The sequence below is a fragment of the Epinephelus fuscoguttatus genome, linkage group LG8 (assembly GCF_011397635.1).
Source record: "Epinephelus fuscoguttatus linkage group LG8, E.fuscoguttatus.final_Chr_v1".
NCBI classification, from domain to species: domain Eukaryota; kingdom Metazoa; phylum Chordata; class Actinopteri; order Perciformes; family Serranidae; genus Epinephelus; species Epinephelus fuscoguttatus.
The window spans coordinates 24,913,430-25,490,145 of NC_064759.1; the positions used below are offsets into that span (position 1 = coordinate 24,913,430).

Genomic DNA, 576,716 nt, shown 5'->3' on the forward strand with positions numbered 1-576,716 from the left:
AAATGTGTACCTTTTCATTGCCCCCCCCTTGGCCTTGGGACAGGGTAATCTGTACCCTTTGACCTCCTCTGACAGGGCGCCTGTGCAATAACAGTGCAACTTTTTATGTCAGGGCTCCAGGACACTTGGATCACTACGTATGAGCATGTTGGAGATATTTTGTGGCTTCAGTTTTATGTTCTTGGACGTTAGTCTCGGGCGCCGTCAGCCGATCTCTGCAAGGGATGTGAGGACTCTAAAACTTCACCAGGGCCTCCGTCAGGCATATGGGTGAGTAGATAATGGCTGAATTGTCATTTTTGGGTGCACTATCCCTTTAAGCACGTATCCGTGATGACTAACCGCAGTGGTGTCTTTCGAAATTTCAGAGGAAATAAGGTCAAATGTGAACAGGATGAACCAATACTTGTGCAACTGTTCTGACTGTTCATCATATATAATACTGATTCTAATAATATGACCAAAAAAGATAAAATCTCACTCTAGAGACATCATCGTTCACCTGTCTTCAAGTGGATTGTGTTATGACAGAGGCTGATGTGACTTTCATGCAGGGGGAGGAGAGGGGACATTAGAATATGTAACCTACATGTTGTTGTTGTTGATTCACACAGTCAATGCATACCAACAACACTGGCAAACTGTTGTTGTACAGCAGGCGCTGCTCCAAAGATTGTCATGTAGTACTGTAGCCTACTGTACGTATGCATTAATATTCTAAATGTCGGTGTACCAAATAAAATTCAAGAGAAAAAATAAAATAAAATTCTGTGCATGCTGCCTGTAGCTCCGCCTCAATGTGGGCGGTGACATCATAACTGCCAGCACATACCCTATATTAATCTGTCAATTTCATGACTGCTGCTGCTACAGATTCATCCTTAACTGACTGGAGAGATTTGTGAATGGTATTTGATATTTGTTATTAGTTCTTTTTTTTTTTTTCAAGATTAATCCAAGGCAGTTGTTTAAAACAATGACGATGATACAATTATCTGATTTTGGGAACAGAGACATTTTCCCCTGGATTTAAATAATTAAGCAATTAATTAAAATTGATTAAATTACATAAACCAGGTTGTTTTAGAGAGCTTGCTGCCTTTCTGATGAAAAAATGATTTTTAAAAAGAAAACCCTGTTAGGCTTCCGTTAACTGAAACATTTGATAAAGCTTTTGGTCCTTAAATTGTATTCCTTTTTTACACTTGAGTCTAATTTGATGGGCATTTCATTATATGGCAATGCCCTGTCAATAGTTTGATAAAATGATATAGAAACAAAATAAGTTCAGAAGTTAAAAAATAAGACTGAGAACTGACAGTAAACTATGGGGTGCCGTTTGTAAAGTGTCTCACGCTGAAAATAACATCAACATTTTGCCACATTTAGCTTCAAACAATGTTTAAAAAAGTATTGTGATTTTTTTAACGTCACCTTTTACCACATTTACAGCAATATTTGTTAACTTAGAAATATATTAAATAGTTAAATCTAAATATTAAATGTGGCACCTAAATGTTAAATGTTAAATCTAAATATTAAATCTAAATCTAAATGCTAAATCTAAATCTAAATGTTAAATCTAAATATTAAATCTAAATCTAAATGCTAAATCTAAATCTAAATGTTAAATCTAAATGCTAAATATAAATATAAATATAAATGTTAAATCTAAATATTAAATCTAAATCTAAATCTAAATCTAAATGTTAAATCTAAATGTTTTGGGTGAAACTAAATATTTAGCTAATATGCAAATTCACACTGCCGGTACCGGAAGTACCAAAATAAAAGCTCGAGATGGTCAGACTGTTTATAGAATCAAATAACGAATTAAAACCAACTTATCGGGGGAAATGGACACTTGAACATACATTAGCGTGATAATAACTACCTAAAATAACAAGAAACGTGTTTGGAGAAATTTTATTTGATGTGTACTTTGAGCTGTTAGTGTCCCTTCTGAGGGAATCACCTTGTTGTTTACAAATACTTCCGGGTAGAAAACCAGCGGAGTTTAGCATATATGCACATCTCACGTTTTTCACGTCACTGTATCACCGTTTAGACTAATCTGGTGTTTGTAAAGCCTATAAACACTATGACTGAACAAACATTACTATCACGGTCTGAAATTAATAACATGGTTATCGTAGATTAGCGGGGCTAACTGTTAGCTGTTAGCCCCGTTAGCAGTGTCTGTAATGACTCACTAACTCTAAACGGTCCGTGAAGAAAATATTTTTTCCAGCGGATGTCATAGTTACAACATGATTGAGCTAACTGGAGTAGTTTAATGTCGTATCCGACAATGGGAGACATTTAACAGATGACGTCCTGATAGCTTTGCTGCTGCTGCGGCCACTGGTGCTTTCTAGACATCGTGATTTCCCAAAACTGAATAAATACCACACATCGCAACACAAAACTGCTTTGCTAGCTCAATCATGTTGTAACTAAGACATCCGCTGGAAAAAAATATTTTTTTCACGGACCGTTTAAGAGTTAATGAGTCTTTACAGACACTGCTAACGGGGCTAAGAACTGACGGTTGTTAGCTTAGCTTTGGTTGTTAATCCCTCAGAAGGGACACTAACAACTCAAAGTACACATCAAATAAAATTTCTCCAAACACGTTTCTTGTTATTTTAGGTAGTTATTATCACGCTAATGTATGTTCAAGTGTCCATTTCCCCCGATAAGTTGGTTTTAATTCGTTATTTGATTCTATAAACAGTCTGACCATCTCGAGCTTTTATTTTGGTACTTCCGGTGACCGGCAGTGTGAATTTGCATATTAGCTAAATATTTAGTTTCACCCAGAACATTTAGATTTAACATTTAGATTTAGATTTAGATTTAATATTTAAATTTAACATTTATATTTATATTTATATTTAGCATTTAGATTTAACATTTAGATTTAGATTTAGATTTAATATTTAGATTTAGATTTAGCATTTAGATTTAGATTTAACATTTAGATTTAGATTTAGATTTAACATTTAGATTTAACATTTAGATTTAGATTTAGATTTAATATTTAGATTTAACATTTAGATTTATATTTATATTTAGCATTTAGATTTAACATTTAGATTTAGATTTAGATTTAATATTTAGATTTAACATTTATATTTATATTTAGCATTTAGATTTAACATTTAGATTTAGATTTAGATTTAATATTTAGATTTAACATTTATATTTATATTTCGCATTTAGATTTAACATTTAGATTTAGATTTAGATTTCATATTTAGATTAAACATTTAACATTTAGGTGCCACATTTAATATTTAGATTTAACTATTTAATATATTTCTAAGTTAACAAATATTGCTGTAAATGTGGTAAAAGGTGATGTTAAAAAAATCACAATACTTTTTTAAACATTGTTTGAAGCTAAATGTGGCAAAATGTTGATGTTATTTTCAGCGTGAGACACTTTACAAACGGCACCCCATAGTAAACAAGGTTCAGAGTCATTTCATTTAAATGCCAGTTCAGACAGTTAAGTCCGGCATAAAATAAGTCTAACCAAGCACTGTTTATAAGGGTAACGGCACCAGCAGACACATATTTGCAGAATGGTCACATCATAATTGTTTCTGTGGATTTTGTTGTTTTTTTAGCAGGCACTGAACCAAGAAGTAATCATGTCTGAGCTGACAACAGTGCTCTGTCACCACTGAGAAACTCCACTGCTAAAACCCACTGATACGGTCAGTAAGAACTGTGATTTAGTGTCAGTTATTCGGTTTGAATAGACTGTGTTTAATATTCGTTCATATGTACTACAAATTTAAGTATTTATTTAAGGTTAATGAGTGCAACTTGTAGTGCATTAAGTGAGCGACAGAGTCAGCAACAAATTACTGGTGTACAAACATTAATTATACTCTCAGACAGGAGAGATTATGTAGAGATGTTGCTGAAAATGTAAAACTTTCCAATTTGAATTATGTCTTTGTGAGCAGCATCTTCCTCAGTCTATTCTAGTCTATTGCATCATCATATCATTAGGTAATGTTCAGAGGAAAAAAAGGGAAAATCCTTCATTGTCATCATTATTTCCTTGTGGTGTCATTGCAGATCTAAAGACAATGATGGAGTTGACTGCTATTCCTTCGTGTCACTATAACCCAACAGATGTATCTGGAAACAATGGCTCCATCTATTACAGTGACGATGAGTATGACTTTAAGGACGAGCATGCTGAGCTGAAACAGTCTCTCCTCACCATGATTGCCATTGTTCACAGTCTGGTCTTTGTTCTTGGTGTGCTCGGGAATGGAGTGGTTATCTGGGTGACCGGGTTCAAGATGAAGAAAACAGTTAACACAGTTTGGCTCCTCAACCTCGCTGTGGCCGACTTCCTCTTCACAGCATTCCTGCCTCTGAGTGTGGTGACCATAGCTTTGGACCTCCACTGGCCTTTTGGCAAGTTCATGTGCAAACTGAACGGCACCTTATACTATCTAAATATGTTTGCCAGCGTCTACATTCTGATGGTGATCAGTGTGGACAGATGTGTGTTAATTGTGTGGCCCGTCTGGGCCCGGAACCACAGAAGTGTACGTAAGGCATACTGTGTGATTCTGGGTATTTGGATACTGGCTCTGATTTTCAGCACTCCATACTTCATCTTCAACGACACTCTAACATTAAACAATATAGGCGTCACTATCTGCTTTCATAGCTATGCCCTCTCTGATGACTATGAAACACCATCTGTGAATCAGCTGCGACAGTTTCGTCATCAGGCCATGATCACCAGCCAGTTCCTCCTGGGATTTGTTGTCCCCTTCACTGTCATTGTCTCCTGCTATGCTGTGATAATCCATCGAATCAGAAGAAACCACACCCTGGCCAGCCAGTCAAGTCGCCCCTTTAAGATCATCACTGCAGTTATCACCACCTTTTTCTTGTGCTGGGCTCCTTATTACACCATGCTTTTAATTGTGATGGAACAATCCATATCTTCTCATCAAAGTGAAACATCCAGTGTTATCACAATCTGGGCCCCTGTATTTACCTGCCTGGCTGTTCTCAACAGTTGCTTGAACCCTGTGCTGTATGTGTGCATGGGCCAAAATTTCAAAGATAATGTCCGTAAATCCATCCCAAAAGCATTGGAGACAGCCTTTCAGGAAGAGGTTTCTGGCCCTCGCACTGACACAAAGTCAGTACACACCAGTCAGAGCAAAGAGATGACAACTTGTGATACTGCAGTATAAGGCTGTCCGTGACATGACGAAACAAATACTGAAACTGTACATAGCAAATAATTTTGACACACATGTACATGTATACATCAAATTACTTCTTTTGCTTTTGTTTTGTTCGTAGAAGGACCTTCAATCTGAGATGTTTACAGCTCAGATTGAATAGCATAGCAGGTATTTCAACCTGACTTTAGTCTGATGTAGTTTTACTGTATGGTTGGCTAACTGGTAGCAAAGAGTACAGCCTTTACACTGTATACCCAGAGCTCGCAGTCTGATGGAAGAAACTGGTGGTACATTAAGTTGTGATGCCTTTTGTGAGCTAAACCTTTGTTTGATAAGGTGATAGTGAAATGTTTTAAATCATACAGAACAAATGGCCACAAGTGATCTCTGCAGTTCATTTGCTGCCTGCCATTTTTGTAATGATTGTTATTCAACACAAAGACAGGCTACTATAAGCCTAATAAATTATTATTATTACTATTTATTATTGTGTTTAAACAGCATTGTATACTTTGCTTGTTTTGATATTTTAAACATTGTTAGTTTTCTTTTGTGTGTGTGTGTGTGTGTGTGTGTGTGTGTGTGTGTGTGTGTGTGTGTGGATATGTCTGATATGTCAGTGAACACATATTGTGCCATAATCAGAGAATTGTAATGTATAATATTCCTTGTTTTTCTACAGATGTTCACTGTCTATTAATCTGCCCTTTTTGTTTTGCTTATTAAAAACTTCCTTATTGCATCACTTTGAGTCAAGTCAGTTTTGTTTATATTGCCCAATATTACAAATTTGTCTCATGGGACTTTACAATCTGTAAAGTTTACGACATCCTACTTATGACCTTCTCTTTAAATAGGTAACAAACTTTGAATGAACCTGTTTCTTAGAGCATATATGTATAATAATACCAATATAAAAGATCCCAAGATGGTGCCTATTCAGTCCTATGGAATTGCTCGCCTGGCACATACCCCAGAAAAGTTTCTAGCTGTATGTGGTATGTGGCCCACTGAATACATAGTGTCTCTCCCACTGGCCTCATATGTGAGTTCCAGCTCGGCTCATAGACTTTACATTGTGATGACAACATGGATTTTTAACTTGCTTTTCCTGGCTTAAGTAAAGTTTTGTGAATATAAAACCTCCATAGATCAAAAATTAATATCATAAAGAATCCTAACAGACCTTGTTTGCAGTTTAAGGTTTCCTGTCAACAATTTTACAAACGTCTCTTTTGTAATGATGGTCTATGGTGAAAATGCCTTTTGCAATACAGTGAGTGGCCACTGGGAAAAAGTTTATTGGGGCCTGTTTTAGAGTTGGGCTGAATTTTAGCTGCGCCATGCATTGTTTTGCCTGGAAGTGTACAGGGGGGAGCAAGGCCTGATCATAGCCCGATCAGCTGCTCTTGAGTGATAGCGGTGGAAATGAACTCCATGACTGTGCTTTATTTAGCCAAGAGGTGAGATGTACTGAGCGATGAGTAGAAGGTAGAAGACATGTTATTATCATTGGAGAATTTTAGTGGCCTGTACATGTGACAGCATGGTGATACAGCTATGATTTCCTTTTGATAATTCTCAAACTGGCAACTTTGACATTGGCTGTGGGGTCCCACAATGCTCAGTTTTAGGTACTTGTTATTAAACCTATATATGCTGCCACATGGCTCCATCATACAGGCATACAATGTGGTTAACCATTATTATATGCTGATGATACCCAGTTATATATTTCACTTTGACATGATAATCTCAGCCCTATGAATGACCTTGTTAACTGTATCAATGATATTTAATCAGATTTATTAGCTCATTACCAAAGTTAATTTCAACATTTCCTTTTAAAGAAAGTAGATTGTCATTTATCATGCATAATGCAGTAAAGTTAGTTTGAGAAGTTGATGTTATTTTGTTTCCCCATTGTAATTGCGCTTAATATATATATATATATATATATATATATATATATATATATATATATATATATATATAACATAAAATTGAGTTTAGATTTTGTATGGATTTTTTGGGGGCTTTTTTTTCACACAATGCCACATTAACTGTCTGATGTAATTGCCAAGTAAACTTTCTCCTGTCATTGCTTACACTTTATTTTGCATCCTCAACAAGCTTCCAACTTTTCTAACTATTTCTTCAGCTGCTCCTTCATACAAAGTTAAGCCAGCATTATTTGATGTTTTTGAGTAATACTAAAATGGTGTCAGGACTGTTTGTTGAAACTCTTTGCGCTTGCTCAAACATATTTCTCCATTTATGAGCAATAGCCATGTGCAATGGCATGATGGTAAAAAAAAAAAACAGGATGCTGACAGACTGTAGACTATTTGTATGTTGTTAGTGAATTAAGAAGCTCATATCAACAAAGAAACATTTTTGTTTTGAAAAATGAGAAACATTTTTTACTCAAATACATGAATAGTCTAAATGTAAGTGTACACACAAGATGCAAAAGGAAAAGAAAGGAAAGAAAAATGAGTTTTATGTGTGCCCCCTGTGGCTCCACCTCAACGTGGGTGGTGACGTGACATAACTGCTCACAGATTAGCCTGCTTTTATCTCTCAGTTTCATTACTTTTCCCACATATTTATCCTTAGCCAGTTGGAGAGCTTTGAGAAAGGTATGTAACCTTTGTTATTCTTAGAGTTTGATATTTCTTATGTGAGATTAATCCATCAAGGTTTTGGGTCCATAATGATTTTTTAAAAAGAAAACACAATTTGTCAAATTTAAAAGCTTTTGTTCATAAAATTGCATTCTACTATTATGCATGTGTCAAAGACAACTTGGTGAACTGAAGGCAGCAACTTATCAATATCTGACACTGTGACAGTTCAGAACTATCTGAACAAACATCTTTCTGCAGCCCAGAGGAAGCCGCTTGCTGCTGCAAGCCAAGCTTGAGTTGTAGTTTATCAACAAGGTCTCCTACATACTAATTAAATATATTTCTCATCAAGCACTTGATTAGATATTTGTATTTATATTGACCTGGCCAATCTCATGTATTATTGTTATTGTTGTCATTAGATCTGGAGAAGTGCATGAATTTTGTTTTATATTCCAGAGGTGCAAATTACTTTCATCACGTTGCTCATTCAAATAATTTTTTTAGTTCATTTCAAACAGTTATCCTCACTTATGGATTCAAAATGTGCTGAAAATTAAGTATTAATTTAAGATTAATGAGTACAACTTTCAGTGCATTAAATTAGAGACAGTAACACTCTGGATGAAGAAAAAATAATAATAATAAAGCTTGCTTCAACTATGTTTGATTTTGTTAAACTTTAAATCAGGACTTGCAGAACTTAGAAACATTTTTTCAAAAACTTGACAAGATAAATCTGTGATGTGAAAAATTATTCAGCAGAGCGGCATATATAGGATAGAATAGTAAAAAAGTAATACTGTATATTGCTTCTTCATGTTGCCTTCGCAGGCCTGAGGACAATGATGGAAAAGAACACTCCCCCTTCCTATCACATCAATACAACAGATGTGTCTGGAAAAAATGGCTCTAATTCTATCAACAAGTATGCTGAGCTGGGAAGCTCTCTCCACACTATGTCTCTCATTGTTTACTGCCTGGCCTTTGTTCTTGGTGTGCTCGGGAATGGAGTGGTTATCTGGGTGACCGGGTTCAAGATGAAGAAAACAGTTAACACAGTTTGGTTCCTCAACCTTGCTGTGGCCGACTTCCTCTTCACAGCGTTCCTGCCCCTGAATGTGGCGTACCTGGCTTTGGATTTTCACTGGCCTTTCGGCGAGTTCATATGCAAACTGAACAGCACATTAATCTCCCTGAACATGTTTGCCAGTGTCTACATTCTGGTGGTGATCAGTGTGGACAGATGTGTGTCTGTGGTGTGGCCCATCTGGACCCAGATCCATCGAAATGTACGCAAGGCATCGTTTGTCAGTCTGGGTGTTTGGATACTGGCTCTGATTCTCAGCACTCCATACTTCATCTTCAGGGACACTGAACCTTCACAAAAGAATAAAGACATTATCCACTGCTTATACAGCCTTTTCCTCTGTAAAGACAATGAAACACCATCTGTGAATCAGTTGCGACAGTTTCGTCATCAGGCCCTGATCATCACCCGCTTCCTAATGGGATTTGTTGTCCCCTTCACTGCCATTGTCTTCTGTTATGCTGTGGTAATCCATCGAATCAGAGAACACCCCATCCTGGCCAGCCAGTCAAGTCGCCCCTTTAAGATCATCGCTGCAGTTATCACCACCTTTTTCCTGTGTTGGGCTCCCTTTCACATCATGGCTTTAATTGAGTTAGTAAACTTCATACCTGCTTATCAAAGTGAAACATTATTCAATGTCACCACTATTGGGATCCCACTAACCACCAGCATGGCCTATATCAACAGCTGCTTGAACCCAGTGCTGTATGTGTTCATGGCCCAAGATTTTAAGGATAAAGTCCGCAAATCCATCATGAAAATATTAGAGACTGCATTTCAGGAAAAGGTTTCTGGCTCTCAAACTGACGCAAAGTCAGCAGACACCAGTCAGAGCAAAGAGACATCAGCTCATAATACTGCAGTATAAGACAGTCCATGATGTGAAAAAACAAATATTTAAACCATAAAACTACAGCCTGAGTGTTTACAATCTGATGGAATTAGTCGATGGTTATATTAGACAATAAACTGTAATGCCTTTTGTGAGCTAAACCTTTGTTGGATGCGGTGGTAGTGGGATGTTTTTAATCATACAGAACAAATGGCTGGGGCGGCACGGTGGTGTGGTGGTTAGCACTCTCGCCTCACAGCAAGAGGGTTGCCGGTTCGATCCCGGGCGTGGGAGCCCTTCTGTGCGGAGTTTGCATGTTCTCCCCGTGGGCTCTCTCCAGGCACTCCGGCTTCCTCCCACAGTCCAAAGACATGCAGATTGGGGACTAGGTTAATTGGTAACTCTAAATTGTCCGTAGGTGTGAATGTGAGCGTGAATGGTTGTTTGTCTCTATGTGTCAGCCCTGCGATAGTCTGGCGACCTGTCCAGGGTGTACCCTGCCTCTCGCCCGATGTAGCTAGCTAGGCTCCAGCCCCCCCGCGATCCTCAAGAGGATGAAGCGGTTAGAATGAACAAATGGCCACAAGAGATCTGCACAGTGCTGTTGTTATTTGCTCCTTGAATTACAACAGTGCCTTCAGTCTGTACCATAACAGAACTAAAGATGATTGTAAAATGTCATTTCCTTTTGTTTAGGAAATTACATTTTACAGAGCTAAAGATGATTGTAAAATGTAATTTCCTAAACAAAAGGACTCAGCAGTTATTTCAAAATAGGTATTACATGAGTTGAAGCTCAAATTTGTGTAACACAAGCTACAAAAATAGGGTTTTGTTGACAAAGGGAGCTTTGTGTTTTTTTCCATCTGTCCCTTGCACAACAGATTTCAGTCACCATTTCCTTGCTTGTATGTGACAGCAAAGAAAACACGCAAACAATACAAGCCCCATGTTATTTATATCCGTTCCAACTGTGGATGTAGATCTTGTATTTTAATATTGGCACTATTTTTCATTTGGAGCTGAATTGTTAGTGTACGGAGCACCTGGAGGCCGTCAATCTACATTTTGTGTACCAATACCATGAGAAGTTAAGATGGACTGCTGGTTGATGAACATAATTGTTTTAATGTTTTGTAAGAGGAGGCTAATATATTCTAATCAGTCAATATGGAAGTCACTATGCACTTACAGTATATGTTTATAATGTCGCATTCTTATAGTTTCCTTGTCTTAGGTAGGTAGAAAATTGTGAGATGTAGCAACATGTCTATAAAAGCTTTACTTAATATATTTGATTTTGTTTTTATTTGAATCATAGTTGAATATAATGATGCAATTTTTTCTTGTTCTAATTATTTTCCATTAAAAAAAATGTACTTTGACTTCACTGTTTTCTGTCTGTGATGTTTATAATAACATCATAATGTCACAAAAGACTATTTGTGTGTCTCAAATCACATACTTCTGTTAGTACACTTCTATGTAGTATACAATGTGCACTATGTAGTCATTGGCGTAGTGCTCGAAATTTCGACAGGGTAGTGTTGTCTCAAACCAAACACGGCCATTGTGCACTCACCGGAAATGATGACCGCAAATTAGCTAGTTAGCAAACTAGCATTCGCATTATCGTTTGTTTTACCAAATCATTACAGACTGCTAAATTAACCCAATAAATATACTGCTGGCTTATACCTGTCAACAGTATAGTGGTGATTAGTGCAACAAACACATATGTACAATGTTCACGGTCGCACAGTCCTCAGACGCTATTTCTAGTTTGAAAAGTGGTCCCTCCCCTTTCGCTGCGTAGCCAAGATGGCGACCATTGAGGGCGAGAAGTGTCCATAGTTTCACACTCAACTTCTTGACCGTTTTGAGTGCACCATCCAGGTACTCATAGTGCACTGCATTTTCTGTACTTCTCAAGGTGAACGGACTTATGCACTCAAAATATTAAGTGTAAGTACAGAAGTAGGCGACAAAGCATTTGCCTGAAATCTCTTTCTTCAGTATTACGATGCATACTTTAGATACATGCAGTGTTGGGGAAACTACTTTGAAAGCAATGCTTTGCAAGCTGCTGATTAGTTTATCTTGAAAGAAGCTGATCTACTATGGGGTGCCGTTTGTAAAGTGTCTCACGCTGAAAATAACATCAACATTTTGCCACATTTAGCTTCAAACAATGTTTAAAAAAGTATTGTGATTTTTTTAACGTCACCTTTTACCACATTTACAGCAATATTTGTTAACTTAGAAATATATTAAATAGTTAAATCTAAATATTAAATGTGGCACCTAAATGTTAAATGTTAAATCTAAATATTAAATCTAAATCTAAATGCTAAATCTAAATCTAAATGTTAAATCTAAATCTAAATGCTAAATCTAAATCTAAATGCTAAATCTAAATCTAAATGTTAAATCTAAATCTAAATCTAAATGTTAAATCTAAATCTAAATGCTAAATCTAAATCTAAATGTTAAATCTAAATCTAAATCTAAATGTTAAATCTAAATGCTAAATATAAATATAAATGTTAAATCTAAATATTAAATCTAAATCTAAATCTAAATGTTAAATCTAAATGTTTTGGGTGAAACTAAATATTTAGCTAATATGCAAATTCACACTGCCGGTCACCGAAGTACCAAAATAAAAGCTCGAGATGGTCAGACTGTTTATAGAATCAAATAACTAATTAAAACCAACTTATCGGAAATGGACACTTGAACATACATTAGCGTGATAATAACTACCTAAAATAACAAGAAACGTGTTTGGAGAAATTTTATTTGATGTGTACTTTGAGCTGTTAGTGTCCCTTCTGAGGGAATCACCTTGTTGTTTACAAATACTTCCGGGTAGAAAACCAGCGGAGTTTAGCAACATATATATATCTGCACATCTCACGTTTTTCACGTCACTGTATCACCGTTTAGACTAATCTGGTGTTTGTAAAGTCTATAAACACTATGACTGAACAAACATTACTATCACGGTCTGAAATTAATAACATGGTTATCGTAGATTAGCGGGGCTAACTGTTAGCTGTTAGCCCCGTTAGCGGTGTCTGTAATGACTCACTAACTCTAAACGGTCCGTGAAGAAAATATTTTTTCCAGCGGATGTCTTAGTTACAACATGATTGAGCTAACTGGAGTAGTTTAATGTCGTATCCGACAACGGGAGACATTTAACAGATGACGTCCTGATAGCTTTGCTGCTGCTGCGGCAACTGGTTATTTCTAGACATAGTGATTTCACAAAACTGAATAAATACCAAACATCTCAACACAAAACTGCTTTGCTAGCTCAATCATGTTGTAACTAAGACATCCGCTGGTAAAAAATATTTTTTCACGGACCGTTTAAGAGTTAATGAGTCTTTACAGACACTGCTAACGGGGCTAAGAGCTGACGGTTGTTAGCTTAGCTTAGGTTGTTAATCCCTCCGAAGGGACACTAACAACTCAAAGTACACGTCAAATAAAATTTCTCCAAACACGTTTCTTGTTATTTTAGGTAGTTATTATCACGCTAATGTATGTTCAAGTGTCCATTTCCCCGGATAAGTTGGTTTTGATTCGTTATTTGATTCTATAAACACAGTCTGACCATCTCGAGCTTTTATTTTGGTACTTCCGGTGACCGGCAGTGTGAATTTTCATATTAGCTAAATATTTAGTTTCACCCAAAACATTTAGATTTAACATTTAGATTTAGATTTAGATTTAATATTTAGATTTAACATTTATATTTATATTTATATTTAGCATTTAGATTTAACATTTAGATTTAGATTTAGATTTAATATTTAGATTTAGATTTAGCATTTAGATTTAGATTTAATATTTAGATTTAACATTTAGATTTAGATTTAGCATTTAGATTTAGATTTAATATTTAGATTTAACATTTAACATTTAGGTGCCACATTTAATATTTAGATTTAACTATTTAATATATTTCTAATTAACAAATATTGCTGTAAATGTGGTAAAAGGTGACGTTAAAAAAATCACAATACTTTTTTAAACATTGTTTGAAGCTAAATGTGGCAAAATGTTGATGTTATTTTCAGCGTGAGACACTTTACAAACGGCACCCCATAATCTACAGCAAATCTAGTTTGGTTACAAAACAAATTGACAATGTATTTGTGATACAGTTTTCTAGCAAATTATTATGCAAAAAGCCACACACCAGCATAAAATGCCACTCTACTGAGTTAGTTTCAAAAAGCACCCACTTGTTCACAGGTAATAAAACAAAAAAGTAAAATACATCAGGAAGCTGTTTGACCGACTGTGTGACACACATTTGACATTTAACCTGGCGAATTGTGAGTTCACCGAGGCTACTTTCACCTCCCTTGGTATGGTGGTGGGGCAGGAGCAGGTAAGGCTGGTACAGGCAAAGTTGGCCGCCATTCAGCAGTATCCAGTGCCCATAACCAAGATGGCGCTCATGTGGTTTTTAGAGCTGGTGGGGTATTATCTCAGTTTCTGTCTGAATTTTTCAACTGTGGTAGCTCCCCTGACAGATCTGTTGGAAGCTAGAGCACATTAGTGCATTAATGTACATTTAGTCAGAGTCGCAAGCAAGCTTTTGAAATGTTATATCTGTGTTGTGCTTTCCTCCTCCTGTCCTTATAGCGCCTTGGCATGGATCTCCTATTCGAGCTACAGGTGGATGCCAGCAATGCAGGTGCAGGGGCTATGTTGCCTCAGTCTGATGAAAACTGTTGAACATTCTGTGAATTTTCTCTCTAGGAAATTTAATTCGTAGCAGTTATATTTTTCTGTCATACAGAAGGAGACTCTTGCTCTTGTGGGGGCAACAATTTGGAGTTTAAGTTGACTCTGGCGTTCCTCTTGTTGTCTGCACAGCCCATAACCCACTGACATTCTTTCACTCCTTGTGTTGCGCAAACCACAGATTAATGCGTTGGTTCCTGTTTTTGCAATCATACTAAGCTCGTAAACTGGTTGTAAAACAAGGAAATTATGATTAAAAGGAAATTGTACATAACCTACAGCTGATTAGCACCCTGTTACATTGTTACACTTCCATGCACTACATGGCTGTGTTGCTGGTGCTTCATCTTTTGTGTTGCAAGAGCTGAGAGGAGGGCGTCAACTGATTGGGCCACAAGTGAACCTGGTGTGTGTGTGCTGGGATAAATACCCCCTCCTTTGTCAGTATTGCTCTCTCACAAGCTGAGGACTGTGCCTATTTTTTGTCTCTGTTATTCACATACACTGACACACATTCACACATGCTTTCATTACTGACTTACTGACGGTATACACTGTATTATTAAATTCATGTTTTTGTTAATAAGGTATTATTCTTGGCAGCCAGCTTGTTTTGTCGCCTGTTTTTATCACAGCTTTTGAGCCAGGCTGTGACACAATTCTTGGAAAGTGCAAGGAATGTCACCTTTGGTTTTGTATACAATGTCCATCAGTCAGACACCTGCTTTCCAGAAACTAAAGACCAAGTGGGGGTACTGCACAGGTGATGCCTGCAGAGGTGGTTTACCAGCCGTCTCTTGGATGCCAAGAAGCACGAGCAACACTAGGTTCCCATTCCGCCCTCAGCACAAGACGACCTGACAAACTGAGGGTTCCCACAACACCTGTTGCAAGGAACACTACTGGGACAAGTGATCTCCCGCATTGCGGTGCTCACAGAAGCATCCCTGAAAGGGTGGGGAGGGACCTGCCCGGGTAGAGCAGTAGGGGGCACGTGGCCTATAATGGAGGTCCAACACATCAACCTCACCTCCTCAGTGACAGCTTACCGTCTCCGAACCATCGTTGAAAACGTGTTGGCTTATTAATATAAATTTTAGCTTGGGTCATTATTAGGTGGTAACCAGCTTCTAGCAGTGCGGACCACTCTGCAGAAGGAAGAATGGCAATGCGTTCAGGTGTTGTTCACCAACAGTGGCTTTATTGCAGTCTTCACCACAAAACAATAAACACAGCCTTCTCATGAGGTTAAAACCTAGCCCTGAGCTCATCTACACACTTTATTCTGCTGACTATTATCACTCTTTGCCACCTGCCATCTTCACCATGACACCCCAAGAGAGCCACTTCCCTTCATACACACAAAGCACACGTCACACCCTGTGCATTCACACCGGGCGCGAGTGAAGCGAATTACTCGCGTGTAACGCGCGTAACGAGCGCGACTTTGGACGCTGGACCATTTTGTTAATTCGCGTTATCGCGTCATTCGCACGAGTAGCGGGGAAGCCGGCTGTGCTAACTGGAGCTAAGCTAGTGCTAACGTTCAGAGTACAACCATTCTGCAAACTAATTAAAGACACATATTTACAGAACTTACCAAGTAGACCAGTCTCCTCGGCGACTTTCACCCAAGCCTGCTCCTTTTTGTTGCGGTCTCTGTAGAGTAGACACGTCATATCATATAGCTCCGGGTAGCCACACACAGCAGTGATAAGTTTCTCCTCCATCTCAGCATCAACAACTGGACGTCAGGTCGTCAAGACGTCACTGACGACTATGGCTGAGATAACCACCAACGCTGCTTTGTACCTGCTCTGGAAGTCCCAGATGTGTCGGATGGCCAAACGTCATCGTTTTAAGTGTTGTGTGTAACGCATTACAAAGTAACGCGTTACAGTAACGTAACTAGTTTTATTGGGTAAAAAGTAGCGTAACGCATTACTACTGAAAATATGGTAACGGAACGTAGTTACTTTCTCAGTTGGGCACAACGTTACTTTTCCCGGGGAAAGATTTGACGGTGACACTGCCTGTCTGCCTCAGCTGCGCGCTAGGCAGGAATTGTGACAGTTGCCATGTCAACAGTACAGACAGGAACGCCAAAATCAAGAATCGTATGAGGAATATGGAAGATACACACGCCTCCTCGGATTATTTTAACGGTTTGTCAACCGAAGACAGGTTAGCTTATTGTAATAAGCTAACAATTAGCAATGCAGTGAGGTTTCCTGACCGGTACTTAATGTCGGGTCAGTGGGTCACCGACCCAACGAAATGGCCTAAGCTACAGTGGCCGGACATTTTTTTATATCTTGTGGAGAAACCCAGCGTTTATGAAAAACTCAAGGCATAAATCCCTTGATGTGTATAATTTTGTACTTTGCAGTCATGTCCAAGATATTGAATACCAGGATTTATCTGATGGTTTTTGTGCTCTATGGACCGAAGTACTGCAGAGCCAGCGACAAGGACACAAAACAGTAACGTTAACTAATGTACAAGACCTGGGCGATTCTGAGTAAGTGTTGTTTAATGTAACGTTAACCTCGCTAGTCAGACCTCAGACATGGGCAACATACGACCCCGGAACCTCAAAGTAAATCAAAACAACCCCCAAAACATCAATAAAATGCAGCATTGTGTTAACAGAAAACAGAACAATCATAACCTGCCTACCTTCCTGGCACTGTGTGACGTTGAAATTTCCCCCCGAGGGGTTAATAAAGTACCTACCATACCATACCAGAAGAGAAAATGAATTAATTTATTCGTGCAGGTCTGTAGCTTACTGCAAAGTATGAGTCTGTTATACAAACACAGTCTCACAGTTACACACGTAATAACAGAACAGAAAATGATTTATTCATGAATATGACGCTATTTGTTCAAAGATAGTGTCTGTGAATATTAATATTTTCCCCATTCAGTGATGCAGCAGGTCTGGCTAATAGGCTATTAGTAGTAGTAATCTGTCATGTAACAAATTCATGTAGCCTAGTTAACACAAATTAACTCTCACTCTTTAATCTTTATTTTATCACCAAAGTGGTAAATACCAGTGGGAAACTCGGATTTTTTCACATTTAGGAAATGAGATGGGGTTCTACCCAAAGTCAAGCAGTAACGTAAAAGTAACGAGTAACGTAAAAAGTTACTTTTCACAGAGGGTAACTAAGTAAAGTAAGGGATTACTTTTTTTAAGAAGTAACGAATAACGAGCAAACACTACTTTTTAAAAGTAACTTCCCCAACACTGGTCGTTTTTGGGTTCACCTCCTCCTCCAGGAACTCAGTCTGGATGATAGCCGCTTTTAGCGGTACTTCAGGCTGACTGGGGCCCAGTTTGAGGACCTGTTGGTGAGGGTTGGCGCCAGGATCTCCTGGCAGGACACCAACTACTAGCGCTCCATTTCATCTGCCTGTCCATCTGTCTCCGGTGAGTAGCAGTTTATTGTTGTGTCAACAACTGGACGTCAGGGCGTCAAGACGTCACTGGTGTCGGGAGAATCTCAATGCTGATTGGCTTTTGCGGCACAGCGTCGCGCGAATTCGCCTCAAAAGTTCAATATCTTCAACTTGAGCGATGAGGCGATGGACGCGAATTTCGAGGCTATTGCGCCGCGCCTACGTGTCTATCGCATCCATCGCGTCGCACTAGACACGTCTTTGCATTGACTTTGTATGTCATCTCGACCCTCGGTGTGAACGCAGAGTTACAGGTTACCCACAAGGCCAGCACCTGTAAAGGGTAAAAAGGGTGAGCCGGTAACACTTGGTTGCTTTGTGGCTGATAAAATAATTTGCGAACCAGCCCCGGGGGTATAGATGAATTAGCCGACGCTATCTACTAGAGACAGTATTTTTTGCTAGCCAGCAATGCGTCCGTGTTACAAAGCAAGCCAACCTCAGCTAACATTAGCCAGCTGAAACCACAATATCACAATATATTTCACATGCTAGTGTTTCCTCTAGCATTTAATTTGTGATATGAGGCACTGAATTTGATGTATTTACTGTTTATTAAACCCCAAATGAGACAAAATTTAGGTCAACGACGGCAGCTCCAGACCTTCAGTCAGGGTCTGTAACAGCTCAAAATAAGCCAGTGCAAACCTCAACAGTAAGTGAAGGTCCTTCCCCGGGCTGCAGCTGCGGCTGCAAAAATTTTATAACAGAAACACAGCATGTGTGGGCTCTGTGATGTGGTGGGTGTTGGTCGTTTGTTGACATTGGCAGACTCCATCTCTTAGCTTATGTTACTGTTGCACACTGTGGCTGAGATGAAAAGTGATGCAGCACATTGTTGGGAGAAGTTTGCCTTGAGGGCTTTCTGGGTTACTGAAGGTTATGTTTCATCCCATTGTTTGGGTTTTCCACAGGAAATTAGGCCCAGGTCCTTAACATTGAAGCTAATCCACAGGCTGCAGGCGACGGGGTAGAGAGTCGGGGTAGGTCTCAGTTCTTCCATTCACCTATTAGCAATAAAAAAGGATAAAGACATGAAAAAATAACAGTACCTTTAACATATATCTCAGAGCCCTGTCTCACATTTATTACTGATTAAAATGTGTTTTTTTTTTTTTTTTTTCAGATTTAATGTGATAAAATTACCAGTTTAATTAACCTACGTTGAGTTCACTACTCACCAGAACTGGATACACAATATACTTTTTGTTGTTGATGATCTTTATTATCATTATTGTAGACTGTCTTGATAAAATTAACAGAGGGACATGTTTTACATTTAAGTGTAGGCCAGGTCAAACAGAGATTCTCAATGCAATGTCCTGTAATGTGCAGAATTTGCAGAATCAGGTGCTTCTCAGACCGAGGACAGCAAACTTTTTGTACTTTTAAAGGCTGGAAATTAATTTGAAATTAAAATAATAAAGTGTGCGGCAGTGCATTCTAGTTAGCAAAGTGGGTACCTCATTAGTCAGTTATGATTTTATTTGAATATTTCGAGAACAACTCAGTTACTGCCAATAGCTTTTCACACCCTGAATAGATAGTGTTCTGATAATCTCAGTTGGGTAACCTTTACGATAGATGTGTTGGTCTTATTAGTGGAACTGTTTGGACAGTTTGGGGGGAAACTAATGAAAATATTTAGATCCTCCTGTACAATTTAACAATGTAATCTTTAATGTGAAAAGTATTATTTAAATCCTCTGTCACCGTTAAATAAAAAAAAAAGAGCCATTCAAAACTGTGAGTGAATTGTGCGAACATTTTAGCCAAGGCCATACTGTTGTGTAATTTGATTTGTTTGACTGATATAAACTATCAGTCTTGTTTGGAGGGAAACTTTTGTGCTTGACTAAACTAATGAGTAGTTTCTAAAGATATCAGTTGCACATGTGTGTTTCTAAATTTCAAAGGAAATTAGATAAACAGAGATGCTGACAGGAAGACTGTTGATGACCTAGACTTGTGAAATTCCCCTAATGCTTCTATTGATTCTAATAATTTCTCAGATATGTATATATTCTTACCTCAGATCTCTTTTGCTTGCAGGGATGGATTAACATTGGAAACGGTTATGTGAAGGGTAGCAAAAAGAGAGTGTCAAACTGCTTGGCAGCCCTCAATTAATGGGAAGTGCTGCAAATTCAAACAATTTCAAACAGTAACACAGTGCAGTTACACTCCACATCAAGCAAGTATAATCCACATCAATCCACAGCCATCTACCAACTCATAATTTTAAGCATTGAAATTGTTTGGTTGCTTGTTGATTTCTCTTTTAGGGATTCCCAAAGGACGGAGGCTCTACTGTGTGCTGTTTGAAAAAGGCAGACAACTCAGAGCAAGAAATGTACTGTAATATATCTTGAAGCAAAGCAGCACTTACATTAGTTAGACATGGCGCAGGACTGAAGCTGACATTGGGGACACTGATGCCCTCAGTATTATCTCTGGAAATCTGAGGGCTGTAGCATTGTGGGGCAACACATTCTCACTCCAACCTCATCACATATTGATGTTTGGTCATGGACTTTCCACATCCAGATCTGATTTGCAAGGTACCACAAGTGTGTTGGTTGCTGACATAGTGGGATGTCGTGTCAACTTTGGCTTGTTACTTGCATTGTCTGTTCAAAATAAACAGTTTTCACAGGAAATGTAGAGATTGCATACAGTCTCTTTCAAAATTAATGCGCTATGTTGGTACAACTTCCTGAATTGACACTTTTCTCCTTCAACAACAAACACACACGTTTAGCCAACATTAGGCATGTGGTTGGGTTTAGGAAAAATGAACAAGGTCTGGCTGTACAGTTACAGGAAGAAAACACCGGCCTCCTGGGTGAAAGCCAGTGGCTGTTGGACCCATCCACCACCCCTCCCACCTGCCCACTTTGGACTCTGGCTGCCTTATTTTTGTTCTCGTCTCGTTCTTGTGTGTGCAAGTCACTGCCCAAGTGTTGGATTTCAGCAACTTCGGAGTGAGATGGGGTTGTGTGAAAAAGTTTACATTCTGCAATTAGAAACACACGTGTGGCATTTTATTGATATATTTCAATTAAATTACTTTAGGCAAAATAAAATAAGATAAAACTTTATTTAGGCCTAGAAGGAAAATTTGGCAAATTGTAATAAAAATGGCTGAACAGTATTTATATCAGCCATGGTGGAGAAGATGTTGACACAGCAACACAGTATCTAGAAAATGAAGATAACTGATCAGCTGATCTTGTTTTGCATCTGTCCAATGTAGTTGTTGCCCCACCATTTCCCACCTACCGATTACAGATCCTTACGTGTCTAATTCACAAAATATAAATAGGCCAATTCAAGAAAGACATAAATGACAACACACAAAGGAATTAACATTACAGAAATACATTGTATAGATAACCAGCAAATATTCATAATAATAATCACTGAAGAAGTGGATTTGCCAAACAACTGGAATTTTTCATGAGAACGTTTGAGAATACATAATTTTTGTTTTTTATGAATCACTACGTGTTACATGTGGACCAGCCTAAATGTGACGACAACATCACTGAGTATTCTTATCAGGAGCATGCTTTCATTATCCTGTCAGAGTTTTACCAGGGTTACGGCTGCTGCAGACATATCTTCATCCAACCGGCATACTCTGAGAAAGGTAATGTTATCAATGTAAACCAGACATTAAAATGAAGATGAAGCTATACCATGACAAACCCCTTGCCTTTGAATTATATTTTAAAAAAATGCTTTTTATTTCAGAGAACTTAGTGCTTTTCCTGTTTATTTTGTTTGTTTGTTTTGGTTTTTGTTGATGGAGATGGATTCTTATAGACCTAAAGGATGTTGAGTTACTGTTAAACTGATAATTAGGTCCATATACTTCATATACTGTACAGTAGTTTATATTAGCCTTTGTTTTGTTTAAGAAGGGGAAAGTGGTTTAATGTGAATAGATTCTGATGACCCATCTTTTTCAAAACTTGTATTCATTTCATGCGTGCGTGCGTGTGTGTGTGTGTGTGTGTGTGTGTGTGAAAACAAACAAGTAATTTTTTCATGCTGTCATTGCAGCTCTAAAGACAAAAATGGAGAAAATTACTGCTACCCCTTTCTATTACATCGATGCCACTGATGTATCCGATGCAAATGACTCTCTGTATGAAGATGACGAGTATGCTGAGCTCAGAAAGTCTCTCCACTCCATGTCTCTCGTTGTTTACTGCCTGGCCTTTGTTCTTGGTGTTCCCGGGAATGGAGTAGTTATCTGTGTGACCGGATTCAAGATGAAGAAAACAGTTAACACAGTTTGGTTCCTCAACCTCGCTGTGGCCGACTTCCTCTTCACAGCATTCCTGCCCCTGAGTGTGGCGTACCTGGCTTTGGATTTTCACTGGCCTTTCGGCAAGTTCATGTGCAAACTTCATGGCACTGTAAGCTCCCTGAACATGTTTGCCAGTGTCTACATTCTGGTGGTGATCAGTGTGGACAGATGTGTGTCTGTGGTGTGGCCCGTCTGGGCCCAGAACCACCGAAATGTGCAGAAGGCGTCATTTGTGAGTCTGGGTGTTTGGATACTGGCTCTGATTCTCAGCGCTCCATACTTCATCTTCAGGGACACTGGTTCCTCAATGTACGATGACGACACCATCAACTGCTTATACAACTTTGCATTTTCTGATGACTATGAAACACCATCTGTGAATCAGCTGCGACAGTTTCGTCATCAGGCCATGATCATCAGTCACTTCCTCCTGGGATTTGTTGTCCCCTTCACTGTCATTGTCTCCTGCTATGCTGTGATAATCCATCGAATCAGAAGAAACCACACCCTGGCCAGCCAGTCAAGTCGCCCTTTTAAGGTCATCGCTGCAGTTATCACCACTTTTTTCCTGTGCTGGACTCCCTATCACATCATGGCTTTAATTGAGGCAGTGAAATACATGCCTAACCACACGAGTGAAACATTAGACCATGTTATCGTTATTGGTACTCCTTTTGTAAAGAGTCTGGCCTTTCTCAACAGCTGCCTGAACCCACTGCTGTATGTCTTCATGGGCCGAGATTTCAAAGACAGAGTTCATAAATCCATCCTGAATGTTTTGGAGACTGCCTTCCAGGAGGACATGTCTCGCGCTAACACCTACAAAAAGTCTGCAGTCACCAGTCGAAGCAAGTCAGTGCATGATGGTGTGGTATAAGATTATCAATAAATACAGGGCTGCCCCTGACCAAATTGGGGCCCTAAGCGAAATTTTATTTAGAGGCCCCCATCCCAAATGTATCATAGGTACAAAATGACCGTACAACAACTTGCCATTTAACTTGACAACCTTTATTGGCAATAACAAATTTACTGTAGATACAGTAGTTTAGCTGTATGAGTCAAATGCAATAAAAAATTCAACCTGAAATAAATAAATAAATAAATAAATATTAACTAAAAATAACTTCAAACTGAAATAAATAAATAAACAAATCGGAGTCACAAATAGCCATCAATTACTCATCAAAAGAAAGTAAATTCCACCACCTCAATCCCCCACCCTTGATTAAACACTGAAAATAAAACAAAAGATGGAGACAGGTTTTTCCTATTTAATCTTATTTTGTTATATTTCTCCCTCTCCCCTCTCTGGGAGTATCCGACCTCCCGGCCCGCACATACCCCCGAGGCTCGGGTCTCCCCCTCCGTGGAGCCCGCCCGCCCTCCCGTCCCCGCACATACTCCTGAGGCTCTTTTGGACGACATGTCGACAACTCTTCACCTGCTGCAGCTCTGCAAGTGCCTGCCGGCGCACTTCATTTAACATAATGTATCACTGATACATAGGCCACTGTGGACACAGAGCGAGGGATGTTTGTATGTATCACACACACAACTCATCTATAACACCTCAGGAGTATTTACAGACTTGCCAGTCACAATATGTACATTTTGTTAGTGTTAGATTTTCTTTTTTATCATTAAAGCCTTTTTCCAGTATATTCACTGATCAGCAGAGGGACATGTTTTACATCCTAAAGTTCAAGTCAGAGAGGTTCTGCATTCACACTCAAGCAATGTATGGCTGAAATATCAGTTGTGTGTGCTCCAGTTTTCTCTCCTTGTTTTTAAAAATGTAATTTCCAGCGGTGCCGGTGAACACATTTTTCTGAGCATGTGAGGGGAGTGATTTTGCTAAGTGCCAGGCTCATAAAATACATGGTTTGCTTATACTGACATGTTTGTTACAAAATGTTATGTGTATTTGTAAACATACAAGTAAATTTTGTCTGTAGCACGTACAGCTCTTGATTGTAATGAACGCAGTTGGGTGGATGGGGCGATGGTGCAGCCGAAGGAAACATGACGCTCACCTTTTAGGACTATGAGTGGACATTTAACAGCGGTACGGTTGGAATCTGACAAATTACATGTCATGTTAATACTGTTATTTTTGATTTACCCTAGTTTATTGTTGATATTACTATGGTTTATTTGCTTTTATTTTATCTATTAGTATAAGTCAGCCCTTACCTTTTTTATTATTATTCTGTATGGTTTTGTTCAGGGAGCTTCTACTTCTTTTCTTTTTACATCTGATGTTGTCTGGTGTTGTTGGAACATTTGTTATCCACTAAACTTTAAGTCATGAAAAAATGTCTATTTCCAGAATAGATATACATTTTACACTCTTTATTCATGGAGGAAAGAAGAACATGAAAACATTTCGATCTTCACAGTGTAGAGTATGAGATGTATTTTTGGACTAATGGCCCTTCTTAAACACACTAAAGATAGCAGCTGCGCTTTAGGTGCTTTTCTGTATTTTCAGAGGAGATCTGAGTAAAGTGTGAAACAGGATGCTGACAGAAAGGAACATGCAGGTAACCTAGATGTGTGCAAAACTACAAAATAAATTCTAATAAAATGCTAGGAAAAGATACAGTCTTACTTAACATCTATTTTGTTTGCAGGCATTGATCTTGATATGCAGTATAGTTTATACCTCGAGTAAGCGTGAGCTCGACCAACAAAGAGAAGAATATATTATGGTAGACATGAGGAGATGTTGCTGCTTTCACAGTTTTATTGAACAATGAATTTCCAGACAACAAGGCATGACATCACAGATCCTGTATGTCTTTGTAACAAAGGAAAACATTTAAGAATTAATGTACAGAAGAAGTTCAATTAATAACTAATCATATTTTAGGCTAAATAACAGCCTAATTATAATTGCAAAAAGTAAAAAGTGCAAGTTTCTGACACTTGCAACACAAGAGGAATTTGTTAGAGGAAGTATTAAAGAAAAAAAACTTATAAATGTGGAAGGCATGTTACACGTGATCCAGCCTCGTGACGTGACATATCTCTACAGTCTTATAAACCTGTCAGATCGTAACCACAGCTAAAAGTGCTGCACGTCCTCATTCGACTCAAGAACTTTACGAAAGGTAAGGAAAGCTGCTGTTGTTATGTGTTATGCTCTGAATTTGAATCTGTGCAAGATTAATTAAAATAATAAAATAAAACAGACAAATAAAGGCATCTAATGTTTGCTATAGTTACCTTCATAAACACAAAACTGAAATTTAATATCATTGGCACTCACTCTAATGATTAATAAAGTCAGCCGACAGGAAATCAGTTGCTTTTCTACATGAACAAAGAATGTTGAAGATCAGTTTGTCAGGGAAGCTGCTGTCAAACTGATAAATAAAGGCTGTATCTACAAATCACAGGCCTACAATACCATCACATTTTCTTCCTTTATGTACATTGAATTTCCTTTTTCATTTCCAGAAGCATGTGCTATGAATGAACGAAAGATTTTTTTTTTCAAACGTGCAAAAAAACAACAAAACAAACAAACAAAACCAACAAAATTAAATTAAAAACATGCAAAAATGACCTTAAAGCACCATAAGCAATGAACCTAAACAATGTGTTACATGTCCGAAAAGGAGTCGGAAGAAGTTTACACTATAGGCAATTAAGCTTTATGCAGAGAGTTGTTAAATGTGAAATGAAATGAACCAAAAATACACACATACATATGCATATAACTAATGCATATGATTCATGATGATTTCATGCAGGTGCTAATAAAGGATGCATGCATCACGGTCAGTGGTGTATCAGCCAAAAGCCATTGGAATATGTGAGGGAGATAATATCCACTTCCTCCTCCTTAACCTATCTACCTGAAAATGAAATGTTAACATGAAGTTACCGCCTAGGACTGAAATTGCTGTAAGATTAGTTTAAGTCATGTATAGATCTTATCTATCTGTTACCATTGCAGGTCTCAGGACAACGATGGAGATGAACGCTACTGCTTCCAATCACTCCTATCACATCAATGCAACACATGTGTCTGGAAAAAATGTTCCTATGTCTTCAGACAACTATGCTGAGCTGAGAAAGTCTCTCAACATCATGTCTGTCATTGTTTACTCCCTGGCCTGTGTTCTTGGTGTGCTTGGGAATGGAGTAGTTATCTGGGTGACCGGATTCAAGATGAAGAAAACAGTTAACACAGTTTGGTTTCTCAACCTTGCTGTGGCTGACTTCCTCTTCACAGCATTTCTGCCTCTGAGCGTTACGTATACAGCTTTGAAATTTCACTGGCCTTTTGGCAAGTTCATGTGCAAACTGGGCGGCGGACTGAACTTACTGAACATCTTTGCCAGTGTCTACATTCTGATGGTGATCAGTGTGGACAGATGTGTGTCTGTGGTGTGGCCCGTCTGGGCCCAGAACCATCGCAATGTACGCAAGGCGTCATTCGTGAGTCTAGGTGTTTGGATACTGGCTCTGATTCTCAGCGCTCCATACTTCATCTTTAGGGACACTCTATCATTCAAAAATGGCGTCACTATCTGCATCTACAACTTTGCCCTCTCTGATGACTATGAAACACCATCTGTGCATCAGCTGCGACAGTTTCGTCATCAGGCTGTGAGCATTACACGCTTCGTCCTGGGATTTGTTGTCCCCTTCACTGTCATTGTCTCCTGCTATGCTGTGATAATCCATCGAATCAGAAGAAACCGCACCCTGGCCAGCCAGTCAAGTCGCCCCTTTAAGATCATCGCTGCAGTGATCATCACTTTTTTCCTGTGCTGGACTCCCTATCACATCATGGCTTTAATTGAGATGGTCTATCCCAATCCTGCTTCTCGCACTGAAACAATGGTCTATGTCTTTACTGTCGGTACTCCCCTAGTAACCAACCTGGCTTTTATCAACAGTTGCCTGAACCCACTGCTGTATGTGTTCATGGGCCAAGATTATAAGGATAAGGTCCGCAAATCCATCCTGAGTGTATTTGAAAGGGCCTTCCAGGAAGACGTTTCTTGCTCTCACACTGACTCAAAGTCAATGGACACCAGGCAGAGCGCTGAGATGTCAGCTCTTAATACCGAAGTATAAGGCTGTCAGTGACAGACTTGAAGAAACAAATACTGAAAATGAGCAAATGATCTTCACAAATGTGACAGAATATAAAAAAACTTATTTTGTTATAGAATATATCAGACTGTAAATTACCTTACAGAACAGACTTTACTGAATATAGATTTTACACAATCACGCTGATAGCAAGTTCATTTGTACAGCATTGTCCCCACCTCAAGCTACCCAACTTCCTTTACCACCAGGATGTGAGCAACATGGCAGCCCCCACAGAAACCATCTCTTGGCTGATCTGCACTTTTTGGGGGGGTTGAGGTTTTGTATTGTCATTTCCTCTTTTAGTCTGTATGGTAATTTTCCCACTGTATATCTCCCTTTTTATCTCATGGTGCACCCTGGGTGCTTTTATAAACATTTTATTGCATATTTTTTTTATTTTTACTCAAGGACAATCAAATGCAAGTCTAATAAATTCTCACTCTAACTGCTTTGAGCTTAATATATTCATAAAGCAGCAATCGCTTGTTGGCTTAGTCTGGTCTTTTGGTTTTTGTTTGGCCCTAAGTGGGTCAAAACTGAAAAGTCGGTCATTGATGCTGTGGTATGAAGTTATCCATGACATGAATAAACAAATGCTGTAAGTGTACATAGCAAATAATTTTCACACACGTGCCTGTAAATACCAGATATGTGTTAGTGTAGTAATACCTCTATTGTTACTGTGACCTATCCCATGGTAGTAGCTGTAAGGTTTTCATGACATTGCTACATGAGTTTACCATCATTCCTGACCCCTTAGACAGCATACAGTAACAACACAGGAAAGGAATTGCCCACCTATTCTTTGAATGACTGTGGATATGAGTATTGGGATGTGTAACATGAAATTATCTGTAAAAGCTTATTCTCATGTATTTTATTGTATTTCTATTTGAATTATGAATGATGATAATGATTGTCATTGTAGTTTTTCTTGCTCTCATTATTTTCCATCATTAAAATATGATTTAAACATGTCTGTTTCCCATCCATGACACCTGATCTGATAACACCTCAAGAAAATTTATTCTAACTACCAAGTTGCCGATCACAGAATGTACATGTTGTTATTGATCATCTGTCTTTCTTTATAATAATAACTGACCAGCAGAGAGACCTGTTTTACATCTCAAAGTGTATTTCAACTCAAAGGAAGTTCTCCATGCACCTTTAAGAAATGTGTGACTGACTTAGCTGCGTTATTCTTTCTGATGGTAAATGCTGCTGTGACTTTCTTGTAACATGATGCAGAGCAGTGGCATTAAGGTAGTTACAACGGGCCCCAGTGCACCCTATTATGAAGGGCCCTAGTGCACACTAATTACAAGTTATGCACCTAAACTAGCTACCATATTTTCTTATCGTCTGGTCAAATGATCAAATAGAGACTTGACAACTGATAAAGTCAACATACTGCACATATGACCCTGTAATCATGATCCCATATATGCAAATGACAGAAATATAGAAGAAAATAAGGAAGTATTCATTGAATTGAATAGTTTTATAGTTTATCTAATGTGAGTGAGCATTTATTTTATAACATATTTTGTTATATTCCTACTGACTATTTTACAAGACAAAAAACATAGAAAACATGATGGAGATAGATTTGCATCTCAGAGGCGTATCATCTTTAATTTAATGTGAGCTTTGCTTTGAGCACAGGCATATTTTTAAGGTGGCATTCTTAATTACTCAATTGCCCCACTGCAACTGCCTTGCTTGCACTGTCTATATTTATGCTCCTGATGCAGGGTGGAGAGAGGGGACATTAAATGATGTAGCCTAGATGTTCAGGTGTTAATTTAAACAGGAAACCAAATAATCACACTAACCTCAAGCAAACATGAACTCAACCCACAAAGGAAAAACCCATTATGCAGCACTGGCAGACATGAGACGTCACCACTTTCCACTGCTCAGTTATTTATCTCAACAACTGACAGATTTCTCTTTTCCAAAATGCAGATGCCCTTTAATGTGGCATTTGGAGATGTGGTCTACTCAGATGAGCTTGTTTTAAATACTGGGGCACCACAGGGCTGTGTGCTGGCACCACTGCTGTTTTCCATTCATACAAATAAAATGACTGCCCACAGCAATAATGACAAGCTGTTTAAATATGCAGATGATACGGCTCTGGTTGTCCCTCTCCTGGAAGATAATGCCATGTATGAAGAGACTTGCTTCAGCCAGGTCACTGCTCCTCAGGACTGGTGTCATGTAAGTAAACTGGAGATGAATGTGGCCGAAACAAAAGAACTTATGATTCAAATAGAACCAGATGAAACAAGTCATATCCTCCCTGTCATACTCAAAAATCAGCCTGTAGAGAAAGTGGAACAATTTAAGTGCTTGGGCACAATTACTGATTAGACATTAAATTTTAATGGAAACTCAACTGGTGCCTGTTTTTAATCAGGAAGCTGGGGAGCTTCAGTGTTAGCCAGCACATACTCAACACCTTTATTCCCTGCCATGCAGGCAATGAACACAGAATGACTGTACTCTATCTATCTATCTATCTATCTATCTATCTATCCATCTTAGCACGCTTCTACATTTAAAGACTCGGTTGCCATTTTATTGGTAGCCTGTATTCAAATTTTGGGGCAATGAATAGATAAGATGAATCTTTATTGGTCATCAGGAGGGACGTTTAGAAAATTGAATAACAATATAAAGTATTAAATATTGCAGCCACTGTGGAGAAGGCTTTATACACAGCAAAACAGCATTTAGTCCTTCATGTTGCAAAATAAAATGTACAGAACAGTTAACCAAATGAAATAAAATAAATCAAATATGAAATAAAAGTGTTAAGATTTTAGATTAATAGTCCTGTGTGTGCTTCTGATTAAAGCTGAGATGTATTCTATAGGCTATATAGATAGTTTATAAACCCACAGTCTAAACGAGGTCCTCCTTATTTTTATTTTAAATGCTTTAGCAACAAATTCCCAAGTAACATGGCATGACTTTAAAGATAAAAGACAGTTTAAATATTAAATTGATTAGGTTTATAGTAATATTGTAGATAAAGTGATTTACAAGGTAAATTGAACTTCAGTTGAAGTTTATGATCAAACTCGTTGATTTGATTGTTTCAGCTGTTTTGTAGATTTTTATTTCAACGTTCCTGAAACTTGCAGCACAGTTTGTACTTGTTATAAAAGACATTAAAAGAGAAACATTAAACGTGTCGGAGGTTTTCTGTGAGCTGCTGCGTGCGGCATGTTCTTATGCCTCGATGGGACAGTGACGTCACCTACAGTACATCAGGAGTCTCACAGGTGCACGCGGCTCTCAGTCACCTGTCAGAGCCTGAGGGTTACTGTGCTCACATCTTTATCCGGCTGACCAGCTCTGAGAAAGGTACTGCTGCTCTATGTTATCCTTTCAATTTGCACCAGATGAATCCGATGAGACTGTATAAGAAGAGAATAACACAATAAACTGATAATGATTATAATAACTATCATTACATATATTACAATTTTGTATTTTATATTTTATTTTAAACTTTGTTTTTAGCTGATGAGTGAGAGGCTATCACTGTGCAATGGCTCTGGTTCCCTGGTTCTGATGTGTGTGCGGTGCAAACACAGACTGTGTGTGTTACTGGGTTAGCTGCTGAGGGGCTGATGCTGCAGAGTGACTCATTCTTCAGTTTGGGGTGTTTGTGTGCTTTGTGCTACTGATTTAGCTGCTAACGAGAGTCTGACACTTCACAGCAGCTTGTTCTCTAGCTCAGGGGTCAAATATGTTGCTGTGCTGCAGGCTTAGCTCCTAACAAGAGTCCGTGGCTTAACAGAGATCTTCAGGTCAGCTCCTTCAGCGTATCAGAGCAGAGAATACTGCAAGAAATTTCACGATTTTGAAACCTTATATTATATTCTGGGCGTTTTTTTCCAATCATTAAAAATCAGCTTGGTGGTTAATAACACATTTTTTTGTGGTGTGACTTTAATTTCCTGCATTCTTGTGTGAATTTTTAGGTATCACTTTGTGCACCGATTAAATGTCTTTAACCTTGTCAAAATAAAACCTACACCTATGCATGCACATAACTAACACATATGACACATGAAGGCTTAATGCATGAGCTAAGTTAACTATGTTAACATGAAGTTACCACTTGGGACTGAACTTGCTGTAAGGTTGAACATTGAATTCACATCTCTGCAGCATCTTTTTCTCAAGAGCTAAAATACACAGTTTTAAGTGTGTAGTCGTTGTTGTTGTTGTTGTTGACCTGTTGTTGTTCACCTTCTCTGGCAGGTCTGAAGACAAAGATGGAGAATGTTAATACAACAGATACATATGGTGGAACTACATCTTGGTATTATGATTACGAAACCTTTGACTATGTAATATTTCACACGCATGCTGAGCTGAGACGGTCTCAGAGTATTATGTCTGTCATTGTTTACTGCCTGGCCTTTGTTCTTGGTGTGCTCGGGAATGAAGTGGTTATCTATGTGACCGGGTTCAAGATGAAGAAAACAGTTCACACAGTTTGGTTCCTCAACCTCGCTGTGGCCGACTTCCTCTTCACAGCATTTCTGCCCCTAAGTGTGATTTTTGAGGTTACTGGTTGCTACTGGCCTTCAGAAAGCTTCATGTGCAAACTGAGCAGCACATTAATCTCCCTGAACATCTTTGCCAGTGTCTACATTCTGATGGTGATCAGTGTGGACAGATGTGTGTCTGTGGTGTGGCCCGTCTGGGCCCAGAACTACAGAAGTGTACTCAGCGCATCTTATGTGAGTCTGAGTGTGTGGATACTGGCTCTGATTCTCAGCTCTCGAATTTTCATCTTCAACAGCACTGGGTCATCATATCTCCATGACAACATCATCACCAGCTGCAAAAACCTTGCCCTCTATAATGACTATACAAGACCATCTGTGAATCAGCAGCTGCAGGCCATGACCATCACCTTCCTCCTCCTGGGATTTGTTGTCCCCTTCACCGTCATTTTCTCCTGTTATGCTGTGATAATCCATCGTCGCAGAAGAAACCGCAACCTGGCCAGCCAGTCAAGTCGCCCCTTTAAGATCCTCACTGCAGTGATCATAACTTTCTTCCTGTGCTTGGCTCCTTATCACATCATAGCTCTAACTGAGATGATCAATGACATGCCTGCTCATCACAGTCAAACATTAGTCTACATAATTACATTGGTGCCCCAATAGCAACCAGCCTGGCCATTTTCAGGAGTTGCCTGAACCCATTGCTGTATGTGCTTGTGGGCCAAGATTGTAAGAACAGGGTCTGTAAATCCATCCTGAGTGCAATGGAGACAGCCTTCCAGGAAGATGTTTCTGACTCTGAGCTGCTTCAAAGGTTTTCAGAGGTTTCACGCTCTCACACCTACAAAAACTCCACAGTTACCGGCTGAAGCAAAGAGGAGTCAGTGTGTGATGTTGTGAGGTTATTCATGACATGAAGAAACAAATGCTGTTAATGTACATAGTGAATTATTTGTATAAACATGTTACTGTAAAATACAGATATGTGTCAGTGTAATAATACCTCTGTTGTTACTGTGAGCTAATTGAGATTCTATTGCAGCAGCTGTATTGTTTTCATTACTTAGTTTTCATATTATTCTTTAACCCCTGATTACTGAAGGAATGTGTAACATGAACTTGTCTATGAAAAGTAAATTGTAGTGTATGTGATTGTATTTTTATTTGAAACATAAATGATGATGCTGATTGACATTGTAGTTTTTCTTGCCATCATTATTTACCATTATTAAAATATTATTTGGACATGTCTGTTTCCCGTTCTTAATGTTTCCTGGATAATCGCTGCATATACTTTCTGGTATCATACACTGATATATACTGCAGAGACAAAGCAATAAATGTTTGTGTGCATCATGCAGACAACTCATCTGACAACACGTCATGATAATTTACCTTCTAAGTTGCCAATCACAGGATGTAGCCTCCATTTGTTATTGATAGTATTTCTTTTTATAATTTAAGGCTTATTTTCATGATATTAATTGACCAGCAGGGGGAACTGTTTTAAATCTTAAGTATATTTCAACTCAAAGGAGCTTCTTCACTCATCTTCAACAAATGTGAGGCTGACTCAGTTTATTTTATAGCACCTGTTTGCATTGAAGAGCCTCCTTTTTCCTTGTTTCTTCCTGTTTAACATTCAGAAAACTATTGTCTTATAATAGTCTGTGATCACTGATCCTGCTTGTATATGACCGTAAGTAAAAACAAACTGCTGAAGTGTTTAAAGTCTATAGTCATAAACTAAAAGGCCACTGTGGAAAAGACTTTGAAACAACAAAACAACATTTAGTCCTTCATGTTGCAAAATAAAATGTACAGAATTAACCAAATGAAATAAGATCAATCAAATATGAAATGAAAACAAGTTAAAATTTTAGATTAATATTCCTGTGTGTGCTTCTGATTAAAGCTGAGATGTATTCTATAGGCTATATAGATAGTTTATAAACCCACAGTCTAAACGAGGTCCTCCTTATTTTTATTTTAAATGCTTTAGCAACGAATTCCCAAGTAACATGGCATGACTTTAAAGATAAAAGACAGTTTAAATATTAAATTGATTAGGTTTATAGTAATATTGTAGATAAAGTGATTTACAAGGTAAAAAATTGAACTTCAGTTGAAGTTTATGATCAGACTCGTTGATTTGATTGTTTCAGCTGTTTTGTAGATTTTTATTTCAACGTTCCTGAAACTTGCAGCACAGTTTGTACTTGTTATAAAAGACATTAAAAGAGAAAGATTAAACGTGTCGGAGGTTTTCTGTGAGCTGCTGCGTGCGGCATGTTCTTATGCCTCGATGGGACGGTGACGTCACCTACAGTACATCAGGAGTCTCACAGGTGCACGCGGCTCTCAGTCACCTGTCAGAGCCTGAGGGTTACTGTGCTGCAGACACATCTCTATCCGGCTGACCAGCTCTGAGAAAGGTACTGCTGCTCTATGTTATCCTTTCAGTTTGCACCAGATGAATCCGATGAGACTGTATAAGAAGAGAATAACACAATAAACTGATGATAATGATGTTAACTGTAGCGACCCCAACTAACACCTTACCTAGAATTTAACAGGGGCATTTTCTGTGTCCAGGACTTTTTGGACGGGACGAAAAGCCTGTTCAATTATGCAACGGAAAAACAATTATCATAACTCCTCCATTACTATATAAATACTGTCACTATAAATGTTAACTTTGAGCACATAGCATCAGTCAGTGTGTTTCAGTCAGCCCCTTTGTGTGAGTGGCGAGTTTGCGATGTTGAGCGAGCTCTCTGAGCTCTTTCAGTCCGATGAATACATAAATCAACGTCTCTGTTAAATGTCATAATCTTAATCTACATAATTACCATTGGTGCCCCGATAGCAACCAGCCTGGCCATTTTCAGGAGTTGCCTGAACCCATTGCTGTATGTGCTTGTGGGCCAAGATTATAACAAAAAGGTAATTACATCCATCCTGAGTGCAATAGAGACAGCCTTCCAGGAAGATGTTTCTGACTCTCACACTGAGTCAGTGGACACCAGGCAGAGCACTGAGATGTCAGTTCTTAATACCGATGTATAAGGCTGTCAGTGACGCAAAGAAACAAATAAACGGTTCAAGTGACTTTCACAAATATAACTGAATGTTAAATATTTTCTTTTAGTTTTTATTCTTTTTTTTAAATACATTTTCTCCTTCATATTATCTGAGATTGAAGCATTTCAACCTGAGACAGTTTGACTGATGTGAACTGATGTTTTAATCTAAATGGATGATTTCATGAATGGCTACGTGTCTGTATTTAATCTTGTAAAGCAAATGCTACTCTAGATCTATGCAGTCTGGAGTCTTAGACTAAGAAGATATTTACAATGACATTTTCAAAGAGAACCCAGCAATAATTTTAAAACAGGTGTGACATTACATGGTTTAATATGTGCAACACAAGCAACAGAAAATTAAATGGTTGTCAGAGAGAACTTTTAATCTGTCACGTACACAACAGATTTCGATCTTTTTTTTTTCCTTCCTGTATGTGACTGCTGAGAAAAGAGAATTTACAGTGTAAAATATTATTTCTGAACCACTGCACAAACAGGCTGCTAGTATGTTCGTTTTGTACAGCATCATCTCCACCTCAGCCCAAATCCTCTACCATCAAGATGTGAGAAAGCTTGGGTTCATGACAGTTCCCACAGAAACCATGTCGTGATCGAGCTGCTTGGTTATGTAGCTGTAATTTTAACACAGTAAATCCCCCTGAGGTGTTTATTTCTCATGGTGGACTGAGTACCTGGATGCCACTGATTCACATTGATCTATGCAACATGTGGCAGCACCATAGAAACTAATTCAACTGATTGCTACATACCAATCACATTCTTTTATAAACATTTTATAGTGATTTCTTTTTACTGTAAGGACAGGCTAATGTTAGCCTCACAAAACAGCTACTAATGGTGTTTGCTATGAGCTTATTATGTTCCTGAAGCAGCAGCCACATTTACTTGGCTCAGTTTGGTCTTTAGTTTTCATTTGGCCTGAGCTGCTTCAAAGGTTTTCAGAGGTTTCACGCTCTCACACCTACAAAAACTCCACAGTTACCAGCTGAAGCAAAGAGGAGTCAGTGTGTGATGTTGTGAGGTTATTCATGACATGAAGAAACAAATGCTGTTAATGTACATAGTGAATTATTTGTATAAACATGTTACTGTAAAATACAGATATGTGTCAGTGTAATAATACCTCTGTTGTTACTGTGAGCTAATTGAGATTCTATTGCAGCAGCTGTATTGTTTTCATTACTTAGTTTTCATATTATTCTTTAACCCCTGATTACTGAAGGAATGTGTAACATGAACTTGTCTATGAAAAGTAAATTGTAGTGTATGTGATTGTATTTTTATTTGAAACATAAATGATGATGCTGATTGACATTGTAGTTTTTCTTGCCATCATTATTTACCATTATTAAAATATTATTTGGACATGTCTGTTTCCTGTTCTTAATGTTTCCTGGATAATCGCTGCATATACTTTCTGGTATCATACACTGATATATACTGCAGAGACAAAGCAATAAATGTTTGTGTGCATCATGCAGACAACTCATCTGACAACACGTCATGATAATTTACCTTCTAAGTTGCCAATCACAGGATGTAGCCTCCATTTGTTATTGATAGTATTTCTTTTTATAATTTAAGGCTTATTTTCATGATATTAATTGACCAGCAGGGGGAACTGTTTTAAATCTTAAGTATATTTCAACTCAAAGGAGCTTCTTCATTCATCTTCAACAAATGTGAGGCTGACTCAGTTTATTTTATAGCACCTGTTTGCATTGAAGAGCCTCCTTTTTCCTTGTTTCTTCCTGTTTAATATTCAAAAATATTGTCTTATAATAGTCCTGCATTTAATGTGGCGTTTGAAATAGATGTACATTTTACACTCTTTATTCATGGATAAAAATCTTGTGGTACCATAGTCTTACTATAGTTTGGATATAAATAGTAATGAGCAATGAACAAGCAAGGAGAAGTCAGCTCTTAATACTTCACGTTGTCCATGACATGAAGAAACAAAATGTACAAATGATTTTCACAAATGTAACTGAATGCAAAATATTTATATTTTGTAGCATTTATTCTATGTTTTCTATACAATTTCCCTTCAGCTCAGACTGAAATTTGTATATGTACGTATATGTTTTTTACTGAATCTGACAATATCAGAGCAAATGCAGGCCTCAAATAGACTTTGAGGATATATATAAAATGGCATTTTCGGAGAAGACACAGCAATACTTTTGAAATAGGAATTACAGTATTTATAGTTCAGTGTGTGCAGCCCAAGAAACAAAACAAAAAAATGTGGTCAACAAAGAGAACTTTTCATCCGTCTTGTACACCACAGTTTGTGAGCACTTTCCCTGTCTTTATGTGATCACATTTTTTTTTAAAGTGCAGAGGTGTCTATAGTCTATAGTCATAAATGAAAAGGCTGGCACATAACCTAAATTAAATACTGATAACACCAATCAAGTGACAAAGACTGTTGTGGCTTTCTTGCTATACATTATAGTAGACTGTGAATGACATTATTCAATAGATTTTACTGAATATAGAATCTGCAGGGTGAAGAATTATTTCTGAATGTCTGCACAAACAAGCTTGGTATTAGGTGCATTCATTTATTATCACAGACAATGTTCTTGATAGAACTTGACAACACATATTCATTTATTTATTTATTGAAGTATTCTCTAGATAGGATGTGGGAACGCGCTCAGTCATTTGTGATTATGCATAGTTTTTTTTTTTCATAGAACTGGTAGTAGCTTTTATGTCTTGTGTGTAATTCTGATAATTTAGGCAGCATTCATTTTTTGTTCTTTTGTCTGTATCCTTTTGCAAGATCTTTTAATTTTAATGGTATATGCACTGTACTTTTGTTATTTTTTTTATCAGTGCTATGATGGTGTTTCATATAACCCTATAATAAAGATATATTCATGGAAAACTCGGTTTCAGTCAACAAGAATTGTAAGTTAAATTATGGGACAGTTTCATCCATTATTATTGAACAAAGCAATAACGTCTGTAAATTAATATACAGTAATACACCTTCGTTCAGTTTAACTCTGCATGCAGTGGTTAGTTAAAATATTCATTGTCTAAGGGTCTTAAAATGAAATATAAAGTTACATGTGGTGCATGGGGACATTTTACTGCAGGCCGTCTTTGTTGTGTGTAGGGAAAACGTCACATACGTATGCAGCGTGCGTCATGACGTCATGAACCCTTAGACAGCATACAATAACACCACAGGAAAGGAATGGTCCACCTATTCTTTGAATGACTGTTGTTATGAATACTGGGATATGTAGCATGGAGTTGTCTGTAAAAGCTTTGTTCTAATGTATTTTATTATATTTCTATTTGAATTATGAATGATGATGATCTGTTTACCATCCACGACACCTGATCTGATAACACCTCAGGATAATTTATTCTAACTACCAAGTTGCCAATCACAGAATGTACATGTTGTTATTGATCATCTGTCTTTCTTTATAATAATAACTGACCAGCAGAGAGACCTGTTTTACATCTCAAAGTGTATTTCAACTCAAAGGAAGTTCTCCATGCACCTTTAAGAAATGTGTGACTGACTTAGCTGCGTTATTCTTTCTGATGGTAAATGCTGCTGTGACTTACTTGTAACATGATGCAGAGCAGTGGCATTAAGGTAGTTACAACGGGCCCCAGTGCACCCTATTATGAAGGGCCCTAGTGCGCACTAGTTACAAGTTATGCACCTAAACTAGCTACCATATTTTCTTATCGTCTGGTCACATGATCAAATAGAGACTTGACAACTGATAAAGTCAACATACTGCACATATGACCCTGTAATCATGATCCCATATATGCAAATGACAGAAATATAGAAGAAAATAAGGAAGTATTCATTGAATTGAATAGTTTTATAGTTTATCTAATGTGAGTGAGCATTTATTTTATAACATATTTTGTTATATTCCTACTGACTATTTTACAAGACAAAAAACATAGAAAACATGATGGAGATAGATTTGCATCTCAGAGGCGTATCATCTTTAATTTAATGTGAGCTTTGCTTTGAGCACAGGCTTATTTTTAAGGTGGCAATCTGAATTACTTACATGGCCCTGTTTTTCTGCTCAACATATTGTTGGAGGGCCCACACTCACTGGGCCCCCTCACCCCATGGGCCCCACTGCAACTGCCTTGCTTGCACTGTCTATATTTATGCTCCTGATGCAGGGTGGAGAGAGGGGACATTAAATGATGTAGCCTAGATGTTCAGGTGTTAATTTAAACAGGAAACCAAATAATCACACTAACCTCAAGCAAACATGAACTCAACCCACAAAGGAAAAACCCATTATGCAGCACTGGTAAACACGAGACGTCACCACCATCCACTGCTCAGTTATTTATCTCAACAACTGACAGATTTCTCTTTTCCAAAATGCAGATGCCCTTTAATGTGGCATTTGGAGATGTGGTCTACTCAGATGAGCTTGTTTTAAATACTGGGGCACCACAGGGCTGTGTGCTGGCACCACTGCTGTTTTCCATTCATACAAATAAAATGACTGCCCACAGCAATAATGACAAGCTGTTTAAATATGCAGATGATACGGCTCTGGTTGTTCCTCTCCTGGAAGATAATGCCATGTATGAAGAGACTCGCTTCAGCCAGGTCACTGCTCCTCAGGACTGGTGTCATGTAAGTAAACTGGAGATGAATGTGGCCGAAACAAAAGAACTTATGAATCAAGCAGAACCACATGAAACCAGTCATATCCTCCCTGTCATACTCAAAAATCAGCCTGTAGAGAAAGTGGAACAATTTAAGTGCTTGGGCACAATTATTGATCAGACATTAATGAATGACTGTACTCTATCTAGCTATCTAGCTATTGCAGCCACTGTGGAGAAGGCTTTATACACAGCAAAACAGCATTTAGTCCTTCATGTTGCAAAATAAAATGTACAGATCAGTTAACCAAATGAAATAAAATAAATCAAATATGAAATGAAAACGTGTTAAGATTTTATATTAATATTCCTGTGTGTGCTTCTGATTAAAGCTGAGATGTATTCTATAGGCTATATAGATAGTTTATAAACCCACAGTCTAAACGAGGTCCTCCTTATTTTTATTTTAAATGCTTTAGCAACAAATTTCCAAGTAACATGGCATGGCTTTAAAGATAAAAGACAGTTTAAATATTAAATTGATTAGGTTTATAGTAATACTGTAGATAAATTGATTTTTAAAGATAAAAATTGAACTTCAGTTGAAGTTTATGATCAGACTCGTTGATTTGATTGTTTCAGCTGTTTTGTAGATTTTTATTTCAACGTTCCTGAAACTTGCAGCACAGTTTGTACTTGTTATAAAAGACATTAAAAGAGAAAGATTAAACGTGTCGGAGGTTTTCTGTGAGCTGCTGCGTGCGGCATGTTCTTATGCCTCGATGGGACGGTGACGTCACCTACAGTACATCAGGAGTCTCACAGGTGCACGCGGCTCTCAGTCACCTGTCAGAGCCTGAGGGTTACTGTGCTGCAGACACATCTCTATCCGGCTGACCAGCTCTGAGAAAGGTACTGCTGCTCTATGTTATCCTTTCAGTTTGCACCAGATGAATCCGATGAGACTGTATAAGAAGAGAATAACACAATAAACTGATGATAATGATGTTAACTGTAGCGACCCCAACTAACACCTTACCTAGAATTTAACAGGGGCATTTTCTGTGTCCAGGACTTTTTGGACGGGACGAAAAGCCTGTTCAATTATGCAACGGAAAAACAATTATCATAACTCCTCCATTACTATATAAATACTGTCACTATAAATGTTAACTTTGAGCACATAGCATCAGTCAGTGTGTTTCAGTCAGCCCCTTTGTGTGAGTGGCGAGTTTGCGATGTTGAGCGAGCTCTCTGAGCTCTTTCAGTCCGATGAATACATAAATCAACGTCTCTGTTAAATGTCATAATCATATAAGTATAGTTTATCAATGTAGTCGATCAGCCCAAATCAGCTGGCCTGCTGTTACTGCTTACTGCTGTGAATGTGTGGTTTGTGCTAATGTTAGCTGCTGTGAGCTGATAATTTCTTTTTAATTATCATTATTATTATAATTTTGTATTTTATATTTTATTTTAAACTTTGTTTTTAGCTGATGAGTGAGAGGCTATCACTGTACAACAGTTCTTGTTTCCTGATTATGATGTGTGTGCGGTGCAAACACAGACTGTGTGTGTTACTGGGTTAGCTGCTGAGGGGCTGATGCTGCAGAGTGACTCATTCTTCAGTTTGGGGTGTTTGTGTGCTTTGTGCTACTGATTTAGCTGCTAACGAGAGTCTGACACTTCACAGCAGCTTGTTCTCTAGCTCAGGGGTCAAATATGTTGCTGTGCTGCAGGCTTAGCTCCTAACAAGAGTCCGTGGCTTAGCAGAGATCTTCAGGTCAGCTCCTTCAGCGTATCAGAGCAGAGAATACTGCTAAAAAGTTACAGATTTCAAAACCTAATATTATATTCTAGGCATTTTTCCAGTCATTAAAATTCAGCTTGGTGGTTAATAACACATTTTTTTCTGGTGTGACTTTAATTTCCTGCATTCTTGTGTGAATTTTTAGGCATCAGTTTGGACACCAATTAAATGTCTTTAACCTTGTCAAAATAAAACCTACACCTATGCATGCACATAACTAACACATATGACACATGAAGGCTTAATGCATGAGCTAAGTTAACTATGTTAACATGAAGTTACCACTTGGGACTGAACTTGCTGTAAGGTTGAACATTGAATTCACATCTCTGCAGCATCTTTTTCTCAAGAGCTAAAATACACAGTTTTAAGTGTGTAGTCGTTGTTGTTGTTGTTGTTGTTGCTGTTATTGTTGTTGATCTGTAGGAAATAATTTCACTTTCTCTGGCAGGTCTGAAGACAAGGATGGAGACTATTAGTACAACAGAAACATATGGTGGACATAACTATTCAACATGTGACATGACACCGTCTCTCAGAAGCATGTCTTTCATTGTTTACTGCCTGGCCTTTCCTCTTGGTGTGCTCGGGAATGAAGTGGTTATCTGTGTGACCGGGTTCAAGATGAAGAAAACAGTTCACACAGTTTGGTTCCTCAACCTCGCTGTGGCCGACTTCCTCTTCACAGGATTTCTGCCTCTGAATGCGGTGTACCTGGCTTTGGATTTTCACTGGCCTTTTGGCGAGTTCATGTGCAAACTGAGCAGCACATTAATCTCCCTGAACATGTTTGCCAGTGTCTACATTCTGATGGTGATCAGTGTGGACAGATGTGTGTCTGTGGTGTGGCCCATCTGGGCCCAGAACTACAGAAGTGTGCAGAAGGCATCCTGTGTGAGTCTGAGTGTGTGGATAGTGGCTCTGATTCTCAGCTCTCGAATTTTCATCTTCAAGAGCACTGGGTCATCATATCTCCATGATGACAGCATCACCAGCTGCAAAAACCTTGCCCTCTATAATGACTATACAAGACCATCTGTGAATCAGCAGCTGCAGGCCATGACCATCACCTTCCTCCTCCTGGGATTTGTTGTCCCCTTCACCGTCATTTTCTCCTGTTATGCTGTGATAATCCATCATCGCAGAAGAAACTGCACCCTGGCCAGCCAGTCAAGTCGCCCCTTTAAGATCCTCACTGCAGTGATCATAACTTTCTTCCTGTGCTTGGCTCCTTATCACATCATAGCTCTAACTGAGATGATCAATGACATGCCTGCTCATCACAGTCAAACACTAAGCTGCATCATTACCATTGGTGCCCCGATAGCAACCAGCCTGGCCATTTTCAGGAGTTGCCTGAACCCATTGCTGTATGTGCTTGTGGGCCAAGATTGTAAGAACAGGGTCTGTAAATCCATCCTGAGTGCAATGGAGACAGCCTTCCAGGAAGATGTTTCTGACTCTCACACTGAGTCAGTGGACACCAGGCAGAGCACTGAGATGACAGCTCTTAATACTGACGTATAAGGCTGTCAGTGACGCAAAGAAACAAATAAACGGTCCAAGTGACTTTCACAAATATAACTGAATGTTAAATATTTTCTTTTAGTTTTTATTCTTTTTTTTAAATACATTTTCTCCTTCATATTATCTGAGATTGAAGCATTTCAACCTGAGACAGTTTGACTGATGTGAACTGATGTTTTAATCTAAATGGATGATTTCATGAATGGCTACGTGTCTGTATTTAATCTTGTAAAGCAAATGCTACTCTAGATCTATGCAGTCTGGAGTCTTAGACTAAGAAGATATTTACAATGACATTTTCAAAGAGAACCCAGCAATAATTTTAAAACAGGTGTGACATTACATGGTTTAATATGTGCAACACAAGCAACAGAAAATTAAATGGTTGTCAAAGAGAACTTTTAATCTGTCACGTACACAACAGATTTCAATCTTTTTTTTTCCTTCCTGTATGTGACCGCTGAGAAAAGAGAGAACTTCCTCTGCCATCAAGATGTGAGAAAGCTTGGGTACATGACAGTCCGCACAGAAACCATGTCATGATCAATTATTTGTATAAACATGTTACTGTAAAATACAGATATGTGTCAGTGTAATAATACCTCTGTTGTTACTGTGAGCTAATTGAGATTCTATTGCAGCAGCTGTATTGTTTTCATTACTTAGTTTTCATATTATTCTTTAACCCCTGATTACTGAAGGAATGTGTAACATGAACTTGTCTATGAAAAGTAAATTGTAGTGTATTTGATTGTATTTTTATTTGAAACATAAATGATGATGATAAAATAATTGCTGCATATATTTTCTGGTATCATACACTGATATATACTGCAGAGACAAAGCAATAAATGTTTGTGTGCATCATGCAGACAACTCATCTGACAACACATCATGATAATTTACCTTCTAAGTTGCCAATCACAGGATGTAGCCTCCATTTGTTATTGATAGTATTTCTTTTTATAATTTTTGGCGTATTTTCATGATATTAATTGACCAGCAGGGGGAACTGTTTTAAATCTTAAACTATATTTCAACTCAAAGGAGCTTCTTCATTCATCTTCAAGAAATGTGAGGCTGACTCAGTTTATTTTATAGCACCTGTTTGCATTGAAGAGCCTCCTTTTTTCTTGTTTCTTCCTGTTTACTATTCAGAAAACTATTGTCTTATAATAGTCCTGAATTTAATGTGGCATTTGAAATAGATGTACATTTTACACTCTTTATTCATGGATAAAAATCTTGTGGTACTATAGTCTTACTATAGTTTGGATATAAATAGTAATGAGCAATGAACAAGCAAGGAGAAGTCAGCTCTTAATACTTCACGTTGTCCATGACATGAAGAAACAAAATGCACAAATGATTTTCACAAATGTAACTGAATGCAAAATATTTATATTTTGTGGCATTTATTCTATGTTTTCTATACAATTTCCCTTCAGCTCAGACCGAAATTTGTATATGTATATGTTTTTTACTGAATCTGACAATATCAGAGCAAATGCAGGCCTCAAATAGACTTTGAGGATATATATAAAATGGCATTTTCGGAGAAGACACAGCAATACTTTTGAAATAGGAATTACAGTATTTATAGTTCAGTGTGTGTTTAGGCAGCATTCATATTTTGTTCTTTTGTCTGTATCCTTTTGCAAGATCTTTTCATTTTAATGATATAGGCAATGTACTTTTGTTATTTTTTTATCAGTGCTGTGATGGTGTTTCATATAACCCTATAATAAAGATATATTCATGGAAAACTCGGCTTCAGTCAACAAGAATTGTAAGTTAAATTATGGGACAGTTTCATCCATTACTATTGAATAAAGCAATAAAGTCTGTAAATTAATATACAGTAATACACCTTCGTTCAGTTTAACTCTGCATGCAGTGGTTAGTCAAAATATTCGTCGTCTAAGGGTCTTAAAATGAAATATAAAGTTACACGTGGTGCATGGGGACATTTTACTGCAGGCCGTCTTTGTTGTGTGTAGGGAAAACGTGACATACGTATACAGCGTGCGTCATGACGTCACGGCCGTTACCATCCTGACGAGGGAAAGAACGCTCCGGCCTGCTGCAACAGTAAACAGTCATCGGACACAGAGCAGTATTAACGGGTTGCTTCACGTGAAAATCACTGTATTCTGGGATGTATCGGATGACGTGGTAAGTTATGTCTACACTAAGATAACTGACTGACCCCCAAATATGTGATTATATATAAATCCGTGTGCTTTTCTCCCTTTGCTAAGTAGCGTTAGCTAGCAGCAGCTAACGTTAGCTGTCGTCTGACCACTACATTAATGTTGAGCCCTCAGCTTCACGTTTAGGTAAAACACTCTGTGGGCTGAAATCACATCATGCCTGTCTGTGGTTTTATATCTTTAAAGAAGCCCTTGCAGGTGCGTATTATATTATATTTAACATTAGCTTTTAAAGCAGGCTAACGTTCAGCAGCTGCTTGTGTACAATAGCTGCCTGTTGGGGAAGGATTCAGTCGCCCCCTGGCTGCTCACGAGAATTGTGGAATCCTGCATATAGACATTAGTCTAGACCAAGTCTTTCGACATAATGGTTACTGACAACGTTACATAGCTCCAGACGCTTTGACACAATCTCACCTGTTCGCACCAGTGTTGTCAGTGTTTTGATTTTGGCAATAACCCCATCCTCAAAACGGATGTGCTCGTTTACAAACGATCACTTGCTCGTTTTTCGTTTTGCTGAGGCGTTTGAGATTTGTTTTAGTATTTCAATTGCAGTGTTAATAAATACATGTAATTGAAGTAAATGTCCAAGTTTTATCTTTTACAATGCAAGATGACTTCTCTGTTCTCGGTCTTCTCTGTGCTATTTAACTCCAGATGGGAGATTGTCTGCAGTAAATTGTAAACGACTGAAGCTTCATAAAAAATAAGAAACACAATATTTATATTGTTTGTAAAATAAGTTTATTTTTTGTAACCAAAATAAGTTATTGCCCTTACACACTATTGCACTTCTTGTCTGTAAAATTGTCCTACAACGAAAGAAAGCAAGCAAAAGGACTATGTTAAACATCATTTATTAAAGGTATTGCATTTGACATTCAGAACATTAATATGGCAGCAAACATGTATTTGCTATGTAAATATATAGTAAAATAATGGCTTCCTGAGCAGAGAGTGAAGTACGCTCCCTCTTTGTGTGCTGTAATCCGGTCTTCTCTGTGCTTTGCTGTGGAAGTTGGTCCAGCTGTGTGTGTATGTTAGTGCATGTAAGTTCCTGCGGCAGATTTGTGCTTCCTGGAATAGCAAAGGCATGATCCGCCCTGCTCTCCCTCAGAGTTGTACTTGTTGCCTTTGTCGGATGGGTTGGTAGGGTTTAGGCAAAAAGTGTGTGATTGTTAAGGGTTATGGTAAGAATGTCATGGTAAGCCAGTCAGAGGAAGGGTAGGGCAGGTCGTCGTTCGCTGTCTTATGAAACGCACTTCCGCGTCCCTGTGTGTATCCTGTTGGCCTTTTTTTCCCAAGTGCATTCTGTCTAGTCCAAAACACGCTTGGGAGAAAAATTTGCAACCTCCCTGGCTAGCTATTCAAAGCTGAACGTCAACCTTTGGCTGGATATTTGACAGAAGTTCACTGATCATGAAGGTCTCAGCTGCTTCACTGTGGTGAATTATGCGAGTTAGCCGGTTTGATAGCTAACAATCCCATCCCATGTGTCAACTCATCCAGTTGCCGGTAGGGCTGTTGTCAACCAAAGAAAATCTTGGTCGACTAAAGTTGCACATCATCTTCAACTAATCAATTAGTCGTGGGGGAAAAAAAATCTGCACGTTATTTTTACTTCTGCAGTGGTGTGTCTGTGTCACTCTGCAGTTACATCTCCAAAACACTAGTCAGCGGTGGAGGACTGTGTTAAGTGCTGTAAAGTTTAATTCAAATCAAACTTTATTTATAGTTGATTCAAAACACACATTAAATATGGCTTAATAGAGACAATTTCAAACACAAGTACACCAATCAGCTTCACTATAGAGTGTGCCAGGGCTGACGTCAAAACCCCAAAGTTTAGCATCGCGCTGGTTCCCGGAAGAGAAGTGAATGTGATTTTTGCATTGCGTTTTGGATTATGTCAGAAAATAAGCTCTGTGGCTAACACAAGTTTATAATACTTGCAGGTTTTGTTCAGCAAGATAATCTTCACATGTGAACATCTTTCATATCGCATTTGAAGCTTAAATGCGATCGCCAGAAGTAAAAAGCTAACGTTAAGCTTTAATGGACTACATGACTACTCCACGGTGGCATGACTCTTGACGTCACCGCCACTAAGCTTTCAACTGATTTCGGCCGCTTTGTTTTAAAAACATTGTATAATGGGGAAATCGGACTGTTTAAGCTAAATAAGTAGCTGTAATGGCGGACTGCCAGCACTCTTGTCGTTCGGGGGTGATGACATTTAATGTCCCTGACAGGGTTTGTGGTCGTATTGAGCAACTTGTTAGCAACTGCCTTTTTTACGACACATTAAAGCTTCAGAATTCACAAGTAGGGTATTTACTGACGTGTTTTATGTTGTAGAACAAAACCTGAAACTCACTTAAGCTTTTGTTAACCACAGACCTTATTTGAGGCATTTTACCAAAATCCCATTCAAAAAACGTATTGACTTTTAGACGAGAGAACCGGAAGTGCTAAAAGCGCTAACGGAGTTCCGGGTTTACTGGCACACTCTATAACTCGCAGCATTCACAGACAAACACTTGTCTTTATCTGGACACATTTCCCCACCAATACAACATGCTAACGTTATTAGCACAAGTCTATAGCGTTTTACATTACATAAATTAGCTTAGCGTCTAGCGATCTTTTCCACTTCTCATATGAAGCCAAGGACAACAGTAACATGTAACAAAGGTAACGATACATAATTTGGCACTTTTAGCACTTTTCTCCTTGTGAAAGTAACACAGCGATTATTCGACTAATGAGAATTTGGTCGGATGAGAGCATAGCGACCAAATAATCGACTAGTCGACTACAGCCCTAGTTGCTGGCCACATTGTTTTTATGTTCATACAACTAAGGCACTACACCTAAGTTATGTAACTGCAGGGAAGACTCCAAATAGCCCTGGTGGACCTAATCGCCAATCAGAAAAGCTAAAAACTAGGCTTGTGTCTGCCTCCCACGTACCCGTGGCCAAAGATTGGAAACTCTTGGTAGTACTCAACCAGAGCTCACAAATGGCTTTGCAGCATTTGTGTGTTCTGCTGCAGGGACAGATTATGAGCACTTTATTTAAATATGCAACTCTCGAAGTTTGGTTGAATTATTGTCCTTCAGAGAAGAGATTGTGTCCATGCCTGAATCAAACTTGCAAACTTTTACCCATTAATTGTGCAACCCAAGTGCATACCTTGACCACAAAAAGCCTACATTAAAATTAATGAAGCAATTTGGATGTATGTGAAAATATAACCTACATCAAAGCTATTTCTTGGATGAGAAGCTAAATTAGTTTTGTTTAGTGTCCTATTGTGTTTTATATGATTTGTGGAGAGAAGCATCAGGCTGTATTTGTCGTTGCGGGATTGAGCAGGTGTTAGACAGTTTTTGGGGCAGCCTCAGTCAGTTAGTACTAGTCAGTAATCACTCACATGCAAACTGCAAACATGGCTGAAGGAGGCGAAGCTGAACTTTTCCCACCCGCGAAAAGGACAAAGTCGGTGGTGTGGGACCATTTTGGCTCTTGGAAGAACCCACTTTGTCCCAACTTTAGAGAGCATCAGAAAAATGAGTGGTCGTGGAAAGACTGGAGTAAAAGCCAGAGCCAAGGGAAAGACCTGCTCCTCCCGTGCTGGGCTCCAGTTCCCAGTCGCCTGTGTTCACAGGCTGCTGCGCAAAAGAAACTATGCGGAGCGTGTCGGTGCCAGCGCCCCCGTCTACCTGGCGGCTGTGTTGGAGTATCTGACTGCTGAGATCCTGGAATTGGCTGGAAACGCTGCCCGCAACAACAAGAAGACCCGTATCATCCCCTGTCACCTGCAGCTGGCTGTCGCAACGACGAGGAGCTCAACAAGCTGCTGGACTGAGTCACCATCGTGAAGTTAAGAAACGGCTCTATTAAACTTCTAACGGGTCTATATTAGCCTACACATTTAAACAACTGGTGTGATGATGTGTTGCACTGACAGGAGATGCCTGATACATGCTGTCACTCATGAACGGTCAAACAAATATTTGCCTACCGTTTTAAAGTCTATAGTGCGAAAATAGGACGACGCCTGTTTTATTATGATGATGGTGATAATTATTATTACTGCTGTAATACCGGTTACCGTTCATCTACGCTGATGACATCTGTTTGGCAACCCAGGCTACTGACCTGGCCTCTTTGGAGCAAGTGCTCAATGAGGACCTTGCAAAACTGGACCAGTACTGCAAAGCCTGGCGCCTACAACCAAGCCTAGCAAAAACAGTCTTTAGTGTTTTCCATCTTCGAAACTCAGAAGCTGCTGAACAATTGGACATCAGACTTAGTGGACATCAGCTCAGACATGTCCCTAATCCAACATACCTGGGAATGACTCTGGACAGGACACTGTCATTCAAGGAACACCTTAAAGGAGCGGCAGCAAAGGTGAAATCCAGACGCAACCTCCTCTGCAAACTTGCAGGTGCAAAATGGGGCACAGCAGCCCCCACACTGCGCACCTCAGCTTTGGCCCTGTCATATTCTGTAGCAGAATACTGTGCCCCTGTCTGGTCTAGGTCACTTAACTCCACTATGAATTATAACTGGGACTGTTCGTTCAACACCGCTCCCCTGGCTGCCTGTCCTATCTAACATAACCCCCCCCCACACACCCCTTTCCAACATCAGACGAACTGAACTCACCTATAGGATGCTCCAAAAGGTCAAAGACTTCCCCCATTTACCAACTGCTCGTCTCTGATCTAGATGTCCAATTTGGAAGGACCCCCCACCCACTGACTTTGATGCCCTGTCTGCCTGGGTGACTGAATGGGAATCCAAAGACATCCCAAACAAACATCTAGGCCTCTAGTTTCCTGACGCGGCATAGGATGGCGCAGGGTGGCGAACCCCGCGCAGAGCTAGTTTTGAGCAGCGCAACCCGAGGCGCGCTCAGTTTGGTAGTTTGGCAGACCGAGGTGTGCTGAGATGGGTGTGGTGGCACAGCAGGGGGAGGTGTCGACAGATCCAGCTTGGCGCAGTGACAGTTTCGTGCCAAAAGGCTTCGCCGAAGGTGCGCTAAAAGCTCGCCAGCTGAAACCAGGTCTACTGTCAGTGTAGGCGGGGCGCAGCCGGTGTAAGTGGAAGTTTGGCTGACCAGCGGGCATTGCGCACACGTCACCAAAACCTCACATTAATTAACATTTATTAACAATAAAATAAATACCCACAAAAACCACTATTGAATGCAACTATCTACAATCAGCACATAAATGTATCTCTATATCGACTGTCCCGTCGCATCTGATGTCAGATCAAAGGATTGGCACCGTTTGGCACACGTAATGGAAACCCAACCTGATTTGATTAACACAACTGCAAACTAATGAGTTCACATTCCTCTCTGCCAACCACAAACAGCCACAGCATCAGATAGGGAATATTCAGCATCTGTCATCTTAGAAAAGTCAAAAGAAAAGAAACAGAGTGAGACTGCGAGAGAGAAAGAGAGAGCACGCACGCATGAGAGAAACGCTGTCAACACATTGAAAGTTATGTTCGGTGTCTTAAGGGTTTACGTGCTTCATGTGATTGCCTATACAAATGTTAAAATGTTCTTGCTTAACATGATCTACAAAGATGGAGTACATTCTTGCGAGGAGGAGGACGCTGCTGCTCTCTTCTGCCATGGCGAATTGAGTAAACTCTCATTATGCCTTCGCGCAGCGCATTTAAGGGCGAGGAGAGGGGCTCATTTGGGGCTGTGTAAAACCCACTCCACGCCTTCTCTCCTCCCTCTTTCCGACTTGTGCAGGTAGGAGGAACGGAGGTGAGAAAGAGGAGTAGGGTGCGCTGCGCCTCCGCCTTGCCCGGTCTGCGAAACTGGAGCCCCTCGTGTCAGACCCGACTCAACCAATCTCTGACACCAAACTCCCAAGGAGACAGTGGTCCAGCTTGAACAGATTTAGGACTGGTCAAGGTCCCTGCTTGGCCAGCCTTCACAGATGGGGGAGCAGCTTGAGCCCAATGTGTGCTTGTGGAGAGGAGTAAACCATGGAGCATAGTATTGAAGCCTGTCCTCTCCAAAGACTAAAAGGAGGTCTAGTTTCCCTCCACAATATAGATCAAGAGGCTACTGCTTGGCTTGAGAAATTTGCATTCACTAAATAAATAAATAAATAAATAAATGTTATTGGGAAGTGGAACTAGACATCAACAGCAAATGTGGGGATCATTTTATTCCAACTACCGGCTGTCCAGGAGTACAATGACAGACATCTGACACCCTTGACTAGTTTGCATTGTTGGGGTTGTGTGTAGGTCTGGGCAGTATCTATTTTTTCATACCTTAATACCCTCTTGACATTTCACCAGGGTATACCATATATGACGTAACGACGGTACGGTGTTGCTCTCCATCCCCACACCAATACAGACCCTCCTTTCAAATTTAATAGAAAGATGAGCACCTGTATTTTTGATGATATTGAAAATCACACCGTCAGGACTACTAAATACTGTGGTTTACCATAAAATTGCCCAAGCCTGGTTGTGTGATTTGCTGCAACATCATCTTCAGTTTATCAAAATGTGTTCGGTTGATTTGTCACATAATGCTTGTCACGTGTTACGCTTGTTTTCCTGGCATATCCAATTGTGTCAATAACGTCCAAGGGAAAAGAACGGGACTGTCACACCCTGATTGATTTATCGCCTTTAATTGTGCAACTAGGCACTATCACCGTAACTGTTTGTTGATCTGATGCGCTTATTCCAGCTAGAAAATTTAAACTCCTTTCCTTTCTCCAGTTTATTCTTTAAGGCAGCATTAATCCATACATTTGTAATAACAATGAATCAAATGACAACTTAAAAACAATTCCAGTGTAAAAGGGGTCGCACCTTTAGAGCCTGTTAACACCTGGTATTATGTATTTCGGTGATCTGCACACAAGTAGACATTCAAGACACACTGCTGTTCACACAGGTGTCTATCATGTGTCTCCATCTAGAGTTGTACTGATAGCGATACCAGTATCGGAAATGCCTCCGATACTGCCTAAAATGCGGTATCGGGTATCGGCGAGTACAGCCTATGACCAGTCCGATACCATGTAATGCCTCACATCATTATGCATACGTACGCTACAGGCAAACGAAACAGAAGTGGAGTTTAAAAAGCCTTCTACTATAGCCTTTAAAATGTCTTTTTTACCAAATTGTGTGGCTGCACTTTAACCTATGTCTTGATCTGTGTCAACACTGGATAATAATAATTAAAAAAAGTTTTATGGCATTCATTTTATTTCTTAATATTTTACAGAGAGTTTTAGGAGTTGAGACATACAACAAATCATATCCCATCCATTTTTTTTTACATGTTGGTATAGAATCAGTACTCGGTATTGGCAGATACCTGAGGTTCAGGGATTGGAATCAGTATCAGGAAGGAAAATTACTCCATCTGACCACCTGTGTTATGATTTTGTTACTGCCTAGGTCACTTAGCCAGAAGGTCAAAGAGCCCCATGCACAGCTATGTCCAAACTCTCACTTGCATGCGCACCAGTCACATTAGTGGCTGGGTCAGTGCAGCTGGAGATATCATTGTCAGCAGAATGCAGCAGTCTCCTTTCAAAGGGTAAAACAATGGACAGTAGTGCAACACTCTGTCCAACTTGTAAAATAGTTAAGTCAAAGAGTGTTAGCACACTGTTATCAAAACAACTACCAAGTCCTGCATTTATGATACAGCCCTTGTTGGGGACGCATCAGGATGCATTAGCATTTAGACGACAAAAGACAAAAGAAGTGGTCAAATACATCCCAGACCACTTCTGCAGTGGTTGGAGTGATTGGATCACAATGTGCCTTGTTGGTCATTTACACTTGTATTGAGCACTGTCCACTTGTGATAGGATCACCCAAATGCATGTCCATACCAGCTATAAGCAGGGGACTAGAGAGTCCACTACCCCACCCCACAAGAAGGTGCACATGAGGAATTCACCAAGCCTATCATGATTAATGTTTAGAGCACACAGAGGCAACTCTGAAATACACACTTGATAATTGAATTTGTCATGAAGTCAGAAGCCTGAGAAAAATCATGCAACACTGCCTGATTGATTCACTTGTACAGCAGTGAAATTGGAGCAAGCCAACGATCTTTGCACAAAGACACAAAATGTCACTGTCCAGTTACTTAAAAACCGCACTGTATAACTAATTGATTGCATATGTATTCACTTTAAGGCAATATTAAGTAGTGGCACCATGACAGCCTTGAGTTTGTGGGTGTGTCTGTATCAGTTTTTCATCAGTGTTCTTTTGTCCTTCTCACATTGCAAAGCTGTGATTAGTGAACCTGGTGGACAGCAGTGGGTATGCACAATGTTTTCATCTAAGTCATGGTGTCCAGCATCTCCTTGAGAATTACTAGAGGCCTCTTGATAGCCTCCCCTACTCAAGTTTTTCTCACTTGAACATTCTACCCAGAGAAAAGCCTCTCAGTGCCTTGGAAGTTTTTCTGCATTCTCCCTTGCTAAACCACCGAATTACAAAATACTACATTTCTAACATTGCTCTGTACAAAACAAGTCTGTCAGTTGCATCTTCTGTTTTTCTCTCCATGACATTTTTTGGAGTAGCATAGTAGTTGCTTACATAACGTCAGGATCTAATAGGATACCTCTAATAAAAAGGACAGTTTACCAAAGGCAGACAGGTTCCAATAGGCTTGGGTGGCATCAGTTTGTATTATGTTCAGTGGTGTGCAGAGCTACCAACGCCCACCTGAGGTTATATTCTTAAATTGATTTCCTCTATAAAACAGAGAATACAGCAGTTTTCAGTTTGGTTAAAGTCTCTTTCACCGAACTAAGACTAACTTGTTTGTTAACGTATCATGAGACACACCTGATTCAACTCGACAGAAACAAAATAAAACTCCCAAAACCATCTTAGTTAGTCTTGTTAGTTGTCTAGTTAGTTAGTCCATTGTTCCACAAATCACCAATTCAGGTTTGGTTTAAATCTTTAATTTGGGGCGTCGGTAGCGTAGTGGATAGTGCCGGCGCCCCATGTACAGAGGCGATGCCTCGCTGCAGCGGTCGCAGGTTCGACTCCGGCTTGCAATCCTTTGCTGCGTGTCAACCCCCACTCTCTCTCTCACCCCAATTCAGTCTGTCCTGTCCATTAAAGGGCCAGTGTGTAATATTTGGCATGGTTTATTGTCAATCTGAATCTGAATCTGAATATTCTACCCATTAATATGTTTATACAAGTGTATAATCACTATAAAATAAAATTCGTTTGGTTTTCGTAGCCTTATAATTATGCTTTTACACACACACACACACACACACATATATATATATATATATATATATATATATATATATATACAGTACAGGCCAAAAGTTTGGACACACCTTCTCATTCAGTGCATTTTCTTTATTTTCATGACTATTTACATTGTAGATTCTCACTGAAGGCATCAAAACTATGAATGAACACATGTGGAGTTATGTACTTAACAAAAAAAGGTGAAATAACTGAAAACATGTTTTATATTCTAGTTTCTTCAAAATAGCCACCCTTTGCTCTGATTACTGCTTTGCACACTCTTGGCATTCTCTCCATGAGCTTCAAGAGGTAGTCACCTGAAATGGTTTCCACTTCACAGGTGTGCCTTATCAGGGTTAATTAGTGGAATTTCTTGCTTTATCAATGAGGTTGGGACCATCAGTTGTGTTGTGCAGAAGTCAGGTTAATACACAGCCGACAGCCCTATTGGACAACTGTTAAAATTCATATTATGGCAAGAACCAATCAGCTAACCAAAGAAAAACGAGTGGCCATCATTACTTTAAGAAATGAAGGTCAGTCAGTCCGGAAAATTGCAAAAACTTTAAATGTGTCCCCAAATGGAGTCGCAAAAACCATCAAGCACTACAACGAAACTGGCACACATGAGGACTGACCCAGGAAAGGAAGACCAAGAGTCACCTCTGCTTCTGAGGATAAGTTCATCCGAGTCACCAGCCTCAGAAATGGCAAGTTAACAGCAGCTCAGATCAGAGACCAGATGAATGCCACACAGAGTTCTAGCAGCAGACCCATCTCTAGAACAACTGTTAAGAGGAGACTGCGCGAATCAGGCCTTCATGGTCAAATAGCTGCTAGGAAACCACTGCTAAGGAGAGGCAACAAGCAGAAGAGATTTGTTTGGGCCAAGAAACACAAGGAATGGACATTAGACCAGTGGAAATCTGTGCTTTGGTCTGATGAGTCCAAATTTGAGATCTTTGGTTCCAACCGATGTGTCTTTGTGAGACGCAGAAAAGGTGAACGGATGGATTCCACATGCCTGGTTCCCACTGTGAAGCATGGAGGAGGAGGTGTGATGGTGTGGGGGTGTTTTGCTGGTGACACTGTTGGGGATTTCTTCAAAATTGAAGGCATACTGAACCAGCATGGCTACCACAGCATCCTGCAGCGACATGCCATCCCATCCGGTTTGCGTTTAGTTGGACGATCATTTATTTTTCAACAGGACAATGACCCCAAACACACCTCCAGGCTGTGTAAGGGCTATTTGACCAAGAAGGAGAGTGATGGAGTGCTGCGGCAGATGACCTGGCCTCCACAGTCACGGACCTGAACCCAATCGAGATGGTTTGGGGTGAGCTGGACCGCAGAGTGAAGGCAAAGGGCCAACAAGTGCTAAACACCTCTGGGAACTCCTTCAAGACTGTTGGAAAACCATTTCAGGTGACTACCTCTTGAAGCTCATGGAGAGAATGCCAAGAGTGTGCAAAGCAGTAATCAGAGCAAAGGGTGGCTATTTTGAAGAAACTAGAATATAAAACATGTTTTCAGTTATTTCACCTTTTTTTGTTAAGTACATAACTCCACATGTGTTCATTCATAGTTTTGATGCCTTCAGTGAGAATCTACAATGTAAATAGTCATGAAAATAAAGAAAACACATTGAATGAGAAGGTGTGTCCAAACTTTTGGCCTGCACTGTATATATATATATATATATATATATATATATATATATAGCAAGAGCCTTGCTTTAGAGAGGTCGCCATCTTGCGCCGCCATGTATGTACGGCAGACCGAGCGGACAATCCAGCCAGCCAGAGAACGCATTTCGCGATGAACCAACGAAGACAGCGGAAGGAAGGAAGAAGGAGGAGGAAACAGCAGAGAGTGTTAGTAGTTCGTCGATAGAGAGTAGTGAAAAGTTTTTTTTAGTTATAAAGTTTGCGAATGGACCACACTTACCGCGCAACAGGAGAGAATGAACCCGAACTGTCATCTGCAAGGAAAAGAAGACGCAACTTCACTCCTTGTGATGCACTCTCTGTGGTGCTTTTCCTCCTGATGATATATCTCCCCAACGATGGTAGCAGTAGCACCGAATCCCATTCTGTGCATTCAGCCTCTCTTCTCGCCTGCTCAGCATCAAACACATGGAGTTCCTCATCTGTATGCTCTGGCTCAAACAGGTATGGCTCTGGGTCTGTGTCCGCTACAAGAAACTCTTCAAAATCGCGTTCAAAGTCGTCCATTGCAGCTACTATAGTCCGGAGATATTGCTAGGCTAAATAAACAGCTGAGCTCTGTTTACCGGCTACGCTGTCAGTCAGTGTGCGGGCTGGAGATTGGTGGAGCAGAGAGGGGAGGGGGTCCCCGCTAAGTATGGTAAACGAGTATGTGTGTATGAAGTGTGTCTGTTATGCTAGAAGAGTCAGAGTTTGGGACGGAGTCTTTTACCCCCTGCAGTGTTACCGGAGTTTCTGGAGTGCTCAAATAAACTGGCCTTTTTCCCCGAACGCTCCTCTGGTATCCTGCTTGTGAGGGATTCATTACAATATTGTAACATGGTTTAGATTTCTAAATAAATATTCACCTCGTCGCTAGATAAACCTACTCCTGAAAAACTCGTGCGCAAGGCTTTTTGTCCCTACGAGGCCACCGTCATTTACCCGACGGGAGGGGTGAGCGAGTGAGCCCTGCAATCTAGAATTTGTTACCACTGATGTCACTGTTTTCAACCCATTTTACACACTGGCCCTTTAAAGGCAAAAAGCCCAAAAATAATCTTTAAATAAACCTTTAATTGGCAGAATTAGATGTGAAAATATGCTGTTTGTCCAAGTGGTCTCTCTCTGCTCTGGTGGCTTTTTACAGTCCTGTAACGTTACCCCCACCACTCACAGTTGCTATGTCTGTCAGCTTAGCTGCCTGTTCCACCAGTAGAGACTGGCCTCTGGTGGTGTGTGCTGTGCACTGCATACTATGAGTTAAGTACGAGGAGTGTCTATTTTGGACGGTACTGAAAGTCATGCCATTGAGATTTCTAAATATCCTAGTTTACTGTAGTACTGCCCAAGCCTAGAATCCAATGTTGAATTCAACCCAGCTTTTGGTTATAAAGTCAGGTTGGATAATGTCTGTTGACTCTTTTAGACTGATCAGAAATTTGAGTCACCATATTGGTCCAAAAGGGGCATAAGAGACTTAGGCGTGCTGGAGATTGGTAGTGCAGAAGGCTTCTCTCAGGCACCCCTCACTGCACATAATATCCTTTTGTGGATTGTAGAGCACTCCGTGATGAGTTGAGCTGCTAAAGAGCATCCCAACACTAGGGTTGGGTCGGTATGAGAAAAAAAAAATGGTCCGTTTTTTGTGAAAAACTGCATCAAGTCGGCAATACCAGATTTTCGCGACTTCGGGGCGCAACTGACTCATTTAAAATAAAAAACAACCATAGGACAACAGAGTGACAGTAACACGTTTCTTTTATTCCTTACAAATAAATTTTCCAGCTTACTCAATCAGTGCAAACAAGGGTTGCCACCTTCATCTGGCTCAAAGCCAAAGTGTTGCCATAGTGGCGCAATCTTTGATTGTGTCCGCCATTATCGACTCCCCAGGCTGCAGTAGAGGCCTCGGCGCATACGCACTCACACGCCCTAGCTCAGTCCACACCCCACCCCCACCCCCCTCTCTCTCCTGCTTGTTGTGCGCTTGGCGAAGTCGAAGAGGCAGACACAGGTGCTCACAGACTCCGCGAGGAATGTCCGCAGTCATTCCGGCTTCCATAGTCGAGCACATTTCCGCGTTGTAGTTTCCTGTAAAAATGTCTGTGAAAAATCCCCGCGATGTGAAAAATACATGCTGAGCAGTCCTTTGTGTGACACTGGTGCGCGGAGCGGAGTCCGCGCAGTCATGCTCTGCGCGCACAGGGCTTGCGGATGTCTACTTTTACCTGGCGGACCTTCGCAGAGTCTGCTCCGTGTACGTTCCACCCGAGTATGCGGTCCGGTCGGTCTCAAAAACAAAAACACAGTCCAAGACGGAGTACTGAACCGAATTGGTATTACCAAGAACCGACCCAACCCTACCCAACACCTTGTTTTAGTCTGACCCTTTTTTAGGTTTAGAGGACAGAACTGTGCCTTTCACAGTAGGGTCTTGGGGTAGTATATCTGAGCCATGTGAAATCGCATCCATGCAAGACGCATTGGCACAGCATGAATTGTTTTCCATAGGACAGCAAGGCAAAGTTAAAGAAGCTGGTTACCTATGACATTTTTTTGGTAGTCTCAAACTAAAAGTCCGCTTGTAAGCTCAGGCTGAGATCTGCATCAGCTAGTTGTTTTTGTTTTGTTTTCGAACAGTAATGGCCACTCCCTGCAGTGATTGTTTTGGTGTGCCATTGTGAGACAATGGGTAGGGCCCAAGTACTTCCCAAATTCCTATTTTCCACATTACTCCTTCTGTCTTTTTCTGTTAATATTCACTGCTGCAACACCCAGATCCCCTCTGTGTCTGAGCACTGAAGTGGCTGTTTGCGGTCAGAGAAGACATCGGGGAGTAGGATCAAAACCTGGATTCTGCAGTGCACCATAGTGCTTGGTTAAGCCTCTTCCCTCCTGGCTGTCTCACTGATATGGATCAAACTGATGACTGTAGACTTTTAAGACCATATGCTTTTGGGATAGTCCTGGGCAGGCAATTCCCAAATTAATCATAGTCATCATTTTAGACTGACTAAGCTCTGAGGCAGTTGTCAATCCAGTTTTAGACAGACACGGCATTCACCACCCTGCCCTAATGTCCAAATAGGTCTGGACACCATGACCTGTCTGACAGTGTGTATTGGGATGATGAATACCTCTTGAACATATCTGAATAGTAAATGAATGATTCCCCAATCGTAACGCGTGGGCACAGATTCAATCAGTCATTTCAATCATTAAGCAGTCCTTTTGAAGCAAAGGTTGGAGACATCTCTTGCACAGATTATGATGGAAGTCCAGTATTCCATGTAGCTAATAGAGGATAAGGCAAAGTGGAGAATGTCTTGTAAATCAGGTTCAAAAGGCAATACCCTTTTTCCCAAAAAGCAATGGCAGGTAGAGATGAACCAATCCAACTTTATCTCTCCTGATTACTGTACCTCAACACAGAGTATGGTGATACAGAGTACTGTGCTCTCCTTTTCCCAAATTAAAATGTGTTTACAAAGCTGCATAGAATTAATTTGAATAATTGTGGTAAGGAATGTTGTGGCACTAAAAAATGAGTTGGTGGCTTACCGTGACTGAATGAATGCAGCTGATAGCAGAATTACTGAGTTTAATGACATTGATAAAGAAACGGCATTTACTGTGGATCAATCACGTCATGACCAATACCAAATCAGCATATGAGATCTGTGTCTCCCCAGTGGTAAGGCAAGGCACTATGATCCAGCACCACAAGGACAGGAATAGGGCCAACAGAATTCAAAGACCTGTAAATAAGTAGAAGACTACGTGGGGAAACTCTGATGTGTGCACCCTTTGAAAAGATGGGAATCTGTACGGGACAAATCCTTCTGCTCTAAGCAGTCATCAAGCTGAATATGTGGTTAAAGGGACAGTCACTGGTGCACTGGGATTAAGCAGGGAAAAGGCATGCATGCTCACTAAGGCAATACTTGTACTAATCATAGATTTTATGAAGATAGAGGGCATGGCAGCTCTCTTTAATTGCCCCCTGGTGGCAGCCCTCAGTATAGGTCGTAAACCCTGCCCCCTCCATGCTAGCAGATGGCACATGGGCCAAAGTAAAAAATCAAAGTACATATCAATTTTTTTTTCCTTTTCCTTTTTCATTTTAGGTAGTTCGCGTCACACTGATACGCAAGGGTTCAAGTTTGGTTTTAATTTATTTTTTGATGCTATTAAAAGGGGATGTGACATTATGATTGACAGCTTCGTGTGTCAGAGTGCTTGCAGTCAGTGGTGTTGCTCTGATATTGTCGGACAGGCTTATGGGCGGAATTTAGCAACATCTCATGTTTCTGGCTGTGTTGAAAACAATTTCACAAGGAATGTTTTTTGGGGTCCTATAAATCGGAAGCTTCATCAGCTGATATGCCACAAAGAGTAAACATTGTATACCACAAGCTCGCTTACTACCAAACATTTATTCTTCCATTGCATGTGACCGCATGAACACATCATTTCAACAGACAATAGATTGGGGCAAATGAAGTGCATTGCCCTTTAAAATTCATTGTCAAAGACACACAATGTATTGCTAACTTAAATGTGGTGGCACATGCCTTTGGTAGGTCTTTCTTTGTCAAACAGCATCATCCGATGACCGCTAGTGAACACAATAAAGCTAAAACCCCTTTCCAACTTCAGCGAGGCAGATTAAGCCTATGTTAATCAAATTAAGGCATCAGTGGTTTCATTGTTTCGTTTTTGTTTTTTTCCCCTAGGTGCTGATACAACAACAAAACCTTACCCGAGGGATGAACATTCGGCTTGTGAGGACATCTTTTTAGAATCAGTCTGAGAGAGTGGACATACTGATTTCCACATGGAAACCAATTTTGTGGATGGATAGAGTTTTACTCATACTCAGAGATTGAAAAGTGATGCCATCAGCATATCGCCAGAATAATCCCATCATGGAAAAGCAGAAATCATTGAATACTGTTGCTTCAACACAGTATGGAGGGGAATCAAGTACCTTCATCTGCACTGAGTGTGGTGATGGGTTCAGTCAGTACTCTCATGTGTTGACCCACATGGCCATTCATGGACCTTTGGAGTCATTTTCCTTTGATGGCTCATCCAATGGATTTGAAGTCCCTCGAGAATATGTGCTACAAGAAAATGGTACGCTGACAGTTGTTAATGGCTTGGAGTCACATCCTTCTGTAAAACCAGCATCTCCTGGAGTCCTGCCATCACATTTCCCAACACCTGTCAAACCAGTATCTCCAACTCTGAGGCCACAGCCCTCTCCTTATAGAGATGTATTCAGACCAAAGCCATCAGACTTGAACTTGGACAAGTCTCGCCAGGGCCATTACCGTTGTGAAATATGTAGCAGATCATTTAATACACTGCAGAGTTTACATCGCCACCAGCAGTATCGAAACACAGAGCGAGGTTACAAGTGTACTTTGTGCTGTAAGATCTTTGAAGGTAGACAGGACCTTAAGAAACACCTCCAAGACCATGCTAATGAAAGGTTTCTCTGTTGTAGTCACTGTGGTAAGCGATTCCTTAAAGTGGATGCACTTAATGCTCATCAAAAAGAAAATCACCCCTCCCCCAAGGCTACAGCTTTGGGTAAATCTGTGAATAAGCAGGAAAAAAAGATAGAGAAAACGTATCCCTGTAGGAAGTGCAAGTTGAATTTTTTCTGGATGTCAGATTTTCAGACACATTCGTTGCACCATTGCAAAGGAAAAGAGCGTAATGCTACTTTAGCAAATGAAATTGAACTTGAAGTGAACTCTAAAAACATAGAAGACACCCCACTTGAAAACTGCTACCGTAATGGCACATCTGTTGACGTTAAGAATGGAGATAGTAAAATCTTTAGCGATACTGGCAATGAGATTGATACCGCCTCCTCTTTTACACCATACAGATGTGGTTTATGTGGGGATCGTTTCCAAAAGCTAACCGCTCTGAAAGAGCATCATCTCACACATCAAACTCAGGAGGAAATAGATAAGCTGAACCAAGAATCACAAAAAACATTTAAGCGAAGAATGCCACCTAAAGCTAGACGTAGGAGAGGGGGTAATCCAAATGGCAAGTTGCATCCCTGCAAGCACTGTCATCGTGTCTTTAATCATTCTAGTAGTTTATCTCGCCACATGAGATACCATAAGGGTACGATGCACACGTGTTCATTTTGTGGAAGACATTTTCCACAGCGCTGTGATTTGAGAAGGCATGTAGCCATGTATCACAAATCTGAAATGGAAAAGAAACCAGGTTTAAAACACTTGCACACAAACCCACAAAATGGGTCTGCCCCCAGTTCTCTCAATGGTGAGAAAACTCCAGGCTCTCCTGACGAGAAAAATAAGAGCTCCTCTGACAATGAACAAACAGGATCACCAGAGCAGTCAAGAGGGAAACCCGGAAAAGCAGGCCGAGTTAACTACAAGTGCCAGGAATGTGGAAAGAGATTTGGGCTGTTGTGTGTATACCAACGGCACTTGCGCTATCACAAAAAGGAACCTAGTAAGTGCCCCAAGTGTCCAGCTCAGTTCAGGAACCCCTCATCCCTTGAGCTTCACCTTCAGAATCACCCAAACACAGGGGAAACAAATGATGTTGGACAAACATCTCAAGGCACTGGTTCCAGTGAGGACCCTGTCTTAGAAAAGGGTAATGCAGAGGACATAGAGGATGACTACATGGACCATACTGCAGATGATAAAGAAAAGTCTTCAGAGGATCTTTACGAATGCACTGAGTGCACTGAGACATTCTCATGCTTGGACACGTTTCTTCAGCACCAGACCTCTCATGGCTCAGAAAACAATGGGTAACTATACTTTTAGACCCATTAATTATTGTTATTGCCAACAATCAAGCTCCTCAGGAGTTGAGTGTTTTTGACTCTACTGAATGCAAACATTGGAAAAACTATAGACTGATGTAAAGTTTCTTTTGTAACATTATTTTGAATTACTATTTGAATTGCTGAACTAATTTTATACACTTTTTTTCTTTGGCATGAAAAGAAAAATTCTGTTTATTGGTGATTTTTTAAAAAACCCAATGGGAAACAGTAAGTAAGGCTTGGGTGGTGAGGATACCAAATACTTTTTTGCATAAAATTGAAAATTTAAAAAAAAGCAAATGTCTGACATCTGTAAATTGCAAGTTTAAATCTAGTATTCTCCCACAGGCTACAAGTGTAGTTAACTTAGTAGCCCACCAGTTGTTGTCTAGCTAGGATGATTTTGTTGCTTTTCATTGTATTTTTAGTGGATACCATTGCTGTTATTGTCAATCATATTACTGCATTTTCCATTGTTTTACTTGCAAATATGTGATTTTGAGATTGTCTTTAAAATGTGGTATGTGTATGTCTTCCTTTTTAAAGGGCAGCATTGTCACGGAATGGATTTTTTAAAATTGTGCCATTAAAGTTGTACAGAGAAATTTCTTGATGTGCTGTCAGTTTTGCTTTCACTCCCTTTTGCTGCTATTTCCCAGTAAGAAAACCACACTCTCTATATATTTCTGTTCCTTCTACGTGTAGTTTTGGTGTCTTATTTCACATTTTTACTGAATTGTAGTTCAGAAAATTAATGGCAACTGCACAGAGAGAAGTCCTTGTGTTGGTTGTGGATCAGAACTGTGTAAGCTACCTGATTTCAAAGATACTTGACACAGTGTTTGTGATCTTGTGACACTTGGTGCAGTCCATAACCATTCCTGTGATTGGTCTAATATTGGTTCTTGGGACCAGTGTTGGGAAGTTTATGTAAAAGTCTTCTGTGGCCAAAAAACATTATTCTCACAGGCTTGCCATTATTAAGATGCCTCTTTTCAGAACACAAATTTTAAATTATACTATCTTATGTAACAGTTACTTCTGATCAAGCAATTTGATTGGACAAGAGGCATTATATGACTGCTGATAGAGTATAAAGCACTGGCACTATTAAATGCGTTTTTTAGGGTGTTCTGAATCATTAATTACTTCAACCGTTAATTTGCCTACATTAAGGGTCATCTTAACAAACTTCACTTCAAAGATGAACATGTCTCCACAAATAGCATTTAAGTTAAATAATGAACGGCCGTCAGGAGGGCAAAAGGAAGTAAAGAAGCCTGGATACTTCACTGCAGATTTCCAGGTATGCTCACATGACATCAGAGGATGTTGCAATGTACTGTCTAATCAAGTTGTTCACTCATCGGCACCACACATTTGCCCCTAAAGCGACTGTCAACAGACTCCTATTTCACTGGTTACACAGTAAATGGCAACTCATAGTAATGTGTAGACCTAGCTTACTCAGAGTGGCATATTAGTGTGCAGAAATATTTATGTGTTGCTTGGGTAACAATACAGTCCTAGTCCCTTTGCAGAATGATTTGTGTTAGCAAGTGATATTGATCATCTTCGCCCAAACCACATCCATGCTGCTATTCAGTACAACAGCACTTCCTCTTGTGTGATATTGCTTACACAAACTACAGTGTTATTAACAGAGATGTCGGTTTCTGTTTCCTTCCCAGGGAGTACTGATTTAAATTAGCTAATATCTACCTCTGGTACAGCTAAGAAGCTGTGCATTGTCCCTATTAGATAAACCATAAACAAAAGTTACATATTTTTTAAATTATTATTCTCACCCTTACAGAGGGGCTGCAGTGTAGATTAGACAAGAAAATGCTTGCTTTAACCTGGAGGTAATCTCTGGCGCTGACATTGAAGCCAACACGGAAGTACTAAAAACTGCAGTTCCTCTAATGGCCACCTGAGACTGGCTCCATAAGCAACTCGCCTATTTAAATGTTTTTAAGGTTTAAAGTTATGCAAAATGAAAGCATGGCCACAGGATGGGTAGGTGCTGTCCATTGACAAGTTGCTACCACTGCAACAGTATTGATTCGATAGCGTAACTATGGCATTACCCCAGATTTAGAATGAAATCACTCTTTGATTGGCAGTTGAGCTAAGTGCGAGAAGAGAAACAGATGTGAGCAAAGTAAACAAATGGCCAGACTACTGCTGTCTGCAGCTATGGAGAGTCCTTTCCTCCCAAGAAGGTGCAAAACATATGTGGTAGTTGGCTGTTGGTAGTAGTCTTTGTGATGGGTTTGGTGCAGATTTTTGGCCAAGACATAGGCAACATGAAATGATGCAAAAGTCGGCTTTTGTTGCAGCTACTTTTTTTATGTCAGTTTGGCAGGTCTATCCAGCATTCTATTTGGGCAGAGGGCAATAAAGAAATTTTGAGCCAAAAACGTAGTAGTGGTTAAAGGGGGGGGGGGCAGTTGTTAGTCATTCATTCATTTGTTAGTCATTCATTCATTTTCTGTAATCACCTATCCTGTCGAACGCCGTGGGGGGGCGGAGCCTATCCCAGCCGACATTGGGCGAGAGGCAGGGTACATCCTGGACAGGTTGCCAGACTATCGCAGGGCTGACATAGAGACAAACAACCATTCATGCTCTCATGGGCAATTTAGAGACACCATTAACCTAACCTGCATGTCTTTGGACTGTGGAAGGAAGCTTTAGGTTAAAGAAAGGATCATGGTTTGGGTTGGTATTAGTATGCTCGTTATGTAACGTCATGTACCTTTGGTAAAAGAACAACATCAACTTCTGGTTCCACACGGGGTTCCTGGGTCAAAGTCCTATGTTTGTTTGACCCATCCATCCATTCAACCTCCTCCCTACAAGGACCTCGTTGCTCTTCATATTGTGTTGCCTAACTTCCTCTTTTGCTTCCATTGTTATGACTGCGGCCACTAGACGTTGCCACCAAACAATAGAGATGTAGAACAATAAATGTAAATATGGGTTGTAATCATGGATATAAAAAGAGAACTGGATGCCACTTTGGAGGTAGGCCTTATCATTGCCATTAAAGTTGCTCAGTGGTGCATGAAGCCAAAAGCGTTTAACTGCCATGTATACAATTACCCCATAGGTACTGCATCCGCACTGTGTGGCCCATTGAGCAGGCACACTAGAGACTTCCACCATCTGCCACCAAACCTGTTTGTATAAAATTACCTGGTCGATCGGTACTGCTTCCGCACTGTGTGGCCCACAGAGCAGGTTCAGTAGGGAGCTCCTTCAGTAGGCAGCTCCTTTAGATTTTCAGATGTTATCAGACCATTCATTTGTTCATTCATTTTCCATAGCCGCTTATCCTGTTGGGGGTCGTGGGGGCTGGAGCCTATCCCAGCTGACACTGAGCGAGAGGCAGGGTACACCCTGGACAGGTCGCCAGACAGGGCAGACACAGACAACCATTCATGCTCACATTCATACCTACGACCAATTCAGAGTCACCAGTTAACCTGAACTGCATGTCTTTGGACTGTGAGAGGAAGCCGGAGTACCTGGAGAGAACCCAAGCTGACATGGGGGGAACATGCAAACTCCACACAGAGGGGCTCCCCCACCCCTGAATTTGAACCCTCCGCCCTGGGTTTGAACCAGGAACCCTATTGCTGCAAGGCAACAATGCTTCGCTGTGGTTGTGACGCTCCAAAAAAATGTATCCACTGATTTACAGGTGTCTCTTTCACTACACAAGTATATGGGGAAAAGCATTTTTGGGCCGCATTGCATCATGTGACAGATGTAATACCACTGTTTGACCACTACAAAAATTGACTTCAAAACCCGGGGCACTTCCTGGGGGCCTGGTTGTAATAAGCTGCTAACAAACAACCTATGTGTTCATATTTTGGAGGACAACCCATGGGTATCCTCTTGGTCACCAAACTGGCAAGACATCTGTAGGGAATTCAAATTGCAGTTCTGCTGCAGTGGGTGCGTTCTGTGCACAACCCAAACATCAATTCTATTTATTATTGCTAGATTTTGGTAACCTGCCATGTGGACTCAACATTACAGAAGGTAATACTACAAAAACTAGGACACAAAGAGGAAGCAGTGACGAGTGAATGAAGGTACATCTGAGGGCCACTCATAAGATTCCTGACTTTGTTGAGTACAGGTTTCAGCAATTGGCAATACACTCTTTGGGCTTAATATCAGCTGTGAAGAAAGCACTGGGCTGAATAATCAAGGGGACATTGAACAATAGCACTCAGTCTGAGTCATCATTACATAATGTACTTAAAGCACCATGATAGACAAAAAGGTGACTTTCCATTCATACCAATGGATGTATTAAGGAAATCATACTACTACCAAGTTGGTGCCTCATTCATTTCTTGGAAAGTTGCTCACTGGGCACATACACTAAAAAAGTCTCCAGGGCTTTAGAACATGCACACTAGTTTCCTTCTCAAGCCTGGCCGGGTGATAGCATTCGTGGTTGAAACTTCCTCGGGCTGAGTCAGCCTATGTCCTGTGGGGTCCCTGTACATTAGAGCATTAGAGGTAGGCTTCTTTATAATCCTTTAATGGGAAAAATTGCATTGTTACTCATTACACATGAAGGCTCAACATACACACACTCTTACGCACAGGGCCTATAGACATGCATTAGTGGAGAGATTGCAGAGTTGACAGGCTGCCACATAGTCGATGCTTCAAGCAGTTGGAGATATGTTGGTTTGCTCAAGGGCATCTCCGCAGTACCTCTCAAACTACCAAGATCCATACTACAGTCTGTGCATGATTTCAGCTGGCCACTCTCTGGTTCCTTAGTCAAGCCCCTACAGACTGATATACTATGTGACCCTATCACACTTTTTAAATGTTAATGGGCCCAGTGGATCAAATTCTAAAAATGCAAAGTCATTTTGGCAGGTTTTGACACTCCTTTTCTAATGGTTGTGTATGGGAAAAAGTCTTTTTGGGCCAGTGTGCATCATATGATGCTGCAATACCAAGCAGGGCCACTATGCCAAAACTGCCTCACAATCTACCACTGTTCCCGGGGGCTTTCTTAACCAAACTACCCTAAAACTTTTACTTAGTTTTTGAGGGTTTGGGCTTAAGGCATTGGTATGCTTGTAAGATTGTAAAGGAACACCCCCCAACACACAAATACACACACAAACTTTTCCAGTGTTGGAATTGTGAAAGTGGCGTCCCCCAGTCTTTGGAACTTTCACAGCCACTTCATGCAACAATTGGTCAAGTGGGGTGAGTTGAGAGAGGCAGGATTCGAGCTTCTCTCCCAAGCTCTCTTTTTTCATTTTCACACAGTTACTTCCATCACCTTTTGTGTGTACAAACTAGTATGACACCCTGTGAAGGCCTTTCAGGAGAGTCTGAAAGTGCGTGCTGTTATCTCCATTTAAAAAATTGTAGCATGTTGCCCCTCTCTGTTTTCACCAAACTGTGCATGTATATGTGGTTTTTTTAATGCAGGAACATACGCTAAAAATAGACACTAGAGTCCTTAATGCCATATACACGGCTCTGCAGTAGATAAGTTTGCCTTACTGTTCTTTTATTGTTCTGTCACATTCAACATCAGGAACATGCCAGAAAACAGATAAGTAGACAGTAAGAAGCAGCATGGAGGCCAGTGAACGATGTTTGAGTGCTGCTTGCATAGAAAAAAATGAAATTTGTGGCAGCGCGTCATTGCATCATGCCAGAAAAGGTGCAAAACTTAGCACATCCACCGGGGTATCGTATTTCCAATACTGCTGATCAGAGCCGATAGGTGCTGGAGCCAATAAATACCTGTGACTACTCAGGAGTCATGTGTCCCGGAAATGAATGTCAATTGTAACCTTCCCTGCTAAAGACAAAAGCCAGATGTTAGTGGGTGTTACTGTTTTGTTTATGGTCCAATGGGAACAAGGCTTATGACAGCAGGGTTTTTGTCTTGCCTACAAGTGTGGCTATTGGGAACAACATTTTCTGTTTTTCCGAATGTCCTACAAAGAAGTTTGCTTCAAGCATACCGCGGCCTTTAACATATGACCCTGCAGAGACCTCTTCTTTCAGGTAGGCTACCTTTGGTGACATGTTGGAAGTGCAGCCACAGTTGAGGGGTTATTTAGTCGTTTTGTATTGTTTACTGTTTGAGGTAGTGCAGGGGCACTATTGCATTGCGGGGTCATTAGAACTTCTGAAATGTGTGGTGGGGGGAGGGGGCCTTCTTCAGCCTTATGTCTGTGCTTGGTTTTGACTGTAGTGAGTAACTACACATGAGGTAATAAGTCATTTATTCATACACATTAAAGGGAGATTTTGGGAGTCAGCCCTGATATCAAGAATACAGACTGAGTGTGTCAGATGGTCCGGACTTTTTTTTTTTATTGAAAGCTGCAGTAAGTACACTGACTCCCACAAGACAGACAGCTAACTACTCAGTTCTTTTATATGTGTGGGTCCTTTTTTCTCCTCTAGGTGGCAGGTTGAGAAGTTTACATGGTCTGACTTGGTCAGAAAGGTGTTTCACATTCATTTGTACACTTTTGTTGTGAACACTTATATATATTCAACTACTTTATGATCTGCACATGCTGAGGTAAAACCAAAGTGATGGGTGCATGCACCTGTCGGAAGAAGTAATTGCCTGGTCACAGATTGTAAGACATATTCAGAGGATCCTGTTCACCGATTATGTCAAAGTATAGGTTTTGAGTTTTTCTTCTTTTGCAGAACATTTTTTTTCCTACATGGAAAGTGGTTCTCATGTGCAACCCCCTCCCCACCCCAGCCAAAGGGGTTTTGTCATAGACCAGCACAAGGAGGGGTGGCGCCATTTCGTAGCAAGTCTTGCACACAAAATGGTGGTATGGAACTTGTTAACCCTTTAAAGACCAACCACATCTAGTCCAGCAGACAAGTAGTTTCCCAGTAACCTGGCTCATCGTGCTCATTTAAAATCAGCAGTGAGGTACTGAAGCTCCACAGGGGAGCACTGAAGTCCCACTGAGGACTTCAGTGCTCAGCTCAGTCACTGCCAGCGCAAGAATTACTGCCTGTCTGCCTCAGCACGTAGGGGAGTGCAGGGGCAGCTGCAGCAGCAAGGAGGCAACCGTGGTGCGGTCGCCCGGAAGGAGTCGTGCTGCCGCCTCGTCAGGCTCTGGCTGTGTCAGCCATACAATATGCAGGGGGCGGGCTCTCTCGGAGACCCCGCACCTTGTTATTGGTTGTAATAAGTCCGTTGTGTAACGTACGCACAATTTCGGGCACATTGTCTGAAAATGCGCAAATAGAGATAATGGAGGCGGATTTGGGTCTAGCGCCACTACCAGAGGCACAACAAGCCACATAGCCCGCGCCGTGAAGGAAAACACTTGGCTTAGGATTCAGCTCTCTCCACTGACTCACAGTCCACAAAGAAAAAAGATCTCCTGACGGTATTTCCCAGGGAAGGCGGAAGCCATCGGCAAGGAGGACAGCCGCTTTTTCCGCGTCCTGGCAGAGAAAGCCGACATGTAATGTCTGTGGATGAAGTCTGTTATTACAGTAACGTTACATTACAGTACAGACGATGTAGTCGGTGAACCACAAAGGAATCTGCGGCGAAGCACACAGGAGCAACACGGAGCTGTGTTCTGGTAAGGAATCCTGCTTACAGACAGCTGCAGACGAGTCATTAGCTCTTGGTTATCAGTGCTAGCTAGCATCGTGCTAGTGATTGAGGAAGCTAGCTAGCTTCCCTCAGACCATCAACCAGCGTCAGTGTAACATTAAACTAACACGTGGCTCGACTCACAAACCTGACCGCAGCTGAGGATGGTTTTGTTTAACTGATTGCATCTCACCGTTTCCTTTTTGTCTGCTGTCCTCAGTCCAGGCTGGCTTAAAGTAACGTTACAGCTCATAATACAATCAAGACAAGAGCAGCACACAACTTCTAGATGGTGTTTCCTATTGTTAACCACAACATGAGATTATTAATGATGCTCATCTCTGTTCAGATTATCACCACAAAACATATGTTTACAACAAAGTTTTGAGTAATGTTTCATAAACCTGCTGATAATCACTTACAAGCCTTGAGGCAGCTGTGTTGTTGTGTGGTTTAGCTGCTTCAAAGAGATTATAATATAAGGAATTATAATAAGACCTATGTCAAATCAGATAAACATGATTTGTATTGGGTCATGTATTTCTGATATCAATTCAGTAGTCCCTAGTTCTCAGGGGAAATCCCACTTGACTGTGTTGTTGCATGGAAACACATTTACATCCACCTGTGACAGAGGTCCTCTTGGGGTGCTTTGTAGGTAGAGAGGGACAACATGTCAGAGCAAAGTCCAAAAGTTCCTCACTCTGCTTTTGGGTAGTTTCTGATACAGAAAGCATCACCCACACTCTGAACTTTGTTGCAGCGTCTTTCCATCTGTTTATAAGGAAAAAAAGTTAAGAATATAAGTCAAGTGTTTACTCCTGTGTATATTGAAATTGACAAGTGCCTGCAACTGCACCCCATAAAGTTTTAGCAGAGAACTTCATGATTTTATCCCTGGTCCCTTAGCAAGAGAAGCTCCATCAACCATATACACTCCATGGTCACTTTAATTAGGTACACCTATACAATCTTATGTACAGCTCTGCCACATTTCTACCTGACGAAACTTGTAATGGACAGTTTTTGTTTGGAGAGGTGGTAATTCAGCTATATGTTAATTCCTGAGGTCACAGTGAGTTGGAGTGTTGCACTGGACTGCATTACATTGAAGTGTGTTTTATTTATAGTTATGTTAATATCTCACTGACAGTGTCAATCAACATCAAAACAGGACATTATTATCTTAATAAATGTAGAAATTATGAGCTGTTGTATTGCGTTGCATTCAATTAAGTGGCCACTGCATGTAGTAATTAAATGTTAATAGAATAATGTTCAGAGTTTACTGACAGGTGCAGTAGTAGAGTAACAGCCATTTTGTTTTGTGAATACTTCCCGAATTACTTTCAAAAAATTATCTAATTAAAGGGACCAATAAAAAGTAGGAAACAACAAGCATATCGCTGTCAAATAAGACACCAAACAAGTAAGTCATAATCAAAAGCAATGTACACAACATTATTTTTTATAATATGTGGATTTTGGCACCTGTCTGTCAATTTATTTTTTGCCATAATACTCACCATTTAGTAGGTAATCTGTGTGTGATGTGATTTTCCTGGATTAGGCTGATTTCAGGCTAGGTTGCATTTGCTGTGTTGTCCTCACCTTTGTTCATTTTTCTTAAAAAAAAAATGTGTCAATCTGGGAAGTTGTACTTTGCATTTTTGCTCCTTCCAGAAAAAAGACACCTGCACCACTGTCACATGGCTACACAGCTTGTCAAAGGCTTTGTAATTCACTGCAGTTTGGTAAACGCAACTCAAAGTGGTGTGCATGTCACAGTAGCTGTCTAACCTTCCCCTCACGGTGATGAGATCTACTCTTCCTGCTAGTTGATGGTGATGGTAGCTGGTAAATCCTGACTGTCAATAGTATAATTTCTCATCTGTCTGTTAGCATTATTTTTTACATCACCATGGTCTTAAGGGTGAGTCACTTCTATCGAACAATTGTGCAGCTATTTGAAGTTTATGCTGACGCTCTGTATAAATGGCTTTGAATCAGTTTGATTTACCTTTCCCTGGACTCTGAGGCCTGTCTCCAAGTAGATTTTGCTGAAGCAGTTGCATCCTAACAATGGAGGTGGATTTCATTAGCAGTACATATCAAAAAAGGCCATGACATAGTGGGCGCTAACTGACCTGCTTCAATTGTAGCAGTCAAGACCAGAGCTTGCACAGAGGGAAAGCAGCATGCCACTGTTCAAAAGCAAAGAGCAAGGGCATAGAGGAGGACACACTACTCCTCTGTGTCTACCCAAGAGATAACCTTGGTGAGGGATCATGCTCTCTGCAAGACACTGGCAGCTTGTAATGTATTTCTGTTCTTGTGTGTGGTACACAACGTATGCATAGTAGCTCAACTAAAAAACTCTGTAAATTGTCAAATCAAAGTGAAGCATATTTTGGAGATTAGAAATATTAGATGTGTCCCGACACAATGTTTCCCACACTGAATGTTTCCCACACTGGTGGTAGCTGAGGGTTTGCAATGGCTGGGGTTTGCTCTTGCTGAATTTGAGTTGTTACAACCAAACTGAAGGTCCGTCTCCAGAGCTGCGACCTGCTCTCTCCCTGGCAAAGTCCTCTCCTTTGCAGGGAGAGACTGCAGGATGTGCTTGCTAGCTTGTCTCATTTGTAGTCTAATAAACAGAGGGACAGTGAGGGGAGCAGGCAGGGTCTGAGCAAATGAATGTGCTGCACGCAGCTCTACAATGGAAAGAGAAATAGTGAAAACAACTATAGAATGTCAGTATGTGGCGTTCAATGTTGATATTGAGGCAGACCGCCACAGACAAATCAGTGCAAGGGAACACTGCTCTATTAGCTTACATATTTTTCTGCTTTTGAGCATGTTACACACAGCTACCAGGTGTCATTGGCACTCTTTAAGCAGCTGCCCACGCCACTCAATAAGTGGGATGGAGATGTGTAAATTGCATGATGCTCATGCCACTTGCAACAGGAAGCAGGAACCTCTGCCACCATGGCAACCAGTACTCACCTTACCCAGTGAGCTGTTGTGTTGTGCTGAAGCCCCATCAACTCCTCTGTTTTTAACTGTCCTTTGAACCACACAACATGGGCGAGACATGTTAAGAGGGCATGTTTTTATTATGTTGTGCTTAAACTGATTTGTGCACAAAGTCAGGTGAACCCGGGGGCAATGGAAAACATTTTTAGACTCAACCACATATTTTGTACCTTTCTTTACAGTCCCTGTTGAAAAAGAACAGAGAATGCAACACAGATTTATGTGCATGACACCTGCAACACACACTGTGTAGTGCTAAATTTCCTCCAATGCAGCTCAGCAAGGAAACATTGTGGAAACATGAAGGAATTTAGTACTAAAAAGAGTGTAACCTTGAAAGATACTGTCTTGACTTGCCTTGATTAAAAGAGTGTAGGCCTCATGTAGCCTGTGGTGCCAGAGAATCTCAGGGTTTTCACACATCCTCTGTCTTCTGGGCTCAGTTTTAATGTAATTCACCACAACATCTTGAAGACTTCCATGTTGCACTGGCACCATGTCCTTGTCTACTAAGGACTCTGTGCAAAAAGCAGTGGTTCCATTTTGCATGCCTTTCCTTTTTCCAGAATATTCCTCACCAGCCACAGATTATTGTCATGTCCGTAACACAGGCTGCGCCACCACTTCCATTGCAACACACTTATTCCACATCATTCCTACTGAATCCAAGCATGAATCTGTATTATTGAAAACTCACTGGCTCACTGGAGAGAAACCGCTCTTAAAATGTCACTTTCCTGCTAACCAGTAAAATGGCACAATTCACTACATCCTTGGATGCTGCTGGAGTGTGTATTTGCCATTTGCCTTGATGCAAGCTCTGGGCAGTTGTTGTTTGTCATCAGACATTTTGTGTACCCTTCCCTGAATGATATTATCAGACAGTTATATGATTTTTGATTCAGGAACATGCCAAGAGCTATTTGTACAATAAGACAATAGTGTGAGATGCTTAAGGAGGAGTGGTTTGATAAGCTGCACAGAGTGCCTGCTCTTTTCTTTCTTCTTGACAAAACTCTAATGGTTTTGATGCATTTGTTGGGAGTGGGCTAGGGGAGTGTATCATTTTTAAATGCAACTTAAGTTTGAATTAACTCCTTGTTGAACAGTTCTTGACTGCATAGAACAGTGGTTCCCAACCAGTCCAGCCATGAGGTCCAGATTTCTCCCGAGTCGCTAGTTCAAGGTCCACACCGTTTAATACATTCGGCTGAGTCTTTTGTTTGGCCATGTTGTTAAGCTAGTTTTCTGTATCTGTCAAGAAGCCGTTCATTAGTCACTCATTCCACAGCAAGAAACAGTACTTCAAAATAAAAAGTCTGTGCTGTAAATAAAATGCACTTAAAAATAGTGTGTGTTTTTTCTTAAACTTGGCATGTTTGCAAGTCACTTGTGGTCCATTCAGAATGGACCCATGTCCCACTTCTGCACCACGACCTACCAGTTGGGAACCACTGGCATAGAACATCTTGCTTAATCAGAATCAGAATCTGCTTTATTCGCCAAGTACGTGTGTATACAAAGAATATGACTCTGGTAGACTTGCTCTCAGTGTACCAGAATTGACATAAGTACTCAAGTAATCAAACTGTCTTTGTGTCATACTTGTGCATGGCCATGTTTTTGAGTGAACTAGTTTGCCTTATATTTTGGCTGCTAGCAGGCACCCGTAAGACACTGTGCAGTACACACTCAATGCTCAGGGGTTTAAGGTGCGGAGGATTGCTGCATTCACACCAAATCTGGCGTTGCGGCAAAAACGCCATTCCTCCCATTTATTGAATGTGTGTGTGCGGTGCGTCTAGGCTGTGGATGTATAAAGAAAACTGGAAACAGCATTGGAGGCGGGGCTGCGTTCATTCCTATGAAAATTGCTCGGTGGCGTTTGAAGCTAAAAAAGTTCAACTGTCACATATAAAATTACTTGGATGATCGGCACTGTTTCTGCACTGTGTAGTCCATAGAGCAGGTGCACTAGAGACTTTCGCTGGCTGAGCCAGCTGTGGCTGATGTAGTGCTCCACTAATTTGAATAGGGGTAAAAGGATTCCATCATGTGGCTATAGACTTTATAAATCATATTAGACCAAGTGGATCAAAGCCTGCTAGTGAAACGAGTCATTTCATAGAGGGTTTGTGAGGCTCAAAAAAGTATTCACTGACATACAGATGTCACTTTTGCCAAGGAAGTCAATGGAAAAGTATAATTGTGACAGTGAAACATTACTGATGGTGGGCTGTTGGACATATTGCTGGAAACCAAGATGTGGATCTGTTGGAGTTTTGGTTGTGTTGCTAGTATATTTGCAGGTTACAGGTGCAGTGATGTGAAGATGGACATGGTTTTCCAGTACAGGGGTCAGAAAAAGGAAGAGATGCTTGTGGTAGATGTTACACTTAGTTACACTTGTCACACTTGTGTAGTTACACTTGTCTTTTCGAAGTGACTTTTTTGTGATCGTATGCACCAGATTGGAACTTGGCTATGTCTGCATGTGTCCACATTTGACACTTAAATACGACTTGCTTGATCAGATCGTGATCAGATATGTTTTTGCACATCTGTATCATCTGGTCTTTGTCCACAAAGTCACTAGTAGGCTGTGATGTCAAGCACACAGCTGATATTGTGCTTTGTGATGTGTTTACATGAGCACACAGCAGATGTGTGGTTGTCCATGTTTGCACCTTTGGATATTTGCCGTATTGTCCTGTTTGTCTGCTTTCAGATGTATGAGTTGTGTAATAAAAAAATAATTGAGGACTTTTATTGGGAGGAACTTAAAGGAAATTAAATGTTTATACCCAAATTAGTGGTACTTTGTTAGCGTTTTTCTTTCAATAAAAACAAGTGTGCTAATACCAAAAATCACAAGCAAAAACAGTCTGTGACGCCAGGGAGACGCATGCCGAGGCCCCGCCCCTGCCTGCAGAGGGTCTTGTTCATGAGTGAGGGTAGAATGGAGCATGAGATGGTTCGGCGGTTTGGGGGGCTTCTGCGCCAGACGGTCATGCTGGAAATTGAGCTGAGCCGGAAAGCAAAGCTTTCGATTTACTGGTCAATCTACATCCTAACCCTCACCTATGGGCATGAGCTTTGGGTAATGATAGAAAGAATGAGGTTGCTCATACATACAGCCGAAACAAGTTTACTCAGAAGGGTGGCTGGGCTCAGCCTAAGAGATAGGGTAAGGTGCTCGGACATCTGGAGGGAGCTTGGAGTAGAGCTGCTGGTCCTTTGTGTCAAAAGGGGTCAGTTGAGGTGGTTCGGGCATCTGATCAGGATACCTCCTGGACGCCTCCTGTTAGAGGTGTTCCGGGCACGTTCCACTGGTAGGAGGCCTTGGGGCAGACATAGGACATGTTGGAGGGATGACAAATCTTATCTGGCCCGGGAATGCCTTGGGGTCCCCCAGGAGGAGCAGGAAAGCATTGCTGGGGAGAGGGACATCTTGGGTGCTTTGCTTGGCCTGCTGCCCCTGTTACTAGTTCCCAGATAAGCAGATGAAAATGGATGGATTGATAGATGGACAAGCAAAAACAGCCATGGTGAGATGTCAGATGAAGAGCTGCAGACAACAGGTCCTTAACTGTGCCTCTATAAACTGCTTACCTCCAACCGGGAAACTTATTTTAACTGCCATGCAATTGTGATGGGAAAAATAACGGGGGAAGCCATGGATCAGCCTGCCGCATTTAAACATCATGGACTCAAGACAGGCTGTCATTAGTTAAAGACGCACCTTCAAGTGGGTAGCCCTGCTGTAATGGAGACGCAAATCCCTGCAGTGTTAGGTTACCGCACCAAGTCAAACCACATCAAGCCAAGCCAGAACATGTGTATGGAAAAACCCTGTAAGACAAAAGGTCTGACCTGTGCTCCAGCTTCACTCTTCCTTTTGCACTCACTCTGGAGAGAAACTCCCATGTGGTGGGATGATGATGCCAGGCCTACGTCTGATAAATTTTCCAGAGTGTGACCACATGTTGAACACACCTCACTCATATCTGAACTTAGGCCCAATCCCAATACCCCCCCATGTCCACTACCCCTTAGCCCTTGGCCCTACCCCTAGCCCTTGCCCGCTACACCATGGCCCTCAAAATGAAGCAACGAGGGGTAGGAGTAGGGGTAGAAATCTTTCCTTAGGAATTGGGACACCACTCACTATGTCATCGCGTTGGTTACGTTCACGCATACGTAACTGTTTTAAACAGGAAGCTGCGAGCCATCTATATTTCCAACCCGCATCTACAATGGAGTCTCATTCATCCTACCGATCATGTTTGCCTCAGTCATCATGCTTTGTTTGATAAATGACAGACAACAGGGGACTTCTGCTAGCTAATTAACCAGCTAACATTACGAGGCAGCATAGTTATACTAGCTGGCGTGTTATCGTAATGTGAAAAGTCCAACAATTTTGCAGAACAGGACAGGTGACGGACACCAGATAGTGTAAGCTAGCTAAAAAGCAACCTGACGACGGTAACGTTAGCTATGTATGAACTTTTTTCCCCGTCTCTTGCTTGGTGGTAGCCATGGCGACGTCTACCACTCGCTGACAAGTCAGTATCTGAAATCCTTCGCTACAAAGAGCTAGTTTCATACCCACTACCCCTCGTTATGCCCCCTATCCCTACATGCAAAAAGGAATTGGGACACCACTACCCCTCACGGGAATGCACAGATGTAGGGGTAGGGCCAAGGTGTAGGGCTAAGGGGGGTATTGGGACGGGCCCTGACACACCAAGCCGATGTTCGGCCGCTGACCAAAGTCAGGCCGTCGGTGAGCATCTGTCAGCCTAGTTTTTCTGGTGTGTCCCGCACCGTCGGCGGCTTTTCGGCCAATTGAGCATGTTGAATTGGCGGCGGATCTAGTCGGTGAATGAGATCACTCTGATTGACTGTTTAGGTTTTATTCCCTCGCCCCTGTAGCGAGTGAATCTGCCTGTAGTGAAACCGGGGCTAACCGGTGCTTCCTCCTCAGGCTCCACTTCACTCAGCTGCCCGACAGACCCGCTGCTTTTTCCCACTTTAACCTGAATAACAAACCGCGGCTAGCTTTGTGGCTAGCTGAGCATTAGCTACAGCATGACCAGAGAGAAGCACAGCCAGTTAGCCTCCGCTAGCCTCCCAGCTAGCCTCGGCTCTCTGTTTGGATTCAAATGGAGAGCCAAGGCTAGCTGGGAAGCTAGCAGAGCGTTAGCCGCAGCATAACGGAGGGACGCACAGCCAGTTAGCATCCGCTAGTCTCTGAGCTAGCCCCGGCTCTTCGTTTGGATCCAACCTGAGCACTGAGCCCTGGTTTGTTATTCAGGTTAAAGTGGGAAGAAGCAGCGGGTTTATCGGGCAGCTGAGTGAAGCTGAGTGAAGTAGAGCCTGCGGAGGAAACACCGGGACCTGAATGTAATAGTCCATGGAGGTGCTGCAGTGCTCGGCTGCACATATAGGTAACACCTCAACTGTCAGGATGTACCACTCTGTCACTCCACTCTCTCTCACGCAGGCGCAGAACGTACGTGCCACTTGGCCATTGGATGTAGTCTGTGTAGTGTGTCCAAACCAACTGACACAGGGCGACCTGAGGCGGCGTTGACGACGCAACAGTTGGCTTTCGTCGCCGCTAGTTCTTTGATGTCGGTTTGGTGTGTCCACACCTTTAGTGTGAGCAAGATCCAGTCTCGGAGCGTACTTGACAGTTAATGCATCTTGGCATCATCAGATGACAAAAGTTGCATTGAAAAGTATAACCACGGCCAGAATGCCTGTGAGAAAGGCCTTTTGGACTTCACACCAATGATCAGGGTCAGGGAAGGGTTACCTGACCAGTGTTCAACCCGTCTTTTGTCAGTGCAAATCAAGCAGACCAGCATGTGTTAATCCTTGGTCATGATAGTTTTGATACAACATGGGTCACAATCTGAGAGAAATGCATACCAATAACCTCACATGCTGAAAATGGGCAAAGGGATTTGGACATATATTCTGAACTAGTGTTTTGTACTTGAATTCCAATACTGTATATTAGTACATCACAGTAATAAACCCAGCTAATTTAACAGATTTGGCCTGTAATATTAAGATTACTTCAGGTTTACTGCTTTTTAAGTGCCTTTAATTTATTTGTGACCTGTGTCTGTGTACAATGAAGGCCTCTCTCATTCAGCAGTGTCATTATGTCCGCATACATTAGGTTGTCCCTCACCATCCTGGTCAACTCCAATTTAATTTCTACCTCACCTTGGTCGGCCAAGAGCTCCCACACCTCGAAGTCTTGCCACATCTCCATGTTGTCCAAACCGTAGAAGTAGCTGACACCATTCCTGCTGTCATTGCTCCATTTGTTTATGAGCTGCATTAACCTGCAACAATTGCGTCACCACTGTGCGCCTTCAATTATCACCATTGGTATAAATTGTCCTCCCATGGTTGTTAGCAACTTTGGTGGCGTGCCATTCACAATAAAATCAACTCTTGTGCAAACCACTTCTTGACCAGGGTCACAAAGCCAGGTCAGTGAATGCAGGCTTGCCTTTCAGACAAATAGTCAGTGCTGGTTCAGCCCTGGTTGAGCACTTAATGTTAAAGGGGTACTAGATGACCTTTATCCTTAATCACCTGTAAGGTTAGTTGTAATAGTTGTAGTTGTAGTAGCCCCAGTGCTTCTGTTCTAGCACTTTTGTGTACTGTGACACACCTAGTTAACAATTTACGAGTGTGTATGGAAACTGACAAAAGGGTGCATTTTAACGGTAATATTGTGGTATCAAAAGGTGTGTTGTAAGTTTTGGAAGCACCTAAATTATGTGCTGATCCACCTAAATGAAAAAGTTAAGTGCACCCATGTAAAAAGTCAGTCTGGAGCTCTGCCTTGTAGCTGCTGTAAAGGCCCCAGGTACAGTGGGAATGTTTCATTGATTTGTTGCAAAAGTACGGATGGTCTAATTATTAATTATGGGTGAATCTCTTGCCAAATTAGCAAGCATTGGCTTGTGTGGTGAAGGAGTCTACCAATACTTGAAACTTTGGCAGATGGTTTGGTGTGCAGGTACCTGCTTCCTCCCTTAGGGCTTACAGAGTGTGGCCTCCCTTTTGTTTCTCTGCTGTCGCTAGTAATGGCAGTAATATAAATTAGATGGAAAGATAAATTCCTGTAAGGTAGACTGACTCACCAGATGTGGACAGTGGTTATTAGCCTGCTACTGGCTGGCTGATTTCGGCTGGCATTCTCCCCCCTTCCCACTTCTTACTGTTTCCAAATTCCTTTTGTTGTGGAAGACAACAGCAGGAACCTCTGAGCAAGTAACCTACACACTGTAAATGGCAAGTTCTGACAAAGATTTGGAACATGCAGTAAAGCATGCCTGCTTTGTTTTTTGGTGAATTGTTGTAAAGGGCTAGCCTGGAAATCCAGACCCAAATCTAGAAAGATTTAGGGTCTGGCTATGAGTAATGCAAATGGCCCAACTTGAGGGGCAGCACCAAGTATGCATTTGAAAATATCACTGCACGCAGTTGGATAACTCTACGACCAATCAGAACAATACACAGGGTGACATATCCAGAGCGCTACCAGCGGGGCTAACTGGTAGATTAGACTCTTGCTGTATCCGGTCGGCAAAACAGCAAAAACATCCTTCTTGCAAAGGAAAGATTCGAGTGCCGTCTTCTGTTCCTCTTTTAGAGAAAAAGCCAAGTCTAACTCATTCATTGTAGCGGCCAAAGCCGTTTCAAACTGGTGTTCATCCGTAGCCATCTTGCAGTGTTTACTGACTGATTCCGGACTTCGTCGTCGCAACGCTGTCGTCATCTGTTTAGCTCGCCTCTGGCCCGCCTATATCAGATACACCAATGTGATTGGTGCAGTTCAGCTCCAAGGGCATGGGTAATGAGCATCATTACTGATTGCCAGAGTGATTCGCTGAGCAAATTCAAATTGTGCTCCAGTGAGAACTCTGGATTTCCAGGGTAGTAAAGGGCTACAACAAATAAAACAATATGTGAATGCTCCTCGGAAAGGCTCAGACTCTGTCTTGCAAAAGTTGAATCACACAGTTGACAAATGTCTGTTACTTTTTTTTATGCGTCGTCTTTTGCATGGCCACTTCAATGACAGTGTTTGCCTCCCTATGTGCAAATATTCCACCAAAACAAGTTACCCCCAGACACTATATTCAAGAGGGTTTAGCGCCACCCAAGATGATTATCATTTGTTTAATGCAAGAAAAACAAGCCAGAGCATTTATCCCACTATAGTATAATGATAATATCATGGTCCTCCAGCCCTTTCTCTAGCACTGACACAGAGTTTTGGACATATTTCTGTCAAGACAAAACTATCTGCAAGGGGACTTGGGGATAGAGGTTGGCCCACTCATAGAAACTCCTAATTATCTTCTTGGTGTTGGTATGGTTCTATCATCCAAGATTTTGGATTATTGTCCTGCTCGAGCTGGATTTTCGTGGTCAGTGTTGATCAGATCCCATGCTGCCATGCTACTTTACGGGAGTTGCAGATCCTGAAAGTTGTACAGTGTTAACATTTAACCCTTTGTTCTTTGGCCCAGTGTGAAGAGAAAATCAAAGCACTTCTTTTAGATCAGCTAAATAGGATGATGTAGTGAGGACTCGGAGTAAAGGCAAGGATGGATGGTGAGTATCAGGTCTATTTATCTAACATCTCCAACAACTAGGGCTGTACGGTATACCTGTTTGTAACAAAAACAGGTATTTATTTTAGTGATGATATGAATTTTTCATATACCGCAATACCAGTGAATAGCCCAAACAACATCCGGAACGTGTGCGGTGGGAAAGTGTTTCAGCAGGGACCCATTTCACCGCTGCACACCACAGGGGTGCTAGCTGGAGAAAAGTTTAGAGGTGGGAATGGCTGCTGGAGAGAGTACTGAAAGCGAAGCAACTGTACACGTTGCTGAAGAAGAACACAATGACCCAGAAGAACTCATACCACAAAGAGCAGTGTTTCCCCCATATGCAACTAGCAGCAGCGCACCACCGTTAACAATTGTCCTCTGCTCTCTGGAGTTTCGCCCCGATGCACACGCACATGCGCACACACACACACACACACACACACACACACTAGTGAGCACACTAGAGCACGGCTCGCATTTTCCTAACCGAAGCCGACCCGAGTCTGAGACAATTATAACCGAGCACAACACTAATGGAGAGGAGCTTGTGTTGCGTTCAGGCGTTGTCATGTAAATAACAAATTCCAGCTCTTGAATAGGCCATAGCACAACACAGCAGCATGTCAAGTGTGACGAACTCAAGCAAAATACCATCAAATACTGTCAATCAATCAATCAATTTTATTTATAAAGCCCAATATCACAAATCACAATTTGCCTCACAGGGCTTTACAGCATGCGACATCCCTCTGTCCTTATGACCCTCGCAGCGGATAAGGAAAAACTCCCCAAAAAACCCCTTTAACAGGGAAAAAAAAACGGTAGAAACCTCAGGAAGAGCAACTGAGGAGGGATCCCTCTTCCAGGACGGACAGACGTGCAATAGATGTCGTACAGATCAACATAATAAATTAACAGTAATCCGTATGACACAATATGAGAGAGAGAGAGAGAGAGAGAGAGATGCAGGTAATGACAGTAGCTTACAACAACATTATTGAAAGTAATAATATAGTTATAGTTCTGGCTACTGTGGTACAATATGTTGAAAGTATGTATTAATATCTGGCAGTATACATGTGTGACAATAATCATATGTGTATAATAACAGTAGAAGTATGACTAATGACTAATGATGGCAGCAGCAGCAGCAGGAGGCATCTGGCAGGACCACGGCAGCAGCACAACCACACACATCACGCTGTCCAGGCACTGCTGCGATATGAGTTAATCTGAGAGACAGTGGAGCACAAAGGCTCCGGAGAAGAAGCTGAGTTAGTGACATCCAGAATGGCCAAGTTAGCAAGATGCACTAATAGAATACGAGAGAGAGAGAGAAGGAGAGAAGGTGCCCGGTGTATTATAGGGAGGTCCTCCGGCAGACTAGGCCTAAGTCAGCCTAACTAAGGGCTGGTACAAGGCAAGCCTGAGCCAGCCCTAACTGTAAGCTTTATCAAAGAGGAAAGTCTTAAGTCTAGTTTTAAATGTGGAGACAGTGTCTGCCTCCCGGACCGTAACAGGAAGATGATTCCACAGGAGAGGAGCCTGATAGCTGAAGGCTCTGGCTCCTGATCTACTTTTGGAGACTTTAGGGACCACGAGTAACCCTGCGTTCTCAGAGCGCAGTGTTCTGGTGGGATAATATGGCACTATGAGCTCTCTAAGATATGATGGAGCTTGACCATTTAGAGCTTTATAAGTTAACAATAGGATTTTAAATTCAATTCTGGATTTTACAGGGAGCCAGTGCAGCAAAGCTAAAACAGGAGAAATATGATCTTGTGAAACTGTGAAACCAATATGATTTTTTAAAAAAAAAAACGTGATATGAAAATTTTGTCATACCACCCAGACCTACCAACAATGTCATTTATTAAAAGCATGCACCCAGCAATGTACATGATGCTGGTGAGAAAGCATCCCTCCTCTAAATTAGACTAGCAAAAAGACTAGTGTTAAAAATGTTAGGTAAATAATTGCAAGCTACTCCCATGTACTGTATTCAGAATACAAACTGCTCCCATCAGGTAGATGCTATAGAGTTTGTCAAACTGACGTCATTGTGATGTTAGCCCTATGAGGGTCTATTGAGTAGCCCCTCAAATTTTTCAGGGATTTTTTTTAACCATGACCCATGGGCTGGCTTGTTGCTGTTGTTACTTTGTGTATTGACTAAGGTCAGTGGCCCACTCGGAATATCTGGCTGTCTGTGATGAAGAGGGTAATTTTTGTAGCAGGACAAGAACTTTTCCTGAGCATTAATCCAGGATTGACAATTTCGTATCATTCATCTTCATTCTCAGGTTAGTGTGTGGGTAGATTGTCAAGATATACAATCCAAGCAAGCATGGGTAGATGTGTGGCACACTGAAAGCAGTCTTGCCCATTTCACAGGCACAAGCCTTGATTTCTGCCACAGGCACAGGTCTTGATTTCTGTTACAGACACAAGCTTTTATTTGTCACAGATACAAGCGTTGATTTCTGTCTTCTCTCGAGCAATAGCCATGAAATGATTTTTTTTATCTTGCAAAAACAAAATGCAAAACAAGTGATAATAGTAATTGCCTTTCTTTCCCTTTTACAGGCAGCCAGGATTGATGTCTTTCAAGATTTAGAGGCCAGCAGATATTTAACACCAGGTACAAAAGGTTTTGTAATATTAAGTTTGTGAGTGTGCTCTCAGTTTCTCTTTAGAAAATGCTTGTTTGAAAGGAAATTGCTATCTAAAAGGTTCAGTAGTCCATGAGACAGTTGATCTCAGAAAAAATCATGTTCCCCTGGCTATTCCTGGTGCTCTTGATGGCATTTGCAAGAATCCACCACACTTTAACAAAAATAATTTACCAGAGCCGGGAGGAGTCTCAAAGGCATGTCAGTCAGTCATTCTTGGTGCACACACTTCACCGCCAACAACAGCGTACACAGCTAAATCAAGTAAACAAGAAGACCTGTAAAGGTGAAAGCAAACTTTTCTTCACCTGTCGTCTTCAGTAAAAGTGAAAGCTTGCTTTTTGTTGTTGGCTTTCTTCTGTTTTTCTTTGCCATGTACGCTGTGGCTGGCAAAACAGGGATTGGCAGTTTTTAGTTAATGGTGGTTGTTTCTCAGGAACTGTGTTTGCAGAGCTTCTCCTGAAGATATTGAGCTTGACTGATAGGATGCGCAGGGGAGGAGGATTGTGCAGCCTGTGCACGACACTGCATTTGAGATTCTTCTTGTTGACACAGTGTTGGCGACTTCTCTTGGCTCTTATTGGTTGTTTTTGTTATGACACGGTGCATTCTTGCAAATGCCATTAGGAGCACTAGGAGGAGCCTGAGAAGAGAGAGATTATCTGTCTTGTGTTCTACTGTCAGGATTCAGTTTCAGCAAATGTGTGAAAACCTATTTTTTAAAAGTGCAGGTTCAAAGACATGGATGTGCAACCTGACTGGTTTGTGAAGGCATACAATCATGATGCGGTAATTCTGGTTTACTCTGAGACCTCTGTGGAGGCACCCCCACTGTTCCATCAGTCTCATCCCATGAATGTAGACTGATTCACTGTCTGAAAACAACCTGGGCTAACCCCTGCTGCCTTTCTGAGTTCAGAATCTCTTTGAGGCCTACAAAAGTTCTTGGGTTACAGATGTGACAGCCACTGATGTCCTTCTGGCCACAACTTCAAGAATCCATATCCACATTGTAGGCTCTGAACATAGCCTACTTTTATGAGATGTCCCCAACCTCCCTTGGGATATGGAAAATGTCAGGTGTTCCAGCTTAACCTCTACGACACCTTTGGGTTTGCCTTTGGGATCCCATCCCGACACTCCAAGAACGCCACGTATAAGTGCCTGTTTGGTTCATGGACAAAGACAGTCGAAGCCTGCTTCCCTCTGACATGCAATCACAAAAATCAACCCCTATCATTTCTCAGGGAAAAGTCTTTATACAGCCAAACTCAACCAGAGCTTGTAAGGATCCCTACATCTGTCCAGCTCACCCTGGGCAACCCTGAAAAAAACAGCTGCAACAGTAGAGCTGCAAAAAACAGTTACTTTCGTTATATATTTAAATCTATTGATTTAACATTTGCTGTAAAAAAGAGGAAAAAAGCCATAAAATGTAGTAAAGGGGACCTCTTCAGATTGCTTGTTTTGTCCAAACAGCAGTTCAAACCCCGTGCCATGCAGTAAATCCTTACTTTTGACAAGCTGGAACAAGAAAATATTTGGTATGTTGGATGATAAATTACTCAAGCAACCATTTTTTTCAGCTGCTATCAAGCACTGTATGGAAGTGAGCAAACCAATATCTAGTTGGTATTGCACCACCTTTTGCACAAGCCCAGGATTCTTCCTTTGCTTGACATGCATCAAAAGTGAATTCCCATAGCTATGTGTCACCAATGTGCCTATGAGGCAAGAGTAGCAGTATACTTTTGCCAGCTTAGCCTGACCAGATACCCATGGCTTAGCCTGACCAGATGCCCTGGAGGCAAACTCTTATAGGACTGAATTTTGATAGCATTTGTGGATTATGTTTTTTAGTGGCTTGTGAAATGTTCACAGTAATAATACTCATTTATATCCTCCAGGTTCCCATACAGATGTAATCCACATCATCCTGGATAGTCCTAGTCCTTGTGTGACCAAGAAAAGGTCAGAATTTTTTTTCCAAAAATTGGATCATTTTTCCTATGATAATAGTTGAAGTTTCTTTTAATCCTTGTAAATCTGTAATCTGTAATCTTGTAATCTTATGCTTCTTTGTGTTTTCAGGATTGGACAAAATAAGCCCTAGCTTCCAGTCCTTGCAAAGAATGGCTCATGGGTGGGATTCATACTACCATGATCTTCCACCTCTCTCATCAGATCCAAGCACTTTGAGAAGGACATCAGAGCCAGAGGGAAGTCTTTCCCAGCATATAGAGAACTACATTGGAAATCATGACTTCCCTGGCGCAGTGGCTTCACATGAAGCCTCTGCAACAAACTATTACTCAAATCCCAGTACTGAAAATTCCAGTTCAGACTGTCTTTATCAAAGATACTGCAAGGAAACATCATGGCAAGCTGATGGAGAACAAATGGAAAAAGATTACTTGCAAAGATGTGGAAATAGTGACATTTCAGATTTTGCCACAGATGGATTACCAACATCGGGATCTTTTCCTTCATCTTTTGCAAATGATTTACAAGACCTAAAGCAAGACTGTGGAATGCTAGCTACATCATTTCTTGACGATTACTCAGATGTCAGTAGCTGCTCGGAAGCAGATGTGGGTGAAACAAGGCCCTCTTGTAAATTCATGGCAAATAATTCAGTTCCAAAACCTAAAACTGATTATGTTACAAAACATAGCTCATCAGAATGGCTTTTCACTGATACTGGGAATGTGATGCTTCCAACTGAGAGTCTGTGTCCTAATAAATCAGAGACTACTGTAATTTTGCCAACTACATCAAATGTGTCAGCAGGAGAAAACATAGTTGAATGTGCACAAGACAAGGAGGAAAGTTCAGAAAAAACTGTCACATCCTGTGCAGGACAAGAACAGTCCTTTAGTACTTCTAACATGGTGACAACGACAGTGAGTGAGACTGTTGGGGATGGAAGGGAATATGGTAATTGTCCAGAAAGAAGAGGAAAGGAGCATATGAAGATTAATCTCACTCAAGAAAAAAATCCAAGCATCTCGACAACTGGCCATGAAAACTTGGCTGGTGATGGAATTGAGGAGTACCCAGATGGCGGTGGGGAGGAGCAGGTTGCTGCAGCTGCTCCAAATATGACAATAATGGACAATGAGGATGGTCTCCCAGACGACCTAAGAAAGGAAATGAAAGAATCATTCAACCAAGAAAATAAGGGATTTGATAATCCCAACTCCAGAGATAGTCAAGATGGAAATACTAAAGAGGACATGCAGGACAAAAGTGAAGACCTAAAAAAGGAAAGAAAACAATCAGGTTCATCTGAAAAAGAGACATTTGATGATAAGAAGTCTCCAAATCCCAATTTTGGTATTGGCCAAGATGAAAATCCGGAAACTGACTGCCGGGACGATGAAATTCAGTCAAATACCTGTCAGTCTTCAAATCTCCCTGGTATAAAGGTGTCCAATTCTAAAGCTGTCACTCATGAACTGAGGCAATTCACAAGTACCTCAAAGAGTATCAGTCAGGATCAGAAATCATGCTTGCGGTTATCTGAGCACCAGTCCCATGAAAGTGTAGCTCAGGATATTTGTCAGAGTACTGCTGTAATGAGGGATGGTGATTTCAGCAATGCCAATGACAAGAATGAGCAAAGTGTTGCAAGTCTTTCAGAAACCTGCTTACAGCCAAAGAGTTCCAGCACATACATGAATACCTGTCCAGAAAAAGAATGGACAGGTGCAGCAGAGAAGACAGATAGTGACAAGGATGAGCAAGGCTTTGCTAGTCAAGTAGAGTCCTGCTTACTGCCAAACAGCTCAAGCATAGACCTGAATTCCTGTCTAGAAAAGGAAATGACAAGTCAACTAGAGAGGAAAACCCCAACCTCTCCTACAGAAACTGTTTGTACTGACCCTCCTGTGACTAGTGTTACGGATGATTTAGAGTCCTGTTCACAGTTTAACACATCAAGCACAGACATAAACCCCTGTCTAGAAAAAGAATGGACAAGTTCCACAGAGAATACAAATGCAACCTCTTCTTCAGATCAGCAACAGCCACTACACCAATGTCCAGTGGCCCTACAACCAGGAGGTTTTCATGGAGATGTTGCTGAAGATACAAGAGAGTCGTTAGAAAAGTTGGACACATCGGCAGAGGAGCCGTCAGTGCTTGGCAAGCTGTATGGGGAACCTCTGTCAAGAGAAGATTCTTCATGTGATGCTGATGAAATAAACCTTGATACAAGTCACTATCAAGACACTTCTGTGGCCAGACCTGACAGTAACACCATGAACTATTCAGGGCAAACACCTCAACTCATATCCTCTCTACAAATGAGGAAACGTCTGCAGCCTGTCGTAATAATGAAGACCTTAGAGTTAGTAGATGGAATGAGTAACTCTTACCATTGCGCAGATTGCCAATACACAACCCACAGTGTGGATCATCTAATAGAACACCACCATTGTTTCCATTCCGTGCACAGTTTCCAGTTTTGCAAGACTTGTAACCTCTACCTGATAAGTGATGAACAAGCAGAAAAACATGTGTGTTGTGTAACCAAAGTAAGCCCTCAGCTCTCTTCAGATTCCAGCAAACCGAAGATCAGAAAACGTCGCGGGGGCCACAGGTGCATGAAGTGCAGACTCATATTTTCAAAAATACTTCACTATATCAAGCATATGAGGACTCACACTGGCAAAACACCCTTTAAGTGTAATGGGTGTGGGTTATATTTTGCACAGGCTGGTACCCTGCAAAGACACATGCGTACACCTGGTAGATGCAAGCAGCCAAAACTTCCAGTCACAGATTCTGATGCCATTATCAAAGAAACCGAAACACCACCACAAGAGGACGTGGCACAGGACCAAACATATCTAAATCTGCCCGAATGTTACATAAAGCTAGATGACATCTCCAGAACCCATCTGTGTCGTTTTTGTGGTAAATGCTTCTTAACTGCAGCCAAGGCCAAAAAGCACTACTACAACATACACAAGGGAAAGAGTTTGGCAGTTTCAGTGCAGCAGTGTCAGTCGACCACAAAACTCAGTAGTGAACACCCCAAAAAACTGGACAATGAAACAACAGGGAAATATAAATGTCCCCTTTGTCCACGCCTTTTCAAATATTCCTACAACAGGGCTCGACATTTACGTGACTGTGTCAGAAATTCAGTGTGTGGTGGCAAGGAAAAAGTTTCCGGTAAATATCGATGTCCCTTGTGCCACGTGACCTTCACTTTATCATCTAACCGATATAGACATATTAAGACATTTTGCCTTAGAGAATGTCTGAATCGGCTCGCAAAGGAGAGGGCAAAATCAAAGGAACAGGCTGAACAGAAAAAGGCTAAGGAAACTGAGCCGAAATTGCAGTCGAAGAAGAATGAACAGAAAAAACAGCCCAAGGAAATGGAACAGAAAAAACAAGCACCCCCAGCTTTGACAGCCCCCCGTATTGTACCACGCTACAGATGCAATCTTTGTCCAGCAGTTTTTTGTCATGCATCTGGAAAATACAGACATATGAAGAAGCATGAGCTGTTTAAACTCACTGGCAAAATGTTCAAGTACAGGAATTCAGTCTTCTCTACCTTGTCTAAACCCACAACTTTAAGTAGTACAAAGACTGAAGAGAATAAAGATACCCCAGAATCAACTGAAGCAAATGCCAGTCCTGCCCTGAGCTGCCGTTTTTGTGACAGTCGTTTCGCCACACCACAGTCACTGATGAAACATGTGCGCAGTCACCGAGGTGAAAGACCATACCGCTGTGTGGAATGTGGAAAAGGTTTCAAGAAACGTGCCTATCTAATTGGTCATAAAAGCATTCACCAGAGGCGGATACAGTGTACTGTCTGCAGAAAGATTCTTCCAACTATTGGAGAACTGATTCAGCACAGAAGTTCACATCTGAAAAGGGGAATGCTTCAGTGCCCAGACTGTCATCTTCAGTTCCAGTATCCTGCACATCTCCTGAGGCATCTACCCACCCACAAACCCAAAGAAAACAAGGCAAGTAAGCCTGAAGAGAGACCACCATTAAAACCACAGCAGTCCTTGGAATCCGTGAAAGAGCAGACTGAACCAAATCAGCTACAGTGTTCTTTATGCAAAGAGGTATTTAATGATGCCCACTTGCTAAGAAAACATTGTCTTGCGCATATAACTGGGTCTTCGACAAACCAATGTCCATTTTGCAAACGTGATTTTAATAATCGCCGCTATTTGCTGCGCCACATGCTCATACACACTGGAGACAAACCCTTCTCCTGCACAAACTGTGGAAAACAGTTTTATCGTGACTTGTACCTTAAACTTCACAGTGAGAAGTGTGTGCCTGCTCAAACCATTCAACAACAACTGGTCACAACTGAGTCCAACACTAAGCCAAAGGGGCCACATCGGTGTACCTACTGTCCAAGGAGGTTTTTTAAGAGAATGCGCCTCAAAAATCATCTCAATGGCCACAAGGCAAACACTCTGCTTCTATGCTCAAAATGTGGGCAGTACTTTGGATTTCAGAAATTTAAACAACATCAGAGTAACTGCGGGGAGACTACACAACTCAACACTGGCTTATCGTCTCCAAACGGTGATGACTGTAAAAGCACTTCACAGACAAGCCATGTCTCTGTAATGCCGTTAAAGTCCAATGCATCCAAGATACTACCTTTGAAATGCTCTCACTGTACACAGAGGTTCAGGTACAGATCATTACTCTTGAGACATCTGGTTTCACATACTGGTGTGCAACCCTATGCATGTATGCACTGTGGACACCGTTATGGAAGTCAGACAATGTGTTTGCAGCATGAAGCTTTCTGTGATGGTGTTTACAAAGAGGGGCAGTCAAAGGTCAAAGGTGATACTGCACCTCAGTTGACAAAGACACCTACTCTCAGAGAGGCAGCACAAAAGCCCCAAGCAGAAGGTGCAGCTGAGTATAAATGCAAGTTCTGCACGAAGACTTTCATGAAATCACGAAGCCTGAGACGTCACATTTTGACACATAACGAAGTAAAGCCTTATCGCTGTAAAGCATGTGACAGCTGCTTTTCAAGGTATGATCATCTGAAAGTGCATCAGGCTCGCTGTAAAGGCAAAAAAACACGACTGGAAATCCGTATTCCCAAAATCAGTTTAGAGGATGTTGGCAGGGGTTGGCAAAATAAGTTTGGCATTGAGCCTGCTGAAAAGCAGGAGACGTTTGAGTGTGAAGTCTGTTCAAGGAGCTTTCCATCTCAGTCTAAACTTTCCCGCCACGTCACCTTGTTCCATCTACCAAAATTATTCAAGTGCACAGGCTGTGGCTCGTCATTCTCTCACGAAAAAACTCTAAAAAAACACAGGAAGATGAGAAAGTGCAGAAGGAGCTCCAATAAAACAAAGGCTGTCTTACCACAGGATACTAATCCACCTACAGAAAATGCAGCAAACTCACTTAGAGGGATGAGAAAAAGAATTCTACAGCGTATCCAACCCTACTTCAACAAAAAGCACAAGTATGCATGTAGTTATTGCCCCCGTGCTTTTGGAAACAGCTGGCAATTGAGCGTGCACAACCGCCTACACACAGGAGAGCGGCCATATGCTTGTGATTATTGTGAACAGAGATTTATAAGGAAGGATTATATGCAGCGTCATGCCGCAAAGTGCACCAAAAAAACAAGCATTTTAACAGAAAAGGTGACAAAACCTACTGTTCCTGAAAGCCAGCAGTCAGCCTCTAAAAGCCCACCAAAAGGCTTTTCTTGTGCATACTGTAGCTCCCGTTTCTTGCTATTTTCACAGCTTCAAGAGCATTTTCTAAATGCACACCAGCTGGAAACAAAGGCTCCACCACTGTCCTCTGCTCCCCTACAACAACATCTGTCAAATATACCAAAAATCAAAGAAGAAGTTTTGGATGAGAGTTGTGACAAAAAGCCTAGTGATGTAGGTACTAATTTAACCTGTAAACTCGATACAGCTCTTGATAGCGAGGTCGCCAAAACATTTTCCTGCCCAGAGTGCAATATGACCTTTACAAATAAAGCTGGACTAACTGGTCATCTGCGTGTACATGCAGCAGGGTTTCCTTTTAACTGTAAAACATGCAAGAAGGGCTTCTGGAATAAAAGTCTTCTCCGTAATCACAACAGGAAATGTAGATTTGGCCACATTTCCGGAAGAAGTTCAACCCAAGAGTTGGAAGTCCCTTTAAAAGCAGAGATTGATCTGGTGCTGAATGACTCTGTTCTGGTGTTCAAAGAAGCCTCCAATTCAACTGGCACTGGGGTTTTGCAGACCAGCTTTTCCTGCAAAGATGAGGTAATGGATGAATCCCAACAAAATTCAGAGGAAAATGAGGGGCAAAGCAGCTCAATTAAAGAGAAGAAAACTGTGCAGTACCAATGTTCAGAGTGTGATCAGAGCTTCACCGATGGCCTATTGCTTATTAGTCACCTTGAAGCCCATGGAAGAGAGGAACAAGCAAAAAAGCGCAATGCGTGTATTAAGTGTGGGAATGTGTTTTCCAGTCCAGGAAATCTTGAAAAACACATGAGGATGCATGGAATTAATAAAAAATACTCTTGCCCTGACTGCTCCAAGGTACTGCCCACCATGTCTGAACTTGAAATCCACAGAACATGTCATGACCCAAATAGGCCTTTTATTTGCAAACTGTGTAAACACAGGTTTTGGACAAGACCATCTCTATGTAATCACTACAGCGAAGAGCATCCAGATGATGTTTTTAGGTGTCAGTTCTGTAACAAGGCCTACGCGAGCAAAAAATCTGTGTCAAGACATTATAAAAAATGGCATCAAAAAGAGCAGAGGGACCTTTTGAAGACTGTACAGGATAAGAGCAGCGCTGAACAACGATCCAGCAGTCAAGTCAGTACAGCTGGTGAAAGCGATGGGGATGAAAATAACGGCAGTGAGGACAGCGACTCAGACTCTGCACCATACTTCCCATGCCACGTGTGTGGTAAGACATTCCCAACATCAGAAAGTCTTGAGGATCATCAGAGGTGTCACCTGGGTGAAAAACCACATGAATGTGCAGAATGTGGAAAATGTTTTTTCCAGGCATCCCAGTTGCAGCAGCACCAACGAATGCACAAGTCTGAATTTCAGTGTCAGGCATGCGGAAGGGGTTTTGTCTCACTCTTTGCTCTGCGCAAACACAAGCATACCCATGGAAAGAGCCGTCCATACCGTTGTTCCAAGTGTGACTTCAGTTTTACAGGACCCACACAGTTGGCAGAACACATGTCTACCCACCGCGAAGAGAACTTCCCATGTGATATTTGCAATCTTGTGTTTCTCTCCAAGACCAGTAGAGCTGAGCATCGGAAAAGCCACTCTAAGTCAGGTGACTTCCCTGCACCAATTTTAAAGGAAGAACGTGAGAAGTCTGCTTCACCTTCTGAGAGCTCATCAGTGTCCCCCAGAGAACTGAAATATCGCTGCGGTGTCTGTGGAGAGCGATTTAAAGACCCAGAGGAGCTCTCAGAGCATGGTTGCAATGCAGTCAAAGAGCGAGCATACTCCTGTTCAGACTGCGATAAACATTTTCTGCATGCATCTCACCTGAAAAAGCACAGGACCACCCATCATCTATCGTGGTCTAATAGTGAATATCCATGCTCTCATTGCAACAGTAGCTTTTCCTCCTCTGAGCGCTTCCTCAGCCATCTGAAGAGCCATGTGGATACTGCAGCAGAAACCAAACGTAACACTGAGGGTAAAGATGGAGGTGTGTCACACAGTTTCATGTGTCCAGTTTGCCACCAGTGTTTTGCCAGTGCCACTGAACTGATTGGTCATTTTCCCACACATCCTGGTGGTACCTTTGAATGCAAAATTTGTAAAAAGACATTTCCCTCTGGAAGTAAGCTTGAAGAACATGAGCGCAGTCATGTGACATCAGCTGCTGAATTTGAATGCATAGTGTGTGAGTGTGGCCAGAGCTTTTTAGGAAGAGATGCTTTCCATCGGCACCACTGTTCCCATCAAAAGCAAGCAACAACGGAGGCTGAGTACTCACATCCATCAGCTAAAACATCCCCTCCAACTTATCAAGCAGGAGAGGAGGAGGAGATTGATGTTACCGGAGAGGACTTGTACTATTGCCCTGTTTGCTCAATGCAGTTCAGCTCAAAAAGTGGTCTTCTGGAGCATCAAAATAAAGAGCACCGAAATGAGAAGCCATTTAAATGCAAGCTTTGTGGAAAAGTGTTTGCCAGGAGGCGCTACCTCAGAGAGCATGAGCGAAGGCATCGTCAAAAAAATACGACTCAGCCGGCTGAAAACAAGTTCAAATGTACCCAGTGCAACGCCGAACTGAACACGGCAAATGATTTGTCTTTGCATATGAGATTGCATGCTGAAAATGAAGTCGGAGAGTTCCGCTGTGATATGTGCTACAAGTCATTCAACCAGTGGTCCCGTCTTAAGCAGCACCAAGAAAGTCATGTCGGCCAAATTGTATATGAATGCACAGAATGTGACAAAGCCTTCGCCTTTCCTCACCTACTGGAGGAACATCAACAGACTCATGCTGAGTCGTCTCAGTAATGGTTGTTGCATCCCATCTACCTTATCTCCCTTTTGAATAACTAGCTAATGTAACTTGAAGTTCCTTTCATGCCTTACATCTGACTGTGTACCTCCCGTTATCACAATTTAGATCCTATTTCTATTTTTGGCCCTTGTTACATATTAACAAAGCTCTTGGCTAATGTCAGAATGACAGGGCATCTCCTCCTGTGTTTCTATTACATTGTATATATTTTTAGTTCTAATATTGGAATTTGTATACAGTTAATTAGCCAGATAGTTTCTTGACAGTGTTTGTAAATCTCTGACAAAATTGTGTAAAGCTGTTAACATTAAATGTGATGAAAACAGACAATGCATGATGGGATGAGATGTTTATGAAAAGTCTTGGATAAAGGCTGAAATTTTTTATCAAACATTATGATGTTTAGATGTTTGACATCAATTTTCAAACAGTGGTAAGTCAGTTTTGCTGATATGAAAAATAGACTTCAAACTGGTCATTATAATCTTGGTATTTTCTATGACCTCATGTACAATAGATAATTTTGTAATTTTCAGTTTAGCATTTCTCTGTATTTATCATGGGTTGCATTTTTCAAGGTAATAGTTTGCCATTTTTCTTGTATATACTTTTTGAAATATGTTCTAATTGAATATTCTTTTCACAACCCAAGGATGTTACTTTCTTAAGAAATTTAAGTTGATGCATTCAATTAAGGAGTAAAGTCAACTTGAAAATCCATTTGAGGGTCTGTCTTTCTTTGTATTTCTGTGTTCTTTGTGGGAAGCCAACAGAAAGGAAGATGGCCATGAAAAGCCACACTTTATTCCAGCAACACCAAATTGCTGTATTGACACCACAGAACAAAGAATGGTCAGCACATGTATTTCAAAAGAGGTGCGGAGGAGAGGGACGAGTACAACGTAATTTGCAGACCAACTCCCACACCCTGTTTAACTCTTAAAGAGAATTAATGTATCACAACTTTTGGTAACTAGACCTTCATCAGCCAAGTTACCAATGTTGCAATACACTTTTTTGCAAGGTAGACAGTTGTGCAGTAGTTTGTCAGCATTTGTGACACACAGAGCACCAAATTTATGTACTCAACATGAGGAATGAGGAAACTGTATTGTACAAACAAAACAGTGGTAATAGTAAATTCTTTGTGTAATGCTGTAGCCTACATCAGCAGGATGGAATATGGTGCAACTGCAAACAACATTTAAGGAGGAGCTTTAGTTGCCAATATAGATTTTTTTCCTTTACTTTTGATATAAAATAAACATAAATTAGAGTATACTACTTGGTTGGTGACAAAATAGTCACCATACATCAGCAGTGTGGCTTAGTTAGTGCTGGTTTGAAGCGGATACCTGCAGCCCTTTTGTGTGGAATTTGCGTATTCTTCCTTTGTCTTTGTGGCTTTTGTCTGATTTCCTCCTGCAATTTAAAGACATCTAGATTAGACAAACTTTAAACTGGTTGTATATCCCTCAAATTGGTTTCTGCCTCAATTTTCTTTATTGTATTAAATGTAGTGGCATTTTTTCTTACATTTATCTAATTTACTGTATTTGAAAGAAGAGTCAGTGGTGGAAATGACCACAGCCATGTTCTGAGATTGTATGCATGATTCTATGAAAATGAATAAAATGTATCTTATTGGATGTAAATTTAAAGTACCTCGCAAAGATTAAAACTGAGCTTTATATGAGTAGGATGTCCTAACCATATCTAGCTGTGCTCATTTTAGTTATATATTCTGATTTATGGCCATAGCATAATGAGTTGAAGGACTGCAGGTGCAGAATGCACTGTCTCAGTCTGGATGGATGATCCAGACTGAGGCATCGGCTCAGCCCCACAGAGCTGTGTGCCATAGCAGGTTAGTTCCAGGCCATTAGTTGTCATAGTAACATACAGTAATCCTGGGCCATGGCCATTTCTGTGAGCCCTGTTCCTGGACCAAAAAATCTAATTTGGTACTGAATTTTCATGTAAAGGGTCTGGTTAACTGGCTGAGACTAATTTCTGGAGAACCCCTCACAGGTGTTGCATAACCATAGTAATATGAAATAGTTTGCTGCAGTCACCCTATCATGTACTTTTGCTTATAAACTTGGCATGGAAGGATGTTGAGAGTCAGTATCTCTATCCTGCTACTGAATTTTACAAAGACATTTACTGTTGTTAGTGTACCTTACATTGCCTGAGGCCAGATGTATTTGTTGATTTGAGTAAATTAAGGGAAATCACAAGATCAAAGGCCAACCAGATGTCTTCAGTGCCAATCCATTAGTGCCTGCCACAAAAGCACTGGACTACATCAAGAAACAAAAACCTGAGAGCAGCCCTGTTATCTCCCCAAGCAGGAGGAAAACTGTCAGTCCACTTACTGAAGAGCTACTGATTGACTGTCAGCTTCTTTGCAAGATGTTCCTTTATGAGGAGAGATTTTATTGGTTGAGGATTGCCCTGTGTGACACACCATTATGTGTGTTTAAGTGTCTAACTCTGAAAATATGGTCCTAAACTTTAAATGTCTCAATACCAGCCAAATCAAACAAGCCCTAAAGATGCTACATACAGTGTGGGAGTAGCCTGGGAAAGTAGACAATATGACTGCCATCTCCATATCCAAAATACAATTCATAAACCCATTCAGCCTAGGTGAAGTGCTGTGAGTCTTGGGAATGTGGCTCAGCCTTCACCAGATCAAGCAAAACAAGTTATGTGTCATACTAGATCCATATTTCAGAGACAGAGCAGGCAGAAATTGCAGAAGTATTTCTTCATCTGAGTTGATTAATTCGAGAGGTTGAGGAAGGCAGTGAGGCCATGTGAAGCAGTAGGTGCTCTATCGGCAGAATGGGACACAGTTTGACTTGTAACACTTTTGTAATGTTAGAAATCAACTGTTCCCCATGCTGAGGAGCAACAGTAGCTGGAGACAGTGTGGTTACTGGATGTGACTGGACTGACCATACCTCAGGTTAGAGAAGCAGACCAATGTTATTATAGTACCATGACAATTTGACTTTGGGAATTGCCTGGCCATTCAGTGAATTTGTGCTTTCTGGGAAGAAACTGAACCACATGATTGTTACTGATTACTCCACCAACTCAAAGCCCACATCAAATTCAAATCTCAGGACAGCAGGTCCAGTTAAGTGCTGGGCTGTAGTTACTGTCTCCAGTAAGGCTCTGAGTATGGTGTAGTTCTACTGTAGTTGGCAGCACTGAAGACTGCTGACTGGTCAAACACAAGCCTTGAGACCGCAGCACTATATATAGAAACTGCAGTAGTTCCTCCTTTCCATGGTCGTGGACATACTAAAACATTTCCTCTGTTAATATGTGGACCTACGCTGGGCTTAAGTCTTTAATACAGAATCTTTCTGCATGTATTCTACCTGTCTGTGTCTGACTGCGCCGCCTTTCAAAGCTGATTTGTGAAGGTCATGCTACAGGCTATTAGCAATTATGAAACATGCAGCATATCCCAACTACTTCATTGCTCTCTAATCAGCCAGAAGAGGGCTTTTAGTCTAGGGGTTTCAGGAACAGGTTTAATTCATTCGGTCGCATCTTCTCTCCGTTCCTGGAGAGAGGAGTTACACAGTCTCTGTACATTGTTATGTTGTTTTTTCTAATTCAATGAGCATTATAGTTATGCCTGACATGCTGGCATTATGTAATTAATCATATGTCAACAACTTCACCTGGTTCCTCTACATAAAGATTAACAACACTGGAGTCTAGCTCTGGTCTCACCTCACCACCACAGGGAATTATACAATAACTGCAGAACTGAACCCGCTGCTGAATGACAGTGACTTATCCTCAGTCATGGATTACACTTCAAGATACCCAAACTCCTCCTCTGCTTGGCTGCAGCATATCCATTTTTATCTTAGAAGACCAGCTAAGGAGTGGAGGAGGAGTGACTCCAGGTTTGCCTAGTGACAGATGGTCTGTGGTAATTTAATGCACTGTAAATTTGTATTGTCATGGTGTGCAGCACTAAAGCATATTGTACTCTGAAATTATAGGAGCCTAACCTGAACTGGGGCTCCCATCTTGAGAGTGGCCCTAGTTAAAAGCTAATTTAATCAACTAATTACTAACTAGGGTAAAATCAGGTCATTTGAGACATCAGGTAAAATGAGACAAATGAGGTTTTACATATTGAGCTCTGTAAATATTAGCCAAACATGTTATTGCATTGCTTCTACTCATGTTCTTTACATGAAACAAGCATTTTTATTGGTCTGAGATGAATAGGATGGCAGGGTAGAGATTAAAAAAAATCACTGCTCCCAGAACTTGCAAGGAACGCATGCTGATTTTCTCTTCTTGGCAATAAGAGCACTGTGGCTTAACCAGTAAGGGTTACAGTTGTAGAATGTTGCATTTTATTAAATGTTTGCTTTAAAATCAAGATATTTTCAAACTATACTTTTTATGTGAAAGTGCATTGAGTGTTTATTGAAAGCAACCATGTAAAATGGGATTTCTTTTCTGAAGTGAAATTGGCAGTTCTCTATCATATCAAGATACATAGAAGACTATGGGAATTATCCCCATCTGGGGTCATCGATGTGGAAAATTAATAATCTTTAAGAGACACCACTTTACGTGGCCGACATGCACCCAACTATAAAGTGGGCGAGTGGCTTACCTCCACAGTTGTAGCTGGTGTAGCTGGTTTTCCAGTTTGCACCTGCAAAGGGCTTCCCATTTCCTCATTAAAACACTGAATCTCACCTCTAGTAGAAGTGTCCCGCTGTTCGGTGACACAGTGACGTCACTCCAAAAAAGAAAAAGAAAAGAAACATAGAGAGAGACGATGGCAAGCCGGCATGGCCCTTCTTGTGTGGGTTGCAATGTTAAAAAGAAAAAGAAACATGACTACTATGTCTCATGTTTGGGAATAGAGCATGCAGTGCTGCTCGTGATAATCCAGCTTCATGCATGAACTGCTTCTGCCTGTTGTCATTCATTGGCAGACATCCACCAGCTCCTTCTCAGGGCCTGCAGCCAGCTAAGCGTTCTAGGTTGGCGGGTCTGGTAGTGGGGGACAGGGGCCCATCAGGGTGCTCCATTGCCTCCATTATTACAGTTTTAGTAGGGGGTGAGCGGACTGTGTCACATAGGAATTTCCCTGCTCCTGGGCCCTCTGCTGGGTTGGATAGGAGCCCCTCCTGCCCTGGGTCAGAGGAGGAGATAGACATTCTTGGCCTTGGGCCCTTAGAGAATGATGAGTTGGCCTCAGTGGGGCAGCAGGTGCCTGTAAAGGAGTATGACCAGCAGTCACCTCTCCTTAAGGAATTGTTGGCTGGGCTGCTTCAGCTCTGGGACTTGACCTGCCAGCTGATCAGGGTCCCAGCCCTTCCCATTTCGATGATGAAACGGGGGTGACCCACATGGTTCCTTTTGCTTCTCCTTTCTGATTTCAAGGAGGTGGTCAGGGCTCTGTTGTCGTATGGCTGCAGTTGAAAATCAGGGGAAGGATAGGCTGTGGGCCATTGCCCCCCATGGATCAGGTTTGGGCTGCCTTGGTGGCTCCGCCAAAGTCCCTCCTGGGCAAGGTGAATTGCCCAAGTAGAAACTGCAACCAGCGCCATCTGGTTGGCCAGCTGGACGAGGAGTGCAGTACACGTCTAATAGCCGAACTACAACATGTCTCCTCACTTCTTCCAAAGCTCATGAGAGATCAGGATGAAGCAGCTGGCAGGGCTATGGCAAGTTTTTGGGTGGCCAAGTGCCATCTCTGGCTTTCACAGTTCATGCTGTGGCCAGAGGATAGGGCATGTCTGCTCAAACTGCCTGCTGAGCCATCTGCCTCATGTGGGCCTGATGCATCCATGATGATTCAGCAGGGCCAGGAACCCTGTCACTCTGCAGAGGAGGTGCCAGGTGCCTTGAAGCAAGGTCAGGGCTGGCAGCAGCCTCAAACAGAACAAGAGAAAGAGAAGAGAATAAGAAAAAGAAAAGAGATGAGAGAGAGAAGAGAAGAAAAGAAGGGGCTGCTTGAGGTGGGAAAATCACCATCAACCCTTAGAGGCATGGTGGCAGCTATCAAGGCTGCTCGTACAGGGGCTTATAGGCTTGCAGATGGTGACTGCAGCCTCATCTCTCAGTTCCTGAAGGGTGCACAGAGGCTTGCACCTCGCACCAGGAGGCCGGCCATTCCACCGTGGGACCTGGGTCAGGTGTTGGCTGCCCTGCAGCAGGAACCTTTTGAGCCTCTGGAGTCAGTCAGCATTAAGTGATTCCTGCTTTCCTGCTGGATGACACTGGTGTCATGGTGCGTCCAAACCCTGCATTCCTGCCAAAAATACTCACAGACTTTCAGTCGGTGCACCGAATCAGCCGGTGGAGTTCCGACCCTACAACCCCTCCATGGAGGGTAGTGAGGGTCAAAAAGACTCAATCAAAGACAGACCAACTCTTTGTCTGCTTTTAAGGCACAGTGCCAGGGCCAGCCAGTGTTGAAGGCTATAGGCTGTCTCATTGGGTCTTAGAGACAATTCAGCAGGCTTACAGAGGGACGGGCATGCCAGTACCAGTTGATGTGCTTTGGAGATCCAACTGAAAATCAGTCCAGAGGATAGTACATATTGAAAGAATAAGTGTTCTAATGTTTCTGTCATATTGTTACAGAAGGTGCATTTGTCAGTCATATCAGGAATGTATCTATGAATAATAGAAGTCACTGGATAGCACTGAAAGCTATAATGGACAAGAGCAGACACCCTCTCCACAGCCTCCTGGAGTGACAGGGCAGCTGCAGCAGTCGGCTCATCTCACTGCATTGCAGAATGGAGTGTTGCAGGAGATCATTCGTCCCCACAGCAATAAGACTGTTTAACACCTCCTGAATCCAGTCATAGACACACTCATACACATCACATTAGCCACAACTGGACAGGACTGTCGAATGGGCAATTTTAATTTTATCAGGATTTTTTTTCCCCGTGTTTTTCCCTCCCCTTGTGTTTGTGTTTGGTTGTCTTGTCCTCCCTGTCTGTCATCCCCAGGGCTGGGCGAGGCCACCAGTCTCCTGTTCTCACTCTCCTACGCACCTGCAATGCATCAGCCTAATTACCTCTGATCTCCACTTCATGCAGTATAAAACCCAGCTTCACATTCCACTCTTCGCGCCTCCCTGCCCCCAGCTTTGCCTCGCCCAGCCCAGTCATGATGTCTTCGCTCACCCGGACTCCTTCACCTGCCCTGGATCCCCATCTTCGTCTTTGTTTTAGTCAATGATCTGCATTGTGGGTCCCGTCTTGTTCCTTTAGATATTTAAATCCTGACAGAACGAACTAGCCGTAATCATGGACCTCGCAGATTCAGTTCACTAGGCACTGGCTAATCAGGGAGCACAAATTGGACAATTAAATCAAGTTTTACATGCACTTTTTGAGAGCAACCAAGCTATGTCAGCTTCTATTATTGAAATGTCTAAACACTTGTCTAATTTAGCATTCATATAAGTGACCCAGAACCGTTTGATGGGGATCTGAATAAATGTTGAGGATTTTTACTGCAGTGTAAACTTGTTTCTAAGATTTGTTATGTTTTGCGATTGCTGAGGGGCAGAGCTCTGGCTTGGGCAGAAGCGGTACGTTCACAGACGGACTTTTGTACATAACGTTTTTCTTTCTTTGAAGAAAATTTAAAGACTGTCTTCAATCATCCTAACTATGTAATGCTTCAGAATGGTTACTTCAGCTGAGACGGGAGCAGATCTGTGGGGGATTATGCTGTTGAATTTTGGACTCTTAGGCCTCTAGTTTCCCAGCGCGGCGCAGGGTGGCGAACCCCACACAGAGCTAGTTTCAAGCAGCGCAACCTGAGGCGCGTTCAGTTTGGTAGTTTGGCAGACCGAGGTGCGCTGAGATGGGTGTGGTGGTGCAGCAGGGGGAGGTGTCGATAGATCCAGCTTGGGGCAGTGACAGTTTCGTGCCAAAAGGCTTCGCCGAAGGTGTGCTAAAAGCTCGCCAGCTGAAACCAGGTCTACTGTCAGCGCAGGTGGAACGCAGCCGGTGTAGTGGAAGTTTGGCTGAGCGGCGGACAGTGGACACACATCACCAAAACCTTACAGGCAGGTTTCCAGAATGTCAGGCACATTAACAATGCAATAAATACCCACAAAAACCACTATTCAATGCAACTATCTGCAATCAGCACATAAATGTATCTCTATATCGACTGTCTCGTCACATCTGATGTCAGATCAAAGGGGACTGGCACTGTTTGGCCCTTCTTTTAACATCATTGAAACGTGTTTTTGCACTGGGCAACGGTTCTCAGTGTATCCGGGCCACATTGATTTACAATTGTGGTGACCTCCTCCCAGGCTACCTTTGCATCTTCAGCCTGTGGAGGTCTGCTCGCAGTTCCGTATGTTCGGACACTGCGAGCTTGGACCTCCCGGACCAAAACATCAGTTTCCTCCTGGGAGAAGTTTGGCCGTCTGACGCTGCTGCTCTCTTCTGCCATGGCGAATTGAGTAAACTCTCATTATGCTGATTTGATTGGTGTGATGTGAATCGGCTGTGTAAAACCCACTCCACGCCCTCTCTCCTCCCTCTTTCTGACTTGTGCAGGTAGGAGGGATGGAGGTGGGAAAGAGGAGCAGCTGCGCCAGCACGCACAGTGTGCCAAACTTGCAAAGTCTAAAGACGTCATCCGCAGCAGTTAATTCAGCCCTGGCTACTGGAGCCAGGAGTTGGAATACGGACACGTCGCCTCATGGTTCTGCTGCTGCTCACCCTGATCCTGGGTCGACAAATGAGGAGCCGATGCAACTGGGTCATGCCAAGTTGTCTCCAGAGGAACGTTGTTGCCGGTTAAAGGCGGGTGAGTCTCTTTACTGCCGAACATCTGGTCATCTGGTTGCCACCTGTCCTGTTCGGCCAAAAGAGAGTGCTTGTCAGTAGGTTTGGGGGTAGTGAGGAGCCATTCCCAACCTTCCCAACCTTCCCAACCCCTGACTCCAAACTATGAACCATCTCGTCTTCTGGTTGCTGTCTCAGTGACTTTTAGACAGACTGTGCTTCCCTTGCTGGCTCTCATTGACTCTGGGGCTGAGGATAATCTTCTGAACATTGAAGTAGCGAAAGAGCTGGGGTGCAAGCTAAGCACACTAGCTGAACCCATTCCTGTGGTGGCCTTGGACAGTAACGTGTTCACACAAATAACTCAGTGTTGCAGTGGCCGCATGTCTCCCGGTTCGCCTGTGACCTTGGTCACACATCGCTTTGGATTTTGTAACAGGTTTGCATGCATCACACGGTAATTCAGTCATACTCACCATAGTTGATAGGTTTTCTAAAGCAGCACATTTCACTGTGTGGCAAAACTACGAGGGTTAGATTTACTTTTGTTAGTTAACCAGTGTCCGACATCGCCACCTAGGGGAATTTCACCCCCAGGAGGACCAACACTCTAGATCTGACAATAAGGTCACACAGGTCCCAACAACACAAGAGACTGACGTGATTCCAAGATAAATTTATACACAAGAAAGTTTTATTAACAACACTTTAAAATTCCCAACCTTGGACAAAATCGCTTGGTGGTGAGGCAAACAAAGAATATAATAGTGGCTGAATATTGCACAATCCCTTAGGGCCTCCTAGTGGTTTGGTTAAGTTTGCTAATAAAGTGCAGCAAATTGGCACAGGGCTGAGGGCTCACCAGGCAGAGATGACTAACTGAGGGGAAGGGTCCTGAGGCTACACACCATACGTGAAGAAAAAAAACCCACACCGTTGAATGACACCCAAGTGTACTACTGTACAGGAAGTGAAGGGACCACCACCGCGGGGATCAGTCAGTCACTCGCACACGCCGGCCCAACAGCTCCTGTCCGCAGAGAAAGAAAGCAAACTGTTAGTCAGGGCAAAGGGGCAAGAAAAAATTAAAATAAACTGCCCCGACACCACACTATACTGGGCCCAGAAGGTCACCACCAAGGTTGATTGTGCTTTTAACTACCACTCACACACACACACACACACACACACACACTCACACAGTTAACCCAATAAACAAAACCAAAAAAAATGAAGAAAAACAAATTCTACACAAAAAAACTACATAACTAAACACGAAATCTACAGAAAATAATAAATGAATGAATGATTACAAAATCTGTAAACAATAACAAGGAATATCTAGTTACAATACAAAAAAACAATAGTTAACCAAAGATTGATAGGTTAGCTGATGAGGATCAGTCTTTCCGGTGCAGCTTTAAATCCTACACTGCGTTAAATTCCTCTACAGAGACAATACCACATGCGGTGCAACACTCAATTCTCGTCCAAGGGAAGTTACTCCCGGCATGCAAAGCAGCAAGCATGCACACCCAGGGTTTAAAAACAAAACAAAATAAAACAACAGAAAACCATAACAGTAAAAAAAAAACAAATGCAGATGAGCTTGCCGCGGAACCCATAGACAAGACAGAACAGAACAGCAGTAACGCAGCGGCCCACGTCAGAGAAGGAGCCACCTGCTGTGATATTAAACAGACTAAAATTACTCCACCAAATTACAGTTAGATGGATTAAAACAAGCAAATTCACACATACATACCTGTAAGTTAAGGCTCAGCTTTGCAGGCAACAGGGGAGGTAGCGGCAAAAGGATGCAGCTTAACTGCTAACAGCAATCAGAAACCAGTGTCACATTTCATATGCAGCCCAACAAAAGCGCATTAAGAACGCAAGACAGAGCCAGCCTTCCTCAGGAATCCAACGCAGCGCGTGGATTATTACGCACGGCTCCGAGGCCGCACACTCCCGACTCCCAACCTCTGGCCCAAATACAAGCTAACTCTGCTGGAAAGCAGAAAGTGCATCAGACATGCCACCAATATGACCCAGAAAGGCAGCCACTTCATTGGAACATACCTGCAACAATGAACGGAGGAAGTCCGACAACAAGCGTCTCAAGACAGCCACGTGGATCTAACACAGCCACGAAAAAACACGCTGCCAATGCAAAACTCAGGCTCCAGGAAGAGGTAGGATGACGCACATCCGAGCTGCGTAGCTCTCCCCCAGATAAAGCTTGCCACAGCACCGCCCAGTAATCAAGGTGAAATAGGACAATTGCTCCCAGCTCGGCAGCATCCAATGGGCGGGGAGCAAAGGAGCGAGCATACACTGCTATTCACACTGATCCAACACATACACACAACCAACATGAGTGGAGACGGGCTGTGCCGTCCTACCACAATTGCTCTAGCTAAGCTTCCCTCCGCTTTCACCATAGCAGAACTACTAGTTGAATATGTTTTCAGATTCCATGGCATTCCTCATGACATAGTTTCAGATCAGGGTCCACAATTCATTTCTCAAGTTTGGAAAGCTTTTTGCAAAGCTATTGGAGCTGCTACTACTAGTTTGTCTTCTGGTTATCAACTCCAGTCAAAAGGACAGTCTGAAAGAGCCAATCAAGTGCTGGAATCTTCTCTTCACTACATGGCAGAAAAGGAACCAGAGTCCTGGAGCACCTTCCTCCCGTGGATTGAGTACGCCCACAACAGCCTTCCAAATGCTTCAACCAGGAGAACCCCATTTGAAGTCACCCTGGGTTATCAACCCCCTTTGTTCCCTTCATGTGAAAGGGAGGTTGCAGTCCCCTCTGTTCAGGAATATATGGACCATTGTTGTCAGATTTGGAAGGACACTCAGACCACCCTGGAGCACACCCAGGAGGACCATTAGGATCATCTTTGTCAGGATACGCCCAAGCCTTTGTTTTGTTTGTTTGTTTGTTTGTTTGTTTGTTTGTTTGTTTTCCCTGTGTTTTCTCCTCCCCCTGTGTTTGTGTGTGTTTGGTTGTCTTGTTCTCCCTGTCTGTCATCCCCGGGCTGGGCGAGGCCACCATTCTCCCGTTCTCACTCTTCTACGCACCTGCAATTCATCAGCCTGATTACCTCTCATCTCCACTGCTGTGTAAAACTCGGCTTTACGTTCCACTCTTTGCAGGTTCGTTGTTTCAACCTCAGCGCCCTGCCCCCAGCCTCGCCTCGTTTCGCCTCGCCCAGCCCCGTCCTGTTGTCTTTCCTCACCCGGCCTCCTTGCCCCGTCGTTGTCTTTGTTCTAGTCACTTCCCGGCACATTTTGAGCATGCACCTTTTGTAAATAAAAGCACATTTAACTGATTTGCATTGTGGGTCCCATCCCGTTCCTTCAGGTACTTAAGTCCTGACAATTTTAATTTAATTTTAATTTGATTTTTAATTTCTATTTATATGCTTATTTTAACTTATTTTATTTTATATCTATTTTAATACCGCTGTGTTGTTGTAGATGAGGGGTATTGTGTGGTTGTTGTTTTTGTCTTTTATGAGCTGCTGGACATTTGCATTCTGAAAGTTCTTTCTACTCAATTCAACCCTATTCTAATTTTAAAAAAGCAACTCTGTTTTTGTTAGGCGGTGCATATTTGTAAGGAAGAGTAAATACAGTAGTCTATGTCTCACCCTCAAGAGTCTGGGTCTATTTACAGTAAGCAGGTGGTTGCAGTGGACCTTCATAGAGCCTGGTGCTCTCTGGAAAAAATAAGATGACGATTTTTATGTTGGACTGCTGGCAAAAATTATGATGCAAAATAAAACATGGCTGAACTTGTAGGCCTAATTTAAAAATCCGAATTGTTTACATCCATTTATATTCCATTGGTATATGTTTATCAAGGACAGAGCGCACACACATGACTTGCAGTTCCCACTGTGGCCACAGCGCCATTCCGCGGCGCAGCCAGGTCGCACTGCCGCCTGGAGGGCTTGGGTTAATGCGCATGCGCTGTAAGCCCACCGTGTCTTTCCGCTCCGCGCCTGCCGCAGCTGCAGCTCTCAGCTCGGCGCTCGTCCTCCTGGCACAGCATCACATTTGTTCACCACGGAACCGAGCAGAGCCGCGTTTCCCTTGAGAGTTTTCTGGCCTCAGCTTGAACAGATGTCTGCGGAACCATTTCGTCTCCGCCCGCCCAGTCATTGTGGCTCCGCTTTGAGGAATAACGCAAACGCTCCTGAAGCTGGTGAGTACGTGAAGATGGAAAAACGGTTGGTTATTGTGCAGAAGCTGCTCCATAGGTCATGGTAGCTAGCAAACTAGCGTTAGTTATTCGCTCCTTCGGCCTTCCCCAGGAACGAGTCCGACCACCTCCCCCTGGTTAGCTTTCACTAGCAGCCCCTCTGAGATACGTGAAGACAACACAACGTATAGGGCTATGTATGGAGGGGTCATATACCGAGCTAGCATATTGCTAATCGCTCATATTGCTGATGTGAGCATCTCTTTAGCTTAATATTAGAGCTTGTTAAAGCGGTACTGTGTGGTAGTAGAGTGTTTTATCAGTAAAACAACATTCCTATATTCGTTAGCAGTGAGTGCAGCATTAGCAAAGCTAGCGTAGCTTCAGATCTCCAGTGATTATGGTGGTGGCTTTATTTTCATACCATTCGTTATCTTTTGTGGTTTGTTGGGTAGGCTAGCTTAGTGTCATTTGTTTATTCAGATAATGCAATCTGCAAATAAATCTCTCCATTCATGTAACCTCCAGGTGTTCAGATTTATGAGTTTCAGTTCATGCTGTGGTCTTGTTTGTTATCTATTATTATTATTATTATTACTATTATTTTAATCATACTTAAACATAGTAGTAGCTGCACATCCCTAGAATATATTGTGTGCCCATTCCTGTTTAGGTATTTATTTTCAGCTGCACTGTATCAAGCAATAATATTTAATAGCTACATTATTTTCTCTATTACATATATGTGTCTTTTCTGTGCACCAAAACACCAAAGCAAATTCTGAAAAGAGGGTCCAAGCATGCCCTCAAATGACTGAGATTTTCAAGATGTAAATTTTCCACAAGTGTGACTGTAACTATATTACCTAAAATCTGCTTTAATAGCCAGACATGAATATAATATTATTAATATTCATATGTTACCCACCGTGGTGCGTGAAACATGAGTGCAACAGATTGTTGACATTCCTCCTCAAACTATCTTGAAAGAATGCGATCTGCAAATATATCTCCTCCTTGTTCATGTCACCTCCAGGTGTTCAGATTTACGAGTTTCAGTTCATGCTGTGGTCTTGTTTGTTTTTTAATTATAATCAGACAAGGATTTTATAATTCCATGACTTGCATAGCAGCTCGTCCCCGAGAATATGTTTTGTGCACATTACTCTGTAAATAATTAATTTTAAACAGTTGCATTGTATTAAATAATGTCTTTTAATAGCGATATTAATTTCTCTATTACATTTACATATCTTTTTTATGAACCAAAACACCAAAGCAAATTCTAAAGAGAGGGGTTCAAACATGTCCTCAAATGATTGACATTTTCAAGATGTAAATGCTCTGCAAGTTTGACTGTATAATAACTACATTACCTAAAATCTGTCATAATAAATAGTCACACATGAACATAATATTAACATTCACAATTTACCCACTGTGGTACATGATGCATGAGTGCAGCAGATTGTTGACATTCATCCTCAAACTGGTGGCTATTATAGAGCATCTTGAAGTAATGCAAACACTGGACACAGGTGGAGTGATCTTAACACTCAAATCAAATTGAATCGTTAGTTTTACTGTCTCTTTGTAGTTTGTCCTTCATGTTTTTGATGTTGTGGTTCTAAAAATTAGTCCAATATTCATTTGTATTATTTGGACTTTGTATATTACTTGGATTTTGGGGGGAAGTTTTGGATAGGAAAAACTTTCATGAGACTGTGGGGGCTCTATCTATCTATCTATCTATCTATCTATCTATCTATCTATCTATCTATCTATCTATCTATGAGTGTGTTTTAAACAGCAGTCTGTTCAGTGAGTTGGTGAAGTGATGGATGTCAAAAATGCTCAAATTCTAAAAAATTCTCAAAAGAGCAGAATTTAGAAAAAACATCCATTTTACACCAAATGATACTCTCTGTAAAGACAATACGCTGTCAGGAAACATTGCATCATGCAATGAAATGAACCCCAAATACAAAGACAACTGTAAGAAGATAAGTATTATCACAAAAGCAGTGGAAACTGTTTATATCTCAAGGCAATTGAATCGAACGCAACTGGACTTGGTTTTGTCTTAGAAGACGTTTCACCTCTTATCCAAGAGGCTTCATCAGTTCATGCTTGTCTGACTAGGCTGGAACTAGTCTGACAAACTGGTGTGGAAGCACCCAGGTATTTAACCTCTGGGGAGGTCTTCACAAGGCCAATGATGTCACTGGTTCGTTAGTGCTCCAATGGTGTGTCAACTAAATAAACGCATGGCCCAACACAGAAGGGCTAACTCGTCAGGGCAAGACTCAGCTGTCTGGCTACACCTCAAGGAGAAAGTACACTCCTTCGAAGACAGCAATGTGCACATTTTGGACAGGGAAGACCGATGGTTTGAAAGAGGTGTAAAAGAAGCCATCGATGTGAAATTGGAAAAGCCATCTCTCAATAGAGGAAGAGGTCTGCGACACCATCTATCCCCCATCTATAATGCTGTCCTTTCATCCTTGCCCAGGAGGTTTAACAGCTTAACCTCTAAAAACAATGGTTGTTCACAAATGGCCTCATTTGACTCTAACGACTCCAATTGCAGCGTTGCAGCAGGAGTTTCAACGACTGTCGTTGACACACCATTGGAGCACTAACGAACCAGTGACATCATTGGCCTTGTGAAGACCTCCCCAGAGGTTAAATACCTGGGTGCTTCCACACCAGTTTGTCAGACTAGTTCCAGCCGAGTCAGGCAAGTATGAACTGATGAAGCCTCTTGGATAAGAGGTGAAATGTCTTCTAAGACAAAACCAAGTCCAGTTGCGTTCAATTCAATTGCCTTGAGATAACTATGACCTGGATGAATGAGAATATCCACAGCACCTAGAGTAATCAAGTCGTTAATGAATGCTTACAGGTTTCAATTTGGGTCTTTTCATATATGAGAGAGTGAGGAAAAAATCTTAAAACTAAGGTAATTCTTCTTCTTCTCTTTTACTTTTACTTCCACCATGGTACTTTTCCTCGCAGTAATCCATCTGCTTTCAGCTTGCTACCTGAGGCTGGTGCTCCATGCACATTGAAATCATGATGGGAAAGGAGTAGTTTTCTCTGAATGAAAAGCGTAGTCTCCTTGAAGCATATGGCTGCTAGACATGGCAGCTAGTGATGGAGACAGAAAACAAATGCTCATAGGGAAAGCACCAGTGACTGAATCCACCTCCGTCAAGTGGATTGATAATTCCTGGTCACGTAAAGCCCCCTCGAGTGAGGGGAAAGCCAGAAGAACTGGCAGCAAGCTTGAGAGAGCACAGTTTTTGAAGTTTGATCGACAACACAGCTTGGTTTAGACCGTCATGGTTTTTCCCTACTCAGAATAAAGAGCTCTGTATCACAGGTCTGAATGATTTCTCCCTGCTGTAAGGATCAAGTAGAAATGCATGTGTTCATTGTGAGGCTCAAGCATGCTATACAAAGCCAGTGGAAATAGGGCGTACATCTGCAGCCAGGCAGGTCTGTGTCTCTTCATGTTGCAATCCAGGGCATCTCTCAGGTGCTCTGTGGAGATGGATGCTGCGATGAAATGCAGGCCAAGACAGCCCTGACTAAGCATGGGCTTTTCTTCATGCTGCTTACAGGCCTATGTTTAGGGCTTTTTGAGAGGGTAAGCGTCTGTCCAGCTGGACCATGTTTGCTAAAACCCCACCTAACAGTGTGTCGTGGGAAAAGCAAATTGAAATGCCTCATTACACAAAATATATTGCATGTCATTTAATTTCATAGAAATTGACAATTTTCTGTAAAAAAACACACACCATGTGACATTAATTTTCACTTGTTTGCAGTATTTTTGTTTTCCAATGCTAAACATCACACCATGTTTAAAACAAGTAACCAGATTTCACAGTGAAATGAATAAGAAGGTATTTTGGCGTATACATCAGTGCTGCATAATTAATCAAAATAATATCCAAATCGTAGTATGACCAAGTGCAATACCCAAATTGCAGGAGCTGTGTGTGTCACAAAGTCCCATTTTAGATGAGGCATTGTCGTGTTACAGAGATGCCTCAGCCTACAAATCATATTCCAGATGTAAGAGAACATGCTTGATTAGTACAAACCCCAGCAAATATCAAATCATCATTTTGGAAAAAAAATTTCCAGTGAAAAAGAAATGCAAAAACTACAGTTCCCAAAAAAGTTGCAACTCATATCGCAATCACATATCTGTCAAAATAATTGCAATATTTTTTTCTTCTTTATTTTTTTTTTTTTTTACGTATCGTGCAGCCCTAGTATACATGTATGCCGATAGAATTAGTGGAAATATTTAGGCTGAAAAATTGATTTTTGCAAACAATGTACAAAGTAAGATTGTCCATTATGACATCATTTTTTTGTGTATGTTGTGTGTGTGTGATTTACAGGAGGCTTCCTTGCATGACCACAATACCTGGATTGACGTGCACGTGTGGCTGCCACGATGCTTGGATTACAGGGAACTACTTCATCTCCCAAAGTGTATCGTTGCGTGGCGTGTTCAGCCACCTTCAGCGGATTGGCCTCCTTGCTAGTACATCAGGCCACTCACGCTGGTGGACTTTCCAAGGGCTCTGCTCCTCCACAGCCCAGCACCAGCCCACATGAAACACTGTTTGCAAGTATGGACTCATCCAGCGAGCACCCTGGTCCACACACACTCTTGCCTGAGTGCCCATCACCTGCTTTTTATATTTGTGATTGTGGAGAGGAGTTTCAGGACTTCAGTCTTATGCTGGAGCATAAGCAATCGCATATCCCTGAAATACAGCTACTAGGCAGTAGCAGTGTTCTCTCCAGTGAAGCAGGGTGTGATAAAGGTTTTCCCAACCAGCATGTATCATTCATTCCAACTGTCACCCAGCCTGGTTTGGTCCTTAGTTGCCCCTCTACCTCAAGGTTTTCAGCTGCCGAACTACCCGCATTAACAGACCATAAAGCAGATGTAAGCCTGGAGGACGGCATTGCCATAGTAACCACTCCTCAAGGCAAGTGTACACCCCCTCAGAGTGACAGTGTGAAACAACTTGAGAGCCTTGTTGGGGAGATGTCAGCCACAACAGAGCACATACCAGAGACTGTAGAGGACATGCATTCACAGGACAATACAAATTCTGTTCTCAGTAGCAAAAAGGGTGAGAATTTGGCTGGAAATAACTCACTAATGAAGTTGGTGGCATCAGCATACATGAAGCACTTTCCACATCCCCTGTCTCAGGCTCACAATGAGAACACAGTAACCCCCAAACAAGAAGTCGTCCCTGTTGATATAACACCAGTAGCCAAACCAGAGGTGACCCCAATCAATGACCTCTCTATTGCACAGTTGAGGCGGCTGCTTGCAAAACCTGGTATAAAGACTAAAGCTCCGTCCATCAGCAGAATTCTTGAGTCCAGTAAGAAGAAGGTTGTCTCCCTGACTAAGACTTTATCACCTGTCGTGGTTCTTGAAACCCGTCAAAAGCTGATGGATGCTGGCAGCAATGGCACATATGGGAGATATCAGTGCGGCCGCTGTCGAAGGGTATTTCAAAACTTGGACAAACTGACAGAGCATCATTTCTTGCACAAAAAAGAGAGGATTAAATGTTGTCGTCGCTGCAAACAGCTGATCATTGGGCGGCTGCCTTTACCTGACAATCACGTTTGCCCTCAGTTAGGAAACAAGACCTTACAGCCATCAAGCTCTTACAAGAAAAAGTTACAGTTTGCTCAAAAAATAGTGCCATTCCATAGTCTAAACAATTCAAAAAAAGTTTTCTTTTGTCCATTGTGCAAGCACAGCTACGCACGGAGGTGGAACCTCAAAATGCACAGGTGCCAGGGCCCGAGGTCAGGCCCCCCTCTGCAGGCCGATCCCTCCGTTCAGAAAATGCTAGAATTTAGATCAAACCATGAAATCAAAACAGATGCAGGGTTTAAAGCTGGAGCTCACATTTCCAAGAGTGTTGGCGTGGGCACTGAAGTTACTGGTCGTATCAAGGTAGAGGTGACCTCGCCAAATTCAGAAGTGTCACAGCTGGCCTGGACCCATCCAGCAAAAAAATTTTCACCGTTCTACCCCAAATCGTCCATGATGGAGCCGCACACGGACACCTCTCTGTCTGGGATATCGCCTCAGCAAGGAGAAGACAACAGTAGCTGGGATGAAGCAGCAGTTGATGATGATGATGATGATGATGACGGTAATGAAGGGCAGTGGACAATGCCCTTGGATGATGAAATGGAGGTGCTTAGCTCCATAGAGAAAACTGGTAATGACAGCGAGGTGAAGAAGACTATGTCAGGCGAACATACAGGGACAGCGCTCCCTAGCCTGCGCTATTTTGTTAGAGATGGTGTAAAACGCTACCCTTGCAACAGGTGTCAGAAAACCTACAGCCGGCCATCTACTTTGAGGCGCCATCTACGGCTGTGCGGATTTAGGCCACGTGGACTTGGAACTGTAGCACAGAGTGGTGGTCAGGGTGCTAGTCTACTAACTGCCAACAATATAAAGCCCATGTTTGCTTGTTTTGTCTGTGGGAAGACCTTCAACCGCAAAGATAACATGATGGTCCACAGAAAGAAATGTCAGTTGCAGCGAACAATGACAGATGGTGGACAGGTGGAGAGAGGGACTGTGCAGCAGAGTATGTCAGGCAATGCAACAGACAGTCAGACCAAGGAGGATGACGGGGGCAACTGGGGCATCATGTCTCTGCCCTCGGTACTTCCAAGGAGGGTGACGTGTGAGTGTGGGGTTGGATTTACATCCCCAAGGCTTCTCCTGGAGCATCTGCAGAAGCATGCGCAGGAATCCTACACGTGTCCGACATGTGGAGAGACTGTTAGTTCCTGGGCAGACTACGAAGTTCATCTGCAGATCCACATGCATCCTCATCACCAGCTGCTGAAGGGACTACAGCCACAGCGATCACAGCCATTATTACTTCGATTTCAGCAGCAGCCGCCTCCGCAGCAGCCCCCTCCTCCGGTGCATCAGCCTCCACAGAAGCAACCACACACAGAGCCGGCGCCAAATCCAGCAAAGAAGCAGCAGCGGATAGTGTGCTCACGATGTGGCAACACTTTCTCAACTCGCTGTTCCCTCCGAAGGCACATATCCTGGAATCGATGCAAAGGTGTACGTGCTACAAATCCCGCAAACCCACCCAAAACCTATCACTGTTCCCACTGCAACTCTGACTTCCCAAACACAATCAGTCTTATGTTTCACCAGAGGAGTGGGGCTTGCAAGCCTGCCATTAAACCTGTGCGTTGTCCCGTGTGTCTCCGCTGGTTTGGCACCATGGACGGATTGCAGAAACACCTGCTTACTCATAAACAGTCTGAGTCATATCGCTGTGACGTCTGTCAGGGTACATATCCAAACCTGAAATCACTCAAGAACCACCGCAGGAGGATTCATCGCATCATGGCTGGAGACACTAAGCCAAAAACACCAGAACAGCTGATTTCTTAATGACACTTAAAATTTTCTGGAAAAACAAAAAACAAAACGCTAACATGCGAGTGGCACACAGACCACATTTTGTTAAAGTTTGTTCTTTCCATATGTGCCAATTGTACTTAACTTGTGTTTTCTTTTTCTTACCCCTCCAGACGTTATTTAGACACTGTACAGCCACGTTTTTTATTTTATTTTTAAAGCTACTCTGAGAGAGTGTTATAGTAGTTTGCCACTGTAAAAAAAAAAAAAAAAAAAAAAGCATTGGTATAATGTACATTTTTTGTTCTCAAGTTAATCCTTTTATTGCATATGGGAGCGTAATGTATTTACTTGAGAAATCCTGCTTTGTTTTTTTTAATTAAAGAGATTATGAGTTAACGAGATTATCAGAAATTAGTGAGATAATAATCTCATGAATTGATAAAGTGAATGCATTACGTTTCGGTAATTACATAGCCTCATTAGCCTGTAAATGTAGTATTTGGTAATCCAACTTTTATCACAGAGTTTGTGATGTAGCTTGTTGTTGTTCCTGGTGTTAATAAACATACCAGTATGTGAAACATGTACGCTATATCATTTTTGTGTGGTATGGGCTCTTATATCTGAAATTATCTGGGTAATTAAAAATCTTTCTTAGCAAGATGGGCATTTTTATTTGATACAAGTATCTTATCCATAAGAAGATTGTCTATATAAAATGAAAGACCATGTTAGACACAAGTCCAATCGGAAGTGTACGGAAGTGTAGTGTTGTCAGCAGTGCAGTAGCATTCAAGTATCCACAGTGAAATCCAAAAACTAGGCCCACATCTTTTGATTATTGGGCATTTGTTACATCATTCATACACAAATAACTGTAGGTTTTGTGTCTTCCCTTTAGATGACCCACTGGAGAGACTGTATACATTGTTAAGTCGTTTGCTATGTTCACAATATTTAAGTGTGCAGTTGCTTAGTGAAGGATTTAATTTAGAAGTACATCTTTACAAGTTCATGTGTGCGTTTGCCTCCTCATTGTGTACAGGCAGTATCAGTAAAATATAATTCATGGTCAAGGCTGGATGACCAACTTGGTAAAACAGGCAACAACCCTGTGGCTCCAAAACTCAGGACGCCTAAAAGTTCCAGGATTACTTTGTTTCAACTTTGTGCTCATCTGTGAATATTAAGGAGGATTATACATTTACATCATAAGTGTACTGCTATGTAAGATATTTGTATTAAACTAATTTCATTAGGTTTCAACATATGAAATTAAATGTAATGTCATCCCTCTAGACCGCAGTCCATGCCTCTCTAATGGGATACACACCAAGTATGCTTTATTAAAACTGATTACAAGGATAGTTCCAGCCTAGTTTATGTACAGTGGGGGAAAGTATAGACTGCACTGCCAGAGGTCAGTGACAGGAGGAATGGATTTGTTTGAACTTCGATCCAAATGTGGCTGTGTGATTTATAAAAGCCTTTGTGACTCATTTAGTAGGCCTGTGGAAATACAGTACAATCAGCAAACACCAGCATAACCACTGACTTCCTATTTACATTTATAGACATCTATATGGATATTCTTAACACAATGCAAGCTGTGTTCATTTGCTTTTAGTTTGAGTGTCAAATTGACATTAATTCAAGTTAATAAATGTAATAAAGGTTTCTTACCTGTGAATTTACATTTATAGATATTAAATTTGTCCATTATAATAAGATTAATTGTGTACACAAGAGTGTTTTTCTGTATATTGTTTTCCAGGAGACCAAACAACACATTCCTTCACAGCAAGACAAAAGTCATCAATATTCTCAGTGATAAAAGCACAAACGTTTCTGGACATCCATCATTAAAACGACAGATCACACCATTGTCACTCTTTTAAAAAAAAACATGTATCAATTTTAGCTGGATAGAATTCATGAATGAGTTTAAAATAAATTTCATTATCTTCACTGGTGATTAACTAACAATATCAGGGAGAGGCCAGGCCTTCTGTACCATATCATCCACAAATTAATTCCAATATGAAGTCACATGGAAATGTAGGATCTCTGGTACAGATCTTATAGACCAGTTGTTACCTGGAAAACTGAAAAAACAAATTTTGCCTGTGGGATTGTATGTTGACAGGAACAAGGCCAATTGTTGGCTGAGATTTACATAGCATACAAACTCCAGGATATTGCACCAAAGACTGCGTTATCCCCAGATGTTACATCAATATTATATTCTAATAGAAACTATTCATAATTAGAGAGAAGACCGTCCCTGTTAAACAACTGATCTTCCAAGGTAAAACCAGTATTTCATGAAGATGGATTTGTGTATATATAAAATGTCCTTGTTATTCCATATAAAGAAGGTTTGAAGTGAAAAAAAGTGTTTGTAGATGAGAGACCATGACAAAAAAGCCTGGTACTAAAAAACATTTTTACAGGGATATAATGAATATCATAGTTACAAACAACAAGTTTCAGCCACCCAGCTTAGGTAATGTATGAGAGATATAATGAGATGTAATATTCCAAATAAAGGGAGGGTTGCTGAAAATTTGCTCCTGCCAGTTCATCTTAAATGTATGATTAAATGTATGGAGAAAAAAAAGCCCACCATTTTTGTAAGTGAATCAGGAGCTTCTTTTTCACTTTATTGTGCACAAATTCATTAATTTATTTACAGAAATACAAGTAGATACACAAAATAAAAAGACAAAAAACAAACAAAAGATTAATACATTTGCATTTTATAATGCCAGAGTTTTTGTTATATGCATCATATTATAATCATTTAAAAGACTTAATAGCTTTTTTATTCTTAGCATGGTGTGATATTGAAATTCATTTATAAAGTGCAGGAAAGTCAGTTTGGTTTCTGACCATTTTTTCAATAAATATTGAATCTTCTGAAAATAAAGAGCTGTATGATACATGTGTGGTACAACATTGTATTTCTAATCTTATATTGACTAAAATATAGCATTACATCAAAGATATTTATTTCAACATTTATCCTAAGTTTCTTTTGTTAGACAGCTGGCAACATCATTCTGCTGTATATAGAGTGAAAAAAAACATGAGGAATAACCTACTCTCCTTTTCCAGTCCACAGACATCACACTTATAACCCATATTCAACTCAAATCTTTAAAACGCAAGCTTTCCTGGCTAAATTCTATGTAATAACTCATTAAATTTAAATTGTGTATATAACACAAATTTTCCATTCGTCCTCCCACTGTATATCATTAAATAAGGAAGACCAGAAACATCTAGAGGAAGGGACAGTAACATAACTTTTTGTGCATCTAATATTTTTGTTAGAGCACTTCTATTGTATATATTAGTTCCACCAACATAAATATTTTCCACACAATCTTCAAAATTAGCAGGTAGATACATGTAAAGCACCAGAGTTTTGTCAAAGTATAAGGACACTTTCTGGTATACAATAGTATCAAAAACAATAGCATAGTTATTTAGAATTTATCCAGAATTTCTTTGTAGGTCAGTAAGTAACCATATTTATAAAGTAATTGGTCAAACTGTCAGTATCCCATTTTTGAACCATGTGTAATAGAAGATTGTCTTATTTTTATATTGGATGTCTTTATTGTTCAATACAAAGTAGGCCACCTATGGGGCTGAGAAGTTACGTTTGTAAGCTAATAACCAAGCTGTCAGTGCCGGTCCACGAAAATTAGCTAATTTATAAGGAATTTTATCAACAAAGAAATCACATTTTAGTTCAAACATGATACCACCAACTGGATGAAACTGGTAACTGGGAAAATATTTCAAATACTATCCTTTTTTAAACATTCAGTAATCTGCTTAATCTTAAATGCTGACTCAAGAACATTTTTTAAATTTCAAAATACTTTATTTCTAACAAAGAGTTATGAAACAATTGTCATATAAGAAAAAAAACATGCCAGAGGTATTAAAAGTCCATTCATACTTTTAGTCCTTTACATTAAAAAATATATATCCTTTAAAATATTGAAAGTCTTTGTTGCTTTTTATTCTTCTTCACATCGTCTAGCAAGGTGCCGTACTGCTCGGGTTCAACAATAAACCAGTTAATGCAGGCTTTGAAGTCAGACCATTTCAATTTGTGGATATAGAGTTTATCAAGAATGATCAGAAACATAATGATAGAAGTAATACAGATTTACATTTGGCATAAACAACACAAAAGCATGGATCCATCCTGCCTTGTATCAACGGTTCAGGTTGTTGGTGTTGGTGGTGTAATGACGTGTCTTGCCACACTTTGGGCCCCTTAGTACCAACTGAGCATGGTTTAAACACGACAGCCGACCTGAGTATTGTTGCTGAGTGTGTCCATCCCTGCTCAGTAGCTCAGTCCATAGGGACTTGGGTTGGGAACTGGAGGGTCGCCTGCTCAAGTCCCTGTCCGGACCAAAATATGGAGCGTGGACTGGTGGCTGGAGAGGTGCCAGTTCACCTCCTGGGTGAGGTGCCCTTGAGTAAGGCACCGAACCCCCCAACTGCTTGGGGCGCCTCACCAAGGGCAGCCCCCTCACTCTGACATCTCTCCACTTTGTGCATGTATAGGTCCTGTTTGTGCATGTGTGTGTCATGCACACACAAGAGTGAAAACCTTGAATTTCCCCTCAGGGGGATTCATAAAGTAAATAATAAAGTCAATAAACTTAAACTTATGACCACAGTGTACCCATCTTCTGATGGCTACTTCCAGCAGGATAACGCACCATGTCACAAAGCTCAAATCATCTCAACATGACAATGAGTTCACTGTACTCCAATGGCCTCCACAGTCACCAGATCTCTATCCAATAGAGCACCTTTGGGATGTGGTGGAACTGGAGATCCACATGGACATGCAGCTGACAAATCTGCAGCAACTGTGTGATGCTATCATGTCAATATGGACCAAAATCTCACATCTGTCCAAAATAAAAGGTGACTGTGGAGCTCCAGTCGGTAGGTGTCAGTATAGTGACGCAACACCCGGAAGTTTAGCTGTCGAAGCGCGCCATCCGTAGAAGAAGAGCGGTCTGTGCTCCGCTTTTCGGTGTGGCTAACAAGCTAACTGCCACCCACTCTTGTAAAATACCGGCAAATCAGTCTACTCGTGAATGTCTATCAAAACGTCAATCGACAAGCTGTTTGCAGTTTATTGCAAGGATATAATATTACCTGAATATTTATACGGCGAAACTCTGATATTCATGTGAAGGTAAGCTAACGTTATTGTTCGTTAGCTAGCTGAGGCTAACGTTAGCATGGTAATGTTAGGTTTTTATGGCAAGGCAGAGGCGCGTTCAGCAAAATATCAGCGTTGTAAAATGTTAAACGTGACTCGCTAACGTATTTTTGCAAATGTTAAGCACTATTGAAGAACAGTGTTGTGCCACCACATGAATTAGATGGATGACGCTAACGTTACAGTATGTATGTCAAAGCCTGTACTGTAACGTTACAGTAAAAAATAATATTGGGAAGAGTTTATTTGCTCATGTCAGAAGGTTAGACTTCCTTTTTAAAGACGAGCAAATGTTCAAAGAAAGCTGTGAGTGATTTTTATAAATTACAGTCGTCTCTGCTTTGGTTAGCACACCATTTCATGTAGCGTTTAGCATAACTAGCTCGTGAGTCACTATTAAATGATGAGGTATAACCGGATTTAACATATGGCCATTTTAGCCATATTCTCTATATGACTGCATTAATCCCAACACCTGTCTCCAACAGGAAAGGTGCTGCAGACGACTCTACAGTGAACAACAGTGAACACGTCCATGACCGGCCTGATGATGGAGAGAGGAATGCAAAAACTGCACAATGTCCTGGAGGACGGTCTAGGCAGAGACTTGATGAACGCCGGACGGTTTTGCTTCAGCTGTGAGCAGATATTTGCAAATCGGAAATGCCTGGAGGAACACTTTTGTTCTGCTGCAAGTCACATCTGCTCCTGCGGAACTGAGTTCACTGAATACAAAGACATGCTGGAGCACAGCACTACCCATGAACCAGGGCACCAAGTGCTTGATCATGGAACAATAAGGAAGCGCAGAATTGAGAAGCGCATTGAAGAGGAGGCGCAGCTGAAAAGACTGCAGACTGGTGAAGTCGTCTGGCAGACACCTAAATTGAACAATGCATCATCAGTCTCTTTGCCAATGAAGCCAACGCTGCAAGGATCCATTACATCAGCCTATATGCCACAAGTTCCCATGCAGTCTGCGCAGATTTCACAAGTGCCTCAGTTGTACCACCCCGGGTCACAATCATCTTTGCTCCCAAATCCTGTCCGCAATGAACAAGACATGCAGAATATTTTTGCAGGTGTAGGTGCACCAACAGTAGATCTTTGGACACTTTACCAGCCTGTCGTGTTGTTGCAAACGGTGCGGAAATTTAACAAGTCCAAGCCTTACACTTGCGGCAAATGTGGGCAGGGTTTTATGACAAAGACTGATCTCGTCCACCACCACAGCTCTCATGTCACAGACAAAGTTTCTGGCTGTATAGGATGTGGGCTGCTACTCTCCAGCAAGAAGATGGTGCCTCGCTTCCATGTTTGTAAGGGACCCAACCCTGTTACCAAATTCAGACTCATCACTGCGAAGCCACTGAAGATGAAGACACAAAATGACGCCAGTACATCAAGGAGTCCGCGTATCCTAGGGCCTAGGTTTCGGGGGAAAAAACACAGTCCCAGTGCAGCCAGTAATGGCAGTCGTGCACCTCTTATTATTCCCAACCTGCAACTGAAAAATCAGAAATTCAGTGCATACAGTAAAAACAATCAGGGCTTTCGTGCCTCTCCGAATCTGCAAGCAAAGAGTCCCAGTGCATCCAAGCCTTATATCATCGCCCCCTTTCCATCAATGAGTCAGAGTCCAAATCCCAGTGCATCCAACAGAAGCAGTCGGGGGCTTCTTGTCACTTCCTCCATGCAGTTCAAGATGCTCTCAAACTCTGCATCAGGTATGTCGAGCAGAGCATTGCAGACATCCCCTGTATCAAGTGGGTTCCCATGTCGTGTCTGTCATCTTCCTTTTGAAACTGCTCAGCTGCTACAGAGGCACAAGTGTATCAAAGCACAGGAGTTTATGGCACACCACGTTCGAGGTGGCAAACAGCGTTACAGAATAAAGAGGGTGACACCAGTGGCAAGCTCAGTTCCTGCCCAGATGAATGGTGAGCGAAAACTTGGGATTCCTTCTCCTGGTAACGTAATGAAAAACCAAGTCATGGCTGTCGGTCAAGGAGTGGTTCCTGTAAATGGGAAAACAGAAGTAGATATGGAGGATGATTGCTACATAGTTGAAAGCGGACCAGACAAACCTGCTGAGATGATTTACCAAGTAACCTCGTCTGTCCCTATTAAGACTTGACCAAACAAGAGCTGCACATCCAGTTTGCATGTCACGTTTTATGTTTATAAAGGACCAAGTGCATAAAGTCAGTCCTGTTTGAACAGCATCAACTTGTTAGGTTAACTGCGCAGGAACACGATGCTTTCTGGCTTTCTCCAAACTATTAAAGATAAGAAAGTGTCGGATGAATAGCAACAACAAACACGCTTCCTTATCAAGCTGGATTTTTTTTGTCAGTTCTGTAAACAGTTCCAATAATGGTGCCCCTGCAATCATAATAGAAAATGTAAGTCAGTAAAGTTCATTAATGAAAATGTATGTGCATGGTTTACCCATGTTTGGTGGGATAACCAGGTATGGTCTTATAGTTTGTTTTTCTTTTTTAATTATGTTTTTAGTATGATCAGAATGTGTTGTGAGGCTGTGGGAATTGACCACAATACCTTGTGTGTTCTTACCAGCTTTGTCAGACTTTAAGATTACAGTATATGTTGTATTAAACTATATTTTCAAACTCTGTGTGTGTGTGTGTTCATGGGATCCTGCAGCATGTTGTATCATTCACATGATAAATGGACTGAATGTAAAGTGCTTTTCACCTGACAGCAGTGCAAATACTTCAGTTAATGACAGTGTATAATATGTAATACTTTTAACAGCTGTGTGCAGTTAACAGTGCTTTACAACTACAGTAATGAAGTAAGAATATGGTGATGGTGTGACAGTAAAATAAGTGACAAAGAATCATGAAATGAAGACAATTTTAAAAAAGAAATAACAGATTTGGCAACAGTGCCATTGTGTCTGTTACATATTGGTATTTTGTGGAGTGTTTGATTTGGTGTCAGAAAAATAAAACTATGATGAATCAACGTTTTGTTTTTACAGCTCAACAAACAACTATTATTTAAACCAACAATCCTCCACGTTGCTATGTTTAATTTACTTTGTTTCCATTATCTAATGATTTAGTGTCTAATTTCTTAATTTTTCCTGCATCTTAATTCTCACTTAATGACAGTGAAAGCATCTTTTCCTCAGTGATGCATTCAGGAGCCATTGTCTGTCTCGCGGCTCTAATCTCCAGCAGGGGAGGCCATTTCAAAGCAGGAACAAAGTGCTGTTGTCTGTCCATTTGTGATGAGGTAAATATTCAAAAACGTGGATGCGGCGTTCAAGTGTTGTTTGAGTGCTTGTAATCTCTAAATCGAACGTGATAATTGAAAACCAGGCACCTAACGGTAGAAGAAACAAGATAACTGCACAGAAATACGTTTGGGTGGTTGATGTTTGTAGGTGTTGAACTAAATAAGGAGCAGTGTTAGGCACATTGCTGGGAGTTTGTCTACCTGTCACCTCCAGTTTCCAAGCTTCCTGTCCTTAAATGATATATTTCTCAGCAACAGGCATATCCAGTGGTGGGTGAAGTAGTTAGAGCCAAGTAAAATTAGTAATGCCACAATATACAAATACTACATTACAAGTAAAAGCCCTGCATTCAAAATCTTACTTATGTAGAGAATTATTAGCATCAAATATATTTAAGTATCAAAAGTAGAGGTACCCCTGATGTAATTTAGCCCAACTCAAGAGTATTATACTGAATATAAAATGTATATTATTAGAATAATATTATTAATGCATTTATGTATAAGCAGCATTTTAATGTTAGCATTGTAAAGCTAATTAAAGACCTATCTTATTTTTAATCTGGCTTTTCATTTGGAGTAACATTACAGCCTTAATTCTAAGTTTTAATCATTGTATTTCTTTTACTTTATTTCTGGTGTTTATTTTAATTGTATAGATTTTTCTTTATTTATTTAATTTTTTTTTTTTGGGGGGGGGGGGGGTAATTTTTTATCTTTGCCAACATTCATAGTTGTTTATTTTTATTTTATTTTTATTAATTTATTTATTCACTTATTTATTATTTTGCCTGTGTTGTGTCAGTTTTGTATGTGAAGCACTTTGTGAAGCACTTAATGCTTGTGTGAAAGCTGCTAAATAAATACAGTTGAGTAGGGTAAATCCTGATCTGAAAAGTAACTAGAACCTCAGCTGTCAGACAAGAGTAATGGAGTAAAAATTACTCCATTGTAAAATGCCTCTTAAATGTAGTGGAGTAAAAATGACTATTAACATATGCCACTTAAAAGTAATGGAGTAAAAATGACTCCATTATATATACCACTTAAATGTAGTGCAGTAGAAGTAAAAAGTACCAGATAACTGAAATACTCAAGTAAAGTACAAGTAGCTCAAAACTGTAATTAAGTATAGTACTTGAGAGTAAATATACTTAATATATATATAATTTATTTTCCACCACTGCACATATCACCAAAACACTCACCTATCATCTTATCCACTTTTGTTAACTACTTTGAACAAATCACGATCGACAATTTTCCCACAGCACTTGAAGTACCCACTGTGTACGCTCGCCGTGATTGACACTTTTTCGGTTGGCTTTGTGCGTGGATATCGAGTGGCTCACTGCTGCAAACTGCTCTGAAAGGAGGAGAAAGCCAGGTCCACATTAACAGATCAACTCCCAGACCAATGCACGCGTGTAAAAAGTGCCAAACAGCCACGCAACGACAGCGCATATGTTAGCTTTGAGCTAGCCACTGCTAGCTAGTTGAGCAGCGGTCAGTGAATGGCTACGCAGAGACCAGTCTTGACTCTCTCCCACGCAGGCAAGCAGTTTGTGTTTACTACCACCCATCACATTTGGTTACCGCTGTTGAGAAATGTCCTACACAGGCGTTTGTAGCTATAAAGACAGTCACACGAGCTGACATTGCAGTTAGCGGTTAGCGTTAGGTTGGTGTGGCCTGTAACGTTTAATGAGCAGAGCTAGCAATGTGGCCTACCTAAAGATAACGCCTACATTGTTAGTCATGCTGCTGGTGGCTTTTGATGATAGTTGAACTGGTAGCTGCATGCTCAGGCTGACTCTTCGGTCATATATGTTATAAATACATGTTGTGTGACCTGTTAGGACGCGGTTATGTCTCAGTGGGTTTGTGTGTGACTGAAATCAAAAGCCATTAGCTGCTGTGAGCATCAGAGAGACTCCATCACATGAAGTGTGTCTGCAGGGGAGATGAGAGGCGGGCTGACATTAGCATCAGCCACTGCACATCCACACAAGACACTGTGGATTTCTTTGCATTAGCTGTTACATGCACCTAAAGCAACAACCAGGTGCTTTGCAAACTTATTGACACCATACTTTGAGTCTAGAGTGTGTCCCACAGGTTCAGGAGTGACTAGATGTAAAGTCTGTGCAACGTGTGGTCTGTTATGAACAGAGGAAACATGCACTTGTTTTACTTGAATATAGAAAAAAGGCAGATTTCAATAACTGCTTTCCAGAGCTGCAACGATTAATCGATTAGTTGTTAACTGTTAAATTAATCAGCAACTATTTTGGTAATCAATATATCAGTTTGAATCTAATTCAAGCCTCTTAAATGTGAATATGTTCTGGTTTCTTTACTCTTCAGTGAGTATCTTTGGGGTTTGAACAAATTAGATCTGCAACGATTAATCAATTAGTTGTTAACTACTTAATTAATTGCCAACAAAAATTTGGTCATCCATTAAACGCTTTGAATGATATTTTTAAAGAGGAGAAAAGCCCAAATTCTCTGATTTCAGCTTTTTAAATTGGAATATTTTCTGGTTTCTGTACTGCTCTATGACAGTAAACTGAATAGCTTCTGATTTCTGTATAGATCTAACAACTAATCGATAGATGGAGAAAATAATTGATAGATAAAACGACAATGAAAATGACAGTTAGCCAGTTAGCTGCAGCCTTTAAACAAAACAAGATATTTGAGGATGTCATCTTGGGCGTTGGGAAACACTGATCGTCATTTGTCAATATTTTGTGACATTATATAAACCAAACAACTAATTTAGTTATCAAGAAAATAATCGACAGATTAATTAACAATGAAAATAATTGTGTTATGTTAATTGCATTCTTATCCATTACAAGAAATGCAAAACTATTATCAGCAAAATATTTAAAAAATTAACGTGCACGTTGAACAGAATAGTCCTTTCCTTGAGTGTTATGTTACTTTAATATATTCTGTGTGAGGTATTATCGGATTATTATGTCATGCCTTAATGTGTAAGCAACATTTTAATGCTGTAGCTGGTGGTGATGGAACTCGTTTTCTATCATTAAAAAAAAACAGTCGGGCAGATTATTCTGATATTATGAATCATAATTTATAAGATGGCTGCGCGTTTTTAGGAAAATGTTAATGAGGGATGGGACGATACATTTTATTTTACATTTTATCACGGATCACAATAAAAATGCTCGCAGTTGATCGTGGTGATTTTCTATTATCAGGATGAACATAAAAATCCTCATGTCCTATCTGTGATGCAATTAAGATGTCTGTTTCTTTATTAAAGTTAAAGTGATTCCTGTATGTTTTAACACAGTTTTAAATTTCAGTAATATTTTTTGTAATTATGTGGAAAATATTGTGAATTGCAATCATTTTTACCAGGATAATTGTGACATGAAATTTCCGTATCATCCCATTGCCTACAGCTAAACGTTCTTCATGTGAAAATGTAGAGGAGAATAGTACAGTATCCCTCTTTGAAAACTTGTGAGGCATTTGGTAACCTGAAGTGCAAAGTCCCTCGGAACTCTATTTAAGTAGAGTATTTAAATTAATGTTCTGAATTACTTTCCACCACAGGTTATGAAAGTCTTTCCCAACTCACCAATTTTCCATCACATTAATCCCAAATCGGCTCAGCGTCTATCCTTTTGGACAAGTTTTGATATGGCGATCACAAATTTATCTGGTTTCTGTGTGAAACACAAAGCAATACATGTTAATAGAGCAGAAATCTGCACCAGTGACTTATATGCTGGTCAAGTGATTGCTGTCAGCAGTCCTCTCTCTGGTCCAGATTTTCATCATACTTTGCTATAAACGCCTGTGCTTGAATCCCTCATGTGAGTTGGTGAGCTTTGTTACCTCTGAACAATCGTAATGCAGCCAACCACTTCTAAATTATCACAGCAAATAGGCGGAGCATGCAGTGAGTGTATACACTACTGTAAGATTACATATTGCTGTTGTTATGAGTTACAGCCTCCATGTGACTGTTTTGTCCACAGACTCTTGACATGGGGAGTAAAATGTCCTTCAGCAGAGGAAGCAGTGACCAAAATACAGTCTCTGAGTTAACTTCTGTGGCGTCGCATCCTCGCAGTTCCATTCATGCTCCTTCGGACTGCAAGCAGGTAGTTAGTGAGAGAGAAAAATAGACGAGTCACCCCAAAATGATGCTTTGTGTTACAGTACACCGCACGATTCCTGGAGCAGCCTGCTAGTGGAATAGTGATGCGTTTTTTTGTTGTTGTTGTTTTTTTGTGTAAAAACTTTTAAACTTGAGGGCTTGTATAAGGACTATTGTTTTCCGTTTTTTTTTTCGTTTGATAGTTTGTTATTCAGACTGAATTATATAGTTTGATATGTCTGTCAGTCAAAATATGTAATATTCTAATTCTGCATGCATTTACATTCGCATGTGGTTGTCTGTCGTGCACCTGTTAAAGGATTTTACTACATAGATATACACATTAACAACGTACAACGAATTATAAAGGCAATAAGGTTTTCGTTGAAGTTTGGTTTCGTTCGCAGTTTGGGTTCTTTTGTTTGTTTGCTTTTTTGGTTTTTGCATGCCTTTTATTGTCTTGGTATTTTAGGAGACTTGTGCTACAGTACCACGACTACATTTGTGACACATGCAGTTTCCTTTCTCCCACAGATATCTGAAGAAAAGATATGCAGTGAGGAAGACCTGGACTCGAGGTGGGGAGAAGAAATGAAAGCAACAGAACCGACTCAACCTGCACCTGAATCCCACCCATCGGGGCACGTGGAGTCTGATGGCCTTGTTAACTCTGAAACAGCAGACGGAGCAAATTGCCAACACAGTGAGAATATATCGACTCAGGTAGGGATGGAAGAAAAGTCTGAAATGGCACCTACAAGTTTGTGCAGCTCTACAACAGACAGTCATGGACAGCCTGTGGAGGTCCGCAGGAGACCCGGGCGCCCACGTAAAGTGAAACCACTGCTAACTGAAAACCGAAATGATCCAGGCTGTGCTGGGTTTGATGCAGTTCAGCATAAGGAGATCAGCACGACAATACCACTGCCAACATGCTTGGAGAACCACAACAGCGATGTGCCTAATGATGATAAAGTAGAAAACAATGTCCCCGTGCTGCCCAAGAGAAAAAGAGGAAGACCAACAAAAGTAGAAGTTGAAGCTTACAGGGCTTTGGTTGCTAAGGCTGCTGCTGCCTCTCCTGCGTCTTTTGCTAAAGCTAAACGTGTTAGCACCCCTGCATGGAGCCTGAGGAGTAGAGTTGAAAATCACAGTGTGATACAGGATGGAAAGCCTGAATCTGAAAGCAAGGTAGAACCGAAGCAGACTGAAGGGACTCCCACAGAAAATAGTAATGCGTTAAACTTTCAAGGCGTTAAAAGAAGAAGAACTAGACTGACTGATCAGCAAGTTCCAGCTAAGGTGTCCAGACTGGATGTTTCCCAGGAGGCCTCGTCACTGTTGAGCAACGATACAGGCTGTCAAGAGACAGATAAGCAGGTGGAACTTAACACTGACAAACAAGAGACTGATACAGATGGAAAGAGCTGCCAACTCTCCCAGCAGACAGGACAAATGGAAAGTGCATCACCACAAAGAAAATTGAGTTCCCAGCCAGCCGCTGAGCCTGAAGTTATTCCTTCTGACGGTGTGAGCAGTTTAAACTTGGTAAGCCCCACTCAGAGTGATGACCCTAAAATAAAACAGTCAGCCAACATGAATGGCAGCGAGGAGTCACAATCAAAAAGCAGTCTTGACTCTACGAAGAATGCAGACTTTAGCACGGATGCTGTAACATCCTCCGAACAACCACCTAAATCTGCTGGAGCCCCCCCTGCTGTAAAAGCTGAGAATATCGAGGTAGAGCTGGATCATTTGAATCCTGAGTTAAATAATCCTAAATCTTTACAGTGCAATGCCAACGCCACAGGTAAAGCTGGGGGTCCAAACAGTCAGCGAAGCACTTTCAGGCGCAAGAGGGGCGGCAAGAGAAGGAGGAGAATAAGCAATGTTGTGTTACAGGAAGAGCAGCTTGCAGAGAGCCATGTTGACACTCAACCAAATACAGACTGTGGTGATGGGGATGAGGAGGCCAACGCAAATGTCAGCCACACTAAAAGACGGGGGAAAACTCACTTGAAATGTAGTTACTGTGGTCATATATCTAAATTTCTCTCTCAGTTCATCATCCATCAACGCATTCATACAGGAGAACGACCTTTCAAATGCCCTGAGTGTGGCAGAGGTTTTAGTAAAAACTCCAACTTGAATCTTCATCTCAAGACGCACAAAAAGAGCCACATGTATCAGAAATGTCCGTATTGCAAGATCAAATTCTCTTGCTCGGAGTACGCAGCTCATATGAAGATGCATTTGATGGACCAGGACTCCGAGAACAACAAATCTAAAAAACACAGCAGAGAGAACGACCATGGAAACAATCAGGGACTTCATAGACCTGTCTCTCCGGAGAAGAGAGAAAGAAAAGTGTGCCAGTACTGTGGTAAAACATTCCGGTTTCAGTCTGCCCTTATTAGACATGTGCGTGTCCACACTGGGGAGAAGCCTTATAAATGTGATATATGTGGCAAAGCTTTCGGTCAGGCCTATTTCCTGCGGGTTCACGAGCTGACTCACTGGTCTGTAAAGCGTTACAACTGCACACGCTGTGAAAAATCATTCACTCACTATAGCAATGCAAAAAATCACACTTGTAGACCTTCGGGAAGCGGCGACGATTTGCACCCTAACAATCGTGTAAAGCCTTCACTAACGTACACGTGCCACATCTGCAAGAATGTTTTCGACCATCTGCAGGAGTTCAACAGCCACATGAGAGACCACACCGGTGCAAAGCTTTATCGCTGCTTGTATTGTGACAAGCTTTTTGCTTCGATGTCGGAATTTAGCGCCCATCGCACTCAGTGCGGAGGAGAGCGACACGCCTCCGGTTCTAGGATAGAAGAGGACGAGACAGTGTCATTAATAAAGTACACAGTGCCTGCACTTAGGTGTTCAACTGGAATCAATTCAGCTGCTCCTCTCATAGGCGCCAATTGTGAACCACAGAAAAAAACACCACAGACCAACCGCAAAAAACGCACCGCAAACCTAAAGAAACCATTCCAGTCCACAGTCATACCGGCTCACAACCTCTCGCACTTTGTGTCAAAGTTAAACAAACTAGATAACCGCTCGGACCCCAGGAAATATTTATGTCCGAGCTGCGGGCGACTCTTCAGACACATGGGCAGACTCCGAGCCCACATGCTCACTCACCCCCCGGGTCAGAGTTACACCTGTGCCTGTTGCGGCAAGACTCTAGATGACTGGAAAAAGCTGTGGCATCATCAGAGAGTCCATCGACAGAGACGCGGCCGCTTCAGTTGTCCTCAGTGCGGCAAAGGTTTCCGCTTCGTGGAGCCGTACAAAAAACACATGAGCGAGCACCCAGATTTCCAGTGGATTCAGGTCAGGCCCAAGAAAGTGTTTCTGCCTTATCAGTGTGAGCAGTGCAGGTGCAGCTTCAAGACTCTAGATTTGCTGTTCAGTCACCAGCTCTGCCATTCCTCAACACACAAGGACTCGGATTTCGATTTATCCGTAGATGAACACGCTACACAGTCCAACAAGAAAACGTTAAGCCCTCCCACAAACAAACACCTAGCTACATCTTGTCCGGATCCTGAAGAAAACGACTCTCTTCTAAGCCCCTTATCCAAATATCCAGACCCAGTAACTCAAGGTTTGTCCAACAGTCAGGGTCTTGATTGGGGTAAAACTTCCCAGCGTCCCAGCACCACACATTCAAGATTTTCATTTATCCAAGACAGTGAAACCAGTCATGACAGAGTAGATGAAAATGCATTTGGAAAACCTGTAACTCCTTTGAGAACTGTGAAAAGACACGTAAGCCAAAATGCCAGCATATCAAATGACGGGTCTGCAGGTGGTGTTAAGTGTGCTGTGTGTGGTGATGCATATCCTGCCATTTCAGACCTTTATCACCATTATTTGCAGCATGCCAGAGGCCAGTTGTAATAACCTAGATGGAGACACATTGCCCCGTATTTGTTCATTAACTCTTTTTTTTTCTGTCATATATGTATCGTGTTTCACACAGGGGGGTTCTGTAGTCCTAGATTAGAACATGTAGAAACATTGTCTGTTACACACCTGCTACAGTACAAGGATTTGTTTACAATCATGTATTCAACCTGTCATGCCTGACAGTTTTCAATCTCTGAATATAGACACTGAATGTGCAAAATAATAGGGACACTTTCTGTTTTTCGTGTAGTTTATCACCCTCCGATAGAAGCCACTAGCCTTTCTTTAGTTTGTGTAATTACATTTCTGTCCATCAGGAAGAACAGAGGAGATGCAGATAGAGAGAAACTGTCAGAAAGATGCCCCAAGTATTTTGTGCATTCACTGGATTATTGGTAAGAACCAGCCCTGGCGAAATATAATCAGCAACAAAACAAGCATTTGAAAGCAGAAATTGTGTGTAAATGGCTGATAATGGAAAATAAGTTTGATTAAAAAATATTTATACAAATGAAACAACCACTGAAACATTTTGAGCCCTGTAACTTCCTGCCATCATTATTTTATAACGTGGAAAAGTACCCTGACCTGATGAGAGGGGTGGACGTCACACTGAATTCATTTCCTTCTTATTGCTGTGAAAATTTATTTTGGCAGACATGACAAAGAACTTGTTTCATTTTATTTTTACAACATGTCTGTCGATGAATAGTACGACCACTTAATTGAATAGTCGCTGTATATTTTGACCAATTATATCCTTATGATACGTGCATTTGCTTTATGACCATTGTGAATTTTATATCAAACGTGTGCAATCCAAATCTTGCAGGTCCTTTCTTGACATATTAAAGTGAAACTGTTCAGAATGTTTCAGAGAAAGTGTTGTACTGATTTCACATTTGTTTCGTTCTGGTATCCAACAAGGACATGTATCGGCATTTTGTATTTACCTTTTAAAGTGAATATCAGCTTTACTCATGCACGTTTGTCAAAGACTTTGCTCTATTATGGACTTGTATACTGATGGCTGAAACCAAGTGATGCTAAATTTTTCTTGAAAATACACCAACAAATGCACATCGAACATCCATTGTTACTTTTTACTGCCTTTGAAATATTACATTGTCATGCTTCAGTGTCAGGCTGGATTTTGTTGGAATCATGAAAAAGAAAAAACTTTAAAAATATGTTTGCCAGATGGACACCCTGCTCTGTTGTATATGAGTTTATGCTATAATTTGTCTTAAAACCAATAAAGGTCATTTTTGTATTGATATGTGATTATGTCTGTCATTTTAGGTCAGATTTTATGCACACTTACTCTATACGTAAGATAACCATGAGATCCTTAAAGTAACTTGTGAATAAAGATAGTGAATCCTGACAGATAGAGTAGGTCATGTGTATTCCTAAACAGCTGTGTTTGGGGCTTCTTTACCCCAAAGCCAGTGAAAGAGCTGTTGCAGAGTATTGAATATTTCAGACCAACGTGATGAGTTTGATTACAATCTGCAATGCTCAGCCAAGAAGTCAAATACATGAGGTGTCTTTGATTTTTCCATTTATTAAAGGGTCACACAGTTTTCTGTCCTGTGAGAAGGGACCGTAAAGCAACTTTAGTTGGAGGCCATGGTGTTGCGAATCCAGGAGTTGTAGTTGCAGACCTTGGCGTAGACTCCAGGCTTGTTCCTCTGGGCGCAGCCATAACCCCAGGACACCACACCCTGCAGCTGACCGTTGCACACCACGGGGCCACCAGAGTCACCCTGACAGGACGCAGACAGAGAGGACAACATGTGAGCAGAGGTGTTGTGACATTTGGTGTGTCCACTGTAAGAAACAGTGATAATGACTTTAGCTCGTACCTGGCAGGAGTCCTTGCCTCCCTCCAGGAATCCAGCACAGAACATGTTGGAGGTGATCTGTCCAGGGTAGGAGGACCTGCAGCTGCTGTCGCTCAGGATGGGGGCATCCAGGCACCTCAGACGATCAGGGTAGTAGTCTAGAGAGGAAGACAGACAATACATGTAAATATTCATACCCAGCATGGTAGTAAGAAAATATTTTCCAGATGTGACTGCAATGTGTCACTGACTTCCAGAGCTGCTGGTGTTGCCCCATCCAGAGATCAGGCAGCGGGTGCCAGAGCCGGCACAGCTGGAGGGCAGGGACACGGTGCGGACGTAGCTGTTGAGAGTGGCGGGCTTGCTGAGCTTGATCAGCATGATGTCGTTGTCCAGGTTGCGGCTGTTGTAGCTGGGGTGACGGATGACCCTAGCAGAGTTGATGAACTGCTCGGTGCCCTCATTGACAGCAATGTTGTGCTCACCGAGACGCACCTGGATGCGGCTGCAGAGAGAGACACGAGGGTTAGATTACATGTGACACCTGTAATGAGGCAACTCGTCTGTTTACCAGCAGCTTTATGCTGTAACAGCACAGTCAGTCGAACCTAAACTGAAATAAGACTTACGACTTGTAGCAGTGAGCAGCAGACACCACCCAGGTGCTGGAGATCAGAGAGCCTCCACAGAAGTGGTAGCCAGAGTTCAGAGAGACCTGGTAGGCCACAGAGTTCTTCCTGCACTCATAGCCTCCAACAATCTTGTCATCCTCAATGGGAGCAGCATCTGATGGAGAATTTATGACCAGATTTTATGTTTGCAGGACTGCAGTTTTAAAATAAATCTTAAAGCAACTAATCCTTCTGTCACAAAGTCCTCTAATGACTTAGGAAAGGAAATGAGGAGTAAAGTAAGTAAGACCTGTTTAATTGTTGTACTCACATGCCACTGCGAACAGAGCCAGAAGAATGAAAGCCTTCATGATGGAGTCAGTGTCAGCTCAGCTGCACTGCAGCCCCTTTTAAACCCACTCTGTCCCTCTGCTATCTGATTGGCCAAGGACACGCATTTCAATTTTTTACCTTTATCTGATAGGGTAGCGTGTGTGAAAACACACCTGGAAGGCGAGAGCCAACATGTTAAATACGTGTCTTTTGGTTCCAACATGCCAAGCACATGCATAAACAGATTTTGTGTATTTCTACAGGTCCTTGAAATCCTTAAGGTTTTGTCAGTCTGAGGGAAATAATCAAGGCCTTTAAAAGTTTTTTAAAATAGACACAAATACTCATGTTTCATTAAAAGTGCTGAGAGGCAGTTATTGCAGTTAACCAGATAGGCTGGACTGTTCAAATTATAGACCTGTGAGCCTTTTAAATCAGGACTACAAAATTTTTGCATCTATGTTAGCTAAACGACTGGAACAAATTCTGCCTGAAATCGTACACCTGGATCAAACAGGCTTTATTAAACAGCGACAAACTCAAGAAAACATTAGCCGTACATTACATGTACATTACATGTGATCCATCAGATAAACCAGGAACAAATTGAAGCAATCATATTTGGCTTGGATGCCGAAAAAGCGTTCGTCTCTGCAAGTTGGTCTTTTTTATACAACGCTCTGCATAAATTTCAATTTCATAGAACGTTTATTCGGACAATCCAGAGTCTCTATAACAAGCCAACTGCAAGAATTAAAATAAACGGTTCCCTTTCAGCATCCTTTGAGTTGGAGCGTGGCTGTCGACAAGGATGTCCTATTAGTCCTCTCCTCTTTGCCCTCTTCATAGAGCCTTTAAGTCAAATGATCAGACAAAATGATAATATACATGGTATCTCATTGGCTCGTGGACATAAGATAGTGCTTTTTGTGGACGACGTCCTGGTGTTCTTTGTAGCAATATCAGGCTACAAATTAAACTCACATAAATCTCAGATGCCAACATTCAAATACACGACAAGTCAACAGTTCAGAGATAAGTATGCCATTAATGAAGTGAACAAATTGAATTACCTGGGTGTGAAAATACCAAAGGACCTTACAAGTCTAACCTCTGTAAACTATGACCCTCTGCTCTCCAACATTAGAAACGATTTGGACAGGTGGAACCTGTTACCCTTCCTGGGGCTGATTCAACGAGTAGAAATAATTAAATTGAACGTGCTCCCAAGGCTGCTTTACTTGTTTCAGTCACTTCCAGTGGAGATCCCTGAAAAGAAATTTGCTGAGTGGGATAAGTGGATTTCGAGATTTCTGTGGCAGGGAAAGAAACCTAGAGTTAGATACAAGACACTCCAGGTTCCAAGGTGTAAAGGAGGCCTTGCTCTCCCCTGCCTAAAAACTTATTATCAAGCTGCCCAGATTAAACCCTTGATCCATATTTGTGACCCAAGCTGTTCAGCTATATGGAAAACCATTGAATGCCATTGCTTGGGCAAGATCCCATTACAGGCCATCACTGGGGACAATGAATTAAAACACCATCTTGAGGCAAAGCCTAACCCATGGCTAGAGGTATCACTTAAAACCTGGCTTAAAATGGTGAAGTTATACGGGCAGAAGGAGCCTTTTTCACTGATTAGGTGGGTGGCTTATGACCCAGGCTTCACTCCGAACAGACTGGATGCAACCTTTAAGTTGTGGCAGCAGTGAGGGATCAATATTTATTTGGACCTCTTTGAAAAAACCTCCCTTTAAAGTTTTCAAAACTTGAAGGATCAATATAGAATAATCAACCAGGACCTCTTTAGATATTTGCAGTTAAGACACCATACAGAAAGAATAATTAATAAAGATGATCTGGGAAAATCTACATCTGGAGCAGGGGTGTTAAGAATCTTTATTGCTGCATACAGAGCAGACCTAGGTGCCGGGACGGTTTCCAAATTATATAAAGGCCTTCAGGAATTAGGTGGGACCAATACATCTTACATAAAAGAAAGATGGGAAAACGAAGGAAACTTTGTACTATCACTAGAGGAGTGGGAAAATTTAAATGACATGCAATGGAAATCAACTAACTCTTTGTCATGGAGAGAGTTTAATTGGAAAAACAGGGTCAGATATTTTTTAACACCTGCACTCAAGCACCCTGGGGGGAGGCAGACAACATGCTGGAGAGGCTGTGGGACAGACAGAGCAAATCACTTTCATGTGTTTTGGGAATGCACTGTGATTCATCAATATTGGATTGAAATTAGAGACAGTTTGAAAAATGTACTAAGATGTGACATTGATTTTTGTTTTCAAGTTATGTATTTGGGTAAAAAGCCACACCAACTTTTAGGTTTCTCAAAATTATATATGTTCAACATAATGCTGGTGGCCAGTAAAAAAGCGATCACAAAAAACGGCTAAATCAAAGAGCACCCACACTAGTAGACTGGTTCAATGTGATGCATGAAATTTACGTCATGGAAAAACTAACATTCGCTCTAAGACTCAAGATGGACCAACTTGAAAAATGCTGGAAAGGATGGATTGATTTCATTAGCCCACATAGATCAGACTTCAGGTTATAATGGAACATCATTTGTAATGTTACCCCCATGTTTTTGCTATGCTACACGCCCCCTTTTATTTATTTATTTATTTATTTTACTTTACCTCTATTTTTAATTCTCTTACTTTCTTTTTCTGTTTGTCCAATTTGAACTGTTTCAATTGTTAAAAAAATGTACAAAGTATAACACTCTGTATATGTTGACTTTAAACATAATAAAAAGGTAATTTAAAAAAATTTAAAAGAAGTGCTGAAATGTATATATTTTGTGCAAAAGAGAGATTTTTGCTTCACATTAGTAATATAATTGTTGTCTGGGAGGTTATGTAAGGCCTGCTTGTTCTCACTGTAAGAAAAAACGAGTATTGTAACAGTAGCTTAATCTCTGTCTCAAACTCTGCCATATTGGGTCCTTGAATTTGAAGGAATCAGGCCTGGAAAGTCCTTGAAAGTAATTGAATTCGATATATAAGAAGGTGTAGAAACCCTGACAAATACATTTCACTAACACTGTTTCTCATCTTTTTTATTATTATTCAAAGCAAAATATTTTTTTTCTTTAATGTCTGTTTCTTTCTTAATACATTTTTCTAAATCATAGTCAGGCGCAATAGATGTTTCTTACTCATGGAGCAACAATAGCTCACAAAGAAATCCAACAGTTGTCTGTATTGTAATATTTTGATAAACACCGGGAATCCACGTTCCCATAACTTTGTTTTCATTCATTCATTCATTTTCTGTAACCTTGTACAGGTTCGTGGGTATGTTGGAGCCTGTCCCAGCTGACATTGGGCAAGAGGCAGGGTACACCCTGGTCAGGTCACCAGACTATCACAGGGCTGACACATAGAGACAGACAACCATTCACACTCACAGTCACACCTACGGCCAATTTAGAGGCATCAATTAACCTGCATGTCTTTGGACTGCAGGAGGAAGCCGAGGTACCCGGAGGAAACCCACGCTGACAACATGCAAACTCCACACAGAAGGGCCCCAGCTGGTTGGTGGATTGCAACCCAGAGCCTCTCGCTGTGAGGCAACAGAGCTGTGCTGTCCATATATTAGAATCCACAGGAGCAGCAGATGGCATCAAAATGATAATCAGAATTAACATGAAGGTGATTATACAGTGGGAGACACGTTTTGGAGAGTTACTGTTTTCAAAGCTAAAATTTGAACATCTGATCAAGTTGTTTCTTTGATCAGATGTTCCTTTCACTACAATGAGTGGGACATGGTTTATATTTGGAGTGGCGTCTGTGCCGCACACTTACAAGGGAGCGCCACCCAAATTAAAAATTCCAATATATTATTTCCATGGCCTGGGAAAGTTCAGTCAGTATTTGTGAACATGAGCTACTCTCTCAAAACCAGAAACAACAGCAGTAAGTCTCAAACTTGTGATGTCATAGGCTATAAAGTCAGGAGCTGCTCCACAGACAGTGAATGGGAGACTGATTTTATAGACACACAGCATGTTTGTTTTCTTTTTTATACCCAAATGATCTTTAGTCTATTGTAGTGATCTCAGTTATGAAACAGAAAGCTTACCCATATACTGAGAACACTCCCCTGGGTGCTCTCAGTGTCATCTAGAACATCTTTCCCAATTCACTTTCTATTCAGCAGCTCCACATTTTATACTTGATGACATCACAAATTTGAGTTTTAACACACTAGTTTTTGGATTTGGGAGAGAGTTGTTCATGTTTACTAATATTTTTGGACTGTCTTAGACCACATTTGTAACATGTATGACTTTTGAAAATGAAAGTAACGTTCATGTACCAAAACAATCTCAAAATATTACTCACTGTGTTCTTTAGATAGAATGGAAGAAGCTAACGTGCAACCTCAAGTACAGTTTCATGTGTCTTAAAATAGATTTTTTTTTTTTTTACTTACATTAGTCTTTCATCATAAAAGTGTCAGTAAAAGTGTGATTAAAATTATGATTGAGATTGATTCTGGTTTTGCCATCTGAGATTTAATGTGTCAAACTTTGCAAGACAAATTACCAGTGACAAACGGAAACAAATTACATCAGCATTGTAAATGTTTGTCTTTTAAGATATTTATGTTGAATATCTTTTATGGAAACAAAGATACAGACGGTGTTATATTCTACTTCCACGTTTGTGAATCAGCCATTTCTTTGTGCTGTAATTCATGTCGATGAAAATTAGAAAGTCGAAGAGCAGTTCTCCTAAAGCCGAGAAATCAGCCTTCTCTTCATGTTAATGTTGTGTGTTGTGTTGTATTTCACATTTGCAGTGAGCAACATCCTTAACAATACGTTTTAAATACAGAATATAGCTTCATTTTATTGAGTTGTGTTAGCCCTGCCAAAAATGGCAATAAGTAAATGCATTTATGTTCAAGGATTACCATAAATCTTTATTTTATTCTAAATGCTTTAAGCTTTGTGTGACACACAGAAATAAACAAGTATCTTCCCTAACTTGTCATTGTAAGGTAAACATTGATTGCACACTGTAATGGCTATACGATAATGACACTATCTGTGATTAGATTGGTCCCTGTAAGCCTCGCTTTCACTATGCAATTCTGTCTGCCACTGGGTACGACCTTCCATGAAAATGAAGGCTTGATTTACAGCGCAAAGGAAGTGTGTGAACTATTGTGCATCCACAACAGGAAGAGGATAGTGCCTTTGTTTGCCCCGGTAGCTGTCAGTCGTAACCTCAAGTTACCAAAAAGTATCAGTCTAAGTTCTTTGCAGTTAACTGTCCTCAGGAGCAGGAATGGCGGATGGTAGAACAACCAAAGTGACTGTGTAAAACAAAGTGCAGTATGTCCTGTGTTGTTGGTGGTTGCTAGGCTCTGAGGAAAATGGAAAACAATGCGGTTGTCTACTTTGAGAGGCTAGAGGTTGGGGGGGGGTGCAAAGTTGTCTGTTTCCTGTTTCCCCACTCCTACACTCAGACGTTGGCCTGATACCTGCATTACCATGATAAACTTTCTGTTCATTCTATAGGTCTCAAAAACAGGCATTCATGGAAACGTCAAAAAAATTATGGAAAATATGTTTTATTACACACAACTCAACTTTACAGTGTGAACACAGTGACTTTGGGCACTAATGTTGGTGTTAAAAGCCTATTTGTCATCCATGTGGGACGTGGGACACGCTGCCCATTCGGCGATTTTCCATTTAGTTGGAGGCCATGGTGTTGCGAATCCAGGAGTTGTAGTTGCAGACCTTGGCGTAGACTCCAGGCTTGTTCCTCTGGGCGCAGCCATAACCCCAGGACACCACACCCTGCAGCTGGCCGTTGCACACCACGGGGCCACCAGAGTCACCCTGATAGGATGCAGACAGAGAGGACAACATGTGAGCAGAGGTGTTGTGACGTTTGGTGTGTCCACTGTAAGAAACAGTGATAATGACTTTAGCTCGTACCTGGCAGGAGTCCTTGCCTCCCTCCAGGAATCCAGCACAGAACATGTTGGAGGTGATCTGTCCAGGGTAGGAGGACCTGCAGCTGCTGTCGCTCAGGATGGGGGCATCCAGGCACCTCAGACGATCAGGGTAGTAGTCTAGAGAGGAAGACAGACAATACATGTAAATATTCATACCCAGCATGTAGTAAGAAAATATTTTCCAGATGTGACTGCAGTGTGTCACTGACTTCCAGAGCTGCTGGTGTTGCCCCATCCAGAGATCAGGCAGCGGGTGCCAGAGCCGGCACAGCTGGAGGGCAGGGACACGGTGCGGACGTAGCTGTTGAGAGTGGCGGGCTTGCTGAGCTTGATCAGCATGATGTCATTGTCCAGGTTGCGGCTGTTGTAGCTGGGGTGACGGATGACCCTAGCAGAGTTGATGAACTGCTCGGTGCCCTCATTGACAGCAATGTTGTGCTCACCGAGACGCACCTGAATGCGGCTGCAGAGAGAGACACGAGGGTTAGATTACATGTGACACTACACCTGTAACGATGCAGTCAGTCTTTCTGATTTCACTGCACTTTGAAAGAGAATAATGTTGATTTGAACCAACAAAAGTGGTTTTAGTTTGGCTGTGGACCTGATATATGTATGTCAAATCAAATGTCTGCACTTACGACTTGTAGCAGTGAGCAGCAGACACCACCCAGGTGCTGGAGATCAGAGAGCCTCCACAGAAGTGGTAGCCAGAGTTCAGAGAGACCTGGTAGGCCACAGAGTTCTTCCTGCACTCATAGCCTCCAACAATCTTGTCATCCTCAATGGGAGCAGCATCTGATGGAAATAAAGAATGTACCTAAATATGTGTTTACAGGACAGCAAATTTCAAAGAAAATATAAATAACCTTTCACTCTTACACAGTATGTTCAAAATGACATTAAAAAGTAAAACCTGTATCGTCTTCATACTCACATGCCACTGCGAACAGAGCCAGAAGAATGAAAGCCTTCATGATGGAGTCAGTCTCAGCCTCGGTGTCAGCTCAGCTGCACTGCAGCTCCTTTTAAACCCACTCTGTCACTCTGCTATCTGATTGGCCAAGGACACGCATTTCAATTTTTTACCTTTATCTCACAGAGTATTGTGTGTGAAAACACACCTGGAAGACGAGAGCCAACATGTTGATAATGTGAGCTTTAGTCCGACCAACAGTCACGTACACTGAGTTTGGGAACGTATGCATTATTGATGTGTTTAAAATGACTGGAGAAATCATGCTGCAGTTTATAACATCCTTCAAATGCCTGTTTATTTGTCAGTGGCTAGTCCATTACTTCCACATATTATGTGTAGCCATGTGCAAAACATATCATCATTTGGATAAAAAAAACAAAACAAAACTTTAATATCAACAGTTTCTGTAAGCCGTCTTTATTTCATTTATGATGTTTGTATTTTCACTCAGACTTCCAGTTAAAGATATTTACTTTCCTGGCTCCTGTTAATCCTCCTGTATCATGTCAGATTGACAAAAACTGTCTATTTTAATGCAGTAACATTGCAAAAATACAACTAATTACTTCTGTGTTGATACTATCAAACGTTATTAATCATGCAGTTCATTTCTATATGTTGTTAAGGAGTGAAATATTTGAGCTCAAATATTTTTTGGTTGTTGTTTGCAATGTTTTTTAAATAGCTGGTAATGTTGTGGTGACGCATTAACTGAATCTACATGTACAATTCTGTTTTTTCATATTTATTATTAACCTCTTTTGTCACGCTGGTGTACAGAAGCAAACACATGCAGCAGGGCTGGTACGATATCAGGCTTCAATACACAGTTATTATGACCAAAAGAATTCAGGATAACAATATTATCGTGATACCTACAGAAAAATGTAAAAAAAAACAAAAAAAACAAAACAATAATGCTATCGGATATGTTCATCATTAAGTTTGTTTATTGTGTGTTATATCTCTTTTTTGGCAGAAAAATTACACTCAGAACCCAAGTGCAGGGAGGTGGAGAGAGAGTCTTCAACCATAACTGTACAAAATTGTATTTAAAAAAAAAAAAAGAGAGATTACACTTAATGGATGGAAAAATGCAACCAGGTGGTGCTGAGGTAGGGAGATAAAGGGAAAACGGAAAGAAACAAATGATAAGAAGTGCTGGATTATTTACACCTTATCATCATAGGTGTATTATTAGCATGAGATCAGTATTCCATTTTTAAATATCACTGTTATTGGCAATGCCAGTATATCCCAACATTCCTAACATTTCTGAATAACAGTTTTATTTTGTTGTAAATGTACATCCAGTGCATGATGAAATAAAGGTGTATTTATCATCCAAGGTGGCCAGTAACTTTCGGTTGTTATGTAGAATTCTACTGATGTGAGCAACATCTATAGAGCCTTTATTGTCACTGCATAGGAGCACGATGAAATTAGCTGTGACGCTCAAGTGATGCATCCCAACAAAGAACATAAAACAAAAGACATAGGACATTCAGTGAGGATAAAATTACAATACACAGATAAATATAAAGTGCAGCAAAGTGCTTCATGGATGGCAAAATGTCAGTAGTAAACATTATTTGATATTTGATTTATTTAGTGTGCTGATGGCTGTGGGAAAGTAACTGTATCTGAGTCAGGTGGATCGTGTTTTGGCAGCTCTGCAGCAGCTGCCACGTGGCAGCAGTTTAAAGAGTTGGTGACAAGGTGAGAGGGGTCTGTAATGATGATTTTGCTCTGCTGATGTAGCGTGAAGTGGCACGTTCTTATGAAATAATACATTTTTAATTGTCGTTTCTCTCAAAATCTGATGTTTAATTGTTTTGTACAACCTAGATATAGGGCGGCACGGTGGTGTGGTGGTTAGCACTCTCGCCTCACAGCAAGAGGGTTGCCGGTTCGATCCCGGGCGTGGGAGCCCTTCTGTGTGGAGTTTGCATGTTCTCCCCGGGCACTCCGGCTTCCTCCCACAGTCCAAAGACATGCAGATTGGGGACTAGGTTAATTGGTGACTCTAAATTGTCCATAAGTGTGAATGTGAACATGAATGGTTGTTTGTCTCTATGTGTCAGTCAGGTGTGTCTCTATGTGTCAGCCCTGCGATAGTCTGGCGACCTGTCCAGGGTGTACCCTGCCTCTCGCCCGATGTCAGCTGGGATAGGCTCCAGCCCCCCCGCGACCCTCAAGAGGATGAAGCGGTTAGAAGATGAATGAATGAACCTAAATATAAATGGCAAGTACTGAACTCTGCATTTTAGTTGTGAAAGTACAGAAACATACATAATTTCATTTTTATTTCATTAGCTTTTTTAAAAAAACAAAAAAAAAAACAAAAAACAAATATTTGTGGAAAAGTATTCATTTTGTGGCAGGTTTTTTTGGTGAGTAAATTTATTACTTTTTATATTGATGTAGGATTTCTCCATTTTTATTTAATTTAATTTAATTTAGTTTGATTTAATTTTATTTGGTTTAATTAATTTTATTTTATTTTTTATATATTTATTTTCTATTAATTTTAGATCGAGATTACTGTTTCTTTTCTTTTCCTTCCTGCTGATTTTCTACACATGTAAATCATCCAACACACAAAAAAAGAACAACAGAGAGTGACGTTAATGTTATAGTTTATTTTCCTGAAGCAGTTGTCATAGAAAGAGACGCCTCAGATTAAAGTTCCATCTAGTAAAGCAACTTTAGTTGGAGGCCATGGTGTTGCGAATCCAGGAGTTGTAGTTGCAGACCTTGGCGTAGACTCCAGGCTTGTTCCTCTGGGCGCAGCCATAACCCCAGGACACCACACCCTGCAGCTGACCGTTGCACACCACGGGGCCACCAGAGTCACCCTGATAGGACGCAGACAGAGAGGACAACATGTGAGCAGAGGTGTTGTGACGTTTGGTGTGTCCACTGTAAGAAAGAGTGATAATGACTTTAGCTCATACCTGGCAGGAGTCCTTGCCTCCCTCCAGGAATCCAGCACAGAACATGTTGGAGGTGATCTGTCCAGGGTAGGAGGACCTGCAGCTGCTGTCGCTCAGGATGGGGGCATCCAGGCACCTCAGACGATCAGGGTAGTAGTCTAGAGAGGAAGACAGACAATACATGTAAATATTCATACCCAGCGTGGTAGTAAGAAAATATTTTCCAGATGTGACCTCAGTGTGTCACTGACTTCCAGAGCTGCTGGTGTTGCCCCATCCAGAGATCAGGCAGCGGGTGCCAGAGCCGGCACAGCTGGAGGGCAGGGACACGGTGCGGACGTAGCTGTTGAGAGTGGCGGGCTTGCTGAGCTTGATCAGCATGATGTCGTTGTCCAGGTTGCGGCTGTTGTAGCTGGGGTGACGGATGACCCTAGCAGAGTTGATGAACTGCTCGGTGCCCTCATTGACAGCAATGTTGTGCTCACCGAGACGCACCTGGATGCGGCTGCAGAGAGAGACACGAGGGTTAGATTACATGTGACACCTGTAATGAGGCAACTCGTCTGTTTACCAGCAGCTTTATGCTGTAACAGCACAGTCAGTCGAACCTAAACTGAAATAAGACTTACGACTTGTAGCAGTGAGCAGCAGACACCACCCAGGTGCTGGAGATCAGAGAGCCTCCACAGAAGTGGTAGCCAGAGTTCAGAGAGACCTGGTAGGCCACAGAGTTCTTCCTGCACTCATAGCCTCCAACAATCTTGTCATCCTCAATGGGAGCAGCATCTGTAACACACACAGTGAGCTGTAACTATTTCTAGAGCTTTCAAACCCTCACGTTTCTTAAAACCATGAACACACAAGCAAAAAAATCAGTTTTTATCACCACAAACAAAATATTCAAGAACTTACAGGCTGCAGCGAACAGGGCGAGAAGAATGAAGTACTTCATGATGCACCTAGTGAGTCCACACACAACAGGAGCAAGTGCGGTGGGTTTATATACAGGCAGACCGCTCTTTATCTGACTCTCTCTCAAGGATTTTTCCATGCTCCTTGCACAATGATTAAATATTATCCCACCTGGGAAAGAGCAGCATGGTCAAAAAGAAAAACACATGCCTTTCCATGAGTCAGTCAGTTTTAAGATGACAGATACATAAACCCGCCTCAGCCCTGCTTCCTTATTATTACTACCTATGTTTAAAATAGAAGTAATGATCCATATATATATATATCAAATAGTGATTAAGAAATAGACACAGGTGGAGGGGACACATACAAATCATCTTCATTTGTAATGTTTAAGGTTACACTTAAGTTAATTTTAGGGTGTATTTTTATTACATTAATTATAATTATAACATTGCAGTGACATTAAACATAAACAGATTAGTATCAGAGGTGTCCAAGTCACATGACTCGGACTTGATTCAGACTTGAGTCAAAAATTTGATGACTTTAGACTCAATTTAACAAAATCAAAAAAGACTGCCACTTTGACTTGGACCTTAACACCTATGACTCGTGATTTTACATGGACTGGAGATTTAAAAGTCTGTTTGGTAGTGATGTATCCGAACCTCTCCAGCATGCTGTCTGTTTCAACTTAGACTGTTTGGTTGCTGGTGTTATAAAGTATCTGACCATATTTTTCCAGTTAAACTCTCTCCAAGACAATGAGTTGGCAGATTTCCATAGCCTGTCATTTACGTTTTCCCTCTCCTCTTCTGATATTTCAAAGTCTCCCTCACTTTCCCACTTTTCTTTTACATAAAATGTGTTATCCCACTTACATCTTGTATAATCTAGATATAGTTTTACGACCTGAATCAGCTCTATATGCTGAGATAAAAACTTAGTGTGCCAGATTTAAAACAACACAATTATTTGTACCTTTCCTGACAGAGGCGTTTCATTCTGTATTTTATCATGTGACAATATTATAAAATATGCAGTTGCTGTTTTGATGCAAAGTCTGACACTGGGGCCCATCATAATAGTGTGTACTGGGGCCCATCCTTGCTACCATATGCCACTGACCAAAACTAACAATTGTCTTGTTTTCATAACAATCTGAAGCCAAAATCTTGATTAAAGAAATTAAGTCTGACAGTGACAGAGGTGTTTCATTTAATGAAATGATCCCAGGGTTTAAAGTCTGCTGAGTTTACAAAATAAAAGTTGGATTGAGTTTGTCGTTGATCACCAGTCATTCATTTCAAACCAAACAAGTAGTAATTCATAATCTGAGACTTTATTCTCTATGTGTCCAATTACCTTGAGACAAATGTCATATTTGTGCATGCTCAGCTGATTGAAGACTCTAGTTTTAATTTGAATTAATTAATTTGAGTTGCAGCAATAAGACAGTTATCAATATCCTTTCAGGCTCCTTCCCATGAATCTTCTGTTCAGCCTACATATCAGTTCCGCTGTATTAACCGTGATAAAATGTAGGACCTCTATCATAAAAATATAGCTGCTCAACGTCTCGCAACTCTGATTGGTCCTGAACATAGCCCCTCGGTGACGTCAATACTGCGCGACGCTCTTCGGTTTGTGTATCGGCTGCTGAGCTAACAGCTGCACCAATTGTGTTTTGGTTTTGTTTTGCCTCCCATGTGCAGCTATCATGAGGTAAGAAACACAACAGCTTCTGCTTTCTCGTCGTGTCTGCTCAGTTGTCGCCGGCGGCTCAGGCGGCAGCTTCACCTCAGACTGTGGTAGCCTGTTAGCTAGCAGCTAGCTCCAATGCAAGATCAGCACCTAATGTATGCGGAATGCGCAACCATTGCGGATGTGGTGCAGAAAAAAATGCGCATCGATGCGACAGAATATAGAAGTCAACCTGTGTGATAGAAACAGACACAGCTACGTTATAATGCTTCACGGTTGTAAGCAGTGTTGTGTTTTGTTGTTGTATTTCAGCTCTGGAGGCGATTCTCTGCCTTGATGGTGCATCTCACTGTGTAACAGCTGGACGTGTAGATGTAGCTCTTAGCCTGCTCCAGGTGTGTTTACACCGTGTGTATATGTTCTCAGTAACATATCAGTGTCAATAAAGATGACAGAAATGGATTTAAGTGGCTGTAGCTAGCCATACATGTCTCTAATTGTGAAGCTCTAATCAGACAATATGATTGTATCTCTTAATAAGCTGCAACAATGACTTGATTCATTTTAATCATACTGTTAAAAACAGTATTTAAGGAAACTTTAGCTCTATACTTCCTAAGAAATCAGTGTGGCAGCTGTAGCCAAAGCAGGTTCATAATCATCTGATACAGTATACTGAAGAGTTGCAATGCCTGTAGCAGTAGGTTCAGCTACACCTTGAACTTGTGTTAATGGGGCAACAGCTGCCAGTATCAGAATTGGCCCGCCAGTCAGTTCTGCTGTAAATCAGATCTGACCCATGACTGAGTACTACGAGGAGGGGGGGCTGCTGTACGAGCAATCACCTCCCATGCACATCAAAGTGGAGTCTCCGGAGGGACCCTTTGGAGGGGGAGCCTCAGAAAACGGCTTCCCCAGGGAGGATGAGGACTCGGAGGGTAGCTGTGACCAGAGCAGCGGGCTACCAGGGGGACTCCCCTTCAATGTGGTAGTGGTGCATCCGAACATCATGGCACCCGGCATGTCCTCAGACGACCTCCTGTCCATTGAACAAAGTAAGGCTGAATGAGATTAAGATCATTATGAAATATCGGATTGTGTATTTTCTTGTTCAGTTGTACATTTCTGCTCCGAATGGTAGCAGCACACACAGAATTATTTCATTAATGATTTTATCAGCAGCGTGGAAAAGCAGAGCCAGGATATCCACCAATATGTATCATATTTATGCCAATAGCTACACCATTTTTTTCCCTAAGAGAACACTTAATTTTCCAATATAATCACAAGACTAACCTAAATTAAAATAACTTTTGCTCTTAATGCTCCATGTCTCTCCAAAAGTAGTAATAGTTGAATATGTTGTGGCTTAGCAGAGTGGCAACAAGACATATTTCTCCTCCTCACACATTATATTTAGCTTCACTTGATATTTTTCCTTTCCCTTTTTGTTCTCTCACCTCTCTCTCTACAGACAGAGCTATGTCAGCTGCACTGGCTGCTGGCGGTGCAGGAAAAAGAAAGAGTCGTTTCAGTGGTGCAGAGCTGGAGGTGTTAGTGTCAGAAGTCACTCGGTGTGAAGGAGAACTCTTTGGTCCTGCGGGAAGGCTGCGGCGGCGGGAGAGAGAGCGCATCTGGGCAGGAATCCTAGAGAGAGTCAACGCCGTGTCCAGGGTCCCACGCACCCTCCGAGAGGTGAAGAAGCGCTGGGATGACCTGAAGAGACGCAATGGGGGCAGGCTAGCGGACGCTCGCCACCGCAGCTGTTACCTGCCATCCAGCAGGGGAGCCTCGATGCTTGGCCGTCCATCCCAGACTAGCCCCAGGCTCCAACAAGCCAGGCAGAAGCAAAGCAACAGACCAAAGCCCAGTTTTCCATGTTTTCCTGACTCTGATACAGGTAAAAAAAATATTTGTCCAATTGGCTATTTCTTTATAGATTCTATAGATGTAGCTTATATCTATTTGTGGCTGCTTACATCTTTTTTTGCAGGTGTAGGAGTGGAAGGATCAGAGAGAGATGGTCTGGAAAAAGATGAGGACAATCCTGAGCGTGAGAGAGAGATGGGAGAATCTGAGTGTGAGCCAGTAGAAAACAGCATGGAAGACAAATTGGGTTTAGGACTTGGTCTGGGCATAGGACCACCCCCTCCATCAGAACGATGGCTGCCTCCTTCCCCACTCTACAGTGCGCCTTTCCTCAATGGCAGCCCTCAGCCCAGTAGTCCTCAGCCTTCACTTGGAGCGCAGCAGGGTCCTCTTGAAGCCCCTCCACGCAGCTCCTGGCTTGAAGATGAGCTACGGGGGCTAGGGGAAGCAGCAATTCAACTGGGAAATCGGGTAGAAAAGAGCCTGCGGGAGTTTGGGGAAGGTTTCAGGCAGGACATGAGAACACTTGTCGCTTCACAAGAGGCGTTAGCAGTCAGTCTACAACAAAACAATGTCCTCTTACAAAGGCTGTTAGGAGTGCTTGAAGCCCAGCAACAACCTCAGCCACAGCAACACCGTGTACAACAAGCACACCAATCACAAACATCTCAACAGCACTTACAGCCACAGCCAGCTCAGCAGCAGCAGCAGCAGCAGCAGCAGCTACAAAACACAGAACCAGTGCAGCAGCAGCAACAACAACAGCGGATTGAAGCGCCACTGCAAACACACCTACAACAACAGCAGCAGCAGCAGCAGCAGCAGCCACATGTAGTACAGCCACAGTCACAGCAGCACCAAACACAAATACAGCAGCAGCCACAAGTCACCCAGCATTCGAATAATCAATCAGCTGTGGCGGTGGCTCCTGCACCATCGTCCCCTGACGTACATGGCACTTTTCCCTCTGATCCACCCCCAAACACAAACGGCAGTGTGCAGAGGCCGCGGCGAGGAAGGGCTGTCGATCACAGGCGCAGGAGACGGCGCTGAGGAGAAAGCACTTACAAGCTCAAAGTGCACATCATGCATATTTGGTGTTTCAAAACGTGACATGAAATTATGCTTTTTTTCTATTGGCAGTATTTCTGTAAAAATAATGTTACTTGGAGTTTTACATCGCACTTGAAATCAGAAAATCATCTCGCACTTAAGTTTGTCTTCAGAGAGGACTGAAGCAGATAAGAAAATGAGATAATCAGGTGGCCTTAACATTAGCTTGGTTCCTCAGACATACGCTTAAAGACTTCCTGGAAAAACAGTTGCTCTGTGGAGTGACAGCTCCACTCATGAGACTTTCAATACCTGGACAACAACATACTGTAGGTGCTGATGTTTAATATGCATGTCACTGTACATGCTTTGCAGCCGAGCTGCGAAGCTCATGATGCTCTTACTAGTTCAGTACTGTCTAAATTCTCCTGATACACTAACCACATTGTCATAAAGTACTTGTAATCTGCAGTTGTTACCATATATTGTAGTTATACAGCTATTGTAATTTCCTGCTAATGTATGCTTGTGCTTTTTAACAGTTTCATGGAGAAGTATGACTTTTCCAGCTTTGGTCGGACAATAAAGTTAGACTGTGTTCTGTTCAGTGAGTTTTGAGACAACAGTGTTACAGATTTTGATGAAAAACAAAAATACCTTCTGGCATAAACATCACAGTAGGCTTCAAACTTTAATTCATATGTTTCTGGTGGAATTAAAAAGCATACATAAGTATGTAGGGGCTATTTATTCTAATCTTGCATGCAGTATGATGGATGTGTTTGTAGATAGTTGCAAAGAAACAGCATATGGCCATCATCTACGTAGTTTTGCACAATCTATATTTTGTAGATAGCGAAATGTTCCGATGAAATGTAACTAAACTTTAATAAAAGTCAGACATGGACTGCAAATAAATCCAGCTGATCACTTGTGGATTTGTCACATAGCGTGTAAAAAGTAGCTCTGATGGTTATTATGAAGTTTACTCATGTTGTAAAGAGATTGTTTGGTGTGTAGAACAACAAAGTCTCAGCAGTGGCAGAAAAGGGAATTTATAATTTAAGACTTGGAATTATATTCTCTTAAATGATGAATCACAGCTGGTTGTTGGTGATAGGTGTTTTATTTTGAAAGCACCGACCGGAAATGTCATTCCTTGTTCAGGCTGGCTAGCATGATCCTAGTGTGTTCTGGACAAGGGGGTGCATGGGTGAAACATGGCCGCCGTAGACCCATCGGAGTCTCCAAAACGACAGAAATCCCCTGCGGAGGAGGTGGAAACATCTGGGGAGAAAGGCGAGGCGGTGGAGTCGGGATGCAGCTCAAATCAGAAGGATGAAACGACAGATAATAAAACCGCGGCGAGCCCCGACGATGAGCGGAGAGCAAGTGTTGGTAACGACGGCGGTGGTATTGCCAGCCATTCTGAGGTTAGTGTCGAGTCCGGTGCTGGAGCCGAAAAAACGACATGTAATTCAACGGAGGACCTAACATCGGCTGAAAAAATGGCCGAGGCTCCTGCTGGCGACCAGCGCTCCTTCGACTGGTCCGAAACCGAAGACGACGATGAAGAGGCGAAAACACACAGGGTGGAAAATGATAAGTGTGGTATGCTAACGTTGTTAATGTATTTTACAGTTAGCTTTAGCCCCCAGGCTAACCTGGGCTATTGCTCTCACTACCGGCTAAATGCACACTACAAACTCTGCTAATGTAATCACCATAACAAAATCAGCTAGCATCCTGCACTGTGGGTTGAGATTTGCACTTGAGATGGATGGCTGTGATAGTTGGGGATTGTTTGTTAGGTAAACAACACATAGGTTGTTTACTGGTTGTTTCTGTTTGCTAAGTTATTATTTTGCTGTGCTTTTCTCTTGCAGACCCCAGTAATGTTACAGAGAGTACAGGAGGGGTGCAGCAGGATGCAGATGTTGATGATGACAGTACAGATGATGCAGATGAGATTCAAGAGGAGTTGACCTCGCATCCTGATGAGAGGAGCACAGAGAAGAAGCCGGCTGAGGAGCTGGTGGGAGAGGTGGACGGGATAGAGGAGGTGGTTGAAGGAGATGAAGAGGCAGACCGAGCAGAGGACGCCAAGCCCAAAAAGTGCCGCTTGGTGTGCAAGGAGTGTGGGAAGAGGTTCACCCGCCGCGAGACGTTCAACCTTCACCGCCACTTCCACGCACATGAGGACGAGCTCACGCCCCTCACCTGTAAAGAATGCGGCCTTACCTTCCAGCACCGCAGCAGCCTCATTAAACACAGAAATGAACATAAAGAGAAGGAGGAACAGCTTGCTGCGTCGAAGCAGGAGGGACGTTTTGAGTGTGCAGAATGTGAGAGGATCTTCTCCACAGTGGATAAGCTGAGGGACCACAACTGCTGCAACACAGTAGAAAAGCCTTACCACTGCCCCCTGTGCCGCCAAGAGTTCCAGTTCAAGGTGTCCATCACTAAGCACATGATGATCCACTCCCATGAGAGCAGCATGGTGCAGCGCTACCAGCAGCGGTGTCACAGCGCCCTGAAACCCTACGAATGCCCCGAGTGTGGCTTGGTTTTCAAACACTACTCCGTCATGGAAGACCACCGTCGCAAGCACACAGACAACACACGCTCTCACCTGTGCAACATCTGCGGTAAGACCTTCAAGTACAGCAGCCTCCTCCATCAGCATCAATATCTGCACACAGGCCAGAAGCCCTTCCGCTGCCCTGAGTGTGGCAAAAAATTCGCCTTTGCCCAGAACATGAAGGCACACTGCCGCCAGCATAGACTGCGTGAAACCTCAGCTGAGCAGCCCAGCAGCAAGCAGGCCCCTGCGTCTGCACAGGAGGCTGTTAGAGGGGCGGGGAAAGAGAACACACACCACAGTGAGGAACCTAAGCGCTCATTCAACTGCCCCCTTTGTCCTCAGACCTACGGGGCACCGGCTAACCTGAGAGCCCACATGCTTATTCACGAAGCCGAGTATGAGATGCAGGAGAGAAACCCCAGACCCCCGAAAGAGATTAGCAAGACCTGGGAGAAAGGACACTCCTGTCCCCACTGCCCATGTGTTTATCGTGATGAAAACAGTTTAAATATGCACCTGTCAAGTGTCCACAAATCTGTAGCACAATACTCAGAAACGGTGGCACCACCACCTAAAAATAAATTCACTCCATTAAGCAGTGATAATGTACAGGGGAAATGGAAAAGCGATGGCGTAAGTGTTAAGTCGTACAAGTGTTCAGAGTGTGGGAAAACCTTCCGCCACCGCTCAGTGTTAGAGCTGCATATGCGCATACATTCCAAGGACAAGCCTTACCAGTGCAAAGTGTGCGGCAAAGGCTTTAGATTCGGTAGCTACTTACAGCAGCATCTCATCATCCATACAGGCAAAAAGCCATACAAATGTCCTGACTGTGGGAAGGACTTTGCTTTCCTGCAAAACATGAGAACGCATCAAAAGCTGCATCAGGAAAAACCCTTCCGCTGCACCAACTGTCGCAAAGGTTACAGCGACGAAATCCAACTGCAGCACCATATGCTATCACACAACGGTGACAAACCTCACAAGTGTGACCTGTGCGACAAGAGCTTTGGATTAGCCTATCTGCTGCGTGATCACATGAACACACACACAGGCGAGAGGCCTCATCGCTGTGATGAGTGTAACAAAACTTTTTCTTGGTTCAGCAGCCTGCTGGTGCACCAGAAGATCCACGCTCGCAAGCGCCAGGGTTTCAGCCAGTTTAATTCTTTCCCAATAGGTGCTAGGATGAGAGGCAGGGGTAGCAGGGGGAGGAGAGGGGCGAGACCCGTATGGAGCTTAGCCAGACCATTAGGAACCTCTGGGATGGTTAGCGCTCAGCCGTCTCCATATCCACTTTCTGTACTGAGAGATGCTGAGCACAGAAGGGCGGCCCAGCCACAGCCCTCACTGCTCTCACCTCGCATGGATTTACAGGGTAGACAGCAGAAGGAGCCGTGGCTGTCTGAGCGACACCCTCAGCCGGTGCAGTGGAAGGTGGACGGTGGCGAGGTGATGCCTGTCCCATCGTCGCAGCAGCAACACGCGGCTCCACAGCAGACGCAGTTTGACAGCGTGCCGCAGCTGGGCCTGCAGCAGCACCATCAGAGAAGTCCAGGCTGGGCAGATAGCCCTTTGATAACTCAGTCAGGCCCCGCATCTGCTCAGAGTTCAGAGTCATCACACATGAAAGAGAGCGCAGCTGCCATCGTCAGCTCAGTCACGGCAGCTGTGCCAAAAAAATCCAGCCCATTGTTAGTGAGTGAGATGGAGCAGCACAGGCAGCCCAAGCCTGTTGCTTGGAGTAACACACCCACATCGACTGTGCTAGCTTCCACAAGCTCGTTGCATCATGATTTTTCTACTTCCTCGTCTTACCCAGATGGGGCAGCTCTGTGGAGCGTCAGACCCGCTCTGCTAACAAATTCACAGAGCTCTCCAAATAAGCTCGGTCAAGAGCTTCAGCTGCCAAGATGGGCAAGTGCCCCAGTGTCAATGCAAAAGGAGCGATCCACACCTCCTAAAAAAGAGGACACTAGAGTGTGGGATATGAGTAATCCTCAAGTAATACCGTCGACTGTTAGCCAGCCAGAGAAGTCATGGAACGGCTGCGAGCTGCAAAACCAGTGGGTCTCAGGCTTAGCAGGTGCATCCACCTCAGCTCAAATAGACCAAAGCAGTGCTATGCCAATTTCAACTCCAGTTTCTCACGGGGTAGGTAGCACCTTGTGGGACATACAAACACCACCAGGAATTCCAAAGACTATAAACTCCTCTGAGAATTTAGTAAATACTCAAGATTTTCAGCTGCAGCAAAAGCAGGTGTCATCTGGCTGGGCCAGTGTACAGAGTCAGACAACAACACAGAAGGTTCCCATCTCCATTCAATACGAGCCTCATCGTTTTGGCCAGGGGTTGGGATCGCCAGTGTGGGGCTTCCAAAGTAATCAAACACTGCTCACTGGGCAGCTCAAACCAGGGAGTGGGCAGGAGCTGCAGCAACAGCCAATGGTAACAGGCACTCAAATAATCATAAACCAGCCTTCTCCATTTTTCTCACCTCCACTCGCCCCCCTCCCTCCTCTTGCTCTGCCCGGCCCACACCCTCTTCACTCTGTCGCAGTTGGCCCACTTCCAAGACCTCCACCCCCAAATATTTTTTTCACTCCACAGGCAGTTATGAGCGAGAGGCCACACATGACACAGACCCTGCCCCTACCTCAGCTCGCCCCGCGGACAGAACCTCACAAACTCGGACCCCGTTTGCCTTTTGCCCCAGAACGGCTTCTCCAGTGCATGATATGCGGGTGTTCTCTTCCCCGGGAGCTGGATCTACAAATGCATTACTTGCAACATGCACAAGGAGAGATTTGACATTTCTACACTAGCGACTAGACTTAGTTATGTTTTTTATAATTTTTACCTAGTGGAACCTCATTTATTTGACCCTCACTTGGGCAGTTTGACCAGTTGAGTGGATGGGCATTAGACACAAAAAAAAAAGATGAAAAATAAAACTTGATTTTAGTCTGCACACTTGATGCACATTTAAACTTTGTAAGCTCCTAATTAGACCACGTTCTTTGTAACAGAGGGTGTACTCACGTGCCATTTAAATTAGTTTCATCGTCTTTTTAAATGCATTTAAGTTATCCAAATACTTAACTGGTTGTAACAACGTTTGAGGGGTGCAGATTAATGTGGTTCTACGGCCTACATTTCATTTATTGCCAATGACATATAGATTTAGATAATATTAGTACTTTTTTTAGTACCATTTGAACTGTGTTTCTTCATGTACAGTATACTGTGTGCCTTTTATGAGTACAGTCTGCATGTCTGCTGTCTTGGTATTCTAGGCCTAGTTTGTGCTTAAGGTAGACTCAACAATGTGACCTCACTCCCAAAACACAGAGCAAGTATTTCTGAGATACCGTAAAGAAATGTTAAGATTTTGTTTTTGAGGAGGAGAGGATGGGGTTGTTGTGCTCATAGAAAACATGTGTCAGAATATAAAATGGACAGCTGACTACATACATGATGACCCTGTTGGGATTAGTTATAATCACAGGGCTATTGGCTGCGTCCAAATATCTCACCGGTAAAGTTCTCATCTTGGTAATTTGGTCAGAGTATCTGTAAACAGATTGTGACGGTTACATGTAAAGGTCATTTCACAGTGAGAGTTCTCTGTAAATTTAACTCTTGAGTGATCATTGGGAACAGGGAGAAAGTAGCGTCATAACACAATAATCGACGACACTGTTGTCAAATAGTGAATTTTGTAATAAATTAAACTTGGATTTGTGTGATGTTTTGTCATTAATATTTATAACAATGGCAAGACAAACATGAAACTGACTATATAAAACGTATGTATTCCTCCAAACAGCCCAGTCAGATTTACCAAATTTGCGGCAACGTGTCAATACTGATACACTGTATAATTAGACTTTAAACCTATTCTGGGTGGCAACACTTAGCACCTTCTGTAAGCGAACAATACTACGTAAAGTGTATCTCTTACCAAAATGACTATTTCAGATTGGAATGTACCCATTTTTATAAAATTAGGTCCACTTTTGAGTACAATGCAATGTATCTTTTGTGAATACTGAATGATTTCATTCCATACCGTAGATTTAGCTGAGTACAGAATCCCATCTCCTCTGTTATGATAATGGGCATTTGAGTAGCTTTGGTGGCCCAGTAAGTGACTGAAAACCTTCATTACTACTGTAAAATAAACACACGGTCCATTTGTACAAAAAAAAAGGAAGGAAAAAAAAAAAGAACCGTCCCTGTGCGTCTTAACATTTAGCGTCTTAAGTTTCAAAAACGTGCCCTTCTACCTCTATCCACTGTTTTAGCATGGAAAGAACTAGAATTTTCCCATGATGTCTACATATTGGATTAAATAAAACCTTGCCTTTGATTACAATGTTGTGGTGCGCAGTACTTGTTAGGTAAACCTGCTTCAAGGGTTAATCCTCAACATTTAAACATCTGTAATGCAAAAACAAAAGGTTTAATTTTTGGTTTGGAGAGTTTCTGTTATTTGGAGAGTGTTTTCCCCTCCACATTTTTGTAAGCGAATTGTCGTAAAACAGAATTGACACAGAGGGTATCATCAAGTATTAAAAGGCTTTGGGGTCGTTTTGAATTTGTGAAAAATTAAAAGTGCAGAAAGTATGCACTGAGGTTGCAGAAGTCAAATAGAAATTTTTTCTTTGTAATTTAAAAGAAGAGCACGTGTTCTGTTAAGAGATATATTTGTTAATCTGGTAAAGTGGGACTGTAATGGCCCTTACAAAATCTTATAACACCCAGTATAATATGCTATTATTTCAGTGTATTTCACTCATTAGGGACAAAAGAATGGCCTGAAAATAAGTGGAATAAAGTTCATTGTTAACCTAATCAGAATAATGTTTATTGCCAAGTAGGTTTTCACTTTAAAGGAATTTGCCTTGGTGTTTGGTGCATACAAGAAACATATTAAGAGAGGGAAAAAAAAGTCAAAGCACTGCAGAAGTCAAGACCATAAATATAGAATTGATAAAAATCAACAAAAACATTAAAAAGAAGCAAACAAAAAATAGTATTACAAATATGTATAATGTAATCAATGTTGGAAACGTTACTTTCGAAATGTACTAGGTCATAGATTACTAGTTACCCTGTTAAAAATGTAGCTGTTTTGTAGCTGTAACTATTTAAATAACTTCATTTAAAGTAATATAACTAATTTCATTTGATTACTTTTCTAACAAATGTTTTGAATTGGGCAAGAAAGCTGAAAAAAATGCTGGAAATAGGCTGTGTCAAAAGAAGGCATTCCTGTCAAGTCAAGAAAACTATCATTTTATTTTTTAAAAAATATAATACAAATTGAAGTAATATAATGTCGCATATTAAAGCATCTTACAGGAAAGAATATGGATATAATCACCAACATTTTCATTATTAAATGTAGTTTATTAAGTATTTTTGTCAGTAAGAATTGCGTTTCTTTTGTAATTTAATAACATGTAATAAGTTACTTTCAACACTGAGTATGAAATAATAAGTAATAATAATGACGTGCAGTGTACAAGACTAATAATCTAAGAAGACTCCAGTCGTTTTTTTCCCTCACAGTAAACCCCCACTGACAATTATTAAGTACAATAATATTAAGTCTTAATATAATATAATATTATATATATATATATATATATATATATATATATATATATATATATATATATATATTAAGACTTTAATCAATGGATTCACTGGAGGTCCGTCGCTGACAGACAACAAAACAGAAGAAGAAGAATCCACTTCCGCCTCAGGATGCACCGCCACAGCCACACACAACTAGCTGTGCTGCTCATCACGTTCACATCACCATAGGCTGTATCATCACCTGCTAAAAACATAACAAGATGCAGCCTCTTAATGTGGTGACAGACTAGATTAGCATACACTTTTTTTTACTTTCTCACCTCGGTTCTTTGTTGAGTGACCGCTGATAAGAAAAAACAAATTAAAAAACAACTGTGGCGCTGTAAAGCTAACCAGCATTAGCTAGAGGAAGCTAGCAAACAGACACGCCAAGATGGACGAAGCTGCTGCTGCCGCTGCGATCAATGAGGACGGAGCTGCTAACAACCCCCGCAATGGAGACACAGTGTCTGAAAACAACGTCGGTTCGTCGGCTGAGGACACCGCCCAGGACACCGCTGATGGTAAGTATCCAGAAGTGGTCACTTGGCTAAATGCTCACGTTGTTAGCATTGTCAGTGCACCATCAGTGTGTTCAGGCGTGGTGACCTCCTACACCAACTTCACCACCGCAGAGACATGACAATATAACACTGCAGCTTTGTGGCTTGTCACTGAACGCCTACATTAGCATGGAGGCGCATTAATTTTCACTATTTTATATCCACCCCTGGTCTTTTTGCTATTTCATGTTCATTTGGATGATCAACAAGAGTCCTAAACCAAGCTGCTACTCAACCACAGTATGGTAATGCATTGTAAAGTGTTAGTGTAAGCATGATATAAGACATGCACAACAAGCAGTAACCTGTAGTAATGATAATATGAATATGAATAATAATAAAAATCAGATAACCAGACCTCAGAACACAAATATCAAACAGTGCTGAGCCCATACATGGACAGATGGAGGTGCAAGTGCAAAATAAAAGTCCAGTTTCATTTATAAATAGGTAAAACATGAAAGAGAAATAAGCTCACATAAGCAGGTACAATTTAAGTAAAAGAAATAACCATGTATATCAACAAATAAGATGCAAATATAAGAGATTATCTTATGTAAAGCAGATAGATTGCCAATAAAAGAACAAACAAACAAAAGTGGAGAAAATATGGAGGTGCATGTAAAGTAGTGACATGGTGATATTGAAACAAGCACACTATAAAAATGGAGCAACAATAAAGTAAAAATAAAACCCTATAAAATTGTTTTATTAAGCGTGGGTTTTCTTGTATAACTGAGTTTTAAAGGCACTTGAAAGCTGCAGTGGAGTCTGCTGATCTCACACTGAGGGGAAGGCTATTCGAGAGATGAGAGGCCGTCACAAAAAACGCCTGGTCACCCTTGATTCTCAATCTAGTCAGTGACACAGCTAAAATGTTTTGATCAGCTGATCTGATCTCATGTAGTGATGTAAAAAAGGGTTAGGAGGTTGTCACTGTAGTACTATTGAACAAAATTTATCATGTGGCCAGGCCACAGAAATGAAAAACTAACCTCCCAGTTATTGGTACTTTACGAGCCATAAAACATTGAGCAAATTCAATTTGTGATGTGATTCGTTCAAGCACAGTGTTGTTTTCAATTACAGAGCTAAAATTAATGCACGTACAGAAGCACTGCATTGTTGGGCTTTACTATACATTTACATACAATTAATAATATTTGTACAGGATGTAGTTCAGTGGTAGAGGGCATGGTTTGTATGTGGCTGTGAGTTCGATCTAAGGCATTTCCACTTTTGATTTACATATCTTATGCTTTTCTGTGGTATATGTTTAATCAGTGTTAACCATCTTGAAAAAACGCACAAGCTGTACCTTGAATTTTTAATTGAGACTGGTTGGTTTGGTGATAGGGGTTTTGGGGCTGTTCCTGGTTATGCAAACATGATTTTACTATTTAACAAAAAGGTCTGTCTCTGAAGGGTTGCTTTCTATAAATTGTCAGACACTTAAAAAATAATCTGAGCATGCCTGGGGCAAAAAAAACAAAACAGCACTTTAGTGGATGTATACTGATGTAACTGAATGGTTACCCTGCTTTGCTGCTGGCTGCAGCGGTCTGGCTTAATACTGGACCAGTATCAAAAATTATTGTTCCCATTAGTCATGAAGACACAAAAACATGCGGAAATAGGGTGTAATTACTAAACTTACCCTCTAACTTTATGTGCCAAAAACATGACTGTCAAGTGCCAGTTAAAGGCGCTTGCTCCTGTCATCTCAGGCTAGATTTTAGCTTTTCAGATGTGCAGTTCATCACTAGGTACTTCTGCCAATAAAAACAGCTCCACTGAGAATAAATCTGGTATTTTAAGCCAGATGTTTCACCTATCAGACTTTACAGTTCAGTGCAACTCCAGCTTTGATCAACAGAGGTGCTTTTAATTCTCTGATCTCTGATTCAGTTGTCAGGAGTCAGTTCAGATATAACCATTCATTTATTCAAGATATTCTGTCGTGTTATTAATAGGGCCAGTGTTTGCTGTTAGATTTGATTGTGAAAGTAGCATCAGGCTTGCCATGAAGAAAATCAGTGTTTTCCTTTCACAACCCTCTGTTGCAGCACCACAGTCTATTGCAATGTGGTAACGTTTGCCTGTTTAAAAATGCAACACGTTCTGCAGCAGTCATATCAAATAACTCCGTGATTTAACGTCACAAAGGTCATTTGGTGAAAGCACTGTATGTTTTAACCCCTCTGTAATAAAAATTATTTTTATGGGTAATGTTACATTTCCAGAACCAAATTTTGATAATCTAACTTGGAAAGCCTTGTCTTTGTGATTATACTGTAAATTCCAATCCGCTTTAAAATAAAGATATGTTTGCACCTGTGTTTTTGTGATTTGTGTCCTTTTTTTTTCTTTTTTTTTTTTCATCTTTCTTTCTTTCTCTGGAAACAGGAGTGGCTTTGACCTCCTATTTTCCCCTTTCTATTTCTAGGGGTTTTCTGCTGTCGGGATTGCGGGGAAGCCTTCAGAGAGGAGGCAGCCTACTTGGAGCATCGCCATCAGCACTCTCAAGAAAACGTGTATTTAGACGACCAGTTGGATGATTTACATGATGCAGAAAAGGACAATGAAACAGCTAATTTCTGTACTTTATGTTCACTCTCATTTGTTGAAACAAGTGAATTCCACTTGCATATGGAGAAGAGCCATGGTCGAACCTCTCAAAAGGAGTCTGGTATTCAAATAAATTCTGGGATAACAAAGCACCACACCTATGAATGTCCAGACTGTGGGAAATGTTACGGTGTGATCGGACACTTTCTCAACCATCAGCGGTCACACAGACAAGCCTCGAAATCTGTTTTTCATGACCTTGAACATTTGAAAAAAAAGTCGTTTCAGTGCGAGTCTTGTGGGCGGAATTATTCTCGCGCTTCAGCTCTGGATGCGCACCGTCGCTGTCATGAGGAGAAGTTAGTAAAGTCACGAAACAGGAGTTCGGGAGATGCATGTCCCACTGAGGAGTCAATAGTTGAAGCCAAGCCTGTTGAAAACCAGGCGAATGACACTCCTGAAAAAACTTTTAAGTGTTCATGTGGGAAAGCTTTTACTGCTCTGATGCGCCTTAAAACACATCAAAGATTTAGCCGCAACAGCCAGTGCTCTCCAGAGGAAAAGCAAGAAAAACCAAAGAAAGGCCTCAACGAGTTTTACTGTAGTGAGTGTAAGAAGGCTTTCAGCGGCCATATCGCCCTCTTTAACCATCAGCGATGGCATGAGAATCACTCACATGATTCTGCGAAAAGATACCCATGTGAGGAATGTGGGAAAGTATTTATGACTCTAACGTTCTACTACAGACATCAGCGCATGGCACACAGTGAAGAGACCCCGGCAAAGTCATTTCTTCATCAGGTGTGTCAGCTGCAGAAGAAGGCATTTGAATGTAAAGATTGTGGGCTAAAGTTTTCCAGGGCCTCAGCACTTCACTCCCATCAGCTTCATCACACGGATGTTTTCAGAGAAACGGAGAAGGAGGCTCAGACGGGCACCTCTCTGCTACCTCAACAGAAAACTCTGGAAAGCGAAACAAAAGACACTGAGCAGGAAGAAGTGAAATCGGAGAACGTGCTTCCCACCAGTATAACTGAAGAAGACTCACATGCAAATGAGACTGATGAAGAGTTGGAGAGTTATGAACCTGGGGACTTTAATGTACAGGTGATCAGTGCGAGTGAATCTGAGGACGAGCCCGTCCAAGACCTCAATCCTGATCTCGAGCTGCTGTGTGAATCAGATCAGGAAGTAAGAGATGACGGCAGCGCTGGAGTTTCCTCTGGTATCCCTGTTTCAAAACCAGGGCTGGATTTGAAAATTGTACAAATTGACTTTGGGGAAGCTGACGAGCCGTGTGCGCTGGTAGCGAGGGAAGCCGAGAGTAAAACAACAGGAGAAAGATTTGATTGTCCAGAGTGTTACCGTTGGTTTTCTAGTGCTTCATCACTGCGTGTTCACAGAATGTGGCATGGCGTTCGTAAGAGGAAACAGCAGACTCAAGGTCAGTCAGTGGCAGCTCACACATGTGACACATCTGGACACGAAACCAGTAGCTATGCAGCACACTGCAGTGACATACAACAACACAAGAATCAAAACACTAGCAATGATGATGATGAGGCAGAGGGACTGGAGAAGAAAAATTTGACATGTAATGAGTGTGGTAAATGCTTCTCACGTTTATCTGCTTTAGTCTCCCATCAGCTGCATCATCCCAAAAGAAAACAGTTTCAATGCCCACATTGCATGATGTCTTATTCGTATGCAGCCAGCCTGTTTAATCATATGAAAAACTGCTCCACACAGAAAAAGGAGAATATTTCAGCCACTAAGAAAGAATACAATCCAAAGAAAACCCTCCTAGGCCCAAAGATTTATCATTGCGAACAGTGCGGGAAAGGTTTTTGGTCTCTAGGAGCTTACTCCCACCACAAGCAAAGTCAGACTCAGTGTGTAGATTTGAGGCTAAGAAAAGGGGTCACAGAGTCTTTGCACTCTGTTAATGGACACCCGCGCTTCAAGGTTGCATGTCCAGTGTGTGGTAGAAAGTTTCGTCACAAAGGCATTATGGCACTGCACATGCGAAAACACGAAAACGGGAATCACAAGTGTGAACTCTGCAACAGATCATTCCGTCTCTTCTCCAGCCTCCTCAGACACCAGGTTGTGCATAATGACCAGTTACTCCCACCACCCATTAAGTCTTTTCAGCATCAGGTGGAGCAGCTGAAAAAGAACACCTACAGCTGTCCTGACTGTGGGAAGCTGTTTTCACGGGCAAAAGCACTTCAGTTTCACATGAAAAGCCATGGGTACGAGACTGGGCACTCGCCATCATCGCCAAGATCTGCTGTCACGCTTGAGGATCTGCAGTGCGCAACGTGCCTCGCACATTTCAGCAACAAGGCCTCTTTGAGGGCTCATCAGAAACTTTGCATTAAAAGAGAACCCTCAGAAAATAATGATTCCCTGACAAGGCACAAAGATAGTGTGGATGTCAGCAGACAGAAAAGCTCTGAGCAAATAACAGTACATACTGAAGTAAAGAGTGAAATAGACAGTGGGAAGCTAAAGATGGAAATTCAAACAGACGAAGGCAACTTAGAAAACCCAGGCACAACCAATTTGAAATACAAATGCAAAAAGTGTGACAGAAGCTTTTCAGTAGTCGGAGCTTTAAATTTTCATAAAAGAATTCATGCTGAAGGTTACAAATCTATAGAAAAAGCTAACTTGGGCATGCCCATAATGCTTAAGAAACCTAAGCAGGAAGAGCCGAGTAAAGGACTATTTCACTGTTCAGACTGTGGGAGGAGATTCATGTCCAACTCTGCCCTCGGCTCCCACAAAAGATGGCACAAAGAAAAGAAATTTTCACGATCCTTGCTTAAAGATGATGATTTGAAATCCGTTAGCCACAAGACAGAGGACGGACCTTTTCAGTGCCACAAATGTGGCAAACAGTTTTTTAACCATCTTGTTCTCCAGCGCCACCAGACGTTTAATCCTCAGTGTCAAACCAAAACTGAGCCTGAGCCTGGTTCTGGCAAGAGTGTCGAGAGCAACAGCACACTGGAAAATTCAGAGTTTTCGTGTCCAGAATGTCACAAAACATTTGAGCAAGGCTCAATTCTGGCTGCCCACTATGAAAATGAACACAGTAACACTTTGACAGCTGGAGATCATCAAGGAGACGGGCTCGGCGTGGTTGAACAAGTCCCCGAACACGTTAAAGTCAACTTGAATGGGAGTAAGCCCGTGTCATCAACACTGATGCCAAAAGCTCACCAGTGTCCTTTCTGCTCTTTGGTCTTTGCTAAAGCAAGGGGTCTGCGTGCCCACAAATGGCAGGCCCACTCAAAGAGGACAAAAGGTAAAAAGCCGGATATTTTGAGAATGAAACCGGTGCCCATTGCCCCAAAGAGTGAAGTCAAACAGATGCACGACATCAGTACAGTGGCGGTGAAAAATAGCTCTGTTGCCAGAGGAAAGAAGAAAATCCCATCAGACCCCACACCACACGTGAACTCTGTCCTATGCCTCGACTGTGGGAAGCAGTGCAGTTCTCCCAACACCCTCCTTGACCATAAGAAGGAGTGCCTGGTGATCCAAACTCCTGAAACTACGGCAGAGGTTTCCCCACCCCTGAGCCGCCTGTCTGAGCATACAGCCAAATGCCTCTTCAAGTGTGATAAGTGTGGGAAAGCTTTCCAAACAGAGGAACAACTGGGAAGCCATAAAACCAAGGCAAAAAGCCGACCTTATTGTTGCGCCCTGTGCTGCCACGGCTTTTGGACTGAGAACCAGCTGCAGCAACACCTCGCCTGGCACGATGAAGTCCGCTGTCGTCTCCCCAACGAGGTTCGCTACAGGCTCAGCGCTGCTATGACCTCAAAGCCTTTAAAACCCAACGTCCCCTCTGCTGACGCCACAGGGACGTCCTTTCCATGCCCAGACAGCAAGTCACAAAGTAGCCATAAGTGCCAGCATTGTGGCAAAGCCTTTCTCTCACCAACTGCATTACAAAAACACGAAACTCAGCACTGTAACAACGACTCATATCATTGCTCTATCTGCCCCAGGACCTTCAGTGAGATACAGGACCTTATCGATCATCATCAGGAATGTATCGGTGATTACAAAAGGCAGAGTGATGCCCCCGCTGCTGTCTCCTCAGGAGATACCAATGGCCTTACTTGCCTCGAATGTGGAACTACTTTTTGTCAAGAAACTGATTTGCACCAGCACTACATTGAACATGCCCGCAGAGTGTATTAAGACTATACAACCTGAAAAGGACTGAAGTGAAGACACTGTAGATTGTGGATTTTTGTTTCTTTTGGCGGTTGCCAAACTACTTAAATATGTTAAGCTATAAATTTGCTTAGGCTAATTAGAGACATTCTTTCCCTATTTGTTTCTGTATTTTTAGAGATTCTTCATATTTTGAAAAGCAGTTCCTTATGGGTTTTTTTTCCAATCTCAGGCTTTCCTTTACACTGGATTAGTATGTGTACAAATGTTTAGGAATAACCCCTTTTATAAACTTGTGTTGCAATGTCTCAAATGTGTAGTTTTGAGCCACCATTTGATTTGCCCCTGTTTTGAGTAGACCTGTAATCAGTTGAACGTCATGAGCCAATTACTGGCTGGAGTGTGGTAGTTCATAACTAGATATATTAAAAAAAAAAAAAAAAAAAAAAAGAAGAAGAATTAGAAACATTTATGCATGTAAATGTTTTTCCTCATTCTTTTAAAATCATCTCAAAATTGAAAAGTGGAGCTAAGACACTACCTTTTTCCGAGTCTATGAGAACATTGAAATATTTCTGCTAACATACTAATTTTGCTTGTGTCCTTTTAAATAGGTTACGCAGAGTTAAATGAAGTTCAACAATGTACATTGTGTGAATTGGTTAAAAAAAGTCCTGATGTTGAACACTGCAGCCATTTACTACCATAAATCAAATTTACCAGTCAAAGAATTGTTTGTTACCTACAACATGTTTTGCATTAATCGATGTGAAAGCTCCCATGTTCTTTCCTTTTCAGTGTTATATTTCTATGTTGTGGAGAGACTATTCAGTACTTAAACTAAAATGCGATTATGTTCTTGTAGAATAGTTGTTAGTTTACTGTACCACTTATGTAGTGGAGAAAAAAAGTATTTGTATTGTATAAGAGATGTTACTTTGTTATATTAATTTAAAGACTTTCTTTTCCTTATTTGACCAACATACCCTTTGACTACTTGTTTAACTTGCTGTTTCTGAACAAAGAAGAAAAAGTGCTCTAAAAAGTTAAAAATAAATAGATTTTTTTTTTTTGCGTGAATTACTGGGTTGTGTGATTCATTCAGCCTTAGATAAGTCATGCATTTTTGTGGGATCAGCTGTCTGGTTTGTTATATTTCTTTTTTGTGATTGATACTCATCTTGTGATGAATTAGCACTGGCCATGTATTGGGTTGTTATCAGAAACATTTTTTAAAAATCATGCGAAGACCAAAGTTAGAAGGAAAAGTAATGATTTCAAAAACACCGCATTATGGATACGGAGCCTGGAGTGTGCCATCTGAATAGTTAGACTTTTGTAGTGTTAACAGCAATATTGTAGTCAAGAGCACCTCAGCTGAGATCAAGTCATGACCAAGATGAGTGTAACAAGACCGACACAAGACTCTTGACCAAGGCAAGGCATGTCCCGCACTGCAAGATGGACTTACAATAAAATGTGGAACATGCAAACTACAGGCACTTCTGACAGCTGCTTCTTGTATCTCTCACGTGACAGTACCAGTAAAGGGAGAAGGGAGGGGTGACAGCCCTTAATAGTAACAAGGGTTTAAAATCAGAAATGATTCGTTATTGGTTGCATATGAAACAGGAAGTTTTACATCCAAATACCGTAATGATGCTAATAAATACATCACACAATGCACAGGTAATTCAGTGATATCCTTGCAGTTGTGGCCCTCACCGGTCCTGTAATAAAATCCTGAGTCCTCGACCAATCTCAAGTACTACAACATTGGTTTACTAATGGCATTATAAAAAGGTTTTAAAAAAGAAAAAAATATTGCATTTGCCAGGTAATGATTTTGTTCATTTTTTTCTGTCTGGAAATTATCAATAAATAATTAAAATTTAAAATGGAATATAAAAAATAATTCTAAAAAGACTTACTAATTAATATTTTGACCCTGAATCATCATACATCTGTTTCCTACTTAAATATTTAAAATGTCGATTTTATGATTGCTTTAATTGGTAGACATATTCTCATAAAGATACTTAAGCAATTATCCACTAACAAATAAGTCAGAGCAATTGTGGTGTAAGACTGTAAGACTTTGAGTGGCACATTGCAGGTTCTGTAGATAGGTCACAGATAATCTACTTGCTTTACAGGCATATTTTGTTTTAATGCACAAACTCTGAGATTTTAATGATTTTATGAAGCGTTAAACCTGACTCAACACTTTTAATTGCACCCCTCATCTGTGAACGAAGAGAAGAGCCACAACTCAGTCTTGTAAGTTTTACCTGCTATAATTAAAAAGCTTTGCCATTGAGAGCAGGCTTTTTAGCAGGCGGCTACATTTCAGCTGAGCCATCACAGAAAAATTAGTTTATTAATAAAATCACAAGATCTCTATTGGTTTATTTAATATACTATATAATAAATTGAAGTTCAACTGAAGTATGTAAAATGACTATTTGTACATATAAAATATCTAAATTGGTTCTTCTTCTTTTCTAGTCAAACAGAGCAGCATTACATGTGAGGATTGTGGACTGGAGTTTACACACTGGGACGTCTTCAAGACACACCTGCACCAGCATGCCCTGGAAGAGGAGGAGGAGGAGGAGGACGCCCAGACGGGAGTCAACATGAATTCTGCAGCAGAACTGGATTCTGGGAAAGCAGGCGAAAACAAAGGTGAAAAAACGGGCGGTGATGCAGATGGGTGTGACATGAGCAGTTCATCGCAAACACAACCCTCAGACTTGACACAAGTTGTCAAGTTTACCTGCTCGGTCTGTGGGAAGGTTTACAAATATTGGTCTCCATACTTAAAACACCAAAAGGTGTGTGGAAAGCCCACAAAAAAACCCCCACAGAGTGTCCAGAATCTACGTGATTATCAGTGTCCAGACTGCGGGATGTCCTTTATCAGGCGAGCGCGGCTGCTTGGTCACCTGAGAGTTCACAGGTCGTTTAACTCAAAGCCTCCCAGATGTGATCAGTGTAACAAAGACTTCAGCTCTCTAAAGGCATGGATGGCTCACGTCGATCTCCACAAACAGAGACCATTTTGGTGTTTAAGTTGTGCCAAAGGCTTTAATGACGAGGCATCACTAGATGAACACCTGTGGTTTCACAGTCTGAAGGAACACAAGTGCGATATTTGCAGCAAGAGCTTCAACTTGCCCATACAGCTCAGGAACCACTACAGATCCCACACTAGGGCAAAACCTTACTTGTGCAAAATCTGTGGCAAAAGCTTCATCAGTCCTGGAAAACTAATTTTTCACAGAAGAAAGCATCTTAGAGCTCATGTTGCGTCCAGCGGGATCCCTCTGGGGATCAAGAATTCTGCGATTATTGCAAAGAAGCAAGCGATTAAAAAACAGAGACTTATGCTAGCTACTGTCAGAGAGGTGCCAGAGATGTATGCAAACATGGAAAGGCTGCCAGGAAATAAAGAACGCATGAGAGAAGAATTTGGAAAGCTGTTTGAGGATGCAGACTCTGAGGACTCAGATTCTGAGGACTCAGATTCTGAGGACTCAGATTGTGGAGATCCTGCGCATCACTACAGGCTTTCAAAACCACCCCGCTCGGCTGGATCTGATGCACCTGATGAGCTGCAATCAGAAACTGTGCAGCCCCAAACAGGACAGGAGGTGGACGAGAGTGAGTCCCAGGAAACAGACACGTACACGGAGCATAAGTATTGGGAATGGGAGTGTATTGACTGTGATATGGGCTTTGATAAAGTGGAGGAGCTGCATTTGCACTACATACAACATGCTACTGGAGAGCTGCCGATACCACAGGATGATATGTAGGGTTGAAACACACAGATGCAATAATTTCCTCATACTTGTGTCTTTCTTTACCTTTGCCTTTTTTTTTTAAACTTTTCTTACTGTAGAGATGCATAGTTAGGATTAAGAAACAAAGGGGCTAACGATTAAGGGTTAAGGATTGACAGTTATTGTCGACGACTTTGCTAAAACAGTTCCTTATAGCTAGTCCACCACTGTCACGCTACGGAAAGCATAATAACCTTGGAATGAATGATAATATGTACAACATAGTAAACCTCAACCGTCCATGCCTGATGCTTTGAAATTATACTGCAGGTTTTCAATGTATGTTATAAACTGAGGTGAATGTTAGGTGTTGCAAAGCACTGTCATGAACCAAAGGGAAAAATAAACTCAGAAAATGTGAGTAAAGCTACCTCTCTCTACTTGTAAAATGAAATGAAATAAAATGCATTCAAAATGTTTTTAGTGTTTGTCTTTATGTGCAGTGGAAAACTCTGCAAAATGCAGTGCATGCACAGAGATGACCCTCTTAACAACACTGCCCATAATGGATTGCCAAAGCTTCACAAGGCCTTCTTGATTGTAAGGGGTGTAAATGGACCTGCACTTGTATAGCACCTTTCTCATCCTCTGACCACTCAAAGCACTTTTTACACTACAAGTCACATTCACACACACAGTCACACACCGGTGGCCGAGGCTACCATACAAGGTGCCGCCTGCTACAGCCACCAGGGGCAAGTTGGGGTTCAGTATATTGCTCAAGATCGCTTCGACATGCAGACTGGAGGAGCCAGGGATCGAAACGCTGATCTTCTGATTAGTGGACGACCCGCTCTATCTTCCTTCTGAGGCACGGGAGAGAGATAAGATAAGTTAAGATAAAACTTTATTATCCACCGTAGTGGGAATTTGTCTTCGGCCTCTCCAGACACACAACAGAAAGGAAAAGAAAAGTAAAGTTGTGCAAATAGGCAAAAAACAGCAACAGCAGGTACAATCATGTGATTTTCAGAGTATGTATGGCATATAGAATGAAAGATTTCTTATATATGTTCCAGTTCGCCCTCAGGACTCTGAATTTGCAGCTGGATGGAAGCAGTTCAAAATAAGGGGTGTGAAGTATTCCCAGATATCTGTCTGGCCTTCCTGACAACTGCCCCATTGAACAGCTCACCAAGTCGGAAGTGTGGCTTACCAACCACCTTCCCTGCAATTTTCACAATTGAGGAAAGCTTGTTTTTCTGCCTCACATTCAGATTCCCATACCAAGCAGCTATATTAAACTGCAAGATGCTTTCCACAAGACCTCTGTATGCCATTTCCAATATGTGACTGCTTACACCAAAGCTCTCCAATTTCCTAATTAAAAACAGTCGCTGATTTGTTCTCTTAAAAATGCTATCTGAGTGCTCATTAAAACTCAAGGTGGGATCAATGATTGCACCCAAATACGTAAAATGATCCACAACCTCCACAGGCTGGTTGTTAAGCACGACAGGGGTAACATTAGTAACTCCCTTAGTATGTACTTCAAGTTCTTTTGTTTTGGCCACATTCATTTCCAAATAACTGGCCTGGCACCAGTCCTGCAATACCGAAACATATCTAAATGAGCTTCCTTGGTGTTGGGTTGAGCACCAGGTGTAAGACAACATTTAAAAAAAGAGGATATTTAGTGCCTTTATCTCAGCATTTCATTCATTTCTGTTAGGAAAACTAAAGTTTGGAATATTATTTAAGATATGTACTTTAAAAATCCCTCCTCCGAGAACCGTCACCTTATCGTGGTGGAAGAGTTTGAGTGCCCTAATGACCCTAGGAGCTATGCTGTCGGGGGCATTTTGCCCCTGGTAGGGTTTCCCATGGCAGATTGGTTCTGGGCGAAGGGTCAGACGAAGAACGGTTCAAAAGACCCTTCATGATGGTTATGATCAAGGACAAGTGTACCCGGCCCGGAGGGTTACCGGGGCCCCGCCCTGGAGCCAGGCCTGGGGTTGGGGTCCGTGGGCGAGCGCCTGGTGGTCGGGCCTTCGCCCATGGGGTCCGGCCGGGCCCAGCCCGAACCGGCTACATGGGTTCGTCCCCCTGCAGGCCCACCACCCGTAGAGGGATCCAGAAGGGTTCGGTGCAATGTGGATTGGGCAGCAGACCAAGGCGGGGGCCTTGGCGGTCCGATCCTCGGTTACAGAAGTTGGCTCTTGGGACATGGAATGTCACCTCTCTGGCGGGGAAGGAGCCGGAGCTTGTGGAAGAGGCTGAGCGTTACCGGCTAGATATAGTCGGCCTCACCTCGACACATAGTTCCGGCTCTGGAACCCTAGTCCTTGAGAGGGGTTGGACTCTCTCCTTCGCTGGAGTTGCTCCAGGTGAGAGGCGGAGGGCTTCTGATAGCCCCCAGACTCTCTGCCTGTACGTTGGGGTTTACCCCAGTAGACGAAAGGGTTGCTTCCCTGCGCCTTTGGGTTGGGGAACGGGTCCTGACTGTTGTCTGTGCTTATGCACCGAACAACAGTTCAGAGTACCCACCCTTTTTGGAGTCCCTGGGACGGGTGCTGGACAGTGCCCCAACCGGGGACTCCATTGTTCTGCTGGGGGACTTCAACGCTCATGTGGGCAATGACAGCGGGACCTGGAGGGGCGTGATTGGGAGGAACGGCCTGCCCGATCTGAACTGGAGAGGTGTTCAGTTATTGGACTTCTGTGCGGGTCGCAGTTTGGCCATAACTAACACCATGTTCAAACATAAGGATGTCCATCGGTGCACGTGGCACCAGGACAGCCTAGGTCGCAGGTCAATGATCGACTTTGTAGTCGTATCATTTGACCTGCGGCCATATGTTCTGGACACTCGGGTGAAGAGAGGAGCAGAGCTGTCAACTGATCACCACCTGGTGGTGAGTTGGATCAGATGGTGGGAGAAGACGCCGCGCAGACCTGGCAGGCCCAAACGAACAGTGAGGGTCTGCTGGGAACGCCTGGCGGAAGAACCTGTCCAGATGATCTTCAACTCCCACCTCCGGGAGAGCTTCAACCGCGTCCCGAGGGCGGAGGGGGACATTGAGTCCGAATGGGCCTTGTTCCGCTCTGCCATTGTTGAGGCGGCGGTTGCGAGCTGTGGCCGCAAGGCTGCTGGTGCCAGTCGTGGCGGTAATCAGGCTGAAGAAGGAGGCCTACAGGGCATGGTTGGTCTGTGGGTCTCCGGAAGCAGCTGAAGGGTACCAGCGGGCCAAGCGGAGCGCGGCGGCGGCAGTCGTGGAGGCAAAAACTCGGGCGTGGGAGGAGTTCGGTGAGGCCATGGAGGAAGACTATCGATCGGCTCCAAAGAGGTTCTGGCAAACCGTCCGGCGCCTCAGGGGGGGAAGGCGGCAACTTGCTCACACTGTTTACAGTGGAGGCGGGGAGCTGCTGACGTCAACTGGGGACATTGTCGGGCGGTGGAAGGAATACTTTGAGGAGCTGCTCAATCCCACCAACACGTATTCCAGTGAGGAAACAGAGACGGGGGTCTCAGGGGCGGGTCGTCCAATTTCTGGGGCAGAAGTCGCCGAGGTGGTGAAACAACTCCGAGGCGGCGGAGCCCCGGGGGTGGATGAGATTCGTCCCGGATATCTCAAGGCTCTGGATGTTGTAGGGCTGTCTTGGCTGACACGCCTTTGCAACATTGCGTGGACATCGGGGGCAGTGCCTCTGGAGTGGCAGACCGGGGTGGTGGTCCCCATTTTCAAGAAAGGGGACCAGAGGGTGTGTTCCAACTACAGGGGGATCACACTCCTCAGCCTACCCGGTAAGGTCTACTCCAGGGTGCTGGAGAAGAGGGTCCGGTCGATAGTTGAACCTCGGATCGAGGAGGAGCAATGTGGTTTTCGTCCCGGACGCGGAACCGTGGACCAGCTCTTTACCCTCGCCAGGGTGCTGGAGGGGGCATGGGAGTTCGCCCAACCAGTCCACATGTGTTTTGTGGATTTGGAGAAGGCTTACGACCGTGTCCCCAGGGGCATCCTGTGGGGGGTGCTCCGGAGTATGGGGTGGGTGGCCCCTTGCTAAGGGCCATCCAGTCCCTGTACCGAAGGAGCATGAGTCTGGTTCGCGTGGCTGGCAGTAAGTCGGACCTGTTCCCGGTGAGGTTGGACTCTGCCAGGGCTGCCCTTTGTCACCGGTTCTGTTCATAACTTTTATGGACAGAATTTCTAGGCGCAGCCGAGTGGTGGAGGGTGTCAGGTTCGGTGATGGGAGAATCTCGTCCCTGCTTTTTGCGGATGACGTGGTCCTCCTAGCTCCATCGAACAGTGACCTCCAGCTCTCACTGGGGCGGTTCACAGCCGAGTGTGAAGCGGCTGGGATGAGAATCAGCACCTCCAAGTCCGAGGCCATGGTCCTCAGCCGGAAAAGGGTGGATTGCCCACTCCAGGTCAGGGGGGGAGGTCCTTCCTCAGGTGGAGGAGTTTAAGTATCTCGGGATCTTGTTCACGAGTGAGGGTAGGATGGAGCGGGAGATTGACAGGCGGATTGGGGCAGCGTCAGCAGTGATGCGGGCGCTTAACTGGTCCGTTGTGGTGAAAAGGGAGCTTGGCCAGAAAGCGAAGCTCTCGATTTACCGGTCGATCTTCGTTCCAACCCTCACCTATGGTCACGAGCTCTGGGTAGTGACCGAAAGAATGAGATCGCGAATACAAGCGGCCGAAATGAGTTTCCTCCGCAGGGTGGCTGGGCTCAGCCTTAGGGATAGGGTGAGGAGCTCAGACATTCGGGAGGGACTCGGAGTAGAGCCGCTGCTCCTCCACATCGAGAGGAGCCAGTTGAGGTGGTTCGGGCATCTGGTAAGGATGCCTTCTGGACGCCTCCCTTGGGAGGTGTTTCGGGCATGTCCAACCGGGAGGAGACCTCGGGGCCGCCCCAGGACACGCTGGACAGACTACATCACCCGGCTGGCCTGGGAAGAGCTGATGGAAGTGGCTGGGGAGAGGACTGTCTGGGCTTCCTTGCTGAGGCTGCTGCCCCCGCGACCCGGACCCGGATAAGCGGAGGACGACGACGACGACGACGACGACTTTAAAAATCCCTCAAGATAACGCACTATGAAGACCTGAACACAATATTCACAGAGCCTTTATGAACAGCCTTGTTCTGCATGAGAGTAGCGCGCAGCTAACCAACAACCAAAGAGCTAACAGACCAAGTGCCATGTAGGAGAAAACAGAATTCATCAAAAAAGAAGCCTTGTATGTATGTTTAAAAAAGAAAAGAAAAACAATACAGATTTGTTGAGTTGTATAAAAATTAATAAAATTAAAGGAAAATAATCTCTGAGGTGATATTCACAGGAAATAATCTGCTTAAAATTCCTCATTTTACATAAACTTCCTGCAGTTATTTTGTTCACCATTTGGGTTAATTGTACAATTCATCAGTTGTCCTGTATGTTATTATTATGCATTTAATATAATATCAACTATTCATATCACTCACTCAAGGATTGTCAGTTTACTCAGTAATAGAAAAAGGACACCCTAAGGGAAAAGGTTGGGAACCGCTGGTTTAAACAACTGAAAGATTTGGAATAATTTTGAGTAAACAGTCTGAATTTAGAAGCCCCCAGGCACTATTTTTCCCAGTATGTTTTACCAACATTACTTATGCCAGGGGGCGTTTTAAAATATGTTATGTGTACTGTGGGGTTTTTGTATATAGTACTGTTTTTTTTTTTTGTTTTTGTTTTTGTTTTTTTTAAAGTAATTTATGGCTTTATAGTTATGCCACAGCAACACATTTTTTATGGATGTTACACCTATAATATAACCTTTTCCAAAAGTGTCAAAACTAAATTGAAACAAAGGCAAAATCTTGCGTGTTATAGAAGGTGCAGTGTTGTTAGGAGCTGAAGCAGTGTATTTAAAAATAGCAAGGGCTGAGATATTTGAGCAGAACCAACGGTGCGGGGCATCCGTGTATTTGATCGCTCATAAAAACCATTACTACGAGATTATATATGGTCGATTGATCATCAGTCTGCCACAATCAGCAGTTTGAAGTTTTAATGGTTTGCACCGTAAGTAATGGCTGAGTTATTAATACAGTGAGAGCTAATGGAGCTCAAGAGACTTCGACATAATCTCATTAATTATAAATCCTGTCATTATGAGTTTATGCATGGTTGATCAGCTTGCCATACTGAGCACTTTCTAATTCTAATGCGGTTTCTACAGTGCTGTGCAATGTATGGGGTATGAATAATATGCATTATGGCTGTAGCTACAGAGTTTTAAAATACATCATTAACAACTAGAGGACATAACAGAGAAGGCTACAAATCATATTTTAGCTATAAAGTATTTCATTAAATATGTAAATGTTAAAAATATTGAGATATGAGCAGTCATAGCATTAATGATGCAGCATAGTGCACTGATAGACTTGTTTATTAGTATATGAGGTTTTCAGGGACTGTAATAATTGGGTTTCACAGTGGGTGCATCCCTGTGACGATCCGACATCACATGCTGCTTTGCTGTTTATTCAGTCTTACTTTGCTGTGTCTCAGGGACAATTCCCCCCCCTAGAATTTTTGAGTAAGGATGTTATGTAATTTAACCAAAAAGGCTTACAGTGCCAGTAGTAACTGCAGTGCCATTTTCCTATTACTTGCAGCACTATTTCTCAGTCTAGATTATTTTGGTGTGAGTTGCAGAGTGTTGGAGATCATGGGTAGAGATGTCTGCACCCTCTCCCACTAGATGGCACTCAGCTTGTGGTACTCGAAGCGCCAAAAAATACATTTGAAAAACTCAAAAGCGATGTCTTTTTTCCAGAAATCATGACTCACTTACTCAGATAATCCACAGACCTTGTTGTGAGCAGTTTCATGTAGGAACTGCTTTCTTTCTATCAAACTACACCTGCCAAATGCATCACCATGCAGGAGGAAGTGTGCATCTGCTGCAAGCTCACCTAGCACCACTGACTTTTTTTTAGCACCACAAGCTGAATTTTGCACATTGTAGTTTCTGTAATGGTGTGTTTTTTATGGGGTGACGTTTTTAATGTCAGCCCAACCCCTAGGCCTGGAGAGCCAATGTGCTGACTTTTGTCCTGCTCCTCTCCTCAGACCAATCTGGTAAAGTTGATGAGAGTGGAAGCCTTTCACAATGGATGCCTCAGATAAATATGCCAAACAAAATCTCCAACCTTCACAAACAGAAAGAAGAAATCACACACAGATGTTTGAGATGGCTAGGCCATGTCCTAAGATTAGAGCAGGGCTGGATGACAAGAGTCACCTCAAGATGGACACCACCAGGCAAAAGAAAACCCGGAACGCCCAAAACCACCCGGCACAGAACTGTGACACTGGAGTTGGAAAACATGAACCTATCATGGGGAGAGGCGCAACATAATGCCAAGGATAGAGTGCAATGGAAAGAGCTCACTGAGGCCTTATGTCACATAGGGGGTGATGAGGAGTAAGAGAGAGAGAGAGAGCTCTCTTATATTCAAGAGACCATATCTCCAACACTGCAGCTCATACCAGAACATTGATAAATAGCACTAACACAGGTGAGAGGAAGAAAATGCGTTTTTCATTTGGGTGTTAACTATCTCTATTAAGTTTGACTTAGATGGCTGTTTTTCAGTCCTACATTCATTAGACTCAAGTGAGGGAGAATTTGTGGATGAAAAAAAAAATACAAAAAAGTTTTACCAACACCTCCTATATTTTGTATATGTGTAAAGATATAATGTCCTCAACTGTTTCAAGCTGCTTAAATCAAGTTTTGGTATCCAAACTGCTGTGTTCTAGTGTTTAAGTAGCATGGACAACACTCCTGTATGAATTGGGGGCTGATTGTGGGGAAAAACTATAATTCCCATGACTCCCCTGCGGCTTTTGTCAGACGTGACGTCACGGTGTCTGCAGCTGTCTGTGTTGGCTTTGTGCGGAACGACGCGGAGATGTTTGGGCGGACGAGTTAGCCTCGGTATCCTTAAATCTACATCCTCCAGCATCCATACAGATATACACGGGTGTCTATGTGAAAGAGGGGACGTGAAGTGAGTGAATATTTAGCATCTTTGGCGCCGTAACGGCTCGGAAATGCTAACATTTCATCCCGAATTATACCGTAAATTAGTGTATTTAAGCTAACTGGCTACCGTTTTTTGTGTATAACGTTGGTGGTTAGGATGAAGAGGTTTCTCAAGACAATATCAGCATGTTAAAACACTGTTCATCCACATTCATACAAATTAAAGTGTTGAATTTGGGTTAATACTTAAGCCTCCAGCGGCTGCCCTCCATACCCGTCCGTCTCCCCTTTGTAATACAAATGTTTAAAACCCATTCATTCTCTGGTCTCCCAGCTGTCGCCTTGTAGATAACAAAGATGTTGTTCACTGCTTTTCAAAATCAAATTGTGCCAAGATTGCTTTTTTACAGAGCATGTGAATGATACAAAACATTTTATTTTGTTTCCCTATCTCAGAGATTTTTCCCAATTTTGTTTTGCATCCCAAGTATAGCCTGCTGTTTCACTTAAATACACACAAATGCAAAACACTGCATTGTTTGTTTGGTACCTGCAGCAAGTGTTCATGTATGTGCTGGTGTAGCTGTGTAATTAACAGTCATTCTGTGTTTCTGCCTGGGACCTGTTTCACAGAAACGTATGAACAAGTGCATTTGAGAGGCCAGGAGGCAGGGAGCCATGCAGAGCCCGACCCAGTCCAACAGCGGGCCAAACCCTGTGACCACAGCAACCACAGAGCAACCACTGGACACCAACACTGAAACTCAGCCAGCACAGAGTGAACCAGATGCACAAGAAGAAGAAGAGGAGAATAAATCAGCTGCTCCTGCCGGCACTGAAACAGTTGTCACGCCACAGGAAAATGGGACAGGGGTGCAAGCAGCAGAAACACCTGCAAATGTGGTAGTCACAAAAGCGGTGGAGAATGAGCCCGCTGTTCAGCCACTGACAGAGCCATCAGTTAACACTGCAGGGATGGAGACGGACTCTGCTTCGAAGCCAAGTGCCCCAACAGAACCGGTACCTGACACAAATACAAATCCTGGGTGTGACAAGCAAAAGGCAAAGAAACAGGACAAAGGTGTACGTGATGGGAGGAAATACGTTCCTTCCAAAAAGGCCATGATAGATCCTCTGAAGATGGACATGTCCAAACCACTAGTTATGCCTCTCACATGTGAGTATCTTACCCTGTATGTGTGTTGTTATGTGTTATTCCTTTATGAGCCAGGCATGGATTGAAAGATCTGGTGGTGTTTGATATTAATTTAAGACTAAACATGTGCCACTATGAAAATTAAAATTTAGGAGCACTTAAAGTCACATTTTGTAGTTGGCAGGTTTGTGTTGTCTTAAAAGGTTTTTGAACCACGTCAGGTTATACTGCAGGTGTCCGTGTTTTTTCCCACTGTAATCAGTCCAATATACAGAGGACAATAATGAGGTGTTTCTGATTTGCACTTCCTGTGCATGACAATAAATGAAGGCAGCATTATCTTGCCATTAAGGGGAAGTTGTTAAAAGGTAGGCTCTCCTTCCAGTATGTATATATAATTTTTTTTGCACAGAAAAACATTTATTTGCAGTATGTTTACTACATGAAGGTACATTATATACCCACTAGAGGCACTTTTTTCCTTTGAAAGCCTTTATACTTTCTATAGATACTTGCCTCTATATGGATGTGTGTTATACAGTACAGGCCAAAAGTTTGGACACACCTTCTCATTCAATGCGTTTTCTTTATTTTCATGACTATTTACATTGTAGATTCTCACTGAAGGCATCAAAACTATGAATGAACACATGTGGAGTTATGTACTTAACAAAAAAAGGTGAAATAACTGAAAACATGTTTTATATTCTAGTTTCTTCAAAATAGCCACCCTTTGCTCTGATTACTGCTTTGCACACTCTTGGCATTCTCTCCATGAGCTTCAAGAGGTAGTCACCTGTAATGGTTTCCAACAGTCTTGAAGGAGTTCCCAGAGGTGTTTAGCACTTGTTGGCCCCTTTGCCTTCACTCTGCGGTCCAGCTCACCCCAAACCATCTCGATTGGGTTCAGGTCCGGTGACTGTGGAGGCCAGGTCATCTGCCGCAGCACTCCATCACTCTCCTTGGTCAAATAGCCCTTACACAGCCTGGAGGTGTGTTTGGGGTCATTGTCCTGTTGAAAAATAAATGATGGTCCAACTAAACGCAAAACGGATGGGATGGCATGTCGCTGCAGGATGCTGTGGTAGCCATGCTGGTTCAGTGTGCCTTCAATTTTGAAGAAATCCCCAACAGTGTCACCAGCAAAACACCCCCACACCATCACACCTCCTCCTCCATGCTTCACAGTGGGAACCAGGCATGTGGAATCCATCCGTTCACCTTTTCTGCGTCTCACAAAGACACGGCGGTTGGAACCAAAGATCTCAGATTTGGACTCATCAGACCAAAGCACAGATTTCCATTGGTCTAATGTCCATTCCTTGTGTTTCTTGGCCCAAACAAATCTCTTCTGCTTGTTGCCTCTCCTTAGCAGTGGTTTCCTAGCAGCTATTTGACCATGAAGGCCTGATTCGCGCAGTCTCCTCTTAACAGTTGTTCTAGAGATGGGTCTGCTGCTAGAACTCTGTGTGGCATTCATCTGGTCTCTGATCTGAGCTGCTGTTAACTTGCGATTTCTGAGGCTGGTGACTCGGATGAACTTATCCTCAGAAGTAGAGGTGACTCTTGGTCTTCCTTTCCTGGGTCGGTCCTCATGTGTGCCAGTTTCGTTGTAGCGCTTGATGGTTTTTGCGACTCCACTTGGGGACACATTTAAAGTTTTTGCAATTTTCCGGACTGACTGACCTTCATTTCTTAAAGTAATGATGGCCACTCGTTTTTCTTTAGTTAGCTGATTGGTTCTTGCCATGATATGAATTTTAACAGTTGTCCAATAGGGCTGTCGGCTGTGTATTAACCTGACTTCTGCACAACACAACTGATGGTCCCAACCCCATTGATAAAGCAAGAAATTCCACTAATTAACCCTGATAAGGCACACCTGTGAAGTGGAAAGCATTTCAGGTGACTACCTCTTGAAGCTCATGGAGAGAATGCCAAGAGTGTGCAAAGCAGTAATCAGAGCAAAGGGGGGCTATTTTGAAGAAACTAGAATATAAAACATGTTTTCAGTTATTTCACCTTTTTTTGTTAAGTACATAACTCCACATGTGTTCATTCATAGTTTTGATGCCTTCAGTGAGAATCTACAATGTAAATAGTCATGAAAATAAAGAAAACGCATTGAATGAGAAGGTGTGTCCAAACTTTTGGCCTGTACTGTATGTACTGTAACCTGTCACCCCCTCCTGGCCTGTTTCCCTACAGCATCTCAGCTCTCCCTACAGTGCATGGATTGTCACATTATCTTCAGTGATCACAAGAGCAAAGAGCGTCACCTGAAGCTGAGCCACCCAGCAGAATATGAGCAGTGCATACTGAGGAATGCTCTTTTCGCCTGTTACGTTTGTGACCGCCACTTCACAAACTCCACAGAGCTCATGGTGCATCAGAAAGCCCACACAGAGAGGAAACCCTTCAAGTGTCCAATCTGTGGCCAGGCCTTCAACAAGTCTTCAGAGCTCACCCATCACAAAAAAATTCATTTTGGCCAGGATGGTTATGCGTGCACTGACTGTGGGAAACCTTGCAAAACGATGACACTGCTGAAGTATCACCGTCGCACACACACTGGAGAGAGGCCGTATGTCTGCAAGGAGTGTGGAAAGAGGTTCACCATGTCCAAAGCTCTGCAGAAACACATGGTGTCACACTTACCAGAAGGAGCTAAAGTTGGTGGGGAAGACACCACAGCTAAAGCGCAACTGAAGAAAGATGATGGTAAGAAAAATGTTTGGTATGTATGATGATATCAGTTTGTCTGTCAGTCTGTCCACCATTTTTGTCCAGACTGAAATAACCCAACAACCAGTGGATTGATTTCCATCAAAGTTTGTACAAACATTCATGGTTCCCAAAGGATGTATCCTACCAACTTTGGTGAACCTCTTACTTTCCTCTAATGTCACCATGAGGTTCACATTTGTGATTGTGAAGTAAGTGTCTCCACAACTATTAAATGGAATGCCACACAACTTGGTACAGACTTTCATGTCCTCCTCAGGATGAATTGTGAGCTTGTAGTTAATCCCGTAACTTGTCATGCGGTGCCATCATTAGGTCAAAATTGAATTTATCCAGAATCTGGTAAAACTAATGACATTCCCATCAACCTCAGATAGACGTGTTGTGTTTTGTGCTAATTAGCAGATGCAAGCATCCTAACACACTGAACTAAGAGTGTGATCGTGATAAACATTATACCCACTGACTATAGCATTTAGTTTAAAGCACCACGGTGCCTATGTGCAGTCTCACAGAATGGCTGGCATGATCCAAAATTATAAAATGATTTGGGGATGCATGATATATCAGGGGCCATTATGTTATTGGCCTTTGCAGCTGGTCTCAACAGTGGAGTCAAGGGCTTTAGCTAACAGTAATTTAGTACAAGAATATGTAAAGTTATTTGAATGGTTTTTGTAGCCTTTACATGCCTATAAAAAAGGATATAAGGTCTGGCATGAATTATGTTATTTAGCCAAGTTTACAACAAATGTATGTCTTTAATATAAATATTGGTCTGGTGGTCGAAAAACAAACTTGTCAAAAATATATATAATTATTGTCCTCTTTACGTTTTTGCCTTTGTAAGATTTAAATATTGATAGTGGCCACAACAAACAAACAAAACAAAATTATCAGTTATAGTTATCAGGCCTGAAATCCTTTAGGGGTGCATCTCTAAATAATACATATAACAAGCTGTGTCTATCCGATTGCAGGAAAAATGTTGTGCTTTTCATAGTATTCCACAGTGTATCACAACCTCCTTTCTTTATTATCTTCAGGTGCTCCTACAATAAAGTACCCTTGTTCTGTATGCAAGGCCACTTTCAAGAGTACCAAGACACGACTACATCACATGAAAACTAAGCACAATCTGTTGCCTGCTGCAGCTGGTAAGGCTCTCCCAGCTGGACATCAGGGGAAACAAAGCACACCCATCATAACTCCAATATCTATTTGCCAGCCAGCACTATTACAGGTGGAGCCAAATGGACCTCTGCAAAAAGTCGATGCCAATATTGACACAGAGCAGATTCGCAGACTTATTGAATCCTTGGGGAATGTGCAGAAAGTAAACCAAGTTGTCATATTGGGGCAGGTGCCACCTCACGCCCCACCTCTTGAAGTACAGCAGATACCACCTCCGGCAGAAACTGTGAATTTGAATCCACCACAGATAGATTTTATAGGGCTGAAACAGACAGAGTCTAAGACAGTTGAATTGAACTCTTTAAACAACCCATGTGATTCAATGGAGCAAACAATTATACTGGAACCTATCACACCAGATGGACAGCTGGAAAACCCCTCTTTTTCAGAGCTAGGTTCCCACATGGCAGCAGGTGAAAATATAGAGCTAACACTCGTTCAGACTGAACATACAGAAAGACCTGAGGGACAAGTGATGCATCAGATCCTTCAAGAGCAGGGTATTAGTGCAATTCAGTCTGATCCTATGGATCAGATGGTTTGTCAGAATGGGGTTGAGCAAAACCTTGAGCAAACAGTCATACTAGAACTTATACCAACGGAGGAACTAGAACAATCCCAAACAGTGCCCCAAAATGAATTCCCATCTTCCTCTCTTGTACCAATCACTGACCTGGAGAAGACTACAGATCAGACCGTATTAGATGAGCAGGAGACCAGCCTGTCAGCCCCACCACATGTGACCACAGTTGAGTTGGAGCTGACACCTTTACAAACAGAGCAACAGGGCCTTCCTGCTTGCCCTTTTGTTCCACCAGATACACTTACACAAACTCCAAGTGAATCTGAAAGTAATCTCAACAGAGAGGTTGATTCACAGGTGCAAACAGTGAGTCAAGATCAGGGCAACCTTGTGGATCATGCTGCACCACAAGGGACACAGGAAAAAGCCCAACAAGAACCATCTGAGAAATTGCTGGTACATGGCAAGCAAGGTCGGGAGCAGGAGAACCTGTCTGAAGTAGATGATCCACCTGCTAAAGAAGAGGTTCCATCACACTTGGAGACCAAGCAGGTGCCACAGATATCAGAGTTACCTGTAAATGTAATGTCAGCTCAAGAACTGGTGAAAGTGCGGAAAAGAAAGCCAGCCAGGGCATTTATCTTTCAAGGATATATGCAAGAACTGGTTGGATCCCTAGACAAGGATGATTATCAAATTGATGCCATACCTGCCAAACGGCAAAGAAGGAAAAAGTCCCACCTTGTTGTTAAATTTGGTCCGCAAAGCAAAGATAAGAAAAACAAAAAACAGAAGAAGCCATCACAGCAGTGTCAGCCAATGCAGGAAGAGGTGATAAGAGGTAAAAAAACAACACATCTCTCAGAGAAAAAGGTACCATCACAAAAGAAAGGAAGAAAGGGGAAAAGGGACAAGAAAGAGGAGCATTTGGTATCTACTGCTGAAAGTAAATCGCCTTCATCAAACCAGGATCCACCAGTGCAACAAATCAAAGAGGATACCAGAAAAAATAAAATGAAAAAGCAAAAAGAAGTGGCCAAAAAGGGTGTGATGCACATAAGTGAGCAAGAAACTGTAGCCTCACCTGTATTTAAAAAGAAAAAACAAGCAAAAATAATGCAAAAAAATCAGCCCAAGAATGCAAAGGTTGGGAAGCAGAAGAAAAACTTGGCGAAACAGGAAAAGGTCAGTACAAAAACAAGTGTAGCTTCAGCGGACACACCTGGCCCACATGTCACGCAAGATGCTCTACTTCTACTGAAAGGTCATAAACAGCCTCAACTGAAAGTTTACAAGTTAGACCCTTCAAAAACATCAGGCCAGACAAAGGAGGCTTCGCCGCAGGAGGCCCAAAAAAGGTCCAAACAAGGCAAAGACAACAAACCCAAACATTCTACAAGTGAATCTACAAAAAGTCTCACAGCGAAAGGTGCAAAAAAAGGTGGAAGACCCAAAAAGACCCAGAAAGCTCTTTCACTGTTGTCTTCGCTTCAGGTTTCCCATCAAGCACCTGAGACACTGCAAACCAAGCCAAAGACCACCAGGAAACGTAAAGCCTCCTCAAAAGTGGAAACTGAAGGAGTAATAACTTCTCATTCCAAGCGTGCCTTAGAGTGTAAGGACTGTGGGGAGAGATTTAGCGAAGTCTCATCCCTTCAGAAACACAAGACGACAGTGCATATCGTAGAGAGTCCCGGTCTCACTTACACTAATGGGAATATCTTTGAAGGTGTCTCCAGGTTGGATCTTTACCAGCTCCCAAAACAGCACAATAAGGTTGTTGGGATGATAAATGCTGCTGCAGACTGGGATACAGAGCCTGAGATGGCAGAGATGGCATTAGAGGACAGAGAGCGAAGTGTCTCTTTCCCAGCTTTGATTCCATCCCCATCTTTACCTGTTCCTCCTTCAGATGTTGAAGTGAGTGCCTATGAAAATAAGGCTGGAAGTAAAACACAAACTGATGATCAATATCATACCTCTTCAGAAGTTTACTCAGCATCTAATAAAATGCAAACCAGTGAGACCCCTCCAGACTTTACATCTGAACCTCCTTTAAATACCCCTACTCAGACAAAGAGTTTGGAGACAGGAGAGCCTTTGGCATCAGATGAAGACAAGAAAGAAGAAGGTTCCCTGAGGATTCCCAGCTCAGAATCTGAAGTCCAGGGTACCACAGATGAAGACATTAAGGATGATTTACTTCTCGAGGTAGATTTAGTTACTGTTGGGGAGCAGACTGAGAAAGATGAACCAACCTCTCCCGAAGACACTGTTCCCCAAAATGAATCAAATGAAACCTGCAATTCTGAGAGTGGAAGCAATGACAAACTTCCTGGGCAAGTTAGTGATGGAACAGCAACTGGGAAAAATTTAACTTTGCAGACTGTGTCATGCTCCACTCACCACGTGGAGATCAAAGAAGAGGAGGAAGAAATGTTAGTGCAGAAGAAAAAAGAAGGTGGGAAAGGAGCTGTTTTCAGGAATACTACTAGGGGCAGGAGAAAAGGAATAGGACGTCTAAAACGGGATGCAATATCAAAGAGAGTTTCCGGTGGAGATACGATCAGAGAAACAGAATCAGAGAAAGAACAAGATGAATGTCAGGTAGTTTATGAAAAACGTCCCATTAGCTCTGATTCAGAAATGAATGACGCAGGCAAGGCAGGCGCAAAGACTTCACAACCAGAGACTAGTCCTGAGGCCAACAAAGCTACTGCTCCTGCCACATCTTTGCCTTCCATGCGCTCTACATTAGAGGAATCTCCTGAAGAGCAAGTTTCATTTGAGCTAGAGTCGGTTCCCACTAGCGCTGAGGAGGTAAGAGGACAGCAGGGAGGAGAGGAACACGACAGGGAGTCTGACCGGTCTCCGGGCATCATATTTGAGAAGTTCCTCACCTCTACACAGAGGGAGACTGCTGACATGGAACCATGCCCGATGACAGCGAGTAACAATCAAAGACAGGTGCAAAACATACCAACAATTACCATACATTAACAAAAAATAATTAATTCAACATTGCAAACTTACATTTGTTGTCGTTTCAGGGTTTGGGCAGCTTTGCTGAGAACGTAGCCCTTGGGCGCCAAGAAATCAAGGTTGAAGACAGTAACTTAGATCCAGGACTGGTTGCACCCACATGTCCAAACAGACAGAGCGCATGTGTTCAGCCACAGCACCATCGTGATATAAGGACTGTTCTGGTAAAGGAGGAGAGCAGTCTCGTGCTGAATGAGGCCCAGGCTACAGAGGACAGTGGACACATCCGATGGAATGTGGAGCCAGTCAGCAATGAAAACACCTCCAGCCCATGTAAGTATTAGGCCACACTGAAAGCACATTGTAGTATGAGTTCTGCATTTTGGACAACATGATTATTTTCTTTCTTTAAGACACCAATACCACTCACGTCTAAGCATTAGGTTTTGAGTTCTGGGAGACTATTAGCTTAGCTTCGTTTAGCATTAAGACTGAAAGGTTAGTTAAGTTTATTAAATTTGTAAATTTTGTACAAAAAGGAATCTCATAAAAAATAAAATTATTGTACCAGATTTAGCTATTAGCTATTTTTTCAGCTAAGCTAATCACCTCCCAGCTCTCTAGCTTTGAAAGGTGAAGATTAAATAACCCTATGTGGTGGTAAACCCACTTTGTGCACTGCGTTGCCAGTCTGTATTTGCCTGATAACAGACAGAATTGTCAACTGGTTACACTCTGTTTCCATCTTCAGTCTGACATTGCGTCCACTCTAACTGATGTCTGTGGGGAATGGGATTGATTTTCTCTAACCAATCACTAGAGCCCAATGTATCTTCCTGGATCTAATGTAATTTTAAGTCCACACTGATGTGTAGCCATGCCAACATACTGCTTTTGCGGGTGTTTTAAGAGTGGAGTGCAGTGTAGTCCGGTGCACCACTTGACAACACTGGAAAACACCTTGACAGCACTGTTAGTCCCACCGCAGCACTCACTGGTCATTTTTAATTTAGACTGAGACATCGCTGTTTCATGTCACAATGCCAGATGAATCAGTCAGCTCAGTGGAGTGAGTGGATTCCAGGGTCTGGAATCAGGCAAAGTCTGTAAGCCTCTGCGGGCTTTATCTCTTCAGAGACGGATGTTTTTGGCTTTTTGCTTTCAGTAATGGAGAGTGGAGAGACGGCAAGCGGCTGTCGCATCACCCCTGAATTCAATACCAACCAGTGCATCTTCTACCCAGTGAAGGAGGAGGAGAGGGAAGTTCTGCTGGGAGCTGCTCAGGCCAACAGTGGGAATTTAACAACAGGGGCGTCCAGCGATGCCCAGCAGACAGAACATCAAGCAACAGGTAGTCATTTAAGTGAGTCATTTCCTTTTTCAGTGTGTTTACCAAAGGTTATAGGAGGATTTTAATGCTGAATCTGTTAACAGGGAGCCATTCTGCACCAGACTACCAGGACATGAGAGTAAGGGGACTATTGTCAGAACCAGGGGTCAGTGACTTTGCAGATGGACAAGGTATGTTTTCTATTTCACAATTACCTGTACTTGTATCTACTTGTTAAATGTCCTTTAGCTATTTATTAAAAATGTTGATCATACTTTATGTAACTCATCTGCATGTAATCTGGTCCTACAGCTGAAGCAGACACTGAGTGGCAGCATCCAACAGACCTCCGGGACTTTCTCCTCCAGAGTTCTGATGAAGAGGACGTTGGTGGTTTTGAATTGCCTGACCCTCCGCTTGACTCAGAAGCAGAAGTAATGGCTTATTTCTACAGGAACCAGAAAAACAGCCCTCGGCAGCCAGATGAAATGTCACAAAGGTACGGTACATCTTCATTTTTTGTCCTCAAACCTTCACAGAGCACTGCTTAAAAAAAGAATTCTCCTATTTTTTTAAGATAAAATAACTCTGTCATATTGTGTGGAAATTGTTTCATTGTAACCTAAGACTTTCTGAAATTGGAAAATTAAATTAACTCAGACTTTGGAGATGATTATGTTTAAAATTGCTGTTTTTCTTGCTTAGTTTGCAAACGTCAGGGAGCCAGCTCCAAGCACCAGCAGAGGAAAAAAGGACCAGAGAGCCCATTGACTACTTCTCCAAGTATTTTGGTTGGGATACCTGGGGAGAATTTGCCAATTGCACAAACAAACTGTCCAACATGTCCAAACCTGTCACAGCTAGAGAGGTTGCACAGTTTGTTGGGATACACATTGCCATGGGAACTTTAAAGGTCTGGGCTCCATTGTTTTTTTTGTTAATGTTTACTCCACTCTGTTAGTTAGACCATGAGATGACTAAAATTATACTTGGTCTCTTGCTATTTTTCAGTTTCCCAGTCCAAAGCTGTACTGGGAGGACTTGACTAAGGTGCCCTTGATTGCTGAAGCCATGCCACTTTCACGTTTCCTTGAGCTGTCTCGCATGTTGAAGCTTGCCACTGCGAAGGATCCAGACAATGGTAATATGCAGGAAGGAAGATGTGGTAGTGACTGTCAAAGTGCACAGCAAGGTAAAACTGTCTTAAGCAGACAAAGTGAAATTTGTCAGCGTAGTGACGGGCAGAGGGAAAGGGACACACCAGATGACCCGAACAGTTCAAGGACACAAATTGATCCCCTGTGGAAGGCTCGGCCATTATTGTGCCGCTTCAAAGCAGGGTGCCAGTCACTGAAGCGAGAGGGTGATTATGCAGTTGACCAGTATCCACTCCCTTTGACTGGAAAGATGCACAATAAGAAACTGTCTCTTTACTGTACTACATTAATTGGATTTGGCGGTCTGCTCCTACATGTGGATTTGAAGGTGGGTCTGTCCAGCAAAGAGGATGCCGTAGAAAAAATGGTCCCTAAAGGTAGCATGGTGTTTCTTTGCAGACAGGAGCTCTCCACACCTGCTATGCTAGAGCGTCTCTTAGTAGCTGGGGTTCATGGTGCAGGAAGGGTCGGAGGAGCCCGAGGACAGATCGGAGATGAGTTTGTAAGCTCAGACGGGAAGCTGATGTTACGCAGATCACACTGTGGCTTCATACTTTCTACCGCAGGCAATAGCCAGAGAAACATGATGTCACTCATTGACAACTTTGAGAAGGCCCAGATGTCCGCTCAACTCAACAGAGACTTGCAGAATCTTTACTCTATCCCTCTCACTGCCTCAGCTCCAACCTGCTGGCCTCAAGCGGTGCTCTGGTACCTAACAGATCTGGCTTTGGTCAACTCCTGGCTCCTGTACAGACAGGACCACAGGGCAGCATCTGCACCTTTGACTCTCATGGCCTTCAGATTGGAGGTGTCCAAGGCTTTGATTCTCTCTAGTGGCTCTGACACCCAGGACTCAGTTCCCCCTCAACCCCCCATGGAGAAGGGTCATGCAGCAAATGAAACCCCCAATCCCAGCCTGGTGGAGGAGAGTCCTCTGCCGGATGCAGCCACGCGGTACGATGGTTCAGGCCACTGGCCAGAGCAGCTTGGAGAGGGAGAAGGCGGCAGATGTCGCTTTGGGGACTGTCAGAGAACATCTCGAGTGCTATGCCTTAAGTGCTGTGTCTTTCTTTGTATCTCACGCCACCACAACTGCTTCTTGAATTTTCATAATCAAGGGAGTTTGGGAAAAGAGTAGTGTCCTCTACAGAACTGACCCTTTTATTTTTCACAACTTTGCCCTCTGATTTAGAATGTACTTGTGCTTTTGGTGTACGAAAACCCAGCTAATCAAAAACGGTATTAAATCCTATATCCTCACAACTTTTCCATGATGCCTTTTACTGGCAGTGGCATTCTTTTGAAGGATTTTTTGTGCTGCAGTGTAAAAATCAAATGCTATGTGGTGTGGCTTATTATGTTATTGAGCAAGTGTAAAAATGTATTTGCCTTCAGAAGGAAATGTAAAAAATATTCATAGCCATAAACTTTGTTCTGCAAAAGAAGGGCAAAATATTTTTCCTCATGCAGTTACCATGACTTTTTTTTTACTATTTATTTTAACCTGACTGAGTTTACATTCCATCATGAGCTTGTTTTTGGCTCATTGAATTTAAACATTATTTATTTGAATTTCAGAAAAGAATAAAAGACAGATGAACAAATACATGAATTGTTGCATTTTTTTAAGACACCCGACAAATGTTTGCACAGTACACCTTTTTCACGGCAGACATTTTAGAAAACACACAGGTGTTGCTAGTATCATCAACGGTGGCTCTGTTCTAGTCAACTGTCCCTGTAAGCCATGACAATGTGACATTTCTTACACAATACCAGGACCCTGAAACTGAAGCAGGTAAACTGAATTCAGCCAACAATAATTTTATTATTAACATGTTTTCCCCACTGTGACATATCAAAATGTCTTGACAAAAAGCATTCAAAATAAGACCATACAATTCAATTTGTATCGATACTGTGTAGTAGTAGTGAAAATCACTAAGATCATTTTAATATTGAAATAACTGTAAATTGAGTATACTATACACATACATCTATACCTACTACAGGGCAGCAGTGTCTTAGCAGGGGGAAAAGTGGGACTGATGACCCAGGGCCCCAATAGAAGGTGGCCCCATGATAAGCTTGGAATGAAACGTCTAGTTTTGTTTGCAATGGCTTTATTCTGTAGTAATTAGCGCCATAACTCAATTAAAACTGGCTGACTAAATTGGTTGAAAGACAGAACTTTGTGCTGAGTGAGTGACAGTTAATGCTGCTGGAGCACCAATGTACACGGTCATGCCTGGGAAATTGGAAAGAAAGAAAATAAATTGATGTAGCAATCCTGAGCGACAGCAACATCAGGAACAAGGAACACGAGAAGCTTGAAAAATACCAAGGGGTGAAACAGGAGCTAGAATAGTTGTGGGGAGGAAAGGCAACAGTGGTTCCAGTGGTAATCGGAGCACTTGGAGCTGTGACCCCCAAACTGGGAGAGTGGCTCCAGCAGATTCTAGATGCAACATCTGAGGTCTCTGTCCAGAAGAGTGCAGTCAGCTAAGATACTGCGCAGAACCCTCAAACTCCCAGGCCTCTGGTACTGGACCCCAGCTTGTGGAAGACACACCACCACTCCCATGGGGGGTGGGGTGAGGGGGATTTTTTAATATATATATATTCAAAAGGTGTGTGAGAGAGACATGGATCAAGAGAGGAAGGGCGGGGGGCCCACGGATGGAGACTGCTCATGCACAGGGTCCAGACTTTGGTTCTACACCCATTGCCCCAGAGCTGGTACAACGCAAGTCAACTAAGCAGCTGCTTAGGGCCCCCAAGTGTACTTGAAGTGTCCTTCAAACAGCCGAACAGCCGTACACTCATTACGCAAGTTGCATAGGCTCCGTAATTTACGCAAGGCCCCCTCTTCCCCTTCGTATCAAAGCGGGTGTCAGTGTCTACAACTTTAATGAAAGGATGAAACAGAACTTTATTATTTGTCATGAGAGTGACGTGCAGGAACAGCAGTCAGGTAAACTGTGTTCTCTCCAAGACTGATGTCAACAAGTTACAGATGATGTGAGTTGATGTGAGTTACTACGTTTGATAAACGATGAGCAACGGTGCTATATATATATATATATCTCATTTTAGAGAAAACTGTACAAACAGATGTTGTGGAGCTTATTTAAGCTTAATTTAAGCTTGTAAGCTTATTTACACTCCTTCCATTGTAGAGACATAAACGAAAACAATGAGTGTGTCCCACCTCTATTTATTAAAACGAAGGTAAACAAAACAATGACATTGTGAATGAAAATGAGCTTTTCACGAGTTGTCTTGGGTCACGTGACGAAGATCAACCATAGAATCAGACTGAATAGAAAAGGAGGCAAGTTCAAATTGTTCAAAGCCATGTTCATAAAGATAAACCTGTCCTAGTGTGTGTCTTTTAAAATGATTGTATTATTTAATACAGTATATTAACAGGTGTTGTAACATTTTGAAACAGGATATTTCACTATTGTGTTATTATACTGTAGAATTCATGTGCTTTGTTTCCATGAAAGGTTTGTGTTTCTACCTGCACCCACTACGATGCAAATGCTTCTCTGTTTTCGCCTCTGAAGGACTTGGCTGGTCCATTTTTTATAATTGGATGTTTAGTTTTATATCAACATCAACATCAACATCATAGTACCGAAGAAGACCACACGGCAGCCATCTTAGTTGTGCCAGCGGCTATCACAACCACACACCAGGAAGTGTCCTATCTATCCGTTGTAGTTCTTCTTTAGGGTCAACTCTTTCAGTCAAACTACCTTCAAAAAGCGGTTTGAGGTAACGTAAACGTCAATTTTACATTTGCTATTTAAATAGTTTGCTATGGTTTTATATGGCAGCGTGCACTATATTGATGCATAGCAGACGTATGTAAGCTCCGAACAATGAGTTAAAACTTGACATGTTAAAAGGCACGAAAAGTCTTCGATCCTCTTTGAATGGCAGCCAGTGTTGTTAGCGCTAAACAGTAACGTTAGCTTGCAAGCTAGCTAGCTAGCGTTAGCGCGCTGGGCGGGTTTGTATTTTGTAATTAGCATCGTCAGCGTGTACAGGCGTTAAACTAAAGCAGTAACATTATCTTGAAATTGACTACTGTTCACCAGATAGATACTTTAAGGCATTTTAATCGGCTAACGGGTGGCCGGATGCTCGTTGGCTCTCGTGGAGCTAGTTAGCTTAGCTAGCGGCCTTAACGGCAGTAACGTAACGTTAACCAAGATGAGCCGAAACTTGAGTGTTAGCTATGGGGAACTGGACAAGGAGATAAACAACCCCGAGGCTAAACATGCCGTGGTGTCTGTAAACCAGTGTATTACAATTACCTCAGTCTAATTAACGTTAGCAGGGATATTATGTGTTTGTTTATGTTGAACGTAACGTAATTGACGGTATGCGCACGATAAGTTATAACAGTGGTATGTTCCCGCTGTTAGTCAAGCCGCTGTTATTCACACGTGACATTTAACTTAATGTTGTCTTCCTTGTTCATTTATTATTTACAGGAAAGTTGTTTTGAGTGCCTGTTGAGACCACCCAGTACAGCAGGATGGACTCTGAGATTTTGAACATAGAGGAGATAGTGATGGGACGGGGATTGCCAGATCCACCTCCAGAGGTTCCCCCTGAAAAGCCAGCGGAACCATACAAACCCATCACTTTGAATGGGCCTCCTGCACCGGCTGTTCAGTCCTGTAAGTAGTATCACAGCTTAAACTCAGTTACCTGAGAGGTGCTGAAAGATTAACTTTTTCTTTGCATGGTCTGTTGCCCTTCTAGACCAGCATGAAAACCTGCAGTGTTTCCAGTGCTTCATCACGTTCTGCAGTGCCAAAGCCAAGGAGAGGCATATGAAGAAGAGCCACCGGGAAGAGTATAAGCAACAGCTTCAGCAGGTAAGCTTTACAATATAATAATAAAATTCAGTCACTAGAAATGGTAACAATTTGTGCCACTTGCATTTTTTCTTTCCTTATACACTTTTTATTGGTGTTTCTGACTGGTTTTCGTAACCACAGTCTGTTATCAACCCTACATGTTTACAATGAGTTGTATGATCTTTAAGTTATAATGCCCATTTGTTTTCTCTTCCATCCAATTATCTGTGTTTGAAAGAACTTAAATAGTTAAAAAAGCAGATTTTTTAATGTTTTAGGCACCCATTATTTTCCAGCAATTTTCCCACACTAGCTTTAAGTTACAATTTGTCATCTAAGTCTGACCCCTCTTTTTTTTTATTTCTTCACAGGGAAACACATTGTTCACGTGCTATGTGTGTGACCGCACATTTCTGTCATCTGAGGAACTGACGCAGCACCAGCCCACACACAGCAAGGATGACAAGCCTTTCAAATGTGTCCACTGCAAGGAGAGCTTTAAAACGTTCTCTGAAGTAAGTATGTTGTTTGTGCTTGAAAATAAAGGTCCCTGGCGTTAGTAAAACTAAAGAACACCATGAATGGCAAAACAAATATAAAGCCCATTCTAAATCATGCTAAATGTTTCTGTTTTTCTACTTTTCATCTTCACAGCTCACAACCCATAGAAGACAGGTATGTCCAGAGAAGCAGTTGGTATGTAAAGATTGCAACGAAACCTTCCGAAGTGCTGGACTGTTGCGTACTCATCGCCTGACCCAGCATCCCCGCCCAGACGTAGAGACAGCAGAACAGCCAGAGGACCCTTCAAAAACCCACCGCTGTAAGAAGTGTGGTCAGGGATTTGAAACAGAAACAGAGCTCACAGCCCACCAGGAGAAATACCCTGATGGTCAGCAATGCAACGGCAGTGCTTCAGCCCTCAAGAAACGTGGACGGCCTATCAAAGCTGAAGACGCGGCAGCTGCTGAGAAAAAGGGAAAGCGGAAAAAGAAGGATGAGGCAGAGGCGCCCGAGGAGGCGGTGAAGGCCAGCAGCACATCAGAACCAGCAGCACCTCCGGCAGAGGAAAAGGGAAAAGCAGGTGGAGTGAAGCGAGGCCGTCCTTCTAAAGCAGTAGGGAAATCGGAAACCGAGGACAAGAAGAGTCCCGAGGATGATAGTCAGTCTCCAGCAAAGGAGAAGAAACCGAAAGCAGATGCTGCTGCTCCGGCCCGTCAACACCCCTGTCCTGAATGTGACCTCACATTCCCCGGCCTGATTCAGCTCCGTGCTCACAAGAAGGAGAAACACACCCCACGCAAAGCCCATCCCTGCGAAGAATGTGAAGAGAGCTTTGCTCGTCCTGAGCAGCTGGATGCCCACATGTCACGGGCCCATGCTGTGGGTCGCTTTGCCTGTCCAACCTGCGGAAAGAGCTTTGGCCGTGAGCGCACCTTGAAAGCTCACCAAAAAAGCCACCCGGAGGAAAAGCCTGAAAACATGAGTGCAAAGAGATAATTTAGACAAGCGGACTTTGCAGAAAGTGTATGTTTTTTGAAGATTTTAGTCAAGAATTGTCCCTTTTTTTTTCTTTTAACATTGGAGATCTGATGCTATAGCTGATGGTTTCAGATGAGTTAAATGGTTTTGAGAATGAAGTTTTAGCAGGTTTTGGATTTTAAGTTGAGTTTTGAATATGAGCTGATGTTGATTTTTGACAGACACATCTCCCAAATTGACTAACCAAATGTTAAATCCATCTATTACGACCGTTGCCACAAAACATAGTTTATTTGTTAAAAAAAAAAAATGTTTTGATTAACTTTTTAAATGATTTGTTTAAGTTTTTTTTTAAGTGTGAAATGCGTGTGGTGTGAATTTATTACTTGGTGGTGTCTTGAGTTCAACTCACTCTGTGGTTTTAAAAAAGTTTTTTTTTCCTGGTTTTTTTTTTTTTTTTTTTTTTAATTTTTTAAAACAAATTGGGTAAGTACATATTTTGAAGCAAATTAGACGCCTAGTAGAGATACTATGTTTGAATGTTTAGACAGTTTGTCAAAAGAAATGTGTTATGTACAGCTTCTGGTTCATATTGTGCATTTTTTTTACCTTTAATATTTTTGATTATGTTCCTTTCTAAATTAAGTCTCATCGAGGAAGAATTTTAAAATAACATGATTATGTTTTGCTAAAATTAATTTACTTTGGCTTAGTGCTCCAGATTCAATGCGGAGTGTTTGACGTGTGGGCAGAAATGATCCACTATAATCCTGAATTGTCTGCAGTAAAAAAAGACTCCTTTTAATTTTTCACTTATTAAAATAATGTTTCATGTCTTAGACATTTCTTAAATGGAACTCATGACTCTTTAATGCCTTAGAGTCCCATAAGGAACTGTGTATAATATGTGTTTTTCACTGATTGGATTCTTTCTCTCCCCACTGCAATGTGTCTGGACACTGCAAAAATGTAATAAAATGTGCCATCCTAAGGGAGGCTGCTGAAGAAAGAACTTGCCTTTTTGTCTTTGTTCTCACGTCAAATTCTGGATCACAAGATTTATAATATTAACTGTTTGCTTGGCGAGAAGCTCAGGACAGCTGAAATGTAACGGTTCAATGCTGCACATTTTGTCCAAGCACACTTGTGTCCTTCATAGTTTGGGGCATGCTGTTATTGTGTGTCTCCTCTGTAGTATTCATATTTAGATAGACTACTTACACACTGTATTGTCACATGAAGATATTTTGTAATGTACGTTTGAATGCAAGAGAGTTGAAATAATGTGTGTACGGTTTTCCAAACTGCCTTTTTTATTTTAAAATGGAATAAGTTAATAAGTCATTAAATATATATTGATAATATCAACTACTTTTGTTTTTTGGACAGGGCATATTCATTTTATTTAAACTTGCTCCAAGTGCCTGGTTGTGTTCATGCCATCCGACACTTGCAGTGGTTAAAAACTGACTAATTACATTCACTCAAGTACCATTATCTTAAGTTATTGGTACTTGGGGATTCATGACGTCCGCTACTCTCTGCTTCTACTAGAATCCTGATTAAGATGTTTGGTTTTTTTTGTTTTTTTTTACCAACAAACATTTGATTTTAGAGCTATAGTTAATTAAATCTTTTAAATATTTAATATCATATAAATATTTTAACTATGTATGATAATCTTATAAAATATGGTATATTTGTATAAATAAAACCAGTAGTAGACAGTATTAGGCCATTATAATTGGCTCCATATTGACAATACACAGTACTACTAATATTAATCAGTATTAATAATCAAATAATGTAACACAATAATATTCTGCAGACTTTTATTCGATTATTTCAATATTTTTTTTACTGATCACAGTGTAATAATTACAGTATGAGTATTACCTGCAAAAAATTAATTAAAAGTTTAAAAAAAATGGGCTTCTTTGTTAAAATGGACTGTAATGAGTACCTTGATAAGAGGATAAAGAAAGTACAAATGTACATACAGTATCATAATGTCACACAGCACCAAAGATGGAGTTTTATTTTTATTTTAATCTATTTTATTTTATTTCTTTAGTTTGTAAAGTACCAAAAAAAATTAAATTAAAAATTAAAATAAAATATCAAAAGTTACCCATTATGCATGATGACACCTGTCAGGCTTTATTACTATTATATCTGCTTTATTAATTCATTACTTTATATTAATGTACTAATGTGCACGCAGTATTTTAATGTTGCAGCTTTTAGATATACTATTGTGTTATTTTATGTACATATAACAAAAAAAAACCTTATCAGAAAAAATTACAATATTTCCCATCAAACAAGTAGCATTAAATTAAAGTACCCAGCTGATATAAATAAATGTCCTGTCATGTAATACCACTCCTGGACAGCAGGTGTGCTCGAGCGCCCACACGCGTTTCCGCTCCTTGTGGTGGTTCATTTGTTTTCCTCATTTCCCCCCTCTATGATCGGGTTATGCCAGTTTCCAGCTAGCTTATCAGCTAATTGTTATCGCTCTGTGTTCACATGGTGTTGAGGCGTTTGTTGTGTGCTTTCCGTATACATTTCGCGTCTCATTTCCGCTGAGTTAAAAAGCGAACACTGAGGGCAGAGCTTATTGTCTACATGTAGTGAAGCCACGCTGAGCCACCACCAGGTACCAGGTGAGCGAGGTGCCAACAGTGCATTAAGGTGCGTCATGAATTAATTTCCATGGGGAACTTGTTTGGCAAGCTCTGCAGAAAATAAGAGCGGAAAACGAAGAGCCGGAGGAAAAGCCACAGATGTAGTCGCTCGACAGGTGAGGCGAAATATTTGCAAATGTACCTGTATTCGTAAACATACACGTTGTGTCTTGAACTTTAACTTACAACTCTGTGTTAATGCTCATTTAACACCTGTGTTTCACTACTCTCTCTGACTCATCAGCCAGCAGCCATGTCTATTGAGTACACCATTGACATCCAGCTAACAGAGTTGGGATACACGGACGTTGTGCAGCCGCTGGAGACCTCGGTGAGAGATACACCCAAACGAACCTCAAACAGAAACCAAACCACAGCAGTTTCATCCCCTCTGTCAGAAGCCTGTACACCTCGAAATCCTGCACGGAGTCCACAAGATGAACAAGCTCTGAAAGGCAGAGGGACACTTGAAGTGTCAGAGCTCACAGGGAACGATCCAGAAGCTGCAGACCTCCCTCAGCTGGTAACTGAACAGGGTGACAGTGCAGATAAAGCTGGTGATGATGATGGAGACACAGCACAAGGGGATACAGCAGAGATGCAGGAGGATGTGGATGATGACTCCGATGACAGCGAGGTTTCAGATGTGTATGAGGAGGAAGAGGTTGATGAGGAAGAGGATTATGATGAGGACGAGGAGGGACTAAACAATGGTATGACACGTTCATTTTGACTCTCATAAGCACATGGTAGGTAATGTTTACAGTCTGTCAAGCATAGAAGGTTTGGCTGGAATAACGTAATATCCAGTTTTTTAAAACATATGTTTGTTATTGTCAACAATTCTGGTGAAACAAACAATTGTCTTGTATTGTCTCTGATTCCTGACATAGTGTCTCTTCGTTACAGACCAAAAATTTCCTCCAAAAACTGACTAAAAACACTTAAAGAAACCAAACTGTTTCAGTTGGTGACACGTTCCTTTATTGCAGTGGATCTGGGCATTGTTGTTTACTTTGACTCAATCCCACATACACTGTCCTGCAGCCAGGTAACACGCCTAGAGCTCCAAATGTGTATTCATCCACCGCTGAAAATAGCCCCCAACAAACATTGTGTTTACTGTTGTTTCAGTAACGTTTGTTAAGAATTACACTGCCTAACTGTTTTGGAAATTTTAGCCTCAAAAAACAGAGTATATATTTGTAACCTGTTTTAAGAATGAATGAGTAAAACAGACATTGTAGGAAAACTCACATGCTTAAAGTTCATTTATACTTCTGCGTTGAATCAACGCTGTAGCCCTAGCCTGACGTGCACCTCCCCAGAATTGTAACTACGCGTCAGGTGACGCAGACCTCCTGTCTGTTTCTGTATACTGACACCATTTCCCTCAGTGGAAACAAAGCTTTTATTTACTTTTTTTTCCACAGATAAGAAACAATAAATTGTGAAGACAGTAAAGCCTCCACAAAATAGCATTTTAAATTTTGTGTGTAATTTATCCCTTAGGAATTTATACTTCGGGATTTATCCAGGTTCCATATGAGCAGAGGAAATCTCCGCTCGTTGCTAGGCTAATGTATACCATGTAAAATGCCATAGGCTTGCGCTAATAACGTTAGCATGTTGTATTTCTTTGGATACGTGTTTAGTATGACAGTTGTTTTGTCTGTGAATCTTCTTAGTTATAATGGAGCCAAATTATGTGTCATTACCTTAGTCAAATGTCGCTGTTGTCCCTGGCTTTATATGAGAAGAGGAAAAGATGGCTAGTAGCTATGCTAATTTATACAACATAAAATGCCATAGGTTGGCGCTAATAATGTTAGCATGTTGTATTTGTGGGGGAAATGCGTCCGGGTTAACACAAGTGTTTGAGTTATAGTGAAGCCAATTTGTGTACTTGTGTTTGATATTGTCTCTGTTAAGCCATATTTAATGTGTTTTGAATCAACTAAACTTTACAGCACTTCACAGAAACCTCCACCGCCAACTAGTGTTTTGGAGGTGTAACTGCAGAGTGACACAGACACACCACCGCACAAGTAAAAATGTTCACAATGACGTAGGCGACGTGCGTAGGGTCTATGCAATCATAAATCTTGCTTTAGACATTTGTTCTTGTATTTTCATGGGGTTTGCTTACTATGACAAGAAAATATAACCAGCCTTACTTTTTTAAATTCTATATAAGGTTGTACTAAATGCACACTGATATTTCAGTCTATATCTAATTACTTTAAGATTTCTTCCTGCCTGCTAAATTTACAACTCAACTTTTATCTGTTTTCACTTTTAATTTTCCACAGAGTCAAGTCATTCAGGCAACTACCGCTGCAGTGTCTGTGATCTCCAGCTTCCCTCCAAATTTAAGCTCCAGGACCACATGAACCTGCACACCGGAGCACGCCCGTACTGCTGTGCTGAATGTGGAAAGCGCTTCTGCCAGATTTACAATTACCGTGTCCACCTGCGCACGCACGCCCAGACCAAAGTGACTCGTCTCCAGTGCCGTGTGTGTATGAGGAGCTATGCGTCAGAGGCAGATTTGAATTTCCACCTGTCCAGAACTCACTTTGAGAATGAGTTTTACGAGTGTGACCTGTGCAAACGCGTGTTTACTTCCTTGAAGGCGTGTGAATACCATGTGCAGTCGCAGAAATGTAGGCTGGAAGTGGAATGTGAGGTATGTGGCCGCCATTTCCCCTCTTCAAAATCTCTCATGCGCCATCGGAGGAGGGTATGCCATTGCAATTTTAAATGCACAGACTGCACGAAGACCTTTAGCAAGAAGAACGCTCTCCTGAAACACAGCTTCTCCCATCTTGGTTTGTTGCCTTACACCTGTGTTCGATGTCGCCGCCACTTCCGCTTGGCAAAGCTGTACCGCCAACACAAGTGTGAGCCCGAACGCATTCACTGTGTGGCGTGTCTGAGAGAGTTCCTCAGTCAGGAGGACTTCCAGCAGCACAAAAAGGACACAGGGTGCTGGGGCAATCAGGAGCCTAAAGGGGACGAGATCAGATGTTTGGAGTGCGGACAGAGGTTTGACACTTCTGAAGAGCTAAAGAAACATGCAGGGGCTCACCAGAGGGTGCTGAAATGTGCTGAGTGTGGAAAGGGGTTCCGGTCGGCCTTGCTGTTAATGTCCCACATGGGCGGTCATGCAGGCAAGTCGCCCTGCCTTTGTCAGAGCTGTGGACTGGGCTTTCCTCACCAGCAGAACTATGACAGCCACCTCAAGACCTGTGGACAAACACCTCAGCCCGCAGTGAGTGTGAAGTATTACAGTGATGTACAGTTTAAGTTTAAACTGGCTGCCACTTTCTTAAAAGAGTAACTTAATACCATGTTAAAAAAGCTATCTATCTCTGCCCTCTCTAGTTGAAAGCTTAAAGTCCATTTAACCTGTGACTGCACACGGAAGAAGAGCGCTTTACACCCAGTAGTGTCACCCACTGTGTCCTGGAGTACACCTGTACATTACTGCAACACGCTTACAAGTTTAAATACTAGAAGGCAGCAAAAACAAGATTCTCCAGTGATGTTAAGTTACCTTTCAAAGTTTACACTTTAGACTGATATCCCACCTTCCATGCAGCCGTTGGTTTCAGTTTAGCATGATAAAATAAAATTTGAATGATGCAAATTTCTATGAAAATGAAATCGCAGAGATATAAAAATCCCTTGAGTCAGTTCATCTCGTAGTGAAGGTGAGAGCAGAAACTCCAACATCCAGAATTTAGGAGTAGGTTTCTGGGGAGAAACATTTTGATACAAGAAATGACTAAATTCACACTATCAGCAATCTTGGAAGCCATTGGCTATCATATGACGATGATAAGCCTCTGAGAGCAACAGGCAGTATTTCAGGGGTTCAGGTTTAGATGGCCCAAGACTTCCTCTACCATGTGCCAGTCATTGTTAACAGCAGTGGTTCCCAACTGGTGAGTCATGGTCTAAAAGTGGGTTAGGCTGCAATTCTCAGTGGACCACAAGTGACTCGCAAACATGTTGAGTTTGTAAAAACACTGTATTTTTAAGTACAGTGAATTTCAGCACATGACTTTTACTTTGAAGTGCCTACTGCTGCTGTAGAGCGAGATACTCACATACAGCTACTTGACAGAGACAGCAAACTGGCTCGATGACATGGGCAAACGCAAGTATGAATGTATTAAACCTGTGGACCTTGAACTTATGAGCAAGGAGAAATCTGAACCCCGTGGCTGGACCAGATGGGAACCACTGGTTTACAGTGTGACTGGCAACTTGAGACAGGTCCAGACAACATTTTGACTAAGTAATAAAAATCTGAATCATCAGACAATAGCAGATGGGTTCCAAGATTGCATTTCAGTCAATGCGTTCCACCTCTTCTGCTCAACACGTTTACCTGCATGCAACCAAAGCCAGCTCAAACATGATTGGTCAGTACTTCTTGAACTACACACAGAAACTACAACACTTCTGATACCAAATCTTGTCCCGTTGACTACAGATTCTGCAGGCATTTGCAGATATCTGTTTAATGAGATTACACCATCAGTGTTTGCCTACTGTTTGTCTTCTGGTTTTTATTTTCTGACAAAATGGCTGTCAATGTTAGTCATATGAGTCATATGTTAAGACATAAAAAGATACTCCATTTTGAATAATAATTTGTGTCCAGTGTCCACAGTTTCTCCCAAAAGAGTTCAATCACCCAGTACAGACCAGTTTCAAACTGGACAACATAAACATTCTAAATGGGTCCCTTTGTATTTCCTGTTAGAATGTTTGTTAATGCAGTAACTGACAGGAAGTACACAGGGACCAAAGCTGTTGCCCGAGCAACAGAGCATCAGTGAAACGGTTTATACATTGCTGAAAATTACATCTAGTCCTCCCTCATTGAAAAACCCAGAATGTGATGGTCAACTACTTTACTGAAAAGTCTCAACGTAAGTTGCGTCGAGACAACAAATTGCCTCCTAATTAATTATGATGTCACAAAATCCTGCTCACATGTACGTGCCACGGAAACACAGTGGACATATTGAGCACATAGAAATGCTTCGCTTCAGCAGGCATAAAAGCAGCCTTCTAGTCGAACTCTGCATCATTCTGCAAACATCTAAGTGACATAACAGTGTTGCAAAACATGTTTGATTGGAGGGGGCTTAAAATTTTGGAGCTGCCTCAAACTGCAAATGACAAGAGATTACAAACTAGAAGGGATGAAAGGTTTTGGGTTTCATGATTAATCAAGGTAAAATTCCACACAATTAGTATTAATGTTACAAATTTGAATTATTATCAAAACGATGTTTGAATACCACACTTTGAAATGCTGTCCAGCATTAACCAAAGTTAGCAACAGTCTCCCAGACCTAGGAGCAGCATGCAGCGTGGGTTTGTTTTGCCCTTATTTACAGAGTGGGCGTGTGGCAGGCCAACCCGGCGATGTTACTCCAAGCTGTTGCTCTTGTTAGTAAATGCACTGTGGTGTGATGTTAAAAGTTAAACTGTGATTGTAAGCTGTCTCAAGCTAATTACAGGCCTCTCCAGCTTCATTACACTGACATGTCACACTTGTGTTTTGTATTTGTCATTGAGTAAAATGGGATGATTTTGTTGTGTTTCTCATCTTAGAGTGCTCCCAAGAAACGGCAGGCCTCAAAGAGTTCCTCATCTGAGACAAACCGGGTCAGTGCAAAACCACACTCATCAAATCCTACAAACAAAGCCGCTGTGCCTGCTGCTGTTTCAAACAACCCTGTTGCACCAGTGACGGATTCTCCTAGTCCAGGACTTGTGACAGGGGATGTGTCTTCTGGCTCTGGTCCATCAGATGGATTATGGAAGCTAACCCTCGACAAACAGCCGCCTCCAGGTGTTAAACTTGTCGTGTTTCTTCCTGTCTGTGCAACTCAGGCCAACGGCCTGACACTCCCATCTGCAAACTCTCCCACACTACCAGTTTCAGCTATGCAGGTTCAAGCGGCTCTCCCACATTTTTCAAATGAACATTTAGGACTGAACGCTGCTCTTGGAGCACTACTGAATGCCCCCCTCGATTTGGTAACTGGGATCAAACAGGATCCAGAATGGGACACACCTCTGGATTTGTCAAAGAAGTCTAAATCATCTAAGTCTGCTCTGAGTGACATTTCTCTTCCTCCTGTTAAAAGTGAGCCAGAAGAATTTGAGATCTCTGGAGAGGCTCATGGCACTAAAAGACAAGAATTTAAAAACAGCAATAGCAAAATGATTGTCAAAACAAATTCAGGAGAGACAGCAACACGTACCGAAGTGAAGCAGTGTAACATGGATCCCATGGATCTCTCTGGTGCGAACGTTAACAGAACATCCTCCGGACTAATGATAGACATTAAGAAAGAGCCTCAGTCTCCTGGCACTGATCTTGATTCTGGGTCATCCAGATCTTGCCAGCTGACAGATAAAGAAATAAAGATGGAGATTGATATTTCACACCCTGCTGATGTAGAGAAATAAACATTTTGAGTGCGGGCAAAAAAAAAAAAAAGAAGAGAGAGAATAAATATTAGAGAATAAAATTCCATCAGTGGTCACCGTCCCTGCTGGAGGATGTGTCTAAATCCTGCAAAGGACACACCTGCCCGTAGCCACGTAAACCAAATATGGTGTTATTCTGCAGTCAGAACCATATACTCTTCTGTATTGTATATATTTCTGTCTCATCAGTGTATCTACCATCACACCCTTATATGACAAAATTAGTTTTTCTACTTTATTCATTATTATGAAAAGACTCTTAAGGAAAACTAGCTATTAGACTAGCAGTCGAGTGTGTGAGTTTTGGTTTAGAATAAGAAATATTTTTGTTTCTTCTGTAACTAAGAACATTCCAAGCTCTTTTCTTATCATGGCATATGTTTTATTTCCATTTTGGGTAAAGCTTGTGGCCACCGGAGCAAAAATGGTACTGTTACTGTCATGAAGCCTATGCAATATCATGCAGGATTTTCCACAGCATTAAAACATATTCCTGATTTCTACCTTTATGTACTTTTTGTGTGGGGGAAATTAATTCTTTAGGTTTATTAATGTGCATTAAGTTAAGTAAAACACTGGATTTCTTCATATTCAGTTGAAAACTTGAAATGATTTGTATTTTTGTGTACAGACCCTTGACCTTTAGTACTATGTTGAATATTTAATGAATGCAAATAATGGTACTGATCAGTAACATGACATAATGTCACCTTGTGATTTATATTTGCTGAATCTTTACAGTCTGCAGGTATCTTTTGATGTTTTTACTAAAGGCAAATAAACAGTTGTCCTTAATGCAATATCACTTCATATGTTGTTGACGTCCATCTTTTGTTCTGAATCCAAAAGTTGCCTTGTGTCTCCTTTAACAGGAAGTCAGAAACACAATCATACATCCACAGCCAGGTAAGAATTTTAGTGAAAAATAGACTTCTCTGATTACTTTGATCCAAGATAATAAAATTGACATTTCCTGCACAATAGTAACAACATCCTGCTTTCACTTAGAGTTAAGCAGATCATTCCATTACACAGAAAATCCTAATAGAAAGCTCAGTAGAACATCCTGTTTTTCCTCAGGAGATTTGCTGTGAAGTGCATTTGCATCTAATCAGTGTGTAGTTATAATGATAATGGTCCAACTATAACGATAAAATGTGTGGATTAATTTTAGGTAACTACTTGTTTTAAATTAGAAAAATCAAAACAAACTGTACAGAGATTTAAAGACCACAACTCCAAAAACTGAGATTTCAAACTATGGTATATTCTTACTGTCATTTTGCAGTCTAAATTGAATTATTTTTTAAATGTCATAGGTGCTAGTTTTCTGTAATATAAACCATTATAACTTTACATTTAAACTACTATCAACAAAAGGCTTTAAAATACGAATCTATGTGTGAGACTTGTATTTTTCTAAATGTATAAATACACAGATTTAAAACAATTTTGCTGGTAGTTTCTTTAATCTATCATTCCCTAAAAAAAAGAAAAGAAATCTAACAGGAAAGTTTTCTGAAGGTTGGGTAACGTTTATTAAAATAAATAAATAACAAGCATATAAATAAGCCTACAAACAACGTTTCCTCAAGATTCTCTGAACGTTTTAAAACGTAAAAAGATATTTTTGTTTTGTTTTAAAAATATATATATAATTACAATATCTTTTAATGTTTCGTTTATATATGTTTTTTTAAATTAATATTATATTTTTAAGTTAAAAAAAGGGGCATAAAAAAAGACTACAACTCGCATCATGTGACGTAGGAACCCGGAAATACAATGTTTGCTAGGGGACGAGATGTTTTAACGGGAGCAGGCGACAGTGGAAATGTAATAATGTCATAATGATACTAAATAAATGAAAGAACGTACATTTTTTTTTTGTTAAAGACGTTGTTTTTTAGCCGTAAAGTGACATTTTTGAAACCGTTAGTTTAACGCTGAACCGGAAATCACCAGCGTTTGTTAAATTTCATGGACAAAGACAAGTGTAGCGACATTGTAAGTAGCGACCCCGTTATTTAAATCAGTTGGTTTTTTAGCTAAAGTCGTGACGCATTATAATTTCTTGTCATCGCACAGTAACATAGACTTTTGGTTATCCTCACACTAAATGCATCCAGACTGTGTAACTACGCCTTTTACTTCCCGCAGCGCGCTCCGTGCTCCTGGATGGAGATGCATCAGTTCATTGGTGACCTCATCGCATCTGGAAACACCTTGAAGGATCAGCCAGAGATGCTGAACACAGCATGGGGCGTGGCTACTGGAGGTGGAGGTGGTGGTGGTGGTGGTGATGCTCTGCGGTTCAAAGGTGCGTCGCTTGAACTTCTACAACAACCTCGACCTGTCCCTGATAAGTCAGAGGCGGAGCCACGCCGGTACATCCAGCCCGGGGCATCACAGCGGAAGGGACAGGCCAGAGACAGGAGAGAAGGTGAGAGGTCAACATGAAGATTGTTTGAGTCACTTTCTTGTGTTAATGTCATTGTAATCCATATTTCTTTTATGTCTAGATGTGCATAACGCCTGCACCTGCCCTGGCTGCCCTTACTCCTCATCTCCACCTTCCTTTGAGACTTTGAAACCCAGACAATCCACACCCCAAAACTCGGATGCTGGATGCCAGCCCAAAGACCTGAGCAGCACGGCTCCAATGAGCCTCAGCATGTGCTTACCTGACACGACTGAACCAAGCAGCACCTCGCCTGAGCAAGAAACCAGGGTGGCTGGTGGAATGCAGAGGGAGGATGCAGACAGAGGGACTCAGAGTCCAGATCAGACTCCTCTGTCCTCTAACTCCCTGTCCCACCTCTCCATGTTCCCCTGCTTGTGTTGCCATCGCAGCTTACAAGCCTGCACCCAGATACTGAGCCACCAGGAGGACACAGACTCCCCATTCTCTCACGCTCACGCCCATCATCATTTCCATCACCACCACTGTCCCATCACCTCCTGTCTACCCTGCCCTCAGCTGGCCCGCTCTCATGCTCCGCAGCTCTCTGGACCCTTTCCCTGCTTGTCCTGCCAGCACCCCTTTCCCACCTGTACTCAGGTCTGCCACCACCAGCACAGACAAACAAACACTCAGCAGCAAGAGGAAAGAGGTAGGACGTCGGTGTTGTCGCTGCATCCCTGTATGCACTGCTCGGCCTCTTTCTCTAGACCGTCCCAGCTGCTGCAGCATCAGCGCTCTGAGCATGCCCACAAACCATCCGGCTTCCTCTGCACAGAGTGCGGCAGGGCCTTCAACTCGCACAGCAACCTCCGCATCCACCTCAATGTGCACACCGGCGCCCGGCCGTACTCCTGCTCCGACTGCGGGAAGAGTTTTAGCCAGTCAGGGGCTCTGAAGATCCACAGGCGTATTCACACAGGTGAGAGGCCATATTCCTGTGGATTTTGTGGCAGGGGGTTTCCCCATTTGGCAGGGGTCCGGGCCCATCAGAGGACCCACACAGGAGAGAAGCCCTACTCCTGTAGCCAGTGTGGGAAGTGTTTCACCCAGTCAGGTGCTCTGAAGATCCACATGCGCATCCACACAGGAGAGAGGCCCTTCATCTGCAGCTTCTGTGGGAAAGGCTTTTCCAACCGCTCCGGGATTCGCTTCCACTACCGCACGGTCCACGGACTGGCCCCTGAACATGCTGGAGAGGCTGAAGCCGGGGATGCATATCGGGGACCAGCAGGAAGTGCTAATTCACCTGGGCGTCCCAGGACTTTCCCTCCAACCAGCGTTGGGCTGAATACATCCAACAGCACAGACACCAACTCACACACAGCTCCAAACTCCAGAGAGTCGTCTGTGTCGACGGCTGCACGTCCTGGTGATGTTACCAAAGCTCAGTCAGAGGGAGCAAACGCAGGCAGCAGCAGAGAGGGGCTCCTGTATGCGTGTGAGGACTGTGGCCTGCGCTTTAAGGACGCCCCGTCCAGGAACAGACACCAGACTCTGATGCACTACTCCTCTGAGGGGAGGGAGGAGGTGGAGGGGCAGAGGAAAGAGTTAAGCACAAACAAGAGAGGCTGTGATAACAGTGGAGAGTGAAGATGTTGTTGGTACACAGTGTTGAAACACAAGTGTTAGAATGAAGTGTTATTTTCTGTCTTAAAATTTTCTCTTTTCACTTTTAAAAGTCTTTGATAGCGCACTACTTCTTTTAGAGCCACAGACTTCTATAGATTTTAAGGAAAATATCTTATATTTAGACGCCCAATTGTGCCTGTGAACAGGTTTTTGAATTAATGACTTGATAAAAGTTGTTACTTAAAGGGAAACACCGCCCAAATTAAGAATTCCAACATGTTATTCAGGAAAAAATAGGGAGTGCTGCACTGGGTTAAGGCATTGTGTAGTTAGTTGTAAAAAAAAATCAGGTGCTCTTCAAGGAGAGTCACAGAGAGCCACTTAAAGATAAAAAACAAGTGGCCGGTTCAGTTTATTAATACATGGATAACCAATGCCTTTCGACTAAAGAATCTTTGTCAGGGTGTAAAATGCATTGGAAACAGATGTGCAACTTAAGAGTCATGTGATACAGGACACATGATGTACTGGTATAGTCCCACTAGGCAAAAAAAAAAAACATTGACAGAAATGAAAATGACATAAATGTACACTATAAATAATTAGCACATTTAGTAAGAAGAAAAAAGGTATAATGCCACATAAATACAGGAAATAACAGTACAATTAAATAAGAATTGTTTTATAATGTGACAAAAAGACATCTCTAGAGTTGAGTTTGTTGTCTGTTCACACATCTTGTTTCTTGTCCTTGTCATACATTTCTTATGTATTTCAGTTTCTGCTGCCCTATGTGCAGGTTTATCACAATATGTAACACATTTTATTTCATTGTTGTTTCCTTTTTATTTATGTGGCATTGAACCTTTTCTTTATAACTAAATATGTTCATTATTTACAGTACACATTTATGTCATTTTCATTTGCAACACGACCCTCATATGAGCTCTTAGATTGCACATCTGTTTCCAGTGCATTTTACACCTTTAGTAGAAATGCACTGATTATCTGTGTATTAATAAAGGATTTTTAACTACAATCAAAGTGCCTCAGGTGCATTTTTGGACTGTACTGTGGGTTTCTACACTGAGTGAGCTGGCTAGTCATTTTTTTTATCTCCAACATGCTATTCCCATGACCTAGTGAAGCTCAATCAATATTTGCGAACATAAGCGACACTCTCTCAAAGCCAGAATCCACAGAAGTACGTCTCAGTATTCAGTGTGAAGCTGCTCCATAGAGTATGAATGGGAGACTGATTTTTGGATCCAGTTTTCTTTTTTATCCTTAAATAAGCTTTATTCTATTGTAGTGATCTCATTTGTCAAACAGAAAATGTGCCCATATTCTCAGAGCATTCTCCTGGCTACTCTCAGTGTCAGTGGGTAAATTTCCCATTAAATATTTTAGGACATTTTCTGTCAGTGAGGACTCCAGCCGCCTGTTTGTGCAGATTCATCACTGCTACAAGCTTCAAATCTATTTTAAAACAGCCTCCTCCAGCATTGCTGCTGCAATCACACACCAGGCCAACATCGAAATTATTTTATAAAACAGTTTTTTATTGTGCCTTATTCAGCAGTGGAAAAGGTTAGCGAATTCATCGCCAAATGTGACACCACAAATCTTGTAAAAGCTTTTGTAGAAAATTAAATCACATTTTTGAGGGTTTTAGTAACATTTTCATATATAACGGAGGACTAACACTGTCACCTGACCCTTATTATATAAAATGTAAAAGGAAAAAGTACAATTTTCTATCTTCTTCCTTGCATCTAAGCGTGGACAACAGCAGTGTCACATCAGTTTGTTTAAATTAAGTAATTTAATCTGTTTAAGACCTATATTTTCCAGACAAAATTAAAGAACCCAGTGGACTTTAGATGGCCGAGAAAATTAAAGAGCACAGAGTTAATTGAAATGAAGTTGCTGTTGCCGTGGCAAAGCATGACAAGTTTTAATGTTTGTGTTGACCGGAGCATTCATCCATGTAAAGGAAAGTCCCCCATCTTAATCATGACACCGCTGTGCCTGCTGTGCCTTTCTGTGTTAAACTGCAACCCAAGCATTTATTTCAAACCAGTGTTTCTTTGTTACTATGTTATAAATAGCTGAAACTATCTGAGGAGTGAGAACCAGCAGACAAAGACTTAATCCATTACTGTTTAAAGCTCAAGAGAGCCACCTAGTGGTTACACATAATCATAGCAACAATCGTAATCACTTTGTTACAGTGTACCATTTATAGTGCTTCTTTTTTTAAACAAAACATGTTGAAATTATACATTGTGAGTACAATGTTTTGTGAGGACAAGTAACACATTCACACCACTTCTTTGCATTAACCTGTTAAATACAATGAAGCATACATCTCTATGTGTTTTCTGAAAGTGCAGCTTGTGATTAAACATTTCAATAAACAGTATCTCTGAGACACAACTGAACCTGCATTTTCTTTGTGCATCACAGGACACTTCCGCTGTACAACTACACACTTCCTGGAAGGAAATACTTGGTCCGTATGGCTCTCAGATCATTGTGAGTCGCGTACCCTCGTACATGCGTCGTTGTCCAAAGTGACTTCTCAACGGGTAAGGGTACGTCACTCAGTCAGCGTTAGTACTCTGTGGACAGCACTGTCCAGCTTAGTGTCCACCTGAGATCACCCTAAGCTGTCCTCTGGTCCCAGCTCAGCTCAAGAGAGTCTCATTTTCTGCATGTTTGAGCTTGCTGTGATCACAAAGGCTCCTCATATGTGTGCTTCTGTAGTAAAGAGTCACATGACTTGGGCTCAGCATAGACCACACTGACTGGCCGTGGGCCACTGGCATGTACAGCAGGAGTGCAGTAGCCGTTGGATAACATCCTGTGTGAGGGGCAGTCGTACTTAGTGTGGTTTGATGTTCTGGCACCAGCGTTAGGTGCGGGAGCTCCATGTGTGTTGCTGTGAACGATCCCTGTCAAAGTTGGGTGGCTGGACTCAGAGGGCTGCTCGCTGAATGGGGTGGCATACTCAGGCTCCGGGGGAAGAGGCTCGGCGTACTCTGGAAGGTTGCCAGGAGTGTCATAATGGCTGAGGGCGAAGGGGGTGGTGTAGCCTTCATCTGAGGCAGGTCTGAATGTTGACCCAACCTTCTGTCCAATAGCTGCAACAGCAGGCTCTGCATAGTCTGGAATGATAATAAATCAGATGAGATTATATTTCTGTTGATGTCAGATGCAACAAATATTGGCATGGGTTGTCCACTAACCTGCCTCTAACTACTCAGTTTTAATCCAGTATTAATCTTATATATAAGCACTAATCAGCCACAAGATAAGTGAATAACATTGATTATATTCTTCCAGTGCAATGCTCTGCTGAGAAATCTTGGTTCCTCGCATTTATGTGGGTGCCACTTTAAACGCACCACCCACCAAAACACTGTTGCAGACCAAGTACACCCACTTATGGCAGCCGCTCTACACAGAATAATGCCCCACGCTACACCACAAAAACTGTTTAGCAATGGCCCGAGGAAGGTGACAAAGAGCTCAAGGCTTCAACCTGGCCTCCAAATCCCCCCGACCCCTGTCTGAACGAGCACCTGCAGGAAGTGCTGGCACCCCAATTCACAACTCAACTGACTCAAAGGTTTCGCCACTATCACCCTGGTGCCAGGCACCACAGGACACATACAGAGGTCCTGTGTCCATGCCTCGACAAGTCAGAGGCTCCACCTTGAATCGCACTTTGCTCTGACCTGTCGAGGCATGGACAAAACCTCTGGGTTACTGAACATCCCACGGATGCTCGATTGGACTGGTAGCTGTGGAATTTGGATGCCAGGTCAACACCTTGAGCTCTTTTTCACGTTTCTCAGGCCAATCCTGAGCAGTTTTTGCAGTACCCTGTAAACAAGCCACTCCTGTACAAAACCTTATTCTCAGTGAGTTTCCCCTGTGAGTAAAAGTTTTGTTCGATCCATCAATGCCCATTAAATAACTGTCAATATAACCAGGATTAAAGTACAATCTTTACATGGATAGACAGTTTATTCATCCCCATGGGGAAATTCTTGTATCCAGTAGCTCACATAAAAACCACAACAATAAATAAGGTGCCAATAGAAATAAATAAAGTTAAAGGTCCCTGAGTCCCTTTAAAGCTATCTGATTACCTTACAGTACCTTTAAAATGCTGTGATAAAATTCTAAACTCAAGGCTGACCTATTTAGCTTCTCCCAAGCCTCCGCATAGCTAAGCTGAGTGAACCTTGAGCTTGAAAGTTTTCATAGTATAGACCTACATCAAGAATGAACCTCTAGGCACATTCAAACAGGCTTGTCAGAAAAGCTTAAACCATTTTCGTTCTATATCCTCAACTCTCAAAATGCCTATCAGGATCAGAGAATATAAGTATGTATAAAATATCCGGCATTTTATGAGCTGTAAAACATACTGGTGCATCCCAGCTAACACTCCATCACTGTGATAAAAGCAATGGTATTAAATGGGTATGAAAACATCATTGCAGCATCCTTTGCCAAACAGGAAATACTTTTGTGGGATCAATTTCTAATTTGCATCTTACACTGCAGGTTCTGGTGAATTCTTCTTTTTGACTGAATAGTAGTCTCATACTAGGCCAGTGTTGAGCCTCTGCAGGAGCTGCTTGGCCACCAACAATGTCTCCTCTAACTACAGGGCTGACAGTGAAGCAATCACATCCGACCAAACCCCTACGTTTTGCCCCAGCAGAGGAGGCTGTGGTGTGGGTGGCCTAGACCTTACTCAAGGGCCCACAGGGAGCCTCGGAGCCAGAGCTATTTTAATTAGACAGGCTTTAGTGAGGGCTTTGATTGTCTTAGCTTTGACCCTGTGTCCTGTTTATCACTGGACCTCTCAGTGAAGGGCCCCCTTGCTGGGGGAGGGGATGGGGGAGGCAGAGAGGGGGACTGGTGGCGGTGGTGATGGTGGGGTAGGCTGAGCGCCCTTTATCAAGCTCCAATTAAAGGGTCCCTTTCAGAGAGGCTCCGTGGACCAAAGAAAGGAATGTTTATACTGCGTCTGGGTGATGGGCTGAGCCAGGGGAAAGAATGGACAGCCCGTGGAGAGAGCTGTTTGCCTGTCAGGCCTGGCATGAGCCCCTCAAACTGACCACTGAGGCCAGAGACTGTTAGAGCAGGAAACATGGAAGAGGGAAGGCAGAGCTCACGACTTGAGATCACCAGTAAACTCTGAATAGGCAATGAAAGAAACAGCAAAAAGGCAGCGGCTGATAATGACAGCAGAAATACAGAGGCACAGCAGGGTACTATTAAAATAAAGTTAAAAAGTATTCCTCACCATTAAGAGGAGGGTTTGGTAGAGCATCATGAACATTTCGCTCCAGAGGGTAAGAGATAAGCTCCGACTGAGGGCAGGAAAGACTCTTTGCCTGGAAACTCTGGCAGCCTACTTAACACACAAACACACAGTTAGAGGCTTTTTAACAGAGGATTTAAAATGCTGGAAAGTGACCAAAGAGCACTTGACTTACTTGTGGGTAATGAGTACTTCATTTGTGAATCTTTTTTCCTATATGGAGAAGAAGAGGAACACAGAAAATTATAATATTATACTAGAAACAGTATCTTCAGCGTGCTATGAATACTGGAGCATTACTATTAGAGCTGAAGTGATTAGTCAGTTAACTGGTCGACAGAAAATAATAGGCAACTACCTAGTGTGGAAACATATAACTTTTCAACTTTTACCTTCCTTGTGTTTTCATATGATATTATTGCTGGCACCACTGTCGCAAAGACAACCAGTTGCTTTCCATTTTCCTTACAGCCTAGCCAGCTAACAACAACAACAACAACAACACAGGACACACTGCATTTTGTTTTCCACGGTTACTTCGGTTGTTTCAAGACCCGCCATTTCCGCAACTGGGGATGGTAACTGCATAGGGCTTACACCGATGCTTTTTGGTAACTGGGGTTAGCTACCGATAGCTACCAGGGAAAACAAAAGTACTATCCTCTTCCTGTTTTGGTTGCGCAAAGGTGGACGCACTTCTTTGTGCCATAAATCAAGTCTTCATTTTGCATGGAGATCGGTGGCAGACAGAATTGCATAGTGAAAGCGAGGCTAACAGGAAACCAGTCTAATCGCAGATGATGTCATTATGATGTCATAATGTGTGATCAAATAATAAGTTAAAGCCAAAAAAAAAAAACATGCCTATTTCCACTTTAAATAATTAACCATTTCAGCCATTTTCATGCAAAAATATTTTAGAAATTTAGGAATAATGATTAACCATAGTATATTTGCCCTTCACTGGAAGTACTACAGCATGAATAAAATAATACATTTTAATGTATAGTGACAGTACTCCATTTGTTATAAACTGTTTTCACATGAAAACAAATTGACTCTGAAAAGTTCAACAGAATTAAAATACCGTACCTTCTCTTCCACCAGACCCCCGCCATCAAACAACTGCCGCACATTATCAGGCCCAGCACCACACCCACTGCCACTATTACTGGCTGACTGGAGCCTGCAGGAACACAAGTGTCCAGGTAAGTAAACAGTTGTACAAATGTGAGGAAGGAATGCAGTTTATTGCATTGCACACACTGTTGAGTGTGAGAGAGGTATATGTGACAGTGTTTTTAATGATCTGTCGTGTCTTTTTCCAAAGATAAACTGGCATTATTTCTGATTATAGACAAATGAAATTAGAAAGTGATACTCACTCAGTCTGGTCTCCACTAACACTGGGCCCTCTGTGGGGGTCAAAGTGGGGCCTGGCTCTGGTGTACCGATGTTAACTTTGATGGATGGAAATTCTGCTGGACGAGTAGCACAGGGCATCATAATATCAGGAGCACAGACATGAACTCACACTGCTTGATAGATCACGTAAACAGATTACGCTGATTAGCATTGAGAATACCCACCAGCGGCTGGGCGTGACCTTGGTGTCATCTTGGCTACGGGACAGCCCCGAACTTGCACCTGAGCCGAAGCTCGGCCATGCCAGCTCAGTGGCTGTAGTCGGACAAACCGAGCCACCACAGAAGGGAGAAAGCTGTTCAGAACCCTGAGGTGGCCATCAGTGTAGGCCTGAAACACCTGGGAACCATAACAACTAAGTTACTCATTCACAGAGCACACCAGGAAGCCTGCGGTATGACTCAGTCGCCATATGAGCTCTGTTGGGGCCTCAGTGAGAACCATCAAGTGAACATCAGTGAGTATGGTACAATGCATACCTTTTTTTCTCTGCTGAGAGCATCTTTGTAAAGCTTCCAAGTTTTTCTGTCCTTGCTGAAAAAAACACTGTATGATTCTATGTAGTAATCGTGTGATCCCGTTATTATTATTCCTGAAAAAAACAGAACACATCTAATTTTAATTCAGCATAATAAACTAAGAAACTGTGTACATCAAAAACAATCTGATACATGTTGTTGAAATTATGTAATACAATTTTAGCCAAGTTAAAGGAGCTGTATACAAGATTCTGAACATTAATAGAACAATAAACCACTATTTGCTGTGTAAACATAGAGTGGAGTAATGGTGTCCTGAGCAGAGGATGAAGTCACACAAACTCTGTATGTGTTGTAATCCAAGGTTCTCTGTTCTTTGTTGTGGTAGCCGTAGTGGATGCATGTGCATGTGACTCCCTGTAAGCGTATCCCACTGGCTAGCTAATCATCACCGCTATGCACTGTGCTCATACAGCGGTAACCACTGACATAGGGATAGTGTTGCTGCAGAAGCACAGCACCCACCCTCCGGTTTCCCCCAGGTAACAATGCTATTAGAACTGTTGCCATTGTTAGCACTGTTTATTAAAGGACAACTTCGGTATTTTTCAACCTGGGCTCTATTTCCCCATGTGTATGTGTGCGTATGATTCATGGGTACCACTCGTTCTAAAATTGGTTCTGTATTGAGCCGCCAAACGAGCTAAAACGGTAATGGGGGCAAATGCGTCCCGTATAAAAGTGCTTTTTTTCGCCACTGACCGGTTCAGATCGCCAGTGCTATCTCTGTAAATAGCATATGGTAGCGGCCCTGGGGCAGAGGTGACTGTGAATGAGTGGAGTCAGCTGTCAGTCAGTGTTGGAGCAGAAAGGCGGAAGTTGTCCCCGCACGGTATTGTAAATGAGTATGTGTGTGTGAAGTGTGTGTTTTTTCGCCACTGACCAGTTCAGATCGCCAGTGTTATCTCTGGTAGATAGCATGCGCACTTAGCCTTTCCCTTATCTCTGGGCTGTGTGATGTCACAAACTTTGCTCCACTGTGTCTGTAGCTCTCTCTACTCGTGGGACAGCCGTTTTCTTGAGGAAGAGGTGTTTCGGGATTGGATGTCTTCTCTTCTTCGGCTGGCAGTAGTCATCTTGGGAGAAGTGAGCACTGCAGACCCGATGGTCTGCAAGGCACAGTGTCTGGACAGGAGTGTTAGCATCCATTTGTAGCACAACTAGCCACAACTTCAGCATCTCACCGTCCAACAAAGGCAGCCTGTGAAAGCTGTACGGGGTGTTGCTCAACATCCTGTTCTTGCGTTCAGGAAAAAGGCCCGTTTATTTGAGCACTCCAAAAACTCCGGTAACACTCCAGGGGGTAGCACGTAAAAGACTCCGTCCTCTGACTCTTCTAGCGTAACACACACTTCACACACACATACTCATTTACAATACCGTGCGGGGACAACTTCCGCCTTTCTGCTCCAACACTGACTGACAGCTGACTCCACTCATTCACACTCACCTCTGCCCCAGGGCCGCTACCATATGCTATTTACAGAGATAGCACTGGCGATCTGAACCGGTCAGTGGCGAAAAAAGCACTTTTATACGGGACACATTTGCCCCCATTACCGTTTTAGCTCGTTTCGCGGCTCAATACTGAACCAATTTTAGAACGAGTGGTACCCATGAATCATACGCACACATACACATGGGGAAATAGAGCCCAGGTTGTCCTTTAAGTTAGCACCTTTAGCTGCTAGCCACCAGCTCAGCCACCTCCATGTTGTGAACCACACACAGACTATCCTGTTCTAGGCTGAATGCTAGATATGCTCTGAATGTTGCATACAGCTCCTTTAAACATTCAAAGGAAAAGTCTGATGATAAAGTTAAGTCATTGTCAATAAATCCCATTCAAAGAGTGCATGCTTTGGGCCACCTCTCAATACTGTTTGACTTCCCTACTCTGTCTGTGGCCAAGCTTGTTGGTTCCTACTGAATCTTTAAAAACAGGTAACAAATATAAAGTTCTTTTCTTTTTAAAACGGCTCCATAATTCCCTTAAATTATTCCTAGCTAACGTTGTTCAAACAGCAGTGAATGGTGTATTTGTTGGGAACTATTTTTGGTTGTGGATTAATACAAATTTGTTGTCCTAAGGAGTATTTAAGGCACGATGCAATAGGATGGTGTGTGTGGGGATTGACTGATAATTACCATGACCATGTACATCTGAATTAGAGAATAGGTCAACTAATGCAACAGTGTGACTCACTGATGTGTTTTTAATAGTTCAATAGTACAGTGGAGGTCAATGGCACAGATGACTAACCTACTGTATATCAAACTTTGGATGAATTCATTGTTGGTTTTGGTCTTTTCATGGAATTCATTGACAATAAAACACATTATAAAGTATCATCCGACTTTTCCCTTAAACAGCTTCATTCAAGTATATTAAACATGCTTTTACAAATAAGCATATTTCACACAGCAATCCTAATTTTACCATTTTTACCTGTGACGGTGCTTCTATCGCTCAGCCCCAGCTCCACCCACGGGTTCAGATCGTGACTGTCTGCTGTCCAGGGCAGGAACTCATGGCTAGAATCCATGTTTCTGGAGGACCAGAACACTGCGTGCTCTTGGCTGTTTTTATCCCAGAAAGATGAGGCGTTTAAACCAGACACACTCAGGATGTTGTTGCAATCTGTTCAGGGACCAGAGGAAAGGATGAGAGTGGTTCATTATGTAACCCAGAGTGTCTTTATAGATAGCAGCATTAGCCACTTGACAACAAATCGTGTATACTTTACTGCAGGCCATATTTTGCAGACACTAATCACAAAGTAGTTTTATATACCATAGTGAAATGAGTAGAAGCTTATGGATGCTAGGAAGATGGTAAAATCATAAAACTGGAAAATATTACAGCATGTTATGAGAAGTGGACAGCAGGAATGTTAATAGTGTCTCATTTGTGGTAAATGGTATGCCCTTTGAAACATGTCGTGATAAATGTTATGTCATACCTTGGCTGAAGAGCAGCTTCTTTTCAGATAATGATCCCCTGTCAAACGAGGACAATTATAAAGGTCAGTGCATCAACTTCAAATCAAATATAAAGCTTAACAACGGCCGCTATGATGTAAATATGATGAATGATCTATCATTCTGAGTACAATAACAGCAGACACACGTTTTTGAAAGGATTCCATTTGCGAAGGTGGATTCATAAAGCGTAAGACTTCTCCCGCGGCTCACAGTGACACGACCTCCCAGGCTGTCAGATGCAGCTCCAGCGTGGACTGCAGACTTGCAGAGGACTGAGGTCTGAAGCAGAGGAGGCACATGGAGCACTTTCAGACATGGACCCTATTTTCCCATGTTTTTGTGTCTCACTGACTAATGGGAATAACATTTTTTGAAATTGGTCCAGCACTTGAGTGAGAGGGCTGCAGCTGGCAATGGCGAAACAAGCTGCGATTTAACCTTCTGAGACATATGCACCATCAACGTACACACACTAAAAGTGCTTGTTTTTGCCAGTGACAGGCTCAGATTGCTATTATAAGTGTGTGATAACACAGTGTTTCCCACAGGATTTTGGGAAACTATGGGGGGGAAGAGACATTCCCCGGAGGTCCGCCGCTTTTCCGGCCCCTCTTCTCCACACTTTGGGCTCTAGTTTCGCAGTCCGGGTGAGGCGGGGGCGCAGCACACCTGCGCTTCGCCAACTGGGTGTGGCCAGGCGGATTTTGCAAGTTTGGCACACCGTGTGCGCTGGCGCAGCTACTCGTCTGTCCCACCTCCATTCCTCCTACCTGCGCAAGTCGGAAAGAGGGAGGAGAGAAGGCGTGGAGTGGGTTTTACACACACACCAATCAAATGAGCCCCTCTCCTTGCCCTTAAATGTGCCGCACAAAGGCGTAATGAAAGTTTACTCAATACACCATGGCAGAAGAGAGCAGCAGCGTCTGACGGCCAAACTTCTCCCAGGAGAAACCTGATGTTTTGGTCCAGGAGGTCCAAGCTCGCAGTGTCCGAATATACGGAACTGCGAGCAGACCTCCACGGGCTGATGATGCAAAGGTAGCCTGGGAGGAGGTCACCACAATTGTAAATCAATGTTGCGTTTCTCTCGTGCGCGCGCTCTGTCTTTCTCTCTTGCATTATTAATGCGCCTGATATTCTGGAAACCTGCCTGTGAGGTTTTGGTGATGTATGCGCACTGTCCGCCGGTCAGTCAAACTTCGGCTTACACCGGCTGCACTCTGCCTGCGCTGACAGTAGACCTGGTTTCAGATGGAGAGCTTTTAGCGCACCTTCAATGAAGCCTTTTGGCACGAAACTGTCACTGCGCCAAGCTGGATCTATCGACACCTCCCCCTGCTGCGCCGCCACACCCATCTCAGCGCACCTCGGTCTGCCAAACTACCAAACTGAGCGTGCCTTGGGTTGCGCTGCTCGAAACTAGCTCTGCGTGGGGTTCGCCGCCCTGCGCCACCCTGTGCTGCGCCAGGAAACTAGAGCCCTTTGACTTATTTCCACCCAGCCGACAGTGGCTTGGAAAACCGCCCATAACCGTGTCACACGGGGAAAGCGGCTGGAGTTCCTCCAACATTTGCGGTTAGTTTATCATATTTTTTTATTGACAAAAATATAGGCTGCTTCGGCTGATTTTTTTTTATGCGCACATGTGCCCCTAAATATTTTTTACAGTTCGCACACACGTATTTTTAGTCGAGTGAAACGCTTGCACTGTCGAGCGCTCGATCTGACAGCCTGAGCACATCGGCACAAAACGCTACAGCGTTCGAGATATTATTTATATCATGAGAATATATCAATACTTTCGGCAGCCTAAATCTTTTATTTAGAAACTATGGCGGGTCAAATTAAACCATGGCGGGCTGGCATAGTTTCATTAATTAATGGGAAACACTGTAACATTATCAACAGGATCACCACAGAGATAGAAGCTTTTGTTAAAGAGTAAGTTCCTCTTTGTTTAACCAGAACCAGCCCTAAAATTACTGCTGTGAAACCAACCAGACTCTATTTAAATAAACAGTCATTTAAGCATGTGTTGAACCAACATATTTTTACATCTGCCTGGGTGTATTAAAGGTTTATTTCAACCAAACCAGAGTAAGCGATTGTTGGAAGAATGGAAATACGAACCAAGACAGCTTTTGTGAGTTCTAGTTAGTTTCTGTCAACTTTGAATGAAGCGCTTTTACGATGATAAAACTACTGTTTATTTAAATGGAGTCTGGTGGGTTTGGCGTTGGAAATTTCAATGCTGTTTCTGGATAAACAAAAAGGATTTTACTCTAATAAAAAGGTCCATCTCTGTAGGGATCCCTTTCACAATGTTGTCAGACACCTAAAATAATAATCTGAGCCTGTCAGTGGAAAAAACAAGCACTTTTAGTGGACGTTCATTCAGGGTCCATTTACCCCAAAAGGTTAGATTACAGCCTGTTTTTCCATTTCCAGCTGCAGCCCTCTCATTCAATACTGGACCATATTCAAAAATGATTGTTCCCATTAGTCACCTTTGACACAAAAACATGGGAAAATATGGTTAAAGTTGAACAAAATCAAAGTTACTTTTAAATAACTTGTGCTCATAGGTCAAAAAAGCTTGGCCAAGTGAAATGTGGTTTACTTACATCTCTGTAACCCTGTTCGGAGTTTCCCCAAACATCTCCTGTGACATTCTTACACCCAGCAGGGCAGTACACGCTGCGAGACAGCCGAATAACATGTGAGAAACACTCTGTGTTCTACTGAAGCAGACTCTATTATGGGAAATGCAGAGGTCAACCACTTACCTCAAAAGCTGCGAGCTGGAATGAGATCCTCGTTGTAAACAAGAAATAAGATCTGTAACAACAAAACACACAGACGTATTAAAATGAACACCTCTGAGAACTTCTTTAAACTCCTCTTAAATATGTATTGTGGACTTGAATAGTATTGTGTGTATCTCGGGCTTACATAATACTCAACCGCACACAAACAGACTCTGTGTGAGACGGTCTAGCATGCTGTATGTGAGCTATATTAGGGGATGAGCGGTCATCGCTGTTGATGTGACTGAGCCCTTTGTTACTGCGACTTTGTCACAGTTCACGAGTACAGTGGATGGTCCTCGTGTGATCACAATTAACAGACAGTGGCTTCTATGTCTGAGCATGGGCTTAGCTCCAGACAGTGGCAGATTTCATAAACAACTCTGGAAAAAACAGGAAACTATGATACATACAGTACAGTGCAGATTACTTCACCCAGAGAAAAGGAAATTATCTCTAAGTATAGCCTAGCATTCAGACAAACAAGTCCACATGGTTATTAAAATGGGACACAGGAAGAACCTCAACCATTGTGTCATTGTCTAATTGAATCTGCACTGTCCAGAAACATTGAAGCATCTATGTGGACACATTGGTAGAGAAATATGTGGACTTAATAACTGCTAAATTAACAGCCTCTGGGGGTTGTGACAAACATAGGATGGTAGTGGGCTTGCAGTGGTTAATGGGGTGATGAGGAGGAGGGGGAGGGAAGGAGAAAACCAGCCACTCCAAGCGACAGACTGAAGCCTGAGGCCTCACTCCATTCAGCCTGAGAGAAGGAGGCCGACTCGGGCTTTCTGAGCAAACACGCCACAGCAAAGATAGCGATGGAGGATGAATGCCAATAAGAAGTGACTCACAGCCGCACATCAACACCCAATACACACAAGGACCAATATTCAAACAGACGTTGGTGTTAAAATTACACCAGTGCAAACTTGTAAATGAGCAAATTTGAGAAATTCAATTCAAACTATGAATCAGGCTTTTGTGCAGCTGAGCAATGTGCTGTTTGTGCTCAGCTACAACACAAACAGAGCAGCGCTGTAAGCACAGATGCTGGTAAAAAAACAACATTTACATACTTATTATAACCACGTAAGCACTTCACAAACAGTAATCAACCAGTTACGGATGTCTTACCTGGATACTGGTCTGTGGCATAGGACAGAAGAAACCCCCGTCCAGAGCGGTGTGGGCCTGATCTGAAGGTTATTATCACTTCATTGCTTGTGAGGGTCACATTCTTCTGCGATGCATCAAGCTTTCCACACACTGGACCTGCGAACACGCAGACCCACAAACATCGTCAGCCCATTTGTCAGCAACAGATGTCGATGATTTAAAATAAATCACGAGGAAATTCCATTTTGTGTTAATTTTGGTGGCCCCTGAGAATAAAAAGCTTTAGTATTTCCCAGAATGAAGACTCGTTTCTTTTAGCAACACCTCCTTGTGTCATAAAGCTCTTCATCTGGCTTGTGCGTGCATTTGTTTTTGAAGTAGGGCTGCACAATTAATCGTGTATGTTAATCGTAAATGTCAAAACATACGATTATAAATGAAGCATTCTGGTGCTACAGAGAGACCTCTGTCTACAAATCATATTCCTCACATATAGGGAATATGCTTGTTTGGTACAGACTCCAGCAAAAATCCCATCATCATTTCTTAAATATTTTTCAGTGAAAATTAAATGAAAAAAATGACAGTTTCCACTAAGAAGTCACAATATCTGCTCTCAATGTCCCTTTCAGATTTGTTTGGTCAATTCTTTTCTTTTTTCTTCACTGATCCTGCCCCAGTATCAGCCGTAACCACAAAATTTAACTTCAAACATTGCATTATCTAAAGAAAAATCTCCTTCTGCTTCCTTTTAACTGGCTAACGTATTACCCACTGTGAAACTTTTCCTGAAAAAATGTAAACCTGGGCTCTTGTGGTCTGTGTGCTGTAAACAGTTTGGTCTGATTTAGCAGAAAATCAAACCCAGGAACAGGATTTAGGATTAACTATACAGAAACAGCCCATCTTCTTTCTGATGGCAGTTTGCTTATGTAGGTCACAAAGAGACATCAGTATTAAATTGGGACAGTTTCATAACCTGTTAAAAACCCCTTGTAGCTGCTTTAACTCCACTAGTGTTATCCTGTCACCTTCGTATCCCACACCAATAACTGTTAGGTAAAGAGCAGAGCCACACAAACTGCATGTAAGAACACTTCTCCAGCAGAGACAGCTAAATAAAAATCATGAGCCAGGTTGTGAGGAATCCAATAATAAACACAAAAGGCATGAATCCTGAAACGCTCAGCCCTCATTTTTGGGGCCCTGTCAAAATTTTATGCCCTCAAGACGCGACTTGATACACCTGGTTGGAGAACGTGCATGTGTCTGTTGCGAAATTGGGTTTGCCTCTTCTGTCAATGTGTCAAAGAAATGGCATGCCTTGTGTGTAATCCACAATCATAGCTGGGAGAACATCAACATTAAAAGTCTATCAGCAGGTATTTTGAGAAAAGAACTGATGCAGGAGACAGAGATGCACTTCTAGATACAGTGATAAAACATCAACCCGAGGTGCTTTTTAAAACACACTGTATTCCACCAGCGGTGAACAAGCTTACCCAGAATGCGTTCTCCGCTCTTGCCTGTGATCACAAGAGAGCCATTCCTGCAGTCCGAACTGCTCTCAACGTCAAAATCCCCAAACAGCAGTCGCAACGTTCGCCCCTCTGATACTCGAAGCCTCCACTTGCACCAGGCGTTGCTGGGGTAGGTGCCTGGATAGTTCTGAGAGGCCAATGTGCCCGACTCTGTGCCCAGCAGTGTATGTCCACAGCCATCACCTGGAATAATACAAAAGCAACAGGGAAGCAGTGATAAGAAAAAGCCAACAGTTCACAAGGTGGATCACATGGATTAGGACATTTTGTGGAACAGTTTCATATCAAAGTCTCTGGTTTTTCAAACAAGAGTCTCTTTAAAATAACTGCTGTAATTGACGTAAAGTGTCATGCTCCATGTTTTGTGTCAGTAATTCTTTTACAAAAAAAGTTACGTTTATGAGGATTGAACTGGCCATAGTACTTGTATCATAATTTTTCAACCAGTACCCTGCTCTATTTCCTACAGTGTACAAGGGCTGCACATAACGATGGTTTTCATCATGGATATTCAAAATGTCACAACTTCGCGGGGGGGGGGGGGGGGGTTAACTGTTTAACCTATTTCTCCATATTATGTTTGCCTGTAATAATTTTGTAAGTGAGCTGTATGTTCCTTATGACTAAACCTATTGGATGGTGGTATTTATCATGTAAACAGTTTTGGTGAGGATGGCAGAGAATAAGCAACCCTAGAGGGATACAATCTGAGCGGCACCCCTTGATCTAAAAGCTAGTGTATGGAAACATTCTGGCTTCCATCTTCCATTTATTACTACTATTGTATTAATAAAAGATCATGTAAGTAAATTCATCTGTTTATTTGATTTGACTTTTATAAGTGTGAATCATTCTGTTTAAAAGTAACAAATAGTAACACAGTGAGAAAACAAATGTTGGTTGTTTTACAATTGCATCATAGGCATCTGATTTGGCATTTAATCATGAGTGTAGAGTAGCAAATATATAAAAATGACCCAATGGTCATTCTTTCATTCTTCGGTTCATTCTTACTAGCATGACTTTAAAATAGTTACACAAATATCAAATGTTTTGCCTATTAATCATCTGAAGATTGACTAATTTATTAACAGCCAAACTGTTGAAGTCGTACAGTGCAATATCAGTCCTGTTTACAGGTACTAACATGAATTATGTCTCACAAAGCTGGTAGATATTAACGTATTTTATAACTAATAAGTTTCACTTCTTAAACATCTGTGCCAGGCAAAGAGTTAAGAGATGAGCACCCCAAGCTTAAATAAAGCCAGAAACACATAACCGCAGACAGTTTCACCATTAATTGTCTGACTTAATACACAGAATATTAAGGGCTTTGTTAATGCATCATTTCAGGACAGATGACTAATACGTCTCTTCTGGACATGCACAGCAGACTAGGGCATGTTTATACTCTTCTGATCATAACAGTGAGATGACACACACGTCTATGATGGAAATACTCCAAACACTACGACCTTTAGTTTTATTTTATGCAACACTTTACTCATGAACACTGTTTTTCTCAAATGTTGATTAATTACATCCTCTGACCTGTGGTTGCCGTGACTAACACTTAAACTGGAATGGAAAACATAAATATTTAGATCCTCTTACATCCCCGTGGGTCAGAGAAAATAAATGAGTCAATTCCCACAGTGGTCATACAGAGATAAGTGCTGTGGGGGCGGCAGGCTCAAACCCTACCACCAAAATGTCAAGTCATGACGTGTTCCGAGAATGGTCAAAACTTGAAAAAGGCACCAGGGTCCATCTGAGCCTACGCATCCTCCATGTCCTTGACTTCCTTTTAAGGCTTCTGGAGGTTTGTTGAGGGGAAACAGGAGGATAACCTTCCACTCACCCTGTGTCACACACATCCTGCACCACACCAGCCGTTTCCCTACTTCCCGACAGCTCTTCAGCTCCTCATACCATAAACCTTTGAATGTTATTGCCCCTCTTCAAGTCCCCAGAGGATTCCCTGGAAATGCGACAGCAATGTACTGTAACCATGGGCAACAGAGCATGGATCTGTCACCTTCCTGTGGGAGGCCACAGAGGCTGCAGTCCTGGGGAAGTTCTGGGTGGCCGGTAATCTCCCCCCTGCTCACTGAACCCTTTTGCTCACAGTCTGTCTCCAGTCCTGTCTGTTTCTGGTTTCACACAGAGACTGATATGTGTTTGGCCTGTTCTAACCAGTTTAGAAAATTTAGAAAATGAATTACAGAAGAGTCAAACTGGGTGGCAGGATAGCAGACAGTCAATCAAATGCAGCCTGGCTACACTGTTTTTTCCACTTGGGGCTTAGCTGGCAGGTCTTCACAGGTCCACACAAGCAGACAGGATGTTCACCTGTGCTACCTGTCACTACATTGCCTTATCCTGTCTTGTGTGTCAATCACAACGTTACAACACTGTGGCTGAAAAGTTTCATCCCATAACTAAGCCCCATCGAAGCTCTTTGCATACTTTCCAGAAAGCAAAAAGTGATTCAGAATAAATAATTGACCCTGGACTTAATCATCTTCCGATGTGAGGAAACCAAATCCCCAGAGACAGACAAACATCAACAAAAAAGATTAGTGGTGTGGCTGAGTGTTGCAGTCACAGCCTGAGGGGCAGTAAATTGCTTTTCTATCAGTCTGTGTGTATGCAAGGTCACTGTGATTCATGCTGCACATGGACTTGTCTGCTGTTGTGTTAAAACATGTGGGAAAGGTAAGCTGCAAGCTGGGATCAGTAGGTAAACATGCACAGGGGAAGAGTATGTAAAGAATGCTACCATGACATCACATGGCCGACCTTTGCGCCTACTTCAATTTCAAATACAGCATTATGGCAGTGACCAAAACACAAATATTATTATAGTTAGGCTCATTGAGGTTTCTTGTGGTTCATATCATAAAAGTAGAATTGATAGCAGAACATATTTATACACAGTTAGGACTCATTTCAAGCCCAGGTAATGGTGATATCAGTTAGCATATTAGTTGCTCATGTGTAATTAAGCCAACGACAGCAGGGCGTTTAAGATAACGTTAATGACTTTTTTTTAAGAAGGATGCAAAGGTTGTTTTTAAAGTCTGCTGGTCATTGGTGCTTGTCGCACTTCTGCCAGTGCTTTAAGACTAAGTTATTACATGCTATTAAGTTAAAATAAACTCGCAGTTAATGTGTTTTTAGCTGTTAATGTGCAAAAGTCACGTTAAGCTAGCAGCCGTTGTATATTAGTAACAACAGCTAACAAGATGTTTAGAATAAAGTCTCGCGACACATCCTTTATCTTATCCAAACCGTCAACAAAATAAGTTTTTCCTTACCCTCCTGGCCGTGAACACCGACGGAACACACGCTAAAAGTGATCCAGAAACCGGCTACAAGAGACTTCACAGCATCCCGGATGTTTTTGCACTTTGCCAGCATGATTTCCAGAGCTCCGCGTGAGAAAAGTAAGGTGCAAGCCCGGACGGCTCGAGCTTCAATCTGGCCTCGGTAAAAAAGTTATAGTGCAAAGTACTGGATATTTACTATTGGCCGCGAGACTCAGACTCGACCTCTCATTGGTTCTCAGCGACTGCCAATCAAAGAATCCCAAACATTCCATTCCCATATAGGGGGTGGGCTGATTGGTAGGTGTGTGCTGATCTGAGACCAGCCGTTGGCGGTAATACTAATGATTTACTGCCGTCTGGTTATATGGCAGCACTGAACCAGGAGCGCAGATTGCTTTGTTCTTCTTCAGAGGCTACTTTACTGAGTCAAACGGTTATAATGCTGCGTTCAAACACCTTTTATAGTTAAAACCAACAGAAGTATCTTGTCTGTGACACACCTTCATCACTTTAATTAAACAAGTGCAAACGCCGCCACCTGCTGGTGAAACGCAGGCAACAACAAAAACACAGCACGCAAGTGTTTTGTGTATCATTTATTGTATGACAAACACAATTAGGCCACACAAGTGGCACCCGAAACACCGCGGCGTTGTTGACACACAAACGCACCACTAGAGAGAACGTCTGTTAAAAACACGTCCATGACTTCCTTTAGGATAAAAACACATTAGTGAAGGTTTCAGTCTTGCAGCATATGAGGCACTATGGCTCTGAGGTAACTCTAACCAAGCCGTGCCTCGCACATAAGAGCAGTTTGACCGATTTACACATCGCGTGCGAACTAACCGCTTCTCGTGACAGCGGGACAGATGCTTCTCAGGCAAATGCTGCCTTCACTGCAGGAAGTGTAACGAAGCAGCACGGCGCATGCTCTCGTGCCTCTCTGACAAGCGGAGGATGAACTATCCGCTGCTGTAAAACGGTGAGTAAAACTATTACAGTGATCTTTAAAGTAGCAGGTTGTGTGATTTTAGAGTTTTAGGGGTAGACCCGGTGGGTTTTTCTGCACCCTCTGTGGGACAGGAGCGCGCCGTCGCACCGTTGTTGTCCGGGGTGTGCGTGCTGCCGCACCGACAGACGTCAGTTTGAGTGGGTGAAGGAGGGTGAGAAAGGCACGCAACTGTCCGTGTAGGAGTTAGTTATCCAACAGGGGCGACTTAATACAGTGTGGAATATGTTGATAAGTGTAATGTAGTCTGCTGTTCACTGCATTGAAGGTTGCTTTGTTTCTTTACTATGGAATTAACCTCACAGACAGTTTGTTCATGTCTCCTTTATTCCTCTCTGTGCTGTTGTTATTGTCGCCAAGTGAATGTAACGCCTCAGCTGCTGCTTGTGGAGGACCGAAAGAATATTTTGGACAGCAGAGAATAAACGCAGCAACAATTTATTATTTGATATTCTGTAATCATTTAGGCTAAGGATATCATATTTCTTTTCCTCCATTTTCTAATGCTCATAAACAGTAGTTCAGTGGACACTTTAATGACATTTGACCCATCTAAATTTAGTTTATGACATCTATATTTCCAGTAATTAAGGATCTTATCCTTCATAATGTAAGTGTAACCTTTTTAGAAACTGTACAGGATTAGCTCCATACTTGACATCATGACTGCAGTCACAAAAAATAGCTGACTCTGGAGAGTGATGTCAAGTGGGATTTAACAATTTGCTAATAATTTCAACAGGTCTTTTATTGGTAACATACTTGTGACTAAATAAAAGGCCCAAATGCCACAAGGTTGGACAAACAAACAAAGTGCTGATATGATTTAATTTGAGAATTTTACTCCAATATATATGTTCACTGCTGCACCATTTTTACACTTCTGACCTCACACCCCAGGTTGTAGTCAAACCTATAAGCTTTTGTCCCATCATCAAGGACATTCATGTACATCCTCAACGGCACTATAAGCACCAAGGCCTGCCAGTGCAAGGATTATGTCATTTTAAGCCCAGTATGGATTCATTTCCATGACAGTTGCATGCCAGAAAAGACAGTTGGGGGGGGAGGCTTTCATTGACTTTTGTGTGCATTAAATGGCATCACTGCATGCATGTGTGTGTGTGATCTGGATGCTAACATGCGTGCTTGGCCTTCCCTGCGTGCAGCTCTGTGGGGAGGGGGTGATGGCGGGTGCTGAGGTCACCGTGTCTTCAGGGGATCTCATGACGGTGAAGGAGGAGGAAGGGGAGTCCAGTGGCAACAACCATAAGACTCAAGTTATCCTGCACCTGCAGCCCATCCTGCACGGGTAACGTGGCTTATATCGTGAAAGGGCCAAGTGATGTTTTGCATTTGCTGTGAGACACAATAGAAAGGCTAATGTAAATGTATAAACAGATTTTTATCATATTTTTTCTTTAGTAAATTTTATAGCATAATTCTACATCACTGCTACTGATTCCAGGCTTAAGTCAAAGAATACATTATACTGAGAATGTTAAAAGCACTTAATATTCTTAAAGCACTTAAAGTAAGAGCACTTAAATTTTTTTTTAAAAAAGGGTAAATATATAAAAGCTATGCTGTTAAATTCAGAACCCTCAGCTTGCATGAAATGATTATTCTGTTAAATGTGTGAGTTCTGTCGCCCTCTGCAGGATAAACGACGACATTGCTGACACTGGCACGACAGTCTTGGCCATAGAGACACATCATGGTACGTAACACAGAGACGTTTCCCTTCACTAGAATGGGAATAGATGAGATTTTATTTATATCAATGCCATTATCTGATCTGCTTATTGGTCCGATTCATTATTGATTGCCTTATTGATTCCTGATCAATTTACTGTGTGGGAAAAAAAATAGGCCAACACAGGTTTTCAGCATCAACACAGCTGTTTGAGTCTGACTACAGTGAAGATGAAATGAGAGATTATTTGTACAGCATTCATTTTCATTTAGATTTTTTCAGTCAAAGGAAAAATCTGTTTTAATGTTGTTATTACATAGAATATTTACTCCTGGCTTAGTTTGGAAGCTGTGGCACTCATGTAGAGTGGGATTTCTTAGGAATTTAAAAAATATGTTTCAGTATGTTGCTGGTATTTCCACCCTGACTTGAAACTGTTATTTAACAGATGTTACAAGCAGCACTGTTGTCATCTTTATTTGTGAAATGAAGCCACGCTTTGGATCGTTTCTTCATCTCGCCGTGACTTGTTCTTGTGCAGGTTTACAGCAGTCTAGACACATGAGCTTGACGTCATTGTTTTGCATTGCGTAACTGTTAGAAAAACATGCCAGCATCAATAAAAGGAATTGATATGCTTGGTGGCATATGATTCCAGTGGATCAAACAATTTGAAACCTGTCCTCAATTCCCATCCCGACCCCTCGCCCCTTACATTGAACTACAACAGGAGGGTATTCCTGTGAACATTATGCATTAAGCAATCCTACTTTGCTGTTACAGTATACTAAGTTATACTTTGATTAATGAATGCATTGCTCTGCTGTTGAGTGTATAATACAGTTCCACACATTTGCAAGTGTTTTTCTTTTTTGGCTTGTGATTGATAGAAGATAGTAAAGCAGAAGGAGAGGAGATCGAGTACGGCTACCCCATCACCTGTGGAGACAGCCGAGCAGTTCTACTCTTTAAGAAGTTTGTGTGCCCTGGGATCAACGTCAGATGTGTCAAAGTAAGTTGACTTAGTTAAACCTTCCTCGCACATTTTCCTCACATCTTGTCTGCCATATCTGCCTCATACCGCTCTCCACATACTTATGATAGCTACCATGAGCATACATTTGTGCTGTCTTCCTCTCTTACAGTTTAATGACCAGCTCATCAGTCCCAAGCAGTTTGTCCACCTGGCAGGGAAAGCCACTCTTAAGGACTGGAAACGGGCCATCAGACTGGGAGGGGTAATGCTCAGGTAGACTTGTGGGAAACAAAAAGAAAAAACCACTACGTCTCTTACTGTCCTCTTCCTCATAGCTGCTGACTGATGCTAACTGTTAATCTGCATGACCTTTAATTACTTTGTTGCACTGGGGTTAAAGTGTCAGACAAACACCTCAATCAAATGAAGTCAACAGCATATCTCATGCGTATAATTTGCACTTGCGTGGAGTCTGTCTGCGCTGGGGTTTGCCAGTACATTCCAGAGGTAGTTGGTAAGCAGCATTTTTATGATAGCAGGATCAAATAACACGCAGGCAAGCTGCTGAGTGAAACTTCTCACCCCTTTATCGTGTTTGCACTTGTTCTTGGTGTTACTGTGAGTCAATATACCAACTCAATAGGCAATATCTGCTCTTTTCATCTCTATTCCCCCAGAGGTCAGGCCGATGGGCTTTGTGTCAAACGAACCTCTGGAAAGCCACCGAGACTGTTCAACAAATTCAATCCACACTTTTCTCAGATACTCCGTAGTGTTCTTTTAACTCGCCTCTCCCCCCTCGCAGGAAAATGATGGACTCCGGCCAGATAGATTTCTACCAGCATGACACGGTGTGCAGCAACACCTGCCGCAGCACTAAATTTGATGTGCTGATCAACAGCACGCGGCTTCCTCCGGGGACCTCAGTGCAGCCGAGCCCATCATGTCTGGCTCTTGACCTTGTTGGAGGACAGGTGCCTCCCCTGACAGGTAGATTTTAGTTGGCATTTACAGTTTAATGTTTTTTTTCTCCCACATATGCCTCAGCTGCTGTTTTTTTATAACATGATTGAGATGATGCAGACAGAAACCTTCAGAGCCACCTGGATATGATTTCTCTGCCATGGTGAAACATGAATAGTAATTTCTGACACATGCTTTTGGAGCTCAAGGACAATAAGGAATTAGGGAATGAGCATTAAGAGCAGTTAGATACCGTTTAATCAGCGCACCAGTTTCCTTACTGAGCAACCACTGAACAGAAAAATGTAATAATCTCAGAAAAAAACAATTGGATTTCCTTGGCAGTCTTCCCTCTGCCTACTCATGGTTGCTGGTAATATGATATGTTTATGCACTCTATTTACAGTATATCCCTTTTTGTGGTTATTTCAGGGGAGGCTGTACATGATGCAGCAGAGGTAGAGGAGCCTGTGGAGGAGAAGTTCAGTGCAGCAGCAGATTGGAGCCCTGGTGCGGCCCGCGATGTGAATCCCACCACAGCAAACGGACATGCTGCGAAGAGAAAGAGGGCTGACACACCTCCTGGTAAATATAATAAAAGGATATATGAGTGCTTGTTAAACAAACTGAACAGGGTGAGGAGGAGTGGGTGTGCAGGAGAAGACTCAGAGATGGGTGGGCTGACAGGACAAATATTGATTGTTAAAGCTAAATCCATGAACATATGTTTTGACATTTCACAAAACAAGAAGATAAGAGCGCTGTTTATACTTCAGCCTTATTTAGCATCCACTGGGTCATTAAGTGATACAAATAATTATCATCTAACTGCATTATTTCTGCACAATTATTAGTAGCTGCTTTGAACCGGCAACAGAGGGCTACATGCATTTACTGATGGACCTGCACTTGCACGCTATCCTCCGACACCGCAAGAAACTCACCTGCAGCTTTTATAGGAGCTGCCACATGGCTATAAGTTCAGTTTAAATGGCGTGTAATCCAGTGGTATACTGTTAAAGTTCTGTGTTGGCACAAGGAAGTCATGTGTCTCCCCGCCACACGTCTCTCAAGTGATATGCTATGACCTCCACTTTGAACTCATGGAAGATGCATTTGCTTCTGGTATTAACCACTTTGTCAGCTGGATCAAGGGCAACATCCTGGAGGTAAATTTGGAAAGTTTATAAGATGCCTTTTTATTATTGGAGGAGACACAGGCTCAGCTCACTGACCTTCAGTCCTCCAGAGGCCACGCTTTCGTGAGCCATGTCCTTTACACTGTCCTTTAAATGAGGCGGATGTTAATTTGCACCAGTGTGTCCTGGTGGATGAAAATGTTAACTGATGAGGAAAAGAAATGCAACGTTCAGACACAAATTATACCCGTCTTTGCATGAATAATAAATAACAAAACAGCAGACAAACAATGACAACTGTGCATATTAAAGAAATACTTCACCCACAAAATGACCATTTGTATATTAATTAGTCACACCGTGTTACCTTGAATTCGTTAATAAAACTTTGTTTTTCTGGCATGCCTCCACAGTGAACAAAGAGTCCAAAAATGGCGGACATGCTTCATTATAATAACCGCAAAATTATATCCAAACAGCTGTTTACAAACTTTCACACAACTTGTGCAGTATAAGTCTTATGCTCAGTACTTCCCAAATACATGCATTTTCACCTGAACCTTACTATGTAAAACACTTCTGCATAAACAGTCTCACACGGCTCAGCAACTCAGTGCTTCTGCATTTGCACTGCTCATATGCGAAAGTGTTTTAAATGGTAAGGTTTTAGTGAAAAAGCATGTGTTTGGGAAGTACTGAGAGCACGACTGGATATATGACACTTGGATTATACTGTACAAGTAAAACAGATGTTTTAATACAACATATCGTCATACAATGATTTGACGGATAGCCTACAAATTAGCGCCCCAGGAGTGACGTTTTGCATCTAACGTAGGCTGAGCCCAGCCAGCCTTAGAGGTGGGGTAATGAGCTCGTTAGAGGTATTCCAGGTACGTCCCAGGTAGGAGGCCCCGGGGTAGATCCTTACATCATGGAGGGATTACATATCTCATCTGTTCTGGGAACACCTTGGGGTCTGCCAGGAGGAGTTGAAAAACGTTGCTGGGTACAGGGTCGTCTGGGGTGCTTTGCTTGGCCTGCTGCCCCGAGACCCAGCCCCGCATAAGCAGATGAAAATGGACGGATGTACTTAATGTAGATTAGGTTACATAGGTTAGGTTTAGGATAATAAAATGACTGTGGTTAGGTTTAGGAAAAGGAACATGACGCCAAATCTTAGAATAACTCCAAGTTCACTTAATCACCTGTCTCCTGGAGAAAGTCCTGTGTTTTGTGACACATCCACATCACAGCCTGCCTCCTTATGGGGACCACTTCCTTCTTTACTGCCGTCAGTGCAGCGGCCGCATGATTGCAGCCTTCCTTAATACATGGGTTACACACAAGTTACTGGCCCATGATTATGTAGGATATATACAGATTTTGATGCATTACTTGTTGTAGGAATACATACAAACAGTACTCAAGAACAGCCTTTTTGATGTACTGTAGTTTATGCCGTTGTTAAAGGTGGTCCCCCTTTTCTTCAATTCATTAAGAATGGTCATCGTGGAGGCATGTGAGAAAAGTTTTCTTAACATTAACATAACACAGGCTGAATGATGTACAAATGTTAAAAAGGTGAAATATTCCTTTAACGTCAGTTCTCCTGCAGTCCGTGAGTCCCTTGTGTCTCGCCTGCTGCAGCCACTGCTGCCTGACACCTCTGATACATCGAGCCAATGAACCTCTGAATCTGCACTTGTGGGATGTTCTGCCATTCCTGCAGACTGACCTTAAAAAGTTGCTGACCACTAGCAGGCAGCGAGTCACATCCCTTTATATTACCATCGACGGCATCTGACATTTTTAAGTGCGGCTTTTTCTTGCGGGGGCCTAAGCTGTGATTTAAGGGCTTTTAAAGGTGACCTGATTAGGCATTGTTCCAGCTGGACCACAGTTGGTAAAATAGCCTCAAGTAATCTTTTGTGTGAATGGCAAATTGCAGTGCCTCGCTGCACAAGCGCTATTGCTTGTCACAGGGCTTAAAACAAATTGACAACTCTCAGGGAACGCACTCAACCTATAACTATGCTCCTCTATCTCCCCTGAACTGTTTCTTTTCATTAGTGTACATTCCCGACATGGAGGAATACATGAATGTAGCTTCAGATAGCTGTAAATGGGATTTGGAATATTTTCCATTGGTATATTGCATTTATCTTAACAGACATTTTTAAGCGAACGTGAAAGTGGGCGCATTTCTTGCAAGATAAGATATCAAGCACCTCTGACATTTTGTCACTCTAATGTACTCAACTTCTATTTGGCTCAGTTTTGTACAGATCCCAAGTTATTTTTCAGTCTCCCTCCAATCTGCCCTGTCCTTCCTCTCCTCTTCCTAGCCCATTTTCCTGCTCTTTTCTTCCTACCTCTATCATCCATTTAACATCCCCTCTCCAAGTGCTGCACCTCTCCCATTTCCTCTATCTCGTTATATCTTTTTTCATTGTTTCTCCAACCCTGACACTTCTTCCTATGTTTCCCCGCCGCGATTTATTACTCTCTTTCAAACCTCTAACTCACCTCAAATCTCACTTCCAGACATTTCCCTGCCTCCATACTCCATCTCATTTATCCCACATTCCTTATTTCATTTGCTTCGCCTTTTCTTCCCACTGAGCCCAATCTCTTTTACTGTCCAATTCCACAGCTCTTATAGGAATGCATATATTCTCACAAAACACCTCCATGCCACCACTTTCTCTGTGGTACTTTGTCATTTTAAATGAAAAGACAAACACACTCACAAAGTTCCCCACAAATCATAATAATGTCCAACCTAATTGACCTTCTCTAGATGGAGTATTGAGCCTGTGGAAGGGTGTGGCAGACTCGGGGCTGATGGGCGAGGTCCTGTCCAGTCTCCAGACTGAGTTATTAGCCACTCTGAAAGGAGTGGAGGTTCGCAGTGAGAAGGCCAGCCTGCAGGAGACAGGTGAGTTCCCACGCTGCGACCCGACTTGCCACTTGACTGTGAAAGGAAATGTTGTGAAATGTCAGTCAAGTTAAAAAGAAAATTGTAATCAAATTTTTAGAATGATTTTTAATAAAGGCTCCACCAGCCAAATCTGGGTTGAGAAAGAAATTCATGGTTATTGATTTTTTTAAAAAGTGGTTTAGAAGTGATGTGAGCACAATCGTGTTATTCATTCGGCTGACTTTTGATGATTTTGTTTTGTCAGATGCCGTCATACTTAATTCCCTGTGTAAGATGTTTGGCCTTTTAGACTCAGTGAAGCAAGCTCTGGACCTGAAGCGCAGCCAGGGTGAAGAAAACAAAATCCATAACAATTTTTATGGTAAGAAAGCTGAAGGCAACATGTGGTACATACAGTGATATTTCCACGGTCTGTAATAACAAATATTCTGTTTTTTTCTTAGTGCTGGATGAGAGTTTGGAGGAGCGAAGGAAGCGGGGTTGTGATAAAAGCACCTCTTACAAAATTCAATCCTTGAAACACCTACGACCTCACCGTCACAACAACAGCCAAACCCACAACATGCTGTCCCCTGTCAAAACAAGCCCAGTGATCCAGCCTCTCTCCATCACCAGTTTATCTATCGCACCTTACGCTCAGCTCACCATCAACCCTCAGCTCTTCACCCATTTCTCTACCTCTGCTGGCCAGCGCCACCACGCCGGAGCTGGCAGGATGGACAGGGATGCCCATAATACCACGCTGGAGAGGGAGCGTGAGCTTGGTGAGAATCAAGAGAAACTTCGCAGGCTGGGACAGGCGGGTGTGGAGGGAGAGGACACCTCAGGGATTCACAAAGAGCCTGGACAGAGGACTGTTAAGTTTCAAGGAGACCCTCACCTTAGAAGTGAGGATGTAGACGAGACGGAGAGCTTGCAAGGTATTGAAAAGGTGGTTACAGGAAGAAAGGCGTCAAAGAAACATAAAAGTATGTGAGGGAGAGAGAGACGATCTCAAAGGGAAGCTGGGCTAAAATAGGGATTGTGCCTGAAACCTGAAGACTAAACTTACTTTGTCAAACTGTATTTTTCCTCCCTTTGTATGCTCGTGTATATACTGTGGTTACATCAGTCGGAGTTTCTGCAGCAGTGTTACAAGTACAGATTGGTTCTGGCATTGAGGCTGTCAGTGACACTTTCTGGACTTATTGGTTAAATCATTGGTAGGTAGATTTACTTTTAATAATCAATTAATCATTTGAGTCGTTATCTAAGCAATAATCCCCCAAATTCACTGGTCCCAGCTCCTCAGATTGAAATGATGCTGCTTTTCTTAGTCTTTGGGTTTTGGTCGGACTGAATTCGCAATATTTTACAATATTAATTAATCACTTTGGGCTCTGGGAAATTGCAATGGGCTTTTTTTTTTTTTTTTTTTTTTTACTATTTTCCGATATTTTATAGACTAGAAGTGATAAATCAGCAATAAATAATTTAACTGATTATAAAATAATGGTTAGTTGCAGACCTAAAATCCAGACTGCTCTCTTGTCTATTGAACATAGCACTAAAAAACAGTATTCTGTGTCAGTATTTCTAAATTTAGTAAAGATACAGTTCTTAAGATGCCTCTCAGATGTGTGTAAATATAATGTTTGGTTCTATTTATGATCTTCGGTGATAACATTTTCCCCCATCTAAAAGTAGTTTGAATCTTTTGGCGGTCTTTGTGACAATTTTTCCTTCTACTTTTGTAATTAATTTCTTATAACTATTTGTAATGGAACATTTTGTGATTTGCACTTGTGTGTTGAATTTTATATAATTTCGATTTTGTGAAATATGTCTCACTCAGGCTTGTATTTAGGCCCTTGTTATAATGCCTAAGATCTATGCACCGGACACTAACTGTCCTTCTGACAGTAAGAATTATATATAATATAAGTACTGTGACTGTTGATGTGCTGTCGCTTTATGCAGGATTTTACTAACATGTGCTGCAAATACATCATCTGGTTAATTTACTTTCCCCCCTCTTTTTTATCATAGAAAAAGCACAACAGAAGAAATATGTGATGAGAGTAGGACACTAATGTCTCAATTCCCTTGTAAAAATGATGAGCACATTTAAATAAAAACCTTTGTTTGATATTTTAACAGAGGACGCTTGTGTTTAAGAGCTAACCTTGCCATTTATATGAACTGTAAAATGCTGGTGTTGACTGTCTTTATGACAGTACAGACAGGAAGAGTGCTCACCGCCGGAGGCCAATATATTAGACATACAAACCAATTAGTTTTGTTTATTCTTCCTCTGACTCACATATTGATGTTAATCTAACAGGTTTTATTTGTCCTCTCATCTTTCTCACTGGCAGCCCACCTCTGATATGAATACCTGTTACTTTAGTTTCATTCATAAAAGCAGAAGTTATAATTCAACAATAAAATCACACTGGGGAGGAAACCGCCGCCCTGTGGTTTCACCTTAAAAGCAGCTCAGACTCGTGGTCACACAACAATCTGCGATGTCAAACAATAATTTTCTATTTGACAGATGATTAAAAATGACTTTTGTGATATCGCTGTTTGGTGTGTGGCCAGTAGGACTTCAAAGCTTTACCTCACAGATGGTAGTGCAGCAGCTGCCCTGTGATTCGCTGCTTGTTGTCTTTTGAAGCACCGTGCCGCATGCAAAGGCCGTGTGGTAGACAGTGACGGTTTGATAGCCAGCCTTTGGCAACTTCCCTCTGAACTAATAACATGTTATTATAAATTCATGCACAACACTGCCTGTGCAGATGCAGTTGTTTGTGAGGGGTCATGAGTGGCAGCTGAGGAAATACTCGATGGAAGGACTTTCATCGTAGTGCAGCTGTCAGCATCATGCTGATGCCTGTCCTGTTGTTGGACTTGAACAGTGTTTTACTGTTGGGTTTACTGCAAATTAAACGATCATACAGTTGAACAGATTTAGGCCAAAATACTCTCTAGTTTAAATAAATTGCTACTCTGTGCTTTGAATACTAGCAAGCAAAATGGCTGCCATGCATCAAGCAGGTGTAATTACAGGTGTTAGCTTGACATATGCTGCGCTCCTTTGGTTAAATTAAGCAATTTGCTGAGCAATCCATCGTTCATCTGTCATTTGGAGCTAACAACGTTAGAGACTGAGATGTGCACTCATGTTGGAAGCCTTAGATGCGTCTGTTGGTCCCCTGTAATTAAATCCACAGCTTTTAATGTTCGCACACGACAACAAAATGAGTGATGAATAGCCCCCATAATGGCATCTTGATCCAACTGGGATTCCTGGATCCGCAGCTAAACGTGTCAGCCTGGCCACGCTTTTAACACCAGCTTGGTTCATGCAGCATCAGCACTTGTGCAACCATTTCAAAGGTGGATCCCAGAGCCTGTGTAATGTTGTAATGATATACAAGAGGACACCTTGCAGCATCTGACTAGTGTCCAACAACTCATAATCTAATAGGCAACATGTTATATAGGACTATGACGCGCCAGAGGAATATTTGTACATGTCAAAGTCACAGTGGGTTGCTGTGTGAGTAAGTTTACACAACGCTATGTAAAACCCAGGAGTGATTTCTGTCAGGTGTTCTCCAATAAACATGGCCAGCTGTGGGTGGAGAGGAAAAAAAATGTTAAGCTCATCAAATGCAAATTCAATGCACACAACATGACAGACTATCTAATTTATGGAGAAATATGCTTTGCACCTGTCACAGGGAGGTGTGAAGGCAGTGCTTACCTGTCTGTCCTGTGTGAATATATGGCTAACCTCAGCTGTAAAACAGCAGTTAATATGACAAAAACAGTCTTTATTTCAGTAAAGGTTATGTATAGCTGGATTAATTAGCCCTCAGATAGCTGATATGATTTCAAAACGTGAGAATGACTATATCATTGTTAACACAGACGTGACAAATTACAGGGTTGCTTTTAAAACACAAGGGCATATAGCTGACTTAAATTATGAGTATTTCTGCAACCTGTTGTCAGAGTGATAATCCTGTACCTGTGCTGCTGGGTGCGTGGTGACAGCTTTAAGGAGCTGCTGGTTAGTGTATATTAAGAAATGCCTCATTAAAATTAAGCCACGAAGCATGAAAAGGCAGAGAAAGAAATCAGCATCTTAGAGGGCATACACAGGTATATAGTGTATACCCACCTCTGTTTCTGGCTGTTTACAGTATACTTACCCATCAGCCAAAAACACCATTGAAATATATAGTAAACAGTGGCATGCAAAAGTTTGGGCGTCTCTTGTCAAAATTTCATTTACTGTAAGTACTGAAATAAGTAGATGAACTGATTTCCATAATGCATGATGTTAAAGATGACACAGTTCTTCAATATTTTAAGCAAGATTTCTTTTTAATTTTAATCTTTTAGACTTTCAAAATAACAGCTAAAAGTGTTTCAATTCTTGTTTCAGGGATTTTCACCCATTCTTTGTGCAAAAGGCTTCTTGCTCTGTGAGATACTCGGGTCGCCTTGCATGCGCTGCTCTGTTTGAGGTCTATCCACAGATTTTCAGTGATGAGAGCCGTGGAAAAGCCTTCAGCTTACTCGTCTTGAGGTAGTCCATTGTGGATTTTGAGGTGTGTTTCGGGTCATCGTCCTGTTGTAAAAGCCATCCTCTCTTCATCTTCAGCCTTTCTACAGAGGGTGTGATGTTTGCCTCCAGAATTTGCTGGAATTGGAATAAATCCATTCTTCCAACTACCTGTGAAATGTTCCCCATGCCACTGGCTGCAACACAAGCCCAAAGCATGATTGATCCACCCTCCTGTTCAACAGTTGGACAGGTGTTCTTTTTTCCTAAAACTCTGCACCCTTTTTTCTCTTTGCATCCAAAAAGTTCTATTTTAATTTCATTGGTCCACAGAACTTGTTCCCAAAAAACATCAGGCTTGTTTAGATGTTCCTTTGCAAACTTCTGGCACTGAACTTTGTGGTGAGGACACAGGAGAGATTTCCTTCTGATGACTCTTCCATGAAGGTCATATTTGTACAGGTGTCACTGCACAGTAGAACAGCACACCACCACTCTAGAGACAGCTAAATCTTCCTGCAGGTCTTTTGCAGTCAAACAGGGGTTTTGATTTGCCTTTCCAGCAATGCTACGAGCAGCTCTCTTGGAAAGTTTTCCTGGTAATTCAGACCTCAACTTGACCTCCTCCTGTTAACCACCATTTCTTATTTACATTACCAGCTGAGGAAACAGCTACCTGAAAACCATTTGCTGTCCTCCATAGCTGCCCCCTGCTTTGTCAATTAATTATTTTAGTTATCAGAGTGCTAGGCAGCTGTTTAGAGGAGCCCATGGCTGCTGATTGTTGGGACGAGGTTTCTAGAGTCAGAATATTTATAAAACTTTGAATGTTGCATCACCTGACCTTTCCTAACAATGACTGTGAACAAGCCATAGTCCTAACAAGCTAATTAGGCCTGAGACCCTGGTAAAAGTTGTCTGAGAGCTCAAATGTCATGGGGTGCCCAGACTTTTGCATGGTGCACCTTTCCTTTTTTTCCAATCTAAAAATAAAATGTCGAAAAGCATGTTCCATCTTTAACTCCATGCCTCTTGGAGATCAGTTCATCTTCTACTTAACTATTTACAGTAAAAGAAATTTTGACCAGGGATGCCCAAACTTTTGCATGCCACCGTACCTACTTCCTCCTCAGTAACCCATCTGCCTAGTGGTACACCCACCTCATCAACGATCACTACACCACTGTTGTCCCTGTCTCCAGAGTCACTTAGAGGGAAACTGACTCACATTTATTCCTTGGAGACTTAACCTTAACCCTTAACCTTAACCTCTACATGCCTAACTCTTACCCAAACTCTTACTTTAACCTTAACAAAAAACAAATTGCAGTCCTGAAATGCATAGTGTGGGTAAAGTTTTTGTCCCAAAATTGAGGACACGTCCACAAAAATTAACTGTGTGAAAAGATTTTTTTGTCCCTATGCGTGCTTAATACAAGTGCACACACACACACACACACACACACACACACACACACACACACGCACGCAGGCTACACATTAAGGCTTCTATACTTGCTAAAACTCTATTTCCTGTTCTGGACCTAATGCTGCACTCACATGGAATCAGGGAGAAGGTAGACTGCAAGCTGAATACCACTTTAGTGGATGAGAGCTGGATGGTAAAATTATGTGAGGCTGGCAGAGAGTACCAGCAGTGGTAAAATATTTTAACTTTTTCCCATCGTCTGTGACAGCATTTACAACTGGATGTTACACAGCTCCCTCACACGCAGGCAAACATATGCAATCTGGATAATTACTGGACACTACAAGAAAAGTACACAGAATAATAAACAGGAAATGACTTTATTTAATATGTTTTATTCCATTCCTTTGTAGACAATATGGCACCATCATCACAACATATTGTCATGCGTGTTTTGTTTTACTGTCCTGCCATTCTGTCGCACTGTTTATTTTTCCCATGCCATCCAGAAGGTGTTTTCCATCTGCCGTGTACCGTCTGCCTGATTTCATGTGAACGCAGCATTAGCCATCAAAACCACATGCCTATAACCCCAAGGGCCTAGGTGTTGTTTCAACATTTGAAACAGGAAGTTTGAGCTTCACATACTTAATTTGAATTCTGATGCACCATTTTGTGTCTTTTCCGCATCATCATGTCTTTAATTTTGTCAATTTGTCAATTTTTGTTTTCTTATGCAACTTGTGTTTGATATACAAAGTCTCCCATGGCTTAGCTCTTGTAGCTTATATCAGCAGAGGAACAAACATTAATCGTGTCACTAGGGGAAGAGAGGAGATTGTACTATTCCGCTGAGGAAAAGTGCTGTTAGCCAGTCAGCCTGGCCTGTAATAGGTTCAAGGAAGTGGAATAGAACGAAACACTTATAGATCTTTTAGTAATCAATTAAAACAATGGATGATTAATACATACACATGTAAGCACTAAACTCTTTTCTGCTGTGGCTAATGATATGTCCTGCTGGTGCTGCAGTATTGTTTTATATGGAGATATGTCACTACTGCCTCTGGTGCTTTTAAAAATTGCGTGACCTTTTATATTGCATCAATTTTTCCTCAGGCTTCAGCTCTGAATCATACATTTGATGATCATTACATTCTTGTGATTAAAAAATCATGCTGAAATCATTTCTTGTTGATGTGTTCAGAGAAGTCTTTTTAACTGTATGCACTGTTCTCTTTTTTATGCTTTGTTGTATTTCAGATAGCCTAGTGTAACATCTTGGCCAAGACACTACAAGTCAAAAATAACCCTTTGGCTAATTCAGGTATTTTTATACCATGTGTATTTATTTAATTGCACGCCCCCCTTTTAAATAGGGGGGACACACAAATGAAAAAATCTACACCTATGCCTAACCCAGTGTCGCACCTAGCACATCCAGCGCCCTGGGAAAGCAACCCCCTCGACCCCTGATCCCCCAGAATAAAAACGTATTATCTTATCACTTTTTTCTACCATATTTATTGAATTTATTACAAACAAGAAGAAGAGGTAATGAGAAATCAATGCAAATACACAGTTAGCTATATAAAACAAAAAGACAAGAAATTGGCATGGGCAGATTTCCAAATTTCGTTTTTTATTTTGTGTACTGTGCTCCGAATGGCTTTTGCTGTTTCATTTTTTCCTTTTTCTGTCTTTAATGCTCTCCACATTCCTCAGTGCATTTTCTAGCATTTTCTGATAGTGATGATCACTCACCAATAAACACATTAAGATGAAAAAGTGAAATGCATTGCCAAGAATTGAGGTGGTATGCCTTCTGGAGACTGACTATGAGCATTATTTATTTATTATTTTTTATGCAAACTTGTGTTTGATATACAAAAGCTCTCATGGCTTCACTCCACCATCACTTGTAGCCTCTATCAGCAGAAGAGCAAGTGGCTCCATAAGAGGAGATTTCTAGCATCACCATTAAGTCATTTTTTTTTTGAGGGGGGGAGGTTTGGCACCCTCCCCTATGTCACCTAAAGGAAGATCTGCCACTGTCCTTTCTCAGATCCCAACCCCATACCTAACCTAAACCTGAGCCTAATTCTTCTTCACCTCAAAATACAGTTTAAAATCTCAAACAGCCCTTTGATGAGGTGAGGAGGGGGCAAAATATCCACCCTTTCCAAACATGTCCTCACTCTCCACGTCTGAAACTCCTCACGGTCCCCACACAGATACAAGTGAAGCGGCCCACACACACACACACACACACACACACACACACACACACACACACACACAGTCTGGGGCTTTGCTTGGCCGACGTTTGAATACCACAGTGTCGTTACCGTGTCCGGCCGCTTGGAGGCGCCCGGCTCATACTTTGTATCAACGAAGAAGTGGAGGCTGGGGAGGAAAGTGGGCTTGAGAAAGAAATCTCTCCTCTGAACTGTTTACCCTGACGTCAGTTTGCAGAACTAGCTCTGCCCTGTCTCCTTCAGTGTCTCCGAAACTCCTCTCAGTGAGAATTGGGGGAGTAGATGGGCTCGGCTCTGCTGCTCGCGCGCCCGGACCTCACGGAGTGAATGACATGATTTCTTCCTGCACATTTAAAGTGGACTAAAACAGCTACACGATGAACACCTGCGCCTTTCTGCTCATTTTGACTGTTCAGATCTACGCCGATGGCATCGAGGGGCCAACAGGTAAGGCGCATATTCATCTCGATCCCCTGTACGCAGTTGGGAAGTTTCTACATATGGATCAAACTCCACTGAAAGCGAAAGCGGAGCGAGTCTGGTGAAGGTGCCAACTTTGTGCCCCCTTTCCCTAACACGTTTATCTGCGGCTTACTGCTGCTTCCCATGACTTACTAATGGCACAATGTTAATCCTCCCGGCACAGAATAAAAAATTCTTTCACAACTTTGTGAGCTGAAAGTTTTCACAGTGCCAGACTCCTGCGAGAAATGTTGGTTATGTTGGAGGACTGCGTCTGGTTGCTCAGGGGGGAAAGCTCCCATTTCCCAAAACAGCACAATCTCCTGCTACGCTGCTCCTGCTTTTCTTGCTCCTGCTCCGGCGCCAGGTAGCCTTAAAGGTGTGATCCAAAGTTAGAAATCACTTCATTAAAAGCGAGAAATGCTCCCCTTAGAGTAGACCTAACGACGCTGCCACAACCTTTAGGCAATTTCCTCCGTATTTGTGAACACGAGTCTTCCAAATCCCGACAGCCTGAACCAATCTGTGATGACATCCACAGACCAAAACCTGGAGCTGCTCCACACAGACGCTGGGTTGCACGGTTGTGTACACACACTGACTCCCTGAAAGTTTACATCTTAGTGAGGCTTGTGGCATTGTAATGCATAGTGATTTCTGAAACCATATTTTCATTAGATGATCCCAAAGGTGCAGGCTAACACTGTCTCATTCCCAACAGTCTCATTCTCAAAGCTGCTGGATTTTTCCTCCTGCATGTGTTGAGCTGCTTCTGGTCTTTTGGGTTGTCTAGCTGTAGAAGACATTCATGCTCACATTTGAGCTCTGAAGTCCTCTCTCTTGCTCTGTGTCTGTCTAAGGAGCTAAATTTTTCACATTAAAGGCACAAAATCATGCAGTTAGATCACATTTTGTGCAGGAATATACTCTGACTTCTTCCCATTCCATTTTCATCATCCAGCAGGATAAATAAATCTCTCCAATTGTGACAATCAGGCACATATCAGAGAGATGGAAGGAGACAGAGGCAGAGTGGTAAAAATAAATATCTTTTATAGGAATGACACATGACACAGACCCTTTCATATTCATTCACATTCATGTTTTGAAAAAAAAAATCTGCTTTTATTTCCTGAATCTATTCATCATTTATGCAATGTAATTACAGTGCTGTATTTTTTGAGATTTTTTTTTTTGTCTGAAGGCTAAAAAGGCCTGTTTGAGTCTCTTTGTCTCCTTGACACACCACACACATTATGTATATGTATGCATGATTTTACCCCTGTAGAAGATAAAACTGGGGTAATTAGGCTGCAGTATTGATAACATTTACACTGCAGTCTGCTTCAGCGCTGTATAGCTATGCGGCACAGTGTTTGCCACATGCATGTTGGATAAAAAAAAGCCTGATCGTGTTGAGATTGTTTGACTTGGTTCGTTGGAATTTGGCTAATATTTGTATTTCTCATTGGCAGTGCTTCTGTTTTTAGAGGAATGCTCACTCTCACACTTGCATGCTGAACTCATTGCAACAAGCAGCAACAACAACGAAGGCATGCAAGCAGAATGTGTATTGTCGAGAGCTGAATGGAGCAGATCATTAAGAGGAATGGGCTGAGACATATGAAGGATTAAATCACACACACACACACACACACACACACACACACACACACACACACACAGGTAATTAAAAGAGCTGAATGGAACAGCGACGCTCCACTACGGCTGTCAACAGAAATTTACATGGTGGAGCTTTTTTAGTTTGTTAACTGGGGTGTTGCGAGCCTCACCATCTGCGCGCTTACCCTCCCATTAGCAGCTAATAGTGAACGCTGCTAATTTTTGTGCCTTCTGATCCCCTTGGCCTGACTCCCTTCATGCTTCCGCACCTGCCTACATCCTATAGGAGGAAATTAAGGAGCGTAAACACAGCCTGGACTCCCACAGTCTTCAGAGAGTCTCCTCTGATTACTTATTGCTCCGATTGTGTGAAGATCACACCTTGACCTTGAATGCTTAATAACAGTTAACGCTCGGCACTCCGTTGGGGATTTCTCGCCTTTTTCACTAGATGTGATCCATATTTTCTTTCTTGCTTATGCCGCCGTCTGTCCGGGCTGTCAGTTCAGGGGGAAGTGAAATTATTAGAGGCTATGAAATATAGAGGCTCTCTGCTGCACTGGGCTGACTGTAGTGGGGTTGATAAGAGGAAGAAAATATCACATTCGCATCATATTTTCTCAGACACAAAGATGTTATGAACATGAAAGTCCAGTTTCCGGGTGTAGCTCTATGTGTTGGGTTTATTTTATGCTGTAAAACCCAATGTGACACTTTCACTCCTCTGTTGTCACTTATGGGAATTGAATGAATGTTCACTTACCATCTGTCTCCTCTATTAGCAGCAAATGTTGTCAGCTGAGTGGTGTAATTATCCTGTGTCTCATGACTCATTTCCCGGTTTGATCTAAAGTTAAGGCAGAATATCCTTTTTGCCTATTTCAGTGGCTAAGATAACACTTGGATCCAGATGAAAAGGACTGTGAAGCCTAGACCGTCTAGTTAGAGCATGGTTTGGAATGAGTAATATGTCAGGGCTTCAAGTTGACACTGTGTAACCATCACTGGGAAACGTAACACAGGACCACCTGTACGTATAAGTGTCAAGGAATTACAACTGCAACAGCATTTTGATCATTACATAATTGTGCTTTTCTTTGTCATACATGATAGTGAACTGAATATCATTAGGATTTGGGCTACTACTCAGACAAAACAAGGCATGTAGACATCTCACTTTGGGCATTTTTCACTATTTCAGACATTTTTTTTTAAGACAAAACCCGCGGAGATATACAGGCATTAAACCTTGATGAAGTACCTGAATAAATGGGCCTACCAGGCATAGGCTCCTGGGGCCCAAAGTGTCAGGGGTCCCCTTGGCCTTCACTTGCAAAATGTCACCCAAATTCACACATGGTGACCAGAAAGTGACACAAAGTGACGCGAAACAACCATAAAAGCCACTAAATATTCTTACAGGAACACAAAACTACCTCAAACAGACATAAAACTACCTCCAAGACACAAAAACGACTGTAAAAACGCACAAAACAACTAGGCAGACACAGAACCACGGAAACAGTTCCATAATGACTACAAAGAGATGCAAAGGTAGGAGAGGTGGTGGGGCCCTTTGCATATATGTGCCTACTTCCTCTTTTCTCTGTCATACATGATAGCAAACTGAATATCATTGGGATTTGGACTATTACTCGGACAAAACAAGACGTGCAAAGATCTCACCTTGGGTAGTTTTTGCTATTTTCTGATATTTTTTAGACAAAACCCGCCCAGATATACAGGCATCAACCCTGGATGAATTACTGAACAGGCCTACCAGCCTCATGGGGCCCAGAGTGTCAGGGGTCTCCTTGGCCTTCACTTGCAAAATGTCACTCAAATTAACATGTACTGACCAGAAAGAGACTCAAAATGACGACAAAGTGGCACAAAACAACCAAAGAACACATCAGATGTCCTTACAGCAACACAAAATGACCCCAAGTGGACACAAAATTACGTCCAAGAGATACTAATGACTGTAAAAAGACACAAAACAACCACATGGAGACACAAAATGACTACAAAGAGACCAAAAACGACCACAAAGAGACATTAAACAACCAAAGAAGACATTAAATTTCCTTACAGCAGCACAAAATGACCCCAGTAAGACATAAAACTATCTCCAAGAGACACAAACGACTGTAAAATGACACAAAACAACCACACGGAGAGACAAAATGACCACAAAACGATTAAAAAACACAGAAAAGATGCACAAGGACAACAAAGAGACACAAAATTGCTCCTATGTAGGAGAGGTGGTGGGGCCCTTTGCATATCTGTGCCCAGGGGCCCATTACCTCATTATCTGCCCCTGGCATTAACAGGTGCACTGACTCACTGATACATGCAGGAAACAGACAGAAGAAAAACACTTCAGAGAATAAAAGGCTATAGAGAAGGCTCTACTTAAAAGTGGACAAATCTACTTATTAGACGACCAAAATTGTCAGCGTGAAACACATTTCTTCAAAAGAATCCTCCTGACACCATTTCTGTGTGCTTGCTGCACCAATTCAAATGACATACATTTGCATATTTGCTTTTGAGAATCCAGTATATGGCTTCACTATAATAGGCATCTGAAAAAGCCTGAGATGCATTTGTGAGTTATTGCAGGGAAAAAAAATGTAACCACCATGTAGAAAATGTTGCCTCGTACCACACAGTTGCATCAGATCCACAAAGTGGAAGTGTTCCCTGCAGGAGCCAGGCCACCATCTGTGGATAGAGGGTGAGGGGCGGTAGGGATTGGGCCTAAATCAGACTCCTGAAAAGACTGGTTGATTTCCATCTTTGCGGGATCACGGGCAGTAATTCAGAGAGCAGATGGAAAACTTTGCAACAAGGATGGAGGGGATTGGGGAGGAGGAAAAAAGGGGAGAGAATTTTCAGAGGGAGAAGCTGAGACGGACAGAGGGATTTATTCAGATACATTGTCAGGGTGTTTTGTTTTTCGGCTGAGGCCGCAGCAGGACTTTTGCTGGGCTCATGTGTCCATTCTGCCTTCAGCACTCGAGTGAGTGATTAAACAGGGTGCTGATGAGAGGAGTCCTCTGCTCTGCAGCACGCCGCTTCCAGTTTCTGTCTCTGATCTATTGTAATGTGGGGCTATGTGGAGGAGAGCCAGCCCCCGATTGGCTCACATACTCATCTCACAAGACTGGAAGATGAAACACATCCATCTAGTGTATGTGTTCAAAGAATTCTGCTTAATGCTAAGAGCCGTGATTGGTGCGCCTTAACATGGGAAGTGCGTGCTAGAATTGAGCGATATGTTAAAAATTTCCAACCAGTCACTGTCAGCCCAACAACAGCAATTGCTGATATGAGACTTGAGATGAGCTTAAATAAGTATTTCACTGCTGGAAAGATGGTCCTCTCATAAAACGGGGCTGCCTGTGCAGTATAAAGACGCAGATGCTTTTGAAATTGGTGCTGCATGACCAGAGAATACACAGAAAAAGAGCTGTGGCATTTGCTTTCGCTCAAGAGGTAGAAAACTTACAATTTTCAGAATGCACTGCATCACACTGGACCAATTAACGCTCCAGCTGGTGGCTGCCGTAATGCAACTTGACCATCTTGACACAGGAAACAATATGGCGGCTAGCCAGTGATAAATTGTCTTGAATATGTTTTGAAAACATTTGAGGTGAGAAATAGACAACGCAGAAAAAGAGCCTTGCAGCACTGCTTAGTTTAACTGTTTGATCTCAATATTTTCAGCCTTCGTTTGGCCTATACAGGAAACAGTATGGCGCCCACTTCCTGTTCACACATTCTTGTATTACAGCCAAACAGTGCACTAAAATATTTTTCTGAAGTCATTTTAAGGGAATGTTGGTTCATATTAGTTTTACCGTTTGAGCTCAGTATTTTCAGCCCTCATTTGGCCTGTACAGGAAACAGTATGACGGCCACTTCCTGTTCACAAATTCTTGTATTACAGCCAAACAGTGCACTAAAATACTTGTTTGAAGTCATTTTAACAGAATCTTGGTTTTTATTTGATCAGTGCTGCCTAGTTTCACCATTTCATCTGAGTTTGATCTGAGTTTGGTCTGAGTTTGTGTTTGCTTCTGTACTCTTTTTGTCTGTGGTGGTGGGCATACGAAAATGCAGAAGTACCACTTGTGGTTCAAGTAACAGTCCTAAAGCCATAAGAGCTTAGAGATAAGCAGGGAGATCTGGCCAAGGGTAAGATAAAAAAAGTTTACCGTAGTTCACTTGCACATACTACCCACCACGTTATGATACAAAGCTGGTTGAAAATCAAAAGAGTATCCCTGTTTAATCTAATTAAATTTAGATGTAAAAAAAATGCTGGCTTTACACACTGTTTTTTTTCTCCTGCTGTCTCTTTTTGCCCAGTGCCCTCTAAGCCAGTGTTTCTAAATGGTGTGCGGTGATGCCAATCCAGGTGTTGAAATTTCAAGTGGGCCTATACAAAAAGTTAAGAATGAATTTTTAATTGACTTTATCAGTATGTTGAATTTGCCTCTTCTCAATAAAGAGGCAAATTTAATTTAATTTAAAAAGTGTAATTAAATTTGATTAAAAGAAAAACCCTGTATAGGGAACCTATTTGTGGCTGTTCGCTCAGGAGAATTCCAAGTGTGTGACACATCAAAAGCCCTGATTGGCAGCCAGTGTGAGGGATGATAACATTCAAAAGGAGAAAGCCGTGAGTGGGACAATGGATTGCTTTATTGTACGGAGCAAATTACATCAAAGCATCAGCAAAGACGACCTGCCACTGAAAGAAAAACTTTTTTTTTTTTTTATTGATTTATGTTGTGATAAGAGTGATAACACACGTTATAGAAGCTATGGTGCACAGATATAAATACAGGTGTGCCTTGAGATTTTGCTCGCCCTTTGGTGTGCGTTGCGCACACAAAGTTTGAAAACCACTGCTCTAAGCAGCAGCTTTCACTAGTTTTTTGGAGGCAGAGTGAAAAAAAGAGACAAAAATCGCCCAAAATATACCAGTGATGTACTCAGCCAATCACGTACATATTTTTTCCAATTGCTTAAGCCTAGTGTGTGCCCAATCAGAAGCCACCTCGAGCTGGTCTCATTTTTCTTGCATACATCTCACTTTAGTGTGTGCTGTGCTGAGTGTGCAGTCATCTTTTATGCTAGATTGCAGCTCACACATATCTTGTGATGTTTGTGCTTAATTAATCCTGCTGATCATTCTGTTGTTCTCATTCTAATTATCACATCCTGTTTCTAAATCAGCGCCACATCTCTATGTTGTTTTTTGGATGAGGGCTTTGTGAGTCGTGGCCTACTCAGGCGAAGGATTGTTTGCTCTACGGAAAGGTCAAGTGCAGGTTGGGAGTCATGTTTCTGGAGCAGAGAAAGAGCAGGTTAGGAAGAGGGCAGTGCTCAAAAGCAGGATTCTCTCTGCTGTGTGTCTCCTCTGCCGTCACATCTGGCCAGTTGTGCAGGCTCTGAACGGAACCACTCGAAGCGAATTGTTATTATTATTAATTTGAAACATGCACTGTGTGTCATATGCTATGAATGTTTTAGCATATTGATAGCGATGGAGCTCAAGAATGCATGCGTATGCCTTGCTTTTACATTTTTGTCTGAATGCATGTGCTAATGAGAGTCTTTGTTCATTTGCATCTTTGCCTGTGAGAGCTGGAAATCAGGCACGGAAGGTCCCACAGTACAGAGTGACTCAGCACGTGACACTGTTGCTAGCAGGGGCTGGAGCCGCTGCTGCTCCTCTGAGCTCTTCAGGGTAACTGTGAGACCTTCCAGCACCCTGGAAAAGATGCCAAGACTGAGAGATTTACAGTCAGTAGCCTGCCTTGGCCTGTCTCCTCCTTTCCACTTCACAGCGACAGCCAGAGTGCAGGCTTCCCGGCTCCCTCGGCCAGGTGTTATTAATGTCGTATTGATCTTTCAAGCTCCGGCAAGTCCATTTTACTTAAATTTGATCAAAGTGGCGTCCCGTCTGTTGCCTGTAAGTTTGATGTAGGAGTGTGAATTAGCCAGCCAGCCAGAACCTGCGTGACGTAACACAAGGAGTTGAGTTTGCAGCAGAGAAATGTTCGTGGCATTGTGTCGAGCAAAGGACAGGGAAAAGTAGAAATCCTCTCAAACATGAAAGAGTGGGCCTCATTTCCATAAGAAGGCTGTATATATTACAAATAAGCTACAAAATATCCTCTTGATGTGCTGGTCTAAAATGACAGGACCATTATACTCATTATCACTTAAAAGCATATGTTTTACTTGAATAATGGACAGGGAAATTTATCATTCAACGCAGATGGGCCGGTGTTTATAGCCTGGATATGGAGGGGAGTGAGACTGCGAGCACAAGCACAGATGTGTAATTATCCAACAAAGAAATAAGCAGGGCTGTGAGTTGCAGTCCCTGTGTTTTCTTCCCCGAGGTAGCGAGCTCCAGACTGCAAAAGTGGGTCTGGAAGACTGATGCTGCGAGTGCTGCTCCTTATCCCCTAGCCAGAGGAAAGAAAGCCTCCTGAGCAGTTTATATTTAGCCCACTGGCCGTGTTTCAGTTCTTTACCTTTCTCCTATGTCAACATATTCACAGCCAGATTCTTCCGGCCCTCTGTTGTTTGTGAATGCATCGTGTAGTGAATGCTCAGGTCACCGGAGTCAGGGTTCAGGATCAGTCCAGGATTGCAGAGTCGAGATGTGACCTGTTGTCGAGCTGCCCGTAGGCGTCTGCATACAAAACCCCTCGGTGAAATCTGAACCGCTGACACTCCTCTAAAAGTCAAAACAGTCTCTTTAGGACGTTTTTCTCCCTGGCGGTGTAATGGATGCAGGTTTTAGTTGCCTTTGTGCCACGGTGCCGGCTCTCTAAGGGGAAGTGGTATTTCTGGTTTGACCGGTCCCTTTGGGCAAAGAAATATCCTCTCAGAGACCCAGCCATGAACCCGAACACTCATCACCATGATGTGTCTCACACTTATTAGACTGACACCCTTTCACATAAACTTTATTAGGACATTGGAAATTGAAGAGCATTAAAGTGTAACAGAGCATGGATGATGGCTACTGTGCCGATTTAGGAGAGTGTAATATTTGAGGCCTTCACGGCATGAAATCTAAGTAAAACTGAGCTCTTTCAAAAAACGCCGCATTTTCTCAGTTATGCAGCGTCTACCTTGCATTGCTCGCCCCTGCTTGCTGTTGATTTGAAGCCGTTTGTCTCTCTTTCGGTGCAGCACGGTAGCATGGCACAGCGGTGACACTCAGCTGTGACAGCTGCTGCTGCTGGTGGGTTATGGGTAGGTCATGGCAGCTGTGGTAGCACAGGTGCCAGCTGGCGGTAAATCAGTCAACGGACTGATTCCAAACCTGTTGAGCACATACTATAACATGTATGAAGCACTTGATTTTAAAGTCTAATTTTTATTTATTTTGTATTTAATCCTTTGTTTAAACAGGTAGATTGGAATCTCTTTCTCAATAGAGACCTGTGTACAAAAATGATATTTACAGTTTAAACATAGACAGACTATACTTAAAGCCCTGTTTGCACAGGAGCAATTATACCTGGGGACCTCATATTATTTAGAAATTATTCCACAGCGTCTGCGATCCGTGCGGTGCATTCACACAGGATAAGCAAAGGTAGTGTTTTACCAGAATTTAATGACATTTTACTGGATTTGAGCTGGCTCTTCCTCAGAATGGGTCGTCATGCTGTGTAGCAAGATGAGTTTCCTTCATCCAAAATGCTGTCACAACTTTCATTTATAATTGCCAATGCAGCCTCCATAATTCTCGACCAGGGAAGAGGCAGACATGAGTTGCAGAGAAAGCAATAACCTAAATACGACCTCAAATCACCATTTTGCTGATTGGCGTGTTTGGCGAAATATGGCAGGTAATTTTCAGTTTAATTTTTACTTGACAAATTATAGACATGGCAGATTTGCACCGGGTCAAGATCCCAGACTTCCTCTGCAATTATTACAAATCACGCGACGTCGCCAGGTAGAGGAGCAATTACAAGCATGATTGCAAGTACATAAGTGCAGCCTTTTTATTCAAATGGAATAAGAGAATTCTTCAATTTTTTGGAGCTCATTCCACTTGTATACAGTACAGTATTTGAAGCCATGTATATACCCTGAAATTCCTCCTACTTGTGACAGATGCCTTTTAACAAACGACACATGACTCCACAGTTTTGCTCTGTCCCAAAGTTATGACCTACTGGACCACCATTTCCAAACTAATATCTAAAATACTTCAAATTCAGTTAGACCCAGAAGCACTCATTATTATTCTAGGACTGTCTGATGATGTCAGAAATTAAGCAACACTCAGCAATGTTTCCTTTTCTCTAATCTCATTATTGCAAAGAGACGTCTGCTTATGCATTGGAAAAAGAAAGAAGTCCCCACAGCAAAGACGTGGCTCAATGACCTTAGGAACACACTTCACCTGGAGAGAATAAGATACACTTGTATAGACAAAACCATGTTTTCCAAGTGTGAACAAGAGGCACTGCTAATGTTAAGTTGTCCCGAGACCTGACGTTGTACGTACTGTATTGAAATGCAACCAGAGAGCAGAGGTAACTGGGCAGTTCTGGCAGTAGAGTCTCATAAACACACAACATGCAATGCTGCTCCTGTCTGACTGTCAGGGAGGACCACTCCACCTTTTCATATAAGATGCAACATTGATTTAGAAAGTATCACATGTAATGACAGGCAGTGCCTGTGATATACTGCGTCAGGAGGCTTTAAGGTGGAGGCAGAGATGCACAGTGGTCTTTTATTAACAAGAGTGTGATGTTCGCCAACATGTTTTGGCTGGAGGACGTTAGAAGGGTTTTCAAGGAGTTCAACTTTAGTTGATGTGAAGACATCAAATTCACCCAAACCGGAATTGCATGGTTTTCACCAGGACAACGTGAATGTTGCTCGCAGTTTCATCACGGTTTCATGTGAAGACATTGACACTAGTAGTCTGGAAGTTTTGTAGCCAAAAAGAAAAAAAAAAGCTTTGTAATTTGTGTTTATATTGCAGCATGCATTTAATCCTTATTCTCCTCTGGACCGCAGGGGCATTGCTCTGGCATCTTATTTAAATGTAAATAGAAACAGTGGATATTCAGAATATGGGAATGTGTTATGATATGCCAGCAGCTCGCCGGCGTCTGACCGCCAGTTGGGTTGAAAAGCTTTTGTCAAGTGATGTTAGTAAAAAGAGTTCGGGAACTCGGGCCCAGCTTCGACGCTTTGTTCTGTTCCAGGTGTTGAAGTGAGACAGAGCAAAAGCAGAGCCTATTGATTTCTCAAACACAGCCTGTCACAGTCAGCTTATTGTCTTCTTCCTCTAGAAACTCTCCTTTCGATCCTACATGACCTCCCATCACAATCCTCCTCACTTTGACATGCTGCTATTTCAGCAGTTGCTCAGGGGATTGTGAGTACCTTTTTTCATTAAAAAAACCCATCCCTTTCCCCCGTTGGCTGTTACACTTTATCGTTGTAAGACATTTTAGGGACAAGCAGTTCACAGTTGTCTCCTCTTTACCATTTCCCTCGTGTCATGGTACACAGGATTCGCAACTCCAGTCACTCATTAGCAGCTGATTCATTGAAAACAGTGTCTATTATTCATTTCTTTTGACAAGGTGGTATAATTGCCTGAGGGCAAAGAGATGAATCTCTATTTGCTGCCCAGTGTATTTAGACAGTGTGTGAGTCAGTCCTGCAGGGACGCTAATGAAGAGAGATAGCTCCTGACCAAGAAAATATGTGCCCTTTATCTTCAGATCGCTGTGCTATTATTGTGTTGCTCAGAAACAGGTAGAACACAACTCCTCATAATACCCACATGTGCACTTTGATGTTCAGGTCTGTTTATACAGACCCAGAGACGTGATCTTCTTCTCACCTGAATGCCAGGGGGGGTGGAATTGACAAACCTTCCTTCAGGGCACGCTCCACAGCCCTTCAGAGCCCTCCAGGGTCCTCCTCCTGGTGATTGCTGAGCTGCTTGGCGTTCCTGAGAGACAGCTCGTCAAACAGTTTGAAAGACCTTTGTTTGTTCCTGCGCTGGCCGCCTGACTTGGCCTGCCAGCGCAGGGGAGGCAGGGAATGGGGAGGTGATTGCCCCAAGAGATGAGGGGCTTGTGAGTGGGAACTGAAGTGGGCAACAACGTGACCCAGAGCCTTGTTTGAGGAGCCTTTCATCTTCCCCGCCACAGTCAGGCAAAGACCATGTCCACACTAATGCGGATACGTTTGAAAATGCATCTGTTCTTGGCCCGCTGGCCGTGCTAAGCTGCCACAGACAATCTGACCTTTTTGAAAACGCTTCCCATGGATGAGTCTTAAAACTCTGGTCTCACATTGTGATGTGGAACAGGGGAAAAGGGAGCTTTTCAAAAATGCTGACACCGCCATTGTGATGTGATCTACTGTAAAGCTGCTGGCCTGAGGGGCCTGCGCGTGCCCAGTGGAGGAGATCTCAACGCTCCTCTATTGTTTTTGGCATTTTGATGCGAATGGCAAACTTTTTGAGAGCAGCCTGGACAGACTTAATGTGGATGGAAAGCTTTCATGCCATTTTCAAATAGCGTGGACTCTCTGCAGCCAAAGGCAGAGCACCGTTTGCATGGCTCACATTCGCTCACAGCCAGAAATATGCAAGAATGTCCTGGGAGCCCACGGGGTGTCGTTAACAAAGAGCTTAATTCAAAACCACAAACAGAAGATTAGAATAATTGCTTGGCCCTTGTGTGTGTGTATATGCGTGTGGGTTTTTCGAGTGAGTGTTTGTATGCATGCTGGCGAGTGCTTAGATGTGTGTTTTGTATATATGGAAGGGGGCAGATTGGTGATTGTTCCCACCTGATTATATGTAAATATTTGCTGAACTCCTTTGGCCATTTTGAACTTCCATAAATCACAGCCATGTGGATTATTATGGAGCTTTTGTTTGCTTTATTCCTCCACGGTGTGAAAATGCTAATGAAAAAATTAGCATACTGTGGTTAGGACATATTCTTCTGATGATAAATACTTTGCGCTGCAAAGATCAAGAAGCTGTAGAAACTAGCTTTGGGGCAGTTTTGTGTTTAGAGAGTAGTCGGAGTACACAGTGTGTCATAGACCTTGGAGCAGGTTGGCCCTGGCCTTTGTCTGTCTGGACAGCCAGGGTAATTAAGAATCAGCTTAGAGCTGGGATTATGGCTGCAAGTAGGCTGATCACAGGGGACAGGAGAAAAGGCATTAGGAGAATGGTGGTTAATATGGGTATTACTCTGCTTAGCACTGGTATCATGTGACAATAAGACAACCGACAATGGAACCCTGTTGATGCCGAGATCCCTCGCTCTGCACTAATAGGCTTTACTGCAGATAGCTTTGTTTACCCACAGCATGCAGCACTCCACCTTCCCGCTTTATCTTCCTTCCTCACACATTCAGACTTTTTTATAATTTGTCTTAACCTAATTAGAAAATGGTAATATTTTGCTGTACAGCTCCCTGAGGTATTTTAGCAGTGTTCAGACGTATGCCTTACACCAGCACCTTTGAAAGGAAACACGCATGATTGTTCATCTCTCTTGTGAATGCACACACACTCACACTTGCTTTTTTTTTTAGAGATATTTTTGTGGAATGTAATTAATGTTCTCATTAACTGAGTGAACGAGCTGTAAGGCAGAACTAAAAGCCTGATACTTTAGGAAACATGCTTGCTGAAATGGATAGCCGGTGTTTGGCATGTGAAACAGAGAATGGTTAGATAGCTTCTTTCTTGTCAGTCCAGCCTTTTATTATGATCCGCATGCAGAGGTAACCTGATGCTTGAAGCCTCTGCACCACAAGTGAAGCCATTTGTTGCCCTTTAGAAAGGATATGGAAGCAGGCCAGTGTGAATAATAACAAAGTAGGGAGCAGGTTTATCCAAACACAAAAAGGTTACATCAAATGGCCCACCTAATTCGTTGCATTACTCTTATTTGCACTGAACCCGTGCATTTATTCCTGGTATCAGCTCTGGCTGTGTTAGGAAACATTCCTGCAGGTGGATAGTTGGCAGAATTATCAGCGCACGACGTGACACTGCAATGCTTTGTTTTGACCTTGTTGAGAGGGAGCAGGGAATTGTTTTCCACAGTCTTTAAGAGCTAATCCCATCAGAGGGACTGCACAGCATGGAGGGCTAACTCAGTCACGTCTGACGTAGCGCTGCCAGAACAAGAGGCAGACAGGAATGTGTTTGTCTGGCTAACTTGGCTTCATTTACTCCTGACTGGAAAAGCAAAGGAGGAAAACTCCTCCCAGACAACTTGACTTCTTAATTCCTTTGTCTGAGCCAGCTGGATAGGAAGCGAGTGTCTGATTCTGTGTTAGTGAAAGCAGGAGTCAACTTCTGATTGGGACTCAGTGGTGGGTTATGGAGATGCAATGGTGGCTCAGACTATCATTATAGCAGATGAATTAACAAGGTTTTACCTCTCAGAGCAGAGTTCCTCGCTTCACTGGTCATCTGTTGGCTTGGTTAGGCACATGTGCTCCTGGTGGACAGGCTCATTCGGTGCTTAGGCCATGGAACTGAGGATTTATCCCAGTCTAGTGAGTCCCTGTGGCACCACAAAGTCCTTCTAAAGGATTTAAGATCGGTCTATCTGTCCGTTTGTTATTTTCTCCAGAGATTGGGAAGTAAGATTTTTCTGTAGTTCCAATAAATGCTTGTGTCTGCACCTGTGGTTGATACCATCTGGTTGAAATGAATGATGTGAGAAGTGTGGGCGAAAGGTAAAGATCAGGAGTTGCTGAGTAGAAAATGTGGTTTTCATTAGTGGTGACAGTAGGGATGGAACGTTATGGGGTTTTATTGCAGATTGTGGAAAAGAGACTGCTGGACAACCAACAGTAAAAGAGACCGTAAAAACAGGCTGCGTACACACCAGCCTCAACAAAGTCACAAGATCATTCATAATCATTCACTGGCATATTGTATACGAAAGATATGAGGTCATTTCAAATAGCCTGGCATTTTAAGATTGTTTGAATGTTTTTTGAGTGTCACAAAAAAGACGTGTCCTACCTGTTATGCAACAAAAAATATAGTTTCTTCACAGAATGTAAGGTAAAGTGATTCCAGGATGTTTAAGAGGGGTTTTTTTCTACATTTTGATGATTATTTGGATAATGTCATGATTGTGACGTAAAGTTTTCATATCGTCCCATGTCTAGGTGACTGTATTGTGTATTTGTACTCATTTGCTGTCTAAAATAATAAGAGAAATTTTAGTATCAAGTCCCTTTTTATAAAAAGGGGTTTAAAAATTGCAACTAATTGCTTAAAAATGCTTCATAGACCAGTCATAAACCGTAACACCCACACTATAAGGGGTGCCAAGTTGTGAAAAATCCCCTTGGCTAGTTCTTCAGTTACTACTCTTAAGACATAAAGGGTTTTTTATTTTAATGAGATGTCAATAAGTGGAATTTTGGTTGAGCACCTCTTCTCCAGGAGGTCAGAGGTCAAACGCTCCATTAGAGGGAGGTTTCCTGAGTGAATTTAAAGAGCTAAAAAAAAACCAAATCAAGCATACTGCTAGAGGAGGATAAATGTGGAGGAAGATATGTGAAGCAACAATAAAGTGTGAGGTGAAAAAGAGGCACATACCGGTGTTCTAAAAATAGTAGAAAGCTAGTTATTGTAGTTTGGGACCTGCTGATTGAGGCCACGTAGCAGCATGGTCAACAGGCTGTGACACAGCTCATGGAGGCTAACAGAACTCAGTCAAAGCTGAAAACACAGACAGGTGGATGTAACGGACGATATTATCATCTAAGACAGTGGTTACCAACTGGTCCATCCAAGGGGTCCAGATTTCCATTTCTATTTCTGGTCCATGCAGTTTAACACATTCAGTGTCATACGTGTGTTTGGCCATATGGTCAAGCTAGTTTGCTGTCTCTGTCAAGCTGTCTGGTAGGCACTCACTCTACAGCAGGGAACAGCACTTCAAAGTAAAACCTATATGCTGGAAATTCATTGTACTTCAAAATAAAGTGTGTTTTTCTTCAAAGTTGACATGTTTGCGGGCCACTTGTGGTCCAACTTGGACTGTGACCCATCAGTTGGGAACCACTGATCTAAGATGTCCTTGAAGGTCAATGAATCTGCTTAGAAATATTAGGAAAAATATGCTCCTTATAACTCTAGGACTTGCCTGAGAATCTTCACGCTTTTGTCAGTATCAAAGGATTGCAATAATCGTCTGCACATCTATGGGCACATTACAAACAGGAACTACTATTAGCTAGCTCTGTATACTTTGTTTTTGAGTAAGGCTTATGTTTCCAGCCCCAGAAGGTGAAGGAGGAAGTTTCACATTAGAGTAAGGAAAGGGGGTAAATAATAGTGCTATCATACTGATGGAATGGTTAAATAATCAGCGTGCAATGCATTCATGAAAGAAGTAAACGGTTGGCATTTTAAAGTGAGTACGGAAATTCTGCATATTCTTTATGGTAAGTACACGTTTGAAGTCACAGCAATGCTTAAACGTACGCCAGGGCTAAAAACAAAAATTAAAACTCTGCCAAAGTAGATTTAGCCCAATATTTGAGCTAATTTTAGTGACTGTAGCTCAACACCTGACACAGTTGTTTCACAGTAGTCAGTCGCCATCTGTTTGCTTTTTTGTGAAGGCTTTTATTTTGAAGCAGCTGTAGAAAGTGTTGAGTCTGAATTACCGGAAGACAAACGTGGAAAGCATATGCTTCCTTGCAGCTGTTGTCTGCTGCTCTCGATCTTCTGCTAAGTTTAGTTACTGTGATGAATTGTTCTCCACTTTTTTTTGTCTTGGTCATAAAATGTAGCACTGGGCTGTATATATATATATATATGGTTAAAATAAAGAAAACACTTCGTAAAAACAAAAATATAGCTGTGACCTATTCTCTGTAAATTGAGCTCTCACTGTGTCAAGGTACTCTGCTGTTCTTAATTTCTCTGTCTTCACTGCTCCATCATTCCCCCTGCGTGTTTCACCAGGCTCTGTGTTTTCCTCTCCATCTTTGTCCTTGTCCTCTCAGCCTTAGGGCTTCTCCGGGATCTACAGTATGCTCAGTGTTTCTGGGAAGGGCTCAGTATTCTAGGCAGGGTGAGCACGAGCTCAAAGCAGACCTGTCTTTGAGTATGTGTGTCTGCCTGCCTCCCCAGGCACTCATTAAGCTGGTGTGTGAAGGTGTGTGTTTCCGGAGGCTGTGGGGGGAAACATGCGCGCATGTGGAGGTTAAAAGGCCCCCGACAGAGACATAATTTCCCAGCCTGGGGCGATGGGAGAAGGTAACTTCATTAGCCAGTTCCCGCTGTACAGATTAACTTGATTATACTAACCAAGTCTTGATGGCGACAGTGGTGCGGAGAACAAATGTCACACCTGGAACGAAAATCTGTGCAATTTTTTCATCCAGAGAAATGGTCTGTGCATGTGTCTGCGCGCGTGTGTGTGTTTGCATGTGGGTATGGGTGTGTGTGCAATAAAGGGAGGGAGAGAGGGAGGGTCAACTGGTACACCTGGGACATTTGGCTGCTCTGTAATTTGCAAAGTGACTCATCTTCAGGTAATGAGCAGGTACAGACCATCTAGGAACTCCTTTCTATAATTTGGTTGATTGAAGTCACACTCTTGCTTTAATGCATGCCCATATGCACACACACACACACACACACACACACACACACACACACACACACACACATTATTTGGAAGTATGAGTTAAAAGTCTCTCATTTCAAAATGATAAGATAAAGATGAGATTCTCTATGCGGCTGCATTTTTTTCAGTACTGCAGATAAGCAAATGTACACAGCAAAGGTGTCAACCTGAGTCACATGACTTGGACTCTTCTAGTCAGAAACCGGTCACAAATCTAATTACTTCAGACAAGACAAAATCAGGAAAGACTTGCAACTTGGACTTTGGCATCTGTTACTTCCAACTTCAGTTTGACTCAACCATTTGACTTAATTTCCTTAATTAACTAACATTAACGTAGGGCTGGGCGGTAAAACAGTAACGATAATTATCTCAATATAATTTTCCTTGATAGAGATATAATAAAATTCAATAAATCCTTGGTACACCCACAGAGAGGGTGGTAATGCACCTGAAAGGCCAGTTTCCTCCCGCAATTAACCACGAGAAGCAGAAAGAGCAGCAGCAGCAGTAGTAGTAGAAGAAAAAGCTGAGATGAGCCACTATTGTGTATCTGCAACACTATAATGTTACAACAACATTATTTTTTGTATGGTTGTTTTTGCCCACGGATAACAGCGCACACAATTGAATCCACCACAGAAAGTTCGCCATGGCAGCTGTATGGGTAGTCACCTCATCTAATGCTAACAGTGAGTTAGCAAGTTAACATGAATGACTAAGCGGCTATTTTATTATTATAATGATATGACATAACCTGACTAAAGGTAATGTAAATAAAACTAATGAAAACTAATTAATACGTTTCCTCGTCCCTAAACATGATTTCTGCCTTAGTCACGTCAGATTCATTTTCATCACCAATAAATGACCCCACGTTACTTCACGACTTCATCAAAGAACATCTTTTGTTATTGTTTTATTGAGAAACAGCAGAAATGATTACTGTGGGTGTAAAACGTGTACAAAAAGTACTGACCACAGGTGAGATTTATTTTTTGTCTGTTTATTTTATTTACATAGTCAGCTAAAACACTTATGATAGGAGCCAAATATGTTATTGGGAGGTTTTGCGTTTAACTGTGGAATTCACTGTGTGGTCATTGGGGGGCACTGTACCGTCACCTGGTGAGTTCAGGTATTTTAGGATGTGACCTCACTATGATCACCAGGTGTTTGACCCGGAAGGGCAAAAGGTTTTTGACCGCTGTGGCGCTAACTGCCGGCGTTTTCTTTGTTTGAGTTGTCAATTAATCCGAATTATAATGCACCAGAAGACCAACGTCCGGACTCTTTTACTGAGCATCAAGAACGGTAACGTTAGGGTGAGAAACCAGTAAGTTAGCGAGGCGCGTCAATCAGGTTACTCTGGGTCAAGCATCTCAGTAGCTAGTGTAAGACTTAGCTCCTTTAACACTTATTTTAACCCGTCTGCACAAAGGGTTTGGCATGCTGCCTACCAGAATAAAGATTTCTTTGTCGATTTATTGTTATATTTATTGAAGGTATTTTGATTAAAATTGTTTTGAATCTACCTCAGATTTGTGAAATGTTCTGCTATTTGGAAAGTGTTTGTCATGTTCTCACAGTAAATGCAATTTGAAACCACAAATAACCGTCATGTATCTCCGACTGTCACTTGGGAGCAAAAATCAGCCTTTAAATTTGAAACAAATAATGATTTTAACTATTTTATTATTTATTTATTTTTTTTTAATCATGATGACATTTCTGACATTCATGTTGCTAAGCCCTATGTTAATAGTATTCATTCCCAGCAAGTTGACACCCAGATGCACTTTGTTTGAACCAATCTGACAGCATCCAATCGAGTTGCAGGACAGAACCATGAAGAACTGACATTATGTTACTGAGCGCCAGTTGGAAAAAAATGATACCACAAATAATTTGTTACCGTACAAAAATGACTTGATGGTCACCAAAAAATAAATTGTAGTATGCAAAATGTGGGACTCGAAAATTAATAACAGGAATGCAAAAACTTCCAACTTCATTTGGAATTTGAAGTTGCACAAAGAAGGGCAATTCAAGGTTAACACTCAGACACCCTCTGTCTGTGATCAGCTGTTGATGCACCCAGCCCACTAACATCACAAATATATTCTTATTCTGTGGGAAACACTGAATGTTCGTAATAATAAGCTCTAAATCCCTATAGGATCACAACTATTTTTGCAATTTTGACTTGCCCTTGCAATTTTATTGCAAAAAACACCCATAAACATCACAACATGCATCGCAGTTTTTAGAAAAGCTGCCGAAAAATCAGCCATTTCAGGCTGCAACAGTCCCCAAACAGCCTGTGAAATCCTGGAGGGAGTGAATGCTAACATAGCGAGCTAATAGCTAACTGCATTACTCTGTTGTTAACATGGCATTACATTTGTCAAGAGCACAGTATGACTTGTTTGGGATTCAAAACTCAAAATTTAGGACTTGGACATGCCTGTCTTATGACTTGAGACTAACTTGTGACTTGCAAAACAGTGACTTGGTCCCACCTCTGGTACACAGTATGAAAAACGTCACTTTTCATACCGCAGTACACCATGAAACCGGTACACTGCTGCAGCACTCCCCCTCTTCTTTTTGTTTTGGTTGTTTTACCATTCCTGCCTCTGTACCACAAAGCGTTACTATCAGTGCTTTCCACTTTGACTGCATCTAAACTACCTGTCAACCTATCTCTTAGGGATAATATGCACAAACATTTGCAGTCATGCATAGTCACACACTCGCCTTTTTATTACTCCGAGGGCAAACAACATTAACCTCTTTTAACCTGAACTGATCCACAGCAGCTCTTGACTTAACTCTTCACATTAGCTGATGGGATTGGTGTGGGTATACAGATATGTTAGTGCTCTGCGTGCCCCCTGAGATGCACCTCGGGCAATAGAATTAGCAAGATAAGTTTGTATCATTCCCAGGAAGCAGTTCATTCAAACAATCACTTGCCATATCTTCATGGCCACTTTTGCAGCCCTTTCATTGTCTAAGACTTTATTGACCAGAAAAAAGAAGGAATTTCGTTTCCTTGGGCCTGTTAGATTAGAACTGTCTAAGCCTTCCTGCGTGCGTCAGATTAAATGCTTTAAATCTCTTGAGGGAGTTGTCGTGAAGGCCACTTTCATGAATAGTCTTGCCTCTTATCCTGTAATGCATTGTTATGGCTTTGTGTCTGCACTCACCTGTTGAAACAGAACATTTTTTTTCTCTGTGAATGTGTGTGTATTCTGCGAATTCTGCATTCTCCACACACACTCTGCTATAATATAACATTCATAAGCAAGACTTTACTGCCAGGCCAGACTAAAAAGTATTCCTAAGCCTTCTGTCAGACTCCCAGCGAGGCTATTTTTTCTGACCTACAAATGCTTCAGAAAACACACACACACACACACACACACACACACACACACACACACACACACACGCGCACACACACATATGCCTGGGCTTGTCAGCTCCCCAGTCATGTATCCTGGTCAAGGTGAGGAAGTGTGAGGGGGGCAGGTGAAGCTGGAGAGATGCAAACACATGGAGATGAGAGGAGGGAGCGAGGGAGAGAAAACGCACCATCTCACACGTCCTGCCGACAGCCGCCCTGTTGTTGTCAGTCTCAAGCTGACAGGCCAGATTCAGTGGAATTGTGCCGAGCTGCCGCTTTGATGAAATGTTTTCAGGAAATGAGGAAAACTGAGCCGACTGCAACCTCTGGCTCTAAAGAGACAAAACACGGCGCTCATGAAAATGAAGTTGTCCTGGCGATGATTGCCGGAAGAGTGTTTCGGGGCTAATTTTTCTTTCCTCGGTCACTGCTCAGCGAAGATGCCACTAACAGATTTTGATGCTGCGGGGTAAATGAGCACATGGACACATATTATAATTTCAGGAAAATTACAGCTTTCGAATTCTTCCAGTCATCTCCATTATCATGGCACTGTGTGTGGGACTAGGGTTTACAGCAGAGCCACAAGGCACCAACAAACCCAGACAAAGACAGCCACTCAGGTAGATCATTAGTGGTTATATCAACATGAAAGCTCATAACACACCATGCTATGTTATTATCTCGGCAGACACTGTACTCACATTGTTTTGGCCTCTAGCAATATGCAGGGTGGAGAGCTTCCTGTCGCAGGTCCTGTTTTCCGTGCCACCTTGTCAGGGCCCGGCATCTGCTGCCTGTGTGGAGAAATGCTGCCCTCTCTCCACGGCCTTTGATAAAATAATCTACATCCGGAAAAATGTTTTCTATGAATGTTTTCGTGGTTAGGACAGGTGTTTTCTACTTCCTGCTTATAGCATCATGTTAACAGAGCAGGGATACAGAGAGGGTTTCTACATTAATCCATGAACAGGACTGCTTTATAGCAATATTAGATTTACAGGATTTGTGCATCAGTGTGATGAAGTATCTGGATTAGTCTGATATTTTAGTGGTGTTGAAATAATTAGATTATGAATTGATTAGTCGCTTGACAGAAAATTGAGAGTTTTGATTGAATATTAATATTTAAAGTAATTTACCCTCTTAGAAAGAAAAGGTACTTACTCAAAGCATGTAGAGTTCTTTGGCTTGGTCCCATAGGAGAACCTTTTTTTTTTTGGTTCCTGGTAGAAACTTTTACAACTACCAAAAATAAACTAGTTCAGAATCCGAAAAGTTGGTTTTCTGCTGGATCCAAAAAATAGCACATTTACCTTGACCTGAAGTGAGATCCATGACGCTATCAGTGAGTGTGTCATATTCTACAGGTTAAAAAGAGAGGGTGGAGAAGCCAACAGTGGAGAAGTCAAGTGAGAAACAAATAACAGCGTGCAGTGGTTTTATTAATAGCTGTTTAATGCTTGTTTTCTGGGTTAAAAGAATATATGTGATTACAGAGCAGATGTTCACAGGTAATCAGTGACACCTTTTGCAGGTGACACATTCTTAATTACAATGATTCAGTGCAAAACTGGTGGAAATGCAGGGTGCTTCTCTAGATACCACAAAGCTTCCAATCCTGAATGTAACCGGCTCAAGAACAGAGCTAACTTGGTGGAAATGTTGGTAGGAGAGGTTCTCTAGCGATCCCTGCTGTGGTTTAATGGTTCCACCCGTAGCCCTCTCAGGGTGCTCTGTCCAAAACCTTTCCACCTTCTGAAGTCTATTTATGGGTGGGCACAAAACACTTTTGATGAGTGTTGCACAACACTTTCCTTTCATGTCACGCACCTGGAGACTTTTGTTATGTCACGGACAGCATCATATTTTGTCGCACAATTTGATTGGTAGTGTTAATATTGTTGCCATTGAGAAAGTAGTTTAAAAAAGTAATTGACTACATTACCCTTAGGTCCCTGTCCCACTAATCACGGTCTTAGATTACAGGTTAGCCTGGGGCCAAGGGAACCACATTCAGCATCCTTGGGCTTCACGAGGCTCCTAAAGGGCCAGAGCTGATGTGGTCCAGCAGAACCCACAACACTAATAGTTCACAATGGCATTTTTAGGGGGTGGAGAGTTTGTGACATCACAACTACTGCTAATGCCTTTACTATTTCAATGGATTTCAATTGTGCAGTAGAGTTGGGAACCAAAATGCAGCCCCAAATTATAACAAAAATTAAAACAATTATTTAAAAAACTGCCAAATACAGGGAACCTAAAAAGAAGAGAAGAATTTGGGCAGACCACGTGGTACTGTATGGCTTAAAATGATGGTCAAACAATCAGCTATGGCAGAACAAATGAGGTGGTTGAGGGGATTCCAGATATATTTACATTTTAAAATACCATTTGAAACATGAGTAAACACTTGAATATTTAAGGTTGATGATCTTTTTTTTTCTTTTTTTTTTTTTAAAATATGTTTATTGCTTTTTTTAGATCATAGAAATATAGGGAAAAACAAAGCCAACCGGCATAGTACATCATATGTAACAGTGGCCACAGTCAGAGTGATTAGTGCAAGGTGTTGTTAAAAGAGGTTATTAAAAAAAAGTGTATACAGTAACGGAATAATATACAAAAAGGGTGAAAAAGGGAGTCAATATTGCAAATGACATGGGGGAGAAAGTTCCAGAGGCGGGGGGCAGAACGGCTAAAGGGTCTAGAACCCATGGTAGTCTATTGGGCAGCTGGCGATGTGAGTTGGATTGCAGAAGAGGATCTAAGAGTACTGGAGAGTGCGTAGATAAGGAGTTCAGACAGGTAGGAAGGCCATATCTTGGAATTGATGTGATATTTAACAGGAAGCCAGTGAAGTTGCTGGAGAACAGGGGAGATATGATCTATGGAGGGGGTTCTGGTAGTGATGCTGGCGGCTGAAATCTGGACCAACTGGAGTTTATGGCGACACTTGAGAGGGAGACCAAAGACGACGGAATTGCAATAATCAATATGGGATGTAACCAAAGAAAGGGCAAGGATAGCAGTGCTGTGAGGTGTAAGTGATGGGCGAAGACGATTAACATTTCGTAGACAAAAGTATGCAGACCGAGTCACATTACTGATGTGGACCTCAAAGGACAATGTACTGTCCAGAATGACACCCAGACTCTTAGTCTTTGCCCTGAAAGAAAGGGTGAGGATCTTTTAACTCCCATGCTTTCAACAATCCTTAAAGAACTCTTTCTTCCAAAAGGGTTTTCTTTTAATGAAAAGGGTTTTTAATGGAACCCTTAGTCTTAGTAAGAACTCTTGAACAACCCTTTCTTTAAGAAAAGGTTCTTCAGAAACAAGTGTTTCTGGGTAGAGCCTCAGCCCCTCAGGGACAACCCTTTAGGAACCCTTATTTCTAAGAGTGTTTAATCAAACAACAACAAAAAATCCAAATATTTGCTGGTAATGCCTTCTCAAATGTGAAAATTGCCTTCAGACATAAACAATTTGATGATGACAGTGCCTCTGGTAAATTATGAAAAGTGGTATTCATTACAAATATAGCATCAACCAGTGCCAACCAAATAAAATTACCCTAAAACCCAGTGAAAAGCCCCTGATAACTGTGATTCTGTTTGTTATGAAAAATACATTTTGTAATCTGATTTCCAGAGATGTACCATGATATTCTATATCCATGATGTGATATATAATTACTTGTACGGTGATAGAAAATTTTACCCAGTGGCCCACTGCTAAGCACCATAACCATACGGAGGTGCATAACACACCAGCACACACATAGATAGATGCTGTCTGCCTGTTCTCTTTTTTTTACTCACACAGCTTGAAGTAAGAAAGAAAGCAGTTATCTCAGCGATGGCGCACACATCATTTGTGCTCAAGCGGAGTGGTACGTTCACTTTGCGCCCGAAGGAGCAGGATTAGTATGAAGATATCGTGGAGCGTTCCTTTAGTATCTGCCAGAGGTTTCCCAGCTGTACTGTGTATTCTCCACTCGGCCTCATAGGTTCTTTTAACTCTGCTCTCGCTCCGGCATGCTCAGCAAAAGTCGTTCTTACCTTGAGGAGGAACGAGCACAGGGGGGTTAGAAGAGGTGGTAATGCTATTATCACTCGTCAGGCTTTGGCTCCGATTGTCATGCTTTCTTTTCACGCAGCGCTCCATTCACATCTCGATCGACCTGATCCATTCATTTGACACCATTCCACCTCCCCTCCTCACGCCCTTAGGCTACGCATTCACAAGGGGCCTCTATTTACACGGCCGCCTCCTTTTTCCCACATTATTTTCAGATGTGTTTGGCGTGTTTTTGGCAGTGGTGAGAACTTTGCATGTCTTTAGCGCCCACGGCACACACAGTGCTAGGAGTTGAAAATGTTTCATTTTTCTCTGCAAAACAGCGCCACGCTTCAGACGAGTTTTCAGGTGTCTCGCAGCAATAACCACAACCAGAGCTTTTTCATATGCATGTGTTTAGTGCTGCTGGAGCTGGAAAAAGAGGTGCTCAGTGGGCACAAGCGTATCTTCCAGATCTCTCTCTCGTCTCGCTCTGTCTCTCCAGCAGTTTTTTTCTTTCCCTTCACTCCTCTCCTGCTGTCTTTCCTTCACCATTTTCCCTCTCTGTTTGGCTCTGTCTCATCCTCCTCCTCCTCGTATATTTTCAGCCCCTGCTCTGTGGGGTCTCATGCTGTCCTGTGTGAAGCCTCAAATCAACACCAGCAGCAAGACCGGGCAGAGCTGGCGTCATCCCGCAGCAAGGCCACACAGCAGCGCGAGATTGACGGGCTCTGTAGCCAGATGCGTTCTGCTTCACTGCACTTTGTGTGCGTCTGAGCGCGTGTGTTTGTGATTTTCGGGGATGGAGGGATGGGTGTAGAGAAAGGGAATGAGAGACAAAGAGAGGGAGAGGGAGGAAAAACAAAGGCCAGGGGGAACCAGCTTTGCTTTTGTTGAGTTTACATAATTAATGCTTTGTTAAACAGAACTGTGTCTACACACAGTATCAGCTCTGATCACAAATGCAAATATTGTCAAGAGGATAAGCGTGGAAAACTCTCAAAATGCTTCACAATGGGCTAAACGAAGCTTCCATATACATTCATTACTCTGGTGGTTGTGGGTAATTAAATTCCAGGTAATGAAAAGCTGAAAACACTGATTACTTTTTCTTAGAGCCATTCAGATGCTTTTGAGTCCCTGCTTGAATTTATTACCAACTGTAAGGATGTGTCGTGACTGCACCGAATAATCAAAGTTTTATTGCTTTATCGCTCCTCTCCTTTCTTTCCCTCCGCACCTTGTGATAAACCTGTTTGTTAAGGAGCTTTACAGACAAATTTGATGTGACTTAACTCGATCATTAACATTTGGGAGAGTAGAAATGAAATCACTGATATGAAAGTGCGTGTGTATTTTTCTCCCGAGTGTGGGTTACAGTTGTTTGTCATTCAGAGGCAGAAGGGCTCCAGAGAATCTACTCTGATTAGCCTCCCGCCCCTGGGACCGTATAGCTTTCCAGGACCTGCTCCGTCAGCACCAAACAGGACATTTATCACAAACTTCACCTCAGTCCTGCAACCCCACACAACATGGAGGCAAGCTCATATCTCTGTATATGTCCTGAATGCAAACACAGAAAGACAAAACAGATATACACATAATATATGCGTGTATGCGTGAATTAAAAAAAAAAAAGACAAGTCAGGAGGGCAAATATACACACATTTCCACACAGGAAAAAACAAGAAGTGAACCGAGAGACTCTTACTTGACTGAAACACATGTCTGAACCCATCCGGGAATACTACTCAAGCAATTTAGTTGACTAATGACTCCACAAAACACACACTGTGCACCTGGTGATGCATTTGTGTGCTTAGAGGGGTCAGTCACAGTTCTGTGGAGCTCTCAGGTCTCGAATTACAACACGGTGGTTGGTGACTCTGCTAGATTTACTGGACACTTTTGTGGCAGTGCAACAAGCTGTAAACACAGCTCTGACATGTAAAGTGGATGGTGGGGACTTATTTGCAAATAGTGGCTTACTTTACACATCCAGCAAACACGGAGCAACGTAAGCTTCATTTGGAGTTGAAAAATTGAAGTCTAGTGTTCTGCTTTTAGCTCTGTTTTATTCTCCACCAAGGGGTGAGGGAAATATCTGACTCTGCGGTATTTCTGCCATTTGGGGATATGTAGATGATGTACTGTCGGTTTTTAGAGCTTTTCCATTAAAAAACCCCAACAATAGCCCTTTTTACAAAGGGATGTGCTACAGGACTGCTACAAAGTCCCTTCTGTATGCCTCCTTTTTGCATTTTTTACAGAAAACCAAACAATGGCAGCATCATTCAGCTCCAGTGTGTGATTACACACTGCATAATGGCTTTGCATAATCAAAAGAGGCATGACTGGTGTGACATGTAACACAAGAGCATCGGCCTCTAGTTTGACAGAAAACATATGCGTCGGCAGCGCTTTCTAAACAACAACAATGGCATTGACATGTCAATAACAATCATTTGCCATCTCCGATACGTGGCAGCTGATCTCGTCCTCTGCTTGGAGGGTAAGGTGGTTCGGAGTATCATTGTTTTCCCAATATGAAGACATTTATGACCGCTGTTCTTCTTTGAGTTAGCCACTAACTGCTAACAGCTACTTTTTAAATCTCCCTTGGTGGGTTGCACACATAACATGTTGTCCAATCTCACATCTGTGCTGCCCAAGATTTAGTCTTACAGCCACAATTTTGGTGCTGTTACTACATCCTGTGGTGACTTAAAGGCGAGACCACTTTGTCTCCCATTCTGTGATCATACCTTAAATAGAGAATGGCAAGACGGCATAACTGAGCAATTTCCCACCATGCTGGTGAGAGTGAATAGAGCAGTAAAGTTTTGTGTCGTAAAAGCAAAACTATACGCTAAAAGGTGCTGAAAAGTGGCAGACAGTGTAGCTGGTCAATGATTCATGATGTTCTTAGAGACAGATAATTTTGTGTAGTTGGTTGAGACCAAAAACAGTGCTAAAAGAGGGAGACTACTCAACTTAGACTCGTCAGGTGGACAGAAACATGACTCCAAGTGAAAGCTAATACTGCTCTGTATCTGCTGGAAATGTAAATAAGCAACTCCTTGCAAACAAGGTCACCATATCAACTTTCTGAGGTGATAATATGTAAAGTATTACATAGTAGTATGTTTATAGCTTGTTTCTGCTGCCCCCAAGTGGCCAAAATAATCAGTTATTGCAGTAACAATATAGATGAGAAAAGTTTTAACTGATACTGCAGTCAACCCTTTGTTAGTCAGTGTTGCTGCCAACTTGGCAACTTTGTCTTTGGTGACTCTCAAGAACCTTTTTTAAAGCGCCATATCTAGCGACTTTTTCGACAGACCTCAGCTTTTCTTTTTGAAGGGCGTTTCCAGTATTTATTAGGAAATAGTTGGCAACACTGCAGTTACTTGTGTTTCTATAACAAGGGTTGGGCTTCCAGAACTGGTTCCAAAATTAGAACCGGTTCCAGCATTTCAATTTCAAAAAAATTGTCAAGAAATTTAACCCTTTGATTGTAATTCCATTTTGATAGATTGGTTCCTAAAGAGCTTCACATTGGCACCCTTTCTGGACAAGACGATGCTGCACAAAGTGTTATTTTGTTTTGGTTTACACTAGGCACTTATGGAAGATCAATAAGTGCTTCAAGTATGCCATTGACCCCAAATTTCTTCTGTGCTCCGATAACCAACACCTGTTTGCTGTCAGCAAGTTTCTCCAAGACGCAATGAGTGTTCTTTTGCGTTTCATCTCATCATCTATGAAGTGAACAAGTCTGCCTGTGTCTGTCTTCGCATGGCGGGCTCTACTCATATTCCCTGGATTGTGTGTGACACAGACATGGGCAGAGCAAAGAAAAGTCACGGAGAGAAGAGTAGACGTAGTCATGACTCTCACATAGCAATGTCTGGAAAATTATTTGAATTAATTTTTTCCCAATTTTGGTATTTTGAGCTTTTAAGCAGACAACTGGCTGATTGTATTTACTGGCGTGATGTATGTGGAACCCCTCAGCAAGTTTCAGTGTTACAGTTATAGTACAGTGAATGAAAAATGACCAAATAGATTCCATAAACTGCGTGAGGTAAATTGTGAATATGGATATGAAGCAATATGTATATATAATTGTGTAAACATTTTTGTGAAGTAAACATATGACCTATTTCGACCCATCCCCCTCAAAGAATCAGAATTGAGAGAAAATAATTCCAGACGATACCCAACCCTACTAATAACATTTAAATAAAATAATCAGAAGGCAAGGAGTGTTTACCAGGCAGTACTGTAAATTAATCTCATTATTCAGTCTATGCAGGCGCTGCAGTTATTTATTTGTTTCTGTAAAGAGACTTCAGTACAGTTTTAAGGCAGTGATGTTGAACGAAATGCGGGGAAACATTTGTTGGTGGAAAGAAATTAACAACAAATATGAATGACAAGCTGTGCTATTCCTGCTTAATTAGACTGACACAGCGCTATGTACACACACACACACACACACACACACACACACATACATACACACACACGCAGGTCAAGTACAGCCGGGCCCACAGCAGCCTGACTCACTGGACTCTGTGGCATGTGACTGTAATTCAGCCTCAGAGCTCTATAAGTCATATCCATAATGCACGGCATGCAACTGCATAGAGGTAGTTAATATCACTGAATCACTTTGATGAATAACTGCAGATGAAATGGCTTTAATGTGGTCCTGACTTATTGTTGGTGGGTCGTGATAACCCTCTACAGGGTAGTGCACTTTGCAATTCTATCTGGAGCCAACACATTAATAATCTATCTGGAAGCAATTTTGCCATTTTGTCTTCGTTATCTGTAACTCGTTTAAGTTTATAAAGTACAACAGCACTTATCATTAAATGAGCGTAATCTAAATTCACGACGGACTTGGTTTGGTTACCAAGGATCTGTCTGTCCTTCAGTGTCGAGCTGAAACGATCAGTCAATTAGTCGATGGGGAGAAAATTCATTTTCTGTCATTTTTCAAGCCAACATTTGTTGTTCCGGCTTCTTAAATGTGAGGATTTGCTGCATTTTCTCGTCTCACATCATAGTAAATTGAATATATTTGGGCTTCTGACTGTTCCAGACAAAACAAGACGTCAGAAGATGTGACCTTGGGAACTAGGAAATTGCAATATTGAAAACAGTCATTAGTTGCAGCTCTTTATTTGGTGTATTGGCTGTTCCAAAGTAGCAACATCCTGCATTCAGTAAATGCAAGCAGATAAAAGAGTGACTGTTGTGACAATTGATTTTCAGTTTTGTAAAACACTGTTTCTAATTGTGTTTTCGGTTATTAGGAGCTTCCCTCATACAAATCTCCAAAACATGTCCGTGCAGTATGTCGTTGTAATGATTCCTCCGATGCTCAAGCTGTCACGCTGTTTCGTGTCAATTATGTCGTGCTCTTCATTAGCTGGAGGGTATAAAGAGGATTGTATGATCAATACTTTAACCCTCTGCAGCAGTCTCTTATGTCTCCTCGCTCACACTCTTCCTTCCTCTCAGATACAGAGTGTATTTCTATGACTGGCTGCCTGAGTGAAGTCAATAACACATTTGTTAGAAGCAGGCCCGGCCCCCACAAGAGGGACCTCACTGGGTTCATCATTGGCTTATTAGACATACGTTTGTCTCCTATCGACCTGTTAGGCCTGCCGCATGATCCACAACGCTTCCTCTCCACCCTCTCTCCGTTTTTTATCTCCGCCCCGTCCCGCTGACAGCTCGCTGTTCATAACATAAAAGTGGCACGGCAACTGACAGCAAATTTGTCTCGCTGAGGTTTTGGTTGTAATTGTGCCTGGAGATATGATGACCCAGTTTGAGGCAATGAAGTGATAACTGACTCAATGCAAACTGTGAATCAGTTTTACGGGAAGCAGGGAAATATGCAAATGGGGATACATAAAAGATTCCAGCATTTTGAGGGGAACTGGACCTCTTTTGACATGGTAATGGCTTAATTTAGTGTGCACATAATTGTACAAAACTGTTGCTCATTAATGATATTTGTATATTTCAGTTCTCATTAGCAGTAGGTAGAAGTGTCACTCCCACGTATGAATCATCATGCTGTCTGTCCCCGACTCCAGTCTGAGATTCTCTCTTTAGGCATTTGATGGGCAAAATGACAAACGCTCTGAATATTTAACAGGCTTGCAAATACACAGCATTAAGCTTTAAAGGGGCAGTTCAACCCAAAAATCAAATATACACATATTAATCCTCTTACCTGTAGTGCTATGTATCAGTCTAGATTGTTTGGATCTGAGTTACTGAGTGTTGTAGAGATGTCTGCTTACTCTCCAATATAATGGAACTAGATGACGCTCTGCTTGAGGTGCTCAAAGTGCCCCCCAAAAAATACATTTGAAAAACTAATCAACAATGTCTCCTTTCAGGAATTATGATCCGTTTACTCAAAATGATCCACAGACTTTAATGGGAGTAGTTTCATGGAGGAACTGTTTTCTTTCTTGCATGCATTTACTGCACCATATCCTTGTGCAACACTTTGTATCTTATGGAAATGCACACACAGTGATTCATGTAATATCTAACAAATTACCACACCACGAATGATGTTACTAAGTTAGGTAGGCTACTTACTGTGAAGTTATGTAGGTTAGGTTCAGGAAAAGAAACATGGTGACAGCATATGTTGAATGACTCAAAGTTCATTTGGTTTCACGGTTCTGATCAGCTGTAACGTTAGCGAGCTCAGTGAAACTCTTGAAATCATCTTTCTTTTGGTGTGATGGATTATGGAAGACCAGCATGGTAATATGGTGACACCGGTACCAGCTGTGCTGTCTTACGCTTTCTTGCCATTCTTGGCTACTGACCAAGAAAAAAAAAGGTCATTGTCATGTTACAGCCATGTTAAATCTGTCTTTTCATCTGGAAAACAAAACAAAACAAAAATCACTTTTTGTTTTGTCCTAGATTTCAACTTTCCTCCGTGGTATCTAATAGAGGTTGACCAATTCATTGGTTTAGCCGATTAATCGGTGCGGATAGTACCTTATATAAACTATCGTTAATGCTGGAACGGGGCTCCGATAGTGGCCGATAGCCACTATCGGAGTGTAACCTCCACTCGTTTCGTGGGTACGGCCGTAAGGCTTTGCACGGAGTATTCCACACGCAAAAACAAGGTAATATGTGCTTTAATTTGTATGACCTACACAATACAAGGATGAGAAACTTCCAGCCACGTAATTATCCATTGATTAATATCAGTCACACATTTTGATCCTGTGAAAACCACCTCAGTGCCATACGCCATTCCATGCTTCTGAGCCTGAGCTATAGGTCGATTAATCAGCTCTTGGCTTTTTCCTGCTGGAAACTATCATTTTTATATTGGACATTAAAAATTCACTATCAGTCGACCTTTAGTATTGAAAATTGTATTAATTATCAATAGTTTTCAAGATTTTGTATCGAAGTTAGAAACTCCAGTATTGAGTTGGTTTTGATTTTGGAGTGAACTGTCCCTGTAAGTGTGTTTATTATCCTTAATCTGTGTATATTTTTCAGTGTAACTTCTGTGCTTGGATGTCTGCTTTTAAAAAGATCCAGTTCTGCCAAAAAGGGTTCGCTCTTTATTCATCTTTGCTTTTATGCTTTGAGGACTGGCAAAAATCCTACAATCTATTGTCTATATATATATATATATATTCATAACAACAAACCGGAGTTATTGGAACTGTTTAGAAGTAATTTTTTTTGGCTGTGTTTTCAGAGCTGATGGGTGCATTAATGGCCAAATTGGCAAACTGTCATCTCCTTAAATGATGAGATATTGCTCTCAAGATGCGTAAATGCCTCACTCAAAGTGGAACGGAGCTTAATGTGGGTACAGAGATCACAAATAATGCTGTAAATGTGGCAGTTATTTTTTATATTCAAAAGCATGACTAAATCACTGTTAAGTTCTGCAGTCATTTCTTCAAGGCTATGTAATTTTGGCAGCTTTTCCTAGAATTACAGACAAGAAAAGAGACAGACAAAGCTCTTCAGTGCTAATTGCCTTTGGAGAAAGCCCCCTCTTCAATGTGCAGTCAGCGGAGTTGTTATTACTGTACCTCTGCAGGCCTGTGATGGGCTCAGGTCTCAGGTGAATGGCTGCAGTGTCTCTTTGTTGTCGACAGAAGACAGGGATTACACACTGGTTATCTGTGGCTGGCAGGGTACTAGTCAGGGTTAGTAGCACTTTCATGGCCCTGTTCCACCCAGTAGTCTTCTTCATTGCCTCAACCAGGCCTGGAAATAATGCTAATCATCTCTGATAATGAGAAGGAAGGAGAGGGAGGCAAAATACAAACCAATCAAGAGTGGAAAGTGTCAAATGGGGTGTACATAAATTTACATTTGTGAAGAATTCTGTCTCCCTCTCAAACAGACTGCCAAGTGCCTGTGTTTATAGTGAGCTGAAACTGCCACAGGCAAGATGGTAGCTGTTATTTATGTTCAAATACTTCAGCTGCGATTGAAAAGGCTCCCCGCTCTTTGATTTACCACTGTGTATCAATCAATCAATCACGAGTGTGTATGAGTGAGCTCGCCTCAGACAGCCGCGCTTCGTCGTTTTACAACACTCACATCATTAGAAGTCACATTGAAAGACGTGTCACGATTGCCAAAGGTGGCGCAGCAGCTTTGCCGCTCTGTCTGCAGACACACCTTGATGATGTCTCAGTCGACTCCTTTAGCTAGCAAGAAGCAAAACCTTAATCGTGCGTTTGGAAGCTAATGAGACATGAGTATTGCTTGTGATTGGAAAAATGAGACATCCGAGGTTACCATTGTTTGACATCTCCCTGCTTGTGTAAAATGAATCCTGCTGTTCACTCCCGTGGTGTGATTTTTTTCCTCATAAAAATCTCACTACTCACTCACTGCTTTAAGTGTCTTTTTTTTTTTTTGTTCATGCTCTCTTCTATTTGGAGACAGACGGCAGACACTCGTACCGGGAAGAGCAAAGGTGCAAAAAAAGGAAAGTTAAATAGGTCAAGGGAAAAATAAGTCTTTTACACTTATAAATAGTCGTAATATATTTAAATTCAGACAGCTCCACACTCTGGTTAACAACCTCAGGTGCAGAGTGTTGCAGTTTCAAGACTTTCTAAAATAATTGGATAAAGTATCTTTTTCCAACAAATCACAGACAGTTTTTTTTGGCTTATTGAACACCTCAATTTGCATTTTGTGTCTCTCCTTTAGTTTGTTGGGAGTATTGTAAAAGCAACAGCTCTGGATGATAAATATGTATAAAGGTGAGGTTGTGTTGGATGTTTTTGCTTCATGTTTGAATTGTTTTGTTCTTTTTTTTTAATCAAAGCATCAAGCTTTTCTCCTGCACATGTTGCTCCCACGCTCTTGGACACCATTGCACTTGTCGTTCTGCTGATAGACAAGTCTGTGCTTGCCTGTGTCTGACAAACATCCTCTCTTGTGTCCCCGAAGAGTTCTGGCTGGGTTAAGAATAGTGATACCCAAGGACACCTTTGAATACAGTAATCTTCTTGATCTTGATTATGAAACTTTTTTATTTTTATTTTTTTTAACAAAAGTTCAATGTTAGCGTTAATCTGAAGTGAAGTCTTGGACAGGCTGTTTATTGGGTGTAAAGTAAAGATCGCAGTGTTGCTGAAAGACTGATTCTGTCGATTAACTCTCAGGAGGAACATCAAACGGGAAACAAGAGTGTAACCCTCCACAATAGACGGATTCAAAGCAGTGACCAAACTGATTACCCTTGTGTTCACCTTGTCATGTGATAGCTCTGTGAAGAAGAGAGGAGGAGAGGAGGAAAGAGCCGGTGATGTCTGACGAATGTCTGATACTTTTTATGCAGATCAGATGCAGAGTATTTTTAACCATGCAAACTCTGGTGGATAACAAATTGTTTGTTTTGGGGCTTTGACAGTTTGTTTGAATATGTAAATATTACTGAGGGAATAGGGAGGAAGGGAGTGAGGGAAGGCAGGCAGAGATAACGCCGCTCATTTGCAATCAAGCCTTGAGATTAGATGGTACTTGTTGGTAACTGTGCGACCGAGTTTAGAGTACGTAGCCTTTTAATGACTCCTCAACATCCATTTTTGCCCTTTTATTTCCACTTCAGTAGCTTTGTTTTTGGATAAATCATGACAATATCATGCATGTTCTGCATCAGTGTGACTCTTAACTCCTAAGTGAAGCTATATGATGTTTACATTTAAAGAGATAATCAAGCCCAAGACTTTTTTATGGCTGCACCTTTTCATCAAAAGGAAATATTCTGTATGCCTTGTGCTGAATTATATACCTTTTTTTCATACTCATTTCATACATTTCCCTCAAATTCAGCCATATTTAGCATCTTTTGGACCTTTTGGATCGACATTAACATTTAAAATGAACCTCTTGATGGTCTGAGATCCACGGACATGTCAGTGCAGCATTTGCAGTGATATTGTCGGACTGGAAGAACTGAGCCTGAAGGCAAAGCTGTTATGCCCTTTCTACACTGAGATTTTTGAAAACTGATACTTCCCCCCTCCGTAAAAAAAAAATCTGTACTCACAACAATTGTTTCACAAAAGATCTCCGTTCACACTAGACTGCAAAAACAAGTCCAAACACTTCCCTCAAGTATACAAGCTGACTTTTTCAAGAGCACTGAATGCTACTGAAGATCTCAGTAGCATGGATTTCCCTTTTGATATCAGGCTAAAGGAGCTCACTTAAAGATATGAGTGGCGCAATGGATATGCCAAAGTTTTCCTTCCCCTCTTCAAATTGTCCCACCATCTGATGGTTTGACTGGGTCTGATATTCTGTTTTGGCGGACTTTCAACCATGGATGCTGAGGTGGACCAAATAACACTGAGCGCAGCTGACGCCTCCGTTCATTTGTAAAGCTATGCGGAAATACTACGTTTAGTGAAAAGCCTTGAGTTCAGCATTTTAGCTGTAGCCATTTTGTTTTGTTTTTTTAACCAGGAGTGACAATAGTTGGACAAGAGTGTAGAGTGGTTGGGTCTGACTCAGTGACATGCCCTTAAGTATGTAAAACTTTAAGCCTTAATAAAATGTAAACAGGTGAGTTATATAAAAATTCACCCCCAGTACAGTTGTCATGTATGTTAAATTAGCTATATAGAGCAAAACCATTTCTGTACCAGGCTGTAAACATGTTTTTTTCGGCTATCAAGGTGGGTATTTTAATATGTGGGTCTGTGAGGACTGACTCATTTTTGGAGCTAGCCTCAAGTCACCTTTCAAGGAACTTCAATTTTTGGCAGTCTCACATTGGCTTCAGTTTCAGCCCTGGAGGTTGCCACTTGTACCAAGCAGTGGTAACAAAAACATAATCAAACCGGTAGTCCGCCATTGTTGTTACTTTTACCTGCTTATTAAAGAAAGCAACAATGGGCATGGGAAAATTTGTAATAATAATAACCATTTTTTGGAAAAATGTACATCTTAGAAGACTTGTTCAAAAATCTCTATTTAAATGACCTAAAACTAATGTGGACAAGAGGCCAAAATATCTGTAGACAGAGCCACAATTTAAAACCAGTGGATCTGTTCCACTATCTATCGTCACCTATATGTCCATGTGTGTTCTCCTTCAAGTTTCTGTAACACTTATTTTGGACAAACCTACCTACAGTTTATAGAGTATTTGTAATGTTTTGCTGTATTCTGTGGACAATAAAGAGATTATCTGTAGAATATTTGTGACAATTTACTCCATATTCTCAGAGCTATTTAGTTGAACATTAAGTATTCACTCAACCTATGCTGCACAGGTTGAGTGAATAAGCTGTTGAAATGTAACAAGAACTCTGTAAACTATCTGTGGGCGGACTGTCCAAATTAAGTGTTACTCAGTCTTTTTCTCCTTTTTACTAACAGACATCCAGCAGAGGCATCTCCGCTGCAAACCGTCTGCTCCCTGTGATCACATTTGTCTGTCACAGTGAATAACTGATTCTATAAGCACATGTGTTGCCCACACTTTTGCTACATTATGAGCAAATGCAACAATGCAAACAGAGGGGAATATAAATAAAGCATGACACTGCCTTCTCATGTAGGGTACATCATGTTGCGATGGTGATATCAACAAATGAAATCTGAACTATCAGTCAAAACTTGCGCTGAAGGTTGGCTATTTATGGCACGACTGCTGCTAACCTTTTTCAGCAAGCACAGATACAGCTCTGGATCTTGGTGGCTGAAATTGTGCTGGAGCTTTGGAGGGAGCCCAGAGTAGAATAACTGCTCCTTTCTTTTGAAAGGTTAGACCCAGAACACACTACAGGGATTATTTATCCCACATGGTTCTGGGAGCATCTTGAGATCTCACAGGAAAAGCAGGAAGGCACTGACAATCGTACTCCCTATACCATACTCCTCACCTGGTTAAGTAGCAGAAGAGGGATGGACAGTTTGAACTAGGAAGTTAATTAACATTTAACCATCAGTCAGTTAACAGCAGAGAATATTTTTGACTGCGTATGCATGTCGGCCTAAGGTTAATTTTGCTGCTTCTCAGTTTACTGCATTGCACACCACCTATGTCTGGTGGGCGCGAAGTCAATGAGCAGTGCTGCTCATTTGTCAGAAAGCGTTGCAGTGAAAACATTATGCCCACCCTTCGGTCTCCCCCCAGGTCGCCCCAATGAGTAAGAGGCTGCAATCCCCTTTAGCATAGCTAACTATTGTTAACTTGCAATGTCAGCAAAGCTAGTGGTGCCAACATAGTTAACAATGCTAAAGGGCTTTAGCGGCTCAAAATGAAGCAGCTTGCTCACCAGGACCACCTGGTAGGAGACCAGGTGGTCCTGTTTTTGCAGCAAGGCCACCCCTCCACCGGGACGGCATTACTAGTGGTAATTGCTAAATGAGCGATGTGGCTAGCTAGCTCCCAACGAGCGAATCAGTGTAAAGGAGAGGATGGACAAATTGCACTATGAGATGCAATCGGAAATATGCACCGTGAGCGTTGGAGCGGGCTCTGGCACAAACTGGGCCATCCATTACTGCGTAGACTGTTTGGTTATTCAGAGCATCACACTCTCGGAGCAGCAAAACGTAATCTGGGCACCGTGTCTTGGGAGACGAAGCAGCAGTGTGATGAACATTAAAGTTTCACCCTCTCTAAATTCAAAGTGCTTTAAAATGTGGTGCTAGATTGAGATTTTCATAGAAATTAACCAGCTAGTTACCAGTTAATGGGTGTCAGGTTATTGAAAGCAAAATGAATCAAAACTGACAGACCTAGATTGAACGATGTTTGGCGAGGGGTTAAAACTGGATAAACACAATGCCTGGACTATTCCTGGCCAGCCCCAATTAAATAGATGCAGAGGTTATGCACATCCACCTCCTTACATCCTCCCCTCACACCCACTTCTCCCTTGTGTTTGTGGTCTAAAATCTGCCTAATTTTGGAGGTGACCTGCTGCTCCTGAGATTAAGTTATGTATCATTCTCCTAATCCTCGCTGACAAGTGTGTGTGAGTGGTGAAGCCAACTTCTGCAGCATGTCATCCACTAACAGATGGCATAAATCATTCTCTTAAACGCTGCATTAAGTATTAATCATTCTCAGCGCTGTCACTGTCACACTGCTCGGTGGGCCGCGGGCGTGCAAAGTGTGATTAATGGAGGTGGAGATTTAAGGAGCCACTTTTGAACCCCCACCCCTTTTACCTAGCATCCCCTATTGGCTGCGGCAGGGCTGACGGGGCACCTGCACTTCCACAACAATGACCTCGGTGTAGTAGCCAAATGGATCATGGGCGATAATTTGCTCTTTGGCATGGCAAAACCCAGCTGTCTCATGTGGGAAGGATAAAGCGGTAAAAATGATGTACTATTTTTCAAGATTGACGTGATGTTATTTTTCATCTGGCTTTGTAGAGTTTACTTGTGTTTTTTAGTGTTTTTTGTGTTTTCCTTTTCATCTAAGACAAGGGATCAGAAAAGCCAGAAGAGACCGTTTAGTTCAGTTGGAGGCACACGATTATCCAGGGGGAGAGTCTTGTATCACGGATATTACCTCTGTAATATTCAGCCATTTGGTGAAGACCGAAAGTTTCATGGAATTATCTCACTGTAATAAGTTTCCATCATTTTCTTGACAAAATGCAGTGTGAAAAAAACATGCTAAAACACATTTGTGAGCAGTGAAATATCCAACACTCTAGCAGGTGGTGACTGCAGAGCATTTAGTTGAATTTTGACTGCCTTTTCATTGTTTGCTATCTCAGTATTATTGCTTGTATTCTGAGATTTCTAGTATTGAATTTCCCAAGGCTGTGAACTAAACAGATCTCACAGATTTTTGTAAATGCTGTCACACAGCATTGATCCATGTTCCTCCATTTAAACCTTCCAAGACTCTGATCCTATTGTTGTTTTAATCCGAGACAGTCGAAACGACAGCAACGGTCGTTTCAGAAAATGGCCGATAATTGCATATCTTGCATTCCAACTTTGGACCCTTTTCTGCCAAGAGAAAGGAGCATGATGCCATTATAGAGTCACAAAGATTGCCAAAGGATAAGGTCAGTTTGGCTGGTTGGGTTCACAAAATGTGGGACTTAAACTGCTGTTTGCTTCCTGTTACCTACTGACAGTCAATGTTGGTGTATTTCAAGTAGTTATTATTTTAAACATGACGCTAAAGATCTCCTAACCTTAACAAAGTAGTCATTTTATCACAAACTATGATGTTTCTCTGACACTCAACAGATTATTTTATGTCTTAACCATAGATTGAAAAAAATAATGGGGGTAGCTAAAATATTGTTTTTTTGGAGCCAGAAGTGACCATATTTGGACGAGACGGTGGAGCTTTGAAGGAGCAAGAGGTGGATCTGACGCCATTAGATGTTGTGACGCCTCACAGAGAGTCCATCAGTTAAGCGGCCCTGCCCATAAATTGGTGTAACTTTAATAATAAATCAAATGTAAAAGGGTGAGTTATATAAAAATCCTCCCTTGGAGTTGTCATGAATGTTGAAATTAACCATAGAAACCAAATAGTTTTTTGAACCAAGCTGTGGACATGTTTATCTCTGCTGTAAAGTAACATTGGGGTCTATGGGGATTGACTCGTCTCTTGAGTCACCCTCAAGTGGTCATTCAAGGAACTGCAGTTTTTGCCACCTCTATGTTGGCTTCATATTCTAGCCCTGGAGGTTGCTGCTTGGTCTCAACATTATGAAACCTTACTATAAAAGCTTCAGGTGAGAAAATGCTCTTACTTTTGTAACAGTTTTGGAAGGCACTGGCGAATGATGTCGATCTGCCAAGGTAATAGCCAATGATTTGGTCTTTAACTTCTGGTCAGCAGCTGTCACTTTGGCCAGAGGTGGCAATTACAGGATAATGACACAATCCATTTTCCATTTAACACCATTAAAATGTTTATCTGTGACATGTGTAAACATAGTGTAACTGTAGCACAAGTGCGATTAGCAGTGTCAGAAAAACACTGAGTTTTTCATGTGAAATGGCTTTATTCAGTGTTTGTACCGGTTTAAATCTCCGGGACCATTCCTTTGAAGAGGAAGAGACCTCTGTGGATCATTTGGCTTTTGATCAAAACCTCCTGAACGTCTGGATCACAAATACAGCAAGCACACAGTATGTTATCAGAGAAAATAAGTTCATATTAACAGGTACTGGGCTAGCAACCTGTCTGCAATTACCCAAAGAGTGGTGCAGCTCCGCCGGAAGACATCTCGATGCGCTGCCATGATTAATATCTCCTCGTCCATGGTGTCAGCGGGGTGAAATGACGTCTGAAAACCTCTGACCTGTTGACTTCAGGCCTGCCTCTGACCATTATGTAGTTTTCAAGGTGTAGTGCAGGGAAATATGATCCGCCGTGAACACTGTGTATTTTATTTTGAAAATTAACCGGGTGTTTTATTTTGTTTCTGTGCACGACTTCCTGCCCCGCACAATCTCCTCTGTGCTAAATTGTGCGTTGCGGTGTCCGGCAAAAATAGAAGACCTGCGTATATGTTCCACAGGGCTCCGGAGTGCCGCAGCTGAGACGGAGCCAGAACGCAGCACAGATGCAGCCAGTGGAAACACACACATTGACTAGAATTGAATCCTATCGGCTCCGCTGCCGTGCCAGAGCGGAGACGCAACCAACACGCATTTGGTGGAAATAGGCCATAACAAGGAGGTCACGCTTGGCTGATGAGAGAAGATTCAGCTGGTTGTAACCCGTAATCCTCACTGCTACATGCCATTAAATCCAAAGAACCCTACACACTGCTACTTTAATAACTGAGAATAGTTTTGCAAAGTTGATCCCTACTTCATAGTCACTGTTAAATAGTTTTTGATATGTTTAAAGCACACAGATTTCTGGTCAAGTATTTCTGGATATACAGCTTCTGCTCAAACTCACTCGACTGTTTGTCATTGAAAACATGAATTCTCTTGATTATAGCACTGTTCAGTAGAGGCCCAGTCCTTTCTTGTGGGGGCAGATTTCTCTTCATCATCTTTCATCATGTTTCCAGTCCCTAAAACGGCCTTCCAGTTATGTGCAGTGGCAGCGCTGGCTTCAGGATTAACACTCTCCTCTCTTGCTCCACGCACTCTTTTGCCACCCTTGCCCCTCGGTGCCTTAGCTCCTGCTCTTCTTGCCAGTGCCCTTAATCTGACGTTGATGCAAAGTGAAAGACCACTGGCGCTACTCCGACATCCCTATTCAGGCCCCTCTGCGTCTGGTCTCCAATCTACTGCCTTTGCATTCCATTTGCTTAGCTTCAGGCTCTGAGCTTCACTCCCCACCCCCCTCCCCCTAACACACGCACCCTCATCGTCCCTCCATTCCCTCCCTTAACTCCACTGCTTGCTGCTCCCGGGATGCTGGACTCTGAGCTGCAGCTGATGTGGTTTGGCGAGCCGTGCGAAGTGAGATACAATGCATAATTATGTTGTCAGAGGACATCATGATGGAAACATCTCAGTCCCAAGACATCACGCTGGGTTGCTATAACTCTGCATCCTTCCGTGTGCAGCCTTAATAAAATGGAGGCTCACGCTGTCCATCATGGCAGCTGGAGAGATTCAACTCCTCAGCAAAGCTCGTTAGAGAGATTCTGACAGGAAGTCCTTTTGCTGCTGATGACTACGTGTTACAGTGAAGGTATTTTTACCTTGAAATGCATTTATTCCTTTTATATCTTCAGCTATCGAGCCAGGGTTCATCTGTAGGTTCATCCTCAAGCCTTGAGTGTATGTTAAAGCAAATTAATGTGATGTTAAGACATGCTCTACAAGACAGTTCCTACAGCAATTAACCTTCAGAGATAACCTCTAAGGAAGTTATCTGACTTTACTTCTTTCTGTCAGTGTTGGTTCTGATAATTAAACCATGAAGATATTTATCAGTTTGCGGTCAAACTTTTCTATGTTGTTGCTTTTTCAACTTTTAGCTGAATGAAACTGCAGTGCGATGGTTGAATGATGTGTATCGATGAGCCATTAATGACAACCAATTATGTCCCCATGCACACACACACGGGACAATGGTGTGTGTGCGCACAGGACAACAATTAACACAAACACACCATGAGCGATTCCTGTTTTTATAAAAGATACACATTCAATCAACACCTACTTTCAGAGCAAAATTACAAAGTATAGAATTCGTCACACGTAACAATGGAAGTCCAATTTCAGCGTAATTAGATTTTATAATTAGGAGACAAATGGATCTTTCTGAACATCTTCCTGGGCGTAAGATAGATAGACGCATGCTGGGAAAATGTGAAGTGTGCCAGCAGGGACTCTCCACCTATACAGAAGATAATCAGATATTAGAAAAAGAAGCCTTATAATAAGCCGCTCACCCCCCTTACTCCAGTCCAATGCCAGGTGTCCCCAGGTATTTCTGCCTTTAATCTTCTCAGTGAGAGGTCCACTTGATCCCTGATTAAGACCCTTAACTCATTTTGCTTTGGCTGTATAATGTAGCTATAAAAATCCCAACATGAAGATTGGTAGGAGAATGACTCTTTCAATGATGTCAGTATGTAGCTGTGTTTGAAAAATGCTTTAAAACTTATTTTGATGTTTAAAGGAACAGTATGTAAGATTTATGGAGATTTAGTGGCATCTAGCAGTGAGGACTGCTGATTGCAACCAGCTGAAACTTCTCCTGGTGAGAATTCCTTCTGTGTTCATTGTTCAGGAGGTTTTTACTTGAATTATCCTTCTGTGGACGATAAACGAGGTGCAGACTTCCATCTCTGTTTCCGGTAATGAGGAAATACAGTGAGTGCTGGGCGAAGCAGTGACAACAGCCCAGCCCACATTTAAGGGCGTTGTTTGTTAGAAATGCAAGGATCTAGGTACCATGTTTGAAGGGTTCCTTTTGGTTCCCAAGGTACTATACAGAAAGTGTTTGGTGGAATTGGAGCTTATAAAAACAGACTCGATGGGAGAAAACTTTGACATATGCTTACGAACATTTTTGGCTTTTGTCTGGACTATTTCATCATGAATCCCAAGCATTGTTTTATAAAAACAATTAAAACCGGTCAAAACACTGAATAAAGCAGTTTCAAGTTACAAATCAGTGTTTCTCCTACGCTGTTTGGCACATCGTTTTCTGTGATCACTTAATGTGTGCTCACCCTTTCTCTGAAACAGACGTTTAGGGGGTTTCTCCTGGGAGCCAAATTATCCGCAGAGGTCTTGGAACTGGTGTTGTAAACCAGTAAAAACACTGAATAAAGCAGTTTCAGGTTAAAAAAAAATGAGTTTTTCAGATGCTCTCAATGTGGAGGGACCTTTAAGTACAGTGGCCGATGCAAAAATGGGAATGGCCCTAATCCAGAGCCAGTGTTTGGTTTGTCCATTTTGGGCTACTGTAGAAAACCTATGTAGATAGATCAATAGAAGTGGCTCATTCTAAGGTAACAAAAACACAGTGATTCTTATTCTAAGGTGATCATTCACCAAAAAACCCCATACTATTTATATTCTATTCCATTCCTGCCAGTGTATCCCCCTACATCCTACACCCTGAACCTTTAAATGCTAATTAAAAACGTAGACACCCTATGGAGGATTACACTGTGACAATGTTGCCTCGCTCTCGACAATTCATTTCCCCTTTCAAGACCTTTACAGAGACAAGTTTGCACCTTCATGGGAGATATTATTACACAAAAGTGCAGTACTTATAAAAAGGGTAAAAAATAGTAGACACCTTCATGAAAGGATTGGATTATTTTCTGACCTTTTACTAAATCGCACAGGTCTTTGAAAGCAGCTAAAACCTTTTTACAACGTGCCACCGTGAAAATGTATTTGAGGTGCATTTATGGACTGTGGAAAATGATCTCTCTTTTAAGCCGAGGTGTGGCAAAGGGAGTTCTGATTCATTTTCACTCACAAAAACACTGTTGGCTTCTGAAACATGTTTAAGGAGCAAAATGTCATAGTTCACTCAGCTACTCATGTTGTCTCAAAGCATCGAGTCTCTCACTACATGAAGGAAAATGAAGATGTTCTTTATTGCATCATTTGTAAAATAAAATGCAGTAGATGTAAAACCAGTGATATTTCAAATGATGGGCTTTTGAAGCTAAATAGCATACTAGTCATATTTCTGTGATTTGGATGATTCAACATGCTACATATTTGATTGTGGGCATTTCATTTGGTGTTTGATGTCTATGGTTGTCAGTGCTCAAAAGAGAATACTGAGTACTTGGAGAACTAGGTCATCTTTGATGAATTCAAGCAGTAAAATGAAAAATGGATACATTCAGATAAATTGATAAGTGAAGGCGTCTCATATACATGGATTAAATCGGCCCTTTATTGTAACAGTTGTAAACGATGTCCAGCAGCACCAATAAAGTCTTGCCTGTAGAAGTTAAATTGCTTTACAGCAGTAGCCCTCCCAATCTCTCCTCTCAATTCTCAGTGAGCTTGAGCTTGCAGCCATCTGTGGCTGCGTAACCTCTAGTTCACTCTGTAGGTCCCACAACTGTATATGTGAAGAGGAGATGGAATTAAGTAGCCTGTAGGGTCTTCCATAAGTAAGGCTAACCTAACCAACTGGGGCTGAATCGCAACTGAGGCGCAGCAGGGTGCAGATATATCTGAAGGCTCTGCATGCTCTTATGTTGGCTTTGTTAATGTTCAGGGTTACACCCTGCATTAATGCAGCTGATCAGAGAGTTTGCCACAGGCTGCGAATATCTAAGAAAAGTTTTCTGCTGCATTGATAACACAGATCATGGAACTGATGTGCAGGGTTCTGGTTCATGTTTTACTACGAAGAGAGGCTAAGAAAAGAGAGGCTAAAAAATGTAGTTTGGGGCATAAAAGATGTTTTTATGAAGCGTTATTGCTGGCGCATGCATCGAATTAAAGGTCCAGTGTGTAAAATTTAGTGGTATCTAGCATTGAGGTTGAAGAGCTGAAACTTCTCCTGTATGCCAAGTGTTTTGGAGAACTATCGTAGCTGATATGAAGTCGCGAATGGCTCTGTCTGGAGCCAATATTTGGTTTGTCCACTCTGGGCTACTGTAGAACAACATGGCAAACTTCATGGAAGAGGACCAGCTCCGTTTGTAGATATAAACGGCTTATTACGGCACTAAGCCACCAACACCCCGCAAATACAATACAATTGTTATTATCAGGTGTTTATGAACTAATGAAAACATTGCTCTGAATATTATACTCAATTTCCGCCAATAGTTTCCCCGAAATCCTACAAACTGGACCTTTCAAAAAGAAACACTAAATATCGATCAATAACAAACTGCAAGTAATGTCTTTCCTTTTCACTTAGGAGTCACGCACAGTGTTAGACCACTTAAACTTTAACAGTCAGTTAAAAAGGCAAAATCTTTTGAGGAATTTGTGCAGTCAGAGTCCACATTACTGTGCATGGCCCTTATTCTTCTGGCCAGCAGCCATTTATAACAAATGAACCTCTTGCTCACCATCTTCCAGCGGCGGCCCTGTTCATCTGCCAGCAGAATGTCCTTATACTGCAGATTTCTTAGAATTTTCTCTTGGATCTGCTAAGTTGTCTTCAGCGGCAGAATTACAGGATTTCTCAAAGAAATGGAGTGTAAAGGGACCAATGCCTCACAGGGCCCAAAGGGACCATTCTCTGTATTCTCAGAATGTTTTCATGTTGTGCAGAGAGGTCTGAAAAAATGTGCTGAGCTCCTACCTGTGGAATTTTCTCTCAACAGTTTCGACTGTTTAAAGTTTGGATGTAGCAGTGTTTCAATGCCAACATCAATATTATTCAGCAAAATAAATAAAAGAAGTGGCCAAGTCATCAAATCATTTCATCTCCGGCCTCTGGTGTCTCGTCTCCAAAGCAAGACAGCTGCTGCCGTCATTCAGAGCCGGTGGTTGACGCTCCTACTTTCATAGTCCAATAAAAACACAGATGCCTGCTACAGACAGCACTGCCAGCCGTCAGCGCACTGTTAGCGTGGCCACTGGTTTCTTGCAGAATTTATTGTGTTGTGTTCCATTGTGCTGTCCTTTTTAACGTCTTCCGCGCACACGAGGAACTCATCACGGCTCACACAGGGCACAGTGATTGAAGCGGCGGAGGGATTCCTGGAATTGCTTTTTCTTTGGCAAAAGCTAATTCTGAACTGTAGGAAGAGAGGGGAGGAGAGAGTATGGCGATCAGCCGAGAGAGACAGTGTGGCGTGATCGAAAGGCCGTCTCTGGCCTGTTTGTATGACTCAGTGGAAAATGTGCTTTCGTGAGTGCGGCTGCTCTGAAGCCACAGAGGAGCTTCCTGGGGCGAGCTCGAGCCCATTCTTAAACCTTCACCTCCCTCACAATGGGCCAATAGTTTAATTAGCTTTCTAACAGCGAGTGTTGGCAGCCTTCCCTCTCTCTGTTCCCCACAGGACTTCTCACCTCAAACACCGTCCCCTACTGGCTGGCTGAGGTCCAATAGACAGTGCCACTCCTTCTGATCTTTCTCTCTTTTACTTTCTACCTCTCACTGTAGCAAACACACTTAGTTTTTATGTTTGTTATGTGCAGCAGGGCAATGAAATTTTCATTTGATTATTTAAATTACCATTCCATTATCACCTTAGTGTCAGTGATATTTGGTTTGTATTAACAAGTATGTTGATTTTCTTTATAAAAGGGTTCTCAAATATTTTCCTCGTTTGTGCAGTTTCTGCAGGTGCAAATTGGATCTTCTAGGATTTTTGTTAACGTCTGATGTGTGTGACTCCAAAGCAGGTCAGGATGGATATTTGTTCAAAATGGTATTTTCCACTCAGAGAGCTTTGAGTGTGTCTTCAAAGTGCTGTGACTGAGGCATGGCTAATCACTTTAAACAAGGCTTTTTGTTCCCGTCGTCTTCACTTGGCCTAACATGGCTGGAACACGGTCCTCATCTCGTCTCCCCTCGTTGTTGACTCACTCAGCAGGTTTCCTGATGCTCCCCTTTCTCTCTTCACATGGTGTCGACGGCAGACAGTCGCTGATTAGTTCCCAGGAGACCAGCGGAAACACTTGTGCACACTTCTTTATTATGTTTGAAAACACACAGCGTGACCTAAAATCAGCCCCTGCTTCTATGTAATGCTGGTGTTTTTCTCATCGTATGCCTGGAACTCATCATGACTGAAAAAATTCAAACCGCAGATTGATGTGGAGTATCAGTGGGCTGCTATGTTGGCCAGTTCCGATTTTTACACATTCCACGTCTGCTGCAAGGACCAGCTGAACTAACAAAGTCTAGTCTTTCAATCTGGATCTTTCTGACGCCGTCGTTGCAGTGCAGGAGGACCAGTTCAGGGCAGGTTAGGTGGCTGAACACTAAACCAATAACAGATGAAAGCCATATACGCAAGCGGTGACATTTAACAGGAACCCTTTTAGACTTGAGGTCACTTTAATCACTTCCTTGCTTCACCTCTCAAGAATGGAGGGAAGAATAAGAATTAACAGAGAGTGTCATGACAGTTAGGCCAGCTTTGGGTTTAGTTGGTGTCTCTGTGGCCGTCTGTGCTCAGATTGAGTGTGAAAGCACATCCTCATGTGTGATTGCTGGATGTCTATTCCCATTTCTCTTCACGTCCGTCTTTGTTTGAGTGACGGCCTGTCGGCAGCGTGTCTCTGCTGCATATATCACACACATATAAATGAATGCCTACGGACAGAGGCGCACATGCAGACACTCAGGCATGCATACATGAGCGCACACTGGACTGACCACTTGGCTCCAGCCAAAGCGAGATTGATGCAAAACACCACGCGACTGGGCAGGTGGCAGCTGCACCAGGAAGTAGGTCCACAGCAGGCCAAAGGACCATGTGCTCATAAGAGCTGCCCGGATACTCGACGATCAGGTGGATGTTGACGGCTGGCTGGGTGGCAGCCCAGAAGGGGCGGCAGAGCAGGTGGAAGCTGGACGAGAGGAGGAGAAAAGGTGAATAAGCGTGTCTCTTTAGTTGAGTTTGACTTTTTGCCCTCCGAAGCATTTGATCCATTTTTCTTTCACTCATTTTCCTGTTGACATTGTTGTCAGTCAGATTAGCATTGCTGTTCAGAAGTCGCCCCATAGGACAGTTACTGAGTGCACAGAGCCATCTGGAGCACCAGGTTGTCTGGGTTTTTTTTTTTATAGGAATAGAAGCTGCTCCCTCAGAGTAAGTTCACACGTAAACAGATAGGTGTGTTTACTCTGCTTTTCCTTTCTTTTTGTTTCTAGGAGTTTAGAGCTGCTTCTGAACCCACACACCTGCGCACGACGGTCATTTTTGCATCTACAAAATGTGACACATTGCATTGTGGGATTGGGAGCAGAACATTGCTTTTTTCCTTTTGTTGTGGGAATGATTGAGGGAACTTCAGAGTGCATAAATTTCATACTCAGAATTAAGATACTCACATGAAATGGCAGCGAGTAAGAACATTGCACTGGAAGGAACACAGCCAAGGTCTTAACCACTAAGGTCCAAACCAGTGACTGTATGCAAAGATGGACGATGCACTGACGTCATTTGGAGCCAGAAACTGTGCAGTAGTGATTAGGGGTGGAGCTGCCCATACACCGATTGGACCCTATTCCAAGCAGTACCATAGATAGAGAGCACACTGATTGACAAACAGCTGTCAATCATAACTTCAAACCCACTTTTTACAGCAACAAATAACTGATATGAATCAAATCATCCATCCTTAAATGACAGACACCATATTTGGGAAAAAAATATATAATGTGTACATGTGATTTTTTAGTTTGGACCATGCCCCATCTGCTAATATGGAGGGGGCAGGTTTATTACTGTATCTACAGCCAGTCACCGTGGGACGATCGTGATGGTTAGCTTCACTTCTGGGGACATGTTGTATCATCCAGAGTCTATGTTGCAAACCATCGTGACCTCATCTTTACTCCTAGGACTGGTTGCGCAAAACATTATAAGTTTTCTCCTTAAGTAGGACACCTAAAGCTTAATGTCTCCTTAGCTGAGGGACTTACACAGTTGCACAGAATCCCTTGTAAGGTTTCCTTAGTTAAGGAAAAACATTAATTTGTTTGTTTGCTTGGACTCATGCTTGTGATGCTTGTTATCATCTCACAAAGTTGGCTTATAGTTTGTGAAAAAATGGCAGAGGAAAAGAAGACAAGAAAACCATATTGGTCAGAGGAGGAAATGATTATACTTCTGGAGGAATACAATCATAGAAAGCACAAACTACAAAGTGCATTTCATCCCCAAAAACCAGAAAACAGAAAACAATTACAGGAAGATATTGCAACTAAATTTAAGTCAGTCAGACCTGTAGTGTAAAATCAAATGTGTATCAATCGGGCTCTCCTGGTCACATAACTCTTCTTGGGGTGTGTTAGTTTTTTTATTTATCACCATAACCTCGGTCATGTTACAGTTAAGATAGTGTCACACTTACCTTAAGGGCTTTTTTGTGTGTTTTTTTTTTTTATCTTGCTTTGGTTGCTAAGGTCTTTTGTGCTACGATCAAGGGATTCCTTAAGTGTAAGACAAAGACAAGGACAAAACCATAAATTCTTAAGGAAACATTTTAAGGAAACCTTAAGGAGAAGACTTAAGGGTGTTTTGTGCAAACAATTTTATACTGAGGAAACCTTAACTATGACTTAACTTATTATGGTGCAGCCAGCCTCCGGGTATTACTGAAATGAGCCCGAGGGCAGCCTTTTGCGTTGTATCTTGATGAAGAAGAAGTCAGATGTCAGGTTTAGGCAACAAAACCACTTGGTTATGGTTAGAAATAAAGATTGTGGATGTTGCTAAAAAACACCTGACTTTGAGTGCCACAAACTTAGCATTCAGTGTTATTGTTTAATGGTGTCAAACACTCGTCTGGGTCAAAGCTAAAGCTAAAGGTAAACACAGACGTTCATTTCTCCTTTCCGTTATGTTGTTGGATAATTATACTAACAATCCGAGCCTATCTGTGTGAAAAAAAAAATGCACTTTTAGTGGACGTATTTTGACGCTGACTGAGTGCCCTATTATTTAATATAGCGCGCGCTCACGATGTGCAGGCAGGTCAGCCCTAGCTTCGTACTGGAGAAATGTCAAATATTGAACATCCTATGACTCATTTAGACAAAAGTAGATCGGAAAATAGGGCCCAGGTTGTTAGTTCCCCTTTGAGTTTTGTCTATTATGTGCCCTAATTGTAAAATTGTACTAAACATGTTGCAAAACTGTGGTTTGTTTCATTGATTCTCCATCTTTGAGTGTTGAGTGAATATTTTCATGCACCTGTTTAGTGCTGTGAAGACCCATGCCAGACACTGACATCTTGGCACCCCCTCTGTGCACCAGCAGCACAGGTGTCACTACATTTCTTCGCTGATAATACCTTAAAATGTCAGGCCTAAATGGAAGGATGCCCTTTGCTTAGCTGTGGAGTCACCAGACTTATTTAAATACCACTCAGCCGATGACATGCACAACGGTATTGTGCAGTCCAGTTAATTAGCTGCATGTTTTTGACTTGACAATCAACACCGTGTTTGATGTTTGTGACATTTGCTGTCTTGCAGATTTCTTGCTCTCATTAATGTGATAGATTTACACGGGCAGTTGCTGTGTCAGTTAGCATTAGACTAGCTTAGCTTTAGTTTTGAGGAGGTCCCGATAAACCTGTCACAGATTCTGCCGGCACCTGAATGCCACGTTTAATGTGATCCGTCTCCTAAAGGCACTGAACACCTACATTTTTAACCAGCTGTTTTTGCTTCTCATCAGTTTGAAGTGCGCAGGGTACATTTAGAAAAATGATGATGTTGTGTATCTCTGTATCTCAATCAGTTGTGCTACTGTTAATCCAATGTGATCAAACCCTCACCATCCTAATGTAGCAGATTAGCATTTGAGTGTTACACTCTTGATGAATAATCACAATTCATGCCTCCCTCCCTTGCCCCCAATTTAAACTTCGATTGCTGCCTATGTTGCCATGAATATGTAATGTCACAGAGAAAATTTTTCAGAGAAAAACTTCAAATTGAATTCAAAAATATGCCCAAAATATGCACAGGTTCAGCAGACACAATGCTCCACTTCAGCTTCACTGTAAGCTGGTAATTAAGCAATTAAAATCCTGGCTGGTTTAGAAGAAAAACTTTCTTGTGAATGCTTCCTAATTTTCAGTGTTTACATATTTTTTTTCTGAGTGCATCACATGCAAATTACCTTTGCTGTATGTGTTCGCTGCAGCTTGTAGGATTATCTTATAATATATTCCACAAAACTACCAACTGTGTGTGCTTGTGGTGCTGTGCTGTTGTTGGTGTTTTGGTGATTAAAGGGGCTCAACTTCCCATTTTGGTGCTCACAGCAATGTTTTGAAAAACAGTAAACAAATGTCACTTTTCTCAGCTGATTAAATAAGGTAAAACTTGTTCCAGGTCAGGGCAAATTATCCAGAAATAAACGTTTGAAAAGGGGAAAAATTATCTGCCCTTTGTCTCTTCCTCATCGATGCCAAATGTAGAAAGACGGGGACAAAGACACACAGGTTTTGTGCTACATGCACAACAGGAACAATGGGTTGTGAGGGAGAAAGAGAGAACTGAAAAACTCCCCTCCCTTCATGTGATCCTATATGTGGGTTAGTGGAATTGAAAGGCTGCAGGTTGTGGAGACAGCAATTGGCTGCCTTTGTGTTAGTGGAATTGACAGGCAGCAGAGCGGTGAAGCTGCTACAGGGTATGTGGTTTAGCAGAGCTGATAGACACCAGGTTTTTTTCTTCTTTCTTCCCCGGCAAGTCGGCACGCCACAGGCAGTTTGATTAGGATGCACAGTCAAATGGAGTTGGCTCAGCTGGTCAGAAGTCGAATGGAATTGGCCGAGGTCAACCAGGGTGGGAAAATAAAAGTTCATGTTTGTGTTGGAGACTGGTTGTTTACCCGCAGTAATTGTGGACATCAAATTCAGACACTGTACTCGTCACCTTTAAATGAACCCCGAGGGTGTCCCTGCGCTCATATGGTGGCGATCGCAGAGCTCATTCACACTGCAGGCGGCTTGATAGAAATCACACTAGAATGACCCGCTTCTGAACCGGGAAGTGGCTTTCTAACTGTTGCTGCTAAGCCAGTGAATGAATCAAATATTTACTTTAGCTGTTAAGTTGTTACAGCAACACACAGGAAGTGTGAACAGGCGGAAATTTTCAAGTCAACACTCTCTTCCCACTTATGCATGTCTGCCACTGCAACCTTTTAACCAGGGACCTGGAGGTGCTAGTGAGTAACACATTTATGATTAAATATGTGTCTTGTTTGACATATCATAATCACCTCTTAAGCACATTTGAATTACATCATAGTGTAGAGAATGTTATAATAACATGATTCATAGAGCTAAAATGAATTATGAATCATTATGATGAGGTCATAACATATTAGTATCCAAATTAAAGACATCAGTTATTTCTTAAAGGAGGTGTGTCACAGTGTTGTGTTTATCTCCTTCTTTACGAGTGCTAAAACTTATGACATCATGTTTGTCACGGGAGATATTTTGGATCAGGTTCTTAATTTATTCAGCGAAGGAATTACTCAACAGGTTTCAGATACCCCAGTGTACATGACTCTGATGGGCTCAAATACATCTTTAAAGTATGTTGCAGCTGCGTCAGCATTCAGGGTAAAAATAATGCTGGTATGTGCTGTCATAGAAATACAGTATGCAAATTAACTGTTTGTAAATTAGCTTTAAAGGTCCAGCATGTAGGATTTATTGGCAGAAATTGAATTTAATATTCACAACTTTATTTTCATTAGCTTATAATCACCTGAGACAAAGAATTGTTTTGTTTTATTAGCACAGAATGGGCCCTTCATAACTACACAGGGAGCAGGTCCTCTCCCACAGAGCCCGCCATGTTGTACTGCCATGTTATTTTCTGCCTTTGTTTGATAGGTCAGTCTAAGTCTTCAAGGGAGAAAGAGAGGGGGTGGCATGCAGCAAAGGCACTGAGCATCTATTCTACATTGAGAGCTGAAAAGGAGTTGAAAAATGTGTTAGGTGAAACGCTACAGCTGCTCATCACTGTAACTTCTTACCCAGCCATTTATTCACAGTGGCGAGACAAATACCACAAAGACCAACTGTCACATCTTGCATGTACAAGTGCTGAATAGGGCTGTCAACGAATATTCCAAATTCAAATTTAAATTCAAATTTGAAAAAAAAGGACCTTCAAATGTGAAAATTGATATTTGATTGTGGAGGAAAAACAAACCCACCACTGCAGCTGTCCTCTTTGCGAGTGGCCGTTGGCCTGGGCCGCTGCACTGAACGCACTGCATGACTGGTCAGAGAGAGGGGGCGAGTGAGAGGTCCGCGGTCGTTTATAACGTAATGATGTTATAGATAATTGTTTTATGTGTTTTAATGTGTAGGTATGTAAATATTTTCGACGTTCAAGACGTTTATGTTGAAATAAAAATACCTACAAGTAGTTATGTTTCCTTGTATTAATACACATACAAGAATGTTTCCTTGTATTAGTTTGCCCTCTTGTGGACATAATGCGAAAAAAAATAAAATCGAATGGTTCGAACCTATGAGTTATTTTTAGAAGGAATATTCGAATGTCATTTTTGAGCAATATTGACAGCCCTAGTGCTGAACAACAACAACACTGGAAAAGAAACATGTTACTATACTATTTATGTTTCCTCACACTAACCCACATAGACCGGCAGGTCCGTCCTCTCTCCCTAAGTGCTTCAGCCTTCTAGTAGCCCACTCTACCTTTTGCCGACATTTTTCCTTTGTGGATGTTCTGTATCATAGCAACCACACGCAACCACAAGTGTCTCAGTTGAAAAAATGCTGTGCCTCCAAAGTGCTCTCAAGTGCTCCCCGCTGGGCATTTCCTGAGGAGCGCCTGGTGTTTTCAGCTGGTATACAGCCCTTAGTAGTAGAAGGACTGCTACTGACTACTCTCATCAATATATCAATCTTTTTTTGTTTCAATCAATTAAACCTCATAACATCATAAAATGCTAAACAAGAACCATCGACATCAAAAGCCCAAGACTAACCATACTTTTAATCGTGTATTACTCAGCTGTTGTTCTTTTGAATTAAAAAATGTCCATCACAAGTTCTTAGAACCCAAATTAGCCTTTTCAGACAGATAAGATTTTAAGTTTACTATCATATATAACAAAGGAAAGCAGAAAAATCTCACATTGAGATGCTAAAATAAGAGAATATTTTTGGCATTGTTGCTTGAAAAAGCACCGAGATGATTAATGGATTTTTGAAACAGCTGCTGAATAATTTTCTGTAGATTGACTCATCAATTAATGGACTAATTATTTTAGCACAAGTGTGAAACCCAAACAAACTCATTATGTATGAACCAGAAAGAAGCAACAAAGCCTCATATTTTAGAGGCTGAAACCAGCCTGTGTTTGGCATTTGCTTAAACATTAAATCAATTATCAAACTTGTTACTAATTATTTTTCAGTTGATCGACTAATTTGTTAATCTACTGATCACTTGAGCCTTGTGCTGAATCAAAACAATGCAGTATTTGGCTTAATGCGAAATTCAAAATCTCGTCACATGTTCACAATATTTTATATTATATAAAAGCCTTCTGCTGCAGGTGTCTCAGTTCATTACTGAAGCGAGACGTGTGTTCAAGCCAAGAAACACGTGCCTCAAGTCCTTCACCATGTCAAGGACCTCCTCCACTACATCCTGCAGACGCTCTGATTATTATTCCTTTGCCTTCAACTTACAGTTGCAAATGAGTCTCTTTACACATCTCTGAAATCTAAAAGAGCGTTTATGGAACCAGAGCCTTAAATGAAACAGATGTTGGAAACGGAGCCACCAGACAGGAGAGACTTCCTCCTTTTAATTAAGCTGATTTGTTATATGGGCCTGTGCTGTCACAATCCACTTGTGTCTTGTCTTCTGTGAAAGTCTAGAGAAATCCGAAGTGGAGATGAATGCACAGCAATCCAGCCCTACCTGAAAAAGACATCAACTCAAAATAGACATTTTTGAAAAAGAAATTATGATAATTAACTCCTTATCAGCAGCGTGAACTGAGATTTCTCCTACCATAGGGGGTAGGAGACCCACAGGAACTGGCAAGTAGAATAATTGATGTTGTCTTTTTTTTCTGAGAAGGAGAAACAGGAGACAACAAGCTCAGATTGCTTTTGTCTAAGCGTCCTTGTTTTCCCTTTGTGTTGCCCTCAGAATAGCACAGAAAGGGCTGATATTGGAAGGAGAATATTTTTTGACTCTTATTCTACCGACATCCGAGATACTTTTATCATCAACTCACCATCGAGGACAAAATATTGTCCCAGTCCTTTAAAGTGAAGGCAAAATTAATTTTAAGATGAATCACAGCTGACTGGTATCTTAGGATTCAGTGTGAATACAACTGTAGCAAGCCTTTGTGTCATTGTTCACCCTCGGAAGATGAAAAGGAAAAATGTTCTTGAACTGTGTGCCTCTCCTTCATTTGAATTACAGTATGGAAATTATGGAGGGAGGGCCAAAAAAATGGGGAGAGTTATGTATTTTTTCTTTTTGCTGAAGGGAGGATAGGACCCTTTAACTTTTTTATCATCCCAGAGTTTTGAGAAACTGAATAGACTTGGATCTTATTCATGAGTGATTGAACATTGTATCTCCAGACAGCATGTTATTGTCACCAGTCTACACAGTAACTCCTACCCTCGGAAGTTAGTAGCTGAATTTGTCAAAAATGTGTCATTTAAAGGGACAGCGACAGCTTTTGGTTCACAAATAAAAGATGGATGGGATATTAAGTAAATGGGATGCAACAGTGTGTTGGTTGCAGTTGCTAATTCAGCTCCTATTGTTAGATTTAAAGGGTGGCTCCACTGAATGTATTCATCCCAGTCTGTTTACGGGGTTTGTGGAGTACTAGTGCATATGTAAACTTTTTTACATGCAGTAGCTGCAAACGGACTCAAGAGAAGTCTAATAACTGCCTCAAGTAATGTTACTTGACTGGAGCTGAAGACGTGAGGTGTGACGTTAAAGGAAGTGAGATTGCCAGACCTTTGTAGCCTGTTTCTCTTCACTACTTGAGGCTACATTAGTTGCGACTAGCATAACCACTGATGTACAGAGAGAACTGGATACTGTGCCGGAGGCGGGGCCAAGTTAATTGATACGAAAGATGCTCAGTAAAAAGTTCCCATGTGTAAATAACCGGAATCTTCCAAATCCTAGAGTCCATTGAGGAAGTGCATTAGCATTTCTTTTGACCCTGACTCCCACATGCTCAGTCTCTGGCTCCCTAAAACTAGAGACAGCAGGCAATTGACTCTGGATTCGGCTGTTAGAGAAAATTACAACTCTTAGGACACCATGATTTAGATAAGGGCTAATTAGGGGTTCGAACTGGGAAGTTAGTGTGCTTAAAAACTGTCTGCCGATTTATACTCATTCACTTTGTAAGTCTATGGGGGAAAAAAGTCTTTTTGGGCCCACTTGCACCCCGTGACGGACGCGGAAGTTGTAATTACATGGTTTTGCCGCTATGTCAAAATGGTTTACAACCCAGCTCCATTCCTGAGCATAACACACCTGAGCTGTTGGCAGTCGAGTTGCATTGTGGGTTATGTAGTCGCCAGGTTTTGACAGGCAATAAGAGTGGGGTGAGTAAAAACAGACAGTTTCTCTGGTTCTGCTCCTTTTGAATTGTCTATTAACAATGTGACTATTTTCAGGTGTGGATCAGTATCACAGAGTCCTGTGGGTGGGATACCCGTGGGTGACCAGCAAAATATGTGATTAGCATCTGGTATTGTATTTTAATTTTATTTCTGGGTTTGCTCTGAGTTAAAAAATAGAACATGCTGGTTGGATCGCAGGTGCTGCATGCTAAATTATTAGAATAAAACGAGAATAATGATAATTTAATATTTGAATATTTATTTATTCCTCTGACTGCTGACTTTATGTGTCGGCTGTGTCTTCTGTGCAAGCTTGAATATCTAGCTGCTTCCATCAGGTGTGTTACCAACAGTCATGTTAACTGTGAAGATGTGCTGCTTTGTTTTAGAATTTATTATCTTTATTTTACATGTATGAAATGTCCCAAAATGATCACTTTTAAATGTACTGCCTTACTGAATTATTGGTTATCGGTATTGTGTCAGTGTGTCAGGTTGGGTTGTGAAACTAGTTGGTCATATGTGCAGGTGGCAGGGCTGGTGCAGTATTGCACAACATGGATCAGATTTGGGAGTGGCTGTTAAAAATCAGGGTGATGCACTTTTTTCTAAGTGAAGGGGAGAGTCTAAGATATAGTAACAAAGCTGGGCCATCCTGTTTTTTTAAATGGAACCATAAGGTTCAGCCATTTTCGTACAGTCTCGTATTTTCTTACAGTGTAGTCTGCCCTGCAGCTCAGCACCTCTACTGTACCTGTTCACCTCCTCCAACCCTTTCTTTTCTCAATCTGTTTCCTGGCCCTCTCTGTGTGACCGGGCCCATCCAGCCACCTGGGTTGAGTTATTAATGCCCGGGGAGGCAGAAAGATGATTTCATTGCGTATTCAGGTGTGGGGATGGATGGCTTTCAGAGGCAGCCAGGGGAGTGCTGGGGAGGAGAGCCTCTGTAGAGAATAAATATACCTGTCTCCTGCTGATGCATCGGGCCACACTCACTGCAATGCAAATCAGCCACTCTCCTACCCCTAACTGCCTCCAGTATTACTCACCCGTTCCCACCTGGATCCCCACCAGCCAGACACTCAGTCACCCCAGACTCAGATGAGGCTTTCTGTGTGGAGGAGCTCTCAGGTACGGGCTGTCTTCCCACCATGGTTTGGTTCCCATTTGCTGACGATGATCCGACAAGCATCCGAGCCTCATCATCACGTTGCATTTCCCAGGTGACTTCACAGGTTCTGGTGTTCATTACCCATCCTGACTGCCAGATAATTAAGGGCAGAGGCAGGAGTTGACATTAAAGCAAGGGTTGCGAATGGTTTCTCGGAGCACACACATCAGCTCTTACTATTTTTGTAGACACTGGATTTTAAGTGTTTTGGTCTGTGTCTCAAAATTGGCTGGTTGGTTTCCATCTCTCACACATCATCTCAGACAATACGGACTGGCGGTTTTTATTTCCAGAGCCAATGAGTACACAGCTGTGTGTCATCACTCCAACTTTGTTTGTTTTTTTTCCTCTGAAACTCCTGTGTGTTTCCATTTCTAACTTGGATTTTAATTTCCACTTTTTTGAATGTGTTGAAAGAATAGTTTGACATTTTCAGAAATACGTGTATTCACTTTGAGTAGCCAAGCAACACTTTGTTTTTGTTTGTATCTGTAACCATGGAGGCCAGGGACATGGAAAAAAGGGACCCCAGAAATACAGCAATGAGTTTTTCTTCCACAGACTAATGGTACACAGAAGTCACGGTTCGGATCATAACTCGGTTTAGGAGTCATGGTTCGGTGCAAGTTCAGTACAGCAGAAAAAAAACATGCATGAGGGTACATTTCTAAAGTTTATTTGGAACAAACAGCAGTGAAACCTTCAAAGACAGACAAAATCCTCTTGCTGGGGATTAAGGTAACATTTTGCCCACTGGTAAACTATTTTAATTATAAAAAATTAGGAACATTTCAAACACTTCTGTATTTCAATGTTCAAACACCAAACAAACACTTTCCCAGAAGGCAACAGGTCACAACAGGCTTTAAAACTGAGAAGCATCTCTTATGCTTTGAAATTAGAAATACAGGTTGATTCTTCCTGCAGTGATCGGCACATCCGGATGATGCTGTCAAATGGGGGTTAGCATTTTCGGTGTGTCCATTCACATAACTTAATGCAACACATTTTTTCCCCACTACTACTGTGCTGTGTGATTGGCTAGTACTCTTTACCTCGATGTGTCCTTGTGATTGGATAACTTGAAGGGCAGCAAGTGTCACACAGTTTTGTTACAACGGAGGCTGCTGGCAGAAGTCTTGGAGGACCCGACCCAAGCGTTATGCACATTTCATACATTATTTCCCTTTTTTAAATAAATGAAATTGTGCATTTTTTGATAAATCATGTCTCCAGTACATTTTAAAGTTGCACTTCATTTCCTACCTTGGATTATCTCCTCTATGATGATGTGGCCTAGTATGTGCCCTGATAGTAGAGATCCTCTGTGCTTCCTCGCTTGAGACTTATTGCCTTAATTTTCTAGTTGGTTTTTAATAAGAAATGGAAAAGATCTGCGTCTTTAATTTTAAATGATTTTGCCTTTTATATTGTCTTATACAGTTCTCTAACCTTTTGTTTCTCTGTATGGAAACACATCATATTATGATTATGAATACATAATATGCTAAGAAGCACATGTCATATGAACAAGGGGTTAAATTAAGTTGCATTCTGTCTGTAGATACGTGTTTGGCTTGTCTGATGCAGGCTACTGTAGAACAACATGGTAGACTGTGTGGGAGAGGAACCGCTCTGTATGTAAATGTAAACGGCTCATTCAAAGGTAATGAATAGGCCTACACAATGATTATTATTTTCAGGGAATTATAAATCAATGAAAGTACAGTTACGGATATTATAGATGCCCCTAAATCCTACACACTGGACCTTTCAAATACATTCATATTATTATTATTATTATTATTATTATTATTATTATTGTTATTTTATCAGCATCAGTAATAGCGGAGCCAGGATTGGGCTGGTTTAAACTTTTGAAAACAATTAAATATTAAAAGCCAGAGCAGACTGGCATACTGAATTTTGCAGGCTTTACTCAGCAGCTGCTCCAGAGTGGAACATAATGACACCGTGTCCTAACAGCAAATGAGCCTCCAACTATTATCAGGTTACATCGCGTGATGTCGGAGCTTTGTGTCCACACTGAACACATCAAATATGCACCTCTGTCACGTCATGACAAACAAACAAAGCAGGCCTTTCAGCTGTGCGCTCCGGATATATAACCACTTAAAAAATGGGTGAAAAGCCTGCTTGGTATCTTCCTATGTTTTTAATGTTACTTTTTAACAAAGAAAACACATGTTTTATATTGTGATATTGACTGGAAAAGACATACAGCATAGCCAGCTGCGACTAGTCGAGCTTGTAATTAGAGCAATTAGTCATTTACCTTAGCAGAAACGTCCAGCTCCCTGGCAAGTCCCTCAAGCCAACTGTCACATTGTATTGTCTTTTTGTGGTTAAATAATGTCAACTTCATGACCCAATTGTTCTTCGTCCATTGCAGCATTTTCGATGCGAGCAACAATTTAGCTATAAATAGAGACAGGCTGTCCAACTCAAATTCAGCTCAAAACAGAGCACCGCATTGATTGCAAGAAGCCCCTCACTGCAGTGTGCATTTCGGGGCTGTGCTCAATGTGGGTGGAGTCAAATGTTAAGCACCACCCTGCTTGTTAACTAGCTGCTACTCAGCGGTTCCTCTCGGCCTCACTCCCGGCCTATGAGACTACTTTTGCCGTAGGGAGACTAGCCAGCACTTGCTGAAGCAACTCAGCCATTGTGAACACACTAACCCAACGCTGGGGGTCACAACAGGCTGGTGGCCAGTGGCAGCGCTGGGTCTGACCTGTGTAATGGCAGCAACAGAAGCTTGCAGACCTGGCGGAGGAGTTAGGGTTTGTGTAGGCTGAATTTGAGTTGCTGCAGCCGTTAACTGAAGATCCATCTCCAAAGCTGCTGTCTGCTTTCCTCCCAGCTAAGTTGTCCTATAGGCATCAGTGATGAGGAGGGACCACGGGGTGCAGTGTGGTCCATCTCTGCAGAATATTACTACGGTAGTTTGAAAAATAGCAATAGGAGCATTGAGTTTGATGGATTTCTACATTGTCATGGATCCAGCTACTTTTCTCACCAAGTCCTGTCTTAGAAAATCCCCACCAAAAATAGACAAAATCCTCAGCTCCACACCCAGAGGAATGTGGACACTGGAGGAGAGCTGACAGACGGCTGTTGGCACGAACCCTGCCGCCCTCCTGTCTTCCCTCTGGTTCTATGGTGGAGGAGCAGAGCACAGCCTGGGTCAGAGGGGCTTCCTGAAGCTGAGAGGAGAGCCAGGGCCCGCAGAGCATGCTGGAGAACCAGAGGGAGTGCAGGAGTCCACACACCCCTTGGTGTGGAGCCTCCAACATGCTCTCCAGGCCCTGGCTCTCCTCTCACCTGCTATGATTACCTCTCCAGCCTGGTAAAACCTCCAGCATGCTCGGTGAGCCCTGGGTTGACCTTCAGCCGTCTGGCTTTATCCTACAGCCAATAAGCAGCCTCCAGCTGACCCAGGCTGTGCTCCGCTCTTCTGCCAGAGAACCAAGAGGTCAATTTGCAATTGCATCCTATTTCTTTATAGGCTATGCAGCCAATCATTTATCACAAATTTGGATTATATTACAATTATAGTGGTGTAATATGTTTTCGAGGCTGCAGAGTAAGTCAGATGTGCTCACTGTGGGAGGAGTTAAATGTTTGACTCCGTCCATGTTGCCCCAAACTGCAAATTGCAGGTTGCAGTCAGGTTTTTCATTGCGTCAAATCCAAAATGTTGCCATGTTGGTGCAGTTTAATTTTCTTGAGAGACTAACTCTGCCATATCCCCTCTCATCACCCCAAAAGACACACGTATTTGTAAACAAGCAGAGCGTGTGCTGCTCTGCCCCTCCCATCTTAACTGAAATTTGAGCTCCTGCATGTTGCTGCTGCTCGGCTCACCACCCATCAGACACTGCTGTCTCTGTCAGTCCATTTAAAAACTAACAGAATATTACGTTCATCATGCTGTGATGTGCAACCCAGGCCACTGCAAAGGACACGGGGTGCACACTTAAAGAAACTTGTTATTAATTTACATATTGTATTATTTTTTTGCTTTACTATAATTTGCAATATGGTACTGGGTTGTTAACTTTAGTTGCTGTCCATGTAGAGTGACCTAGATGAGTTAGAAAAGTTATTTTTTGGCATATTAGCTGATTACAAGTCAAGTAAAGCAACATTTTATTTGTTTTAGGGAATGCACTCAAAAATCAATATGATTTCAGTAAAATGTATCCTGGTGCAGCAATAGCTGTCACCAAAAGTTGGAAGAACAGCTACCTAACTTGAGCAATGGGTCTGTCTGAAGAGCACATGAACGCAGCAGTTGTCAACGTCCAACAGAAAAGAACAGGAGCGGAGCTAGCATCCAATCCCAGGAACTCATAGCCTGAATACCAGCCAATCCCAGCACAGCAGGGCGGGATTTGACGCAAACATCTTGGGCCTTCCTGAGTCCATCAAAATTAATTAATGCCTGGAACTTATCCTTCTCACTCTGAATATTTCAGACGCTGTATATCTTCTACAGTTGCTCACTATGGAAAGACACTCACACCAGTGACTTTGAGCTACAGTATATGAATTTCCACAGTGAAGTCAAGGTTGAAAACAGAAAGATCTTTTATATAGGCTGACACCTTTATGTGCTGTAACACCAGTTTAATTATTGATTCCTCCATTGAGACTCTTTTCAGTACTTCACTGGTCATGCTACTGTATTTGAAGGCACCATGAAGGACTCTGTATAGTTGACAATTGACGAGTTATTTCGGTAAATTTGTAGACTTCATAAAATGGACACAGGCCAGATTCTGTGTTCATTCTTTTAAGTTTACTGCATTTACTTTTCCACTTACTTAATACTGCATCTATGATCAGATGATACGATGATCCAGAGTGTGAAACGTACTGTACAAATCTGTTCACCATGCGAGATGCTGTTATATCTCTGGTTGTATTAGGTCCACCGTTGCAAATCAATGAGCAACACTGATTTATGGCAGTATTGGATTTTTATATAGTTTTTGCAGCTTTTCCAGCTCTGATGAATCATCTGTATTTGTGAGGTGTTTCACTTGTTAGATTAACAAAAACAGACATTCCCATCTGTTTTATTTTATCCATAAATCTCAATTGATTTTTTTTCATTCATTCATTTTCCGTAACTGCTCATCCTGTTAGGGGTCATGCAGGGGGCTGGAGCCTATCCCAGCTGGCATTGGGCGAGAGGTGGGGTACACCCTGGACAGGTCGCCAGACTATCACAGGGCTGACACATAGAGACAGACAACCATTCACACCTCCGCCCAAGTTAGAGTCACCAATTAACCCAACCTGCATGTCTTTGGACTGTGGGAGGAAGCCGGAGTACCCAGAGAAAATCCAGGCTGAGATGGAGAGAACATGCAAACTGTCCTCCATGGGTTCAAACGAGTAACCCTCTTGCAGTAAGGTGACAAGCACTAGTCACTGCCCCACCGTGCTGACTTAGAAAATGATATATCATCATTGTGATATAAAATTTCACAGACTGTGATCGAGTATTTTATCTATGCTGCCCACCTTATGTTGCATATAATTTATACGTTTGCATTTTTATATCATATTCCAGGTCTGATCCACAGGTGGGACCCTGGGGCACAGACCTGGACTGGGCCTGTACCATGCCAAAGACTAAATATATTGTTTCATGTCCCCAGTAAACTGTTGCCCAGGGGCATAGAATTTCATAATTAGTTTTTTATCACTTGATCTAATTTACAGCAGTATTCTCACACACAGCTTTTTACTACCACTGAGAATGGTTGATATGACGATTTGGTACTCGAACAAGTACTACTAATTTACAATCCGTACAAGTACTGCCCTGTGGTGATAGACTCTGCTGTTTTATTCTGCTCACTCACTGTACTAAATCTTTCAGAAGCCAGTGAAAAGATTAACTGCAGTGTTTCAGATCAAAGGATTGCTTTCTGTATTTAATGACAGATCATTCCTTTTCTTTGAAATATTAGAAAAGAAAAAAGTGTACATTTTGAGATTGCACTTCGACGACAGCCCACTCTTGATTTAGGTGTTCTTGACTGTGGCTCCAATTTAAAATATCAACAACTGTTGTTGATACTATGGGCCGGGGCTTAGCCACTTCTTTGATTTCATCCTCTCCCTATTTTGTTGTGTTCAATTTATTCAAGTGGAAAGTTGTTTGGAGTAGTAGCACCTTAAATAAGCTTAGGCCAGCGTCCTTATCCCTAAAACATATGCAAATAAAAGGGATAAGCAGAGACTCTGACAATATTCGCTGTGCATAGCTGACACTCTAATTAGATAGCAAGGCAAGGGATTATACAAGTAAACAGAGAGATACCAAATCTAACATGAAGGGCTACATGTGATATGTGCAGAGAGGGAGACGCACAGCCTTGATTAACTGCACATATAAACCTAGGGAACATTCTTTTTTACGTATCCTGGCAGATTGCACTCTCTGGTAAACAAGTTTCCACCTTTTTTATGTTCTTATGAAATCAAAGAGGAACAACTGCATCCATCTTCTGACAGTGTGCCTCATCACTTCCACAGTGTAAATCTGTAGTTTATTTTGCTTTGCTATAAAGTCGGGGAGGTTGTGTATTAATTTATTTATGGAGAGATCTGTGTTGGTTCACAGTAAACACTGAGATTAGTGTTCAAACAGAGTGGCAAAACCAAAAAGTGACAAATTTCTTTCAACTGAGTCTCTTAACCCGCCCACCCCCATCACCCCATCATCTCCAGACCCTTCTTCAGTGGCATGTTTGGAAACTTTAGACTGAAAAAAAAAAACACCATGCACATCTATATATGATGAATACTGGGTGCTGGACAGAAGGACAAATGCAGAAATACAAAACCAGGTCTGCAAACCAGAAACTGCCCCTTTTTGGGAATTTTAATTGTATCACCACATGTGATGTTTTGGGCACCAGCCCTTTATCAGACATGAACAAGATAAGGTGACACACCTCTATACAGACAACCAATGATGGTTGCCCAACAGATCATTTGTAACACACACAACACACTGCAAAACCAGTACACAATTACATCACAGCGGGGCGGGGTGGCTTAGTGGCTAGAGCAGGCGCCCAATGTACAGAGGCTTCATCCTTGCTGCAGCAGCCCGGGTTTGATTCCAGCCTGCGGCCCTTTGCCGCGTGTCATTCCCCCCTCTCTCTCTCCCCATTTCACAGTACACTCTCCTATCCATTAAAGGCAAAAAATAATCTTAGAATTACATCACAAGAATACAATACATTTATGAAAAGGCCAGCAGTGTCACCTCGAATATCACATGACTGAAACATCAGATAAAAAAATGACATGAAAAGTCAAGGTGAAATAGTAGAAGATATTTTTATAATTCATATATTTTATTTTATTTATTTATTTTATTTTATTTATTTTTTTACAATTTTTGGGAATGTTTTTTTATTCTTTAAAATAGAGGTGCCTCCAATACTACAAAAAATACAAAAAATAGTGATACTCATTGAGAAATACCACAGCAGTATGTATCACCACTTTTTGTACTGGTCATATCATTTTCTAAGGACAACGGTTAGTTTAAAGATTTCAGGGAGTTTCCAGAGTCACATTACAGTCACCTGATTTGCATAAAGTAGCCTAGATTCATATTTATGCAAATTGAGAGCAGACACCCCATCTCTTTAAATGCAGCGCAGCGTTGCCAGAATGCATTGCATGGCTGCTTACGCAGACAATCAGTGGGAAAAGTGTTGAAATGACGGTAAAGATTTTTATATTAGCAGGAATACTGCACAACATTGAAGCAGTGCTCTGTTTATTTAACTGAGACAGTGCAATGAAAATACTGATGAATAAATGTGATAGATAATCATGATCTCAGTTTTGATCAAAAGCAGCCCTAGGACACTCTCGGTTTTCTTCTCAGATGACCACCTGTGGGTCCTGGCGACTCACTGTTTAGTAAACAATCAGCATCACTCACTGCTCAGGTATTCCTCTAACAGTCCAGGGCTGTACAACACACAGGGCACCACAGCAGGCTGATTTTGGCACTGCTGAGCTGTTTCAACAATGTTTTTCTGCTGGTATTGCGTCGCTGAAACAAGTGCTTCCCTGCTTGTTTGTAAAAATTTGATTTATTTGTTCTTCCATTTTGCTCCTGAGAAGAGTTACAACATGTTCTCTCGGTAAGCCTACTTTATACATTCAGAATGCTCACAAGCCTGGCGAGGAGACCAGACACATCCTGACTATTAGTCTCAAAAATATGATATGAGCCCTTTGATTTATATAAATTTGTTCCCCAGAGTTTGTTTCTCCAGGCACAAAATAGTGACGTTATGTGTATATATTTACGATAAAAATATAGATTGTTACCAAATGTACAAAGCTCTATATTTTAAGTGGAAGATCATTAATATCGGCTTACAGCAGCGTGAACAACAGATCAAACTGTGCAACGTGTCTTAACCTCCGCCATAAAATCTTGGCAGTGTCTGACTTTGCACTGGTCATTGCACTAAATTATGCTGTAATTATTCAGGTAAAAAATGGCCACTGACACCCCACACACCCATCGGTCCTCCACAAGGAGCTGAGGAGGGAGTGTGTTTTGTCATGATAGATGAGCTGGATCCCTCCCGGTGTGTTGTGAGGAGATGACATTCCCGGGCAGGCAGCGCTGGCCTCGCATCCCGGCTTCCTTCTTCTGGATGATGAGACTCTTGTAGGGTGGAGTCTGCAGGCTTCATTTACCGAAGCAGCGGGGAATAATATAGTGCCAACGTTTGGATGTGTCAGGTCCCATATCTCTGGCTGTTCTATTAGAAATAGACCCCAGTGCGGGACAATTAACCCCTGGCCTCAGCAGCAGATCTGTGCAGTAACAGCCCAGCACGGGGCAATAAATCAAACCCAGAGGGAGAAACCCACACTCCCTCTCCTGCTGGTTGGTTGCTACTATCACCCAATGGACCGAGCTTACATGATGGCAGATATGCCCCGGTGTTATCGTATCGCAATCACTGGAGGCGCAAGAGTGATGTAATAGGTTGGCTGTAGGCAAGGGCACCCTGAGTGTGTTTGTGCTGCAGTGAATGCACCATCTGGAGAAAATTCAACTCCTTGGACTGACTGTAACCCTTTGCACCAGTCAGTCTCAAACGTTTTACACCACATACCACCATGTATCACCACCAGCATCAACCTACCTTGTTCAGCTATGGACATTTCTCTCAGGAAGCAAGTTTATTCCTAATCAGAAGTTAATTCGTTGTTGATTATTAGCAGCCACAGCTATGCTGCACAAAGGGGTAGCGCTAACTGGCACTCAAACTCCTCCACACAACTCTTGTACACAGCGAGGGCCCCTCATCAGGTGCTGTGGAAACTTTATTGACGCTGCTTGAGTGGCCACCAGCACTTGGGTTCGGTTGATTGTGTTCCACTTCAGTTTCAACAGGGCTGCTCAAGATATTATTCACTTAATCCGAACTTTGCTTCTGATATTTCCCATTTGGAGCCGCGATCACAGCATTTGTAAACCATTAATTTTACCCCTGCTTACTAAATTACCATCACAGTTTAGCTTGTAACTAATCATGGAGGTAGGACTGCACTACATCCATGAGCGTGACCACCTAGCAGGCTGATGTCCGAACCAAAAGCAGTAACCGATCGGTTTACATTAGCAGTAACTTAACACAGCTGTAGGACAGTGATAGAGAAAATAAGCAGAAATGTAGGAGGGAAAGGAAACTCCAAACCACACAGGTTCACTTACAAGCTTCAGAAGTGATGGGAGCTTCCTCTGTAGTCTTCATCACAGCCTCATTGAATCAATAAGTTCAGTGCAATGCACAGCTTGGTTTGGAAAAGCTCATGATCACTGTTTGGTCTCTGTGCACCCTGGTACCAAGCAGGGCACAAAGGTGCAGGTCAGCGCAGTTATCCCCTGCAGCTGAAATGCATGTATTCCTGGCTTGATGCATCACAGTGGAATTAAAATAAGCTATATATAGCTGGTAGAAAAACTTTCCAAAAGGAGAGCTGTATCAACCAAAAGAGCACAGGGGACAGGAGCACACATGTTTAACCTAGGACAAATATTCAATATGTTTTCTGGGTCAGTTATGTTGAAATCAGCAACCCACAGCTCACAGCACATGATGTTATAATCCTTGAAACTTACGCCTACAACAGTTTTGCACATATTCTTTACTTACTTCTTGTTTTTTTTTCTGTTTTCTTATAATTTCTCTTGCTTATACACAATATAAGAGGAACTGTTATGTGTCCCAATGTCCTCCCTGTGGATCAATATAAGTATTTATGATTGCTGACTTCAGACAAAGGTACTTCTACAGAGGCTAAATGGTTTTTTTTTAGCATTCAAACTGCATTTAAAACGGTTATCTCCTTTCCTTTCTTTTGTAATTTGAACTGTCAAGATAGCACTCACCGATCTCTTACAGTGAGGACCGTGGGAACAAAGGGATGACTCCAAGAAAACAGCCGGCACTAAATTCTTGGTCGTTACTAATTCTTGAACCAGATATTTTCGAAATCAGGAAACAGGGGAACTAATTTTAATCTGTATTTTATATATTCGATGCTATAAAATCTATGGCATATTTTATTAGATTAAAAATATGCACCAGCACACTGTGGTATCGGTGCAAGAACCCAGATGTAGTTTTGGCATGATCAGAAACTCTCAATTGCACCCAGCTCTGTCATCGTCTTCCTCGCGTCCTCCATTTTATTCAGGCTTTAACGTATCAAACCAGCTCAACAATCACACTAATGTATTAACGACTGGAAGCTGTGCTATCTTATACATCGGTAATAAAAAAAGGAATTATGAATCCTCTCTACAGTGAAGCTGGCGTTTTTGTCTGCACCCTGTCATATTGAGACCATTTGTTTAATGGCAGATTAGAGAACAGAACGAGCGGCAATAAAGCCGTAGACCACAGGGGTCACCTTCAGGACCGACTCATGGTTATTCCTATCATTAGCATGTCGTGTCTCGTGCTGTCCTGCTCCAATTATTACTGACACAGGCTCTGGTCTTATGACTGGGCTGCTCAAGCTGCCCACTGTTAGACTGTAATTCTCACACCGATGGACTAATGTGAAATATGGCAACAGATGCAGAACTGAAGCACATTATTCAGGACCCAAGGGCCATTAAAGCCATAGCTATTAAATATAATTTGAAAAAATTAGCTTTTTGGCGTGTGGAATAGCAGGTTGTGAGGTATTATGATAATCACTACATTCCCCAGGGTGCCTGCTTTCCCCAAATGTTATTACTATTTGTATGCATTTGTGAATGGGCTTTGGGATATGTAGTCTTGTTTGTGGATGCTTTATGGGAGGGGTAATTCTCCTCAGATGCAGGGGCAATTATTGCTTTGGCCAGGGTTTGTGTTCCTTTGTGCGAGTCTGAAGTAATTACAGCTCATTGCTTGATTTGTTGTTGGTCTGAGAGCATTCGTGCACATGTGAACACATTTCAGTTAATACAATTTTGACAAACACACGTGTGTGTATGAGCGGGGATAGTGGACTCGCAGTCAGGCTGGTATTGACCAAATCAAGCTGATGGCAACAGGTGCTGTTAATTGCTGACACTGTCAAAACCACAGAGATTTTATAGCTCCTGTGTGCTGATAATGTTGTTTATTCTGTAGATTCAGCGTTTGGTACAGACAGTCTCTTTGTCACCTGAAATAAACTCATGCTTTACATGCATCCCCACGATTGCAAAGATGGGAGTATTTGTTTGTCAGGGTCACAGGTTGCTGTCAGAGACTTCTCTTGAGTTGTTAAATTATTCTTTAACACTATAATCGGCCTGTCATACCACAGCTGAACACGGGCAGATCTGTGTAAATCCCTGGTGGCAGCAGCGTTGGTTGGCTCAGTTGTGTTGACATGTTCACATCAATAGTAATCACAGGTCATTGCTACGGTCTGAAAGGACAGAGAGGTGGTCAGTGTGGCTGCAGGGCACATTTAATTGTCAGTGGCTCAAGTCTACATTCAGAGCAGAGCGAAAACATCTTGGCTGTGTGACTTCATCAGTTACCATGAGAGGAAAAGGGAATAACAAGTTAAGGCACCACATATTTGAGAGATGTTGACTGCAGCAAGAATTCAGTTTTTAGAGTTTAAAAATCCAACATTCTCTTGTTACAGCTTTTTAAATACAAATATTTTCTGTTTTCCTGATGGTGAATATCACTGGGTTGAAGACTGCTGGTTTAAAAAAACGAGCAGTTTGAATGAAAATAGAAATAATTGACTGATTAATCAATAATGACAAGATCTGCTAGTTGCAGCCCCATTGTTTTCCATCCTGAATGTGTCTCAGTCTCTTTAAAACTGAAAATATGTTGTAAATATGCATGATAAATGTTAGGAGTCGGGGAAAAAAATCAATACAGCACAGTATTGTGAAAGTTTGCACAGCAATATTGTGTTGAGATAGTGATTTTTTAAATAAATGTATAACTGATATTGCAAAAACAAATCAAACCTTTGGAAGCTTACTAGAATATTAAAATGCATTGGTTTTACAGTCCACTAGATACATTTTATTGCAGTGAAAATGACTGAACTGACTGAAATCTTTCTCTTATTCGAGAAAAGTTTTCTTTTAGGGACATAATTTGCAGTTTGAAAATAGTAAAATATTGCAAGTAATGTATGTTATGACAATACTCAGCATATTGCCAATTGTTAATAATATTGTAACAATGAAATAAGATAGTATAATAATAGTATCATGACTTAAGAGAGTTTAAATGTTCAGAAAACTAAGTTTATGATCTTCACAGTTGCTTGATGATTTTAGTACCTTAACGTCTGCTGGTAAATCCATCGAAAGAGTGTCCTCATGCAAGTACTTGGGTTTATGAATAGATGACAGGCTTGCTGCTCTAGTTAGGAAGCTTGGAGTGAAGATTTATTCTCTTTATTCTTCTCTTTATTTTAGAAACACGTCTTGTTTTACCTTCAGTGCTGAGAAAAACTTGTGCAAGCTACTTTTCTGTCTGTGATTGATTACAGTGACATTGTATATGCATGCAGCCTTAATTCAGTGTACAATGTGTCTCTACATTTTAATCATAAATGCAAAGTCACTTACTCATAACTGCATTCTTTAGGATTTGGTGGGTTGGACATCATTGACCACTAGCAGACAACAGCACTGGTATATTTCTATCTATAAAGCAATCCTGGACAAATTTCCAGCCTAACTTTGCACCCTGCTGTGTGTCAGCTCTGGTAGTTACCAGCTTCACCCCTCCAAGTAGTTGCTTTTTAATGTATCCTGGGTCTTAACACATCAGGGGAAAACTGCATTCTCCTACTCTGCACCTTAGACATGGAAAAATTTTCAAAAAGATCTAAAATTAGATTCATTTATATCCATGGATGAATTTAAAGGCATCATAAAGAATATGGTGATAGAGACATGTGCTTGTTTTTCTTGAGGGGCCACTATGTTTGAATAGTTGTTGTTTTATTGTGGATTTTTGTATTATATGTTGTGTTTGTTGCATTTTAAATGTGTTTTGATTGGCTGCTACTTTGGCCAGGTCTCTCTTGTAAAAGAGATTTTCAGTCTCAATGGGAATAAAGGTTAAATAAAGACTAAATCAATTGATTCCCACCCCTAATAAATGTGTAAGCATAAATGTTTCTTTCATTGATGGCCGTTGTTTTGATGTTCCTCTTTTGTTTTTGTCAGCGGCAGGCTGCACATTCGAAGAGGACTCGGACCCCAATCTGTGTGACTTCACCCAGGGGGAGGAGGATGACTTTGACTGGCTGCTGTTTCGGACGTACAGTTCACCCTACGCCAGCTCTGACCTCTTGCGTGGTGAGTGGACCTCTCTCCTATGCTGCAGCCATTTTGTGTAGTTAGATTCCTGCAGGCATGCAGATTAGACAGAGCTGACCAGGAGCATGGCTTGCTATAAATCTGAAACACAGCAAGTAAGAGTTCATGGGGCACAAGGCCAGAGGCTATTTTTTAAGACATGCCAGCAGTTTGTGTGCGCTTTTGTTTCTTTCTAAATTGTCTCAGAAATAAATTGACTTTGTTTGTGTGGCCGACTTATTAGAAAAGCACGACCGTATGCAAATCAGCCTTTCTAGATGTCCAGCGTCCATTATGCATCGGCTTTAATGAAGCACTCACCCCAGTTTTGTCTGCTTCCCGCTAACCCCAAGGATAATTTTATGTTAACCAGCCTCACAGGACTAATGGAAACCAGCATTTTCCTGCCATCATGCTCTCTTCTGGTGGTTGCCGGAGGGAGATGGCATGCATAGTTTATAAGGCGCTCCTCCATCTCTGCATTAACAAATACCTACAGGGATCTGACAAAGAGAAGAGTGCTGTTTCAGCTTCTTAGCAGAAATCAGTGGCAGCAGTGGGCTCTCTGCTGAAAATACTTCTACTGTGGAAACTTGCATGTGATTAAGGAACCGGCCTCCCTCGGGCATAACCAATCAATCAATCCATGATATGGTAATGAGAATCTGACCACTCCATGACAAAAACATGCATTTAATTTTTCATTGAACGTGAGAGGGAGAGAAGGAACTTTCATGTTCAGTGGCTGCAGTGATTTTACAAGCTCGGAAGAAAGAACTGACAGTTAATGTGGCACAATAAAGATAGATAAGCTGAGAGGAACAGATGTAAAGATGACAAGATAGGATATAATCAGATATTGTAGATCATTTAAAAAGAAATAATTGTAGGCCTCAGGGAATAATACTCCATCTTTCTGGAAAACATCAACTCAAGTAGCCTTTGAAAATGGTCAGAAACTTCCCGCAGGGATAAATGGTGTTATTTTTAAAAGCTGTGTGGTTGTGATCATGGTTTATAGGACAAAAGCTCCTCTATGTCCGCAGGCATCTATCAAAATAGATTTCTGAACTTGATGAATCCCAAATTCAATCCTAAACTCTTAAACCGCACCTTGTTCACCTCCACATCATCAGCATTCAAGCGAGAATCTGCCTGCAGCCTCCAGCCAATTCACGGCAGGCGATGGGATAATTAATACTTTTCCCTTTGGGTTTAATTAAAACTTAGTGCCATGGCATTTACAGTGATCGGGGGCCTTCAGTGGAACAGACTAGCACAGGTGGAATGAGGCAGGTTCTGTAATCTGCACATGGCGAAACGGCAAGAGAAGCCCAGAGCGTCAACTCTCGATCGATCAGTTCTGAGAACCAGGAGACGGATTCAGTTTAATTTATTATCTGCTCTTCCTTCAGCCCCGCACTACAAGCAGTGTATTACTCACGTTCTTCATGTGGTAGCTGTCATTGTGCAGTGACAGCAGTGTTCCTTCGTTAGGTACACCTTGACATTTTAGCTGGGGTTTTTCAGGTGGATACCCTCGCTGCAGATGCTGGCACAGGAAATGTTCCCCCTGTTTTTTTCCCCTTCTCTCTGACTTAATCCCCCTGTGTTGACTTCTAACCATGTATCACATTGGGCAGCCAAGGTAGCAGGGGATAACAAGAGTTTATGAGATAAGGCTATTTACATTGGACCAGTATTAACTTTGTGGGGCTGAGAAACTGGTGTCGAGGGAAGATTAGTAAACACAGCTGAGATAGCTGCTGCTTGTGGCTCCCAGGAGAAATTAGACTACCGTTCCCATGAAACAGAAAATAGTCTTGGAAAAAAAAAAAGAAGATAGAATGCAGTAAGGTCTTAATAAGAATGGCCCATTTTTTTTTTATCACATTCCCCTTTATTTTGAATTAGATCGGAGATGTCTGGTTGCTATTGATAATCTTAAATTCTCGCGCTGTTTTAATGAACAATTCAGGCGTGCAGGATGATGACCTTGTAAAGAGGAATGTGTCTGCATGTCAAGTGAACCTCGGTTTCTGAAAGGCAGATTCATTAGCTTCAAAAGTTATGGGTCTGCTGCTCCAGTATCCATTATAGTGCAGTAGGGTGGCCTTAAGGTAAAAATCCATTAAAGACTTGAACAAGCTCATGGCAATGTGCCTTGCTTTGTTTGTTCACCTTGTTAGGCGCTGTAGCTTTCGCACTCTTCTGAACAGGTCTACCGGTCAAACATGTAGGACACGATGTCCTTACTCTAGCGATGATTAAAAGCAGAACTTCTAAAAGTTTCTCAGGTCTGAGGCATCAACAGTAAACATCAGGTTCTTGTCAGCCTTCCAGGAGCAAATAGGCTGCTGTAAAGACTCAACGTTTAGCATCGAGAAACGCAGTAAAGAAAAGAGCAAGACAGATACAGTAGCAGCTTTATAACAAGAGTGACAGCGGCTCTAATAGCGCAGCAGCAGCTGGCATGTATCTGCATCTGTTGCTGGTAGTTTGCAAAATACAGCACCATCTTCAATACCTTATTGTAATTTTAACCACACTGCACTTGTCAGTTTTATGCACCTTTTTTTAAACAAAGAGTTCCACATACTGAGGAGCCACAGGAGCAAAATCAGGGGAAAAAATGCTGATATTAGGCATTCCTGTTTGTGTTTTCACTGAATCTGAAAGATGAAGATGAAGATGAAGCAAATTAGTCTGATAAAAGATTAAAAAATGACAGAATTGTTCGAGATTTTTTTCAACTTTCACACCCAAAGAAACAACAAATAAGAGTTGCCTTTTTGCTTTATTAACTGTTGTGAGACATTTGTGTGGATGCAAAGTCGACATGCATAATTGAAAAGGAGACTTCTGTGCCTGTCTATAGAGTAGTGATAGTCTGCTGATGTACTGGCCATTGGAAAGTGCTATCCCATATCTTTTTCAGACCCAATGACTATAACTGAAGAACTAATTTTAGACCTTGGTTCCCCCTGTTGAAAATGCATATAGGGTTCCTGAGCACTTAAAATGGTTCCTTGCCCCCAGGGTAAAGCTCCTGCAGTGGAAAACCACCTGAAGCGTAGACACTTGGCTTCACTGAAATTCACAATTCATTAACTTGGTGAACGTAACAAGCGAACAATCATGTGAGAGTGGATTTTTCCTTTAAAAGAGTGTTCCACCATTTTAGCATTGCACCTCCATAATGTTGGAGGTGCAATGCAAGATTCTTCTTCCTTGTACAATCCTCGTCCCTGCTTTCCATACAATGCAGCCGGGCTGCTGAGTGTTTGGTCAAGGTTTTGGGTGTGCTATGCTAGTCAAGCCCTGTTTCCACTGAGCAGTACGGTACAGTTCAGTTTGGTACGCTTTTTTTCTGTTTCCACTTTGAAAAGTTGATGATGGTAGGTAGGTAGGTTTATTTTGACAACAGTTAAAAAACAGACATGAGTAACTGCAGATCAGTTTCATATACATTAATTAAAAATCGTCACGGATTAAAATACACAATAAAGCCCAAAGGCTTATTTTCATTGTGGTCCTCGATGACAATAAAAACTGGCAATTGTGTCAATGGCAGGCAAGAGTGGCGTAGTTAAAAACAAACAACCCCCTAAAAACGTGTGATTTTTTTTTTTTTTATGGAACCAGAAAGCACAGAATCTTCAATTAGTCAGAGTTGTACCAGTGGAACCGTTTCCAACCGTCCCCATTTTTGGTCACCCCTCTGTTGGGGTACCTAGCACACAGATCTGGTGCTAAAAGGTGGAGCTGTGAACACTGCAGTCCGTTGATTGGTCAGTAGCAGACGGTCACTCTGCTCAGGGCCGAGCTGTGGCTGGTTTTGAAGCTAATGTAACCACTGTTCATACTGTGGAAAGTTTTATTTGTGGACTCTAACTATGAAATATAAGGATGGTTTGCTGCCTCTTGCAGCACCACAAAAAAAGCATTGTGGAGCGTAGTTCCTGTGGGCTCCGGCAACACTAAACCTCCTGAGTTTGCTTTTGAAGGACTAAATGCACAAACATGCTACTTTTAAATATCTCATAGAGAGAGACTCTCACTGCAGCCTGTTTTATTTTTTGTTCTGAAAATGTTAGCGTGCAACCTCATTCTGTGGACGATAAACGAGAAGTAGATTTCTATCTGTGTCACCAGTGATGAGGGAATACAGCGATTGCTGGACGGAGCAGTGAGTGACAACAATCCTGATCACATTTAAGAGTACTGTTTGTAGTGGAAAAGCTAGGGTCTAGGTACCATGTCTGAAGGGTTACTTTTGGTTCCAAAAGTACTATACCGAAAGTGTTTGGTGGAAATGGGGCTTTAGTGGCATATGAAGCCCCGAGCCGCAGTTTCACACAACTCCCTCTGAAACTTTGTACATCTGTTTTTGCATATACAGTAGCACTGCCTAAGACCTGTTAAAAGACGTTATTGTGAAAACTGGGGCACCTCCCTGTTAATTTTAGTGATTTATGTACATCTGTAGGAGCTACTGAAAGGTTCCCTCTGTGGGAGGTGTTTGCTCTTGTTGAAGTTTCACAGAGCACACAAACATCCGCTCAGATGTCCACCTCAGCAGCAATACAAACTGTGTCTCTTGGATGTGCAGAAATTGGGGCTTTGGTTTCCAGCTGAGTCATACAGATATTCTCCGACAGTACTGAAATAGAGTGTTGGAATATGCTTTTTTTTTCTCACCATGTGTTGCATGCTAATCTTGCAAATCCCCCTCTGTCCCTATCTCTTTTTTTGTAAATGTCACCTGTGTTGTCCAGCTTCACACATACAGCGAAAGTAACTTTTAGGTCCTGCTGCAGGCTCAGATCCAGCTCCATCTGTGTGTTTGTACGTCACGTTGCAACAGAGCAACAGAGTCAATTGATTGTTTTTTTTATTAGTTACTAGCACAAAAGATCATTATATAAACACCCACAGGCATTCTGAATGGACTCTGAAGTTGGATGGCACCTCAGGGTAAAGAAAGGTTAGGACTTAAATGAAGCATGGCTTTGAGCACTGTCCTGGGGCCAGAGCATGGTCAGTCGGCTGATACAATAACAACAGGCTCCATGTAATGACCTTAGCAGAGCTAATTCATACAGTAAAACACACAGACCTCCATCTGTATCTCCGGCAAAATCTACCAGCCAACTTTGGAGGGCAATGTCGTATCTTCCAGCCTTTACTATCTGTCACCTCTCACCCCTACCTGGCCTTGGGCACCCACTGCAAACCAGCTGCACACGAGTGAGCGTGTGTCATTGACAGTGACCCGAGATTCATCTGTGTCCGTGAAAGGATGAGGCAGAGCGAGGAGACAGATACATCTGCTGTAAGAGAGGCGTTGTTATCAGAGCTGACCAGCCATCCTCACTGGTTTAATACTCTATTACACTGCCTCACTCCACCTCTCCCTTCCGGCAGCTGCATTCACCATATATATGCAGTATATATCATCTCATTTAAAAGGTCTCCATTTATTGTGGACTCCAAATTCCATTAGTTTAGCTCTTAAAACTCTGTGCATTTTTAAACAGATAATATACTTTATAGCTTGTAAATGTGCAGCTTGACTTGTAGGGAAAATAAGTGCAATAGATACTTTATTTTATTTGAGGAGAAGGCAGGTGCTATTTAATTTATTTATATTACATTTGTTTTGCATTTTAGGGATGTCAGTTTTGATTAATTTTGCTTTTAATAGCCTGACACCCTTTGACCGGTTAATTTTTAAGAAAAAAGAAAAAAGCAACATGACATGAAATACAAGAGGTCTTTTGTTTTAGTCCAGCACTTGTTTGACTGCATTTCAAAGTGCTTTTTAGTTAGAGGTAGTGAAATTTTAATGTTTTGTGATTGACATGTCTTTTATTTTATTTTCTGTTGGCTTTGCTGATCAAAATAAAATGCAAAGGGATTTTTTTTTCCCTGTTTGAAAATATACAGCTGCACAACATGTAAATGAAAAATGATATAAAATAGATAGCAGGGTTGTGCGTTAACTTTTTGCACACAGCACTGGAGCTACAGAGGTTTAAAGGTTTGCAGCACAGGACACAAAACTAACATGAGTATATAAGTATCAAGTCGGCCTAAATCCATTGTAGTTTAGAACAATTAAAAGTCTTTGTGGGGGGAGTAAAAAGTCATTTTCCATGGCCTTTCAAATGAATCTAGTGCTGGAAAATGATTTATATCTTTTTATTTATACAATCTATTAATCTCATTCATGCACATAGCATCAACGGAGAGGCCGAGGGAGGGAAGGAGCAACAATTGTTCTCATTATATATGAAATTTCGGTGTTGTCGCTACTTTTTTTTAACACATCTGTCGCCTGCATCCAGGTGCTGTCTCCATGTCACACAATAGACTACAACTACCAAGAAGAACGGCAACGTGCTATGATCGACCTCATACATGAGCTAGCAAACAAACGCTCACCTGACAATCAAGCAGCTCTGTCACCCAGACATGCCGCACAGCGCTGTTCTGCATGTGTGCTGCTGTAATGTCATTCATCACACACTGATTTAGCGTAGCACGTGCAACATATAGACCGATGTCGCAATGTGGACTTATTAACAGACAGATTAAACAGAATAGTATCACTGTGTCTCTCTCAGTGTTGCTGGAGAACTTGTGAGTGAGTGAGTGGGGCGGAGCTGTGCGGAGAGTGTGAGAGAGGAGAGATGCACACTGACGTGGCTTTTTGAAAGAACGGCGTTATGTAACTTGACCCTATATTGATATGAATGGTACTGTCTAAATCTATATCTGGCCTCAAAATATATCAATATATCACACATAAGTGTCAGTGCCGCCTGTCGCCACAGATGCCCAGTTCACAGTACTGCTTTTATCAGTGTAGGCTCAATAACCATTGTGTTGCCTCATTTTGCGATAGATAAGTGACTCAACAGACATGTAGTTAAACAGCTGCATAGTTGGTAACAATGACAAACTCACCAACATAAATGTTCGCTTCACTGACAATACAAGCCGCTTTACCGAGAATCCAGGAGGTCTCATTTCAAAGCTGTTAGGGTGATGTGCTTCAAACGGTGATGTGTTTAAAGGTTTAATGGATCATTTATGTGAATCATGATCATTTACAGGAAAAGATTTGCCTCTGTTGGTCTTTTATGAACAGCCAAAAGGTAGAGTATTTCTTCTTCGACAGAATAATCTTGAAACTAAAGTGTAGACTGCAGAAACTTTTAACAAGGTGAGAGACTCATAGAATGATTATTAACGACATCAGAGGAAAGTTATCAAAGGTTGCTGACTCAAAATTTCACTCGTCTTTTAACACAGTGTTGATTATGTTGGATATAGTTAAAATTGCACAGCTCTTGCAACTTTGAAGTTGCACTCTGTTAAAATGTGATTTGTGTGTCACAGCATGTCATGGGACACCTGTTTGTGGGAAAAAAGTACATTTCTGTTCATATTTGTTCATGTCACAAAAAATGACTGAGGAACTGAAAGTGCGAGCAGATATATGGCGCCTGAAGACATGGTTTAGTAAATCTTAATAAAAAACAGTCATGTAATGGCAGTGTGTCAGGTTTACGGGAAGAGCTTGGCTTCAAGGCTAAAACTGTGAGATGATGAATGAAATTAGAGACGAGATAAAGTGCTCTGTTGTGTACTTTCGGGGATGGCGTTGCATCTTTTGTTGATGATGGGAGGAAGAACCTTTTAACATCTTGCTAGAGAGCTATATTTATCATTTAACTTCGGTTACAAAGGACAGTTGTTCCCTTGGAGCCAGTTGTGTCCGGTCATGTGCTGTTTGAAGAGTCTGCAGGGTTTTGTTCCAGCCAAACGTTCCACCAGCTGATTTCACTAATTAACACACCTTTGGTCAGAGAGGGAGGAACTAATTAGTGAAATCGGCAGCTGCGGTATTTGGTGGGCATGAAAACCTGCAGAGTTGTGTGTGGCTCAGGACTGGACACCCATGGCTCACAGGAATAATTGTTTACGACTCATTACCTCAAGGCAAAGAAGATTATATTTATTGATCACTGATGTATTATATAAATGTCTGAAAACTTCTTTTAAACCATCTGTGAAATGCCCATCACTGCACCGAAGCTTTTAAAGTATAACAAATTAATTAAATTGTTATTCAGGGAAGCGACCACCAGCTCCCTTTATGTCTTCTCAACAAGGTAGAGAGGAATCATTAATGTGAATGATAGAGACACATTTGGGAACGGCTTCCAGAGCAGACATTGTGCCAGCCGCGGGAGCCTGCAGTCTAACTGGTTCATGCTTCGAAACCACTTCTTTTGTTCTCTGTGTTTTTTGCTCACCCACACACAGACACCCAGGTGATAGGTAGGTATGGTAATGCAGCCCCCTTTTGGCTGTAGTTCCCGTCTAATTAGTGTCGCTTTAGAGGGACAGCTAGAGGGCTTTTATGTGTAAGGTTGCGGGTTTAACAACATAATTGAGGCTCGGGAAGCACACTCGGGATCGTAGCCAAATAGAGTTTCTAGGTGAATCACCTTAACTCAGGTGAGATGAAGTGGCCGGTCACTTGAAGCATAATGGTTCAGCTCATGAAAAAGGCCATGTGGTTGACAGCTGCAATTACTTTGGAGCATCTTTGCTGCATGAATTGGGGAATTTTGGATTTAGCTCACATATAATTGGCTCTATTTGACAGACTAGAGTATCCAGAGATTTATTGTTTACTTTGCTCTTTAAATGATTTTGACACAGTTTGTAGAGGAATGAATAGTAAAGCAAGCTGAACTGGAGAGTTTTAATATTAGCATGTGAGCAGTGTAGCTTTTCTCATATTTTCTGTTGGTTTGTAACTCCAGTGTAAGTGATTTTCTTAAAATTTAAATTCCCCCTCTAGACAAGTTTAAATACTGTACTGTGGTTAATATTTTGTTGAACATGGTTTTCCCACATAAAAAGTAAAAACAAAAACGGGGGCTAGAAGCAGATCTACTCTATCTAATTTACATTGCAGTTGGAAGGTTGATCTAGGCCTCCAGGAAGTGTGCAGGGCTTTAAGGCCAATTCTGGTAGGACCAATCAGAGGAATTAGATTCGTCATGTAGCCCAAAAAAGTACTTTTTCCCATTGGCTTACATAGCGAAAGAGTCGTCCATCGCTGTATCCAGTTCTCTTTGTTCATCCATGGGTTAACTGGTGAAAAAGCACTGCGCATCAAGATGACTAATGTTAGCGTTAGAGGGAACATTAAAGAGTTTCAGCCATACATGAGTATCAGTCTGACCAGACTCAAATGAGGAGTCTGTTGTGCATCAAACTCAGTGACTAGCAGACATATCAGAATGTTAAGTGTAGTTAGCATCTTTAATTTATGTTGTTATGTAGCTTGTAAGTAGTCGTTGCTGACACACCATTAGTGGTTGTGAAATGTACACTAATAACTGCCATAATGTTACAGCGTCTTCATATTGGTCTGGCATACATCCAAAAACTGCACAACTAAAAAAACTACCATATCCGCTCTTAAATCTTTCACTATGCTAATGCAAACTCTGTTCTTTGCCGGTGTTGTGTTGAAGTCTGTTCCCCCATTGTTTCTCATTAGGCAGCGATTGGCTTTCGTATTGGTGACGTACCTAATCTAGCTTGTCTGTGCACATTTAAATCTCAGATTTTGGGGAAATCCACAGACATCACCCCCTTCAGTAGAGGAATGTGCAAACATCTCTCAGATTCAGATTTAGACAGCTTTATCAATCCCACCTGGAGCAATCGGTGTGAACAGCTTGCCTTGCACATATGCTATAACATACAGTAATATTTAGACACATAAATAGATGAGTAATAAATGAAAATAAAAAATATACATGCAAGAGAGAAAACTCAACTGCAAGAACATGTTCAGATGGAGCTAAAATACATGTGGCTTTCTGGAGGATTTTTTTTGAACAAACAAACACAACTGCATGCTGCTCCTAGGATGTGTCTCTGTAGTGACAAACTTTGCACAGATGCAAGTCAGTGTAGTCAAGGTCGTACATTTCAGGGTAGTTGTTAGAGCACTCGTCTTCCATGCCAAGGGTTCAAATCCTGCTAGGGTTGATGATATTTTTTTTGCCATTTTGCCTTTAATGGACAGGACAGGTAAGCGTGAAAGGGGGAGAGAGAGGGGGGATGACATGCAGCAAAGGGCCACGGGCTGGATGCGAGCCCAGGCCGCTGCGGCAACAGCCTTGTACATGGGGCGCCTGCTCTACCACTAAGCCACCGATGCCCCATTAAAACGGGATCTTAAGGAGGCTGCAGGATAAGACAGTAATTCTGCAATCTGAGGCAAGGCCTCATCGGGAGTGTGTCGGTTCCAGTCCAAAAATGGATTCATAGTCAAGGTCAGACATTTAAAGGGGCATAAACATGTGAAAACCACATTTTTTGAGCATAGGGGTACTTTAATTTGAACAATTACATTTTTGTGTTTAGATTTGGATTACATCTGCTAGTTTATTAAATTACAACCACAGTGCTAACATGCTGATATTTAGCAAGTATAACTTTTACCATCATGGTCCAGTAGGGCATTAATGACTTTAATTTTTTTCAGGTCGACTTATCTGTCAATAATGTTGAAGTCGAGTCGACAAGTCATTTGATGACGTCATCACATTGACACGGCGGAGGAAAGTGAAGTATCTCCACACATGTGATGTGTGTCTGTCAAGGCCCGAACATACTCGGGCGGAACGTACGCGGAACGGACTCCGCGGAGGTCCGCGCGGACTCAAAGCGGACGTTCGCAAGCCCTGTGCGCGCAAAGCTCAGATTTTATGACCGCGGACTCCGCTCCGCGCACCAGTGACTGCTTGGCATGTATTTTTCACATCGCGGGGATTTTTCACGGACATTTTTACAGGAAACTACAACGCGGAAGTGCACTCGACTATGAAAGCCCGATTGACTGCGGACGTTCCTCGCGGAGTCTGCTCCGCTTATAGTACACCCGAGTATGTTCACTTTAGTCAAGGATAAAGTATCAGTGTAAGCCAATCAGAGGCAGCGATTGCATTCCGTACACAAGCACACACACAGAGAGAGAGGGAAAAACACACACAACTTGTCGACTCCTCTTGGGGGGTGTCGACTTGTGCCACTGACGTTGACATATCAACAAATTGACTTTTCTGTTAATGCCCTGTGGTCCAGTGTGTTGGAATTCTAATATGCTAAATGGCATTTAACATAGTAAAGCTTTTTAGGTGTTTAATCATAGACCAATGTATTAGACAAACTGAAATTTTGATGTGAATTTTGAAGTTATTACAAATCATAACGCAGAGACACACCAAGCAGTGACAAATTGTGGCTCGCCGCGATAAGGACATTTTTCTGTGGCCAGGAGGGATCAAGACATTTTTTCTAACATTGGTCAACATCTCACAGGAGTCACAGGACTTGGTTTACTGATTGGCTGTGGGTATTCTCTGGCCACAGTTCACAGCTAAAAGTTAAACTATCCTTGACTTTTAGTTTGGCTGCACTTCGCCTCAGAATCAAGCGGCCACAGCTCGGAGCATTGCTGCAGCTTTCCATAGACACTGTATGGCAGCTTGCTGCAGGCAGCATTTCACCACTGCTTGGAGTGGTTTCAGGGACATGAACATCTGTACCACTTCAAATTTGGCAATGCATTCAACAGTCATTGAGACTTGTGGGGGCGCTATGGCAACGAAAAGCCAGGATCACTGAAGTCATGATGATAATTTTGTGCCAGTCTATGTAGACGTTGGGATACATGACTGGATAAGTTAAAGAACTGAGCTGCAACTGGTGCTACAGGGTCATTAAGATTCATCCTCTGGGGATCATGAATGTCTGTGTAAAATTTGCCATCCAGTACTTGTTGAGACATGAAACTGTGTTCAGAGGATTCAATCACAGTTTCAGGGTGCATTCATTTCTGAACTTTCACCATTACAAACTATTTTTGATAAATACTTCTAATAGCTTCTGATATGCGTAGAGCTGATATTGATTTGCAGAATTAGAGTAAGCTCAGAGCTCGGGGCTTTGGTCACAGGGATGCTCGCAAAACTGTTCAGAATTTTATATCACTTAATCCAACTTAGGCTCTCTGTTACTTTCTTAGAAAGCCAAAGAATAACAGAATTAAAGCATCTGCGTGAATCAAATGTGAACACTTGAATAAACTCTAAAGACATTTGTACTCCTGCCCTCTGGCTTTGAACGTGTCGTTTCAATATTTGGAGTTTTTTTTCTTCGACTGATATCCTCTCAATCCTTTCTGCTAATCACACATTCCCTCTCTGGTGATCCAGAGATCAGAATAAGCTTTGTATGTGTGCGTGGTGTGGTTAGTTTTAGTTTTAGTATGTGTATTTGGACATTTCCCAACCTCTGTGTGCTCCTCTTCCCCTCTGTGGCCCCAGCGCTCTCTGAACGCTCACAGATCACAGACTCGTGGGCCTCTGCAAGTTGTTTGAAACCAGAACAGATAGATTTAATGCATTTTGTAAAATTCTGTTTGTATATAAGCCTGCGTTTTACACTCTCAATACATGTGCATTAAAATTGGAGAGAAAAAGTTCTGTGTTCATATATCACAGCATCTCATTCATGACCCACTCTGAGCTGCGTTAGTTGTAATAGAGGGAAAAGTGTTTCTGATCTTTTGCGAATACGTGAACACAGGCAGAAGAGATGTCAGGGCGAGATGTATGAAGAGTTTTAACTTTGATAATGTTTCATTAATTTAAATGATGTTCACATTTTTGACAGCTCTAGTGCGTTATCTTTGCTCAAAGCAAAAGAGTTAAGGATGGTATCTCCAACCTCACTTATTTTTATACTATCAACTTTGTTTTGTTTGTTTTTTTCGCAGTTAATAATGTGGATAATGTTGGATTAAATTAGATAAATTTATTGCCTGTTGCACAGATACACAACTGTACAGTTACATTGGAAGTGATGTGTGTATCTCTCAAAGTCAACTTGTAAAAAAAGAGGGAAAAAGGCAGTTAAAAGAGCAGCATTTAAAAAAGTTTTGCACTATAAAAGCAGTATATTATATACAAAAACACAAACTATGAATTATTGCACAATGAAGTATTTTGCCTCAAATTTTGTATAAGAAACCTATATGATGTGGAAAGAAAACAGCATGTGCAGAGCATATCAGCTGCACGAATGGTGAGGGGGCACCTGTGTATTGTGTGTAAGAGCTTTTTCTAAATATACAGTGTCACGAACTAGCTCATAGGTCGTGACAAAAATGGGAGACACACACGGTATCAACTGAAAAATGCAAAATCGTCATTAAATTATGAGGTGTTTAAATCTGTGTTTCAGTGTGTCAACAGGTGAATGGGTGGGTGAGTGAGTGAGTGATGTATGCAGGGTGTTGTATGGTGTAAAACACAAACTGAAAAACCAGGTAGAAGCCAACTAAATGTGAACGTGGTGCCTGATGAAGGGAGAACTGATTGCATAGCCAGGCTTAAGTAAGCTGCCACTGGGAGACTGGCCAGGTGCTCCCAGTTACACTTAAACAGCTCCGCCCAGCAGGACCTGCAAGACACAGCAACAGACACACAAAGCAGGCCCTGCTGAAGCAGAGGGCTGTCACAACAGAAACAGTGGGCCTCCACAGAAAGTCCTGCTAATGAAGTTAATATAACCCATGTCAAAGTGTGGTCGTTTTTAATGAAAGAAGTTCACTCATCCCACTTTATTAAAATTCCAGATAGAAACAGACGCCTATGACACCAAACTCATTTTGCTATGGGATCAGAGCGTTGCACTCATTATTGCCGACTTGTTGACTTGCTGTTTGAATGGCGTTATTCTTCTTGCTTTGTGCTTTATTTTCACTGATAGGTTGACTGCTTTTCCAAGGGGACACAAAATGTTGTAGTGTGCTCCTGTGGGAGTGTGAAGTAACGACCGTCTGCTTATAAAATGCAGTGCCCTGTGTCCCTCTGGGAGACTGATTCATACTCCAGAGGTCCCACTGGGAGAACTGGTTGTGCCTTGAAGGATTCACAAAGTGGCTTCAGCTGTGCAACAGCTCTTAAAAAAGCTTCAACATAACCACACAGCGTCGCACTTTAAATTTCACAACCGTAAAGCGTTTCACAACAATCTTGTCTGACTTATAAAAATATTTATTTGTCTTAAAACACATATCATTGGATGCTTTTAAGACGTCTGCTCCATATTTATATCAGCTGTCACCATGGCTGAGTAGGTGATGGATGTATCGTTTAGGACTGAAACTTCAGCATATACTTTAAGCATCTCTCACCATCATTGGGGTGAACAGCACAAGATAATAGCAAAGACAAACATCCCTGCAAATCGCATGAGCTGAATTTGTATGCAGTCATTGATCCTCTGCTGTGAGACTTAATGATTTCAGTGTATTTCCCTCTGCAGACGTAGTGGGTGGCAATCCAGTTGCCAGGAGGGGTTCTGAGAGTAGGTTATTTCATCTCCATTTGTTGGAATAACATTGATTTGAGACGTAGGGTCCTCTTGAGTTGGCATCTGGTTTGGAGACTGGTGAAGTGCCTTCGGGGAGGGTCCTTCAGGGAATAAAGGAGTGGGGGACAAAACATTTCATTCCCCTTCCTCATGTTCCCTCTTAATCTCTCATCCATTCCTGCCATTCTCATTCACATACTTCCTCTCAGGTGCAATTTAATTCAGCAGTGTTACTATAATAAGTCTTGTCGTGCACAACACTCTGTCAGTAATTGATATGTAGGCACTGCTTCTGGGTGGAGCCATTTGCATTAAATCGTGTTAACTGATATGATAATGAATGTGAAAGGCCTGATGCAAGCAGAATGACTAACTGGAGATGGATGGCTATTTGAATTATACACAATAAGTAATATATTATATCAGGTCTCAGGGGTCCATGGCTCCGTCTGCATTTGTTGCCTGTCTTTTAGTGGGATCGGCCCGGCTGCCTGGATATAAATAGTCTGTATCACATCTGGCATCTCTTTCTTTATCTTCCTAACATCCTCATTCGCCTCACTATTCTTAATATCCGATGAGGAGGGAGCTAGAAAATGTGAAAATAGATGGTAGAAGTGAGATTAAATGAAACATACCATGTGTTAGGAGGGTGATATTTTAGGCGTTATTTTAACAGGGGTATCCGAAAAGGATTTTAGTGATAAAAAGCCTTTTATGTGTCTGTCTCATGTGCCAATCTGTTTAGTATGCTGTCCATCTCTTTGCTTTTAACCAGACTGCAGACAATTAGCTTCTCAAGCTTCGCCAAACTTTATTATTCTCCATTAACACATATGAAAGGCTTATTGCCTTTCAAATGAGTTATTACTGTATGAAGGGCTTGGATGAAGAAGGGACACCGCAGTCGACTGAAACAAAGATGAATTAGCTGCAGTGACTTTTTAAATTTTTTTAAATAAATCTTTTTGTTCGAAAACATTATCATTCTAAAACGAGTTGGGGAATGCATGATAATCCTATTTTAAGTATTCCAATGGTTGATTCAGCAGCCTCTGAAATGAGACATTCATTTTGAGGAGTGCCTTGTGTGCTTTTTTTATGGCGTCTGTAGGATTACTACATTTGATTCCTCTTGCACAGACCCAGTCATTACTGTTTTTACTGCCGCCATCAAATCTGTTCAGTACCTCCTACCTTCAGAAATATTGACTGCAATTATCCAGCGAGAATGGCATAAAACAGCGACTGTCTTTTGCGATCATGATCAAAATGTGGCTGCAGATGCCTCCACTAGCCACAGCTTGAAGCCTGAAAATTGCTCTGAGAAAAAAAACCCCCCACCTCTCAATATTTGTAGCATAACAAAAAAACATCAGAGACGCAGGAGAGGTAGCTCAATCGTGGCATCATGGCCCCCGCTTTCTCTGTGTTGTTTGTAATCGCAGTGAAGAGCATGTCCCTCCGAGGAACACTCCCAGGTTGTTACAGCTAATGACTGCCGGGGGTTCTCCACTAGGAGCTGTCTGACAGCATTTGCTCAGATATTAATATCGGACGATGGGAACGAGGGCGGTGGCACGCGCTGTAAATTGGTGCCACACACAAGCGCAACACGTGCGTGAATAAACTTGGCAAGGGCGCTCGGATGCACACCATAACGCATTCATACAGTATGCTGACTTATGCTTTGCATATACAGTAATTGATTTATTTAGGGAAGCATGAGGCGGCCATGCTCGGAGAATCAGCTGCTTTTCGCCTCGGTGTCAGTTTATGTGAGTTTTGAGGCGATGCCATAAAGTGAAATCTGGAAGCTCTGCATCAGTTTTATTGTGACAGTACAATTATGAAGTTCCAGCTCCCACTGCTATGTGGGCCGCTTCCTTGTCACCTTGCTAAGGGCCATGCTCTCTAAAGGGAGCAATAGAAAAAGCCATAATCATAACTTCAGTGGAAACTCATATTCTTTTATACGCTTTGCTTGTAATGTTTTTCATTGCAGCGAAAACAGAGAATTTCACGAAGCCAACTTGTGGGAAACATAACGTTTCAAAGTCTTTCTCATGAACCTGATTCCTGAAGGGAGGAGAAGCCGCTCCTCTCGTCTTCTGATGTGTTCTCTTTGAGGTGGCAGGGACAGTCTGTGATGCTCAGCTGGACGCCCCTTACACGGCTGCAAACCGCTCCCACAAACAGCTGCGGGATTTGCACATCGCTTAACCTAATTTATTTGAGGCCTCTTTGGGAGCAGAGGAGTCGGATCACATGCACCTATTTTTACACACACACACACACACACACAGACACGCACACACACGCACACACACACACGCACATTTTCCATTTCATCGAGTCTGAGGCTGTCCTCAAACTGCACATTTGCACTTGTATCTCTGCTCTTCCACAGCTTATCTCACACTCATTTGCTCACTTTCTTTTTTCTTTTTTTCCCAAAATCTCCCTCGTCTGCCTGTCTCTGAGTTTTATTTCTCACACAGCTGTAGCATGATATTGAGAATGAGATGACATGGCAGTTCTGCTCCTCAGCTCTGGTTGGTGCATTATAAATGCCACACAGACATGCTGCAACAGACCGAGTGCTAGACTAAGATCTCGGCAGCAATTCTCTCGAGAGGCAAGCTGTCTGTGGCAGGGCAGGAGCAGCTGAACACCAGCTACTGCCATCCACAACCTGTGCTCATCACTGCAGGCATGTATGCCTCTGGGTGTGAGGGCGCCTTCTTTTTTTTTTTTTTTTTTATTCAAACGTCTGCTAGTACGCCAAGACACTCCATCTACAGTACGCTACAATGTGTACCTCTTCAGTTAAACTTCAGGTGTTCTGCAGTCAGACAACCCCTCACTTTACTTTTTTTTTTCTCGTACAGATACTGTCTCTCCTCATAATCCTTTCCTCTCCTACCCCATGTCAAGGAAAGTTCTTAAAAAAACACACAGCCAAACTTGCTGCAGAATACAGTCAGCCAATTAGGGACTAATCTAACGATGCACAACAATTTCCGCAATGCACAGGCCTATCTTTTTTAATTGAATTAGGAGAGGAGCAAAATAAAGCAGATCTTCCCTCTGCATTTCTCGGAGCTTGATTACAGAAAGCACAGACTGTTAAAAATTCCAGCGGCTGGGTCAGAGTCGTTCTATTTCCTGCTACGATTAGAGGACCAGATAACCAAGATTTATTAGCCAAACACCCCGACAATTAATTAGGAAGCGGGGCCAGACTAATCCTGTTTCCACGGGCTTTAGCGGGTCGAACCTCTTTACACTACCAAGAGGAGCAGAAGAGCACTTCAAAGACGAGGAAAGGCTTAAATCAGCTTCCACATTTAAGTGTGTGTGTTGGTACAGTATAATTACTGTGTCTGTTGCCTGCATTTGTGAGTGCATCTGTGTGAGTATGAGTATATCAGATGTGTGTTGGAATAATACCCTGCAGGGGTATTATTAATGTATATATGTGTATGATGGATGGACCCATGGTCCATGCCTGGGCGCTTACAGTGGCAGGGTGCAGCTGTAAATCCTCCCTCTGACGTCTTAAGCGTGAAGGTTTAGCCCACTCCCCAGTTCAAAGGCTCGTCTCTAATGCTGCTGGCTTTCAGGCTTGTCCTTTTTTCCTTCTCCCCCGCGGCTCCGCTGTGCTTCATCTCATGGAGACCTCACGCCCTGGGAGGCTTGGCAGGTCACGGCACCACACAGAAAATGTACAGTCTGCTCTCTTTGTTCCGGGCGCGCTTGGCATTTGGTCTCACAAGACCTCGGGGTCTTTAAACGCAACACACAGCAGCAAGCAGATGGCAGAGAAGCTTTGTTTTGGTTATTAGTAAGCCATCTACTTTGGGACTGGTGCTATTTTTTTTTTTTCTTCACAAAGTCGAGCAGAAGCCCAACAGATTTTAGCTGAAAGATCTCTCATTTGATTGGACTGAAAATCATACAGAGCAGTTAAACTGAGGGATATTTGCCAGGGCTGTGTTATTGTATAGTCATAGCTTATTACTCACTGAGTGGAAGTAAAGTGATACCTGAGCATATGGTACAAAACCCATGAGGAAATATGAATCTGCTGTCATTATGACCCACAAAAGCTGATGGGCAAATCAGAGGGATGTGTGCCAAATCCCTGCCTCACTCCACTCACTGAAAATAACTACATAAAGCTTTTAGGGAACTTTGGTATGACATAAGTGGGCACAGGCTCAACTCTGTCTCCGTCAGGTACAGTAATTGCAAAATAGACTAGCGTTGCATCAGTTTGGACCACACACTATCATTCCCCCTCCAACATCCCTCTAAATATAAATAATCCTGTGATCAACTGGAGTGAGTCACTGTCCTCATATGACATTTCGGATTTTATTAAAATCTTAAAACAGAGGAGATGTCTACATGACTTTTGCAAAATTATATACATACTAGTCCATACTCATTGAGTACAGCATACAATACCATGACTTAGTCATACCAAAAATTAGAAAAAAACAACAACATTCGTCCACAGGGGGAGCCACAGCGATCTGGTGTTATAGTGCCACCCAGTTGCCAATTGGAGTTAAATTTCTCCAGTCACCTTGAGGATTATGTGTGGTCATATGCCTACAAAGTTGCGTGGTGATGGGTGAAACCCTTGAGATGTTATATACCTTTATATGATGAGCCACGCCCTCCGCAATATTCATTGCCTTATAGAAGCTCAGTTTTAGTAAGTTTTCTAACTTTTGCCAAGAAGGAACTTTAGATATTGGTCCCTAGATTATGTTCACCGAGTTTCATGCAGATCGGTCAAACTTCCTAGGAAGAGATCGATTTGAAGTGTTTTTCAAAAAATGTGTTCCTCATGAGGAGAGGCATCTCTGTGCAAAGTTTCATGTCTCTACGACATATGGGGCATGAGATATGCCCATTCAAAGTTTGCAATTTCAGTCGGTTGCTATAGCGCCCCCCTTTGGCCAATTGATGTAATATTGCTTCATTCGGATCCTCCCATGACCCTCTACCACTGTGCCAAATTTCACATGGATTGACCAAGTCAGTGAGGAGAAAAACGTGGAACAGACACACACACACACACACACACACACACACACACACACACACACAGAGTTCTTGTCATTATATAGTAAGATGTCCTGGAGAAGTCCTGGAAACGTCCTTGTGGCGAGGAAGTCCCCAGACTGGCTGAGAAAATCCACAGTGGACTGTTCTCAGCAAACCTCCTTCCTCTGGATAGAAATAGGTTAAAAACACTTTGAACACCAGGTAGATCTCCGCCTGTGCACCTGTTCAAACACGCAAAACGAATGTCTTTACAGCTTAACGAAGTTATTTCTGAGCACTGTTCTTCTGGGCTGCATATTCTGTAGAATCAGCCTGCGGATCCTTCGGTCTCTGTCCATCTGGCTCCATTGTTGATTGCAGACAGACTGGCTGATGAGTGCAGCCTGGATGGAGAAGCAGAAGTAGGGGCCCTGAGCTCGCAGGAGCTCCCTTAGGCTGGGGCTTGGCAGGGCTTTTCAGAGCTGCTCTCTCTCAAACCCTCTGGAAGCGAGCACAGCAGTCTCCACGGTTGCCTAATGGCCATGCCGCTGCTCTTCAGAGTTTGGCAGTTGACAGTTTCTGATCCTTTTTAAGCAAGAGATAAAGCCCTGGCAGACAACGAGGAGATGTAGAGTCTGAGATGTCCGCTGAGATTTTAAAACTAGGAGAGTTTGGGAGGAGGAAAAAAACGGTTTTGTGTGCTGTGATTTATTGATTATTTTAAAGGAAGCTTTGTAAAAACTACAGTGTCTCTCCGCTGCAGAGATGGCTACACCGACACTCCCTAAATTTATCACAAGTTTGCATGCGTGAAATTCCCTCGTGGCTTGCTGACAACAGAAAACTGATCCACAGGATACTGACAGTGCAAGAGGAACGCAATATGCTCATGTTCCGAAGTGATTGTTTTCTTATTTCTCTGTGGGCCATTTACAAGGACACACTGTATCATCAAAATGCAGCTTAAGTTAGTTTGTTTCACCACACGTTGAATGTATATCGTGTCCGAGAGGCTGGTGCCATCCTGCAGGAAAGACATCCCAATACTGGACCCTGCCTAGCCCATCATCTGTGACCAGCTCTTAATTAATTCCCTCAAGGTACACAGATAGAGGAGAAATAAATACAGAATCAGACTGCAAAAGAGAATTTAATCTTGGGGGAGAAAAAAAGCTGGAAGGAAAGTAGAAGGGCAACAGATTACATGCAAGGAAGGAAGGAGAAAGCAAGGGAGTCATGAGGAATATGAAGTCCAAATTTGTTTTCTCTGTGTCTGTTTTAATCACTCGTGGTTGTATTTAGTGTGCATAGTTGCGTACCTAAGGCAGTGTGCTGAACAAAGGCTCGGTGAGTACTCGGCTGTGCTGCTTTGCTGCCTTACTGCATTTCTGTCTTTGTCTCTCTCTTTTTCTGAGGCTTTTTCTTCCTCTCACATAGTCTCGTTGTCAGGACAAGGATGTCACACCACAGACAGGCACCACAAAGAGGGCCTGAAAAAAACACTCTCTCTGCTCTCAGCCGGCAGAGGTAGTAATCGATGGGACGTTAAACAAAAACAGAGGAAGAAAAGCACACTTTCTGCCAAGCTTTGGAAAACAGAAGCCACTTTCATGGTGGAAAAAAGTACTTCTCAATTGGCTCAGCTCTTCTGTTGCACACAGATGTGATTTTTCACCATTGGAGAATAGTGATAGCTAGAAACAGATGATGGGCATTTACGTCTATACATGAGTGTGTCGTCGTTACAAAGGTTCTATACTGTTTTTATCTGTGAGGGAAAATGGAGTGTGTATTGTTTCAAACGTGGTGGTGTAATTAGTGCTCCCAGTTTCCATAGATTTCCGCTATGTTGCCACAAAACCGTCTCGACACACAGCAGGTGTTTGTGTCCAAACAACAGGCATTTCTCATCAAGTGACAACCACAGTCACTGAGCAGTGCTTATCTCGAGAACGCTACACTATGAATATTGAATTTGCACTATATTTGCATATGCAGGGACACATTTACTCCGTGGCTAGCGTTAACTGGCGACACCGTGGCTTCAGTGGTTAGCGCTCTCATTTCACAGCAAGAGTTTCTGTGTGGAGCCTGGATGTTGGAGTGCTGCTGCCCTGTGGTCAGGATGGGTCAACAGTATTGGACGAATTTCCCACTGAGGGTTAATAAAGTATAACTTAATAGGCCACTTTCACAGCAGACATTTTGCCATGTCGTAGGAGAAAAGGCACAGGTGTAATTAATTACTATTAGTGGCTGCCTGTTGAATCAGTTACAAAGGCATGGCTATTGTACATGCTGGCTCACTGCCGTGGCATACTGGGACACTTCAGTGAAATGGAGGCACTGCTGGGTGCCCTTATACATTGGTGAAGGTTCATACCATATAACCGCAATGTCCACGGTCTGATGCTGACTGGGGACTTTTTCTGCATGCCATGCCCCCCTTTCCTTCTACATGTTTTCTTGCTCTCAGTTAAAGGCAAAAATCCCCCCCCCCACCCCCCCCAAAAAAAAGCTTAGTTCACCCAAGTTATAAAAAAACATATTTCTCACTTTGGTTTTATTTGCTCAGTTTTGGAAATAATCTGATATTTCTGCCTCTACCCCAAATCTTGGTACATGAAAAAGAGACAATTTTGGCTTGAAACGTTATACTTTTTTAGTATAATAAAAGAAAAAAAAATTAAAGTGAGCATCTTGTGTTGCAAATCCTTTTGGAAGCAGAATTCACAGTTACAGTCTTGAACTCAGCACCTGGACAAGAAAGATGTGCGTATGTTTTGCACACTAATTGCCTTCACCAACATACAATTTAAATCAATACAACTGTTTGTGGAGCTCACAGCAATGAAATATAACTACCTATTTATAGGAACTATTTCTTCAGTAGAAAATAGCTCCAAAGAAAATGGTTGACAGTGACACCTGGGGATTTTGACTAGTCATGGTAAGAAAAGCACAGGTGTACATTTACTTTTGATGACTATAAGACCACAGGGAAAAACACGAACAATGACTTTGTTCTGTTCAAGTGTCCCAGTAAGTCACAACAGCCGGATGAGCAAACATGAACAACACCAGCACAAGTCAAACATTTTTATTTTGCAGTGAACCGAGCTGAGGGATTGGACAGGGTTGCGCAGTCATCCATGTTTTTTAACTTTGAAATCAGTCTTAATGTACCCAGAGTTCGTAGCAAATTAGTCCTACTGATAAGAGTTAGGAATGAGACAGCATTGTGCAACAAATACAGTGAATCACTCAGGGAAGAGGGGGTGGCGCCGGATCAGCAAACGTTCTTGCTGCTGTTTACACAGGTTAGATGCAGCGCTGGACAGTGGGGTGCATGGTTTCCATGATCTAAATTAGGTTGGAAAAACGATACAAAATGGTTGTTGTGTTCGAAAGTCCAATCTGACGCTCTTCACTATATGAGATTTGTTCTAAGTAATGGAGCATTCTTCTTCTATAGGAATTAACTACGGGTGGGAATCACCAGAGAATCCACGATACGATATTATCACGACACTTAAGTGACGATTCAATATTATTGCAATTTTAAATATGTTGCGATATGCTAAGTATGCTAAAAAATTGATACTTGGTACTGTGTAGTGATACGATATTGCCACACAAAAATATCGTGATAGGCTGTATCATGTTTTTGCTCCCACCCCTAGAATTAACTAATGGTCAAGTTTTACTTTCACCGCCCTTGGCGCTCTGCCGCTCTGAGAGTGTGGTGCTCTGAACAACCAAACGCTATATATATTTTACATCTCTGCCACTGAATGAACAGTCCAGTTTGCACCAGCGTGCGCTCGGAGTGACTGTTGACAAATGCACCACATGTGTTTGTATGTGTGTGTGAGTGTGAGAGAAGGAGAGATAGAGAGAGAGAGAGAGAGAGAGAGAGAGAGAGAGAGAGAGAGAGAGAGAGTTGAATATTGATATCGTGGCGGGCCGCAATATTTAAATGAACCAACAATAATTAACAATGACAGTAATAAACAATAATTGAATGAACACGTGGGAAACCCTGGGATGACGCTATAGACAAGTTTGAAATATCCTTGTGAAACTAACTTCTGGGTTCTGAATCTAAAGCCGTAAATGGAATTCAGCCATCATTCATTTTATTACTAAAACCTGTCGTTTCTTAATGTGACACGTCTAAATGCCTTCCATAAAAAAGGTCTATACAGCGCTGTCCTATCTCCTTCAGGGTGCTGCACCTGCCTCTATCACTCTGTGTGACATGTGTCTCAGATGGGAAGACTTAAACACATTTATAATGATTCTGTATTAATTGATTACATCTCTGGAATTTCCTTAGAAAACGTCGGCGGCATTCTTGATGGAGGCCAAGGTCAGAGCTACAGTAGCTGTCACGATGATGAGTGGTTCTTACTGAGATAGAACGTCTGCCCACCAAACAGGGGGGGATTGACAGTTAATCACAAGCACATTACACCTCTGGGATGGGCGCAACTGCAGCCTCCTGCCTTTGGCTCCAGCCTGCCTGTCATTATGATGACTCTGCGGCCTATCAGTGTCGGCCTCAGATTTATCTATCTAGACTGTGGCCTCGTCTTGGGCTGAGCTTGGCACCTGTCCATCCATCAGCCTCTAAAGTCCTCCTGTGACGCAGTGGACACAATCTCTCCTTCTGTACAGCTGCATGCCGCCACATGGCAATGCCATTGTTCACAACGTTCATTCAGCGAATACAACTAAATAAATGCTACACGGTGTTTGCGGACGTGGCGGTGTGCTCCTACAATACAAATCTGCAGGGCCAGAGAGACGCTTTGTCATTGTTGGAGCACTGTAACTGTGTTTACATCCACCAGGGAAAAAGCTGGCAGAGTTTATTGGGACTTAAGTGTTTTGGGAGGGATAGAGTGGGTGGACAACTTTGCTGATGGCACTGGTGAAGGCTCTTTTAAACAAGCCGGGTAATTACTAAAAATCATGCTGAAGGCCATTTAAGCTGCATCTGTTGACACCACTGTGACATGAATTTCAAGATTAGATGTATACGTGTGTGCGCCAACTGTGTGTTTGTGTGGAGAGGAAACGAGCAGATTGTGTATAGGGTTGTTTTGCTTGAATGGCTTATTATGCTGATTTATCACTGTTGAGTCTAATATCCTGGGATATAGTGTGCCTAGAGCTATACAATTAAATCATGATGTTGACTTCGAGTCGAGCTTTAGAAACTACAAATATCTTTCAACTACATGTAGTATGACAATTATGTTTTCCTGAGGAAGTGCTTTGAAAAAGACTTTCAAGCATGCCAGCATTTGCAAACTGCCATTCATTTCCTTTCGTGACTATCTCATTAGCTTCGTGTCAAGACGGATGACCAAACCATGGCGTGCGTTATTATGCGGCTGCGCCCTGCATCCCTGGGCGCCTCTCGGTTTACCACAGGGGCATGTCGCCATGCTGACTTGTTAATGGGATCAGTCATTGATAACAAGGAGCTAATGAAAATCTAATCAGAAAAGCCTGTCGCTGGATTGTCTTCTCCTTCTCTGAATGTTGCAGACACAAAGCTGCTCTGCCTCTCCTCTGTGTCCAGTGAGGACAACTTCTATCTCAGGTCTCATTAGCCGGTATGATTTGCAGTGTCATCCTCCAGAAATTTAATATTCATTTATTTATTTATTCACTCATTCATTTGCTCTACCTATTGTAGTCCCTCAGGGGCTAGAAATTACCCCAGACTGTATCAGAAAAAGACGGGAAAACTCTTGGAACAGGTTGCCTCGCCATTGCAGCAATGTTAAATTTAGCTTTTCTGTTAGAAGGGGCGTACAGGAAATGAATTAATGGAGCTCCATTAATTCATTCTATTTTATCTTCTCCCTCCTGGGGTGCTGAGAGACAGGACAAAGAGTAGGTCAAGGCTTAGGCCACGGTAATGTTGTAATCATCCCAGCAGAGAAGGTCAGATGGATCTGTACATGGAGCGTTAAACCCATACACATTCAACAGTTCAGGAAATATAGACAGTTCAGATTTGCATATAGCTGCACTGTCATGATTGGGGACAATGTGCTTTCTCTCTGTCCATGGCAGTATTGCTCAGGGGAACCACTAACTGGGATGAAGCCCTCAAGGCCTGGATGCTGCAGTGAGACTAAACAGGCAGGCCTTACAGAGGAATGTGTTAATACCCTGTAGGCGTTAAATGTAGGGCAGCGCTGGAAAGCAATATGTGCATTGTCTGGAGCGAAAACGAGAGAGTAGCACCTGAGTTGCATTTGAACATATGCTCAGCACTTAATCTAACATGCATATAATTAGATATTATGTAAATGTTAATTCATGAACGTGTCCTCAATTTTTATACAATTTTATACAACATCAAGTAGTTACAGAACTCGTTAAGTACAAACTGTGCATGGATGCAACTTTAGGCTGCAGTATCTGTTATGTCTGAGAGGCCTCACTGATATTTCACTCAACTAATGGAGAAAATACCCTATCGATGATGATGGATGGTGATATAAAAAGACCTATGAACTCATAGCGAAGCGCAGCACTTATCAATATTGTATTTGCTATTATGGAAGCTCTGGGCTAATTGTGCTTTAGGGAGAAAGCATGTCTTTCAGAGCCATGTGATGTGTTCTCAGAGGGTGATGACCGGCTGATAAAGTGCTGCTGAGTGCTAAAGGGCGAGGTTTATGGATTTCTGCAACACCCTGGAGCCACAGCTCAGCAGGATGACAACAAGGTCCCAGCCTTTTTCTCCACATGTTCAGAGTGTGTTTTTTCTCAGCTTCCCTTGCCTCCAGTATGTTCCAGAAGCAGGCAGAGAACCAGTCTGGCAAATCACAGCCGTCCATCAGCTGTACCCTTATAGTGGCATAGCGCAGATGCAAATATAAAAGGTATCTGCAGGTTATTGCTGTCCTGCAAAACACAGAGCAATAAACAGGGACATTTAAATGCTCTCGTTACAGTCTTTCCATATCTGAATTACAAACATTTCCCTTTTGATTATCCTGCAGGTAATTTATGATGCCAGTCTCAATCAGCTAAATACAGTTTATGGCTGGCCCTGAGGGCTCTATGACATGTTCATTCTGCAGAACAGCAGTATGGGCTTGCCCTTTGACCAGACTGCTAATGGTGATGCACGGCCCATTGGCGAGCAACTTTTTTTTTTTTTTTTTAAAGACCGAATGGAGACAAAATTAATCAGGGCCTCTTGGTTATCTAGTTTGTCTGTCTGCGATAGAGGTTATAGCCTGACCACAAGGTTGATTACATCCCTGACCAACCTTTAGAGCCCCAGGGGTGATCTTATCCTCGTTGTTCTGTGTGCGCACACACACAGTCATAGAGCACACTGTGCAACAAAAGGTAGCAAGCTCCTGCAAACTCAGCAAGGACATGGAAAACAAGTGTGAGCTCTCCAGGAAACTTTCTGCATTAAACTATGTAGGATGTGTGTACCCAAGTCGTGTTTTATTTCTTGAGATTATGAGATGTGCTTGATTTATATTACAGGTAGGGATGCACAACCAATTCTGATAACCGATAATTACCTGCCTCTCATGGCCGATAACCGATACGATAACCAGTGATTCCACAATTTAAAAAGAAGTGTATAACCTGTAGTTTATGTAGACCTGAGGGTTCCATACCTGCCAACATTAGGCTGTGAAAAAAACGGAGGTTTTCTGGGGTATTGTCAAATGCCCCGTGCCCATATGACACTACACTACACTACAGATGAACATACAAGGATGTGAAAGGCGCCGTCTTACCGCCCCACGATAGCCTGGCCTATACCAATTAGAACAGTGATGCACTTTTTGTTTAACTCACACATTAACACTCAACTCAGACAAAAAAGTGGCTGTGTCTCACACACACACAGAGCCAGAGAGAGAGACAAGCTCCACCTGGGTTGCCAGGTAACGATACAAATAATCACTAACTGTAGCATCACATTGCTAGTGGTAATTAATAATTTAAACAACAGAGTCAAGCTTTGTAAAAGCTTGGTGTTGGATGTGAGCCGCTGCTGCTAATTAGCTCGTGCTAACACTCTTGAGATAGTCCTGCCTAACCTGTGTTACAACTGCAGGAAGTTTGTCGATCTGGTGGGGTGTCAGACAGTATGAAAGACGTGCACATCACAACATGTTTTGCCCTCCAGACAGCGTGCTGCAGTTGTTGTTGTTCTTCTGTGTGTTTGAAGGTACATGTACCGCCACCCACTGTGTCAGGGTGTGTAGATGCTGCCCTGTTACGTCAATGAAAGCAGTCTGGCTTCATATTATCAGCGCTATTTGTTGGCTTTAATTTTAATTATCGGAATAACACATAATAACAAAAATGTCCCATTATCAGCTGATAGTTTATCGGCTGAAATATATCGTGCATCCCTTATTACAGATGGCCCATTGTTTGCTGCTGCAGAACCTGCCATCACGTCTTTGACTGAACAGCAAAGATGCAGCTCCAGTTTATCAGTGTCTAAGTGCTCAGTTATGAGGAGGGCCTTGTGAATATTAACAATCCAAAATGCATTAAAAGACAGTTCTGCGATTATGCTATTCATTTGCATTTCTGGCAGTTAAAGCTGAACTAATCTCTTTTAATGAGTTACTAATTTCAGTCATATGGTCAAGATCTGGGCAAGTATGTGAAGGATTTTCTATTGGTGCTTTTTTGGACTGCAGCAGACACCACCTCTCACTGTGTGGCTGTGGTTCAGATGCACAGCTGGTGTGACAGAGTCGCCTGTGCCGGCACAGGAAATGCTTTTGCTAATCCTGAGTGATTCTTGTGTTGATTTGACTTGAAAAGAAGTAGTTCCACTATTTCTTGCTTATGCTTTGTCCTTATTAGGACTTTCATATGGTTTAGTCTGCGGCACGGTTGGTCAGCCATGCACCATGCGGAGCCGAGAGCGTGCAGGACTACAGTGGGTGATTTTACTGATTAACACATTTTCAAGCATCGAGGAGGATCTAATCAGTGAATTTGGAAGGTCAGTTTTCTCCAAGTGCTCTTTGAAAGTTTCCACTTCCACTCAGAATTATGACTTCCTAAGGAGAGCTCTTGGGCCTGAAATATCAGAAATACTTTCTGTTCCAGCAACATAATGATGTGGAGGGAACGCATGGCTGTTGTGAAATGAGTTTTTAAAGCATATTAAACCGAGGTGGTAATTCATGATCAGTACCTTCACCTCCTGGTCACCAGGATGACCCCTGAATTCAACATTTTGTTTATTCATAAGGTTATCCAGCTCTATTAGAGATATGCTTTTTATGTGTGCAGCAATTTGTGTGTAAGGTGAAGAAGAGCAACAACTGTTGAATCACATTAACTATGTAATGCCCTAAAAATTCCCACAGCAAAATGACAAAAGCAGTGTCCATGTACCCTGTACACTTCTCTCTTCTAATAATGCAATGCTAATAACAATAACACAAATCTGAATTAATCCTCATTTTAGAGTAATATACTGAGTGTCTGTTACTGTGTACAGTGTAGGGCATCAATAAGAGAATGGAGGAGTTGTTTTTGATACAGCCCAAGATTACGTATGTGTGTGTGTGTGTGTTATGGAAGTTGTTTGATGACAAAAAAAATAGACTAGGGCAAAGAAAAAGTGTACATCTTCCTCCCTCCTTCTCTTTTCTCATGTCCACTCATCCGCCTCTCTCTTGGGCAAATCTGGCAGTTGATCCTGAACTGCCTGGAGGACAATTCAAAAGGTCAATGCAAGCAGACTGTTGAGAAAATGCACCTTTCCTCTACCCCCTCCCCCTTCTCTCCTTGGAAAGAAGACAACAACAACACTTGCTGACGTGGCCTCATCTCTCTCAAACGCTGGAAGGCACAGGCCACTTCGACAATAGCACCACTTGTATTTCATTTATTTTCTGCTCGAACATCAGTCCTTAGCTGGCCCCTGTACTCTCTCTCCCGAACTCTCCATTTCTGCCCTGTGCGCAGCAGGCTGTCCCCAGAGGCGTGGGTAATGGTCTACTGGCCCTCTACTCGAGGCAATAAAGACCTGCAGAGAAACCAGTCACAGCTCTTGCTTAGAATGATAAGACAAAGTTAACAGCAGAAATTGAGGATGGGTTGTTAAGAGTGTAGACAAAGGAAAAGCACTGGTAAAAGGTTAAGAGTGCCCTGTGGCGCTGTGCAGCCTGATTCAATACTTTTCTTTCTGTCACTTTTCGGTCTGTTTTTTTTTTGCATTTTACATCAGGGCTTTGGAGAACAGCAAAGTCAAGAAATGAGGACACGGAGTGCAGATGTCTCAAAATGCTTTAAAGTCCAGGCAGCGTAGACGGTGCGCGGATGACAAATGATAAGTTGATGAAGTGAATATCGTTCCATTATTAACATTTAGAAATAAATGACAGAGAAGACGTCATTTGAAATTGATTTCTGGTCAATGAGAAATACCACAGCCACAGGGGTGGATAGTTTTGAAGAACAGAAAATGTCAATACGTATTGTACGCTGCTTTGAATATTTTAAAGTTGCAGGAGAGAGAAGCTGCTTGATGGATGACGGCGATGATAATGAAAAATGATATGAATGGGAGCGAACGAGTATGACAGAGGTGGAGCTGTGAATGATAGAATGAGTGGGGGGTGAAAATGAGATTAGGTTCTGCACTTGAGGTGGTGTGTCAGCCTTGGGAATGGAAAACCTGTCAGTCCTTCATGCCTTGATGCAAAGCTGGTAGTCTGCTCTATTGATCCAGTTGCAATGGAGAGGGCTCTTATGCAGCCAATACTGATGTTCTCACTTGTCTAACATTATTATGAGTGTGTGTGTGACGTGTAATCTGTTAAAGTAAATGTCACATTTTAATTCTGAAAATTAGAACATGCCATTTATATTTGATTTAAGTGAACTTTAACATCACGGAATTGACCGTTCACTAAACCCCTCCCCAGAACAGTGGTTGTTCAATCATAGCTTAGCAACCGTAACCAGGCACGACAGATCTGTCAAGTTTTGGATTTCTCCACATGTTGTGCTAGGGGTTGTAACAACTCCTTTCAGAACCAAAAACACTTCAGCTGAAGTGTCTCATGTGTTTAACGTTAGCTCAATTAACCAGCTAGCTATAGCTAAGAAAATCTGTCAGTGAAATGTTTAGAGAAAACTGTTGTGCTGCTTTTCTTTTCGAGTATAAGGTCAGCTTCAGATTCTCAGTAGGAACGCTGTCATTGTGTGTCATTGTGATAAGTCGATTAAGTCTGTGTGATGTCTTATTATTGCTCTGTCCCTGTGTGAGATCTTCCATTAGGAGGGGAAGTTGTCCATCCTCTCAACGGGTTTCCTTTTATCAAAGCTTCCATCTAGCCTATGTTGTTTTTTTTTAACATAACTCCAGGCTTGAATTATCCATAAGGTCAAAAAATAAAAACCCACCAAAGAATAACTTGATTAGTCATTTCTTTGTACAGTGATGGGCAGTAAACACATTAACGCCTGGTGTTGGGGACAAGGTGTTTACGTCCGTGATTGCGGCGTCTTCCACTGAGAGCTCTTATTGCTCTGTGAACAATTTCACTACATGATGAGGCAATTTTACATTTGTGAGCCGTTTTCCTCAGAGGGAGACCAAACATCAGGGGAATGACAACGCTAATGTGCTTTTCAGGCCAATGGCCAGAGCTCCACTTTATTTATTTATTTATTTATTTACTTATTTATTTGTACTGAAGGTTATTGCAGACAGCGGCAAATAAACAGACAGTTTGGGGACATCAGACCCTCAGAGATTGAGTCTGAAATCCCACATGACCTTCTCAGAATAGAGCGCAAGGCAGAATGAAGGCGCCTGGTGAAAAGACGAGCATCAAGGCCGGTGTGCTGCGAGCTGACCAGTAATGATACAGCAAGTGGCGTCAAGGACGCATCTTAAAGCCTAACACAGCCATTGATCCCATTAAATTCAGACCTCTGCTCCCTCTAGTTTTTGTTGTGTATTTGAGATTACTTTGACTCTGCGTCTGCATTCGTAACCTCACATAATGTATCAATGCTGCACAACCCATATCCCACCCTCTGTTTATCGCCCTCCTTTCCCTTTCTGGTCTGTTGTGGCTTGTCACAGATAGTGTCACCTACAGCCTGTGACCAGGTTGTAGTCCAGCAGAGCTCCTTTATGAATTATGATGTGCTGGATCCGTCCTAATCTTGTTATGGATGTTCTTTTGCCCTTGGGAGGGGCATCAATGGAAAGATGGAACTTTATCAGATTTCATGGTGCTATGGAGTATAATTCATGAAAGGTGCTGTTTGTGTGTGGGGGGCACGCATGGCACCGCTAAACACTACAATTTGATCTGATTAGTTTTAATTCATTTTCCGGCATTTATCTTTTTAATGAAAATGTAAACACGAAAAGCCATTTTCATGAAAAGCACAAATAGTGGAGTAAAACAATGAAAATACCACGCGATAGAGGAAAGAAATATGACAAATAAATCAAAATAAAAGCAAGGTACACGCTAACAAATGTGATCTGTGCATTTAAAAGGTAACCTAATAAAACCAGTAAAGCCATCAGATAAAGGTGATTTTGGTTATACCCTGAGATGTATGTAGTTTAAAACCTTAGGGCCTGTGATTGAAAAGGCCACTCTTGGTAATCAGAACTCTATCTTCAGCTGCCCTCAGACTCTTGTGAGATTGACATATCTATAATGTACCTGGGAGTCTGACCATGTAGAGTGTTAAAAGTTATCGGTCAAATCTTAAAATCAATTCTAAAACTTACAGGCAGAATAGAGTAAAGAGTGGAGAGATGTGTTCTTGCCCTCTACATTTTGAATAAGCTAAAGGTGCCACATTTACTTTGCCTTAGTATGTGTACTGTTGTCTAGCTAAGATGAGATGAAAGCATGGATGACTTCATGTAAATCTGTGTGCATTTAAAGCAGCTTTATTTTGGCTATGGTTCACAGCCGGAGGAATCAAGACTATACTTTAGTCACTTGAGCTTCAAGACAAAGGAATTAGACATGAGAGGAAAATGATGAGCCTATATTTTACGTTGAATAATAAATAGCCAAGTTGTGGTACAAGAAGACTAGTCTCTGATTTTTCTAATATGCAAATGGACAGAAAATTGCAGTGGCTCGAACAATGACCCTGGGGGAACACAACAGTGGAAACCCTGGCACACTTTTGCTAGCACAGTAGTGATCCAAGTTTAGAGACTAGTCCTAAGTACCAAACTATTCATCTGTACTGGCAACAAAAATACAGAGAGTGGTCATCCACATCATAGGTGGAGATTAAATCAAGCAGAAAAGTCCAGAACCAGCAGCAAACACGCTTTGGTGACTTGATGATAGCAGTTTGGTTGAGAGGAATTTTTCAAATGTGTGCCATGCAGAAATATTGGCTTCTCTTTGTAGACAGAATCGTCAGCGAAAGTGAAAACCAATCACAGATTCACTCTCATTTTGGAACAAGCTTTGTTGGTTGGTGTTTCAGCTTGCTATATTTGCGTTGTTTCGGAGCCGTGTGTGCAATTTTCGTAGCTTCCTCCTGGATGTATCGCATACGATCTGGCACCTGGTTGCTACCTTTTTATAAAGTTCCAACCATGTGGTAAGGTGGTTACAATGGGCCCCAGTACGTGCTATTATGACGGGCCCTAGGACACGGTATCATGCACACATTGTCTCGTCACATGATCAGAGACTTGACACTTGAAAACATCACCATACATATTACCCAACAATCATTATTGCGTATCTCTATATCACAAAAATTACCTAAGAAATGATGAAATTATTAATTTAACTATTTTAATTGTTAAGTTATGGTTATAGAATAAGCATATTATTTTGTTATAGATGCTACTGACTATTTAAAAAAAAGAAAAAATTAACATGACGGAGATAGGTTTGCCTTTCTCCACCCAGCACATTGTTGGAGGGCCCACTCTCTCTCTATTGGCCCCCACACTGTCTGCACTGTCCATATTTACGCCCCTGGTCCCAACCTTACCTGCACGCTGTACCTAGGAACTTCCTGAACACAGCGAGAAAATACAGGCCGAGGGCAGAGTCCCTGCAGATAAATGCCCCACCACACACCTTAAGTGTCATAAGTTTAGGATCGTAAGTGATGATTTAGAGGGATAACTTTTGTATGAGTCAGTACATTACTTTTAGAAAAAACCTGCATAGTGTACCTTTGAATACACAGGAAAACATTTCCTCCCCACATACCTTTATGCCTTAGAAGGTATAAAATAAACTTTTGCTTGCTCCATGGTCACATACATGTCAGATTCTTTAAGTCAGATGATTTTGAAAAAGAACAAGGTCAGCAGGTTTATTATAACAAAGTGTTTTTCTAAATATGCCTTGGAAGCAAGGTAATAATAAAAAAAATGTAATTAGCAATATCTCGAAGTTGAGTTGAATGTCTGTGGCCTTCAGTAACAGCAAAGTATTGCTGTTATTGACGAAGTATTGCAGTTTTTAAATGAACCCACATGGACCTGTTACACAAGAGGGTAATTAAACATTATATGCCACTGAACCGACAGCCGAAACGACTTCAGGTAGAAGAACAAAGAGACTGTCAGAACTCTCCTGCAAGACAAACTTATGAAGGCGTAAGTGTAGATGACATACTGAAGGCTGGAGTCAAAGTGTACAATCATGGACTTAATGATAACAAAGGCTGACGACATTCAGTTGAGGAATACTTTTTTAGATAAATTCAAGGGTTTGCAAGTGGCAGAACGGCAATACTTTGTGTGGGCAAGGCAGCAACAATTACTCTGACCTCCTCTTTACTTTAAGGTAATAAGTTCCTGATCTTCCCAGCTTCTTCTGAAGATGTTATTCAGAGTGTTTCCATCTCAAGGTAGAGATAAATTGACTGATGTAAGGTTAATATTAACTACACAAGTAGAATCCAGTTTCTTAACTGTGAGAATCTGCTGTTTTTTACCTGTTCTGTATCACTGAAATGACAAAAATTCAAGTCCTGTTTGTTTTGGACTGGTTGGACAAAACAATATTAAGATGTAACCTTGGACTCTAGACGTGTTGACAATTTTTGTCGTTTGATGAATTGTACATAAAGCCAATTAATCAAAGTAGCTGCTGCCCTTTATAGAGCATTTAAAAAGTAACTGGAGAAAAATCTAAAGAAAAATGTTCTTTTTCTACATGATATATATATATGTGTTAAAACCAATAATGCCAGGACATTTTCACCATTTAAATTCTGTAACTAAAAATGTAGGAAAATATTAGTAAATCATCTTCCCAATAATTTGTTTGTCTTGTATTTATTAGATGCTAACATTTTCTTAAGAAGCACATCGTTGGCTCCGGAGGCAAGACTTAACCACATTACATAAACTAAAACGATGCATAATGTCCATACTGAATGGGCTGGCACGGATTATCTCGCAGCATATCAGGACTACTGCACAGAATGTGTACAGGACCCCATTTAATTTGCCAAAATGTTTAATTCATGGACATTTTCATTTTCATACATCATATGCACTCACACACAGCACCTTATTAATTATATGACTTCACCTATCTTCGATTTGAATCTCAAAAGAGGTTAGAGGGCAGCAGAATGACTGCTTCATGTGTCTCCACGTGACATTATAGTAAATTGCAAAGTCAACAGAAAGGTGTTAATGATGTCTATATATAAAACAAGGGGCACACAGCCCGGATATAACCAGCAGTAAGGACAGTACGGCTACAGCACTTCAGCCCTTTGCTATTATTTTATGAGTCCCTTGTGGGCCTTGAGGGTGCGGGAGAGGAGACGGATTCTGAAAGATCTAATTAAGCAAAGCGAAATGAGAGTGCCGAGATCCTCAGCCTGGGACAAGACACAAATCAGGGGCTGTTGACAAGTGGCTGCAGGGCAATGGGGCTTTGCAGTAAAGGCCGCTACTCTAGCCTCCAGATAATGACCATCCCTACTTCCCTGTGCTCCTCAGTTTAACTTTCTTTATAGCTCGGGGTTAAGGGTTGTGAATCTCAATCTCATTATGTAAAACATCCGCCTGTGAAAATAGGCGTTCTGTCTTATTTGCACTTAAAGAGGTAATTAGTGTTTTCTCAGTAGCTGGGTGGTGCTGGTGAAGAAGCAGATGACTCCATCAGGTGTCTTGTTTTGCACTTAGTCAATGGGGAGTAAGATAAAGACTATTTTTTCTTCTGTGCCTGAAGAGCAAATAAAAGTTTCTACTTATAACTCGTAGTACTTATGTCTACATAGTGAGTCGTTGGAAAGGAGCGAGAACACTGAGGAGTGTGTGTCACGGATGTTTCTCAATTTAGAGGTGAACGCTGTGTGAAGATGTAAAGAATTCTCTGTCTGGCAATTCAGCATTCACATGCTATTCCATCTGAGTGGAGAATAAATGTCTTCAGGACACCTGGCGCCAAGGCTGTGACTGTCTGGTCTCTCGGGCTCATTTCTGACTGAGAACAGAAAGACCTTGGAGTACAAAGACAACAGGCTTGATTATGTGAGTACACAGGAAGGTCTCCCAACATTGTTGTGCTAATCACGTTAGCGGGCACAGACTCAAGGCGGGACAGATGCTAGGCAAAGGGCAATGGGGTTATGTTATCCTGATTAGAGGAGGCTTTGGGGGGTTTTGTGAATCTCGTTTTCTACCTCCGCGTCACCTTGCAGAGGGAAAACTGCCATCAGTTCTTTCTCCCACTCATCCTGTCTGCTTTTTCTTCCGTCTCTCACTTGTTCTCCGTGCCTCTCCCTACTATTCACTGGTGCCTTCCGATTGTGTCTTTTTATTCTACGGGACACATTTCTTTTCCGGTTATCAACCGCCTACACATTTAACAATGAGTTGCAGGAGAATACTTTTATTTTTCCCTCTCCTGGATTCACCCTGCTTAAAGTGGTTAAAAGCGGATTTGTTCTTTTGTGACATGTTTGCCTTGGTTCATATGAGTCTGCTTAACACAAATCCCTCAGTGGCTCATATACAAACTCCGTCACTTATCTGTAAATCTAGTAACAGTTGAAAAACCTGTGCTGCAGACTCATCCACAATATAAAGACTGGTTTAAGAAATCTAGCCCTATTTCCACATTTTTAGTCATTCTGGCTACATTTTGACATTATGCACATCATCCCAGTTCATTTTATTATATAGAAATAATTTAAATTTCCTGTCATTCAAGTTTAAGTTATGGCTAAGTTATTCACTCATTTCAGTCAGGAACACTTTAGTCAAAGAAAACTTTATTTCCATTTGCAGTATTATACTTGGCGGTATGGCTCTGTTCTGGGGCCTCTGCATTTCCTCAGGCTATACAGAAAGCTTCCACTCACCTGTGTGGAGAACTTTAGGCAGAGAGAGCACACCTTCCTGCCCTTCCATGCGCCTACATGGAAAGCCTAAGGCAGGGAGAGCAGCAGCAAAGACACCCTTGGGAACAGAACAGAGCAGCATCAAAGAGAAATGACACTGATAAGTCAGACACATCATGAAAAGGAGGAGCTGGGGTGGAGGCAGGTTGCAGGTAGTAGACAAGCCAAAGTGGTTTCCCTGAATGAGATTTGCCAATTGGTTGCATGGAAAGGAATCATGTGCTCTATCAGCTGACGTCCCTCATCTCTATATGATATTAGGAGCGTATCTATGATTCAGAGATTGTCTGGAGGTGGCTCAGCTGGCGGCTAGCAGCTAACTTGCTAACAGCGCAAACTGTGCTAACAACAGCAACTTTGCCGAAAGAGCTAATGGTGCTAACCGGGGAGGAACCAGAGGGTGGGTGCTTTACTTCCATGATGACGCTTTCCCAATATCAGCGGTAACCACCGTATGAGCTCAGTGCAGAGCGGTGGTGATCAGCGAGCCAGTGGAATAAACACATAGGGACAAACATGCATACACAGCCGGACCGTCTACCACAACAAAGATCAGAGAAGCTCAGAACCCCCATTACTCCACTATATTTTTAAGAAGCTAATAGTTGTTTGCGGCTATTTTAATGTTCTGAATTTCAGATAGAGCTTGTTTAACTTCACTTAATTAATCATCTTATAATGAGTATCTCCTGTCCCTTTTTGATATGTAAATTTTACTGCATTATACACAATGCTTGCTTGTAATTAAGGCCCGGCTCTCCTTCAGTGGTTCTCATTTTTAAAGAAAACAACACAATGAACAAATACCATGATTGTCTTTTGATATAAAGTCCATGAATAAAAAAACCTTGACTAAAAAGTTATCACTGCCTGTGGAAAGATGGGCATTGCAGACAGTTCAAGTGTCTGTTTGTCTGCTTTCAGTTTCCAATTTAAAATGATTCAACACCGCAGGCATTTCAGCGGCTTGTTAACTTTTTAAAATGCAGGCTTTACTGCCACAACTTGTGGGTGACGCCTGTTTCTGATGCGTGTATGACAGCTTGTGTAGAGGGAACAGAATGATTTAAAATAAACCAAATATTACAGATTGTTTAGGCCTGTAAATAGCTGATACCTCCCAGTTAAAATATACATAGATTGGCTTCATAATCAATCATCCTGAACACGAGTTGTTCTCTGAAGCCTCTGACAGGAAAATGGCAGCATGTACGAAAATGTTGACAGATGGCAGAAGTGAAAAACTGTGGCGATGACCCATAAAGTTGGAATACTATAAATAACTGATGCATTTCTTCTTCCTCCTTCCAGGATCCTACATGTTGGTGAACTCCTCCCAGCATGCCGTGGGTCATCGTGCTCAGCTGTCGCTGCAGACGCTGAGTGAAAATGACACGCACTGTGTCCAGTTCAGCTATTTCTTGTACAGTCGTGATGGCCACAGTCCAGGGGCCCTACGGGCGTATGTGCGAGTCAACGGAGGTCCACTCGGCAGTCCGGTGTGGAACACGTCGGGGTCTCATGCCAAGCAGTGGCACCAGGTTGAGCTGGCTGTCAGCACCTTCTGGCCTAATGAATACCAGGTACAGACTATTTCCCTCTTGGCTCGAGATTCATTACTCTTACATGTAATGATGTGACAAATGTCTCTTTGATTTCATGATGTGTTAATGAAATCAGATGCTCCTCTGACACTGAGGAGTTGAGCAGTCGAGAGGTTTCATTTTAGTGATTAAGATCTGCAGACCCATGGACCCACATCTTGTTCAGCTGAAAAATGGTACACAGTAAGGCTCGGTTGATCACCACTCATTTTAGCCTCGAGGTGAATCTGGTGTTAATTACTTGCATTTGCAATTTAATTAGCATTGATTCCCTTGCGAATGTAGCCAACGTTTGAGCTCGAGGGCCCTAACTAGGTCTCTTGTGGGCATGCCTGGTGGAGATTTCACCCACTGAGGCCCATGTACTGTGTATACAGCCAACAATTTGCATAGCATGCTATTGCCTTCTTATAGTAGATGGACATTGACTGGCATCGAGTGTTGGTGCCTGATGTGCTGTGGTCTGTAGATGGCACAGTCAGGTGAGCACAAGGGATATCCATCTATTAATCCAATTTCTTTTTTCTGCAAACTCTGCGGAGCTGTCAAAAAGCAATTAAGTTGACTAGTGTGCATTTTATCAAGAACTGTCAATCCCCCTCAACTTAATTAAATTCTATTCGGCTCTGCAAGATCTGACCTTCACTATGTAAAAGATAGTCCTTTGTACAAACAGAGAGCTAGATGTAGGCTGACACTGTTATACCAACATCACATGATTAGAAAATAAGGTATCAGACACATAGTATACAGACAGTAACACTCATACACAAACATCTTAGAGAAAGTTTGCTGTGTTCCACGCTGAAGGACAAATACAGTCTTGCAAGCTTTATTCTCATTAGAGAGAAATATTTATATGATTAATAGGTAACTATTACTATTCTGAATACTAATATTTAAACATCTCGGCTCTTTGACCAAGAGAAAATGGAGATTATTTTATTTGATTCAGAAAGATACAGTGCCCCATAAGTCTTAGCCACACTGTCAAAGCCTTGTGGGATTTGTTGTTCCCACGGCTCATGCCAAACATGAGGCTAGAAGATTGGAGAAAAAGTAAGCTTGGCTCTGTGTACTGTAGGTAAAAAAAAAACTTCCAGCACATTTAAAACACACTAATTAACACATTAACAACAAGTTGTGTTTTCTTTTTCAGAGGGTTATATGCTTGACTATGTCTTGGTTGGTTGCAGTGACTTACTGAAGTCTAGTCATCACTGTGAGGATACCAGGCAGGCATTTCTGTACAAATGAAACAATGAAACAAAATAGGTCATTCAACATAATGATTAGTGAGCTTTAGAGGTACTGGTAGGTCCGTCTTTTTTTAACCTTTGGACATAGCTAGGTTAGCTGTTTTCCCCTGTTTCCAGTCCTCATGCTAAGCTAAGCTAAGCTAAGCTTCTGGCTCCTGCTTCATATCTAGCATACAGATATAAGAGTGGTTCCATCTTCTTGTCAAAGTTTTTTTTTTTTCCGTAATGTTGACTTGACACCAGAAATTTAAACTTTGAGACAATAATAGTATAAAAAAAAAACCTATAATCAATATGTCTTTCGATACTGTAGCAAAAAGAAGAGAAAATCTTAGGCAGACAAAATAATAATAATATTTTTTTTCTTTTTTGTGCCTCCACGCCAGCGATAACCTGGAGACATGTTTTGGGGTTGTCCGTCCGTCCGTCTGTCTGATTCTTGTGAATGCAATATCTCAAGACATATTGAGGGATATTTTTCAAATATGGAACAGGGTGAACTGATTTGATTTTGGTGTTTAGTGGTCAAAGGTCAAGATCACTGTGACCTTGCATCTGTCTCATTCTTGTGAACCCGATATCTCAAGAACACCATGGGGGATTTTCTTCAAATTTGGCACAAATATCCACTTTGAGTCCAGGATGAACTGATCAGAATTTGGTGGGCGAAGGTCAAAGGTCACTGTGACCTCGTCTGTCTCATTCTTGTTTATGCGATATCTCATGCCTTGAGAGAATTTCAAAGGTCAAGGTCACTGTGACCTTACAGAACACATTTTTGGCCATAACTCAGGAATTACTTTCACACACATGTCTAACAGGATGAGGTGATGACATTTTATATCCAAATGGTCAAAGGTCAGCTTTAATGTGACATAATAATGTTCTGCAAAAACACTTTTCTGGCCATTACTCAACAGAAGGCGAGACATTTGATTAGATGCAGAATTGGTGACACTAATCTCAGGTGCCCACCTTGAAACTGTGCTCACTGTATAGATCCTCTGTGCTCCCGGTGGGAAGATATACATGGGGCAACCATGTTTTTGACACTTGACAGGTTTGTGGAGGCATAAAACTGTGGGGTAGTAATTCTAGTTTTATTAACAACCTGCATGAAGTACTGTTACAGACAAAAGTCACTGAGCACACGGATTTGTTTCTGGAGAGAATTCTGTCACAGTCACAGGTTGAGGACCAGTTGTTTTTCTTCTGTGTAGTTTCATCTGTGCAGCCTTGGGTTGCAAATCTGATTGTAGATCTGTACCTTCCATACCATCAAATGTATATCTAATTGAGATTGTATCGTTTCAAACGCATGATAATTAATCCTCAATTCCCAGAGATGTTAAAATTATTTATTATTTAAATGCTCACAAAATAATCCTCTTTCTGTCTTGTTAAAATTTAACTTTTTCTTTTGGTCATTGATATTTATTTTAAATGAGAATATAAACAGTAAGACAAAGAGATTCTCAGCTTTTTAGAAATACTTTTGAAATAAACCATCTATGCAGAAAACCCATTAAATTAAAGATGTGTGGAGCCGTGTGGAGACGGTGGAGCTGAGGCTACAGACTTTGGCCCTTTATAAACAGTATTTTCAGGTGTCATCTCAGTAGCTACAAATCAGTATACAAGAGGACTGCAAACTCTACTAATCAGTGCTGCTACCAGTTACACCTTCTCCTGAGCTTTGCTCCTCATAAACAGGCTAGCAAGGACCCCTGCCAGTAAAACTGTTCATTAGCTCAATTGTGCAACAAATAATGAGGTCCTCACTGTCGGATTCTTTTCTTTTCATGGCATTTTCAGTGTGAATCATTACTTTTACAATACCCTTATTAAATGTATGAAATTGCTGCTGTTGCTCTTATTATGAATGTTTAACAAAGAGTGAGCTGAAAATGTTCGAGTGTTTTTGCTAAGGAGAGCTCCCCTGCTGATGGATGCGGTGAGAGCGGAGCTGTGATCTCTCTGTTATAAAACAGACTCCCTAACCACTATTCTGCTCTATCACCACATCAGGACAGATACGCCATAAATACAATAATAACATGTTTTACCCTACCTCTTTTTTTCTGTCCAGTATTGAATTTGCCCATGTAGTTAGCGGTTCCGTTCTCCTCATCCTTCCTTCCTCTTCCCCCAGTAGAGTTGTGTACTTTCTTGTCTTACAGTCCTGTAAGCATCCCAGAAAATAGTGATGGCTCATAGGTGAGTCAGAATTGTGCTGCGGTCTCCGATGAGAGGCTCCAGTTAAGAGAAGGAGGTTTATAATAGGCTCATGAGGAGGAGTAGATGACTCTGAAGACAGGACAAACTGTACAGGCAAAGGAAATGGGCCTAACACTTAAATTAGTATTGACAGTATAGCCTTTTTATAGAACAGCTTAAACGGCTAATGACCTTGCTTTTATCTCATGTGTGGGAAAACACAGTGTTCAAATGTGTTGGATTAAAATTGTTAATATTGGGGATTTGGTCATCAGGTTTTGGCACTATTAGAGAAAATGTATCTTCTCTTCTTTTGCTTTCTCTCTCATTTCACATTTTGCTTTAACTCAGCTGCAGCTTGCTTCTCAGCACAAAGAGAGCAAAACAAACTGCCCCCTCAAAGTCACATATACCACAGCTTACATCGCTAATCTCTCTGCAGTCAAAAAGCTCATCACTGTGGAATGACACAGGGTCTTGCCTCGCAACACGTCACTGCTCTCTTTTACACAGACGAAACAGAAAAGGGTAGATGTGGAGGCTGAATGTTTTCTTTAACAGCATCTTAATGCTAGCTGTCCTCTGTTGTTAACCAGCAGTGCCGTGAAAACAGAACAAAAAAAAAAAAAAAAGGAAAACAATGGGACTTTGTTTCAGCTTCAACAAAGGTCTCTTGAAATTCACCTGACACTTTTCCCTTTAAAGCACGTTAGCTGCTGCTTGTGTGACTTATATACTAAAGGGTTCGGGTTATATCAGCTCCATAGCAAGTCTAATACAATCACTTTGGATTTTAAGTGATAGGCAGGCAGATTTACCCTGTCATTAAACTAGCAAAGCACTCTTTTGAAACAGAGGTGGAGAAAAGGCACGTCTTATCATTGTCTCTGAGTGAAATAAATCCCAGGAGGGCACGCATCATTTTGGAGGCGGTTTTCAAATCCGCAGGTTTTTCCCTCTTATTAGATTTCAGGTCATATTAGAGCTCCCAGTTCCTTGCCTACAGCACAGGGATTCAAAATGTCAGCGTAGCCTTTTGCACTGCACAGATACAGATGTGAGATTACTTTCAAGGATGCTTATTTCACGGTTTAGGGTGTAATGAAATACCTTGTTTACAGCACACACAGTCTGTGTTTATGTCTTGAAAATGTCATTGTGGAATGTAATTAAAAACAGTCAAAGCAATTCTCTGATAATCACCAAAACTAAGAGAATTAATATGCTGAAAACCAAAATCCTCCCCCAGTCTTCTTCTTCTCTGATCAGGTTGCCCTTTATATTAATATCAGCGTTGACAAGCATTACACGCACATCGCTACCTCGTATCACAGTTGTGAAATTGGGATTTGGAGTTCAATGGATTTTGGGGGTGAAAATCCAAGAGAGCAAGATCACCTTGAGATGTCTCGATTGAAGATGTCATGTGGTGTACATTGCCATATTTCTCTCTCTGCCTCTTATTGGTAGAAGTGTTTGCAATACCTAGAGAACCTTGTTATCAAATATTAAAGATGTTATCCAGCCCTCCAAGACTGCCAACTAGAGCAGGGGACATGTCCCCCCCCCCCCCCTCTTTACCATCACTCACTTTCTTCTCTCTCCTTCTAAATGTCAGAATCTTCTTCAGACTTGCTTTTCTTCTGTATTACTTTACTTTTTTCACTTGTTGATATTGAATATATTATTTAAACCCACTTTTCCTACACCTTACCCTTTGTAGCTGTTCTCACTTTGAGGATAGGTTTGATTTTATTTCATGTCTTTCTTACTACAATACTCACATCATGTCAAGTATACACTGAAATAGGTATTTCCTCTGCGCAATCATTGCTCCAGTGCATGCTGCTCATGAAATGGGCCTGTCCCAGTAAAAAGATCCACAATCTTTCTTCCATAAGATCACATATATAATCAACCACAAATGAAATCATTTTGGGAAATGTGTTTATTCACTTTATTTACAAGATTGAGACGAGAGGATTGATTTCAACCTCAGCTAGAGTTTGAATGCTGTTAACCTAGTTCAGCCGAAAGCCTGGAGGCAAGATGAAACAGAAAACCCGGCTCTGCCCAGGGTGCAAAACTGAGCCTTTAAAAATATCTTAGCAAATAATCTTAATTTAATGTATTTACACTTGATAATAAACATATATCTTGTTTGTTGAATCAGTACAAAAACTGACGAAAGGAGAAGTAAAGGTTTTTGTGTGGTTATGTGTTGGACTATTTCTTGGCCAGGTGCAGTGATTTCCTGGGGTCTTGTCATCACTGTAAGGTATCTAGGCAATGCATTTTGCATAGAGGAGATAAAAAAGTATGTGTAATTAGTGAGCTACTGGCAGAGGTAGGCTAGTTATTTTCCCTACTGCTAGTTTCTATGCTAAGCTAGGCTAGGCTAACCAGCTCTGGACTATAGAGTGTATAAAAATAATGGACATAGCCACCGTAACGTCACCCATTGGTTTGTGGACTTCTGTTTTGAAGCAAGGTTGATGAGAGGGTGGAGCTTTGGAGGAGTGACGGGTGGATCCAGACTATTCTCATTACGTGGTTGTCAAATATTGCCGCTTTGTCAGTGATTTCAGCCCCAGACACCTGGCACTTAAAGCCACCTTTTGTATTGGAATGGTACGAGGCCTGGTGGCATCAGTATGTAACGTGACTGGACGTAATCTTTCATGGTGTTATGAAACACTGCTGGTAATGAGCTTAAAAGTCCCTATTGGGTAGGTGGGAGGGATGGTGGATGGGTCCAACAAACCTTGGACTTTCACCCCAGAGCCTAGTCTTTGCTTCTGGTATGAATGTAGAGCCAAACCATAATGTTTTTTTCTGAAACTAACCACATGCTTTTGTTGCCTAAACCTAACCATGCGCTTTTGTCGACGTCTTGGTGTTGTTAGCGGTATCAATAGCAGACACAGAGTGATACCTGATATGTAATGTAGATCAGTGGTATAGTGGTAGTTGATGAGGTGGGTGTACTACTACTATATATATATATATATATATATATATATATATATATATTACAATGGCTGTTTTGCTGAAATTTGAAGTGGTGAGTGATATAAAAATTTTTGTACCAGGCTGTGAACATGTTTATTTCTGCTGTAAAGTTTAGCACTTTAGCATGGGTGTCTATGGGGATGTGCTCGAATTTGGAGCCAGTCTCAAGTGGCCATTAGAGGAACTGCAGTTATTGGCACTTTGATGTTGGCTTCATTTTTCAGCCCCAGATGTTGCTGCATGCTCTCGGTGTAACACATTACATGAGATTGGTATCAATCTTTTCATCCCAGCGTCAGAAATATTGTGAATAAGCCTATTTCCCAAAATGTTGAATATCTTGAAGACAAAAAAACATTGTAGATGCCCATATTTGAATATCACATTCTGTACAGATCTAGCCTTTATAGCTTGATCTCCTAACCAGACTAACAGACTTCATAACGTTTCCCTTGATAGCATCTTGTTTACTTATTAAACCCATTTCTTAAAAAAGGAGAAACGACTTAGATAGCGTTAGGCACATCAAAGACTTGTAAATGAGAATCCTCATGTCTCAGCTTTGTCTGATAATATCTCCTATTTGCTCCAATGCAGCCTGCTGAGAGTCCTGCGAGCTGAGCCTGTGGCTATGGGAAAAAGGCTTTTGTGAAATACTGTAGAGCGCAAATTGAGATTCCCAAGATTTAAACCCTGCTCTCAGACACAGACTGTTATCCTTTGGCATTTTCCACCTGAGCAGATTTACTTCAGCACGTGACCTTTTGTCTGTGAATATTTAAGGGGTTATTTATCTATGACTGCGTCTAATGGTGAGTGAAAGCCCTCTGTGTCTAATGGTGTCTCCCGACTGGAGTGGAAAAGGTAGAAGCTGGTTTATAGGGCAAGATAAATCATCCCTTGATTTGTATACATAACAATTGCTTCTAAAAGCCAATATTGCAGGGTAATGTAATATGTTCTCCTAATGTGCATTTTATATCAGCCATAAATCACTGCGTGTCACACTTCTATTTTTTTTTTCTCCAGAAGATGGTTCCTGCATTTTTATATCTTTTGGAAGTAAAGTAGCCATTCATTAGAATAAAGTACAGGCATATAGAAAATTTCATTGGGAAAGTGGCTTTCAATAAAAATCTGGGACGGTTGTTTATTGAAACAAATGCTCTGAATGTCTCCCTCTTAATAACCTCCTATCCTAATGGCTAAGAAGAGTGAGGATTAACCAGTAATCAATCTCTTATTGAGTGTTTTAGCTCAGCAGAGAGTAATAACACCTTCAATTAGACTTTCAAGACTTTTTTTGCCTCCTTCCTGTATACCATTAAGCCTAATCAGTGTTTTGGGCTAATTTTGATGTTAGTCTAATGGCATGGCACTGTGTGCTTACACAGCACATTCAGGTCAACACTCTGAATAATACTGTGCTTTAATCAGTGTTGTTAATATTGTATGTTTAGGCAGGTGTGCAGAAGGAGGAAGGGAAGGAAGGCGATAAGAGAAAAGGATGGGCAGCAAAAGAAATAAAGACAATGGAAAATTGAAGGATAGAAAAAGTGAAATGAGAGAGGAGGATCCCACACAGGCTTTTAAAGGAAATAGACCACTTGAAATAGGGAGGAAAGTGAAAATGATGAAAAGAGGAAACGTTAATATCCCCCTTTAAAAGCAGTGGCTTCTTCCAGCTCAGGTTCCAGCAGTGTCTGGGAACAAACAGGAAAATTGACTCTGGCAGAAGGAGATTAGCCTTCCTCCCAAAGCCAGAGGAGAGCAGCCAGCTATAGGCAGAGCGAGGTCACTCTCCAACACTGAAACCCAGCAGCCAGGACCTTTCCTCCTGCTCTCCCTCTCACCTCTCCTTCTGTCACCTTCTAGCCTCCCCTCTCGTCTCTCTGCATGCCTGGCTTTCTGTGTCTCATTTCGTCAGGAGTCTTTTAGCTGACCCCAATCTCCTCACATCCCATCACAATGTGTTGGTGCAGGTGCCTTTAGGGGTCGTGCATGGCCGGGGTTGTTGTCACACCAATTGTTGCTGTAATCACACGTCTTCCTTTCCAAAACCAGGGAGGTGGACTATCTCTGTCCTGCTGACTGTGGAAGGCTGGAATTTGGACCAGACGTCTCGGAGATGTTGTTGTGACTCTTAAATTAGGTGTGCAAACACAAGCGGATTAAAGTGGTGAAGATAATCTGGGTGTCTTATTATTGGCCTAGGTATCAAACTTCAACTTTTTGCTTGAAATGTGTCTTCAGCAATGTGTAGCAAGGCAGTAGTTCAGCACTAAAAGTTGGAGTTAAATGTCTGATACTCATACTGTTATACATTTCATACTCCAAGTACTTAAAGTACAACCCATTTCTTACTCTTTCTCCTACCTCTCATTTTCAAGTGCCATCTTGTCCCTCGGAACAGAGTTACAAGAGGTAGGAGTTGAAATTATACCCCATGAAATGTGACAACCCTTCAAGACCCTGATAGTAGTCACTGATGCTGTTGTTCACATAAACAGACATGACAGGTGTTATCGGACACTGTCAATATGCAGTCTTCTGCTGAGGTGATTTCTCTTGTGTGGGTGATAGGCACCTTTTTAGGGTTGTTAGGACACTCACGGTTTGTTCACATCTTAAGTTCATCAAAGAACACCATTACCACTAACAGTGCTCCCACCCTGCCAGTCTGTGCTGATGTTAGAGGAGCGGAAACAAATGCAGCAACTTTGCTGCTGGACCTTAACTTTCAGGTGTCATATGCCATTAAAGTGGGGCGATTGTGACTTGGAAATATGTCAAAATGCAGGACTGTCAAGCCCAAATCAGCAATAACAATGTAACGTTAGCTAGTTAGCCAGTTAGCTACTGAGACATAGGCATACTAACAATTTCCTTGTTATGCTTGTTATTAATAAAAGGACCATAATACATTCAAACAACTTTATCTTAAAAAATGTTAAAACAAATCTTAAAACAATGGTTATCATAATTCTGAAATCTTTATCGACAAAGAAAATTTGAGGGTTTCTTAAGATGCTTGTACAGCCGTCTTATTGACAGTTTCTCCTAACACATGGTTTAGATAATGCCTCTGAAAACTGTATGTGGGGCCCTTATACTTCGCCCTATGTCTCTCTGGCTCTTTAGCTCCTCTTCAGTGGCTCCCTGTAACTTTGACAGAAAATGATATGGAAATGAATTGCCGTTATTTTTTTTTAAGATTTTAATTTTCATTTATTGTTATAGGCCTAAAGTGATTCTTACATTTTTCAATTGTAAAAATGCGTAGCCTACACCAACATTTCCTCAACTCAAATGTGCGTCAAACACCTGGCCTGGTGTTTTTTCCTCTAAAAACATCACTAGCGACGGCAACAGTATGAGTCTTCCTAGTTAGCCAGTTAGCCAGTATCCAAAAATGGAGAAGTCTCAGAAGAAAATTGAGAATTTTATAGTGCATAGACAAATTTATTTTGCTTTCATCAGTAACACTGCAAAGTACCAAATAATCAAAAATAGCCCATTGCAGAATGGCCACCTTGAATGCTCATTTAGATCTGTCAGTAACGTTGACAGGCTAAATTTGACTTAAAAGGCTGTTTTACCTTTATTGTGAGGCTCAAATATATTTTGCAGCTCCAGACAGATTTCATTTTTCTTTTTTTGGCCAAAAATGTATCTTTTGGTTGCCGACCCCTGCCCTATCCCTAGACATGAATGCGAAAAATGGAGGGGTAATGGCTAAGTGGTAGAGGCAAGGGGAGAGCCTTGATGAAATTTATTTATACAGCATGACTGATGCCTATTTTGTGAAAAAGAGAGAGGGTTTTATAAATACCTTTTTTATTTTACCCAAAATGAGGTATTTACAAAAGAATCGTGAAAAAAAAAACAACCTACAAGGTCCATTTTCTGGCTTTTTTCCTGAGCTTTCAATCACATCTCAAGGTTTCAGTTGATGGAGTTTCAAACCATCCACTGGGACAGACTGTCACATATGGTTGAAAAAAAAAGTTACTTGAGAAAACAAAATCCTGGCATTGGATCCTTAGATGTTTTTTTTTCCCAACTAACCATCTTGGAGACAGTGCTTAAAATGTTCATGCTCAAAGAAAAGTCTTGTTTTTGTATGGGCACTGAAACTGAGGCATCACATTGGCACCGATATAGACAAATGAACAGTTCGTAGGTCATACAACACAGAAAATCTTCTGTTAAGAAGGCACATTAATCTGTCTTGATGTACTTCAGTATGTTATTCATGCATTTGAGAGTGATTTTATTCACAATATAATAAATATAAGTGAGGTATTTAAAAGAAAATCTTAGCTAAAATATCTTTTTTTTTCCAGTGTCCAACCATATGATCATCACATGAAAGACAATTTAAAAAACTCCATTAGCTGAGGAAGACTATGAGATGCAGCTGAAATCTTTGAACAAGATAATTAGTTGACCTAAAGTTTTTTTGTCAAACTACTTCCTCTGTCAAGAATTCTCTTTAATGTTTATAGAAACAATTCTCGTGTTTTTTTTATCAGCTGTGAAACTCAGGAATCAAATGGTTACCAGCACAGAAAAATTTCAGGTAACCTGCCTCAGTGTAATAACTCCACAACACAAAGTGAAGCTACGATCACTTGATTCAGTTGTCTGACTTTGAGAAGAATGAGCTCCAATCTTGCATAGCCCATTTCAGCTACGCCTGCCTGTAAACACAGACATCAGACACACACATTTAAAGTAGCTGTGAGGATATAGCGTAGTTTGAGTGAGTGTGTGGCGGGCTCAGTCAAAAAATCAAGACCCAGTGATAGGAACCATGTTGTAATCATTTGGTCAGAGGATTATGAGAAACAATAACTCAAAGGTGGCCTTCGATCAAACATGTGGATGGAAGACTGTCCTTGGTGCTGCGAAAAAAACAAACATCACCCCTGTGTCTCATAACTCTCTCACTATTACTGAGGATGGTGATTTGATATTGATTAGGTTTCATGAGAGCCCGCTGCTCATCCAGCTTATTGTTCCACAGGATGGTATGGAGCTTTGTCCTCCCTTGAGTCTCGTGGCCCTGTGCAAGCTGTATTATCTGCTGTTATGGCTTCACAGCAGCCTGTGCCCTGAATGTAGAGTGAAGCTCATGACTCAGGCGCCACATTGTGTGCTTCCTGATAAAGCTATTATTTCTCTTGGCCCTGCGGACTGAGGCGAAAACTTATCCATCTCTCTATTTTTATGCTTCTGTCTTTCTCATATTTGTCTCATTGTCTAGCGTTTTGTTTTGGGTCAGCAGATGTGCAACCATGTGGTGATTGGCTTGTTTGTAATTAATGCGTCTGTCACCGAAAGGGGGGGCGAGAGCAGCAGAACTCACACAGCCCTCAATGTTCTTTGGAAAATTGCTCGTATGCTCCAGCTTTGAGAGCATTAGGTTAGTCACAAGTGTATGCTTTTCGGCTGTTGTGGTTATGAATTAAATCTGTTCATCACATTCACTTCACTTTTGCAGGTACTGATTGAGGCAACAGTTTCCAGAGAGCGGCGAGGCTACATTGCCATAGATGACATCATGGTGCTCAACTACCCCTGCTGTAAGTGCCACTTCTGACAATGAATTGCAATTACAGAAGGTGCTGGAGGGGAGGAAAAAAGTTTCATGGTTTTGGGGGAAATATGTATTTCAAAGCAGCGTGAAACATAAATAGGATGAGGAGAAGAGTAATGGCTGATCGACCTTTTATATTAGTGCTGCAGGTTGTCCTGAGGCGTCCTGCGACAACAGAAGTGCTATTAAAAACACTGTGACGCTCAAATGCCAACACTCTCTTCCACCTGAAAACACACCTGCCGTTCCTGCCTCCGGCCTCGTTTGACAGCCAAACGTATTTGTTAATCAGTGAAATCTTGAATTCGCTCTCTGAAGGCTTCGACACTTTCATGTTCTCTGGCCTGACTGGAAGTGCCGCGTAGCTTTTTGTCATTACTCGCTTTGCACAGAGGGGTTTTTCCCATCAAGCACTACATTTCAAAGCTTTATGAGAATGTTCAGAGTGGGTTTTTAGTAACCAGTGGCTCCCTGCGGCGGAGGGCTTTTCGTGTTAGTGAGGGTAGCAGTTCAATGTGCTGTTAGCCCCTGAGGACCTCGTGTAAAACATCTTCACTAAGTCCTCTGAGCTTATTACCTGGACAGGGTCTCTCAGTGGCACACTGTGTGCACAACCCACTGCTGAACATGACGGCTCACAGCAAATTTAACACCCATGTTCCACACTGCTTTTAAGCAGAGCTTCTCTTATCCGGTGATTACTGGTTTTTGCACAAGAAAATCTGTTCAGATCTGACATATTTAAAACTCGCTGGTCATAATGTCCACTGAAAATAATTCACTCTGAGAATATGTAGGCCCAACATTGTGTCCTAACAGTAAGCATGCATCGCTCTGTCCACTCTGAAACCGTTTAAGTCTGAGTAACGCAAAAATAAATGTGTAATGAGTTTGTCACACCACAAAGAAATGTTTCACTAGCCTCCCAGCCAAATATGAATGATATATGTATATAAATCTAAGTATCAAAACTGGAAAAAAGCAGCAGTATTCTGTGCTCTGAGACAGTGGGGGTGTGTCCACTGAGGGAGCTGAGCACACACACGCCCAAGCTGAAGAACAAGCCACCGCGCAGCGACCATGCCGGCACCAGCCTCTCGTTCAGCAGCTAACGTTACCACAAAACACACACCAAGAGCAGTGAGCGGTGACTGGCGTCGGGCCAGATAGCTGATTCACACTAATAGACTGAAAGGTACGTCAGTGATGGCTATTTAGCTTGTGTTTAAATGATTATGTCATTTAACAGACTTTTTTATCAATAATTATTAGACTGAAAGAGCTAAGAGAACGTCCCGAACTCTGCGCTTTCACTGTAGTAGAGGGGGAGGGGTTATGATAGGGATGGCAGCAGTGCATCATTGAGCCATGCTTTTAGACCTGCCCGAAAAGTCCTGTTCACAGGAATGGTAAAAAACAGTTTAAGGGTCTAAGTCCACAGCTTAGTACTGTAAAGTCTTTTCACATATTTTCAGCAAGTAGTTTTTTGACATGTATAATATGTTTAGAAAGAAATCCCTAATTTTACTTCACCTGGACTTTGCACTTCTGTTACATCATGTAAACAAACCACCTTGAGTACTTGATATCCTCCTATTTTTGAACTTTTTAAACAGAAACCTCTCATTTTATATTGTGATATTGACTAGAAGTGACATTAAATATAGCCAACAGCCAGCAGATTGTTATATGAGGAGATACCTTATTACCTACCTAAAATTATATCACGATAATTTTAGGCTATATCTCGATACATAATATATATCATGATATTTTTAAATCTCTTCAAAAGCACTCCATTAATGTGAGGACAGGGAGACAAAATCGAACATAATATTTGTGACAAAAAAATTGTAAGAATGACTTTTTTTTTTTTTTTTCCAGAAAATATTACCACAGTGAGATTTTTCAATAATCAACAATAATGTGGATGTAACAACTACATGGGATACGGCAAGCGTAAAAACAAATGACAAGAATGTTAAGTTGAAAAAGTTACATCACTTTACTGTTATTCAGCCTTCAAAACGAGGGAAAAAACACCATTTATGCCATATGATATCATGATACAACGATATCCAAAATGTAAGACGGTATATATAGACTTATATCTCAATATCTCTTCATATTGCCCAGCCCTAGTACCTTATAATTCAAGTTCATGAATCAGACACACCTTGTCCATTGCAGAGTTTTTAAAACAAGTGGCAGGAATAAATAGAAACAAAAAGTTTAGCTCAAAACAGCGTGGCTTCATCGCTCGCGGCCAGATAGGACATTCTCATAGAAAACAATTCAAACAAAATGGTATTGATGCTGACGCCTACTCGCAGTGCATTCAATTAGGACACAGTAAGGTGAGGGATAGTCTTCGTGTTTATGTGTTGCCCCAACAAACATAGGCTAGTGTAATATTTATTTATTTTTAAAATAGTGTTATTACGCACGTGTCCATTGAATAAACACAGTTAATATTTGACCCGCGTTTCCTCCATTTGCCTGGTACATTGAAATCTTCCAGGACACATGGACCAATTTCATGTAACATAACTCCTTCTTTCAAGTAACTTGTATATCTGACATAAGCTTGATGGATATTCAGCGTTATCTCCCTGTTAATATTTATATAGGCCCTGCTGTTATCACAATAACGTTTGGAGACTCTTCAAGGGTGTCATGTCACAGAGGATACCACCAGTGATTTTATTAAACGAACACCGGCTGTGAGATTGGTTCGTACCCCTACTGTATGCGCGCCACCCAGTCAGTCACCCTGTTTCTCCCCGAGACAGCAGATGGCATCTTCTGAATGCTCCCACTGTGGCCATTAAATAATTAAGACTCTCATCAAGACCTGAGCATGCCTTATGATGTGGCACATGGCCAGCCTGCATTTCTTGGCAGCGAACAGAGCGAGGAAAGAAGGAGGCGTGGAAAACCGAAGGGAAGTGTCGCATAGTAAAAAAAAAAAAAACTGCAGAAAGTAAAAAGATAAAAGCTCAATGTGTTCCTTTTTGTGAATTCTGGACAAAGCGTGGTTGACATTTCTGATTTTATTTCATCTGAGTCTCAGTCTTTGACTCTGAAACCAGTATTGCACTCCAATAAAATATTTATCACACTAAAGAGTCCTGAGGATAAGATCTGACACATTTAGCTGTATAACACCGCAGCTCTTGCCAAGTGTGGGGCCTGTTTCTTTCCCCCATTCACACTCATTTTGGTGTTTGTTTATGTTTGGCTCTCAGGCATGAATTATGAATCAACCTTAGGAGGGAGAGTCACTCAAAGGAAACATGGCCACCTGTGGGGTACAGATGCAAACACTCTCCCCTTACTACTTACTGTACACAAACAAGATCAACAAATTGCCCCCCCCACCCCCCGCTAGATAGCAACAGTGTTGTGCAAACCCAAGCAGGAGATGTGTGAGACCCAAACATTTGCTTCTCCCAGATGCTTCAGCTTCACTGTTGCCCTGCCATCTCTTCCTGTCACTCATCCGGAGTGACATGTCGACTTGTCCTACCCCATTTCTCGGAGATGGCAGGCAGCGCTGCCGGCGTTTACCCAGTGATTTGGCTCTGCAGGGGTCTGTTTCTCAATGTGCTATTGTTAATCACGGAGTTGGGTGAGAGGGCTACTCCCACACACTGACTCATTTGCAGCTCAGCACAGCATGCTGGGACATTATTAGTCAAAATGTGGAAGACTGATGCTTACTCTGTGGCTTTTCTACTGCAGATTCACTCCCACATTCTGCTCGTGTATATATTGTCTTTTATCTGATTATGGTGGGTTTTTTCCAGAAAGTTATGGTTATAGATACTGAGTGACCCCCTCAATACATATATTTGCACACGACTATACACTTTTTGTGCTATTAAAACTTTCTATATTAACACTTTTATTCCAACATTGCGTTTTATTTGAGTGTTATCATGCACATAAGATAAAATAAGTGTCCACACAAGGTTCTGATATGCTGTGGAGAATTGACACAAATTAAAAGAACGTTAAAAGAAACTTTTCTGTTTTTCTTGACTATTTTCTTTGTGCCTCCTTGTTTTTATCTCATTCCTGCAGCGTCATTTGTAAGTTCAGTTTTGCACACTGCCACTAGCAAACAAAAAGAAATACATAAGAAGCTGAAAAAAGATAAAGGAATTTTAATATTGCTTTATATGCATGAAGCACAGTGAATTAAATACAAAGAAAGCAGTAGCAGTAACTCAAGTTTAGTGCTGCTTCAAACTTTAACTGAGAAAATCTGTTATTGCTCTATGTTTTGGTGCATGTTTGGGATATTGAATAAATTATGGCTGAACCATGGATAAAGTCAGTTGTTTACTCAAACAGAAATGCCTTAAATTCCTGTTTATGTATTTGGTAAAAACAAAAAAGCCTCGATAAAATGTTATCTTGTGTAGCTGACTGACACTGTGAATGACTGAAAGGTAATGGAGTCTTTTGATCTCACCGTGTTACTCGCTCTGTTTGTCTCTTCAGATAAGGCGCCACACTTCTCCAGGCTCGGAGACGAGGAGGTCAATGCTGGGCAAAATGCTACGTTCCAGTGTGTTGCTGCTGGTAGAGCATCAGAGGCTGAGAAGTTCTTGCTGGAGGTCAGTGGTGGAGTTTTGAAAAGTTTTAGAGATTGTTGTGTTTTTACCTCCATAACTGTCCAAGCAGTACACAGAGTACAAAAAAGTGCAAAAGGAAAACTGGGTTTGACACTTCTCACACTCGATAGACTGACGTACTTCATATTTTAGAGATATTTGAGGTTATGGACAGATTATGGGACATTAACCTCTGGGCAATGACATGTAAAATGCTCCTCAGCCCTCTGACAAAGCAGAAAAATCCCAGAGGAAAGAAACCAGACAACATTGTGTTGTTGTCTTTTGCTGTCTCTTCATGGTTGTTACTTAATGCTTATATTGACTTAAGTGGAAGTAAAAGTACTCATGCAACTACTTGAGTAAGACTAAAAAAGTATTAAAAAACGATGCAAGTAGCAAGTAACTTCATTAGGTGTAATTTTGTACATCAAAGAATCACATTCAAACCAATCTCAGAACCCACTGGCTATCATTTGACGATGATAAAGCCTCTGGGGACAAGGGCAAATTTTTCGGGCCGATCACGTGTAGCCAGTGGATATCGGGGCCAAGTCTTTTTCTTCCGGAGGCCAGTAATTTTGGCTAATCTCTGTTAATGGAAATCTACTTATGAATGCTGATAAAAAAAGACAACCCAAAAAAATATATATATATATATATAAAGCTAAATTGTCATCAGATGACAACCACTGGGTTTCAAGATTGTATTTTGGTCAATGCGTTCCTCTTCTCCACATGGGCTGTACCTGCTCTTTCAAACGTGATTGGTCACTACTACTCGGACTACAAACAGGAATGAGATCAGGTCTGATTGCAAAATCTTGTCCTGTCATGTACACATTCTGCATACATATACAAATATCTGTTGATAATGATGGGCGGCGTGGTGCTGCAATGGTTAGCATTGTTGCCTCACAGCAAGAGGGTTCCTGGTTTGAACTGTGCGGATGGGGACCCCTTCTGTATGGAGTTTACATGTTCTCCCTGTGTCAGCCTTGGTTTTCTCCAGGTACTCCGGCTTCCTCCCACAGTCCAAAGACATGCAGGTTAATTGGTGACTCTAAATTGTCCGTAGGTGTGAATGTGAGTGTGAATGGTTGTCTATCTTTTATGTGTTGGGGGTACATCCTGTGATAGTCTGGTGACCTGTCCAGGATGTACCCCGCTCCGGCCCCCAGTGACCCCAACAGGATAAGCGGTGACGGGAATGAATGAATGACTGTTAATAGAGATGACATATAACCAGGTCCTCAACAGGTAATAACAAATATAAAATGCATGTTAACTGTCATTAAAGTGATGTATCTAGAACCAGACAAATTAAAAACGTACCCATAAGCACTGTTCAGTCTCTTAAAACAAATCAACAACAAATACATTTATGTCAGCAGCAGAACAGAGCAGAGAGCAGCTTCTGGGCTGTTTTTCTGAAAGACGCTGCGGCACGTCTGGTGGAGACAAAAGCATTGTCTGTAGTGGCCATAATCTCGCCTCATACCTGACAGAGTTGTCAACTCAGTGGCGTGGGCTGATTTAAAGCTCTGGACTCAGGCAAGCAGCGATCAGCGCCGGCAGCCACGTCACAGCCTGAACACAGTCTGCACTGTGTGTGTGTTTGTGTGTGTATACAGGGTAACTCATTGTTGTGCGTGTAGGATCTGAATTTGAAAATAAGTTATAGCTAAATGCATCAGTACAAGGAGTGAGAAGTGTATAGCCCAATGTAATGGAGTAGACGTACATGTTTTATCACAGATGTGCTCGATTATGCGGGAAAAAGTATGCAAAACAACTGCTCATAGACTTTTAAACTATTTGATGAAAAAATAGTCAAGTCAAGTAAATGTAAAGGAGTAAATGTAATGTTATTTTTCTCCACTGATTGTTTTGCATCTCTGTAGTTGTTTGATTACTGATACCTGATATTCCTAATACCAGGTATTATTGTAAAGGTGAAGACCTCATTCCAAATTACGATGTGTAACTGAACTTTCTGCAAACATAACTGCATTTTGAAGTGGAGGGTGTTACTCTAAATAACCATTGCAACAAGGTTCTCTCTGTTTTTGAATCATTACGTGTCCCAGACGTGCTCGTGCTTAAATAAAGATTGTCGACAGAGTTCTAATGCTGTGAAGGCCGTGGAGGCCTTGAAGCCTCCTCACTTCACTGCCTTTGAAAAGTTACATTGCTTATAGGATCATAGTGTTCTCTTCTTTCTCTGCTGCCTCCTGTTTTTATTCAAATCATGTGCCGTGCTTTAGATATCTGTCTTTTCATCTAGAATGGCTTGCTCTGTGAAGGTCAGACAGGCCATACAGTCCTTACCTCTGGTGGGAATAACTCTGTGGTCTCAAAATCCTCCTCTTTATATAACCCTGATTAAAGGACCAAACGTCATTGTGCTGTAGGGCTCCACTGTTTTTTTTTTTCATCTCACGCTGCAATTGCTGCACAGCCACACACTCATGGCTTTTGCCAACATCTTACCACCCACTACAGCTAGTGTTAATCATGGTTGACCTCAGGCAAACCTACTGTATTGTTTGAAACTGGGAGGTGAGTGATTTATGTAATTGAAGCGTCCTCATTCCCACCTCTCTGAATGCTTTATCAACCCAGCCATTTGGTCACAACACAAGGATGAAGACAAATGCTTTGGGTAATTAGCTGGCATAACCGTACAAGCGCCTGTTGTAATGAGATCTCTAGGCCACTGGAATGCTCCTTCCCTGCCTCGCCTCTGCCTTTTACTGTCCTCTTCGCCGTCCTTCACTGTCTGTCCGCGTCGCACATGTCTGTCTGAGCCTTTTTTCTTCATACGAACTCACATCGCTGTTGTTTTCTTTTGTTGTGCCCTTTTGTGCTCATTGTGTCTGCCGTACCAGCTGCAGCACAGTCTTGGCTGCACACGCCTGCCAGATTAACAGATCGTTTTGTCGTTTCCTCGCCAATTAGCTACAGCCAGATTGTTTACGTAACATGAAGTGATCTCATGCTTATTTGATTTATCCTGATTTCCCCTGCCTCCTCTCAGTAGTCCACAGGCTAGGTAGTGAAAAGGAGATACAAGGAGTATGTGATTGAGATTTTTTTCTTTCCGTGTGGTCACAAGACTAGCTGCCCGCTTAACCCTAATCTGTGAGTGTGTGTTTGTGTTTGTTTGCAAAGGCTCGGCCTGAGGTTTGTGTGGTCTGTGGCTTTTTGAAGGCCTGAATCAGAAGCAAAACAGAGGCCGAGATGGCCCAGCATAACCCAGAGGTCTCCTTGTTAATCCCAGCATGCTCACATGCTTTGGATTCTGTTAAAAACTGGCAGATCAAAAGGATGAGTATCAAGATTCATGTCAGCTATTTCACACAAAGACAATGGCCTGAAAACATGAGAAAAAGTGTCAGAGTCGATGGGTTTTGTTGGGGCTACGTGGAGCTGACGGATGCTAGTGGTTTTAATGGTGTGGAACAATATGAGAAATGCCTCTCACAGTGCAACAGTAAGACGCATCATACAACATTCATTTGAATCACACTATTTTTTTTGTCTTTTTCTCCATCACTATTTCCCTCTGTTTCCCGCTCTCTGCCCCAGCTCACGTTTGTTTATGTTCCGTTTCTGCATTAAAATCCCCGGCTTTATGCGAAAGCGAGCAGTTGTCTGACAGCCACTTCCACTGTTTATACCAAAACACAGAGTCTACATGCTGCTATTCATCCGTTAGCCTATTTACTAAACTGATTAAACCTTGATGCATCAAAGCCCATCTGTCTCCCAAATCTAACTGCTGAGCAGTTAAATGTTTTGGTTCAATAGCATTGCACACCGAGGACGACAGAGGTTGTAGATGGGCTCCATTAAGGGACAGCACTCATGACATGCATTACCCCCATAATCACTATTATTTTAACAAGATTTCATTTGTTTTTATTAAAGCATGTCTGATTGTCATATTGCATGATTAAATCAGAGGGATGGTCCTGCCATTCTAATTAAATCGCACACAATTGGACAGTCCTCCTTTTTAATCACACGGCTCTAATAAGAACTGACCCAGATAGCAATACTTTAAGGGTGTTTTGTTACATTATTAGCCGAGTGTCTCGGGAGTTGACCGAGCAATAACTGCACACAAGGCCAAGTTTATAGGTAATGAGTGTGTGTGCAAGTGTGTGCATGTTCACTGTGCGATTTGTTAATTTTTTAACAGAGGGCACGACCCCCCCTCCCAGCTATAGTTTAGAGAATATTATAGATCCAAGAGGAAACTGACAGAAGGGCGGGGAGACATACTGTGTTTGAACTGCCTTTGGGAAGAATGAATATGAAGAGTCTGTCCACTTTTGATTTAAAGCTCTGTTTTCACTGTCTTCTTTTCTCTCTGAAACGTGCCATGTGAAATAACTACTCTCTGACTCACTCTCATCTCTCCCGTGTGTGTGTGTGTGTGTGTGTGTGTGTGTGTGTATCTCACTCACTGACTCGAGTTGCAACGGTTATCGGAGTACACAGATTTGATTGGCTAACTAGCATCATGTCAGATGATTTACAATGCCTTCAGTTGGTCTGTGAGTTTCCTGGACCAATAAACCAGTGCCATAATGGCTAGAAATACTGCACTGGTTAAAACAGAAATGCTCTGTTATGTTTACTGGGGGACCAGTCCCAAATAACTCCAGAAATATTCAAGTGTGCATGTTCTATTATTATTCTGGGCAACAGTCTGTTGAGTTATTTTAAGACACTGGAAGGAAACAAATACCCCAGAACTGAGAGCATGGGTTAGTGCAATGGTAGAAACAGGATCTTAGAAATAGAAGACGAGTGGGGACCAGGAGGAAGGGGTGTCTCCCTGGGGCTGGTTCTGAGCTTAAATTAAAATGTAACTAAAATTTCATTTCCTTTTGGATGTATTCATTTATTTGTTTACTTTTTACGGATTTACGTACTGGAATCTGTCTCCATAATGTAAAAAAGAAATATACCCTGTTTTCCGGAACCCTGAAAAACATAATATACATTCACCAGCCACTTTAGTACACCTGTTCAGCTGCTCGCTAATGCAAATAGCTTATCAGCCAATCATGTGGCAGCAACTCAATGCATTCAGGCATGTAGACATGGTCAAGACGACCTTCTGAAGTTCAAACTGAGCAACAGAATGGGTAAGAAAGGTGATTTAAGTAACTTTGAACGTGGCATGGTTGTTGGTGCCAGATGGGCTGATGGGAGTATTTCAGAAACTGCTGATCTACTGGGATTTTCACACACAACCATAGCTACACTTCACACAGGCTCACCAAAATTGTATGATAGAAGATTGGAAAAACATTGCCTGGTCTGATGAGTCTCAATTCCTGCTGCAACATTCAGATGGTAGGGTCAGACTTTGGTGTAAACAACATGAAAGCATGGATCCATCCTGCCTTGTATCAACGGTTCAGGCTGCTGGTGGTGTAGTGGTGTGGGGGATATTTTCTTGGCACACTTTGGGCCCCTTAGTACCAACTGAGCATTGTTTTAGTGCCACAGCCTACCTGAATATTGTTGCTGACTGTGTCCATCCCTTTATGACCACAGTGTACCCATCTTCTGATGGCTGCTTCCAGCAGGATAACGCACCATGTCACAAAGCTCAGATCATCTTAAACTGGTTTCTTGAACATGACAATGAATTCACTGTACTCCAGTGGCCTCCACAGTCACCAGGTCTCAATCCAATAGAGCACCTTTGGGATGTGGTGGAACGGGAGATTCCATCATGGATGTGCAGCTGACAAATCTGCAGCAACTGTGTGATGCTATCATGTCAATATGGACCAGCGTCTGTGAGGAGTGTTTCCAGCACCTTGTTGAATCTGTGTCACGAAGCATTAAGGCAGTTCTGAAGGCAAACGTCCAACCCGGTACTAGCAAGGTGTACCTAATAAAATGGCCGGTGACAGTATGTATTCCATGTACCGAGCCTTTTAAAAGCTTTAAAATGATGGTAGGTTAATGAGGGGGTGGCATTTTGGTCATTTTGCTAACAAGATAGATGCGCCCCCCCCCCTAAAATAGACTATTGTGTATGTTGGATGGTGTGCGTACCTCTGTGCTTTTAATATAATATTCATCTATATATTCAACATACAAACTAACTTTATAAGACTATAATATAACATCAACATCACAAAGAAGAGAGTATATGTGGAGTTGCATCATGGGAAGTGTAGGATCCAGGGTTTGGGAGCTTACTCATACTGGTGGCCACAGTAACAGTCAAGATATCTTGGCCTCTGCTGCTTCTTTGTCCAACTGTGTGTATATGTATGTGTCACTGTTGCACATGATGCGCTGTATGAGATGACACAAGCCTGTGTGTGTGAGACAGAGGGACGTGATGACCCCTCCTGTTTTGTCTGACCCTGTCCTTTCTTGCTTTCCAGAGACACAATGGGGACATTTTAACAATGGCGTCAGTCAAGCACTTGAGTCACCGGCGCTTTGTGGTATCCTTCCAGCTAGACAACGTCCAGCGAACGGATCAAGACCTTTACCGCTGTGTCACTCAGTCCCCCAGGGGCTCTGGGGTCTCAAACTTTGCTGAACTTGTTGTCAAAGGTAAACACTCTCTCTGCTTTTGACTCTCATTGTTCTCTTTTGGGTTGTTTTCCCTCTTCTGTTTTCTTTCATCCCAACCATCAGGTTTCCTGCTGTTTTTTACGATAACATGATTTTCTGCTCTTTTCGGTCACGGTAGATTACAGTGTGTGATTCAAAGGAGAATTAAAATTCAAATTGATCACAACAAAGAGTGATAGCCACTAGTGTGAACACATTTCAGATTACCCATAGGACATCTTTTGTGCATGATTGTGGAAATCACAGACACCTATTTCAAACCGATTTCCATAAAACACAATTGTACAGTGCTCGACACACATGAAGGCTCTTTGGATGGCAAATGCAATCTCCCTGACACGTGTTGTTTTCTGAGCTGCAGTTGTCAAATAGGCTGCCATACTCGGCTCTTCAGCTCTCTGTCAAAAAGCCGTTCACTTGACTTGGACTCCTGCAGCCCCTGTCATATCATGTACCACAGATGGTGACCTCACTCCCATTACTCACTCCAACCCCACAGCCTGACACCACTTTGACAGCATAGTAATGACATGGCTGTGAGATGGTTTGATGGCATAACAAACTCCAGCCCTCAGTGGAGGGAGGATGAGGAAGGGAAATAAGGGATTCCCGATCTCCTTGTCCTCTACTGTATGCTCTTGCTGATGTTATATTTTTTAAGTGACTGATGTGAGGGCAGAAGTGCGTTCGAGAGAGTGCAAAACACACTCTATTAATGGCAGTATCAGCTGAGTAATTGGTTGGTCTGTCCATCAGTTTGGCCCTGATCAAAATAGCTCAACAACTACCAGATGGATTGCTGTGAAATGTTGCACAGATGTTCATGGTTCCCAGCTGATGTGTACGCATCACTTGGAAATTCCTTGACTTTGTGAACAACAGTAGGGGGTTGACATATGTGGTTGTTGGGGAAATGTCTCATTTCGTCTATGGAATAGATTGCCATGAAATCTGACGTAAACATTCATGTTCCTCATTAGGACAGATTGTAATGTCTTTTGTGATCCCTTAACTTTTTCTCCAGTGCCATCATCACATCAGAATTTCTGTTTGCCTAAAACTTTGGTTTATGGCCAAATACCTACAAAACTAATGGCATTCTCATTAGCCAAAAACCCATTATGCTTTTCCTTAATTTCATACCCATATATGTATGTTAGAATTTCGGATGTTTGTGTTAAATGTGGCCAAAGTTTCAAATAATGAGATAGACATATGTCAAAGTAAACCTAATGAGCAAAAACCCTGAGGTTCAGGTCATTCTGAATACTCTGTTTCCAACAACTTTTCCACTCTCAAGAGAAGTTGACGTCAGATCATGACAGATTTTCTTATGTCGGCTCCAGGCACGCTACTGTGAGTGTTAACATGATGTAGCCTATACTGCTACATGTAGCCACATGCTAACGTCAGGAAAACATGTCATCTTGGTTGCAAATCGTGTTAATTTCTCCTCGATTTCAGATCATATTCCTGTTGAAACATGTCTGGTTGTGATTAGGAGCCTTTATTGATGATTTTTCGCAATGGGAAGTGTTCTTCATAACAGCCATTTTTCAGCTACTTTGATGGTGTCGAGACACAAAGATATGGATGACCGTGAAATGCTGAACAGTCAGAGCAGACAGAGGGTGAATACGGGTGTCCGCCACAAACAGTATGAGGAAAGGAATGTGTTTTCGCCATTAAAGCATGTAAACTTGTTCTAGTAGAAACTCAGAATACAAACCAAAGTAGGTCCCCATTAAACATTATACCTGCGTAGCATCAGCAAGTTACCAGTGTCATTGTCATCATATTAGCATTTAGCTTAAAGCAGTACTGTGTCAGGCTCACAGAGCTGTGAGCATGGCTGAAAACTCTCAGTCCTGTTTTGTTAAAGCATGAAGTAAACCCCTTTGACTGATATGGAAGCATGGCTTGAGTTTAGTATTGTGATGCAGGCTGATTGCCACAGTACAAAATGGAGCCCTTTTGCCAAAATATTACTAATCCCTCTCACCAGCAGCTGCCAGTAAATGAGTAGTCACTGAATGCACTCATAGAAGGCCATGAAATCCCATTTAATGTGCTCACACTCTTAGCAAATAAGTATCATTGTATCCATGTGGTTGTTACTTTTTTGCTTTTTTCTTTTCTTAAATAATCAGGACAAAGGTGTTTTATCTTTATTAGCACATCCTGCACCATGAGTAGATGTAATAGCCAGCTCGAGGTCTTGTTCAGTTCACATATATGTAACCCTGTAATCATTTTCACAGGAGCTGAGACCGAGTCCTTAACGAGACTTTCATAAATCCCTTTCCCCCCACTGCCCCGCTATGAAGAGCCTAATCATCCCCCTAATGAGTTGGATCCACTAATTTGAAGACTGTAGATTGCATGCAGGAATCATGATGAAGCTCGCTTATTGCCCCATCGAGGACATCAACGTGTCCACATAATGAATAAAGCATTTTCATCTTTCTTAAAGGAATACTTCGCTCCCCAAATGACCATTTGTAAAGAGTTACTCACCCCGTGTTACACTGAATTTGTGAAGGGAGCTTTGGTTTTCTCGAATGCCTCCATGGTGAATGAAGATAGCAAAAAAAGAGGAACTTCTTGATGAATTGAAGTAAAGGGGGCTTTGTTTAAGGACAGCAAAACTTTATCAAACCATCTGCTTACAAACTCGTAACGCAACCCGTGCAGTATAAGCCCATTTTCCTTCATCCAGCTGTGTGCTCAGTACTTCCAAACACATGCATTTCCTATATTACTATTAACAGTCTCATGCATGGACGAATAGAGCGCCACGGCAGGCATGTGAAATGAACTCTGCTTGTGAATTCTGTTGAAATCCAGCCCCCCAGCTTGTTCACTGGCCATGGGATCTGCTGTCACTCATCCATGTCTGTCACTTCCTGCGTGAGAGTTGGCAAATGGATGTTTTAATTTGCTTTGCAGTTGTTAAACATGGCCCCCTTTCACTCAGTTCATTACCAATTCATCAACAGTTTTCTGCACTTTTTTGAATTCCTCATTCACCGTGGAGGTATTCGAGAAAAACAAAAGTTTTCTTCATGAACTCAAGGTAACATGGGGTGAGTAATTGATATACAAATTATCATCCTGGGGGTGAAGCGTTCCTTTAAGGTACTATATGTGTCTGGCTTTTGTTTTGGCCCCATATTATATTTTGAGCCTGAACACATTTAAATGTGTTTTCAGGGATTTGCGAGCTTACATCTCAGAGCAGAGAAATCATTAATTATACAGAAAGCAGTGTTTAGCTTGAGAATAGGTCTCTATACAGAGGGGAGCAATGAAAAGGACAACTAATCGTGTACTGAGGAAAAATAAAGGGTATAATAAACAAAATAAATGAGCAAAAACTGAGCTGTGGATTTAAAGGGTGAAAGAAATGAGTGAGTTGTTTTGAATTTTACCCCACTGGATGCTTAGCCTTAGGCCTAAATTCGGACTTTCATTATGGATGCAGTCATTGACAGTCCAAAGATGAGCTGCTGCAGGCGTATTCAAGGCAGAGAGAAGCAGTACGGAGTAGAGGTGAGGTGCTGGTAATGTAGAAAGCTTGCAGAGAGGAGGACCATAAAAGACAGAGGCGCCTCTGCTGGAATGAAGGATTAGTCACAGCCACAGATCTAACTCTGATCTTTTCTCATGCTTTGTCCTCATTTCTTTTGCATTCCCTTCCCTCCCTCACACTGTTGCCCATGTAATTGTTCAGTGGCTTGGATCTGCCAGTAAGTGACATTTGACCGGTGGGCTCCAGAATTAATCCTTGGGTTTGGCAATCTTTACCGACAGTGATGCAGAGTCTCCTCTTTCATCATGGTTACCAGCTGCGAAGACAGAACACTCAGTTAGAGAAAAAGATGTACAGCACTTAATCCTCCTGCTTCAAAGATCATACACACTCTATGCACTGCATGCACAGCTGTTTTTTCACTCACTTCATTTCTAAAATGTATTGGAGGCTGTGAATGCCTTGGTAATAGGTATGACTAATCGGCTATTTGAACGCAGTTTGACCTGCGCGCCCCCTGCAGTCTCTCGGGTCTCATTTAAGACTCAGTGGGCTTTCACATAGTGAGAAATCTGTTTGCATGCAAGTGATTAATAAAATTAATACCACAACTTTACCTCCCTGGACTGTGCAGCGGTGCTACGTGGCCTGCCAGCAAATGCTTTCACCCATACAAACTTGTATTTGAACAGAAAAACAAAAAACACTGCTTTTCATTTCCTCTGACAGTACCTCCATCCCCCATTGCGCCACCCCAGCTGCTGCGCGCCGGCTCCACTTACCTAATCATCCAGCTCAACACCAACTCCATCCTGGGAGATGGCCCCATTATCAGGAAGGAGATTGAGTACCGTGCCAGCCAGTCTCCGTGGTCAGAGGTGCACGGAGTCAACATGGTCACCTATAAGCTGTGGCACCTGGATCCAGACACAGAGTACCACATCAGCGTGCTGCTGACCCGGCCTGGAGAGGGAGGAACTGGCCCGCCTGGACCGCCTCTCGTGAGCAGGACCAAGTGTGCAGGTGAGCCTCAACACACCAAGCAACTGGACAGTGTCTGGGTGCTTAATGCAGTGGTTCCCAACTTTATGGCTTGTGACTTCTTAGAGTGAAGCATTGTCTACTTGTGACAAGTTGTGGTGTTAGTGTACAGTCCGGCTTGGCGATAAAACAATCTCTAATATATATAAATACTGCTAACGATGATAAGCTTTGGATATTTTTACTCAATATGGATTACACAGCAGAAATAAACCCGACAACAGCCAGTCAGTCTGCTGCCTATCTTCTCTCTGACCTCTGTGTCACTGCCTGTCTGTAGGAGGGCGGGGCTGTGCTCCACACACTCAGTGGACAGTAGTCTAACTTCAATGCAGAGCCCACAGTGGTGGGAAAAAAGCAGACTTAAGGATCTATTTTACTGTAGTCAATGACAACAATGCTCACTGTCCACAAGTGCCACAAAAGAGAGAGAGAATGATCAATATATCAGGCACCTGGTGAACAAGCAGATCACAAACTTACCCGCAGTAACTTGCCACCTTTCTTTTACACAACCATGGATATCGTTATGCTAAAGTGCTGAAAGTGAACTTGCATTAACCTCCAAAGCTGAGGACATTGTTGACCAAAAAGGTAACACGACATCAATTCCATGAAGCCCACTCAGTGCTGACCAGGACAAATCTTTTCCATCAAAAAGGTACAGTACCATCCCATCGACAACACCATTATTGTTATATTGTTTTTGTCAAAGCAGATGAAGCATGTTTGTAAAGTGAAATGTTAACATTGAGATGCTATTCAATATATTCCTTTGTCACACAATATATTCTACAATAAGTCATGTTCACACTGTGAAAAATGTATGTTATACTTTTTTTTAAAAAAGTTAAATTTACTGTATTTTTAAGTTATTATAAAGTTAAATTAGTTAACCTTCCAGTTTCTCCAAGTTTCAGTCATTATCAGGATCAAATCAAATTGGCAGGGTTATCAAATTATATATCGTGACTAATATCAATGTTGATCAGTATGAAAAAAAAAGTATCATATTTTTGGTCATATTGCCCAACCCTGGTGTACAGCGTGACTAAAGTTTTTCCTGCACAGTTTATTTAATTTTAGGGATTTTTAGTGGCTATGAATGGTGAGCATTTTATTTTATTGTATTATATTTTATTTCTGATTTTATTTTATTTTATTTTATCTTATTCTAATTTTTTTTTTGTTTATTTTTTTAGTAGAGTCAGAAAAATTTAAACATAATTCTGTATAAAATATTTTTTCCTTCATTATCCCTCTACTCATCTTGATACCCTCAGGTTGGGAACCACATCCTTAATATATTATAGTGTTTTACTTCAGGGCATATAGCATAATTTGATTGCAGGCCATGTTAGATAATAGAGTTCAGAGTGGAAGTTCAAGGCGAGTATAACACAACCATATCTCCTTCAGCTGGCACGCTCATTCATATAACAGAGCAGAGTATTTTAAAGCCTGACTCCAAACATGACAGTGCTATTGCTACTGCAAACTGCTATCTGCTGGCCAGTAGCTGCTGCTGCATTACAAGCTGAAAACAAACCACCCACCACCCAGCGTTCATCCGTATGTTATTTGCTTCAAGATAAATTATGCTGTATTGTTTACCTTATCACTGACATCTGTTGTATGGCAGGAGTGTGTAGCTGTATCTGAATCCCATCATGTGTTGCCATGCTTACAGTGAAAACAGGCTACAACAGTCTATTCAGTCCTTTCCTGTTTGGGGTTTTGTGTCTGTCTCGCCAAATATGAGATTTTTTTTTTTTATTGGGCAGAGACAATCCTCTGAAAGGAGCCATTATGCGGTGTGTACTGCTTAGGGGAATTATAGTGTGCATTGTTTAGGTGATGCAGTCCCCCACAGCTCTGGATAAGGGAATACAGTGTGTTGAACACCTGGCTGTTTGGTAAAACCACAAGCTTGGGGCAACAAGGTCTTCAATGCAACCTGTACCAGGACGTTGCTGTGTGATTTTCTAAATTGCAAAGGCGTATGCATTTAATCTAGATTAAACTGATATCAATAAATATGTCTTCTATGTACTTAATGAATTTATGACAGATCCCAAGCTCAAAGTCCTGATGCCCAGCAGCCACACACTGAAACTTCAGAGAGTCTTACATTATGGGGCTACATCTGTCACAATAAATTGAATCAGAGAGGAGCTGATAGACAAGTTCGGACTCAGTTGCTGCATATACTTATCTCTTAAGAAAAGGCACATTTGCTATCACTGGCACTCTCTGAACTCTGCAACTGAGGAGACTGAGAGGGGGACTTTTCCTGCTGCAAGCACGGCAATTTCGGTTTGACGGTTATTTAAAAGATAACAGCTGGCTGACTACAGTGGCTAACCTAAAGGATTTTTTGGGTATCTACTGAAGAGGATAGAATTTTTATTTGGCACGTACAATAAATGTACAAGAATTTGTAGGTGACAGTGGTGGAGACGTATCAATCACAGTACACAGATACAAATTGTAAACAGTTTCAGAGGGACATACATCACTGTGAAGAATATACTATCTGTATGAGGCAGAGTGCCAAAAATGCATTTGAAAAACTCAGCAAATGGATTGCACTTGCATAGTGCTTTTCTAGTCTTCCAACCACTTGAAGTGCTTTTAACACTATGTCACACCAGCCATTGGTGGCTGAGGCTGCCATACATACAGTAGTGCCTGCTGCTCAGTAACCATCCACACGCTCTCACAGACTTGTAGTACAGCCACTGGGAGCAATTTGGGGTTCAGTATTTTGCCTTAGGATATTTGTGGCCTTTGACAGAAGGAGCTTGGGATCGAGCCACTGATCTTCCAATTGGTGGACCACCTGCTCAAACTCTGAGCTACAGGTGCCCCACACAGCAATGTCTCTTTCCAGAAATCGTGACTTGGTGATAATCCACAGATCTTGTTGTGAGCAGTTTAATGTCTGAACTGTTTTCCGTTTACCGAACTACACTCGCCAACCGAAGTGTGCATCTACTCATCAATGAGAGGCTTGTGACTGCATGAGATGTAAATATTAATCGCTACTGCTCGATGAGCTAAGAATACATGCAACCAGGTCATGATTTCTGGAAAAAGACATAGCTTTTGAGTTTTTCCAAATGTATTTTTTTCGGCACTTTGAGCACCACAGACAGAGCACCATTTAGTTCCTTATTTTACTAAGAAAGCAGACATCTCATGGCCAATATCTCCAACACTTAGCAACACTAAAACAATCTAGACTGATATATAGCATTACAGATAAGATGAAAAATATGTATTTGTGATTACAAATAACTACAACTAGTCCATACCCATTGAGTACAGCATACAATACCATGACTTATTCAGAAATATTCAGAAATAAGAAAAAAAATAACATTGGGCCTGTTGTTATAGCGCCACCCAGTTGCCAATTAGAGTTAAATTTCTCCAGTCACCTTGAGGCATCCTGTTCTACATATCTACCAAGTTTAGTAAAAATCGATATGGCAGTTAGGCGTAGATAAGAAATTAGCTCTCTAGCGCCCCCATTTTGTTTGATGGGGTCAATAATGGAGGGGTCCTCTCAGATTATGTGTGGTCATATGCCTACAAAGTTGTGTGGTGATCGGTGAAACCCTTGAGATGTTATACACCTTTATGTGATGAGCCACGCCCTCCGCAATATTCATTGCCTTATAGAAGCTCAGTTTTAGTAAGTTTTCCAACTTTTGGCGAGAGGGAACTTTAGATATTGGTCCCTAGATTATGTTCACCAAGTTTCATGTAAATCGGTCAAACTTCCTAGGAAGAGATCGATTTTAAGTGTTTTTCAAAAAATTCAAAATGGCGGAAAATCTTTATAGCCGGAAGTTATGAGTTCTTGAGGCAAATTTATTCCTCATGAGGAGAGGCATCTCTGTGCAAAGTTTCATGTCTCTACGACATACGGGGCATGAGATATTCCCATTCAAAGTTTGCAATTTCAATTGGTTGCTATAGCGCCTCCTTTGGCCAATTGATGTAATATTGCTTCATTCGCATCCTCCCATGACCCTCTACCACCGTGCCAAAGTTCACATGGACTGACCAAGTCAGTGAGGAGAAAAACGTGGAACAGACACACAGACAGCGTTTTTGTCATTATATAGTAAGATAACAGCTAACATTCTGGTAAAATTCAGATTGAAATAATTACTTTTCATTCTCATCTGTCATTGAAGTGAAGGTTTCCCTCCCATCAGGCTTTTCTTTCCTTTACTGAACATTTTGTCCCGCCCTCTCACATCCGTGCACCTCTGTCATCTGTCACTGTGCCGACACAGAGCACCCAGGGAGATGAGCGGGGTACCAGCAATCTACACCCATGCTTCCTCTTAAATATATGTGCACATATTAACACAATGAGTGCTGTGTTGATGGGGATGCACGCACCAAGATGCAGGCAGTCATTACGGCTGCCTGCATCTGCAATGTGTACGCGGTGCTCACGGGCACACGAAATGGAGAGCTTTGTGTTACCCAAAGGCAGTCTGTGGATTTGAGTCTTCTATGGTCATCACTCTTTCCTATGCCCGACGGTCCCTTCCTGCCACACACCATCCCTCACATATCTCTCTACCCTGCTCCAGTAGAGCCTCCCTGGCCCCCTCTCCAATGACATATTAGAGCTACTCTCCTCTCTCAACAGCCAAAGACACCCCCCATTCATCAGGGCGCCATGAGTGAGCTCACAGCCCTCCCTCCCCCAGTCCCTGCACACCCCGCCCCAGCTCAAGAGACACAGAAAATTCACAATAAAAAAAGTAGAAAAAGTCGATAGCAAAAGAGAGGGAAGAGTGGAGGGATGGCTGCCGTGTGGGAGTATGTGTGTGGGAGAGAGGGTAGTTTTTCAAAGTGAGAGAGTGAAACAGTAAAAAATGAGGAGAGTGAATGTGCGAGAGGTGAAGCGAGAGAGGATCCACAGCGTACGGAAATTGCTTTCACAGTTGCTGGTATCGGTGTTTGTGAAAGTCACTAAACTCAGCCTTTAATGATGTATTTACATTTCAACCACTGTGACATTAGCTTGTTCAACCATGTGTGGGATAAGTAATACTGCTGTGTTTGCTGAGCTGTTAAACAGGGCATTTAGATGCAGTACTAGTTCAATACAGAGGAAGTATAGGTGAAATTAATTTTGCCAGTGGTTCTGTCTTGTAGTTTCTCCTTAGGTAGCTGTAGAGCTGCGAGTGAGCGGCGGTTGAATTTGCTCTTTTTTTGTAGTACAGCTGCATCTGATTGACTCCTGTGTGAGTCTATTAGTGTTCTTACCTGGGCGGATTGCTGTGTTATACACTTTACAGTAAGCTGCAACGCTGTAAACCTCCTGCACCTGGTGTATTTCACCTTCTTGACCCTGCAGGAGACTCTAATCACCACCTGGTTCCAGAGTTCCCCCTGACCCAACCTCCAAACCATCTGGTCTGCGCCATCCCACCTGACCCCAAATTCCACCGCTGAATCCTGATCGCCCCCCCTTGCTGTTGGCCTGATTAGGTTTAAGCAGGAGAAAATAGATGGAGGGGGTGTTGCGGTGATTTCAGGGAGGTGGTAATTATCCAGTGAACAGAAGGGAAATTTGGACCTTTCGTTGTATTCAGGAGGAAAGTGAATTTCCTTTCCAGGAACTGTGTCTCGCCACTGTGACTAATCTCACTCTTCCATGGTCATGCTGAATATTTCCCTCCTTCCCCAAACATGTTTGCTAGCCGGCACCGCCGTGCACGTACACATCCTCGCAGAGCCGAGCTGTCCTCGTGCGGGTGCTGTAAAACTAATGGCCGTGAATGTGAACATGGTCTCTGCCTGGCTCTGATGGCCATCCAGGTGTGCTTGATGAGCCATTGCTGTGATTATCAGCACGGTGCATTAGCACAGCTTGAAGCCCCTCAAGTAAATCGCAGAGGAGAGGCGAGCATTTGTACTGCAGGTGGTCCCCAAACTACGTTAATGGGCTTCCACCTGCTGCTGGGTCACTGAACCTTCTGGAAAGCCCCTGCCCACGATGCTCTTGGTCTGTTAGAGGGAGCCAACGGTGGAGCCCGACTAAAATTAGGCACATTAGGAACACAAGTGCTTTGCCTTTCTTGGCATGTCGTTCATCATGTCTTCCATTCTGAGCCAGAATTCCCTATATGTTCACATTTGGGGTGTTTGGATTTATGTGTGCTCGTGTTTTTGCTTGCACTTGGGTACAGACGTGCATGTCTGTATAAATTTGGTTTTCCCGTCTGACACAGTCAGTGCAGATCCCCTCCACGGAGGCATGCAATCTAAGGCAACTCAGCTCTGTCCTGCTGCTGTCCCATGTCACAGTTTTAGGCAAGATAATAAACCAGAACCTGTCACATCCACTCTAACTTCCAATCTCTAAGGATCAACATAGTGCTCTGGGCTATCGGCCACGCTGGGGCGGCTGCAGTTTTCACGCCACAGGGTGCCAAGGGGGGTGCCCGTGGCATACACACAAATAAGACGAGGCAAGGGGAAGGGGCTGGCACAAATGTCCACTTTGAGAAAACCCACAATGAGCACACTGTGGCCTCTTTGGCGGCACTTTCATCAACTCAGCAGTTAAATGCCTCTCTTTATTTAGCTCTCAAACTGTGCAGACTATCAATTGCACCATTAAGACAATCCTCAGTCACACTGAACAATGGAACATTAACATTTCTTGCTGGGTGCAGTCTTCTACTTTGCGATTACTGTGCCTACTCATTTATCCGCCGTCACATTAGTCTGGATGAAGTTCTGATCAATGCTCTGGTCATATTTCCATCTAGTGTGAGTTGCCAGACAGCAAATTAAAAGAGAAAGCTGGTGACGGCCGAAGCCTTCAGTATAGATTGGAAGTGTCATAAAATTTCACTTTGAAAGAATTGCTTTACCATAGGCAGTATTAAAGGAACAGTTTAAACCAGTGTAAAAAATACACATTTTTCCTTTTATCTGTAGTGCTATTTATCAATCTAGAATATTTTGGTGTGAGGTGCAGTGTGTTCCAGACACTGGCAGTAGAGATGAATGACTTCTCTGAATATAATGGAGCCAGATGGCACTTGTGGTGCTCAAAGCACCAAAAAAAAACAACAAAGTCTCTTTCCAGAAATCATGACCCAGTTACTTAAGGTGTTACTTAATGTTACAGCTCACGCGAGGAGGACGCCATCAATGTTTTACATCTCGCGCTGTCACGAGCACAAGCCTCTTGTCCATGAGTGGGAGCACACTTCCTTTTCCACAGTGATGCAGTTGGTGGGTGTAGTTTGGTAGAAAGGAAATAGCTCCTACATGAAACTGCTCACAACAAGGACTGTGAATTATCTTGAGTAACCGGGTCATGATCAAGGTTTTTGAAGCTATTTTTTTTTGGCCTTTTGTATAGAGTGCCATCTAGTTCCATTGTACTTGAGAGAAGGCAGACATCTCTAGGGCTGAGAGAACACTTGGCAACTGACACACGAACATTTTAGATGGGTGCACTGAGAGAAAAAATATGTCATTTTGATTTTGTGTGTCTGAACATGTCTACATGTAAAATAAAGAGAGAAGGACGATGAAAAGAGACTGATTAAGGGATAGGGCGACATAATTATTTTATACAGCCAACGTGTGAGTATCTGTGTGTCCTTGCAGAGCTACAGAGCACCTTTCAAATCCATTTTCTTAGATAATTCTTGTTTTAGTGCATTAGCCCCTGCTCAGTGATGCATTAGCCGCCTTATTTAAGTTCCCGGCACTAATCTGTGCTGCAGTGAGAATCCCACTGAGTGTGCGAGTCAGTGAAGGAATGAAGACCTTGGCCAGTAACCTCAAACTCCACTGATCTCTCCCTGTACCCCATATCTCTGCTGTCATTCCCTGCCTCCCTGGCTCATTACTCAACATGCCCTATTAAAAGAATAAAGCAATACAATACATTATGTAGCATATTGCTTGACAAAAAGGAATTGACTGTGTTAATAATGGCCACTGATAAATGCCTCCATTGATACTGAGGATGTCCTTGGCTTAACTCAGCCTCGCTTCAGTTTTCGGACGTCCTCCTGAACACTGGCTTGTCTGTGCCTCTGTGTATAGAGGCTCTCTGTATCTTTCAGCTCGCCATTACATTTGAGGAGGATATCAAAGACAGAGCTGTTGTTCTTTTAGTCAGAGAAAGTCAGGGTTAACCCGGCAGTGACCAGAATTAACTTGCTGCCTTCTAAAAATATGCGTCAGGCCACCGCGTTGACCCAGCAGTAAAAGTGACCAGCGGAAGTAAATGCCCTTGTATAGCACTGGCATTTTTGTGTGTGGATTAAACCTCAGGGCAAAGAAGTAAAACTACTGGATAGTCAATTTGCTCAGCGACACGGAGGCGGGGACTGGTGGGAGTGCGACAGCAACCCGCAGCCTGTCCGATTAATTAGCGCAATTGGCATGAGTTCCTGCTCTGCCATGGGGGATGTGGGTGTGTTGTGCTGGCAGCAAACTGTTGACCTCTGTGCTGTGGCAGGGCAATATGGCAGCATGTAGGAGGAGGTGTTTTTTTCATTTGCAATCAATTTTTTATTGAGAATCAAACCCAACATGAACACACATAAAACAAAGCAAAAGAGAACTAATGGCGACACACACCTCCCACTCCCTATATACCATAGATCTCCGATTAATCCACAGGGAGATGTGTGTTTGGATGACAAAGAGAGAACAAAAGATTGAAAAAATAATGAGGGAGAAAAGGTCAAAAAGTCACATGTGGAGGAGCAGTTATGATAAAGTTACATAAAATTTTGGATTCTACTTCGGGCTCTTGTCCAGGACAACAGCGTTCCCAGGCACTGAAAGTTCCAGAACACTGGATAAACACAGAACCACTGGGATTTGTGAAAGTGTAGGGAGGACTCTAATTCAATGCAAGCATTTTTTCTTCTATTTTGTTTTTGCAGCTGTTAGGCCGGCTAGTAAGATACGTTAAGATACAGTGGGGGTGTATGACCCTTCACGTTTCAAAATCTTTGCCAATAAGGAGGAGACAACTTTCCAAAAGAGATACATCCTTACAATTCTAAAACATGCTGAAAAAGCTGAGGAGTCCATCCATACAAAGAGTGCATACTGGTGACTTTTCTTGGGAGTGAGATAGCTTCAATGTTAGAATTTAAGTTGATGCTGATGATTTCGTTTTTTGGAGGTTTCAGCTGTGTAATCGTTTATAAGAAGATACAGAAAACAAGGAGTACAGTTTTGATACTAATCCTTTGGTAAGATCATGTGTCATCAACATAGAATACAAGTGGTGTGTTTTCAGTGGTTCATTACATTAAACACCATATACTTTTAGTCATAATCTTAGCTGTAGATGTAGAAAAAATGATGACCCAGGTAAGTCCTAGGTAACATGAATATGATTAAGCCCAGTTTAGACCAAAGACTCGTGACGAGACGAAACCGTTGCAGCGAAAAGTTGCAGCAGTGTGAACTGGCTGCCTGAGCTCAACTCAAGCCGGCTGATGGTGTCACCTGCAGCTCCACTGATCAAATCGCCAGCAGCTGGTTTAAGAATGCAAGGCCAGTCACCTGTTTGTGCATCCAGTCAGCTTGTAGTGAAGCTTGTGGTCAAGTTAAAATGACGATACAGAGAGAGTTGTTGCATAGAGATGATACACCATCTCATCTAGTTGTACTGGTGTGAACTGGCAGGTTTTTAGAACGTTGCAGAACGGTGCATTACAAGTCGTTTCAACTCGTCTCGTCGCAAATTGGTGGTCTGAACTGGGCTGTAGATGACCTAAGACCATTTCTGCTAAAGATGCGCGCCAGTTAATGTCTACTTCAGATCAGTGCAAAGTTATTACAGGTGTGCTATCAAGATGCAATTCTTCATTCTTTTGATCTCCCTTTCTGTAACGCACCATGTGGATAGTAAAAGTCCTATAAATGGACCAAGCCAGAGTTTTGATCATTTGAGAGGAATAAAATGAAAATAAACAGAGTCTGCTCATCTGCACTGAGAGGCAAGGTTTTCTTATGTGGGTTTCCAAGATATTATTGCTTCTGGATTAAGACAGATTGAGAGTAGAGCTGCTACGATTTATCAGTTCAGTTAGTTGTCAGCTATGAAATCAATCAGCAACTCATTTAATAATCGGTATGAGTATTTCTTAAGGCATAAAAGGCATCATTCTCTGATTACAGCACTTAAATGTGAATATTTTGTGTTTTCTTCTACAAAGGTAAATCAAATAGCTTTAGGGTGGTGGACAAAGCAGGACATTTAAGGACATCATCTTGGGCTTTGGGAAACACTGACTGACATTTTTCATTCATTTATTTTTCACTGATTGACATTTGCTGATGTTTTATTGATTAACGGAGAAAATAACCAACAGATTAATCAACAGTTAAAATAAGCATTAGTTGCAGCCCCAGAAATAACACCGATTTGACACCGAAAGACTGCCCTTATATTTATGCCTGTGTAATGCGGACATCTTGACCCCTGGTTGTCTCCTACTCATATGAACTTGGAAATTAAGGACTAAAATCTACTCCTGTAGTAAGAGAGATGAGAACAGGGTAACAAGTAAAAAACTGGCAGGGTAGTGCGGGGGCATCAGGGACACTGTCATTTGCTGGTTGTTCTATGTGAAATCAAATATTTCACAATAAAATCAAGTTACCTGTGGTTTCATTTTCTAAAATCTAGTATTGTGCCTTCAGGACTTTTCTAATGAAATTCCTTGTTTTTGTCTCCACTTGCTTTATTACTCTATTTTAACTTTTTTTTTTCTTCCTCTATCTTCATCCCTGCCAGAGCCTATGCGTCCATTACGGGGCCTCACCGCCACAGATATCCAGTCCAGGCAGTTGTCCCTGCAGTGGGAGAATCTGGCGTTTAACCTGACACGCTGCCACACCTACTCAGTGTCCCTGTGCTACCGCTACACCACGGCGGGAGGCGGTGGAGGCCACAACACCACGGTGCGCGAGTGCCTGGCAGTGGAACACAACGCCTCACGCTTCACGCTGCGTGATCTGCCACCCTACCACGGCATCCATGTCCGTCTGTCACTGGCCAACCCAGAGGGGAAGAAAGAGGGCAGAGAGGTCACGTTCCAGACCGAGGAGGACAGTAAGTCTCTGGGGGAGGTTACGGAAAACATAGTATGGAAGAAGAGGACAGTAAAACTTAAAATGAAAAGTGTCATTACACCTGAACATAAATATATGCATGTAGTTTCCATATTATTAGGCACACCTGGCTGGAGCTAATGCCTCTAATACAACAGTGCCTCAAAACGTCCTACCGTCATAAAGGTCTAATGTTCAGGTTTTTTAAGCTGTTTTGGAGGTGGTGTTTAAAATTAATGATAATTCTGGACGATGTAATATGTGTTGGTGTTGAACTATATTGCATGGGACGGACAAAATAATAGAAACACCTGCTATAAATTTTATAGCAATGAGAGTAGGCTAAATAACAGAAACATCTCTCTGTATAATGCAAAACAATTTTTTTAAAGATTATTTTTCTGGCTTTTGCCTTTAATGAACAGGACAGAGTGAAATGGGGTGACAGAGAGAGCAGGGGGTAACATGCAGCAAATGGTTGCAAGCCAGAGTCGAACCTGCGACCGCTGCAGCGAGGCATCGCCTCTGTACATGGGGCGTTGGCACTATCCACTTCGCTACCAACGCCCCAATGCAAAACAAGTTTATAACACAACAGTTTGCAGTCTCCAAAATGCTCATAAAACTCAATCAACAACAACTGAACATTCAGGAAGGGAGAATTTATTGCAGGACTGTTGTATAACGACCAAAATACATTGGGTACGGACACAATGCGTCTGAAGGGGCGGGACGGAGTGGGGTTTTCTACCTGCTACACAGAGTCCATCTTCACTGAGTGTGTACTGAGTTTTTCCAAGTGCAGTTTTTTATGGAGGCTTTGGAAGCATAAACTGGGACTGCATCAATTGACTAGTTTGCTTTAACTACACGATGATTTGATTGATTTATTTTATTGTGAAATGTACAAACACCCACAAGGTTGGTCTGCTGCTTCCATAGACTGTATAAGGCTGCTTCGCATTGCCTCTGATACAAAGAGGTATTCATTTGAATCTTTTTCAAACATTGTAATTTGCTTTTTACACAGTTCTATGTATTTTTCACCTGTTGGTGGGCTGTAGAGCCGTGAGTATGGAAAAACATGTTGTTGTTTTTTCTTTTACCAGTTGTGTAAAAATAGCAGCAGGAGTGCAGCTTCTGTGGTCGGAGTCGCAACTTCAGTTGATTATAATGAACGAGCTCTGCTGCAGGCATGCTACAATAGACGTGTCACGCTGCATCTGTGCCCCACTGTATTTCAGCCGTGAGACTGCATTAATATTAGCAATGTACTTTATATCTAATACCCTGGCAACTGAGTGTATTTATTTGATATGATCTTACTGAACACTGACATTTTATATAGACTATAGTAATTACAGTGTGTTGTGTCTATGACATGCTGGCAGTACATTGTTGATTGTTTTAAAATGCAGTTAAGAGTAACAGGCAAAATGACCCAGCTTCCATCAGCTTCATGCACGTGTTACTTTCTTTCCTTGTCTCCAGAGCGACCCAGGGTTATAATTGTCATATCTTAAATTATAATCACATGGATTACTTTTACTTCTGCTTTGGAGGAGTGTGACGTCTAAAATGTACCAGAATACTTTAAATTGTTTAACTATTCTCATAGTAAATGTCAAACGGGAGGCTCTCCAGGCCTGATACTGCCTACACACAGACCTTAACTGTCACATTTAGCTAATTCTAGGATGGTTGTTTCTGAAGTTTGAAGGTCTTTTTCAACATAAATCAAGTGCACCACATGTGGATAAAATATACATTCTCATATATTAAAACAGTTTGGGTTCAAACGTGGTGGATTTCCTTAATATTTAAAAATATTAATGCCATCTCCTCCCTTCCTCTATCAAAATATAGAGAGGATGACCATCTGACTGAGGCTGAATCAGCATTACAAAAGATCCATTTCATTTTCAGACGAAAATAACATAAAAGAGAAAACATTATATCGGAGTCTCTGGCAACCCTGAGATAGGATTTTGTGCTTATTTCTTATCTCCTATTATTCCTTTGTGCCGCAGCGCATCGTCTGCATGGCAGCTGAGAGAGAAATCAATTCCGCTGTAACAAAATCAAAACAAACAAGATTTTTCAGAAAGAGATATATACAGAGAAAGATAGTAGAAGATCAAGGGAGAGTGAGAGAGCAGAAGAAAGGTTTTTTTTTTTTCCCTGAACTGATAAAAGATAAATATATGTACATATACATACAGTGCATGTCAATTATGAACGCCGTTTCCAAAAGCCTTAATAAGCAACTCTGTCCTCCAGACTAACTCAATTCAAAAATAACAGTCGACTCAGCTGTTCAGCTCCTGCTTTAGCCTCAGGCCTGAATCTCACATAACAGTCTTCTTCTGTACAGCGCTCACACAGACCATAGGGACTGAGGCTGCAGCCGAATGGCCCAAAAAAAAACTCTTAACAGAGCCTAATGTTGAATGTGCAGGCATTGACAGTCCTCTCACTGACATTCAGAAACAAGTTTACCCGCAAACGTCTGACATATTCATCAATATATTTCACTGAAGATTGATGCAAAATGATAATATCCCTCTTAGACTATTTTTCTCGTGTCTGTGTTGTGGTTACATAATTGATGCAGTTCATAAATTAACTGTGTCCTTATCTGATGTTCTGTTCCTACTGCTCTCTGGCTGTCTGAGTGTCTCATGTGGTGCATTGTTCTGAGCCACTGTGACATTCACTTCTGTGATATTGACAGGAGAGGCACACTGTGGGATTAGCGCTTCAATTTCCCCGACAAATGTTTGCTCTGACAATTTCTTATAGTTCCCGGAGGCATAGCGCCGGAGTCGCTCACCTTCACCCCGCTGGATGACATGATCTTCTTGAAGTGGGAGGAGCCTGTTGAGCCCAATGGCCTTATTACCCAGTATGAGGTGAGCCCAGAGAGACACTGTCAATTTTTCTTTGATCCTGTCACTTTGAAAATTGGAAGACTGTTGTTCTGAAGCCCCAGTAGTCTGATAAAATGTACCATCGGACCCAGAGCCTACTTCTCCAACAGCGTGGTATCCTGTTTCTCCATGACAGGCTACACACTCTCCCAGACAAAAGCACAAGGCTAATTATTATGCAGAATGATGTCACTGGATCTTCCTGATGTGGCTGCTATGTGTTCCCTGTGTTGCTTGGGTTGGTTAGGTTTAGGCATGAGGAGTGAGATTGGTAAGGGTTAGGGTAGCAGAGTAACCAAATCAGAGGCAGAGGAGGGCGGGTCATCTAGTTTTGTTTCATAGGTCAGAGCAGATAAACACAACTCATACCTTGCACTTTGTTCTTGAGTTTTTAGCTTTGGAACAGCCAGGGCGGTTTTTAAAAGGTTTAGCGAGCACTAAATTGTAGGAGCTCAAGTTTCTATTTTTCAGTTGAAACTTCTTCAACTTTTAACATTGATGAGAGGTCCATTTATTGCACAGAAAAGTTTAAATCTGAGCATCGGAACTGGGTGAACATCTGCTGAGGAGGTTGTGTAATATGATAGAAAGCTCCAGAAAGGCTGCTGAATTGACCTTGTGTTCAGATTGTTTGTTCAGCAGAGTATTTTGGTTTTGCAGGAGCTGCAGGTACAGTGTGTTGTTTTGTGACTTTGCGAACTGTAGCGCCGATTTTGATATTCAATAGCATATAGCGTGTCCACTCCAGTAACACTCTGTGCTCAATATTTATTTAATCTCGAGCAACACAGTAAAATTCCAGCATCCTGCTATAATTGAAATGTCCCTGTTCCTTTGGTAGTTTTGTGCCCGGTGCAAAAATAATTTCCTCTCTATTTGGTGAGCCATTTTCTTCAAGTGCCACTGCAGTTGGCACAGCACACACATGTGCTTAATCACCAAACCACTCTGCTCCAATTTATATTCTTCCTCACCCAGCGCACGGTACACTATGCCTATGTGAACAGAAATAGCAGCGATTGTGTGCACATGGTTTAGCACTTAACGCTGGTCTTTCGCCGTTAAACCAGAGCCCGGCATCATCAATAGACTCACAAGCATCTGCTGTGCTGTAGGCCGGACTGTATGTTTAGCCGGATAATGATTTTGGATTGACTGTATACCCTCTGTCTGTGGTGAGCCATAAGTGGGCCTTCCTACCTACCCCTCAAGCCTTCTCTCCTTAGTCTCTCATGCAATGTCACCTCAAGGATATTATTAGATAGGATTTGTGGTTTGACATATAAAGTGGAGGCTGGACAGGATTTTTTACCCTGTAGTGTGTTGATCTCTCTCAGCTGATGGAGAAAGCTTTATACAGAGCTGTAGAAATCCTCTTCATTTCTCTCAGATTAAACCATTGACCACTCAGCCTGAGCCCATCGACCGCCACGCTGTCCTGCAAGCCCTCCTCACTGCTCCGTGCACCGTCAGGCATCTTTTATGTCTGCCTTTGTTGAGGAAACACAGAGGTCTGTCTGTGTTTAGTCACTGTATGGCTCATAATTCTATCTTCACGCTAAGGAGGCGTGAGCAGGCATTAAGCTCTTCTTATGATAATCAGCAAAGCCTTTGGTTTGGCTTGAGTGGCATCTTTAGAGTGATGCGTGTGTACCACATGCACAGAGGCACATACAGTATGTGTGTTCATTCCTTCAATGAAGTGGATCTCTCCCAGCTCTAATGTATACCCTAATATGTTCACCCTTGTCTGATTGCAGTAAGGTCGTCTCATTTAGCTCTCCACTATTTCAAAGAGTATAAGTGGAAATTCTCATGAGAGTACCGCAGAGGCAAGGCAAATCACCTCTCGAGGAAAAACTTTAGAAAAGATTTCACTTTTAAAGGACTCTCAAGACCCGCAATTCTTTAGAGTTAATAAGAGTTAATTAAACTCATAAACACTTAGCGCTATTGATTTAAACACTTGAATTCACTTTTTACTGCGTGGCGTCCCCAGTCCCTGGCCTTTATAATGCATTACTTAGTCAGAAAATCATTTACCACTCACAATACTTTTTTAAAAAAAACTCCAGGTTGCTTGTGTGACTTTGAATTAACAGTGCCAATGCCAATCAAGTCCAATTCATCTAAAACTATAAACCCACACGAGCAATTAGCACATTGATTTAGAGAAGCAAATTAATTTCTGAGGGAAGTGAATCATATCAATCAAACATTAGAATTACTTCTTATGACAGAGCCGTTTGAGTTAATGACCTCTGCAGATCAGTGTGAAACTCTAAAATGAATCTATCACTTGAAAATTTGTTAGCAGCTGCCATAACGAAGCATAAAATCAGTCCTGAGGTGACTCTGCTTTTTATGATATTACCCTGAGACCATATTGTGTTCAACAGATAAGTTACCAGAGCATTGAGTCGTCTGATCCTGGCATCAATGTCCCGGGACCCAGGAGGACTGTGTCCAAGCTGAAGAATGAGACATACCACATGTTCTCCAACCTCCACCCGGGAACAACTTACCTCATCTCCGTCCGAGCCCGCACAGTCAAGGGCTTTGGGCAGACCGCCCTCACTGAAATCACCACTAACATCTCAGGTATTACCACCAATGACTGACTGAGGATGTGTGCTTGTGTGGGAGTGTGAAAGCTGCCGTAAAATTGTAAAATAGAAACAGAAACAGGCAGCACTCCATGTAGAGGCTGTGCCATCACTGCCTATCACTGATGCACCACGCAGGTACAACGATAGACTTCACCCACTGCGTGCTATAATTAGGATCCGGGTTTTCTCTCTTTTGACCTCGGCGTCTTTCTTCTTTCGCAAGCAAAACCACTGCTCCCTGAGTGTAAGAGCTATTTTCCATCGCCTCTCCAAACTAGTGACACACACTGTCATTTCACAGTCCTCAAGACATAAATTAACTCGTAGGAAGCAGAGAAACACCACAGAGGGGACACTGCTGTATGTTATGTATAAAGAAAGATGCAGTACATTCTTGGGACCAGGATGTCACTTCTGAGAGTCTCAGAGCTTATTACTGCTGATAGAAATCCAGCCTTGGTGTTTCTGTTTCCTCTTAATGATGCATTTGCGCTTGTTAAGGGATGGGATTACACCTCTTAGGAACGCACAGCGCGGCCACTCCCACCCTGTTTTGCTCACACATTCCCTCACCTCCTCTGCCCCTATCTCTTTACAGAGAGGCCCGGTTTGTTTAATTATAGATTTAGTGCACAATCACTGCTTACTGGCTGTATGTTAGACAGAGCGTTGGCGCAAAGCCAGACCGCAGATAGAGTCCAAAAGTCTTTGCACATCATGCTCAACCTCCTCCACTGGCCCACGGTGCAGAACATTCACTTACACTGAGCGTCTCTCAAATCTGCACTGACAGCCAGCAAACACTGAACACCTTCAACAGCTACTACTGTCAGCATCTTCAAGCAGTATCCACCGCAGAGTATCCAACTACACACATTTCCTCGTTCGCGCACGTACATGCGGACGTGTGCGCCGCCATGGCTGATACACAATCATCCTTCAAACAGACTCTATCTGGCAGGAGGCATCAAACCTTCTTTTAGTCCTACAAACCACAACAGACCTTTAATGTCAACAAATGCACATTCAGTTTCCCTTAATGTCTCACCTTAATTGATGTCAGCTCTTTTCTGCTGCGGTATTAGCAAACCACTTTTTAATATGATAATCATTGATTCCTCGTGAATAGTTTGCTCTCCTTCCCCTCACTAATTGACTACTGATATTAAAGAGAAATGTGCTGCCACATCTCCGGGGAGGAGCACGGCTTGAGCCAAATCCTTTCAAATGAGAAACCCGTTCAATTTAGCGTCACTCCCATAACTTTTAATTGGACTTGTATGCGAGACAACTAGAAGAGTATTTAAAACAGTGTGCTGAGTATGAGGATATGGCTGTTGGGTATATTAGCACTGCGAATGGCTGGCTCTGTAAGGTCTGTCAGTTTCACAAGACACTGAGAGGCTGAACATGTTTATATAGAAGCAGAGTCTGTGGTTAAACTGAATTAAGCTGGTCTAAGGCCTTGTTCAAACTGTCAGCCCCAGTCTCTTATTTGCCTTATCCAGATTGTATCCAGACTGATTTTAAGGAAGTCCGCACAGCGGATATGAGATTTTTATAAATTGAAACCAAACCACATGTAGAGGTAGCTCTAAGAGGAGCATCTAGAGGAAGCTCTGCCTGCTCAGATTTGAAAGTGTCTCTTGCGTCACTCGCACTGCAACGCACAACATTAAATCCAGAGTGACTGAAGTGCTGAGCAGAATCCATGCTACGTGGGACAACATGGGTAACAATCGTACGTGGCAACATGACGTGACAGCGCAGTTTGGAGGGTAAAATGATGGACCTTTTTTCACAAGCTTCTGCATGGGAAAGCCCTGTCAGCAGCGTCGCTACGTAGTAACTGATCCCAGCAGACAATTTATTTTGGCGCCTGTCCACAGACTGTTTTTCATCATGCTGTCCCCTATAGTGCTCTGCTAGTAGCAGCATAGATTCTGCTCAGCACTTCCATCACTTGGAGTTTGGCATCATCATCATTGGTTGTGTTCAAAATGTGACGGGAAGTCACTTTGAAATCCAATTTGAGCAGACAGAGCATCCAGACAGTGGGTGCTTTCAGACCTAGATTTTGCTTGCTTTGGTCTGAATCAGGGACTAATTTTGTTACAAAGTTGCATAGTTGCCTAGAGTTGGTTTACGTTCTCACGGCAGCATTTACAAGTGGACCAGATAAAATGCCTTGCTCGAGAAAGCTGCTCTTGATTGGTCAGAATATTCATGCGGGAAAACTCCAGAAAGTAAACAAAATGTTGAAGAAGAGTACACTTGTAAGATAAATGTGACACTTTCTAATGTCACAATGGAGGGACAACTACGCAGGTTGATGGTAGCGCTGGTCATCGTGGACTATATTGCTGTCATTGTTCATTTTAGTCAAACCATACAGTTTGAAAACGAGGTGCAGCTCCAACTAGAAAACAATGTTAATAATCCTCCAGGACTGTAACATGCTCATGTTTAACCCAAACAATGTGTCATGTGACTGCAGCTGGTTCGGATCGAGGTCAGAGCACGTTCTCACCACAGAAGAACCACGCCAGAGTTGGTTTGTAACCAGACTGAGACCACCTCTTCAAGAAAGTCTCTGTCAGGTTGTTTTGGTGGTGCACACCTGAGTGCAATTGCCGTGTTGACACCTGCCCAAACCAACTACACTTAGGGGGGCAAACGAATTTGAGTTCAACTGAACCGAACCAAACAGGGCAGGTGTGAACGCACCCTGAGATGCATCTGTAGAAATCTGATTGGAATCAGATTCAGACCACCTCCAAATGTGGTTTGAATCAGATTTGTAAATCCACAAAAATCACATTTCATATGTTCTTTTCACTGTCCAGACTTTTTTTTTAAATCAATATGGATATGCCAAAAAACAGATTTAGGCTGCCTGTCTGAACAAGGCCATAAAGATCTGATGTGATACACAAATCTGATTTTCCTGCAGTCTGATCGTAGCCTAAATGCATACTGGCTAAAGCAGTTTGCGTGTTTGTGTGTATGGACGTGTAAAGTTAGTGTGTTTCTGCATCCTCAGCTCCCACATTTGATTACGGAGACATGCCGTCCCCCCTAAGTGAGACAGAGAGCACCATTACTGTTCTGCTGCGCCCAGCCCAAGGCAGAGGAGCACCTGTTAGGTGAGGAAATCATCTCAAATGTGCATCCATCTTTTTGTTGTACTGAACACAGCTTATTAAAGGTGCACATTCACTCTGTGTCCAGTACATACCAGGTGGTGGTTGAAGAGGAGACAGTGAAAAAAGTAAAGCGGGAGCTGGGGCTTCAAGAGTGTTTCCCGCTGCCCATGTCCCACGGTGAGGCACAGGCCCGGGGCACGCCGCACTACTACACAGCCGAGCTGCCGCCCAGCAGCCTCCCGGAGGCCAGTCCCTTCACTGTTGGCGACAATCACACTTACAACGGCTACTGGAACAGCCCTTTGGACCCACGCAAAAGCTACCTTGTCTACTTCCAGGCTATGAGCAACTTCAGAGGGGTGAGTGGTTGTTAACTCCCACCAGGGGTGCAGCAGATCTGGCAACACTTCATGAGCTAGCTGTAGAGAGTGTGCAGAATAGTGATGAGTGTTGTTAATGAGTATCTGTACTTACTAATGCTATGGTTGACTCTGTAGGACAGTTTGCATTGTCTGGGATCGCAGTCCCTTGAAAGAGTATTTATGCTGTGAATAGGGTTGTTGGATGAAAACATATTGAGCTGGCGGTGTAACTACTTGGAAATTGTGTATGTTTATATCCAAGCGCTTTGATTCTCTGCAAACAAAGCGTGTGTGAAACAGGGAATTACTTGCATGCATTACTTACAGCTAGCAAAGCTGTGATTAGCTGGAATTACTCAGAGTCAACAACGTACATCAGTTCACTTCCCTCAGCTTTTATTTTCCTCGCTTTCCCCATTCTGCCCCAGTCCTTTCTTTTTCGTCCTGTTCCCTTATGTCCTTCGTTCAATGCCTCTTCCATTAATGTTCTTACCTACTCCTCTCTTTCTGTATGCACCCAATCAGTTGAGTATATTTGAAAATGTGAATGTGAATCCCAGCTGAAGACCCTGTTAGTTGAGAGGCAGTATTCTACACTGTTGTGTTCCCATCCATATCACCACTCTTGAGCACACAAAGCCCTCCAGTCTCCAGTCATACCCTGAGGACGCCACATTACCTTTCCAAATTCCATTACAGGAAGAGCTGCTACCTGGGTGAGGCAATTACTTAAGGATAATTGGGCACAGGTGCAGATGATCAGAGGTAGAAAGCTGCTGCTTTAATATTCACAGACTGTGGCAATGGAGCTGAGAAATGTTGCCGTAGGTAATGCAGCCTTGTGTGATCATCACCTGGGAATAAATACATGCAAACTGGGTTACTGGTCTGTTTGACTTTTCCAGTCCTGTCAGTAGTTACTCTGTGATCACGTCACTTTTTTTTTCTTTTCTTTTTTTTTGTATCGGGCATGTGGGTATTATAAAGTCCCATGAAGACCAGTAGGATCTTTTTCCAACTCAGTGGAGAAACACACGGAGGTAGTGCAGTGTGAGCACTTCACACAACTAGGCTACTAAGCATGGGATTAGATAGGGGAGGTCTGGCTTTACCGGCGGATGGGATTAGGTTTTGTTTTGCCTGGCAGGGGGCCAGCATCCATGACCCACAATGAGTGGAAACACAGTGCCAAATCACACAGCCAACACTGTCCCCAGTCGTTCAAACACTGCTTCCTTTGCCTGGAAATACAGTAGCAGTCACTGTCGAAATCTGGGCATCAGCCCTGTGATGGTGCTGCAGCAGTGCAACAATTCCTCTGGAGGGAACAACAATGTTCAGAGAGGGCAGGAACTTTACTTTCATGGTGAACAAGATGTTGTATTTAAAAAAAAAAAAAAAAAAAAAAACCCTGATAAAATGAACTCCTGTGAACACATAATTACCGCCTCTGTTTTATTCAAGGGTCGGTGTTTCAGACATACTTTGTCGGTGCAAAGCCTTTGTTGTGGGTGGGATGTTTCCTCTTTTTACACACAAGAAGTTTTTCTTTTTAGCTAAAAAGCTTGTGATTTAGCTCAATTCAACCAGATGAGCACAGCCGAGGGCAGCGAGTTGCAGAGCATTTTACCGATCAGCAGCAGGATACAGAAGACATGTCGCAGCAGGGCTATGACAACATGAGCTGTCACATGAGAAAGTGCTAATTACATAGAACAAGATAACATAGAAGAGCATTACATAGCAGACCAACAAATAATACAGTATGACACTGATGCCTTACTTGCCTGATATTATTAACATTACAGAGTTATGTCCGTGAGACCGTCTATTAAAACCACAGAGCAGATGTTAAGCTCTGGCTTGTGCAGCCTGTATGGACTGGAATGTTGCGATTGCATAATGTGTTTTGTGCTATTTCGTATCTCCCTTTGTGCTTTGTCTTTCTGCCCAATCTCCGTGTGCAATTATGCATTTCAGGCCTTTTACATTTTAACAGTGTGCTCACTCTGTCACAAAAATGTAGGCCAAAAAAGAGAATTTCAGCATTCTAAATGTGATTTTGTACGGAGGCATGAATGCATTCAGCATATTTATGTACTGTGGGGTATTTTTATAGTAGTTTTTGGATTGTATACAGAATAGGGAAACATAATTACCTTATGCCCACTCATTGTGGAGGATGGAAAAAAAAACCCTGTACCTGCTGTTGAACTGTAGCTGGCGTCGAAAGCTGTCACATTTACTTGGATAAAACAAATGTCGATAAGGGTTTCTGAAAGTGGTGATGAAGTTGTCATATTTGGCAATCATTTAAGGCATTTGCACCCCGAAGACCTTATTAAAATCTGAACTTAATTGCCAGCCTACTTATTCTATCATTTAATTGTGCAGTGCAATTAATCAGGGTGTCTGTGGTCTGCTTAAGTTTGTGTTTGTCTGTTTGTTGAGGGGAAACATTGCACCTAATCCACTGCAACAGCAGCAGCAGTGGGAATAGTTTGAACAGTATATGGGACATAATATTTGGCATTTACCCATGCTAATTATCTGGAGAGTGACTGTCAAGCCTCTCTAATTGCTTTGATTGATTCATCTAAAGAGGTGCTTGAAAGACTGTGGATACAGACTGTAGCTTTTGCAGGCCAAAGCAGAGTCATTTATAACATCTATCTCCAGACTTCACACGCACAAGCACACACACTGTAGAACCTTGCGTGTGTGCTGTGGTGCCCCTTGTTGCACGTTGGCATTTGTATTTTGTATTTAGAGCTGCCAGGAACCACCAGCCCCTCTGGCGTGGCTGGCACAGCACGGCCAGACGTGTGATGTGTGTCCCACAATCTGGAGCTGGCCTATTAACTCTTCTGCTGAGCCTGCACACGATTCAGATGTGCATGTTACACAAATGTGCATCTATCTGTCACAACAGCCTCTTTTTTCTTTTACCATAAATAGATGTAAACATGCTCTGTCTTAATTTGCCCGAGCTTGTAATGATTGAATGTAAGGTTTCATCTCCATATAGGAGGCAGGTTCAGATGATTCAGCCTTTTTCGATGGAAAATGTTTCCTATAATTGAGTCAGCCCTTCAAAAGCTCAAAGTCACCAGTCAGCATTTCTGGAGACACATACAGTATAAATGCGCGTTCAAGCAATATTAACTAATGATTATTAATTAAAACAAACAGATAATCAGTTGCCTTTGATATAAATTGTATTAGACTGCAGAGCACCAATAAAAATTAAGTCATGCAAATAGCAACAAGACTTAAAGTGCTACTTTTCATCGACCTTCAAAATGTATTACAACAGACATGTCTGCCACAATATTAGAACACAGAGTTGTATTTCTTTATACAGCTGTTAGATTTAATAATAAAGAAACATATTTGACAAGGACTTGGAACAAATTTTAATTGTGGTTTATGATCAAATACCTTGAAAATGTACTAGGCCTACCTTTCCATCAATCTCAGCTGCACAAGGTTACTTTTTAGTGCTGATATCAAATGTTGGCATGTTAACATACTGAAGCACGCTGACGTTAGCTTTCAGCTCAGTGCATGGCTGTGTCTGATGAGCCTCGGCTTCTTGTGGTGAGTCCCATGATAACACTTTACAGTACAATACGCAAAATGTGAGTAGTTACTAAGGATAAAGTATGGAACAAATCAAGACCGACCTGATAGCTCCTATAAAGTCTCATTTGAGGACTATATAGTAAATAATTATGAACTAATAGAGGATAGATTTTGAGATACTGTGTTTATGAATCATTAGTTAATAATTAGTTACAATAGCCCCATTTCCACATTCAACACTTTTGGTATGGTACCTTTGGAACCTAAAGTAACCCTTTAGACATGGTACCTAGACCCTAACGGGGTGTACTCTTATATGCGATCGGGGTTGTTGTCACTCACTGCTCCGTCCAGCACTCACTATATTTCCTCATTACTGGTGACACAGATGGAAGTCTGCACCTCGTTTATCGTCCACAGGACAGGGTTGCACATTTTCAGAACAAAATAGAACAGGCTGCAGTGAGAGTCTCTCACGATGAGATATTTAAAAATAACAGGTTTGTGCTTTAGTCCTTCTCAGGAATGCTTGGGGGTTTAGTGTTGCCGGAGCCCACAGGAACTACGCTCAGCAGTCCTTTTTTTTTGGCTCCGATTGAGGATTAGAATATATGCAGCTGACATAACCCAGTCAAAATTAATATATAAAAACGCCTAAGGATCCACTCGTTGCTAAAAGTGTATGTCGTATAAAAACTAAAGTGATGGTCAAAGTTGTCACATTGAAATTTAAGGTGTATTGATTGATTCATGTCATCAACTCATGCACTGAGTAACATCACAAGTTAACGTTCCACCTTAAAAGTCGCCGGCCAGTCGACCCAGTGAATTAAGTTTTTTTTTTTTTTTTTTTTTTTTCACCGACTCTAGCTGCTGCAAGAGGCAGCAAAACATCCTTTCATTTTATAGTTACAGTTTACTAAACTGTAAAACTCTCCGGGGTATGAACAGTGGTTACATGAGCCTCAAACTCAGCCCTGAGCAGAGTGACCGTCCTCTACTGACCAATCAATGGACTGCAGTGTTCACAGCTCCACCTTTTAGTACCAGATCTGTGTGCTAGGTACCCAACAGAGGGGTGACCAAAAATGGGCATGGTACCTAACAGTTCCATTGGTACCATCCACAACTTTTCACAGTGGAAACAGATAAAAAGCGTACTGAACTAAACTGAACTGAACCATACTGCTCAGTCGAAATGGGTCTTGTGAATCAGCCCAAGTGGCACAAAACTAACGGCTTAGTGGGGGAATTTAAAATTAGTTCTTAAATAACAAACAACGGATGGCAGGAATCTAAAAAAAACCAAAACAGTCTTTTTACTCATCATATTCAGACCACATGAGTGAATATTAGATCCATATCATATTCTATAGCATTAGTAATGCTTACAAATGTCACAAAGTTTAAATAAAATAATTTGACCATGTGGAGAAGCATTAACTCCAAACTACTTTCAAAAAGTGTCTTGCGTTTTAACTATTGTCAGTGTCTTCCTTTCATTGTCCAGCAAAAATAATAAAAAGCCTGTCAGAAAATTGGGACTCGAAGAGAAATTTAGAGGAATCAAAGAGAGTAGTTTTCCACAAAAGGCAACGCACTGATGAAATTTGACCATTATGTACTGTAAATTAAATGTTTCTTTTTGATGATGCCTTATGCAGGTATACAGGAGCCTGCCTACTTCCCTTTATTCCACACATCCTGTCTTTGTCTGAATCTGTGCGGTGTGTTTATGGAAATGAAATGACCGTCTGACAGACAGCACGTTTGTCTCCAATTTGAGTCTGTATTTTCAGATCAAACCATCGTGTTAAGAACTTGTTTAAGTGTCTGTCAGCTTTAAATGGATTTCCAATGTAAAAAAAAAAAAAAAAAAAAAGCAATTTAACTGGAGTTTGAGGAAAGCACTTTTTGCTCATTTCCGGATGGCCAAATTTGCATAATTGTCCTATAATGCCTGAATTAGCATCTGTAAATCTTAATTTGATAATGCATCTCCTCCAAGAGGTGGCAGGATGGAATTGGATTACAGTCTTGGATCTCATTAGTGCTGTTTGACAAAGGTCCTTTTCATAATACTGAGATGTCATCAGCTGAAATTTGAATAAAATTAATTCCTTTTCATAGTGGTGCACTGGTCTGAATCCCTCCTCTTAATTATGCTCTCTCACTTTCAGCTCTCATATTTTCTCCTTCAGCAAGAATCTCTAATCTCCTTCTCTAACACTTCACCGCAGCGCTCAGATTTGAGACATTTTGTAATCTCGTGTCGTCAATAGGACTCCTCACTCAGAGGTAATTTGTCCTTTTAGTCTGAATCATTTTTCCTGTAGTTTATCTGTGTCTCCATCGTAAAGTAGATTATGCTTAGTGAAGAAAAGTGCAACCCACTCATGTTCAGTCACTTGAATATTTAATCAGAGGGTAGACACAGCAGAGAGGGGAGAAAGCACCGTGGATCCAGATGTGGTCTCACCTGTTTACTATGTAACATCGTGTTTTTTAATGTTCATTCAGGGTGTGTTTTTATCTGCTGTGGTCACATTTTCAACGTGATATATCTGTGTGTGTCTCAGCTCAGTATTTCACGTCATCCTCTTTCCTTTTATCGCATCTCTTTTATGCAAAATGCGACGCGACACCCTCCCCTCTGATGTTTTCTTTCTCTTTCAGGAATCCAGAATAAACTGCATCCGCATCGCTCGCAAAGGTAATTCAACATTAATATTTCTCCTCCCACAAACACTGTGACCTTGAATGAATTCACCTGCACTGCTTCTGAGCGGTTTGCGATGTCATCTACTCTCCTGTTGCTCTGAGATAAAAAAATTAAGAATGTCATGTTGTGAATGTCAGTCTTGTTCAGTTTCGTCCATACTGCGTCGTTATTCTGCTCTTTTTGCAAGTACAAAGGTTGGGGATGTGGACAAATTTTGTCTGACTGGTCCTGGTTGTTTAGCAGTGGGCCTCTGAGAAAAGGGCAACAAGCAGGGAGGGATTAGAGGTCAGGCTTTCATCCTGTTTGTTTGGGGGTAGACGCTGAGACACACTATATCAAAGGCAGTCTCTTTGTTCTCATCAGCAGCCCACTAGACGGCTACATCTGAGGGCTTTGACCTCAACGAGGTCCAGAAGGGTCCTCCAGATCAAAACTTCCAGATGGAGCCACCTTGGCCCTATCAGTATGAGAAAACTCTGCCCCCACCCCTCCTCTTCTGTACCTCAGCTTTTGGATTCAAAGGGACATGAAAAGGGCAGGGAAATTGACTCTAAGTCCTGATGGCAGGAGAGCCCCTCTTGCGGTAGTACACTGTCAGATCATGGCGAATAAAAGTCATGTATTTATAGTTATCATCGCACCGCAACAGTAAGCAGAGCCTTGCAAGTAAATTGTCTTGGCGGGGTGTCTTTTTTTGGTGAAGGCCTCTTTTGTGAGTGAAAAACGAAAGAGATGAGACTCTCCTCAAGCATAAAGCCAAAAGGCAAGGCCAGCCATTTCGGCTCAGCGTCTCACTCCATCTGCCCCACACAGACACCCGGTTGAGCATTGATTAATTATGCTTTCTCACACCGATGGGCTGTACCGTGCTCTTGTCTCCTTTCTTTGAAACCAAGCAAAGAGAAAGAAATGCAGTTAAAATCATAAGCAAGCAGAATATTAACAATACAATAAAAATAGAAAGATCAGGAGGAGAAAAAAAAGAAAAGTGGAAAGTAATGATTTAAAAGATTGCCAGCATTACATCACCCACGTACCTGATGATGTAAGTGAGGAGAAAAAAAATACCGGAAGGGTAAATTGATAGGAAAAAAAATTTCAGGGTGATTTCCAATTTCAAGGTGCGACAGGTCAGAGGTTTTTTCAGTTGCTGTTTGTGATCTCCGTGATCCGTCTACCATTAACATACCCTCTGCATCATCAGGTCCTAAGCCGTTATTATCAAGCAGCCCATCACAAGCAAAGTGGAGGCAAATGATTCTGGCTTGGATAACAAAGCTGGAGATTACATTTCAACTTCCAGGTGACAGTTTAATTAAGGATCCTCTGGCAGGCTCAGCACAACAATAGACTTCCATTTCTCCTCTAAGTGCCAATTTCCACCATCGGGCAGCTGGCAGGTGCACGGATTCATGTGGAAATCTATTTCATGCTCGTGTTTGGCTTAATAGAAATTTCGAGGCTAAATGTGGCAAAACCGCCTTATCTGTCCAAAATGTCAGAAAACTGAAATTGATTTTTCACCTCCTCATCTACATTTCCACCCAATATAACATACCCTTGTATTTCACTTGTACGTGTAATTTTAAATGAAGTCACAGGATAAAATAAACAGCAGGTGCCAAGTTTTTTTTTTGAAGGGAGCACCTTGAGACGAGCTGAAATCTGTTATCTTCAGTCACAGTAGCTCACAGGAGCTCACAGTCGTACAGGCGTCTTTGGATGATGGCGTGTCCCTGTGTGTGAATAGAAACTACAAAAAAAAAATCATCTTTGATTTGGTCTCACTAAACTGTCTCCTACCACTCCTGCTAAGTAAACTATACTTGTTAGATGCGCGTCCATACACTGAACAGCACACACGGAAATGTCACATTTCTTGGAATACGTTACATAGAGGTAGCAATTTAACAAGCCCGAGCTGTTTTAGAAGGAACACTTCCTTTGTCATATAAAGCCAATGACTCATTTTCTCCATTCAGATATGCCAAATACCCATCATTGGTTCAAAAATCCTGCCAAATAATGAAATGATATTGAGCTACTTTCATCTTTGGTGTGATGGTTTTAAAGCACCCCGGAAAGTGCCCACGGCTGCAGATAGTCGGGTTAAAACATGGCTCTGTTTTCATTTTCCCTGCCCCAGATCTGATTCTTCCCCAGCAGGCTGCAAGATAGAGCTCTGTCCCCGGGCCTGCTCTGACTTTCTCTCGCTCTCCAGATAGGTTGTGCTGTTCCAATAGACTGAGAGGGGCTAGTTCCGGGGCTGTCAAGGCCTGGAGGACAGACTGACACACACAAGAAAAACTAGATCAGTGGGCCCCTAGAACAAGACAAAGAAAGGCCCACTGCTCAGCACCATTTACATAAGTATGAAGCTTTATGCCAGAGAAATGAATAACCCACTATTATGATAACGACCTTTCCAGTAGCTCACAGACACTGGGGCACCTTGAGATTATACTGTAAGGCTGTGTGGATGACTTGTGACTGGGAAAAATATAGTATTTAATTCAACATTGAATAGAAATGCGCCTCAAAGGTTTAGTGCATGTACCATAGCATAGAAATGTGCAATTGTAATATCACAAGGTGTCAGTTGATTGTTGCAGTGTCATTGTACAACTGAACAATGGATTGAAGAACAATGTGCTGCAAGCCTTTTTTTGTACATGACTAATGGATCTTAGCAAATGAGTTTCCTGCCTTACGCTGACATATTTCTTCTTCTGCACCAATTTATAGCGGTCTGTTTATTCTCTCATCTCCGTTCCTTCTCTGTAAACATCAATATAAATCTCTGTAGCAGGTTGAAAACTTACTTTGCAAGCCAATCATTTTGCTTGTCAAAGCATAAGTTGTCATTATGTATGTCTGAGGATTGCAGGTTTGCTGGGTTGGACAACGCGGACAATTGCTGTCTGCTCTGCTTAAGGCGTCACTTCTTTATTCGCATGTCTCTTTCATCTCTACCAGCTATTTGAAAATACCACCATTATTGAAATATAGCGTTGGCTTTAAGAAGCCCATTATAATTCAGTGGATCTCCTCACGGTAGTCAAGATAAGCAGTGTGAGCGTCTGTAGTGTTATGTGAAAAGTCTACATTTGTGAAGAGGGTTTTTATTGTGCATGAATGATAAGTTCTTCAAAGCTGTGAATTTTCAATTTCGCCATCTCTACATTCAAGTTTTCACACTCTTTGCTTTGGAACTTTGCTGTGAATGCTTTCTTCTGCACCTTCGACCTTGTTCTTTTATGTCCTGTATTTGCATTGTGCCTTTTTCCTACACGCGTTTGTGTCTCTGCTTCTAGCGGCCTGCAAGGATCACCGCAAGGCTCTGGAGGTGTCTCAGCACTCTGAGGAGATGGGTCTGATTCTCGGGGTGTGTGCTGGAGGTCTGGTGGTCCTCATCCTTCTGCTGGGTGCCGTCATCATCATCATTAAGAAAGGGTAAACGTCTGCTGATAACTGTTGAGCGCATAACATGCCTCATTATGCACAATCACGCTGCATCTCCCACATTGTTTTACCCTTTATGTTTTGTTTTGGAACAGTTCAGTAATCAGTTTTTATACTTGCTGAACTTTCGAAAAGGTCATGCTTGTTTAGGGAAGATGCTGGACCAACAGCCAGAGCTGCATTGTTTTCATTCCCTTATGGTGCACCGGAGGGACCAAACAACTCTCATCTGTGGAGCCTATCTGAGTGTGAAGTATCTAATTAAAGGCGGATGCAATTCAATTAGCCACTTAATTACGTACACCAAGCAGAGGCCTGACCCTTAAATGAGATGGTAATTGGGAGGGAAAAGGTGTGCTTTTAGAGATTATTAGCCAACGATCCCACAGGTCTACAGTACATCATTTACACCTCTGCCTCTGAATGTATATAACAGCAGCTGTAGGACAGCCTGAGTTGAGGTCTCAAGTAAGGCTTAACCTGCCGCACTAAAATAAGATAGATTGAAATCTAAAGAACCTGCCATGCCAAATGGGAAGTTACTCAGGGCTCCAGCAATCATTATTAAATGGCTGACACAGCGTCCGGGCTAATATTGAATAATGTTGATTCTGAAAGTCACCACTGCTCTGCACATTAGCCCGGGTTCCTCAGCTAAGCCACCATGAAGCTCGCTCTTAGAGAATTGATTGCTAAATTCGCTGTGACAGGAAGTCACGTGGTCTAGTCCATGAAGTGTAACACTGAGACGTATTCGATAGGAGGGAAATGCACGTTTTTCTGCCTTGCTGTAGTTTGGTCTGTCAGCACCTGCTTGGTACGTTCGCATGTGTCATATGGCCGCCTGTGCTCACTGGAGGATCATGGATCTCATTTTCACTGTAATCAATGCATTCTGCCCTCAGCTGACATTGCTTTCATCTTACATCTCTTCTTTCTCTTGATTTTTTTTGTCTCCTTCTCCTGCACTCTTGCCAGAAGGGACTACTACGCTTACTATCCGTAAGTGACTCCACCTCTTTGCTTTTCCATCGTTTTGTGATCCATCAAATACATGCTTGTGCTCTGGCTGTCGATCATAAGCTGTAGACACAAACAAAACACTTAATCACTTTATTTTCTCTGTTTCTCTTAATCTTACCTCCGTATTATTCCTCACTAAAAGTAACACCTCCTTTTTCTCCCTCTCCCTGTCTCTATCTGTCTTTTACAATCCCTCCCCCTCCTCCTTCTTTGTCCATGAATAGGAAACCAGTTAACATGAATAAGACACCTATTACCTACCGGCAGGAGAAGAGCCATATGGGCTCCATGGAGCGCAGTTTCACAGACCAGAGCACCCTGCAGGAGGATGAAAGAATGGCCCTTTCCTTCATGGATGCGCACACCTGCGGCACACGCAGTAAGACCAAAGACACACACAGTTCAGTGTCGACGAACCTTCCACAACTACACAATGCAATTTCAAACTTGACATACATCATCCCTCACTTTGTAATCTTGTTGACCACCACTCATTCACTCCATAAATGTCTGAATCTTCCTGAAAGATACTTATCATCCTGTGTGAAAAATGTTCTTTACCCTCAGCTATTCACTGGCGGCAGCTGATACACACACACGCAAAAGAAACAGAGAATTGCCAAGTGAAGTAACATCTTTGAATGAATCGAAAGAATTTGATTTGTGATACTTGTCACTGTTTTTCATCTTGATCTCCTTTCTAATATCGTCAGTCTTACAGAGAGGAAACAACAGACGTGTTTACTTTAAAGTTAGTGCAGATCTTGGTCTGCTTCACACGTCATCCAAGACAGAGCTGCTGTCACGTCTATGTAATATCTATTATGAAGACATCTTTGCTCTGACAAAGCTTATCACAGTGACACACCTGTATCATATACTGTGCTGTATGTGTCAGTGTCAGCACACGCTGTGCCATTACGTGACAGTAACACCAGAGTGTATCATCCCACACCAAAGGTGTTCAAAAACTTGTTAAATGTTTTATATAGTAATATGTCTTGGACATGAATTTTTCAGCCTGCTGAAATTGCAAATGTGCCTGGTGCAGGTGATGCTCGTAGTTCAGTGAACGAAGCCAGCAGCCTGCTGGGAGGCTCCCCGAGGCACCAGTGTGGACGTAAAGGCTCACCGTACCACACAGGGCAGCTCCACCCCGCCGTCCGGGTGGCTGACCTTCTCCAGCACATCAACCAGATGAAGACTGCCGAGGGCTACGGCTTTAAACAGGAGTACGAGGTGAGAAGCCACTAGTATGCTCCTCTCTTACACAGCAAAAGACAACATAAAGAGTAAAGTCACTAGTGCAGCAGTGTCTAAAGTACAGTGTCTGTATTTACACTGTGATCATGATTGAATTCATTAGATATAAGACCTTCAGTGTAAATTCAACAACAAGAGCATAATTGGTTCATTCATTCCTAACATACAGTGAATGAAATAACTAGAGGCAAGAATGCTCAAGCTGCAGTGATATCCATAATCCAATGCCACAGTTGGAGGCTTTCTTACCTTTACTTTAATTTTCATGCTGAAAATGAGAAAGTCATCTCGTGATCTTTATGTAACTAGTTATTTGTTTCTGCACCGAGGTTGTCACTGATGTTATGGCATCTGAGTTCCCATGGGAAGAGAAATGTTCCCAGCATGGTGTCTCCCCCTTCCTGTGAGGAGTGTTTTCTATAGTGTTCTGTGAAGTATCCGTGGAAACACGAGTGTCACGCTGAAAGTGTTTGTGGCAGAAGCACCTTAGAGGAGTGGAACAATAAGTGTCATTGAAAAAGAGTCAAAGACATTAACACATAAAGCAGCTCCGCCTGCTTTTCTCAATGATGTGCAAGGTCACCATCTTCATTGAAACTGCCAGTTATTGTATATGAATAATAGGTGCTTCATTGTTAAGCTGAGAGGGTGTTGTTAAAACCCCCTTAGCTGTTCTAAAATCACTGTAAAACACAGCCTCTTGTGGCTTATTGCTTTTCTAAAAGACGCACTGGAAAGTGTTGGCTGCTTTACAAATCTGTGGCAATGTGGAGACAAAGGAGTTTACCCCCATGATCTCTAGTCTAAAGAATAAAAGTTGTCATCACAATGCAGTCACATTATAGCCACGTATGTATCTGCCATTGGCAGCTATTATGTTCACTTTCCTCCAACTGTTGTCCAGTGACATGATTTTTTCACAGCATAGCCTGGTTAGCTAGCAGTTGACAAAATGATAGCACACAAGCTAGCTGAAGTTACCATGTTAACTTACCATAGATTGTTGGTGTGGTTTGTTTGCTTTGGATGGATGAAAGGCTGGTGGATGGGGCGGAAGCAGCAACAGGTATTTCTCCAAAAAGCGACAGGACACAGTGGATTCCCTGGCTGCTCAAACATAAATCTGGATAATGGCGGATTATGAACGATCCAGGCTTCAGCTGTCGATTTGCCCTCTTTTTTACTAGGCATTGTTGATGAGACCCTCAGGTGTGTTTGGATTCAGTGCCTGAGAGTGCTTGAATTTCTGAAAGTCTGCCTCTGTTAACACTTGGTGGTGGGTTGTTTTGTCACATCCTGTTTTACCACTCCAATAAAAACTTTGCCAGTGACAAACTCTGGATCTTTCAAAAGACACCAGAATAGGCGGACAGTAGGATCATTGATGTACCTGGCTTTGTTTCTTGACTCTTCCAGCTCCTCAGTCTCTTTCTCTTTTCAGTCAGGACCACTTTAGTCAAAGAAAACTTCCATTTTCAATTTGATATTTGGCCATTATGGCTCTGTTTTAGGACCTCACTGTCCTTCCATGTGCCTACGTGGAAATCTGAGGGCAGAAAGAGCACACACCCCTGCCCTTCCATGCGCCTACATGGAAGCCTAAGGTAGGGAGAGCAGCAGCAAAGACCCCTCGGGTACAGAACAGAGCCAGCATAATGAAAATCAGAAATGTCATTGAGAAGTCACACACAGCATTTAAAAAAGGAGGAGCTGGGGTGGAGGCGGGTTGCAAAGAGGCTTGAAGGGGAAGCAGCAACAGTAGGCAGGCTGAAGCAGTTTAAACAGGGTGCCCTGACTGAAATTTGCCATTTGATTCCATAGAAGGGTATCATTTGATCTATCAGCTGACTCCCTTCCATCAATGAGCTGATCAGGCTGCTTGAGATCAGCTAATATAGCTGGGATGTGAGCTAAGCTTGACACCGGGGCCTGCCTGAACTAATGTAATGCTCAATTAATTTCAGTGCATCCCCTTTGCTTTTTATCTTCCTCCTCTATCCTGGCCATCTTTTTCAACCACTTAAACATGCTTAGCCCAACCAGAAAATCAAAATTCACAACATAATCTGACATTTTGAAATGGTTAATTGGTGCAGTGATACTGTTTTAATGCGGTCACAGTTGTGTTTTTATAGAGAATTTTACAATGGCTTCAAACACAGCTCAGCCAATCATAATCCATGACCGTAACAATTTGTTTTATAATTACTTATTTAACCTATGTAATCCATAAATCAAGTATTAAACTAATCAGGTCCTTCATCCAACCATTTTATAGCAGCTTGACTGCATTAAGATCACAGCAGAAAGTTGTTCTTTGGAGGGTTTTGTAGGTGCTTCCATGGTAGCTGGAAGGAGTCACCTCTCTAACATGTCAATCCAGAGGTGTCTTCTTAGTACAGTATGTTGCCAGCTGTTAAACTGTGACACAGGATTTCCGTTACCAGTTGCCAAGAGCTCCTCTCAGTGTTGAAATGCAGCGGCATGACACGAAAGACCCCCAAGTTTGTTGAGCTCCTTGCCCTACTAAGTCCAGCCATCACGTGGAATAAAAACTTATTTTAGCCTCTTGTATCTGTGATCTCATTCTTTCATTTCCTGCTCACAGCTTGTTGCCATAGGGGAGGTTGTAGCAAAGACAAAAGGCAAAGCTGTGCTTTGTGGGTTAGCTCCCTCCTTACCATAAGGTCCGGTACAGTGGCTACACTGATGTACCTCCATGCCTGGTTAACCTGCACACTTCAAACACAGCAAAGAAAACTGCCAAGTTAAACAGGCTGCTGGTGAAGCAGTTAGAGAAGTGAAAGCATTGCTGTTGATGAAGTTGTGGAAGCCGGGGGAATCGCTAGAAGAGATATTGCAACACTTCTTTGTGCCCCAGGGAGTAAGGCGGGTCAGTAGTTTTTCTCAGCAGGAGTGTTTGACCTTAATTGCCAACAGTGTTAGGAGGTGGAAGGACGATGTTGAGGAACTTCTAAACCTTGTAGACAAACTTTCTGTGCTGCAGGAAGTGCTTTAAGATTCTGGGAGTGTTTGAGCTCGTATACTCGTTAGAGGAAAATACACTAGTGAGAGGTACCCATGGTGGAACAGACTGATGTCAAGCCCTGCATACAAGAAACAGTGCAGATTCTTTTCTCCTAACCACAATGAAATATCTTGTGGGAGCTACTGCATGAGTGATTGATCAACTTTCTTATCCCCATGAAAAACTGATTTGCACAGTAGGAACAAAAAAACAATATAAAAGAACATAGTCCAATCATGACACCCAGTGTTGGCGATGGCCCACAGAGTGAGTGTGGAGTGCTGCAAGCCTATGAACTCAAACTCAGAGCTGTGATATGAGTTTTTTCAGGGGGTGGATTGGATTCTGGCATGGATATTTCTTTTCTCTAACACTGTTTTGAGATATTGCTGGACACATGTCAGGACACAACCAAGTGGTTGTGCGTCAGCGCCTGTTGTGATTTTTAGGCTACCATCACCCACCCAGATAAGCTTTGGAAAAGTGATGAAGTGAAGTTGAGTAGTTAGTCGGGTAGTGGGAGTTAGTCCGTAGTAAGAAGGATCATGTGCAATTATTACATGTTGAGGACAACTCTCAGCTTAGAGAGCCCATGTTAGCTGGAATGGGTCTTGCAAGTGTGGTGTGGGAGGCCATCAATCCTCCTCTGACATCATCCGTGGGCGCTCCTCGCCACCCACTGAAATTAATTAGCGGGGTTAAAAAGGCATCTGGATCACACTGTTGCTGCGCAGATGAATAAATCATCCTCATTTGGGCCCAAAGAAGACCTCTGTCACAACGGCAGGCATGATGAGGTTAAACGTCTCTGGTGATTGTCTATAGCTGCTGAGTCCCCTGTCCACTGCTAACAGATTGTAGGGTAGAAAAGAGAGGAGACGGGAGTGTGAAGGGGGTGAGTGGAAGTGGGAAGAAAGATGAAAGGGCAAAGAGGGAGAAAAACGAGAAAAGAGAGTTCTTGACTTCCATGCCCTGTCACCTCCAAATAACCTCCTCCTAGTAGCAATACTAGTTTTTATGCCCGCTGCAATATATGGTGCAACGTATGCTCTGTAATTTTCAAAGGTAACCATCAGACTACGAGCATAGGACAATTCTTTTAACTGTGGTGATCGGTCTAACGTTACATCCACACTAATATTTAAGGCTGTATGCGACTCCAAATTATGTCAGTCAAATCAGATTTGGCTGTTCAATAGAAATATTTGTTGATTTTTTTTTTTTTCACATAGCGGACATTCTACTCTGGCGTTTCCGAACCCCTAAGGTTGAGACTTGTGAACACACTGCAGACCCTGTTTTAGTTTTAAATCTCCAGATGCATTTTAGTTTGGATGGGTGAAAAAAAGGGAGACTTAAAAAACTTAACACAACCACATTCGCTTCCCAATTGGGTCGTATCAAGCCAAAACATACTTTTTGTGATTTCATCCTTCTTGTGTGAGTACCAGTACTTTTTTACCACTGCCATGGCTTCCTCTGGTGATGGATAATGCTCACAGACAGCTCTAATATGTTGTCGCATTTGCTTTGCAGCAACTCCCAGTCCATGTTTTCTGCCTCCTTGATTGCATTATACTCATTAGTTACTTTCAGAAACAGTTCCACCTTGTTGTTCCAAGCAAAGAATTCTGTGGTTCTCCGTGGTATTGTTTTATTACCAAGCAACCAACCGCAGAGAAGGCAATCTGCTTCCTGTTTACTTTAGCACGTGCATGCCCAGTGTAGGTGAATGGTCATTCATTCATTAATTCATTTGCCGTAACCGTTTATCCTGTTAGGGGTCGCGAGAGGGCTGGAGCCTATCCTAGCTGACATTGGCTGAGAGGTGGGGTACACCCTAGACAGGTCGCCAGACGCAGGGGTGTAGTGATAGTTGATGAGGCAGGTGCGCTGTTTGATAGATGGGCAGGAAGAAGTGGGTATACGTACTCCTATATATTCCAATAGCTTTTTGACTGATAGGTGAGTATACTGTAAACAGCCAGAAAACAACACTACACCACTGGCCAGACTGTCTCATGGCAAACATATATAGAGACAGACAACCATTCAAGCTTGCACCTATGAGCAATTTCAGTTGACCTAATCTGCATGTCTTTGGATTGTGGGAGGAAGCCGGAGTACCGTGAGTATATGTATGGACAGAGATACCTTCAGAAGTGGTGCCAAAATGCCCATGTGCAGGAAAGGGAGATCATTTTTGTTTTAAAATGCTATTTCGAAATGAAAGCATGTTAGTGTAGATGTAGCCTTAGTGGCTCTGCATTCCTAGGGAGAGGAATTGTATGTTGTTATGTTCAAAATCTGCCTTTTAACACCACTGCTGTTTTTTGTAAACACTTGAGTGTGCTTGGCAGATCACTGTTTGGTTAGTTTCTTTTTTGCACCAACGCACTGTGGGGTTTCTGTCCTGAACTGAACCGTAAGTACAAACATGTTTCTTTGGCAGAGCATTGCTTATCAGCCTCCTGCTCTCTTCTAGCTGTACGTATCTGGACACATAATGAAGGGCCCAGATCTGGGCGTACCTCTCCCCAGTGGAACAATTGTGGCTGGGAGTCTAGATCACACCCTGGGGAAAAGTCCATCCCTGTCACCCACAGCCCATGGCATTCATAAAAAGAGAAAACATCTTTTGTCTCTGGTTCATGGTTTCCCCCTCTGGAACTCTGCTTGTAGACTCATTAAACTGTCCCTCTCGGGCAAAACACACTCCACTCCAAAAATCAATACACACCTCTTTGTATTTTTTTTCTTCTCTTTGCTCGAGTATGTGTTTTGATAGAGTGTCTCTCTCCATTATGAAGTAAAATGATGAGGAGTATCATATTACACTCCACCGGTAGGTATAGGTTTTTATTTCCCTGAAGAATACCTATGTTGTGTAAAAACATTGATCAAGAATTTACAGTGAGTTGTAAAGGGGCCTGTATATGTGGCAGCTACTGTCACCGCAGTCATATTCCCACTGAAGAAACTTACGAGCAAACAACAGCAGAGCTTTACTGGGGAGCCGAAAACTTTCATTATACCACTCTGTAGCCCGAGGCTGAGGTTAGCGAGGATGATGGACTCATTGATTCAAATTTTAGTTGCACCAGGGTCTACTGAAATACTGCTGTTATTTCAAAAAACAACAGCGACCTCATGCTGCTTTTATGACAGCATGAATCAGGCTTGTTTATTTTATATTTTTTGACAAGGATATTCCATTTAGTGTCTCAATTGTGTCATATCTCAGACATCCCTGATTGGATTTTGACTGGATGTGGTGGGATTATGAATCTCATCACCGTTTTTGGCATTATACAAATTATGTGGGTAAAAAAAAAAATTACAGGTTAAAGCGAGGTGACTGTTATTGAGTCATCCCGAAAATGGAAATCGTGGAGTACAGCGTGTTCGTCATTGCCTCGTTTTTGAGGGGAAACAAATAATGCACTCTGTGAAATCTAGTGGGATGTTGATAGCAAATCAGAATGTTAAAATTTAGAAAAGTGCTATAAAAGTATAACAGTGTCAACAGTTCAAGACCGTACTTGACTGTGTCATTATTTCCTTCCTCTCATTTTATATGATCCTCTTAACCAACCCACCCCGCTGATCCCTGCCAATGAGGGTTTCTAATCAATCTTCTGTGGGTCTGTGTTGTTTCCCCTTCACTCCCCTCCAGTATACCGCCACTCTCTCAATGTTTGTCTGTCTGTGTTTTCCCTGTTTCTCTGGAGGGCTGAGCAGAGGAGTGGTGGGAGCAGAGACACAAAGCCAGCTCAGAGGTCTTGTGTCAAAAATATCAGAGAGGGAGGAAAAGAGAGAGACGTGATGAAGAGAGGAAGAAAACGAGGGATTCAGAGAGAGACAGATCACGAGAGAGAGGGAGAGAGAGAGAGCATGGAAAGAGGAAGAGGAAGTGAGGAGGAGGGTGTAATCCCAGGCAGGATTTGGCTGGTTCTTGGCTCTCTGTGGGGAGAACTGCGTTGTAATCCCCTGCTCAGCATGCATACTTGGGCAGAGTTTCACCAAAATTCCCCTAGTGGCTGAAAACCACAGGGGGTAGACTGGTATAGATGTGTGAGCATGTGTGTGTGTGTGTGTGTTTTTGTTCATGGATCTGAAGGGGCTGTTTGCAGACTTAATTTAGCTCCACAGAGAGTGGACGTCTTCAAGTGGCTTATGACGTCGTGTGAGAGTAAGCGCTCGCCGGTGCATCCATGCAGACAGGTGGATGATAGGGAATGAGGAGATGTATTGCTGAGTATGATGTGTTATAATACAGCTGAGCAGCCATCCACCAAGCAGGTGGCAGACAGTTCCTCTGCCTTAACTTTAATTACCAGTCATCTCACCATACAGGGATTCATGCACTGTATATAGAAACACTTGGATCAGTACTCATCAGAAATATTTCACATCGTTCTGCAGCACTTTTTAACTTATGTGAGAGGACAGTGGCATTTGCTACTTTAATTTTTCTGTTCTTATAAGTAGGGTTGGGCAATATATAGATATTATATAGATACTGTGATGAGTTATTGCCTTAGATTTTGGATATGATGAGTAATGTCCACATTACTGATGGTTATTTATCAGAAATCTCATTGTGTAAATGTGTTGTGAAAGCACCGACTGTCAGTTCTACAGTACCATTGCAATATCAATATCAGGGCATATGGTCAAAAATGACATGATATTTAATTTCCTCTGTAACCCCCAGCCATACTCATATGGCACCGAAGCTCATGCAATTTACAGTGATAATGTCGCAGTTTTACAGCTGGATGTTCTTGTAACCATGGGTCTTTGATTTCAGACAAAGATAGATAAAAACAGGCTTTGGCTCAGAGGTAGAGCAGGTCGTCCACCAATTGGTAGATCAGTGGTTTGATCCCCGGCTCCTCCTGTCTGCATGTTGAAGTATCCTTGAGCAACATACTGAAAAAAATCCCAAATTGCTCCCTATGATGCTTCTGTCGCTGTGTAAGTGTGTTAAAAACTGAGTAGCAGGTGGCACCTTGTATGGTAGCCTCGGCCACCAGTGTATGAATGTGTGTGTGAATGGGTGAATGTGACTCGTAGTGTCAAAAGCGCTTTGAGTGGTCGGATGACTAGAAGGGTGCTATACAAGTGCAGGTCCATTTACCATTTACCATGTACCTTTGATATTGCTGCCTTAAATAACTACTGTCATTGGCAGATGTGAATAGCGATGGCTAGCTTTCTTGTAAATCTAACATGAGCTCCAGGAGTCGTCTCCAGCTGACTCCTTGTGACCAAAAACCCCATAAAAGCAGTCTATATTGTGCTGAAAGACTGAGGCTAAAGCTACATGTCACAGGCAAAAAGTTAGCAAAAACCTTACCTAACCGTTTATTGTAAATTCCTGTCTACAGTTTTGAAGTACTTGTTTTTTCTTTTCTTTTTCCTCTCCTTTTCTTGCTTTTTTGCCGTGACTGTTATGCACCAAAATATCAAAGCACATTTCTTGTATGTGGAAACCTAAATGGCAGTAAACCTGTTTCTGATTCTGATGTTGAGAAATTCAAAGTTTGACTGACATGCCGTGCCTAGTTACGGTCACTAATCTACGATCGGATAGTGCCTCTTTAGTAAATGTGTGTGTTATGTTATTACCATTATCTCCATTAGCCTCTGCTGTGATAAAATCCAAAACTAGTATTATTTCTGATGGATTTTACATTTCTCATTGATGGCGTACACAAAACTTGAACCCAGTAAGAATATAAGCTTGACGCGCCAGATGGTTTGCTGTTACATACAACTATCTGAGAAGCCGTCATTGGAATCTGTTTGGAAAGGGGCAAGCACCTTTAAAAGATACTTGGCAGGTGATTTGATGAACCATCTGTCTATTACTGTCTATCACAGGCCAGTTGGGAAAAGAGTGGAAATATCTTTTCTATTGAGAAAAGCCTGAAGTGCTGCTCTGAGCTTCTTTTAATGAAGAAACACTCCAGTTCCAAAACAACTGATGCTAATGCAGCAACTATGCTTACCTGTTTTGAATGAACAACTATACCCATAGCTGCCAGTAGCTCCTCACAGGATGCCGAAAAACACAAATTAGTATTAGCTGAAGCTCGGTAAGATGGATTTTTATGTGATCTCATGATAGTGTGACAATCAAGCATGCAAGGTAGTAGGAATATAGCCACTGGGTTAAAATTTTAGTGGCCCATGGAGCTGACAAGAACCAGTGCAACTAGCGGCCCAGAGGAGGAATAAATGATGCTTGTGTTGTTTAATAACATGTCATGCATAAACCACTAAACCTCTCTGGAGGATACAATGGCTCTTGATCTCCGTGGTCATGCTTGAAGTCTTGATCTGCTTTTATCATGTTAGTCATAAAAAAACATTTTTCTGAATCACACATTAAACAGAAGGAAAGATGCAGTGAAGCTTTAATTAATGTTTATCTAAGATATTTGAATGGTTAATATACTGAGAGGCCCTGAAATCTGCAAGTATCTCTTTATCTCTGCAGAGCTTCTTTGATGGCTGGGACTGCACAAAGAAGAAGGACAAAACCAAAGGGAGACATGACACCTTGTTGGGATGTAAGTCATCAGAAGTCATTTTATCTTGTATGAATAAAAGGTAGTAAAAGTAACAGAAACTATTTGCAGAAACTTTGTATTTCAGCAGCTCTTTGCTCTTTTATTCTCATCTGCCTCAGACGACCGCCACAGAGTAAAGCTCCACCCTCTCCTGGGAGACCCCAACTCAGACTACATTAACGCTAACTACATTGATGTAAGTCTAATCCTGTTTTTCTCCCTCTGTTTGACATGGGATACAAATAGTCAGCCTGTGCCGAGTCTCTATCTCTCACACCCTACGAAGCCACAGCCCATCTCTCTCATTCCTATAAGCTCACCAGTCTGCTGGCCCACTTTCACCTGGAAGCTTTCATCCAATCAAACACCTTCCGTAGCGTTTTTTTTTTTTTTTGCCAGCTGCCATGGTTGTCAATTGCTGCACCGAATCCCTGACCCAGACTGCTTTCGCTTTTATTAAAACAGAGTGGAGTGAATGCATTTAATGCCTCACAGAGGAGATGAACCTTTCTGTAAGATGCCACAAAATCCCCCTAAATTAAATAGACATGATTGATGTTATTCAATCTCCGGATGGGCCGGGAGGAGATGATCCTTTTCCACCGTTCACCTTAACTGTCTGCCACACATGTAGTGCCACAGTAACATTCTCACTGATCATATGGAATACATGTATATGTTGCTAATGTGTCTCACACAGTCTCATTCATATGTGTTCCCATTCATAAAAACGACAGGAGGCTGTGTTTGCTCAGAAAGCAGAAGTGTGGGTTTAGGTGGCAACGAAAGTTATTAGCAAAGAAGAAAAAAAATGTAACGCAGTTTTACGACTCGATGTTCTTGTAGGTAGAGACTTGTATTTTGGTTCCCCTGTGATTTCGCTGTCACGGCCCTCAGGTGTTGCTTTTCATTTGAATCATGTCAAGGAACGAGGAAGTCTGGCAATCTGATATGATTTCCTTATCTCACAAGATTTATTTTGCCTCTCATTGGGACCACTGTTAAATAAATACAGCACTCAGTGAGAAGTTGAGGCAAGATGTGCTCCCAGTGCTGTTTGAGGCTGATAAGAAGTTGAGAAGATTCTGTGTCTGCCAAAATCTTTATAAATAATATATATTAACATTTTTTTTTCAGTGAGGGAAATTTCCAACTGCATGATTTTAGCTGGATTCTTCCTTTAAGCCAAATTATATCATCAAAAATGTTTGACATTACAAGGCTTTTTTCCCCTCTCTTTTATTTCTCTGTAGAGAATGGCCAGTGGTGAGATGCTTTTAGAGAGTTCATTACAATGAGAGGGCATTAAAAACCTGGCCTGCTGGTAGGACTGTAGTTATCGTGAGGGTCTCCATTAGTGTTTAGGGCACAGAGGTGCAGGCATTAGAGGGAAAACAGCACTCAGCAGCCACTACAGTGCCGGTGTCAGTGATGTTAGTCCCTGACAAGGCTGACCCGGCAAGCTGGAAGGTAACTACTTAGCCGCGGAGAAGCATATTTTGGACAGCCCGTGATTATTTCTCCAGAGGTTAAATGGAAAAGTTTTTCCTCCCTGTGAAATGTTATTGTGCTTTAAAACAGAGGTGAGAAAGCACAAGCTTTCTGTTTTCTCTTTGCTCTGTCAGTTAATACACAAGTTTTTGCTTGGCTGTGGTGTGTGTTGCTTGCAGAGGTGCAGAACTTTGCATATGTCTGACAGCTTCCTGCGCCTGTTGCAAATGTAGAGCAGTCCAGCGCATCATGGCTGTTGCTGATTTACATATTGTGTGCTTCTGAAGAGTCGAAGGGTCTGACTGACAGGTGTAGCATGGCCACACAATCAAAAACACACTCTCATGCACACACACACACACACACAACAGCCCCATCTCAAAGAAATTAGGTTTTTACAAGGATTATTTGAAACGGCAAATACATTTGAGGGAAACATAATAGTGGGCAAATTGCGTTTTTCAAATCATCATAACAAGGAAATGTTGCTATTTAAATAACCTGGCAAGTTGTGAAAATGTTAACACTGAACATAACATCAAATGTTCCAGAATAAGCAATCATGCAATGCACTATCCACTCATAGTGAACACAGTATTTCTTTTATATTATTACTTCTTTTAAATTAACATTTAACTATAATTATGGTCTTTCCCGAACCATAACCAAAGTGCTTTTTTACCTAGACCATAGACAGGAGACTGGATATGGACCCGGGATTCTGGTGTCACAGTCCTGCATTATGTATGTCTGATATCCACCCTGACCACCTCCCTGTGACTCCAGCGTGGTACATAAACGTAGTGTCACATCAACTCAAAGAAACATTGTCTCTGAACACAATCCAGGCAGCAATGCGGTTGTCACCACAACGTTAATTTGAAAACACTTAAGTAGTACAGAAGTGTTATTGCTAGGAGACAAGGTTGCACACTCACAGTGTCATACTCAGTTTTGTCTAAATTTACTTAGTGTCAAAATCATGGCAACATCTTATTCGTCACTCACCTTAAAAGCCTTGAAAACCTATTTTTGACATGAACACATTTTTTGGTGCAGTAAAAACAGGTCAAAGATTTCTTCTGTTTTTTCTTGCATGTCTCACTGGTCTGCAAAGTGCGGAGCTCAGTTGGAAGAAGGGGTGTCGTGTATTTCAGTGCAGCACTCAGTTTAGCAGCATTTAAATTAGAATCTAATGGTTTGTTTATGTAGCCAGGCAGGCGGTTATCAATCAAATCTGATCACAGCCTTGACAAAGCACAAATAAATAACACATTTACCTTTCACTTTGATAGTTGTTTAATTTGTAATTAATATTTAATATGACAGAGGAAGGGGAACTCCACCGATTATTAATGGGTCTTGGGGCCAACTGCATACGTTTCTGATAACCTAGCATACGCTACATTTCTATGTTTCATACATATTATATAAACCTTTCTAATGTAACGTAGTTCTGCTCACATGTCTATGAGCTAACAATGTCACCTGGAGGTGGAGGGGACAGTGGATGGTTTGACATCTAGGCGAGAGATGGCTGCCAAGCTGCAGACCACTGTTCACGACTAGCAAAAAAAGACGTGTTTTTTAACAAGATATGTGCTGTGCTTCCAGCCATGATTGTGCCATCAAAAGCGGGTGTTTTAAGCAACAACATGATCTATTCCTGCCCTCACAAGTATTTTTTGTGCCTAAACATAACCATACATCAATTGCAGTGCTGTGGAAATGTATAGAAATATAAAGTTTCAACATATCCGCAACATTATAATGTACACTACCAGTGTTTTATTCTGGTAATATGGTTGCTTGGGGAGTACTACTGCGTGCAAGATGTTGCGCAAAGCCACACAGCAGGATTTCTCTTTTTTCTTTCTTTAAATATAAAATCCCTAATGCAAAATCACAGGAAAGACAAGTAAAAGCAATTTTTTTGTAAGGAAACCATAGATCAGAGTAAATGAAATGGCCTTAAGTCGCAAATTCACACAAAAAATGAGTGCTCCAACACATAAAGCCTAGTCCTACTGTACTTAGACACACACACAGACACAGACACACACCTCCTCCCACCTGTCTGTAACCATAACTCCTACTTACCAAAAGCTTCTTTCATTAACTAGCCTATATGTCTTCTTTTTCTACTCCCCTCCCCACTTCCTCGACCTTGGACCCTGTAGATTCGGATTAACAGGGAAGTAAGTACTTCACTGCTCGTTCTTCTGCCTGCCATCGCTCTATTCTCTTCTCTCCCCACTTCCCTCTTCTCTTTACCACTATCCTCTATCCACAAATGCTCAAAGGTCAGTGTGTTTCAGGTTTGTGCGCATTTGACAAACACCCCACACAAAAAAAAAAAAACAACCCATGCCCTTTTAGCTAATGATTTTAAATGAACACAAGGAGATGTGTCCTCTCCGGATAGAGGACCCCGCTGTCTTTGTTAGTTCTCATAAGTGGCCAAGACTCAGGAAGTTTAGTTGCTATGGCGACCATCTTAAGTGGAGGAGTGGTAGCGTTCATGCTGATAGCGTTTGGCCGGGGCCAGAGGAATTGTGGATAGCAGGCCTCACAGCACTGGTCATCCATCTCCATTTCAAACATGTCCCCGCTTACATGACTAGATGCAATTCAGTTTAGCGATCCATCGGCAACGTGGACAGACTCGACATTTTAGAGAGATGCCCTCTGCAAAAAGATGAAAACTGTTATGAACATGGATTGCTCCATCACGCTGATGTGATGAGAGCCGGCGGGCTCGGGAGTTTATTCAGATTATTCCTGACCTGCCTTCCCAACTTCACAGAGATATGTAAAGTAATTGGGGCATCAATTATCCTTCCAGCTGCTCCTCTCACACAATAAACGGCGAACCACAACATCCACGTTGTTTTCTAGGTGATGTTTTCACAGAGCTGCATCTTGGAGACAGGTGTCCCCGTTACCTTCAAATTTAGATACCCGGCGCCTATTTTCAGGACTTCCTTTGAACAGTTTGCTCGTCCTTAAAGTGTTCAGGCTTCAAAGTCCCTCAGGTGGTCTTTGTCATGTTTATTCCCCTCAAGGCTGTAGAGGTGACATCTCAATGTTCATTCATATTCACCTCATACCCACCGTATGAACATGTCTGTCATCTATATCAAAGACTGTCACATCCTTTGATATAAAGGATCTCCAAATACCTCACTGTACGTATCAGATTTTGCCTTGAAAAATGTTTATGTTGGTGATATCATGCGTTTATGTGAAACCTGTGTATTATACTCTTCCAATCATTCTGACTTGTGAGAAGAATTCAAGGAGGAAGTTTTCTGGGGAAGAAAATGTGGTTCCGGTTTAATTCATCATCCCAGAAATAGCACATATTGCATCTTCAATGAAAATGGATTTGTTTTTATGGGGCGGCACTCTGAGAAAGAGGGTTTGATAAATAAATCGGACACCTGAAATTGAAGAGTGTGCACCTTTTAGTTTCTTTATCATATCTTTATTAAACTGTCACAGGGATTCAGTCATTGTTCAGGCAGCTCCCGACTCCTTGTCAGAGTCGCTTTCTCAGAGATTTATCAGCAGTTTGTCAAGATGCAGCATTCACCATGTGTTGCTTCGACTGCTCCAAACTCTCTGTGGAGTCTGTGAGGGCAAAGACATGGTTTGGAGTCAGCAGCAGGTCAGACAGTGCTGGAAAATTATACCAGAAACACGACTCACAGTTGCAGTGGGTCAGTAGTAGAGCAGAATGCAGAGAACAAGGTAAAAAGGGTGAGACAGAGAGACACCCTCCCATACAGCTGTGCCTAAGGCGCAGATGGCTTACTCAGCATGTCATCCTTCTTCTCTCTTTCAGGGCTACCATCGATCCAACCACTTCATCGCCACTCAGGGTGAGTATCCCAGCAAGGCTATAGTGTGTGTTTATGTGTGAGTGTGTGTGTGCATGCAGCACAGTGAGTACCTTTTGACGCCGTGTAATAAATTGAAGATGATCTAACCAATGAGCCTACTCATGCGCGGTCCCTGGCCAAAACTATCTCCACGGCGAATCCAAAGGTGATGGTGTGACTGCTAACCCGTGAAGGCTGTGCAAGTGATGTCACTGAATTAATCATGAGAACAGGTGAATAATTAAACACATTAATTATAGCTTTTCAATCTCTGGGACACGCTGAGCAGCGTGTACATCGTTGGGGGGAGAACCTTTAGCTCACCCTCTGTCGCTCAAATGTGAAGTGGCTTCTGACGGACAGTTGGACTCTGTTAAAAATGTCCCTCTGCTGTTTCTAAACCCTGAGGAGTGTCAGTTTCCAGGGAGCTCCCATCACAAAGTCACCCAAGGTCTGCTCATCTGCTTATCTTGCACCAGCACCTCCTCTTCCCCCTGTTAGAGAGATGAAACCTGCGAGACAGTAAAAAAAGACGTCAGCGGTGTTTTTGTCTCTCTGTGCATTTCTTTCCTACGTGATTGTCGTTTTAAAGTTGTACCTCGCTTCCTAAACGTCTCCTCCTTAGATGACAATGACTGACTGATGGTCCCACGGGCTTTCATCAGCAGCTACTGCTGTTGTTTTGTCACCCGTCAGCCTCCCCTTCTGACTGGAATTCCCAATAACTTTATTGAGAGCTTTATCAGTACCCTGCTGTCTGAGGAAAGGACACTTAGGTCTCAATAATACAAGATTTTTTAGCAGCAAGAACTCCCTTATTGAGTGAGCATGCTCTAACGCTGCCTTTTTTGTCTCTCTTCCCAATAGGACCTAAGCAGGAGACTCTGTATGATTTTTGGAGGATGGTGTGGCAGGAAAATTGTTTCAGCATCGTCATGATCACTAAGCTGGTGGAGGTTGGCAGGGTAAGTGATGCGCACTCCCCCCCCCCCCCCTTCCTCCCTTCCTGTCACCACCCAGTGCTCAGGAACATCCCACATTCACCATGAGGGAACATTTTGGTGTCTATATGAAAAGCTTTTATGTGTGTGCTTTTATGTGTGTGATAAGTATAGATCTCACAGAAGCTTGCTGTGCGTGCAAACTGCAGCCTCAAAGCTCTTCGTTTTGGTGAGGATGTTCTGCATTCATGTGAAACTACGAGCCGCTTCTGCAGTAGAGCTCCTAACTGTTAGACATTTTGGGAAACGCGCTCTTTTGCTGGAAGTTAGATGAGAAGATCAACTGTCTCTCTCTAACTATAAAGCTACAGTAGGCAGTCAGTTAGCTTAGCACAAAGACTAGAGACTGTACAAAGATACAGAAATAAATATAACCCTTTTGAAACACATTAAACATATGACTTATATATAACAAGTCAATCTGAGGGCTTTAGATGAATATTTTCACCACTGGTCAGAGCCAGGCTAACTTTTCCACCCTATTTTCAGTCTTCATGCTAAGCTAGGCTAGCCAGCTGCTGGTTGTAGTTTCATATTTACTGCACAGAGAGGTATCAATCTTCCCAACTAACTCTCGGCAAGAAAGTAAATTAACATATTTTCCAAAATGTTGAACAGTGTTGTTTTACTTTCCGTACCATATTCTCATGGTGAAAACATACATTGAATAAATGCATTTAGAAGGCAGTGGTGCTGGCAGGATTATATTATTATATAAAACTCTGATAAGCCCATCACATGCATTTCAAAGACAAGCCAACAGAACTGACAACAACAGCCAGCAAACAAACAGAATACAATATGATATACTGAGTATAACCCAGAGAAATGTGCAGGCATTTAGCAGGCAACAGATTCCTTCATTTTGCAGCAGCATCACACAGCAACAACATCAACATCAGCAGTTGGGTATAAAAAAATATGCAGCGACAATATGTGACACTAAGCTCAAACCAAGCTGCTACAATAAACAATAAAAATGCCATTAAAGTAGTACTCCTACCTATTTGAAGTAAATTCTGCATCTCCCTGTTGCATCAAACTCCTGCAGAACAGCCTCCACATCAGTTACAATATCACGATGATCCCAGGGCTCATGGCTTTGCAAAGCAGGTGGATCCTGGACATGTAGCTAGCTGCAAGCCTCTGTCGTTGTAATGTTAATGCTAGCAGCAGTAACGTTAGCAGACTCGGTGCTTGTACTGCTGCTCTCTGCATATTCTTTGCTGCTGAGGCTCGTTCGCTTTCTTATTTCAAAAGCTCACTTGTTTGCGTTTGCTCATTTCTAACTCCTTTTGCTTGCTAACACAGAATTAACACATGTTGCCAGCATCATAATCGAGCACTCTGGCTTATGACATGTGCACCAATCATTTGCATCCCAGTGTATTTGCATCATATATGAGTGGCCAACAAATGCACCTCAGGTACGTTCATCAGTAAAAAAAAAAAAAAAAAAAAAAGAACAGAGAGACACAAACTGCTGCTTTTGTTACAATTTTCTTTTCTTTTCTTTTTTTTTTAACTTCATTTTTATTTTTGAAATGTTTCAACACATTGTCACATTTTGTCAGTGTGGATCTATATGTAGTCAATGAGAGAAAGAAAACATACAGAAGTAAATAAATAAAACCAATACAAAAATAAAAATAATTTGAATAAATGAATAAATAAAAAGACCTGCACCTACATATAAAACAGAAAGGTTGCAAAAAAGAATCTTGTATCACAAATAAAGCCTCTCACCCTCACATTCATTTCTATTGACTAATATTCTATTTCTGTCCATTTCCAGAGGATGGCTATGAAAAAGGGGATATAACAACTATAACAACTACTTATTACATACAACCAGAGAGGTAGAGATAAAGAGTAAAATGAAATAAAACAGAGTAAATAAAATGTTTGTAGTAGTTTAGCTTTACGAATTGCACGTTACAATGCAATATCATTCATGTGATTCTTTAGGTTTACAGAGAAAGTAGCCTTCTCCATCATCACCATCCATTTTAATTTCAAGATGGATGCCTGCTTCCTATGGTCTGGCACCTGGTGTCTACCTCTTTATAAAGCCCCGACCCCACCTGAGCGCCATACATGCCCATAAACGTCCTGAAACACAAGAAATAAGAAGGAAATAAGAAAGTGCAGGCAGAGGGCAGAGTCTCTGCAGAAATATACATCGTCACACTCTTGTACTCACAAGTAATTAACAGAGATTACCTCTGTATCAGTCTATATGTTGATTCTAGAAAAATCCTGCATAGCATATCTTTAAAAGGACTGCTACATGGATTATCCCTTATTTGCCAGCTTTGAAAACATCATGAAATTGCGTTGCTGTTTTATAGAAATTTACATCAAGAGTATTACGATTATAGAGTCCATAAAATGTGCTGTAAAATTCTTGCAAGGCATAAAAATGTCTGAGCCACATATCTAGTGCTGCTATCCTTGTATATACACTGTGTGACTACACAGGTTTAATGGCTATACTGTAGTACTGTTATTATCCACCTCACATAAATACCCATACTATATGAATTCAGCTCTAAGCACCCCATCCTGTTCAGTCGAGGCAAGAGAAACATATTACTCAGTGGATGGTTAAAATGACACCATTTTTCTAGCAGTAGCCGTACATCCAATTTGGTTCTCCATACCAACAGTTCTGGGAACAGTCAACAAATGAGGACTGGTCTGTGTGGCTGAATCCAAATAACACCTCCATTAAAAAGAAAAAATTGCCTCCTTTGTGCCTCGTGTTGGTGAAAAAGATTGTCGCCCTCCTGTTCATTATGCTTCCCACCATTATGTGATTATTGTGCTTTTCTTTTCCTTGCCCTCGCAGATGAAATATCTGCAGAGGAACACATTGTTTTTGTTCTTCCACAGCATTTGAAGTGTAACCTCTGTACATTTTTAACTAATTAAATTTCACACCAATGTTATCTTTGTTCAAGTCAAATCAACAAATGAAGTACTTTATATTTTTCTAATTAACACAATGATTTATTATGACACAGGTAATATTTGATAATTTTTGCTATTAAAGTAATTGTTAGAATTTATTATGTAGCATGTTTTTTATAACAATTAGAAGCAGAATGCTCATAGGACTTTACAACATTCAGAGCATTAATACAACAGCAAACAACTACTTGCTATGCTTTCGATGGAATTACAGCCTTGCTGATATTCAGTACAACAGCACTCCTTCTCGTGTTATATTGCTTTTATACAACAGTTCAACAAGTGCTTTTCATAAGGTAACGGAAAAAAGCACCATCAGATTATGATTTGTTTGGTTGTTTAATGATTCACTGGGCTCCACCAACACAAATAGTTCCACAGCTGGACTGGAACGGGACTGTTGCCTAGCAACACATAAATATTCCTGCACACTAAAGCCAAGTTCAGGCCAAAGATTGGTCAGTGAGATGAAACAGTTTAAGAACGTTGCAGAGAAAAGTTACAGCAGTGTGAACTGACCGTCTGAGCTCGTCTCATGCCGGCTGATGATGTCAAATCACCGGCGGCTGGTTTTATAATGTAAAGCACGTCACTTGTTTCTACATCCGGTCAGCTTGTAGTGAAGCCCACTGGTCAAGTTTGCTTGCTGTGGCAAGTGCTCTGCCCCCTGCCGAACCCTCTGTTTCCGTCCTCACGCTGTGCTAATGTCAGACAGTGGGTTCCTGCTTCTGCTGGCTATATGTGTTTATGCCCCCCCCACATACACATTCTCATTGACTGATCAATGGGCGCTAGTCATTTATATTTTTGTGGCGTATTTATAATAAATACAGTCCATCTGATGCTCGTTTTGTTTGTTTCTCACCATTTCATCAGCACTGCAAATGCAACTGTAGCTAATATCTATCTATCTATCTGTCACTGTCCTCATTCATATTTTAAGAAGCTACAAGTTATATTCAGCCACAAAATAAGCCTGAAAAGCTGGAAATCAGAACGGAAGGACAGAGAGTTGTTGCATAGAGATGATACACTGTCTCATCTAGTTGCATTGGCGTGAACAATTAGCTGCCTGTTTCAACTCGTCTAGTCGAGAATCTTTGGTCTGAACTGGGCTTAACGTGCTACTTTGTGTAAGCTATCTCTACACATTACTGCAGGCCAGTGACTTTGTATTAGGTACATTTATCTGTATGTTTCCATTTATTGTGTGACCAGTGAAAAGGGAGTCTGTTGACAGTCGCTTTTGTGGCGCAGGTTTGATGCCTACAAGTTCTTTGCAACAAACTTTGTTAGTACGACCCTTTATGTAGGCTAATTATTGAGAACACGTGAAGCGGAGTGATACAAGTATAGTCAAAAGTCCTGGTGCTGTTATACTCTGTATCAGCACTCATGCAGTGCTTCCTGTCCAATCAAACTGCTTGGTTGGAACTAACTGTTGTATAATGTGGAGTAACAGCGTCCTGAGCAGAGACTGAAGTCACACTACATCTGTATGTGTAATCATGGATGTATACCGACAACTGTATACAGCAGGGCCCCGTTAACTCCTATGAAAGTTGCTCAGTAGCACATGAAGCCCAAAAAAGTTTAACTGCCCTGTGTTAAATTACCCAGATGAACAGCGCTGCTTCCACATCATTGGGCCCATAGAGCAGGCACACTAGAGACTTCCTGGACCATATCAATGTTGAGAACCATGTGCAAATCATACCATCCCAGACTCTAGATAAGCTTTAGATGTCGTTTACAGCTCCTTTAATTTAACGCAAATATGTTGCGAAGTACTCCAGGTAATCCAAAAGTAGCCTCAAGAAAGTGACGCATAGACTCATCCAGTAACCTTTAAAAAACTTAAACATGCAATCCATTACTCTCTGCGTGTTCATAAACTGAGATGACAGAGCATCTATTGTCATTTGTTTAACTAGCAGTTTAACCTTGTAGTTTGGTCGTTGGATTGATGTGGTTTACTTGACTTGACAGCGTCAGTGCAGGTGCAGCAAACTCAAACAGCCCAGCAGCATCGTTCAGTAGCAGAGAATGGACTTGCAGCACATTTCATGGAAGCACTTTGTGTGACATCTTCCTCGAGATGTATAGAAATATCTTCGTTAAGGAGAGAGGGAGATTTAGAGAAACTGCTCCTTAAGAGGGAGACGTTTTGGAAAATTGGGCACTTTAAGCCTGAGAAGGTTCAGTTGAGAAACACGGGATCATATTTTCTCTCAAATAACAATTTTTTTTTTTTTTTTTTTTTAGAAAAAAGTAAGAAATTGAAGAATGATTGTTTTAAGGTCAACCCTATTGACCTTTTCTTCAGTCAGCTTTGTTGTTAATAACCGGGGAAGGAAGAGATTTGAGTATACTGCGTTTTGAAAAATGAGATTGAACCAGTAGAGACTTTTTTTGCTTTGAACTGGAGGGTAAAAAAGTAGAGATTCAACCTTCACAATACTGTATCAAACAGATTAATTCATGTTACACCTTCCACAGTTGTGCAGGTGCATTTTGTCAGGAATGTCAACATGAAGTTTCACTCTGTTGCTTCACTATTTCTTAAACAGGTGAAATGCTGTAAATACTGGCCTGATGACAGCGAGATGTACGGTGACATCAAAATCACTCTGCTTAAAACAGAGACACTGGCTGAATACACAGTCCGCACCTTTGCCTTGGAGAGGGTAAGTTTATCTAATGTTTACATTTTGCCTGCCCTTGTTTGCCTACCATCTTCTGCATGTATTGGTACTTGTTATGGTATTCTTAGAATTAGACACAGTACATTAATAGAGGGGATTAGATACTTGACAGGACTTACTGCTGATGGGTATGAGGGCCACATGTTAAATTGAGAGGAATTAACACCAGTAGCTATGTGAATGCCCCTGCCATCTTTCCAACATAGCTGTTACAGTGTTGTGCCCCTGATGGCCTCCATCCTGTCAATCTCTCAGGGGATCTCTCATTGGAGGGGCTCAGAGCAACGCTGGAGTGACAGTGGCACAAACACAGCATTATCATCACACTGTCACATTCGCTCTCCATGGGCACACGCTGCTGCTTATTCAAATCGGCACGAATTTGGGAGCTGGTGACAGCTTGTTTTTCATAGCTCTTTTCCTCCCTTTCTTTTTTTTTTAGGGGGGATTTCTGTCTTCAACAAATCTTTGCTTTGCGTCGCTTTACTTTGTCATCTCTGTACAGAGGAAGAAATTGCTGTGTGACTGCAGCAGCCTCCCAGTAGAGAGGAGAAACCTCCCAGCCCTCCCTGAGCTCCGAGAGCCTCAGTAATTCCTTTTCGCGTGTCTGTCACACTGCGGCTGCTACTAGCATGTGACGCCCAGAGGCCTAACTGTCCTAGAAGACCTAACACCCCACGTAAATAATGTCCTGGTTGTCCTCACACTGAACCGAAAAATCTGTCACATCTATCACGGATGTCTCTGAATGGATGGGAGCACGCCTTGGATGAATTAAGGGCCTGTAGGCTACTACGGTTAAGAAGCCATAAAAATGTTATTTTCTAACATGTAATGCTAATGTGTCATGTGTTTCTGTTGACAGAGAGGATATTCAACCAAGCACGAGGTGCGTCAGTTCCACTTTACATCCTGGCCTGAGCACGGGGTGCCCTATCACGCCACTGGACTGCTGGCCTTTATACGAAGAGTGAAAGCCTCTACGCCTCCTGACGCTGGCCCTGTGGTGGTCCACTGCAGGTAGCATGACGCTAAGCAGCCACTGTAACCTGCAGCATTATAAAAGCAAACCAACAGTAACTTTTATTGTAAATATGATTGTTATCACAATTACTTTTTTTAGTATGATAAGTTGTATTAGTAAAAGTTAGTATTCTCTGTTGGGAGGCTCAGGACCACTACAGTGTGCAGAATGAGGGTCATGTGATCGAGTGAGACAGCCATTAGCTTCAGTAGGCTACTCTTCGTTAGCCCTGCTATCAAGGCGAATTGAAACGCAATAACTAAACTCAAACTAGGGTAAGGGTAAGGATTTTTAAACAACCTGTTGCTTATATCTCTGTTCTCTTTTACACACAAATACCTTATTCCATCATTCCATAGGCCACTGCAAGCTTTCTTCATCGTCTCTTGGTGGCTTTTAACACTCTTATGCCTGAAGTGCTGTTACCAGAACTCCTCCAGTTTTTCAGATTTCAATTGTCCAGTTTGTTCTGCATTATCATACATCCATTGTTTTCCTTTCTTTGAGGTTTGACTAGTGCTCTTCTTGTTACATCATCTCCTTGCACTCTCTTGCAGTGGCACCTGTCTTGAGAATTAGCACTAGCTACTGCATAACTCAATGAGCCAACATCCAATATTAGCATTAACCACAGAGGATTGAAAAATGCATAAATTTGCATTTTCTTTTGCTGATTTTCTGAAAATTCTGTTAAAAATGTGTGCTAAATTTGTATGGAAACCCTCAATACAATGATGTTGGTTAGAAGACAAACAACTCAGATGCTAAATAAAAGATTAATAAAGACTGGACTGGACTTAAAAATCTGACTTTGCACCCCTCATGGATATTCATGCAAACTGGATTTTTATTTATTAGACGTCATGTGATGAGCCCTTTAATTCATAATGTAGCTTTTTTACTTTTTTACTATCACACAGTGTTCTGGATTTTCTCTTGCTTGTGGCACAGCAAAGCTTCCATTAACTCAGAGCTTGTCCATACCCATTGGTAACTTTGTCACCTTCTAACTATGCCAATCCTCAATGCCTATGTGCAGTTTCACATAGATTGACCACGTCAGTGAGTAGAAAAACGTGGGACAGACAGAATGACACACTGACAGGTTCCATGATTATGTACAGCATACCATACCATGACTTAGTCATACCAAATATAAGAAAAAAAAACAAGACATTCGGCCACAGGGGGAGCCACAGCGATCGGTTGCATTTATCGTTGTTATAGCGCCACCCAGTTGCCAATTAGAGTTAAATTTCTCCAGTCACCTTGAGGCGTCCTGTTCTACATATCTATCAAGTTTAGTAAAAATTGATATGGCGGTTAGGCCTAGATAAGAAATTAGCTCACCTTTATGTGATGAGCCACGCCCTCTGCAATATTCATTGCCTTATAGAAGCTCAGGTTTAGTAAGTTTTCCAACTTTTGCAAGAGGAAGCTTTAGATATTGGTCCCTAGATTATGTTCACCGAGTTTCATGCAGATTGGTCAAACTTCCTAGGAAGAGATCGATTTTAAGTGTTTTTCAAAAAATTCCAAATAGCAGAAAATCTATATAACCGGAACGGAAGTTATGGGTTCTTGAGGCAGATGTGTTCCTCACGAGGAGGGGCATCTCTGTGCAAAGTTTCATGTCTCTATGACATACGGGGCATGAGATATGCCCATTCAAAGTTTGCAATTTCAATCAGTTGCTATAGCGCCCCCCTTTGGCCAATTGATGTAATATTGCTTCATTCGCATCCTCCCATGACCCTCTACCACTGTGCCAAATTTCACATGGATTGAGGAGAAAAACGTTGAACAGACACACAGTTTTCGTCATTATAGTAAGGTTAAAAATACCTCGCAGGAGTGTCAGTTGAAGAAGGTAGAAACAAAACATAATGTAGTAACAATTACCAAACTAAATTTCCAGTAATTTCATTATAGAATCTAACACTAGTTTAACACACATTAAAAAATAATGGTGTAGTAACAGCCAGGACAGTGGCAGATAGCGCAGTATAACCTGGCTGCGTCAGTCAACTGCTAGTGTGCACGTGACTCTTGTCTTGTATGTTGCAGCTGTCCTTCAAGACTCTCCCGTTCTCTTTTAAATCATGTAGTGTAACAATTTCTGCACCTGAATAGACACACTGCACACCGAGTACATTTCTACATTTTTACCAACTTGATAGTCTGGTGATTAAATGCTTTAAGACTGTACACTGTTCCTCATGAAAGATGTCCTTTGTGTGCCAGTGTGGGGGCGGGCCGCACCGGCTGCTACATCGTGCTGGATGTCATGTTGGACATGGCCGAGTGTGAAGGCGTGGTGGATATCTACAACTGTGTCAAAACCCTCTGCTCTCGACGCATCAACATGATCCAGACAGAGGTCAGGCTAACTGCACAGCCGGGAAACCACTTCACATTCAAATTTAAGTCTGTTATCTCCAATTTGTCTCGCACATATTCCGGGGGTTACATCACTGGTCATAATATGGTAACATTTCTCCACTGGAACTTCTGGAGAGACGGATTTTTAAACATTTGTTTTTCCCTCCTGTTGTTTGGAAATTCAAATAGCGAGGGGGGGAGGTGTATTATCATACTCCCCCTCTGGGACTCATGTAAAGGTCATTGCAATAGTTTAGAGAAAAGACTTGTATTGTCTTTCAGTGTGCTGCGGAGGCACGTGCTGTTCTTTAGATGTGCAGATAATTTGCATATTCACCCCTTATTATGTAAATCCGACATTGACTTAGCTGTTTATTACATTTGTAGTTTTGTGCAGGGGTTCTCTAATTAAATGCACAAGGCATGTGTTTGTTTACTTGGAAATATTTATTTATTCTCTAACAGCTTTCATACACCACCAACATTATAGCACATGTTTAATTCAGAACAAGGTTATGAGAAATCTCCGCCATTCTTTTTATTGTTTGATTATTTATTCACATTTACATAAGGTATGTTCTGTCTTAACCCGCCGTGCTTTGTAATGTTGGTTTAGCTGTTTGCAACACTCCCTCATGTGTTATCTGACACCCACTAGAGTGCACACGCATGCCCACACATGTGCACTTACACAGCACTTAATAATGTTACCTTTCGTCCTTTCAGGAGCAGTATATCTTTATCCATGATGCTATTTTGGAGGCCTGTCTGTGTGGAGAGACGGCAATTTTGGTGAATGAGTTTGCCGTCACTTACAAGGAGATGCTGCGAGTGGATTCCCAGAGTAATTCCTCTCAGCTACGGGAGGAGTTTCAGGTTGGTTTTTAGCCGGACGGAAACATCATGACCCTCATCACTTTTCTAAGCACATATTTAGCTAGTTAAAATATGCAGCCATTAAAAGCTGAAACATGCAAACACTTATTCTGAATCACACAGCCCACACACTGTAATTTGCATTTATAATGATTTAATTTAAGTTAATGAAACCTAGTCGTAGGCTACTACTTCTACTGTTACTTATTACTAACAACAATGTAGCACAAGCACTTATGGAGTACAATAAATACTATGATCCGGACCCAGCGGCCAGCTTCATGCATTACAGCAGCACAACTGTCAGGACTAAAGACTGACGCAATGAGACAATTAAAACTGAGCGAAGTGTGATCCCCAAGGAAGTGTGTGTCTGTGAGTGTGTGTGTGTGTGTTTGAGAGAGAGAGTAAAGGCCTTGACACTTGTCGGTGAGTGTCTGTAGCCCTGGTCTTTGTGGTTGTCCCGCACCATTGGCCCTTGTCGGCCTTTGTTGGCCCTTGTTGGGTTTTTTTCACCCGATTTAGCATGTTGATTCAACGTCAGAAATAGTGGACCCTGTCGGTGAATTAAATCACTCTGACTGGCAGTTTAACTCAGTGCATGAGAAGAGAAATGAAAATGATGGGGCACCCAGTTGCACACCTGGTAGAACAGGTGCCCCATGTACAAGGGTCTGTTCTTGCTGAGGTGGCCACAGGCTCGATTCTATTCAGAGGCCCTTTGCTGCAAGTCTTCTCCACTCTCTCTCTCGCCCCTTCGCATGAAAGCTGTCCTCTCTAATAAAGCCCAAAAAATAATCTAAGAAATAGTAAAAAAAAAAAAAAAAAAAAATAAGCGAAATGGAAGTGAGGAAAGTAAACAAACAGCTAAAGTCAAAAGCAAGTGAGACCACAACAAACTTGCTACAGAAGTTAAGATTATTTTTCTTCAGCCTTTGAGCTCTTTAGCAGAAATGTTTCCTGATGGTTTGTGTTATTGTTCAATGGCCCACAGTATGATATGCTTTGTTCCTTCAACTTTGGACTGTGTTGTTACTGAGCTAATTGGCTAACTAGCATCAAAACTGTCTTCTGGTTTCCATTTTTGAATGACGAATACAGACTATTGCTGTCTGCTGGTGTGGAGACTTATTTCCTCTCATGCAGGCATAGAACCTATGTGCTGGTTGGCCATTGGTTGTAGTCTTTGCGGTGTGTTCAGGTGCAACATTTTGGCCAAGACACAGGTGATGGGAGACACAACAGTCGGCTTTCGTTGCCACTAGTTCTTTGAAGCCGGTTTGGTGTGTCTGGGTCTTACAGAAAGAGGTGAAGAGTAGGTGGACTTTTTGTTCTCAGTGATCGATGAATGACAGCTATCATCAACTAATGATCCATAGTATACAGTTATGAGAGTATTATATTTGTATATATGTTTTGCATGTATTCTGTTGTGTACACTAGATATGCTCGGTTGTCAGCTTGGTGTTCACACAGTTACATAAACAGATGACAATATCTTCTCTGTCGTGGAAAAGCACTTTACAGCAGACATTTGCAAGTCAACACAGAAAGTGCAGAAAGGAATGAGCTAATGGATGTGTGTGCGTATGTGTGTGTATGTGTCTCTGTCATGTATACATCCATAAATGTGTGTGTGTGTATCTGTGTATGATGTTTGTTCCCTTTCTCTTTTGATTCTGCGTGACTGTCATTGAAATCCTCTGCCCAGTTTGTAGGAATGTGGTCTCAGAACATTTTATTAGATGCTGATTAGGAGAGAAGAGAGCCAGCTGTGTTCCCACATGCTTTACCTGACTCACCCCCCAACTCCCCACCCTGCTGCAGAGCTCACGCAGCAGCCGCATTGATTCCAGGTTTAGCATTTCAAAGTAATACTGGAAAAGGCTCATGCCCCCCCTTTTAATTCTGTACTGTTTTATCTTATACTCTTTATAGGATTTATGATGAATGTATTGCTTACAATTGGGGAATTGTACTGTAGGTGGAGCGATGCTCTGATTACAAGCTGTTAGTTCTTCATAAAGGAAAATGTTACATGCCTGGCTTTGATCTTGTAAACTTATCCATCTGACATTGTTGTTGAAAGCCTCCCCATCGCCCAATGAGCTTTCTGTTTGCCTTTTTACTCTGTCATCCTGCAGACTGCAAACAGCCAACCGGTAGTACTGACATCAGCAAGTCACAGATCTATTATTGATGCTGTGTATTAATGATCCAAATACTTTTTCACGTTGTCAAATGTCATTACGGCTAAATAAACAGAGAGTTCATCAAAGAAAATTGATGTTCAATACCTCCCCTTGAGTTTTTTAACTTCATTACAGTTTTCTTTTATAATGCAGCCGGCCTAATTAATCCTTTATTATTTTAAATCAGTTTGTCAACCGAGTGTTCAGAGTATTAAAGATTCTTTCAATTAACATTATTGGATTCTTGCCGTTCTCTGAGTCCCAGTCCTCCCTCTTGTCTGATTCACTTCTTCTTCTCTCTCCTTCTATGAATCCTTGGCTTATCTCTCCCTGTTCCTCACGCCTTCCATCTTTCTAATTCTCTACAATGTCATGTCACGCTCTCATTGCGCTTGTCTCACCTCTTTAACATTTCGATTTACAGACGCTTAACTCTGTGACTCCCCACCTGGATGTGGAAGAGTGCAGCATTGCTCTGTTGCCCAGAAACCGAGAAAAGAACCGCAGCATGGATGTTCTGCCACCTGATCGCGCCCTTGCCTTCTTGGTTACAACAGAAGGGGAGAGCAACAATTACATCAACGCCGCTCTCGCCGACAGCTTCCATCGGCAGGCTGCTTTTATTGTGACCCCTCACCCTCTGCCTGGCACCACGGCTGATTTTTGGAGGCTGGTCTTCGACTACGGCTGCACAGCCGTGGTCATGCTCAACCAACTCAACCAGTCAAACTCCGCCTGGGTAAGGTCAAAGTGTTATATACTGTTTTATTGCCATCGATTTGTTGACACCATAAAGAAAAAGAGACGTAGAAAAATGTTTGAGTTCACTCACACCAGATCTGCTGTTTGCTGTGCAAGTTTTTACTTTCAGCACTTTCGAGGTTATCTGAACTTTACTCGAGACTTTTCCTGACATACCCTGCCTTCGCTGTTTCTGTATCTCACTGTGCTTGGGATTAGTTCCTTCATGCCATTTTGTTGGGCTTTGATCCCTGACCACATTGATCTCAAGGCATGACTAGATAACACCCGCCCCAGTTTTTCCTTCCCCTCCTCAAGTTACATCTCTAAAGAATAGGCTTGTATTACCCTCCAGCCACATCTCAGGGTTCTTTTTGTTGGCGTCCCACTTTTCCTCATGAGCATATGTCTTTTTCTGTACCGCAATATATCCATTTCTTTTGTTAACACTTGCAATAACAGTAATAATGAGTAATAGTGATAACAAGTGGAAACACAACACAAGATTCAAGTTCAAAAATTAACAACACAATGGAACGTGAAACAAGCAAAAGTATGTCCTAAATTCATTCACAGGGTATTTTAAAGACTGTTAAAGTCTTTGCTTGCCTGGCCCCTATGGCAGGGATGCTCAACTTGCGTTGCCCAGGGCCAGTTTTGCAAAATGACAGGAGGCCAGGAGCCAATTAAAAAACAAACATTAACAATTAATAAATGAATAATTAGTCTGGACCTCTCTATAAACAAGCTTTATTTTGCTGCTTTTTTATGCACTCTGATGCCTTATTTGTATTCACAGTACAAAAAAATTCCAGTGCGACTCAACTTATTTTAATTGGGTATTAAAAATGGTTGATACAGAGGCCAGATTTGGCCCATGGGCCATAAGTTGAATTTCACTTCCTGATGGTAAGCTATCACATATTGTTGTAGCTCAAATGGCAATGCTTAAACTCATAAACAAGGACTAAAAGCTGTGTTTGCCAGCTTTTATAAAAAATAACTTCCTCATGTATTTGCTGGGATTGGCACTATATCCACAATTTACATGGGGCAGATTATCTGTAAAATAAAACATATTCTTTTGCCTCCTCTTAGTGCTTTAATGACATTACCACACTTGAATTAAAACAACCAATCAGAGTGGAGGAGTTTCTCATGCAGCTGTCAATCATGTCAGTCGTTGCTTGTAAACTGTGGTCAGACGGTCAAACTAGGCAGCACTGCTTAAATATGAATTGAGATGCTGTTACTTGATATCATATAAAAAATTCTGCATGATACTTAATTATTCACATTACTGATACTAATATTTTGACTTGTTGACATCATACTGTTACGCATGGTAGCAACAAGCATGGCTGAGAGCAAAATTATTATCGACTCCGCTGTAGTTCCAAATAGAGAAGCAGCTTTAGTAGTGTGGAAAAAACTGTGGTGTCCTGGATGTTTTATGAACAGCCCCAGACTTCTCATAGCCTGGAAATCCAGACCCAAATCTAGAAAGATTTAGGGTTTGGCTATGAGTCATGCAAATGGCCCAACTCGAGGGGCGGCACCAAGCATACATTTGAAAATATCACTGCACGCAACTGGATAACACTACAACCAGAACAATACACAGGGTGACATATCCAGAGCGCTACCAGCGGAGCTAACTGGTAGATTAGACTCTTGCTGTATCCGGTTGGCAAAACAGCAAAAACATCCTTCTTGCAAAGGAAAGATTCGAGCGCCGTCTTCTGTTCCTCTTTTAGAGAAAAAGCCAAGTCTAACTCGTTCATTGCAGCGGCCAAAGCCGTTTCAAACAACTGGTGTCCATCTGTAGCCATCTTGCAGTGTTTACTGACTGATTCCGGACTTCGTTGTCACAGCGCTGTCATCATCTGTTTAGCTCGCCTCTGGTCCGCCTATATCAGATACACCGATGTGATTGGTGCAGCTCAGCTCCAAGGGCATGAGTAATGAGCATCATTACTGATTGCCAGAGTGATTCGCTGAGCAAATTCAAATTGTGCTCCAGTGAGAACTCTGGATTTCCAGGGTAGATTTCCCAAGCTCTTTTAGCAACTTACAGCTCAGAGGGAACTCACTCAGCAGCGCCTCTGGCAGCAGCACAGACTCTCTCCCTCTCCTCTCTTGCTGTGCATACACAGGAGTCAGTGTCAAGTCATTTTGTCATGTAACATGGTAATGTAAACCTATGTCACGCTTGCAGCCCGACAAAAAACTACATATATGAGAATGTCCAATAGTTATGGCAGCGTAACAGCCTGTCACAGCGTGATGATTAGACGAGAAATGGCAGAGCATAAAGGTCCAGGTGGAAAAAAACAACACAATCATTTAGGATTTTGCTAAAAGAAAAGGAAATCACCTATTAATTTAAATACAGATATAGATCTCAGGGTACATGCTTTGGATTTTGGAGCAGTTTAAATGTGTAATTTGTGGTATTTTTTTTTTGTTGTTGTTGTACAATTGATACTGTATACAGAATCTGAATCTCACAATCTGAGTTACTGTTGTTTACAAACTAAGACATAATTTTTTTTTTTACTGAATATTTGACGGCAGACTGGTAGGATGACATGTAAACTTAATCACTTCTTTTGTTGCTTTTTTTCCTTAAAATATTTTTTACTTATTTGACATATCGTGAAATCGCAAAAATACCCTGAAATATTGTGATATTAATTTAGGACTATTTCACCCACCCGTACCAACTGTAGCTTTAAGAGCTCTACCAGATAATCAGGTGCCACACTGAAGAGAAAAAGTCTGATACAGATCCTGAAGTCTATTCTGACATAGGAATATAATCATATCTCAGAGTTTGAGTCTGGTAGGAAACCGTTGAGCAATTTCAGCTATCCTGCAATTTTCTGATTATGACAGATGAACAGATCATTAAATAATTAAACATGAATGAAATGAAAGTGTGTAAACAAAACCTGAATGTCATAAAAAAAAAAAAGAAATGTTTTAGTTCTCAAGATATTTCTCAGGTGGGGGAAACAGGACTTAACAAGCCTACAGTAGTAATATGGGGCTCCAGACTGATTATATGTAAGTCACAGATTTTTAGCAGAAGGAACAACATAGTCTGTTAAAGAGCCAAAAGCTGGCACAACTCGACTACAGACGTGTTCAGCCAATAATTAAGATCTCCATTTTGTTGGGAGTTAAGCTGAGGGAGATTGGCAGACATCCAGTCGGTAATGGCAGAAAAACAGTAATGCTGCTGAATAATTCAACAACGTTGGGACAGGTATGACTTGATATCTTCGGCATAATAATGGAAAGAAATGAGAAATGTCATGCTGTCTAAGAATATAGCTGAAGGAAAGGTGAGAATAAGATTGGTCCCAAAATGGACCCTTGTGGTACACCACACAGGGACACTGGCTGTGAGGAAGAAAGACACAAAAAACATGGTGATAGACAAACAAAACCAATCAAGGACAGTCATGGAGACACTTTAACATCTTACTAACAATATTTTAATCCATTAGCATCAAATGCTACACTGAGATCAGACATGGCACTGAGCATTAGGGCCAGGATACATGCCGTGACTTTTACCACCTGGAAAACGTGAGGTCGGGCGTCTGGGTGCCACTCATGTGCCTACTCTGTGCCAACTTTCATGGGTGCAAGGCAGGTTGTGCTTGATGTTGCTAAGTGACCACAACCAGCACTGTATCATGGCCTATACACCAGAAATCCAGAGTTTGGAAATTATCTTCTTCCAGGCATTTTAAGTGTGTATTAGGCCTTAAATGTCTATGAAACAGATGTAAAGCTCTGAGCAACCCTGCACTAATATGATCAACTTCTCCACATTTACCAAAGACTTATATTTACAGAAGAAAAAGAAAAAAATTCCAGATTTGATTAGTTGGTCCTTTTCATTTGTCATAAGGTACACAATGTTGCGTTCCAAAAGTTGAACTTTGTTAATCTGAGGGTGCAGCCGTCTTGCCCTGAAAAACAGGTGCTTAGGAAGGCTTGGGTGCTGCATTGGCATTGCTCTGGCTTCTACATGTCCTCATTGACAACAATTAATTCAAGTGCGCAAAAACCGCGGCATGTGTTCAGTCCCTTAGGCAGTAGCTTTCATCAGTATCTCATTAACAACTCTTACAAGGGCAATTTGAAGTACTTATGTATAATTTCATATTGCCTTGTATTACACCTGTATAATTAATCCGTGTGTGAATAACTAGAGAATCATAGAAATCACCTGCAAAAAGCCAAAGACATGGAAGATAAAGGCTTATGCAGAATCTGGATTGTGGTTTTTAGGCATAAAGATTTACAAGCTTTGTGTAGTCAGACTTTAAATATGTATTACATTGTATCACAGCCTTGGAAAACAGGTACTTACTCTAAATTATGAATAACTGTTTGTCCAAGGTCTACCTTAGATTGCTGTAAAATCAGCCCTCAACATTTTTGCCTGTGTCTCTTGATAATGCTGGTGGAGATATAATTATGTAGTGAGTGTAACTAGCAGCTGTGTCACTACTGGTTTTAAAGGGTACATATTTTGTCTACATATTGCCGGTTTAAATGATAGTTTATAAGAAAGGACACTGAATTAGAATTAAATAAATAACTAAAGATGACAGTGTGTTTGGAAAAAACTGAAAGAACTGGTCCAAAAATTGAGCCTTGCAATATACTTGCGCTACCTGATGTCATGTCTTTTTACATATAAAGCTTCTACTGGAGATTTCGAATGAAGCTTCAAATGTCTGTTGTCATATTTTATGAAGTCATCACCCTTACAAAAAGAAAAAGCAAAAAAAAAAAAAAAAACAATCCTCAAACAAAACCCTCATTTTGCATAAAGTTAATCATCAGATTAAATGAGTTCTTTTTTTTTTTTTTTTGTCGAAACAACTTTCTTTAATTAATACATGTAATTCATTGTGTTGTTAGACTGCTGGCCCTTTAATTACAGGTGCGTGACTCCTTTTGTTTGCTGCAAGTGGGAGAGCAAACGCCAACAATTATGGATTGAAGCAGAATATTTTGTTAAAAACATGTTGAGAATTTTAAAAATGATTGCAGCTGTCTTTTTTTATATAACTTTTGACTTTTGGACTATCTGCTATCTGACGTTAATTATGACAGTATCCTACCTTTAGATGTTCGTCAAAATTGGTAAACACTTACTATGACCTTTAAGGGCGTTGACAGTCTTTGTAACAGTGGTTACAGTGTCGAGAGTTTATATCGAATTATGAATCATTATGTATGATCTTGTAGAAATTTAGGGTTTCTGTGTTTGTCTTTGTAAAACCCTGTGTAGTCTAGTTATAAAACTGAAAATAAATCTTAGCCCACCCACATTCAATCCCACTTTTCATCCCCTCCCCTTTAAATATTTTTCATCTCTTTTCTTTTGTCATAGTGCACTGCAGCTCCTTTTGGGTCTTGCCTGAAAATTGAGTTATCGCCACTTTAAGTTGTTCATTGCAAGATCTTGCTATGAACTCTGTTATAGAGTTCATTCGCGGCACTAGAGTACTCTGTCTCCCTCTTGTTGCAATCTCTCAAAGCACATTACGTCTCTCCATCCCCGCACTGCCTCTTTCCTTATTAACACCAGCATGCCACTTTAACACCTCCTATCCTACGTAGGCACATACTAACAACACTTTTGTCATTGTTGTTATTATGCTTTTTGGTCTGCATGTCTCTTCAACTGTATTGTGTTTTTTTGTTTTAAGTGCATGCATGCAGACCCCACACTGCATATATGCACACACCCTCACACACACATACAGTACTTACTTAATTTCATCATTTGAACTTCTTAGAGTTCCCCTGTCTTTGATAATCCAAGGCTTTAGGAGCAAAGGCATGTTTTGGCCTCAAGTACTGAAGAATTCACGAGTTAAAGGACTGTATGTGCCACATTTAATCACTGATAAAACAACACCCCTCCTTTCTCTCTCTCACCTCTCCCTCTACCTGCAGCCATGTGTTCAGTACTGGCCGGAGCCTGGTTTACAGCAGTACGGGCCCATGGAAGTGGAGTTTCTGTCCATGTCAGCGGATGAAGATGTCATCACTCGTCTGTTCCGGGTCAAGAATGTCACAAGGGTGAGTCATGGTGGTTCTACAAAAGCCTGCACAGGACATGTAGTTCCTCTTGGTGGTATTTCACAAAATGATAACTTGAACCTCATTAGAAATGCATTAGCTGTTGTCCTCAGCTGTAATTCAGATGTGACATTTTACCTACAGTACATTTAGAGCTGCCAGCTGTAATGTGCATCTAAAAACCACCTGACACAAGTCCTCAGAGTCAAGGTACTATAGACTCAGCTGTTAAAATACTGTGTACCTGAAACCTTGAGATGATGATTTGAATTTCTGTATGATTTCTTGTATGTGCTCAAACTAAAAGGCTGCATGCTTCACTTGATGCTGGATTTCTACACGGCGTGCGCCTCTGCATCGTTATCTGTCTATATTGCTTCCTTATGCATACACGATGACACTCCTCTGCCTCATGGGACAGAGGGGGTTGTCAAATAAATACACTCTGAAATAAAGACACTCTAAAATATAGCCAGGAGATTTGTACTGCGCCCAATGAGTACACAGCGTATTCAGAGACTGTATTATGCATACTACAAAGGACATGGTTTTGATATTCAGCAGTCCAGAAAATTGAGCCACCCATGTTTCCATAAGATGTTCCCATAAGAGTGATGCATATTACAAGAAATTTCTGTGGAAAACATGCAAGAAAAGCCCATTAACATGCATGTAATAAAGGTCAGTCACTTCCTTTTTCAATTTCTTCTTGTCATTACCTAGATAGGCGTCTTCCCTCTCTCAGGTGCCTGTTGGCATAATAAAGAGGAGACTTTTATCATCGTAATGAATGTCATATTTTCAGTCGTGGGATACTCTTTTTAAGCTGCAAAGCAGACTCTCTTTTGATTTTTTCATAAACCGTATCACACATTTCTTTAAAAGAAGTATCTGGCATGTAGAGAATTAGGAAGACCTCACGAAACAGGCTAAATAAAGACACTGACAGCTCTGTCGTCGTAGAAGGAGCACAGGGGATGTCACCGTGGTGTTCTCTCAACTTATTTTTCTCCAGATGCGTGCATATGTATGAATCAGTCATTTTGACTTCACACACTTCACTGGGTTGATTGTGCGTGTGTGTGTGTGTGTGTGTATGCAGGTATGGTTTAAGCCTGCAAATTTGCATAAGCACATGCATGCATTCTGCTCAGGATCACTGTCAACCAATTATTGAAGAAATCTGTATGCAAGGCGTTTTCCTGGCTGCCATTAGAAGCAGCGCGACATGCATCGCCCAGAACTTCCTTTCTTGATTGGCATCCTCACCCCCTCTGTCGACTGCCCTTGTCATTCCCCTCTCTACCTGTGGCACCTTTTTTCTACTCAGTGCACGCCACTGTCAAGGAGAGGGCAACTTACCACAGCATGGGAGAAATCAAATCACACAGAAATAACACACAGCTCTCCCTCTCACTGCCCCTCTCTCAGTGCATCAGTGTGTATGCTTCCTATGTGTGACAATGATATACAAGGGTAGCGAGTAAAAGTCAAAGGAAGTGCAGTGTAAGCATATGTATGTGTAGGTAGAAGAGTAGTACAAAAAAAGAGTACATAGTGTAAATCCCACCTCCGCTGAAGCAATTCCTCCATGCATCGTTGGTGTCTTTGCCAGCCCAATTTGCATGAGTTACAGTTCTCCACTGGTCCTTAAGTATTAGGTGAGATTCTACAGGACAAGGTTATGAACACACAGGGACCCCTCTCACACACAGCCCGGGCCCTGCTTCCACCTGCAGACTCATATATCTCAAAGTCAGCCTGCTGAGTGAGCACAGCTAAGAGTGCCAGCACACCGCCAGGGGAGCACTCAAACACGGGTGTTAACTGGCACACACAGAAAATACTGAAACAACCAGGAAATGTAATAGAACACAGACACACTGGAGCATGTGCACGCACACCCACACAGTACAAGAACACTCAGATTCCATGTGTTCAATGTTTTCTGTTGCATCCAAAGCTCCAAGAGGGCCAGCTGGTGGTGTGTCAGTTCCAGTTCCTGCGCTGGTCGGCATATCGAGATGTTCCCGACTCCAAGAAGGCTTTCCTCAACCTACTGGCTCAAGTGCACAAGTGGCAGAGGGAGTGTGGAGAAGGACGCACTGTTGTCCACTGCCTGTGAGTAGTCTGTTAGCGACACACATCATGCACTGTAAATTAAAAGAGACAGCGACAAGGCAGAAATTTTCAGTCGGTCCCTTTCAGACAGGGAAATTCCTGCTGTTTGAGAGTGACATTTAAAAGTGCATTAAACCAAAATCTTATTCTTAGAGGGGAGTATGTTAAAACATGGTAAATCAAGCCCAACTCTGCTGGATAAAACTTGTCATGTCTTGTCTCTGTGGTGTTTTTTCTTCTTTTTCTTCTTTCCGTGCAATGAGATGCAATGCAAAGTACTTTTCTTTGGTAGTATTTTTATTATGCAGAAAATCAAATTGTGGTTTAATGTGCTGCGCCTTGGTGTAGTGCAGTATGCGATGCTGTATGCCCCTCTGTTGTCCTAAGCCCCCGGAGTGCACACCCGCTGATGAATATGAATGGGCCGTCCAGCTCATTGCCAACCCATCACACGTTCATCCCCACCGCCCCCATCCAAAAGCACATCACTCAGCGCTGTCACACAGTGTTACCCACGACAACCAGGAAAGAGATTATGGAGATCAAATCAATTATGGCTTAATACAGAATGCGATGGTTCTCACTACAGTAAATCCAGGACTGCCAAAACACTGACGACGATTGATTACCTTAATATTGCTTGTATACGCTGCGGAGGCTTTCATGCCCACCTTCCCTGCGTCTGTCTCAGGAGAGAGGAAGTGGATTGTCCTCCACTAGTTTATTGATATTGCCTTTCATTTATGATGACCAAGACAATATTTCCGAGGAAATGCCACACCGCACTGTTATTTCTCAATTTTCTCGTCCTTACAGATTTTTTTCATGTCGCTATTTTTGTATCAAGATATTGTGTGCGTGTGCTGTATGAACTGTATCAAGTGTTTTTCATGAGGTAGCATGAACACAAAAACAGGGTTATCAGATTTCACTTATTCTGCCCTGCTTGTACTGTATTATTGTCTTCCAGAATCCACTTAAACATATTAAGAGGCTCCCATTGCAGACAGAGATATATTTGTATATATTGAAATTTACTGTAAATATGCAGCACATACCCTGCTGAACATGCAGTATGGTAAGGTCGAGACTGCATCATACTGAAAGTAAGGTTGTGAAATTGAACTGCATGTAATGAAGGACAAAACAAGGCAGTTTTTTTATGACACATTTCAAACACAAAAGTTACTTTAAAATGCACAAGTCTGCAGCCATGCTAGTGGCTCTGTGAGGCTGTACAGTGGTGCTTTAAGCTAAATGCTAACATCAGCCTGCTAAAATGCTCTTAATGGTAAAGCTAACATGCTGATGTCAGCGGCAGTGTTGTAGTCAAGACCACCTAAACCGAGACCAAGTCATGACCAAGACCAGAGTGTTTCAAGACCGAGACAAGACCAAGACTTTAAGATGTTGAGACCAAGGCAAGACAACACCAAGTGACCCAACCAGTGCAGGTCCCACACAACACACTTATGATAAAATTTGGAATATGCAAACCAAAGGCACTCCTTGAATTGATCTGAAAGACCCACACTCCCATAAAAATACCCACAGAAAACAAAAAAAGAAAAAAAAAAAGATTGCTCTCTTTTCGCCTCTTTTTTGCCATATACTGTACACAGTACAGTATGTGTTTATGTATAACTGTGTCATGAAAAATGTCTTGATAAAATAATTAAAGTTAATTGGAGTTTCAGAGGTGAATTTTATGTGTGGGAGTTTTCATTTGTTTTCTATTAGCAAACAAGACAAACAAACACTAAGGAGATGAAATCAACTCAACCGTCTTTTTTCAACACTCCTTTTTTGCATAGATAATTTAGTGATATCCCCACAGTTATGGTCTTGATCGGTTGTGAAGTTAAATCCACTTTGCCTAAAACCAAGACAAAACCATATAAAAATGTGGTCCCAGAGGAGACTGAGACCTTCAAAAAGTGATCTTGAGATCAGGACCGATCTTGAGTACTTTAACACTCGTCAGGAGATCACCAGAGTTGTTACAACAAACTCTGAGGGGAATATGAATGACAATCCATCCAACAGTTACCGAGACATCCATTCATCCACCCATTCATCTTCATCCACTTATCCAGGGCCAAGTCACTGGGGCAGCAGGCCAAGCAAAGCACCCCAGACATCCCTCTCCCCAGCAATGCTTTCCAGCTCCTCCTGGGAGACCCCAAGGCATTCCCAGGCCAGATGAGATATGTAATCCCTCCTGCGTGTTCTGGGTCTACCCCGAGGCCTCTTAGCAGTGGGACGTTCCTGAAACACCTCCAGCAGAAAGCGCCCAGGAGGCATCCTGATCAGATGCCCGAACCACCTCAACCAACCCCTTTCGATGCAAAGGAACAGCGGCTCTACTCCGAGCTCCTTCCAGGTGTCCGAGCTTCTTACCCTATCTCTAATGCTGAGCTCAGCCACCCCATGGAGGAAACTCATTTCAGCGGCTTGTATCCGCTATCTCATTCTTTGGGTCACAACCCAGAGCTCATGACCATAGGTGAGGGTTGGGACGTCAGTGGACCAGTAAATCAAAAGCCTTTGGCTCAGCTACCTCTTCACCTCAATGGACCAGTACAGCGCTCGCATCACTGCAGCAGCCACACCAAACCGCCGATCCATCTCACACTCCATTCTAACCTCACTCGAGATACTTGAACCCCCTTGCTTGAGGCAGTAACTCTTCCCCAACGCGGAGGGGGCAATCCACCGGTTTCCAGCAGAGAACCATGGCCTCAGATTTGGAGGTGCTGACTCTCATCCTGACTGCTTTTGATCAAAAAGCAAAAATGTGAATCTCATGGTGGCGCTAGAGGACATGTCAGGGGGGACGCTCAAGTCATTAGGGGTCATCCTCTGGGGAACATGAGTGTCTGTACAATGTTTCCATGGCAATCTACTGAATATTTGTCAAGATATTTACCATAAATTTCACATACTGTACCTTGACCAAAGTGGTAGGCGAACAGTCTACATTGCCATCCCCAGAGCCAGGCTGCTAGCATGTCTAAAACACAGCATTTAAGGATGAAAACAAATTGTAAATTAAATGAAAAAGATAAGGCATCTATTTAAGATGTTAATGATGAAAAAACAAATCTTTTCCTCTGCAGTAATGGCGGTGGTCGCAGTGGGTCTTTCTGTGCCTGCAATATCCTCCTTGAGATGATCCAGTACCAGAACATGGTGGACATCTTCTATGCTGTCAAAACTCTACGCAACTGCAAACCCAACATGGTGGAGTCCCTGGTAAGAGAGTCTGTAGATACATAAATCTATGTTTGTTCAAGTGGCAAGAATATGTCTACAATCATTTCCATGTTTTCGCTTTTTAAATTAAGAATATTTTATTCTTCCTCAGGACCAGTATCGATTCTGCTATGACCTTGTCCTGGAGTACTTGGACTGCTTTGAAGGTAGATAGCAACCAAGTGTTTACCACAGCTGCGGTATCCCATCTGCTGGAGATTCGATTTATGGCAGCCCAGTGACCCCTCTACTTTAATGTTTGGACCTAAGGACTTGGCGTTGAAAGGACTGCAAAGGAAAAAGAGGAGAATAAAAAACATGGTCAAGGTTCTATCTTTTAACCTTTAATGTACAGCTGTGATTTCCTCCTTGTTGGTGATGTTTATCTCTTTTGATATTTTTTTGTGCTTTTCTTGGTCCTCTTTGCCTCCGGACTAAAGCTCTTTTGTGCTAAGGGTTTCTGTAGCAGCAAAACAATATTCTGAGCTACAAAATGGACCTGTCTGTTCTGAAGAAGAGTCACCTTGGCTGTGTTTCATCGTTTCATTCAAACAGCGAGGGGGCTGGATGAATTTCCAGAGTTACAGCAGAATTAACGTGGAAGCATTTTCTCCTCTTTCAAGAGCTATGTACAACAGCAGTCCACTGTGGTTGTGGCATGACTTATCTACCATACCATAAACTGCCTTATTCTCTGATGATAGGACAGATTTATTCTAATCACTGAATAAATCTGAAAGGTTGTCATACTGGTGTACAAACAGCAACAAGAGATTTTAACAAGAGACCTACAGCATTAGGATAGACCAGCCCAGTCCTCAGCAGTATTGATGCAGAAACTGTACAGTAGTGCAACGTGTTGTATTTTGCCATAATGTTTGTGCTGGATTACCATGTGTGCTATTGGTGGACATTTCCAGGGACCACAGCACTGGGCCTGGTGCCACCACTGGAGATTCCTGTCTCATTACTGTCACAGTGCCAATCCCATTGACTGACTTGAACCCTCTCTTTACTTTGCTCTACTGCTTCATCTTGATATATGCCTACAAACATACAGTATGTACTGCGTCAGCTAATGTTCTCGCTCCAAAGTGATTGTTTGTATTTTATACCCTGCGGGATGGAAAAAGGAGCAGAGGAAACTGTTAGAATTGTACTGACATGCCATAGTGGTGGTGTGAAAATGATGTTCCATTAATGCCGTGGTGAAGTGTCTAAACCAGTACTGCGTTACAGGTTTGAGTCTGTAACACCTTTTACTCCTTTATTGTCTGAGGCATTTGGTTGTACTGTAAACTGTCACAGCAAGCTAAAACCAGAATTTTATTACAACCCTTTCAGGTAGGGGGCTCATTTTGACAATTTTGACATGAATATTAGTTGTTGTTCCAAGTGGTGTAAAATAAATAAAGTAAATATATATAAATATAAAAGGGCATTAACATTGTGCAGAAGGAAAAAAAATCGACTTGTTTTCACAATGGTGGTCATTTTTAGTATCTTAAAGGGGACCTGTTATACTCATTTTCAGGTTTATACTTGTGATTTGAGTTTCTACCGGAACTCTTCATACTGTCTGTACTGGAACACCTGTATTCACCCTCTGCCTGAGACATTTAGCTTTAGTGCCTGACCATTTAAGCCTCCCTCCCAAAAAAACACAGTCTGCTCTGATTGGTCAGAGCGTTTCCAGGTCTTTGTATCTCTGCCATGGATGTATAACGAGAACGGGATACAGTATTGGAGCCAGGGCCCCATTCATTCCTATGAAAGTTGGTCAGTGGCGCATGAAGCCAAAAAGTTTGACTTCCTGGGTGGAACATTAACTCTTTCTTCTGCATCATTGGGCCATAGTGCAGATGCACTACAGACTTTTGTGTGTCAAGCGAAAAACTTCTGCCTTAGCCCTCTGCTAACTTGAATGGGGGTAAAATGATTAATCGTGCAACTCTTCTATACTTTCCAAATGTCATTGAATTGAATGGATCAGATCCGGATAGTCAAATGAATCATTTTTGGGAGGTTGTGATGATCAAAATTTTTTATTAAATGACTTACAAATGTCTCTCTCTTCAAATGTAACTCAGTGGGAAAAATTGTTTGTCATATTAGCGTCAAAGTCTGGCACACTTCCTGGAGTCCTACACCGCCATAGCTGTTAGGAGGATGACTGTAATGGTACAGCAGCACTTTCTACTATTAGAAAATCACCTATAAAAACCTCTAAACCAAAATCTTTACAACCGGACATGCTCCAGCAGGAATATAATTTAAATTTAGGTCGAAATTACCAACATCGGCAACCAAGATTTTGTGTTTGGCAGACATTAGCATGAAGCTACATGTAGCAGTGTGGGCACTTGCTGTAGTTTGATGTGTTGCTCACAGGGATTACTTTTACTTATGTTTACTTCATTATTTGAAATTTGGCCACATTTAATAAGAACATCCAACATTGTGACATAATATAAATCAGAAAATGAGGAAAAGCATAATGGGTCCCCTTTAAAATAAAAATGGTATGTTAAACAGGAGAAATAGTACAAAAAAGTTGCCCACAGACCCTGCTGTTTGGCCTTCACTGACCTGATGGACAAACAAAATCCACTATTTTTCACCTACCAGCCAATGCCTGGAGACCACTGGAACTGTTAATCCTGCATCATTTGAAGAAACCCAGGCAGGCTGGCATGCGTGATACACATAATGATCTGAGTCAGCCTCTAAAAATGACCCAGGAAGCAAATCTCTTTGTATTTTTTAACATGTTGCTCCAGAAGCAAGAAAATATGTATTCTACGCTCCATATTGCCCTTTAAAATATGTTATGCTCCACCATATCTCCTGGAACTCCTTTTAAGTGCAGGTTTTTATGGAGGGTGGTAAAGGTATCACTCCAGGACCTGCCCTAATAAACAAGGAGAGACACCTTGAAACCCACAGAAACTGAGAAATGGCAGCTAGGCGAACTCTGCTGCTGTAGTTCGCAGCTCACAGTCTGGTTCAGGTGGGAGCACCAGAATATGTGAGGAATCTTACAGTATACCAACATCACCAGGCTCCCACAGGTTCACTGATAGAGCAGCTTGTTTTTTTGATGAGGATGAAGAATGAGGTAGCTACAGTGTAGTCAGTGATCTGACCCAGGATCACTGGAGGAAGTGCCTGGACACTTTTTCTCGAGGGTGGAAGGAATGTGTACATACAGATGTATATTATGTTATGTGAATACTATGTGAATAATATACTATATGTTTGCCGAGAGTAAAGACGTACAGTAAGTAACCACTACATAACCACGAAGGTGAATGTGCTGTAAATGACCATTTTGTGAGTTTATTGCCAGAACTTCTAACAACAGAGTATGAACTGAGTCTCCCTGTGTGTTCATTCCAGAGCTCCGAGTAAAACAGGTCTGTCAAAGCATGAATGAATCCATTTTCTGCTTTGTATTTCATTCAGTTCATTTCAAAATACCGCAATCCGCATTGTTTATTTCAACCGCTGTGTTTTCCAGCAGCCATGACTGTGTGAGTGCATTGTACTTTTACCATTCCAAAGCTTTTTCTTATGAACTGCTCTCTGGGCAGCGGCGACTGCCCTGAGAGCACAGTTGATTTCACTTGTGTGTTTCTGTATGAACCAATGGTACATGACATGACCGTTGTATTTGTGGGGGGGGAGGGCCAAGGTGTGTATTTAATGGGAGAGACGGGGAGACAGATGTATTTTGAGGTCGGGAAAGGGGTTTGTTCTGAAGACATAACAGCGATCAACAATAAAAAGAACAAGGGGGAAAAGTGTTGTTGTCAACTTATCATTCGGTGTTCTGTCAAAAATGCATGCACGGCTAAAAAAATGTCCGTGTGGTTTTATGATCGGTTTGTCAGCAGAAGCAGAGAACCGAAGTCTGGACGCGGACTTCCCGGCTACAAGCCTCTGACCCTCCTGCGGTTTCTCATGCGGATGTGGTCTTTTAGCAGTTCCCTTCGCCTAGAACCACATCGACCATTTGATCTCACCCTTCTTTTGAATCTCTCACCTTATTTCTTTTCCTTTCCCCTTTTCATCATCCCTCCTCCTCTCGTATCTCTCTCCTCTTCCATTACTTTCATTGCTCCCTCTCATCCTTCTCCATCTCTTTCGCTTTGCTGCTCTGCCCAGAGTAAGGTGACTCCAGACCACAGACTTCCTCTCTCACCCACGGCTATGATGAATAATGCAGCAGTCCTGCAAACTGATCCAGTGTTTAGCAGAGGGACAAGACGGATTAATTAGAGGACAAGACCCCCTTCCATTGGGTTGAGGACAATGTAGGCCATATGGATTCACCTTTACATTGTTTGGTGATTGATAAACCTTAATAATAAGCTTTCATGTGTGGTAAATGAGTGTGTTGGTCAATTCAAGTGTTCTGTAGATGAGATTTTCATTTGTCACAGCAGTGAGAAGGAACGAGAATGCATTATAGATTTAACGTGACATAGATAAGGAGCTTTTTCATGGCGGCAGGTCATTTACACTACCCTATTTTAATCTGCAAGATTTCCTCAATTTCCTTTTTTACGCGCAGAAAGGTATTACAACATGAAATCCTTAGCGGCAGGCTCCATCATCCCTTACTACTCAAATTTGACCTGTGGTTTAAATTAGCAGGTAATTGGAATCTTATCATTTAATTCTGATGGTATAATGACTGCCATGCAAGGTAACTTATCATGAGGCCAAGATCCAACTGGGTATTGTCTTTTCTCTCTGGGCTTCATGTCTTATATTCCTCCACTGACAGGCTCGATGGATGTCAGCCTCTCCCTGGTCTCCCTGGTGAGTCTCGCACTAGATACACTCTCATGTGGTGTTTCTGTAAAACGGCAGTGAGGGCCGACAGCTAGCAGAGCCACTGTCAGCTGATGGAAGGAAGAGCTATGGCTGATAGTGCTCTAAAATAGTGGTTTCCAACCTTTTTTTTTTATGTCTGACCATTTATCAGTTCAATTCAGCTCATTATTTCAACAGTCTACAGATTAATTCTAGCAATTTCGACCATTTATTTATCCACTACTGAGTGCTAACTATTTGGACCAATTATCCATTAATTTTAGCTAATGATTTCAACCATTAATTACCATTCGCTAACTATTTCACCTGTTTATCCATTAAAGCAGGGGTAGGCAGAAATCTGGAGAAGGACAAAAAAAAATGTAGAATTTGAAAATACACCCTCCTCCTACAGCTCATGCCTCTGTCCCAAGCCCCTCCCAGAGAGAGACGACCACAGGAATTTGCATGTGCTTCATACAGTAATCCAGTGTTTCCCATACATGGATTTATTTAATCTTATTACATTGTAAAGTTGCCTGCAGGGCATTCCCTCAGCCCTTCCTTGTTTCCCCGCTGTCTCTATGTTTATCAGACCACAATCAGACAAGAATTAGTTAGCCACTCCCTCCACCTCGCTTCTCGCTGCTGTGGACTACCAGCAGCTCAGGAAAGGACCCTCATTCTGTGGCTGTAGTGGCTCGAATTCAGCCAGCGCAAACCCCCCCAGCAGCAGGTGTCACAGTGGTCTGATGGCCAGTGGCAGTGCCTAGTCTGACCTGTGTAACAGCAGCAACAGAAAGTTTGCTGATCCAACTGGGAGTCCATACAGTCCAGTCCCCTGAAGCTGGGGTTTGTGTTTGCTGAATTTGGGGTCCGCCCCTGGAGCTAATGCCCATTCTCCTCCCAGTGGTATTCAGTGGCAGGATTCAAGGCTCTTGCTAATGTTAGCTACATAAGTGTGAACTTGAAGCCGCAGCTGTGAGCCTCGTGCTTCAGATAGCAGAAAGCTCAACTATTAGCAACATTTTCTTGCCATCTCTTTGATAAATCTCTCTTAATTTTTTTGTTTTGCTTTACAGTGTAGGCAGTTGTTGACAATGCTGCAATAGCAACTTTAGCTGCAGGCTTCTCCAGCATTGAATCAGGCTTTTTAACTAAAGGGATGTGTGCACACATCTGCTTTGTAGAACAGCCAGTAAGAACATCCTCTCTCTGAAGTGACCTGCGATTGGCCAAAGTCTCCCATCACCGCCTAGGTTTTCTAAAGCCTAAAAATAGAGCCATGAGGAGATGCAGAAATGTTTTTTTTCCTACACATGAATTACAGTACACTCAATGTTTATTGTGGGGGTTTTTTGCCCAGTGATGCCAAAATAAAACTGCCTACTTGACATATTATTATAGGTTACTATTTGAAACAGTTACCCATTATGTGTGGCTAGTTATTCAAATGTTACATCCTCTCTTAGCTAACCCTTAAAACCATTTATCAGCGACCTTTAGGTACCTCTCTGCTGGCTCATTAACTAGATTTCATGGACTTGCTATGGTAGTTCATGGACCTGAGGTGTTTGAACTAAGTTAAGCAGGTGGAAAGTGTGTATTTGAGTGGTTATTTTCTCCCTAAACACAAGTATCCGATACATTTTAATCAATCTTTGCATCTACCTCCTACCAACTGAAGCAGTGCCCCCAGAGATATAAGTACTGTACCTCAGGTTGAGGATCACTATTTCCAAATAGCTACAGAGACATGATACAGGCTGCAAATCTCCTGGAAGGTTTTAACATTGGCCAAATGTTATGTTTCAAAGCACAGTGGAATATCTTACTAAATATTAAACGTTTCTTCTTTCATGCCAAATGCTTTGCTAATAGATGCAGATAAAATCCAATATTCTCTGGGAGAATATTGTCACAAAAGCTTTTGCGGATGACCTTGCCGAAGCCTCAGTCAATAAGAAGAAAGAGGAGATGCACGTACTTTAAACATGGCAGGGAAACAGTGTTGGAGGCTTTTAGAAAAAAGGATGAAAGATTTGGATCAATGTATTATGTGATTTTTTAGAAGCAATACAGATTTGTAAACAGACTGGTATTCTCTGAGGAGAAATCCTTATCCTCTGTCTGTGCATTTTTCCTATAAAGCAAAATGTACAAGGTGAAATGCGAACACACACATTATCTTGTCTTACCATCCTGGTGGTACTCAACTTCTGCCGGATAGTGCAGCAGACAAGACAGGTGGCTCCAGCTTTGTGCTCAGCAGAGCGAGGACAGAGAGGAGCTGGCCAGATGGCTCTGTCCACCATGTTTCCTCACTGGCTCCATTGCCATGGTCGGTCTGATTGGAGCCCTTATCTCAGCAGTGTGCTCTCAGTTCAGTGAAAGTCATGGTTCACATGAACGTGGGGGAAAAGAGGGAGCTCCTGCTGGTTCCAGCTCAGATCACTCAGGCAAACAAGAAGCCAGAGACAGATAGCCAGAATCAGAGGACACACGAGCGACTAGACCGTCCCTTTCCTCTTTATCGCACTCACCTTTTGCTGTTACGAACCCCGCAGTAGTTTGCTTCCACCACGGACACAGACCACCTTTAACTTAGGATGCTCTGACCTGTATCATTTTGTGGCCTTGAATTCAACAGTTGAATTAAGCCAGTGGAGGGAAACAAAATGGTTGGCATGAAATGGCCTCCATAAAATAAAACAGGGCAGAGGGGAGCTGTGAAAGCCAGGGAAGGCAAAGAATAAAGTTTGGGAAGTTTTAGTGCTGAAATATCAAGGTTTTACACAGAAAATCTGTCTCTACGACCTGTCTCTTGATAACATTACAATCTCAGGTGAGGCGGAGGCTGAAATTATTTTGCCCCAAGGATAATCTCTCGTTGTTAGTACACATACAGAGATGTTGAGCCTTGAGGGTTCTGGGGAGAAGCTTGTAAATGATCTTATGTCAACATGAACCATTTCTAGGTTGTGGCAATAAAGCATCGCCAAGCTGCCATAAATTTGAGAGATGGGCTTATCAAAAGGTCAGGCCTTTGAGGGACTGGCTTAGCAACTGGATTTATCCTTCGGTTTATTTAGAGCAGAAAAATGGGGCTGCGCGCGACGACGAACATCAATCATACTTCATTGTGATCCTTGACAAAACTTCAACAAGAACAGAAGTCTTTTTGATTTCCTTTAAGGGTAGAGAACAAACACTGGGAATTCACTGTAGTCAATAAAGTCTAACATTTTCCTTTACTGTCTTAAAAATAATAAAGTTCTCAAAATTATCCAGGCACACAGCAGCTACACGATGATTTTAACCAAAGTCTAAAGAAATAGTAAAGAAACTACATTGTTGGCTTTTCTTTGAACTGTAAGCACTTATGTAAGACACAGTGGATAATTACACGTCCTTACTTGAGTCTGTTGGGTGTTCATTTATCCCTTTGTATTGGTGGCAACTGATTACACAAGTTGTGTTTTGTGTTTTTTAAATCATTAATTTAAAGACAGGACTCTGGTTAAAATGAAACCTGCTATCAACTTTCAAAGCACTTAAAAACAACAAAGCAAAGACTTTCCGCCTACTCCTTACAGTGTTAGTTTTTTCAGGTTCTTACTCTTTAGTACTTAAAGAGTAAGTCTCTTGTTTCATCCACCTCTCTCTTGTCCCTGCGCCTTCACATATTTATCTCCCTCATTCTCTCTGCTTTTTTTCCCTTTTCTCCTCCAGCACTTGTTGAAATAGATGCAGCCACGGGAGGACAGTTGTGCAACTGATAGTACTACATTAACCTCGGGGAGAACAACAGTCGTCCTCTACTCCCTCATCTCTCTTCCACACCAGACACCCCCGAGTGCAGGATGCTGTAACCCCAGTCCTCCCCCTGACATCCCTGGAGCCCTGCGTCCTCCGGTTCGTGCAGCCTTGTAGCTGCAACCTATCTTCCTTCTGCCATGGCTGAGTAATGTTATGCTAGTTGAGAAAACACTTCTCTGCATCCTCAATGAAAATGTGCCGCACAACACTACTCCTTCTCAACACTTTGTCTTTCACACTTATGTAGTGTCATTTACAATGTCCTCATTTCATTTAGCGCCTCAGTTTGTGGAGAATAGTCACATTCCTAACATGCCCGCAACCACTCTCATTGCTTTTATTGAGGATGTTAATGCATTTGCATTTTACTGCATCTGAGGAGGGAGGGCAGCTCCTCTCTATGATGTCAAACAAATTCAACTCAAGCAAACCATGAACAAAAATGCAGTTGTTATACAATTCTTTTATGTGGTCTGATTATGTATGTTTGACATGATCAAAAAGGGCATTTATGTAATGATAAAGTATCCAGTCTGTGCTATAAATAGCTGTTTCAATACACAGGATTACAGAACATGAGTATTTGTACCATATATGTAATGGATTGCTTATAATCACAAATCCACAGAGCATTATGGCTCAACCCTGCAGTTCCCAATGGCTCTATGGAGCGTTTGAGTATCTTTTGGCATTGGTATCCTGGCCAGTAACTGTACTGTTTTGTTTGATTCTCACTGCTTTCATCAACCTTTCCAGCAGCAGGCAGCTGTTTTAAGCAACAGAGAAAAACAGTGTATGCCACCTTCCCAGCACCAAACGGCACACAGACATAGTCAGACACTAGCTGGTAAGCATAGTGGAGAATTTAACAGCTAAAGAGCCAGACATTTCCCCCAGGACTTGGTGGAGACTGAGCTAAGAGGAAAGTGAGTGTAGTACATTTGGTGGCCAGAAAGATGACTTAAGTCGACCGTTTGTTATGAAGATTGAATGACAGTTTTATAATGTGATAAAAAATCAATGCTGTGTTCTACATAAACAGATGGCTCTGTTTAACGGTAACAAAAGATGACATTATATTTGGTTTTCTAAGTGTGAAAACACGTTGCAGTGTTGGGGGTAATAATGTGCTAGACTGTGATGAGACAGTAATAAGACTTCAGGAAGTCCCTGGTAGACAGACTGTTTCACATCTTTATGCTCAGCTAAGCTAAGTGTCTGTAGCTTCATACTGAAAGAAATAAAAGTGGTGTTGATCTTCACATCTCACTATTGCGATCACTATTTTTCATCAACATAATACTTTTTCAAATCATTTTCTGGGAGCATTTTGCATTTGATAGTCAGGTCATTCAGTTTTTTACCTCCACTATGTGTTAGGTCGTGTGTGCGTGCATGAGTGAGTGTGTGTGTATGTATGTGTATCTGTCAGTTCACAGCTAATCCCACAAATCACTGGACCAATCAGCCTCATATTTTGTGTGCACATTGATGACCGTGTGCTCAAGGACCTCCTGTGATTGCAGTGATTCACAGATGCTGAAAAACCTGTTTCACTGACTGTTATATTTTGTCACTGACTGCTGATTCAGCACTCCTCTTAACCCTACGATAGGGGCCACAAGTTATTTGGAAATCAGCTCAGATAAAAACAACAAATCTTACCTGTTATATTGCAGCCTACATTTTGGCCCTCGCTGTATCATCCATAGAAAAGTTTGGTCTTATTTGGAATCAGAACATCAGCAAATTAACTGCATAGCTGATATGTTGTGATCCACTGAGGTTAGGCACGATATCAGGTGAATAAATCCCAATTTTTGTTATTCTTGCCACCATCTTGATTATAAGGGAGCCTGGAGGAACAATTCCATCGGGCCAAGCTGGGCCATGGCTGTGACGTGGTTTTGGTCCATCCAACACATGGTGTCATACCACACCGACAGTGTTTAAGAAGCGAAGTGGTTTGACTGCCTGATTTTGTAAACTTGCAGATTTTGTTCATTTGGTCGTTTTTCCTTAATATTTGCGCTTCTACCATGACTAGGCTAAGTGAGAAAGCTACATAGGGACAATGTTCAACATTTTCAGTTGTTTATTGGCAAAAATCGATGGTTTCATCAGTGTTATCATAGCTTTTTGGTACGCAGCGGCTACCGTTGTTGCAATATGCGTTTGAAACAGTGAGGCGCTAGAGTGCGCTATCCCTTTGAATGCAATATATGATTTCAACGTTAGATGGGAGAAATTCCAACACACTGTGGCTTTAACTTGTTTTTTGTCTAGTTTTACTGCGTTTATTGTTGTTATTTCCTACTTTTTTGTGCTGTAGTCGCCTACAGACAGAGTTTATGCCATTAAAAATCGAGTGATGAATGACTCTGATCAACATTTGTGGCTGTTTTAGTTTTAAAAGACACATTCAAACTCATAGTTATATTGTCTATGCGTTCCAATATCCATACTACCACACTATATAGTGTGCCAGAAAAAAATTTAGTATGTCCCAATACATTGTATGTCAAATGCACTATTCCAAAATACCAGGATGTTCTATGTTCTGATTTTGCAGTATGTAAGCCAACATGCTTTTCTGGCTACTCTGACCCATAGTCAACTGCACAATGAAAGATATGTCACATTGACTGTCAGAAGAATGATAGATGATGGCGCATTCAGGTGACTGATGGCCAGTTGATCAGTAATAATTGGAATATTAATTGTTCAAATGAATAAAATAATCATAAATATAACCAACAATAGGGCATAGGTTTTAAGTAGCAATGACAGAAATGTATTGCGTATGTAATATTACTATAGTGAATATAATATGTTATCATCTAAATGTATGCAGGTATTACTCATTGCAAAGTAACAACATCAGAGCTGTCCGAGTTGGTCTCCGTCTCTAGCAAGCTTGGCGAATGATATTTTGTTTTATGTCCATGGTAACGGATGCATGAGTTAAGATGGTCAAAGAGGAAGTAGTACGTACTTCGGTGCATCTGATGGAATTAGAAGAGTAGTCTCGGGCAGCTGGAACTCTGACTTCACTGGGTGCACTTTTCTACAGGACTGGGAAGTAATGGAACACAAGTAAACTGGTGGTATTTTGAATAAAGTTACTGTCATTAAAAACAGATTACTCAAAGGTATTTCTTTATCTGTTTTGTTTCATTTGCTCTAACACTGTGTCCTAACTGAATGTGACACAAGTGAGCGTCAGTTCGATTGTATTGGAATGTCCTAACTGGCTGCAAGTGACACTGTGCTGCTGTTGTGAGCTGAACTTTTGCTGGACACCCCTTTTCTGTTTACTTCTGTCATTTGCTTTAAAAGCTTAACAACAGATAAGGAATGACCATTGCTAGTAACAACCTACTTGCTGTTGGCCATACTGTATGTAATTCCCAGTAAATATTACAATATAAAAGGCATGTTTTCTGTTTAAAAATTACAAAAATAGAGAGATGGAAAATACCCGTCCATCTTTAAAATTGGTATGTCTCCAATCCAGTGCACAGCTGATAGGCAGACTACTTGGTTTGTTTACATGATGTAATGGAGATGCATATGTAATGGATTCAGTGTGGACAGATACCAATGCTGGGTTTTAAAAGTAACCCTCCCAACACTGCTTTTTAGAGTTCATTTTCATCTGCTCATTTATTTAAATCTTTGTCAAATTGGGCTGTCCTTTCACTACCTCATTTGCCCCTGCACCTGTGAGACATACTGGTTTTACTTTTACACATCACCCTGCAGGTCAACGAGACAGAGAGACTGACTCGGCTACAAATTGGTCTGTGGGTTTAAGAGTCTTGTCTCCTGCCTACAGAGAGCAACCGTCAGTGTCATGTTCTGGTCTTCACTACCTCCAAACGTAATTAGAGGAAGGACAGGACTATTTCTCTCCATCTCTCTCCATGGATTTTCCATTTAATACTGTGCCTGGACCAAAGAGCACTGGGGATTATGCTGTCGTGTCATGTAGGCCAGGCCCTCGGATCTACATGCATGCAGATATGAACTCTTTAATATTTCATTCCACAGGTCGCCTGTACCAGAAGAATACCTCGTAGACTGCTGTCAGACAGGATAACAACAGAATAATTCATAACCCTGTTTTCCCTACATTTGACTGCCTCAGTATTTTTTTTCTTCGCAGTCTTTTATCAATTTCATTCCTGCTCTTGCAATTTCCTTCTCTGTCTCCTTCTTTTTTTGCCTCCTCACCTTTTTCTCACCATCTGTTTATGTTTCCCCTTTTATAAACTTCCTCTCTTCTTTTTCAATCTCCCCAACTTACCCATTTCCTTTTTGGCTCCCTTGTCCTTTCCTTTTCTCTCACTGTCTGTATTTTACCTGTTCTGTGTCAGGTGAGCAGAGTAGTGGAGGTGGGAGTCTCTGACAGCAGCTGGAGTGGAGCTCTCTCCTGCCCCCTTGTCAGCTGTCTGCGCCAGCGTGTGACCAGGGTGACGGGGTCATGACTTGCCTTGCGGAACATGTTTTTGATGTTGTTGTGCCACTCACAGTGGAGAAAACAGCATCCTCACTGAAGGCCACCTTCACACTACATACTGTTACAGCCAGCCCACTCTGCACCTGTCACGGCATCATCACATTAGACTTTAACAGCTTTGCAGAGCACCCCAATTTGGCATTGGCAATATGGCACAAATCAGTCGTAGGGGCAGTGTAAATGTTGTCTTCCGTTGTCACTGGGGTTTGAAGAGCTGCTGCTTTACTGTTACCTTTGATTGTGGAGTGGTTGAGGAGAGCTGGAGAAGGGACAGAAAGTGGAAAACATCAGAATGCACTCACAAAAACAGACAAGGAGAGTCACACTCTCCTAGGTGTGAACAATAACTGGACTTCGACTCTGCGCTTGAACATTGTTATTTAAGAACTGAGCTCAGTGATCCAATGTGGCATTCCTTACTATGTGCTTGATGCTAATCTGCTGGAATGAGTGGAGAAAGAGGAAAACATTGAACCGTGTTGCATATTGCATTGAGCTTGACATGTGTCTCTATAGTGGCAACGACTGAGCGTAATTACCATGAATGGCCAAATGCATGTTTTCATTATGGATGGAAGAACAGCTGTAGTTGCGTGATCCTCTTATCATTGCTCCCTGATGGCAGCTACTGTTCCTCTCTTGTCCCAGCACAGTGAATTTACTCTTAAAGAAAATGCCGTGTCTTTAGGTCAGTGGGAATGTATTTACTACTAGACAATCTCAGTTTCAATTCTGCTCTTGTCAGCTGGCTATAATAGCCCTCACCAATGGGGCTGCTTCAGATGCAGATTAAATGCACACAGACAAAAAAGCAGGGTTCATTCTACACAAACACATTGAATTGTGTTAGACAGCACAGGCAGAGGCACAGGATAATGCCCCCCGTGTGTCTCTCTGTCTTCCTTGCACATGATTGCCTGTCTGCCGCTCCCACTGTGTGCAAACTCGGTTCAGCTTCTGTCGGTTGACAGGGTGAAAGTCTCTGACACGTTCAGTGGTTTAGACTGGCCAGGACTTTAATATGCTGATTCGTTACCCCAACCTGCTTTTACCTTGTCAAAGGTGTTGACAACGTCGGCGACCGGATGTGAGAGATTGTATGCTTTCAGTGTGTGGAGTCACTGAGTGATGAAAGTAAGAAGAAAAAAACATCAAGTTGAATATAAATAGCGGGTTGTGCGAGGACAAGGCTCTCAGTCTGATGACGCCTCATCTCCTCACAGACATGCACCATTAGGGGTGAAACAACAGGGGCTCTTGTCTGATCTCCGAAGAACAAATGTTAACTCCAAGAGTTTAGACCATTAAGAAAAAGCTGTTTATCACCCTGAATTCAAATGAGATTAATCTGCATTTTTCAACTAATGCATTGACTCAGTTCTGTGGTTCTAATGATGTTTTGCATTGTAACATCACTCTCTTGTGGATCATTGCAGTGTGGAGTGATGGGATTTTCATTTAGTATCTTTATAACGATGTTAATAGCAGTGAATGTGTTTAGCATATGACCAACCCAATGACCAGAATAAATGTTGGCTTTGTAAGTCTCTCCAAACCATGGATATATTACATGTGTATTATTATGTAGTGGATGTTGAAACTTTATCCTTTTTTTTATGTTCCAACAACATTGTGGTTAATGATTGGTTATGTTTAAGCTCAAAAACCGCTTAGTTACAGTTAGGAAAAGATTATGTTTTGGCTTAAAACACTCACTTTTGGAGGCACAGTCACTGGTGGAAATGCTGCCGATGTTTTGCTAAGACCACCTGCTTTTGGTGGCACAGTCACAGCTGTAAATGTTGCAAATGTTAAGCTAGAAAATGCCCAGTTTGGTGGCATGTTACTGCTAGAAATATCACAAATGTTTTGTTTAAAGCACCTGCTTTTGGTGGCACAATCACAGCTAGAAATGCTCCAGATGTCTTGCTAAAATTAACTGTTTTTGATGGCACAATTACAACTGTAAATGTTGCAGATGTTAAGCTATAAAACACCATGTTTGGTGGCACATTACTGCTAGAAATACCACCAATGTTTTGTTCAAAGCACCTGCTTTTGGTGGCACAATCACAGCTGGATATGCAGTTGATGTCTTGCTAGAAGCACCTGCTTTTGATGGCACAATTACAGCTGTAAATGTTGCAGATGTTAAGCTAGAAAACACCATGTTTGGTGGCGCATTACTACTAGAAATACCACCAGTGTTTTGCTAAAAAAAACACCTGCTCATGGTGGCACAATCACAGCTGGAAATGCTACAGATGTTAAGCTAGAAAATGCCCACTTTTGATGGCACATTACTGCTAGAAATTTCGCTGATGTTTTGTGAAAAAAACCCACCTTAAAACAACTTGTGTGGTTGCTTGTTGGTCTCAAACAGTGATCTGGAGTTTTGCAGCTGTCCCGCGAGGTTATCACCCCATCTACCAACCCCTCTGATGACAAAGTCAGCTCATATTCATGTAATCAGAACTACATAACTTTAGAAATGTTTTTATGATATGCACGAAACATACAGATATATCTGTGGTTCGCAAAATCACACAATGCAACATTAACGTCTGGCAGCTGGCCTGGATATGACGCATGCAATGCTCCAAATGAAAATGGCTCTGTATCTTGACTTTCTATCTGTCTGAGTTAAACTCAGCAGAAATCCACATGGACCTTCTCTCAGGTTAAGGTGTAAATTGAAAAGTACACCTCCATCCTTGTTTCAAACTAAAGAGTGTGAAACACTCACCTGTCTTCTTAATTTTCCATCCTGGAGCTCTGTAACACCTGCGTAATTAGCTGTGCAACTTGACAAAAGCACACACTCAAACCCTCTGTGGCTCTCACATGCTCATAATAACATTGATTTGTGGGCACACAGACTCAGAGACAGTAACACATGCATAATACCTTCTATGCATACTCCCTTTTCACCTGCTATAGTATCAGAAAGACATGCAATATGTTAAAATTAGGATTTTCTGTCGACGCAACAGTTTCTGAAGACCTGAGCTCAATTTTAGTTTATTCCTCACCACCTGTTTTTTCTTGTTCTAAATAGTTCAGCGTTTTCTCACCTGCCTCTGAGCTTTCATGGTTCTGGCTCTTGGGCTTTGTGAAAGCTGCTGCTTAGAGATTGTTTGCAGCCGCAGGCACTTCCAGCTCAGTTCCAGGGGAAAGGAAAAGCAATTCCATGCTTCGGCCACAGTGAATCCGTCTCTGTCAGTTCCGCTTCTTGATGCCCTCAAATCACATTCCCCCACCCATCCGCTCTCCCATCAGCCCTCGCTGTTCTGTGATCAGGGAGTGAGAGAGCATCAGCCTAGAAGTGAAATGAGGATGCGCTTTACATGCTCCCTTACCATACCATCCTCCTTGATGTCATTCACTTCTGTTCCCTGGCACTTGCAATTTCCCGCTCTGCAATGAAACTCCATACTTCACGCAGGAGTAGTCACAGCCTACAGTTATGATATACCTCCCCCTGTGTCTATCAACCTACATGGAGCTAGTTGTTATTCTATGATAAATACACTTGATTCAAAGCACCTTAGAAATAAGTGCAACTCTGGCTAATATTTTATGTACCAGACCAGTTTTATTTGTTGTTTCAGATCGCAATAAAAATACACTGTGTAGAAACAAGCTTATAAAATGTGCACATTGGTGTCTGCCATGTTTGCCTCAAACCAAAATAAACTCCATTTGAGTTGCATGCCTGTATTTTAAGAGATGAGCAGCTTTTGGAGTCTTTTGCCAAGACTCTGTTTTTCAAAACTATTTTTTGACACTTTATATAACAGATGATGTATGAATATATAGCACTCGTTTACAAGTATGAATATCAGTTTTATGAGGTCAACACTTAAGTCTTTTTCTTAGTTTGCAAGTCACAGCAGGCTTTGAGCTGCAGTCACAACAACACATATCTTGCTGTTATTAACTCTCGTCAGTGAGCTGATCATAGGAAACACATAGATGTGACCTCCTACAGCAGGTCAGCACCTGCACGTTTATTTTTGGGCTGCATTTCTCCTGCGTTCACTTCCTGACACTCTCATTAAAGCGTCTTAACTACCCAGAACTGATTGCTGTGCAGTACATCTTCGAATTTAAATTTGTCACCAAGACGTTTTACATCCCACTCATTTTACCCTCAAACTTGTACATTTTATCATCACTTTTTTTGCCTTTTGACTAAAGTGGTTGCTTTGCCTTTGTTGAAAACAGTGACACATAATTTTTGAAAGTGATGAAGGCACACAGAATGATTGATGGCAGCATATTGGATGGGAAAATAACGTTCTGGACCGTTAATTTTACCGAGTCAAGGAAGCAGCCTCAGACTGTCAACACAGGAAATGAGTAGGATTTATCTCTGGCCTAGTGTCTGGGTGGCTCTGGATGCATTTATAGAGGACCACAGTGATGGCTTTCAAAGGTTTTGTAGTACACATTGTACAAGCTGTAAGACAATGAAAGACATTGTAAGATGACAACATTATTGCTTATTATTGTTGTTGTGGGCAGTGTTGTTAGAGCTGCATACGTGTAAACACAACAAACTCATGTTGTCTTTTGCATTTTTCACCAAACAATGCAGGACAGCAGGAGGTGATCTATAGTCCTCTCTCAGTTGTCAGGTAACCTACCCCCTCCTGATGTGAGTCACATTTTCTATAAACATTGAACCCCACCATTTTCCTTTGTCAACACAAACAGATTATCATGCTGTGCAATACCAATAACAAAAGCCTTTGAAATAATGGAATACCCACGCAGGTATAGGCGTTTTAGATGCAATGCAGAGCTTCACTGCAGTCAGTGGTCAATGCCACAAGGTGAGCACAGCCACAATACTAATGTGTAAATGGGCATATAAAGAGGTAAACCAGATATATGACTGAATGCAGCAATAATATTCCTGTCACGGCCTGCTACACACAGCTGGTGTAAACCACAGCAGCAGGCAGCATACCTGGATATCCTTATACTGAGAGATCGATATACGGCCCGTTGGAATCACAAGGCTGCAGTTTTTATTTGCACTCATATGTCTGCCATCTCTAATGAATTATGCCTAAAGTTGCATTTCTGGCATGGATCAAAGGAAATTCTTTATTACATGCTCTACATTGAGAGAGACCAAATGTATTTAGAAATATGTTCTCATATTTGGTCAGACTTAAAGATGCTTTAACGTTTCCATTTGCTAGACCCCTGCAAACAGTGATTTTCAAATCCACGGTAGGTCTGTCTGTCAAGAGCACACGAGCAATACACTGCCTCAGAAAAAACTGGATGATGGTGTCTCTTTTAAAAGGTTTTTTTAAAACCAAAAATACAAAAGCAAAAGTGTGAGGACTGGAATAAACAACCCTAACGTTAGCATGTCATGGTCATGTAGCAATAACTCTTCTGACCATTATCCACAGTCCATTCTTTACAAATTCACATGATCTTCTTGGGTTACAGCTTATGTTAAAAAAAAAAAAAAACTGTTCACAATAGAACATCCTCTGTTCAATTTTCCAACTGTTTGGGAGCTGGGCCTGGATGCTACTACATCAGAGTGTGTGCTTACGTTAGCAGCTCAGCTACGCTCTATTGGACTTGGGGAAGTGTAGACTCCGAAACAGTACACAGACATTCTGAGGGGCTGTTAAGGCCAAAACACACTGGCAGCGTCACTGACGCGAGTCAAGTGCCACCCCCAACACACACAAAAAGCGAAAGCTGGGAAGTACAAAATATCGCTTTATCAAGGGCGGCGACGCTGGAAAAATAGGACAATAGTGTAAACGTCGAGCTGCTGCTGGTGTGGGTTTGTAAATAGAAAATAATGGGGGTGGCTGTTTTGACACGCGTCATACGGCGCCGGTGTGTTTTGGCCTTTACTCTAACCTGAAAGAGCCAAATTATGCAAATATTGTCTTGCTTTACAGAGACTCAATAATTTCTGATAAAGCACAGGAATTGGACTGGAATACGCAATTTCTGTTTTGTCTGTATACTTATGTACTAGAATACAGAACAATTAAAGAAATGTCTTAATTTGTGGCTATGCCGTACTAGTTTAGACGATAGCTATAAGTATTTTACATCATCACCAGACTCCATAAGGCTCTCTAACTGGAACTTTTGGGTTTAGCCCCCCACAGATCGGATTGCATCAGAAATGATGTTTTTCTTTTGTAGGCTGATGTGGAGGTGAACATCGCCCTGGTTCCCTCGTCAAAAGCCAGCCAGGATTTTCCCATTTAATAATGAATTATTACAGAAAATACTTTCTATTGCAAACAAAAGTTTATGATACGTACTCGCCTTGTTCAGCAAGATAATCTTCAGAAAAGAACACCGCTTTTTTAAGTTTTAAAGCATAAATGCAATTGCCAGAAGTAAACAGCTAACATTAGGCTTTAATTGAACTGCATTATGGTTGCATGATGTAATGTTGCCACCACATTCAGGCTGCAAAGCCATGTTTGGTGCAATGTTCTGTAGTCTCATTTAGCCAATTGTCAGCAAGACACATAAAGCTTCAAATTTCACAAGTGGGGTATTTACTAACATAATTTATGTCGTAGAACAAAACGAATGAAAGTCTCTTGTGTTAACCACAGACCTTAATATAGACATTTAACCACACTTATTAAAAAAAACAAAACACTGACTTTACGGCGAGGGAACTGGGAGTGCTAAAATGCTAACTCATGTCTAGTTTTAGGACCCATTCCTTTGCCACTCTATAGAACTTATGATTTTAAGTTATAAGAAATATTATTTTTTAGTTATTTATCAGTCTACTTCCAACTTTAAAAAGATGCTTCTGTGTAAATAGTCTAACTCTCCATTAAATTAATTATATAGTCATCATCCCAAAAGCTTGTAATGTTAAAAAATGAAACATACTTTTTGAAAACAATAAACACATTCGCTATCTTCCATGTTCAATCAAAAGGACATGTTGGAACTCACGTTTTTCCTTATCACACAAGGACTAACTTTGGCACTGCAATAAGGATTTAGAAACGCATTGCATTCTGGGGCTGTGTAGCCATTTTTGAAAGATACGCAGTTATTACTATGGTAGCTGTCTGTATCTGTCCTTGGCCTAGACATGTGTCTGTCAATTTTCAATCTTTAGAAATGTACAGTCTCTTATACACAGTTAGTACGTGTTGATAAGGTCAGTGCAGTTGAGAAAAATGTCACAGATGTAGCATTTCAACTTGCATGGTGCTACAATCTATATGTCTTTGACAGTCTATTCCTCATCTGTATTTTAAATGAAGAAAACATCAATACACATGTAACTACAATACATGATATGCAGGAATTTTCTAATGTTATGGTCTTTCATACCTTTAAAAACACATATTTTTAGTAGCCCTGCAGGTTTGTGGAGCTATCATAGCATCACTGTCAGGGTTTGCTTGCTGTTTCAAATGTGATTGGGTTCAGTGGGAGCAGAGCAGACCTGATGTGAGCTGACACACATATTTTCCCCATGACACTTCTGTCTCCTCTCACATAAGTCACTGTCAATGACCCCCGGAGTCAGAAGAGAGGTGCGAGGGAATCATACACCCTCTCACGGAGCTGCCGATAAATCTCGCTGTGAGGTGTGACAGCACCAGTGTTTCCTCAGGGTGAAGTACTGGTGGGCACAATTCTTCATGACGCTGATGGTGTTTTTTGAAAATGTAATCTTAAGCAGCTTTCACACATGGATTCTGAAACATTGCCAGGTTCATTCATCCGGGTAACTTTGTGATATTTTGCAGTCACACGTTTCGTCTCCTGTGTTAAAATGTGTCTCCGGTGAGACGTCCTGTGTGACATTGTTAATTTGCATGCAGCTGCCCCAGCATTTATTGACTGGGATGCATGTGGGGAGGAGTCTTTAAAGTCCTAACCAAATAATGTATAGAGAGACTGATTCGGTGCTAATGTGAAGTAATTTTTATCATCATAACTGGAAAATAATAAAATAATATCTTAATAATATCCTTTTGAATTCATTGTTGCTGCACCTGTTTTTCCCCATCAAAAGGCACTGTACTGATTAATCTAATGTCATAATCAACACACAGCCACATGTTTCTTCTCACTGTATTATCTGGGTTTCATACAAGGCCCATATACTGAAGACATTTTTCCATCTCCCTCATGTTGGCCAAGGTTATAATTATGTCAGAAGTGACTTTGCTTTATTAATCAGTAACTTCTGATTTTGAAGTCTTAGAATGGGTCCTTACTAAAATATACTGCAGGCACGTTAAGTTCATGCATACAAATAGTTGCTGCGGTTTCACTTTTTTTTGCTCTCAAAACCCTTCAAAAAATCTGTTATAGTCTGATGATCACTACCGACAGTCAATGTTGTATCAGAAACATTAAGATGCTATCCATAAAATTTATTATGCGAAGCTGCTGACCTCTGCATATAACTATTATTAAATAGCTTGATCTCTGCCACTCTGCCTGCACTAGATGAGAAACTGCCACAGCAGCTTGAATTATGAGCACACGCTGAAGGCCAAACAGTAGGTGTGTTTTTGCTGTCAGGATATATACGTGTACAGCGGCAGGTTCCTTTACACTGAGCCGACAACATCTCTGGTTTTATCCATTTACTATTAACACCCTGTCAATCACTCAGACTCCTCAATTCTGGGAAAAATATGAAGAGATGCCCTGAAAACGTTGCTTGTAGTCCAAGGGCTTGAACTCAATCTGCGCTGCAGAAAAGAAGTGCCTGCACACACACCGTAATAGAGAGACACTGTTGAGTCCTGGCATAGCAGATTGCTACACAGCTACACTGTTATCCCCAGGGGAGAGGGGTGAACAACAGGAAACTCCAGCTATTATTACTACCTTGTTTGTAATGTCAGACTTGACATGACAGGAGAGTGGCAAGCAAAGGTGTCCATTGTGCCCTCAACAGGAAAGTGTAGTGCGTAACCTTTCAGCGTCCTGCCAAAGCTCAACGAGGCAAAAGGATTCTGTTCCAAGCAAAAGCAAATGAGTGGGCTCGGCTACTTAAAATAAACATGTACTCTAATTTAGTTGGGTTCACACAGCAACACCACTGCAAGAGCAAAATGAAATAAACATTGTATCACTGCAGGAGCCACAGTAACATCCACAGCTCTCTGGAAGAGCTGATGGTCTGTAACTGCCACAAATAATAAAGTCACAGTTTGAAATGGAAGGCAAGTGAAGGCAGCTATAATGAAAATCACAGATCCAGCTGAAAGGTCCAGTTAGGAGGTTATAGCATGATGCAACGTGCTGTAATCGTTTTGGTGTCATTAGCGTTGTTGATTTTAGAACAATGCTTGTTGGTCACTTTCAGAAGCCTCTTCCATAATTGAACAGAATATAAACATACTTAACAAAAATCAGAGGTTGGAGTTTTTGTCACCAAAAGGAATGTGGACTAATTTATAGTTTTGGACTGTGGGATATTTCTGTTATAATTATTATAACTGACTTGTATTATATTTTTAAAGGGCAGTGTGTAGGATAGTGGCATCTACAGTAGCGGTGAGCATTGCAGATTGCAACCAGCTAAAACTTCTGCCAGTTGAAATTCTTTCTGTGTTCATTGTTCAGGAGGTTTTATTGTGAGCTGAATTATCTGCAGAGGTCTCTTCCTCTCCAAATAAAAGGACCAGGTGATTTAAACCAGTAAAAACACTGAAATACAATACAAATTTGTCATTACAAGTCAGTGTTTCTTCAATGCTGTTTGGATTTGGTCACTAGCCCAGCACCTGCTAACGTGTGCTCACCTTATCTCTCTGATAACTTAAGATCCAGATGTTCTGGAGGTTTTTACTAGGAGCCGAATAATACACAGAAGTCTCTTCCTCTCCAAAACAAATGGACCAGGTGATTTTCACCTGTAAAAACACAGAATAAAGCAGTTTCACTTTAAAATCTGGTGTCTTTCCTAAACTTTTTGGCTAATTGTGGAGGGGCTGCTCAGGAGGGTGGCTGACGTGAGAAAGCAAATGACCAGATCTGGAGCCAGTATTTGGTTTGTCCATTCTGGGCTACTGCAGAACCATGGCGGTGCAACATAGTGGACTATGCAGATATAAATGGCAAATTCTAAGGTAATAAAGACATGAATTTTTTTTATTTTCACTTAATTATACACTAAAGACACACACTCCACCTTCAAGGTTACATAGATTTAATTTGCTATCCCTTTATGCGGAAAATAATTTCTTACTGGACTTGACATAATAATTGAAAAAAATGTGAATCTGAAATATTTTGAAAACATTTCTTTTGCCACTACCACCTTTCACCAACATAACAATCAGCTGCTTCAGACATAGGCTTATATCCATACAGAGCATGGTATTTACCATGCTCTGAAAACAGTTTTCTTGGCCATCAGACCTTTTTCATAGTGGACATTTTGACTTTTCAGAACAGGAAAAGCCCAGGTGTAACCAGTATTGTTAATTAATGACGGCTCTCTTCCATTCAGGCGCCCCAGAAAGTCATGCCAGCGAGCCAGTATGCACAATACCAGTAATTAGTGTCATTAATTACACCTGTGCTTTTCCTGCTCTGACATGGCAAAATGTCTGCTGTGAAAAAATAGCCCACATTTGGATAAATGTTTGTTAGTTGTCATTGCTCTATTTATTTATCCCCATGATTCATATGATAGTATAAGCCAAGCAACACAGTCAAACTGTACAATGTTTTTTTGTCTGATGAAACAAATTGTACATTGTTTTTTTATTCTGATAATTAGGGCTAAAATGATTTTAATGAACTCAGTAAGAGACACCGCACAGTGCCATATATGCTACTAACAGGGGAGCTTTTAGCTCAAGCATCACCTCGCAGCACGACTCGTAAATGATCTTTTGTATTTTTCAGAAATCTGAAGGGAAATCAACATTAATGCTCTCATTTCAGCCCAACTATTGAGATAATGTATTATTATGATCACATGGATTTAATTGGCTATTCATGTGACAAAGATTTTATTTATCTTTGCAAGATTGGTGTGCATTTGGATTTTAGTTGTCAAGGCCCCCAAATCAAATCCCATTAAGGGTTCCTGAAAAGCAATGGGCTGTTCCAATTAGAGTCTATAAAGCACATTTTTATATTTAAAAACAATATAAATAAAACCTGCTCAACTATTGTTTTTTTTTTTTTAAATTATTACTATTATTAGGATGCAGAAAGGGAGACACAGTAATTGTCACAGAGAGAAAAAAGCTCTGGCAGCATTTAGTCCAACTCCATCGGGGACAGATGGATTAAATGCACATAGATCTGCTCCAGAAGCAGCATATCTAACCACAAATGTAATAGTCTGTCTGTGCACACAGGAAACCACCTGCAAAGCATTTATGCATTGCCAACATGAGGATATTGTGTCTTGGATATGCAGTGCCCCAAAAAGATGGATGAAATCAGTTGATATCCAAACACCAAATATAAATTTGATTGTGCATAAAAATGTTGAACAATCTTACAAGTATTTATTTATGCTTATTTTCATGAGACAGACCTTGCATCTATTTCATTTTGTGAATGCGGTATCTCAAGAAGACCCAGAGGGAATTTCCTCAAACTTGGAACAAACATCTATTTGGACTCAAGAATGAACTGATTAGATTAGGTCAAAGGTCACATTACAAAACATGTTTTTGGCCATGACTCAGATTTTCATTTGCTAATTCTGACAAAATTTCATACAAATGTCTAATAGGATAATGACACTAATGACATTTATAGCCAAAGATCAAAGGTCAACTTCACAGTGACATCATAATGTTCTACAAAAACACTTTTCTGGCCATTACTCAATGTCTTAACTTAAAGGGATAGTGCACCCAAAGATGAAAATTCTGCCAGTATCTACTCACCCTCATGCTGAGGGAGGCTCGGGTGAAGTTTTAGAGTCCTCACATCCCTTGCAGAGATCCCAAGGGAGAGGGGGTAGCAACATAACTCCACCTAATGCAGGCTGACGGCGCCCCAGTTTCAAACGTCCAAAAACACAGAATTGAAACCACAAAATATCTCCATACTGCTCATCCATAGTAATCCAAGTGTCCTGAGGCCCCGACATAAAAAATTGTTTGGAAACAGGGCTCCGTCAGCCTGCATTAGGGGGAGTTGTGCTGCTACCCACTCTCCCCTGGGATCTCCGCAAGGGATGTGAGGACTCTAAAACTTCACCTGAGCCTTCCTCGGCATAATTCAGCCATATAGATAATGGCTGAATTTTCATTTTTGGGTGCACTATCCCTTTAAGCCCGGTGCATACTGTCGGATTTTTGGTTGCCTCAGACAAAAGGTGACCATCACGAAAGAAACGTGGCATTATCTTTGGTTGTGGTTCTTCAATGGTGGTCCTACGTCCCACAGTGAGAGAGGTTCAAGGATGGCCGGTGTCACGGTTTGCGACCAAAGACAGCCTGGGATAAACCTCTGACAGTGTCAGAAATTTGGGATGACCATCTCACTGTGTGACTGCTGTTACGACCTACGTCTACTAACCAACCAACAGAAATGCAGCATGAAATGATGCACTGGCACTGAACCCAAACAGATGGATAGCAGCTCGCCATGGAGGCAAAATGCGCTAAAAGAAATGGGAGATTCCAGCAAAGAGGAAAATCTTGTGGAGTTGTGGCAGCAGAAGCCTTGCCTGTATGATGTGTCCTCCAGGTCTTAGTACCATGATCCTGTAAGGAAGGACGAAGCATGGAAGGAAACAGTGGCAGAGTTGCAGCTGCCAGGTGAGCAACCAAGCAGCTAGCAAACACACACAGACACACAGCAGTATATAGTGCCCACAAAACTTAGTTATTTAATATTGTGATCCACTATGTTGTGCTTCACACTTGGAGAAGTACGTTGTCGTAGGCTGTGATTCAGTAGGCGCTGTCATTGCACAGTCTGCACACATCAAACTTGATGTCGTACCCAAGTTTATGAGATCCATGTTGCACAGTGTAGCTGCACTAAACTTTTAAGATGATAAAATCTCACAGTCTGTAGGAGGCTTTAGGAACAGAAGGGGAGACATTTGGTCAGATGCTGAAATGGTGACACTATGGTGCCCACCTTGAAACTGTGCTGATTGTATAGATCTTCTGTGCTGCTGGGTGGTACATGTTTTCACCGACAAAGATGTAAGCTGTAATTGCAACTTGTCGGGACTGCAGGGGCATACAACCGCGAGGTGGTAATTCTAGTTCGGCACAGGTAGTTTTAGTTCATTTTGAAGGCATAATGACTGAGGATTTGTGATTTGCTTTATTTTACCTTCACACAAGATTTAGTTCAGTAGATTACAACCTTGCAATAACAATATAATTAACCTTGCTCTATCCTCATAGAGTTCAACAGTGCAGCTGACAGCATGATGCAGTGGTTATGTGACTGGGACTTTACAAATGGAGAGATAATTAAAAAGGGATAGATCTCTGACCAGGGCTTCTATAATGACCCTTCGCCAAAGACATAAACAACTCTTGTTATGACTGTGCCAACAAAATCTCCATCAAGATTGGAATATAATTAACAGGAACAGCATAAATGTTAAAATCCATTGATCTTCCCGTTTTACCACCCACAGCTGGCTGTTCTTGTGAACCCTGTGGGCTCCAGCCATTAGTCTTCTGACTAAAGCATCATAAAAAGGCGATTTGGAGACTCTGTGAAGCAAATCTGCAAACATCAAAGCATGGCTATGTCAGAAATTGTGATAACAGACAAGTTTTAAACAAAAAATAGCTGGGGAAACTTTCTGAAAGAAAAAAAAAAAAAGTAATCACATGAAATCCAGCCCCTTCGGTTTTCCACCTGAACTGCAGTTAAAGTCCTTGAGTCGATATTGCTGCACCATCTGCTTGGGATGCTGTGGGAAGAGAGGCTATCCATCTGTTGAATCTGAAATTCCTCATCCTCAAGCAGTCTGGTCTATTCTGGTCTTGAGTACCCAGGTGTTCCAAGTCCTTTTAAAAGGACAAGTGGCTGCAAGTATGGACTACATACATTTTCAAAATACATGAATCCCTAAAGCATATGCTCACTCTACTCCTCACTGTGTTGCTGAATTAAAACCAGGTTGTAAAAAGCAAGCACGGATGGAAAAAAACATGTTTTCCTCCTTTCTCTTTTTGACAGCAATCAAGTTCACATTTCTCAACAGCAAATGGAGCTGACAGAGAAGAGAGGTGCAGTGATTTTGGCTCAACCGCTCTCTGAAGCACAGCTTACCTAAAAGACAGTCTTTTGAGAAGACCTGTTATGGAAATGGGAGAGCAGTCTGGTGGGAAGAGGGTGTGAAAGACAGACAACCCCTGTAATCTTGTCTGGTGTCAAAGCCTGGTCCTCTGCTCAGTGTGAAAGTGATTATATCGCACAAGAAGACCCCTGATCCATACAGCACACCCTCATATCCATAACTGACTGCTAAGAAGAGGGTAGGTTGGGCTTCATGCTACGATGCTGAGAGCCTCACTCTATGAACTACATGTAGTCAAGTATAATTTAGTTGCTGTAATGGACTTCATGGTTGTGTTGGAATATAGTCATTGGGAGGAGGTTTGCATTTTAAGCATGCAAGCTCTAAAATCATACCAGTTCTGTAACAACAGCTTTTTGAGGAACGTGTTAAAAATCTCTAGTGTTTTTCAGCTGTCACAGAATCATTAAAAGGCTCTTCAAGGGTCAGAGGCTTTGACAGGTTAACATTTTTGCAGGCATTTTAATATTCCGATGCTATTATAATCTCTGTGTTTGCATGAATAAATCATCCAACACTTAAAACAGCAAATCTTGATTAACAATGGAACCAGTCACTGCATCAATGGATTTGTAATCACAAATAAGCATTTTTGTGACAGCTACTATGCAACCATGTGAATGCTCAAAGTAACACTGTTATACTATTGGCCAACTGGACTTGTTTCTTTATGCTCTTTAGGTTCATAGGCTAAAGTAAACAAAGTGAATACAAAAAAGTGAATTGCTTCTTAACAGTATATTAAATGTTATATGATATTGTAGCTTCTTGTATAAAAGCTTTGGAAAGGTTAAGATAAGGTTAATCCTTCCCTAGATTATTGTAATTTAAGTAGACTGAGAGAGGACAGTCTTCTGCACCTCTTTTTGGCTCTGTTTTCAGGGTTTTGAAAATCTAGCCTGTGACGGGAGACTCTGGCCCATCATGGGTCATTTCATAGGGAGGGGATGGATTCCTACTGGTTGTTCTACAAATGCAGATTTGTGTGTACATCCATTCGGTGAAAGCGTGATTCAATGGCTGAAAGTCCTGCAGAGTAAGTTGCTATCCAGCATTAGCAATGACTGCCTAAACTGCAAAGCAACCCAAAAAAGGAAGACGTACTTATCTAAAAAAGAGTCCAACGGAGAGTCTGACACGTGACAGTACTGGTGAAGATGGATTGAAAACATTGCTAATAGTTAACTCACACCAGGAGGAGAGTGGGTGGCAGCTCTGGAGATGGACCCCTATTTAGCAGCCCCAGAAACTCAAATCCAGCCAGCACAAACCCCAGCTCCAGGAGACTGGACAGCCCAGACTTTCAGACAGATCAGAAAACTTTCTGTTGCTGCTGTTGCACAGGTAGACCCAGACCCTAAAGCTGGCCACCAGCTAGCCATGACACCTGACAGTTGGGGGTTTGTACTAGCCGAGTTTGAGCCTCTACATCCACCGACCAAAGGTCCGTTTCCTGAGTTGCTGTCCATGTTCCTGTCGGGCAAAGCGAGTCAAATGTATGGTGGAGGGCTTGCTATCCAATTCTTGTTCCATTTGTGGTCTGATAAACAGAGAGAGAGAAATATGAGGGACTAAGCGAATACGCTGCGTGCAACTCTACAACAAAATAAGAATAAATAAATCAATGTATGGGACAGACTGCGACACTGTATGAAGTATTGCATTGCCCATGGTTGTCTGGTAGGAGGAGCTTAGAATAGGGAGGGAAGAGCTGCAGGAGGAGGATGTATTTTCATATTCCCCTTTTTTGCCTGTTTGGGATTCCTGCTTTCCCCAGCTTTAAGCTTGCCCATAATCTTAAATAATGTACTTTCACCGCAGAATGCTACATGCTACAAAGCTAGAAAGCAGCTGGGAACTAACTCTGCTCAGTTACTGTACTTTATCGCCATGTTACTGGCGTGTGGCTCAGTGCTGCAGGGCTGAATGGCTGTACAGCGGACTCTTTGCTGTATCAGATATCTCAGTCACAGCCTCCTGTTGGTCCGCAGCCCATGTCCAGAGAGCTTCTTCTAGACTGCTAGAGGGTGTGCAACAATCCTCAAACACCTGTCACAGCCAGAAAATTGTCCTTCACAGCAGCAGGGTGAGCGAGCAGCCTAGAGGTCTGAAACAATATCACAAGTCCAATGATTTTATTTATAGCTTTAATACAAAGATGAGTTCTTCCTCTCAGTTTCATCCCTGGGGCTTATGAGGTCGACGGACAGCGTCATAAAATGTTCTGGCAAATGACATTCCCAGAGACAATGACCCAAGGCATTAAAACCACACAATGAGCATAAAAGGGGGCTTTACTCTGTTACAAGTACTGTGTAAATGGTGAAACTTGAATAAGCATGTGTGTGTTCCTCGATGTGTATGTATTCTGTGCATGTGCACCTCCTTCATGCCCGAGTGCCTCCCACTTTGTGATTCATGGAACGCTGTTTCAAGGGTGAAATGATACCTTTTTAGAGAGAAATTGGCAGATACAGGCTGAAAAAGTAACAATGCACCCATACTCTCTTTTAAAATAGTCTTCTTTGTCAGCTGTATCCATTTTGTCCAGCTGATTCACACCCCGCCGCTGCCTTTCAACTTAAACTTACAGATTCATATCATTTCTACACACAGCAGGATGATGATGCCGGGAAATTTAATCTCTCAGAGCAGCAGAGGTTAAGATGCGAAAATATAAAAACATACAGATTATAATATGCCTCGCGCTAAAAGGTGTTATGCCGTTCAACCCCATGTAGCGCCCTGACCCAAGTGAAAGAGATGTCAAACTGTCGGCTGTATTTAGCCAGTCTGTCTCTCTGGCCTCCGACCCACTCACCCATAGCTGTATTTATTCATGCCTTTCAGTGTTCCAGTGACTAATACCCTTCCTCCAAGAGGTCGTAGGAATATGAATGAGTATGATATCTCCTGGGAATTTTTTTATTCATGTGTATGTACTGTGAATACACAATATGTGTGTCCGGCGTGTGACGCTGGGCATGTGAAAGATTAAAGTCACAAATCTCTCCCTGAAGCAATAGAAGAATCTGACTAACAGAAACCATGACGACAATCCAAATAATGTGTAACCACAGTGCCTGAGGGGTTTGAAAGGTCTGATCTATGTAGTGAATATACGGCAAAGAGAAAAGAAAAGAAGCTTTTCGCTTCGACTGAACATGCTCCAAAGTACTGAATGCACACTTTTCACAATACCTTTTGATATACTGTGAAAGTATGAAACTGTTTCACAAAGTAGAAGTTACAACGTGCTCCCATTCAACCTGAACTAAAGCCGTAGTTGCTAAAGTCAGTGAAGGTGGCACAGTGAGGCACCTGGGTGGTGCAAAGGGAATTATCACTACAAAAGACCTGGGTTTAATGCCCCTTAGCAGTGTTTGGCCCCATTGAATAAAACTGGTGGTGGTCCCAGGTGAGAAGCCGTTGGAAAGATGATGTCCTTGTACTATTGCTGCTGTAATGCACTCATATAGACTACTGCCCCAACCCCCTGTGCCAGTGGTGCCACCTGAGGGGGGAGAGGTTTCAATTACATTAATTAGCTATTTTGCTAGTTAGTTAGTAGTTAGCTAGCTGTACAATAAATATAAATGATAATAATACTTTTGTTTTGGCAGGGGCTGGGGGTGGGGTCGCTATAGGAAGCTTGCCTACGGTGGCAAATGTGCTAGGTATAGCCCTGAGTTTTTCTCACCCTAAATGTGCAATAGACCCTTTGTTAAGTCCCAACCCTGGACGCAGACTGGTCAGTCACAACGTAGCATTGGTTGGCTCAGACCAGGGTCGGACAACAACACAACTGTGCTCCATTGACTCTGATGCAATTGTTTCAGATTTCCTTCAATTTCAGGAAAACATTGTGCCTGGGCCATGTCGTGTATTAATGATACTCATTACCTGGAGAGGTTGGAGGGAGATATATGTTTCTTCCCTGTACCAAAACCAAAGTCAGACCCTGAAAAGTGTAGGGTTAGCTAGCTAGCTACTGAAGATATACTGTAGCCTACTGAATGTATGCTGCTTTGGCTTTTTAATGATTATAGCAGTGGAAAAAAAGACAGACCCTGCTGTACAGGAACCAGTGAAGGGAAGCAGGGAAACTTTGCGCAGATGAACATTGTTTGACTTCCCCTGGAGAGTCCTGCCTGTCCGCCAGTGGAAGTCTGGGTGCTGGCAGCAGCACGGGGGGAAGCGAACACCATTCATCTGCACACACTGCGATGCCACGCAGCTGGTTCAATATTGGTGAAGTTTCCATTTATATTCATTGTCTTGTGTGGAGATCAGCAGTAATGTGATGGTTCACTTTTACACTGTGATCTGTAGCCTATAGTTGGGCTTTAGCTTCTAACTATCTTTGTCTTTTTAACCTGTTGTTGCTGCTGAGTCAGTTTGACATGCTGGATATATCCTTCAAACACAGACTGTAGACCCCTCTGTCTGCTTCTCTCTGGAATCACTGTTTCATTTGTCAAAAAAAAAATAGATAATATTTCTTCAGGGAGTGCAGTTAGTTACAGTGTGGGCTCCATTCTTACTCTGACAGCTTGTCGGACCATCACAAAGGGGTGGGGTTTAGCGAAGGGTCAATTCCACCTTTTTGAAATAGAAATTTCTGCATGGGTCACGTTTTTCCTTACTCATGTACATATGTATACAGTTGATATGTACATGATATACACATATGGTGGAATGGATACAGGACATCGAGAATAAATACCCCACCATGGAAAATAACAGGTGTTTCTGTACGCAGCTATGAATAGCAAATGAGAATTAAATCTGCTGAGATTTGAGATGAAACCAAACAGCCACATGGTCCTCACTTTCTTTTATCAGCCACATACAAATCCCCAGCAGTTGCTGAAATCCCTTTGGAAGGTCTTATCCTATTCTTTACAGATAGTGTTGAAAACTACAATTTTATTCAAGCATACTTGAGAGGAGGTCATACACATACTTTATTCTCCTTATTCCTGTATCATTTTGTTTTATAATGGCAATGGAAATCCATTATTTAATTCCTTTTAAATTATTCACATCACTTGTCCTAAAGCCAAATTAATGTTTGAGCAAGACTCTGAAATATGCAAGGATTATAGATATTTGCTGTTTTAGGTAAGCTGCTCAGAAGGCCTAGGATTTTTTTTAGCATCAGACCTGGAGTGTCTAAATGAGATGTTCAGATGGAGATTTTTTTTGAAGTGGTATGAACAAAAACCAGTAGAGAGCAGAGGAGCAGAAGCAATGTTTCACAAATGGCATGATGAAGGATCCACTTCAGTAAAGGAGAGAAAGATGACGGAGCTGCTGTCAGCGGCTTGTAGCAGGTCTCACTTTGATTAGGAGTGTTTTAGTACAATGGTCTGAAGCCAGGCTGGAGGATGTTGCATTTATTGAAATCATATATTGCAAATTGAAGCACATGTCTCTTTCTCTTCTTTCTTCCTCAGTTCCTCCCTCCCTCTTTCTTTCTGCCCTCCCCTCTCCAAAGTGAGACACCACTGGATGGCTTTCTATCCTTGGGGGAGTGCTTTACATAAACAGCCGGGGCTGGTAGAGAGCACTCTGTATTGAGCTCTCAGCTCTTTCAATTTCTGCGTTATAATAGCTTTCACAAACATCATCAGAAATCCTCTGCTGGCAATAATGGACCTCTATTCAATTGCTGGCTCACACTTATCCCACCAAGTGACATTGCCTGGTCTTTTGGACATCCTAGATAATATTATCTTGCTTGCCCATGCAATCATTATATTTCTGCAGCACACACTGTGAATGATCAGTAAACACACACACACGATTTTCAGCCAGGATACATGCACGCAAAGACCTGCACAAGTACAGTAATTAAAGATGTGTGCACACACACACCGAGTACACAACATACACTCAAATATATTTGTGAGGATAATGAACAATTGACAGAAATAGAAGCTGCTATCCAGCGGGTTATGATCTGAAGATGATTCATTTACTACCTTCCACCTGAGGGTGCAACAAAGGTTAAGTTATTGAAAAGATCTCTCACTATTATCTGTGTAAGAGGGTCCTCTAAAAGAGCTAATATTCTGTGATAGAAGAGATTCTGGTGGTGGCTTTTAGAATTTAAATTCAGCTATACGGCTTTATAAATACTGAAAATGATAACAGAAGCTGCACCATATCAAAAATATGGATGCTTGTGCAGAGGATATCAGATAAGATGACTCCGCTGCCTCAGTCACTTCTTGTTAAACTCCTAGTAATTAGCATGGTTTAAAGTGTGACCATGTAACATGATCCTTCTTTTCGAAAAGAAAAGTTGAATGAGTAGGTGTTAAATATAATCAAATATAATCTTAATCAATTCAGTTGTTCAACAGTAAATGATAGAAACAAATCTGTGTTTGAGTGTATGTTGTTTGTTTTTTTTATATTTGGTCCATAACTTGAAGGAAACGATGATAGGAGGACTGAGCTTGTCAAATCACAATCAACAGACATTGTACTCTGAGGTTGCTTCAGGAAAACATTTGAGAGAAACTTGTACTCACCTTCACCCGCCTCTTGCTCACCACAGCATCCTACTCACTTAATCTTCCTGAAGATGGGGAATTCAGAAAGACAGGAAAGACAACAACAAAAAGGGATGTCTCTGAGCATTCGGAGTTCGCATACAGATTCCTCTGTCTCTTTTGAGAAATATTCCCCGGCTTTGTTTATTTTGTTAAATTGTATGTTGTATTTTTTTCCCAGTCCACATTTCGGCTTTGTGATTAGCCACTCTAGATGACACAGAGTAGGAAAGAGAGAAAGACAGACAAAGAGCAAACAGATGGCTGGGTGAAGCAATTTCATTGAACAGACAAAAAAAAAAAAAAAAAAAAAAACATACACACACAATGGAACACAATGTAATTGCGGCCATTACATTACACTGCACAACTCCAGGTTTCCCGAGCAGATTTTACTGATGCCTGAGGGGATGCAGTTCTGATGAAAACCATGTAATTTGTCTACTCAGGCTTATTTTATATGCGTTTGTTCATTTGTGTTGCAATAAAATATAAACCCTTTTTTCGAACAAAAGAGCAGACACTTAAATTTACAACACTCATTTTGTTTTGCTTCAGTTTAATTACACAGTGACAAAAGATAATCAGTGATACACATGTTGTTAACCAAATGGGAAATGTCTCTGTTCTGCCTCTGACAGAATAGTTACCGGCAACACCATAATTATTGTACGTACTGTACTGGTGGTATGTAACTGATGTCTTTCAAGCTGGTAAGAGAAATATAATCCTGGGAGAATCAATATATCTGATACAACTCAATAATAATTATGAAATTTGGTGTTATGTGTAAATCATAAATATGACACTGTTGTGTTTTGGTTTTGTGGTTAATTGACAGTTTGCTACACCCCTCACCCAAACAGATATTATCCAGTCATATAGCTTAGCAACCCTAACAAGGCTAAGTGGAAACATAGTGATGCTGTGTTCATCGTTAGCATGAGTGTGTTGGGTCACATTATATTAAAAAAAAAAAGGTCCTGTTCCTGTTCCAAGTTGTATTTCACCAATGTGTGGGCGCAAAAGGTTAGCAGCATTAGCAGCTCTGCGCTTTATTGGACTGGGGGAAACTGACACTCAAGCAACACCAACACATGATACCGTAAAACTTCAGTTAAAAGCCCAGTCCCTTTTACTAGCCTGGTGTGGCCACACATTTTGACAGTGTGCCATTTTGCCTGTCTCAATCAGACGCCCAGTCTGGTTGCCAGGCAGTTCATTATTATAGAAATGTTTTGGATTTATAAAACTCCATTGTTGACTACCAACTTAAGCTTAAATTGAGCGCACATACAAATATAAATGTTTAAAGTCAGAATATGTGTCCATTCCTTGATTACCCAGTGAGTTATTCATACTCCTTTAGTCTGTAAGGGTCCACGGATCAAAACAATCAAAAGTGCTTTTCACAAAAATTAATCCAAGTTGTGAGTATTGTTTTCACAGGATAAAGTCGTGTTGTGTCAGTGTAACCTCGACTGCTGTGAAACAAGAGTCATAACACATAATTGATATATTATCTGAAGCCTAATTTTTATATAAGTAATATTCACATTGGTTCAAATAAACAAATTGACCTTATTTCCAATCTTTGGTGAGCAACAGTTTTATGTAAAAGGAGTTAAAGGCCTGTCCCATATAGAGGCCTGTCCTGAATATACGCCTATTGAGTTCAGTGATTTAAGCAAATAATAGCCCGGGCTACTAATAGAAGTTTTACAGTACTCAAGATCATGTTTGCCAAAAAAAAAAAAAAAAAAAAAAAAAAAGCTTTTCTTTTGTAATGTTAAAAGTGAAAACATATAGCTAAAGAACTCAGTGGCTTGAGAAAAATAATTTACCATACTAAACAAGTTTGTTTCGATTGTCTTTAGCCGTTTTGGAAAATATATGTCATTTATATAATGTTGAATAACTGGACAAATCAGTGGTGGAAACAGTGGCAGGGCTCAGGGTAATTGCTCAGGCACTTTACAAGTTTCATATGTAGCCACTGGCAGTTCAATAACACTCAGAGCGTATTTGATTTTTAAATCTTTAAAAACACGTTTGTTTAGTCTCTTCAGTGTGTCCAACCTCAGTTCTCTGATTAAAGCTTACAGCCTTGGCTCTCTGGCTTTTTCGCCTCAAAAGAAGTCTATTGATTTTGACAAAAATTGACTGAACAGAATGAAATCACAGAAAAAGTCATTTTCTGTAATTATAATACCTTGTCTGATGCATACTAACAAACATGCTGTTGTAGAAATGCTCAGAGACTCAGAAGAGGCTTGTAAGAGGAGGAAATGGTTTGTTTATCCTTCTTGCTATTTTCTGTAAAATTCTCAGTATGGATGTGGTCAAATAAGCACACACATTAAGTATGCAAATACAGCTCTGTGGAAGCAAACAGAAGGAGATATGAATTGTTTAACTTCTTCCTTCCACTCACTTTAACTGTCTTGTATTTAACAGTCATAGAGAGCAAAACAGTTCAAAATGCTTACCCTCTCCAGAGAATCACCACGGGGTGTGAGTAAGCCTCTAACTGAACTTGTTGATGCTGGCAGGCTACAACTGTTGCAGAGTGCTGCTCTTGCTGTGGCACATCCCCTTTGAAGTGATGGAGAAATTCATTTGTAAAGCTAAAGGAAGTCATGGTCTGCTGAGCCCAAGATGGGACTATAGTGTGGGAAAATGGTTTCAGATTAAGTCTAAATGATGTGATGGGAAAGGGTTTACTTTATAATCCAGTACAGCTCCAGTTAGTCACAACATTTCAAAAATTCCACCACACTACAGATTATGTCAAAGATTCAGAGGGAATAATATATTTTGGCCTATTTAGAATGCATGAATATATTTCAGCTGCCTCAGTATTATATCAGGCAAAGGTTTTGCTATAAATAGCAGCATAACATTTAGATAGCATGTATAAAACTTTTAATATTGATCTTTTTGGCAGAGTGGCACTGGGTCATTCAACTATATTTTTCTCTCTGCTGGTATCTGCAGTGGGTTAGTCTCTGTTTACATAACTGTGCATAAATTTACACGTTATAAAAAGAGCAGAGACAAAACAAATCACATTTATAATAAATTATAAGCTAAAATGTGCTGCATAGAGTTTCTGTTTCATGATAAAAATGGCCAAGTGAAGGAGTTTGACTAAATCCTGCTTCTAGCTGTGCAGTTTTATTCTACACTCACAATGTTATTGTCGCTGCAAGGTCCAGTAGCCAAAGCAAAGCTAGAATAGAAACAATTTGTGTTGCTTTAAAGCATCACATTGGGCCATTCTTGTCTTTGGTACCTTCATCTATCAGTTCTACTTGGTGTGTTGGAATTCTTGAATCCACCGTAAAACTGAGCCGTCATGCTCCGAATCCTTAAACTTGACATGTTCCGTCTTGTAGAAGTTTTACTTCCTCTCTACTGACACAGCCTCTTCTCTGAGAGTCACTTTGAACAACACACATGCATGTGAAGTACTCTGAAACACACAACTTGTGGGTGCATCTGTGTTCGTGGATGTGTTTGACAGTTTAGCATGACTGAAGTTCTGTTATGATATTTTGCAAAAAGTTTACAGTTTGCTCTTTCATAAAGAATAGAGGCTGTAGTCTGTTTAGATTCAGAGCAATAGGAACAAGTTTTCATGTTGGAAATAAAATATCAAAACATCCATTAAAAAATTCTCCGTCCTCTCCTGCAGCATAATCCACTTCTCCACGGCACATCTGTTCTCACGGTATGTTTTCAACACTCAGATTTATGTCAAAATATGACTAAATCTGTGCTCTTCAATATTAATGCACAGCGCAGCCTTGTCAAGCTCACAAGTTTGCTTTTGTTTGTGTCTGTCTGTTTCCTGCTCCTCCACTGGTCAGGAGAACTGCTCTGTCCAAGACTCACTGGCCTGCCTGTAATCTCTATGAACAGATATCCAGTGATGTAGTGGTACTGCTAGATAGGTGGGTAGGTTACTGAGGAGGAAGTGGGTAAACTCCTCTATATATTCCAATGGTTTTTTTGGATGATAGGCAGGTATACTGTGTATAGGCTACCTGTGTATACTAGAGCCCTGCGCAGGACTGTTTTCTTCATCCGCTCCTGCCCGCTCCCGCAACGTGTGTGTTACGCTCCTGCCCACACCCGCAATGTGTATGTCCACTCCTGCCCGCTCCCGCAAAACTCTGAGAATTTATGCCCGTGCAATAATAGAGATGCATTGATTTTGTGTCTTCTCCCGTCCCGCAGGAGAAAACATGTCATTTTATAGGCTATTAATAAAGAGATTCATGGGGTTGTTTGTTTCGTTTCCCTGGCCTGCATGTCTTTTGATGCACTGGTCAGGAATAGCGCTCCTATTTCGTTGTTTTCATTTAGTTTTTAATGAAATAAAGGCTGTTTCATATTCTGTTCTCCTCCTCTGTATTTATTTATTTTTCTACCTTTATATAATCACACAATCACATCTCTTTTCTAAGAGAGACCTGAATAAGAAACATTAATGAGATAAAGATAAAGCCTATACTCAATCACACTGGCATCATCACGCCTCTTTATGTAATAAAAGGGATAGTACACCCAAAAATGAAAATTCACCCATTATCTACTCACCCATATGCCGATGGAGGCCCTGATCTGAGCACAGAGAAGCAGTCAGAGCTACAGGCTACAGTGAGGCTAAAAACAGAGTTCATATGACGTTTTTGAAACAACTTTTTATATCGCAGCTGCAGCACACTTGGATCAGTACGGATGAGCAGTATGGAGATACTTTGTGGATTCAATTTTGTGTTCTTGGACGTTAGTCTGGGGCGCCGTATGCCATTAAGTGTGCTGTCCGCTCCCCCCGCCGATCTCCGCAAGTGATGTGAGGACTCTAAAACTTCACCAGGGCCTCCATTGGCATATGGGTGAGTAGATAATGGCTTCTTCTTCTTCTTCAGACCTTGTTTGAGCTTCTTTTCATTTGTTAACTCCATCCTGTTGCTATAGGCTACATCCCAATCCCGCAGTGCTTTTTTAGCCGCCCGTTCCTGCCCGCAGCAAAGTTCAAACCACCCGCGGGTCCCGGCGGGACCCAATCCCAATGCAGCCCTCTAGTGTATACCCTTTACTAAAACACTGCAAATATCGGCATATGTATGTAAAATATTTTGGGAATGGTAGAAGAATTTGTTATCAGAAGTGTTTGTAGTCTGTTTGTAGTTTGAGTAGTATTGACCAATCATGTTTGAACAGCTTTGAACAGTCAGTGTGAAGGGCAGAGAGAAACAGAACACATTGGCTGCAGTGCAATCTCAGAAGCCCTTAGCTAATGTCTGACAACAGCTTAGCTTTTTTTTAAAAAAATGTATCTGCATTATGTGGGTATCTGCTTATAGAGATTAGTCAAAATGACTGGCGCACGGAGGAGGAAGTCTTGACCTGGATATTTGCTTGCTACACTGGAACCCTCAAGGCTCTCTCAAATCTAAATGACAGAATAGGTTGATTTCTGCTGACTCCCAAAATGACTAATATGATTGTTCTAATGGTTGCAGTTGTAAACCTGTCCTTAACATCATGAAACGGTTGCAGTTCTGCTCAAAGATTATATGGTTAGGTTAAAGAAAAACATCAAGGTCTGGCAATAAATAAGAATTTTTGTCACCAACGTAACGCACATAGGTCACCTGACACACATCACATACGACACATCACTAGTGTAGCATGCTACAGAAGCATACTTGGCTATGCTGTCATTAAAAGAAGTCAATAACAATTTCAGGACTCAAACACCGGTCTCATGGGTGAATGTCCTGTGTTTGTCTGACCCATCCACCACCCCTCCTTTCTTTGAAATAATGTCGTAATAAGTTGCTTGCACAGTTCATCTATGTGGTTGTTTTTTCGGTGAGAGTGGGCTGGAACCCCCATCTCTACATTGTATTACAAATGCAAAGTCCCTTACTCATCACTGCATTCTTTATGATTTGGTGGGTTGGATGCCCAAGTGGTTGATTTTTAATGTACTCCTGGTTTTAACAGATCTGGGGAAAACTGCATTTTCCCTCTGTGCACCACTGGCATGGAACAATCTTCAAAAAAGATCTAAAATTAGATTAATTTTTATCCATTGATGAATTTAAGGGCATCATAAAGAATGTGGTGACAGAGATGTGCTTGTTTTTCTTTGGAGGCCACTATGTTTTAATAGTTGTTGTTTTGTTGTTTTAACCTCGTCTCATATCTACATTTGGTCATGGACTGTCCACATGCAGATACAACGGTGACAATCTGGGATGCCATGTCAAGTTCTGCCTGTTACATGTATTGTCTTCTTTCAAAATACACTTCCATTTCACAGGAAATTTACTATTTACATACAGTCTCTTTCAAAATAAATGCACTATGTAGGTACAACACCACAAATTGACCTTTTTCTTCCTTCTTCAACAAAAGCACGTAGTTGGGTTTAGGAAAAAAGAACAGGCTTTGACTTTATAATCTTAGGTAATGCGACCACCACACTCCCGGGTGAAAGCCAGTGTTTGTTGGACCCATTCACCACCACTCTCACCTTGCCCACTCGGACTGCGTTTCCTCCTGATGCCGCCAGGCGCCATTAAATTATAATGGTGACAGGCCACGTATCACGCTGACGTGAAAGGACGGCTTTTTTCGTTGGTGTTTGATGCCAAGTCACTGCCCAAGCACCGGATTTCAACAACTTCGTGGTGAGACCAAGTTGTATATGTTGTATTTGTTGCAATTTAATGTGTTTTGATTGGCTGCTGCCTTGGCCAGATCTCTCTTGTAAGAGATTTTCAATCAAGGTGGGACTACCTGGGTATATAAAGGTGAAGAAGAAATATCGACTGTTGCCCCTCGAGGCTTACTGTTGCTAGATCGAGAGCCGATTAGTCGACATTAAGATTGACCTGTCTGGGACTGTGCCAGTAAACAAAACAGAAAGTGGCTGTGTAGAAGTTTACTGTACCACATGTAGAGTGCAGACAAAAGTAAGTGAAAAAAATCAGGTGTTGAAAATGATCTGCCTTCATCCTACTGTTTGAGCGAGGTGCCTGTGAACTAATTGGCAGACTACAGTATAAATTGAGACCAACAGCGAGCTTAAGGAAGGCCCGTCAGGCACTTATTTTATATTATGTGTAGACTAAGTGCTAGACCTTTGAAGTGCCTAATTGCGCAAACAAAAACAGGGGGAAAGAGCATGTACAGTCCCCCCCTTGGTGATGTATCCTGCCTCGGCAAATGCCAAAAGGATCAACCAGATGCTGAAACATCTGTGAGTTCAATTCATTCGCTGAAAACTCCATATGGGGATTCTCCCTTGGTGGTATGGGTGAGAAATAATTAATCCTTGTATTATTCATCATTTTCACAGTGCTTCCCCTCATATGCCGCCAGTTGCAAAGGCAAACACTGTACTTGTTGTCACATATGGTGGTATTCTGTTGATTCAAACACAAACACTTCAGAAAACAAACACTTCTCTCTGCAGTCTCACCTTGACTCACTGTATAACGTCTAGACTGTATTGAATGTCCTTTAATTATAGTGTCTTTGATAGATGAATGACTTATAGGGTTTTGTTCAAAGCACTGTCGAATACATCACAGCTCTAAATAGGAATATACTGTAAAGATTAATTTATGGATAGCTTTATGCATCATTCTACCAAAGATTGTCTGAGGTACAACTTTATTAGGCCAATCAATTTAAAGCTATGACTGGATGTGTAGCGATTGATAGTCTATGTCAAATATAGTGAAAGAGCAAGGCCCTTGCAAAATTACACATTTTAATGTCCCCATTAAGTCAGTTTGTGTAATATTTCAATCTCCACAGCAGTGCTGGAAGGCATCATCTGGCCAAATTTCATCTATATCAAACCTGTGGGGCCTGAAATCCTCGAGCACCTGAGACATCATGTTCAGCGGTATCATAAACGCTGCCTGATTAATGTTCCCTCTTGATTTCATTGTGTGGAAGACAAATACATGTCATGCACAAGGACAATACAAAATGAGAGACTAACCAAGTACAAAAAGAGGTTTGAACCTTGAAGTTACTAAATCAAGGATGTACAGTCCCACCCCAATTAGATCTACATCAGTCCACTGGGCGTTTTAATTAGAATTTCAGATTTCATCCCACAAAACTTCATCCAAAATTTTTCTGGGTCATTGATTTTTTTCTTTGATGCAACTTTGAGCTGGTTAATAACTTATACTACAGTAATTTCACATTAGGTGATAGAAAGAATAATCTGTCAAATTAAATTTTTGAGCCTGTCCTCCCCCCAAAATACGATTCCAGTGGGCATTTGTCCAGTGGCTTATTACGACACATGGTTATGTTTAGTGTAGGGAGGCGATGACCTCTCGTCACCATACTAATTATGACAGGAGCACAAGAAGAATTCAGGCGATGTAGTACAGACAACAACAAAGTCTGCCTAAGGTTGAGCAGGTATAGCTGCAGCTGGAGCAACTACATCACCTGCCCACTTGCTAAATGACCCATCATACCTACATGTCACCTATATGTCTTTCACTCCTTGGTCCAGAGCAGAAGCCCCGACAAAAAAGCTAAGTTAGCATTTAGCTTCATAACAAAGTGTTTGACTAAAATGGAGATGCTGCATTCACATGCTATTTGGATGGTCCTGTTTCCTGAATTAGGAAGTTACTCCTCTAATTTCGACCTGTTCATGAACTTTTAAGTTGCAATGTGAAACAATGGATGCTACAAAGAAGACATGTTGTATTTTTTTGCTCAGAGCATTTAATGTTGCATTCATGTTGCTGTCAAAGTATGGTGCAACAGTTTGAAGCTTTATATTACAAAATGATCTCGTCACAGACTTGTTGCTGCACCAGTGCATTCCCTAAAACCACTAAAATATTGCTTTACCCAACTAATCCAGGTCACTCTGCGTAGACAAGAACTACCGGTTACAGCCTCATACCATATTACAAATAACTAGTTCGCAAAAATAATATGCAATATGTCAATCAATGAAAAGTTTCTAACCATCAAGCAAACATTTACTTTCGTCCATCAGGCTAATGTGTAAGATGGCCTCAACTCAGCAAGTCATATACCAGAATTTTCATACTTTTCATATTATTGTTTTGACTTTGATGTTCGTGTGGCTTTTCCCAGTGAGAAACTCATTTTTCTGATTATTCTGACACCATATGAATGCAGGATAAGGTTGGAGTACATGAGTACATGGAGGGTTACATGTTGTTACTTATAATGTGAATCATATCGTCACGTATAATGAATTTTAATGTGGATTATTGCTACGTTTGGCCTCAAATTTAACCACCACAATAACGTGTTGAAGCAGTGTTCAGATAACGCTCGCATTGGTGGGTTTGTCTTGTCCTGGTTGACACAGTTTGTAGGGGTGTGTCATGTGGGCTCCAAGTGGAATGGGGCTGCAGCTGTACATGTATCTGTAAGGACAAAGGTTGGGGAGGTAGATGGGTCAAAAACATGGGAACATGGGAAGTAGGTACCATGATGATGCCCAACCATGTTTCTTTTCTGAAACCTGACCACGCCAGTAGGGCGCTCGTTTGGAAAACGCTCCTGTGGGTCATATTAGAGGGTAGGAACAAACAACCTATGTGGTCGTATTGGTTGAAGGACCCCAGGAACTGAATGTATTAAACTGTGTGGACCTCAAACTAATGACTAAGGAGAAATCTGGACCCCCCTGAATGGACCAGTTGGGAACCACTGACAGCTCAGATCCCTGGCAACAAGACATATAATTACTTAACAATCTATTGAATGCAAAATTAGCAGAATATGTTAGTTCAAAGGAATAGTTTGACATTTCAGTTGTAATATTGGTAGCTCTGGACGGAGCCAGGCTGTCTGTTTCCACTTTTTATGCTAAGCTAAGCTTCTGGTTGTAGCTTCTGTTCTATCATATAAACATGAGTGGTTTAAACTGTCTAACTCTTGACAAGAAAGTGAATAAACATATTTTCCAAAATGTCAAACTGTTCTTTTAAGGTGTAAACATTTCAAATTTTATATAAGACACTACACCTTTCTGATGTAGTAGTGTTTTGACAAGGAAAGAAATCAATTTCTAAGTGTAGGCACCTTAAAAATGCACTGTGGAAAGGGTAAAGCACTATTCGGACGGGATTAGTTTTTCATGGGCACGTGGGGTAATGTCACTTTACCACAGGACATCAGTAATATTAATGGCCGATTCGCACGGGATAAGAAATATCAGTAAAACTACCACAAGTGGGAGGGGTAAATCCATTCACACACCGCCGTCCCCTCCTGCCGTCATGTGCGTATGACAGGACTATCAAAAGCACCATGAAATTGAGTTTGAATATTTTCAAATTAATTTAGTAGAGTTTGAATAATATTAGAATTTATTATTATTAGTAGTAGTAGTATTATTAGTATTATTATTATTATTTTATTTTATTTTTTTACAAAAAAACCCCCCCACAAAATATAAGATGCTTATTGCTGATGCAATATGAACGTGACACTCGGATGAAAACACCCGTTCTGACCTCACTGAAGTGCCAGGTATGACCAACTTCTGCCTCGCTATCTGAGCAATGTTTGGATACTTCAGTGCGTAGTTTTCCACCACAAGAGTGGATCCTGGTCGGCTCATAGTGGTGTCTCATTCTGGTAACGTTTCATCTCTTCTTCAAAAAGGGTAGGCAGGGAGGCAGCAGGTGCAGCAATCTGCCTGTATGTCTCATGTGTCACACATCGCGGACAGCGCAGTGGGTGGTGTTGGCGCAGCGGGCTCCTCCGTCGGCGCCTCTCCCTCCCGCTGCGTCCTGAATGCGATTTGCCCTGATATACAACATTATTGATAGTATTAATTAATTATTAATGATATTCGAATTATCAAATTTAGGTTCGAACTTATAAAATATATATATATATTCGAATATATTTCTAACTTCGACAGCCCTAACACACATATTTACTGCTGGTCTATTCGCACCTTAGTATTACCTGAGGTAATTGTCCTGGACCCTTTTACAGAAGGTAAAGTTTGCAGTAATCTTTACTGACATCGTGCGGTAATGATTACTGACATGGCACATTTGGACGGGACTAAAATCTCTGGTAATTATTACATTACCCCACGTACCTATGTAAAACTAATCCCGTCGGAATAGGGCTTAAGAGTATGAAAAATTACTTTACAAAATGATCTTGAAAAACTGCACGGTCAAAGCAAAGCATTGATTGCCAATTGCAGATGATCACTGGAGATGTTAAAGGATTTAAACTGTTGCAGGCAAAGCTTTGCTCTGCTTCATATCCACATGCTGTTTGGTGTTTCCATGAAGAAGGGTCGGTCTCTCCCTGAATGTTTTGCATCTTGAAAAACTATTGTCATCTTTGTGATGAGATCATAACCCTGAGTAGGAAAAACAATGTTGACTCACTGTACTATTGCTGACTTGCAAGCTCTCCTCTTCGTTGTGCTGACATGGGCCCAAGGTGGAACGAAAATGGATCCAACTTTCAATCAATTTGTGGCCCTGTGAGACTCAGTCTGCTCGAAATAGTCTTGTGCCCCCCTGTTGTTCGTATTGACAAGCCCTGCTGTCAGAGGACACAGTTTATTTGGGTAGACAATAGATCAAAAGAATGAGGGCAGGGTTGATGAGCATGGATTGCTGCGTGTGTGCGGGGCACTGTGCAAAGTTTACAGTAGCACCAGGAGACGGCATATTGGCAGGTACACAAAAAGACTGTGAGATAACCAGGGCTGTAGAGAGATGATCTAATCAACCGTTGTTTGGAAACAGGTTTGAACAGCTGAAAATTAACCCTCATTAACACTGACCATGCCTACTGCTTGAAGGGAGGAAGAGGTGTCATAAAACAACAGAATGTGTTTTTCACTCTGCTTGAGCATGTAAGGATGATGATATCTGGTGCAAAACGTAAACTGTGAGAACACCTTTTGTTCTCAGAGACAAAAACCCACTTTTAAAGTGCTTTTTTCTTCACATGGAGCCAATCCAAGGTAATTTCTTTCAGACGGCTCATTCTTCCATGGCAGTCAGCCACAGTGCAGCGGGAAAACAGAGGAGACAGGAAGAAAACAGTGCAGCTGTGAAAATAGCTTGCAAAGGGAAATGGTTAATATAAACAATGCAGTTCAGGAAGAATGAGGATCAAAACACCCTCAGTCAGATGTGAACACTAGTGGGCAACATCATCTGCTCTGTCATAGACGTGAGGGCTCGGTCCAAATGCATTCTTTCTGCTCTTGTTTATTTCAGTGTCAGAGTTGTTATTTAAAGCTGCTGCCTGCTGTGCAGGCCCAAAAGGGAGTATTAGTTGGATGTTCAGCTTGATAATGTGAGTCCTCTATGCTCTCACATATTTCCATGGAGGTCCAAAAGAAAATATTCAAATTCACGGGCGCACCCTTTCATGTGTTGAATTTAACGATTCACTTAGTCAGTTAAAATGAAAACTCTTTTGTTTGTTCAGCCGCAGAGGCATTGGGGGAAAGATGAAGCAGACCTCTGCAAACCGGAGTTTTTCAGGTGAAGATTGTAAGCGAACAAAAAACACCTTTCTAATTAATTTGCATTCTAATCTCCACAGCCACATTGGAGGCCTGTGGGCTGACTTTGTGGACGTTGTTTATTTCCTGACTTCTGATAGACCTGGCAGAATAAACCTACAAGAACATTTCATTTTGAGAAACCACAAATATGCATGCATAAAGAGTTGTGCTATTCTCTATAGAACAGAAACTAAATTATATTATAATATTAATAAGAGCACATTCATCACAATAGCTACTGTGTCGTGATGATCATCAGTCTGATTAATATTATTAGAATATAGGCATAAATTGCTATGCTGCACTCTTGGTCATGTTGAGTTAAAAGTTGTGTTGAGCTGGCCACCAGAAATGTATGAATTTTAAAATCTTGAAATTAATTCTGCAGCTAACAGGTCACCAAGGAAGCCAGGAGTGGATTAAGTGTGATCTCTGTTGAATCCCTGATGGCTGAATTTGATATGAGCAGAACTGTATGTTTTAATGAGCAACAGCGAAAGCAACTTGACTCCTATTCCAGCCATTTATGCTAAAAATAGACATGGTCATTGTACCACAGGGTGCTATGTATATGCTAAAAGGTGCAAATGTGATATTAGATGTTATGGATTTAAAAGTACAGCATATATGTACTTTCACAGTCCTCTTCCACTTTCCTCAGCTCTGTGAAGCATGCACTATTTTGATGGGTTTTTTTTTGTTTTTTTTTTAAAGCTATTCCTCCAGAGTGTGGGGTCAGAGAACACATTTTCCTCTTAATTAACTTAATTAAACTCAGAAGACATCCGAAACTAGTTTTACCCTGTTTTTAATGTAGATGTTTCCTCGGGGTACAAAAAGAACAATATAGCATGATAGTCAAAGTTCTGCTTGTTCGGAAACAGTAGCGCGAGTGCTTATTCAAGCTAATATTGAATCAAATTTTGTTCTATCAAATCAGCAGCATCATGCTCCATAGACTTCTCCCTCCCCCCCTTTCTCTCATCTCTCTTTATGTAAGTCTTGGTACCTCTTTTTCTGCTGCTGTTCCTTGGCTCACTTCTTATCAGACACGTTCAGCTGTCAGCGGAGCGTCCACAGAGACAGTCAGTGTACCGGGCTACTTGGCAATGGTCGACGCTTTTAATTTTCTCTACTTTTTCAATATTTTCAATATATTTCTAGTCCAGTAATTTCCCCTACACATTTCCTCCCACCTTTGCACAGATGACCCACGCCTAAAAGAATTATTAACTATATGCAGATCTACGGCTTGTCATTCTTTCTACATCAGGCTTGGGGATAATTTCCCCTATCAGAGGTTGTGCTTGCCACTACACTAAAGTATAGATGACATAATTGAATGTGTGTGCATTATGGTTGAGGGGGTTCGGGTGCAGATGGTAAATGCCCCTCTGGTAACTAAGCAGCCAGTAATACACACCTGCTATGAGAGACACCAAAAACATAATATTATGTGGATTGTAATAATATGTTTACATCACTAATTTTTGCACGGATTCTTTTGACTATTATGTCTTAACATAAGTTTCTATAGTAACCTGTTTGTCATGAAAAGTTCAGCATGATGGAGACTAAAGGGAAGTGAAGAAAACAAGGCAAATAGTCAGCCATGGTAACTGCTCTGTGAGACTGTACTTTGGCACAGTGGTGCTTTGAGCTATATATAATTAGCATCTTAACATGCTCACAAAGGCAGTGGTAACACGCTGATGTTTAGCAGGTATAATGTTTGCCATGTTTCTCCTCTTAGTTTGGTGTGTTATCATGCTAACATGGTGTTAATTAACTGTAACGGTCACACATCGCCACATTTACATGCATGATACAAATATAATACACATGGTCAGATTAACCTCTCTGACTAAAATTCATGTTTCTTTACATAAACACACAGATGAAACAACAGTAAGCAACAAACATTTAGTCCAAAACCAAAACACATCATGCTGCAAGGCTTAATCGACATCATATTCATTATTATCAAAGTCAGCACTACACAGAGAAAGGCGCAGTGTGCAGAGCTGTGCACACACCCACACACTTAAGGCAAGTGAAATTAAAAGCAGTGATTCCGTGCGTGGGTGAGAGTGACCGATATCATTTGGCTTGTTTAAAGTACAGGTTTTAAGAAAGAAAAATTTTAACATAAATTTTTTATTACATTACAATAAGGATCATTGTGTTTTCATTTCATTAAAATGAGCTGTCTGTATCTACACACTGAGCTGGTCCACTTCCTTCTGCCATGTTGTTTCTACTGTAGCCCAGAAAGGACAAACCAAACACTGGCTCCAGATAGGGCCTTATGCGTTAACCTGTTATCGCATTTTTGTGCAGGCCACCATAGCTCACCTCAGCCCTGTTTCCACCAAACACTTTCGGTATGGTACCTTTGGAACCAAAAGTAACCCTTCAGACATGGTACCTAGACCCTAGCGTTTCCACCCCAAACAGTACTCTTAAATGTGGATGGGGCTGTTGTCACTCACTGCTCCGTCCAGCACTCACTGTATTTCCTCATTACCGGTGACAGATGTAAGTCAGTGCCTCATTTATCAGCCGCAGAATAAGGTTGCACGCCGACATTTTCAGAACAAAATAAAACAGGCTGCAGTGAGAGTCTCTCTCTCTATATATTTAAAAATAGTGGGTTTGTGCCTTTTGTCCTTCTCAGGCAAGGTCAGGGGTGTAGTGCTGTTGGAGTCCACAGGAACGACGCTCCTCAACACCGTTTTTTTTTTTCTATGAGTGAGGATAAGAATATATATGTTATATAAGAACGCTTAAAGATCCAGTCATTAGTAAAAGTGTATGTATAAAAACTAATGTAATGGTCAATGTTTCTACAGTGAAAATTTAAGGAGTGTGGTTGAGTCATGTCGACTCCTGCAATGAATAACATTACAAGTTAAAGTTCCACCTTAAAAGTTGCCTTATTTTTTTTTTTTTATCAGACATCCTTTCATTTTATAGTTACAGTCTACTAGTAAGTACAGAGGGGGGACCAAAAATGGGGATGGTACGGAACAGCCCCAGTGGCACCATCCACAATTTTTCACAGTGGAAACAGTAAAGAAGTGTACCGAACTCTTGTGCATGGCACATAGAAGTTTCAGTTGATTGCAGTCTGCAACCTCACCGCTAGGTACCACTAAATCCTACACACTGGGCCTCTAAAGGACACTGGTGGATTTTGATGATTTTGAGTTTGCTAAAACAATTCTTACTTCATTAAAGCTTATAAGTAACTCCTTGAAATATAGGGGCTCATCAGTGTCTGGGAGCTAAAACCAAAAAGTGATTCAAACACACTTAGCAATGTGGCTAAAGAGGTAGCGCTGGTCATCCACTAATCATAAGATCAACAGTCTGATCCCCGGCTCCACCAGTCCGCATGCTGAAGTATCTTTGAGCAAGATACTGAACCCCAAATTGCTCCAGATGGCTGTTCCATCAGAGTGTGAGTGTGGTAAAGCCGTGTAGCAGGTGGCACCTTGTAAGGTAGACGCGGCCACAGGTGTGTGAATGTGTGTGTGAATGGGTGAATGTGATTCGTAGTGTAAAAAGCGCTTTGAGTGGTCAGAAGACTAGAAAGGCGCTATACAAGTGCAAGTCCATTCACCATTTACCACTGTATCCTGCACTCATCTTGTTTTTAATAATTAATTGCATAAAAAATTACTGTCCATTACAGAATATACTGTTGATGTTAGAAGCTTTAATCTACCGACATCATGCTCATGTCACAACAGATGTTCTCATGCAGGGTGCCAAATGGGGGAAAAAGCATTTCACATCAACCTCTTCGTGATAATTACACGTAACATTGTGAGTCTTCCTGAAGGCCCCAGTGTCTGTGAAAAGCATCACAAATTGTGGAAGGTTGTCAAAACACATTGCCACCACCACCACTGACAGCAGGCAACATTAATGTTAACATTCATACCAACATACAAGAGCCATTCTGCAGAAATGAACACTTTCACTGGCACCTTCTGACTTGCCGCAGATGCTTAAACTGACAGCTGACACATAATGAAATGTGTGAGCCATGAGAAAAAGGTGGTGGATGACTGTAACTGAAATGCCATGCTAATTGTTTGATCAAAGCTATTTAAAGTTGTGTCAGTGCAGTGTGTGTGTGTATTGAAAAGGCCTGTTTTATCTGCCTTTTGGGTGCAGCTATGTGATTCGTTTATTGTGTGCTGGAGAGCAACACCTATGAAAGGCTGATGAAGTTTTGAAAATAAGGCTGTGGTTCAAAATACTCTCACTGGAGTAATTTATTTATTTAACATATAGCTTAAGTTCTCCCATCAGTACTAAAGAAAATTGGTTGTGATGTTTCTGAACATTGCCAATACTCTCTAATACCTTATGTATGATAAACACTTGTTAATTTGAATGCAAATGTTTTGCAAAAGAACAACTTTATCCACCAGCAGACATGTTCTGGTTATAAAATGCTCTTATGCTTCTGCTCCTGATTGTTCTCAACTATATAGGCTATATATTGTAATCTATAATAAAATGCACCTGAAAAACTGAAGCAAATCAGGTGGTGTCTCCCTGTCTGATCTCTAATAACTTATCAGTAGCCACGATATATTCCGTAACTTGGTTGTTCAGGAACTACTCATTAACTGTTTAATAACTGTGAGGTCCTGATTTTTTTCTCACTTGTTCCCTCATAACTACCCACATGTTTGTGTACCACATTGTAAAGTGTTACCGGGAAAGCAGCTCATCAATAATCTGCCTCTAATTTTCTTGGAGCAGTGTTCCAGGAGGATGGGAGGGTCCGCGGCTATCTCTCTGCCTCAGTGCACAGCGGACCCAGAGGGACGGACCCATTAACAGAGATCTGTTTATACTGCCTCACCTCAATCTCAGCGCATACCTCCTGACTAATGTCAGCCATGTTTAACAACCACCTGCCTTATCGCATGTACACACAGACAGAAGGCACTGACGGCGGAATCAATCAAGCACAGAACTTGTGTCAATTGCTGCAGAAAATAGGGAATAAGACATTTGGAAAACACAGGAAGTTGAGACGTGATGCACTGGGTGAATTTGGAAGGTTTGGGTTACTTGTGAATGGGCGAATATTTATTCTGTTCTCTCTACAGTGCACAAACAGAATTCTTCGTTGGATTTCCATCCAAATTTTGACAGAATTTTCAAATAATCTGCAAAAGAAAATACAAATTTATGAGCTTTTAATAGCGGGGATTAGTTAATCGTGATAAGTAGTAGGTGGCACTATTTCTCCAGTCAGGTGCCACTGCAGAGGAGGTCAAACCCCAAACAAAGGCAGACAATGGATCTGATAAAAGAGAGCACTCCGGACAATTGGAACAGAGTTTTGTACAACTAATACTACGGGCTCTTTGCTCTTGGAAGAGTTCTGATAGCAGCCCTGTGTGCATACATACATTTGAAAGCATTGAAAGCATGCAACAACCTCTGGGATGAAAAATGAAGCCAACTTGGAGGTGCCAAAAACTGCAGTTCCTCAAAACAGCCACTTGAAGTGGGCTCCAGAAGTCAGTCAATCCCCATAGACCCCCATGTTAAAATGCCCAAATTTGCGGCAGGAATAAACATGTTTACGGCCCCGTACATAACGGTTTTGGTCTCTATATTTCATGTCAACATTCATGACAACTTGGGAATGCAGCCTTTGTCAATTCCTCTCCAAAGCTACGGAACACACTACCTATAGATATCCTTTTTTTACACTTTACGCTGCAGCAACTCTTTTAAAATCTTACATGATTTTTATTTTTATAATTTTTTAGTTTATCTTACTACATAATGACAGGAACTCTGTCTGTGTGTGTGTCTGTTCCACGTTTTTCTCCTCACTGACTTGGTCAATCCATGTGAAATTTGGCACAGTGGTAGAGGATCATGGGAGGATGCGAATGAAGCAATATTACATCAATTGGCCAAAGGGGGGCGCTATAGCAACTGATTGAAATTGCAAACTTTGAATGGGCATATCTCATGCCCCATATGTCGTAGAGACATGAAGCTTTGCACAGAGATGCCTCTCCTCATGAGGAACAAATTTGCCTTAAGAACCCATAACTTCTGGTTATAGAGATTTTCTGCCATTTTGAATTTTTTGAAAAACACTTCAAATCGATCTCTTCCTAGGAAGTTTGACTGATCTGCATGAAACTCGGTGAACATAATCTAGGGACCAATATCTAAAGTTCCCTCTTGGCAAAAGTTGGAAAACTTACTAAAACTGAGCTTCTATAAGGCAATGAATATTGCGGAGGGCGTGGCTCATCACATAAAGGTGTATAACATCTCAAGGGTTTCACCGATCACCACGCAACTTTGTACGCATATGACCACACATAATCTGAGGGGACCCCTCCATTATTGACCCCATCAAACAAAATGGGGGCGCTAGAGAGCTAATTTCTTATCTAGGCCTAACTGCCATATCGATTTTTACTAAACTTGGTAGATATGTAGAACAGGACGCCTCAAGGTGACTGGAGAAATTTAACTCTAATTGGCAACTGGGTGGCGCTATAACAACAGAAAAATGCTTTAAAATGGCTAAAATGTGACTGATCGCTGTGGCTCCCCCTGAGGCTGAATGTTTTTTTCCTAATATTTGGTAAGGCTAACTCATGGTATGGTATGCTATACATAATCACGGAAACTGTCAGTGTGTCATTCTGTCTGTCCCACGTTTTTCTACTCACTGACGTGGTCAATCTATGTGAAACTGCACATAGGCATTGTGGATTGGCATAGGTAGAAGGTGACAAAGCTACCAATGGGTATGGACTAGTTTATTTTATGATTTTAAGATTTATGGTTTTGCTATGATTAGTGGGTGGTGGATTTGAGAGAGAAAGTCTGTGGTGAGCTCTCTTTGATCCACAGTGCCACAACTGGGTGGTTGTAGATTCTGGGGCAGCTGTGGGCTGTGCCCAACACAGACGATACCCACAGTGAGGTTAACTCTCGAGAAGACATTCAGTTAATTAAAATCTGTTGGTGAGTCTGTGCTCGTTGGGAATTATAGGCTTTGATTGTCAATGACGTCTGAAGGCGTAAAAGGTGACACAAGAAGAAATATCTCAAATTAGCACCACTTTCAAATGAAAAAAGTAGAATCACTTAATCAATGTTTTAAACTGCTTTAAAATGTAATTTTGTATTGATATATGTTATGATTATTATTCAAAGCATGAGTCCACAAACCACTGACTGACTCCATGGTAGCTACGTCTATTGTCTATGGTTGAAAGCCATCCGCAGGTGATAATGAGAGCTTGCAGTGGCCTACACAATGGTAATGCGTCATCGGTGATTTGCTGACTTTGGTTGCATTTACCTTTTATCAATACACCACCTTTTCCACATTCCCCAAGTAATATTTCTATTTTTTATTTATTTTTTTTTTTAATTCTTTGGCTTTTCCACACAGGTTTATTACAAGCAAATGTAACTGTGTGAAGGGAAGGTTTATGTAGTTGATATTCTATGTTTTGGAGGCAGTCTACAATTTTGTATGGAAATCAGCAGCACTTTCCTTAAGGTTAAGGACCGGGGGGCTGGAGGTTTGGGGATGGGGTTGAGGGCCAGGCCTGGGGAGTTTGTTGGGTGCTGGTCCAGGGCCATCAAGTTTCAATGCAGAGAACTGGAACCACAAAATCTCTAGCTGGTTTTTGTTTCAGTGAGAGAAGAAAATAGAAGAATTGGTCAAACTCAAGCGAATGGCATTTTCCACCCTCTTGCAGTCTTTTTGATGCAAAGGGGGGCCAAGTGTTGCTCTCCCTCCCTCCACCCCAGCCACCAAACAACCCATGAATTTCGTTTGCTGCATAAATGAAGCACTTCCTTTGCCCGAAAAAGCACTTCATGCAAACGCAATTCAGTCAGTAATTTTGTTTCCCATCACAACATAATCAGGAAAACTAATTAGCATGATATAAATGTAATTTCTAGGAGACAGGGTTGATAGGAGGACAATCAAACCAGTCAATTTAATAATTTCAAAATGGTGTGTGGAGCAAAAAGACAATCAAACCAGGGATCCAAATTGACTGAGTAATAGACCTTTTTCACAAAAGCAGTTTTGACACGTCACAGTAGGAAAACCACAGGTGTAAATAATAAAAATTAATGATGGCTTAATTCCATTAAGCTGCAGTGGTTTCCGAGTCCTGGTGCCGGGCATGGTGGTTCACTGTCACACTGACGTGGCTCACTGGGACACATGAATAAAACAGTGTTAGGTTATTAGTCGAAATGTCTGCTGTGAAAAAGGCCCATTGGTGAAAATAATATATGCACTTTCATGAAGGTAACCTGATGGCAGCTCCACAAGGTGTTTCTCATATGCATGTCAGATACTGCCTGCTTGCAAAAGCTGTCCTTCCAACTGGATTTCATGACATATTGTACGGTTATGCTTGAGCAAGGTATTTACAGTAAATCACAGTGTGTGTTCCTGTGTAAGCACAGGGACTCCTGAATGTTACGCTCAGTACCACTCTTATCTGAATCTGTGCCCAGCGCTGTTCACTCCTTTCAAAATGGCCCAAACGTGACGCTGGCAGTCAGGGACCACACAGTAGTGATAAAACGTACAGTTTTACTAATTTCAAAATATATCAAAGTCTTACTATATTATCTGGAAGAGAAAATGAGCTCTAAGTTGAAAGGAAACCCTCCTGCATGTACTAGCTGTGGCTGTGAGCACAGTCAGAATCGACCAGGGTTCAGAAGCATATCATATAGCAACTAATGGTAGATGAAATGAATATAGGAACATGAGCTGTTGCTCTTCATGCTTGAAGAGAATTCATGAGTGCTAACCCTGCTCATCTGTGAATATTGGCAGCTATGCCTCTTGGGCTTCAGATGTTGAAGCATTGATTGTTTGTACATTGAATATTTCATAGAGCTCTTTAGAAATGGGCCACGCATGTTGAAAACACACAGACAGCAGGGGTGGATGAGAAACTGTGTCTCTGAGCACAGACATGGGCCCCACCAACTCTCTAACACAGGATCAAGACTCACAGATTTTGTGATGGCTTTGCCTCTTTGTTGTTGTTTTGTGGTCATATGGTCATTTTGTGACATTTGTTTAGGTAATTTATGACTCTGTGTAATTTTTAGTTTTAGTTTTGTGTATCTTCAAGGTTGTTTTGCATCATTTTTGGTCGTTTTGTGTCGCTTTGAGGTTGTTTTGCATCTCTCTGAGGGAAATTTGTGTTTATTTTTTTGGTAATTTTGTGTCTTTGTTGTCAATCTGCATCTTTTGTGATCTTTTTGTGTCTCTTTGAGGTCATTTTGTGGCTCTATTGGTTGTTATGTGTCTCTTTCTACTTACTTTGTGTCACTTTTGGATAGGTTTATGTCTCTTTAAGGTCATTTTGTGTCTTTTCTTGGTAATTTTGTGTCTCTTTGTAGCTATCTTTTGTCTGTTTGGATCATTTTGTGTTTTTTAGATGATTTTGTGTCTTCATGGTCATTTTGTGTCTCTCTGAAGCTGATTTTTTTAGGTAATTGTATGTCTTTATTGTCAGTCTTTGTCATTTTTGTCTCTTTTAAATCGTTTTGTCGCTCTTTGAGGTCATATTCTGTCTTAATTGGTTGTTTTTTAGGTATTTTAGTGTATTTTCAGGCAGTTTGTGCCTCTTTGCAGTTCCTTTGCATCTCTCTGTAATCTCTTTGTACCTCTTTCTGGTCGGTATGTGTTAATTTGAGTGACATTTAGCAGGTGAAAGCCAAGAAGGGCCTGTGCCCGTTCAATAATCCCTCAATGACAGACAGGTGTTAGTCAAAGGATATGGGAAACAAGGTGGGTGGGGGTGGTTTTAGCACAAAAATAGGATATTAACCATGTGACCCATGTCCCCAGCACTCTTTTACGTTCATTATCTCACTACATGTCAAACACAGCCAGAAGCAGCAGCAAAGAAGCCATTAGACCTTATCTATTATTGAGCAGTTTGAGGCCTTCTAATGGCTGGAAATCGCTGACACCAAGATTCTTTCATAGTTGTATAATGTATAGTCCATCCCTGCTTTAAACGAAAGTGGAAAACATACACACACCCCCCTGCAAAGAATTGTTTTCATGACTTTGTTGTTTATCTATATACCCAGAGCAGTCAGTGGTCTGACTTTATCTTTCCTCCCTGTTGTTCTGTGTGGTGAGTAGTTAGAGTTGCTTAGCCATGTGACAACTTTGTCTGCACCCTCTGGATATTTCTATTCCACGCACCGCAGTAGTGACATTATTATTTCATGTGGATAAAGACATTGAGAAGACAGAGATGACTGCCCTTTCACCAATAACTACAAAGGATGCGATGCAGTGCCACTGCCTGCTCTAATATGCGTCTGTGGGTTCACTGCGTTAATGTGACCATTCAGAGGAAACGTTCTCAGGCCTCTATCAGCGGCCTTATATTTCCTGACCATTTAGGCTGACAAGCAGTGGCACTTCAAGGGAGTTGGGAGCAGTGGCACACTCATCACGGATGAGGCTCACAGTAGATGATCGTGTGGTGAGTCATAATAGACCTTTGCAGTAGCACCCACAAGTTAGAAAGGTCAGCAGTTGCATTTTTAATTCGTAGTGTTTAACAGCAATTTAAACTATTAATTCTGACAATTTGTGTATAATGGGTGAGAAATCGCTTAAGTGTTTAGAAATGTTTTATAATTTGACAGCTAGATTTGCATGGCAACCATGCCACTCCATCTGCTCTTGAGGCTCATGTGAAAGGCCCAAGACAATATTAATCTTACAGAGTTAAAAAAAAAACAATTTTTATGACGGTTGACATCTTCGCTTTATCAGCAACATGCAGAAATAAAGATTTATTATAAAGCTGTTTATATTTCTTTTCCATCACTGAACTTGAGTTTATTCGTATTGACAGTATCCACAGGGAACAATACTTGTGCATTGTAAAAAGTTGAAGTACAGGGCAAATCTCACACACACATCATCTCTACAACTGTTGGTAGTTTTATGCCTCCCCATTGCCAATTTTGTAAACTCAACTAAAGGTTTAATATGAGTGAGCTGTCAGTGAGTAACTTCCTGTGGCTCGTAATGTTTGTTTGTGTTTATTTGATTAAATGTTCAAACTGTGCAGCGAATTGTTCTACCTTATTACGTTCATTACATTACGTTACATTCACAAGTTCTTAGCTTATGTTTGTGAATCACAGTGGCATAACACTGAAAGAGCGGAGGCCGGTCCCTAGAGTTAAATAACCAGCTTAAATGGATGGATAGCACCTTCGAGTCTCCTGTGTAGCTAATGAGAAGGCAATACTAAAGGTGCTGTGAAATGCCTGTGAACAGAGCTGACTGGTGTAAGGTGAGAGCTAATCAGGGCCTTTCCATGCTCTGACAACCCTGTGTGCCTCCAACAATTACAGTGCTGAGGATTAGTGAGTTGCACAGAAACACACAATATGTCAAACTGCAATCATTAAATGATGGTTCCTCTTGGTTGCCTCTGCCAAAACCAACATGGTGCATTTGTATGCAAAAACAGGTAGCAGTCCTGCTCCTGGCATAGCCTAATTGTCATCTGTGGCTGAATGCTTACATTTGATATCATGTTACAGGAATTTACAGCATCTGTTTCACTGGGGGAAGGTAGAGTCACACTCTCTCAGAAACGCTCCAGCTACAGTAATTGCTTATGCATTAGTAAACATGTTTAATATGTGGATAGTCTGCATTATGTACAACTACCAGGGGCTATTACTGTGTTGGTACACATTCCTGTACCTGCTGAAACAAAGCTAACCTTTGTGTGAGATACGTTTTTCCTGTTGACTCTCTTGTTGACTGTTAATGTCGATGTATGGGATAAAGATGGGAGTCTTTTTACTAACTAAAGTTTGTATGAGTCACTAACTATAGAGAGTAGGGTTTTCCCCCCACCGGCCCCAGTGCCCATAGAGCAGATGCACAAGAGACTTCCACTGGCAAAGTCTACTAGCTTCCAGTTTAACGCTATGCTTGAATGGGGACTGGATTGGACTTTCCAAATGTTTATCGGCCCTAATGGATCAAATTCTGATTCTGAGAATGAAACAAATCATTTCGGCGAGGTTGTGACCCTAAAAAAACATGATCCACAGTTTTACAGATGCTCCTGTTCCCTTACTTTTAAACTCAATCATTTTATTTAATCAATCAATTTAATCTTTTCACCTCTTGCCTGAAACTTTGCTATTTTCAATGGTGATTTTTGAAATTGTAAATCATTTAGTAATTAATTTTCCCATTTATATCTTGTTTTCTCTGTACTCTTTTCTGTATCCATTATTATGTTTTATATTTTATTGACTTGTAAAACACTTGACAGTGCCCTTGTGTATGAAAAGTGCTGAACAAATAAAGCTGCCTTGCCTTGTGGGTGAGTGAGTGATTCTTACAGTTAGTGTCAGACCTTCAGTTTAGGGGCTAGGTTAATACATTAATAAACTCACTTCACAAATACACTGAATAAAAATATAAACGCAACACTTTGGTTTTTGCTCCCATTTTTCATGAGCTGAACTCAAAGATCTAAAACATTATACACACAAAAGACCATTTCTCTCAAATATTGTTCACAAATCTGTCTAAATCTGTGTTAGTGAGCACTTCTCCTTTGCAGAGATAATCCATCCCACCTCACAGGCGTGGCATATCAAGATGCTGATTAGACAGCATGATTATTGCACAGGTGTGCCTTAGGCTGGCCACATTAAAAGGCCACTCTGAAATGTTCAGTTTTATCACACAGCACAGTGCCACAGATGTCGCAAGTTTTGAGGGAGCGTGCAATTGGCATGCTGACTGCAGGAATGTCCACCAGAGCTGTTGCCCGTGAATTGAATGTTCATTTCTCTACCATAAGCCGTCTCCAAAGGCGTTTCAGACAATTTGGCAGTACATTCAACCGGCCTCACAACCACAGACCACGTGTAACCACACCAGCCCAGGACCTCCACATCCAGCATGTTCACCTCCAAGATTGTCTGAGACCAGCCACCCCGACAGCTGCTGCAACACTCGGTTTGCATAACCAAAGAATTTCTGCACAAACTGTCAGAAACCGTCTCAGGGAAGCTCATCTGCATGCTTGTCGTCCTCATCGGGGTCTCGACTTGACTGCAGTTCATCGTCGTAACCAACTCGAGTGGGCAAATGCTCACATTCGATGGTGTCTGGGATGTTGGAGAGATGTTCTCTTCACGGATGAATCCCGGTTTTCACTGTTCAGGGCAGATGGCAGACAGCGTGTGTGGCGTCGTGTGGGTGAGCGGTTTGCTGTCAACGTTGTGGTTCGACTGACCCATGGTGGCGGAGGGGTTATGGTATGGGCAGGCGTATGTTATGGACAACGAACACAGGTGCATTTTATTGATGGCATTTTGAATGCACAGAGATACCGTGACGAGATGCTGAGGCCCATTGTTGTGCCATTCATCCATGACCATCACCTCATGTTGCAGCATGATAATGCACGGCCCCATGTTGCAAGGATCTGTACACAATTCCTGGAAGCTGAAAACATCCCAGTTTTCGCATGGCCAGCATACTCACCGGACATGTCACCCACTGAGCATGTTTGGGATGCTCTGGATCGGCGTATACGACAGCGTGTTCCAGTTCCTGCCAATATACACATACAACACCAATTTGCATCCATTGATTATCCTACAGAAAAGAGCAATCCATATCGTTTGCAATGTAAAGTACAATGAACATACTAATGACTTGTTCTTGAGGGCAGCTGCATTGAAATTTCTAGATTTGATTAAATTAAAAACTGTACAAATTGCCTATAGGGCAAAACATAATCAACTACCTGTTATCATCCAAGGACTTTTCTGTGAAAGGGAAAGAGATATGACCTTCGGGGTAAACATAAACTGGCACAGCAGCTCACAAGGACAACCCTTAAATCTATGAGTGTCTCAGTTTGTGGAGTAATTATGTGGAATAGTTTGGCCGAAAGCATTAGAAATAGTAAAAGCCTAAGTGAGTTTAAAAGAAAGTTTAAACAACAGATGTTTGATTTGTACAGTAGGATGGGGGTGGATAAATTAAATTAAATAAATAAATAAATAAATAAATATAGGACAAATGTAGGACTGCTGAAGGAGTTTGCAATGTTTTTGTTTGTTTGTTTGTTTGTTTGTTTGCTTGCTTGTTTTTTTTATTTATTTATTTGTTGTTATGTATGCCTTGATGGTGTCTTTATGTGTCTTGATGTATGTATGTAAATGGGGGATGGAAATTTAAAAGCTATGCTTTGTCCATCCCCTTTTCAGGCCAGGCGTTGTTGTTTTCTAACTGTGCTGTCGTTGTATTGGTATGTTGGTGTTTGTAGTTTGTTCTGTCTGGTTGCTGTGGTCTGGTGTGAAATAAATGCACTAAAAAAAAAAAAAATATCCAGCAACTTCGCACAGCCATTAAAGAGGAGTGGACCAACATTCCACAGGCCACAATCAACAACCTGATCAGCGTTATGCAAAGGAGATGTGTTGCACTGTGTAAGACAAATGGTGGTCACACCAGATACTGACTGGTTTTCTGACAGATTTGTGAACAATATTTGTGAGAAATGGTCTTTTGTGGATATAGAAAATGTTTCAGATATTTGAGTTCAGCTCATAAAAAATGGGAGCAAAAACAAAAGTGTTGCATTTATATTTTTGTTCAGTGTACAATTCATTTACAGTAAGCGTTGCACATTTGTATGAGTCACACGATGGTCTTGCCTCATCTTCGCAGTTCACACTAGCTAGCAGCAGGTAGGAGGGGCAAGTCAGTGAACTAGTTGGTGGCAGGGGTGGACTGGGGCAAAAAAGAGGCCTGGGAATTTAGCACCTGACTGGTCCACTCAGGGGCCGGGGCGGCGAGTGATGGCGGCAAATGCTGGTGGTGGATGATGGCGGTGGATGATGGCAGTGGATGATGGCGGTGGATGCTGGTGGTGGATGATGGCAGTGGATGATGGCGGTGGATGCTGGTGGTGGATGATGGCAGTGGATGATGGTGGTGGATGCTGGTGGTGGATGATGGCACTGGATGATGGTGGCGGATGATGGTGGTGGATGATGGCGGCGGATGCTGGTGGTGGAACAAATATGTTCACATATATGTGGGAGACAAAAAAATATACATGTAAACATTATTGAAGGGATAATGACACATCATTTAACCTGAGGCCTTGATTAGAACAAATATGGAATATTTTTAATGTTAGTTAAAATAGTTACTCTGCAATAATAATTAAATTAATAGTGTGAAGACTGGTGAGCAAGTCACACTAATAATGATCATAACATAATAATAACCATATCATCACCTTACTGAAGTAGCAACTTCTGCAGCAGCTCACTTTTCTCTGCAACACCATCTATGATGTATACAGCAGAGCAGCATTTAGCTCACCAGCTTAAGGGAAATACACAAGAGATAATGTTAGATCAGATGTTAAGCTATTTTATTACGTAGTTACTTAGCCATGCTGATGTTGGCTAATGCCACTGAGCGCTGTCTGGCTCTAGTAACGTTACACAATAATGACGTTTTGACAGCCAAACTAGACTACAAGCGTTGTGCTTAAAGTTAACAAGCTAGCCAAATAATGTTATCACATTAGCTTACAGCCGCCTCACCTGACTAGCATCCTCCTCCCGGTCACGTAGTCCTCCTCCTGCAGACAGCGACGCGAGAGCTGCAGGTGCTGCTGCGGATGCTGAAGGTCCTGCTTGAGATGCAGCAGCAGAAAATAAATGTGTCAACTTTTGACACTTGGCAGCATCTGCCTGTAGCGCCTGCCTTTTTTTGTCTCTCAACTTCTCCGCTCCTCCTTTCCGTTTCTTTTCCATTTTTGCATGTGTGTATGATTGATTGATTGATTGACAGATGCAGAGGGAGGAGGGACCGAGGCCCTCGGCCTTCGGCTGTGATTGGCCAACAGTCCCAGGACCGAGGTGAAAGGGGTGTGACACAACCATGTGGGCCAATGTTGATTAGCCAGACACTAGAGAAACTGTAAACATTGGTTATCATATTAAAGGCCAGCCCAACTGTGCCAAAAGTCTTTTTTTGTTTGTTTTTTTTTCTCCTCAGTCCGGCCGTTACTTGCACTAGTAAATGAATAGTCATGCTATGTAAAGCGTTCTTTTCTGTAAAATATGCTTCTACACTGTGATGTAGGCTAAACAAGAAAAAGTTTTACCTTCAAGGAAATACTTTTTCACTTTCTTAATGAGAGTTGAGAAGATCGATATTTGTATGGACACGAAATACGAAGCTAAGCTGGTTAGCTGGTTAGCTTAGCACAGCTGCAAAGGGAAACAAAAGCCCAGTTTCCACCAAACACTTTCGATATGGTACCTTTGGAACCAAAAGTAACCCTTAAGACATGGTACCTAGACCCTAGGTCTGTTTAGCATTTCCATCACAAACAACATTCTTAAATGTTGGCGGTATTGTTGTCACTCACTGCTCCATACAGGACTCACTGTATCTCTTCATTACCGGTGACACAGATGGAAGTCTGCACCTGGTTTACCGTCCACAGAAAGAGGTTGCACGCTGACATTTTTAGAACAAAATAAAACAGGCTGCAGTGAGAGTCTCTCTCCATGGGATATTTAAAAGTAGCGGATTTGTGCATTTAGTCCTTCTCAGGCAAGCTCTGGGGTTTAGTGTTGCCGTAGACCACAGGAATTATGCTCTGCCACACTTTTTTTTCTCCCAATGAGGACTGGGTTATATGCTGTTCACATAGTCCAGTCAAAATTAATATACATATATAAAGGCTTGAAAATCCACTCGTTACTAAAGGTGTATGTCAAATAAAAAGTAATGGAATGGTCAAAGTTGTTGAAGTGAAATTTAAATGTGTGCTGATGGATTCACATCGTCAGCTCATGCACTGAGTAACATAATAAGTTAATGTTCCACCTTAAAAGTCACCAGCAGTCAAAGTTAAGTTGTTTTTTACACCTGCTGCAAGAGGCAGCAAAACATCAATTCATTTTATAGTTACAATTTACTGTAATACTGTAATGTATAAAACTCTCCACAGTATGAACAGTGGTTACATGAACCTAAAACCAGCCACAACTCAGCCCTGAGCAGAGTGACCGTCCGCTATTGACCAATCAACGGACTGCAGTGTTTGCAGCTCCACCTTTTACTACCAGATCTGGTACCTTAACAGATGGGGGACCAAAAATAGGGACGGTACGAAACATTGGTACCATCCATAACTTTTCACAGTGGAAACAGAAAAAAAAGCATACCAAACTGAAGTGTAATGTACGGTACTGCTTGTTGGAAACAAGGCTAAAGTGAAACAGCTAGCTTTGCTAAGTCCAGAGCTAACAAAATCTGCTAACCAGCACCTCAAAGGCTCACTCATTAACATTGTTTGTTTAATTTGTACAAAATCCAACATAAAAACATCAGTTCATCATTTTTGTAGGTTAAGCCTATGTGCCTAGGCTAATTCTGCTACCAAACAAGATAGGCCACAAGGTGTTAATATGTGACCTTCAAAGAGTGCTGGTAATTGTGTTATAGTTGAACAGAGCAGGGCTAGCTTCCAGTCTTTAAGCTAAGCTAAGCTAATCAGTGGCGATGAGTAGCTTCACATTGATTTGACCCTTTAATACTAAGTGAAGAACTAAAATCTGGTGTGGATTTATTGTTAAAGTTGGACACTGGACAATCTCCAGCAGCTGCATTGTCATAGTTTTCATTAAGTCTGCTGCTTTGCCTCTCTAAGACAAAACCACCATAAGGTTTAGTCTCAGCCATTAATGAGGTGACTCCCAGATCAATTCTTATCGACTGACGGCCTCCATTATTGGCTTGTAAGACATTACTGTTCTACCATTATTCCTTAATTATATTGAAGGCAGACCACTGTTGTTGCGGCTCCCTCGCTATACAGTACAAAATCAGACGAGGTACTAATCATCCTTTCTTAACACACACATGGCCTGGGGTGTTTCTGGCTTTAATGCTGCATTCTAATGAATTCATTAGCAAACAACAGTGATTTATTTGTATAGGGCAGTGCATGATTGCTTAATGGCAAGCAAATGGAAAGGTACACACTCAAATATTTGCAATTAAATGGAGAGTTGCACGCAAGATAGATGCAAAAGCAGCAGGAAATGCAACAGACCATGAACAGCTAATGTTTCCTTTCAGAACTTTGACGAAATGTCAACTGTGAAATCAGCATAGTGCTTTCATGGGCCCTTGAGTATTTCTAATGAGACATACTACTGTTTTATGTAGTAGGCGGTTTGGAGAATGTGTGATTCAACAGAGATCTTTGGCTTTCCGGTGTTTAAGAGTTAGAAAATACTGAGTTTACTACTGGACTGGCTGCCTCATACGAGACAGTGAATCATCTACTCTCTTTTTTGTGAAGACGTTCTTTGTCACACTGACAAAAGGATAGGCTATTGTTCCTTTGCTTCACTAGATGGGCATTCTTGGTATCAGTAACACAATATCCACAGTGATGCATTTCATCAAAGCTTTCCAGCCCTGAAGGTTAAGTTCCAATAGTTAAGTTCAGTAGTGCTGCTGGTTAAGATTAAGAGGGAGGCTCAGGTGAAGTTGTTGAGTCCTCACATCACTTGCAGAGAGGGGGTAGCAACACTACTCCACCTAACGGAGGCTTACGGAGCCCCAGATTCAAACGTCCAAAAACACATAATTGAAACCACAAAATATCTCCAACATGCTCATCCGTAGTGATCCAAGTGTCCTGAAGCCCTGACATAAAAAGTTGTTTGGAAAAACGTCATTTGAACTCTGTTTTTAGCCTCACTGTAGCCTGTAGCTCGGGCATGGGCACCGTGTTCATGTGTGTTCACGTGCTTTCACGCACAAGCAACTTTTTATGTCGGTGCTTCAGGACACTTAGATCACTACGGATGAGGAGTATGGAGATATTTTGTGGTTTCAATTATGTGTTTTTGGACATTTGAATCTGTGGCGTCATAAGCCCTCATTAGGTGGAGTTGTGCTGCTACTCCCTCTCCCCTTGGATCTCCGCAAGTGTTGTGAGGACTCTAAAACTTCATCTGAGCCTCCCTCGGCATATGGATGAGTAGATAATGGCTGAATTTTCATTTTTGGGTGCACTATCTCTTTAACAGCTCAAAGTACAACCTCAGGCCTTAGTGCACCAAATCTGTATTTGTGGTTGGAAATGTGCACATTTAAATAAAACCCACATTGTGACTTCCAGGTTCATGCATTGACTCTGAGACTTTCACCATAAATAAAGTTTCCGGAACAGGTTTGACTTTCTGTGGATTTTTTGCATCCTTCAAAAGCCTGTAGAGAGTTGTTTGAGCATGCAGTGAAGAAACTTGGTGTAACCTGCAGGACACATACACCCGCAACAAGAGAGAGGAACAGGGCAGAAGTGGACAGGGGGCAAGCATGAAAAATGATTGGAGATATACAAAAGCAATGTCCTTGAATCTTCCATGACAAAGACAATGTAACGCTAGCCTTCATGGGAATGCACAACAACAACGATGATGCTTTCAGAACAGTACCACTTTAGAGCTGTTGTGTAGCTAACTGTTTTAGTAGCTGCCGTGCTAAATCCAAAACCCATGCAGAACATGGTGACAGCCGAGGGAGGGAGCAAACGCGTCCTATCTTTTAGCCTCATATTGTGAATTTTCCCAACAGACAGAACAGTAAAACATATTGGACTCAGTGTGCAAGATTTCTCTGTGTAAGAATTTTGTATTACATGATGAATTAAAAACATGTATACAAGAAATATGGACTTGGTGTGCAAAGGCCTTATTTTTCTGTCCTTGTTTTTTCCTTCACTTAGTCGGAATTATTCTAATCGACAGAAAGGCAATCCAGGCGCTCCATGAAAACATAGAAAAAAAATGATGAAGGAAATATTAAGCCTTTGTCGTGGCTAAATCATTAAGAGAGCCAACATATTTTGATCACTGCAGGTCTTCGTCACAGTTACAGCCCTACATGTATAGTGGGAGGAACCAATCAGAGGCCATCACATGACCCTTATAATGGCATGATATGAAAAAACAAGTTCATAAAAAACACAGAGTAAGATGAGATGAGAAACCCAGAAAAAAAATATAAATATACACACCTATCTAGACACATAGGCTGTGAGAAAAATGGTAAAGCTTGTAGAGAACAATGACAAATCACCAAAATCATGTGAAGTCTGTATCTTCATTGAGACAGGATACTTTAAAGCATCCAGTTGATGGACCAAAAAAGCTTCCCTTTGATTAAGTTTATGTATTCTGTCACTCCCCTGACCAATGGTGTAATATTTTCCATTCCCTCTTAATAAAAAAATTCCGTAATAAGGAATCATTAGTATTACGAAGTTCACGGAAATGTCTAGCCATGGGTTAGTTGCGATTTTTTTTCTGCTAATGGCATATTTATTTTTCCTGCTGGGGGTTGTGGGTGTGCTGGAGCCTATCCCAGCTGACATTGGGCAAGAAGCAAGGGACAGTGACAGGTAGGGAGACTGACGGGGGCGGTACACCGCAGGTGTCCTAAGGTGAGCTCAGGGAGGACAGGAACGTCCCGTGGAGCAGAGGGGCAAAAGCTTGTTTGATCATGATTTTCAGTATTTTTTTTTTTTTTTGTTGATCCTTCTTCCGATCATTATGAAGCAGAATTCACCAAGTGTTGGATTGTTCGGCCACTAAAAGGGAATGTGTGCTGGGTTTAGACCGTCGTGAGACAGGTTCTACCTTTTTAATCAGTGCAGCAATCTGACATTTTGTAGTTCTGTTGGTTATTTTGCAGACTCTCTTATTTAAGTGCTGATTGTTATTCATTCTAATATGAATTGCAATCAGCACCTGCCATGCCTTTTTAAAAAAATGTGTTCTTATTTTGTAATACCTTCATTATTTAAATATCAACCCATACACTTCCACAATGAGACTTTATGCCTGGACACATTTATTACCTCAAACTTGATTAGTCGCAGCTCTGGACAATAATTAAAAGTCAACCATCTATTTCAACCTGCCAATATCTGTACTGTAAGTAAAACCACCTTGTCCACTTTCCTGAAACTACGGAATTATGCACATACTTTATACCTTTGTGTAGATGTCAGATCTGCCTGGAGGTCAGAGCAGGAAGATGGAAGGTGTAAGATGGAGGGAGAGGGCGCTGTCCTTCCCGTCAGAGATAAGACAGCCAAGAATGATGGGGCCAAATGGCAGCAGAAGAGAAAAGGGCAAATTATCTGATATACCAGAGGCTTTGAATTCTCAGTGAATACCAGCAGGGAATAAACAAGATACTCTACCATTCTGGCACACTGGATGGATGGCTAACACTTTAACCTTTACCTTCTTTGTCACAGTTGGAGGTTGCTGTTCTCTTTTGTGCGGTGATATTTTCAGCATGCGGAACATGATGGAGTCATGCTGTAAGATTAGATAAAAATAAAAAATAAAAGGCACTTCATACATGTGGGCTGGATGCCCTTTATCAAACAGCAGCATATGTAGTGATAAGAGAAACCATCACGATTTGACTGATGCCTTAGTTACGGTGGCTGAGGACTAAAAGGTGAATGTGTCAACATGAAGTTTTCATTAGATCGTTATATTTTGCAATGTGCATAGTATTATTATTCTTATAACCGGAGAGATATAGTCATTTTCTTGGACAAATCCCCAATTCAGATCTAGTCATGCATTCTCTCTTCAAATTTCCTTCAAACATCCACGGATAATGAAAGAACAAATGCGTGCTCAAACACAGATTGATTGCTCTTGACTTTGTTATATGGCATTTAGTTGTCCAGATCCCTCAGCAGATTACTTTCTCTTCTCTCTCCCCCTGTCATGGTGATGGTCCCTGTTGGTGTCTGACAGGCAATGCAGCCTGGCGTTTGACCTCTGAGAATGTTCCTCTTATGTGTGAGTGTGAGCCGACAGCAGTTTAATGCCAGTTTTAAGGCCTGTCTGTGGAGGAGAAAGAGAGAGAGAAAGAGGACTGCTGCTTCACTGCAGACCAGTTCCCCACTAAAGCAGCTATCTATAGCAGCGGCTCATCAACTGTCACAGAAACCTATTCCTGTCCAAATTAATTTAATAAAACCTGGCTCATTCTTTCCATTATAATCTGTAGCTTCCCCTCTGTCTTAATATGTTCCTACCCATTTCAGCAATCTGTCCGTGGCCTATCATCAATTTCCTTTTGCCTCATTCGCTGTTAATCATCAACTTGGACCAAAACTCACCTGTGTTTTCCTTGTTTTGTCATTTCTGCGGCTCACTTTTAATAGCTAATTTGGTGGAATAAATAAGTCAATGTGAATATTGGAACTGAAGTCATCATTATCACAAAGGAAACTAGTTAATAAAAACATCTCTGTGCCTCTCTGGTCAGCCACCTGTATGTAACTGCTTGAGGAAATCAGCCACATAAATAAAAGTGGTGAGACATGTTCTCTTTGAGCTACATTAGCGAATATGGCAGGATTAGATAATGCTTAGTACTTTCCCATCTTCTCTTTAACACACAGCAGCGCAAAGAACCATCAGCCTCTGCTCTTTTATACCTGTCGCAAAATTTTGCAAAATATTGGATGAAATATGCTCAGCAATGCCACCGCGTGACACTTACCAGCACAAAATAAGGTATAATAGTGTTCATTTTGGTCATTTTAGTCCTCTTCTTTCATTCTTATTTTTGACAGTAAGTGTTCTTAAATTGTTTGAATAACAGTTACATATTAGGAACCATGGGCCTTTATTAAGTGGTAATGGAGAGAAGCATATAACAGCACAGCACTACCTTTTGCTGTAACTAGATATATCAAATTACAGAAAAGATCTATGCAAACTTTACCAAAATAGCTCTGAGAAAAAGCTGGCTTAATAGTAGGGGAACAGCTGGGTAAAATCAAGAGGTGGAATGGTATATGCTATAAATGCTAAATTCCGGTGGATTTAATACCGTCCTCTTTTGTAGACGAAAGTGTGGCTCACAGCATTCAGCTGAAAACCACCATCACCTGCAATTTACTTCTGTCTGAATGCCAGACTGAAAAGAGCAAAGCTTTCATTTGCTCCAGTGGAAACGGCATAAAGACAGGAAGAAAAATATCAAATGCAAGGTGGCCGCTGCTCACGCTGAATAGATGTGAGTAATTTAAATCCCCTATTATTTTCCATTACAAAGGTGTCACTGAAGCAGTCTGTCTCCCACTGCTGCCCCTCCACGCTGTGAGTGCAGTCTTGCTCCCACTGAGTTCCAGGACGAACATCTGAGGTCTACTTAGAGAGAACAACCTTTCGTCACGGAAGTGATTACAGCATCCAACGTGACTTTTCAACACTTCTAATCCCTGCTATCAGAAAGCAAACAGTGGATGCACATTACATTGATGCTGCAGTCCTCAGGTTCCCCCTCTCCTCAGGAACATGTTGTCTTTGTAACACTGGTATACCCTCGGGCATCCAAACACAATTCATGAGCTATTGCTAGCGAAATTATTCGTAATTAATTATCACTGATTACAGGCTGCCACTAAATAGCCATATCTGAGGAATGTTGGACGCACACTCAGGCTGTAAAGGAACATTTCCCAGCTACTTATGTGGGCGTCCAGAACAAACTGGGGGGTCTGTGTGTATTAGAATTACATCCACTTTGGGTATAATTCATACTGACAGAAAATTCAGTGTTCTCCTGCTCATAGAGCTTTTCCCACAGTGCCCAGCTCTTCCAGTATGCACACAAGCTGGGAAGTGAATGCGTTGACCTGGCTTGCCTCAGCACAGCTCTTTATCACATCTGCCAACTAAAAACAAGTGTTTGTGGCTGTAAACCCTGTCTCTCTAAATTAACTGGATTGTGTTCACTGGCATCTTTTTTCCCAGCACAGTAAGTGGGCACATTTTTTTTTCTTTTTTACCACATGCAACTCAGAGGGAAGAAAATTAGATCTATATCTGAAATCTGTACGAAAATCAAAGTAAAAATTTAACATTGTGGTTATGTAGGGAAATTATGTGCTAGATTATTCTATTCATTGCTGGTTGCATGTAACCTCACCTCTAGTAAGTTACTGCACCCTGCCATGAAAGTTCAGCACACAATCCTCTATAAAACCACAATGCGTTGTTTTAGCGCTTGTACACTTACGTTTACAGATTAAACGAATATGACATGTTGTGGCATGTCAACCACTGGTTTTTGTGCCATTTTGAGGCTTCGAGTTTGGCATCTTAACTGTCACCATCTTGGTTTTTTGGAGCCAGAAGTGACTGTATTTGGACTCGTAGACCGTCGTGAAGCCTCACAGACAGCCTCACTCAAGCAGTCTCGCCCTTAAAAATCTAAGCTGGTGACTTTTTTTTAAAAAATTCACCCCCGTACAGTGGTCATGAATGTTGCAAGCAGCTATAGAGAACAAAACCAAATTTTGTACAAGGCTGTAAATATGTTTATTTCTGTTGTAAAGTTAGGCCTTTTAACATGGTTGACTATGGGGAATGACTTGATTCTGGTGCCAGCCTCAAGTGGCCATTTTATGAACTGCAGTTTTTGGCACTGACTTCCTTTTTCAGCCTCGAAGGTTGCTGTCTGGCTTTAGAAGTACTAGTGGGCAGATTTTGTTACCTTTGAATGGTTAGCAGCCGGCCAGTCTCAATGCATCACCCTCTTTTCAGTCTCTATGCTAAGCTAAGCTAACCAGCTGCTGAAGGCAGTCTTGTATGGGTCTGTTTTGCACAATGTACTATCCCATTCAGATGTGCAAAACACTTGCTCTGTCAGCTCCCACTTGTTGATGTAATGAAAGGGACACTGAGAAAACCAATTTTGTAGTAATCATCTACTATCCGTTAGCTTTGTCCTCAGCTCTGGAGGAATCAGTTTTGCGTCAGTCAGAAGATGCTGAGTGTCCACACAGCCAGCTCAGCAACCTCATGCCTGTACCTGTAAATTAATATATTTTTCATCTATTACACAACCTTTTGGCGGGTTACCTGGTGAGTACCTGCAGGTACTTGACCCTGTGCAGGACTCTGGCTGGAGATGGCTTCGTATTTACTGCGTAAACATGAGAGTGGTGTTAATCTCCTCGTCTCACTCGGCTAAAAAGCATATTTCTTAAAATTTAGAGTTTTGAGTTTCTTTAAACAAAGACAGGACAAGGACATGATTCTGCAAGTGTCTAAGCCACAGACTGTAAAAATAGTGGATGTAGCTACCATGACATCAGCCACTGGTTTGTGGTTTGGCATTGCGGTTCTTGCCATCTTGTCTTTTTGAAACCAACTTTGACCATGTTTGGGTGAGAGGCTGGCGCTGTGGAGGAGAGAAAAGGGGAACTGATTGAGAAGCTGAGGAAACTATCAGCAGACAGCCCATCACTCAAAGCAGCCTGCCCTTAATTATGCGTAACTTTAAGCCGTAATAAGATATAAACGGGTGAGTTATATAAAGATTCACTCCCAGTGCAGTTGTTATGGATGTTGAAATTAGCTGTATAGAGACCAAAACCATCTTATGTACCAGGCTGTAAACATGTTTATCTCGGCTGTGAAGTTACACATTTTAACACGGGGCTCTCTGGGGAGCCAGCCTCAAGTGGCCATTCAAAGAAGTGCAGTTTTGGGCACTTGTGTGTTGGCTTCATTCTTCAGCCCTGGAGGTTGCTGCTCAGTCTAAACATAACCTTAATCACACTGTAGTTGCTATTTGTGTTTCAGTTGTTATTGTGGTAAAACACTGTCATTGTCAATGAACATTTTCAGATATGTTCTACTTGCGTTCTATTTGTGTTGCCCTGGTACTAGATTGCATCCTAAAGGGAATGGGGCCTAATTACAGTTATTTGTTATGCCGGTTCTTTCCTAATTCCATAAGTCAAAAATGTCTGCCTCGATAAAGGCCTCTACAGAAAGAGTTGGTGTATTATGGGGCATTATAAACATGTCATTAGTATTTTAAAACAAAGATGAAAAGTGACATAGACCTATTCTCTCATAATGTTTCCAGCTTTGACTAAGTTTTGGGACATTTGTAAGCAGAACATATTCAGCTACTCATACATCCATCTGTGTGAGAACATGACAGGGGTGGGTGTAACAAGTTACAGAGAGGAAATTGTGGCTGGCCAGGTTGTTTACCTCAGTGAACATGGGATTGAGGCACTAAATTGAAAGACAGGATTATAGAGAAAATCCGGATAAAGATCTGAGGATGTCTACTTCAAAAGGGAGCTTGGTCAACAAACCCTGCCCCTTTCTCATCTCAGTAAAATTACACCCCTTCTATCTTCCTCCCGTCCCTCAGTATATCTTCCATTCTTGAAACCATTCAGTATGCAGCAAGTGTGCTCTACAGTCTTTCACCGCTGAATCACATTCAACACCCCCCTCTCAGGAGCTGGATTTCCACCTGCCGAATTGCCTCCAGGGGCTCTTTAGAACGTTTCTTTGACTCTGCGTTGAGAATGGCTCTGAGATTATGCGGCCGTGCTGATGCTGGCTTTAGATTAAGGCCAGAAATTCTCAGGTCCAGCTGAGATAAGTCCAGACCAGGTGACTTTAGCAAAAAAAAAATCTGTCTCTGCTGGGAGTTTAAACAGCCTGGTTATCTGATACTGGAAGCTATGATCGGGAGATACAACCACGGACAGTCTGAAGTGTAGTCCTCTCGCGTACTACCCAGATACACGAAGGTTATCTTTCAACATCATAAAGAGCCACTGTGCCGCTCCTGAGGGGGGGGGATGTGGAAAAATCTCACTGTTCCCCAAGGAAGGTGAAAACAAACTTGTGGGTGTCAGCTGCAGATATGGATATCGAGCCAGGCAGCTCTGCCTTTGACCAACATGATTTTAACATCAACAACTCATGATATGTGTAGGATTTATGCTGCGCTGGGACTTAAAGCTAAATGGATTGTTTCTCTGTACTGACAAAGAAAACAGTGATGGAATAATAAAGAATGACATTGATTTTGACCTCTAGCATTACGGTCTAATAACACATGCAGCCAAATCAGTAATTCAAATAATAATTTTGATATAAAACCTTCATAAAGTCTTGTTATCGGTTCTGCTTCACAAATTCATTGCAGTAAAGAAAATGTATTTAATAGCTAAAACATTAAATCAAACACTTTTGTTCAACCGGACAAGCCAGTCTTTCATCTAGAACAGTGTATCATAGGTATTATGGGATGTACAGGCTATATAAAAGTTTAAATGACCATTTATAAATCAGTTAGTCATGCCGTGTTGCCTTGAATTTGTAAAGAAAACAACAAACAAATTGATTTATTGATTGACTGAGAACCATCAGAAAAATATTTCAAAACATCCATTTACAGACTCTGACACAACCAACACACTCTCACTTTGACTTTATCACATATTGACATTTGGTCACGGATTTCCACAGATGCAACATGCAAGGTACCCTGGGTGTGTTGGTTGTTGATGTTTGGGATGCCGTGTCAAGTTCTGCATGTTACATGCATTGTTTTCTTTCAAAATACTCCTCGTCCTACTTCCTTAATTGGCACAAATGCTCGTCACCTCTCATATCATTTATTTTCTCGCATGTAATAAAGACACAAATATATCTCCATACTTGAACACATCCCATTTCCGTTCGGTAAGTATTTAAGCACACCTCATCCGTTACCTACTCCTCTGAGTCAGTTTCCATCCCCTCATCCCTTCATCCTCACCCTCTCATCCCTCATCCCTCGACCCTCATGCCTTCATCCCTCAACCCTCTCCTCCTCAGTCATGACTAGGCTACTCATCATCCATAACATGTAATAAATCATTCTGAAAATACTATTGGTGTGGTCTTGTTAGTGAACTAGTGAAAATTAATCTGGGGATGTGACTGATTGTTTGATTTCAAATCAGTAGTGAGAAGACAACAAAGGTAAGGTTGTAACAAGTTTTTTTGTGTGTGTGTGGTTTCGTAATATTATTACAGAAAATGTGTTAGTAATTTGTTCCACTAGTCATTACTGGGAAAAGTTGTTTTAGTCATTACTGCCCAACACTGCCTGTAACCCAACAATCTAACATGATTACTTAAGCTTCAGCTTACATTTAATACGGCTTTAGCATGTGGAGAAATCCATGTCCAGACATGCCATGTGTTGTTACAAGTTAACAGCTAATTGTGATTTTCTTTTGGTGACTGTTTCGCTTCTGGCTCCTAAGGTGCCTCAGTTATGAAAGTGCAGTTTGCTTGTTTTTCTCTTGTGAGCAATGCTGCCAGTCCTTCACTGCGTTTGACCTTTAATGAGAAGATTTACATTTCAAGTTACTACAGCAACCAGCATACCCATGTGCACATGGTGAATATTTTTAATGAACACGTCCTGTTTGAATGTCAGACAGATAAAGATACAATCAAAGCCACTTCCATCCAACTTTATCTAGTAGCCCCCGGTGCCTTGACGTAACGCAGCAGTCTTCTCTTTGGTAAAGATTAGGATGTCAACTTTGAATAATCCATTGAAGTCCTCTCTGCTCCTTTAGCAAAAAAAGGCCAGGGTGTAATCTTGTTTTGATGAGTGATAGAAAAGGTGATTTTATATAAACTAAAAATGTTTAGTGAAGACATGTTTAATTATGTTTTACTTAAATACATCCTGCTGTGCTGAAATATACCAGCCCAAACACAACATCTTCTCTGACTATTAGTTTAAGTTTAAACTTTCCACCTGCAGGTATTCACTGGTTATGAATGATGCTCTTTTCGCTGCAACACACATATTCATCATCAGTATCAATTTTATCATACAGTATTAACCAATTACCAAAATGAATATAAACTGAGCTTTACTAGCAATTAAATCCTGAATCGTGTTGATTGATCTCTAATAAAGTTACAAGACTCTTCTCTGTCAGTCAGCTTAATATAATGTGTCAGTCTGCAATGATCTTATTATTTTTACTGTATCTATATACCAAATTTTAGACATTAATCAAGAACTGCACAGAGAATAAATACGAAACATCAAAAACATGTTGTGATACGTGATGAATTAGAATCACTCTCTTGCCTATTTGGAGCTGCAGCCTTTCAGAGCACATCCTTGTAGTTTCTGAGGTTTGATATTTAAAAACAAAATTGAAGTCTGATAGAGATATTTTCAATTCAGATCAAGGCTTTCACAGAGACACAAATCCATGAAGGAGAATGAATATTTACAGAAACAGAAAGCATGCTCATTATTTTTTCTGATTTTATTGAAAATATTACAGCATTTCCTCTCACTTGACTATCAAGGACAATTAACATCAATTATTATGTCAAACAGAAAGTGTCCACACAGCCTGAGTGTGATTGCTGAATCAGGAGGAAGTCAGCACTGTAGAGAAGCCGAGGGCAGCTGCGGTTGCAAATTCATATTTTACTGTTGTTATCTCAAGATCGTGATTGAAGTATCTCATTATCTCAATGTCAAATATTTTTGCTCATGATCGTGGTTTAATGGTCTCATTTTGTGATCATGTTAAGCAGTTTTTGTAAAAAAAAAAAAAAAAAAAAACTGATTGAGGTTGCATTTTCTGCCTGTGTCATACATGTTCCCTATCTACGATGAAATCTGATGTGTCATGGTCTTTCCTTTAGATTATATGAGGCACAGTTACCTTACAGCAGCCTGCTCTTCTACGTGTCTGCATGGGTCTCCTCTCACGGTCTGAAAGCACGGTGAATTAAAAATGTGAAGTGTGAATGCAAGTCTGAATGTTTCTCTGTCATGAATGACTCATTCCTGTGATGGACTGGTGACGTGTCTCCTTCACCTTCGAGCTGGAAGAGGCTCCAGGCCCCCATAATTCTGAAAATAAATGGATATTTGGTTTAACTCACAAGGGCAACAACAGTTGTGAAACACATGTTCATGCTAGAACATTAGCATAGACATAGACATATAGAGCTTTAAATTATATTTTAAATACATATGAAACTAACAGATGAAAGCCAGTGTTTGTTTGACCCACTCATCACCACTCCCACCCAGCCCACTCAGACTTTCGCTGCCTTAACCATTGTCCGCGGTTTCCCCTGATGCCGCCAGACGCTGTTAAATTATAATGGTGACTGCCACGTATCACGCAGATGTGAAAGGATGGCTTTTTTCATTGGTGTTTGATGCCAAGTCACTGCCCGAGTGCCGGATTTCAATGACTTCATATTGAGACCGGGTTGTATACAGTATGTTGTATTTGTTGCAGTATAATGTGTTTTGATTGGCTGCTACCTTGGACAGGTCTCTCTTGTAGAAGAGATTTTCAGTGGGGTTGGGTTGGGTTTAGGCAACAAAAGGAAGTGGTTAGGTTTAGGAAAAAGGAACAGGGTTTGGCTTTAGAATCTTACAGGACGCAAACACCACTTTCTCAGGTAAAAGTTGGTCTTTGATGGACCCATCCACCACCCCTCCTACCTGTCCCACTCGGAGTTTCTTTCACTTTCGTTCCTGCCCAGGCGCTGGATTTCGCTGACTTCAAAGTGGGGCCATGCTGACACAGTACATTTATTTTGAAAGATACTGTATGCAAACTGTACATTCCCGGTAAAAACGGAAGTGTTTTGAAAACAGACAGGAAAAAGGAAAAAGTTACATGGCCATTATAAACAATAAAAGACACCATCTTCATAGCATTTAAAAAACTGGCAGATGACCTTTAAAGTTATGATTAATTATGTTCCAGTTCCAAGAATAACGGGAAGGTGGAGCAAGAGACTTGCATCTGATAAAAATCAGGCATCTCTCCTTAAGAGTTTCCAAAGCTTTTGAGTTTTTCATATTACGTGTTATTGCTGGTGTGAAGATGACTAAATAAATCAGTGAATGTAGGTGGTTTGACAGGTACTTTCAACTGGAAATGGTGTAATGACAAATTTGAGTCGTGTTTATTTATTTATTTATTTTTTTTTTTAAAAAACAAGAATGAAAGAATGCAATCAACCAGTGTTGCACAGGGCGGGTAAAGTCACAGATACACAGCATGAAGTGCAACATCATGATAACAAGTGATACCTGAGATCATTTACACAACTAAAATGACATCTGGCTTTTTGTTGTTACATCAAAATAAGATAATTCATTCATGAAAGGAAATCAGTGGTTGATATGTTAAGAATAAAGATACATTTTCTAATTTGTCAATATACAGTAAACAGATTTTGCAGACTTTGTTTTCAGCAGGCTCTGCTGCCTGTTGTTGCTGCCTTAAAAACAACTCACCAGGAGCTCTAATACAAATATCTAAGTTTGCTAGCATGGGCTGCTGTCCAGCTGACTGTTGATCCATTTCTATGTGATACAAGGTATGCAGGCATATAGTAATATTTTCCCATTATTTCGTAAAGACTGCAGCCTTTTGCAGTTCAATATAAACACTGTACACGCCTCACAGACTCTCTGAACGCACTCTCCCTCAAATACATTCAAATATTGCATATTGAGTATTAGACAATGATATGTGAAATTGAGTTGGGTATAAAGGATTATTCTAACTTCGGAGAAACCTCGTTCTGTGGTATTTTGGGTAACCTGTTTCACTGAATATAATCTCTTATCTGTGATTGTGAAATTATTCAGTGAAAGGGGATTATGAAGTTTAATCTTAACAGGGATTTTCATGGTGAAATGAATTATTTTTTCCTTCCTTAGTTCATCAATATAAAAAGGTTTGAGAGGGGATTTTGCCACCTCTGAATGAGACAGGTATGAATGTAGATCTTCGACATCCCTTCAGAAACACAACAGAGCGGCATCACTTCCCTTTCTCTCTGATTATTTCCTGCTCTGTGGCTCTCATCAGCTGTGCTCCAAGCTTAATCAGTCAAAGTAAAGATGAATCCATTTCCTGTGAAAGCCACACATGTCTATTCATTTGGCTTACTGTGTGGTATTCAACAAATTCACAACACAGGCTCTATTATGTTACCTAATAACTAATAGCAGAAATGAAGTAGATTTTACGCAGGAATGAAATTATGTGTTTTCACTGTGTGGATGTGTTTGTGTTGAATAATATAGAGACAGTAATAATAAGGGGAAGCTTTTCTATAGTGACATGTGAAATGTATTACTCGTTTTAAAACCCTCAACAGCACATGTTACAACTCACCTCTTTTCAGTGGGCTTAAATGACTACATCTGCCATAAAATTACCATTACCATTTGTACATCAATTAGTCACACCGTGTTACCCCAATTTTGTGAACAAAACTATGTTTTCTTGCATGCCTTGAGGGAAAATGTGAGCATAGTGATTTATTGATTGATTGGTGACCATTTTTAACAACAGTAAAACTATATGAATATATGCTTTCATATAGTATTATATAGTATTAGCTGTCAATTCGATTGAGACTGGCCAATAGGAACATGGCCCCGCCCATGACATTATTTTCACAGTGAGAGCAAAATCCTGACACGAGAGCAAAGACTTAGGTTTTGAGAGAGAGAAGAAAAATGTTTTGAGAGAAACCTTTTTTTTTGAGAGAGAAAATGTTTTCACACTGATAGCAAAAAAATAATATTTGAGAGTAAAAAAAGGTTTTTGAGAGAGTTTTTTTTTTCTTGGAAATCATTTTTTAAATCTCAAATTTTTTTTTATATTCTATGACAAAATACTTTCTGTCAAAACTTTTTTTAGTCTCAAATATTATTATTTTTGCTATCTGTGTGAAAACTTTTTCTCTCATATTTTTTTTTCTCTCAAACATTTTTTTTCCCTCTCATATCATTTATTTTCTCGCATGTCATAAAGACACAAATATATCTCCATATTCAAGGAGTGGTCTTGTTCCCGAATTTAGTTATAAAACTTCATTAATTGGCGCAAATGCTCGTCACCAAGGAGCAAGCTAGCTTGGAAAATGGAAACACTTACATTATGCTCCTGAAATATTCCCAATTTGTCAGGAGGAAAGATGACTAGAACCTCATAGCTTCAGGTAGTGGTACTAAGGGCCTGTCCCATTTCTACCCCTTAAGTCTTCCACTTGGTATTGAGTGCCCTCGTTTGCGAGATAACCCTTGATGAGGGAAGTGAGAAATATTAGGGTAGAGACCTTTCCCTAAGAAATGGGACACCACTTAATGCAAATCGGCGTGGCTGACGTGCAGGCATACGTCACGCGTAGTAGCAGCACAATCAAAATGCCGGCTCCAGCGCTTGTGTTGTGCCATGTGCCAAGTTTATTCTTTGCCGTCTGATGAATCAACGGAGAAGAAATGCTGAGAACAGGAGCCGCCTACGACATCTTCTAGTTCTGATCAATCTTGTTCAGGTAAGTCGATTTGTTTAAATATTTTGATGTTGAGGTATTTCTGGGGAAACTGTGGGTATCGGGACAGGCCCTAAGTCTCTTTCCACTAAGAAAAACTTTCTGTCTAAAACACCTAATACAACTGACAGCACAACAACGTGAAGGTCATGGGAATACCCTCCACCAAAGATGAGCCCTCCGTGGCTGCTGAGGATGGCTGAAACCCTGCACTGGCTAAACAACATTTTGGAGCAACAAAGGGACAAAGAACTAATAAAGCTTGTGGCTAGACATTTGGTGGAAGAAATATTGCCTTTCTCCACTGACTATCTTTCACAGAGATTGTTGGGAAAATACTTGTCACAGGTGAGATTACCCTGATATTCACACAGAGGTACACATGCAAAGTCTGGGTTTTGAGGAGAGGGACACAATTTTGTGGGGTGTAACGGAAAAGTAGTGAGAAGTGTAATTAATTACTGTTGGCAAGGAGTAATAAGTACCCTCATGAGTTACCCTCATTCATTTTCTGTAACCGCTTATCCTGTTTGGGGTCGAGCCTATTCCAGCTGACACTGGGCGAGAGGCAGGGTACATCGTGGACAGGTTGCCAGACTATCACAGGGCTGACACATAAAGACAGACAACCATTCACGCTCACTTTCACACCTACAGCCAATTTAGAGTCACCAATTAACCTGCATGTCTTTGGACTGTGGGAGAAAACTCACGCTGACACGGGGAGAACATGCAAACTCCAAACAGAACCACCAGGTTCGAAGCGCCCACCCTGGGATGGAACCAGGAATTCCTCTTGCTGTGAGGAGACAATGCTAACCACTGCACCACCAAAAGTGAAATATACTTTTCAAAAATACAAACAATGAATCAACAATTGAACTTCTTACTTGCTTGTAAGCTAAGCAGACAAAAAAGGCTTATGTCGGGTGAATCAACAATCTGATTTTACTTTTTCCACTTTGTACTTATGACACGAACATGCGGATGGTGACTTATTGCGTGGGATACAGCTTTAACTGTTAAGCACAATATAATTAATGTAGCCATATACAGTTGTGCATGTATATATGTATATATAGATGTATGACTCCTTTACAGGGTTCTTGTTCAAAAGGAGTCAGCTGGAAAAATTACTCATCAAATGTAGACAGTGTTTTTGACCTACTCATGGACCATAATTTTAATTACGTTGATCGTTACAGACGTTTTGAGCAGTAAATCTTATTCCGTTATAAGATGATACCTGAAATATGTATGAGTATGTGTGGGCTTCTTCTGGTACAGAAATGGGCAAAGTTTACACTTGTATGGCAATATTAGGGTTGTTTTTTTTCGCTGACATGATAAATAAATAGTTATTCTCCATGGATGTAAAGGATTAAATTGGGTACAAGTATTTGGGGATTTGACCAATACTCTAATACAACATATCAGACTTCCTCAGAGATAGAAAGATAGCCGATGTTCCAGACATTTCGACCTTTGTCCCTGGGGTTTTCACAGTCTACCAACTTTTAGCAAGATGGAGGCAGTCTGACGAAAAAAATATAGGAAACTAGGATCTAAAAACTAGAAATTTGACCATTAAAAACAGACATTCAAGAGAAGATCCAAGACAAACCCTAGAAAATGATAAAAGAAAAACAGCATCAGACAACTCCGGTCTATAAGGCACAAAATGTAAATAAAATGGCTGCTCCTTGTTACTGTGCCTCCTGTGCAAAGAAACTGATTAATTAATGGATTTACATTGAACTCCCCTAAACCTCATTAGTGTGAACCACTGTCTCCTATAATGACATCGACATCAGACAGTACACAGCACAAACATACCAAAATAGAAGTGCTGGCATACAGGCAATAGGAGGGGCAGAGATGCTGCACGAGTATGTGTGTGATGTTGAGTGGGAGCAGGCAGAGGAGTCACTGTGAGAGCTCCCCACAGTCTCCCAGTCTATTCCCCTGACATTATACTCCCAAGATTCCTTCACGCTTTATGTGAAAGATGTTACCTCTTTGAAAGATCAACAGAATAGACCCTTGATGGCATTAATAAGGCCTCTGCAGCTGCAAAGGAGACAACACAGCAGCGAGAGAAAAGGGAAACCAACTTCTCTGTTCTCTGTTTGTGCTCCTACAGCGCCCCCCGTGGTCAATCTGTGAGCACAGTGTCACTGGGTGTAATGTGGGTGTTGCAGGCGAACAGTTGGCAAACAGCCACTAATAGATAAGTCTCCAACCTTTTTGTACACACCCAAAGAAATAACAACATGACTAGTGAGAAGCAAGTTGCTTTTCCATTAAATACAATGCAATAAAAAATAAAAAAATTGTTGTTTTCTTTCTCGGGATTTAGTGGTTGGAAGATTTTATTAGCAAGATATCATCTAATGGCATCACACATGCTCTATTGCCGAGCATAATGCCTAAATGGCTGATGTATGTCATTAGTACACAACAAAGAATACCAATGATTGTGGGCCTCAATGTATGAGCCATTTCTAAGTTAAATTTCCCCTCAGGCTGCGACCGTCCAGCCCCGGCTCCTCATTTTCGGAGAGAGAGAAAATAACAATGCCTCTATGCTCTCGCACAAATAAAGTGCATCTGTTTGGCTCCTCATTTCCATGCAGCTGTCTGGGTCTGGGAGAGGCGATGATAGATCTGCTGACTTCCAAATGAGTTTCACGAGAGCAACCTTCATTTTGTAATAAAATCTAATGTACAGATGTAGAGGATAACAGCTCGTATAATGGTCCACGTGCTGTCAGAGCAGCCTAATGCATTATATAAACTCCCCCTATCTCCTGATTTCTGTCTGTCCATCGTGAAATATGAGCAGCCTCGCCGCTCCAAGTTAAATAATAAACAGTGATTGAATCTGATTCTGCCTCTCATATTATATCAGACAGGTGTGGAGCAACAGCAGCTGCTTTAAAGCTTCTCTTTGAGCACTTTTTTGTTCTGCCAGCGAGGTTCCTTAATGAATCCATAGTTGCCTTTGAATATTGAGAGCGAGGCACGACCCCCTGTGCCGCAAGAAAGACACCCGGCATTATTGTGAAACGCACAAACACAGCGGCAGCATTGAACTGCCGTTCCCTGCTGGACTGTGGTGTCTGCTGCAGATGGGTTCAATGTCTGTTCAAACTGAACCGGGCCGGCTACACCCCTGCTATAATAGGCCTTATCTGACAGAAGGATTAGTGTTCAGCAGAGCAAAAACACCATTTAGCCATGGTCAACTGGGAGGGCGCTAGAAACCCCTGTGTGATGCATTGGCTTTGTGATCTCTGAGCAAATGAAAGGAAACAGGGGAGCTCTGACTTTGCCTCATTACTGCAGAGAGCATTTATTGGAATTAAGGAAGAATGGAGTGAACACAAGCAACCAGCAAGGCTAAGAAAATGTAAAAGGATGAAAACAGCGGAGTTCACTGAGTGAGGTTAACTAGCCTTGTTTTACTTGAGTAGAGATTAGAATTACTAAGGCGCAAGAAATCACATAAATCTAGTTGCGCCCTCTGTTGTTATCCTGGTTTTTAGACTGTCATCTGACAACAGATGAAATATTAAGAGGAGATGCTTAAGAGCCAGTAGCAAAATCTATTTAAAAAGGCATTTCAGCCACACTCTTGTGTTTTTGTGGATGGGGCTTTGACATGGATCAGTGGCTTATCTTTTGTTCCACTTCAGAGGATCATCTGCCATTAACCATCATCTTGGGGTAATTTGGCGGAATATTTGAAAATGCCACAGTGAGACTTAAAGTGTTTAAAATAAATTTTCTCGTTTGATCAGCCTCCTCCACCTGCTGTGTGGAGAATAAAATAAAAGCCTTGAGTTCACCTCGTCCCACTGAGCGGTGGAATGATTACTCCCCAAACATTAACTCTCGCGCTCATTAGAAAATAAAAGGAATGTTTTAAAAAATGACAACATTGCTCAGACAGAAATCATATCCCTTCACACATTCATGCACATTAAGTTACATGCTCTGCAAAGTGAGAACAAAGTATATGCACTGATATCAAAATTAAATTAACACACTTTTGAAGAGTATCCCTTTAATCTTGTCACTGTTTCTATGGCAACAATTAACTTTAGACCATCAGGCATTTAAATTTAAAGGGACAGTCCATCCCAAAATCAGAAATACATATTTTTCCTCTTACCTGTAGCTCAATTTATCAGTCCAGATTGTCTTGGAGTGAGTAACGGAGTGTTGGAGGTACTGGCTGCCTTCTCTGGAATATAATGGAACTAGATGGCACTCAGCTTGTGGTGCTCAAAGTGCTAAAATAAATATCTTTATTTGAAAAACTTGACAGCTTTCCAGATATCATGACCTGGTTACTCAAGATAATCCACAGACCTTGTTGTGAGCAGTTTCATGTAGGACCTATTTTCTTTCTTCTGAACTACACCTGCTTACCATATCACCACTCAGAGGGAAGTATGCATCTACTTACGGACGAGAGGTTTGTGCTTGTGACAGCGTGAGATATAAACATTAAAGATTTCCTCAGCTGAGCTGTAATGTTAGCTAGCTCAGTGGTGCAGTCAAAACACATTTCCTTCTGCACAATGACATGGTTGGCTAACACGTTCTGACACCTTCTCGTGCCCCTCAGCGTGTGATATTGGTTCACATGCACCCTTTGACTGCTGTTTGAGACACACCCATTAGTGTCTGTACTGTCTGCCGGGTGAGCATGTAACGTGGTTAAAGTTTTCATCAGTCACGGTCAGAGTTGGGTATAACGCGTTATACATATATACATATATAGTCACTTTTTGCAGTAACGAGTAACCTGACACGTTAGTTGGCTGTTTGAGTAATCAAATACTTGAGTGCATTTTCAAACAAACAGTTACTTCCGTTACTTTTAGAACTCTGGTCCTTCAGCTCCGAAACAGCAACGACTGTCTTTTGGTTCTAATAACAGAGATAACGTTAAATCTATCAGTCTGAAAGAAGTCACAAACTTTGTGGCTAGCTACGTGGTAGAAGAAATGCTGCCGTTGTCTATGGTGGAGTCTAAAACATTCTGCAGGATGGTCAGTAAAATCCCCACAACTCAATAGATGGAGGAGGACTTGCATTATGCCTGGTACACACTAGTACTACACAACTTTTCTGCCCGTTCTGAAAGTCACTATGTCACATTACACGATTGTGGAGTCATAAAATCGTGCCCTGACTTGGCCGAGAGACATGACACACTACACGATGGTACTCACCAATTATCCCTGGTCGTCTTTCACGACGTGTGTGATGTCATCGGGTTATTCTTGTCCTATTTTTATTACTTTTACTATCATCTGAGTCACTGTGCCTGTTCATGTGCCAGCCGACATGTTGTTGTAGTCACCTAAAAGCGTCAGCAGATGGCAGGAGCTACATTTGAAGTACCGTATGCAAACATTCAAGCTACTGAATCCTCCACAACCAAGTTCCTACAAATGTTTCACAATAAAAGCCTATTTAGAAAATGGAGGGATTCTCTCAGCCGAGGTTATAAGGGGCTTTTAATTTGAAACAAGTTTTGAGTTTGAAATGACGGTGCGACATGTTAACTTTATAAAGACAACGGAGCGGATAAAAAGTAAATATATAAACACACAGAGGGATTAATAAATAACGGACCGTCTATAATGTAGTTTGTTTCAAATGAAGCTGGGAGCCTCTGCAGTTGTGGTGAGTAAAAGCCCCACCGCTATTTGTTAATGTTATTACTTTATGTCCGACCATGAGGATGTGCCATTGTTTGCTAGCTTGATGCTAATGACAGTAACGTTAACTCAGCGGGTTGACAAAGTGCCTCTGCTGTATCACACCATCATTTCCCCCTTTTACTCTGTGTGGTAACATCCCTAGAGGAAATATTAAAAATGCTGGGGTGTTGTTGTCATACAGTTGTCTACGGCAGCAGATCGTTCTGTGTTTCTACTGGTCAAAGTGACAGCTGTGATGGGAGAACTGGATCTCAGTGAAGGGCAAGTGGTCCATAACTTTAATTTTGGAGACAAAAAAATGTAGGCTTAGCACCCTGTGGTCCATTGCCCAATAGGAAATGTAGAATACTCAAAAGTACTTTAAAAGTGCTTGAGTTACTTTAGAAGCCAAACTCTATGTTCTGCTGTTGAAAAACATTTAAAATGTGAGTTGTCTGACTGAAATAGCATTACATTAAAATAGCAAACAGTGGTTCTGTGGGTGAAAGTCTGGTTTTGTGTGTTTGACCCATCCACCTCCCCTCTCTCTGACCATATGTGGACTTCCGCTCTTTATACTACATCAGTTGCTCTGAGCATCAAATATTGCAGTTGGAGTTAGTTAAAAAGCCGTGTGTCTGATACAGACACCAAGAAGTGCATTCGGCATAAGTGTCAGACGCCAAGGGGTATAACAAAATGTTTGTATTTGACTACCTGAGAATGGCAGGTGCAGTTTAGTAGATACAAAATTGTTCCTTCCTGAAATAGCTCACCACAAAGTGTGTGGATTATCTTGTGTAACTGAATCATGATTTCTGGAAAAAGACATTTTGTTAAGTGCTTTGAGCTCCACAAACCACGTGCCGAGTGCCATTCTATTCAGGACAAGACAGACATCTCAGTCTAGATTGATACAGGTAAGAGGAAAAATGCGCATTTTTGATTTGAGGTGAACTGTTCCTTTAAGAAAAGCAGGATCCCCTACATGAGTATATGTCACAAAAACTGGGATGTATCCCACAGCTCTACTGGTTTGGAACTGACAGTTTTTTTTGTAACAGCAGGTGTTTCTTTGACCTCGGCGATGGCCTGCTTTTCTGTAGACTGAGCAGCAGTGATTCATCTTCACATGTTGCCCTCTGCCTCTTCTCCAGGAGAGGATCTGCACAGTCTACCAAGCTGTGAACACACAAAAGCACTTTGTTTACAAAAGGGAAACAATTTACAGCACAGCAATAACTTGAAAACGCTGTGTGGTTCCTTGTATATTGTGGGAGAAATAAAATTCCGTTATTGTTGTGTAGTACATGTGTATTATGGACACAAACATTTAAACTCACTTTAAAGTTTATGTTTCTCCTCTAAGCTAGGATTTACTGCAAACTAGAAAACTTTTATCACGTGTATGACAGCTTTTTCATTGATTTGCCTTTTTATTCGTATGGAAAGCTGGCTTAGTTGTGCTGGATCATGTCAGTAAAATCAATGGATGGTGATTAACTTTGCCTGATCATTCCCCTAGGACTGTTTTCTCTCCAAGGCCTGTCTCTTTTCAGCAAGAAACAGTGGTAATAACCAGAATGGAGCGTTGTATAAAGACATGATCAGATTTCATCTTGATCTGTAGCATTCTTTCATTAGTCATGAATCAAAATCACGACAAGAAACTCCTCATTAGGAGATCTTCTTCTTTTCTTTCTCTCCCTTTTTGTATTTTGGTCTGAAGCTGCTTGCTCACACATACTTGTCATTCCTTTGGAGAGTGTCATTCAGAAGAGGGAAGTTAATCAGTTTGTGCAGAGTGATATATTGCACAGTGTTTTTGTCCTAGCACCTGCAATTGATCAAACCAGTTTATACAAATGCATTGTGGTTTAGCCCTGGAAGATCAGCAGCGAATGCATTGCAGTGTGTGTGTGAGAGTTCCTTGGTGCAAAAACATATTTTTTTAAAAAAAATTATTTTGTAATACTTTTTATTCAGTTTCCCCGTGTATTCCCTCGTTCCTACCATTCCATCTTGCTCACATTTGCGTTGTTTACATCCGAGTCATATGAGGTTTACTGCTTTTATTGCTTTGATGCGATGAGTGGCAACTCGAGCAGGTTACTATTGATTTTGCAGGCTTGATGAATCAATCATCTGCCTCCTCCAGCAGGTATGTACAGTACATCAGGTGGCTGTGGCTCAGGAGGTAGAGACAGTTGTCTACTAATAACAGAGTCTGTGCTTTCAGTCCTTACATGTCACTGTGTCCTTGAGCTGAACCCCCAAGGTGCTCCTGCTTTGTCTGCCAAGGTAGAGGGAAAAAAAGTTGTGTATAATCATATGTTTAAATTTCAGGGGACATGTACCCACAATATTTAGCACATGTAAAGAACATTTCTGGTGGATGACCCATAAATGCCCCAGTTTTCTTTGTGTTCCCACAAATGTTGAAACACAACTTACACCCTTGTCTATATATATATGTGTGTGTATATATATAAATATATATAAAGTCGGTCTACTTACCATTCATTTTCCATCCTGAGTGAAAGTAAGGATTCGTTTTTGCTCCATCTCCTGCTGACTTCCTACTTGACTGATCTCATCTCAGCCCCTCCAGAGTTATCCATTATCTTCTACCATCTATAGCTTGTCACAGTGCAGCTGCTGCCATCAGAGACAAATCAAAAGATTCCAATTACCATATCTCACAGTTAGCACACTGAAGATTTGGGTTGCAAATATTCTGTATTCTGCCTAGCATCACATATAGCACTATACATCCTGGAAGTAAATCATTAAGCTGTTGATATAGCGCTGTTTGAAGTTAAGTGGTTTGTGTTTCTGCTCAGAATTTCATTTTTTGTTCTGAAAAGGCTCAGTAATTGTTCCAAGGACTGTATCAAAGCCAAATGAAAATGAACACTGACATTCAATTCATGAAATCCAAAAGCACAAGAGAGAAAACATCTCTCTAAAATTCAGTTTTCCCGACAGCAGATAATATGATAATGCTCGCCACAGAGGCTTGCCTGGACCACAACCACTTCAAGCCTCCGCCTGAACAGTTATTTACTGTTTGAAGTGGCTGGTACAAGCCATTACACGAATCCAGACCCTTTTTGTTGTCCCCTTGTCTGACAAAATTTCCCAAAGGTGTTTTACTGTCACAGCATGGAGTCCTCCACTCTCCTGTTCCTGTCTGCACCCCTGGGCCCAAACATCCATGTTAAGCAGCAGCCCTGTTGTTCAGGCTGTGGCAGTGGTCAAATGAAATCAGCAGGGACACAGAGATCTTTTAATGACATTAGTAAACAGTTCACAGGCTCTCCTTAGGGAAGCACTAGCCTCAGAAGTGAAGACTCTCTGGTAATAAATATTGATGCTTTACATACAGGATAGGAAATTATATATACACAGCACACTAAAAAACAGATACACTCCAGCTTGCATATCTGTATTTTATTTTTCTCTAGTTGAGCTTGGTTGTAAACAACCCGAGCTTATATGGCACACTATCATCAGGTACCAGCGTCTGGAGAACAAAATGTCCCTATCTCAATAATTCAACTCTTACTTCTGCAGAGGACCTGACACAAAGCAGCAGATGGTGCAGGTGCTGCACTTTACCCATGAGTAGCAGAGGAAGGAGAAACCACACCCAGATTGAAGCCCATATGGGCGAGGAACACTGTTCGATGAGAGCTCGTCAGTCTAATCAATCACATCAGCCGATGACAAATGTCACCTCCATTAAAGAGAGACCCCCTTCCCAGGTGCTCGCAAGACAGGAAATCCGGGTTTACTCTGACTAAGACGGATGAATCACATCAAAATAACGAATTGCAGACACATTGGCGCGCACATTGGAGTTTCATTATTTGTAGTGTTGTGTAGATATATTTCACTTGCAAGACTGCAAATCCCTCTGATAAAAGAAAGGCACAAGAATGACTTGAATAAAACTTGAAAAAAGCCCTGCAGCTGCAGCAAAGCTATTTTTCAAGATTGCCAGGACAAACCAACTCCATTCCACACAGGATATGTAAAGAGACCATGCATTCCTATTTATTCTTATTGTTCATTTTGAGTGTAAGGCATTAAAATGCAGTAAACTGTCACACGCATTTGGACTTGCCAGGAATCTGGGAGGCAGTGTTGTCTTCATAGTTGCTGAAATGAAAGCATGAGTCCAACTCCACTGTTCGTACAAAGATTTCTAAAACAAGGCAGAGGAGATTGGTGTTGTGCACTCACATTAGCGCTCATTCGGTCATTAATCAGCTGTGGAAAGGGCTGATGGTCAATGGTTTCATGCCTCATTGATGTACAATGATCACATCATCATGATGTTTCTTGGCCCATGAGTAGCATGAGGGTATTTTAAAATTAAATGTACATGATGTAGTGTATTCTTGTAAATATTTAGGTATACATTTAAGCACTGATGACTCAGGGGGGGGTGGGGAGGTCAGGGGGGCGACCACCCCCTCTGGTGCCGCCTCAGTTGAAAACGCTGCGCTAAAGTGCCCTCTTAAGTGGCGAAAATGAGAGGATGTGCCCTATCAGCTGCCCTCTTGAATGATGAAAACGAGCGGATGTGCCCTTTTGGCTGCCCTCTTGATTAACAAAAATGAGAGGATGTGCCCGAGGTGGCAAGAACAAGAACAAAATTTGTTCTGGCCAGGACATTTCATACTTCACGAGAAACTCAAATGAGAACTCCTGGGAAGTCCTCATAGGCCCCTCTCACTGCCGCATACGTCACATGCGCTTTTCTGCATTAACCACGCCCACTTCAAATTTCTGACCGATCACACAATAGTTCTCGGACACCACACAAGAAAAAAAGTTCTGTCCAGATGATGTGTCGAGAACAAGCTGCAAGAACTCTCACCAGGGCTGCAAGAAAAAAATGACGTTCTTCTTTTCTTGAAGCCCTGCAAGAGAGAACAAATTTCTCTGTTCCTGTGGAGTATGTAAAGGCCTTTAGCGTACTTTCTAAAACACAATGGGTCTCATTTATGAAATTCTAGTAAATCTGTGAGTAGATCTGCACATAAAAAACCTTGGTAGTAAAAACCTACACTGGATTCATAAACACCACAGGAAATTTGGATTTAATTGTAGGCATGCGTGTATGTTCATGCTGCCATTAAGTTTGCGTCGTCTGTTGTAAGAACCATCCAAGAGCGCTTAGCTTGCGTCATTGGAGAGACCTCTCTGTCAGGGGAGACAGCGACATGCCTCCATGTGACCACGCCTTGACTCAGAGGTAGAGCTGGTCGTCCACTAATCAGAAGATTGGAAGTACCCTTGGACAAGATATTGAACTCCAAATTGCTCCTGATGGCTGTTCCATCAGTGTGTGAGTGAATGTGAATGGTTAGTAGCAGATGGCGTCCTGTATGGTAGCTACAGCCACCAATGTGTTAATGGGTGAATGTGACATGTGAGTGTTCGGAAGACTAGAAAAGCACTATACAAGTGTAGTCCATTTACCATTTACCATTCCACTGGAGCATTCAATAGCAAACTCAGAAGTTAAGGTGATATTAAGTGTTAAATCGCTGTACATTCTGACAGGCATCACTGATAGCTTAGAGTTAGGTCAGAAAACGTGGGTCACACAGTCTCACCACTCAAACAAAGATACGTTTGTGGAGTTCTCTCTCCTGATGGAATTGAAGTGGGAGCGGGATGCCAGAAATGTAGAAAACACATGTGTTAAGTCGACTTAAATGACCCATTCACATATTTCAGAAACCTTATCTTAGGCTTAAATCTGCTAATTGTCAGTTTATTTAGTTAAATGTGTTATATTTGTGATCTCTTGTCATGTTTAAGTTATGTGTTTCAAAGGCATGTGAACATAAAAGAGCACAATACAAATTAAAACTGTAATTTCTAATAATGACAAGCAATATTTATGTGCATTCCTTACAGTATTCACGCATGCACTATGTGCAGTCTGAAGCAGGTGCAGATTTTGTTACGAAAGATCAGAGCTAATCATCAATATGAATGCTGATATGCACGTAAATTTCTTTCTCCAAATAGTTCACACACAATTTCGTTCTGCTCACGTTTCATGAATGAGACCCATTGTGTGTATTCTTGAAGTCTAACAAACATAATGGGTGCATTTCTTTCCCCATAAAATGAATCTGAATTGCAAATCTGACTCTTTGAATATATTAAATTGTGCATTCCCATGTTTGCTTCCTAGCAGTCTTCTTCTTAAATGCCCTTTTCATTGGATGACCGCTACGCCTCTTGGCGTGTTACCCCTACCAACTGTCAGTCACTGGACTACCATGAAACCAACGGCAAGATGCATGCAAGTGTGTTACTAAAATGAAATCAGTGAAACACAGAGGTACCTTGTGAACAACAAGAACACACCACATGAATCTCAAATGAGATGTAACTGATGTCACCACTGCCAAGAAATCAGACAAAAAGTTGCAACAAACTTGTTTTATGAATCTATTTTCCATCTCAGGACCAACATGGGGCCATTTCTAACTCAGAATGATGCCCAAATGCTGATATATGTCCGCAAACATGCAAGTCTGTTTAATCATTTACCTTTTGAATTATTGTATCTTTTAGATTAGATGAGATATTTAGAATAGATATTTTGGATTTTAAAGTCATTTTACATCCCAAATGATCAATTGTATATTAATTACTCACCGTCAAAACATTTTCTCACATGCATCCCAAAAAAATTCAGAAAATTCTTGATGAATGAGGTAAAGGTGACCATGTTTAACAACAGCAAGATCATATAAAAGCAGCTGTTAACAACACTTGCAGTTCAATCAGGAGAGACAGAAGAATGAAACAGAGATTAATTTAAATCCAAAATATAAGTGTACAGATGAACAGACTATTAGTGCTGATAAGATTTTAGCAAAGTCTTTGTCGCTTAGATACCAGAGGCACATTATTTGTGATCATGGGACTAAGTAGCAGCAAGATAAATCCCCCCACGGAGTCTAGACACTGGTGGAGGTGGTGGTGGCTGACAACTTTGGTTGATGACTGCTGAGTCAAATAGAGGCTGCATCCGAGAAGACTAGGTGGAGATAGGGAGGTGGAGGGTAGGCACAGCAGCAGCATGAAAGGACTGTGGGCAGAAAAAGAACCACATTTAAAATGAGGAGCATTGAGATGATAGGCTGATGGAGAAGGTGTGTCACTGTACTACTAGTTGATTGTGGATCAGCTGTAGAACAGCTGATAACTTGATTGACAGCCCCAGACACTGACAGCCAGAGACAGAGCAAGGAGTGAATAGCAGAGTGAGAAAGAAAGTTTCCAAGTCTCATTTATCCAGTCATATGCTCAAGGCTTCCCAAACAGATATCCCTTTCCAACGGAAAACTGAACAGAAAGCAAAACTCAATTTATACTCTCTTCAAAGCCAGACTCCATTGATAAAAACAGTAATTTTACCTTGCTGAACACAGGAGCTGCTGGTCTACCGCTGCCTCAATTAGTTAGTTTGTTAGTGTTACTGAGTAACTTTGGTGTTTTAAATGTTTAGTTAAGATCCACCAAGGGCACACAATAGTACAAACAAAAAAAATGGTTTTGAAGAGACTATAGATAAATTTCACTTTTAGTTCTGCTCCCTTTTGGAAAGGTCTGTTTGTCTGGGAAGTGCTGAGCATACAACTGGATAAATGAGACTTGGATTATACAGTGTGGGCTGTGTGTAAACATCTGTGTGTAAACAGATGTTTCGCTGTTGTTAAACATGGACCCCTTTTACTCCAGTTCATTAAAAATGTACTCTGTTTTTGGATTCTTCGTTCACCAGAGGCACGCAAGAAAAACAAGGTCTTCTTCACAGATTCAGTGTAACATGGGTTGAGTAATTGATTTTTTTTAGATATTTTTTGGGGCATTTTAGCCTTTATAGTTAGAGAGAGAGGGGTGATGACATGCAGGGGTCAAACATGGGCTGCTGCGGCAACAGCCTTGTGTGTGGGGCGCCTGCTCTATCCACTAAGCCACCGGCGCCCCAGCTTATTATCTATCTATCTATCTATCTATCTATCTATCTATCTATCCATCCATCCATCCATCCATCACCTGTTCCTGTATGATAACAGCAGGAACAGGATTAGATTGTTTGAATAGCTCATAGCTGTACATGCTCCCTTATGGTAAGACAAAAGAAGAATGTGCTCACAGAAAGGAGTAGACGTATAGTATAGTGTACACATGCCAGCAGATGCTACTGTCAAAAGCGCCTTGAACAGGAACAAGCTGTGAAGAGGGTCTGGCACCTTGTCAGGGTGCTATTCACACTCACAAGCGAACAATATGTTAGAAATAATGTCACAGGCTTCATGTGTTTCCAGCCACAGACGCTGACACTGATCCATTTCTGTGAAAGGAAAGTGACGAGAAAAGACAAGAGCTGATATTGAACTGTTATGATTCAATCACCGTCTCTGTCAAATATGATTTCTAACCCTCCTGACCTCTCCAGAAGTTCGTATTATTCGGGTTGTTTAGTTCTGAGCAAACAAACAGTTTGTTGGATCCGAGTTGATGTATTGGTGATTCTGCTCTCATTTACAAGGCAATTAGAAGTCTGCACAAGTAATCATCACTCCATTTGCAGAGCAGGGCATGCTTGAGCAACTTATTGATAAACCTTATTGCAGGAAAATGAAATTCTTGGCAGGCAGGAGTTTTAAAGGAGAGTTTTTCCCTTGAGGACAGTCCATATGTAATGTCCTTGGCAGTCAAATGTGTATCAGAGACTCCCAAAAAAAAGCTGCATGTTTGGCATAGTCCCCTGCTAATCTGTTGGCTCTGCTGTTCTTCCTTGTTGAGCTTTATTTAAATTCAATCAAAAAGCATATGGTTTAATACAATAATTATTTGTCCTCTAGTCAGGAGAACGTACCCTCAAAGGGAAAACAGGACCATAAATCACGACAAAGAAGCCGTCCCGCAGCTGTGTACGGTACTGTTAGTCCTGTACTGTACCCAAACACTGAGCAGATGTTGCACCACAACCACAAGCTGATGGTCTCAAACACTGCACTTCATTAATTTCATTAGTTTGGTCCACTCCTCTGAGGGCGAAAAAGATTGCACTGCATTGATTAGCATTAATTAATATTGATTGAGATTAATCTAGCAGAACAAGGCTAACATGTGAGAGCTTAGGTGATGTCCCTTGAAGAGATTTCCAAAATAGCTGCATTGATTCATTTAAATAATGATTACCGTCCAAATTCCAGCAATGGGATGCTGAGCAATAAATGCAGGAAACACTTGTGAGCAGAGTTTTTCTCTAATTACTTAAAGGGGCTGGAGAAAGTAGTTTTTCAGCTGCAGCACTGATTGAGTTCACCTTGTCTGAGTAATTAAAGGATAAAACAACGGTGACCCCCCCTACCCTGAAGGGTTTGTCCTGAGGGGCTTAGAATGGAAATGGAAAAATATGGAAATGGAAAATGCCTTTTTAACCTTTATATTGTGCGAACATTACACAATATTAGCAAATAAAAAAAATAAAATGACAAAAATTACATTTATTTCAGTCATCTTCTTCTTGTAGTTACAATCCAATTTATAATTCATTATACATGAAGACATGATTGACCTTACCTTGTAAGTAAGTACAATGACTCTTACCCTAACCTCAACCACCTGCCTTTTAACCTAATACTTCTAGCTGGCTAAACTCTACCTTTGCATTTTCTTCAGGGGTTCCACTCTTGGACCAAGGGATGAAGGGGTGTGATCATGAACTGACATGTAGGGCTCTAGTTTCCCGGCGCAGTGCAGGGTGGCGAACCCCGCGCAGAGCTAGTTTCGAGCAGCACAACCCGAGGCGTGCTCAGTTTGGTAGTTTGGCAGACCGAGGTGCGCTGAGATGGGTGTGGCGGTGCAGCAGGGGGAGGTGTCAACAGATCCAGCTTGGCGCAGTGACAGTTTCGTGCCAAAAGGCTTCGCCGAAGGTGCACTAAAAGCTCGCCATCTGAAACCAGGTCTACTGTCAGCGCAGGGGGAGCGCAGTCGGTGTAAGCCGAAGTTTGGCTGACCAGCGGACAGTGCGCACACGTCACCAAAACCTCACAGGCAGGTTTCCAGAATATCAGGCACATTAACGATGCAATAAATACCCAAAAAACACTATTCAATGCAACTATCTGCAATCAGCACATAAATGTATCTCTATATCGACTGTCCCGTCACATCTGATGTCAGATCAAAGGGGATTGGCACGTTTGGCATGTTTGGCATGCGTAATGGAAACCCAACCTGATTTGATTAACAAAACTAATGAGTTCACATCCCTCTCAGCCAACCACAAACAGCCACAGCATCAGATAGGGAGTATATATTCAGCATCTGTCATCTTAGAAAAGTCAAAAGAAAAGAAACCGAGTGAGACTGCGAGAGAGAGAGAGAGAGAGAGAGAGTGCGCGCGCGCAGGAGAGAAACGCAACATTGATTTACAATTGTGGTGACCTCCTCCCAGGCTACCTTTCCATCATCAGCCCGTGGAGGTCTGCTCGCAGTTCCGTATATTCGGACGCTGCGAGCTTGGACCTCCCGGACCAAAACATCACTTTCCTCCTGGGAGAAGTTTGGCCGATGCTGCTGCTCTCTTCTGCCATGGTGAATTGAGTAAACTCTCATTACGCCTTCGCGCAGTGCATTTAAGGGCGTGGTGAGGGGCTCATTTGATTGGTGTGATGTGTGTAAAACCCACTCCATGCCTTCTCTCCTCCCTCTTTCCGACTTGCGCCAATAGGAGGGACGGAGGTGGGAGAGAGGAGTAGCTGCGCCAGGGTGCACGCTGTGCCAAACTTGCAAAATCCGCCTGGCCACACCCAGTTGTCAAAGCGCAGGTGCACTGCGCCTCCACCCCGCCCGGTCTGCGAAACTAGAGCCCGTAGGGTGAGTCATGGGCTAAATCCAAAGTCCACCCTCTGGACTTGCAGACTGAGCCCTTCAATTGTACGTAGTGTGACGGGTTCACCGTCATCACATTAAAGTCTGCAAGGGCAGACCACAAGCTGCTGATAGACAGCCCTTGAGACTGTTTTACATGTTGCCATGGAAGCGTTCAAGCAACAATTACAGTCATTGTAACTGCTGTCATATTCTGTCTGCTCATCTGTCCCTGTAAATAACAAGATATTAATCCATGTGTAGGGTTGTTTTATTAGTGAACAAAATGCATTGTTTTTCGGCCACTTGTCGAGCCCTTATTTTTGGCATTACACTGCGCAACCTATAGAGTAGGCTGCAGTAATCTAATGCATTTTGATTCCCCTCTAAAGCCCATATTTCTGTATCATAATGTTGTTGAATCTTAATTCTGGCCTACACGATTAAAGTGATGTTTTGATATGAGGCTACAGTAACTGTTTTACATACACATAAGTTTTGTTTTTTTAGTTTGCTATTGAAAAACATCAGTATTGCAGTGATTGTGGGCAATTAAATCAGTGAAGTCTGCTGTTTGAACCCCAAGCGGACTCCCTGGGGGTCTGCAGAAAGTCCACTTTAGGCTCCTTGTGGACTCGAAGAATTGTGGATTAGGACAGCCTTGAGCACTCCAAAATTTCCCAGGAAAGTGGCTGCAAGGTCCATGAGTCTGTAAGTGTGGTGAAGTCTGGACATTCAGATTCAGCCATGTAGCAGGTGGGAGGGTCACATTGCTGCTCCAGCTGCAGCTATACCTATTCGATTTCAACCAATACTATTATGTCATCAATCAGTCTGCAACTTTTAAACTCACAGTGCTTCAATTCAAGCTAGCTAGCCATGTCAGTGTGACTTCGGGTGTTCGCCACTTCAAACATTATGTTCCATGTCCTGTGCTTACGAGTCTGCTAGCTGGAATTTATTCACTTTGTAGAAAGTGGTATCTCTGACAGTATTATGCGCAAGGCATTTTATGGTGGACTGCTTCAGCAACCACATTTCAGCCACAGGCTTCATCTCTCTCTCTGATGCATACTACTATTCCCTCGCCGTTACATTGTCAGAGTGTCACTGTCATGACACTTTTTAACAATCAAATGAAATTCCTGATGTTATACCCCCTGCATCCTGTTCATTCAAAAATATGTCACAATGCTGAATTTATCTGGATTTAAAGCTGCTGGAATCAGCTTTAAATCCTTCCCCAAACAATTTCAACATAGAAAAAAAAACTCAGATGGCCAATGGTTTTGTGATGCAATATTTTTTGCAGTATCTGCACACAATAAGGGTAAAGAAGTGAAAGATTGTAAGGTGTTATTAGGGTTAGGCAAACACAAAATGGTGGATAAAGATTGTGTTTATGGTAAGAATGCAAAGTGTATTTAACATTAAACTCCAGTCTCTTGTATGAGAGCTGGTTGTTCTTTATGTATATGCCCATCCACACTCTGACCAATGCTCTCATACACTGTAGAGCTGAGGCAGGTGAAACTCACCTGACCAGTGTTACACATATACCATATTTTCAGTCTGTATCATTTTTATTCCTCTATTGTGCCTTCATTCTTTTTAAATTATTGACATTTTATAGCCTGTAAAGAACCTTGTAACACTGTATTGAAAAGTGCTGCTAAAATTAAGTTTCTTGTTCTTATTGAACACATTTTTCTGCAGGGTGTTGTAAAAAAAAAAGTATGAAGAGAAACAAACAAACAAACAAATAAAAAAGTAATACTATGCTGTAGGTGTGTAATTTTTTCTGGTTATCAGAAGGCCGGAGAATTAAAAGGACCCATCTGGGAATGTCATTCGTACCCTAAACTTTATTCAAATGAAAAATCCATCCCTGAAGCAATGCACCCAGAACAATGTGTGTATCCACCCCACCGAGCATGCAATAAACACACCCTTCTGGAGGACAGTCTGCAGTTATCAATTCAAATATATCCTATTTTTTACCCACAGAGCCAGCATGGCAGAATTAAAAGTTGAGTCAGGGGAAGCAGTGGTGTATGGCCAGCCATTACTTATGCTCCGGTAATTTGATTATACTGACTCTGGGCAGCATGTTGTGCCACGCTCCTGGGGCTGGGAAATATCAAATTAATAATTGCAATTGACAGGCAGTCCATATGTCAGTGTGTCGAGTTAGGTGGTTGGGCTGATGGTCTCCTCGCCTCCCTCCCCTCTCCCCTTGCTCAGACATCTGTGCAGCCGATGGGCCTGGCACCAGCAAACCGCTGGGAACCATGTGTTTATTCCTTTTCCTATATATCCATAGGGGATGCAGTATACACACTGGACTTCTTTGCCATATTTGGAGCCAGATTAGCTTCTTCTGAGAGAAAACTGGCATTCAAATACAATAGGCCTAAACAGCAGGCTTTCAGCTGTATGGAAAATTTTAGGAATCAAATAATAACAATACCGTAATACAAATAAAATTTGTTTATATTCTGTCATCCTATGGACTTTGTTTAGGAGTTCCTTGTTTCATGTTATTCATTCATGTTAAATCTGCTTCCTGGTTTATTTTGTAGATTCCCTTCTCATGTATCGTGTGTGGGTTTTACTTCCTGTTTTTGTGTGTTTTCCCACCTGTTTTCTGTCACACTTGCCTCGTTAGTCCCACCCTGTTCCCAGTCTTTCCTTCACGCATATTCTGTATTAGTCTTGTTTACTCCACCCTTGTTGTAAGCCAGTCTCCATTTCCTACCTTTCTCCCGTATCCACCTATTCCAGCTGTCTCGTTCTTGCAATTAGTTTTCTGTGTATACCTTTGTTCTTTGTCAGTTCAACTTCGTACCTTCTGTATTGATACTGTGTTCCTCCTGTGGCCGTTCCTGCATTAGTCCCTGCATTATTCCTGCGTTATTCCTGTGCTCATCCCTGTTCATCATGTTTTTTTCTGGTTTGTTTCCAGTTTGGTTTTGGTTCTGCTTTCGTTTGGACTTTGAGTTGCCTGCCTGTACTGGATGTTTTCAGTCGGCTGCTGTAAAGTTAGCTCTTTGGTAGAAACGCAGACTGTGTGTTTGTCTGCATTTGGGTCCTCCTCTGAACTGACCCGTGACAAACAGAGCTCATTATAAAATCAATATGAGATTGACGATTTTCTCATACTTGAATCAGCCCCTGAGAAATACCCTTCCTCTTGTCTATGATCCTAATTGAAGAAAAGAAGATCATACGATCGTAAAATCCAAAAGAAAACTTGACTGGCTTATAAATGAGCCTGCACAATGTCAGAAATTTGTCACTGATCAAATTCAGGTCACAACTCTGTGTATTTAATCCGTTCTCAGTGTTGAGAATCAGAATTTAGTAATATCCCAATAAAAAGCTGATTTATTCACGACGAGAAAAGGAAAAGTTTATAATAAGCATGGGTTGGAAGCCAATGGAGCCACTGCATGCATCCGGAGCTGCAGGTTACCAACCTCTGGACTATCCAATCATAGCTTAGCAACCCTAGGCCAAGGCCAAGATGCATTAGCCAGCAGCGGGTTCCATTTTAAAAAGAAAAAGAAAAAAATCACAGCAAGACAAGTACACTGTGTCGTGCTGAGCAGGTCATTTCACCCTTTTAATACATGTAGGAAAAAACATAATTTCATTGAGTGAGCGTAAGGAAAAAGTAGTGGCTGATCCATTATGAAGTCAGATTCAATCACGTCTCTCTCAAAGGAATCACAGACCATACTGCTGCAACATCTATCCTAAAAGACAAAGACTGTGTTATGTAGGAGAGCTGAAGACAGGAAATCATTAGAGTTGTTAATAGAGGACGTCTAAATAAAAAAGTCTGACGTAAAACTTTCTGTGCACAACCTACTCAGGAACTCTGCAGAAGATGAGCACACCCAACACAGGAGAAGGAGGAAGTGGGAAAAAGTAAATGCCAAGAGGTGCCCTCTGACACAGCACTTACGAAACTAAGTGTAGGTCTGTTTACTTGATTTGGTGTAGGCAACACTGATTACTCATGATGCATCAACCAATGCTGGAGCTGTTGGTACACAGTTTAGATAATGGATTTTCTTTGAACTGTGTGGTTTGTTCTTGTACTGCTGCTGTGACATGCAAATTTCCCCCTCGTTTAAATGCCCCTAAGCTTTAAGAAACACTTAACAAACTTTATGTTAAGCCAGAAAAATAATGGAGAGTAATAAAGCAAAATAAAGTACAAAAAATGCATTTAAATCTACAAATGTGTTGTGGAAAATGATTTTGTTAAGTGAGGTTTACATCTTTTTCACTGTAATTACAAAGTGGAAAATTGCAGACAGGCTTTGTAACTGTCATATTCTAACACATATCTACAGCAAACAGCAAGAACAATCTGCTATGTGATTAAATGTTGTCTGCCAGAGGAGTGAAGCAGGATGATGGCTCTCAGAGCTGTCTGATTTCCATTTTAGGATGATGCTGCCTTGAAGACTGTCACCCCTGATAGCGGCAGCACGACAGTAGACTGGGAGCCGCTGACGTTCATTTAAATGATCAATGTCAGAGTGTTCAATGTTATGGTTGTACATGAAATGAGAGATAGATTAGTGCATCAATTTAAATTGTATTTGGCAGATATAAAACTCTTTGGCATGAAACAAGAACACCATTCCATAACGTGATAGAAATATAAGGCCTTCCCAGCTTGGCATTGTTACACTATGATATTTGGTTGAATAAAGGCTGTGACGTCTAATGTCAGCATCAATATGATGTAAAATACTGACGACAGATGACGCTGATATTTTATTGGTTTCATAATGTGTTGTTAAGTAACCAACAAAATATCACAGTCTTCCAAACATCTCATGCCAACACCATCTTAGTGTAGAATAACAACATTTAGTCATGTGGTATGCAGACCAAAACCTAACGTCCACACAACGTGAAATTCTAAGACATTTAAAATATCCTCAACCCAATTCCATTCCACCCAAAAAAAGTTACATCTGTCAAACAAAAGAGACGAATGTCTTTGTGATTTGATATTGACACCCAGTGCCAACTGGGTTAGCTTATTCATATACTTTAGCCATTCTTAGCCAATATCTACATTGAAATATTGATTTATAAAGAGAATACTTAAGTTTTAGGAAGCAAGTTCAACAATCAGATATTTGAAGAAGTTACTCCAGACTTTTTCCCGCATGCCCCTAAAGTTCTGTATTCATGTCCAGTATGTGCCAACTTAGTTTATATTTTTTTAAAAAAAGAGTCACAAGCAGACACAACTGGCTTCCCTTAAGCTCCTTAAATCAGCTCAAATATTCAGGACAAAAATGAACTCTGGTCTCCCACAGTGTGCTGCAACTTAAACTCTAGTCAGGGCTATTAACCTATTTTAGTCTGCTATAAGTAAATGCAGTAATTACATGGCAGCATGTGCCATACTGTTTCCAAGTTAGTAATGCCTTGAGCTTTCTTAAAGTTTGTGCGCACAGCAAACTATTTAAAGACATGACTTGGAGCAAACTCTTTGTGTGGCAGTGACATATTACTCACAAAGTGTCTGACAGTCATCCCAGTGATTTTGACTCAGATTTAATTATTCATGTACCTGTGGATCTCTACAGCAATGAGCACAGGCTCTGCTTTAAGTCACAAGAAGGCAGCCTCTGTAAACTTAATTTGCTGGATTCAATCAGAAACATAATGACTAAATCTAAAGCCTGTTCAATGTTGAGGACGTGTGACGTAAACAGTGACGTGGGAGGGAAGCTGTGGCTAGTCAGTCCTTCGGTAATTCTTCATCGTCCCTGTCATCTGACAGTTAATGGCCTCTTCGTTTGTGAGGGCAAGGAGGGCACGCAATTCCTTGTCTCCCCAGTTGCTCATCTTTCCCGTGTCTGTCAGGTTTGCGTTTCCCTCTTGCTACTAGCTGCTCGCTAATTCCTGCTATCAGCTGTTTCCTGTTTATCCACCGCCAGTGGGTCACACCTGTGGCGTCATCAACAGCTCCTCCCACAAGTCTTCAACAGCCCCTCCCGTTGCAGAAGGCCACCTCAGTCTTTTTAAACTTAAAGGGTTCCGCCAATATGACTACCCTATGAGGCGGAAAATTGGGCACCTCAGATCAACTCGCCAATCTGGCTCTGTATGTCTAAACACTCTCAGCTTGCCGGCAAAACAGCCCAACATTCGCGGAAAATCTGGCAGTGTAAAAGAGGCTATTATATCAGCTGTATTTGTTCAGGATAAACTCTAGTAGGTTAACTGGCTCATGGCCGCATCTGTGAAGCTCCTTTTTGTAAAATATCTTGTTTATTTCATATTTTGAACAGAGATGCATATTAGGTGTGGCCTAGAGAAAGCATGCCACAGAGTGGGCTTTGTCACAGTAAGAAGCAGATGATGGATGCATTTTGAGATATTGAATTAAAAAGAAAATTACTTTTTGTGTGTTGCTATTTAAAACATTTTTTAATAAATTCTCTGTTCTTAATAATGTGAGAAACAATGAAACACAGCGAGACTACTGAGACAATATCAGAATAAATCCTTTGGATAGAGGACAAGAAAACAAAAAGGAAAATGGAAAATAATGTGACATATTTAGGCTTTGCCAGCTTAACAGTTGGTAGGAGACAATGACAGGAAGTTGGGCATTTTACCCATCTATTAAAATGTAAGACATGTTTTGTGCAACCACATTACCAGAAGAATGCTGGCATTGTACATTTCTGCAAACTACATGCATTTTATTTTGTTTTGTAGTGGATATGTTAAAACTCAATAATGCTGTTGTAAAGACGTGGTTACGTTCTGGCAAAAAAACCAGTTATAGTTAGGAAAAGATCATGTTTTGGTTTAAAACAAAAGTTTCTGGAAAAGCAGGATCTTCTTGGTAAAAAACACACAGCTTTGTTAAAAAAAACCACCCAGGTTTGGTGCTACAAACACCAGTGCTAACACCATGAAGGTTTGAAAAAGCTGGGTGTCACACCATCCACCATCCCCTCTAGCACCAGATGACAAAAATAGCTCATATAGTACGTCACTATAGAAACACTGATATCCTGCATATTCATTCATTCATTCATTCATTCATTCCAACCACTTTTCCTGGCACAGGCTCAGTGGGGGGCTGGAGTCTATCCTAGCCGACACAGGGTGAGAGGCAGGGTACACCCTGCACAGGTCGCCAGGTTGACATATAGAGACAGACAACCATTCACACCCTCATTCACACCTACGGGCAATTTAGAGACACCAATTAACCTGCATGTCTTTGGACTGTGGGAGGAAGATATACTAACATATGAAACATACATATGTAATGCATCCATAGTTTGCAGAAACACACAATGACATTTTCTCCTGGCAGCTGCGTGGAGTTATTGTGTGTCAGTGAATCATTTTGCTTTTATTCCACCCTTTTCAAAAGGTATCAGAATTTAATATGGGGCACTTATGTTACTGCATAGCCTGTGCTGTGTTGTGTGAAGTATTTTCTCGCAGCTCCCTACTGATACAGCAGAAATTGGTCAGAGGACACCTAAATGAGTGTGATTGCAGCGTTGCATAATTTAAGACTTCTCTCAATATTGTTTTGACATGTTGCTGTGATCGCTACCGCTCTGACAGCCACAACACTGGCATGTTAATTATTCACGGCTCTAAACACTGCTCAGATCAATAATTAACTAGAGAAACTGAGAAGAATCACTAAAAGCACGGTGGATTGAAGTGCTCCATAATGCATTAACACACCCTTTTATGTTTGATACGTCAGAGATAGACTCGGGTTTTGATCTCTGATTTGATACACGTGTTGTATCATTTGTGTTAAGTTAAAGAATTTGAGGCACGTGTGTGTCTGTGTGTGTCGGCAGTAATTACTTAGTAATGCTGCACAAAGAGAATGTGCCTGTCAGCTACTGACTCTGGTGTGTCTTGTAAACACACAAAGTTTCTCTAAATGTGCACATGATAGATATTTAATACAGACGAAGCGAGAGAAATAACAATTCAGTTCTTATGGGTGCACAATAAACACCTGTGCACACCAACCTGAACATTAAGAAAATAATATTCCAATATTCAACTTCAGCTATGCAGCTTTGTGAGTCAGATTTATTTGTGTAAATAAGAGGTTGATGGTGGTGGAAATTATTCAGCCACCATGCATAAACGGAATCTTGACATCAAGGGGTTGGAAAGTTTGCTTTCATGGTGTTTGTTTGTTCACTGGGAGGAGATCAACATAGGTAACTGCTTTTCTGACATGGTGCACCAACTACATAAATCCACTAATAACTCAAAAGGCTTGTCATTATTGCACTTTCAAGTATTTTTCCGAAGGGCAGGCTATGTAATCTTTTATTCTGAGGTGTCAATGTTGACTCGCACATTGCTTGTGTGTGCTTGTATAATCAGAACTACTCAACCACAATTGTTGGGTTCTGACACTGTAATTATTAGTGGATTGCTTGTGTGTATCTTTCGCACTGTAAATATATATTTCTGTGCTATGAAAGCTGGGGTAGGCAGAACTCTCCCCTCTCTGTCCTTAACCCCTCCCAGCACACAGGCACAGGTATATGCACACACTTCATACAGTAACCCAGTGTTTCCCATACAATGATTTATTTAATCTTATTTCATTGCAGAGGTGCGTGCAGCTCATTTACTCAGCCCCTCCTTGCCCCGCGCTCTCTGTCTGTTTATCAGACTACAAATGAGATGAGATGAGAATTAGTTAGCCAGCCACCCCCAGGTCCCTCCACCTCACTCCCAAGATGGACCTCTGGTTAAGCAGCTGTTGCGACTCACATTTGGCCAGCACAAACCCCCCTAGCACATTGGCTCTAACCTGTGTAACAGCAGCAACAGAAAGTTTGCTCATCTGGGAAGGAGTTGGGGCTGTTAGGTTCCCTGCGGCTGGGGTTGGTGCTGGGCCTCTGACTGGGGGTCTGTCTCTGGAGCTGCTGCCCGCATGTCCTCCCAATAAGGGGGTCTGTGGCAACAGGGAGTATGGTGGAGGACACATTGTGATTCGAGGCTCTAATGTTAGCTTTATAAATGTGAACTTAAAGCCCCAGCTAAGAGCCTTTGGCCCCGGGTTAGCAGATCCTTTCCTTTTCCTCCATTTCTGAAACGCTTTGCTGATACTGACACGTGTTTTATTGTGTTTATTGTCAGACTGTCTTTTTCATTAGCCTGTCTTCGTTGCAATATCAATATTGCGACAATATTGTAGGGTTAACTTTTAGTGCTCACACTCACACACAAAATACTTAAACAATCAGATTTCTGATAAATAATCATTAGTAATGTGCACAGAGGCAAATAATAGAGGCAACAGCAGTCTGGTGAGATAAGAAAATTACATCACTTTACTGTGATGCAGCCTTTGAGGTGGCAGTAGCTCAGTCCAGAGGGACCTGGGTCGGGAACCGTAGCGTCAACTATTCAAGTCCCTGTCTGGACCAAATATGAAATGTGGACTGGTAGCTGGAGAGGTGCCAGCTCATCTCTTGGGCACTGCAGAGGCGCCCTTGAGCAGGGCACCGAACCCCCAACTGTGGGGAGCCCCCTCACTCTGACATCTCTACATTTAATGCATATATAGGTCCCGTTTGTGCATTTGTTTCAGGTCTGTGTGTACATGACAACAAGATGAAAAAAACTAAATTTTCCCTCAGGGATTAATTCTTCTTCTCTTAAAAGCATGAAAAGACAACACTTACAATATTACCATATCAGAAATCTAAGATGATATGATCAAGTCTTATATTACAATATCAATACAATAATGACATACTACCCAGCCCTAGTAGGCAGTTGATGCACACTTTTTTTCAGTTTTCTCCACTGTATCAGGCTTCCACTGAAGGAAGGTACACCCACACCTGTGTTTGTAGAACAGCCTATAGGAAAGCCTTCTCTCAGAGGTGGTGGGTAATTTTCTGAAGCCTGAAAACAAAGTCAAGAGGAGAAGCAGAAGTCTAGTTATTCTCAGACAAGTTTTGTCCTGAATTACAATATGTTTAAAGTTTATTTGTGGATTTTTGCCCAGCGATGCCAAAATTAAACTGCCTATCCCAGATTAAGGAAATGTTATTGGAGATAGACTGCCAACCAGCTGAATGCTGGAGTCTGGTGGAAATACTGCAAGGCTGATATGAAAAGATGTCAGACTGTAAGTTGACCCAAGGTTTTTGCATAAAGCATGTCAGCACAGTTTCCTCTCCAGCTCTTCTCTTTGCTCTCAAAACACTCCTCCGCCAAAAAGTAAACATGTCATCCTTCATGACTGATGCGGAGCCCCTCTGAAGGTAACACTAACAAATGTCACCGCGGTTCTACCTGTAAAAGCGGCTTCCATGGGCTCGTCATTGTAATTTTGAAAATGCCAGAACACAGTGGGGAGATGCATCACACTCCCAAGATGTCTTAAAATTGCATCGGCGATGACTGGGATAACACTTCTGACAGACAGACAGATGTAGGCAGGACATTCATTACCTTAGAGTTACATTAATACGTTTTTTAGGGCATACACTGTATTGCTAGGCCACAGGCAGTTGCAGTCACATGTTTATAACAGCTTAAAAAATTACACTTTTTACTCTATTTCAAAAGAAGCATCTTGTTTTGAGCATCAGAAAATAGTCATTTAATTTACAGTGTGAAACATTAGGCACATTTATTTTAGTTGTTTTGTTGGTAGTTTAACACTGGCCACACAATCCTCACTGTTATAAGGCAGGCAGAATTTAAAAAAAAAACCTTCTAACACGATCAAATTAAACTTGAGCACCTGGGTGGCCTATTTTCCATTTAATTAATTTAATTAATAACAGGCTGTCAGTGCAGTCTGTTTAGCTAATAAGAATCTACTCTTACACACAGCAACTCAGCTCTCCACTCCAACTGGAACAAACTGTGTAGTTTCTTTCCATCCCAAAAGACATGGTGTTCACAACTAGAACAAAATGTTTCATCCTTAAAGGATGCTCTGGTTGAGTCCAAGAGACAGATGGCTTATTGACTGCCGCTACACTGCACCTTACCCTCTGACACAGTTGTGCTGTACTTGTGCTGGCAATTTTGAGCAATACTCTTGCTGTCAGGCAGAGGCTAACATGTTCCTTCCGAGAGCAGCCATTGTACCAATCACCTCCTACTGGGCAGCTGAAAATTACTTCCAGCCACAAAATCAAACTTTACTGTGCCCTTCAGTACAATGACAGCAATGCGAGTGAGCAGTGTTGCTTCATGTTTGATTTCAGGGCCATCCAGGGGGTCCACAGATGAAACCCACTCCAGCCGCTCCGTAATTCAAATTCTGTTTTCCGAGCATTAGCACGGTGCTGTACAAGCATGGCAACACTCTTGCTCTTGGCCTTTTAGTCTCCTGTTGTAAATTTAGAAGTAGAAAAATCAAAACAGTGGGAGGTGATGTGAGAAGATGAAACATCAAACCTCCTTTCACCCTTGATTTATTGGTGATGGATTAAACTGGGTTCTTGCCACCTGTGGTTTGAAGCAGTGATTTCCTTGTTACATACCAAACTGGTGAGAAACAGCACAACTTTAATATAAAACATCTTGCGGGTCTATATGTGTTACATCATTAGTATCACACCACGCCTCAGAAAACCACACTCATCTCATTCCCAAATCCAACGTGTGAAAACTTCACTGAATTTCTAAGTGGTACTTTGCAATACACAACCAACAGTTGATGTACTTGAACAGAAATATGGTTGATTATACAACAGTAATACTTTTTGTACGTGTTTGGGCACTTTGCTGCTGTTAGGGAATGAATATTACTGGGGGTGTAGGGGTCAGAAAAGAAGCTGAAGGAAAGGCAGTCTCAGTTTTTAAAGAGAGCAGTTTAGGATCTTCTATTTTGTCCTCACCCTACATATTATATAATCTAATGCACACATCAGTGGCTACATTATTGTTCCATTGAGATACTGACCTTATGTGGCCTTCCCTTTTTTTGTTCACTCTGTTGCCAGTTTTGTCTCGAGGTCCATGAACACACAGGTGTATTTACTCACTGTTTCTGTTAATGCCTTTGCCGACAGCGCAGAAATACGGTTTAAATGTTACCAGAATCTGTAGATCCTTGACTTTCAAGTCTTTTTTTTTCACAATATTGTACATGACTCTGCCAGCAAGCTAGGATGCAGAGACGGGGACTACTCATTGTTACAGCATCCCAAAATTTCAAAGCACCATTAGACTGAAAAAAAATGTCTCACTGGACCAAACACCCATTGCTCTAAAGTCCTGTTTCTCTGACAACGCACACTCCGTGCAGTTAGAAAAACCAATTGCTAGGAAAAAAATGTTCACATTGCACGTTTCTGTAAATCGCAGATATGTTACATTTGTCAACAGGCGTGTGGTGAATGTGTGGTTAGGGTTAAGTACAAAAACCACCTGGTAATGGTTGGGAAGAGATTGTGTTTTGGCTAAAAACACCCACGCTTGATGCCACAAAAGTCACTGGAAAAGCAGGGATGGGTCAGTGAAAAACACCTGGGTTTGGTGCTTCAGACACTGCTGGGAAACACTGAAGAGTCTGTAAAAACAACCTGGGTTGGTGGCTCAAACACTGACACATTCACACTGGTGCTATTTGGTCCGCCTTAAACGAACCCTCCGCTTCCACGGACAGTTCGGTTCATTTGGTAGTGGTGTGAATGCTCATTCGAACTCTGGTGCGAACCAAACAAGCAAACCCGGGTCTGCTTGAAAACTGGGGGTCTCGGTACCCCTGAAAGTGAACCCTGGTGCGCTTCGCTTACAGTGAGAAATACAAATGGACTATCCAGTGAACCAAAGAGAGGAAGTGACGTAGAGCACAGTGCATTTTGGGTCGAAAAAAAAACAAAGCCAACAGCGCAAACCGGGAGAAGCAGAGGTAAAAAAAGAGACACTGGAAAATGTCTCGTGGGCAGACTTGGAGCAGTGAGGAAGTGCAGGGCCCTTATTGATATAAATTTGATGTTGCTCCATTGTTTTTGTAGTGACAAAGCCGGCTGAAGGGGATGGAGTCCCATTTTCAGTCCTGGCCAATCGATGACCTGGGTTTTCTTCTTCCTCATGCTTTTTTTTCTTCCTGGTCAGTGGTCGTTTTGGGCAATACTGCCCCCAAACGAACAGCTGTTATAACTGCATGAAATTGTCCACGTGGTTATGTCCGCTTTAAAAAGTGCAGTGTGAAAGTGAACCAAACCAAATGAAGGTGTGAAATTTTTTGGCATTCCCTGCCCAATGGAATCCAAGTCCCTGGACTTTCCTGGTGTGAATGTGCCCTAAAACTTACTGCAGGAAGTGTGTATTTTCACAAAAACAGGGCAATGGGCATTTTTGGGATAACAGTCTGTTGGAGAGATGGGCTTTTGGTCATATGGGACATTTTTGGCTATAAATGGGGCTTCAGAATTTTTTGAGAACTCAACACGTCATCTGCCTCTCACCATGCATAATTGGTGGATTCATGTGTCTGTCACATTTTGTGTGAAACTACCAAATGGACAGTGTCGGGCAGTAATGCGTTAAAGTAATACTATTATTTTTTCCAGTAATGAGTAGTGTAAGCAATTAGGAATAAAATTTCTGTGATAATATTGCAGTTACCCCAAAACTTTTGTTATCAGATCACTACTGACTTGAAATACCAAAATCACATCAGCGGATTCATTTTAATAATTGTCGCACAGCACAGACATGTCACAAAGCAGCAAGCTAGTTGGACATGCTTACCTTAGCAACTGTAAATATTCCCAACACTTTGATTTTGTCGGGAGGAAAGATGACAAGAACACTGTTGCTGCAGGTAGTCAGACTAAAACTCTTTCCACTGCAAAAAACACGTCCTCAAACCTCTGGTCTGGAACACCTTGGCTACTAGAACTGACAACAAAATAACATGAAGCTCCAGGAAATACACCCTACCAAAGGTGAGCCGTCCTCGGCTGTGGAGGTCGGCTGTGGCCCTGCACTGGTTAAGCAACCAAAACTTGACTTTAATCGTGGACAGCTGCAGACTACTAAGAAATGATGAAGCTTGTGGTTGGATATGCGGTGGATGAAATGTCTTTTGGGCAGAGCCTTAGGAAAATACGGGTCACAGGCAGCAGAAAACCCGCAGGTAAAACAGAAGCTATCTGATCTTAGCTACACTTACTGGCGATTACCCTGACATTCACACAGTGGCACACATCTGAATTTTGGGGAGATACGCAACTACCCATTTTACTTTTACACTGCAAATGGACACCCTGGAAATCACTAAGGACATACCCATGACCTTAGAAACAATGGAGATCTTGTTCAGTTGACACAGAGGAGGCTTTCAAAATGCCGAAGAAGGCATAGGCCTACACAGCCGCAGAAGCCTGTGTATCGGCAAAACACAGGTTGGCTTCCTGTCACCTGAAAATACAAAAGCATGTTCTAGTTCTGTCATGACTTCTGTATAAATTCTAATATTACTAATCCTGAAAGATGTGTGTGGGTGGGAGTGCCTGGGAGTTATGATATCTCGCTGTCCCTTTTGACATAGTATACATACAGCATGAAAGTAAACAGTGTTAATATTTATATTTCAAAGGCTGCATTAAAGTTAAAAGTTTGCTGCTGGAATTTAACTAGGACCAGAAAATCCAAAATATAGGAGTCTTAAAGCTGCAATAAGTCCTACCACACATTCTCACTCCGACCTTGTCACATATTGTAGTTTGGTCATTGACTTTCCATGTTGACATATGATGTGCAACGTACCCTGGGTGTGTTGGTTGTTGATGTTCTGGGATGTCTATTACATGCTTTGTCTGTTTTCAAAATACACTTCGGTTTTCACAGGAAATTTACTGTTTTCATACAGTCTCTTTCAAAATAAACATAATACAACGGTACAACACCACGAATTGACTGTTTTCTCCTTTAACAACAAACACGTGGTTACGTTTAGCCAACACCACATATGGTTAGGTTAAGGAAAAAAGAACAAGGTGTGGCTTTACAATCTTACGGGAAGCAAACAGCAGCCTCCTGGGTGAAAGTCAGTGGTTGTTGGACCCATCCACCACCACGCCCACCCACCCTTCTTGGACTTCTGCCCCCTTGACTTTCGTCGGTGTCTTGCCATGTTTAACAATAACGGCAACCAGCTGCATATCATGCCAACGTGAAGGGACAGCTTTTTTCGTCTGTGTCTGACACTAGAAGTCACTGCCCAAGCGCTGGTATTCGACGACTTTGGAGTGATGTCAGGTTGCATTACCACAAAGAGAGGTAAAATTTTGCTTTGTACATTGTAACTTACATTTGTTAAAGAAATTGACTACTAAGATATTTCAAAACAGAATCAATATCAGAATTGTCTTTCCCTCAACTGCATGGCAATATAGACGTTTAAGCCAATATCTTAAGTCCAGTAGTAGAGTGCAGTGACTGCAACACATTGTCTCATGGTGGTTGCTGCTCCATACGGACCTCTTATTGTTCCCTGTATAACCTCACAGCTCCTGACAGACACTCTCTCCCTTCCTGACACTCTCAGTCTGCTGCCAAATGAAACAATGAGCAGCTAATGAAGCCATAATTGTGAGGAAAGGTGTGTGCAAGAGAGAGATGGAGAGAGACTGAACGCATCACACCATCACACACCATCAGCAGCTCCAGCATTTTCTTGACCTTTTGCTTCACAGGTTTCTCAACTACATCACCGTTGGCACAGTCACAGTCATCTATAATGAAAATGTAAAATGTAAATTAACAGCAATGTCGCTTATGAACACGGACACTCTTCATCGCCCCTGCAGTGTAACTTGTCCTTATGCTCATTATAATCATTATGCTCATCTTTTATGATTATTAATGTGTAATTATATATAACTGTGCATCAACGAATGGTAAAAGATCAAGCTAATGCTAATTTATCAGTAGGATGATGCAAGTTATGATGTTAATAACATTATTTTCGTTCTAAACCAGAAGAGTTTTGTTTTGTTGGTCAGAAATCTGACTTATTAACATTTAATTTAAAAGCATCTTTTCACTAAGTTTGTACTATTAAATATACTTTACAGATATTATAATCTGTAATCACTCGCCTGTTACATAATCAAGCGGCAACCTTCAGGGATGAAAAATGGAGCCTGTGCAGAAGTGCCAGTAACTGCAGTTCCTCAAATGGCCACTTGAGGCTGGCTCTAGAGTCAATCCCCATAGACCCCCATCTTTAAATGCCCAGGTTCACAGCAGAATTAAACTTGTTTATTGCCTGGTATAAAACTATTTTCTTCTCTGTAGCTAATTTCAACACTCATGACAACTGTAGGGGGATGAATTTGTATATAACTCACTTGTTTACATTATTAAAGCTCAAAGTTACACATAATTAAGGGAAAGACTTTCTGGGTGGCGTTGCTACAGTCAGCGAGTCAGATCCATCCTACAGCTTAACCCTTTCCTCCAGATATGATAACTTCTGGTTTCAAATAACCAAGATGATGACGGCCAAAATGCTGAACTCAAGGCTTCAAAACGGGAGACCACAAACCAATGGGTGATGTTACTGTAGCTTTGTCCATTATTTTAAACTATTTATTCATTCATTCATTTCCGTAACCGCTAATCCTGTTAGGGGTCACGGGGGTGCTGGAGCCTATCCCTATCCCTATCCCCTGGACAGGTCACCAGATTATCACAGGGCCAACACATGAGCCCCTTTTACACTGCCAGATTTTCCGCGAATGTTGGGCCGTTTTGCCAGCAAGTTGTGAGCGTTTAGACACACAGAGCCAGATTGGCGAGTTGATCCGAGGTGCCCAGTTTTCCTCCTCGTAGGGCAGACATATTAGCAGAACCTTTTTGGTTTGAAAAGAACGAAGCGCCCTTCCGCCACGGGAGGGGCTGTTGAAGACTTGTGGGAGGAGCCTTTGATGACGCTGAACGTGCGAGCCACTGGCGGTGGATAAACAGGAAACAGCTGATAGCAGGAATTAGTGAGCAGCTAGTAGCAAGAGGGAAACGCAAACCTGAAAGACACTGTAAAGATGAGCAACTGGGGAGACAAGGAATTGCGCGCCCTCCTTGTCCTCGCAAACGAAGAGGCCATTAACCGTCAGATGACAGGGACGGTGAAGGACGGGCCAACTTACGAGAGAATCGCCGAAGGACTGACTAGCCGCAGCTTCCCTCAGAGTACGTTGCTGTTTACGTCACACACTGAGCTACACATTTTGTTACTTGCTCACACCCCCCATTGCCCCAAAAAAGGCGCATTCTGTATGAACAAAAGTAGGCAGGTTGCATTTTGCTGCACTCACCAATTTTGTTTTTGTACTGCCAATGCTGAAAGAAGCGGGAACTCTCTTGCTGTGAGGTGATGACGCTAACCAACGCACCATATTATTTTACAATAGTAAGTGCATATCACTGTGTTTCAAAGTGTAACTAACCAAATGACTCTCCAGTGTCTTTTGGATTAAGAAATATTACATTAACACATTTTGAACAGCCACACAGCTTCTGTTATGATATCATATTGTTATAAACAGGTAATAAAACACCAACACACAGACTGCCAGCACTAGATTATAACTGTAAGATGATCAGTTGATCCTGATGCTGTGGAGGAGAACTGATCTGGGGTTGCAGTTTTTTTTGTCTAGCTGTAGGGAAATCATAATACTTACACCACAGTTATATTAATACATACTTCACTGTCCTTCAGCTAGTCAGCGACAACAGACAGACTTGTGTCTGTATCCCTCTTTTGTCTCATCTCCTACCCAAAAGCACTTAGCAGCACATAAACCACCAACTCAGACAATCTAAGTGCTCTTAACATTTGCTAAAATAACCTTGAACAAAATCAGTGTGTGTTCATTTAACAAATATTTTTATATGTGAAATAATTCACCGTAAGATAAGCATAAGGCTGTAGCGACAAATGCCAAAATGTGACTTTTCCAACCAAATCTACACTTTTGACTGACATTACATTATACTGCTGTCTTCGATGCAATTCTCAGATAAACCTGAGGAAACTGTCTCAAACCTATGAATAGACTGACACCACAGTAAATTCTCACACAGGCATTAGATAGGACCGAAGTGCTGTGCTTACTAAGCTTGTTCCTCTTTAGCTTGTATCTCTGGGGCAGTAACTCTATGCCCCTCTCTTATCTTATCACAGGGTTGCATTCAGCATAGCAGCACACAGCAGAAGTCACCTTGGTGCTATAAGAGATGCAAACACTCCTCCATAGAGGCCTGTCATGACGTAGAGATGTGTGCCACTGCAGTCAGGTTGATCAAAACAAGCCTGGGATGCTGACTGCGAAGCTGCTGTTTACCAAGAGACTGTCCAAACACCAGTTAATCAGACTGCCATATTTAAGTTTAAAACTCTGAGGTGGACTCAAACAACTTCAGCATCAAACCTCTGTGGATGCATGGAGGGAGTTAAGATTCCCTAAAAATGATCTGGGTACTTCTCAATATTCTGGTCTTAGTTTTTACTGACATATGAAGACATTTCTAGATATTAACAACCTCGTCTCATACATCTTAAATATGCCCTGCGGAGTTTTCTGGTAAACAAACAAAAGTTATGTTTTCATTCAGTGTTACTTGTCATGGTGTATAGTATATCCATAAAGTCTTAAAATGTGTTTGATGCGTTCCCTTCTTCATACGACATTTGCAAAGCAGATTTTTTTAAAAGTAATCTCTGCATTGTTAAACTCGTTGGTTGCTAGCCTCCAGTCTTCATGTTTGCATTGCTGCTTTTCGTTACTGCCGGCTGCGGAGCAGTGTGTTAGTGCAAAACGATCGAAGGGATTGCTTATGTTGCCGCCCGCTTGCTTGCTTGCACATGCTTCCAGTGCCCTGTTGTTTGTCCGTGGATAATCAAGTCAAAATGTTCACAATTTGATATGAGTCTGGATTCACTGGATCTGTGAAGCTCCCTTGATTTTTATGATGAACAAGTCCTAAACCCAAACCCTCAAAAGAGCAGGCCTATTGACAGTTATTTTATAATACGAACAGCTCACTTTCTTAGATTTATAATTAAAGTCTTATAATGTATGAAATAGGGCATTAACAGAAAAGTCGATTTGTCAATGTGTCGACGTCAGTGGCACAAGTCGACACCCCCCAGGAGGAGTCGACGAGTCGTGTGTCTTTTCCCTCTCTCTCTCTGTGTGTGCTTGTGTACGGAATGCAATCGCTGCCTCTGATTGGCTTACACTGATACTTTATCCTTGACTAAGTGAACATTCTCGGCCGTACTATAAGGGTTTCCTGTAAAAATGTCCATGAAAAATCCCCGCCATGTGAAAAATACATGCCGAGTAGTCACTGGTGCGCGGAGCGGAGTCCGTGTGGTCGTAAAATCTGAGCTTTGCGCCCACAGGGCTTGCGGACATCCACTTTGAGTCCGCGCGGACCTCCGCAGAGACCATTCCGCGTACGTTCCGCCCGAGTATGTTTGGGCCTTGACAGACACACATCACATGTGTGGAGATACTTCATTTTCCTCCGCCGTGTCAATGTGATGATGTCATCAAATGACTTGTCGACTCGACTCCGACTTTATTGACAGATAAGTCGACCTGAAAAAAATCAAAGTCGTTAATGCCCTAGTATGAAAAGAGCATGAAGGTTATTTTAAAATCAATATGATCTGTAATTATCACAGTCATGTATAATGAAAATGCACCTACACTTACTTACATAATAACGTTAATTTAATATAGAAAATAAAGTTCATATACAAAAAAAGAACCAAAGCAGATTTAGTCTGAGAAATTGTGAGTGAAAAGGCATAAACTCATTCCCAAGTTTCAGACTGTTAAAAAGACCAGTGGAGCCAGAACATCACACATTTAATTGGACATTAAAATAGGAACTTGTTGGGTGAACCCTAAAATGTATGACATCATTAACCGCAAGACTCACTTTGTTGAGAAGTGTTTATGCAATTTAAGCTTCTTTGACGACATCTTTGTAAGGTTTTCGCAACAAGCTTATTATTATTATCACTTTAAAGTCTCTTGCTAGTCTACAGAGAGAACCTCACCAATCATGCACCAGCATCACTCATAGACTGCGAACAGTGATGAAAGTGTGAAAGCAGTGGAAACACTGTGGAGCACAAAGAACAAAATGACACCAATAACAATAAAGAAAAGCCTGGTCTCACTCCCAGGGTGTCAAATTATGCCACTTGGGCAATGTCCCCAGTGTCATTATAGTCATGCCAGGGACACTATTTAGTGAACACAAAACTTTTTTGGAATATACTGCTGCCTTTCCAGCCACTTTTGTGCCACTCAAGGTGTAGTACAACAAAACACAGACGAACGACATCATTTGTGGCGATGGTGTTTTTTGGCGACATCTGCAATCTTGTCCTAACCATAACCACGTAGCTCTGTTGACTTAGCCTATCCACTGACCTCTTTTTACTGCAGACACCTTCTGCGTCAAGATATTATGCAAAAAGGGGGCCCCCATCATTTTAGTAAGCAGGGGTTCTGCCCAAGCGGCAAAATATGACGAGAAGAGATGTGAACATGTTGCAGTAAATGAAATTATGAATGGATCTATGCTTCAATGCATGCTGGGACAGTTGTCAACACACCTACCTCGTAACCGTTAACACATGACAAGTCAACTGTCCACTATTTTTGCCTTTGTTTCAAAATAGGAGCACACTGTTACTGAAAATAACTTGAAAAAAATGTATAAATAAATATAAAAATAAATAATTAAAAAATAAAATATAAATTAATAAAGAAAAATAAAGAAAAAATAAAGTTTTTTTTAAAAAATAAAAATAACAAATAATAATATAAAAATAAAATAAATCAATCCTCAAACTGCTTTCAAAGAACCAAATTAACTTGTTAAGAATAAACAGGATTAGTTTAGCCTGATATCAGTTTGTTAGACTGAATTAGTTTGGCTGTATTTAAAGAACAAGGCCCCAGTGCATGATAAAAACAAACCAGGCAACCCATGCACAAACATTGCTCCATCACACCACTCATGGTCAAAAACTCCACACAATACCTGTAAATGCTCTCAGCTCTGGCAGACTGAGTAAAGTGGTTGGTAGGTTAGTCACACAACACACTAATAAAGAAGTTTGACAGAATAATTAAGAACGTCCAGAGCTTTAAACAGTCTTAATTAACAGATGGAGTTTGCTCAGTGTAGTTGGCTGTTTCACCCTCAGGAGGAATTCAAGAAGTCTTTAATTGCATCATTACATTTGATTGACTTAAGATGGAGACGCATTGTTTTATTTATTTTCATTGTGATTCTACAGCTAAGAGAGAGAATCCTAAAATGTTGGGCATCAGCTCCAATAGCCATATGTTTATCTGAAAATGAAATTATAAGTTAATTCCACAAATAATAAATACTTGCCAGCAATAGAGTTTTAACAACTTGAGATGCAGTATAAGTATAACACTCGTCTAATTGGCTTCTCCGCCCGGCCACAAAAACTGTTCCATTCATCTCTATTCTCAGGCCAACACTGCTATCAGCACGAGGAAGTTACTAATGCTATTACCACTTGATTTTAATCATAATCAGTTTATTAAATAAACAACCAAAATTGCTTTTTGACTGTTATAAAGGAGATAGACTCTGGCCATGTTTTCTGATTTTTTTTCATCATTATTCAATGTTTATTTGTATTCTCCACACAGAGAGCTCACAGGCAATTATTAAGACTTTGATGTAATAGAGAGAGAATGTGAAGGGGAGAAAGAGGATGAGAACAGGATGATTGCATCTTTTATTGTTTTTTTCTCTTTCCTTCTTCCAGCTAATTAACCAGATAAATCTTGCAGTCACTTTTGCGCTACTGGAAACTGAAGCTTCTGTGTTCCCATTGATTACCATGCTCCACATGAGTAAGGATCATTGACCAGTGCAGGGAAAAAGAGATGTCATGCACTTCTTGTCCTCTCAAGCCATTAAACCAATGCTATCTCAGAGGTTGTTAGTTTAAGTTTATTTACTTTATTAATCCCCCTGAGGAGAAATTCAATGTTTTCACTCTTGCTTGTCAATTACACACAGGTCCGAAAGACACACACGCGCAAACAGGACCTATACATGCACAAAGTGGAGAGATGTCAGAGTGAGGGGGCTGCCCTTGGTAAGGCGCCCCGAGCAGTTGGGGGATTCGGTGCCTTGCTCAAGGGCACCTCAGCGGTGCCCAGGAGGTGAACTGGCCCCTCTCCAGCCACCAGTCCACGCTCCATATTTTGGTCCGGACGGGGACTCGAACAGGCGACCCTCTATGGACTGAGCTACTGCCGCCCCCCGTATCACGTGCATCTGGTTTGTCTGTATAATCTATTCACATGGAGGATGACTTTCCACGATGTCAAGATTATTGAGAAGCTTTTTATAATTTATTCACAGCAAACTCTTAATTTCAAGAATTACAGAGGACTCTTAATGCTCAGGTTTAACAAACGGAGAGATGAATATTATCCCTTTTCTTCTTCCGGGCTGATAACACCCTCCACGCTCTGTTAGAAGTCACTCCTCACATCCTGGTCAATCTGCTGAGTCGATTCCAAAGACAGTGATACATGCTTCAGAAGCTTCAGCTGCTAATGGGAATAATTAAGAAAAAGTGAGGTGTCTTCCAGGCTTGATTTATGTGTTACAGAGGGATTTTTGTGCTCACATAACTCCCCATTCCTTCTCAGCTAAAGGGGTCCGAAGTAAGCTTTCCAGATTGACTTCCACTTAGTCGAATGAAACGATACAATCTAGAGTGACCAATAACCACACAGGGCAGCGGGAAATTGTCCCAGAGGTGCAACCACAAGGTGAAAGTGATAATCTGAGCTTTAATAATGTCTGCTCCCTGAGAACATCAACCATGGTTGTTTCTGTGCTTCTGCAGAGTCTGCCTCATAACAATCTCGCTAAGTGACCTTGTCTCGGTGTTGAGTCTGAAACAGC

General features: G+C 41.6%; 24 protein-coding genes and 1 pseudogene across 34 annotated transcripts; 21 read left to right on the forward strand and 4 right to left on the reverse strand.

Moving 5' to 3' along the window:
• The first annotated feature begins 864 nt into the window (after nt 1–864).
• LOC125893749 (chemerin-like receptor 1) lies at nt 865–5,674 on the forward strand. Of its 2 annotated transcripts, none has more exons than XM_049584635.1 (3): nt 865–908; nt 3,636–3,725; nt 4,096–5,674. In XM_049584635.1, exon 3 carries the CDS (start codon nt 4,107–4,109, stop codon nt 5,238–5,240), a length of 1,134 nt encoding a protein of 377 aa, XP_049440592.1. In that variant the 5' UTR covers nt 865–908; nt 3,636–3,725; nt 4,096–4,106; the 3' UTR covers nt 5,241–5,674. The 2 variants fall into 2 exon arrangements, with proteins under 2 accessions (XP_049440592.1, XP_049440594.1); XM_049584637.1 differs by having other exon boundaries at nt 880–908; nt 3,639–3,725.
• A 2,173-nt stretch (nt 5,675–7,847) lies between these two features.
• On the forward strand, nt 7,848–11,120 carry LOC125893752 (chemerin-like receptor 1). The gene is made up of 2 exons (XM_049584639.1): nt 7,848–7,876; nt 8,699–11,120. The coding sequence occupies exon 2, from the start codon at nt 8,710–8,712 to the stop codon at nt 9,823–9,825; it is 1,116 nt and encodes a 371-aa protein (XP_049440596.1). The 5' UTR covers nt 7,848–7,876; nt 8,699–8,709; the 3' UTR covers nt 9,826–11,120.
• Nucleotides 11,121–21,560: 10,440 nt separating this feature from the next.
• On the forward strand, nt 21,561–23,648 carry LOC125893753 (chemerin-like receptor 1). Its single transcript, XM_049584640.1, has 2 exons — nt 21,561–21,676; nt 22,093–23,648. The coding sequence occupies exon 2, from the start codon at nt 22,107–22,109 to the stop codon at nt 23,217–23,219; it is 1,113 nt and encodes a 370-aa protein (XP_049440597.1). The 5' UTR covers nt 21,561–21,676; nt 22,093–22,106; the 3' UTR covers nt 23,220–23,648.
• Nucleotides 23,649–25,274: 1,626 nt separating this feature from the next.
• Nucleotides 25,275–28,349, forward strand: LOC125893751 (chemerin-like receptor 1). Its single transcript, XM_049584638.1, has 2 exons — nt 25,275–25,458; nt 26,310–28,349. The coding sequence occupies exon 2, from the start codon at nt 26,324–26,326 to the stop codon at nt 27,437–27,439; it is 1,116 nt and encodes a 371-aa protein (XP_049440595.1). The 5' UTR covers nt 25,275–25,458; nt 26,310–26,323; the 3' UTR covers nt 27,440–28,349.
• Nucleotides 28,350–30,705: 2,356 nt separating this feature from the next.
• Nucleotides 30,706–35,435, forward strand: LOC125893482 (chemerin-like receptor 1). The gene is made up of 3 exons (XM_049584188.1): nt 30,706–30,838; nt 31,745–32,637; nt 34,843–35,435. The coding sequence occupies exons 1-3, from the start codon at nt 30,706–30,708 to the stop codon at nt 35,065–35,067; spliced, it is 1,251 nt and encodes a 416-aa protein (XP_049440145.1). The 3' UTR covers nt 35,068–35,435.
• Nucleotides 35,436–42,066: 6,631 nt separating this feature from the next.
• LOC125893483 (chemerin-like receptor 1) lies at nt 42,067–43,071 on the forward strand. Its single transcript, XM_049584189.1, has one exon. The coding sequence runs from the start codon at nt 42,067–42,069 to the stop codon at nt 43,069–43,071; it is 1,005 nt and encodes a 334-aa protein (XP_049440146.1).
• Nucleotides 43,072–45,123: 2,052 nt separating this feature from the next.
• si:dkeyp-84f3.5 (uncharacterized protein LOC334144 homolog) lies at nt 45,124–63,761 on the forward strand. Its single transcript, XM_049584615.1, has 2 exons — nt 45,124–45,246; nt 61,058–63,761. Exon 2 carries the CDS (start codon nt 61,217–61,219, stop codon nt 63,137–63,139), a length of 1,923 nt encoding a protein of 640 aa, XP_049440572.1. The 5' UTR covers nt 45,124–45,246; nt 61,058–61,216; the 3' UTR covers nt 63,140–63,761.
• On the forward strand, nt 48,861–51,220 carry LOC125893484 (histone H2A-beta, sperm-like; annotated as a pseudogene).
• Nucleotides 63,762–70,376: 6,615 nt separating the features above from the next.
• On the forward strand, nt 70,377–96,447 carry znf1035 (zinc finger protein 1035). 2 transcript variants are annotated; one of them, XM_049584583.1, is made up of 4 exons: nt 70,377–70,790; nt 85,090–85,144; nt 87,083–87,146; nt 87,267–96,447. In XM_049584583.1, exon 4 carries the CDS (start codon nt 87,308–87,310, stop codon nt 95,720–95,722), a length of 8,415 nt encoding a protein of 2,804 aa, XP_049440540.1. In that variant the 5' UTR covers nt 70,377–70,790; nt 85,090–85,144; nt 87,083–87,146; nt 87,267–87,307; the 3' UTR covers nt 95,723–96,447. The 2 variants fall into 2 exon arrangements, with proteins under 2 accessions (XP_049440540.1, XP_049440541.1); XM_049584584.1 differs by lacking the exon at nt 85,090–85,144.
• Nucleotides 96,448–108,534: 12,087 nt separating this feature from the next.
• On the forward strand, nt 108,535–116,822 carry im:7147486 (uncharacterized). Its single transcript, XM_049584595.1, has 2 exons — nt 108,535–108,779; nt 113,195–116,822. Exon 2 carries the CDS (start codon nt 113,251–113,253, stop codon nt 116,269–116,271), a length of 3,021 nt encoding a protein of 1,006 aa, XP_049440552.1. The 5' UTR covers nt 108,535–108,779; nt 113,195–113,250; the 3' UTR covers nt 116,272–116,822.
• Nucleotides 116,823–121,279: 4,457 nt separating this feature from the next.
• On the forward strand, nt 121,280–124,140 carry LOC125893740 (uncharacterized). The gene is made up of 2 exons (XM_049584622.1): nt 121,280–121,480; nt 121,996–124,140. The coding sequence occupies exon 2, from the start codon at nt 122,043–122,045 to the stop codon at nt 123,642–123,644; it is 1,602 nt and encodes a 533-aa protein (XP_049440579.1). The 5' UTR covers nt 121,280–121,480; nt 121,996–122,042; the 3' UTR covers nt 123,645–124,140.
• Nucleotides 124,141–126,063: 1,923 nt separating this feature from the next.
• si:dkeyp-84f3.9 (zinc finger protein 37) lies at nt 126,064–134,125 on the forward strand. Of its 2 annotated transcripts, XM_049584593.1 has the most exons (3): nt 126,064–126,328; nt 128,797–128,922; nt 129,453–134,125. In XM_049584593.1, the coding sequence occupies exons 2-3, from the start codon at nt 128,806–128,808 to the stop codon at nt 132,837–132,839; spliced, it is 3,504 nt and encodes a 1,167-aa protein (XP_049440550.1). In that variant the 5' UTR covers nt 126,064–126,328; nt 128,797–128,805; the 3' UTR covers nt 132,840–134,125. The 2 variants fall into 2 exon arrangements, with proteins under 2 accessions (XP_049440550.1, XP_049440551.1); XM_049584594.1 differs by lacking the exon at nt 128,797–128,922.
• Nucleotides 134,126–134,446: 321 nt separating this feature from the next.
• Nucleotides 134,447–135,683, reverse strand: LOC125893764 (trypsin-3). Its single transcript, XM_049584663.1, has 5 exons — nt 135,638–135,683; nt 135,325–135,481; nt 134,947–135,200; nt 134,717–134,853; nt 134,447–134,617 (listed from the first exon to the last, which is right to left on the reverse strand). Exons 1-5 carry the CDS (start codon nt 135,675–135,677, stop codon nt 134,468–134,470), a joined length of 738 nt encoding a protein of 245 aa, XP_049440620.1. The 5' UTR covers nt 135,678–135,683; the 3' UTR covers nt 134,447–134,467.
• A 5,555-nt stretch (nt 135,684–141,238) lies between these two features.
• On the reverse strand, nt 141,239–142,640 carry LOC125893765 (trypsin-3). The gene is made up of 5 exons (XM_049584664.1): nt 142,589–142,640; nt 142,293–142,449; nt 141,861–142,114; nt 141,632–141,768; nt 141,239–141,532 (listed from the first exon to the last, which is right to left on the reverse strand). The coding sequence occupies exons 1-5, from the start codon at nt 142,626–142,628 to the stop codon at nt 141,383–141,385; spliced, it is 738 nt and encodes a 245-aa protein (XP_049440621.1). The 5' UTR covers nt 142,629–142,640; the 3' UTR covers nt 141,239–141,382.
• A 2,612-nt stretch (nt 142,641–145,252) lies between these two features.
• Nucleotides 145,253–146,610, reverse strand: LOC125893761 (trypsin-3-like). The gene is made up of 5 exons (XM_049584659.1): nt 146,479–146,610; nt 146,196–146,352; nt 145,818–146,071; nt 145,588–145,724; nt 145,253–145,488 (listed from the first exon to the last, which is right to left on the reverse strand). The coding sequence occupies exons 1-5, from the start codon at nt 146,516–146,518 to the stop codon at nt 145,339–145,341; spliced, it is 738 nt and encodes a 245-aa protein (XP_049440616.1). The 5' UTR covers nt 146,519–146,610; the 3' UTR covers nt 145,253–145,338.
• Nucleotides 146,611–148,112: 1,502 nt separating this feature from the next.
• Nucleotides 148,113–152,040, forward strand: si:ch211-261d7.3 (mastermind-like protein 2). Its single transcript, XM_049584621.1, has 4 exons — nt 148,113–148,206; nt 148,498–149,240; nt 149,660–150,085; nt 150,179–152,040. The coding sequence occupies exons 2-4, from the start codon at nt 148,985–148,987 to the stop codon at nt 151,105–151,107; spliced, it is 1,611 nt and encodes a 536-aa protein (XP_049440578.1). The 5' UTR covers nt 148,113–148,206; nt 148,498–148,984; the 3' UTR covers nt 151,108–152,040.
• A 248-nt stretch (nt 152,041–152,288) lies between these two features.
• Nucleotides 152,289–158,066, forward strand: zgc:66448 (uncharacterized protein LOC327401 homolog). Its single transcript, XM_049584591.1, has 2 exons — nt 152,289–152,718; nt 152,994–158,066. Exons 1-2 carry the CDS (start codon nt 152,328–152,330, stop codon nt 156,503–156,505), a joined length of 3,903 nt encoding a protein of 1,300 aa, XP_049440548.1. The 5' UTR covers nt 152,289–152,327; the 3' UTR covers nt 156,506–158,066.
• A 1,414-nt stretch (nt 158,067–159,480) lies between these two features.
• Nucleotides 159,481–170,888, forward strand: si:ch211-261d7.6 (zinc finger protein 420). 2 transcript variants are annotated; one of them, XM_049584588.1, is made up of 3 exons: nt 159,481–159,864; nt 162,350–163,915; nt 169,177–170,888. In XM_049584588.1, the coding sequence occupies exons 1-3, from the start codon at nt 159,735–159,737 to the stop codon at nt 170,487–170,489; spliced, it is 3,009 nt and encodes a 1,002-aa protein (XP_049440545.1). In that variant the 5' UTR covers nt 159,481–159,734; the 3' UTR covers nt 170,490–170,888. The 2 variants fall into 2 exon arrangements, with proteins under 2 accessions (XP_049440545.1, XP_049440543.1); XM_049584586.1 differs by lacking the exon at nt 169,177–170,888 and having other exon boundaries at nt 162,350–169,127.
• Nucleotides 170,889–178,403: 7,515 nt separating this feature from the next.
• On the forward strand, nt 178,404–191,180 carry LOC125893716 (uncharacterized). Its single transcript, XM_049584585.1, has 10 exons — nt 178,404–178,523; nt 179,132–179,675; nt 181,863–182,375; nt 183,446–187,083; nt 187,167–187,431; nt 188,264–188,449; nt 188,533–188,619; nt 188,741–188,927; nt 189,134–189,341; nt 189,440–191,180. Exons 2-10 carry the CDS (start codon nt 179,177–179,179, stop codon nt 190,724–190,726), a joined length of 6,870 nt encoding a protein of 2,289 aa, XP_049440542.1. The 5' UTR covers nt 178,404–178,523; nt 179,132–179,176; the 3' UTR covers nt 190,727–191,180.
• Nucleotides 191,181–193,235: 2,055 nt separating this feature from the next.
• On the forward strand, nt 193,236–197,071 carry LOC125893746 (zinc finger protein 91-like). Of its 2 annotated transcripts, none has more exons than XM_049584630.1 (5): nt 193,236–193,371; nt 194,097–194,285; nt 194,371–194,486; nt 194,840–194,983; nt 195,123–197,069. In XM_049584630.1, the coding sequence occupies exons 2-5, from the start codon at nt 194,141–194,143 to the stop codon at nt 195,966–195,968; spliced, it is 1,251 nt and encodes a 416-aa protein (XP_049440587.1). In that variant the 5' UTR covers nt 193,236–193,371; nt 194,097–194,140; the 3' UTR covers nt 195,969–197,069. The 2 variants fall into 2 exon arrangements, with proteins under 2 accessions (XP_049440587.1, XP_049440588.1); XM_049584631.1 differs by lacking the exon at nt 193,236–193,371 and adding an exon at nt 193,387–193,505 and having other exon boundaries at nt 195,123–197,071.
• A 1,291-nt stretch (nt 197,072–198,362) lies between these two features.
• On the forward strand, nt 198,363–205,970 carry wu:fe05a04 (zinc finger protein 418). Its single transcript, XM_049584602.1, has 4 exons — nt 198,363–198,756; nt 198,885–199,353; nt 200,953–201,914; nt 204,278–205,970. Exons 2-4 carry the CDS (start codon nt 198,894–198,896, stop codon nt 205,139–205,141), a joined length of 2,286 nt encoding a protein of 761 aa, XP_049440559.1. The 5' UTR covers nt 198,363–198,756; nt 198,885–198,893; the 3' UTR covers nt 205,142–205,970.
• A 927-nt stretch (nt 205,971–206,897) lies between these two features.
• Nucleotides 206,898–210,008, forward strand: si:ch211-79k12.2 (uncharacterized protein LOC568844 homolog). The gene is made up of 3 exons (XM_049584616.1): nt 206,898–207,169; nt 207,323–207,605; nt 207,685–210,008. Exons 1-3 carry the CDS (start codon nt 207,143–207,145, stop codon nt 209,214–209,216), a joined length of 1,842 nt encoding a protein of 613 aa, XP_049440573.1. The 5' UTR covers nt 206,898–207,142; the 3' UTR covers nt 209,217–210,008.
• A 191-nt stretch (nt 210,009–210,199) lies between these two features.
• Nucleotides 210,200–228,478, reverse strand: si:dkey-34d22.1 (discoidin, CUB and LCCL domain-containing protein 1). Of its 4 annotated transcripts, none has more exons than XM_049584609.1 (15): nt 228,291–228,478; nt 224,929–225,150; nt 223,445–223,582; nt 222,278–222,329; nt 222,116–222,188; nt 219,637–219,770; nt 219,470–219,507; nt 218,956–219,147; nt 216,447–216,559; nt 216,132–216,306; nt 215,928–216,023; nt 215,635–215,728; nt 214,718–214,755; nt 214,525–214,635; nt 210,200–212,365 (listed from the first exon to the last, which is right to left on the reverse strand). In XM_049584609.1, exons 1-15 carry the CDS (start codon nt 228,391–228,393, stop codon nt 211,932–211,934), a joined length of 2,013 nt encoding a protein of 670 aa, XP_049440566.1. In that variant the 5' UTR covers nt 228,394–228,478; the 3' UTR covers nt 210,200–211,931. The 4 variants fall into 4 exon arrangements, with proteins under 4 accessions (XP_049440566.1, XP_049440568.1, XP_049440567.1 ...); XM_049584611.1 differs by having other exon boundaries at nt 210,201–212,365; nt 214,525–214,632; XM_049584610.1 differs by having other exon boundaries at nt 210,203–212,365; nt 215,928–216,020.
• Nucleotides 228,479–228,851: 373 nt separating this feature from the next.
• On the forward strand, nt 228,852–238,453 carry LOC125893741 (glucocorticoid modulatory element-binding protein 1-like). 2 transcript variants are annotated; one of them, XM_049584624.1, is made up of 10 exons: nt 228,852–229,287; nt 230,484–230,626; nt 230,976–231,034; nt 231,904–232,022; nt 232,156–232,259; nt 232,792–232,976; nt 233,382–233,534; nt 236,892–237,029; nt 237,277–237,393; nt 237,476–238,453. In XM_049584624.1, exons 2-10 carry the CDS (start codon nt 230,502–230,504, stop codon nt 238,006–238,008), a joined length of 1,533 nt encoding a protein of 510 aa, XP_049440581.1. In that variant the 5' UTR covers nt 228,852–229,287; nt 230,484–230,501; the 3' UTR covers nt 238,009–238,453. The 2 variants fall into 2 exon arrangements, with proteins under 2 accessions (XP_049440581.1, XP_049440580.1); XM_049584623.1 differs by having other exon boundaries at nt 228,853–229,287; nt 231,901–232,022.
• A 6,989-nt stretch (nt 238,454–245,442) lies between these two features.
• ptprub (protein tyrosine phosphatase receptor type Ub) lies at nt 245,443–460,809 on the forward strand. Of its 2 annotated transcripts, XM_049584589.1 has the most exons (30): nt 245,443–245,724; nt 317,796–317,927; nt 356,202–356,473; nt 368,489–368,570; nt 373,094–373,209; nt 379,632–379,806; nt 384,089–384,382; nt 395,226–395,543; nt 398,345–398,454; nt 400,872–401,073; nt 404,125–404,227; nt 404,313–404,586; nt 410,851–410,887; nt 414,211–414,349; nt 415,337–415,360; nt 415,606–415,760; nt 416,433–416,620; nt 426,181–426,253; nt 426,373–426,449; nt 431,592–431,628; nt 432,496–432,593; nt 438,173–438,289; nt 439,173–439,327; nt 441,576–441,711; nt 442,440–442,589; nt 445,206–445,520; nt 451,514–451,639; nt 453,603–453,760; nt 456,880–457,015; nt 457,128–460,809. In XM_049584589.1, exons 1-30 carry the CDS (start codon nt 245,655–245,657, stop codon nt 457,188–457,190), a joined length of 4,332 nt encoding a protein of 1,443 aa, XP_049440546.1. In that variant the 5' UTR covers nt 245,443–245,654; the 3' UTR covers nt 457,191–460,809. The 2 variants fall into 2 exon arrangements, with proteins under 2 accessions (XP_049440546.1, XP_049440547.1); XM_049584590.1 differs by lacking the exon at nt 415,337–415,360 and having other exon boundaries at nt 245,444–245,724.
• The last annotated feature ends 115,907 nt before the right edge of the window (nt 460,810–576,716 follow it).

What these genes read in the sequence shown, in the direction of transcription:
- im:7147486 (XM_049584595.1), top strand. Translation starts at nt 113,251, where the DNA reads ATGCTTGGATTACAGGGAACTACTTCATCTCCCAAAGTGTATCGTTGC.
- ptprub (XM_049584589.1), top strand. Translation starts at nt 245,655, where the DNA reads ATGAACACCTGCGCCTTTCTGCTCATTTTGACTGTTCAGATCTACGCC. An exon ending in TGGCATCGAGGGGCCAACAG is followed by an intron (nt 245,725 to 317,795) that starts GTAAGGCGCATA and finishes TGTTTTTGTCAG; the next exon opens with CGGCAGGCTGCACATTCGAA. An exon ending in CAGCTCTGACCTCTTGCGTG is followed by an intron (nt 317,928 to 356,201) that starts GTGAGTGGACCT and finishes TCCTCCTTCCAG; the next exon opens with GATCCTACATGTTGGTGAAC.
- LOC125893753 (XM_049584640.1), top strand. Translation starts at nt 22,107, where the DNA reads ATGGAGAAAATTACTGCTACCCCTTTCTATTACATCGATGCCACTGAT.
- zgc:66448 (XM_049584591.1), top strand. Translation starts at nt 152,328, where the DNA reads ATGGCCGCCGTAGACCCATCGGAGTCTCCAAAACGACAGAAATCCCCT. An exon ending in GGTGGAAAATGATAAGTGTG is followed by an intron (nt 152,719 to 152,993) that starts GTATGCTAACGT and finishes TTTCTCTTGCAG; the next exon opens with ACCCCAGTAATGTTACAGAG.
- si:ch211-261d7.6 (XM_049584586.1), top strand. Translation starts at nt 159,735, where the DNA reads ATGGACGAAGCTGCTGCTGCCGCTGCGATCAATGAGGACGGAGCTGCT. An exon ending in CGCCCAGGACACCGCTGATG is followed by an intron (nt 159,865 to 162,349) that starts GTAAGTATCCAG and finishes TTCTATTTCTAG; the next exon opens with GGGTTTTCTGCTGTCGGGAT.
- si:dkey-34d22.1 (XM_049584609.1), bottom strand. Translation starts at nt 228,393, where the DNA reads ATGCTGGCAAAGTGCAAAAACATCCGGGATGCTGTGAAGTCTCTTGTA. An exon ending in TGCCACAGACCAGTATCCAG is followed by an intron (nt 222,330 to 223,444) that starts GTAAGACATCCG and finishes TTGTTGTTACAG; the next exon opens with ATCTTATTTCTTGTTTACAA. An exon ending in CTCTCAGCAGAGAAAAAAAG is followed by an intron (nt 216,307 to 216,446) that starts GTATGCATTGTA and finishes TATGGTTCCCAG; the next exon opens with GTGTTTCAGGCCTACACTGA.
- LOC125893764 (XM_049584663.1), bottom strand. Translation starts at nt 135,677, where the DNA reads ATGAAGGCTTTCATTCTTCTGGCTCTGTTCGCAGTGGCAT. An exon ending in GCTGCTCACTGCTACAAGTC is followed by an intron (nt 135,201 to 135,324) that starts GTAAGTCTTATT and finishes CTCTCTCTGCAG; the next exon opens with CCGCATCCAGGTGCGTCTCG. An exon ending in CAACACCAGCAGCTCTGGAA is followed by an intron (nt 134,854 to 134,946) that starts GTCAGTGACACA and finishes CTTCCTCTCTAG; the next exon opens with ACTACTACCCTGATCGTCTG.
- znf1035 (XM_049584583.1), top strand. Translation starts at nt 87,308, where the DNA reads ATGGCTCATGGGTGGGATTCATACTACCATGATCTTCCACCTCTCTCA.
- wu:fe05a04 (XM_049584602.1), top strand. Translation starts at nt 198,894, where the DNA reads ATGTCTATTGAGTACACCATTGACATCCAGCTAACAGAGTTGGGATAC. An exon ending in CGAGGAGGGACTAAACAATG is followed by an intron (nt 199,354 to 200,952) that starts GTATGACACGTT and finishes AATTTTCCACAG; the next exon opens with AGTCAAGTCATTCAGGCAAC. An exon ending in GACAAACACCTCAGCCCGCA is followed by an intron (nt 201,915 to 204,277) that starts GTGAGTGTGAAG and finishes TTCTCATCTTAG; the next exon opens with AGTGCTCCCAAGAAACGGCA.
- LOC125893746 (XM_049584630.1), top strand. Translation starts at nt 194,141, where the DNA reads ATGGACTCTGAGATTTTGAACATAGAGGAGATAGTGATGGGACGGGGA. An exon ending in TGCACCGGCTGTTCAGTCCT is followed by an intron (nt 194,286 to 194,370) that starts GTAAGTAGTATC and finishes TTGCCCTTCTAG; the next exon opens with ACCAGCATGAAAACCTGCAG. An exon ending in ATAAGCAACAGCTTCAGCAG is followed by an intron (nt 194,487 to 194,839) that starts GTAAGCTTTACA and finishes ATTTCTTCACAG; the next exon opens with GGAAACACATTGTTCACGTG.
- LOC125893749 (XM_049584635.1), top strand. Translation starts at nt 4,107, where the DNA reads ATGATGGAGTTGACTGCTATTCCTTCGTGTCACTATAACCCAACAGAT.
- LOC125893740 (XM_049584622.1), top strand. Translation starts at nt 122,043, where the DNA reads ATGACCGGCCTGATGATGGAGAGAGGAATGCAAAAACTGCACAATGTC.
- LOC125893752 (XM_049584639.1), top strand. Translation starts at nt 8,710, where the DNA reads ATGATGGAAAAGAACACTCCCCCTTCCTATCACATCAATACAACAGAT.
- si:dkeyp-84f3.9 (XM_049584593.1), top strand. Translation starts at nt 128,806, where the DNA reads ATGGGGAGTAAAATGTCCTTCAGCAGAGGAAGCAGTGACCAAAATACA. An exon ending in CTCCTTCGGACTGCAAGCAG is followed by an intron (nt 128,923 to 129,452) that starts GTAGTTAGTGAG and finishes TTTCTCCCACAG; the next exon opens with ATATCTGAAGAAAAGATATG.
- LOC125893761 (XM_049584659.1), bottom strand. Translation starts at nt 146,518, where the DNA reads ATGAAGTACTTCATTCTTCTCGCCCTGTTCGCTGCAGCCT. An exon ending in CGCCCTGTTCGCTGCAGCCT is followed by an intron (nt 146,353 to 146,478) that starts GTAAGTTCTTGA and finishes TGTGTGTTACAG; the next exon opens with ATGCTGCTCCCATTGAGGAT. An exon ending in GAGGCAAGGACTCCTGCCAG is followed by an intron (nt 145,489 to 145,587) that starts GTATGAGCTAAA and finishes GCGTCCTATCAG; the next exon opens with GGTGACTCTGGTGGCCCCGT.
- si:ch211-261d7.3 (XM_049584621.1), top strand. Translation starts at nt 148,985, where the DNA reads ATGACTGAGTACTACGAGGAGGGGGGGCTGCTGTACGAGCAATCACCT. An exon ending in CCTCCTGTCCATTGAACAAA is followed by an intron (nt 149,241 to 149,659) that starts GTAAGGCTGAAT and finishes CTCTCTCTACAG; the next exon opens with ACAGAGCTATGTCAGCTGCA. An exon ending in TTTTCCTGACTCTGATACAG is followed by an intron (nt 150,086 to 150,178) that starts GTAAAAAAAATA and finishes CTTTTTTTGCAG; the next exon opens with GTGTAGGAGTGGAAGGATCA.
- si:ch211-79k12.2 (XM_049584616.1), top strand. Translation starts at nt 207,143, where the DNA reads ATGGACAAAGACAAGTGTAGCGACATT. An exon ending in AAGACAAGTGTAGCGACATT is followed by an intron (nt 207,170 to 207,322) that starts GTAAGTAGCGAC and finishes TACTTCCCGCAG; the next exon opens with CGCGCTCCGTGCTCCTGGAT. An exon ending in GGCCAGAGACAGGAGAGAAG is followed by an intron (nt 207,606 to 207,684) that starts GTGAGAGGTCAA and finishes TTTTATGTCTAG; the next exon opens with ATGTGCATAACGCCTGCACC.
- si:dkeyp-84f3.5 (XM_049584615.1), top strand. Translation starts at nt 61,217, where the DNA reads ATGCCATCAGCATATCGCCAGAATAATCCCATCATGGAAAAGCAGAAA.
- LOC125893751 (XM_049584638.1), top strand. Translation starts at nt 26,324, where the DNA reads ATGGAGATGAACGCTACTGCTTCCAATCACTCCTATCACATCAATGCA.
- LOC125893716 (XM_049584585.1), top strand. Translation starts at nt 179,177, where the DNA reads ATGCAGAGCCCGACCCAGTCCAACAGCGGGCCAAACCCTGTGACCACA. An exon ending in GCAACTGAAGAAAGATGATG is followed by an intron (nt 182,376 to 183,445) that starts GTAAGAAAAATG and finishes TATTATCTTCAG; the next exon opens with GTGCTCCTACAATAAAGTAC. An exon ending in GACAGAACATCAAGCAACAG is followed by an intron (nt 188,450 to 188,532) that starts GTAGTCATTTAA and finishes ATCTGTTAACAG; the next exon opens with GGAGCCATTCTGCACCAGAC.
- LOC125893482 (XM_049584188.1), top strand. Translation starts at nt 30,706, where the DNA reads ATGCCTCGATGGGACAGTGACGTCACCTACAGTACATCAGGAGTCTCA. An exon ending in GCTGACCAGCTCTGAGAAAG is followed by an intron (nt 30,839 to 31,744) that starts GTACTGCTGCTC and finishes CTTCTCTGGCAG; the next exon opens with GTCTGAAGACAAAGATGGAG. An exon ending in ACAGTCAAACATTAGTCTAC is followed by an intron (nt 32,638 to 34,842) that starts ATAATTACATTG and finishes ATCTTAATCTAC; the next exon opens with ATAATTACCATTGGTGCCCC.
- LOC125893765 (XM_049584664.1), bottom strand. Translation starts at nt 142,628, where the DNA reads ATGAAGGCTTTCATTCTTCTGGCTCTGTTCGCAGTGGCAT. An exon ending in GCTGCTCACTGCTACAAGTC is followed by an intron (nt 142,115 to 142,292) that starts GTAAGTGCAGAC and finishes CTCTCTCTGCAG; the next exon opens with CCGCATTCAGGTGCGTCTCG. An exon ending in CAACACCAGCAGCTCTGGAA is followed by an intron (nt 141,769 to 141,860) that starts GTCAGTGACACA and finishes CTTCCTCTCTAG; the next exon opens with ACTACTACCCTGATCGTCTG.
- LOC125893741 (XM_049584623.1), top strand. Translation starts at nt 230,502, where the DNA reads ATGGCGGGTGCTGAGGTCACCGTGTCTTCAGGGGATCTCATGACGGTG. An exon ending in ACAGGTGCCTCCCCTGACAG is followed by an intron (nt 232,977 to 233,381) that starts GTAGATTTTAGT and finishes TGGTTATTTCAG; the next exon opens with GGGAGGCTGTACATGATGCA. An exon ending in GAGGGCTGACACACCTCCTG is followed by an intron (nt 233,535 to 236,891) that starts GTAAATATAATA and finishes GACCTTCTCTAG; the next exon opens with ATGGAGTATTGAGCCTGTGG.
- LOC125893483 (XM_049584189.1), top strand. Translation starts at nt 42,067, where the DNA reads ATGACACCGTCTCTCAGAAGCATGTCTTTCATTGTTTACTGCCTGGCC.